At 38.7% G+C, this 472477-nt stretch overlaps 3 protein-coding genes across 6 annotated transcripts; 2 read left to right on the forward strand and 1 right to left on the reverse strand.

Annotated features, from left to right (window-relative positions):
- Nucleotides 1–14430: 14430 nt before the first annotated feature.
- CNST (consortin, connexin sorting protein) lies at nucleotides 14431–59007 on the reverse strand. Of its 4 annotated transcripts, none has more exons than XM_084201862.1 (13): nucleotides 58890–59007; nucleotides 57099–57195; nucleotides 54811–54832; nucleotides 44866–45303; nucleotides 38143–38336; nucleotides 35158–35188; nucleotides 32582–32668; nucleotides 32014–32128; nucleotides 29665–29686; nucleotides 29395–29491; nucleotides 23575–24419; nucleotides 16634–16769; nucleotides 14431–15025 (listed from the first exon to the last, which is right to left on the reverse strand). In XM_084201862.1, exons 2-13 carry the CDS (start codon nucleotides 57099–57101, stop codon nucleotides 14820–14822), a joined length of 2196 nt encoding a protein of 731 aa, XP_084057988.1. In that variant the 5' UTR covers nucleotides 57102–57195; nucleotides 58890–59007; the 3' UTR covers nucleotides 14431–14819. The 4 variants fall into 4 exon arrangements, with proteins under 4 accessions (XP_084057988.1, XP_084057987.1, XP_084057989.1 ...); XM_084201861.1 differs by having other exon boundaries at nucleotides 38143–38348; XM_084201863.1 differs by lacking the exon at nucleotides 54811–54832 and having other exon boundaries at nucleotides 38143–38348.
- Nucleotides 59008–59074: 67 nt separating this feature from the next.
- TFB2M (transcription factor B2, mitochondrial) lies at nucleotides 59075–69500 on the forward strand. Its single transcript, XM_084201725.1, has 8 exons — nucleotides 59075–59430; nucleotides 60248–60336; nucleotides 61254–61407; nucleotides 61833–61981; nucleotides 63580–63669; nucleotides 65926–65988; nucleotides 67209–67360; nucleotides 68679–69500. The coding sequence occupies exons 1-8, from the start codon at nucleotides 59136–59138 to the stop codon at nucleotides 68863–68865; spliced, it is 1179 nt and encodes a 392-aa protein (XP_084057851.1). The 5' UTR covers nucleotides 59075–59135; the 3' UTR covers nucleotides 68866–69500.
- Nucleotides 69501–75546: 6046 nt separating this feature from the next.
- SMYD3 (SET and MYND domain containing 3) lies at nucleotides 75547–454903 on the forward strand (the record flags this gene model as incomplete). The annotated part of the gene is made up of 12 exons (XM_084203616.1): nucleotides 75547–75710; nucleotides 119290–119353; nucleotides 124782–124889; nucleotides 125969–126026; nucleotides 130039–130175; nucleotides 377614–377681; nucleotides 380153–380255; nucleotides 386176–386286; nucleotides 407630–407717; nucleotides 410970–411144; nucleotides 448581–448689; nucleotides 454243–454903. The coding sequence occupies 12 exons, from the start codon at nucleotides 75547–75549 to the stop codon at nucleotides 454342–454344; spliced, it is 1287 nt and encodes a 428-aa protein (XP_084059742.1). The 3' UTR covers nucleotides 454345–454903.
- Nucleotides 454904–472477: the final 17574 nt, after the last annotated feature.

The raw sequence follows: 472477 nt of genomic DNA on the forward strand, positions 1-472477 counted from the left end.
CTCTCACAAGTGCTGAATGTGCAGGCAGAACACAGATGACGTGACCTCACCCTTACCTGCATTTCACTGCCAGACAAGAAGGGAGAGGACATCTCCTCAGTTTGATGAGATAACATGTCACCAAGAACTCGTTTTGATTCTGCACAGATGTCTTTCAAAAATCTGAAGAACAGTTTCTTGTGTGTAAACAACTAAGTCCTTCTTCATGCATGGCATGTGTCTTCCTCACATCCTCCAGGTGGAGGAGCTTTCAAGGACTGTGGGATTAGAGTTGGTTGCAAAACATCTTAATAACCTCTTAATTTTTTCAGTATCTCTTTTGCTGGATATGAAATTGATTTAACATTGGTCTATGGATATAAACAAGTAGTATCTGTGTGCACTGTGATGGACAATCAATATTGACCCTGAAATATTTTAATACAGTCTAATGAAATTAAAGCTTTTTATATTTAAGTTATAGTTTCTAAGGCTTCAATCTTCTTAAAATATTTGTCTCTCCATAGCCACAAGGGACAAGAGTTTTAAATTTAAAAATTCAGATCCAAGTAAGAATACACACTAATTAGCTGAGACTACAAAAACACTGTTGGACCTGGGATATAACAAAAAGTCTTGAAAACACAACATACAGAGGAAGTCTTTACCTCTGGTTATCAGTCTCCTAGGAACAACTGATCGCATAAAATATCTGAAATCTCAGTTAACATACTGTGTAATCACCTAGCAGGTAAGGATTCTAGACTGCATAGAAGATACCCCTAAACCAACCTCACAAATAAGGCCCGTGAGGAGTTTCTGTCTCATCCAAATCCAAAAACTGGGGCTGTAATGTTTTCCAGTTTATTCCCTCCCATTCCCCTGGGCTCTTTTGCTTTCTCCCAGGCCGAGCTAGCATCACTATTACGTGCAGCTGCATCTCTCCCTCAGCCACACAATTCCCTGTGGCAGCTGGGAAGAGAAGGGCAGAGGACTCTGGTGGGTACAGAGGGCACAAAGGTCTCCATGGACTGTTTCTACATCCAAGCTTAGAAGGGAGAACAGCAGGAACATTAATAGTGAACATGTTATTACAGACTTCGGCTTTAATCACGGAGCAGCGCCAGGAATGTTGCTCTGCAGATCCTGCCACCTTAAAAACCTGCCAGAGGCACTTTGGGAATTTGTCCTGGATCCACCAAACTCCTGGCCAAGCAGCAATACCTTGGAGCTGCATCCAAATCTAAAGAATAGCTAAAAAAAAAGAAGCTGAACTTACCTTAAGTCCACTGGAAGTTATAATTACTACCAACTGCATTTTCCTTACGGACACCAGAGATTTATGTTGACTTACATGTCCAGGAAATGAGTCATTCGTTGGTGGAACTGGGACAAATTCCCATTCTAGGTGGAACCAAAAGAAGTCATAGCCATGACACTCACAGCTGCAACCTCTTGTCCAAGGTCAGCTGGATCCAGCTCCTCCCCAAAACCTGTTAGAAGTGGGGCAAATTGCCAAAAAGCTTTGAGAGAACTGATTGCTCCTCCCAGGGCTATCAAAGAGAGAGCGAGCAAGGAAGAATCAATCACCTGGAGGGGATGGCAAGAATCACTCAGATCACCTGCTTTTTAACCTGCTTTCCTGTCTCCTTCCACTTTTCACCAGGGTCACTCACTCTGCTCAGTGTAGCAGAACCAATTACACAACGTGGGTTTCAAACCTCTAATTACTGTGGCTGCTCCTGCCTCGATATTGCTGGAGGGAGACATCCCTGCAAGGGAGCTGTGGTGTCCGTGACAGCTACAGCACGTGCCATGCTGCTCAAATACCAGTCCTGAATTTCAGTGTCACAGTAATTTCACCTCTCTATTAAAAAGGAATCATCGTCAAGGCTGCTACAAAGAAACTGTTTTCATATGAAGCAAGGGACTCAATAAGAAAAATATTGTAACATAAAATAATTGATAGCATATATTTTTTAAAAAGTCTCAAAGGATGAAGCTTTTGTGATAATGAATAGTCTAATTTTTTGTAACTGAAACTAGGTCAACAACAAATTAAATTACCCAGCCAGCATGAAAAAGATGAATTGCAGGAAAACAAAAACCTGCCATTAAAATAGATTTCCAGCCCCTCTTGTTAACCTGGAAGGAAAACACCCAGTAATTTCAAGATGTCAGTGTCATGGAAAGGAATTAGGCATTGTCGTGCTGCTTTCCTCCTGATGAAGTGCAGTGTTATGAGAACCAAAGAAATAAAATTTATACCAGGATAGTAACATAGAAACAACAGAAAAGTGATAGCAGCTGGTTGTGTGGTTCTTTCAGTATATCTTTTATTGAAAAAATATGAGATTAACAGCTTGAAATTAAATCGTGGTGTCAAATCATAACCATGAGATATTTTTCTCTTCTTTAACATTAAAACAAAAAAAAGTCAAAAGCATTTTACTAGTTTTGGGTATGTGTCAGATGTATTTGAAGCCAAATTCCTCTGTGGGGCTCACTGCAGTGGTGAGAGGGATATTGAGCACTCCTGCACCTCAGCCATGGTGCAGCAGAGTGTGGGGCAGACGTGCTGCTGGAGCCTGGGGAGCTGGGCTGCTCTGGCACTGCTCCTCTCTGTGGGGCAGTCCCACCTTCTGGGGAGATGGAGCAGGGCAGAGCAAGGTCTGACTGTTCCCTGTGGCTCTTGTCTGGGGAGATGCAGGACCAGCTTCACACCAGAAGTGAAGCTGTACCTGTGCACTGCCAGGCAGTGTGACACATAACGAGCTTTAAACACTAATTATAATAGCAATAAAATACCTGTCTCCAAGACTGAAAGGTCAGGGACAAATCTACACCAGAATATCTGTGTAAGAAGGGTTGTGAGCACATAAAAATCTGGCTTTGCTCTAGCTGGAGATGATGCTGCAGGGCTATCAGACAGCTTTTTCCATTTTGCTTGATTTTGTTTTGGAAGAAAATAGCCCGACACTCCGAAGTGTTCTGCCTTTGATTGAGCTGAATATTTTAAAGCAATGCAGCTCAGTTGCTGTTCTCTAAAGAGCACTGACTATTAGGACTGTAAAGCCAATGCCTCCATTCCCAGAAATAAGACTGCTTGAACTTTGTGATTTGGGCTTTTGGTACCTGTGTGTTATGGTGCTGTCTTTAATTCCATGGGCACATCCTGTTGTTTCAAGGATTCCTGTTCGCACAGTCACTGCTCAGTATCCTCTCTGCCTTCCTTCCTCAATGAGTGGTTTCAGGTCTTAGTTAACATGCCTCCTCCACATCAGCTTCTGCTTGTGGAACTATTCACTTGAAGTGATGGATTAGCACTCATTTAACTACAGTGTTTGCAGGCTTTCTTGTAAATATTGAAGTATTTAAATATTTAAATATTGAGGCCTTAAAAAGACAGAAGACTCGATCTCTGCCAACAATTTTGCGTAATTTGAGAGAAGGCTGCTCAACAATGCCCATTAAACTAGTGCAAGCTCAGCCAAGTACAGAGACCATGCATGGCTCATGTGCTGGTTTGAAGTGAATTTAAAATTCAAAGGTTGTTACACTTGAAATTTGCAGTACACCTAAATGAAATTGTTCTTCCAAAGGAGGAAAACTCAGAAGGAAGCAAATATCTTATGATAGTATGCATTTCTGGTGACATGTCCAGCATTGTCTATCAGCAATTTACTTTAAGAAAGCAGCACTCCTCACAGTAACAGAAGCAGCAGCAGCAGGAGTCTGAATTTTGTTTTGGAGAATGAGATATTTGGGGTCAAGAGACAATGAGAAACAAGAAATAGACTGAAGAAAGGATGATACAGTTATATCCCTTGCTCCTCTGTCTCTCTCCAGTTTGAGTAGATTGGCAATGAGCATTCCATCACAAGGAAAATCCCATTCCTATGAGCTATTTTCATCTAATTACATGACCTGCCCTTTCCCTCCCCCTCCTAAATTTTTTACCATTTACTCAAACGTGTCCTGGAAATCATGGGGTGCTGAAAAGCAGCACCTCAGTGAGATGTGCTAAGTACTTCAGCTCACAGAGAGCTAACATTGAATTTTAATAGGGGCTGATAGGATTATTTATCCAACATCCATTTCTGGTTTTCCTGTGTAACAAAGGGATAGACAGCATTAAATGGTGGCTTCTCTGTATTTAGGACTCCCAGCATCAACTGAAAAGAAAAGGATATGCATGGGTCTGAAAAATGGGTCCACAGAAATGTAACAGTAGCACCAAAAAATGGGTGCTACCCGCTGTGACCATAATCTTTTTCTGTTTCAGTAAGAGATTATGATATGATCACTCTTCTCTGCCACCTCCTGGGTACAGATTTGGAAGAAAATGGGCAAAATCCTCTACCTTCTGCACAAAACCCTACAACAAAGTGACTTACAAAAAGGGGGAAAAACCACAGAACCAACAAAATGCCCGAATTACTCTGCAGTCAAGGGCAGTTTCCACAGCTAATACCTGTGACAGAAGGTTGCTTCTGGAGGCAGCTGCACAAGAGAATTTCTAGATTGTGTTTGAACTGGAAGGTGTAACTTAATTTGGCTCATTTCTTCCTTTATATCAGCCTCCCACATTATTTTCAAGATTTCCAGTGAATAGCTTATGATGGGTAATTTCTCTGTGAACTTGAGAATCTAAATCACTAAATATATCTAAATCACTAAATCCCAACTAATCCTGTCACTACAGTGAGTCACAGGTAGCAAAAAGCTTAATTGGTATAAATGTGAAAAGGATGGGGGACAGACTTCCACATTCTCTTGCAAAGCTTTTAGCACTGACACTTTAAAAAACAACCTGGTTGTATTTTCCACAGTTTATTTCTGCCAACTCCCCCTCTCCTTTCCCCACCCTTTGCAGAGACCACCAGCAACATGCAGCCCATTAAAGGCTCTGCTCCTCTGCAGGTGGAATAAAGTGGGAAGGACCAACAAGTCTGTGCACTGCAGATAGCAGAGACTGAGATCCATCAGGTAACTGGCTTTACCCCTCACTCCCACAGGGAAATGCAGGGAGGCAAAAGCAGTTTTTATTTCTACAGCTTTTATTTTCTGCAGGTATTTTAAAATAGCTGTAAAATGTCACAGTATAGTCATTATGATGCTAAAACAACTCATAAAAAAACCCCCAAAACTGAATGCAATTTATTCACCTGATGGCACAGCACAATAGCTGGCAAAAATATTAAAGTGTATCTCCCTATTTTTCCACACTTCTTTCCTATAGTCCCTCTGAAACAGCTTTCATATTCAGAGAAAACTCAAAAAAGAAAGTGAATAACAAGAAGGGTTTTCTTCCCTTCTCAGATGCAGGGTTCATTGCAATTACTTGTGACAATGCAGGGCAGCCATCTCAGCTGAAGCGTGACTAGCAAGTTGCTGATGTTGCTTAAAATGTGTTACTTCTGAAATTACCATGACTCCACTCACTCTGAGGATCATTAGAATGAGTACTGCCACAGGGAGCTTCAGAGAATTGTCCCTGTTACACATGCACTGTACTGACACACAGGAGAATTAAGTGATGTGCTTAAGAACACACCGGAATTTCGTGGAAAAGCAGACAATTAAAGTAAACCCTCCCAAGTTCCAGGTTTGTGTTCTTATCACTTCATCAACTCTCCCTCCCAAATGGTGTCACAGCACAGCCTTTTCCAGCCACAGCCATTCCCTTCTCTAGCCATATAAAAAATAAAAATTATTGAGCCAATTAGTTAATAAGGATTTTGTCCAGAGGCAGGGATGAAGATTTGAGAAAAATAAAGTGGAAAAGAATATAAGGACTAGGGGAAAAAACTAACAACAACAACAACAACAAAACCACCTCAAAACCTGGAAAGAAAGTAGTTTTCTCCTTAACAGTGCAGTTTGGAACAATAGCCAGAAAATAAAATTAAGTTTGCCCTGTCTCTGATCTAGTGTGACCTGTTAAACCATATTTAAATTCATGACTGTGATGGTAAGTGCTAAGTGCCACAGAATGCAGCCTTTTTACCTTAAGAAACTTGTTCATATTTGAATGATTGATAGTGAGATCATGAGGCAGTCTCAGCAGCACTGCTTGCTCTCAAAACTTTCTACAAGTCTTTTTAGGCTTTCCATGATGCTTTTGTTCAGGGATCCCAAAGTCTTTGGTCCCTCATACTACACTTAATGAATATCAGCCAGTTTAGTACCACAGGACAGCTGTGCAGTCTCTTCTAAGCTGGACTGCAGGCAAAACAATGTCAGGCTCAGTCCTAAAGGACACTGCTTGATCTCCTGGGAGCAGAACATTTGAGTCACAGTTTTGGGTTTCACTGCTGAAGCTGCAGGTGTCTTTAAAGACAACTCTTGGCTGTTAAGCTTTGAGAGACCTGGCCATCCCTGTGCTGAAAGGAGCAAAGGGAAGAAAACTCGCTTCCTTGGCTGCTCTGGACTGAGAAATTTTAGCCCTGAAAGATCCCAGCACAAATTGCACCAAAGTGCCAGACTGAGCTGGCAGTGTGGGTGGGCTGTGCAAGGCTTGCTACGCGTTGCAAAATTCAGCTTATTCACTGAAAATATTGTTTCATCATCCTACTGCATGACTTGATAGGGATGGTTCCTTTTAATGGGGCTGTTTTATAATACATGAGTCACTTATTGCTAATGGCCATCTACTTTGCCTTTGTAGGTAAATCATGGGCTGTTACCCAGTGAATTGATGCAGAAAAGTAATTCCCTATTTATAGAAAAATACAAGAGACAGTACACATCAAAAAAGCCCTCAAAAAAAACCATTGCATAATTTTCTTTACCTTCAACCAAGGAAAGCTTTCAGTAACACAAAAACTGAAATGAAAATAGGGTTATTAAAGTCATTTTTAGGGACGCCAGGAGCATTTGAAATTATTTTCATCTTTTGCATTTGCAGACAGTGATGACAACATCCACTCTACGGGCAAAACATTTCTGTGCCTCACAAGAACTTCATTTCTGCCGGGAGGCAGAATCTGGTGACTGCAGCTTCTTCCCTCATCGCTTTGTTTCCTCCCTCTTGGCACAGCCATAGGTATTGTGTGAAGCCCAGCAGAGCTGTGAGATCGTGCCTTGATTAGGATTCTCAGCAGGGCCCCTTCTGCTGAGAATTGTTATTTTCCTGGTACTTAACAGAGCATGAGTTAGATGGTGAAACACAAAGTAACTGCAGACAGCCTGAGCCTCATTTTCTGATGGTTGAAATTGTCATTTTACTTTGTGTTCCCACAAGTTTGTGGTCTGTGGATACCATTTGTTTTAATACATGTAAATAGCAACCAGCTACCATGGCTATGATGATATCAAATACTAAAAATACGCCAGAAGGGCATTTGCAGTTTGTCCTGCATACTAGAAAGGAAATTCACCCCTTGAATAAAATTGATTCCTTAAGATCACCACAAAATTTATAAGAATATGAAAATATCTTTAAAGAAAGTCTTCAAAGCTTTGTGAAGTCTAAGAGACTATGAACAAAAGGCTACTCATTTATCTTCCCTAATCTGTGTTGTCCTAGTGGGAACTGGGAACAGACAAAAGATCATAAAATAGGATTTATAAACTCTGATCTTGCTCTTCTTCTTCCTGCTACATGACCTTGTACAAACCACTTGCTCCTAAGGAGTCTACAAAGAATTTAACAGTATTTTAATCCTTAATCCCTTTCCCTCCCTGATGTCATTGAACTATTGTGCGTCTTTTTTCTGTTTCTGTAAAATCTGATGAAAAAACCCCCTCACTGATAGATGTCTTTATCAGAAATATTTTTAATTCCTTCCAGTAAAAAATTATCATAGCTGATTCTAAGGTCTTTGCTACATTATTTCTGCAGCCCTTTTGCCCATAAGATACTTTGTTTTTACCTTTGTGTAACACTGAGAAGTTGTTCCCCCTTACTTATCAATTTCTACATAAATCTTTAGATCTTTGAAAAGTCACTAGAAACCTCAGAATTTTTTTTTAATTTTTTCTTTAGAACTCTTTTCAAACATACTCTTTTCTATTATTTACGGTGGATCTTTTGAAGCAACCTTGCTGGGTTCTGTGATGGTAGACACTGACATTTTGTCTTGCTGAAATTGACCGTATGGATCCTCAGTGATTCAAATGTTCCACTCCCTTTTTTTCTGCAAGTCCCTTCCATAGTGCACTGAATTCAGCTGGCTCAGGAAAAATAGTGTGAAAATGTTCTTGCTACTCTGATAGCCCCAGAGACAATCTATCCATTTAATGAGAAATTCTGGCAGAAAAGCTGTACAAGCACGAAGATTCTCAGCATTCAAGTGACAAGATGCATGTTTTCTCTGGCAAAAAGCATTAATTCCTATTTCTGGAAAAGAAACAGAGGAATTGGCTTAATGCTGTATTTCTCTAATAAAAAGAAAGAAAACTGATTAATGGTTCCTAGATGAAAGTTTAAAAAATAAAGACAAAACCTTCTAGTTTTAGGTGTAAGTTTTACGTGGAAGGAACATCTCACATCTCACATTGCTCAACTTCCATGCTTTCATCATTTCTGATGCAACCCCTCCCTCTCATGCAAGGCTGCTGGCTCAGGAGAACAGAATAAATCCTGGCCAGCTTAAGGGGTGCACTGATGGAAACACAGCACGGGCTCTGCTTCCCTGCACTGCAAACAGCAACTGGGGAGTCTGGACATGTTATGGCAAAACCAGTCAAGTTTTCTCACTGCAGCACTTGGCACAGGGTGCTTTCTGAAAAACATTTAGCTCTCACTCTGAAAGCTGTTTTTGGTAACAGCTTTAAGGTTGATCAGTCTATGAAAGCACAATAGTGGGGCTTAAACTCATTTTCAGTGCCAGGCAATGAAAGGGGACACGATCATTAACTGGCACTTGACAGAAGTGCTGCTGGAACCTTCCCAGCAGCCCAACAAATGAGTGCTACATCAGGGGCCCAACTTGGCTAAAAGATGACACTTTGCTAGACAGCTCCTTGGCAAAAAGCACAGGGAGAGAGCTGACGGATCTGATGTCACGTGAAGATGGATTCAAACTTGTTTTCAAGAAGAGCAGCTTAAAATTTTAGATTAATGGAGGACTTTGGTCTAGTACTGGACATATCTTAGAAATTTGGCTGTGCTTCAGCGCTGTCTCTATATTTTCTTTTTGCCTGTTTGCCACATTAAAAAAATAAAAAAATCCGGATGAACCCAGGTGGACGACTTTGGCTGAAATTCACTGGTATCAATTCAGTAACAGCTGTCACAGAGCAACTGTAAAACAGCATGCACCTACTCCCCACCAGCATTTTCTTCAAGAGATGACCACAATATCTGGACATTACTGAAATCAGTAAACCCTAGGCTCATGTTATGACAACATGAATTACCACGACTTTTAATTCAAAGTAATACAAACCACAAATGATATAAAGGAGCCTTAAATTCTAAAGGAGCCAAATTCTAAAAAAATCATTTTAAAGAAAGGACTTTATAGCTAAATATTTTAGGCTTTCTATTTCAGAGAAAAATATTTCAAATATTTCATTAAGACACGTGGACATCAGGATGAAGTCCTTTAAACACCAGCTGTTTATTAGTAATACAAGAAACCCAAGTTCTGCCATCTCTGCTATACACTGGTGAGCCAGTGAGAGTCAAGAGTTTTTACTGCCAGAGTAGCTGTAATTGCTATTTCAGTTTTGCCTGTGGCCTCACTGCTGATTTCTAGATCTTACTATTGAATTTCAAAGTGTAAGGTGGAAGAGGAAAGGGCTGCAGGATCCCTATTTTAATAGAAGAATTCTGGATCCCTGTCAGGAAAGAAGATACTGTGGACAAGAAAGGGAGAAGAATCAGAAGGACAGTGGTAGAAAACAATGTATAGCCTGGAGAAGAGATGATTTCTCTGAGGAGGTTACTAAGAAATGCCCTCACAGCAGTGAGCACCAGGAGCATGAGAGACAACAAATTGAGAGAGAGATTATACAGGGTATAAAGAGAAACCTTTTCATCCTGAGCACAGCCAGGCAGAGAAATGTGCCCAAGGAGGTTCTGCAGTCTTCATCCTTGGAGGGTTTCAAGGTTTGGTTTTTTACCCAACTGGATGAAGCCCTGAGCAATTTGGTCTGATCTCAGTTGACCCTGCCTTGAGCAGAAGGTTGGACTGGAGACTTCCTGAGGTCCCTTCCTAACTCAATTCCCTTACGGTCCTGTGAATGATGGAAAATGTGATATTTCATACTGGGAATGAAGTGGTAAAGTGGAAAGGAGCCAGCAGGAATAAAAATGGGTGGGGAAGTGTTGCAGAATGTAGAATTGCTATACCCCTATTCAGATCAGAGGCCACTAGGTCGGATTGCCTTGCAACTGTTTGTGTTTCTATTTATTTCATTGAGTTCAGAGAGCAGAATGCCTTGTGACCACTATCCAGGGCACCCACCCATTACCAGGAATTCTGAAGCCTGCCATCTGTCAATTTGCTTTCACAATGATACAGAAAAGCAACATTTTAGTACCTGAAACCCACCTGTCTGGCAGCACCAGGCTCTGTGAGGAAACTGGGTTTTTGTTTAATTATTGAAACAAATACACCCTGGAAAACTACACCAAAAACCAGACCAAACCTTATACATTTTATCCTCACTTTCCATTCTGGTTTGGGCTTAATAATGAAATTCTTATTGGAGAATTTACTTGAATTTCACAGAAAATCTCAGTCTTTCCAGACATTTAGAAATCACAGTATCCAAAAAGGTTAATGTATTTTCTTTGGGACAGTTTTTATTATTTTTTTTGCCACAGTATGTAAATTACAAGCTTGGGTGACTTTCAAAGACAGTTATTTACTCCTTTTGCTAAAGGAAGCTTAAGATAAATTTGTTACAAATAACTTTGATTCCCTTCAGATGTTCTTGGTTTTACATTACAGTATAAAGCAGCAAACATGTTTCCTCAGGAGGGCCATCCCTGTAGGTTATTGGGTGGAACACAAGGATCTGGACTTGCCAGGTACTCTGTTTACTTGATAGTTCAAACTTGCCCTTTACTACCAAGAACCCTAAACCAGAGTTTCCCTTTTTGCTACAATACTTCCTACTGCTTGTCACCAGGGCTGCTATGCATTTTCCAGGTATGAAACCAATGGAAAAAAAAAACTGAAACACAGCCTGTGCCTAGATCACAAACTTCTGCTGGCATACCTGGGTTGTGGAATGTTTGCTTCCTTATGCTGTCTTGAGAAGAAGCCTGCAGTCTAGTGTGGCTACACTACAGCACAGTGCCTTTCTTGGTCTAGTCTGGGCTGTTTGGGGTGAAGGTGTTAATTATGTGGTCAGATCTTTTGTCAGCATAATGCTGAACCTACATTTAAAGCCTTGCTGTTTTTTTCTTTATCACAAGAATCTCTTTGAAATAATTATGCTCAAAGAATAAACAGGAAGGTGGGTGTTTCTAGCAGAGTGCTGCAGATGATTAAGTGGCACAACTTCTCTGAAGGTACACTGGCAGCCTGAAATCCAGTCACATTTTATGAGAAGTTTTTTAAACTACTTTCAAGTATGGAACCATCTCCTGAATTTTTCTACCAACTACAAATGTTTTCAACTGAGCACAGTATGGTCCCTCTATTGCCAAGCAGAACAGCCATAAAGACAGTGGCAGGGAAGGAAACAATGAATAAAAAGTTTTACACAAAAGGCTTTAGAATGCACCAAGCGTGTGTGTGAAGGGAAAGCCTTTTCCCACTGCTTTCTTCCTCCTGAAACAATCTTAGCTGGTGCTTGGTATTATTTTACCTCAAACACTCAGATGAGTAGTAACTGTTCAAATCCACTATTTCTTTTTGCTTTGATTTACCTGTCTGTAAGACCCTAACCCCTCAGGTCCCCCAGCTGGAAGCAATGTCACCAGGATTCCAAAGAGAACAGGACACATAGGAAGGCCAACACCAGGCCTGCCTGCACTCTCCTTGGAGTCCCAATGCAAAGCAAATTTTGTTCTGTTTACAGCTGCAAGTTTGGTGATCCTACAGACTGTTTGCACAGACAGAACTGTCACACAAAGCAAGAGTCTGCACCATCAGCTTTTCATAGAGGAATGCCAACACAAACTGGATCCAGATTTGAAGCCCTGGTTGCACCAGAGGAGCGAGCAGCCCCGCTCAGGAGCCGGAGAGCTGCGCACATGTGCCTGTCCTGCTCCCTCAGATCCTGGGAGACTGCGGGGCTGCTAGCTTGGCAGAGCTGGGCAAGGCTGGAGAGATGCTCCCAGTCACAAGGGAAGGGTCACTGAGTCACACACAACACCTGGCTGCTCACTTTTCACTGGGCACCTGTTGGTGACGTGCTGCCCAACCTGCTCCTCATCTTGTAGGCAGTTCTGCTGATACTCCTGAGTCTTTGCACCAGAAACACAGCACAAAGGGAAAACACCAGGGTTTGGATCACTGATTCGAAACTGAAATAGTTATTAAAAATTGCTTTGACTTTAAATAGCTTTATAGTTTTAAATAAAATAATTGTTTTAAAATAGTTTTAATTAAATGAACCTAAAAGTTGTGGATCTTTGATATCCATGTCTGATATACTTTTGAATAAATAGATCTATAAATACATATTGATCTTTTTGGTGATGAAGTGCACAAAAAGTTAAAAATATTTTTTTTTTAAGCTGAAATGAACAGTTGTCTCTTTAGGAATATACTTAATATCCAGAAACACTCGATGCAAAGTTACAGAAACTCAAAATATATTCTAACTACATAGTCACTATAAATACATACATTAACTGAAAGCATGCTTTTTAGTTACTCTGTGAGTAAATTGCCAAAATAGAAAATTAAGCTTCTCTTTAAAAGAAAAATTATATAAATAAACAAACAAACCCAGAATTCAAATAATAAACTGAACCAGCCAGTAACACTTTAAAACACAGAAGTGTCTTTCCCTTTCTCCTTTAGAGTAGCCCATCATGATATTCTTGAGGACAACAAACAAACAAACAACCCCCACAGTACCATTCTCAAGTTTCATTCTAAAAGCAAAAGTTTTCATTAATTTGGGCATTTGAAATTTGCTAGTTTAGTACAAAGCTGCACGTGAGGCTCCCTAGGGTATAAATAAACTAAGCCTCCACAGAGAAAACCAAAAGAGAAATCATACATGCAGTTTATTCTAGAAAAACCATGATTTTAACTTTCACTTAAAAACCCGTTAAGTGTAACAGTGCATTAGGAACAATCAAGCTCACTAGAGGGACAATTTGCTTGCAAATGTCAGAAAGCATGATCTTTAATGTTATAATTCTGAGCAGTATCTCAAAGATTTCACTTCATAGCATTTTACAAAATAATGTCCTAAACCTGAACACGCTGCATCATACAAGGTTAGGAAGCAGGAGATCACAGAGTGGAGTGAAGTGGGCCCCTCAAAAATGCTGTTTCCTGAGGTGTGAAGGAATGCTTTCACACTCACCCTGTCAGCAGGGCTGCACCATCGTGCTCTGTGCAAGAAGAGCTGCCAGCCCTTGAGCAGAGCCCAAAGGCTTGTGTATCCAATTCTCACCTTGACTGTCCTGCCAGTGCTTCTCTCACCACCACACAGGGAGGGCTGAGCACCAAGTGATAGAAATACCCATTTAAAATGACTCTTTGTACTGGTCTAAATTTGTTCGTAAAGCTGATAGAGAAAGAACAGATTTTACAATGCAGGTCTCAGAACTGCAGGGCAAATAAATGCAAATGTGCTTTTTGGGCTGGAACCAGTGCCCTGGAATACTGACAGGCTGTGGATCTGCAGTGAACCTCTGAACCTCTTCTGTTGGGTCAGTCCCCCTTCACATAACCTTTACTCACTGACAGAGGCTGCAGCCACACAGTTCTGTGATCCTGTGCACTCATTTGGGATGAATCAGACATGAGCCCTAATTCCAATAAATATTCGTAGACAAAGGCAAGGATCATTATTCCCCATTCCTGGAGGAGAAACTGAGGCACAAAGTGATTACTCCAAGTCAGTGACGTAGCTGGAGGAAAACCCAGTTAGCCCCACACCTGCTAGCAGGTGCTTTAAAATGAGCCAAAGCCACTTGATTATTTAATATGAATAATTTAGTAAACATCTTTTGTTTCTGTGTTTAGTGAGACCAGTGATTTCTTTTTTAACCTTCCATTTCTAAAACAACCCACATGATACTGAGAGTAAAGGTCCAAGAAATTTAGTGAAATCTGCCAGCAGATTTATCCCATTCATGACATTCACTGCAAGCTGTAAGGTACAGGGTCAGCCTGGTAATTACCAAATGAGGGCTCTGTGAATGCCACTGCACTCTTCTCACTCCACCCAAATAATTACATGGCTCACCAGGAGAAATAAAGTGGATAAAAACATTAAGACTTAGAAAAAAAAAAAATAATGTTTCCATAAAACAGAGACTTATTGCATGATAGCTGGAGGCAACACCTTTGCACAAACAGCTGTAAATTAAAGCTGTAGTTTTACTAAGCTTCCAGAGATTGCTTACACAATGTGTGGCAATGGGAGAGAATACAAAGACAGTTAATTTTCTTCCTTCTTCTTCACTTGCTCAAGTGGATGAAAAGCTACTTGCCTACTTTCCAAAGGATGAAGATAATAACTTTTTATACTCCCATACCACGCTGCTACAGTTGTGAACAGATGTGAACATTTTGCCACCTGATTGCTAAACTAAAATTTTCTTGATTTCTAAGTAAATGTGAAAGTATATCATCAAATACACATCACCTGCAGGTGGCAAGTGTTAAAGAAGTTGAAATCACAATTTTGTTCTACTCTCCCCAGTAAGCACAGGTGAGCTCTGAGCGTGCTGTGTCCACTCCTTTCAGCTATGAGAAGGCTATCCAGTGTTTGAGCTCTTCCACACGCTGCAGTATCTGTGTATAATAGAAATCCATGTTGGCTGCAAAATCAGTACACACAGGGGATTCCATGTCACCAAAGGTGCAGTACAGTGCAGTTCCTCCAATGCTAAGGAAAACAGTTGCTATGCACAGCAGGATCAGCAAAATACAGGAGCCACCAGACACTTCATCTGCAAATAAGAGCAGAAAAGGTGAAAAAAGATGCTATATAAAGCACTACAAATACATGTGAGAAAACCTGAGATAGGTTTTTATCATGAATGGGTCAGGATGTAAACACACTTAATAATGCTCACCATGTCAAAGTGACCACAATACACATGGGGAGTTTTATGTTTCTCAGTCTCTTCAGAAACCTAAAAATGTCTATTGCTTCTTTTCTGCAGTCTGTGCACCTGTCCTTGCTGGGATCACTGGTGGAGTCACTCCACGCTGAAGCACAATAAGCTCACCTGGGAGAAGGCTCCACAGCCAAAGCAATCCTTCATGGAACAGCTCAAATGGAAACATTCTTGCTCCATTTGTAATGACACTGACTGCGCTACAATGAACTGCTTGTGATTACTCACATTTTCACTACAGACACAAAACCTTCAGTGTAGGCTAATGTGAGGGGTTATTTTACATCTCAGTTATCCTCTGCTAATTCTTTGCATGATTGTTGATTCCAGAGTAGGAGGAATGCTGAGGTTGCAGAGGTGCTGCTACATCCTCACCACCTCCCTTGTCCTTGCCAATCTGTACACATGAACAACATCCGTGCCTTCTGTCAGACTGACGCGGCTCTAAGGAGATTTCTGAACTCCCTTCACTCTACACCAGGGAGAAGAAATGGGGTAAACAGAAACATTCAAGTGATTCTTTTTGCTGAGTGTTTGAAATCAAATTTAAAGCACTAATAACAATATAAAACAACTTTCCTTTTGAATCACTAAATCCTGGGGAAAGATCATAGAAATAACTCTAACTGGAATTTTAAATTAAACATAAACACTTTAAAAATAATTTCAAGAAAAAGATGGGATAGGGTCTCTTTAGGCTGTGAATGTTTGAGACATGCTAACACCCTTTTAAGAATTAATTTATACCATTTAGTGGCAGGCATACACAGTAGATAGAACTTTCTATATCATTAGCAATCAAAAGTATTTTCTTAGTATCTCTTCAGTCTGAGTAACAGAGACCCTAAACTAAAAAAAAAAAAAAGCATAACATGAGAAACATACTGTGTTTCTCATGAGGCTATTTAGCCCATCAAAAGGTGTAAAGCCAGATTTAATGACAGCTAGCAAATATATCTGGATGTTAAATTATAAAGCAAGGTTAAAATCTGAGGCCCTCCCATCGCATGGAAGCCACTAGAGAGGGTTGGAAATGTACCCATGAACAAAGCACAACAGACTCGTTTCTCTGGCATCCCTCTACCTACAGAGTCAATGGATTTAGGGAGAAAGCCTACATCCCCACCCCTAAGCAATGAACATTAATGAAAGGACTTCAATTATTTGTCACTTGTAAATCATTCAGCCAAAGGAAAAAAGCAGTGACTTCATTCTCAACAAGCTTTAAATCAGAAGTGTGCTCACTGTATCCTTCTGTAGCCTTGTTACCCAAGCCTGGTACAGATTAACAATCTTTGATCCATCACCTTTACTCACTAGGTTTTAAAAAAACATGAGAGTATGTTCAATAAATGCCTGCTTTGCTGCTGTGAACAAAAAGATTGACAATATTTGCACCCCAAGAGCACAATCCATGAATTAACAGATTTCAACTACCTTGATCCAATGTGTCTTCCATTTCTTGGAATCTCACTCTTCTCTTTGTTTGCCTTTGCTGGACTTGAGCAATTGTTTTTCCATCTCTGTCATCTCTCTTCTTTAGTATAGACACCAATCCTTCCACTGGGGTAATCTATCAGGAAAGTCAGCAAGTAGCACAAGAGATGTTAAATAGAGCTCATGCTTCAATTTCTCACGACGACTCAGGGAGGAACCAAGCTAAACAGTTAATAAATAGTTTCCAGTCTACTTTTCTTAAACATTGCAACCCTTAACCTCCTTCTTGAAGACATCAAGTCCTGAACAGACAGGACAGCTGCAGTATCATTCTGCTGCTGACTGACACTGCTTGCCTTTAATTGTTATAGAAATGACATGCACACACATTTTCTGCTCGGACTGTACTTTGTGTTCCTTTGTAAGCTCACACGGGCAGGGGCAGCGCTGAGGCGGATTTGTGTCAAAATCGCTGTCATCAGAGGGCAGGAAGAAGTCAATGACACCCTGCTGCTGCCTCTCCAAAGATATAATCCTGCAGAGACCATCAGATACTTATTGTGAGATTAATTTTCCAGCACTGCAATTGGTTCCCCAGGGGGGACAAGCAGCTACAGTGGGGCTACAAAACCGAAGAGAGGGAACACCAGGGAAAAAGAAAGCTTCAGTGCTCTGGATACATTCCAGCTCCACACTGTAACATGCTCTCTGCATACAGCAGCAGCTCAAAAATCCTTCCCTACAGGCTGGTCACCCAAACAGCTTGCACAAACAGCAATATTGTCAACAAGTCAATAAACCACACCTTCTCTTTGCTATAGCATTTCCATTAGTTTCAAGAATATATGCTAAGCCATACTGGCTTGGTTGAGCAGTCTGTAACTTCCTAGTTATTAATGAAATGAAAGTAGGTGAAGTACCAGGAGAAAAATGCTTTCCTAAGCAACTAGTTCCTGGTGTGCTAGAAATAAATAGAAATTAAAGTAGAAAGTATGTTTAGATTTGCCCTTTTTTTTTACCTTGTGAGCATCCTTGCCTCACAAAAAGTCATAATTATTTCTTCCTAGACCTTAGTAGGACTTTAAAAAACTTAATTCTGTAGATCAGCAGTAACATTTGCTAAATTGAAAAGTAGTATGCATACATTTGTGCTACAGATAAAACATATCACATTTATAATTGAATTTGCAACTCTTCTATTAGATAACCCCAAAGGCCTCTAATTTCCACAAAAACTCAAACCACCCCAAACTTTCCAAGTAGTTGCAGACAACAGCTATCTATAAAATAAGTTAGAAGACCACCCATAAAAACTTGTCTGCGTTGCATTTCCAAGAGCTGTAGGGAAACAGAAAACAACTTCATGACTTCTGTCCTTAAGCTGCCTGATGCTGTGAGCTTACATAAAGCATCGATTATAGTCAGAGGGATGGAGCCCTGCACACAGGGAGACACAGGGCACAATCCAATAGGCACTGGGGCAGCTTTGGCCTCTGCAACACTGAACTCACAAATGTGGCAATTACACTTGCAGGTCTCTGGTCTGGCAGTGTTTTACAGCTCTCAAATGGGCAAATAACTTTACCCAGAACAACTCAGAGGATAAAACTGATCTGAACCACACTTGTGATAGTCACTCTCCCTTTTGTTTATCTGCTCAAGAGCTTGAATGGATTATTTAATGAAACAATGCAAGGAAGTACTCGGAAAGTAGTGGAAGTGTGGAGGGAGAGGAAATAAATTAAGTCAACGTGCAGAGGACCAGTAGTTGGCACAAATGACGCAGAAATAATAGTCTGCAAGTGTCTCATCACAACAAATGAGTGCACTGAGCTGCAGCTTCTACTGGTAGTGTTAAATTAGCCTTGCAAAACTGCCACAAAAATTTAACAGGCCAGCAGAAAAATCAACACTTATGTTTCTTTGTTGTGACAAGGAAGGGGGATTATGTAGGAGTGCTTTAATTTGACTTATTTATTTGGAAGGGTGGAGATGAAATGATATCCTTTAGTAGAGTAGATTATTTTAAGCTTCTGCTTACAGCATTGCTTTCATAAAGAGGATCAATTGCTCCTCCCACACCACCCACACAGCAGGCTGGCCGTTGCCTGGCATGATTATTCCCAAGGGGCTTGGACTGCACAGGGTGGGAATGTCACCCAGAGATAGAAGGGCACTCCTGCCAGTCTGCCCTAAGATTAGAAGGGGTGGTCAGTTCTGCAAGTCGTCACTGCAACCTGAGGCACTTCATTTTGTCTGTTGGCTCTTGGTAGTTTCTGCATGACTGTGTCACAAACTTGTGTCTTCTCCAAGCTTAAAACCAGAGGGCTATCCTTGACAGGATTAGGTGGAAATGTGTTGCAGTAATTACAGTTACATAAAAGGCTTTCTGGAGGAAAGACTTGCTACAATGAGGTTCATTTACTTTCCCTGTCAGCCTACATGGATATATTTCAGGATGTACTTTAAATGTATAAAGAACTAATGTGACACAGCACAGGTTTCCCTATTCTGAACATCTTCTTTTGCTTAAAAAGAGCGAGCAAATGCTTTTGATTTTGCAACAGAAATCAGTGTGGCTAGTGTTACTTCCCCATCTCAACAAAAGCCATAAACTGTATTTTGAAAAATGGCCCCTTCACATGATTAGTCCCTAGAACAGAATCATAGAATATGTTGGGCTGGAAGGGACTGACAAGGATCATCGAGCCCAACTCTTAGTCCTGCACAGGACACCCCAAGAGTCACACCATGTCCCTCAGAGCATTGTCCAAGCACTGCTTGAGCTCTGCCAGGCTGTGCTGTGACCACTTCCCTGGGCAGCTGTTCCAGTGCCCAACCACCCTGTGGGTGAAGAACCTTCTCCTGATACACAACCTAAACCTCTCCTGACTCACCTCCATGGCATGACTACAGTTCACCTGCCTTTGAATTTTGAGAGTTATACACTTAAGGTTTTTTATCTTTGTCTACAATCACAAAGTGATTATATTAGATCCATCTCCCACTAATTAACCATCCAAGGAGAAGGACTTAGCTGCCACACAAGATGAAGTTTTACACTGCACTCTTTAGGAGGCAGGGGGAATCAAAAAAGGCAGAATATACTATTTAAATTGGAAGTTAACGAGGGAACTGTGTTTAATACTGTGGTTAATACAGCTGACTCCAAGTCAAGCAGAGGCTTGACTTGAACCACAGGCAGAAAAATGCAGCTTGCACCAGACTGCCCTGCAAACAGCTCTTACATGAAAGAGCTGCATAAAGGACCCTGTTGAAACATAACATATTTTCTTAATTCCAAGCTGGATAATTAACAGAAGATGGTCTTGGAGCATCTATGTAGCTGAGTTTACTCAGCTCTGCTGGCCTGCACAAAATCTTTTGACAGGAGTTTTTACAGTCACTGTACAGGAACTGAAAGTGCCATGCAGGTGTGTGGGGGCATTTTCACCAAGAAGGCAAAAAGGAAAGCGGCAAGGACTGTTGGTTAATTGAAACTCTGTTAAATAAAGCTTTTCTCTTTTCCCCACCAATAACAGAAAGCAAATCTGCTTCAATCAAAAGTTTCACACTTTTCAGATAAATTTTAATAACCAGGTTGCAAAATTGGAAGACATAAACTAATTAAACTACCTGTCTCTTCTTTGTTTAAAAAAGCATTTGTAATAAAATAAAAAGCTTCTTACACTGTGCTTATTTCCAACAAATATGATGTGTGTATATTTATAAACATACTAGACAAAACTAAGAAAATAAGGCCATGTAATTCAAGTTCTGAGAGAAAACATACTGAACTTGACAATTAGAATTAGCTGTAGCATATAGACATAAATCAAAACCCCCAAAATGGAGGCACTACAAACTGGGAACTAGGAAGAAAAGCTCATTGCATGAAGTAGTTTGGTGTGAATGCAGAGATCTGCTCAAGAAGGTTTGTGTATTCTTCTGTGGGCATTCAGTTACATGGCAAAGGACTGTAGTTTTATTGCAAGCAATATCAGATATTTTTTAAAGCAGTAATCCCCAAAATGACAAAGCCCAAGACTGCCCTGTGTTACAGTAAAACCAGCAGACAAACCCCTTGGCTAGTAAAATACATTAGATAAGTATGCACAGCTCTTACAAACTCAAAGCTATAGGACCCAAGCCACACAAGAGAATAGAGGAGCCAAAACATTGTCTCCAAACCTAGTGGAGACTTCATTTCTTGGTATACAAACTGCCATCCAAAAGCTTTGTTTTGGTAGATAGTCTCATTATCTTTGCTTTGTAAAAAGAATTTCCCAATTATAATTTTCTAATAAGAAGAAACTTTAAGATTTTATTCACTTCCCTAACTGTCTCTCACATAGAAAGTTTATGGTACAACCTTTTATTTTATACAGCAAAATGCAACTTTATTGAGGTTACAATTTGTTTTGCCACTGGTGTGTCATTTCATTCTCAGAGGAATGAGAGCACAGATATTTAAGATATTTACAGATATTTACCCTTCCCCATCCTCAATAAATTATTATTACATGTCAATTGAAGAACATTAATGAAATTTTATCCCACCATATGGGTTTTGTCCCCAGGTTATTTCAAAGTTATCTTTACTTCCACCTTCCATTCTAATTTGTTCATGGCAGTCTTGTAAACACTTACTTCATGACAAGTTTTATCAAAGTCAAATTGATTATTTTTTCTTTTTTACTGCCACATTGGTGCATTTCATGTGATTCATTTAATTTCACTCATGTGGCTACCACTGCATTTCTAGATACTCATTAACAACCAGTGTATGAAAACACATTCTCTTCTTAGGTTGCCTGAACAACTTGATTTCAAAGCCTTCAAGAGGACAAGAAAGGAAGAAGTGTTGCAAAGATTCTGTCTGCTCGTCAAAACTTCAGTGCAATCTCATTTTGGCACTGAAACAGAATCAATGAACACAAGTTAACAATGCTGCTTTCTCAGGGGTGCCAAACTCTTTCAAATGTGTCTTTCAAGAAAGCTGTGGGTGCTCATCACTTCTGAAAAACACCCCCTAGGCTACTGATGGGTGGTAAGGTTAACTGGAAAAACATCCTATAAGTGTGTAATGAAACAATACAAGCTGGTGTGCTGTCCTTACCTCACCCTGTGGCACCTAGAAATCCCAAGTATTGCAAAACAACCCCAGATGCTGCCTATGACAAATTTTAATTGCTACTGACGTTAATCCTTCTGCCCTTCTCCCATTTAAGCCCCCTGCCTCACACAAAACTCGGGCCTCTTGCTAAGAATGACCCAAGTGGACTCTCACCAATGCAGCCAACTTGATGCCTTATATGGCCAGAAAAAGTACTATGGGAAAACTCAAGGTACTTTTTCCTCTGCAGAGGCTCAACTCTGCCATCAGAGTACTGGCAGTCCCAGCACCAGGAGAGCAAACTGGAATTGAAATGAGATGCCCTGTAAAGCATCATCATCAGTCACAGGGACAATCAATACAAGCATAACTCTTCTAACAGTATCAGTATGCTGCCTCCTACCCCATCCTCTGAAACACAAATGGCACAAACATAGCTATATAAAAATAGATGCTATTGGATTCATTTAGGCTATATCTATGTGAAATAGAACAGTACTCCTCTGCTAAAATGCAGCACTTTCAGTGGGCTCAAAAGCAAACTAATGCTGAGGGAGGATGCTTAAATTACTCTTTTGTCATACATGTATTCAGGCTTAGCACAGACTGTCAACAAAATGCTCTTTTTCAAAAGCACCCTCTAAGTGAACACATGGACTTATGAAAGTTTGGGATACATGTATTAACATGTATGTGGGTTTTCACATTTGCTTGTGTACAGCTTTGTGCACATGGCTGTCAGTCCTGGTATGTGGCATAATTCCTAAGAGCCCACAAAAAGACAAGAGGCATGATCTTGGAAAGGATGTAAGAATGTCTTTATGTGGGGAGAAAAACCAAAATACTCTCTTTTCAGCTCTGCAGACTTTACCAAACATGTAATAACATCAGCACTGATCTCCAGTATTTAGTTCCCTGCTTGGCCACTGTCCTTGAGCAATTGTGGGGGTTCTTGGTCTCTGTGCATTAGCTTGATCTGTAGAGAAGTACTGTAACTTTATTGCCAAGGGGATAGTCTATTGTAAAAGATCTTAAAAATAGAAATGAACTAAGAAGATACCTTCATACAAGCCTTCCCCCTCCAGCATCTGAAATAACATCATTTCACAATATACTCTTTTTAATTTAAAAAAAAAAAAAAGCTCTTAAGGATGCAAATGCAGCAAAACCAGAGGATAAATAAAGCAAACATGTTGCCATTACACTCTCCAAAAAAGCCCCAAAGCAATAAATCTCTATTTCAGAAGAGCAATTTAGCTTATGAAGCACTCACCCTTGTTACAGGCCTATCAGGTGGTTCAGGGTTAGAAGCTCTTTCTTAGCTTGGGATGAACAACAAATCTGCCTAACTTGACAAAATCAGAAGCCTGTTTATTCATACACAGAATTTATATGTATGTAGTTCTCACCTCTATGGAATAAGCACAAAAGAGCAAACTTTGTTGTACTCATAGAAATGAATGATGGTTCATCATAGGCATTGTGTAGATTTGTGACACAAAATTTGATTTACCAGGAATTGTGAGAACACCTCTTAACAGTCTCTGTCAGAATAAAAAAAAATTAAACTCCCCCAGGCATTGCACTCATATATAAGAAAAATCTTATTTTTGAAACAGTGCACTGCTGGTCAAGAAGGAGACAGAGAGGCAAAACAAAACTTTTAACTTTTTTCTGAGTAACTCAGAACAATTAAATATGTATAGATTTCAGATTTGAAAAAGTGATACATAAAGGAATATTTAATATCTTTTGAAGCTGGCAATATCTAAAAAGTTTTAACTGAGATAAACATGAAAGATTGTATAGGATCTACAGTATTTACCTCAGTAATCTCTATCCTTCTTGTAAGTTCATCAAGAGAAGAAAAGCTGTCATCTAGTGATAAAGCTTCCAGGGAGTTATAAGATGCTCTCTCAGGTGAAATATCTGGAACAGCGTCAAAGTCCTCTTGGTTTGCTAAGTCTGCAGATTCTTCAGTGTCTATTATGTTACCATTCAAAAATCTCAGAAATAAATCTTCTTGTTCATTATTGACCTTCTCCTCCTGTTCCTTGCACACCCGTGAATGGGCAGTACTCTCAGGCTCAGACACTTCATTACACCCAGAGGCAGTTCTTTCCCATGAAGACTGTTCATCATCATCATCATCATCAGGCTGTATCTGCTGCTGCTTTAAATCCCTATTTCCAAGCTGGCCACTAGGAATTTCTGAAGACCCAGCAGCATGTTTCGATCTGAGCAGACTTCTATCAGCTGGCACATCTTTATCAGGAGGAGCCAAATCAGTAGGCAAATAATCATCATCTGTTAAAGCCACAGCATCTACCATTGGCTCAAGAGGGAGTTTCACTCCAGGCTCCCCAGCCCCTGCTATTTTCACTGCATCCTTGGAGAGCTGTCTTTCCCTCAGCTGCAGACTGCTGTCTTTACCAGCATCCCCAGATGATGAGCAGCCCGAGGAAGGCCTGCCCCCTGTCCCCGTGGGCTGGGTGTGTGGCTCCAGCGTTGATTCAGCACTGCAGCGCTGCTCCTCCATGTGGTCCTTTCCTGCAGCTACCCCAAGACTTGCTGCCTCTGTCTGTCCCTCGGTTTCGTTTTCACCTGGGCAAACAGTGCTCAGCTGTTTATCTTCTTTCTTTGGTGCAATGCCAGGACAAGTTTCAGTACCTAAGTGCAATAGGAAAAACAGTTCCAGAGTTTTTAAATGATTCAAAGCATCAGCCCAGGGGGGAAAGAGTATACTGTGATTTGATAACATTGTAACCTAATGCTTCAAAATGCTCTCCCATAAAGGGCAGGTATTTTATGCTCCAGTCAGGATAACTTCTGTTAGTAGTCTCTGACTCCTGATTCAGGGAAAAAAAAAAAAAAAAAGTATTTGCACGCATTCTTGCAGGTGAAGTACATGATTCAGTGTCCTTCTGAAAAAAGCTACTCCCAATATGAAAGCGAGTATCCTTCTGAGCAGTCACTTTTCCTCTAATGGATATTTTACATGAGTCATCTCATGGAGGCCTGGAGTTCAGACAAATGCACTTAATTACAGAAAACTGTACCTCGATGCCAGTGTATCTATCACCTAGAGAGATATCTGCATTTCCTTTAAAGAAGTTGCAATTATACTAATTTAATCAATTTTAAATTTGCAGATCGATAGCTCCTTTGGTTAACGCTCAACTAAACAGAAATTACATTTCCCATAAAGGGACAGCATAAAAAGATGCTGCTTTTTGGATCACTAAGCTGACACATTAAAAATGCAATTTGATGCAACTTATTTATGTATTCCTATTTACAATACGTATGAAAATTATTGTTTCTTATCTGACATTTCAGAGACACACAAAGAGTTCTACATAGCTTGTGAATTCACCTACTTTGGCATGATCTGATGGAGTAGATGCCTAGCCCGAATTACCTAAGAAATTATTAGGTATTAATCATTACAAGAAAGCCAAAACTCAATTTTTAGGCTTAAAAAGAGAAAGAGGCTGTTAAGAATTAAAATATCAAAGTAAGCTAGCTAGGAAGAAACTGCCTTTTATTCCATACTTAAAGAAAAACTATGTTAAGACTATTTTATAGTAGGACTACTGTTGCTGTAACAGCAATACCCTCAATCAACAAATTAATAACTTTAGAAAACACTTATTTGCATTTTTTGGTCATAGTGAAGAGCAGAAAGGTCTTATGAACAGATGAATAAAGATCTCAAACAATATCCTTCTTAACTGAGTTCTTCGTGCCAATTTTATTCTTCCTCACCTGTTACAACCTCTCTTAAAATGTGAGCAATTTCCTGAACTTGTTACACAAAATAGTCACATTCATTAAAGCAAATGTTTGCATTAATTCATTGTACTGAACAATTTTATTAAATTCCAATTTTAATGGATAATGAAATGCAAGGCAGCACAGAAAAGACAGACTTGGAAATTGAAAAAGAGAATATCCAAGCTAATCAAAAGCTGGAAAAAACATCAGAATGACATTAACAGAAAGAAAGAGTACAGGGAACCTAACTTCTGTAGAACACTGGAAGAATAGGTGTGAGACAGGGACTTTTTAAAAATTAGACACAGATGAGTAGATAGCTCAAGGGATTTGTAATGGGATACCAAGCCCTTCACATACAGGTCATGAGTTCAAACACAGCCTGGATTATTGGTACAAGATTTTGTTACCATCTGTCAATTTTTCCTAGTGGATACATCCACATTACAGCAGGCATCTTTGTTGGCAGCCCCAACTGCAACAAAGATTAAATGGACTCGGAAATTAAATCAGATTCTTCACTGTGAAAGGCGTCCCTTGAGCTCAGGTCACTGCTCCTAAGAAAGTAATAAATGATCCTAGCACTGTTATAACCACTGATGTACACCAACTGGGATGCAATAATTATTCACATCAAGTTTTCAGCAGTGTTCAATACTTACAACTACTTCAGGCAACCCATGCCCACCACAGACTGAGGGCAAGCTAAGACAAACACTTGAAGACTTAATTAGAAAAGATGCCTTTGCCTACACTAAGTTAACTGTAGACATACCCACCAGGGGCAGCAATTTTTGCCTGACTGAGAGAGGTACAACAAAGTGTTTACAGAACACTTTTTTAGCAACAAAAACACCTATGGCAATTTAAAAAATGGTTTCTCTTCCCTCTGACAGAGTTGCATTAGAATCAACACTTGGTTTGCTCATCACAGGAACTTGTAGACACCATTTTGTCCTGTTAATCCAGGACAGCCTAGCAGACAGGTACTGATATACAGTAATCTACCAATGGAGAATTCACTTCTCCATCTTTGTCCTTTTCCCCAATTAAAAACAAATCCCACAGAACCTAAAAAACCCCAGGGTATAAAGACTTCCTCCCCATCCTGGAAACAAATCTAAACTATATGTACACACTGCAAACTTATGCTAAGTGTGAGTGTTTCATTAGTAAGGTTTTCATGAAACACATTAATTTACCTTTAGTTAACACTAAAGGCTATTAAATTTCTGCTTTCAGTCAGAAGCTGAAGAAATTAATGGGTAAAGGATGCCTCAAATCTCGTATTTTAATATACACACATAGTATTAAAGGCCACACATAGTATTAAAGCCATAGTATTAAATTCTGTCTGTTGGTAGATTCAGAGTGAAAATCTGCCAGAAACTAAAATATAATAGAACAGACCATTCACAACCCTTGCTCAGAAGGGCAGAAATCTAATTAGGTACTGCCCCAGGAATCCTGACTGGATGACTTCTTACCAAGCTGTTTGTCAGCCCCAGGAGAGAGGAATTGTGAATTCTTAGCATCAACTGCCTACAGAGGCTCAAACTATGTTCCCATATACCTTAGTAGATCAATGGAGTCATTTTTCCTTCACATTACCAAAAGCAAGTTTGATCTTACTTCAAAGATGCTACTAAAGAGCAGTACAATAATCTCTACAATGTAATATAGATATTGCTACAATGCATTTTATGTATTCTTATTGATAATTGCTACATAAATTCTTATTAAATATGAATCCAAATGAAGGCCAGTTCTCAAAACATGTGAGAATTTCCTTTTCCTGTTTTACTGTAAGCCAGACTTCTACTACAAGCAGTTAAATGAGTTAAGTAGGTCTTCCTGTGGTTTGGTGGAAAAATGTGTAAGACAAGTTAAACTTTACATGCTTAGTTCTCATTTTTCATTTCATTTTTCTTTTTTTTTTTTTTTGATAGAGAAAAAAAACACCTAAAAAGGAGAAGTCAAGCATTCTAAGTTTTCTGTGAGAAGGCCCATGCATTTAGGCTACTGCTGAAAAGGTTAAATATTAGGAACTGCATGTTTATTGCAATAAAGGACTCTGCTGGGGTTCAGGCACAATCAGGAACCAGTCGCAAATGGTCATACTGCTTCTAGTCCTGAGCTGGATCACTCAAGCACAGCTTGTACCTGAACAATATTTCAGCCTATGAATCACCTTTGTCAAATTTCTGTCCTGGTTCATACTGCTGCCTTCCCTGCCCAAATCCTTCTGAGTGCAAGCAAACCCCTTCATCCCCGTGCTGCTGATCACTGACACTGAAGGGCAGCAGCAGCCAATGACCACTGCTGCCCCAACAGCTGCTCACACGCGCCAGGGACAGAACGCACTGCTTCCTCACTAATCTTGTGAACAGCATCTTTTGCAAATCCCAACCATTTGAACTTGAGATAGGGTGGAAATATTCCTATCTTTGTGTTGGAAGTACTTAGTACTGCTGAAAATTTCTCAGCAGAACTGCTTTTTATTGGATGACATAGCTTTATCAATTTACCAACATTCCACAGGAACCCAAAGATTTTGATGGTATTTTGACAAGATTTACATTAAGAGAAAGGCATGAAAAGATCCATTTGCACCATTAATTCCTTCCACATTACATTAAGATTTTGTACTAGAGTGTTTCAACATTGAAACAAATGCTCCTGAATTCAGAACATTCAAATGTTCAGAAATTCTGCCCCCAGAAAGCTTTTGTTTCCACTTGGAATAAAATCAGAGGAAAAATTGTAATAATCTGGTTTTTTTTTTCCATGGGAATTCCCAACCATCCAAAAATAAAAAGCACCTGTGTTCTTTTGATCTGCTTGCTGAGCTGCAGAACATGTTTGTTTCATGTTTCTAATGCTTTATGTTTAGTTAGGTTACAAGAACAGAAGTGGAGAAAAGGCCGTACAGGGATCATGGTAAAAGAGCATGGAGATAAGGAGGATCCACACACGTAGGGAACTGTGACTCTGTATCTTCATTAATTTCTGATTCTCCTGGACATCCTGGCTGATACACACTTGTAGGACAGTTTAGGTTGGAAGAGACCTCCTAGGTTCATTTAGGCCAGCTCTCATCTTCTGAAGAATTCTAGCTGTTTTTGAGGGAAGGTAGCTAAGCCAATTTTGGCAACTGGAGTATGACAAAATAGCAGAAACGTTTTGCTCAGAGGGAGGAAGATAAAGCACAGCCTGGTTGTCTACCAATATTCTTTCCCACTCTATCTCCATTTTAACAATTCATTAATTTGTAAATGTTTCATAGGAACCCAAAGATTTTAACAAATTACTCAAACAAAAAGGCCCCTGCCCCAAGGCAGAAAAAGGAAAATGAGGCTGAAAATGACATAAAGTATGTACTGAAAACAATTAACTGAATGTTTTTCTCCTCAAGATCCCCCAAAGGCTTCATAATTTTCTGTGTTGCTTCAGAAAAATGCATCTCAAAATCAGTACACTGCATGTAACTTACAATAGTTACTAATATTGTTAACTATACTCCATTGCCACACCTCAGAGTGTCTGTCATCAGGTTGATTACCTGGTATGCATTTGCATACATACAATTATGCATTTAATCTCCAGTTTTATACAATTTTGTAGCTTACATAAGCTAATATAAATGCATGCACATTTAAGACTTTTTTTTGATGGAGGCTAGAATTACTTTACAATTATGAATATCGATGACTAGTTAAAATTGCATTATTTATCCTTTGTGCATCTGTAGAGATCCAACAAATGCTGTAGCTTCAAATGAAATAGCTTAATTTTATTTACAGGAATATGCCATTACAGTGTAATATTTAAAACAAATGTATACACATGTACATACATACACACATACCTGATTTAAAAGCAGTAGCTTCTCTTTCCTTTAAAGTTCTGGATTCCATTAACTGAGGTAAATAACTGCTTTCCCATCTATTTTCTGCAGCTACTAGCTGTAAAATATGATAGTATTACCTATAATTTTTGGAATTAAACAGGAATGCTGTGGCTTTTTGAGACATTCAAACTTCAAAAAGCTTCTAAACTTGAAGGATTTTATCAAATATTTAAAATACATTTATTACCAATTTTTGACAAAGCAGAATTCAATTAAACAGCTGCTTACCTTATTTTTGGATGCCTGCGGCCTGCAGCAATAAAGAGAAAAAGAATAAATTAAATAACCTAGTAGCAACATTCTTCATGATAAATATGAGTGAAGTCTTAGAAACCTTTGCTCTGCTCTAAAATTAGCACAGAACTTTTCTTCTATTCAAAGTGTCAGCCTGCTAGCATACTTTCAAGCACAGATCTGTACTTGCATGAATAGCATCAGAAGACCAATTAGCCCGAACATTGTTCCACCTAACTGAGAAAGCAGTCAGAAGAAAATTTACTGCAATATATCAGGCATTCCTGTAAAATGCTCAGAAGAAACTCTACCAACTTTAAAAATCATATAAGAACTTGATATCTACTACTATTTAAAATAGGGATCACTGTAAAAGAGATGGAGGAATGAAATGCCCTCCCCCAAAACCGTATTTCCCTCTCCACAGACTGGGACATTTGCTGGGTTCTGTAAGGCACAGCAGCTCCCACTGACTCCATTCAGATTCACAGGTGAATCAGTGCTGCTCACAGTCAGTGTGCACTTTGCCAGCTGGATACAGATTCATGCACAATGTGATTTATCACACACAATCTGTCTTGCAGTCTTTCATACAGCAATGAAGATAAAATGTGGAGCATTTTATTTAAAGCTATGAAGAAAATTGGAGACAAGGGAAGAGTACTGATGTTCATATTCTCTAACAAAAACTTTAAAAAGTTACATTGCCTTTAAAATTTTACCATCTAAAATTCAAATAAAGGACACTCAAAACTATCTTTAAAGGGCAAACATGTCCAGTATGTAGCTGTAAAACTTGAGTATGAGAAAAATTTACATTGCTTTCAATTAAAAAGCAGAATGCTCACATTTTCCAAAACCTGCATACTATTCATTAAAAATTTAAGTGTAATTTCAATTAAAAAGTAAAATGAGTTTAAAGCTTAGGAAAAACCCCCTATATGAAACAATAAAAGCAAATAGGCTTTTGCCTTGAGAGTTTGAAAGAGTAATAGTATCACATCCAGAGCACTGATCATGGCAAATGAACAAAAGACTTAATTTTTATCAAACTGCAGGGTTTCTCAGAACAGGAAATATTTCAAAACTGAAATGAAGGAGAAAGCAGAGTCATTCTCAAGAAGGTGACAACCCAGGTGACAGCAGGGAGGTGCTGCTAGCTGCAGCACAGACCTGGGTCTCAGCCCTTCTGTGTGCAGCTCCAGTGCCACCCTACCCCTCTTCCTGTGGGGATGCAGGAATGCCTTTCCAGGGGCTCCCTCCCAAAGGCATTCAGAGCACACGGGGAAAATCCCTGCATGGATTCTGGCAATCAGTCGGGGTGTTGTCAAACTTGGGTACCATCACCCAGAAGAAAAAAAAAAAAAAGATAACCAAATCAAGACTCTTTATGAGCAACAGGAACATTTTGGCTTTTGTTATATCCAGATTGACTAAGCCAATGCAGCAGTACTAGAGAAAGTTCTCTCTCCCCATCTGATTGAGAGCATCTTGCCTGTCACAGCCTTTGAATGGAGTTCGTTTCCTTACTGCTGTTGGCTGATCCCTTTTCAGTGGCAGCTTGTATGATTTCTTCCATCTGTGCATTAAAATCAATGTCTGGACAGTAGGACATTCCCCCATGGAGGAACAGATCTCCTCCTCCTACCTGATGGGTACAATCCCATATGTGTTACTACCCAGAAAAGCACCCTGGGCACAAGTTTGCTGTGATTCAGGAGGCTGACGGATCAGGCAAAGCAGCTATCAACTGAGATTTCACTGTTCAGAACACTGTCATGCTAGGAAAGTACAGAATCACTGCTTCATGTAAATGCAACTGATATGAAATTAATAGAAGGTAACAAGAACTACTTTAAGCATTAAGGAATTGTCCTAAAATGTGGAAACTTGGGAATGAAATCCTACAGGGTAGGTATGGGTGCTGAAGTGCGAGATGCTGGACACGTGCATTTTGAAACAATGATTAAACCAACAGGTACTAAACATGAATGCCATCATTAGTTCTACAGTCCCTCTCTCCCTAAATTAACAATATTCAGTTTTTCCTTTGGTTGAAATAATAAAATCAAAACTCCAGTTCTGGAAAACTGATGATTTGCTAAAACAAGTTCAGATTGAGTCTTCATGCATTCCTCAAACAATATTAAAAAAAATATGAATACTGATGGCAAAAATATTTTAGTTACATATCAGAAGGAACCACCACTTGATAACCAAGTTCAAGTCAGTGATGCAACTGCTATTTTGACACTGATTATTTTAAAACACCCATAATGGCAAGGAGACAACAGGTGCAGTAACACATTCGATTGAGGAATAATAATACTTTCTTATACTTACTGTTGATGTGAAGAGCAAACTCTAGTAAGCTTTTCCAGTTCTTGGCCACTCAGCTCTTTATCTGAATTCCTCAGAGTTTTAACTGGACTGGGAACTGCTGTCTTCCATTTTCTTTCTACATTAAATCAAAATAATTTTTACTCAAGATAATATAAAAGTAGCTTAACATAAAACAAATAGATGAAACTAATTAATGGAGAAATAGTGACAATTTTTCTGTGGATGTTCTGCAGTCTTGTTTCAGATTATGTAGAACAGCATCCTATTCTTTCAGAAGACACTTTATTTTCATCAGATCACACTCACCAATCCTAACCCAAAAATGAGCTTGAAACAACTGTGGATCAAAATCTCGATTAACAGAATAAAAAATTACAAACTATTTCCACACTTATAATTAACTGTGTGCAAAAAATTCCAAAGCATGAATACTCTTCTTGTAACAAGCTCAGAGAAATTCTGACATAAATGCCACTTTTGCTATGTAACTTTTTAATCCTGGAAATGTATTATTTAGAAATACAAACGAAAGTCTTTCTTCTACTCTATTAGTTTATCTGGTACTCACCCCACTGTTCCTGTATGGAAGAAAGATTTGCAAGCAGCTGCTCATGATAAAGTCGTTCAAGTTGAATGAACTTCATGGCCTTCTCATCTGAATGGAAGGTTAAAGGCAAATGCACACATATGTGGACATGGTATGACTTATAATTGGCATCATGTTTGAAAGGGAAGTAATTACACACTTGAAATTTGGGATTAAGTGAATCAAAATGAATAAAGGCTAGCATCCTGATTTCTGTGCAAGAAAGAAAAATTAGCAGACATGAAAATGGCAGGCAAGAAGTAAAATAAGTTGAGAAACATGAGAATCATTCAAAAATTAAAATCCTATTCTTTTCAGCAGCTGCCTCTTCCCATGCGCCTGAAGCACAACAGAAGATTTGTCTTGAAAAGAAACGACTGAAATGTTAAAATGCTGATAACTTTACCAAAAAAATGAAATCTCTGGGAAATGACAAGCAAACCTAAGTCACCACATATCTCACAAGAAATACAAATACATGCCAATAACCATGACTAACTGAAAATATGACTCCTTTCTACTGACCAGCTGGAGACAGTATTAAAACAGTGATCCAGCTTCAACTTTTGAAAAATACCTGCCCCCCTTTTCAACCCTATATACAGCACTGTTGGACTGCTGAGTTTACCTTTTGTTTTCCTGAAGATTCTGCTCACTTTTGTTCTATATGAAGAACTCTTTCCCCATGCTTAGGGTTAACAATATATTCACAAAGGTATACTGATGGTCACACATTTCACAACAGTCAGGATAATGCTAGCTCCACTAAGCCTGTGTTGTTAGTTGTGGTGCTTGAAGCTGTTTTACCAGCTATTTGAAATGTAATTCTACAATACAATGAGGATAGAAGTGAATGAGGTTCTTAGTAATACAGAAAACCCACATTCCATTATTCATGCTAATTAAAACACTGGAGTAATTATTACAAAAACACAACCAGTAGTTGTTATTCTGGTTAGCCTCATGCAATAGCATGGCTTATGAACAACAATATTAATGGAAAGAATATTCCCTGTCTTCAGGAAATCTGTTATTAGAAACAGAATTACAGATCAGAGACAGAGCCTTAGAGGATCACAGCAACAAACACTGAATTATTTTTATTATGAGATTCCACACTGGATGAATTAAAATGTCTGTCATGGATAATTAATACAGTGCAACATGATCAAGTAAGTTCTTTATTAACCTCAGGAAACTGATGGCTGGAGGTACAGTGGAGATATCCTTCATAAATATGTATTATATAGTGGTGTTGAATTCCACACATCAGGTGTACATTGCATTAAAAAATATTTCCTTTGATCAGCTTTAAATAGAATGCCTTTCAATTAAAGCAACTCCAATGAAAGACGAACTGTTTCTACCATGCCATTTATATTTTAAACTTACTGTATCGCCCCTGCATCATAATTTACTACAGAATTTTTCCATGCCTTTAATTTGTGCTGTGCAATTCACATTTTCTAATGGACACTTTTGAATTAGGAGGACAAAACAAAAATACAGTCCTCTAAAACCGTGATGGATATTTTATTTTATATGTTACTTTTACAACATTGCAACTGTTAGCTCTCTGGCTTTATCTACAGACTAACATAATTTGTCTAGGTTTTTTATGCCTTGTTACTTAGCCTGCTAACAATTGCCTATTGCTGTATTTTGTTTGTACAAATCACATAATAAAGAAATAATCTGTATGCACAAATTCTGTAATATATGATGCATCTTAGTGAATCACATACACCTTAAGGGCTTACCACTGCATCTTCTTTTTATAATCTGATCACTTTCCCTTTGAAGCAAAGAGGAAATCCCAGTCCACCTTTTCTAAAATTCTAACTTAACTTTGAGGCTTAATACTATTATTCTATCACACAATTACTGAAATATATCTAATAATTAGCAGCAGTTCAACTATTACAATTTTTTGACCAAACTTACTTGCATTAGCTAGGAACAAATCAAAATAAACTGGACTATTAAACTCTTCCCAGAAGCAGGTACCCCTATTTCCGTACAACAATTTTTCAAATTACCTTGATATGATTTTGACTGATTAGCATTTGTCAAACACCATTTTACTATTGTTTGCAGGTTGCTAATCTCAACTCCAAGTGTTTGGATTTTTATTCCAATCTAGACATTTTACTGCATATTCTAAACAACTGTTGTGACCATTTCATCATTACTGTAAATACCCTATTTGATATAATACATACCCTATCTCTAAAATAGACATTTTCCCAGTTACTAATAATTAGAATAGAAGTTATCTTATAAAAACAAAAGTCATTTGAAAATGTTTTCTTACTTCCTTGCTTATGTCCGGCTACTAATGATTGCATCAGTGCAGCTGCTGGAAGTGAATTTATCCCTTAACTCACATTCCAGTTGATAAAGGAGGATTTGCTACCATATTGTGTATTCACTCATGTTCACTTCTTTCTAACCCTGACCCACAAGACGTGAGTTAACAACAAAGCATTGGACTTTTGTGTTTTATCATACCACATTATTTTAATACTGTGCAACAATTTCTGCAAGTAAAAGGATACATTCTTCCTCTTGAAAATAGGTCTCAGCTATCTGCAAAAGTGGAAAAAAAAAGAATCTGTAATTCTTGTGACAGTGGCAAGGACGTAATACAAACTTTTTATCATAAATTTAAACATCTAGTTTGCAGGCTCCTATTTAGCTTGGGTAATACATGCATGTTCTGACAAAATACATGCATTCCTATTCTAGGACAAAAGGTTTTAAAAGAGTATCAAAGACCACAGAAATGTTAAGTCCTCTCACATAAAACAGATTTGATTTTGTGTAATTTACAGAATTCCACAAAACCAAAAAACCTTAGTAGGGTTTTATGTTCCTACAACTATAAAAATTATTTCAGAAACATTTTTAGTTATCTTAATAGAAAGCTTTAAAATTACCTACAATAGAAGTACTATTTTTACTAATACCATTTCAAAAGCTTGAATTCTGTGCCTGACCAATGTTTCCTCATGTTTGATCAAACTAAGATCATTGCTGCGCTCTCCTGAGCATTACATTGCAATGGTTTAAAACACAAATGGAGGTTTCCTGACTGGTGAGAAAAGAAGAGTCTTTTGTCTTCCTGTAAACAAAAAATATTTGAGAATTGCAACAATAACTTATTTGTGCTCGTTACAAAACTGTGCAGGCTTTCCTAAAAAGCCGAGGAATACTGACATCTTTGTTTGCAAATGTGATGAAATACAAAAAATATAAACCTCAGAAGTATTCCACAGAGCTCTACACTATCAGTGACCTTTACAAGCAGCAACTCATCAGTCCTTGGGGACAGCAAATTTTGGAAGCCTTCCTATGTGCCATGCATGGTGAGGCAAGGACAGAGCTTGCAAAATATGTCCAGGACTGCAGGTATGCTGATAGCAGAACATGCAGGTTGAGGCACTTCATAGATGATTCCCCAATGACTTCTGTGGGAACACTCAAAAATTGAGTCTCAAGACCTTTGGGATTGATTTAAGTAGTCATGATATGGAGGGCTTAAATAAGCATTTTTGTAGAAGTCTGAAGATGATTGCTCAAAAAAGACAGCAATTTGATAGAGTCTAGATTACAAATTGTATTTCCTGGCTCTCAGCCTTACTGCTAACCACTAGACCATTCTGAGTCCAGTACCTTCAAAAGAGAATGGGAAAGTGACTTCTAATGTTCTTTATCTGCACATTTTGTCTGCTGTCCACAATTGCTTCCTAAGAATTTTCGGAACTGTCAAAGCTCTACCCATGTTTTATATAAAAATACCTCTTAGATTCTGTAACAAGTCCTAAACAAACCAAAATAATCCCATTCAAGACAGGAAAATAATTACATCCTATTTTAATTAGAAGTTGACTTTTAAAACAACCCCTATTATCCAATAGTCATTAAATATTCAATACAGGCTTCCCACAAACAACATGGACTGTTAATACTCCAGAACATCTGACACAGCTCTTAATTTTACACTAAATTTTGTCATACAGAATAGAAAAATAATGTTGTAGAAGAGTATTTGATAGACTTGGTTTAATGTTACTGTCAGGCTGTATGAGCAATCTGGAAAAAAAAAGTTTGAAGATGACAGGTTAAATTACTAGAAAGGGAAAAAATTCTCACTAGACTCACTTTACAGGAATGCTAAACTTAAAATCCTCCCCCCTCCTGTCCTCTATTAAAAAAACAGGTTAGGAGCCTTGTAAGTTCCTTCAGCTCTCTTTCAAATGCTCCATTCAAAATACTTGAGAATTTTTAGGAAAAAAGAGGTAGTGTTTGAATACATATTTCAATCTGAATATGCAGATTTTGTTCTCAGTTCTGTCACAGATCCTGTGTGACTTTCAAAAGGTTCTTCCCTCAGGGTTTGGCTTCCTCATCCAAAAAACAACACATTTCACCTCCATCATGTGCAATTGATCCCCTTGATGTTTGCAAAGCATTTTAAGTTTTTGCCCTGTCCTGTTTTCCAAAAATGACCTTTGTACTGACTCATGAAAAAACATAAAATTTGATGAGACTAAGAGCAAATTGTTAACCCTAAAGCTAAGCTTCCCATAAGTTAAGTAACAGTATCAAATATCTTTGCTCAAGCATGGATGAAGAAAAATAATTTTAAATTCTCTGTCAAATGTAGATTATCTATAATGTGCAATCCTAAAGTGAAATCTCTTTCTCCCATATAATTGCTTTTTTATATCAAAAAAGATGAATGCAGGAATGTCATTGCAGTTTAGAAATTTAGAATATCTTCCAAAATAAAGACAATGCAGCTAAGTCAAATCAGACAGGTATAGTATCTACATATGGCCCATATTAGGCATCACAGCCAAGCAAAAGGTCTTCTAGTCTGCTATTAGTCTGACACAATTAAACAACACCTGTACATTATTACTGCATCAAGTTCTATCCACATATTTGTTCTGCATTATAACCTCCAGGACAAAAAAGCAACATACTGGCCAGTTTGTAAGAAAGATTGCTTTTCAAACCATAGTTTTCCCTTTGGTCTTGCAGGTCTGGCAACTGTGCTAACATAAAGGTATACACTAAGAAAACCTTGAATCTTAATATTCATGCATAAAATTTATGCTAGAAAGATGACTGCAGCAGTAAAAACAATTCCAGACTTAAATTATTATTCAGACTTAAATTATTATTATTATTATATCTGCTGTCCTATACCAGTGTTTCACAAACCTTATTCAAGGTAGATTAAAGAGTGATTTTGCTAAATCTTCCTGCCAAACTATTTTCACTATTTGGGGAGTTAGAAACCCATCCTTAAGAGTTTCCTTTAACTACAGAATATATTTACAAGGCAATTTATAATTTAAGTAATATTAGAAGATCTTAGAAGAGATATTTGCCTTGACCATCTGTTATGCATCCAAGTATCCTGTCTAGATATGAATATTTGTATAAATTGCATTTATGCATATTTTTACTAATGAACAAAGGTGTCAAATAAAAATAAAATTGGGTGCAGCACCCTAAAATCATAGAAATACCTGATGGAGACACAGGGGCAGTATCTTTGAATCCATCTGCTCAACCTCTTCGCGGAGCAAAGTGAAAAGAGACTGCAGTGTTTGATTTTGGTCTTTTGGATGAAAGTTTTCCTTTGCTTCAAAAGCACTTTCAGCCTGCACAAAATCTGTATCTGTATTAAGAGCATTCTCCTCCTGGATCGTTGTGGCTCCCACTGTAGAAATGCCTTAAAAAAGGATAAGTACTTAGGTTAGGATTCAAAAAAAAAATACATTGAGTTGCTTTTTGGGGAAATTTCACTACAAATGTTATGAATAAAAACCTAGTATGTTAAACAACATCACTGCTAATCTAAATGCTGGCCTTGTCAAAATCAATTGTGACAGGTCTGTCTCACTGTCAGCTCACCTACCCAGTAACATACATCAGATACACGTGTACACTTCTAAATGGGACCCTGCTTTCATTTATGGGGAAGAAAAAAAAATCAGAACACTCACAAAGTGTTATACACAGTAATTAATAAGAGACCAGGATGACCTGAAAGTGCTTAGAATGCAGTTTTGCTCAAAAAGGGCAAACTGCAGGTAGGTGAGGGCAGCATGACTGAGGCTTTCAGTTTGTGTCTTTGCTCCTGCCAAGGAGCTCAGACAAGGAGGTGTCCTGAGGATGGCCAGACACAGGGGAGGAAGGACAATTCAACGGGTTCCTGTTTTTTATTGGTAACACAGTGGCTCCTCCCAGTAACTGCAGGATTTTAAGGGACAGAAAGAGCAGATGATGCCAGTGGGGGATTCTACTGTAGGAGAGAGATGTCTAAGGGGACTTTCCTGCTGAGTGAAAAGGAAGACCCCTCTACACAGCTAGATAGTTTGTTTGAGCATCCAGGGAAAGAGGCAGTAGTGCTGATCTGTGTTGGTAACAATGACACAAGGATGTGTAAACTGAATTTAGATCCCAGAACCTCTTGCTAGACAGAAAGGTAGGTTCTCCACAGTACATTTCCTGGCAGTTCACTGTTGCCTGTCTCCAGTTTTATAGAAATCAAAAAAAGTCAGGCATTCAGGTGGAGGTATGAAAAATAACATAAAGCATAACAGTACAAGAATATTACAGGGGAAAAAAACTTTCTGGATGCAAATCCCACATTTTATTGTTAGAAATGCAAAACTTGTGTATTTTGGTCATGAATATGATAGTTATGAGAAAATGTTAAATGAGATTAACAAAGAAGTGTAGAGTAGTAGTAGTGACAGCAGCAGTGGGAGAAATCAACTACCCATGTACTGACTGGATCAGTCTTTCACAAAGATCAGAGAGCAATAAAATACAGCTGCCTATAAAACACTGTCTTAGGAGCAACCAGAAGACTACAGCTGATTCCAACAGTAAATAAACTCATTTTTATTTCTCCATAAAACATTGAATTTCACACACTTGCATAAGACTGAATTAAAAAAAAAATCCCACAATTGTTTAAAACAATTTAGAGAATTTGGCCACAGAAATGTGCACAATAAACTTTTAACAAACTCAAATTATAACAAGCAATGTTCCCCAGTCAACATTTTCTGACATCATGTTATCATTTGAAAGATGGACAGCTAAGGGCACTCTTTCAAGTATCTTTGTGTTCTCAGCTTGGGCACTCTGTTTGAGACCCGTTTGCTTTCATCACTTCTGAAACCCAATAATGATGATTCAGGTTTAAAATTTAGGACCTAAGAAAGGCATTAGTTTGTCCATGAAACACTCCACCATTTCACTTTCGATTATTTTAAACTCTTTATTTATTAAACTATCCAAGACAGGACTACTAATAATCTCTGTGGGTGGCTATTTTCACAGGGCTTACTGCCAGAAAAAATATGGGTGTAACTTAACATTGCTTGTTCAAAATTAAAGCACATCTCTGATCTTCCGGTATTTATTTGGGTTTCCTGTGGGCCAAAAGCAACAAGAGACACAACTGGATGCAAGATACAAACCAGGAAATACTTCTAGAGATGGAATTAAGGCTGTCTTTAAAAATACAGCTTCCTGTTTAGCACATTATCATGAAACCAGAAAAGAGGATCCTCGTGTTCTGGCAAACCTTTTCTCTCAGAAAAACAAACAAAGAAACCAAACTTCACTTCAAGCTGCACTTTACTAGCAGTTAATAATCACCTGTCATATCAAAACATGAACACTGACTGCAACATGCTCAACAGCAACTCTCATGAAAACCCTTAATTTTAATGTTTTCATGATACTGTTGCTAACGCAGTTCATAAACTGCATTATTATTTGTACATTATTATTTGTACATATGGTTGAGCTGTCACTCAGAATCAAATCCTGCCCTCCAATTTCTTCCCTGATTTTGAAAGTGAGGTTTTATAGTTATGTGGGTTAATTCTAACTTGTTTGATTTGCAACACAAGACAATATTTGTGCCTTAGTAGCACTACAGCACAGAACTTTTATTGTAACACTTAGTAATGCTATTTCCCCATAATGGTGTGATGGGCTAGGATCCCTATTTATTTTTTTCCCCCATTCTTGAAAACAGCACTCTACTTTTTCTAGGAATCAATCAGTCTTACTGTCCAAATCAGATAGACACAGGTATCTTACATATATTTCTGTTTTTTTAATAAGGAAGGATTATTTTTTTTCACTTTATAAAGCACTGATATTTACTCCACCCCAGAATGGAACCAAAGCCCTTATGAAAATGTGTGCAAAAAGACACACAGGACATCAGTGGCCAGAGCACTCAGCAGGTCGATGGCAAAGAGCCAGGCTCAAGTTTTTGCTCTGCCAGACTCACAACTGTTCCAAGTGACCCCTTCTACACCCAGTTGGGCGTGCCAATGTTTCATGAAACATGGGGAGAACCAAACTTTCTCTCCATTTCCCCAACAACTCACAGAAGCAGCCCCATGTTTGCCTAAAAGAGATCAAATTTTGACACACTTAATAAAACCTCACATTTTTCAGTATGTTTCAGGTTTTTCTCTTTTTCAGTACTGCAAGTATATGAAATTAAGATGCTCTTTGTTACCCACCTGAGGATGAATCCAAGGTGCAAGTATGAGTGATTTGCTATCAAAATAAAATTATGGATGTTGCCTTCTGTTTTTTTATATAAATTTGAATTTTCATATTCAGTAGCACTAGCATCAGTCAGCAGTAACAGAAGTTTCTAGTACAGAAAACATATGGCAATTTCTTTTTTTAAACATTCTTTGGTACCCAATACAGAAAGCTGTTTCAGACTGATTCATTCAAGAACTACTGAGGAAAAAAGAAAAAAGACCAGCAAGTATTTAAAACCTATTCATTTTTAAGAGGAGAGATTTTAAGATAAAAGTTTGGTGGCAAAGATACAACTTCAACTGAGCAAGCTCAAAATCTTGTTTAGTTTGGTATGGTACGCAACCCTAAATTAAATAACATTACTTGAATTATCATGGAATTTGACTATCTTATATTAATATATTTTATTTCCCTCAACACCAATTCCATTCCAAACACTTCCTTCCTTCCTCCACCTTCAAGCTGCTATAAGAAATAAGTGGAATAATTTACAGAAAAAGCATATGTTGCAGAATTTAACTTGGGGAAAAAAGATTGAGTGCAGGTTACCATGTTAATTAAGGAATCATATAATGATTTGACAATATCAAGTTATGCCAGGACTGACCTTTTGAAAAAAGATGAACTTATTTTCAGAGAATATGGATAATCTGAAGTCCATACTTACAAAAATGTATCAGAACTGATTAAACTTGAGGAATCACTATCTCTACCACACTGAAGTTAGTACAAATCTTTACAAGGAATAACATTAGGAATAATCACCAAAGTTTAAATTCTTCAGTTAAAATGTACATGTATTCTTTGGTCAGCAATCCTCCCTAACCAGATATGATCGTAGTACATGTAGAACTATGGTAAGTATACAAGAAGAATGTGAGAAAAAATTGGGATCTAGGAGCTATAGACTTGTCCATCCCCTCTCAATTCCCTGCAGCATCAAAAGGGCTAAAAGGAGGTGCTTCTTCAAACAATAAATAGCTTAAATCCTGGAACTGCTTACTCCAGGACACTGAAATGGATGCAGAAAGCACCTGTAAGTCAGGTGACAAATTGACTCTAAAGTATTATAGCCTATCAATTTTCACTTGGGGGAAGTCCTGAGACTGCTGCAGATGGGGAGCAGAACATGCAAACAAAGGCACGTTTGCCATGTCCTTGTACTCTCACCTACAAATGCTCTGTTGGCCCCTGTCAGGGGAAGAATACTGAACCAGAAGGATCTGCAACCAGGTACAGTGACTGTTAAACTTGCATTCCAGTCTACTGATAGGAGAAACTAGGATAATTTTAGCTTCAACAGATCCCAAGCATATGCAGACAGACAATAATCACACTTATGACTCTTTATTCTTCACAAACAACTATTTACAGGGTTTCAGACACATTGCAAGTGCGAGTATTTGCTCTTTCTTTTAAAGTAAAAACATGTTGAGAAAGACAGATCAGCTTCTCTAATGATCACCACTATTCTCCTGAGCAATTCACAAGTAAACAAAGATGACTAAAATGTAATTTTCTACATAGGTTGCTTTAGTCACTAGCAAGAAGAGGAATATGAACAATGTGCTTTTGAAGTCAAATGTCATCTTTTCTAGAATGGCAACATTTAACAGCAATCATAACAGGTGTGCTTATAGAGAAAAAGATTTATAAATCTCTCCTTAGTTATGAGTCAAAGTAACTCATCCATGATTTCTCAACAGTTGAAAATATTTTTTTTATAAAAATTGCAACAATACATGCCATGCAAGTATTTGGTCTGATATTTCAGCTTGCTTGTGTGGTGCTCCCACTGTCACCCACTCAGGAATCTTCCCATCTAGTTTGATTATTCTCTCCTTTAACTCTGAGTTGGTATAAAGAGAAGAAAGCTAGTTTGGACCTTTATGTAGAGGGTATAATGAGATATTCAGGAATCATTTTAAATAGCTGGTGCTGGAAATTAAATGGAAGACTGGCACTAAAATAATGACATTTGCAACATCAAGAAATTGTGACACAGTCAACTGCATTCTATGAAAACAGAAGAAACATCATGTGAGAGCATTGAAAAAATTACCAAATGTATATTAGCCCATAAACAGTGGGAGCTATAAGGTAATTTTATTTTTTGATCTTCCTCTCTAATAATCAATGTTCTTTACTAATAAAGTAACAAGAGTTTATTAATAAGAATTCAATAAAACTCTACAGAGTTTTGCAGACAGGATGTTCTCTTGTGTGGTTTTCTATATTGCCAGGTTTTTCCATGAAATTTTCTATATTTTCAGGATTGTAATTTTTGTCTTAAAACTTCAATCTACTGTGGACAGCTCATTTTGCAGTATTTCTGCATCAGTTCATTCAACAAGGATACAAACTAATGGAGAAAGAATACAAGTTTAACTTCCAGTGTTTAGTTGAGTTTTTTCCTTTTCTTCCTCTTATTGTGCTTCACATACCTATGTCAACCCATATGTATAACTTTTCATCAACTTGGTTTTTGCTATTCCCATCATATAGATGGCTGGTTCTCAATTACTTTTGCCAATCTCATTTTATTTATTTTATTGTCATTAAAACTTAAATCTACAGGTGAAATAAATCTACTTATTAAGTGCTGAAGAAAGTTATTGAGAAACCATTCTCCCTGTAGTGACAGGTTTCAGAATACTCTTATCTCTACTAGAAAGTACAATTTTCCTTTTCAGATTTTGCCTATTTGTACAAGATATGGAATGCAAGGTTTCCCTCCTTTCCTGTCTTTATCTATTCTATAATCCCTTAAAATAATAACCAATTTTCTGATTAGGTCACAAAATACTTGCCATTTAGGAGCAAAATTGTATTTTAAAATTATTAGTTTAAAATGCATGGAAAAAAGCACACATGAATCATTTGTTCTTTCAATGAAACCTGTGCATGAAACATACTGATTTTAATTAATATACACAGCACTATGACACCTAAGCTTTAAAATGTATGGCAAAAACCTAACATAACAAATTCTGTTACACTAAGTCCTATTCCTTCAAAAAGGGAAGAAAGATTTCAAATAAGAACATGCAATAAACATTACATTTTCCTTATCCAATTCACATCCAAAATACCTAAAGAAAAAGTAACATCAAAAATTGCTAGGAACACATATTTAAACAGTTTGTTACCTAAAACACACAACCTAGGCTTATCTGGTAAGCTTTGAAAAATATAAGTAAATTTTACAACAAGAGGGCCAGATCAAGCTATTTGGTACTCATAGTAAGATTTCAAATGTCGATATGGGATCAAGACACCAAAATGTTGCACTGGACCATGATGTTCAAATGAGCAAAACCCTAATGCCAGAATTTCTGTCCATTCTGATTTGGACACCAGCCCAGTTTCCATACTGACACTGTGTACCTCCCTCTACTCCTGTTTACTTGGTGTGTCACATTTGCTATATAGCCACTGTTTAAAATACAGAAGGTGGAAACATGTAGAGTTGAATCTGATTGAAGACTAGTAGCAGTTCTGGGGGAAAAAAAAAAAAAAAAACAAAGCAAAACCCACTAAACCTTTAGTGAAATGCTAAAAATAATTAGTGCAACTCCTAAAATATATTTCTTATCAGCTCACAGATTTAAACTACAGTGTTACGTCTGAAATAACCAGAACAAAAACAATTTAAGTACCTTTAGATTTTTTATTGGAGCTTCTTTTGCTTCTTGGACTTCTTTTTCCACCTGGCTGTTTTTCTGTAACAGGCTTTTCCTCCAACTGAGGCTCCATATGGACATTTACAGATCTTCTCTCAGTCTCACTTTCCTTGCAGCTTGGGATCCAGTCTCCACTGTCCATATTCTCATTATTATTGATGTTATCCTGTTCACCTTTATCCTGGCGTCCCATAGCAATGCTACTACTGGTCAGAACTTCATTCCCATCACTGTCAAGTTGATTTTCATTTTCATCAGCTGAAGGAATCAAATGAGATGCCAAACTTTCCACCCTGTAGTTAGTAGGAAGACTGTCCTTTGAGTCTATTTGCAGATCATTTGGTGGAAAGTCTCTGTCATCCATTAGAGCGTTACTTGTTGAACCACTTAATCTCCCTCCAGATATTTTTAGACCTAAAATTTAAAATGGAATGAAGCATTACCAATATGTATAGTGTAACAGATAAATAATGTCAGCCAGTGCCAGCCAATAAAGACTCACAAGTGATGCAGCTCAAAAGTATGGGGAATTTCTTTCATTCATTGACCCACTTAAAGTCTTAGTGTGGGAGATATTTACATACAAAAATCCCTATAAAGTTGTCTTTTTATCCAATTATAACTGTGCTAGTTACCTGAGCAAAAACACAGCTGATCTTTACAACAGTACTCCTGTTGTTACAGCTGAGGTAATGAGAAAAACAAAAAGATAAACAGAAGCCACCTCACATCCCCCTTCCCCCCCCCCCTTTAAATCCATGGCTAAAACAAAAGCATTCTTGTCACATAAGATCATAGTTTGCCTGAAATAAAAATAAACCAGGGAGGAATAAAAGTAGAACAACTTTTAATTCTGTCAGTGATGGTATCAGATCAAACTTGCAGATAGATTAACCGCGTTATCAGAATTAGATGGAAGTAGAACTTGTTTATTGCCTCAATTGCCACATTATTTTCAAGACAACATTCAACATGTGTTCAGTATACACAGAAACAGATGGTTTGTTGATAAAAACCCAAAACCCCCACCTACTCTCAGCAGGAGTCAATTTTCCCTTTTTGTGAAGGTGCAACTCCAATCAATGCTGCAATTAGACACAATCACGGGAACAAAAAAAAGAGTAACTTAGCAGAAGACCTACATGTCACAGGACCATTGTTGTATCAGTTCCTATCTTTAGCCTTTAGAAGCACGGCAATATTGCTGTTTAATTTAGCAACCATCTACCCGAAATACAGCTCCATTATGTTCATCTCCCTAGATTTAGCTCACGTGTTAAATAGTGAAGCCAAGAACCAGCAAGCGCTCTTGTATTATAGAAGTGCTTAGGTAAGCCTCCAACAGTAGCTTCCTATACTTTCCTTTAAATGAGAGCACATTTTAGGATACCTGTTTTCACCAGGTTTTCTTAAGTCTTAGTATACATAAGTTGAGTAAATGAAATACACACTTGGTAAATTTGCAAGATAATCTTTCATTTTACTGGCTAGAAGAAGTAAGTTGCAGAAAGAATAAATAGGCTTTCCTTCATACATAGAAACATATTTCTGACAAAGATTAATAAAGTGATTTTCCCCAACTTATTCCTTCATAAACTTCACTGTTGCTAAAAGAACTGAGGAAAAAAAAAAAAAGAAAAGAAAATAAAAAGAAAACATCACTGCTATCTCAGGCACAACAAGAAGGATTTAGGGAGCTGCAGGCTGCTCTGCCTCACCTCAATCCTTGGAAGGTTTTACAGCAAGTTAGCTCAGAAAGCATTTTCAAACATCTGAAGGATAAGCTGGTCATCAAGTGCAGTCAGCATGGATTTATGATGGGTAAGTTGCGCTTCTACAAAACACTGACTTGCTTGGCAGGAGAAGGGGGAATAATGGATGTGATTTGCTGCGACTGGCTTTTGACACTGTCCAACAACATGCTCACAGACAAGCACACAAAGTACAGGCCTGGTTAAATAGATGGTGAGGAGTTCCAGAGAAGCACACAGAGAGCAGCAGCAAGCCACCACCAGCTGGGCAATACAAAAGCAAAAGCCAGCACCACCCAGGACAACTCCATCTCTGCTTCCAACCTGAAGAACTGGCTAAGCACTTCCAGCCATACCAGTCCAACAAAAATTACTGCCTACCCTAAAACATGTAAGTAGCACCAGGGAAGGTTAGGCTGGACATTAGGGAGCATTCCTTTACTAAGGGTGTGCTCAAACACTGGAACAGGCTTCCTAGAGAGGATGTCAATGCCCCCAGCCTGTCTAAGAGGCATTTGAACAATACTCTTTGCAACACACTTTAACTTTTGGTCAGCCCTGAGTTGCTCAGGACAAGGTGATAATTGTAGGTCACTTCCAATTGAAATATTCTATCCTAGTCTAGAAGAATTATGAATTGTACATAGAGATGAAAGTTGCATTTTCCTTTGGCAGCCACATTAGGTGATAATTGGTTTTCCTTGAGCACCAGAAAGACAAAGAACTCCAGAGGAGATACTGAGGACTTATCTGGAAAAAGCATCTATTCACTGGAAGGATGCTCCATAATTAAGCAATTTTCTCTTAAAGAGAATTAAACACAAAATGACAGGTTAACAGGAGGACAGAACTTTAATCAGAGCAGAAAGAATCAGAACTAAATATTATTAGACACCCATACTACAGTTATGTTGATTTATGGATACCTGTTCTAAAACACTAAAAAAATAATCCCAAACACAATATTATATTTGAAAAGTTCACAATTTAGTCTTTCTGCCACATGAAATAATAACTACTGCTGCTTTCCCCAGCTCATAGATCAAATGATGCATCAAAAGAGGTTGAAGTAAATTGCCCAAACCCAATGAGGAATTACTTTTAACAGCAATAATTAAAAAATCAGAATGTCCTACCACCACTGCCTTTCTTCTATCCGTAGAAAACAGTTTATCCTTTCAACAGCCAGCAAAGGGAAAGAGAATACAAATGCATTTGAACCGAGTGTTTCCTATTTGATTGTGAAAAATGAGAAGAGATGCTTTTGACAAGTGATATTTGCTGTAGAGGAAGCTGACATTCTGATGGAAAATGTTAACTCACTTCCTTTGAACATTTGGCTGAAGCGATAGTCCCTCTGTAGCTGAGAAGCTGGAAAGCACAACATTTCTTGGTCTGTTTCTTGAAACTCAGTATTTCTCCAAATAAAAGTAGCCCTGAAAATCTATTCCTTTCTGCAACCCTTAGGATTCCTTAGAGAATGAAAACCCAAAAAGAGCTAGTTCGAGGAATTTAGAACACTCTTGCCCTTGATCTTTTAAAAGTATTTCACCTCCCCCCCAGATGAAATTTTTTACCCTCTTGATTTTCAATGCTGCTATTTGCAATTCCTTTTGAGTTTACCAAGGCACTAGGCAGGTATTTAAGTGAATTTAAATCCTCTGAGAATGAACTTTACCGCTGTCTAAAAACAAAAGTGGAAACAAAAATGAAATTAAAGTCCCTTGTGATTTAAACTGTATTTAAAAGACCATTAACATGCGGTTCCAGTATTTACTGCTTCACCACTGAAATGAATTGTAAACACAAACAACATGTTAAAAAAAAAAAGTTTGTTTCTTCATAGGCCCATTTTTCCTCCCTTCACCGGTTGCCCAAAATTGAAATAAAAGCTAACATGAGTAGAACCGTGCTCACCTTGGTTAAAATGAATAAGAGAGCTTCAGTTGCCACACAGATTCATACAATTGGCACATGTAATCATGGTGATTATAGCACAAATAAAAAATAAAACGGAAAATATTTGTCAAGTAGCTAAAAGACAAAGTCTGTATTGAAGAAATTACTTGTATGTTTGTTTGCTTCAGGACAAACAGTACGTACATTAGAGAAATTGCTTCAGTTTTACAAGCAATGCTCATCAGTGTTCCCTTTCATGTACTTCATACAACTTAACAAAATTTTGATAACTTTTTCAGTTGCTCACTTTTTTTCCATCTATCCTTACCATGGAAATATAACCTTAAATATAGCTGTTTGGGGGGAAAAAAAAAATAAAAAGGTAGTAAGAAGTGGGATCACTCCTGACCTGTCATGGTTAAAATTTGAAAAGGGCATTAAAACCAAAACAAAACCACAAACATCACCAGGCCCCTTAACCTTAACTAACTCAGCTCCTTTATCCTGAACAGCTGGTGGGCTCTGTGAATGTTTACTGAACATAGAGTGTAGTATTTCATTTACTGATCTTGGATGTATCTTACAGGACAATCCAGACCATAACATTGTTTCTCCTAACATTCAAAAAGTTTACAGCAAACTGTTTTTTATTCCATTTGATTGGCTTCATATAGCTTTTCTGCCAAAGACACTATTTTCCCTCCCTCGTTCTCATGCCATTTATTTTTCTGTGTTAATTAAAAGGATTTAATCCTTTAATTCTTGGAAAGTCAGCTTCCCGACTATATCACCAACACTGCTCTATTCAAAATGAATGGGCATTTCAGATTGGTTCCCAGTGTTGCTTCTATGCAATATTTTCATTAACTTCAATGATAAACCAAAATAGCAGTACAGCCTGTAGTTAGAAGCAGTTATAAGAATTTTTGAGTATTTAATTCAAAATTAATTGTAGCAATAAGTGCTCCAAAAGAAATAACATAAAATTCACTAACACAGACTATCTGCAAACTTTTGGAATAATAAGCACATCTATCTGAAACAGGGATTAACCAGTCATTTTGTTATGATGAAAAGCATCTCAAAGAGATAATAGACAAAAAACTGACCATGAGTCCAAGCTTTCTTTTTATCCTGAGATATAATACAGCAAGCGTTACATGCACAAGACAATTCATTCTGGTCTACCAGGCACTAATCAATTACAATCACGGGAGGATTTTTGTGCACCATAAACACAGAACAAGATGTACACAAGAGAACCTGGATCCCAGCAAGAGAAGAGTTTTAGGAAGGAAGGCTCAGCACAACATCTGGCAATAGCAATTCAGTCTCAAAAAGGTCGCTATGTAAGCAACCAAACAGGCTGTCTAGAGATGTTATGGAATCCCCTTCATTTTAAAGGAGAAATCCAGCAAGTCTCTGGTTTAAGGACAGGTAAAAAATAGGCACTTACTAGTATTAAAGGAATTTGGCTTTCTTTATTGTGGCAAGGGCTTTAATATCTTCCCCCCCCTACACTTTTTAATCATTATGTTTACAGAGTTAGTGCTTCTACCATTAGAACAAAAAGAGGAAAATGGCAGAAATACTAAAGTTCAAAGAATAACTAAACCTAATCTATATATTTCTTAAGAATTAATTTGTTGATCTTTCTGATAGCTGGTGTGAAGATAGTATAATTTAAAGATTCTCTTGCGATGTATCTCTTTTCATATTGATAAATAATCTACAAATTAATAAAAACCAATGTGAAAACTATCATGGCCATACACAATCAAAACTGGAAATTATTCTTACTGCCCATTAACATCCACATAGAAAGAAAAAGGTTGATCTCATTTTATGAACATTTATATTTAATATCAAAACGACAATTCAGTCATGGGGGGAACTCTAAATGACCCAGTATCTACATGGCACTATGTAAAAATATACAACATAGCACTATGAGTTCATTAGCTTGCAAGAAAAAGGACAATGTCTACTATGCTGTTACAGGAGCTAATAAACAAAGAGCACATATTTTCTTTAGAGAAGTGAAAATGCAACTTCTCTGCAACAGTTTGCTTCTTCATCTAATGTGGAAGTCAAGGTATACCTACAGAAGCCTGGAATATTATCACCAGTGTGCCCTTGCCTCACCACAACCAAGAAAAATACCAGTTGCTGAAGATGTGCTTGACCATCACAGAATTTGCTCCAGAAAGAAAGAGACAGCAGACAGAGGTGATAGGCAATTCATTAATTCATGTTGCTGTAATCATCTCACAAAGCCAGACCAATTCCAGCTAACAGAATTCTGCTCTGCATTGTGTTTTATGTGAAACATAATAGTTGGAACGCTGCTGTTTCTAAAGGAAGGGAAATAAAGATATTCATATGTATGCTTTCATTGTCCAACCTGACACCTCTGTAGAGAAACACACCTCAATGCTGTTGTGCTGTCTTATAGCATGGACTCACTAGAAGTTTATCACTTCAAAAGACAGACTGATGTACAACCCTTTTACTGGACAGCCTCACCATGAGAGAATCTCATTAATGTCCTTCTGACTGTTCAGTTTGCCCTGCTTGGCTTTGAAAAAAAAAGTAGTAGGGGTAAAAATATCTTTCTCCGTGCTTTCTTCTTCTGTGTCAGATACACACATTAAGAGGTCTATTTTTTCAAATGCATTAAGTCTGCTTTTCTTCAAGAAGTATTCGATACAGGGGGGGTTTATCTAATTTCATTGAATTTACAAAAATGTCTGAGCGTGAACACTTTGGTGGTTTTGTACTTTCTGACACTGAAATGACATTTCTCAAGTGGCAGTGGCATTTAAAGGCACAACGATCTTCACATCTATAAACAGCAGGAATAGTGAGGTTTAAAAAGGAAGTACAACGATCTTCACATCTATAAACAGCAGGAATAGTGAGGTTTGAAGAGGAAGTTTCACATGCTATTTTCAACTTCTAAGCTTCCTAGTCATACTGCTTTTTCACAGTTTTAATAAACAATGATAAACATACTGCCAGGCATAATCTACTATTCCACATTTAACATTACTTTAAAAATATGTTTCAGTCATGTAGCCAAATACAAGAGGTTTGTCTGGAAACAAATAGTAGCTTTTAGGAGAACATATGACAGTTCTCTCAAAAATTTCACACAAACAGCCTCTTTGTCAGCACTCAAAATACACAATGATGAGTCCCCCAAGTATCTGAAAAGTTTTGGGTTTCAAGCTTCACTAGAACATATTTGACTGAATGTTACAAGAACAAAAAGCAACCTCACCATTTGATGTGTTCAATTTTCTTTTTCTTGTCTGCAACAAAACACCAGAACATGTCTTGGATAGAGATGTGGTAGAAAAGGCAGTAGACCAGACTGCTTTAGGAGAATGGAGAACTCTCATCATTGCAGCTCTTTTATAAACAGTCTAGACAAATGCTGTTCAGGAATAACCTATGAGTAACTGGTCTTGCCTTGGGATGCATGAACCTCCTTTTAAGTCTTCAGAAAAGTAGTAATTTGCCTTTTTTGATTTTTAAATTTTCTTTCTAATTGAAGAACTCTCCGATTTTTATTACACTTCAGAGCATGCGCACAAGTTTGATTACAAAGCATAACAAAAATTAAAAGCTTCCTAGCAGACAAATGTATGCATCTTTTCTAGGATAGGTACCCTTTCCTTACAGGAAAAAAAAAGAAAAAAAAGTCCTGCAAATCCACAGACTATATTTATGAGAATCACCCAGCTCAACTCACTCTTATCCAAGTCCTTCCAAGGACCTGAGAAAGCTGTCAGATCCTCATAACCATCTCAATAAGAGGTTGCTAAAAAATGCGATATAAAATCTCTCATGATCTCAGGTAACAATTTTCAAAATATATGAAAAAGGAGAAATGAGAATGAAGAAGAAAGAAGAATGAAGGAATTATCTAAAAGTTGCCCAACTGAAGAAAGAAGAATGTTCGAGACTTTCTGAGAATTACATTTCATAGTACGACTGAAGTCCATAATTTTTTACATTGATGAGGGACAAAAAAGTTTTATACCCTCATTAACACACAAAGAGTTACTATTAAAAAATATTCAGTAAGGTCCTAAATCATATCAAGGCCAGAAGCAACCACAAGTAGAATGGAAAGCTGTCCATAAAAGTTATGAAACAATTCTTGTCCATAAGTATTACATACTTGTAGTCCCTCTGTTATCAAGCCTGCAGGTCCAACCAGAAGGTTAATTAAGAATAGAGCTAATTGTTAGAGCTTTAATAATTGTCATCATTAAAAAATCAGAACACTCAGCAGCTCTACTAAAATCTTGCCTCTATTTGCCTTATATTTCCAAAAGGAAGGATGGTCTAGTTCCTACACTATTCAGTGTCAGATACAAACAAATGAGATCAAATCCTGTCTTTGCTCTGGACCTCCTCCATGAAGTCACCACACTGTTACATCATCTGTATTGCACTTCTTAACCACAAAGTACTGATATACTTCACAGGGATGTAGCAAAGATTAATACAATGAGAAATTATGAAATAAATATTTCATACAAGGACTGTAAGGAGGTACAATACATTTAATCTGGTCTTTTTGGTTCTTTCTTTTTTTGGCCCTTAAATGCATGAGCAAGAACTTAATCATGTATGAACTGTAAGAGACCTATGTTAAACAAATCATAGCCCCCAAAAAATTAATCACTGGTGTAACCGGACTGAAGCTAATGAAGCTGCAACTACTTAACCCCAGTGGTGAATTTAGCCTTGAGTGCTGTTTCCACTCTCCCCCTTTCAACAGGAAGTTATTATGGTAAATTCATTTTAACTCTAATTGTGTAAACAGATATTGGCCATATGAGCTGTCTCTAACAATTTACACATACTTTTGACTAATAGATCTTAGAGAGGTTTCCTGAAACACACAGTTACCAGTTTCTCCTTACAGAATTTGAATGCTTGCAATACCTGAGCCTGTAAACAGAGATCTATTTTGTTTCAGATCAGCTTTTTAAAAAACTGTGATCAAGGTCACTTTAAATAGCTTCTATTTAAAAAAGATCTTTCCATTACAATATCCCCACTATCACAAAAATTAATAAAAACTCAGTACTGTAAAGTGGTAAAAACGAATTTCACTTCAAACCCGAAGTGAGATTGTTTCAATGATTCCATGACCGAAGAAGTTTAACAGCCCATAGAGAAACTGAATGACTATTATTTCTCCATGTGTTAATGATGTTATATTTCAGTATTAACATAGCAGACTTCAACAGTCTTCCAGGAGAAAAAGAGAAATCCAGGTAAGAAAAAACCAACATTGGATAAAGAGTAATTTTATATGCCAACTCTCACTAAGATCAAATCTTGCTAGGATCAAATGTGTAAGCTCTGCATGGTGTATGTCGCTTTATAAAATAAAGACATGAGTCAGTGAAAATGCCAAAATATTACTGAACAACTGACAAATGTGTAATTTCAGGACATGATGCGCCCCAATTTGTTTATTTTGCCAAACTGGGTCAACTGTAGAGCTGTAAAAACAGAATGAACAACACCTGAACTGTGATGCAGGCCCAGATGAAATGTTGGTCTGAAGTGATAAGATCATCAGAGGCTAAAAGCACACAAAATTCCAAGTTATAACCATTAAGAAATAACCTCCAAAATGTACATTATGAATTTCCATATTATTTCAGCAACACATTCATCAAGTGAACTTTATCTTCCCAACACGCTCATTTTACCAAGATAAAATAAATACCACAATTAGTTTTAGGTTCTTTCTTTTTTAAAAGTTATTCTGAATTAACCTGAACTTGCCCTCGAGTGTAACATTAATGTTCCAACAAAAAACCCAAGAAAATCTTTGGCATGGACAGAGAAAAGCAGTGCTAAAGCTCACATTGTAAGGCCACACATTAGCAATTCACTTGGGACAGGTGGAGCAGCGTAATGGAACAGCAGTGGAAAAAACTTCACACTCATGCTAAGCAGCTCTGTTCCTAAAAAGCAAGCACACAACACAGCAAAATTTGCCTACAGGAATCTCTGGCACTAACAGCATTTCACTTTCCTTATCAGTTAGCCAGACAGTTTCAAAGACATCACAGTTATATTGTAAGTAGATTAATAAGAAAAAAACAAGTAAAAAAATCTTTGGTGCAACAGGGTCTTGAGCAAGGCAACATTTCAAAAGCCTTCTGGATAAAGACTTATGATGAGATAGACACACAAACACATGCTGAGTGAATTTAAGTCAGCAGAAGATGCTCACCAGAATTCAACGAAGAGAAATTCTGAGAGAAATAAACAGAAAAAGCATCTATTGAGTGTTTTTGCTCCTCCCCACAAAGGTTTAATAGAGCTGGTTTTTTTTTTGCATACACACAAAAAGTATTTGCAGTAAATTTAGTGCTGATGAAAGATGCCAGATTGATAGCCCTAGGGACTGAGATTCTCTGTACACACAGACAAAGTACAGAGCGAGAAATTTGTAACCCTGCCAAAATGCCTTATAATACACAGCTTATGCAACCATCTTCACACTACAAAACCCTTCACCTCTCCACTGAAAATGTCAAAAATATTGGTTAGTATTCATTAGAAGGGAAATAAAACATGGACACTGTTGTTAGCATCAACAGGGACAGAATTCAAGGCACCAGATAATTTTAAAAACGTTTACTTTTGTTCTGAATGGTTCTTTTGTCAGCTGTGAACTTTGTTGCAGTGTTTGAAGGGCTGCAAAGTCAATCTGCACCTAGTATGAAAAAGCTTTCCTATTAAACAGCATGATATTACATAAGAAAAATAGCAAAGGAGTGGTTTAACTTTTTTATTCAAATAAGCTTATTCTAGCATACATGACTTCACACTTAGTGCTCAGAAACTATCTCAAAGGAGAACTGACTTGATAGTTTCACTTAATTGATACCTAGGCAGTCACTCTCCAGTGATCTGCACAATTGATCTAACAGACTTTTAATGGACAGTAACTCCCTATTAATCAGGTTTTCAGCGCTAGGCTGGAATCTACATTGTCACATGGAGCAGGCGAGCGTCCAAGGAACCTTGGATTCTAATTTCCCTTGCTACTAATAGCTTGGCCAAACAGCAAAACTCCCCCCACTCCCTAACCACTGTCCCCCATCCAAATGTCAAGTAATTTTTAATTGTCAACAGAAGACATGTAGGAAAGCAGTAAGTTAAGGTTTATAGACCGTAACAGCTCTAAATAATGCCTGACCTCCTTATAAAGGCAGACTTTCACTTCAAAGGAAGATGTGCAACACAACCCACAGGCTACAAACTCACTGGTCTCAAACCAGACTGTGGCATTGGATTAAATGCTACCTCAGTTCTTGGGAAATTTCCTTTGTGCATATATGGGCTTGGAGTGGGGGACAGTGAAGGCTAGAAAGTATGGCAAAAGAATGAGGCTACTCTCTGATAGATTTAAAAAAAATAATTCTTCCTAGAGACTCTTTTCCTGACTGTGCAGTGCTTAGAGCACTTTTGAAAAAAATCTCTTACCACTCTTTCTACTATTTTCCTTGGTCACCAACCAAAGCATTACAACAAAATTATTCAAGTATGCTTAACAAAATAAATGAAAACAAGAATTCTGCAGCATCCTGCATCTGAGCAAAGCAGAGGCATTTCTGTCAACTCAAGCATGTAGCAGATTATTTTATTTTCACATTACTGAAGCAAATAGGCTTAAGTGATTCTTTCAGCTCTATTGTAAGAGCTTCTTTCATTTCTGTTGAAAGCTTTTTCTAAAAGTCACATTAGAGGTGGTATTTGGTAACATGTAAACCTTTCAAACTTAATCTGTATTCTGAGTTCTTAGAGGAGACTAAGTATCCACAAGGAGGACAAGGAAAAAATACCATCATGCAAATTTCCATTGACATACTCCTCAGGTTCTTTTTGTGGAAGATAGAAATTCTGCCAAATTTGTACTTAAAATGAAGCATGGGCATAAGAGTTTGAAAAACTGAGATCAAGATCCAGGGACTTCTGCAATTTTTACCCTTACTAAGAAACTATTGCCAATACTTACTATGGCTAAGTCGTTACAACATAGCAAAATAATACTAAAAGACTAATGCTATAATATTAACTTGAAAAATAAGCTTTAAATTGAGCCAAATAAAGGTAAATGCAAAAGGTATTTAGAACTATTGAAAAAAATCAAATCTCTTTACTATCCTTTTGACCCATACAACTAATGAGCTCTTTTGGTTCAATCATAGACTGGAATCCAATCAAACAGGTAACCCTTTTGATTCCCTCTGATTTATTTCAGGAAACAATAATTAGGAGGAAACAATTCCAGAGCACTCAACAATGCACATAAATTAGAAAGGCTGTATGAGGTAAGACTGTAAATTCAAATATTTGCATGTGGTGATAGCTGCATTAAACTAGAAAACATATACCACAATCAACCATAACGTAAAAATAACTGTTCAAATGTCCCTGTGGTACACTTCAATGTATTCAACAATTTTCTACATTGTAATTTCTAAATAAAAATAAAAAAAGTTTAAAACTTACCATTTTCCTATGGTTTCATCAGTTTGTCAAAGATAATGACGAGGTCATAAAGAGGTAGTCCTTTATGCATGAAAGATTCAGCATATATCTAGCAGTTCTAGTGGGGGGAAAAAACCCAAACCATGAGTTTAGCCCATAGAGACCCGTGGTTCAACCCAGACAAGCACTAAGCTAAAATAAAGTCATGAAGAAAAGTGTATAATTTCTAGTGCATGAAGACTTGTCAGGGCATTTTGTCATTTGGCTTTTATTAGCAAACATTCCTTTGAATAATCTCAGTTGCTCTGAGCAGCCCATTCAAAGATGACCCTAGCACTCCTGAGTCCTCCAACTGACAACAAAAACTTCCAAAATTCATTAATTGAGCTTAAAACTACAGCTAACTTTTCTGTAGCCATAGCTGTCAATAAATTTTGATTAGGAATGTTGAATTAGGACATTACTAGACACTTGCTCTAAGAAAACCAAGTTCTGCTTGATGTTCTAAAAGTCCTACAGATTACTGAATTATCAGACTAATTAGTAAGAGAGGGAAAAAGCTATTAAAACATAAAGTCCAGTTTAAAAATGGATTGAGGTCTATCCCATCATCCAGCAGAACAATCTGTCCATTTCCCTTAAGGCACAGGGAAAACTATTACAGCACTCAGTGTAAAAAAGCTGAGTATTTAAAAATAAATTGCAGAGTTGAAGGACTGCTGCATTTGCTAAGGCATTTTTCTAAATTCAGCCCAGCCGCTTTTCATGCCACATGTAGGTCCCCCCAAAACACAACAAAGACACAATTTTCTATCCCAATTTCGGTTTTTGAGTAATATAGCAAACAAAACGACTTTGTTTAGTAAGGAAGTGTTAATTTCTCAATTCACAAGTAGAGAAACAAGATACAAGAAATAAGGCAATTTGCAGGAAATCATACAGAAAGTCTACTTCTGAACCATTAATTTGAAGACGAGGTGTAGGCTGTGATTGCCAGATCTCTCTTACCTTCTGCACAAACGAAACAGGGAGCAGGGAAACACGTTTGGAAGGATTCTCTCTCCCTGCCTCCATCACACTGCGGCCACTCACCTGCCACTGACAGGTTTTGGCACAGCATCCCTAAAGGATGAACTCCAGTTTGGCAAAACTTGAAAACGTCTTGAAGTTATTTCTCGTTTAGGCACTGGGGACGTTGCCGAAAGGACAACGTCACTGCTATCGAAAATTACAGGTTTCGCCTAAACCGTAATTGCAACAAGGTATGGAGCAGAGAGAAGCCGGCAAGGACCGATGCCGGAGATCGGCCGGAGCAGAATCCTGCACCTGCTGAGAGCGGCCGGGCGATACAAACAACCGAGTCCCGAAGTGACTATTTAGCTACAGACGCGGAGATCAAAGACTCCCGTGAAACACCCAGGCAAACCTCAAACTAAATACGTAGCTCCTGGGACTCCACCGACACACGGAGCACACACATCTCTCCACGGGCGCCCGGCAGAGCGCTGCCCGCCGGCCCGAGCCCCCTCCCGAGCCGCCTCTCGCCCCAGCCCTGCCCGCGCTCCGCTCCGGGGGCACCGCGCCGGGGCCGGGAGCCGCGGCACCGCCACCAGCCCAGCCCGGCCGAGGCGGGCAGCGCGCCCAGCCCGCCCGGCACCGGCTCCTTCCCGCCGCCCGCCCGGCGGCCCTAACCCGCCCTGGAGCGCCCGGTGGCGGCCGACACGAGCAGAAGGCGGCGGCGGTGCGCGGCACCGGGGAAGCATCGCATCTTCCCTTCCTCCTCCCCCTGCGGATAAGCCGCTGTCAGCTCACCTCAGCTCCGCGGCGGCTCGGGCGGCCGGGACCCGCCAGCCGGCATGGCGTGGAGGCGCGGGGGCTGGTGCTGCCGCAGGCTGCCGGCGGTGCGGGGCGGGCACCATAGAGAGGGCGGGCGGGCGGAGAGCCCTCCGCCGGCGGAGCGGAAGCGCGCTGGAGGGGCCGGGCAGAGGAGGAAGTGACGCCCCGTTGCCGCGGCGATCACGCACCCGAAGCTGGGAGCGCGGCGCGGGCGGCGCGGCGATGCTGGCGGGCCGGGCCCCGCTGGGCGCCGCGGGCTGCGGCCGCCTGCTGGCAGCGGGGCTGCGGCCGCTGCTCTGCGGGCTGCCGCCGTGCTGGGTGACGGCGGGGCGGCAGTACCCGTCGCTGCGGGTAGCGGAGCCGGCGAAGGAGAAGCGGCTGGTGCGTAAGGAGCAGCGGAGCAGCCTCGTGGTCCGCCGCTTCATCGCCTGCCCGCAGCTGGCGCGCACCGTGCGGCGCTGCCTGCAGGGCGGAGCCGGCCCCGGTCCCCAGCCCCTGCTGCTCGAGTTCGCGCCCGGTGAGCTGCCCGAGGCTCCGGCGCGCCCCAGTGACCTTGGGGGGTCAGTGCGAGCTGCCGCCCTCGCCTCCGGCCGTGCCGGCACCCCGGCCCCGCGCAGGGCTGGGGCCGTGCCTCTCCCGGGATCTCGGGCGGGGGTGGCAGCTGCGCTGTGGGCCGGGATGTCCGGCCGGAATCCCGGCCAGGGGATGTCCCGGACCCGCGCCCCAGCACCTGCCCGGGACATGTGGGTGCGGGCCCCGGGGTGTGCGGGGTGGGCGCATTTATGCAGAGCTGGGGGATGAGTGAGGGTGCGGTCTGGAGGCTGGAGTCACTCGTGTTAAAACTTCGCTGTAGAGTGACCAGAGATGGCATTTTCTGTCAGGTAATGCTGTGGTCTTGTGGGCGAACTTTTATTAGTAAAAGCGCGCCCAGGATTATGGGCTATGGCAGATCTTCTGCAGTTACCTAAGGGTTTGGGGTTTTTTTTTGGTTTATATTTCTGCAGAACGTGTTTTAAAGATAATGTGACTAAGGTTTCACAGTATATTTCAGTTGGCAGAAGAAAAAGTAATTGAAATATTCGAAGCGTTATCTTCAGTGCTGCTCAGTATGTAATTGTAACGCTGTGCTCAGTGTAATTCAGTGAGAAATCTCGGGCAGGCTGCCTGTAAATCATTTCTCCAACTCTTGTTTTGAAGTGTATTTAACAAACAAAAGCTATCTCCTGTTGAAGATGATATGTCCCAAGTGTTGTGTTGGGAAAATCACTAAAGGTAATCACTTAGAAACAAAAATGCAACCCTAATTTTTTTTTTTCTTTATTTTCTTACTTCAGGTCCTGGGATTTTGACTCAATCTCTGCTTGATGCAGGTTTTAGAGTGGTAGCTCTGGAAAGTAACTCAGAGTTTCTTACAGACTTACAGGTATACTTTTGCACGTTTCTAAAACAAAATTAAAGCGAAAATGAGAAATTAGCTTAAATTGTTGTGTAATTGTTGGATCAAAAAGGAATCAAACAATGGTTGTTACTTGCAACATCTGACATAATGCCTAATAACAGTATATAGTTTGGCATTGTACATCAGAAATGCAGAATGTTTTTAAATTAATTTGGCATTTTGTGTAAGTAGGAATTCAAGTTCATACATAGTCTTTCTATGCATAAATAAAATTTCATGCATAAATTTGAAACTGATCGGAGTCATTGTAGATGTTTATGTTTAAGCAAGACTTCTGTATGAAGCTGTAAAAAATCTGTAAAAATGCTCTTAGTTATTCTGATTATCTCACAGTTTTATTTAATCAGTTTTCCTACAATTGACACATGTGTTGTCCTTTGCTGCTCACCTGGACTTTGCATGGATTCAGGGGGGTCAGACACAGAGCTGCAGAAGTTGCTCTGGAAGGTTTGCATTACAGTGCTGGTTTGGAACCAATGACTCTCACCTGACTTAACATGTGTATAAAAGGTATCTTCTCCACAGAGATGAAGAATTCTAGTTTCAAATTGTTAAAAGGAGTGGTTTGCTTAGTTTAGTAGTTTGTGTGGTTTTTTAAAAACATTGCAAAACATCTTCCAAATTTAAGAAAGTGGTTTAAAGCTCAAGTTGAAGAGCACAACAAATGTCAAAATGCCCTTCACAGTGAAGGGGGCAATTATTTTTATCAGCTGAAAGAAGCTGTTCTTTTTATCATCTGTAAGAAGCAGCTCTGAGGTTTGACTCTTGTTGACTGGGTAACAATTTCAGGTAGTGCTTGAATGCATTTTTTGTTTGGTTGGGTGTTTTGCAAAACTAGTTACCATATCCAGATTTCTTCAGCTAAAGTTATTTTTATTCAGTCCCTAGAGAGTAGCCTGGATGGGCAGTTAAAGGTGATTCATGGTGACTTCTTCAGAATGGATCCTATGGCGAAGGGAGCTTTGAAACCACCTGCTGTGTCTTCTGACAAACTTTTTGAAGCCCTGGGTGTAGCAGCAGTTCCTTGGAGGGCAGGTATATGTTTATGATCCCACATGTTACAAACACACGTCTTTAAAGGGTGCATAGGCAGTTTGGCAAAACTTTGGGATTTGCTTGAGATATATGTTCTCTTTAATACACATTCTGGATTGATAGATGCCGTTTTCTACATTTCAGCTTTGCTTAAGACTCGTGATAGCTTCAGAACCACCCCTTCCCCGCCCCCCCCACCCCGTGGCAATATCAGATAATTAGGTATTTTCTTGTAATTTAAAGTTTTTGTCTAATGCAAACTGGGCTTAGCTTTGACTAAGGCTTGAATTGTATTCATTCTTGAACAACATGAACTCACAGACTTTCTTCTCTGAGTTTTTTAGTAGTTTAGACATTAGAATTAATGAGATTGTCTAATACATACTGCAAAATTTTAAAGATGCTTTTGCTATTGTGGGAAGCAGATGTTCCTCTGAAAGTTTTTGGAATCGTACCACAACAGTTGGAAAGAAACAGACTTTGGAGACTTCTTTTCGCCATGTATGAATGCAGTTCCATATACCGATATGGAAGAGTGGAACTCAACCTCTTTATAAGTGAAAAAGAGTATACGGTATGTGCAAGGCATTTTACAGGTAATGAAGGTGCGGTGCTTCACAGAACACAAACCCATTTATATTGTACACTTAATTTTTTTGCTTGTGAATTTTTTTTCTACCAAAATATATAAGTATTGTCAGTTTGCTATTTGTTGGCTTTATGCTGTGTTAGCGCTATTAAGAAACATTCTGTTGTCATTTAACCGCAGATCTTAAAACTGTGAAGACTGGTCCTTGAGAAGTATATGCAGCAGCAGACTAGCTGCTTTCCATTGCAAATTGTGAGATGATTAAATTCTGTGCCATGCTTTTGCAAAACGTTTGTTTACTAGTTGCAGGTAGTTGTTAACGAAGACTGAATTCAAAACACAAAAACACAAGTGAAGAGGATTCCGAGTCACTAAATACCAATGCAGTGAGATGCATTTGTCCTCTTGAGTTGTTATATATGCAATACTAGAAAGAATAGAGGCAATATATAATGATTTACACTCCTTTTTATTAATTCTCTGTACACTAAAGGGCAGAGCTTTTTCTGGATTACATATTCCTAATTTAGGCTGTCCCAAAGCTCTAGAACTGTACATATACTTCAAGGATGACTTTTTTTTTCTCCCCCCACAATGAAACTGGGAGGTTTGTACAGAGTCATAAACCTTTGATTACTTGAAGTACACAAGGAATTCCAGGTCTGCTTACACCACCAGTGTTGTCTAACACTTCACTGAAAAAAAAAATGTCTTAAGTATATTCTTTGAAATGGCAGTCTGGACACCACTGAAATCCCCACTTGTGTGGTATGTTTTAGTGGTCAGATTTTTTTTAGCAAATACAGGGCAGCTTATTCATTTAAGGTAGTCCCTGTTTCATGGGGGTTTTTTTATTAACTTTTCTGGTTATAGTGTGAACTCTGTTACATAAGAGGTAAAAGCTATTGGAACTTTCTTTAACTAGACATTGCTTACTCCTTTTTGTTGGTTGTTCTTGCTTTTTATATGTTCTTGCCTTTATATGACAAGGCTGTGTATATCTATTACACAAAGTTAAATCTCCCTGCTACAATTTACTTCTTTCCTTGCCCTTTTTTGAGAATAATCACAAGCTTTTATTTTTTTTCTTGCCCTAAGAGTTGTTTGATTTGTAGCATTGATCAGGATGATGACTGTGCAAGTTGCTTAATGTTCAGCCTGGTCACCTGATGTTTCACTTACTCTGCTTTGTGTGTCTTCTTGGGAATATTATCTTATCAGTGCAAACTGATAACTCTGCCAAAGTTACGGTTTTTGTATGAAATCTGATCCTTCTTTCTCTTCTGTGTGAAACTTCTCTGCCTTAAAAGGATCCAGAAAGTATATGCTGGAGACTCATACATAGTTCAGTTATCCAAATATGTGCTATGAAGAGATATTTCAAATATTATGGGTTCTTGCCATGTCTTTTGACAAGATATATTAAAATAGCACAAAGCACGTATTAGAGGACTAATGTAACTTTACCTTGGAATTTTAGACTTAACTGAATTTCTTACTGTTTTATATATATGGATTTTGCTTAGATAAGACACAGTCTTGGTTCTTGCAACAAAAATGCTTGCTCTTTGCCATTTTTTTAGGTATTAACAGCAAAGCCTGGGAAGTCGAAGATTTATCAAGCACTTACTGTACTTGCACAACTAGGGTATGAAATTGAACTACTGCATAAGGTAAGAGTTTTGTACCAGCTGATAGGGCCTAAAGCTATGAATGGGCATGCATTTAGAAAAGGGTTTTTAGTGGTTTGCCATTGCAGACTAATTGGAAGCTAATTTGATGTTTAAATCAGTTGGAGAACTGTTGAAAACTTTTCTAAAAAGCTAAAATGGTCATGTTTTGTGTAAAACTTTCAATTAAGCAACATTGTAATTCACTATCATGTCAGTGTTTTCACTGCAAACCATTGTATTCAAAAACATTTATTCTCAGATTCTAGTAGATAAAAAAAGATGTTTACACACCAGATAAACCTTTTCCATTTTGCTAATGGTTGTGTGAAATTAGAATTCTGTTTTTCCAATTTGTCATAGTCTGCTCTTTGTTATATCCTCTGAATTTTGCCATCATGTATGCTTTTGACTTCCTAAGCTGTGTCCAGTAGAAATTTGTTTGAGTCTTGGTGCTTTAATGTTCCAACCAAACCTGCTTCTCCTACTAGTCAGTACCTCCTTACCTTGTGAAACATGCTGTGGTTTAGTTTTAAACGTTTTTTTTTATGTTGTCTCCCCAGTTCCCCATGAGCACCTGGCCATCAACTTTCAGTTAGTTGAAGCTTTTCAGATTTATCTTTGGGATCCATTTTTCTAGGAACCTACTGTCCTAGTTGAAATGTTTTACTAATCTAAAATAAGGTTTCACTGTCCATTGTCTTCCAAATACCTTATCCTGCAAGGTGTACATTAAGGTAAATATTAAGAAGTTGAAGAATAGTACTTTTTGAAGGAGGTCACCTGACTAACAGGGATAAAGTAGAAGTGGATGTGTACTGGATGTCTAGTGGATTTGATGTCTCTTCTGCCTCAGTTTTTAATAATACTGATAAGCTATGGGCTACTTGGCCCCCTGAGCCAGAGGACCACAAGTGTGGGAATAGTGACTTTTGATGTGTGGACACTGAAACTGTCAGGGACCAGCTGTATCAGCTGAATGTTCTCAGGTCCATGGGGCCTGATGGAATTCACCCCAGAGAACTGAGGAGCTAGTGAAGCTATGGCAGCACCTCTCTTGATCAGGTACCAAAGGTCTTGTGATTCTGGGGAGGTCCCTGCTGACCGAAGCAGGCCAGTGTTACTCCACATCCTCCTACAAAGAACAATGTGAGGGAAGACCCAGTGAACTACAGACTTGTTTGTCAGCACCTGCAACCATTAGGGAGTAGCAGAGTCTGCTGGGTACTACTGAAAGGCATTTGAAGAATAATGCACTCATCAGGCACAGTTAACATGGGGTCACAAAGGAAAGTCTTGTTTAACCCATTTGATACCCTCCTATGATAAGGTCACCTGCCCAGCGGATGAAGGGAAAATGGTGGATGCAATTGTTCTGGATTCTAGGGAGGCTTTTGATAGTGCCCCTCACAGCATCTTTCTGGAGAAGCTGTCCAGCTGTGGGATGAGCAGGTTCAGGGTGTGCTGGGTGGAGAACTGGCTGAAGGGCAGAGCTCAGAGGGCTGTACTGATTTGGGCTACCCCTGGCTGGCCACTGGTCACCTGGGGCTGCTGGCTGGCAGCAGCTCAGTCTGAGTCAGCAGGCTGTGCCCTGGCAGCCAGGAGGGCAAACTGCACCCTGGGTGCCTCAATCAGCATCATCAGCTGGTCAAGGAAGGCGATTGTCCACTGAATTCAGCCTTGGTGCAGCCTCACCCCAAACACTTGGGCAGTTCTGGGCCCCACAATTTAAAAAGGATGTGAAAGTCCTTGAGTGTATCCAAAGGACAAAAGCAAAACAAAAAAGGACCAGAAGGAATGTCCCATGAGGAGCAGCTGAGGGCTCTGGGCTTGTCTTGTTTGGAGCAAAGGAGGCTGAGGGGTGACCTCATTGCTCTCCACAGCTTCCTGAGGAGGGGAAGGGGAGAGTGAGGTGCTGAGCTCTTCTCCCTGGTATCCACTGACAGGATACATGGAAATGGTTCAAAGCTGTGCCAGGGGAGGTTTAGACTGGATATTAGCAAGCACTTCTTTACTGAGAGGGTGGTCAAACACCGTAACAGGCTTCCCAGTGAGGTGGTCAATGCCCCAAGCCTGCCAGCATTTAAGAGAACGTTTGGACAATGCCCTTTATAACATGCTTTAGCTTGGCCAGCCTTGAATTGCTCAGGCAATTGGACTAAATGATCGCTGTAGGTACCTTCCGACTGAAATAGTCTATTCTATTCTAACAAAACACTTTAATTCCATAATACAAAATACATTTGCTTCTTCCCATAGGAACCTTGGTCTTCATTTGCAACCAGTTTGAAAAATGGGGGACTGGCGATACCAAAAGCTGGGGTAAGATTGTTGTATATGCTTTTCTTCTGAAGATGCAGCTAAACTACTTTTAATGAAAGGTTAAAGTAACTTTATAGCAGCATTTACAGATGTGTTTTTTAAGAACTGTTCTAATTAAAATTTAGGGCAGCATAGAGATTCATAAAAAGTGGAGTGAAGAATTACTATTTTCTTGGAAGCTGAAATAAACTAGTATCTTTATTGTCTGAGATGGAAAAAATATAGTGAGTAATCAGCATAAAGGAATTTGAATAGGTAAAGTATTTTTCAGAGAAAGTTACTGATGGTCACATCTACCTGCTTGAACAAAACAAATGTTACTACAGTTAATAACACAATCAATATGCTGCTGGTTTTGGTTAAAATAGTTATTCACATGTCTATTGTAGATTTCATGTGCAAGTTAATTGCAGAAAAGCATGAGTCTCCGAACTTAAATCTGAGAAGTACAAAAATACCTTGTGTAAAGTTATTTACTTCTCTCCTTTGGAAAAGTAATTATGTTCCTTTGTATAATAAAGAAATGTTCTTATTTAATTCTGATAATATAAAAGCACATTTACTTAATATTTTTGAGTTTCACACTGCCCAGAAAACTGCTGTGGTGCTGTATTGAGTGTAGTTTGCAATACTTCTGTAAGTGACTGGGGATGCCTTACATGCTTAGTTGTGTTGCTGGAAAGCCATGTGGAGAGGCCCATCAGGTGGGCTATCCAAGATGTACCAGGACAACTTCCTAAATACAGATGTCAGATCTAATATATCCATTGCTGTCAATACAGAAGTACATTTATTTCCTTTGAAGACTCCACTTTGTCCCAGTTTTATAAAATCCTCTTTTTGCAATAGTGTCTAAGTGTTACACTCACATAATTCTGTCTTTATATATAAAGGTGGGTCTGAGACCTTGCATAGTATAGGAATACAATAGGCCATATAATATCTTGAAAACTCACATCAAGCCTGTATTGTCTATTTCAACTAAGAAAGTCCAGTTAAAAAATATAGAAATAAACCCCACATCATAGTATGTTTCTTTTGTTTTCTATTTCCTTTTCTGTTTGAGGCACAGGGAGGTGAAGCCTCATCTTCCAGTGAAATAATCTTGTTAAGACTTTTAATAAGAAATGTTACTGGTGGCAAAGATGAAACTCTTGGCTTAAGATAGATACTGTCTTAAAAAGTGATTTTTTCAGTGACTTACTCTGTTTTTCTTGCAGCGGCTGCCAAATGACCATTTCTGTTTGGTACGACTGACTCCTCAACAAAATCTATTTACAGGAGGCTTGAAGCCCTCAAATGCATCTACCTTTATTTTCATGGTGAAACAGTCTTTTGCTAAACCTAAGTCTAAACTTACAGATAGATTAAAGTAAGTAAGAAACAATTAAAATTTTTGTACTTCAGAGAAATATATGAAAATATTAAAATATGTTCCCAAAGCAGTATTTATTTGCAGATGAAACACTACCTTTATAAAAAAACGTCATTAATTAATTTTTAATTAATCATTAACATGTAAAATACAAGATTTCATTATGCAACCTACTATACAGTATTTTGGGGGCTGTTCCTGTCAGGAAGTTTGGAAAGTATTTAGAATGTATATGTGCAGTAATTCCTGTACCTCCAATGGAGCTTAGGTCATGTATCTGTAAGAAGTTTTCACTTATTTTACAGATACAATAATAAAGCCACAAGAGTTTTGCAGTTACAGAAATTAAAAGCTGAAAGAGATTCAGCTTACAACAGACATCAAAGTCATGCTAATGAAAACAGCTGAAGGTTATAGAAGGTAGAATGGGGATGTCCTCAAATGGCTGTTACCTAATTAAAAAATTAAGCTTTAGACTTTACTAGTTATGCAAGCTATTCACACTTCTTTATGATCAGTTGATTTCTGTTTCCCAGAAATGGAAGGTGCTCACAGTCTGGAAATTTCATCTAGAATTTTCATCATGCTGAGGAAAATAATGAATATACTTCTCATTTGCTGATAGTAGGTTATGAAAGTGAATTTCCAGAAAGGGGGAAAAAATAAGTTACTAAATTCCAGTAACTCTCTTAGAAAAACTAGTGGAAAGAGCCTTAATGGATTTCTTTCTAAAGCCCAGTGGTATACCTCATCTCCACTTCATCCTTCAGCCAGGAAGTTGAAGGCTTCTAATATGCATCTTCTGTGTATTTATACACTTTTTTCCTGTCTGGAAAATAGTTAATGTATGTGCACATTTATAAAAGTAAGCTTTCATAACAAAGATGTAGATGGGGGGAGGGTGGATATGTCTGTTTACGTGTAGAAGAAAATACCTGGGAGGTGTAAGTCACTAGTTCATGCTATACTGAGTCATCCTTGGCTTTTATTTCTCCGGCACTGAAGCACCCTTTTTAGGCTGTCATGCCTGTTACTGACTTATGAATTTAGGGTGGATGAAGGAGAGCAAGTACCTATCCTGTAATGAGGAGGTTTGTGTGGTTTGGTGTTTGTGTGTGCTGGGGGCTTTATTTGCTATTGATGTGTTTTAATAGCAGAGGTTTCTTCCTGTGTGCAGTATGGATTGGAAGTGTGTTGAAGAAGAGGTTAGCTTCTTCTACAGGCTATGAAAGAGTGGACCTTCAGACAATGTTTCTTGCTTTTTAATTTTTCATGGAAAGAAATGCTCCATTATGATTTTGTTTGTTTGTTTCAGTTCCTGGAGCTTGGACAATAGCGACACATTACTGAAAGCACTAGAAATTCCCAAAAATGCTGCAATGTGTAACTTGTATCCAGAAGACTATAAGCGTCTTTTCGAGGCTTTGCAAAACTCCGATTTGTTTGCTGAGACCTTCTTCCATGATGAAGTCTTGGCAAGTACAAGGACCATGAACTTATAAATCTAAAGCTTTTGGAAGATCACCTTTGCTTCTGGAAGATTATTTTGATAAAAAGTGATTTAAATAAAATCGGAGATACTGTTAGCTATATGATTTCCTGTCCAAACAGGAAAGATGTAGCAAGTAATAAGAGCCCTTCTACTTAGGATGAAAGTAATGAATTCACAGTTGTCTTTCACAATCCTATCTGGAATGGACAAGCTTTGCACACGATCCTGTCTGAAATGGACAAGCTTTGCAACTTTCCAGGAGCTTATTAGCTCGTGCTACTTTTGGATGTACCACTTAAATGCAAAGTTTTGTTACACTGTTGCTGTGTATTACAACATTTGAAAAAAATTACCAGACCAAATTATTACTTGTTTGGTTTTTATTTTAGTGCTTAATGATTTGGATGCCCTTTTGACAGATTCACAGAATACAAAGGTCTTTACAACCACTGAGCCTGCAACATTGTCTGCTCTTCTGAATTTGCAGCCTAAAGTCAATAAATGCTAATAAATGAATAGTGGTATGTTAACAGAAGACAAGGTAATGACAGGGTGAGGAAATATTAACTGAGAGTTGCTTAAAATAAAGATTGTGATATCCCCAAGGAAAAGTTGTAACAGTTATTTCTTTTGAAAATAAGAGGGGCAACACGTACTAGTTTGTAATACAATACACAAACACCTACATGTGTATAGGGATTATTTGAGGTCTGAAAGTCATCAGAATATTCAGTGCTGTGTAAATGATTTTTAAAAAGATAAAATCATCTTATTTGAAACCTTTGCCAATATTTTTAATGCATAATAACATGTACCAAAAAAATACTCAAAACCATATGCTATTAAAATTCTGGTTTTAGCTATAGTACTCTGTAAGGCAACCTGTACCCAGTTTCTCTGTCTTACCATGTAAGTGTTCTTTATTGTTCAACAATGCTGAGAGGTTGTACTGGTTCTATGTTGTGTATTGTACCCTCTGGAAAGAGCTGTGGCAAAAAATACACTTCTTTAGCAAAGCACTAGTTTATAAAATGCCATCTTGGTGAAGGCTGAGCTATTTTCAGGCTGTGGATAACAGTAATGCCCCAAACAATGTAAACAGAATTGTATTTCTTAAGCTTAGTGTGAGGTAGAGACGTGATAAGCATTCATCTGGCTGCAGATGACAAAGTGACTTTGAGCAGCCTCAGTCCACTCTGCTAGCTAGGCTGCAGCTTCCTCTTGAAGCTGCTGCTGAGCTTTTGTAATAGTACAATGAAACTCCTGCAAAGGCTGAGGCTTAATTTGCAGCATGTCTCAGAGCCTTGCTGGTGTTCTGGTGCAGGTTGTCAAGATTTGAGGCTTCCTTTCTGCTTACATCTCTTGACTGTTTCAGAGGTAGTCATTGTTAATTGTCAGTGAATAGCAACCTTGCATTAACAGAAGCAATTCCACCTTTTCCAGTCTCATCAGATGGTAACTGTCTTGTCTACTGGTCTACAAGACTGCTATGTCTCTTGGGCTGATTCCCCCTCCCCACCTTGAATCAAAATACCTTACTCCTGTTGCACCAAGATGTCTTACACCTCCAACATACCAGGAGAAGTATTCTATACATGAACTGTAAGACCACCACTGTCTAAATAAATTTCTTCAACTGTGTGCTGATTACATGTCAAACACAAACTGAAAAAAAGAAAATAGTTTTATTTTGATGCTCTTGCAAAGCAGCACTTAATGATCCAATGCAGAGACTAGCAGCAGGAGTTGAAGTGGAAGGAATATTGCATAAATGGGGATTTGAAATGAGATTTAATGCTCAACAGAAATGCACCATTAAGGCTAAGTGTAAGCAATGTTTAGCCCTGATCACAAATGTGAAATGGAGAGAGAAATGCCTGCCATTATAAAAGTGATTTTAGTATTCATGGAAAAGATTGAAAATGTGAAAATGACTATTGTATATGAATCAATACACAGGGAGTGAAAATTAACTAGGTCTATATATTTGGTAATTGATGCTATCCATTCAGTAATTCCTACTGCTGCAGGATTTTAGCTTTTGTAGGAAAATGTTGAACTTTCACTTCACTTTCAAATTTTAAACTGTACATAAAGACTTGTCTTACATTTCCGTTACTATTTTTTGTGTGGGGCTATAATATAAGGAAATAAGGATAGTGTAGAAAGTAATCTAACCCCTAAGGAGTTGCAGCTGGGCCAATTATCAAAGATTAGGAACAGGCCTGACTTTAACAGGGCACATCTGTAACCAATGAGAAGAAGAGTGCTATAACAGAGTGGATTGGCTGGTTGAGAAGAAACTGGAGTCAGTTGGCTACTTGGTGAAGAAGAGAGAGTCAGTGCTTGGAGGAGCAGCAGCTCAGGAGGAAAAACACCAAGAAGGTATGAAACTTTTTGTGATAAGGAGACAATGGTATGGAACCCCTGCAATAAGATGAGAACAATTTTTAACGAATGCTGTACTATTTGTATTTCTTTCCTTTGCATAACTGTCTTTTTTTTTTTTTTTCTTCAAGACCAGTTTAATACATGAACCTCTGAAAGATGAACCACATGTGATGCACTATCTAGTAGAACATTTTTAAGTGTTGCTCTCACTCTTCCAATTTTTTTGAGGAGCTGCCCAAAAATGGTGTTTGGCATTCCCTGTTAAAGCACCAGTGTATCATAGCTGATATATTGATTGTAACTTTAGAGATGCCAAGTCTTTTCTAGTGGCCCTCATCACTTGTGCCATCTGTCTGGGAAAGAAAATTATGACTGTGCTAGCAATTGCCTAAGCTCTTCCTACTTACCTATATTTAAGTCATAACAAACACAGAGACAGAAACAAACTTGGTCCAGTTAATGAGAAATTTTGCCACTTGGAATTAGGTCAGTTAAGTTGAACTCCATAGTCAGTTCACTTTTGATCTAGAAGAAGGGTTTGTGACCTTGCAGTAATTAATCCAGTAGATGCTGTGATAAGGGGTTGTTAAGGTGGAATGTGTCAGTACTGGCTGTAAAACCTGTTCAGCATTGGACATTTTAATAATTAGAGCTCAGCCTTGCAGGCTAATGATAATGTTGATGGAAATATCAGCCTAAAACTTGAGAAACAGATTGTGTGGTATAGTTTAGGATGTGCAAATGTGATAGGAAGAAACTGAGGCTTCCTGAGAAGTATGTTGAATTAATTGTTTTGTCAGACTGAACACAATCTGTGGGGCTGCAGATTGAAAACTCTGACCTGAGCTTTGTAAGACAGTAATTAGCAAAGCCATACTTTTCTTCTGCAGACGTTGAGAAAAAGGAAATAAGTAACTTTTCTGGAAAAGACAAGTCAGTGGGAGATGTTTATTCGCTCACATTATATCCTTGTGTAACAGCTATTGCATCTTTCCTTGTGTGGGCTATTTAACTTATCATTGCTAAAAATAGGCACACAGACTGTCCCCAGCAGAGAGAACACAACATGCAGCAAGCACAGGAAGCCCAAGGGAAATGAGGAGTAGTTAAGATACACCAAATGAAACAGTCGATTACTTGTAATGTAAGTCTTTAGGCACCGATGTGGTTGATCCTATTGATAAGACCCCAAATAAACAAACAGCTTAGAACCTCCTGAGCTTACTTCTGCCATTTGAAGGAAATTGACATGTTTGGGGCAGGGAAGATACAAATAAAGTAGAATGGTTTGGTAAATTTCCCAGTAAAAATAAACAGATCAAATCTATGTGAACTTTATTATGAATTTGTGTTTAAAACGCTTCTGCAGTGATTTTTAATCTAACATTCTAGAATCAATTTTTCACTAGCACACCAGCACAGAAAGTGAAGAGACCTCTTCAAGAGACACGTGTTCGTAAAAGATTTATCTGTACTCAAAAGCTTTCAAGTAATTAATTGGTAGATATTCTGTGCTGTTAGTGACACAGGTTCGTACAATCCAAGTTTAACATTTTGTGTTTTGAGCCATATTTTGCTCCCAGAAAAAAAATATCCATTTTGTGCTGTGTTGTTTGGAATGGCTATTTCACATTTATGAGTAGGGAGCAGAATTTGAATTATTTCATTACAGCAGCTGTTTCTCTAAATTCATGTTGTAAAACATGCCGTCCTGAGATAGAAGAGCTAAAGCTTCATGATGGTGTCTCCTGGCAGTAAGGATGTATGACTAATTCAGCAGCACCAGCCACAATTAAGTGATATTTCCTTCAAAACTGCCCTCATTACACTCCTTGACAGCTTCTTCCGTCCAGAATGTGTCATGCACTTCAAACAGCCGCTGAGAAGTCTGACCTGTTTAGGTCTGTGTATGACTTGGTCATATAAAAATACCGTGCTGATAACAGGGATTAAATTCAGCTAAATATATTCTTGGGCTAAATAAGCACTTACTGGGATATACAGCCCTACTATCATTACGCTTTCGAGAAAATTCAGACCGATGAGTCCAAAAACATCCAAGATGGGCATTCCATTGATCACCATTGCTCAAAGACTGTTGAATGGCTCTCCTAGGCAGATTAGTCACTAACCTGTAGATGTAGATATCCAGATTCAGTTCTTCAGGCCCTTCACACAGAAGTCCAGATATCAAACACTGCATTAAAACATTCAGTGCTGTGTTTGAAAGCTTATCTTTACAGAAAATCTCTATTACTGCAATCATATTTTCATAGCACTTGAAATGCAATGTCAGCTAAAAGCTGTTTTCAAGTTTCTGTGGCTTATTTCCTGTACAGCTTATGCCAAGCTGATGGAAGTCCCTTTCTTCAGACAGACATACTTCAGATCTTCCTAGAGTAGCTGGGCTCTTAAAGGTTGTGATTTTCATTTGGTTTGTGTGTCAGTGAGACAGAAGACTGGCATTCCCTCAGATGTATTTTTGTACTTTGCAAGGTCTTTTTGTGTTACTGGACATACAGGTGGGAAAACCTGCCAAGCAAAAATAAGAGAAAATAATGAAAATTACATCTGGTATTATATATTTATATTAGCTCTTCCCCGACTGCACTTGTTGCAGTTCATGGGTAGGCCTTTAGGTTCATGCTTTTTGTTTGACCATTCACTTCCTAAATTTATCCACTAATAGAGGCAGATGTTAACTTCTCTTGTTACTGGGCTTATTTTTGGTACAGATTTTGGGTGATGCGTGCTTAGAAACTAAAACAGCATAGACAGGAAAATGCAGAACATTTAATAGGTGAAGAAGTAAAGCATACAGGCTAAATACAGTTATTAAATACAAATATTTAATAACTAATAAGGTTAATTCCTGAGAAACTCACAATATCACTGTAATTTAACACATTTTAAAAATTTGCTAGAAGAGCTAACGATAAGCATAGTAACATGCATAATGATTTCACTAACAGCTAGATTGCTGTCAGTTCTTTTGATAATGAATTACATCATTGCAGCATTAAGCAAATGTCAAAATATATTTTTTGTGAGAATCCTCTGGCTTTAGGTACCTTGGTTCTTCCTAATAGCAGTTTTAGATATGCGTATTGCCATTCCTTATTACCTTGTTGCAATTTGGGTGGAAACAATTGCAGACTGAAATAACAGAGAACAAAACGGAGTGGTTTTAGCACAGCTGCTGGGCAGAACTCTTTAAGATCTGTCTCAGTGTTCTTTGACAGCACGAATCAAGACTCCCTTCCAAAACACAAGCCCTACCTCCCTCTATAGGCGTGATAAGGAAAACCAGACAAAGTCGATCTGCAGTTTAGCACATTTAGCCTGCATGAGTGTAATCTCATAAATGAATAAGAGTTATGTGGACCCATACAGAAAGTACTTATTTCCTGAGCTTTGAGCACCAACATTTGAGATTAATACTTATTTAATTCTGCAAATCTTGCTTTTTCTGTTGTCATGTATCTGGTCTAACTCATGGTTCTGACAAAAAATAATCTGGTGTATGGGGTGCATTCTCAGTGAGAAACACCAGAGTGTAGGTGTAGCTACTGGCCCAGTCATAGTTCCCTGTATTCAGATCACAGTGGAATCCAGAAATACATATAGATGCCAGCTCACAAACATAATGTCCTTTTTGGGGATGTCTTTTGACTGAATCCTTATTACATCCCTTCCATTGTAAACTAAGCTGTTTAATATTTTGGGTGTAAATATCTCAAGTGAGGGTGCCAGGAGGATGGAGCTGGGTTGTGCTCAGTGGTGCCAGGCAATAGGACAGGAGGCAAGGGGTAGAAACTGATGCCCAGAAGTTCCACCTGAACATGAAGAAAAGCTTCATTACTGGGCAGGTGACTGAGCACTGGAGCAGGCAGTCCAGAGAGGCTGCGGAGTCCCCCTGACTGGAAACATTCAAGATCCCTCTGGACGGAGTCCTGTGCAACGCGCTCGGGACGGCCCTGCTGGCGCAGGGATGCTCCGCCAGGTGACGCGCTGTAGTCCCTTCCACCTGGGCCCACGCTGGGATTCTGTGGTATGTACTGTTAGCTGCCCCTTCAGGCAAAGGGCTGCCCTGCGCCTGTCGGTGCGGCTGTGCTGTGCTGCGCTGGCCCAGGACAGGGAGTGCCGCATTCCCGGCTCCATCCCCGCGGGCCCGGCTCCTGCCCGCCGCGGGGCCGCCCCCGCCCTTGCCCTCATTTAAGATGGCGGCGGCCGCGCCGGGTCACGTGCCGGCGGGCGGGGCGGCCGCGCTCTCCTCTCCGGTGGCGGCGAGCGCGGCAGGATGGAGCCGGCGGCGCTGGAGCGGTTCCAGAGCCCGGGCAAGGGCAGCGGCCTCCGCTCCCGCCGGAGCGTGCGGCCCGGAGAGCTGCTCTACCGCGACGTGCCCTTCGCCTACATCCTCAGCAAACAGCAGCTGGGCAGCGTGTGCGAGCGCTGCCTACGCAGGTACCGGCGGGAACGCGCCGCTCCGCAGCCAGCGCCGCCCCTTCCGCCGGGGCGGGGCCGCGCCGTGCCTGCGGGCCGGGAGTGCGTGCTCCGGGGAGCCGCCGGCTGTGCCTTCCGCCGGGGCGGGATGGGACGGGACGGGGATGCGTGCTCCGGGGAGCCGCCGGCTGTGCCTGTTCCCGCGGCTATGTGCTGCCCGCGCTGAGGTGCGGGGCTTGCCGCTTGCTGCCGCTGTTTTTAACTGGGGGCTTTTTCTTTAAAGCTGTTTTGAAGATGTCGCCTCGTCCCGGGCGCGGCTGTTCCTGGGGAGGTTTCCCGGGCTGGGGGAGGCGGCAGTGCCGGCGTGGCTCGGTGCGGTGCCGCCGCTCCGCGCAGCGTTCCCGGGGCTGGCAGGGTCCGGGCTCCGGCGGCGGCGGGGGGAGCTGTGCCCGGGGGCTCGCAGCGCCGGGAGGCACCGGCCCTCTGGAGCTCCGTGCCGCCTGGCCGGGTTTGTCCCGCTAAAGAGCACGTGGGTTGGAGACAAGCCGTAAATAAATGCCTGCCTTCCTGCTTCGTGTCCCTGCAGGTGGAAACTGACAAACACATAGTAACTTTCTGTGTTTGCTTAGAAGGAAACAAACGAACAACTGTATTTTAAACTACAGCGGTTTCCCAACAAGCTGGATTGTGGCAGAGCTATTAAAGGAGCATCTATGTATTAATACCTGAAACATACTGCTAGATGAGCCAAACCCCTCTGTAATTGCTTGCCAAGACATGAAGAAGAGAGACAGGAGAAAATTCGATACCGCTAACTTCTTTTTTAGGTTTTTGCTTTTGTCTGATTTTGTTGGGTTGTTTTTTGGGGTGGGGGGAAGGGGGTTATTTTGAAAATATTTGAAGTTTTGTTTGTAGAAACAGTCCAGGTAATTTGCTTCATGTCCTTTACAGGCATGAAGAATATGGGAGAATATGGGTCTCATTTAATCAAAGAAAAAATTGACAATCTATTCCAGGTGATGCTTGCATCTTATAAGATGCATCTTGCATCTTTAGCATATTGGAAAAAAACCCAACCAAATCAAAAACCCAGCAAAAACTCCTCCTCCAAAAAAAACCCCCAAATAAACACCAACCCCAAAAGATTTTTAGCTGTGATGTCTGACTCATGACATCAGAGCCCTTCAGGGTGGTGACTGAACATTTTCTGCCTGAAGTTGTGACAGGCTGCAGACTTCAGAGGACAGGCTGAATGCAGCAACAGGTGGAATAAAAGTGAATCTGAGGTGTTTGAATGTAGATGTGTAATCAGGGCATGTTTTGTTGGGAGGAATAATGGTATTACCAGCTTGTTATATCACAAGAGGTTATTAATTTGTGGGTTTGTTTTTTTTTTTTTTCTATATTGTGATAGCAGTTAAATTTAAAAAAGTAAATAAGGAAGTCAAAAATCTATTTCTACTAATCTGTCTTCCTTAGTGAAATGTGCTGTGGGTAGATGGAGTTTGTAGATCATGACTGTCCAAGCTGACATTTGTCTAATTAAAGGATATATATATACATCGATACAGAGTTTTTTGGTTTTTTGAATGTATAGAAATTAGGCAATTAGTAAAGTACTGCTGAACTGTGGCATGAAATAGAACTGTTTCATCAATCTGGTTTTGATCTGGTTGAATCTGGTGTGCTCTTTTTTCAAAGGGAGATGTGAGAAAAACCTTACTGTTCTTCCAGGAATAAAGATAAAAGTCATGTTGTCCACTACTGTTCCTATTTTTCGCTCTGATCTTTAGGTGGCAGTACAGGAACACAAATTAAAAAAAAAAAAAAGTAGTTCTTAACACTGATTTAGTGTTTTAGCAATCCTTTTATAGATGCAGTTAGAGGCTTTACACTGATGTGTAATTCTATACCTTTGTCTCTCTGCCTGTAGCAGTGAATGTTGTTTGATGCTGTGTTAGGCTGTAGGAGAAGTGCTGGGTGAGCCAGAAGATGGGTAGGGAAGTGCAGAGTCTCTTCCTTCTGGACTGCCTGCTGAGAGGCAGCATGGTGTTGCCAGGATTTGGGGTCACAGGCTTGTGGTGGTGCTGACTTACTCTGTGACCTTGGCCAAGTTCCTACAGCATGGATCTTGTACCAAAGCAGGGTAAGGGTGGCTGTTGGGGGCAGGTTGCTGCTCTGTTTTAGAAAGGAAAGCTCAGATAGTGCAGTAGTTCTGCTTAGTCTTACCTCAATTAAAGTGAATATTATTGTGGATTTAAAGTGCTGAAGTGTTTATATACAAGGACATATAAACACACACACACGTGTGTGTATATATATATATGTACACTTAGTGTATCTAATGGTAGCCCTTCCTTATTTTACTGGGCTGCTAGTACTGTTTTTATAGTGACAATAAATTTTTCAGTCGTTGTTGTTATGTCTACATTGTATGAGGAGCAGATGGCAGATTTTTGTCATTGTCTCCTTTTTTGTGATTTCTTCTTACTTCAAATAGAAACCTGTATTTTTTAATGAAGAGGTTAATGTTTTGGGGTTTTTTATACAAGGCTGGGCTAAAATGTTGTGCTGTAGATGGTTTAATACAATACATACAATAGCAGAGCTGTTTGAATGGTATTCTGATAGTAATTATAAAAAATACTGCCCTGAAATAGGATACATAATAAAGATTTGCTCTGAAATGCAATTTTCAATAGAGTGGTGGCAGTGTGGAAGCAGTGTCTTGGTAGAACATGATGTATTGCATGATGGTACGTTTCTTTGCAAGAGTATCTGTAGTGTGATAAAATTTGAATGGCCAGCATCTTTTCCCAACAATTTCCTAGGGAATGCAACAGAAGATTTTTTTTTTTCTTACTAATTAAGTTTTCTTTATGCCTTCTTCCATGCTTTAATGTTGGTCTGACTCTCAGATTTTGAATTGAAAATATACCCAGCCTGTTATAGATGGGGAATCAAAATGAAGCCAGTGATATCTTCGGTGTTTGTTTGCTTTTCACAAAACATTTCTGTGATGCCTTGTAGTTACAAGAATCCACTGCAAGAATATTTAAGTCTTAGTTGATACTTAGGAGCAAGCAAGGAAACTTTATAGAATCTGAGTCTCAGAAAAAGTGGGGAAAAAAGAGGTAATACCACCCTATTTCAAAATGCTATGCAATTTAGACCTTCAAGGGAATTGAATATATGAGAATAAGTAATGAATAATATTATGGATAGACTAGGAAATAAAAGGCATTAGTGTTTCTTGTTTGGGTAAGGTCAGAGGTGCAGACTCTGGAAGTGGGTTAAGGGGAAGTATGAGTGTATTTTTGAATGACTACGAGTTTTTGAAACGTATTTAAAAAGAGGAAAAACATTAAAGCTAGGAGTGGTGATAAGCTAGGTGAGACTGCAAACATTATTGCAGTATTTGGAAATCTAACCAAGCTGAATAGTTGGGTGATTACAGTATACTAAACACAGGCCAGCAATGGTCTGCTCCTTGCTTGATTTTATCTGATTTAAAAATAGACAAATGGAAACACCTTTACATTTGGTTCTGTGTCTTCAGCATTGACACACTCTTAAATTGGCTGCTTTGTTATTATTATTCCTACTAATACGATTACTGCTACTAAGACAGTGTTGAGTTGTTCCATCACCATGAAAGTTGGCATACCATTGTTGAAGTGTAGAGCATCAAAGTTATTGGCAGCCTGAAGGTACAAAAATATCGTTAAGTTTTAACCACGGTATGGAACTTTTTAAGTGGAGAGAAGCAGGATTTGACTCCGAGAGTGACAAGGGGGATGGTTGTGATTGTGTGATCCTTCCTACCACTGCATGGCTTAGAGTTGTGTGGCTCTGCCTGAGGAGAGCTGGTTGCTAACTGTTCAGGTGTGCCCCTTTCACACGGCAGCAGGGAGGTCAGGAGAGGAGAGGATCTTGTTATTTTGGCTTTCCGGCAATGGGAGCTTCTCCATGAAGGTTCTGTCATTCACCAATGGCAAAGATGCTTCCTTAAGCACCAAAGAGAGGGTCTCTTTTAGCACAGCAGCCAAGTTCTGCTGCTTCCAGCTTTGCTGGGTGATTAGGTGGATGCTCTTTTTTTATGTGATTTTTAGCATATGTGCGACTTCCAGTAATGCACAAGGCTCTAAAATCTACACTGCCTCCATATTTATATCTGAAAAATACTTCTGTTGCTGGTTAATACAGAACTAGATATAAATTTAGGCTAATTTCTTGAAAACATCCTGTCTTGTTGCTCTAGGTGTTCCTAGTATAAGTATATTTTGCTCTACAAGGATTCTAGAGTGTGGAAAGTGAATATTTGATTCTTTCATCTTTGACTTTTAATTTTTCATCTGTTGTCATCAAATGAAGATAAGTATTATAGTTCTTTCAATATAAAACAATATCCAAATATCGCTATTTTATAGTTTGCTTGTATAAAAAGATGTTTTGGTTTTTTTCCCTCCCATAGAATATTGTATTTCCATGGTTGTTTATAGAATGGAACAACAATGTTTTTAAAATTCCTTAAGATATGTAAGAACATAATTTTTAGACTTACCACATAAATGAATGAAGTTGGTCAGCATGACTTGGTGCCATGTCAATAAGGTTTTTAAAATGTGAGATATATATGTTTGGTGTCCCTTCAGTGCCAGTCAAAATTCTAGACAGAGTTCCAGTACTTTTCAAGATGCCTAACTTCTTATGGAGTAGAGGATATGTGTGTAATCACATTGTAAATATTAGGAGCAATTATGTTTTTGTGCTTACAGGATAGGATAATCCTGGGAATAATATGCTATAATTTGGTGGACCATCCTGACAGTTAGTGAAATTGCAGCACTAACTCTTGGAATACCTAAAGTATGAACTAAGAGCAAAGCATGTGAAACAAAATTATATGTGAAGCAGAAGCTATACAAAGTATCATAATTTCAGGTTCTGTGTACGTGTGTGAGAATGTTTCCCAAGACCTGAGAAATTGAACACCACCACCACCAGTAATGTTTCTCTCTGTAGCTGGATGACAGCCTTAAACACGGCAGCATTTTCCTTAGAAGAGACTCTCCCTTCCCCATTTGAACCTACTCCCATATTGTTGAAGCAACTTTATCAAAAGCAGTGTGGAAATAGTTTTTTGTTCTGCCCTCATGCCAGCTGGAGCCATAGAAGTGGCTTTCAGGCTGCTGTCCCATGCTGCCAGGAGAGTCTTCAGTGAGAGAGAGTGGGGACATAGACTGTGCTTTCCTGCAGTGTCCCGTCCAGAGGAGGTCTGGAGCTGAAATTATGCTCCATCTCCCATTCCTTCTGTTTGGAGTCAGGTTGAAGTAGAGGGAAGAAAGCAGCTCTGGCATTCAGGATAGCATTCCTAAGTTGTCCTGGCCTGCCTGTTTGGTTTACTTCCCTCACTGCACCCTTTTTAGTGTGTCAGGAGTTTTAGTGGACCAGGAGTCTGGTGTGTTACTCTTAGCAGTATCCCTTGGTAGGTGCTTTTGACTGACTGTTTATTTATCCTGGAGGCTTGTTTTGAGAATGTAATTCAGATTCTGTTAGCTGTAAACCCTTCTTTTCATTGTATAGCATTTTGGTCTTCAGTTGGTGCCTCTTCACTGCTTTGGATACTGTGGGCTTGCTTTAGGTAATATATGGGTCACTGCTAATCTCCTTCCCTTCCTCCCCTGCCTTGTGGTCTTGAGACTGTTGTTCGTGTCTGCTGCTGCCAACCTGGCTCTGCTCCTGTTAATAACAGGAGAAACAGAAAAGGGAGAGGCATTGTTAAAAATAAATTCTCTCAGGTCAAGAGGTTTTATTGCCATGCCTGTCATTTATGGAAAATGAAAATTTTAGACATGCTTTAAAGGGCCCTAAAGCTATTACTGTGTTGGGATTTTGTGTATACAATTTTCATGCTTATACTGCTCTGTAATTTGAAAGGTATGGTATCAAAATTGTTGTCCTGTCAAGCTGTGTCTGACCATTTAAGTTTTAGCATTCTTGTAGATTTTACTCAATTTAGGTTATGCTGTGTATCTGCAATGCACACCTGATACTGTATTTCTGTTCTGCATGGTGCAGTCCCTGATATTAAAGTTTTAAAATACTAATATGCTCTGCATAAATACTCTTTGCTTGTGGTTATTGATAAAATGATGAAAATAAGTTTGTGGATTGGATTGTCTTTAGTATGCATTTCCTTAGGTTGAACTGTAATTGTGCAAGTACAAAATTATAATCAGCACTAGAAGGGAAAACATGAGTAATTAAAATATGGTAACCTCTAGGTAATGTAACAACACAATTAGTTTCAGATATTTCCCAAAGAAAGTTTTTAATTATGTGTAAGTTGCTCAAAGTTTTGTACTGTGTTATGAATTTATTGTTTAAATTCTTTAAAAACTGTTACTGATATCTTGCACATAAGGATTGGAATTCATGAATTGTTAGTGCCTGCTTCCACTGAGTGTCCTCAAAAGCCACTCTGTGCTTTTGCCTGTATGGTGTATGGAGTGATGCTGTTTTCCCTTGAAGAATCTTGTCTTCAGAACCAGTTGCAACAGCTGTTTTGAATTATCCAAAATTAGATGGGTGAGGCTGAAAGAATTTTCCTCATGTCTCTCTGCCCCAGCCGTTCATGTTTGGAAGTGGGTTATGGGTCTGCTTGATATCTTACCTGATGTGTTGGCTAGGAGCTGCTGAAAGGCTCCCCTGAGTCCTTGCTCTCCTTCCTGCATGCCCCTTCTGCTTCTCATTTGGCACTTTGCTGTTTGTATGACCTATGATACACTGGTGCAGAGAAATAAACTGCAAAAACCATACTATTCCAAAATAGAAAAATCTTTGTGTCCTTGAATCAGCTTATTGCTGGGGGAACAGAGCTGAAGTGGCCACTGAACAGGGGTCAAGGTCTGATGGTCGAGGCTGTGCAGTCTGGTAGTAGCTGGCCTTTAGTCTGCTGAAGCTAAAGATGAAACTCTAAGAAGGGCAGTAAGAGGAATTTCTGAGCTCTTATGGACATCTTTAGGAGAATTAGGGTTTTCAGGTGTGCAGGATTGACTGGCTTGTTAGTGTTAAGGACAATTTTTTCTGCCTTGGAGTCCAGCCTAGTCCTGGACTGTGAGACTCCACCCTCATTTCTTTACCAAGGCATGTTTCAGTCATATTTTACTTCCTCAGTCATGTTTTACTACCTCAGAAGCATCTCCTAGCTTCACTTTAGCAGAAGAAACACTGCAGACATTTGCAGTTGAAGTCTTGGTTCTCTGGGGGTTTATCAGCTTTTCTGACTTCATCTTTGAAATGGATTTTACTCATTTCAGGATCTGTGCGTAATTCCAGCAGTCACAATTCTCACAGCGCCTCTATGGCTGACTGGAAGATTTCATTTGGAGGCTGAGCAAAAGTTTTCAATCATTCCCAAGGGTGTCCTGATGACTGTAGGGTTGGTGTCAAGTGACACAATTGGTTGAACACCAGTAATTCCTACACCAACTCAAACTGCAGTTCCCTATTTATGCAATATTTAGCTTTCCTGTTTATCATCATAACTGCTAGCTGCCTTCAGCTCAGCTTTGCTATTAATTTCATTGTTCAAACTTAAGTTGAAATTAAAGACTGAGTATTTTTTTGAACTATCTTCCTGGCCTCTGAGTTCCTCATCCTGCAGTCAATAGGTAAGAAACACAATTTTGGCCTCACTCAGGGCAGGCTTGCCCTGGCTGTTCACGTAGTGTTTGTGTGCTGCCTGTGTCATCAGGTTTAAGCATTCAAAGCAAAAAAGCCAGCAGGTGTGTTGAGCACTACTTATGAAGGTGCCATTAGGAGTGGTTATGGTCTCAGAATCACAGAAGAGGTAGAAGTGCAAAAAGGAGTAGAAGATCATTACTAAGTAAAAAGAGGAAATGAAAACGGTCTTATAAGCTGTAAACCCCTTCTTACAACTCACCCAAATATGGCTCATTGATACAATCTAATTTAAATGTCTCATTCAACTGCTCTGAGTGTGCACTGGTGACCTGAAAAGACAATTTCTTTGGTGATGGCATTCTTAGTAGTGAGAAGGAGCATGGTAGAATAGGGAGAAAAGAGATCTTTGGTGAAGCATGGTCCTCAGGGAGGAGGGATTTGTCTCAGGAAATACTGAGGGTGAAATAAACTGTCTGTGTTTCTTAGGGTAAAATACTTGTTCAGTGTATTTTGTTCTTCTCAGGCAAAAACTTGTTTTTATTTATTAGTCAAGAGCTTGAAAGCAGCTCACTTTAACATAAAGGTTAAAACTGGAGTGCTGTCTTAGTGGGGTTTTTTTGTTTGTTTGGTTTTGGTTTTGTTTTCCCTTTCTTTTCCTGTTGTGTTAAGTACTACTCCCTGGTAAGATAAACCTTTTCTTCATTTTGTGAGCTGATGGTTGCTTCCCATCACAGAAGTAGAGCCTGCTACTCCTTCTGAGATAAGTGGCGTACCAAGGAAGACTTGCTGTGTAAAAAAGTATGTCTCATAAATTTTATCTCTTCCATTTCTATGTACCTTGTGTGTGAGAAATAAATTCCACCTTGCAGATCATTGTGTTTGAAATCTTTATTGAATATTGGATGGGATGAGAAAGTTTATGCCAGGCTACTACACTGCAGTTTAATTTCATTTAGAAAAAAGTTAAGATTATTTTTGATCAAACTCTGGATACAAATATTTTAAGAATTGAGTGAAGGTTGGTGTGGGTTTGTACTTTGTGTAGCTGGCTTTGATTTCTGTGGTATATTGACTCCAAGTCCTCCAGCTGTTGAAAGTATCTCAGTCCAGATTTCTGAAAAAGCAAAAACAGATTGAAGGATTTAAAAGCAAAAATGAAGTGGGACAGAAAACCACTTCAGAGATTTATGGTCATAAGAATCTATGTTGGTTTAGCAAATGAGACTGGCTGTTCAGCTATTGATGAATTTTATCCACTTGTCATATTAAAACAGTCATAGTGGTTGCTACTCCTGCACAACAGATGGAATAGCCATGGAAACAATTTCTTGAAATACTGTATGAAACTCAGTATGTGATGATTGATTTATCTGAAGCCTTTGCCCCAGGAGAAAGAGGCTATGCAGTTATCCACACAAGATATGTATAATATCAGGTGTAGAATAGATACAGCAATGAAATGTATTTTATCATTAGTCCAATCCCTTACAGTATTATGTTGGATCTTCTGTTTGTTTGTTTTAATTTTGGTTTTTTCCCACAAAATAAGCACATCATACTGAGGTAAGCAAGTGTCTCTTACTATAGAATGTCCCTTTTTGTGGCTAAGAAAGTAGGTGAACTGTGCTGATGAGCACTAAGAAGAGTGACAGGTATAAAAACAGCAGAAAAGTTATAGAGGCTTGTAGTTGGCAACCCAGTGCTGAAAGAAGTTAATCTTGCCACTTCCAGTAGATACCTGGTATTTTATTAGATATGTAGTCAGTCTGTGTATTTCTTATATGTGGGTTTTGCTGCCAATTAATAGTCTTTGCTGCTTTGGCAGTAATTTTGATTGAATTGCCCTGTTTTATGTGATTACTGCTTTATTCTGTGTTTTGATATGTCAAAAGTACTTATATTCAATTTTTAATGAAATTCTACAAGGAGTGCAGACTTGCTGAGCATTGTATGCAAAAGAATTAGACCTATCTGAAGATTTTGTGAAAATTTGGCATGGGGTTGTTTTACTGGACTCATGTTTCTATTGAAAAGTGTAATGACAGGAGAATCCAGTTACATGTATATAAAATATGACACAGGTTGGATTCATTTGTGCTGAGTTAATGCCTCTTATGGAATCTAGGATTAAAAAATAAATGAATGTGTGGAATTTGGTATGTGTATGCCAAATTATATATTCAACTAATCTTTCATTGATTAGAATTTACTGGATTTTCCAAGATTATATTTTGATGGTGTTTGTTTTATTTGGTATTGCAGGGAGCATTCACCACTTTCTGGTGCTGTTCACTGCATTTTTAGAAATTCCCTTTGTAATAATACACATCACATTACTTGTGTTCACAACCCACTTGTAAGGACTGGTTGTCATTTTTCTCCTTTATCCTGCGTGGACTTTGAACACAGCTTGGGAGAGGAGGAGTCAATAAAATCAAGGAATGGCTGTGCTCACCTCTTTTTTTTAAATGTCTTGCTCATGTATAAAACTGAAGGTATTGGCAGCTGATGTGTGTATTTTAATCGATGTGTGAGGAGTGCAACAGATGAAGAATAACCTTGTAGTTCAGGTACATAATTGGAGGATTAGAGCCCTTCTTTTGTCTGTTAAACTTAAGTTCTTTCCTAGATTACCTGTTTGAGAGAGATTTGAGGTTTATTGCATTCACCCACATATTTAGAAATTGTTGATAGAGTGTAAAATAACATTACTTAAATTATATGTTTGTATATCACCTTATGGACAATAATTGGCCTTAACCTACTTGAAGACTCTTAGAAGTGATTATAGGCAGCAGAAAGCTGCCATAAATTTGTTAGTACTACTAGGAAACAGTCCAACACCAACAGGTTTATATGTATACTTGGAATTAACATGGCTTTTTAAAATTGGTAAAATACGTCCTAATTGTGCCAGAGCTGAAAGCTTTGCCATGCAAAACTTTATGGCTCATGCAATTTGCTGGTTGTTATGATTGTTCCTTTCAGTTTCAAAAGCTGTGAAACTTGCTTGTCCTTGGCAAAAAAAATTCATTTTGTGGAAAAAAAAAAAAGCAGCTTAACTGATACCATAGATGGAACAGTAGAGGCCAGTGGAATGTGAATTACAACAGACTAAAGAAAATGTCAGTGTGAAAAATTGTTTACTTGAAATGGACTCAGGAGACATAACCTGGAGAGCTGCTCATAGCAGAAGAGATATTAACTATTTCTGGGGAAAACTGATTATAAGGGAAGAACACAACAGTTTTTTAAAGTAGTTGTCTGCTACGGATGGTATTCTAGTATAAATCAATTACCAAAACAAAGGAAAAATTTAGCAGATGGAAGCTGAAATTAACAATGTATTTATGGCATGAAAAGCTATGAAAAATGCTTTCGGATTTTTGTGTAGAAATCTCAGACAGAATTGGAAAGGTGAGACCTGAGGTCCTAATTTTCTCTGGAACGTTACATGGTATGACCCTCTGTGTGACTCATGGGAACATTTAAAAAAAATGACAAGGAAAATACAGGACTGGGAAGAGATTGATAATTTCTGTACAAGATTTCAATTTCTAGAAGCTGAAAAGCATCTTACAGAGAGGGTAGAAAGGGTTTAAATAGATTTTTTTTTTTAATTAAAAAGATCTCTATGAACTTGTAGGCAAACTGGTGTGGAGGGAACTGGATTTTGAGCCAGGCAGTAGAAAGTTGTGTCTTTTATTTGGTCAGGAGGGCTGTGAGATGAAAGCCTCAATGGAAGGCATGTGGCTGGAGGGCCTGGGGCTGTTTTCATCATGCCATCGGGGTGGTTATGCTGCCTGGTGGCAGAAAAGCACATCAGGTGTATCACGGTCTGTACCAACGAACGTGGATGTTACCTGCAGTTCTGAATATCCTGTTTCAAAGTTGGTTTTAGCCTCTTATCTTGTTCTTGAGTCTCAGGGGGAGTTGAATTATTAAAGGACATATTTTGTCTTTGAACAAGTAGCTCTCAGCAATGTCAGTGTTTGGTGTGCACAGAATACAGTGATGTTTGGCTTTTTTGTGGGGAGCTGGCATAGGGCTCTGGTCACTGCTGCAGCTTTCCTTCCCCTCATCTGCTTTGAGGCAGATGAAATAATTTACAGAATGCCCAAGTGCATTAGAAATTAATATGGAGGCAAAGATCTTGTCCTCAGAGATTGCCTTGGAAGTTGTGACTTTGGGAGTACGTCTGTTCAGAACCACTGCGCTGTAGACTTATTAATTTTTAATTTTCATATCTTCTTTTTAACCTCCCCCTATGGAGTCTTACAGGCTGTGTCTGTCAGTAACCATACCATTTTATAACCTTTGTAGTTAGGGTTACTTGTGAAGCACATATTTGGTACTTGTTCATATAGGCCTTAATATTAAAATCAATTTTCACTAAAAACTACTTTTCTAATAGCTGTTTGTTATTAATTGAAAGACTATGCTTACTTTTCTGCTTATAGCACATAAGGATTCAGAATCAGTTTTAAAAACTGCATTTGTTGGAACATCTCCATGTCGATCCATTTTACAGCTTGAAGGTAATGGCATTTTTAAATATTCATTTTATTTTCCCAGTACAAAGTCACCTGCACTATGTGTTTGCCTCCCTTTTGTTGTAAGTTCTTTGAGGCATGAAATAGCTTGCCAGTTGTCTCTTATGTTCAGAAGTTAATGAATGGTTATCAGTTTATTGCAGATAATAACTTAGCTACAAACTGTAATGCATGCTTAAGCTCATTGTGTAGAATTTTTGCCTTAAGACAATGTTTAATCAGTGGCTATAGGTTTAAGAATGTCATTCCAGGCTGTGCATTCTCCCAGGACTACACAGCAGAAACCTTCTCCTCCCCTGCCATCCTGCCCCATTCTGCAAGCAAAACTTCTCTCAGCTTTGAAATGCCTCCAATTTTACCACAAGCTCATAGTAGCTTTTAGTAAAGCAGGTGTTTTGTCTTTACCTCGTGGTGAGTCCTTTGTATTTGTTCTGACTGGTGAAAATTAATGACCTCCAGTTTTTCCTGGGCTTGTGCCTATGAAATAGTCTGTCCTTGACATGTGTCTCCTGTTTACTGCTCTTGGGGATGTGAATTCACGGTAAGGAAGAATAAAATCTCTGTGGACTCACCCCTGCTGTTATCTCCTATTAGAATAAAGACAGAAAAAAGGTTTAAATTTTGTTCAGCTTTTATGACTCCTAGAATTGGTACTTTCCAAAAGTGAATTTTTTTTGTTTGGGTGTGTTTTCTTTTTATGCATATATAGGCTTCTTATGCAATTAAAAAATCTGGATTACTTTTAATTGGGAGAATTATGTTCTCTTAAACTTACCTCATAGTGGAAATAAATTAAAAATAATGTTTGAACAGTCTTTAAAAATTTTAGTTTTTAATTTGGTAAAGTTATTTCCCAATCAATTTTAGATTAAATTAATTTAAGAAATCCATTAACTCCTTCTTCTTGATTTTTATTTTAAAGTTACTGAGGTTATATTTAGCAAATAGATATGGTGTGTATTTGAGGAAGCAAGTTTCTACTAAAGCACTGCAGTTCCTGCTGGCCCTCTGTGCAAGGTAATATGGTGGTGGTAGCCATCAAATAGACCTGTTACTTTTTGAGATTTACCCCAAAGCTTTGTACAGTATTGCCTTCAATATCAGGCTTTTGGAGGAACCATTCAAATAAAAGTTACATCTTTTTCTGTTTTAAAGATATCATAGCAGTTACTGGAAAAACATTAAAAACATTTGGACTCTCTTCTTGCTTTGTACTAGTTTTCCATCTTGTGCATAATTGTGTCTTGACAAAGCCTCATTGACAGAAAATCAACTCTGAAGTGTGTGCAGCATAAGCCCTGTATGTTGGTGTGAATGTAATTCCTGTAGAGCTGTCCATGAGGAGTGATGCTTTCCAATGACTTGGTCTTGTTCCTTAGCCTGTTTCAGCTGGACTTGGAAGCTAAATGTCCATTCTTCTCACACTGAAAGACTAAACTGCTTAATTATACTGGGTGTTGTCAGTGCAGCTGCTGCCCTTGTGCTCTGCCTCAAATCCCCCAAAGTGGCATTTAGGTCGTGTGTGATGGTGCTGCTGGGGTGTGGAGGTCAGGTGCTCCACGTTGCTTTTGGATTTCCTGCTCCAAGCAGAGCCTGGCCCTCTCTTCAGGAGCTGTGGTTTCCTTTCACCACTTGAATTCAGCTGTTGGGGTTTCACCAATGACCAAAGCCCTCTGTGGCTTGTTTTTTTTTTTTTTGAGGCCTCCACAGCCAAAATGTTTCCAAAGGGAGGGCAGATGAGTCCTGGTTTGTTGTGTAAACAAAGTTGTTTCACAACAAGATGAAGAATTTTTCCAGGATGTTGTGCAGAGAAGCCGTTTCTGGTGAACATAGGTAGCAGCAGCCCAGGGAATGAACATCCAAGAGGATTAGTATAGTTTGAAGAAGTGAATAGATATGACTGGTACTTAAAAATATGCCTGGAGAAAGCTTAATTTGCAGTAGCCTTAATTGTAGAAGAAAAACCCCCTAGCCTAAACCAACAGATATCCAGAATGAGATTGCTTTTCTATGTCGTGCAAAAACACTATTCTATTTTGCTTTTTTTTAACCTAATCGACAATTTTAAGTTGCATTTGACTAACATTGTTCCTAAACTCACTTTAAATACATCCAAAAAGCTAATTTGTCTAAAAAGTCTTAGTAGTGTGATTAGGTTTTTTAATTGCATGCTCAGTTTCACTGAAAAGATGATCATTAAAAAAATCGGTGGCAGACACAGAAACAGTGTTAGTCTGTAAGGCTTAGGCAACTTCATCTTTCTTGACAGATGTTGAGTCTCTCTAAGATAAGTTTAAAATAAAGGAGAAATTACAAGTGAAGCTTGTCTTCCCACTTGCAAAATGGCCAGCAGCAAGAAAAGCAAGAGAAACCAGAGAAACCCACCAAAATATAACTGCAGCTTCATGACACTTTGGTTTTGTTTTCTAGGTGGCCAAAGTACACTTGTGTGCCTCCAACAGAATAGGAGCTGGTGTTCTTCAACACTAATTTTGGTTGATGCCTTCCACGTGATTCAGCTAATCTGAAATCTGAAATTATGCTATATTGTAAAGATATTTTTGTAGTTGCAGTCAGATTTCTCAGAAGAATTAGGTTTGTAGCTTTCTGTTCTCTCTGAACACAAGGTCTGACTCTAGGAGGTGTGTTGGTGTGGCCGCTCCTGCTGAAGGGATTAGACCTTGGACATAAGGTACAGGAGGTGGGTTATCTTGTAGGACTGAGCTGTTTCACTTCATTTCTGACCTTATCAATATTTGAACTCAAGTTTCAGGAAATGAATGCTTACTCTTGCCATTTCATTTCTATAAGATGCTGCAATGAATTGGAAAATCATGCTTCAAGAATACATGAGAATTCAGAACATCTGTTACAGTACTAGTGAAATGTGCCTTTCACATGCCTGGCACAAGAAAAATATATCCTTTAGATCTCTATATATTTTGGAGTTGTTTTTTTTTTTTTTCATTTAACCCCTTCAATGTTTTTCTTTTCCCTCTTAAGTTCTTCTCCTCTTATATGCAGAAGACCTAAAAGTAAGCCTGCACCATTTTTCAGAATGGTAGGATTTTTAAACAATTAATTTGCTAAAGTTACTTCTAATTAAAACTCGGACTGTAGATTTGGATTTTGCTTAGAAAACCAAGTTTGACTTTTAAAGCCTGATTTATGTACTGGAAGATCTTTGTTAGGTTTTTTTTGCCCCTCTTGCTTTTGTGAACTATTCTGTATAACATTTTTGATACAAAATGTGGATCCCTTTTGCTGTCAAAAAATATTAGACTGTTTCTCTGAATGTGGGCATATTAAATATCCTAATGCTGAGAAGAGATGATTTATGTATTTGGATGTGACCATTTCTTTTTCATTTCTAAGAGCAAGTGAAGATTTTTATTACTTGTCTTTGTTACTATTGATGTAGTTGTGTTTAAGTATCTTTGTTCCTTCCTCATGGTTGAGCCCATCCTATGCCACAGCACAGCTGACATTGTTCTGGAGGTTAGTTGTGCAGAATGACTCAAAAAACCCAACCCCACCGGGAAAGGAGAACTTCCAAAACAAGGATGAGGAGGGCTCCAATCACACTGATCAGATAAGATGGGGTCAGTTCCTTGTGCTCAGACACACTGGCTTTAATCTGCAGGTTCTCCCCTAGATGTAAATGTATCCTCAATGCTCATGGTCATCTTTCTGGTCAATGAGGAAGCATGGTCAACACTGAAATGAAAAATTATCTTCCAGTGATAGATCTGTTTTATGGGGAATTGTTAAGCAGAATGTGAACAATGACTGAGTCACTCTGTGGCTAGAAGATGCTCAGTTGTTGGGGTCTTAAACCAGAAACCTCTTATGCTGAAGTGTTTAAAACTGCTGTAGATACTATCATCTAATGTTCTGTACCTACCTGAGAAATAATTATTTCTTTGGTCTGGTTATTGTTGCTTGATGCATTTGTTGAATACTCTGCCAGCTAAGAAATGAATTTGCTAATAAGAAACAAAATGACTACGAAGAACTGGAACTATGAAGGATGGGTTATGCTCTGAAAAAAGCTGTGCAGATAAAACCCCTCCTGCTTTGCAATATATGATATAGGATATAAAATTTACATACTCTGTTGCTATATGGAATAAGTAACAATTGTGGATTTTATTAAGTAAAAATTTGGTGGTATTATAGTCTTGCATGTTCAGTTGTAACTGGCTGTGTTCAAAATCTCTATATATCAGCTGTAGTTGCTATGAATAACTGAATATGTTTCCCATCATTTCTCTTTATGTGATCACTTTGGTGATTATAGAATTGTCTGTGAAATGGTTTTGGTGGCTCAGAATTAATTTAAAGCATAGAGGGTAGAATGGAACAGTTATATGATCATGTGACTTGTGTGAGGAAAGATTGATTTGATACAAAAAGACTTCGCCAGCTGTTTTTCTTTCTGCTCACAGATCTCATATATGTATAGATTTTAGGGGCGTTGAATGTTGCAGGAGTTTTGTCTTACCTTCTGCCAGAGTCAATTCAGTGCCAGATCAACTTTAAAGATGTTCTTTCTTCATGGTTGTCATATATACTGGAAAAAAAAAGTTAGTATGCCATAGGGAAGGACAGAACTTTTATTTAGCTTTAACTTTGCAATTCAGAACTATTTTTCTTAGACTAGTTTGCATCATGACATTACATCATGTATTCTTCAGCTGTTCACATCTACTCTGTGAAAAAACCAAATTATTACAAAAAAGGTGACAATTCTGGTGAAGGACATCTGTTGCTAACTAGTAAATTATAATGGGCGGGGGGGAGTGTTTTTCAGCTGTAATTGGTTACATTTTGGAAGTGTAGGGGAACCTAGATTAAAATAATGAAAGAGCAATCACACTTGTGAGCAAAATGAGATATGTTTTTAAAAGAGAATGTGCCTGACATCTTAAGGAAATGTTTGTGGCGTGCAAGAGTCCACAGAAGAGTTAGGTCAAGAGCTGAAAGCTGAGGGAACCACATGATGGGTATTGCTACTGTTGCCTCTGCAGAGGATAGTTGAACTTGTGTTTTGATTATTGAGAGAATGGACCAGTTTTAGTAAGCAATGAGATGTTACCTCATCTGGAGCTGTCATAATGTACCCTCTTACATGATTCCTAGTGGCACCCCAGATTACATGCTATTTAGAAAAAAACCCAAAACTTAACACAAAATAGAGCCAAAAATGCGGAATACATTACTTACCTCCTGCTGTACTAAGCATCCTTCTATTTCATGTGTCCTTTAAAGGTGTGCCTTAAAGATGCACAAACCTCTCTCCCCACCCTACTAATATCTTTATTGGAAGTAGCAGGACTGCAGTGTACCCTTCAGCCATGTGCCATTCCACTATGCTGTATGATTTCAGGATTGGCAGGGGAAATCTTATTCTGTTGCTTGTCTTTCAGAACAGTGTGAACATTGCATCTGTCTTGGCTCACTGCACCGATTTCCAGTTGCCTGTAATTGCTTCCAGAAATGTTTGTGAATTAGAGCTGTTAATGATGTAAAGGTAGACTCTGCATACCAAACCTTCCCCTCTGCAGCCTGGCTGGAGTATCCAGAAACAATTGGAAATTTCAGCTGGCCTTCAAGAGTAACACTGGAAAAAAAAAATGCATTGCCATAGATTGTGCAGGGATGACGCGCAGGAAATGGTTGCAGGGAGGTCTAAGAAACCCTGTTTTGTTGAAACTCAGTGGAGCTAAAGAACTGGTTATATGCATCATGGCTAGGGCTTTGCAGCCTGGCAGTAACTGGTGGCACAAGGGTAGGGTAAGGTTGATGGCTTGCTCATTCTATTGCCCATTCCCATCAGGTGCAATGTGGTTAAAAGCTTCAAGCTTTCCCCTCTGATTCAGAAACACTGTCTTGGTAATACTAAAAAAGAAACAGAACAAACCATGCTTTGTTTCTTCTTAATTAGTATATGAACAGTGGAGTCTACTTCCTTTAGAGGTTGGATCTGGGCTTCATCATATGTAAATTGTCCTGGGTCTGTTTGTTAAATTGTGTTTATTTTACAACTTCCTTAGCTGTTTCTGATGCTGCATGGATCCCATTTTCCCAAGAGTCAGTTTTGAATTTTAATGGTAGCTTTTGACATGAATTTTTGTGGTGGTTCATGCATGTCTGATTCTAGATACTAGAATTATTATCTAAGCTGGTGCTGTCGTTGTCCTCTCCTACAGACCAATCCAAATCAATGACAATACATGCAAATTTATTCAAAGATTATGGGGAGTGCTCCAGGATGTAGCTGCAAGTCATCTGTATTCCTAGTCCATCACGTGCAGTGTGTCTACTGTCTGAACAATGGCAATGGTCCCATTAGAGAAGACAACTTTGATTTCTTCAAAACCCCGTGAGCAGTGAACTCCTTGTTTCTTGTGTACCTGTAATGAATGAATAAGGGCTTCCTCAGGAGAAACCAGCAGGGTATTGCTTTAATGAGAGGTCAGCAGTGAGGCTGTGCTGTTCACTAGGTGCCAGCAGTATGGCACTTTACCTGGCTTTTGGGTGCTCAGCAGGGCACAAAGTAGTGAGAAGTGTCTGGACTATGGTTTCCAGTTACTCTTTGGTATGGGGTCCATGTGAGAAACAACACAAAGTAAAGGTTGAATTTCAAACTCTTTTACCTTTGTTGAGTTAGGTGTTTGTTGGAAGTCTCCTTCTGAGCAAAACTAGTAACTTTCAAATGTGTACAAACATATTAGTGCATTTTCATATTTGTTCAAAATTCAGAATGTTTTGGAAACTAATGAAGACAACTGGTAGAAACAAACTTCAGCTGTATGCCTAAGGTTTGGATCTTGAGCCTGAAAACTCAAGAACTGGTTTGGTTCCAAAAGACAAAATTAATTTCAGTAGAATAAAACTCAGATTTTAACTGAAATTGTGTATTATGCTAAGAATAGCATTTCTTTTAAAGCCTTAATTAGTCTTTTGTTGCTGTTAGGAGGTTTGCTTCTAATTGTTAATTTGTAGAGTTTTCATCCCTCGGATCCCCAGTTATTTGTCAGGTGTTCACACAGTGATGCAGCCTCTGTGGTGCTAATCATCAGGTTGGGTATTAATGGTTCTTACAGCATTGTGTGGTGGCTGACAAGGTTTGGAGTCCCACAAGTATTTCCTGGTTTAGAAAGGGCAGTTTCAATTTGCCAGAGAAAACTTTGTATCCAAATATTAGAATTTCTTTTGTGCAACTGATATTTCAAATAATTAATAAATTATTTGAAATTAATAAAACCAGAATTAAGACTGTTTGCTTGTGAAAAGTCATCTGTGATTACGAAATGAAGACATTTTCAAAAATGTACTTTTAGTAGGAAAAAAAGAAGATAATTCTGTTATGAGTTAAGTACATCCTGGGTAATATATTTAGTCTTGGGCAATAAATTTATTCAGATTAAGTGTTCTTCTTAATTCCTTTCATTAAGAAAACAGTCTTTGTGAGAATGTAATGACTGACTTTGATGTAGTCATTCTTCCACTGAAGCATGATTTTTTTTCCTTAAAAAGCAGATTTAAGCTTGTAATCAGTCTTTAGAGTATGGAAAGTGCAATAGTGACTATAAATGAGAAATTTTGACAGACTTTCTAGACATCCCACAACTGCTGCTATGATTGTGTTAGCTTTTCCAAGTAAGTGGATAAAATTCCAAGATTCATAGTCAGGCTGAAGTATTTATATGTTCTTTTAAAGATTGTAATGTTTGTCATATGCAAAAAATGTGCAGTTTTTGCCATATGCCTTTAGTGTTGTTTTAGGAGGTATATTTTATTTTTTTCTTTGGAAGTAGTAAGTTTTGCACGGATATGAAATACTTTGTTTGACTGAGGCTTGTTAGCAGTATATTTTATAAGTGCAATTAATATTCTCCATGAGGCAAATTTAAAATGAGAATCAAAGTTTTTGTTGTTTTTAATTTATGGCAGTTATCTGTTGCAGGTGTTTTTTAAAGAATGGTCTATTCATAATACTTAAAAGAATTTGAAGATATGCAAATGTGCAATTTTTTTCCTACTGTTACTCTTTTGATCTTACTCCCGATCTGTACCTTACATGAATTGAAATTCATGCCTGTGTGGGGGCTTTAATAAATACTTCCTTACTTGGGGCCTTTATACTTTTATTTAGACTTTCAAAGATTTTTTCCCTTGGCATTTTTCTTGTTAGAATATGGCTTGTTTTGTGAATGGAGTTTATAGAAGGAAATACAATGACATCATGTTAAGGCGGATTCCGTCAGGCTCAGGGTGGGCTAAGCCCCTCTGCTCAGGGTTTTGCAGAGCTGTTAGATCCAAAGTTTGGAGTAGCTGAGATGGAGCATTAAGTGGAGAAGTTTGCCTGGAGGGATGTGTGTGCTTTATTTTGAGGAGGGGGGCACAGCGCTCTGGCCAACAGTGTAATGGACCATGTGTGCTGGGATGGAGGGGCGAGATGTGAGATCACCTTTCCTGAGAGAGAGCAAGGGTAGGGAGTTTGTTGTGCAAAAAAGTATCTCAAGAAGGGCACTTTCTATGTATGTAGCTGAAGAGTGGTTACCAGCTGATCTGGTCATAGCCAAGATATATTTTTTTGGCATTTAAACACCTGCAGGCTCCTGGAGAAAGATGAAATGTTGAATTCTTTGGAGGGGTAGGCTTATGGTCGCATAGGTACTGCACATTTGGGCTACAAAACTGTAAGATTTGTTCTTAAAAAAAGCTTGCTGTAAATATGTGGCTTTCTGACAACCAGCATGTATTTATCTGAATTTAACTTTTCCTGTCTTTTGTCCAAATTTTAGATCAATTTGATTTAAACAGACGTGTTCTGGATTCATGAAACTACGATGAAACAAGCCTGATTGAGGGATGCATCTTGACTTTTAGTGGTCAGGATCATGGTAGTAAAAGTAGTTACATGGTTCGTGAGCTGTGTGTATTTTCCTGTAATCTCAGTGAGATATTGGTTGCTCTCTGGTTAAAATTACAATGTAGCTAATATATTTAATGGAAGGATTTTTCAATTTAAAACAAACCAGCAGAGGGGTACTTCTGTCAGGGTAGTGAAGTCGGCCTCTGCAAGGCTCTGTTCTCAGTATCAGTTCTGCTGTATTTGCAGGTTTTCTAATCTTTGCATTGGGGGTAAATAATTCCTGTGGTTGGGACTGTTCAAATCCTTTCCTTCACTTTCTGCCCTGGCTGCTTAACTCTTCCAGAGCTTCTATATTGGTATCTAGTTCAAGTGTTTACAGCACTCTTTGAAATCTGACTATCTGTGCATGGCTTCAAATTGTTTCCAAAGTGCATTTAAACTAGTGGTGGTTAAATGTTTTTGGTGGTGTTGTAGTCTGCTTATCTCTTGCATTTTGTGTTATATTGCTCTTCTGTTTTCCATATGTGTAAACATTCCTGAGAATGGTCCCTTCCTAACTTCTATAACCTTCATCATAACCTCCTGAAATTTTACTATGGTTACGTTCATTCTGCATGTGTTTCTTGCTTTCATTGTCCTGTGTATTAGAGTATGGTATTTGGCTAATTAAATTTATCTGCTTTAATTCTGTAAGTATGCACTTCTCATAATTTCATAATTATTTTCAGAAGATTTTATTAGGACTTTCATAATGATGATAGCAACTTGTATACATAAAGTTACTTGGATCCTTCTTTGTAGGATAATTTAAACTGTAGAAAATCAGGAGTAAAATGAAAATAATGAAAAAGAAATACATAAAGTTCTGTTAGTGCCTTTGTTGTACCAGTGTTCCATGTTATACAAATTTTAGATTGTTGGTCAGTTTTAATGTATTAAAAATATAAGCTGAGATGAGGAATTGAACAGTGCTAAATAGTTATAGCAGAGGAAAGTCAATAACTTCAGGAGAATGAAGAATTGTGGGCTCCTTTTTTGAGGTTCCCAAGTCTATGAAAAAGGGTTAATGCAGATATTTAAACTTCCTAATAAATAGCATATGCTTTCTCAAGAAATTGTTCAGTTTTGCTCCTGCTAGGAACTTTTAAAATCTATAAGAATTTACAGCTTCTTGCTGTAAGTAAACTTTGGAGCAGTTACATTTGCATGCTATATTAGTGATGATTTTTTTTTTGGTGAATTATGGTACTTTTTGAAAGACCAATATTTAGACAAAATTATTTCTCATTTCCCCTCCCCTTTGTTCCTGAAACTTTTCCAGTTTTTAAACTAAAGACTAAAAGTAGATTTTCTTTTTTCTAAAAAATTGTCATACAAAATGGGATGCAGTTGACTTTTTTAAACAGCTATCTTGTAACCTCATCTAGTTTATATTGTACTGACTAAAACAAAATGCTTATACATAAATCAGCCTCTCTGCTCTTGATTATTGTGGGCAGTGATGCAGGGAGCAATTCTAATAGAATTTGCAGGGAAGAAGTCAATTGAGTTTCGACAGGGGTCGTGTAGGATCCATAAACTCCCAGGGGGCAGTTATCAAAGATGTAACTGTATGCAATGGAGCATAACAGAGCTAATGCCTTTTACTTACTGATTCTTGATTGAACAATTAGTTTGACAGTGGTCACCGTGCACTTTGCCCTTATTAGATAGGTTTGATAGTACAAACAATCTTACAAGACATTTATAAGCTTCAAGGTGATTTTAAGTTCACAGGTAATTCTCCCAAAGCGGTGCTTAGGTATCAATTATCAGAGATTTTACTTTTGCCTTCTTGGGTTTAACTCATACTCAATGTGTTTTTTCTTGATACTATCACTGCTTTATAAAACCCAAAAATTATGGGTTTGCCAAATCCCATTTTAAATCTTTGTTTTAATTGGTTAGTTGGGCTGGTGCCATATCACCCCTAGAAAAAGGAGAACGAATAATCTTACTGTACATATTGATGTCTGTGTGTGTGTGTTTGCTTTTGAACAAAAATTACCCTATGACTGACTCATTTTTGTTAAATAGAGAAAAAAAAAATCGGGTTATAATTAATAGGCATATTCCTTAAAATAATATCTCTTGTATTTTTTAAAATGGTTAAAAATAATTGGCAAATTTTTTTTGGGGGGGGGGCATTTGCCATAGCTATTTATGCCTGAAGTAATGTTTACTAATTGTATTGTGGTGAGTACATTACTGTAGTAATAATCCTTATGGCAAAAATAGAATATAACAGATAGCTTTTGTTCTGTACAGTATAAATCTTGTTGAACTTGTTCACTCTAAATTTATAAGTGGTATAATAATGTGTCATCTCATTCAGTGTTTGTGTTTTGAACCAATATTATATTGTCTGTCTCGTGTCCAGATAGGGAAACAGGCAGGAAAACTAGAAGTTGTGAACCATTTTAAATGGAAACTTTAACAGATTGCCTTTTAAATTGGTTTATAGCTTTTACATATATAAAGTATTTCTGGCCAAGTGTGGTTAGATGGTAAATATTTGAGAGGTTTCAGTATGCACATATGTTACAATATTGAATATTAAAAAGTATTCAGTGAAACAAAGTAACTTTAGCCAGATCCACATCTGGATATATGTTCAAATAATAATTTTCCTTCTTTTTGGAGTTGGAATGTAATTATTTTGATACAGTTCTTACACAGCAGCTGAGTTCTTAATTTAGATGCATTCAAAACTCAGTTTAATTGCAAATCATTCCTGTCTTCTACAAAATAAACAAGTTATCAACATTTTTTCTTCTGACAGAAGTATGGACTTTATCACCTGCAGCTGTTGACTGATCATCAGCTTCTGTGAAATTCAAATCTACATATAGATTTGAAGAAACAGTACTTAAAAAAAAAAAGGTAATCAAAGTGAAACCACCACAATATACCAGATATTTTGAAGACGTTATTTTTTTCCCCCCAGTTTTAAGGTAAGAGTGGCAGTGTATCTGAAAAATTAGAGAAGGGGTAGTGTAACAGTGTGTGAAATTAATTCTTCTCTGTTATTGCAGCTTTATCTGTTATAGGGGACATGTTTTGCTCCTGAGTCATTGTAAATCATTGGATGCAAATGGAATAATGTGGACATAGCAACAACATGTGAATAGTTCTCTGTCCTTGTGATCGTACATTCATTGCCTTTATTTATTTTTTTTCTTAGTAATCATCTTGCTGCTAGATTAAGGTTATCTTTGAGAACTCTTGCATTCAACTCTCCATGCATAAGCAGTAAATACCCAGCTTTCTCTTCTATTTGATGAGAGAGAGCAAAAAATTTTTACTGTGGAATAATTCTTGTTATCATTGATAGCAAATGGTTGAATGCAGACCCAGAATCTATGCTAATAAGGTAATCTGTTTCCATTTGCAATAAAATTTTATTATTCATTCTTTGTAAGCCATTTAGGAAGGAGTATGGGCTACCATTGATTAGTCTGTAATTAGTGCTCACAGGCAGTATGGTTGGAGCTGTTTTGGAGGGGAGAATTTATCACTTTTTAAAAGCTGCATGACTTGTGTAGAGGAACTAAAGTGCAGACTCCAAAGTGTATGAAATTGCCATGTTTATCATCTACCTAAATGCTACTGTGAGTTCTGCTTTATGTGCAACTGTTCCTCAAAGTGAGGCAGGAGTATCACGCAGTACATTCCTAACAGATTGAACATGAGGCAATTATCATTAAGCCATTTGATGGTGAAGCTTATTCCCCAAGTCAGGAGGCTAGAAACAGGTATTCCGTAACAGATTGGGAAAAGGCTTTTCAAAATGACCACATACTCTGTGCAGATGCACAGTGGAGCATCTGTGCAACCTTCAGGCAGTCATTTATATACATTACTGAGAGCATCAGTCCTTGTGTGACTCCTGTGGGGCATGCAAACACAGCTCAACTGTTATTTTGCTGAAAGATTTTCTTGCCAAATTTTATTCAAGTACATCGTGGGGTAACATACAAATGGAGCTGATATGAAATGACTACAAAGCCTATCTGGGAGTCTGCCTTGCTGTTCTGACTTGTGTTTGTTCTGGAGTTCGTCTTCCATTAAGTATTAAACCTTCACAGGTTAGCTATATTTGTCTTTCTTTAAAGCAGCTCCTGTGTAGCACTAAATTTAGTCAAGCTGCCTGATGTGTAATGCCAGTGCCACTGAAAGGGCTTGGTGATACTCTAAGTGTTTGAGCTCATTGAAGCCTCCAGCACATAACAGGATTTTGTGGAAGCAGGGACTGGTTGCAGGAGAAATTTGGAGTGCTCCAAATTGCCTTTGTGTGAGAGGGAGAGGCAGCATGTCCTTGGCAAGCAGGGTGATGTGTCCCCCTGTGCCAGTGTGTGCATTTCTTGTGGTGTTTGCTCACTGAACAGTGGTGGAAAGGCAGAGGGCTGAAGGTGGTGTTGCTCTGAGTCTGGCCAAGTTGCCTGTCTCTGCAAATGCTGGTCTGCTGCCCGGGTGGGTGATCAACATCTATGGCTCTTCCTCTAAATTGCTGCCCTGGGCTCTTTTGAACTTGGGTCTCTTAAAGTTGGATGGTTTTCTTGTCTGCCTCCTTATTCCTTGCATTTGCTGGATGCTTTTACCTTGTTTCCTATTTCATTCTCTGTTTTGTTGCTTTCCAAACAAAAGTTAAATTCCTGCTGTAATGTGAGTTCAGAATTGAAATTGATGCCACAGTACTTAAAAGTTTTGAAGCATTTATGACAGTGACCCATTGCCTCTTCCTGCATAGTGGAAAATAATCAGTTGCATAGAACTCAAAACAATGAAGTGAAATTCATTGATACCTGCAAGTGATCAGCCACAGGGGAAAAAATAAGGAATTCCCCCTCAGTCCCCACGAAGTGAGGGGCAGAGTAGGATTTGGAGAAAGCTGTCTTTCATAATTGCAAATATTGTATCACAAAAGATAATCTTCAATGTGAGAATGTAGGTTTTCAGGTTGCATCTTGTATTTAAGCCATCATTGACACTTGAGCATCTATAGTTGAGGATATGTTTGTCCCTTCCTTGTTACTGTAAGTAGATACTGTCTTAAAATTATGTATTGTAGTAAAGATTTGTATAATTGCAGTCTGTCTTCATAGTTTTGTATCTTGGTCATGGAGAAAACATTGATTCATACAAATTCTGCAACAGTTCAGTGGTCATTGGAAGGTGGTGAGTGTGTAGTGGAATATCAAAGTCAATTTGGATATTCCCAACCTGTTAACCTTTATAAGCATTCCTTTTTTGGTGTGATGAATGGAAGAATCTCTCACAAACTCACAATGTAATTGTATATGGATGTCCTATCCTCTTTTAGATGGGTTTGCTAAATTGTTTCACCAGAAAACTGCTTTATTTTCTTTAACAGTATTTGTGTAGCTATTGAATGAATAGGTAATTTCAAGCACTTTGAGTTTTTATCCTAAATATAGTAAGCTTCCTGGTTACAGAAATTACCAAAAAAATTATGTAATTTCTGCCATTTCTAGATACTGATTTATTTTATTAAATATATATATGGATTTTTATTTTTTAAAATGAGGTTTAGTTTTACTTTTAGTTGCTATATTTTCTACCCATTTGTCCCCAACAGTAATATTCTTAAATGTGTCAATATATAAAGGAATCTCTTTCTTCTGCTTCTTTTGATTTTTTTTTTGTGGTAGTTTGTGCATGGGGTTTTTTTTTCCCCTCCATTTTTTTGTGGTTTATTTTTTTGTTTGTGGGTTTTGTCTTTCTTCTGTGGTATGGAAAGAGACTGTTGAAAAGTGTCATGTGTACTTGATAGTGTTCCTTTAGAGTCTTCAGACAGTTTGAAAGAACTGGATTTTCAGGTGGTGTATGTATGACCTTTGCTTACTGATGCTAAATAATGATCTTTTCCAGTAGCTCTCACAAAGAGGGATCCGCTCTGTCCCTCTCTACTCTTTCTTGATTCTCTATACTTGCTCTTGGATCCCAGGGTGGCAATTTGAGTGTCAGTGTCTCCTGGATGTCACCAAGAGGAATTGGTGACTCGACTCACGCTGGTAGCTACTCTCCAGTACAAATAAATGGTTCGTACTCATTACAGAGAGATGAATATATAGATGGATAGCAAGACCAGTGGAGTTGATGATTGTGGAATTTTCATTGGCACTTATATTTAAGCAGAACAGATTGTGCTGCACCTGATTAGCCTCTGAAAGTCAGCCCTGCTTTGGGCAGGAGGTGGGACATGGTGACTTAAAAGTTTTCACAAAATTTAATTGTTTTATATGTTCTGTGATTTCTGTGCTGAGTTGTGGTGTAACCATCTCTCCACAGCTGCATGCTGCTTTCTCCTTGGAGTTACAATGGGTCCTGAGAATGGTCCTCACAAAACTTGATTTGAATTGAAAATCTTTAGAAATCTCCCCTTAGGTTGATCTAATCTATACCTGCTTTTTCCTCTTCCCTTTGTTTCCCTAATCCCTGAAGCAGACATGCCTGTAGCTTTGGTGTTGACAATATGTCCGTGAGTCTTACATTTGGAGAATGGACTAATTCCTGCCTGTCCTTTCTGCAGGTGGTTGACTTATGAATAGTGATCACTTAAACAGCTTTCTGTTAGTGCTGAAGTTTTTGTAAAAGACTTTTTTCCCAAGGTCAGGTTTGGGGTTGTTTCTGTTACAAAATGTGTGACTGAATGTGTCTCTGTGCTGCAGAGTGACTGATGGGAGAGTACTGCGGGTGCCTGAAGCTTTTCACATGCTGGCTTGACTGCTGGTTTCAGCTGGGTCACAGCACAAGGGCTGCAGCTTGCAGTTACCCCAATTTCCCCAGCTAACACCATCAGAAATTGGGGTTTTTTATGCATTCTATTAGTGCACAGTCAGTCTGCTCTGGTCTGACCTGAAACCTGGAGGTTGTGTTTCTGATGTCAATGCTAATTTACTTTTTCACTGGTCCGAGGAGAGCAATCTCTGCTGGAAGAAACTGACCCAGTTGAGTGACTTGTTTTTCTGCTGCTGCATTCATCCAGCAGTAGTGTAGTAGGTGAAAACTTTGTTAAAGACTTCAGTGGTACAATAGAAGTCCATTGGTGAGCAAGGTCATGGCATTCTACTGTAAAGGTCAGGGCTTTTGGACTTGGAAATCAGCACTGGAGAAAGTGCCAGTTCTCGTTCCCAGAGTAAGTGGATTTCCTCCTTTCATTTACCTAGTTGCCTTTATCCAGTATTTTTATCTGCAGCTCTCCACTCATCCAGCAAACACATTTTCCACTAGAAAGTGCTAATTTGTAAATTTTTTCGATGTTTACATGCTGAGTATGCTTTCATAAACAAAATTTTTCTTATCTTAGAAAGTGTGCTTGAATAGTTTAAAACCAATAAGTATTTGGGAAATTAATTGGTTTCTTCAAGTCATAACTAGGAGAGTTGTATTTTTTGGTAATTACACAGAATGAGAAAATTTTAGGAGTAGGAGAGATCCTAGAACAAGCAATTCCTTTTTTGAAATGCGTGACATGAATTCACTGCAAAAATGGTCATAAACTGATTTTTTAAAATGTTTTTATAAGCATTCTGGTTAAACATTATAGGGATTATAGGATGGTAGGATGTTTTATTCTGCCAGTTTCTATGTTTGCAATTAATTTAGAGTGTCCTGAATATGTTATTTTAATACTACAGAAACTAAATGTAATGATGGACTTAATTTAGCATTTCATTTTTCTTGCCAGCACTCTAAAATATCTGCACTTATAAAAAAACTAATTTTCATTTCAAAGTCAATGTTCCTGTGAAAATAAAAGCACCTTCTAAGGCCATGTACAAGTGTTAATGAATTGATAGTCTGTTTTTATCCTTAGCTAACAGAGTCCAGATCTCAATGACTTTTTTTCCCCCAAATGTTTTTTAGTCGTAGCACTACTAAGTATATAATAATTTCACTCTAAAAGAGAGTTGTACCATGTTCTTCTGGTGTCCTAAAACAACTGTTTTGGCACTGCCTAGTTTATATTAATCTGTCTGATATTTTCATAGGATTTATACTTTGGTTTGGGGTTATGTGCTTGTATATATTTAGTTTTAGCAGATGACCACATATTTATTTATTTTGGCAATATCTTTAATCATTCAGAAGACTTTTATCCCCAAATCCCTTAGTTTTCCAGGCAGACCTGGAACATCTGTTTGCAATTCTGTCTTGGACATTGCCAGCACAAATTAGTCTTGGAAACTCACTTCACATCTTAACTTAAAATGTTCACAGCCATTTTCAAAGTTCATGAGTTTTACAAGAACAATTAATACCAAATATGCTGTAATCCAGATTTCCACCTAAGTTTCTTGAAAGTCATTATGAATATGACCCCCTTCCCAGTCAGGTAGGTTAAGGCATTTCTGCTGTCTCTTATTGGTTGAGACATTGCTGCTGCACAGTTTAGGATGAGGAATATAGAAGAATAGTATAAGATGTTTGTGTGTGTGATTCATCCATCAGATTCACCAGTCCTTGCCTCATCATGTTTGTTTTTTGCCTTTTTTTTTTTTTTTGGCAAAAAACTGAATTTGTGGAATTTTTTTTTGTTTGTTCTTAAATGAAGGCAGTGGTCAAAGCCTTAGGGAGTCTTTTTATCTCTTGAAGAAGGGCTCATCTTCAACAGTGCAAAGACCTAGTATCATGATGAGATCTTTTTATCAAATTAGGTGAAAAAGTAGCATTGTATGAAGTATAAAAATGTGGTCCTTATTCAAAAAATGATTCTGTGCCAATGTCTTCCATAATATGCTCCAATTTAGAGTTGGGAGACACCTGGCATATATATATGCTTATATATAATAGTATAAAGGGAAGCTTTTCAGTTTTTTGAATGTTTTGAATGTAAAGAAATTCTACAGAATTCAGCGGTTATTGATGTGAATCTCACACATTTTATTAATTACATGGAACTGGCATGCACTTAGCCTGACTTCAGAAACACTGGTGCACAGCAGAGGGGATGCCACAACTCAGCCCTGCTGAGTAAGAGTGCTCCAAAACATCAGAAGTGCCTATATAACAACAGACTGAAAATTTAGTCTGCTTTATGGAAGAAAACAAGATTTATATTGAGGTAAGAACACAACTTAATTAAAAAATATGTAATTTCTCTAATTGACTGCCCTGAACAAACATATATTCTTTAAACATAACCTGCTCAATGTGAAAGCCATCATACCAGTAGAATATACACTACATGCCCTTTGCAAAATACAGTTTACTTTAAATAACCCAAATCAGTGTGGATCATATCTGGGTTAGGTTTTGGGCTTGAAATCTGAGTGGTTCCTTGACTGAATGGAATTTTGTTGCTGTGAAGAAATCTCATGGTCCTCAAAGGTGAATTTTGCCATGGTAACAGAAACTGCATTGTACTGGGTTAAAGGTATTCCTTACCTTTTTGTCATTAGTTTTATTGGACTGTTTTTTTCCTTTTTATTTTGTATTAGCAGAGTATTGCATATACATGCAGCACTTAGAAATGCCTAAGTGCTGGTATTCCTCACACAAATATTTTAGTTGTGGGACTTGTTTTTGTGCTTGACTGAACTGTGTTCCTTTTCCTACTTCTTCATGAACCCAACTGATCTTTTTTTCAGATGGTGTATTCAGGTTTTGAGAACTCCACCAGAAGGAGAAGTCAAGTAATTTCATGTGGAGTTCTTATATTCAGCTAAAACTGTAGGTGTAATTTGGGGTTCTTCTAGCTGTTTTAATAATCTGTATGAAATTAATCAGAGGCATTAATCCACTTGCTAGCTGAGAAATACTCCCAGTTATTAATAGCCAGTGTCTTGATTAAAATGAAACAAACCAAAAATCCCTAATCCTCAAACTACACCTGCATTTCCTACTGTTTATGCTGACAATTTGACTTTGCTTTTTTTTGGTCAGACATTAGGAAGTGACCTCCTTGGGCAAGTATTTCCTGCACAGCCTGAGGAACCAGAGCGACAGAGGTTGGATGTTTGCCTCTCAGTCTGCAAGTCACTTGGTCTTGCACCTGTCCTCTGGAGGAACATTTTCTCTGCCTCTCTCATTCACAACCTGGCTTTGTACAACTCATGCTTTCATAAGAAATACTCAAATCAGTTTTACCCTAAGTACCTGTTGCAGTCATGTAACAACAGTGGGGACTGAACACTTAAAGCTGTTGGCATGCTGCAGGGTGTTTGAGTGAAGCATGCACAGGAGAACATCTGGCTCTCCCTCCATTTATAATGACAAAGTGACCAATTTGGATGTAGAGTTTGACTGGAGACCAGAATTCAGGCAGTGAAGTGAGCTGAATGTGGGGTTGATGTAGATCCCTGTGATGCTGCACCGCCTTTCCAGTGTGCACAAGTCACTTGTGTGCGCTGGCAGAGCTGTTGAAGGGGGCAGGTGCCCAAGGTGGTGAGGAACCTCTTCTGAGTTTCACTGTGCTACTGCAGGAGTGGTGTGGATGTTCAGAAAAGGTGATGAGTTACAGTGCAACACTTTCAGGAGATAGATACAGCAGGAAATAGCAGATATGAGATGAAAAGTCACAATAAATAAAATGCCAATAGAGGTAGTATATGTATGGATAAGAATATATTCATGTGTATGCATGCACTTAAAAAACTTTGTATTTTGCAATCTTGATGAAAGTGAAATTTTTATAAAACAGTGTGGTTGTAGTGGATCATTTCTTCCCACAAGCTTTTTCAGCTCATTGATTTGAGGCATGGTTGACTTTAGAAATTACCAGGGGCTCATTTTTCTCCAACATATACTGCAGGCATTTATTTTATTCTGCAAAGCAGAGCATTGCTTTTGATTATTTAACTTTTACTGATACCTATAAGCCATATCAGCACTGACATACATTAACAAAATCTCCAGCTCTCTCCCAGCAATTGCCTAGCGCAATAAACCTTCACTTTCTTCCTTTGCAAATAAGGAATAACATATTTCTCATTTTCCTGTACTGTGCTCTGCAGAGTCTCATTCCATGGTTGTTGAACTGAAACAAATAATCTGATTTTGCTCTTGACCCATTGCTAAAGCTACAGTATAATGATTAAAGGCTCATATTTCTTGGCCATGGAGAAAATGAAATTTAACTGAAGACTTATAATGATGTAAAAGTAGTACCTTCTGGAACATAAACCCCAATTTTAACTAGGTAATTGTGCAAAATCCGTGGCAAATCCATATCAATTTGTGATTTTCCTTATTAGTTTAAACCTCCTTGCTGTGTCTGTGCCCATTTGAAGCTTCTTCAATACCAGTGGCATATTTTGAAATAGAAAAGCATGTACTGATGTATTGTCATTGGGACAAATCAGCAGGAAGGTAAACTGCAATCTCTTATCTTATGACGGATCTTATGGCTTGGCAGCTCCTCTTCTTTTAACATTTGCTATGGAATGTTGTAAGAGAAACATGAAAACTGGTAGCTAAGTGTGGGGAAGCATGCTGAATGCTGAAATGGCTGTGACTTAATTAAGAAATAGTTTTTTAAAATTAAAATATTAAAAAAATAGCTTCAGATTTTTAAAATCACTGGGTTGTTTCTCATGTTGATGCAACATCATTATTCTATTGCCTGATAAAATGAGCTAGAAATGGAGACTCTTTCACTGAAAAATACATGGGAGTTTTTATTAAAAATTCAAGATGAAACAAAAGTAGTTCAAGTTTTATCTTTATTTCTACAGTTCCACAAGAATTTATGAAAACTTATTTGCAAGTATTATCTGTGCTTTATCTGTGTAAAATAGTTTCTGGGAGACACTACGTTATTTTGACATTTCCTAGTTTGAATAGGTCTCTTTTTTGAAGGTATTGACTGTAGTTAGAAATGCAGCAGTACTAATTTCAGAACCAGTTTGTGAGAGAGAGCTGCCATTTACAGGCATGCCTCAGCATATGCATATCCCAGGCACATCAATTAGTGAAATGGAAATTTTCAGGATTACTCCTGGTGTTTGATGCCTTCCTGGTCAAACTGTCAATTTAAATTGCAAAAAAAATTGTACTAAAGCTAGTGATGACATGGGCCTCCAAAATACATTTTGGAATTGGGCTGGTTTCTTTAAAAAGACCTTTTTTGCTGGAAATGGGCAAATTTGAAAACTTTGAAGAATGTGTAGGTTTTCCTTACTGAAAGTTTCTCTAGAATAGGTGGGAAGTAGACTTAGGGAAATTAACACTAGGGCTCACAGCTGTTAAATTATAATTCCTTTTTTTTGTCTTCTCAAACTATATGGGTGTCACTATAGTTAGAGGCATTTCTTTTGACTATTTTTTTGCATCTCTACTGAAAAAAAAAAAAAGGAAAAGGAAAACTTGGATAACTGCTCTCTGTAACTGAAGAAACATCTATTATGCTTTTAGCCATTGGATGTCACCAGAGTACAGAGAGTAAGTATTAGCTAAAGTGGAACTGATTTATGACTTCCTTTAGCTGTTTATTTTGGACTGGGAAGGCTCCAGCCTTGGAGAGGCTTTCTGAGATCAGTAGTCTCAGCACCTTGGCCAGTTTCACCATGTCTCTGACTCTCTTAAATTCAGAATATTGAGCAAGAAATAGGTTCAGCACCTCGTCCTGCATCCGTAGGGGCATTGTCAAGAGTGAGGAAGGGGAGGAAGCAAACAAGAGGTGAACAAATATCACCACACACTTCAGCCTTGGTATTCCCCTGCCTGTTACAGTGGCAAAATTGGCAGAGGTGTTGAAAACCACTGGTGTCCCCAGTGCACACATAGTGCTGGGATTGCTAATGAGCTCCCGTACCTCATTGCTCCCTGCTGGTGGGTGGTGGTGCCCTGCCAGGCTGGCTGCTTGGCCTCTGCTCTGTCAGGTGCCTTTTGGGCAGCCCTGGGCACTGCCTGGGCTTTGCTGTAAGCACTGAACCTGCAGTGGCTCAGCTGAGTCTGGGGCCCTCTGCAGGAGTTTCAGCACAAACAGGTTAACTAAAGCACAGGAGAGCCTTACAAAGACCTTTGAGAGCCAGCTGAGGCTCCAGTGAGTGCAACACAGCTCTGTGAAAATAACAATTTGGTTTTAACTGCCTTATGGGAGTCAGTAGTAAATATGTGTGTTCTGCATGTTCATTTCTATGTAGCATTGCTGTTCCTATGCTAATATGAAATACCTTCGTTCTTACTGGTGAACATGTCCACAATTAAGCATTAGTTAGTGTGGGACCTATGGGATCCACCTTTCAGTGACATGTAAAGGAGGGACACAGAGGGGAGACATCCCTTCTGTATTGACATCCAGAATCTGTTGGAGAAATAAGTGAGAGATGTGACATAACAGATTTTATTTCAGCACTTGATAGGAAGAAGCTTTGTAAAATATTTTCAGATCAATGCTTGGAAGTGCCACTCTGATGCGATATGAGAATTGCTGGAAGGACTATAAAGTAAAAAATTTGAGCCTGGTGGGGAAAAAATAAGACTTCTAGGAGATAAAAAAGCAATGCCTTTGTAATCTATAAAAGGAGAAAGATTCTGAAATGAAATAGAGTAAATTAGAGAAAAAATATGAACAGTGACAAGCAAACCAAAATGCCTGCAAAGCTGGAGATAATGAAATGACAGGGATAAAATGCAGAAGATTTGGAGGAAAAATATGATGGAATGTGTCAGTTAATGGTAATTTAAAAGATTGTGCATCCAATTAAACTGAGAGAGAACTGGTTAGGCAGCTATTTGTAAATTTATTACAGGTGTTTATTGATTTGCTAAAAAGGATCTTTCTTCAGGTTTCCCCAGTGTCTCTCAGTTGTGTAGAATAGGTTTTGAGATAAACAATGGTGCTCTCAGGAATAGTCTGCATTTCTAGGAGCTGAGGATGGACTCATATGAGAAGTGCTTTCATCTGAGGGAAACTTATGTGTGTTTAAGGTGCGTCACAAGAGAAACAGGCACAGCAGGAAACCATCCTGCACTGGAGGGCTGGATCGAAATTGGAAGCAGAATTACAGATGTCAGGAACATTTTTGTGTTCTTCTAATACAAAAGTCTTCATTGGGATTTTATGAGTTCATGACAAGACCACTTCAGATGTCTTGTGAAACCTCACAATATCAGATTGCACCTGAGCTGGAAACAAGCTGTTTCTCTGCCCTCTCTGCTATTTGATAGGAGCACATTTTTTCCTGCATTTTACTCCTGTTTTCTACCTTTGCAGGTTCTTCAGCTTATAAGTAAGCAGAACTGACTACTCTGTTCCAGTCACCTGTATTTGAATTTTAACTTGAATGTGATCTGACCACAAGGGCTAAGCAGGTTGAAAATTAGGAGTTCACTTGATGTATATCCTTTCCCAATTCTAAATCTACAGGGCAAAAAGCACTGGAATTTACAGCCTATCTGTATTACTTTGTCTGTCAAAGATTTTTGCCTGAAATAATTTTTTTTTCGTTCATCACTTTCAAAATATGTTCCATAGGGAATGAAAGATCTTTTGGGCATAGATGTTCACATTTGGAAAAAGAAAAGCAAGTGAATAGGCATTGCAGGATCTCTAAAAATTGTTTATGCCAAAAATATAAATGTAGTCAAGAAGAGAAAGGAGCTAAAAAAAGAAAAAAGCTCATGAAGATATTCTTCTCTGAGAGGGTCAGAGGGGTTTGTATTTCATTGAAAATTTTACATCCATATGATCCCGGAGGTAATACTAGCAGGATGTAAATGTTTACATCAGTATGATATTTTAGAGTAACAGCTTTGTTTTGGTGGAACATTGACCTTGTTGAAGAAAAAACTACTTAGATATACAGCAGATTAATGAAAAAAATTAATCATTTTAATAGGGAGAAATGAAAGATGGGATGTTTTATTATACTTAGCTTCATTGGATTTGAACCTCATGTTCCAGAAATAAGCAATTAAAAATATTGCATGTAGCTTTTTTCCAGATTACTAAGTTATAGATATGACCTTTTCATATTTTGAAATATAATCTTAGTATTTGGCTTTCTTCTTTGATTGAAATCCCAAGGTGGAATGAATGTACTGCGTGACTGAAAATAATCTGTTTAAGCCTGAAATTGCTGGAGGTGTGTTGGCATGCCCACTGCAGGGGAGCCCTGGAGATGGCCTTGATTTGAAGGCAGCAGTGTCAAAGTAGCTCTGCAGGGCAAGGAGGTGCCACAGACAGTTTGCAGTAGTCACCTGGTGTTCTTGGAGCCCCCTTCTGCTGTGATGCTGTTTCAGTGCTCTCAGTGGGGGACAGCTGTGAGTTTTGCTGGGGGGATAATGACAGTGTTGTCACAGAGCCACTGATTTCAGTTGTGATGAGGCTTGTTTTAGTCATTGTGAATGGTGATAAAGCGTGTGTGTGTTTGTACATACACTGTGTGTGTACATGTATATATGTAAAAGGTCTTATGTTCCAAAGCTAGTCTTGTCTTTTAGGACATAAAACTCCTTGTTTTGGGATATGCTGAGCACTTCTGAATGAGTTTTAGGGCCTTGGACTACTGAAATTCCTTTTAAGGTAAATATTTTGGCTTTTAGTAGAGAGATTTTTTTGGTATTTTCATGTAGGATGAGAATGGAAAAGTAGGATTCAAAGTTAAGATTGAATTTCATGCCAATTTGAGGGCCATATTTTTTCGTATTCCTTCTTACAAGTTCCTTCGCTAATTTTATTGGAAAGCACGTCTGAAGCACTTCACCATTTATCAACTTAGTGGAGAAGAGTATAGTTCTGTTCTAGGTTGTATCAAGTAATATAATAAGTACTACACTTCTATTGTCTTGATTTTCAAAACAATAAATGTTTTTTTTTTTGTTTGGTTGGTTTTTTGTTTGTTTTTGTGTTTTTTTAGTTTAACCATGGGAGCGACATCTTTGTGGCTCTAGATAACTTTTCAATTTCAGCAAGGAATGTCTCACCATTCTTTTTCAAAATAGTGCAGAGAGGTTTTGAAAAATAAACACTTTCTTACCCAAATTTGGCAATACTTCAGTCAGTGGGTGAACACAAAGACCAGTTTCTATACAGAAGTAAATGAAATCTAGCACTTGGATGTCTTTTTATTGGGTGGGTTTTTTTTTTCCCAGCCTTGACTTTGGCTCCTGCAACTTCCAAAAGAAGAAAAAACTAAAATTCCAATGTTGATTGTCAGGAAAGGTTATACTGCAATGGAGAAATGACTGTGGACTGTTACAGAAGGGTTAGAGGATGTTAGAAGATGTTTTTCACAGTTTGTTGACCAGGTATTCTTCAGAAGAAAAGAAAGATGCATAAAAGAATGATGGGAGATATACCTAATACACAAAACCAGAGAAAAAATAAGATGCAGAAGCTCTTGTCAGCTAAAGTTGTATGATCCATGCATCAGTGGAGTGTGTATTTTAAAATCAAATACAGACAGTACATAAAAAAAAAATATTTGTTAGGTTTGAACAGAACTGACACCCATTCTAAGCAGAAGGATCATCTTTCTCCTCTCCATTTGAATTCTGATTTTTCCTCGTAGAATATATGCAGAAATGTTTCAGGGTGTTAAGTGGATGTCTGGGTATAACAAGAATTGCAGAAAATAACAGCAAGTGGGCATTCAAGTAAAGGCTACAAATAAGATTTCAGAAACTAAGATTTAAGTTATGGGGATTCATCCTGAGTGCCAATTTTTGTTTCTGCTAGTAAGTAGTGTCCTTTAGAGTGCAAATTGTCTTAACTAACCTTTCATCAAAAGGTTAGGTGCTTTGGTTGTTCATGCGTTCTCTTTTACCTGGACAATGCAATACCACTTCTGTAGAAGGTTCAGGTATGAAGTAGATGATAATTTTATTTGGAAATAAAGTAGGTGTGTTTTCCTTATATAATAGGTCTTAGTTCTCACTTGAATAATGACTCTAATCATTGATGGTTAGCGGTAGTTGCAATCTTTTAAGTCTAATTCTACCTCCCAGAATGCTATTTCCCAGTGCTGCTCTCAGGTTAAAAAATATTAATTTGTATACCTAACCCAATGAAGTGTGTATGTGGAGAATATGGGAGATTTTTTTCACTACTTTTAGGAGCAGGGAATTCTGACCTGGTGTACTCATGCTTGCCTAGATCCAGGGTGGGACCTGAGAGCAGTGTCCAGCATAACCTTAGGGCAGAAAAGCCTGGCAGCCTTATTTCAGAGGCTGTGGGCCATGGGGCTTGTGGAAGACATCTTCTGCTCTGCCAACTCATCTGAGGCTGCAGAGCAGGTCTGGGGTCCTGGCAGAGGGAGAGCCGTGAGCCTGCCAGGCTGAGCCAAAACCCCCAGGACACCAGAGGGGCTGGGCACCCCTGCTGTGGACACAACTCACTGGCTGCAGGGTTGCTGCTTGCCCAGGGCTTGGATTTGGGGTGTTACAGACACGTATGCCCCGGGCTGTGCTGCCTGGCCCTCAGCACTGCTCATCCTTGTCCCCAGAGCCATCTTCCCCAGAGTGCCTGGTGCCCGTGGGAGCCAGCTGTGCAGTAGCAGCTGAGGACCAACTGTGTTGCTACACCTCATTATTGGGAGGGAGGTGTTGAAAGAAAGCTGTAATTACATTTAACTTAACCCCTGTGCTCTCAATCTACCAATGTAAGATGGCTATTGGCTCTTCACAACTTTATTTTTATTATTAGAAGACAGAGGCATATTAGTTAAAATGATGAATGACTTCTTTGCTTACTGTAGGTATTGATTGTTTTCACTTTGTGGCAGGTCTGAAATGCACATACTTGAGAAAACCCAAGTAGACTTTATGCACTTGACAGGCTTGACTGAGCTGCAAAGGTCTAAAAATTTGTTTAGGAAATTAGGTCAGCTTGACACACGTTGGAAAGAGCTGCTCTTTTCATTCATGTATACAGGGCAGGATTATTAACTGAAAAGCAATATCAACAACAAAAATGCAGGAGGGGATTTGTGTGAGATAGTCCTGTTTTCCTGCAAGATGTGGCAGAAGTGTGAATAAGCTATGTGGAAAGGCATGTTGAATGCAGTCTTGTAATCAGTTCTGTTGTATCTGACACTTATCTTGTGAGTAGGGCTGAAAGTCAAGTGCCTGCAATCAGCAGAAAAGTGTAGATGCATTGCCATTATAAATTAAGTAGTCTAATTGTGTTTGGTTGACTTTGTTGTGGTATTTGAAATTCATTAGGCCATTTCCTGGCAAGCAGAAAATATTATGTGATGTTTTTAGAAGTGGACGTATTTTTTAAGTTATGTGAGTGCAGGTGTGGCTCTGATAGGACCTGTTAGTCCAGGCAAACTCTGGTTAACCTCTTCAGCTTCTTAAGATTTTAATCATGTGTTAAAAAGCAGAAAAAAAAAAATTTGAGGAGGATGTGCCCACTGGGGCAATTCCAGTTGAGCTGTCTTAGTTGGTTTTTCCCTTTCTCATAAGTTTTCTATTGTTTCCTGTCCATATCACCCTCCTGGAAATTCTTCTAGCCACCTCTGCATTTGGTGTTGCTCTTGTGCCTTCTCGGTGCACATTGGAAGAGCTAATTCTAAACAGTGTTTGTAGACTGTAATGATGACGAGATTTAGCAATAACCAAATTCCTTAGAGGAAAGATTCTTAATCTGACCATAATATTATATTAGAGGTCAACTGACAGCCCCTGTTTACTTTTTTTGCTGTTGTTTTTTGTTTTGGCTATTTGTTTTAGTACAGGCCAAGATGCTCACTTGTTTCATAAGGAGTTGTAGTAATTTGCAAATCTTGTTATACTCTGTTGGAAAATTAATAATTTATTTTTGATTCCTGCATCTTTCCTTTTTTGTTGCAGCAGAAACGTTTTTAGAGATTAAAGTATAACTGAATCCATTAGACCAAATTTTGTGCATTTTCTCTTCCATTAAATTAGTCACATTAGGTGAAATGCAGTAGATACCTTTTAAGGGATCTGATACTATCTCCAGGTGAAGTTTACAGGTAATAAGAAATGCATGGAAGTATCTGACAGTGCCCTTAAAATTACTTTAATAAAGCCTATGACATCAATAAAATATTGAGAAGGACAGAAATATGCCAGGGAAATTGCCTAGCTTAAAATGTTCTAAAATACATAAATCCTCTATATATGAATGTGTGAATCTGACTACGAAGGATTTAAGAGTTAGAGCTTTAGATCATGCTGTTTTACACTTAGTATGCCATGTAGCATCATCCAGAGATGTTATAAATACAAAGGAATTTTTTTTTTTTTGGTCCAGGAGGGGAAAGAAGGATTGGCAGGGAAAGCAATGATTTCATTAGCAGTTTTACCAATCCCTGACAGGCATTCTACATCTACTTGTCATTCAAAGAAATCTCAAAGATGAATGGGTAATTCATTCATTAAATGGCACCAGGAGGGAGTCACCTTATTCAAATAATCTGACTAAAGTGTCAGTTTGACAAAAACTCCAGTTTTGAGTGGTGCTTGGATTGTTGTGTATGTGTTTGTTACTGCAGCATCGTTAACCCTTGGGGACAAGGGAAATACAAAGGAAATATTAACGTAAGGTACTGAAGCTTCCCAGGGTGCTGAGGGAATTTGGTGCTTTGTGGCAACACATCTGCTAGTTGTGTTACAGAAGAAAGATGGAATATGTGTTGGTGACTTGACACTAATGATTCCTGTAAATCCTGGCATCTCTTGGAAAATTCCCAAGGGATATACCAAGGCCAGATATCCTTGCGGTATATTAAGGTTATTGCATCTAGCCTTCTCATGGAAGAATGTGAAAACTGTAGGAAGGACTTCTCTGATTGTTGTGGGTATTGATTTTTCAATTAAGCATCCAGAAAGTTTTATTGCTCTGCTTTGGAAATCTGCATCTTACCTGTTGCTGCTGGCACTGTGTGGTACTTCAGTGTGTTTGGGACTAAAATTGCACATGCTCCTTTTTCAACTCTGAACTCATTATTGTGTTTTGGTGAATAACAGGTAGAACAAACAAAGTCTGCCTTCAAAGTGTTTTTGCTTGAGATTCTAAGTTGAGAAATGTACCCTTTTCTCTACCAGAGAAATGTACCCTATTCTCTACCAGAATGTGGTCAAGGTTGTGTCATTGCTCAACCTTGAAGATGAAGCAGCTCTCCCCAGCTGGCAAAATGAAGATTTCACACTTGTTTCTAGCTCTAAATCATCCTCAGGCATTGCACCTTAAAAATCAAAACCCTATTGTACATGTACAAGATTTTAGATTGTTTATAGAAATCCAACAGTTGCTAGTTTTTTCTGTCTCAAGGGCTGGCTTTTTAGGTAGGAAGGCAAAGAATGCTGTAGGAAAACATCTACTTAAATCTGAAATGTTTATAAATTACTTTTCTCCTGGTAGTTAGTATAAATGCCTACAAAATATTGCGTGACAAAAAAGGGATTTTTATGCAGTACAAATGAAAATATTTTTGCTTGATTTTAATGAACTGTTCATAATGGTCTTCTTAATCTTTGACTAATGCAGCTGTCTAAACTCCCCAAATGCTTATGAGAGTCCTAAGATAAAGCACCAGCTCTTACTTTTAGTAATTGAAACATAGGTGTTTTGCTGATATATCAAAGTTTTACTTTCTCACTTGTGGGACCTGAGGGAAAGGGGAGGTTGGGTTTTGCTAGAGGATGGATGCTCCATGATATTTGTGGTGTGCCCCTCCTCTTCAGTTTTGGCATCATAGCTGAAATAAGTGGGCTACATTGTTTATCCAGAAGTTCTAGATTGAAGTTTGTGGGCTTGTTGGTTCTGTCTGGTTTGCATGTGGCCTTTGGATAGATAGTGTTCTACCTTTTTGAAGTCACCCAGAGAAATTAAGATTTGGGAACAACTGAGCAGTGTAAGTAAAAAAAGGCCACGTTGTAAAGCAGTTGGTCTGGGAACCTGACTCTGTGGTATTCAGTCTCTAGATGGCTGATGACAGCAGAGGAGTTTGCCTTTGGTGACAGCAGAAACAGCAAATTACATCTTTTCATTGCATCAGATGGAAGTGCAAGTGAAAAGAGCACATCTGGTACTGATGTGCAGACACCAGGGACCTTGCAAAATGAAGTCCTTCATCTGACCACTTAAACTTACCCTTTCAGTTTGAAATGGGCTGTTATAGACAGATATTTCCCAATTAAATTGGAAAGCTGAATTAATCTATATAATAAAATTTGAGGCAGCTAAATGTAAAACTCTATAGCAACCTAAAGATACCATTACTGAAATTACCTTTAGAAGGGGACAGTGGCATGACTGAGACCTCTTTCCTTGCCTTGTAGAAGGATGGAGAAGGGGGTGCTGAGGAATCACTCCTGGGGATAGCTTGTTGGGTGTAAGGGAGCCATGTTCAGCCCTGTGCCGCTCACAAGGGATTAGTGGCAGTGAGTGAGGTACCTGTGCTTCTTCACTAAGATCAGAGGGGTGGCCAGGAGGAAGTCTCAGGGGAAGTAGTAAGGGTTGTGCTACCCACAGAGCCTAGATAATTGCTGTGTCTGTAATGTAAATTGCCCACCTTTGGTTTTAACAGCAACAAAAACCCACAGAGTTTCCCCAGCCTAGTTAATGACCATCACTCATGTAAGCAACCTTGCATGTTAAGAAATGAGAATGAACACTTTGCAATGTTACTAGAATAATCATGTTCAGTATCTTCTACAGGAAAATGAGAAAATGAAAGGGAAGGGAAGCCTCAAAATCTGTCTCATTTTCACTCCCTCAAAGTAAATATCTTATACATTTGAGGTACAAGATCTGCTCTGTGTGTGCTTTCACATTAAATGCTTACTTACAGTCTAAAAGTGTACAGAACTTCAGTAATGTTTTCTTAAGTCATATAGCTAAATTAAGACAGTATCAGAAAACAGTGCTACAAGTCAGGAGGTGCTTTTAACCTTTAGATTGTAATGTATAGGTCTGGTAGTTCTCCTTCCAGATTTCATTGGATTTTTATACTTCCCCCATGAATTTTTGTTTTGTTTTCATCGTCCACTGATCAGAAGTATTTTCTTAGAATAGAAATTTCTGCTGACATATCAACTTTGGACTGTGTTATAAAGATAAAATTGGGTGTCACAGCCGCAGGTTCACAGCAAGGTCTTGTTTAAGACAGATAGTGATGCTTGCTTAAGACAGGGCTCAGGTAGTAAATAGATTAGCTAGCTGTATTGCACAGCTCTAATTATGATGTTATCTACAAAATCAAGCTCCTCAGAGTTACAGCTACATGATAAAAAGCACATTTGATAATTTTCCTGTTGGTCCAAAATGGCCCCAGAGATGCTGACTGAAACAAGTAAAGGGTTGTGACTATAGCTTTGAACATAACTCTATACAATTTCTTCTTGCATAACAGTGCATTTTAGACTATTCTTGTTTTAAGGATTATTTTTGTGACTTGGAGTATTTGGAAATTGCTAGTTAGGTAAGAAGGATAAATACAAAACTTGATCTGTATTTATAACCCTTTTTCTTTCTTTTTTCTTTTCTATACAGGAATGAAAATCTGCACAGGTGCTCTCAGTGCAAGGTTGCTAAATACTGTGGTAGATCTTGTCAGGTAAGATAAAAATAACAGCTGTAAAGGGTTTAAGAAAATAGGCCTTTCAAAAATTTTTTTTTATAGAGTCTCCATATGTTTTCCATGTTGTCATACCTCTGCACTGTAATTTATTTGTAGATTTGGACAGGGTGGGTAAAAATGCTGGCTTGTTTTATTTGAGTATTTTTAAAATTAAAAATGTGATAAGTACAAAAGACAAAAATAAGTTGAAATGTGTAGTGTTTGACTGTACTTGGTGAGAGGGGGAAGAATAATTCTTAAGCTTGTCTGTAGACTGGAAGCTCTAAGTCAATTCTGCAGCAAAACAATTTGTATTTCAGGATTACTTTTTATAATGGTAAATTGTATATTCCAGTTTTTTAAGAGGAAATAAGGGTCAAGAATCTGTTGAGAAGAGAAGGCTTTAAGGAAAACTGCATCTCTGAGGAGTTTTTCAAGGAGAAAAGTGGTGCATGGCAGAAGGACAAGGGACAACAGGCTTAAGTTGAAAGACCACAGGTTTGCATGGGAAACAAGGAAACTCTTGACAGCCAAGAGGTGGGACAGGCTGGCCAGGGTGTCTGTGTGATCTCCGTGTTGGAGGGTTTGGAGAGCCTACTGGATAAAGCTCTGAGCTGGGTCTGGCCCCAGAGCTGACCCTGCTTTGCAACTAGAGCTCTCCATAGATCCATTCAGCCTGAGGTAACCTGTGATCCTATCCTATGAAATATTTCTCAAAGGTGAAAACTCAAAGGCCTAAAATCTCAACTTTTATATTTGACTTGATTTAGAGGATTGCTTTATAGAACACTTGAAGTTTTAAATAATGGTTCCTCATAGTTTTGCACTGTGGTTTTCTTTTTTCTTTTTTTTTTTTTTTTTTGGTGGGAGGGTGAGGTTGGTAGTGGTTGGGTTTTTTTGGTCTTTCTCCCCAAGTGTTTTATCTCAGGGCTGATCTTGTCATGTATCATGTGCTTCTATAAACAATTCTGCTTTAATATAATCTGTAGTGTTCTCAAGATCCCACAAATCCCTCCTTTTGGGGATTAAAACATATGGAGAGGGAAAAGAGGAAGATCTGTCATTTTGATTCATCATATGGCAAAGGTGTGCAACACACATTAGGTGCTTACTGTAGCATCAATAATGATGCCACAGGTAGATTTATTATGAGAGATCATAAGGAAAATATGGCAATTAAGGCTATCAAAGACTGAAGTATTTGCAAGGTAAGTTTGAAACATCTTCTAGGAGAGTCATTGGTAAAGCTTCTGCTGGCAGGTCTCTGATATGAAATGAGACTGCTGGCACTGACCTGCAAAAGCAAATCTGCAAGGTGTCATGCAATGACCTGCTCTACTTCAGTGTAGAGGCAATGGAGGTAGGAATTGGAGCTTCCTCTTTGAGAAGCACAGCTGTCTGAACATTCTTCAAGGATTCATAAGGGATAGCCTGAAGCCATCTTGAGTGTCTTTGCTTGGTGCTTCCACCTCTGGGGTTTGCATGCTTGGAGCCATCCATGGTTGGGGATAGGGATTTCATCCATAGTAGGTAGGGATTTCAGTGAGACAGGCTACTGCTGCTAAAAGTAGTCTGCACTTATCACACTGTGTATTGGCAGTTACATAATTTCTTGAACTGTTAATATAAATAAATTAATATTGAATTAATGTATGTAATATCCTGTGATATTAGGTAGCGATAGAGAATAACAGGAAAAAAGAAGTTATTTTGTAGTCAAAGCAGTGAATTTATTGGGATTGATGACTTGAAGCAGGTGATACAGATAAAACTGAGACCAGCCAGATCTCTTTGCTCTTGAGACCTGTCTTCTGATTCATATTTGTTCTAATAAGCCAGATTATTGTGCTGCTCTGCATTGTGCTGTTCTGTTTTATAGCAGCTGTTAGGAAAGCTAAACCAAATGCTTTGTGCCCTACTTCGCCTCTGTAGCTTAAGTGCAAATCATTAATATGTGCACTTCTAATTGAACTAATTGGTCAACAAATAAACAGCAGGGTATTGATGAAACTGCATTTTGCACATTTAAAAAAGTGAATATTGGCAAAACAGGACTATTTTAGTTTTATAAATACAGATAACTTTGAAGTGCAAATTATGCAGTTGAATTTGCAGTTCACACTTAGTTGCAGAATGATTTAATTATTTTTGAATGTGTGATTTTGCAACTCAAAACACTTAGGCTTGTCATTTTTCTGGAGTTTTGTGATTAATACATTTTATGAAAACAGAATTAATACAGAAAAACTGAATTTAACAAGTTTAATTCAATAGGTGTACTGGGTCTAGAATAATGGTGGAATTTGTGAAAGAAACTTCAATGTAAATACAACAGTGAATTTATATTTCAGAGTGTACCAAAAGGAGCAATTTTTTAAAGCTGCAAATGTCTTATAAAAATCTTCATTTGTTTTAAAATGTCAAGTGGTACAAAAAACTATCTATCTTCAGACTAACCTTAAGGAGAAGAAACAGTCTTTGGAAATGTCTCTCTTTTTGTAACTTGCAGTGAGAATAGTTATCTTTTAAGGGAATATGTATGCAGAGCCAGTAGTCCTGAAAAAATCTATGAACAAATCAGAACACCCATTTTTTTACAAGTTTCCATGATGTTTGTTTTAAAGATTGAGTGAGTTTTTCCAAATTAAAAAAAAAAAAAATCCCATTTTTTTTCAGGCCAGTTGAAGCAAGCTGTTTTAATTTAATTTAAAATATATTAGAAATGTGAAACTGGAACTTATCACAAGAGATCCTTTGGGCTGACCTTTTGCAACTGAATTCTGATTTCAGGATCAAGTACATATAGATTTTTTGCTTTTAATCTTTTTTTTTCACTCAGACCTAATTGGTTTTTGGCCCTATTTGACATTTCCCTGTTGTAGTCCCTTTTCCACTGGTTGATGCCTTATTTCATGGGCTTCCTTCCTTCAAGCAATGTTATGTTGGCTGGGTGTCTCACCAAAGGAAGGGTTAACACATCTGCCGCTCCTCCTAATCACTGTTGTGATCACCCCGGCAATGTTTGTTAATGTGGTATATCCCATGGATTGGGGACCACTGATATAAGTGATAATCCATGAAAAATGGAAGTGTCATTTCAGGCAGAATTCAGAATGTGATATTGTCAAATATTATTGAAACAATGTAATAAAATTAAAACATCATAATTTTAAAAAATACATTTTGTGACATTTTTGGAAATTACAGATTATTTGCTTTTAACAGATCAAAACCTTCCAATGGAAAAATATTTTTTTGTTTGGTGGTTTTTTTTTGTTTGTTTGTTTATCAGCCCTAGTCTTTAACTGCTTTTTATTAGCACATTAATCTGCAGGAAGTGTTAATTTTCTGTGACCTTGCATAGAAGACAAGGGAAACCTTTGTTTCATCAACATTGCTTTAGGATCTTCTGTAGATTCAGGCTCCAAAGGGACACAGCAATAGCATATGTCTGTGAAAGAATTGGCTGTGCCTTGGCAAAATTGCTCAGCTGAAAATATGCAAGACATTGCAGGCATTTGTGAGGGGTCTTGGCCAGCAGGAGGTGATCCTGGCTTGTGCAGGAGGTGTTGGAGTTGGTCTGGAGCTGGTTCAGCAGGCAAACTCTCAGTCTGGCACCGGTAAAGAGCTCTGTGCTGCGCTCTCTCTGTAGCCATGTGGGTGCTCAACATTTTTCTTGGGTGAAGCCTGTGGATTTGCACTTGGGATGCATTGAGATTGAGAGACAATGCTTTGGGAGGAGATAAACAGAAAGATATCCTTTCCAAGTTCCTAAGTGTAGTGAAACCTTGAGGAGGAGGGTTTGTATTGTCCTGTACTGTTCACTTGCCTTTCTTTGCCTCCTTCTGTTGGTGCTCATTTCTAACAGGGGAAAAAGGAATCTTTGCAAAATTGGAAGACCTTCTCTGGCATGGAGGAGAAGGGTCATACAAGGTGGCCATGGCTCTGCACTAGTGTTTATACTTATGCTGGATATAGGATATAAAAGCCTCGACTGAAGGCCAGGATACACAGAATTAAGAAAACCCTTCCATCAGGAAATGTGATACTGACATAAGTCCAACCAATCAGTATTGTTAGAAACTGACTATAAAAGTAGGTCTCTCCAGGGTCACAAATCTTTGTTTTCATATTGTCCTGCAATTTGTATCCATGTTGTATGGATAGCAAGAAGAAATATTGTTGAATTTCATTATATTTAATGCATTTGGAGCTTTCGTCTTTCTCCCTGACCATTTGGGAATAAGTGACTGGCAAGCCCCATTCTATTCTAGCTCCTTCTGCAGAGGAATCAGAGTGATTCCTTTTTAGCATCAGTTTTGGGCAAAGTGCTTTTTCACAAAAGACGTGTGTTTGAACTATTCTTACCACGTGGGAATGCTCTCAGACAAACATGGTGTGTGGCGCTATGTGGTCCAGAATATTTCATCTCATTAGAGCTATACTGGTTGGGTAGGTTATTAATCATTTTGATGTCACCTCTAGCATGTTTAAAATTCTGTGCAACATTTATGTAGAGGAAAAAATTTGACAGTAAAGGCTTACTCCTAGGGACATTTTTAGTGTAAGTTGGATAAAAATGCCAATATAATTATATGACACAGAACGATGTCTGGACATTTACAAGCATGACTTCGTTTTTTCTAGACAAGGATAATTCTATTCAGCACTAAATACTTTTATTTGCCAGACAGCATGTGACACTAACTATATTTGGATTAATGCCTTCTTGGTGTCATTTTTTCTCCTTGTAAGGTTATGGGTAAAAGAAATAAAATCACAAATCTCTCATGTATCTGAAAGAAATAAAAAGTTCCATTTATTTATTACATGTAAGCCACAGGGGAAAAAATCCTGAATTAAATATAACAAATACTACTTGTGCTGATGCCTAGTTACCTGAAACAATTCCCTCACTTAAATGCAGCTTAGGAAAAAATTGTGTGATTGCCTTTGGAATCTTTGTAACTCTCATGTCAGCACCTCCAGGTCTGATGTGCCCTTACACATAGTTCTGCCACTTAATCTTTTTTTTTAAATTGCTGAACATGTACTTAGCATTAGACAATCATTTTCTCTGTGGCACTCACCTAACAGAAACTGGTTTTCTGGGTTCATGTTTTTTTCCCTTACTGCATATTTGTGAGAAAATGTCACCTTCAGAAGCCCTTGGTTCTGAGTACTTGTCATTGTCAAATTTTTGTTGTGCCCTGTTCTTTTAATTTGCTACCTCTTGTTGCTGCTTCATGCCTCAACGAATGAGAATTAGTGCATATTGTTTTGAGCGTGTTTGTGTGCATATATAACTATAGATAACTATATATATATATAAAATGTGTGTATGTATAAAAAAAGTGGGATACAGGTTATGTAAAATAAAATGCACCTGATTTTCTTTTTTTTCCTTTTTAAAACATCCTGATAGAAAGAAGCTTGGCTGGACCACAAGCAGGAATGCAAGTGTCTTAAGAGCATCGAGCCAAATTTTCCTCCAGACTCTGTCAGACTTGCTGGAAGGATTGTTTTTAAACTAGTAAGTGATGCTCTTTTAGATTGATTCAGTGCAGCAAATTCTGGTAAATACTTTCTCACTCTACATTTTTAATGCAATTATGAACTACAAGGCTGAAGTGACTGGGAGTGCTGAAAAAAATTAGACTGCAAATTGCATTACAAGTTTACTGATTAATTTGCAGAAATGCTGAAGGGATTGAGAGATTCCAAAACAGACATAACTAAGCTCAAGAGACATGTTTATTGACTTTCTTTTCCCATGGCTATGTGGTAGCATTCTAAGCTTATTCCTGCCTGGAAGCAAAACATAGGGAGAGACTGTTTTTCCTTCAATAGTGCTGAAGTTATTGGTGCTTTTCTGTTAACCTAATGGAAGCCTCAGGGGGTGTTGTTTGTATGAGGGTAAGGGCAGAAGCACTGGTAGCTTTAGAGGGCATAATGCCATGCTTTCATGCTGGATCCTCTTAATCTCAATTACCTTTTTTAATGCTTTTCTAAACTCTCTTGGAAGTTGTGGGTGTTTGACATTCCCACAGTTTGATTACTTTATATGACTAAATTTTCTGATAGTTTAAGCAGCTTATAAACGTCTGGGATTGTAAATCAAAAGGGACTTGCTCATTTTTTTGCTGAACCTGCTACGATGCTGTGTTGGATAAAAGTGCAGGCCTTTGTTGTGGTCTGAGGTAATAAAATATGATTTCACCCTTATTTTATACATTGTTGCAAAGAGTTTGTGCATGATAGTTTTTAAAGGGCAAATATGTACCTAGCCATACTGTGCATTCATTAGTGTCACATGAACTCTGAAACTACAAACCTCATAATCTGATTTCAATTATGCTCCAAAGGGCTAAAGTAAGTCACTAAAGGTAAGCTGCCAAAGTGTTAAAAAAAATGAAAATGACTAGAAAGTCTTATAACACCAAAGAAATTTGTTTTTTAGGATAGTTTATACAAAGTCCTGGATTTATGTTGATGCTGTTGGCCTTACCTGATTATCTTACATGTTTATCACACAGAATAATCAGTCTTGTAGAGTGTTTCCAGGATGAAAACATGCCATGTGAGTGTTAATTATCTGTTTTTCCTCTACAGCTCAGACAATCAGTATGCCCTTCTGAGAGACTCTACACTTTTTCTGATCTTCAGTCCAGTAAGTAATTGCCAGCCAGATTTCAGGAAATGCTTCCCAGGTCTGCTTTACAAAAGGGCCATCTGATTTTCTTGCAGCTTGCCTTCTGAAGGTTTGCTCTGTGGAGTAACAGAATCAAAGACAAAAACCTCCCTGGGAAAGAGCAGTTATTTCAAAGATAAAAAAAGGAAAAACATGCCTGTTGTCTTGAAGCAAAACCTTCCTGATTTTTTTTTTCTTTAGTATTTTTATTTTCACATTTTACAATGAACATCTTGCCTTCTCATTTTCTAATTTACCCCATGTCTGCCTTACTACATACAGTGTCAACATGCCTACATACATACACAATAGTGCATATACTTTTACACTAAGGTTTTACTTTTTTAATACTTATCTGGTATTGCATAAAGCTTCAAAATGACCTCCAGGAATAGGAAAGAAAGTTAAATTTAAAAGGGATATGTGTGTGTGTTTCTTCTATGTGACCTTTCAGTAGAGAAAAAAGATGAAATGATGCAGTTATTACTTTTGTGGCTTCACAAGTTTCAACTGCTTGGGTAGAAAAAGATGCTCATTGCACTCTCTCAGCAGAGCAAATGTTGAAATAGGAAACATTTTTTTCATATTTTGCGGCATCTTAAAGACTTAGGAAGAAATACATCCTTGGTTCATTTTTGCATCTTGTTTAGAGGGATTTTCTGGAGAGTAATGTGAATATTTTGATTACCTCAATGTTTTTTAGTGTTATTCAGAGTTTTGGCTACAAATTAGCTTGAGCAATTGGTATAGTTAGAAATAAAACCTATATAAACATAAAAAAATGCAACACATAGTATTAATTTTACTCCTGAACACCCTGACATTCTGCTGCCTTGTCCCAAACTGCAAGGGCAAAAGACCTTAACAAGTCAGCAAATTAAAATGGATAGATTTCAGTTATTTAAAACAGTGATTTTCTCCAATGGATATTCTCAATTTGTGTAACAAAGGTTTATGGAAAACAGATGCTTCAAATTAAGTTAAAATTATGTAGACTATGGATTTTTATGCTTCATTACACTGCTGGAATCCAAGGAAAGAGTCTTTATTATACCAATGGCTGATTCCAGAGTGGTGCAGGAGGAACTGGACAGGAAGAGTCTCCCTTTAAAAATTAAATATTGATCACTTATTCAGCAGTTGTCTCTAGTGTGGGCAAAGATTGTTTTGTAACTGATTATTCCATACAAACTGGTTTCTCAGTACCCTTCAGGAGATGCTCTCAGCTCTCCTTGACTTCATTGGAGACAGGGGGAATAGTGTGATAAGTTGTCTGGGGAGAAGCTTGTTGCTGTACAGGCCTGAGCTGCAATGGATAAATGGTACAAAAGTCTGGAGTGGCCAGAAGCTTCTGCTAAAATTCTCATTCTGAAGGAAATGGTGATGTGGCCTGTGATACAGATGGGGTGACTGTTAGAGTGAATAGATGGTCTCTGTGGTTTTAGAGTTAAAATATTCCACAAGTGTTTTGGGTTGGTGTGAGAGCTCGTAGTAGCTGTGATGTTTTTTACTGCCTCTGTGTGTTCCAAAAGCTCCTGTTATTTCATAACAATTTCCTTGTTTGCTGCACAATTTATGAATGATGTTGTTAAAGCTTTTATTTCTTTGTGAACTTAGTGGGAGCTATAGGAAAATCAGAAATGCATTTGCATTAGAGGCCAAAGTATATAGGAGGAAAGATTTCTTTGAACAGAATCACATGAACTAGGAACACAGGCTAAACAAAACAAAAACATTTTCAGGAAGCATCTTTGTACTAGAAGATAATGTTTCAATGCTAATCAGAAATGTGACAGAATTCTCATTGATATTCTTTCAATCTTTTTGGGGGGGTTTTACCCCCAGCTTGTTATTCCAAAATATTTTATTTTTGAAAATTGTTATTGACATTATGCTGTCTCATTTTGCTTTACATTACTTTTCAACATTACTTTATACTGTTGGTTGGTTTTTAGTGTGGTAGGCATATGAACTGAATAGAAGCGTATGAAGTTTTATACACTTTTTGAGTAATTATCTGCTAAAACATATAATACATGAAAAATCACAAAACATGTGGAGGCATCCAGCCCTTTATGAAGTTCTTTTCCAATCTCCGTAGTTCCTTGAAATTCCTTTATATGTCCTGAAACTCAGATTAAGTAGGAGGGGTCTCTCTGAGTGTTGTTACTTTTGCTAGTTCTCATTTATCTTAAGACAATTCCTTCCTTCCTTAGTTCTCTGGGCTTTCTGTATGTTACAGCAATTCAGAAATAATCTTTGTTTTTACTTACTAAGACTGAGTATTAAGAAGATAGTTTGTGTGCTGTATTATGGGGCAGATATTTTGCTACTTTACTTGTGTGAGAATCAGAGTTACATAACTAAATCCCCATGCCTTATTTAGAATTTTTTCATAGGCCTTTTGTTGCATTTTGTCTCCCACACCAGGTTTTTTAAGCAATTGAAAAAAGTTCCTTAAAAACAAAAATTGCAAACATACACAAATTTAATTTCATTTTGCTTTTGGCCTTTTTTAAAATGTGCTTGGAAAACCAGGTCTTGATCATTTTCCATTAAGGTTCCCATGGGATTTTTTTTCTGGATCATTAGCTCTGATGTCCTGGACAGATTCCAGTGTGGATAATTGCATTCTGCTTCCATCTCTATCAGTTCTCCCTGAAGTTCCAGTTGGTTTTGGTATTCATGTTCACATCTGTCCTAAGCTACAGCGTCCATTTGTAACATGCTTCTTATATGATTTCTCCTCTTTAGTCTGGGGTTGTTATATTTGCCAATAGTGAAACAAAGCATGCCTTCCTCTCTTTGTTATAATGCATTTTGTAATGTAGTATAGATAGTTTAAGGTAAATCACATGTTGTGTTGAAGAATTACATTTGAAGGAAAAAAACATTTTTGTTTCCAAAGGGATATTATATAAGAAATGCAAGTGTGTGTTGATATTTTTCTTTTCTATTTTTTAAACTTGGCTGTTTCAGTCATCTAAAAGTTTGCAGCTTCTCTTGAAGACACAGTCCTCATGGATACCATATTTTTCTATACCAGAGATTTTCTGTACATTATGAAATACATACATATCTGAATTTCTAACATTTACATTCGTTCATGCTTACAAAATCACCTGCAAACATCTACACTGTTCATTGCATTTGGGTAGTGCTGTGAACATCTATAGATGTGGATAATAAAATAACAATTCACCATTATGCAGAGATAGAATTGATTCATAGTGCATCATAAATCTCTGCCTTTTGTTATAGGCAGAGATGTTCTGCTTCACATTCTCCATTTTGTACTAACTGGTAGGAAGAAGTGTGAAGCAGGTAGGCAGTGAACTTGCTAGGACAGCAGCAGTTTTGCTTTCCCTGTTGAGACCTGATGCATGCATAATCACTTAATTAGAAAATGAGGCACTGGGATTCTTTCTGCTTCAGGATTTCTATCTGAAAAACATGAATAGTGGTGCTTTATAATTAAGTGATATTTACCTATTATTCTTTCATATTCATTGTTAACCATTGTTGCTCTGTATGAAACCCCTTTTGTTCATAAATACTTTTCTGTTTCATCTGCTAGCATAAGGTGTTTCTGACACATCTGTGGAGAATGCAGTATAAAAGTATGTACTGCTGCATAAAGTTCCAAGCATATTTCTAATGTGGTTAATGTTACAAACCCAGATGCCTAATTTTTGTATGTAATGTCTTACATCTGCTTACACATCTGCTTTATCTTTTGGCTTTTGATCTTTAACTTGCTGTCTCATTCATATGATTTGGCAGTAACAACCTGATAAACCCTACTGTGTGTTGGTAGGTAACTGTCACAAAAAATGAAAAATGTCTGCCCTCTGTCAAGATTGCCCTCTGTCAGGATTAACTCCTGGACTGGAAATGTCTGGACTGTAAGGCTGCCATGGGATATTTTCAAAATGTTGGTGAAATGTTCTGTTTATGACATGGTCTACTTTTTTTTCCCTTTCCCAATAAGACACTGAACGGTTAAGTGAAGAAATGAAAGACGGCCTCAGGCACCTTGCGCAGACTTTGCAACGGTATTTGAAAACTGAGATACAGGATGAGTCTCAATTGCCACCTGCAATTGACTTTTTTCAGATCTTCACAAAAGTAAGTGTTAAAATCTGGTTGCTTGACAACTCATAAATTATCTTTTCCTCGTGTTCACGATTTATTTCTGAGTGGGAGTTCAGTAGATACATTCACAGTGTGATATATGACAAAGTGAATTCAAACTATTTTTTAAATTCACTCAGTATTTAAGCAGAAGTATAACTTTAATATAATTGCAGCACTGCAAAATTAAATCAGTAGCCAGAGGATATTTTTTTCCTTTCCTTTTTAAAAATGATCATGTTAAAGTTATTGGTTGAGATAAAAACTAAGAAAGTTCAAATATAATTCAGTCAATCAACCTGAGTAATTTTTTCACAATAATGAAGAACATATAACATCACTCTTCAGCCTAAATTTTTTCTGAAATATGTTTGCAGATATCCTCCCATCCCACTTTGTCATTTAGAGGTATATGCTAGTGTTTGTGATAGTATTGTATCCTACAACCTGCTTTTTCTAGAGGCCTTGTGGATTATTTATTCTGAAAGGTGACATATAAAGTATTTAAAATGAGATTCCACAGTATGTAAAATGGTAATTGTGCTACTAACTAAATATTGTTGGCTTTTGGTGTAGATATTTTATTATTTTGAATTCAAGAAGCTAAATTCAAACAATGCTAGCAGAAACATGTTATATGAAGAGTACTCAGTTTTTTAAAAGAAGTCTGTTTGCAGAGTTAAAAAACCTTTTTTTTTTTTTTTTTTTTCCTGTGGACAGGAGTAGGAGCAATTTAATCAACTGTGTTGTTTTTCTGGATTTTTTTAATTGGTGATGAGACTGCTGTGATGCAAAGTTGCAATTTTACCTGAAAAATCACAGAGTCTGAAATAGACCCAGTCAAAAGGGTGCATAGATAAAACCCTTTAAGTACTACCTCATCTCCACTCAAGCTGTCTTGTGTTGGCATGCTGATTTGGCCTGAGCTATGTCAGATGTATTTCACATGAAACATGCACATTGTGTTATCTGGTGTAGAGAATTTGTGCAGCTGGAGATAAAACTGGTTATCAGAAGATGATCACTGCCTACTAAGTTTGAACTGAGCTGCAGCTTGTAAGAAGTGATTTCCAAATGTTTTTGCCTTCTACATAATAATAAGCTTAAGATGGGGAATGGCCACGTGGCATTACAGAAACAGTGTGATGACTACTAAACACATTGGAACAGTGGTGAAGAAAGTGCAGAAGGTTTTTAATTTTTTTATGTACACATATGCACAAGAATGTGCACATATGTGCACCTCCTCTCCCCTTCCATGTATTTTACAGAGGTGGTGTTAGTGGCCACCAAGGGCAGAGTGAAAACCAAGACTTCCCAGCTCCATATTTTGTTAACTGGAGAACTGGGAATGCTCCTGTTAATGACAACATTTGCTCTACTGTAGCATTGGTGTCACAAAGATATTTTTTATATATTGACTGTGAATTTTTCCCCACCATATTGCATGTAGTGCAAAGTGCTGAGTTTTTAAGGGTTTTTTTTTTTTGTTTGGTTGGTTGGTTGGTTTTTTGTTTTTGTTTTTTTTTTTTTTTTTTGTCCATTAAACTAGGGCTCATTTCCTTCTTTTGCTGGTTTTGCTTAGTCTGTGTGATAGTCTGCTCTGGGAAAATGGAGAGCAAATTACATGGAGCTGTCACGTGTACACATATTTGATATCATTAATACTAAAAAGAACTGGCAGAAGGGATAGGAGAATCTGGCTGGACAGGTGAGTGGTTGGGAGAAAAGAACAGTCAACAGCCACATACTTTGCATGAGTAAAATTAGTATCTTGTTCAGAGTTCAGTCAAGCACAGCTGTCAAGCTTTTTGTAAGACCTTGTTGTCACTCTCTAATTCTCCATGTGGCATTTTACAGCTTTCCTAATTTGGTTGTCAAACGAGTTTGTTATGAGTGTGATAGCGTATTAAAATATTAATTTGGTATTTCCCCATCCCTAGGGAGGTAGCAGCAGATGTTTTCTGCCATTCCCATGGAATGTTCTTTGGAAGATAAGCTGGATGTCCATGCAATTTTTTTTGTTTTTAAAGCTGAGTAGGGATGCTTATTCTCAGCAGGTAAAATTTAGGACTTGGGAACTGTAAAGTCTCTGATAAGACTTTTGCAGTCTCTTCTCTGTAGTATACCTTTAAAGAAGACCAGCTGTGATGACTTCCCTCTGTGGTCAATAGAATAAAGAAATACTACAGATACATAACTTCAAGATGTAATCTTGTTTTCCCTATCACTCCCAACATTCCTTTCAAGTTCAGTAGGTGCTTATTCGAACATTGAACTTTTTTGGATCAGTTCTTTCATTGCATGCCACAAAAAGATCCAGTCAAAGGTCATTTTTTATTCTGTTTGATGCTGGATTCTCAAGAAGGAAAATAAACAGACTGCCAGAAAAAAGAGAAAAATTATCCTGTGGTGAGGTGACTATATTCCAGATGGTTCTTGGAAAATCTCCAACCTGATTTAGGTCAAAAGAGCTTCTCGGAAGCTCTTTTAAGCAGTCCTGCTTCTCTGCTGTCCACTGCTCTTGTCCTTGTGAAAAGTAATTATAGTTTTATTCACTTGCCTGTGATGCTTAATAGGCAGAGAATCCCTCTGAGTGTGCAATTGTAGAAACTTCCCACTGAAAATCAAAGAAAATTTTGCCATTTCTTTTCATGGGGGCAGAATTTCACCCCAATGTGTTTTTAGTTTGTGTGAGATCTGTGGAAAATACCAGCTGTAGTGGATGGGGCGGTGTTTCAGAAGGGTTATGCACCTATCTTTCTGACAGTTGCCCTGTCCTTACTAGACAATTCGCTTTTGTACCAACTGTCCTTTGAGCTGGGGTTGAATTTTCTCATTTTTGTTATCTGATCACTTTTTGCAAGCTTCAGTTTATTTAACGTGCCATTTATCAAGGTTGTGACTGTTTAAAAATTCTGATCCTCAGTATTAAACAGAATTATCTGCAGCTAATTACGTGGTAAGGCTTTAACTCCACTGAGACATTTTCTAATGTCGAGATAAATTTTTGACAGCGTGGTTTTATGGTTTAATGATGTTTCCATAACCTTGAGATAAAATCAGTCCTTGCTTTTTATTTTTCAGCTTTTACTTACATGTGTGAGGAGGTGGCCTGGAGTCCTTTGAGACATTTAATGGATGCAGGATAAAAAATTAAATTTTTGTGTACATTTATGGTTCTTTTAATACTAGCAGACAGAACAATGTGAACCTCTTAAAGACACTGAATAAACTCTGTACCTATCATAAACCTGTGAATGACTCTACTGACAGGAATCAGGCCTAAGATGACTTCTTTTAGACCAAATATAGGCTTGGTGTTTTATATAGAAGTGCAACTACTCCAACTGTGTCATAATTCACTTTTTGTGCATTTTGAAACAGTTTGAAGACTTATTTTCCAATGATGAGAAATAAGAGATTCTGATATGTGCTAGTATGATAGCTGTTTTATAGATCTCCTAAATTCAGGTCCTCACATTTATAAGAATTATTAAGTATAGGCCATCTCTGCCCTAACTAGCAGTAAAATAAAATCCAATGAAAGTTAATGAACTACTACAAGCAGACTTATAGGGCAGTTTAGTAAATTTAAAACAGAATTTTATTGGAAAGAAGTTTTCTTTTGATTAAGCTGTACATAAACTTTTTGGGAAAGAATGCTGGATTGAATATTTTAGGGAACCCCATAGGATGCCATTTTGGGTTTTGCCTTTTTTTACCTTTTATATGTTCTCTGTGTTTTTCACTCATGTTTTTTGTAGCTCTGTAGCCTATTGTATTGGTGGCTAGTTTTCCCTGTAATTTTCCATGGCCTTTCCCTAAGCAGAAGGACAAATTCCAGAGCTCCAAGCCCTGGGAGGTACAAGGCCCCAGTGCTATCTTGGCTCTTCCTGGGAACCAAAGCCAAGAACAGCTCTATGAGATACATTTCATGGACAAAGCACACCTAGTGATGAAGGGGGGGCTCCAGAGGAGGGGCTTGACCTGGAGGAGAAATTGAATCATCACTTGTCCTCCTAATTGGTGCTTTTTATCAATTATGCTTCTTTCCTAAAACCTATAAATACATACTCATCCCTGTGGAGGTGGGCTTTTGTGGACATCTTTCCATGAGTGCCCCTGGATGCCTCCATTAAAGATCCTCTTTTATACTGCCTTCTTGCTAAAATTCTCTCTAGTTTCATTTCCAAGTTGGGAAAAAGGCACCACATAGGGCAGAGATGGTACCCTGAAACAGCAGTCTCCCTAACTCTTCTGTTGTGCAAAATTTCATTTCTGGACAATATTTTAACCACATGTGGGATGATAGGAACTAGACAAAGAATTTTTAGCTTTCTGAAGTTTTCAATCTTACCTGCATTCCAATCTTGACACCTTTTTGTTATGAACAGATTCTACCTTGAAAGTAGGTGTGCTGCGTTCTTTTAGCTCACTGGAGAGGCCACACACCTGTATATGTGGGAGGTGAGTACTCCTCTTAATGCAGGTGGTGGATGTGCTGCTCGCCACTATCTTCTCAGGTGCTGTTCTACTCTTTCCTTTTGAGGTCAGTTTAGAATTGATACAGATCAAAGAGTAAAACCAGGTCTGAATGACTGTAGAGCTGTAAGTCTAGGATAGGGCAAAAAGAAGTGTCTGTATGTATTAGAAATATGTCTGCAATTTTTATATGTCAGATTAATTTATTTTCGTCTCACTTGTTTGAGGTTTGTGAAATTGACATAAGAGTAAAGAAGAGATGCAAGTTTGATGCTGTAGGCCAATCTCTGTGCCCACAAAAAGTTTTAACTAGAAGGCCAATTCTTTGCTTAGGCTGTTGATGTAGTTGATTTTGTTTTAAACTTAAGTAGTAAGGAGGCTCTATAAAGTGCAGAGGTACATCCCTCAAGAGGCCAAGTGTCCTAGTCTCTTTAAAATCCTTTGTTTATTTATCCTATCAAAATTTAAATATTTTCACTTGTTCTTCTAACTTTTCTGTACTTACTTTTTATTCCACTCAATGCTTTGAAAGAATTTCTTTGCAACATAAGAGGTATTACTACCAATTAAAAAGAAATCTCACTGTTAAAAAGGTTTTGGAATGGATCATCATAGGCAGAAGAGAACTAGGAGTTGAGCAGTGTCCTTTGGCCTTTGTAAAGCCTGAATACTAAACTATGATAATTTATTTGTGTGTTGTTTTATGGGCAAGTTGAAGGAGATATTTAATGATGTGACTGGTAAAGTATGTTTCATCTTCACACTGCTCCTTCAGATCTTATAGGCTCAGTGTTGTCTGGGAAGACCTTGGAATACATAATACATCTGCCTGGTCAAGATATTCTTAAGTAATGCTTTCAGTAGGTTACTCTTATTTAGGATTCACTGGTTAACTTAATTCCTGGAATCAGGGAAATTAAAATCCATTTGTTTTAAGAAAGTCAAAAGAAATATTAGGATAAAGTTATGAGCAGGTTAAGAGTTGTTGAAGACATACAGGTGAAGGTTGCCTTCTGATGCTAGACTTACTAATCTAATTAACTCTGGATGCAGTTGTTCAGTTTCCCTGTGATTGGGAGGCTGTGACGTTTTTTTCCTGGAGGCAGGAAAAAAGCAAGTGCATGTTTAATTCCACCGTTGTTCTTTGTGTAAATCAAAGTTAATGTACATTGCTTCCCTGTCTCATGGTAAATTGAAGACCAGTACTGATTAATTTATTTTAGTCATGGCCTTGGAAACTATTTTGCAAAAACCTTTTAATTTTGATAGTTCTTTTTATTGTAAATGCCAGAGTCTTATGATTTACAGGAATACCTGAAACAACATTGGTTAGGCTTAGGTGCTTAATATACGTTTGTTAATCTTTTGACTCTTCTTTTTATTTTAGAGTGGTAAGAATATATTCCTGCTCGTCAAACTATCAGTTGTTTTTAAGAGCCTACATCTTAGGTTGTATCTTTTAAATTTTGCAGAAATAGTTCTATACTGCTGCTAGGATTTGCATTGTATTTCTCATGATGTTAGTTTAGCTCGATGTTGTTTCTTGAAGTCAAGATTGCAGAGGAAGTGGCAACCACTGTGCATCAGCTTTAGAAACAATAATGTGAATAGAGATTAGAGAAAAATTAGTAAATTTTTTAATCAAATAGGAAGAAATATTGCAGCAATAGTCTAGAATAAGAGTGATAAACAGTCTGATAAGACTCCTCTCTCTTTACTTTGCCAAATGAAAGTTGAGTCACTACAGGAAGTTATTTTTGTCTAAGGTGATTTTTCAGGTTTAGGGATTTTCTGTTATTTCCCTATTGAATTATAATTTTGGGAGATAATCTTCCATAGCAATTATCTTAATTTTCAGTCACAGTAATTACCTTGAAGTCCAAAAGGATATTATACCAGACCATGAAACAAGGCTTCAACATTCTATCAGGTTTTAAATTAAAGTACATGATCACAATTGAAATGTAAGCTTTTGCTAACAATGCTTGTTACAGTGAAAGTAAAACTGTAAGACTTCAGTATTTCAAATTGAACTTATGGTATAATTGGGGTCCCCTCATTTAGTTGTATGTACCATCTGTTTTATAAACTGTATAACAAGTACCAGGTGTGGAAAATGAGGTAGAAGAGTTTCAAAGCAAGAATATATTACAAGGAGTGGTTGAGTAGAATTTGTAATAATTTGGTTTTATGTCGTAGGAAAACATGCTTTTTTCTTGAACAGTGAAGGGAAGCAGAAAGACTAATTTTTAAGGAAGTTGATTCAGCACGGATTGAAAAGCATAAGCTGATAGAAAAGTTGCTGACTGGAGTGAGCCAGCATGGGGGGGTGTGTGAAGGGAAAGTTGTAAACTTCTTGTTCACTCGATGCTTCTTCTGTCGGGCTAAGTTGAAAGTAATGAGATGGCAGAAAACAGTTTAGAGAAATAAATGGCAGGGTAGTGTAGGCTATTTTGCAACAGTTTGGGTTTTTAAACATTTATTTATTTATTTCCTAATTTTATTAGATTTTATATTTTAGTGTAGAACTGAAAAGGATCCAGGTGGCCAGGACGTTAATTACCATTAATTTGCCTAATTATGCTCAGAGCATATCCAGAAAACACACTTTTAAAAAAGCCGGTGGTCTCTGACATGTGATATACATCAGTCTGTTGTCTGTTTTTTGACACTCTTATGGAAATGAACTGGAAGGACTAATGATAAAAAACTTTAGTGGTTGTAGCAATTGGAGTACATGCAAAAAAATGTGCGGGGTGAGGCACCATTATGTTTGGGAAAAGCCAGCATGAAACAAGGTCATGGAGATGTTTAATAAAGATCTGAGTAGTAAATGGAAACCATTTGCATCCTCTGCAATTTTAAAAGCCTCTAATTGAGGAGAATAAGCCTGATACCTGTTTATAATGCTTTTGACAGCAAAGTGGTCTATCCTTATCTTTAGGATGACTGGCAGTGAGGCTGCTTAAAGCATTTTTTGTTTGCTTGTTTTGGCTGTGGCGGAGCTAGGAATTTGTGTGGAAGGATTATTAATCAGCTGTGAGACTTGTTCAACATGTTTAATAGATGAAAAGGCACAAAACTGTTTTTCTTCCAGAATGACATGGCTATAGATTGATAGTCAGTTGAAAAATACCATGCTCTTGGAATATGGCGTGTTTTTGGAATACAGGATGGGGAATCATGTATTTGTGGTACTATTGTTGACTTCCTATACTCTGAGCTGCTTCAGAGTCTCTCTGAAAACGAGGATAGTATCTGTCTAAGGTATGCTGTAGAGACAAATAGCTGTTACAGTTGAAGTATCAATTGAGGGTGCAACAAGTTCTGTCTCCTGTAGGCATTTCAGTGGGTGCCAATTAAATGATACCAATGTACATGGAATTCAGTCCTGAAAAGTATGTTCTCTCCCAGTTCCCCAATATATACTTATATCTTTTTGTTTTAACAGTAATTGTGGTGTGTCATGTTCTATTTCATTGAAACTACTCCTAAGTTTGTTGTAGACGTAAGATGGAGAAAGAAACAATGGTACCATGGTACTGGCTCAATATCATGATTGAATTGATCCTGTATTTTAGTATGGGTGAGCAGCTGTCCCAGCGTGGTTGTAGCACTGCTGTTGGCTGGCCTGAGATCACTTAGCTTGTGCCACAGCAACCTGGAGCTGACAAAGGCTGTCTCAAGTAGTTTCATGACCGTACATGACAGGATGTTCTGCCATAGTGGCTGGCAGCAGATTGTGCAAGCAAGGTGCAAGAACTCTGCCAGGATGGTTTGCCATACCATTCTTGCTTGCCTCTCCTTACACAGCTACACTGGAAGCTCCCATGCTGTCCCCAAGTAAGTTCGATGGCAGAGTCAGATCGAGGAATATTCCCTTTAGGAAATCATCTAATTTGCCTAGATGATTTAATTTTTTTCCTCCTCCTTTCCTCCTGATTATATAAATGTTGACTAGACTTGTTTCATGTCTTGTAATCACCAATAAATTGTATTTCTTCCTATGGATCCTTTGAAAATATATGGGCTTTTTGAAATTTTAAATGTGTTCATTGAAATGTGTCCTTAATGTCATAGATACTGCAAATAATGGATTTGAGCTTATCTCCCTTCTGAATTTAAAGCAATTGTGAGCTGTTATTCAAGTTTTTATAATCACTTTTGGAAATCTGGCAGTATTTTTCCAGTTTAAAATAGAAATCTGCAATATTAAAGCTTTCTTCCTTCTCACATTCCACAAGAATATTCTTCAGTCTGTCACCAAACCTTGTGCTTTGCCTGTACTCACAAATATCAAATTTATCTTCTTTCTTCTTCTATTACCATCAAGGCCAAGTTTCCATTCAACTTCCAGAGGAAAGTGGATTGGATGCCCACTCTTTGAAGGGTATTTTTATGCATCACAAAGTCATTGAAGTCAGCGTTTCATCATGTAAATAGATAGGATGTGGTGAAGTGTTGCTCCTAGTCAAGACAGAAATGGTGAAGTGCTAACCCAATGCTTTGTCAACATCCATTCAGTGTTGTGGGTGAAAATTACTTTGCTTGTTTGGGTCTTTAGTCTGGGAGGACAGTAAAGAAGGGTACACATGTTGTCTGTGACATTAGTGTTTTCTGCTATGTAGAAATTATGTAGACTAAGTAATGCTGACATGTTTCTCATTTTGTAGTAATTTCAGCCTTTAAGCTCGTTCTCAAATTAAAAAATCAGCATTTTAAACAGCAGCTTGCATGGTGCGCATTTGTGCTGTCTAATCTTCTGAAAGAATCATGTTTGCTTTTGTACTTTGAGTATGAGTAAAATTCCATTACCTGACTGATAGTGAGAAGCTGTTGCAATAGCATAGAATTGCTAGTTTTACTTTTAAACTTCCAACTTTTTTTTGTATTTTTATATTTTTGGGGTTTCTTTTAACCTGAGGCAATATACATCATCCTGATAATTTAAATGGTGTAAATCTGAACCTAGGTTTTGTAATTAATATTGCATGTATTGACTATTTTTTTGCCTATTAAAAAGTGAAGTACAGTCTGAAGTTTTATAAAAAAATTATATATTAGCAAAGAAGCAGCTTGTGAGAATATGATGATAGTGTTGGAATTTTCCTAGTGGATGTGGATTGATGACAGATATGAGTCCAACATAATTTGCTGCCCTAATTATACAAGATCATTGTTTCTCATTCCATAGCTTTTTTTTTTTTCAATTAAACTATCCTTTTAGACATATCAGACAGTCAGATGGTAATTTCTAATATAAGTTCCAGTTCATTTGATTGGAAAACCATAGTTTTGAAAAGCTCCAGTGATAAAGTTTAGCGCAGTACTTCATCAGTTCCTGCCATTCTGTCGGCTTACTCAGGACCAAAATTTGTCCAATTTTCTGAATGATGTACCTAGGCTGACTCCAGAGCTGAGTGATGGCAGGAATGACCAAGAAGGGAATTCAGCTTGTTGTCTTACCATCCTTATACCTGATAGCTAAATCAGGAATAAGTGCATTTAATCATCTCCTATAAAAACAATATGCTTGAAATGAATTAACAGTAGTTGCTGAGAATCACAGCAAGATTTGTACCCTCATCTTCAGCCTGAGTGAACCACAAGGTATAAAAAATAGAAGCAATTTGGGTTAATTGTGTTAACTGTGGTTTTGAAAAATACCTTGTCCTGGTTAACTTTAACTTTACACAGCTACTAAAAAAGCTACTTGGCTTAATGATTAGAGAATATAAGACCATGTAAACAAAAAATACTCAGTAACAGCAGGATGTTGTACAACATTAATGGTTCTTATTTGCAAGTTTGCATCTTGGAAGCAGCAGAATTTACATAGAGTTCTGATGTCTCACGATGGCCCCGGATGTTGCTGGTGGTATCAGTAGATAATAAATCATAGTGCATTCTCCTGGATTAGGGCTAAAAGCGAATCTGTATCTGGGTACGAGTCCAGAGAGAAGATAAATCTCCATAACCTCCCTAATTGTGTAAATACAGAAATGCAGTGCAAAATAATAGAGATGTGTCTGGTAGCTTTGTGTTCTGGAAGAAACTGTGAACCATTGGTAGAGATCTGCTAGAAAAGCAAACTGAAAGAGCTGGAGTATCCCCAGCAGAGGATTATCCTCAGCAGAGATGGTTTTTGACCATGAAGTAGCCTATGCTTTGGAAGAGGAGTAAGTATATACGCATCTACTTTCCAAGCATGGTGTTGCCAGCTGTATTTCTTTGAAGTTTTTATCTTCAAATACAGGAATTGCACCACAGACAACAGAATAAATAAAATTTATGCTGGCAACCCTGTCCATGATATAAGCAAACTGAGTAGCCCAGTTTAGTAGATCCAAAATTGTACGACTTCTAGTAGCTCTTTTTACTGCTATCTAATTGTTGTAGATTCACAAGAAATTACATTTGCATATTTAATTTTCTGTTCATTCAATTTCTAGATGAGATGGATGAGAGGAATGTGAAGACTCATAAGAAAGGCACAGAAAGAGAAAAACAAGCCTGCTTATAAGGGAACGTGGTGTTTTCCAGTTAGGTCTGAGACAACATTTGAGCACCATTGTTTTTTGTCAGAGCATCTCTTGGTGGTTTTTGGGGACAAGCATACAGGTATTTCTAGAAATTTAAGTGCATGTGTGCCTAAGTGTGAGAAATGGAGGTGATGAGAGGTTGGTGAGTTCCTACTAATTTTTGTAGTTCATCATATTCTATATTAATTATTTTGCTAGCTTTAGCCTGTACACATCAGGGAAGCAGGAAGTTGTGAGTATATGTCACTATATGGTTTTAATCATGTTGATGCCCCTTTGACTGGAGTTCTGTTTTCAGTGTGCAATTTGAGGAGATTTCTCTGGACTCCATTTTTGCATTGCTGTGGTGGAGGGGAGGAATGGTGCATAGGCAGAAATAAGATGAAACTTGTTGCATCCAGCTTGTTGGATCAAACAAGCACATAATAACAGTAATTTGTATTTATCTGCTGCCTTCTCCTGAACTGTTTTACTCCAAAGTTCTCACAGTCAGCTTTCCAAGATGTGAAGGTAGGGGTGTGTTACATGCTGTCATTCAATGGCAATTGATATTTACTTGAGCTAGGATTAAGTAGGGAATGCTTGATTGTCTGATGATAATTCTGTAATCAATATTCTTAGTGATTGGAAGTCTCATTGGGTCTCATGAAATGATTTTTTACATGTAGCAATATGAATTAAGGGCTGTATTTGCAGCTTGGCAAGTTTTCTCCTGGTGTCTCGTCTTTCCAGTGGGTAGCTATTTTACATTTTCTGCCATTTCAGTGGGGAGCCGTTTGTTGTTTTAGTTCTTTATGGCAGAAAAAGACTCTTTTAGACCAACAGAATTTGCCTACTTGTTACAGTGCTACTACTAGCAAATGAGAAGCTCCGAGTCCCACTTTTTAGAATCAAAATTGCACAGAGAATTAGGACTACCTTCAAGAGGGGAAGGAGGTGACTCTTCTAACTCATGACAGCAAATGATGTTGATTAAATACAGGTAATGATCAATTGTGGAATTTAGAATAGTGAGGCAAAGTGACTGATTTATTGTTCCAAGTAAAGTTGAGTTCTAAGGAAAAAAAGATAATGGTAAAAGATCTGCCCATGGGTCCTCCGGTGTTCACTTTTTCTTTTTGAAAACTAACCAGCTTTTTTTAAATAGTCAATTTTGCTTTCCTTTCACTAACACTGATTTTATAACTGGGTCTATGTGAAAGAAAATCGAGAGACTTTATATCCAGAATTATATAGATTAGCCTGAAAGATTTTTAAGGCTGAAAGATAATTTTGCATCGTGATGGTGATCTACTTTTGTGGTCCAGATTGCAGATGTGTATGGGGATCATGTGTATGTATATGCTGTTTGACTTGGATGTCCATCCTGACCCTGTGACCTTGTGTTTAGCCTTGTGTGTTGAGATTTGAGTAGATTGAGAGTCCCATCATTAATTTAATGGAGTTTGGGACAGGATGTCAATGCACTCATTGCTTCTTAAAAGCAAACAGGGAAAAAACCTTGAATTTTTCCCACACTGATTTGTTGCCAGAAGCTGCCTGCATCCCCTCATGTGCCATTCTGTCTTGGTAAATCAATCTGCCTCCACATATCCATCTTAGCTCTTCTGTGTTCTGGGAGATGTTATGTTGGAATTATGATCAGCACAATGTATGTTCAGTGTGAAAAGTACACCATGGAATGATAACACTAACAGCATTGCACATGCTGTTTTGCTATAGGTTAGGAAGAATTAATTAGCACTGCTATTATTAAAGTGTTACTAATTAAAGTTGCACTGTAGTCATGTGCTGTAAAAAGTTTTCAATAATCTGTTCAATAAGCTGTTTCACATATGTAACAGACATATGTTGTTATGCAAAAGAAAGGTAACTGAAATTGGGATTGCCTGGGGTTTTATTAATGTAGATGCATTTTATAGGGAAAATGAAACTGAAGCCTTATAGATCACACAAGACTTCTGCACTTGTAGGTTCTACAGAAGGGGACATGAGAGTCTGTGATCTTTGAAACCCTGAGGGGAGACCTTTAATGAAGCTTGACTTTATGCCAGAATACTCTGAAATCAGTTTGAAAATATTATTGATGTGTTTATTATAAGTTAAGGCACTCAGCATCATAAAGGAATGTTGGAGTACTTTGGAAGTTAGGATGAAAACTTTTTGGGAAATACTTCTAAAGTAAACACTTTTCTTTGATGCTTCCATATGGCGGTGGCAAATGTTTCTGCTCCTTTATTTAAACTGGCAGGGAACCTGTAATTAAAGTATAGAAAGATGAACTGGAAAAAAAAATGTCTTTACTTTGAGAATTCAGCTGGATTTCCTAGCTATAGGGATATTTTTATTTGTAGAAAAGTAAGACATGCTTGGAAATGCAGAAGGCTTCTTTGATGCTCTCTTGAGACATCTGTCCTTGATTAGCTGCTTGAACCAGTGATGTTGTGTGTTTGTGCCTTGTTGCCAGGGAAGCCATCACTGATAGCTTCTTTTGAGAAAGGAAAAGCAGCAGATGAAAATGTGCTCATTTGCTGCTTCATTCTGAGGCTGAAACATTCCTCAAATTAACTATTGCACGCTTCAGTTTTTGAGGGCTTTGTGGTTCTATGACTGAATAACTGGGAAATAAGTTTGAAGGCTTATATGCCAAAGCAGAAGGGATAGAAAGTACACTGTAAATTAAAAATGTTGAGCTATGGTTCATCCATTCACAGCTATCATGTGATTAAAAAAAGATACCCTTTAAACAGCATTTGATTGTGCAGTTATTTGTATTAATGGACTTCACCCAGGAAAACTTGTTTCATGTGTATTCCTACTAGTTGGTGAGTTAAAAGAAGCAATTACCTTTTATATCTTCCAATGTGAGACAAATCCCTTGTCTGATGCCTAGCAGTTTAAGCTTCAACATCTGTTGCCAGCAGCCTACCTGTCTAACCTAAATAGCTCTTGGATTGCACCCAAATACTTTGAATAAAATTGTTCTAATAAATGAGTGCTTTTGGGAATTTCTGAAACTCCCTCAGTTATGAGGAACTGTCAGTGCCTGAACTGAAAAAGATTGTTAGATTTAAATACAAATAAGAATATTTTTTTTAAACTTATTTCCAAGCAAATAACAAATTTAAATTTTAATGTCAGTGACAGTGAAATAAATAATTAAGTCTTTTGAAGTAATTTTGATAGTTTTCCAGCAGTTGTGTCTTGCACAGATGTAGACCCAAGGCTAGGATAACAAACTGATATTCTTCAAGTGGTGCATTTATTACAGAGGAATTCCTGAGGACTTCAAATCAATGTTGGTTTTTTTCCCTAACTTAAATGCACCATCTTCTTCACAGAAAAGGAGGAGAGCCAGTGTGATACTTAAAACTTCATGAACAGCTGTTGTTTTAGCAAAGGTGTGTCTTTCTCTTTGGATCTGAATGACTTTCTCATTGGTCTGTTGGAATGAGCCTGGTAATGCCACACTTGCAGAACTGCATCCTGCGGAAATTTCTGGCTGCAAGAGAGGATTGTTGCTGGCAGAACGTGTGGGTAGGCAGGGGCATCTCCTACAGGCTAGGGAGATTTGAAGAGAGCAGAAGAGGCAATCCAAAGGTCATTTGAACGTAAGTTTTTTTAATATGATGCAAAATAAAATAAAGAAGACATTTCACTGCAGTGTTTATTTTCTCTTCTTGCATTGTTACTGGATCAACAGAAAATCCCTAATGTAAACAATATTAGTGTTAATTGTAACTGCTGTCTATGTTTTGGATAATGCCACTCTGTGTGTGTCAAGAAACCAGCGCATGGAGATAAAACAAGAATATAAGAAAGAATCAATTTATTTTAAGCATGGTTTGCTATCACCCTGCTGCGTTTATGAAGATAGCAGTTGTATTCACATATCACATGATACAGAAATTTTCAGCAAAATCCTTCATGAATTTTATGGTTGCAGTGGAGTTATTTCTGCCCTTTAAAAGTATGTTGCAGATGTGATATAAGATTTAATGGGACTCTTTTTTCTTATAATTGAAAAAGTGTAATTGCCTTTGGTGGGAGCTGAGCTAGAAAACAGGAAATGCTGATCATGTGTGACATGATCTGGGATGGAATTGCTTGAGTTTTTATTCCTTTTGGCATTTATCTGAAATTTCCTTTTTAAAGCATTAGAAAACACTGGGAAGAATAATCTCAATGCATCCTTATTATAACTGGTATTTCTGTGTAGGCTCAGCTTTGTTAGGAAAACTAGTTGTGACTGCTGGGTAATTATAGGGTTGGGATTGCCCTTGGAAAGCCAGATGCAGTAGGTTACTGTGCATGAATTAAAAGCTGCCAGACTTTTTGGCTTTCTTTAAAGGGATGTTGTTTTTGAGAGTGGTTTTTTTTGTTGTTTTTGACTAAACACAATCCATTTTGATAGATTAGTTTTCAAGCTCATTTTTCTCTATTACAAAGGGGCTATATCAAGCTTTTGCAGGCCAATTTGGACTGTTTAGAGTAACATGACTGGTGTTAAAATGTGGTCTTCAGAAACGGCTTTGTTAATGGAGGCTCTGTTGGTTCCTGTTCTCTTACTAAACAGCTTGAAAAGGGTAGAACTAGTTAATATCAAAGCTCTGGTCTGTCTACAGCCTGTTAACCATCAAATAAATTAAGCTGAACTAGGTCAGTATATTGTGATTTAATAATATTAATGCAATGATTGGCTTTTTTTTTTTTAATCCTATTATAATTTAAAAGATTGATATTTCCTGTTCCTTGAACCTGAAAAAATAAGCTCTTGTATGTTTGACTCAACCCATTTTTTTTCTTTCTATTTAAATGCAGAAAATAGTAACTGTTCTTAAGGTGAGAGTAGAAAACCAAGAAACTGCTTGACCTGCCTAGAGGAAAGAAGCAAGAAAGACAGAAGTAAAGGGTTGGGTGGTCTTTTCCTATTCTCCCAGTAAGCTTCAGGTTGGGAGAGATCAGGTCAATGAAGAAAGGGCCAGTGTTCCAGTTGCATTTTATGTAGCATTTCATAGTAAAACAAGCTTTGGATTGATGGCAAATGGTTTTAATGAAGCCCTTTCAAAAAGGATTCAAGCGCCTAGTGTTTTAAATTTTGAGATTTTCACTGGTTTTGTTGCTATACCAAGCAGACAAAGAGATTTATGAGAATCTGATCTATGTTGTAGGATGCTATAGAACATTTTTACTAAATTAAAAATATTTTGGATTGGCATGGTACAGAATAAATGGCAACTTATTCTTGTGGCTGAGCCCTAATCCTCACTTTCCCTGTTGTAGACAGGAAGATACAGGAAAAGCCGGCGGGGAGTGAGGGGAGAGAGAGGGAGGAGGAGGGAGAAGGAGTAGAAAAAGACAAATAGAGGTTTTCATTTAGTGATTTTTATTTAGTTTTGGTCTGTATGCATTGGATCCAAGATGCTGGGTGGCTACAGACAAGTTTTGAGTTGGCAGGTTTGCCTTGACAGCTGTTACCTTGGACTTTGGAATATTCTCCCTCATCAGTGGTACCATCTGGCTGCTCTGACATGATATTTCTACTTCATCAGTCTTGGGTAAGTTGGGTGGAGCTGTGGGAGCCGTTTCATCCTGTGTTTCTGGTGCTGTGTTGCTGTAGTGGTGTTATGTGTTAGAAGGCAGAGATGAAAAGGTAAGGCCTGAGGGGAGAAGGTAACATCAGATTTGTCATGTCTTAGACTGGTGTGACTGCTGGTCTGCCGATTTGAAAAACAAGTGGCTGTCAGTTTTAAAATGAATACAGCCTGTGGCTCAGGAAATTCCTAAAGCAGAGGTAGGTGGGTGCTGGGATGGATATACTGGTGGAAAGATCCCTCTCTCTCTGTGTATTTACTACCCATTTTCACAAAGAATCTGGTGTGGGCTGGTCAGAAACATGTCATTGTGCTTGCACATCCACATTTGTTTAGACTGGGAATAGCTGTCCTTAAATGATGATTTGTTAATCCCGTTTATCAAAAGTGACCTGATGATCTGTGAGCCTGCTGCTGGAATCCCCCATGTCAACTCACATTCATAAAAATAAGAATTAACACTCCCTAACAGACGAAAATTAAATCTTATGTGTTTCAAATGCATAGAAATCTTTTAAATAGATAATGGTATTAAAGAGGATGGATATAAAAAGGTGTATGGAATTGTAGCAATCACTGTGAATCTTAAACCTTCTAATGCACACTTGTCATTTTTCTGTGTTTCTTTGCTCTCTCCATACCATGTGAAAATCATTTAACTAGCAAATTCAGATAGCTTTGCTGATTGCAGTGGAGAGCATTGGGAACTGCAGCTGTGTACTTTCCAGAAACAAACACTATAATGGTTGCTAGCAAGGAGGCAATAACGATTAATAACGTGGATTTTATGGTCAATAGGTGGAAGTGATCTGCATTTGATTTTTATGAGGGAAAGTGAACAAATAAATTATTTTTGTCCTTTCACAGGAATCATGTACATACCTGCTACATAAAGCAGGTCTTTTGATGAGAATATAGAGCTGTTGGTTAAAATATTAGCAGTTATATTTATGAACAAGTGAAAAATACCTAGCACACATCTGTATTTTTGCTGTTCTTTTTTAGTGTATTTAGTACAAAATATGTGTTGTGGGAGTTTGTTTGTTTAGGGGTTTTTTAGTTATTTTTAATATTTGCTTTATTTTAATGCCACAGCATCTTTTTCTCACCATAAAGATGATCAATTAATAATTACAATAAAAGGTTCTGCATGCATCAGTTATTTTCCACTTTGTCCTGATGATAACGTCACTGTCAAATACAAAATATTCTCAATAAGCACAACATATGGGTGAAAATCAAATCTTACCAAATGAGTCTTAACTGATTTAGTCTGTAGAAAAGGTGGCACAGGGGGCATCTGAGTGGCATGTCAGTAACAAGTAACAAGTGGTAGGACAAGAGGAAAGAGCCTCATGTGAAGGAAAGGTTAGGTTGTATATTAAGAATTTTCTTTTCGTGGAAAGAATTGTCAAGCATTAGAACAGACTGCCTGGTGCTGGAGTCCCCATCCCAGGAGGTGTTTAAACAATGTGTAAATGTAGCACTTAAGGACTTGACAGTGCTAGGTTTATAGTTGGACTTGATTTTCCATGTCTCCAGCCTAAATGATTCTGTGATTCTATGACCTTATCAAAATTAGATCCTTGATAAACTATTTATAGGGTTTTATTGATGAGTTTATATGATGAGTGGAGAAGGATAATATTGCTATTAAACCAAATTTTATCTCTTTGGTCATGTAAATGAAAAAAAAAGTCTTTCACATGCTAACTAAAAGTCTTGTGGAATTTTACAGTTATCACATCATTCATTGACAACGAGAATATTCCCTGTACATGCTTTTTTCATGTCTGACTCACAGGGGTAGATTCTTGGCCTTGTGCTATTCAATACTTTAGTGAGAGTCTTTGTAGTCAATGATGACTTCAGTCATTTGCCCAAGCACTAACAGAAGACTAGGCTAAACTACAGCAGTTTGGTTAGACCCTGGGATGAACATGAACCTTTTATATCAATACAGACAATATTTATTCCATTGTATTGTTAGCCTGTGTATTGCATCTTCACTTGGCCAAAACCAGGTATTCTTGCTGTAAGAGAAGTTGTTTGTAGATGTAGAGTGACAAACTTCTGGGGATTTTTAAGAGTCAGGACTAAAGTCTTCGTTATTCTATTTCTGTGATGAAAGGGAGCTGAGCTCTTTTCATTTATTTAAAAGTTGAAGAAAACAAAAGGAATTATTTGAACTAATCAGCGTGTGGAAAACATTGTCCTCTGTTTTAAAATACTGTCTGCTAGTATGGCAGACAGTATTTTTCTCCCTCCATCCAACAGATTACCAGTAGTGTGTCTTACTAGAGTTAATTTCATTATGCTTGGATGAATTTTCATGTGACTTTGAGTTTGACAATGCTTTTGTTACTTTTCTCTATAAAAAAGACATAGAGGTCAGAAGCTGTATGCTACTCACTCTGAAGCTGAAGTTTTAACTTACTAGCTTCTTCAGAAAGATTTGGGAATTTTGTCCTCTCTTGATAATTCTTTACCAAAATGTCACAGCAGAAGTAGCTGGGACACACTCCTTATATTTTTCTCTAGGATTTAAAGATTTTAGTTTAGGTACTGGTGAAAGGAGTGGCTACTGATGAGAACAAAGGTGATGTGTGTGTGTGTACTTGTTTCCAGCTTTCACTCCATCATGGCATGTATTCCTGGAGGAAGAGTAGAAGGTGGTGGTTTCATACAGTGGGGAACTGCAAAAAAAAAATTTCTTCAGGGTTTATAGTCATAGAAATACTATGGATGGTCTTGATCTAAACATTTTTTGTTTTGCAGTGATGGAACATTTTAAAAATAAGATTTTTCCCCATGCACAATTTCATTTTACCCCTTCAGATAAGACTAGTTTGTTACTTACTTGCATGACGAGATAAGAATGTTGTCTCTACAATGTTTTATTTGGAATGGAGTCAAATGTTCTCTTCCTGTAAGTGAAAACAACTAAAATGCTTCAAAATCTTGAAGTAACTTATTTTCCAGTTATTGTGGTAGCAAGTCTTGGATCTGTGCAAATGTAAGCCTTTTGTATTAGGAAGGCACAAAATGGATTGATAAATGGATATTCAATAGTTATACAAAAGCTTATTTAAAACTTGAAAATCTTGGCCTCATAGAAAGAAGTAAATATGCAGAATTTCTTGGTAGACTCAAGACTGTCAGAGGGAGATACAGCAAGTTCAAAAAATGCAGTATCCTCATTTTTTTGTGGCTTACTGACAAAATTAATGCTGAGGTCATATTTGGAGATAAGTCATCTTTGGATGTTCTTCCTGATAATCAAATTGTCTGAGAAAATTCTTTGTGTTATCATAAATCTATGTCTTTGCTGTCATTTTATGCAGGTGATTTTAAAAAGTAGATTTTTGACCTGATAGAAATGGAAGTGTTTCTTAGAAATGAGAAAGAAACTTTAATGAGGAATATATGGGATTATTCTCTTTAAAATCTAACAGGCAAAAATTGTGGACACCTCTTGAAAAATAAGCTACATCTTCATGTCACATCCCAAGGCAAATTTTGACCTGCTCACTCAGTGAAGCTTAAATAATTTTCATAATTAAGTCCTGCAGCCAGTATTCTCCATGTGAGGAGAAAAACTGCAAGCTCGGTGTGTTAAAGTTGGCAGGTTTTGCCTTCTGCTGAGGAGTGAGCTCTGGAATCAAGGATTTTTCATAGAAAACACCTGATAATTTATGCATTTTCTTCCAAGATTATTAAGTAGAGTGTTAGCTGATGTTTGCTGTAAACAAATGGTGCCCTGTGTAGAGCTTTAAACAGTAACTGCCATCTGAGAAACAATATATAGCTAGAGGCCAATCTACAGGCAAGCTGTATTATTTTCTCAGCATAAAGAAAAGTTAAACAAGCAGCTGTTTTCTGCACTGCCTTCAGCTTTTAGCTAGCCTTGTGTGGTCTGGCTGGATTATGTTGCAGTAATCTGGTCCTGATGTGAAATTCTTTGGTAAACATAGCAATGAGCATAACCTAAAAAGTGTCTTTTCTTCATATTTCTTTACAGGAACAGAAGAGACAAAAAAGTAGTGCTTACTTATGACTCTCTATTTGAATAGGAGTTTCTCAAGAATTAATGAGACCCTGAGGTGTGATCTTGTATGAAAATAAATGCAGTTTATTTCTTCCCCAGAACACTTTTGCACACTTTCATCACTTGATTGAAACTTTGGCTTTTTCTGGAGATTTCTCTTTAAAATTTGCTTCCGAGTTTTTGTCAAGGAGCAACCATGTATTTACTCCAAGAAGGGGAAAAGTTTCCTTCTGTCCTGTTAGAAATCCATTTCAGCAGCTCAGTAACAGGGCCAATATTCTTTGTGTTGATTTCACCTGGCCACTGCACCTACTAAGTTTGCCTTCATAGAAGCCATGGCACTGTGTCTTGATTGCTCTACCTCAGAGCAAGGCTCCATGCTCTTATTACTGCAGTTTAGTTAGTACTGGCAAGCCAAAGCATTGAAGTAATCCCCCACTGTTCTGATTGATCTCCAAATTTTCTGGTGCTAGCTGAGTTTTGCCTCAGCAGCCATAGCCATCTGCATCTGGTCCAGCTTCTGGCTGCGTTCATGCAGGGCTCAGTAGCTCCAGTGGAAGATGGATGTCTGATTCATGTGGTTCAAGACTGAGGAAATGATTGTGACCCTCAGCTCTTCCACAAGTCAGTCTGATAGAACAGAGGATTATATGATGTCAGTGTAATTAAACTGTGCCTGACCAAAATTCCTTTCAAACATAGCAGTTATGTCTTTTTATTGAACTGAAGAGTGGCCAAAATATCTTTGTACTGTCCTCATGGGGTTAGGTCTGCAGTTTTCTGTAGCTAGATTGTGGGAATTTCCAAGAGCAAATACATTGACCCTCTGCTGGAAACTGTTTATATATCAACAGTTTTTTCTTTTATGGTTTCCACTATTTAATGTTTCTTTTAAAGTGTTGGTGTGCTGTATGGATGCGGGTCAATTCAGCTTCTTCTGAATCAGTGATTGCAAATGCTCCCACATTGGTACTCTTCCTTAAGTTTGTCAGATCTCTGTAAGAGTTGACTGGTTTGGTTTGTATTATGAATGTATGTTTTGTGCATTTTTTGGTGACATATTAGAGAATTTTGCCTTTTTTCCCCCTTTAAACTAGAGAGGGTAACCTCTCCCTGCCTCAGATTTTTTTTTTTTGGTGAAAGAGAGCTCTAATAAATTATGTTTTAGGAGGTAGGGTGTGAAGAATTGTGACTACTCTAAAATGTAGTCAGAAATCACAAAAAAAGAGCTGAAGGACAAAAATGCTTAATATGCCAGTTTATACTACAGCCAGTTGCTGTGAGATTTAGCCAAGTAGTTCAAGTTTTGAGTTATGACAGGGTTCTATGGGGTTATGACATGCTTACTAATGATTTTTTTTATCCACTGCTTGATTATAGAGATGAAATTTGATGCTGAAAATGGGAAATACTGAGCTAGCCTTACTACTGTGATATACCATTCCTTTAATCCAAGGCAGAGTAGAGTGCTGGCTGGACTTCATTGTAGACCCAGGTACCTCAGACATTTAATGAAAGAGCAATTCCAGCTATTTCCTATCCCTTAACTACTCGTTTCAACACTACTAAGTGAGGAACTAACAGTTTGCTATTTGTAGTCACTTAAAATTAACTTGTGAAATTCCTCAATGGAACATGAAGCTATTTCATTAAAAAATCAAATTATAATATTGTAGCTGTTGGAAGTATAATCCTTACAGTTAGGAATTTACAACTTGTCTAAACCATAACATTTTGCTTAGTAGATCTTGCTGCTTAATTTTTAAAATTATTTTTGAGGCAAGTCCTGTATAACAGCTTTATATGAAATGTATGATGTAGTAACTCCATGACCTTATCCTGACCCCTGTACATCTGTAAAGGTACTGCCTGTGAAGGAGGCATAGTTTGTGTACTAATACTCTGGGTATACTTAGTATATCCAACTTCCTCCTCAAATACTTACAAATGGGAAACAACAGACAAAGGGAAATAGTTGATGTGAACACAGTGATAAAATGACATTTCTTAACTTATTTAACTTGTCTAGAAGAGATTATTTTATTATTGGGAACTTTTACTATAGTATAAACAACTTCCCTCTCCACTAAGAAATCTGAACATGGTACAAATGTGACCACCAAAAAAAAAAAAAAAAAAGCATACCCAAAGATAGGTATTTTTGGTGGTTTCTTATCTTTCTCCCAACAATGTTTGTAATTCTCATGAGACATTTCCTGATTAAATACTTTCCATTTTATTCATTTATTCCTCAGTGTATATTTGTTTATGAAGAAAGGCAATATGTATTTAACCACAGGTCACATATTGTATCAAATACCTCATGTTTATAGTGATAAATAAAAATGCAGGACTTTCTTTTAGTACTTGTGTGTGCTATTAGTCAACATCACTTAGTAAATTGAAATTATTATTTTTTTAGCATATGAATCAATGTAAATGCATTTGATGAGAAGGCATATAAAAATATGTTATATTTTAGAAGCAGTGTATGATGGATATCAAGAAAAAAATTAGAATGATAATAGCATGAATTTTTGTTACCTCCACAAAATAAGTTGGTTCTGTAACTTTCTGCATTCCTTAGGTGATATATTTAAATTAAATAATTGAAGAAAGAAAAGGAAATTTTGAAAGTGAAGTAAATGCCACACTGGTGCTGTATTTGAATACTTTACAGGTTTTTTAAAGGAAATTATATTTGTGATCAGAATGAGTGAACTTTTTTGATTAAAAAGGAAAAACTTAAGGTTCTATACATTTTCCAAACCATTCAAAACTCACTTAAAATGCTGGAATAAATCCCTTGTCTTTACCACCTCCTCCTTTTGGAGGAGGAGGTAAATCTGCATTTGACTTCTTAAAGAGAAAAGTAAAGACCATTTCCCCCCAGGCTGTTACTTCAGTCTTCCTTACCTTTTGGCATTTTTATTCTGTTCTCCATAAGAAGCTCCAGACCCATGACAGCTTCTTTACAAATTTGATTTTATTTCTAATTATTTATTTTCCCGTATTCTCATTCCTTTTCTTGTTGGTGCTTCAGAAAAATGTGTTGTTGAAGTTTGGTGTTCTGAAGCATGAAAATACAGCCTGTTGTGTAAAAACAGCAGAAAAGTGACATTTCTATGGGAAAAATAGTCTGTTGAAGTCAGTCCTTGGTAAGAAATTGAAAGAATGTGTTCCCCCTGCCGTTAAAATTATTTCTATCACAAAAAAGTAATCCTTGAGCTATCTGAATTTGCTTATTTCCTCTCATGAATCAAATGTATACTTCTATATTTCTAGTCTCTTACAATCTATACTTGCTGTATTGATTTGTGTGTTTCTAGCAAACAAGATCAATGATTTTGATATAGCAGAGACAACATGTAGATTCCACACAATCTTATTTTTAAATCTCAAAGAATGACGTGAAACTCAGTTTAAAAGCACATTTTTCATGTAGATTTCTAATGCTTTCACATAAGAAAAGAATGTCAAGAGGTTTCGGGTGAAGGCAGGTATTATAAAAAGTGCCAGTCAGCTACCAAATGATTATAATTAAACATTAGATCACTATCAAAAAATAATATCAGAGCAGAATTGACAGTTTTCAATTATCTTGTTATAGGGCTATGCCAGCTTTTGCTCACAAGGGATTAATTATCCCTGTACATTTCCATATGAGCCTGTACTCAAATCACCGTTGTAGCTGTCACTTCGACTTTGGTTTTAAGTCTTTTTTTAATAGGTGACTGTGCAGTCATGAAGTGCTGAAAGTTTGTTAAACATACTGGGCTGTTGCCCTGTACTGTGTCTGTGCTGTGTAAACAAACAAACATCTGGCCTGGCTGTTGAGGTTGTGTGCCTGACCCTAAATTAGCAGAAAAGTGTATTTGGGTCTGAATTCTTATTGCACTGTGAATTTTTGAATCATAGATTTAGCAAGGCCAGGCTGATGAGAGGGAAGGTGTTAACTGGTGAATTTTATGTGCCTGGACCCCAGGTACTATTGCCAGAAATGGAAATGAATAGAAGAGTGTTGGTGCTACACTAAACTGAGCTAGCTGTGAAACTTTGCTGGTAGAGAAGGCTAATTCTCCAAAGGGTAGTGTGTGTGTGTGTGTGTTTTGGTAGTGTCAACCAGTGGAAATGTCTCATCCTCCACTTGCAGGGCTGCAAGAGCCTAGAGAGGGTAAAGGAGGAGATGGGACACAGCCAGGACTGGGCTAGAGGACTGAACTGGAGGCATTCACTTCTTCTGATCATAAAGCTGTATCTGAACAACAGCAAACTGCATCTGAATGCACCAGTCCATGACCTTGCAAGTTAACTGTTGATTTCCCTCTCTTGCCTCCGTTAATCTCGTAGTTGCTTCTTCCTTGCCACAGCATTAGCACTCACCTGACCAGAAATAGAAGGCATGAGTCAGGAGCTGAACCAGGTAAAGCCAATCCCAGAGAAAGTCAGTCTCATCTGTGTGAGATGGAAAAGCAGGTTATAGAATTTAGAAGTCTTCAGGTCTGTGAAAGTAATAAATAAAATAGTAGGCTTGAAGGTGGCATCATAATTATAAGTCCAGGCATAGCTGGACTTGGTGGTTCAGAATTCCTGTTGGGTTTGTTTTTAGCATCTTTGTTTTTCAGTGCTTTCTACTAAAGCTCATTTCTGAATGGCCTTTCAGTAAATTAACTGATCTCCCACATTTGCCTTTGATATAACAAAGCATTCTTTTTGGTTTTAAAAGAAATTCACCAGGAATCCTGTATTACAAAAAGTGAAGTATTTCAAGATCTAATTCTAAATGTCTCTTGGTTAAAGTCTTACTGACCATACTGATATTTCTGAATGAAGTATAGTGGCCCAGTTGTTGAGAATTCTTTCTTACTACTTCAGATTCCTTTAAATGAAGCATACTTATCAGCAATTCTGAAGTGGAGAAAAAGCTGATACTTCCTGTAGAGTAACTGGTATTTGAATTGCTTTTTGTCTGGAGAAAGCCAAAGGAATTATTTGAAAATGAGGGAAAAAATGTTAAGCTTTCTTGTACTTTATTGCATGGAATATTCATGGAGCAATTTCAGGTAAGACAGATGAAGTAGAAGGTTGTTTAAACAAGACTTTTTGGTCCTATCCAGAGTGTGCTTTAGGGAGTAATTGAACTGGAGATACTTCCACTTACAGCAAGAAATTACATTTAGATTTAGACATACTAAAATTAGTAGTAAATATTATTTAGGCCATTTTTTCTCATCGGTTGGCAAGAATTGTAGGTGAGTTTCTCTTTATCTTCCCCATCCTCCTTTTTGTCAGTAACCAAAAATTGTAGGGAAAAAGTCTTTTAAGCAAAGTAATGTGTGGTAGTGATTATAAACAATACATGTGGAGACCCTGTGGTGTGTGTGTGTTTGCCTAGGGCCTTTGTTGTTAGAGCACATCATATGCCAGCTTTAGTAATGAGTGCTAGCCAACATTTATGATGATAGTTTGTTCTGAGTTTTTTTTTCTTTTCTTCAGATTTTATTTCAGTATGATGTAGGTAAAAGAAAATGAAAATGCTGGCTACCTTCCTGCTTGAGTAGAGCAGTTTGTCAGCTGAACACATCTGGCCTTTGACAGGCATGCTTGTATTTGATTACCTACTGAAGATGTAGTGCAGGCACACACAAGTTGGGTAAACATGCTGAGGGGGCAGTTTCCTTACCTCCCATGAAGAATATTCATCTTAACTTGTTTTATGTAGAATTAAACTCATGCACCTTCTGAAAGAAGGAACTTTTACTAAGTCATTAATTATTTATGTGAATTTACATGCTATACTTTTGTCAAAAAATGATTTTATGATTTAATATGTTGTGTGAATGAATATACACAGCAAAGCAGTGTTTTTAAGATGCTGGATCTTAAATAAGAGGCTTATTCTTTTGTGTGTGTTTTACCTGCAGATGATGCAATTACTCAGTGTAAGTCTACTCAGGGAGGAGAGCTAGAGAGCACAAAATGTTCAGTGAAAGATTCATTGACCTTCACCCCCAGACTGCTTACGTGAGCAATGCCTACAGTGGGTCACAAGAAAGTTTTTGCTTAACCAATACACTTCAGCAAAATATGTCTGCAATATTTTTTTTTAACATTTGCCATTATGGCAGTCATGAGAGGCTTCTATTGCTGCATCAGCTGTTTCTCTAGTATTCTTTTAGTTGCCATGATTTGGGTTGTTTTTTCTTTTTAAAGGCAAGAAGATGCATAACTAAAACATAATGATTTATCTGCTGAATATTTTAAATGTAGCAAAGAAATTGAAATAAGATTTGACAATTTGACTTATGATGTATGGTAGAGAGAAGGGAAAAATGTTTTAAGGGAACTGAACTGCTCAGAGACATTCAGAGAGCTCCGCAAATCAATGCTGAGAGTGACGGACTCATATATCAACCATGACTCTGCACCAGCCAGAAAGTAATGAGAACTTCAGTAATTTGCCTCTGCTATGGTTGAATGCTGCTTCTGGGTGAAATTTCATGAGCATATCACAAGTGAGGCCAGGTCATTTCTGTCTTAGCAGACAGAAGTAATTTTAAAAATAGTGGTACTTGCCCTGGAAATAAAACTTGGGTTGAACAGCAAACTATAGCTGCAGAAGTATATGAGAGGAAGTGTATGCATTACACTTCAGCCATTTATTTCCCCCCTTTCTGTAGTGTTTTTGAGTTGTTGTTTCCTTATCAGGTAGATTTGAGGGAAGATCTGTAAAAAAGAGGTTAAGAAATGTATTCACGGGTAAGTTATGAGAAACCGTTGTGGTTTATAAAAAAGGATATTGGGATAACTCACCCTGTGGGAGATGTTAGAAAAGAAGAAAGAAAATAAAAAAGAAATCCATCCCCTTAGTATGTTTATGTTTTCTGGTGCTACTCTTTTTTACCTCCCTTACATGAAAAAAATGATGGGTTTACTTGCTCTTTTTTTAGCTGGAATGGGAAACTTTGCTGTAGCCTGAGATATTGTAAAGTAAAGAAGGGCTGTTCTTTTGATACCAAAAGGGAAAACACTTCAGATTTGGACTGGGAAGCAGTCTTTTCAAAGTAGTTTTAGATTTTCTTTGCTCTAAGAAATCTTCTAGTGTAGTATACATTACCACTGTATTCTGATAAGGTTAGAATGACTTTCAAGAAAGTATTTTAATTGTTTACCAAAATAAAATCAGAATCAAATGGAATTTGTATGGTGATGATGGTTCATCAGGGAACCTCTGGGAAGCCTTGTGGAGAAGGAGGATTGACTACTTTTAATACACAAACAGTGTTTAACTCATAATTACCTAGCTTTTTGTTGCTTTCCAAATCATGCTAATGTGTACAGAAGTCAGAGATTTATCCAAAGACAAGCTCTATTTTTGAAAACTGGCAGAATTTTCCATTGGAATGGAAAATCACTTGGGTGAATAGTAGGAGGTATGTTGTTTTTTTCCTCTGCCCCATGTTTAAAGCATCTTTCTCTGGTTGCCAGACTATCTTGTTCTTCTGGGTTGCAGTTACTGCTATCAGATATTCAGATGGTTGTAAGAAGTCACAGAGTGGGTTTTGTCCACTTTTTCCTGGACTAAAAAATTATTATGTCTTCTTTCCTTACTTCTCTGTTTGTATTTATTTGAAGTTCTGCTAGAGTAATCCATGTCTGTCCCTTCCATGGCTTGCTACTGCTGTCTGGGATTATCTCAAGCACAGTGGGAAGTTGAATTTTGTCCCTCAAGTTTAGAAGCAGTCACATTTCTGAATTAAAAAAATCCCAAACCAACAGCTTTTTTTCAATCCAATTTAAAAGTAGTTTACATTTTTCTATAAAACAGCACCTTACAATTATTTTTGAAAAATTATCTCAGCATTTAAAATTTGTGTTTTCAACTGTTATTCATGTATTTGTTTTTTTTCCCATGATAACATAAATTTTAAAATATGCGATGATTAAAAAAAAGTTTCAATACAGCAGGAACAGATGGCACTTCAGTATTGAAATGGCCTTTGGACTGAAAAATAAATTTTTATTCAAGAACTTTCTGACTTTCTCTTAGGTTTGAAAATAGTTCATGTAAGAGAGTCTGTTACAGCAGTTTGCACTGCTCCATGAAAAGATCTGATTTATGGCAGTATTCCTCAACTAAAAATGTGTAGCAGGGTGAAATCACATTTCTTGATGTGAATCACAGTTCTTATCCTCCTTGCTGCCTCTCTGTGTGATACACATGGTAAATATGGGCAGGATCTAGCCTGAACACCTCCCAGTACCAGGAGGGTAAGTGGGGGAATCCTTGAGCATTGAGCTCAAGAGTGACTGAAATTCCATTGTTTCCAGGAACATCACAGCCTCTTGTCTAACTGATAAGCTCTTCCAGTAAAAGAACTGCAGAACAGCAATTGCCATTCCTGGAAAATGACTGATTAGATGCTCTCTCCCATAGAGTAGAACAAATCAATGATTGGGAGGGAGGAGATGTTTTGCCTTTGTTGTTCAGTCATGTTGATTTTCAGTATGCAGGTGGCATCTTCATGCTAGAGTGATGGACATATTAGAAAAATACACCAGTGGGACTTTGCCCCATTTTAGTCAAAATGCAGAGGTAATTAATGGTGTAAGGAGAAAATGCTGCTCTGTTAGACAACTGTTCAGCACACTAGATTAAAACATGAGTCACTTCTTTGGACAGGAATAGCCATTGCAGAGGAAGCTGTTGGGCTTTGACAGCTTGGATGAAGAGGGTTGTTAAAATTCCTGAACAAGAATTTAAAATGAGGAATATTGAATATATTACCAAGATTCTTCTATCTAGGAAGTGGTACTTTACATTCCATCTTAAAATTAATTTTAAAGTTAAGAAATCTTAGGTGCAAGAAATGTATTTTATCTTTTGCTTTTCAGAATCAGTCCTCTTAAATTCATTTGTTTTCCATATGCTGTCTCTAAGGCATCATTTTGTGATAACTGTATGTTCTATTTGTAATATTTGTTAGTTGTTCTTGAGGGGCACATGGGCTTGTTAGTGCCCAAAACTATAAATGCAGTTACTTGAATGGTGGGGCTTGTCTGGAGAGGATTGTGTTTCATGTATCAGGGTTTTCTGCCTTGTGTGGTTTTTTTTCTTTCTAATTAGAGATGGCTCTAAAGATTTTTTCAGCTGAGGAGTATATTAAGAGATATTTGAACCAGGCCTTCTACAATAATCAGAATCATCAAGGTTGGAAGAGGCTTTTAAACATTAAGTCAAATTTTTCACAGAAGGAGATCATGTTGGTCCAACAGGACCTTCCATTTGTAAATCCGTATTGGCTGGGCTTGATCCCCTGGTTGTCCTGCATGTCTAATGGCACTCAGGATCATCTCTTCCATAACCTTCCCTGAGCTCAGGTTGATGGGCCTGTAGTGCCCTGGATCATCCTTCTGACCCTAACCAAACTTCATTAATAATTTCCTTCACCTTACTTTACTCTGATACTCCTATTACCAACAGAAATTGCCTGGATAAGCTAAAAACTGGTGAGGGCTTTCATCCATCTTGGTATCAAGCTTATTTTTTACCAGTAAGTTCCCAATCTTGAAAATGAATTTAAAGGGTCATATTGCATGCCTCTTCACTGGTGTCTGTGCAAGAAGCTGTCCCATCCAGCTCTTGCCCATTGCACATGGCAGCCTGTGTTGGTGGTGCTGGACTGCAGATTTTCGGTGCGTTTGGGTGCCCTCCAGAACGGGAGGTGATGGCCAGCCCAGAGGAGCGCTCCTCATCCTCCATACTGTTAGTACACTTCCCAGTGGTTAGTTTATCATGAGCCAGTGCCTTGCTGACCTCTGCAGAGAGCTGATATAATGTGCTTTTTAGTTTTTTGTGAGAGCTGGATGCCACTCACCACAATCCAGTTCAGTCACCTGTGATAAAACTTAAGGGTGTCAAACGAATGCTAAATGTGAATGAGGCTGTGCTAAGGTGCATGGGGGAAAGAGTCAACCTATTCCCATTTGTTTTCTTCTAACAAACTCTGGTAAGGTTTGAAAGATTGCTACTTGTCAGGAATCTATCTTCTGTTTCATCATTGTGCTGTTGCTTGATTTCCAGTCCCTCATGTTTTGTGACAGCCTTGTAAGAAACTAATGCTGCTGCTGTGGCTGTTCAGAAAGGAAAAGGGAAAGGGATTTTATCTAGAATTGTATTACAAACCTGCTTTCATGTAAGGACCCTATTACATTGTTTACAGCTTTTTTATTCCACCCTGTGCTTTGCTTTTTTTAATCAGACTGTGCCTAATTCAGTTTTAAGGGTTTGTTCATTTTATTCAGCCTCTGCTGCAGAAGATGACTAATGAACAATATTTTTTTCTTTTAACCTGCTGTGTATGCAGTGCTGCATGCCACTGCAGCTTGTCTATTCTTTTGTATCCACTGGATGCCTGCTTTTTTATTTTTGTTTTATTTTTGGTTTTGTTTTCCTCCTAGTATAAACCTATTTGCCTTGCTGATACCTCCCAGGAATATTTAGCCTTTCAAAAAGTTTGTGTGTAAAATACCTATGGAGATGTTTGTGTATGTTTTAAATTAGATGTCTAGAGTACTTAGTATTCAGATACAGTGGTTTCTTTTGGGCACATGAAATTTAATTATAAGGCAGATTGTGCTTGTCTTCAAAAATAGGGTACAAGACAAAAAATCTAATCCATTTCTTCTCCAAGAACTGTTGTAGTAAAAATTCAAATTCATGAAATATTTGTCATACAAACAACTGTTCTTGAAGTTATATTTCATAAATAAGGACAATAATTAAATTCCAAACAGCCTCCTGGCAAATGCAACAAAAGGCAAAATGATCTAGTTGTGTAATGGGGAGTCTGCTGCCCTCCGAGACAAGCCTGAGAAGAGATAACGTGCATATGGGACAGATACGGAGGTCACGTAAGGAGGAATCTTTTAATTTAATTAAAAGCATAATTAATCCTAGAGAGATTGTGTTACCCTCTATGGTTGGGTTTTATGTGTCTTCAGTGTTTGCAAGCCAAAAAGTAAATGTATTTTTGACATTTAAAGATGAGAAAGTATCACTTTTTTTCTGCCAAGAAACTTATCTGATGGAGAAAGAATTAGTGAAATATTAAATGTCACTTTGCTGGCAAACATAAAATAGGGAATGCAGACCTTTGCCTCTTGTAGAAAACATTATGATAAAACCAGCTTTTTTCCACACTGACTTGTTCTGATAAGTTCTGCCTGTAGGATTTTTCCTGTAGTAGACTATTACATGCCATTGTACTTGTATATGGTGCTGTTCAGTGGCCAGGAAAGCTTAAGGCATTAGGCATGCATTTTAGAACAAAATGATACATTAAGAATTTAACAAAATAATGTTTGCATTATGATGCTGCCTTCCATTTTCTGAGAACCAGCTGAACAGTATAATATATAATATAATACACTTAACTCCATTTTAACACAAAAAGTTGCCTATGATGAATCTTTTGCTTGATGAATCTTCATTTTATCAACAGCTAATGAGCCTGGGTTTCACTTCTCCAGCTGAGAAGAGTGAAGGAATTTATTTCACATGCCTGGAACACCTTAGCTCCTGTTGTGCTACTGGTTCAGCATTTCTTGTAATGGGTCTGATAGCAAAGGGTCATCTGTTATGAAGTTGCTGTTCATCACCTCTGTCTTGCTAGAATGACATCAATTTATCTATCTATCATAAAGTTACTGGACCAGCAGTTAGATACACTGATGGCTTATTTCAATATATAGTCATCCCAAAATGTAATGCATTTTGCTTCCTGAATTTTTCAGATGCAGGAATACTGAAATAATTATTAGCAAAAGTGGGATTTTGCACACGTGTTTTGTAGTCTGTAACTTTTGAGAGATTGCATCTACATACTTTACTTTGCTATAATGAATGCTACAAAGTAGGGTTTTTTTTTTTTTTTTCAAATTCTAGTTCTGCACTCTGATTCCTCAGAAAAGCATCAATTTTCTTGCAACTAACAGAAATGGAAGTTGATAGTTATCAAGACTCTTCAGAGTAATTTACCAGGACTATAAGAAAGTCTGGATTCCTGAGTCTTTCTAGCACAACATCTTTAACTTGTTAGTGTGACTCTGCAGTAACGTTAGCCTTTTGGCAAGTCATAAATGTTAAGCCTGATTTCCTGGGATGGGGTGAATGTACTAAAGGAAGGGAGAAGTTCCTCTTGGTTCCTGAACTGCTAGAACTGGGTGGCCTCTTGTCTTCCCCCACATTGTGTCATGTGCTCTTCCAACTCTAAGAATTTATTCTAAGGTTCTTAGGTCAACATAAACATGTGTTTCTCTTCTGCATTCCCCTTTTCAGAATTTCCTGACTTGGTTGTTCTGTTTTTGCATTTAAAACTTTTATTCTGTGTCAAAGTATAATCTAGTATTGAAAATTATGGACACTCTCCATGGATTATGGTAAGCAGAGCTATTGCAGACTCCTCAACTGCTATTTACACCATGTAACAATTCACAAGAAATGAAGCTGTAGTGAAGTTAAGTCAGTTCATTGTTCTTCTATTTTGAGCAACATTGAAAGTGTATGCAAGAGGTTTCAAAGCCTGAATAGCTGAGTCAGACCATTGGATTTATAAAAATTGACATGTACATTTGCATGATCCTGTGTATAAAACAAACATGTGGTAAAGAGAAAGATGGATAGAACATGGCTGAACAAGAAGCATAATGATTTCCTTCCAAGTATCAAGTAGTGTGTAGCTAAAGAAGGGCTGCTTGGTGGTGACAATGCTTCTTCTCTTTCCTCTGTAGGTTCAGCTGACATTTGCTCCTGCATGCTCCTGGTTATATTCCACTTCATTACTCCTTTCTTCACTAACTAGGCAGGAAGAGGAGGCACTCTCTGAGGTGTAGGGAAGAGAAAGCAATCAGGAGCTGTGCTTTGCTTTGCTCTTAAGAGAAGTAGGTGCACTGGCTCTTCTGATAGCTGCGGATTTCACTGCTATTTTCACACAGAAGAAATGCAGATCAGTGGCACCAACATAACTCTAATTTCTTCTCATTCAAAGGAGTCCACAGTAATGCAGAACTAGATGCTCCCCTGTATGTTTTTCCAAACCAAAGTTTAAAGTAATATGGCACAGGATTAAAAGTGAACTAATTACAACTTGGGAAGGAAGTGCAAAAATAAATAGTTTTAATTTTTAAATTGCTTTTTGCTCTCCTGATATGTTCTTTGGAACCTGCCTGTAGTGGACTTTAGCTGACCTTCCTCACTCCCTTTTCACACTTTTTCTTCATTCCCACCCCATATATTGGGAATTGAAAATGAGTCTGTGTATTCAATGTGCCACAAGGATAGTATACACATTTCAGTGTCTGCAAAGAGTTTGGAAGAAAATAAGGAATGATATGTTGTGTTGTAAAATGGAACCGGGAATTTTGCAGGGCAAAGCAATTTCAGTGCAAAGGTAGATTGCAGGTGTCACATTTACTGAGGTGCTGCAGCCCTGACTGATCTTTAAACAGACTGTATGAGCTACAATATTTCAAGTACATTTAGTGTTCTGCTGCAAGAATTATTTTTTAAAGGTCAAGCAGCAAAGCAGGAGGAGAGCACACTGAAGTGAAGACCAGTAACAGAGAGCCAGACAAAGAAGGATTTGAGTAAGTCTTTGAAAAAGTTGCTTCCCAGGTAGAAAGGAGACAATTTAAAATATAGGTGACTGTTGTAGGGGAAACACAAGCTAGCAAGTGGGCTAAGGAGAAAAAAGAAAAAGCAGAGCATAGGGTGCAAAAAATGGGTAGTAAGAGGAGCTACCCATGTTATGATTGAGGGTGTTAGAAAATAAAAGACAGGAAATAAGAAAAGATACTAAATGAAGTGAGAAAACTGGGAAGGTGTCAAGAGCTGAGGTGATATATGATGTAGCTCCAACAAGAGAGGTGGTAGAAATAGGAGAGATGTTTCTTGCTGGTTTCACATGGAAGTGGTAGGATTGCTTAGTACATTTCTGTTAGGCCATCCTTCTCCAAAACACTTACTCAATTTACTTGTTATGTAGTGTGTGTTCAGTCAGCATGGTTTGAGTTGTAAAACCTCAATGCCTTGATGCATTTAGAAATGCATTTCAAATCTTTAAAAAAATCTATTTGGAAGCTGAGAAAAGCTCAAAGCTAAAAAGTACATCTTTGAGTGCAAAATTTAACTTTGCTTGTAAAATACATTAGGAGGGCCATTTTTAAAATCTCTGTGCTTTTTTTGAGCTTCATCTTTGTTCTGCCTTTATGAATTCAGATCCCTCGTGTCCTTTCCTCCTTCCCCTGTTTGGCATGCCTCTTGATTCTTTCACAATTTATCTTTGCTGCCCAGGGAATCCAACTGTCTGGGGCTAGTGGCTTTATCCCCACCTTGGTGTCAAGGTCAAAATCTTATAATTTTACACGTGGAGTGAGTATCATGACCCCAGGGTCTGCTGCTGTATATTTAAATGCTGTCAGTGTTCTCAGAATGACAGTGTCTGAGGTTTATATATGTCAGCTGCTTTATTGGGCTCTTTGGTGATATTTTGTCTAATTTCTCTTTGCAAGCATAAAGGTATTTTCTTGTTAACACTAAAAGCCTGTGGCAGTAAAAAACTCTCAGATAAAAAAAGAGGCTTAACCACATTCTTATTACAATTAAATTGAAGAGTATATTTATAGAAGGTAAAAACAATTTTGGCAACATAATAGAGATAAGTTTGCCTTACTACAGTTTCTGCATCATATCTTTAATCAATAGTTATGCTAAGGATGTCTTTCATGTATTTCCATTCTTGGAAAAGCCATTGCAACAGGGAAGGATTTTAATTACATTTTACATGTACAGGGTCTTTGATTTTAACAAGAGATCGAGTTTCCTTTAGTCCATTTTCTTGCTGGTATAGGGTACTTAGAATTTCTGATTGGATCTACCTGTTTTTCAGCAGTGAGGTGTAGTAGTATTATTAATTGAAACATGGGATCTCTTGTGCATTTTCAGTGTTATCTTAACAATGGTCCTGATCAGTATGGATTCACTGAAACAATTCCAGTAACTTCTTTGCACAAATATATCAACATATTTCTATGTTTTCAGAGACTAAGTCAATTAAGGAAGGTGACATGAAAAGCCACTTACTCCCAAAGTGGCAAATACCATTTCAGTCGTATGTAGGAGTTGAGAGACTAATGTGTATTTGGAGCAAACCTAGAAGATGGTTCAGCCCTAACAAATCGGTACTGAAATATTTTATTCTGGTATTTCTTCCAAGTCTTATAAATTTGGTTTCTGGTGAATCATTTTTAGACACATATAACAAATTTTATTGCTGCTTTAAGGTGTAGAAATGTTACAGTAACCCAACAAGATAATTACAAGATTTCTCTTGTGGGCAAAATAAAATATTTCTGCCAGCCCCTAAATTTTTTGAGATATTATTGCCTAAATATTTTGCCTCTCTCCCCTTCTAATGTCCTGATCTTTAAAAAAGAAAAAAGGAAAGCCTAAATTTCACAATCTGCTTTGAAAATGTCAGCTAACACAGATGACTGATATGGAAGAATAATGAGCCTCTGAGAACAGCTAATAACTTCAAGGACCTCAGATCTAAAGTTGCTGAGAACTTTTTCCTTTATCTATTACTAAACTATTCATTTTTTATTAAGCAAAAGAAAAAGAAAAAACCTACAGTTTTCTTAAAATTTAGGCATCTTATTAATGTGCTGGTTTGAACTCCAAGAAAGCACCTATTTATCCATTAGGTGCAGTTTAAAATTCTATGTTAGTTATTTATATGTGCCAGTTGACTGAATATTTTGAAAGGCTGCTCTCAAATTTGTATTCTTTCTGCTGATACTCCTGTGACTAATAAACTGATTTGCTTGTGAAAGCTAAACAAACTTCTACAGGCAGAAATTATTAAACAAATTTTACAGGCAGAATTCGCATATCAACCTTTTCCATTAGAAAGAAAACAGGAGGAACCCCACCCAAAACATGATTCTCTTATTAGATCTGGTCTGCTGAAGACTTACTGACTTAATCTTTGGTATTGAAAGGAGATGTGGCAGTCATCATGCCAGATCAACACCGGAAACTGTAATTCTGAGAAAGGTGAAGACTTTTTGAAACAGAATCTGTCAATATCCATAACACCCCTAAATCTGGATACCTTATTCAGTTGAGTAGCTGTGTTGACTTTTTCAGAGTGTGGTGGATTGTTTCTTGTCAAAAATGTTTTTGCCTGCTCAGTTTGCAGTAAGATAGATTGCCCATGCTGTATGTGCAAATTGTGCTTGTACTCAGTGGTCCAGGCATATGGACATTTGTGCTGACTAAGCTATTTTAACAGCTCTTATCAACTCTGTCAGCAAAGCAGTTACATATTTTTAATGTGGGAGTATTCTCCCAATATTTTATCAGCATTCATCTGTCTTTCTTATAATATCTAAAGACTGCTGCATTTTTTGAAGAAACATTATTTATTCATCTTAATTTAGGAAATTTCCTTATCTGAAACTGAGCTAAAGTCCACATATAAATAAGCAGAATCCAGATCATAAGGAGAAGAGATGCAGTGGGCCTCCTTCACTTCTAGTGGCCTCCAAACATGTGGTCTAGTACTTCTGGCTGAATGCAAGTCACAAATTAGGCTTTTACCACTGCTGTGAACAAGTAAATATCATTTACAGAAGAAAACACTGAATTTCAGTTACTAATTCTGTATGATCACTGTATTTTGTATGTATTCAGAAGCAGAGACAGAGGCATTGTTTATTAAGAAGCTGTGTTTAAGATACATGGTTTGCAAGTCGTGCTCTTCTAAATGTACAGTGAAGAATGCTCTAGTTGCTTTGTCTTTGTTTAAAATAACCCTATTTGACTAAAGTTTCCTTGATACCCTAAGCAAAATTACCCTTTCTGAAGAAAAGACTGAGCATTTTGGTACAGTGTTCTGCAGGCAGCTTTGAATGTACTCCTGTGCAGCTGTCAGGAGTGACCTGGGAGGCTCTGGGACCAGCGCTCTTGGCATGGAGGTGAACCTGCGCTGTTCCCAGGCTGGGGTTGGTAAGCTCAGTGCTAAGGCAGCCCTGGCTTCTCAGTCAGAATATGGGCAACCTGGGCTTGTGTTTGCTTTCAAAACAGTTCATCCTTCTGAGGAATGAGGCTGATCTATTCCAGCAAGGTGCTTAAGCTCAGATGCAACCAAGTGAATAGGGGGAGAGCACTTGCCTTCTCAGCTAACCAGCAGAAATAGCATTTCCTTGTCATAAACTGAATTATTGTGCTTATTTAATTCAGCTCAGTACTGTTTTATTTGGGCCTATGTTCTTATGTATGTATTTAGTCTTTAATTTTTTAAAATTTGTGAATGATTAGTAGAAGATGCAAGATGACAAAGCAGAGATGAAATATATGACACTGTTTTTACTGTTGGATTATTTGAGATAATTTTTGTCTTTAAAATGTTCCTGTTTAATTTGTTGTTATTGACTCATTCAGTATTTTGCACATATTGCTCAGATGCAAAAACTGGGGACAAAATTTATTTGCTGAGTATATTGATTATATCAATAATACATGCTGGAATTCTTGCTGACTTGTCTCTTACTTGTTGGGTTAGTCTGCCTTTAATTTTTTGCTTGTTCAAGATTTTAACCTGGATTTGAGTATTGGTGCGGGAGACTTTTTTTTAACAGTGTATTTTGCCTTATGCATTTTCTCCACTTTTGTTTCTTTTTCCTTCAGCTGCAGTAGTTTACTTTAGAGTGTTCTTAACTCATTTTCTTGTAGCATACTACATGCAGTTCCGCTTGAATGCTTAGGAATATATTATATTTGCCCTGTTGAAATGAGGTTGACACATGGCCGGAAGAAATTTACAGCTGGTAAGTGACAGCAACAAGTTTGTACTGCGCAATTGAAAAAGGTCTTAGGTTTTGTCTCTCTTCTCCATTAGTTTGGATTATGATCTTGCAGAGAACAACCCCCTAGCATATGCATGAAAGGCATGGGGTTTTTTATAATCCCTAGAAGAATTTTTTCAGACAGCCTAGTCTAGTCGAGGGGCAGTTCTTGGGTTGTGTCCCTTCATCAAAACAGAATGTAAATCTCAACCTCTTTGATGTTCTCAGTACTTCTGCATGCTGAGCAAACAAATGGAAAATTTTGTCTGGAGCAACTTGCAAAGTGATGGATGGGAATAGATGTGTAGCCAGGAAAAATTATTGGGTTTTTTCCCCCCCCTTTTCTTTAAATAGTTGTATTTGAAGCTTTGTGTTTATTTCAGTTCAGCAGGAAGGAATGGAATGGGTGTACATAATCATTGCCAACTGTGGGGGGAGATATGCTCCATGGACATAGGGAGCACTTCAATTCCATACCTGAAGTAATATTTTTGTCACTTTGTAGAATGTTTCTCTTCTGACTCAAAAACACTGATTTTTTTTTTCCCCCTGTGTGTAGACTAATGCAAAACCTTGACAGCATTTCTATCCATATTAAAGATAAAATTTAAAAAATCCTCATTTAAGGTAAGATTTTTAGATCATCCTAGAAATTGAATCATATAATTTCCTTGTATAAGGAATAACTCACTGATGTCAGTCTTAATATTTTTAAATGCTAAATAAAAACAGGTAATATTCCAGAATGTCTAAACCCACATCATTACCTAAAGATAACAAAAAAAAGTATGAAAAAGTTTTTAAAAGATAATTTACAGTGTTGTGATCACATTTTGTAGGCCCTGTCTGGGAGTGTTATAAATGATTGGACTATTGTTGCTTATCAGGACTGTTGATCTTGCTGTATCTAAAATATGTGCATGCTTAAAAATGATACTTCATCAATCCAAACTCTCTAGGTATTTCAGATATATTCCTGAAGTTTTTTATAATTATATTTTGCACACATGTGTATGTGACACTCATGCACATGAAGAGCAGTTTGCCCATCAGTTCCTGGGGAGATGTGTGCATGTGTCTAGAATAATGTACTCTGAGCCTGGTGGGATAAAACTTCTCCTGTTTCTAGTTTTCCCAAAAATGTCTTTGGAGAATTTTAGTTTGCATTGTCTATTAAATTAAACTTCATCCTCCATCTTGCTGTTTTCAATATTTTCTTTCCAAGTTGTAGCTTTGCGTGCTACAACTGCAATTGAAAGGAACTACTGAGGGAAATTGAGTTTTTTTGAAAGGATTAAGAAAAAACAGGTACTCTAAAAAGTAGGGTGTACTTTGACCCTATTTTCCCAATGCAGTTAGTGCAATGTTTTCAGTTTCTTTTTTGGTGTCAGACCACTTTCTAATTATTCTGTGCTAAAAAAAACCCTCCAAAATAAACCAAATTACTTTCTAGCTCTTCTCTTCTGTAACTTCCTTTTTCCTTCTTTATGATCTTTATTTTCAAGCCACATTTGATTTTGGCTTGGTTTTCTCAGGTAATATGAAATGTAGGGGGGAAGGCAAGAGACTCCTTAGTGTATTCACCAAGGAAATGGGCACCACAATATAGCAATAGATACAAGATAATTGAAGCACAGAGAAATTTGAATGAAAGCCAAGGAGACCAGGCTTTGTGGGTTCTACTGTTTGTGGATTCAGTTTGTGGGAAGAATTTTCAGTGCCAAAATACACTGTATGAAGCACAAATATACTGCCAAGGTTGTTTCATCATGGTGGCGATGTTGATTATGGATATATGGAATGAATTAGATGCCATTTATTGTCATTTATTAAAAAAATGACCAACCTATATACACATGCATGTATGAGACTTTGCATTAGCTGGGGCTCCCTTTTCTGTCCATCCCAAAGGCTGCTCTTCAGCAGGCAGGGAATAGCATCAAAGGAAATGTGGCAGAATTAGAAATGTGGGAGAAGTGCAATCAGATCATATAACAGAAGCACTTTCAAGACCTTTAGGAAAATGTGACAGTGCTTTTTCAGCTTTTGCATGACCTTTCTCTTGATGAATAGTTTTATTTGCATGAGATGATGAAGCTTGGGCCGAGCCCAAAAAAATCAATTTCCCTTCAAATTTATATTTTAAGAAAATTCAGTCATGGGACCCATGGGGAGGGGGGATTTTATTACTCCAGAGCATCCTCATGTTTGCATTCTCTGGCAAAAAGAATCCTAATAGAGAGAAAAAGATCTCCAGAAAAAGAAAAACCATCAGTTTTAACACTTGCTGTTAACATTATACTAAACTCCCAAAAAAGTCAAGTATTTTAACCCTCAATTAATGCAACTTCAAAATTTTGTGACTATATTAATATTTTTAAGTATTTTTGTTGTGATATAGTTATCTTTCAAAGAGGGGGGGGGGAAATGTTATCTCATGAGCAGACTTGCTGAAACGCCACATAATCTTACATGTCTGCTTTCATCTTTCCTCCCCTACTCTCGTTGCTTCTTTCTGGGTCATTTCAGAAACTAATTTTTTGAGTTCCATGTGTTACAAAGATTTGTACAAGGAAATGTATTAGCATACTTTTGGGTACCATTAAAAAACTGTTTTCGTCTTTAGAAATCTTTTAAAATATCCAGCTGTTTTCAACAACTACAGGTTGTGCCAGCAGGGGTCAGTTTAGCACCAATGGAAATTGAAGTGGCAGTGCTGTACACTTGAGGAGCTAGAACAAATGTGAAGCTTGTATAATCAGACTACAAATAAACTGTGTCTATAACCTGGAAGAGAGTGACTAAAACAATTTTTGCTATTCCTAATGGATTTGGATTTGAGTCCTTTTTTGAAAGGAGTTTAAAAGGTTATTCATGGAATGAATAACCTTTTCTGGAGCTTTGCTGATTTTCCACAATTTCAGTATTTTGTCCTTTAAGAGTATGTGAATGGTGTATCTGACACTTTGCAAAAAAGTGTGTCTTCATTAAAAAAAAAAAAGCATAGAAGCAACAAGATATGAAAAAATGACTGATTTCTGTGATGTCGCACGTTTAAACGGAAAAATTTGAACCTTATTTAGGTACCTGAAAGTCTTCAGGTCAAGTTCTTCAAATACAGGAGTACTGGTATGTGCATAGAGCTTACCCATCATCACCTGGACGTTCACATCCCTCCTACCTTCCTCCCTCCCTCCCATAGAGAAACCTGCATTGACTTCTTTAGAACCACTGATTTTCTAGTGCTTGCCTGAGATCACCTGTGACCATAGTTATTCATTGAGGTAAACATGTCTAACCTACAAAATAGAGAGCAGGAAGAGGATAAAACAGGGAAAACCAATAAAAAAGTGCCTGATACAGAGAGTTACTGTGAGCTTTATATTTTTTGTGCAGTTGCTTTTGTCTGCATTTATCTGTCTTTGTCTTCTGTTTGCCACTTGGATGTGAGTTGCATTTGTAGAACTACCTGGGTACATCCTTTTTAGATTCTTGCATTCCAGAATAAGTAAATGACAGCATGTATCTTTTAGAAAGGTTTAACTTTCTTGTTAGTTCAATAGGAAAACCTGTAGAAATTCCTGTAGAATTTTGTGTTTGATCACTCTTTCACAAGTAGAGTTCAAATTAAGTCAAATACTAATTTAATGATGTAATTGATGCAACATAATGAGGTACCTGAAGCTAGGGTTACAAGGAACTGTTTTATTAGGTAAAATATAAATATAAACTGTATGAGGAAATATAATATTGAGAACATTCAAAAGTTGGGGTTTTTATTCAAATGTTGCTCAATCAAGACTGAAATAACACAATATATTTCAAGATTGAAAGACTGGAATAACATCATGTTATTGGAAAATTTCATGACTGTTTGTGGCAGGAGCAAATGTAACAACTTTTAATTTGTCTTAATTTATTTTTAATCTCCTTTTCTTTGAAAACTTTATCCTCCTGCTGTTTTCTCTTCTTCCAATTCCACTCTAGCACATTCTGCATATTATGTAACTGAAGTGGATATGACTTTATGGATTACTAAAATATATCTAATTAGTTTACATGGACATTCAGAATTCAGGGCAAGGACCTATCTTCTGTTTCTGTCTGTTATCATTTCTCGGAGGTTTTCTGTGGTAATTTTGACTTTGGTATCTAAAGCTGGTTCAGGATTCCCCAAACTTTGGGACTTCAGGTACAAACCTTAGATACTTCTGTCCATGTTTATGTTTTTCAAAGGTCTTAGTGGCTTGGCCATGTTTTCTGTTGAGAGGTCATGAGTTAGAATACAGTTTTATTCACTGTGCTTTTAAATACTTCATTTTCCCATTAGAATATAATATTCTTTTAAATGATCTTGTATGACGTTTGATACAGCGAGGAATAAATTAATTTTGAACATTTGGGAACAAACTGTATTCCTTTTTAAAACCTATACTGTCAATTATGCACCTGTTGGCTGGTTTTCCATTACCAAGTTAGCTATGGCTAATTTGTGAAAAATTAGCAATCTTGCTTGTTGCAAGATTGCTAATACTTACAGAATGTCACAAGTGTTGAGTGCCATTTTCCTTCCTCAATTAGAGAGCCTTGTGGTGATAAATCTTAGTCCAAAGGTAGCTGGGAGCTGTCTTTCTCTGTTGTCCCTTTTGAGCTGCCACAATTCAAAGTTCTTTGCCTCTTTTATGTGGTTCCATGTGTTTACTTGCTGTGTTGCCACCTGTGGTTTTTTTTCCCCCAGGCAGACATCAGCAAAATACTTTTCTTACTAATCTTGTTCCCCTGAGATGAATCTATGAGTCTTGGACACAGGTTTTAAGTCATTATTCTTTCTAGTCAGTTGAAGCCTTGAACACAAAAAATTGAGCTGACTTCTCCTCTTCCGCAGTATTTTATCATTTCTTTCCTCAGTTATGCTGTAGCACTCAAATATGCTGGGCACCAGCCTTTCAGGGTCTGTCCTCACATACTGTGTCTTCATCTTTCCTTAGGTCTTAGAAACAGAATTGCTTGCTCAGAACCATTTGTGGCTCTCTTTTTTGCCCTCCACAAAGCACAAACCCTTTCTTTTCTTGACTGCTAGTCTTCCTTTGAGTAAGTAAGGGCTTCTTTCCTTGAAGGGTATTTAGATTCTCTTTTCTTAGAGAACGTTGTGAGAGTTTTGAGCTAGTATGTCTTTGATTTGAAAAGTTCCAGCAGTAAGATTTCTGAACAAATGTCTCTTGTAGTTCTGTTCATGGACCCATAATGGGCCTGGGTCTCCCAGGATTGTGTGGTAGGGTATTAGAGGAGGGACTGCTGCATTTTCTGTTGAGAGGAAGTGGGAAGGAGCACCAAAATTGTGAAGATTCTTCAATTCCTGCTCCAAACCCTGCTATTACCTTCAATGTCTTGTCAATTAGTACAAAACCTGAGATGCCTCAATCAGTGCTCTATTGCTGAGCCTTTATCCTTGCAGAACGTGTATCAGGATTATAGTGTGGTGCCTGTAAGATGTGGAAAATGAGTCACGAGGACAATATTGGCAAAACTCTCCATGATGTGGAAGTAATTTGCTATGATCATTAGGTTTTGAGATGCAATTACTTGATAATTGCATACTTTGAGGCTAATGAAATACAGTAACAAGGAACAGGAAACTGCTATGTCTCTAAGTGGAAATATTGCTTTAAAATATATGTAAGCCTATATAGAAGTGCATAAATGCCCCATAGGATGAGAGGTGGTGTGTGGGAATTTCTCCTGTTTGTTTTGAAATCAGCTCCAATAAAGATGGTGGTCTGGGACACCAGACACCTGCAAAGGACTCTGATGGTCAGAGGATTCTCTGGAGTTGGGTGTTTCAGTGCAAACCTTGGCAAGGAAACATTTCTATGTGAAGATATCTAGGATAGTGCTAGTGTCCCCAGATTTATAGTGATGGGTAAAAGAAGTGTTTCACAAGAAAACAGAATACACTATTATGCAAGGTTAAAAACACAAAAGCCCCGTGTCCCCAACAACCATGACACACCCTGACACCTTTGCAACTGAAGGATGGCTTATTTCAGTATCTTCTGATGACTGGGGCAGAGGCTGATCTGTGCTTGTGTAAATCAGTGGACCTACAAGGCAGCAATAACCATGTGTGAGTTTTGTGGCTAATAAAGTTTCATTTATCAATCTTTATCAGTCATATTTTGGCCAGAAGCCAGGGAATTCATTTTAATAGGGAGCTGAAAAAGCACTGATCGAGTGTAGATTCTTAGCACCTAGAGAAGGTTTATCTTTCAATAATTTCTTGTTGAAATTCTGCACTGGGAGCTTCCCTCAAAAATGTGAGGGAGCACTATGCTGATGAAAGCATTGAGTGAAATGGACTGAAGGAAAACTAGTAGGCCAAAATGATGAAGGTATTTTCAGTCTCAATGCTCAATATTGTCAAATGGTCCTTTGTGTGAAAATAGGACAAAATATGTGAGAAATGACCCTGCACAAGTGGGTAGAGCAATGGTGTTGAATATTAACATTCAGTTATGTCCCTGCTTCTCCCATGAAATAAACTTCAGCAGTCCCTGCTCAAGGGGGGGACAAAAGAAAGATTAGAAGGCACATTGGGTGGGAGAGCATATGGAGACAATGAAGACAGATGCTTAAAAACAGTGGGCTTCAGATAGGATTTCCAGCAGTTCTGTACTGTGATCAGCTGGTTTTGTTAAGAAATCATCTTGACTTTTGAGTTCATCTTCTCTAAAACAAAGCAACTTTTTTGATCTTCAGCATTCAGAAGTAATTTTGATTAACTCCATTGACATAAATTCTAGTGAGCTGTTTATTCTTCCTTTCAGAGCAGGTCTGGTCTCAAGAGGAACCAGGAATTTAGTGAGGTCCTGAGGTTTTCAGCTGTGATTTGAGTCAAGAAAGAGAAGGGACAGAAATAGATTTCTTTGCTGTGATCAGTGACAGGACCTGAGGGAATGGCCTGAAGTTGTGTCAGGGGAGGCTTAGGTTGATGTTAGGAAAAAGTTCTTCACCCAAAGGGTGGTTGGGCTGGAACTGGCTCCCCAGGGAAGTGGGCACAGCACCAGCCTGGCAGAGCTCAAGAAGCATTAGGACAATGCTCTGAGGCACATGGTGTGACTCTTGGGGAGGTCCTGTGCAAGATCCTGTCCTTGGACTTGATGGTCTTTGTGGGTCCCTTCTGACTCAGCTTATTCTGTGAGTTAGAGAAGTTAGAGAAGCTCATATTTTCACTAAGATCAAGCCAAAGGCAGGCAAAAATATGTTCTCAGGAAGTTTGTCTAATGGCTGAAGACATTCAGCATGCATTTTTGACACTGTAGGATGTTTTTGGACCTAAAGGTTTAAGCAACTATGTTTTGTCCCTTGCTCTGTCTATCTGTCTTTAGCATATTTTATTATGACTTCTGATGCTCCTTAAGCAACCTCAGAAAAATATATAGAAGTCAAATGATTAGACTTGGCTTTCCTCTCCCGTTTAAGATGATATATAAACTAGTGATTTAAATTTGGCTCTTTTAAAATGAAATAAAGTTTACTATCTAGGCTTTCTGCATGCCGGCCATATTATCCAGAAGTGTATTAGAAGTGAGACAGAACCAATAATATCCAAAACTACCTGGTGCAGTAGCTACAAAAGAGATGCTGACAACTGTACGATCTTTGGGGTTTATTGTCCTTATTGAAAGAAAAAAAAAATTGTAGAAATCTGTGATTTGAATAGCTTTTTGCCCTCTGAAGAGTACATTTATTTCCCTCCCTCCTAAACTGGTAAAAAGAAAGACTTCATTAATAAGAAAAAGACTTCATTAATAAGAAGCTGTGTTCTTTTTTGCTTTAGTTTCTCATTTGGCCCTTAATGTTGTTGAACATTTAGTTTTATAGTAGTTTTATTTCTAAGGCAAGAACAAAGTGTTGTCAGTTTTTCTGTGTATGTAAAACGTGCAGTGGTGAAAAAGTATAGACATTGTGGGAAAGGATGGCATTTCTTTGTGCTGGAGGAATATTCTAAATTGCATTAGAGGAGGTCTTCAGAAGAAAATCAATAGGACACTGTTTTCTTGCTAGCAATAATTTGGATGACCTTATGTTTTTCAGCATTTGCCCATATTTCCTACAAAGAGAAACAAAGCAAAGTCAAATCTATCTTAGACCAGTGTCACTACACTGATTGTATAAATTCGTTCACTATGCTGATAATATAAGTTTGTTATTTCTAATTTTAGATTAAATGAATAGGAGAAATCCACTGGCTTGTTCCATTCTGTACCCAGCTATATGAATATGTGAGGGGAGAAGAGATACACACTCGTAAAAATGAACATAAATATAACCAATGTATAATAATAATAACAATAATGTAATCTGGTATTCTCTATGCAGCAGCATTTGCAGACCAGAGACAGATCAAAGGGATTGTTAGAAAGAATGACCTGTATGCTAGTTAATAAGAAAACAGACTAAAGCATTATTGATCCAGTAAACTGGAGGCTTTTTAGTTCATTCTTATCTCTCTCTGCTTTTTGCCTGTTCATAGGTTTCCCAAGTATAAGCACTAGAGAATATTGAATTTCTTTTCCTTTTGAATTCTTTCAGAACTATTTAACTAAAGATCATCATTGTCATTCTGAAAAATCTGAAGGTGCTAGCTTTTCCTTCTCTAGTCATTTTATTTAAAAAAAGGAAAAAACTCAAATTGTTCATTTTAGTGAAAAATTGGTTTAGGTAAATTAGTGAAAAATCTTACTTGAACACATCTGGACTTGTTTAAGGTTGGCATGGGCTAAATCATTGTCCTGCTTTTATTCAGATCAAGTTAGTTTTCCTTCAGCTTAACAAATAATTTTAATACTAATTTCAAACTGGTGCATTTGGATGCTGATGTGTACAGTAGCCTGGATTAAACGCTTCCATTGAAGTTTAATTCCCTAGAGAGGTACGTCAAGTAATGAAACTATCTTCATTTTCTCATGGTGTTTTTGAAGCTGGAATATCAAATTGAGTTTCATCTTACAAAGGAAGGAAAAGAAAAAAAACCTCAACCAACAATGAGCGTCAAACCTCAGTGAGTTGTTTCAAGCTGTGAGAGTGTAAGGATTAGACATGTGAACAAAGCATTGTTGTTAACTGCTCCATGGTAGCTGTCCATAAACACACTCCAGCACTTCAAGGTAAAACACTGTTAATGAGCTCCTATTCCTTAACTGTACAGTTGTGAGGGTGTGCAGTCTATTTCTTCCAAAATGAACTGGTGCCCTTTCAACTTCTTCTCTGATCATTTATCTTTGCACTGTCATCTCTAATAAACATTTTTGAAAGAATGAAACAGACAAAATATCTAGCTATTCTGAAATTTATGAAGGCAATTTGAAGAAACTGTTACTTCTGCTAAAGGTAGGGAATTGGATTTTTTTGGCATCTCTTCCTTTGCTTTCTACATCTAAGCTGTTGGAGGTCCTGCAGGAAGCATGGAAACAGGTGTCTGAATCATAGCAAGAACCAATTAATTTAGATATAGCAACCATCTACAGCAGTCACCAAATTTCAAAGGTAATGAACTCTAGGTAAAAAACACATTGTTAGAAGAATAGATAAGGGTTTAATAGGCAGATATTTGGACTTGTATTCACAAGCAATTGATTTGAGGAAGATTAACATGTCTCTTAGAAATTAATTTGAAATTGTAATGGTATTACTGACAAATGCCAGAGTATCCATTCCTGCCTTGAAATGCGCTAAGATTTTTTCCCTTACTTTTTGGTGGAAGTGGGTTTTGAACTAAACTTGAGAGGAGTGTTTGATTTATCCATTTTGAATGGACTGTCTTTTGAATTTCCCTTCAATTTTTTAATTCCTAAAATATGAGCAGTTCACGACTGCTATCTAGACTATTCACAATGTCATACGCTTTTAGGTTTTCTTTCCAAAGGTAAAAGTCACAGTTTGTTTTTCATACATACGATTTAATATAATTTTCTTCACTCTCCTCTTTAATCCAATAATTCAGTGATATCCTTCATATTTTAATCCACATGCATTGCCATACAATTCCTTATTAATCTTTGTTGCTCTTTAACTGCAACTGCTGATGAGCTGATTTTTAAAAATTTTTTTTTCTCTATCATTTCTCTTTGTGCTGCTGAATTTCTTGAGTTGATAATTTGGATGTTCATTTTTCTCACTTATTTTGCATTCATCAACACAGATTATATTTTGCTTTTGCTTTAGTAGTTCATTTAGCATGCTCTGAAGTGCTTTATTGTATTCTCTGGTCCTGCACATCGTGATAACTTTTGTCTTCCAGTATTACTTCCATTTTTTTAAATCCATTTCCACTTTTTTCCCCTGTTCTAGGTTACTAATAAATATAAAGCGTGTGTGGTGTGAGCTGAAAAGGTACTTCTGTGCCTCTGTCTACAGCCAACCAAATCAAAATTGAAAAACCAACAGAATTCACTGTGCACCAAATCTGTTGGCTAGTTTCAGTGGTGAAAGTTGTGTGAGGGCTAAAAACTATGAAAGATAATAAAGCTACCACCTTCCTCCTTCTCAACTATAAAGTTTGAAGTAGGTAAATAAAAAGGAAAAAAATTAGCCTCATGACTGTAATTCCCCTCATATAATTACTGTGGGGCATAATAATTTTTGAAACTTAGAAAACAGAAGAAAGAATTGCTTTAAACGATGTCAGTTAATGAATTTGGACTTGAGGAATTGCTGTTTCCCATACTTAATTTCCTTCATTAATTCAAAACCACCTACTTTTTGACATTTCATGGTCTCTGAAGCAATTAACAGTGATACCCCAATTTACAGTTGTGAATTTAGATGAAGAATAAGCTGCAGGGAGAGAAGAACTGTGAAAAAGCAGAAAAAGATTCTGCTTTGTTGTTGATATTTTTGGTAGTTGAAAAAAGACAGACTAAGAAAAGCATCTCTTAGAAAAACTGTCTGAAAGTGGAATATTTTTCTGAATTTTCTGAGTGGCATTAATAGCCATGTTGTAGTTTCATTTGCATGTTTTGCCTCCTTTTTCTACTATTTAGTGAACCCAGAAAACACTGCAAATCAGAGATCAGTCTACTTCCAATGAAAAAGCAGATAAGCCCAAATGCACAGGTATATTTGCAGTGATTCAAAGCACAGCTCAATGCTATAAATGTGCAGTGCCCCATTAACCTTTTAAATTGGAGGCATGTACCCACATCCAGTAAGTTTCCTTTAAAGTGACAGCTGCAAAAAATATTGCTGCTGTTTGTGTCATTAATTAGGTTCTTTTATAGATTTAATCTCTGCTGCAGTTTCCAGAGATGAAAACTGGTATATAACCTGTGAAGAGGAAAAGGGATCATTTACTTGTATTTCCAAAGGCCAACTCATAGGTTACTAACTCATATTTTGACTATTGTTTGTCCTCAGTATTATAAAGTTTTCCTGTTTGGTTTTTTTTAGTTTTCATAGCTTCTTAGGTTGATAACATTTATTAAAATGCAGATCCTCAATTTAGTGAATGTCTTTGTTTGAAGATTATATAGCTTTGATGGGAGAGAATAGAAACTCTTTCTGTAAGCAGATTTATTTGCTATATCAAGATGAAATGATGGATTACTAACAGAATGCGTTTTAAAACATTTATTGTATTTGAGGTACTGCTTTAGTCCATGCATTTTAGAATCAGTTATAAATTAGAACATTAATGCTAAGATACACAGAAGATGAAAATATTATCCATTTGCTCCAAAGAGAGAAATGATTTTCAATATTAAACAAAATTTAAGTGTCAAATTGATTTAGTATTTTTAAATTACATTGTTTATGAATTTTGCTTGTTTTTAATATGATATTGTTTACGGTGTGTTAGCTATTTCAGGGTAGCTATCACATAATTGCTCTTTCATGTGACTGATTGAAACTTCATAGGTACATCACTTCAGACCCTTTTTCTAAAGAACAACTATAGCACTTCTCCAACTCCAGTTATAATCATTGATGTAGTTTTTACTGATAATGTTAAAGGGAATGTCATCCTAAGCCTTTTGTTAGTCCTGCTGCTTTCCCTGTTTTTCTTGTTTTTTTGTTGCCATCCTAGTGACTGCAGCAAATTGTGCTGTGATATGGAAAGACAGCCACCTTCTAGAGGGTGATCCAAACACTTGGCTTCCTTTGATACTGCCATGCCCTGTAGAGTTTTTGGAAGGTATTATGTAAATCTTACGTAAGTACTATAAAAATACAAAATTACTTTTAAAAAAAGTTGGTTTCTGTTCTTTATGTGGGATTAAAATTTTTGAAAAGTTGTGTCAGTATAAGTGATAAGTTGTAAATAGAATCTGAAGGACACCTTAAAAGATGGTTATGCTTGGACTACGCATTTTTGTGCTCAGGAGAATGAGAGCATTGTGCAGAGTGGCAAGGAGGTAAACTTGGTTAGAAACAAGAGGCAAAGAGCTTGGGCATGCATCTAGACAGAGCCTGCCATAATATATTGCAAGGAGTTTTTCCACTCCCACATCTGCTCCTGTCACTTTGTCCCTTCCTTGTTCTTCAGTAGATGGTATTGTGAAGCACCTGCTTTCCTCATGCATGAATTAGAGAAAATGTAGGCAGATATGTGGAGTTTCTTCTTCTTTGTATTTTATAGCCTTTCCTTGGCATTTTTTTAGTTTGTTTTGTGTGTCAGCTCTGCAATGGAAATGCTGTCTATGTGTTCTCTTGATAATGGTGGGACTAATTCTCAAGTGTCCTGTCACTTTACAGCTTCTTTACCTGTTTCAAAGAGGAGTTAGTATCCAGTGATTTGACTGTTTGAAAATTTTTAAACCACACTGATACACAAAAATGACATGAGAGAGGTGCTGCTTTCATTGAATCAATCCTCCAACATCCAGCATACTTGTGACTCTGAGCTCTTGATGTTTGGAGGGAGATGGCCACAATTTTCTGAACTTGTTCATGGAGACTGCCATTTGTGGCCATGAATGGTGGGTCCTGTCTGCAAGTGTCAGCAAAGGTGGTAGTTAATGGCAGTTGTATTATAAAGTAAACTGAGTGCAGCAGCTTATAGATACATGAAACAGGTCAGAGGATGCTGTGGGGATTTATTCATCTTCCTTAGGGTTCATCTCTGTGATTTACAGAGGGATTTTCCTGTGTCCCTTTGGAAACCACAAGTGAGAGGAAAGAGCAGAGGTCAAGACAAGAAAGCTGATAAGCTCTCTCTTTCTCTGCCCTGGAGTAGGATGTCAGCAGGGTGGGATTCACTGGGACAAGGATGGGGCAATCAGAAAAAAACAGCAGCTGTGCTAGGTCAAGTCAAAATCCACCTAGCCCACTCATTTGTCTGATAGTGACTAGAGATAAATACTTAATTACAAATAGAAAATTGCCTTCCTTCTAAGGTAGCTTTCCAAGATGCGGTATGCTGTAGTTTAAGTCTTTCCAAGAAGAATTGAATCTGGATTTGAGGTCTAATTTTACTTTTTTCCACTTAAAAAAATTAGTTTCCATTTTTTGTTTTCTACAGCATCCTACAGAAATACAGTCTGTAATGTGATTATACTTTATCTGGAGTTTAATTTATTGTTAAATAAATTAAAGTATAGAGTCAAGTATAGAGTAGAATAGAATAAACTGAGTTGGACAGGGTTGGACAAGGATCATTGAGTCAAACTCCTTGCTGTGCATAGGACACCCCAAGGATCACACCATGTGCCTGAATGCATTGTCCAAATGCTTCTTGGGAGCCTGCTCTGGTGCCAAACCACCCTGTGGGTGAAAAGCCTTTTCCTATATCCAGCCGAAACCTCTCCTAACTCAGCTTTGTGCTGTTTCCTTGACTGCTGTCACTGGTCACAGGAACAAAGAGATCTGTACCTGTATCTCTGCTTCCCCTCACAAGAAAATTGTCAACTGTGGTGAAGTCTGCCCTCACTCTCCTCCAAGCTGAATAGATCACATCACCTCAGCCACTCCTCATATGGCTTCCCCTCAAGGTCCTTCACCATCTCTGTTGCCCTGCTTTGGAGGCTCCCTAATTGCTTAATGTCTTTCTTGTGTTGTGGTACCCAAAACTGCCCCCAGCACTCGAGGTGAGGCTGCCCCAGTGCAGAGCAGAGCAGGACAATCCCCTCTCTTGACCAGCTGGCAATGTTGTCCCTGATGTGCCTCAGGACACAGATGCCAGGGCACACTTGTCTCACAGTCAACATGCCATCAACCAGGACACTCAGGTCTCTTTCCCAAGTGCTGCTCTCCAGCCTCTCATTCCTTAGTCTGTCTATACATACAACCAGAACTGTCCCATCCCAGGCACAGAATCTGGCATTTCCCCCATTAAACTTCATATGGTTTGTGATTGCCCGTTCCTCTGATTTCTCAAGGTTTCTCTGCAGGACCTCTTTGCTCTTGGGGAAGTCTACAGCTCCTCCCAATTTAGTGTCATCATTAAACTTATATAGTATCCTCAGAGTCCTGAGTCCAAGTTGGTAATGAAGATGTTGAAGAGCACAGGACCAGGGATGGAGCCCTGTGGAACCCCTCTAGTGACAGGTTCCCAATCTGATGTCACCCCATTCCCTGTAGCTCTTTGCACCCGACCTGTGAGCCAGTTTCTCACCCATTGCATGATGTGTTTATCCAGCTGTGTGCTGGACATTTTGTCCAAAAGGATACTGTGGGAGACAGTATCCAAAGTTTTGCTGAAGTCCAAAAATAGTATGTCTGCTGACTTTCCTTGATCAGCTGGGTGGGTTGCCCTGTTGTAGAAGGAAGTCAGGTTCAACAAGCAGGACTTCACTCTCACAGAACCATGCCGGCTGTGACTGATGACTGTGGTGTTTTTAGGTGTTTTTAAATACCTCCTAGAATAATCTTTTCCATGATTTTACTTGGCACTGAAGTAAGACTGACAGGCCTATTTCTATTCTGCTTCATATTTCTCATATGTGAGAAAATGAGTATTTGTTCATGATGTGGAGATCATTGTGTTCCATATAAGATTTTCTCATATCTAAGATGGCTTTTCCAATGTGAGTCTGTTGAGCTTCTCTCAATAGAGACATAGCTGCATAACTTCCATGCATGGTGTTGCTCTTCTCTGTAATGTTCCCAGTTCTGTTACATTCCTTTTGAAATCAGGTGGCCACGGCTGCATGCTGTGCTAGAGAACTGGATGCTCTATGCAGTTACTTGTCACATTGACATTTTTCTGGTTTTCTCTGTTCTATTTCTTATAGCACCTATCATTTAACTTGCCATTTTCACTGCTGCTTGGCTTTCAACTGATGATATTTTAAGACAACTTTAAGCAAAGACACAAAAATCTCTGTTCTGAACAATGTCCACATTCGGACTCTAAAGCACTCTATGGTGTTTGTGTTGTTGAGGTTATTTTTTATAAATGTGTTGCTCTATGTTCATCTAAGTTGAATGTCATCTGCTAGTTTATTTTTCAGTTGCTCATTATAGAATTTTAGCAGATCTTTGTGATGAGTGTAGGACTTAATTATTCTGACTAGTTTTATATTGTCATTACACTTCCTGAGCTCACCTCCATTTGCACAGTGTAGTTTTAAGCACAGATGCTTGCGAGACTCTACAGGACCTTCCCCCATTCTGAAAAGGAACCACTTCTACCGTAATTTTCTATCTTTTAACTACTTAAGAATTTGAAATGGGGTTTTTCCTCTTACTTGATAAAGTCTCAGCTTCTTGAAGGGAGAGATTTTGTTGAAGCGTTTTGTAAAAGCCTTTCTTGGAAATTCAGGTAGACTGAAAGCAGAATTACAGTCATCCAGTCCATAGGTTAACTGATTTCCTTGAAGAAGTCTGGTAGATTTGTGAGGTGTCATTTCTTCTAAGAGAACTATATAGTCTCATCATGTTAATCCCTATCTATATTAATTCTGTTCTCTTTTTAAATTTTTCTTCTTATTGCTAACTTTTTGCATAGTATAGATGTTGAAACTGGAGGTTTTAGTTTCATAGGTACCCCCTGAAACTGGTTTGAAAAACTAGTTTCATATTTTTCACCATTAATTTAAGTTTTCAGTTTTCTGATGTTAAAAACGGGTTTGTTGCTTGGATGCATTTGACACATTTTCATTTGATGCCACAGATCACTTGTATTCCAAGATGCTGTGCTGATTGTAGCTCAGTGGTACAATGGTTTTGAGAACACAAAATTGTCTGCTCCTTTTTTCTACTGTCCATACCTGTGTTTGGTTGGAAAAGGAGTTAGTTTATGATGGAGCATAGTGATGAACCATGCTTTTTACACCTAACCAAACATACTATTAAAAGCCACAGTGACTCGTAAATGATTACCGATAAATTAGACATCTTGTAATTGATGATATATTTTTCTGTAACAATAGCCTGAATATGCAATACCAGGATTATCAAAGCTATGAGTATCTCAGAATGCCATAAAATACTCGGCTGAGCTTTAGTATCTGGCAAACCCCAGAAAATCATGTTGCTGTGAGATCTCTAGGGCAAATTGTAAGGTGATTTTGGGCATGGTGACTGTCAATAAGAGCTTCCTGATGGATGTTGCTCATTCAAGAGTTGAGCACTAAGTTGGTGCTCAACTTAGGATCAATGTTGCTTACTTCCATGTTCCCTGGGTGGTGATAGATTTCCCATAGCTACAGTGTGGCATTTGTGCAAAGCTAGATGCTCTAAAGCCAGTTGTTATTGTACTGGACAGGGCCTGGAGTTCAGGCTGCATACCAGCCCCAGGCACAACACACAGCCTGCTGTGAAACACGGAGCAGTTTCTAGGAGAGGTAACAGGTGTGATTGACAGCTAAAACATAAACACTCCTCACACTTATCAACTCCCTCTATGCTGGCATTTGATTAGACTTAAGAGAAGAGCTGTTCCAAGAAACCACATTAGCTGATTAAAAGGTCTGCAGGTTTGGTGTTGAGCAGCATGCTTCCGAAAGCATGTGGTCAGCTCTGCCTGCAGAGGCCAGCTTGGCTTTGGTACATCTGCAGTGGTTGTCTTAGTGCTTAATAAATCTCCTTGCAGCAGTTTCTAAGTGTATATTGAGGTTACAACTCCATTTTGTGTTCTTGTGTATGGTATTCTTTCTGGCTGCTGTTACTTATTCAGAGTAGGAAACAAGTTGAAGGACCATGGGTTTGGGGTTTTGCTTCTAGTGGGGTTACACCAGAAATGGTTGGCTTTGAAATGAAGGGAAATATTTGCTTTAAGGTATGAAAGGAAAGCTTGGATTAGATGTACAATGTGTAACATAACTCTATTTATTTATTTGTTAATAATGTCACTGTATGATGTAGCTCATTTGGGAAAGAGGTCCCCCAAGAGTGGCTTTAGGAGCACTGTGGGGCTGGCTGGCCTGGAGGGCTGTGGCTGTGGGCTCACAGCCACCTTGGAGATGGGAAATTGCACTTGTTATCATTAGGTAGGGGCTGTGAAGGACTCATTTAGAGAGAAGTAAAGACTCCATCCAAGTTTTGAAAGGAGACCCTTCTTATTATTATTTTCTGATGGAGCGTTGACTTCCGACTTGCTGTGTTCACTCAAGAGCTCTTGGACATGGTAATTTCTCTGCTTTCAGATGCATATTCAGAATAGAAGATATGTGGAGGAGACATGGGATTCACATTTAGCTTTAGAAGATGTTGAGAAGGCTTAGACCTGAAAAGATAATTTTCTTCAGGAGCAGACTCCCAGAACTGCAGCTCAATGGGGAGCAGCACTCTGCAACAGCAGCAAAAATCCATTGATCACCTGGTCAATGGTGTTGTGTCTCTGCATGAAATACAAGCAGTTAAGTCAGAAACAGTATTTAATTTTCTTCTTTCTATTCAATGTCCAACTTTTCATGCACTCATAGCACTCTGTTAAGATCTTGCATCCTTCACCAGGAAATTTGGGCTTAGCCTATAGGGTTTAGAGGAGGTGAGCAATTCTTATGAGACTGCTGTTGTTTAGAGCAAGCACAGGAGTGTGAGTGAGAGAGACAACCAAAATGAGACATTTCATGTTTTATGGCAGAGTATTTTTACTAATACCATGTGCTGTTAGAGTCCTGTTTATTCTTTGCTGTGTTGTAACAAGGTCTCTCCCCCTGTTTATTTGTTCTAGGCTGTTGACAAAGTAGCATTGCTAATATGTAAGAATGACATTTGAAATTTTAGTCATCTCTTTGACAGCATTGAGATTTGATTGTTACTGCAGTATTGTATGGATCCTCTTAAAATTGGCAAGGTCTGACACAGTATTTTATAACATCTCTTGGTGGTGCTCAATGAGAGGACAAGGAGCAATGGCCATGAACTAGAAAACAAGAAGTTTCACCTCAACAAGAGGACTAACTGTACAGTGAGGGTGGAAGAGCACTGGAACAGGCAGTGATGTTGTGGAACCTCCCAGTCTGGAGGCATTCAAAACTCACGTGGATACATGTAACCTGCTCTAGGTAACCCTGCCTTGGCAGGGAGGTTGGACTGGATCATCTCCAGAGGTTCCTTCCAGCTCTAACTAGTCTGTCATTCTGTGATCTGAAAAGCTTTGTCTTCTATGTAATAAAAAGTGTAGCGACATGCACATAAGCACCATGACAGAGGAGTGTCATCTTGTCTTGGTTGACAGGGACCCTCTTTGCTTGAAAAAGAAAATATAACCATACCAGTATATTCTAGTCATTCTGTGGAGATGATTTTTTTATTCACTTCTATTTATTTGTTTTAGGAAATATTTTTTTTCCTTATGGACTGCTGTACAGTTATGCAGATTCAGGGACAGTTGTTCACAAACAAATACAAGTTTTTATATAGAAACATTTTGGTGTTTTGTAGTTGAAGAACTTGCTTAGAGAGATGTAATAGAAAATCTTATTTATTCATTAACAAGAAATGTCATACCATCATCCTAGATAAATTGGAAAAGATAGAACAGCATGACAGGATAACTTGTGCTCACCACAGTGCTGGAGGCTGGGTCTGCTCCAGGGTCACACCAAGAAGCCCAGGCCTCTCAGAATGGTGAGACTGTGCAGTCCTGCTGAGCAGCCTGGTCTGTAATCTGTAATCCTGAGTGAGGCTGCCATTGCAAACATTTCAGCAGCTCTTTTATGTCCTCTCTTATTACTGGACTGCTGGTTCCATTCAGATAGTGTTGTGCTGCAACTGTTGCTGTGCATTTGTGGGTTCCTGTGTGTTTAATACAGCTTGGTTATCATCCTTGCTTATGGCTGGGCAGTACCAATCAGGAGGGAAGAAAGCTTAACATCGAGATGTTCATCAGCTGTTGTGGGTTGTGTTTCTAGCCCTCACTATATTTATGGCAAAGAGATACTATCTTGTGTAATTCTATTGCAAGCTTGAACTCTACTCCTTTACAAAGTCAAATTGAAATGAAGGATTGATCCTCTGTAGAGTACTCTACTCTGTAGAGTAGCTGAACAAGATTAATGTTAATTGATGGTTTCAGACAAACATCAGTGCTAAATAATGTAGCTATGTTTAATATGATTTAAACTTACAGGTATGGATGAGTCTAAAAGAGGAGCCTGAGTACTTCCTTGCCTGTTAAAAACTCCTAGTTTTATTTAACTTTTAAGTTTAAGAGAGGATACTTTATTTATGTGGATTGTTTATTTAAAGAAAAAAAATCTTTCAAGTCTCCTAGAAAAAAAAAAATCACTTTAGAATGTCATTGAAGTGAAGGGTAAATACCAAGAACAAAAAATGGTGCTAGTGCAGTTGCTCTGTGAGAATTATAATGGGAAATTACAAAATGAGGAATTTCAGAGTCAGTTGCAGAATATATTAAATTAGCAAAACACGGCAAATAGAAAGCATCTGAATATCTTCAATTTAATTTCCAATGGATCCTATGCAATAAAAAATTTTCAGTGAGAAAGTAAGTTTTTGTTGAATTTAGATTAGATTGCAATGACTTTTTTAACAATGATACAAATATTTTTTGTCTCCTTATAGCCTCACTTGCAGTCAGTCTGTGGTTCTTAAATACCATATATATATTTAGAATATAATAATTGTAACCATAAGTCTGACTTTCCAGCAGTTGCAATTCCCTGAGCTTTTAATAGTTATAGTTTCTTATATTAGTTAACACTAAGATTTGATTTATAAATTTGGTTTTTCCATGTAGCTTAACTTATTATTGAAATGTGCGCTGTAACCCTAAGCCAGAAACTAAAAACATGCTGCTTTATAGTCTGTTTAATGACTAGAAGGTATTCTAAAATTATTTATCTCAGTGTGGCAGAAATTGTGTTAAATGCTGCACTGTCCCAGTGCAGTATTAACCCCTGGCCCCATCCACAGCAGAGGCAGAGGTAGGATGGACCAGCCCAGCCACAAAAGGAAGTTCATTCTCTGCACATAAATGTGCTGTCTGCTAAGTGTGAAATGCCAGAGCAACACTGCAGCCCACCCTTGGTTCCTTTACCTGATTTATAGCTGGCCAGTCCTTCAGATTCTTTTCCTGTTGCAGACATTGGGTGCCTTCATTCCTACCCAACTGCCAGAGTCTTGGAATGAAAAGACTGATTTATATTTTCTGTATTAAGCAAATACTTCTGTCCATAAGAAAAAGCAGTGGAGGAAAGGAAAATTAAAAAAAAAAAGATAAAAAATATTTATTTTAAAGTAGTTACAGAGAACTACTTTTCTACAACTGTGAAAATGAATATACCCAGTATCAAGATTTTAGGATGAAATACATAAATTTTGGTTTTAATAGTTGACAACTTTCTTCTAATCAGAAGTGTAGTGTCCGAGGTGTTGGAGGACAAACATCAGCTGCTGCTGCTTGCTGGTGCCACAGAATGTTTGCCATCCCTGCCAGTTCCTCTGCTTGCAATGTCAGCTCCTGGGTTTCTTAGCTTTTCTAATTGAGTTGTTGTATGTGGGAGTGCTAGGTCCATGCTTACAGAAACTTGCATTTCCTGGCTTCCAGGTGCCACTTGGAGCTCTGCAGGACCAGGGAGCTGCTACAGGGTTTTAGAAATCTGGGATAAAAAGGTTTTCATTCTCTGATTTCAGGAAGGAAACTGCTGAATCTGCCTCTCATTTTTAATGCTACCAGGCATGCCACAAACATTTGTGAGATTTATCCAAGCCTGCTTCTGTTGACACATACACGTCTTTAAGAATCAAACTCAAGTCCAGGAAGGTTCTTGTGTGATGCCGTAGAATATTTTTATGAACTGGTAGGTTTAAACCATGTTACTGCCAAACTGCTTTCAGCACAAAAAACAAAGAGGTTTTGGTGCCTCAGTATTTTCTTCAAAGGAGGGAATTTCTAAGTCTTGCTGCCTGTGACCATTACAATCTGTTGCTTTTGGGCTTTTCTCACTGCTGCTCTGCTTTTCCCTCTACTCCATTCTTCTTTTGCTCTACATCATCTTGTCTCATATTTTGTGCTGTCCCATTTCACTTTTCACATGCAAATGCATCATTAAAATATTGAAGGCTGTGTGTTCTTTCCCTTCTCATTCTCTGTTTTTAGGCTTCTGATAATTTTTTGTTCCTCTAATTCTTTAGGGTTTTAATAATTTTTTTTCTGCTTGTACAATTCGGTTTCTCTCATGTTTTCTGTCATTCATGTCCTGTCAAAGCTCATCCCATAATGCTGGCTGTCCTTGTTAGCCTTGTTATCCCATCCCACACAACTGCACCATGCTTTTCTAGCAGTGTTCTGATATGCTGCCCCTCTGTGACCTGAGCTGTGTTGGTGCTGTGCTCCTGTAGCCCTTGTAGTTGTGCCTTCTGGCTGTGAGGGTAGAGAGAGAAAAGCCTTCAGCAGTGAATTCACTTCAGCTCTAGTGAATTTGGACAAGTCTAGCATTTAGTCATGGGCAAGAGAAAAGGATAGCCATCTGCCCCTTATCTTTAAAGAGAGGATGTTGTGGGAATTTGGGTGTAACAAACCTGAGTGGAGGATTCACTTTATAGTTTACTTATTGGAGTATCAAAACAATCTTGCTTTTTTTTTTTTTTTTTTGTGGGGGACTTTTTTTTTGTGTGTCTGCTTTGTTTTTTTTGTTTGAGGAGCAATAGCTGAGAGTTGGTTAGACAAAATAAATTCGTGAGTTTAGGATTAATCTCCCTGATTATGCAAATGCATGCCACGTGTTGATGGGAAGACTAAACCCTTCATTTATTCTTAAATACCAGCTCTTGTTTTTTATTCTTCAAGTTTTAGAGACACTAGAATCAAATTTTAAATGAGAGTGAAAGGGGTCTTTTTCTTCAGGAGTGCTCTCAGTCCATTTTTTGCCCATCTGAAAATAGAATGTCTGGGAACAATTTATATGGTTTTTTTCTAGTAGGAAAAAAAACATTGTGAATCTTTTTTACAGTGTCCTTTATAGTGTCTCAGACACAAAATGCTTCCAGGTTGCTGTATGTTCTGAGATAAGTGAGGACTGAATGTCAAACTGCCAGAAATTATGTTAATAAATAAAAGTATCAATGATGCTATAAGGATTATAGTTAATTGTGCACTTTTTAGGGAACCAGAAATAAGTACTTATAAGTGTATGCATAAACCCTATCTAAGATTATTAATGAAGAAAAGGGTTACAGGTAATGAAGGATTATGGCTGGAATATGAACATTCAGCACAATGGATATGGGATAAAAGGACACCAGTTTGGGGAACATTTTGCCTTGCAAGACCAAGGAGTGTGATGAATGCATAAAAAGGGATGCACTAGGATTTGTTCCTCCCTCTTTGGTGTCTTCCCTGGAAGAGGATTTCAAACTCAAATGGTCTGAAGCAAAGCAGACAGAAAGATGCTATTAATGGCAGATAATAAAAGCGATTTACAACAACTAATAGTTGTTTACAAGGGAAGAAGCTTAAAGGGATTAAATTTATTTAGCCTTTGTTGACAGCTACAGGTTGCTGTTCATGGGATAGAGGCAGACTGCAGAAGGGAGCACGGTGCTTTCACCCTTGGACCTGGCTGTGTCCCAGGGAGGCACAGGCTCTGGTGCAGCTGTGGGGAGCTCTTTGGAAGGCTCTCCTTCAAATCCCCTTGCTGCAGGCAGCTCGTGGTCAGCCTGTCTGCTGTTCCCTGGCACTTTCATGCATCCCCCAAGGGAAGCCTGCCCTAGCTGCTCTTCTGTCTGGTGCATGCCGTAAAATATGTAGTAAACAAAACTTTAAAATTCAATTGCTTCTTAGATCTTAAGTAGTTTTATTATTTTGCAAAATAAGAGAGCAAATCTGAATTATTTACAAATGCTATCATGGAATCCAGAGAACAAATGAGATTGTGAAGCATACAGGCTAAACCTAATTTTTTTTCCTCCCTCCTCTTGCTTGCTGTAAGTGCACCTTGAAATGCCATTACCTGCTGTAGCTGAAAACAAGATAATTTGTAATGTGGAACAGCTAATTTTTCTTTGTGGTTCCAGTGGGGCATAATGCAAAACAATCCTGTGTAGCTACATTGGTCATGCAATAACCTGCATTCAGAGCAGGGCTGCTGAATCCTGTCACCTTTGGCCAATAATGAAGCTCTTTGTAAAATTGCTGTAGGCTTTTAAATATATTTAACATAGCCTCCTTTTTTTTTCAAAATATAGAAACCTATGCAGGAGGAAATAATTGAGTTTGGGTAGTTATTAATGAGTAAATAAAAAATGCAAATTATATTTAGCTGAGGTCTTCCCAAAATATAGAAGTCTTATGTTAGGGAGTTAATTTAGTGAACTTTCTATTATCATAGAACAAGAAGCATTCTCAGAACCTGCTGAGGCAATTTTCTGAGAGCGGTTTTTTTTGTTTGTGGGGTTTTTTTGGTTGAAGTTTTTAAAGTTTTTATGTTTGGTTTTGTGGGGTCTTTTTTTGTGGTTTTTTTTGGTGGTTTTTTTTTGTTTTGTTGTTTGGGTTTTTTTTTTTTTTTTTTTTTTTTTTTTTGGGGGGGCTTGGATGTTTTTGTTTTTGGTGGGTTTTTTTCCCTGGATGTTACAGCATGTGAAGGATCTGGGAAATGGCAACTGTTTTAGGCTGGCATCACCCTGTGATATATTGGCTTGGAGAATAATGCAGTTTAGAACAACTTACAGTAGGACAGTGAGCTGCTGTATTTCAGAAGCATCAGTGCACGGCTGCAACATTAAGCTGTCCCATAAATTTTGCTACAATGTCTAGAAGCTCAGCTTTCATCTGCAAAAAAAAAAAAAAAAGCTTGAAAGTTTAAAAAAAAATAGTATTTTTTTTGAAGTTTAGGTCCTAAACTGCTTTTTGTTTCAATTACTGCATTCTGTGTGTCTTCCCCATCACCTAAGAGGTAATGTGTCCTGTGTCCAGCCAGAGCACTGGATCAGTGTGCTGATGTTCCCTCAGAGGAACAAATTTTATATTGCCCTTGTTTCACCCAGCCTCTGATTTTCCTGTAACTTGCTAAAATGTGATCTCTTCCAGACCACTCTTCTGTTGTCAAATAAAACTAGAATAGACTGGAAAATTTGATAGTAAGTTGGAGAAGATTTTGTTAGGATTGTGCAAGTCTACTTTTGCCTATCCTACTTTTGCCTATCCTGTGACTAAAAGCCCCCCTCAGCCCTCAAAAAAGAACACCTCTAACTTTGCTACAGAGGCAGTATCCAAATGTCCCTGTGTGTTTGATCTGCCTGTTTGGGTTCAGCAGTCGAAGCATTGCTGTACGTATATCATAATACCCTGCTATTCCACAGTGGATTTTTCCTCTCAGCAGAGCAAATTTTCCTGTGTTATATTGAGTTCCTGGAGAAACCCTGAAAGGTGACTGAAATTTTAAATCTTGAATTGCATCATAATTCCTTCCTTATGAGACAGTCAGAAAACCCATTCTCCAAAGCTAGATTCCATCTTCTTGCTGTAGATAACAGGAAAAATAATTCTTTACTGTGTAATCACAATCCTCTTATGAGTCTGCCTGAATTAGGAATTCTGATAATCTTAAGTAGTATGCTTCCTCAACCCTGTATTAACAAATAATTTACTTACTCAAGGCTTGTCTACTTGAGTCAAAACCAACTCATCTGTTGTCAAAGAGAAAAGGATTACAGACTCGGAAGTCTCCTTTTAATATAAATTCTGATTACTATTTTCCTGGCTTTAATCAAGGTTGAATTATTTCTGACATTATTTGAGATGAGAAAGAACCTGAAAGCTCTTAAAAAATAATAGTAATAAAGGTAAATTCTCACAATAAGTTGCACTCAAAAATTTAAATTAAAGTCATGTAAGTTAGTGTGCCTCCAGTGAGACTCTGTCTCATTAATATTAATCTCCAGACTCTAATGAGAACACTAGGCTAGTATGTAATGCTAAAAGGGCACAGGTGTGACAGTTTTAGAGAAGGTGGAAGCCCTAAATCCCACAGGCTGTTAAATATAAATCAAGCTACCTAATTATTAGGCAATTTCTTGCCTGGTTATTGAAAGGATAAGTTTTTTAATGTTTATCTGTGAAAACTAAATGCCCACAGAAAACAATTTATCATACCTGGCACAACATATCCTTGAATTTCCCTGTAACAGAAAAATATGATGGAGAGGAATCTCTGACCCAACTGCTTTATCAGTATGCTAATTTATACTCTATGCAGAAGAATTCCATGGAAAGTAATCTTTTCTTTTTTTCCTCCATGGATTCATGATCTCCTGGGCTGCTCTGTTTGTGTCACAGTGATGCTGGGCTGGCAGCATTGAAACTGTACTGTTGAACCTCAGACCATTAAAATGAAATGCATCAATTTACCAGTGCTTTGGTAGAGGGCACCCATACCAAGGAAATTACAGGGCAAAGATGATGTTTATTTTTGGGAAAAAAACCCAGATATATATTTGCAGTTTACAAACAGTAAACTGTTTTTTTGCTAAAATTTTCTTTTCCAAGCACCTTTTTGGGGGTGTTAGGTCTTTCCAGCACTGTGTATTAAGATGTTAAGAAAATTAAAGGTTTGAAGCTTTGCTGTGTTCTCCACAGCTTAGGCATCCATCAGCTGGTCTGTGATGGATGCTCAGTAAATAGTGTGGTTTAGTCTCAGGAAGGAAATCTCAGTTCACACTTTCCCTGCTGTGCCCAGGCTTGAGGGGATTAAAAAAAATACAATCTAGAGTTTCTTTCTTGGGCAATGTCAACGACAGCAGCCTTGGTGCACACAGGGAGTGTATTTAATCTGTTTGTGCTCCTAGACTTCTCAGTGATGGATTTCATATAAATAAATAAAGACTCAGGAGATTTCTAGAGGTGCCATTGGAAGGTGATCACAATTTGTCTTTATGAGAAACCTTGTGGTAGAAACATCCATAAACTGTATACAAATACGTTGTCCACACCTCCCTAAAAATGGCTAAAAATAGAGGGAAGAAAACAAACTTTCAAGGTGAAAATTCCCATTTCATTATTGTCCCTGCTAGTGTAGCTGTTGTGTTAATTGGTAATTCTTAATGAGTCCTCTGGTGGTGCAGCATAATAGAGGAGGGACTGTGCCGTGTATGTTAAACCCACCAGTAAAATATGATTTTGTTATCTGGAACAGAAAATTATTTACAGGGTGAACTGTACAGATGGCTTGTAAAGGAAAATTACTCTTCCTTCTTGAAAAACCACTTGATAAATCACAGGCTTCTCTTTCTGTTTTCTTCTCTTTTAACGTCTAGAAAATCCAAAAGTTATGCAAATATGTAGTACTCCAATCACAGTAAACACCTGGAAAAACATAAGTATTCTTAACAGATTACCTTAATATGCACTTTTTTTTTATTTCTAATATTTGTTGAAAAACACCTGAAGTCCTAGGCAATGTTTTTTAATTGGAAATGAGACGTTTTCTGTGTTAAATGCAGTAAATTAATGTTGCATCTTTTGTAATTGACAGAACCAACCTTTTTGAGTGGTTTCACTAAATGAAACATATTATTTTTGCTTATTACTTTTTTTCTGTAAAAGGCACTGATAACACAAAAAAGTCAATTCATAGGTTTATTGCTACTTAAGAGTGGACTTGAGTTTGATTTGCAAATGGTAATTTTATTGGACCTTCAGGTGGGACAAAGATAGAGATCCTGGCTCCTGATTATTCATGATCACAAATAACGAGGTGGACTGCCTTGGTGTGTGGTGTTGCTGTTGAGGACACAGTGCACAACTGGTACCTGTGCTGCTGTGATTTTGGGCTCGGCTGGACAGGGGGTGCCCACCAGAGCTGGTCTGTCACTCCCCTCCTCAGCTGTCAGGGGAGAGAAAATATAACAAAAGGCTCCTGGGTTCAGGTAAGGGCAGGGGGATCCCTCAGTGATTACTGTGACTGGCAAAAGAGACACCACATGGGGAAATTAGCTTTTTACCAATTAAATCAGAGAAGGGTAATTAAAAAGAAAACCAGTTCTTAAAAACATCTTACCCCCACCCCTGCCTTCTTCCCAGGCTCAACTTCACTCTTCATGTTCTCTACCTATCCCCACTCCCCTGCAGCAGCACAGGGTACAGGGAATGAGGATTGCAGTCAATTAATCACAGGTTGTCTCTGCTGCCCCTTCATCCTTCCACTTGTCCCCTGAAACGTGTAAACATGCATTTGAAACATGACGGGTGTGACACTGTGGTGTTTGTACTCTGCAGTCTTCAGGTGTTCCAAGGAAGAAGTGATGCTTTCTTAGCCTGTTTCCTGGAGTTCTGTGGTACTTAGACACTGTCTTACTTCCATGGAGAGAATTCTAGGGTAAGGTCTTAAAATTGTTGTTCTGAGGTGTGTAGAGCAGCTGAAGTTAAGATACAGTGGATTGCTAGTTCTTCAGGCTTGCTTTCTTTTGTTTGCTGGATATATCTGTATCCTCAAAGAAAATTTTTATTAGCATGTCTGCTGTGGCTATCTCCTTTGTCTTTATTTTGTTGTTGCTTGGCTGATTTTACCCGATGTGTTAGGAAAACAGAGGGTTTAAGTCTCTCCCTGTTGCTGTGTCCTTATTCAGGAGCGTTAAAAACCACCACTACTGACTTTGGTAAGAAGATGAAGGTCTCACAGTTATGGTATTTGCCTGAGCTTCTTCCACAGTGATTGTCTGGTTTGGAAGTGCCCAATGCAGGAAGAGGTTGGGCTGTGGGCTGCCTTTAGCACCAGAGATGCCAGTGAATGCATCCAAGGGTCCAGAAGCTAGGCTTTGTACTGTCAGCTCAGCAGGGCGTGCCTTGGGCTTTGGCAAACCTCACAGATGGGTCATGTCCAGCCCAGACAGCCTACACAGGAGCAATTGCTTCATTCATGTGAATCTTCCTCATGAAATCAAGATCTTTTGTAGTACACCCAGTGGTTGAGCTGCCTCAGATCTTTATGTTGTGATGTGGTGGATCTTTATTGGTGATGTGGTAATTTTTATGTCATGATGTGAAGCCACCATTGGTTTAACTTGTGATCTTCTCCTGGCTATCCTATAAGGGGAGTAAATGGTGTCAGGTGATAGATCATATGGTGCCCATTCCCTGCCCCACCCATCCTTGCTTGTCCCTTGCTCCAAGGGGCTGCGTGACTTTGGTTATCCCGCTGAAAATACAGCAATGCCCTACACATTGTATTCCCAACCTTTATTGCCATTGAAGTCCAACAGCGTTTTGGTATCTAAAGGTACATGCTCTAAAACAGAAAACATCCCCAAATGTGATTATTAGTCATATAATTTTATTTACTTTTCCTCAGTAAATATTTAAGCTTAATGACTTTGTAAACAGCTTGCTCTTTGTAAGATTTGGAGGATAAAAAGAAGAAAGAATCCTCAAGAGAACAATATCAGATTATTTGTTTAGGAAAAAAGCTTTAATACTTGTTAATTACATGATTTAGAGTCGTCTGTCATTAGCATAGTTGTTTAAAGACAAGTCTTTCCCTTTAAGTAGTGAAAAAAATACAGTTTTTTTAATCCACTCCTTAAAAAGCAAACAAAAAACCACCTCACTTTTCCTGAGGGAAAGGCAGTGCCACATCAAAAGAAGGTGGATAATGAGACAACATAGGACATAATGTTAAAATCTGAACATAACAATCCAAAAAATGTTGTGCTGACTGAGCTGATGATGTTGAGCCTAGAGATGGGGGCAATTTTATCCCTGTGTATAAATGCCCAATTGGAGAGAATGAGGATGGTGGAGGAGTGCCTAATGATGGTACAAGAGGCAGTGGGCAGAAATAAAAACCCCACAAAGATCCATCTGGACAAAAGAAAAAGCTTTTTCTCTCTTTGGGGGATCAGATACTGAAAAATATTGTGTAACATCTCCATCTGTGGAGATGCTCAAAACCTGATGGGGCATGGTCCTGGGCAGGCTGCTGTAGGCAACTCTGAACAGGGGCAGAGGTTCTCTCTAGCAGTCTTCAATGTTTCTGTGAATGACATTGAAATTCACTGTGTGTAAAAGATGTGAAATGTCCATATTGTGTAGGGTGGGTAATTGTTTAGGAGGTGAGCAGTTGCTTTTCAGCACTTTGCAGGCTTTCTGCCATGTAGGGACTTGAATGAAGCTAGGCTCTGAGGAAGGTTACTTGCTCCAAACTTCTTCATGTGGCTCATCACTGAATTCATACCAGAGTCCTCCCAGCAGAGAAGCATGTTGGGATATAGAGCATATTGCAGGCCCTGTACAATTTTATCTAGGCTGGTTGGGTTCTTCAGAATAAGAAGCTCTGTGTTTTCCATTGGTTGTGCAGGTTGATCTGAGCTTGGCCTTCTAGATAATATCATGCAGCTGAAAAGAGAGATCTGTGCTTAGGAAATGGTCAGAGCACACATCTTCTTTGGGGTTATTTTTGGGGTTTTTTTGACCCCTACTTACAGATTCCCCAAATAAGTATTTGGATGGTTCAAGCTGAGGCCTGAATCAGTTCAAATCTTCCCTTAAATACGGATCATATGCTTAATTCTTAAAGAGCTATGTAAGTAGTGGTTTCAGAGAAATTAGTTGTTCTGTACACATAAGCTTGTTTGCCTCTTTTCCAAGATAATTGGTGGTATTTTAATACTGTACTGGTTTGGACTGGGCCAGGATTAAACCACATAAAATACATGCTCTATTTGCCCAAATGAGTTGATTCCTAGGGCTTTTTTGGTTGTTTGTTTTGGTTGGATTTTCTTTTTTTTTCCTTCTTTTTTTCTTCTGATAAATAGCTAACTGCTAACAAAACAGCATTCTTCAGCTGAAGCTTATATTAACCTAATTTTTGTCCAGTTTTGGCTTTTGGTCATCCTCACGTAATCTTTTGCAGTTTTAATGAAAACACAGCACATCCTGTCCAGACTGAAAAAACATCCTCTCCATGAAAAAATTTGGTGCAGAATGATCTTTCTACAGATTTATATCACTGTTTATCCTTCTAAACAAATATTTACCTTACAATGAGATTCATTTTGAGAGCTTCTATACATGTATTGTTTTCAGGCTGTATGCAGAATCCCCTGCAATGGAGAGAAATATAATTTCTATGTGCTAAAATGCATACCAGCAAATACAAACCAATAACCAGCACAGTATGATCTGAAGAAATTACTTCCCCTTATACAGTGCATGTTCTTTGAAGAGAGCAACCACTGCTTTCTTGCTCATTGTAATTCACACTGCGTCCAGCACTACTGGAAAACTAATGAAAATGCTGGGAGTATAAGGCTTTATTTTACTGTTGAGAATTCTCAGTGGTTACAATATTATGTTGTGCCTAATTCTCCTGGTACCACATTTTTTTAACAGTGATTTCTATTTTCAACCCAGTGATCCATTTCATGCATTAACCCCTTAAGTGCTGGATGTACCGTGTAGCACAAAGGAGCTTTCAGAGCAAAATGCTTTTACTAGATTAATTGTAAATAGGAAAAAATCTGCTCAATCAGTTAGAAATCTTATAAGCACAGGCTCAGTGATGTGGAAATCTGGGAAGTAGCTCTTTTTAAGTCCATCTCCAAAATGATCAAAGTGCAGGAATAAAAGGAGGAGGTGCTGGTTTAATTTTTTCATCTGAGACTGCATGATATGAAGTGATGCAACTGTTGCCATAGTAAAGTTCTGTTGAATTGACTACAAGCCAGTCAACACCATTGTGTAACATCCCCCCTCACCCCCACAAGCAAAGCACAAGGATAAACATTTCTTGATTGATTTTTGTTTTCCCCCTTATAGTAAGGAATTATAGGAACTGATTTTAGTACTCTCTTAAAAACAAATAATTGCCAGCAGTGAAAAGTCAGCTGATATTTTTTGGATTTGGGGCATACTGTGTTTCAGATATAATTCATGTTTTTTCTCAAAATTGTCATTCATGAAGCACTTTCAATTGTCAACTGTGAGATAAAGGAGTCATCTGCTCAGTTAACTGGGGGAGTATTAAAATGTGGAATATCTTCACGTCTTAAAATGTGAAGATAATAGCACTAGAATATTTTAAATGTTATCTTTAAACATCTGTTTAAGTTTTGGCAGAATTTGCTTTCATCCTTGTTACTCAAGTCTAGTTTATAATGCATCTGAAGAATTCTCCTACTTTCCTCTACTTCACCCAACATACAGGGTGAAGGGATTGAGAGTCCAGATAATATCGTGTCATGGTCTCTGTTCCTCACTGTCTAATTTTATGAGACATCTATGGGGGTGTGGCAATAACATTTGGCTGTTATGACATAAAAAATAACTTCTGGTGGTGTTAGTGTTCATATTTCCATGGTTCACGAGTTCTGTTAAGATTACACAGTGGGGTCAGTATCTGAAGTTTTGCCACATTGTTAAAGCCATTAAAACATCAAACTAGTCTGAATTGCCATGACCGGAGCAGCCAGATGCAGAGTACAGAGGCTCACTGATATTAAGATCCATTTCTAACAGTGTAGAAACACACCCCTCCTGCTGTGTAGGAGGTGAGGGATGACAGCTTCTGATTCAGAGGCCTTCTTTTGCTTCAGAGCTTCTTAATTTCTTATTGCAGCGCTTGAAAACTGAGTAACACCTTGGGGGCCAGATGCTGCAGTGTGAGCCTAAAGCTCCATCTTCACCTGAGAGAGTGCTGAGTGCCCACCTGAGCTCCAGGTGCAGTTTCTGTCAGGTGCTGTGGCTGTGCCGTGTCTGCTGGTCCCCAGGGTTGTTTAAGATGCACAGTGCATCTCGCATGGCTCTCAGTTTTGCTAAGTAATCTTGCTTCAGGCAACTGATACCCTCACTAATGTGATTTGTTCTTTCTGCTTTTCCAGAGAGGCAGGTGCACTTTAAGGGACTTTATTTTATTTGAAAGGGCTTCATGTGCTTATTTTGTGCAGTTGCTTTAGGGGGGGAAAGGCAAATCGGATAAGTGTTTCTCGCCCACTGAAGGCAGAGGTGCTGGTGTGTCTCATAAATTTGTGGAAGAACTGTCTCCCTCATGGCTGTATTGCACAGACAGGCTTCTCTGTCAGTGCTGAAGGCTTGGCCATGGCAGGAGGGTTGACCATGGCCATTATTTTGGAGAATAGATGATGCCTTCTATGTCTACAACCTGTGTCCTTGTTTGTCCGAATATTCAGGTTGAAAATAGATGACCGATTCACTTTTTAAAAACTAACACCCCAGTCAATGCCTTCCTAACTTATGAGGTGTCTGAGAAACCATGAGTATTCTCTGTTTTTCCGGTGAAATTATGCAGGTGTTAAAACTTGCCTGGTTTTGTGACAAAAATAAGTATCTTAAATCAGAAACAACAAGCTGAAATCCCTGCCTGTAATTGGTCCCAAGACATTGAATTTAACAGGGGACTTTAAAGGGAGCAGTCTTTAAAAATGGCTTTTTTATGTTAGAAGCTTAGAATTCCCTTTAAAGGTGAGAAAAAAATAAATAAAGGAAATAAAAGTATTATTTGAAGTGAGCCTGGGAAAAGGAGAACAGCTGTAGATACTTGTGGCCCATCCCATTATTCAGAGAGTGCAGTGTCACACAACAAATAGCAAAGCCCTGGAAGGTGAAATGCTGCTCCTTGATGTGCACATGAAAGTGCAGATTTGAAAATTTAACAAAGAGGCAGTGGACCTTGCTATCCTTGGCAAACTGGGAAGCAAAATTCAAGGATATAGAGAGGGATGAGTAGGCCAGAGAGCACCTTGGTGGCCAAAGAGCACGTGTTTGAGTGGGACGAGAGCAGGAGAAACCAAGGTGAGCCCAAAGAGACAGGCGGCCTGGCCACAGTGATGGGGCTAGGACCCCCTACAGCACCATGTGGAAATGGATAGGAGTAAGGAACAACCACATTTGTCAAAGGTAAGACTTAGTCTTGCAGCCTGTTATATCTAAAAAGGTTTTTTTATTGCTTATTTCTTCCCACACACAGATAAGGTTTCCGCTGTGGAAGTATATGACCACCCCTGAAAAAATGGTGAACAGCAATGTGTGCCATTTCAGTTCAAGTCAATTGAAGCAGATGTCTAGGAGCTACGTTTTCTTATTTATTCTTTACCTCTTTATTAGAGACCTCAAAGCTGTGGTTACTCAGATGTTCCTTTTACCCAGTAGCTGATGTTTTTCTGCATTCTCTGAAAGCATGTTCCAGTGCTGCAGCGTTCAGTAGCTTTTGACAAGGAGCGTTGATGCTCCTGATGTCCTTCCCCCTCGTGTAAAAATAAGGCTTTGGTAGTCAGCAGTGTCCCTGGGGAGGCCTTGTTCTGCAAAATTTAGAGCAGATTGGGGTGATTGGTAAGGGGTGGTACGGTGCTGTCTTCATCCTGCTGCCCTGTGATCTACTGAAGGTCTGTCTTATTAAAGCATCGGCCTGATATGTTTATGCTAGTGAGTTATGAGAAAAACTGTTGTTGAAGAAATATCTGTCAGCTAAGTTACACTGACTTATCACTATTGATTAGCAAGTGCTTATCATTATGTCTATTGACTACTTTTGTGGACTGGCATTTTTAAGAGATTATTTTATTTTATGGCATCCTCTGGCTATTACTAGTAAGACAAAGCCTCCTGTATTTCAAATGAGCTCATTCATTATTTTTCATTGTCTTTTCTATTACAGCCATTATCTTAGATCATGTAGATGGAGTAGAAACAATATTTATAGGACACAATTCAATCTCTATAAAAAGGAATCCTTTATAGATTCTACCCTATGAGAAGGCATGTTTGCTATGCTTTTAAGGAGATAAAAAAGGAAGAAAAAAACATGCCACAAAGAAGCCATAGGTATTACAGAAACAGCATCATATCTAGTACTTTTTTAAGGCAAAATTTGCCCCCTTAATTTACATAATAAAAACATAATCAGAGTAGCACCATCAGCATCAATGTTATGTTGGGTTGACTCTGTATCAAAACTATGTATGAAACTTTAGCCTTCATGTGAGTAAGTGGTGAAGGTGGTGATGTGGAATATGTGTGTTATTCATGGGCTGTATTTGTCTTCATGGTTAAGATTATATTTTAAAGATTGTGGAAGGCCTCTGTGTAAAGAGCCTACTCTTCCACTGATGCCAAGAATTTTCTAAGCTCCTTTTTCTTATATTTCCCTAGCTTTTGTGAAGGCAGAATACATGGTGTTGCCATTTTCACCATTAAACCTTAATGGATTCAATCTTCATATCTAGCCTTGTGTTTGGGGGAAAAAACTCAAACACTAACAGTAAAGTTAGATGTCTCTTTCCTGTGATTATTGATGAGAGCTGTATTTTGGTAAATAAAAACCAGAGGAGATACAAAAAGTTGCTTCATCAGAAGAAAACAGCAGGGGCAAGTCTCTTGAGGATTGCCCCCATCTGTGGCTGTTGCAGAGGAAGAAGACCTTGATAAACTGTGTGCACAGGTCAGAGCTTTCTCCAAGACTGAGAATCACTAATGGGATTCCATTTTGCCCTCTAGAGATAGCTAAAGGTGGAGTGGGCTGACTGGCTACTAAATGAACATGGCTTTAAATGTAGACGGGCATTTAAAGCCTTGTGCCATATAAATCAGAATTTTAGCTTACAGGTTAACATTTTCATGGAATATTTTTCATATTAAAAAAAATACAAGTAGCCTAAACCCTACCCTTTTAGACAGTGTTAGAAAGAAGTGTTATGTTCCTAGAAATGAGAAGAAATGCTGTTCTTTTAACATAGGCACTTTAGCTTTCCAGTGTCTTTATGCATTCACTCTTTTATTCATTATTGCAGGTGAGTATGACTTTTTTTTTTTTGTGCTTACTGGCCTGGAGAAGGAATGTGCATTGGTGGGACTTCAGGCAGTAATGTAAATATCGAGATACCTGTGTCTCTGATCTGTCTGCACTTATGTGAAACTTAGCTGATGGCAATATAGTCTCTGATCAGTGAATGAAGAACTTTGAAATGAGAAATTAGAACTTTTGTCAGGAAAGATGGAAAATGAAATGGATTTTATCTCCTTTATGAAATTTTGTAGTGTCATAAATTCAAAACTTCTATGTGATGAGTGAGCCTGCATAGAGTTATATGGGAAAAACTTGCCAAAGCTTACTGTAAAGTCTCATGAACTCTCCAAATGAAGAAATGCTCCAATGGTAGCTTTCTCAGACCAAAGAGTTTAGAATTATATGCTATATCCCTTACAATCAGTACAGATATAGAACCCAATTCTGAAAATTTCTCTTTGATTTTACAGATGCTGGGATTTGGCAGAAATTTTTTTTCCAGTCAAATCTCAGTACAGTAGGCTAAAGGCTTCTTGCCACCAAGGGAGGTGGAATAGGGGCAGCAAAATGTTGGTCAGCAAGCAGTTCTTCACCTTGTCTTTCAGGTTTTGTTGTCCTGTGATTATTTTAGATGTTTCAGGCTGCACGGCAATAATAATATATCTGAATCAAATGAGACTTTTTTTTTTTCTTATTTGAGTTTTTTCCCTGTAGATTTTAATTTTCTTCTTTTTTTTTTTTTTTAAATTAATATTCATTTTTCTTCAGTGCTAGTAATATAACAACTCCTGGAATTAGAGATTGTGAAGCCTCAGAAGATTTCTGAGGTTTGAAAAACACCAAAATGTCCAGTAGACCAGAGGTGCTTATAGAAATTTCCAACAAAATATTATCATAGCTCATTCTTCCCTCTCCAACAGGCTGTCCAAGAGGGCTTTCAGGGCTTCATGATATCGGTCACTGAAACTATGTGGTAAAATAATTTTCCTGTTGTGTTGGAGAATCCCAAGAAAGGAGGACTGAAGTTACTTCCACACTTGCCTTGTGCATCTGTATAATAGAAGAAGATGATAATTCTCTAATGTAGGTCCTTGTCTTGAGAGAGAGAGAGAGGAAACAGTTGCTGTGGGACTGGTGTTTTGGGTTTTCTGCAGGGGTAGACAGACCCATGTGAGATGGGAAAAGCTTCTGGTAGAGACATGGAGGGTTTGGCTCTGGTGAATAACAGAAGCTGAAGCAGGAGAGGAGAGGGAGAAAGCACTTTACATTGAGCTTATGTTTACAAAACTGAAATACTTTTAAAACCTGCTGTAAAATGGAGATAAAATAATATGTAAGATTTGACTTAAGAAAATATTATTTTTTATTCTGCACAAAATTAATTTTGACTTCTACTCAGTTTTTGGATTATTAGTGGCATGACAGTATTAATAGTTAATGACATCCTTGGTTCAATTGTAATACTAAATCAAGTGACTGTGGTATCTTGCATTCTGGGCTATCAGTGGCAATCTGCTGTCAGTGGTGGTATGAATGAATATGGGGAACACACGTGAGTGAATGAAGTAAAACATGTTTTACAACAGATGTTGCTGTGAAATAAAATATTTTGATTTAAGAAAAAACATTCCAGGTGTTATTCTAAATTAGTTAATACTTGCAAAAACACAGTTCCTTCAAAGACATACTGTCATTGAAAATTGTTTTAATTATAGTTTTTTGGTCAGCTGTAGTAGCAGTTTTCTTTTAAAGGAATGCTGTAGTGTCAATTTATATATGTGTTTAAATATAGAGATTCTGACGGAAACGGGAAAGTCAACAAGATGGGATAGGTTGCCATAAGAAAAGCAGTGCTAATGAATGTGCTAATAATGTGCATTATGCCATTAATGATAACTTGTCCCTTACAGTGCAGGAAAACAAATGGGAGGTCATCAGAGTGAAAAGAATGAACAAAAATATATTTATAAATATGGAGCTCTCCTCTCTCCCTCCTCCTACAGACATCCTACATCTGAAATCCTTTCTCTTGTTAGGAAACTAATTATACAGAGGTTGCCAACCCAGTTCTCTTTCAAGTATTAAAACAGTGGAGCATCTTTCTCAGTCCAGGTAGTAATTAGCAGTCACCTAGCTGCAAGGCCAGCACAATCATGTAGGATTTCTGCTCAGAGAGCATTGATTTGAATGAGAGCAGTCAAAGAGTTCGTATTAATTCCTGATGAAGTTTTTTTGGTTCATCATGTGCCTGATTTCCACCACAGTACATTGCTTTTTCTCGTGCTCCCTGTCTCTATGCTAACTACTGCTTATTTTGTTATTTGCTGTGTAAAGTCATTCCCCGAGCCCGTGGTTCTGTGAGATGTGCAGTTTTCCCTCTGTTTGGCTGATGGATTAGCACCATTAATACCTCCACTCAGGTCTGGGGACTGTTTTGGGTGTATTAGCCATGAGCTAGAAGAACAGTCAGTCCTTCTTCTGTGAAGAGTTGAGCATGCTTATGGTAGTCCCTGTCATGGTAAATAGATAAGTTGCTTTAGTAAGCTGGTTCTGGCCAAATCACCACAGTCTAGAAGGCTGCTGCTTGTTTTAATGCTTGTGGAAAGGCAGAAGTTAATTAACTTCACTCCTCTTGAAAATAGAAAGTGTCTGCAGCAGCTACTGACTCTATCTTTAATTATTGCATGCTCTGGAATCAGAACTATCTGTGGTTTATGAAGTCAGCTCTGTTTCAACAGCATAATTAATTTATTGAAATGAAATTTTAAAACTCAGCACTGGAAGTGTATTGTTGGCATAAATGACTAAAATGTTCTGGTGTGTTCCCTTCATTTTCTCAATCCTTATTTACTCACGGACTGTAATTGGATAGTGGAACACTCATGTCAAGAGGGATTGCTCTCACATGACCTGGCCGTGTGTCCATGTGGCAAACACACAATTTCATGTACCTGAAATCAATGTCAGGATTTCCTCAAAATTCTGTAACAGACATTCTGCAAATGTGACAATTCTCTAAATTTGTAGAAAAGAAATGGAGAAAAGGAAAGAGAATCATGTATGAAAAAATCAGGGAAATATTCAAATAATAATAGGTTTTGTTCTTACAGTTCACCTGAACTCTCTCTCCCTTTTATTCTAGTGATAAATATTGCAAGGAGATGGCACTTGCTGATATTATCTACTAAAGTACTGAACAGAATCCTGGTAAAATGAGCACTCTCCTAGAAATTTGTGGTTCTGCACCCAGCCTTTTCTGAGTCTGCTTATGAAACATCACATTGTTCACTGTTGAGAGAAGTCTGTACCCTGCTTAAGAAAGTCGATGTTATTGAAGAAGTGCTTGCAACAATTTCTGAATTTTCTTTTCAGACAAGACTGGCTCATGTGTTTAGCTTTTAACTTCTTTAATTATTTATAGATTTGGAACCAAATATTTATGTCTCTCTGTAAATGGTATCTCTTCAGGATATCAAAGATTTCTCCCTGTACACTTTGAAGCATGGGCTGCTTCGTGGCAATGCTGTCTGTTGAAAGCCTGCTTTAGGTGGCTGTCTTGTTTAATCCTTATTATCACTGTTTTGTTTCATCCTGACGAAGAAGTCAGAAGTCATAATTCTCAATGTTTTTCAGACCCTCTGGTGGTTTGTTTCAGAGTTTTGGAAAATTGATAAAAACTCTGGAGGGCTTTTAGGAGGAGATAAGGGAAGGCAGAACGTGTTTTAGGTCAGTGCCAGACTTGGCTGGGTGCTGTATGACTTTGTGTACTTAGATAAACTCTTTTCTGTGTACTCCTATGTGTGTTATTGTTCATGGCGAATGTAGAAATACGTTTGGTGATGTGTTTTGATCTCAGTTGTGCCCTGGGCTATACTGTAAGTGGGACAACAGCAGCAGTAGCAGTGTCAGGATGCAGAATCAATGTATGCCAGCAACAGGAGACAGCCACAATATAGGGACACTTTTCCAGAAGCTTATCTGAGGGACTCTATGTATTTCTTGTCCCAGTTTCAGTGGATAAATAACAGATAGTTAAAAGAGGATTTATTGGTCACTGGCCATTCTGCTGCCAGGCTAGAGGAAATGGAAAGTGACCTGCTTCCCACTTCTCTAGGTAATGTTTCTTTTTCTAGAGTGGTGCTTATACTTATTCATTTTTATAGATAAATACATGAAGCTTAAAGGATGGTTACCTCACTTCTCCCCTGAGTAGTCGTGCTTTTGTAAAATACACAAATAAATGAAACATTGTTGTTCTATTAGTTGATTTTGTTCTCTCTAGTTATTCTTTGGGATTTAAAATGTGCAGTTTTGGATGTTTGTGTATACAGAAGAAGATGCTTGTAGTGATGGAAAGCTTTTTTAATGGTGTGGAAAATTTTTCTTTACACTTTGCCACCCATAAAAATTGGTATAGTTTACATTCAGAGTTGTCTTCAGTTTTTTGTTGCTCTCTGTGGTTGTGTAGGCTTTGGAGATCAGCTTCATGCCACTACAATTGTTGGCAGGTATTCAAGCCCTAAAATAATTGCCCATCTGTGTAACTCTCAGTAAAAAATTAACCATTCAGAAAGAGTAGCTGTGACATAATTTGAAGTCTGATTTGACAACATGTAAGATAACAGAGGAAAGTGAGAGGTAACATAATATACAGTCTATCAAGTAAGATTGTTCATGCACCTCTGAATTAATGATTCATAGAAATGGCAACTTCAAGAATAAAGAGGCAAAATAATCCAAGTAGAATTTGAAGAAAACTCTGAACATGAAAGAAGATGTAATCAAATATTTCCTATCAGAAAGAACTGTACAGAGAGGAATACAAAATTTGTGTGCATTGCGGTGGTGGGTGGGGGGTTGGGAAGAGCCGTAGAGGAAAATAAAAAGTATTTGAGAGAAATAGGGAGAGAAAAAGTGTTCTTGCTGTCTGTGGGGAGCCAAAGTTTGTGAGAATCAGCTTTCTGATAAACTGGTGTTTAATGTTCAGTGATTAAAGGAAGATAATACCAGGAAATATCTCTCTCTGAAACCTCAACTCTCGTAACTCATTAGTTTGATGAACATCCAAATGCTGATATGGATTTCTTCTGCACCTGTGTGTATGAATGCTACCTGTTTGCTCTAGTCCATCCAGGGTGAAATGCAAATAAAAGTCACCTCTGGTAGAGTGGTCAGTGCTGCATGTGGCATCCTCCTGGGCCTGAAGAGTATAGACTGGGTAGGAATTTCTCTTCAGATACCAAAGCTCCTTACCATTAACAATTCCACCCCTGCACCTATATAAAAACCTAATGTTTCTTCAGGATCTGAGGTTGTGCCTTCCACTGGAGAAAGTGGGATGGCTAAGGACAGAGAAGCCTGGCTAGATGTGATTGGTTATATGTCCCTGAATCAAGCACGGCAGGGGTGTATGGTTTGGTCTTTGAAGCCCCAGCTCTAAGTCCTGCCTCCAGGTTATGAAGTACTTTGAGGCATTTGAAAGATCTTTGGCTGCACAGGAAACTCCAGTTATGTCAAAATTGAATACTCTTGTTTCCTCTGTGTTTGAAAAATATATCCTCCCAACTGGCTCTGCTGTTTTCATGGTTTAGTCCCAGCCAGCAGCCAAGCCTGAGGCAGGCACTCACTCACTCCCCCACCACTGGGATCAAGGAGAGAACTGGAAAATAAAAAGTGAGAAAACTCATGGGTTGAGACTAAAAAAAGTTTAATAGGGAAATCAGAAACTGTGCACCAAAGCAAAGCAGAATAAGGAATACATTCACTGCTTCCATGGGCAGGCAGGTGTTCAGTGACTTGGGAGGACAAACGCCATCACTCTGAACATCCCCCCTTCTTCCCCCAGCTTTAGATAGGGAGTATGAGCTGTGGTGTGGAATATCCCTTGGGTCAGCTGTGTCATCCCCCACTTCCTGGGCACCTCCAGCCCCCTTACTGGTGGGGTGGGTTGAGGAGCAGAAAAGTCCTTAGCTCCGAGTAAACAGTGCTCAGTATTAACTAAAACATCCCTGTTCTTTCAACACTGTCTTCAGCTCAAATCCAAAACACAGCCCCTTACCAGTTACTCTGAAAAAATTAATTCTGTCCCATCCAAAACCAGCACAGTTACACATCTCCAGAGTGGCAGGTGGGGCTTGAGCTGCTGGGGAAAAGCCGTGTCTTTAGCCCTCTGAGATGACAAAGTAACCACAGCCTGTTTGTCCTTCTCACTGCTTGGTCTTGACAGGAAATTTGTTTGAAACATGAGCAATATTTTTCTGTCCACTTAGCAAATAACCCAAGATAATTTGGAATGGTATCTTGGGAAAGGCATCTTCTGCTCTGTTAAATTGTCTCTGCGATGAACTTTCCTGTAGTACTAAAGGCTTGGATTCAGTCATGTTCCAGAATTTCTTATATGTGAAATGTCTGTTATTTGTAAATGATATGTTATTTTATATGTGTGTGTGATGTAGTCTGACATGTGACTCACATCTAAGAGCATATGTTCACAGACTGCCAGAGAAAAAGCATTTCTTTGCCAGGCCAGTGGCTGATCTTCAGATCTACCAATTTGTGTATACCCTGTTTCTTCTTGTGCTTTGCTTAAATGCTCTAGTGCATTTGGGTCTATGAAAGATTATTTGTGTATATAGCAATGTGTGCATATATATGTGTGTGTAAATAGGCATATATGTATATATGGATCTTGTCTGTACAGGAGTATAAATGTAATTATGCATGCTAGTTCCAATATGCAGCCTTCATGGGTTGAACCGTTGCTAGTAAAATCTGTCATCCAAAAAACATGCATGAGGAAAATAAAAAATCCTAAAGAACTACACTTGTTAACTAATAAGTAAATATATACATTTACTGATTTATGCATTTGCATATTTTTGTTAAACACTAAATTTGTGAATTTTGAAACAGTTTTTAATTATTTTATTTATTACACTTTTTATGAGGCTTAACCTGTTGCATTAAGTAAAGAGAGGAAATTGTTGAAAAGAGTGAATGATGGAGAAATGCAGGAATAGTTTTACAGATTAGTCACCAGAGCTCCAGTAAGGTAGAAGGAAAATGCACAGCTCCACTTGAAAGCATGGTTGCTTTCCAGGTGCTTTGATTAGTGTGTCAGTTCCAATGACAGCCGAAATAGCTTCACTGTGTGCAGGATTTTGTAAGAGCAGCACATAGTGAATATGGGTATTAATTATATTTATGTATGTGTAATTAATGTATTATTAATGACACATCATAATTATATATATATATGTATATATAATATTATATAATTATATACCTTATTTTCTCATTTCCATATTCAGGAAGTGACGTTGTGGCCAGCAGAGATTACAGTGGAACAGAAATGATTGGTTACTGGTTCATGTTGGTTAAGATTGTAGATTCCTAAATTATTTTTTTCTCTTTAATACATTGTGCATGCTGAACTATTTGAGACTTTGCACAAGGTGGAGTGTAAAGGCCAAACAAACTTTTATGTTTAATGCATGAGATGTTCTGTCATTAACCAGAAATGATGTTTGAGCAACTTGCACATGCCCTGTGTGGCTGGAATATGCAGTGATTATAACCACATAAGAGGCTTAGCTTGATATCAGATTTGCTTGTGCTCACTTAGCAGAATTGTTTTGAGAGTTTATGGCTGGGTTTCATCACTTTCTTTGGGAACAAGAGTGATGCTTATCAGAAACTGTGTTTTGTTTCAGCATCTACACAAACCACAAAAATGGGCTCCTTCTGGAGGTCTGCAGCAGCAAAGGTGTCACTGCAATACTGTAACTGCTCTGTTAATCCTGTGAGCTTGGTCCACTGCTCTTTGAGGCACACTGAATGTATGTGCACAGCAAACAATGAATTTTTGAACTTCTAGAATATGCAAATATTTTAGCAAACTAAGCCACATTCCAGTTTAACAGGAGATGTTAAATTAATGAGAGCTGTAATGTCTCACCACCTAAAATTGCACATGAACTTCCTTCCCCTTGTACAAACAAAATCAGTGAGAAATCTTCATTTGAGTACAAAGGGAGAATGATGTCAGTCCATGGTTGTTTATTATATAAAGCCACTGACAAGCCCTAAGGCTGAATGAAACCGATTTTTAAGATTGGGTTGTGCTCTGAGCAATGTAACCTACTAATTTAGCTGTAAACCGGTTTCTTTTCTTGATATACTTAATACAGAATCATGGAATTACGGTTGGGTGAGCCCAGATTAGGTGAGGAAAATGTTCTGTTTCGTCTCTGAAGTAGTCCACATCAGCCTGTTCCTCTCTGCCTCATGACCTTCAGGTGGAGACTGTTGCAGGTGATGTCTCCAAGGAGAAATTTCTGTTTCAGGAAGGTTAAGTTGGTGCCTCCATTGCTCGTAGGTCATTACCCAGTTGGTGTCGGGTTCCTCATGTGACTGCAGGTAAACACAAACCATCTCTGGCCTCACTGTTGTTGCCTCCTCTTCAGCCCCAGCACACCAGATGGTTTGGGCAGTGTGTGCTGTGAAAGCAAAGTGGATCTGCAACATTTCCCATCTCTGCAGCGGGAGAGGCGGCTCCCAGGGCTGGCGCTCAGCGCCAATATCCAACAAGTCCAGGGGCACCTCCAGGCCCCAGGCCAACAAATGGCTCTTAGCACACAGCAGAAATGCTGTTGTCTTTCTAGAGTTTATGCAGCTCTCCTATCACCTAGAAGCCAACACAGATAAATTTTTGCTTTTCATTGTCCTTCATGGACATGTCATAGTTTATTTATTAAAGATATCAGGTACAGTCAACGTGAACTGTATGAAAGGTATTGGATAAAAAGCAAAATTAAAAAGCCAACTTGTAAGGAACTTAATATAAATATTATAATGAAAGAATAAAAAGAATGTCATAGGAGAATCTCAGTAGCATAATTCCTACATGTAATATTCCATGATAGCAAAATAAAATAACGCCATACAGAAAAGATTTGGGAGACTCCACAGGGAGTAGGAATAGAGACTGTGGAAGTATTTAGATGACTTTTCAGAGGAAATTGCAAGAGAAACTGTTGAGAGAGTAAACTAATTTTGTGAAATTATAATCCAATACACCATCTGGGAATGTGCACAGTTCCAGCTGAGCAAGGCGTCTCAGTGGTTTGGTGTGATAAATGCTAACTCATTGTAAAATCCCATTTTCCTGATGCTGTTAATTTATTTCTTCTGTTGAGGGGAAAAAATAGACATAAATATACATAGCTTTATGTCTGAAAAATAAAGTAGAAAGAGTAGAGAATAAATGAAAATATTTTCAGTACCTTGAATTGCTGAAAATTTACCATTTGTCAGAGAAGCTAATTAGGGTTTTAACTACATTGCACTACATGAACTACTTTGATTTAAATGTTGGACACAAAATGCATATTTTAATTTATGGATTTTAAAAGAGGCTGATGAAATTTGCTGTGATATGGGATGCCTATAAAAATGTTCTTTGCAAAATTGCAATTTTCAATATATTTCTAATCCAGCATGTATGAGCGGGCCTGAATCAAGTCTTTAAACACAAAAAGATGAGGTTTTAATTAACAGTGAGTGAGAAATAAGAGGTTTGCAGATCCTAGCTGTTGGATGAACTTCAACCCCAAGTAAGTTACCATTGCCAAGGCAATTCCTTTTTCTCATGGGTTAGCAAAATGGGAAAAGCTCTGACTTTTTGGCTAACAAAAGCTTTAGCAATCAAATGTGACTGTTAGTGTGCACTAATGGTTATGCAGCATGCAGTTTGTTTTTCATTCCTGCCTTGTGCACATAATTTCAAGTGATATTGTTTATAATAAAAGAAAATACTTACTGATGGTTACAGGTGCTTTGTGTGGGGAGCCTCTTCTGTCATTTTAAACTTGGTTTGTTATGTCAGCAAATAATTTTGGGGAAGAACAGCTGCTGTTTTGTCCCCTCCTGCACACCTGAAGCCATCTGAGAATTTAGCTTGAAGCTTGGTCTGTCCCTTGCCAAGAGCTTCTGGGGACTGGGAGTTCTCCCAGTCAGCCCCTGCTGCCCCAGGGCTGTGAGCACCATGCAGCACGTGGAGAGCCTTTGGAATCTTCTTCTCTGCAAAAAACATCCTGGTTGTACTGTTTCCTTTTGGCAGATGCTTGTACTCATCAGTGATATTGTAAGCAAAACTGAACAAAATGGATCCCATCTCTTTCTGTTCCAAGGTCTCTCACCCATTCCTTCCCTGTTTGTCCCACTCTTCCCAGGCTCTGAGCTCTGGTGCCCTTCCTGCCTGAGAAGGGCCAGAGGGGTGCCTGATCCTTGGCTCCAGAGCTCACAGAGGTGCAGGCAGTCCCTCTTGCCCCCAGTGCTCTTTGGGGGAAGAGGGAAGGGAGATGGGGTGTTAACTGTGGCCTGCAGGAGATCGTGGGAAATATGGAGCAAGATGCAAAATGGGAAGCTGACTGGCTAAAGGTTGGTAAGTGTAGCAAGCTAGGATTGTAATTGAAAGATTTTTAATTACCAGCTCTGAAGCGCATTGAGTTGAGTCCGTGAGTGAATTCCTTTATCTCTTGGTATAAATGAGAATATGAGGAATATGAGAATGCTAGAAATGAGAATATGGAGGAGTAAGGAAAAAAACCCAACCCTGGGTTTTGAGGAATCATATGGGCAGTTAGGTTTGAAAATGAAACCTAACTGCCCATGAAAAATGGCATTCCTCTTTTGTTTGATCTTGATTTTCCTTCTGGTGCAACAGGTCCTACCTATCTTTGAAGCTGGTCTTGGGAGGAAAGATGTGGTCTATTTTGATTTTTTTTTCAAGAGTAAAAAATTAATAAAAAAGTTAAAATAACAAAGTTATACCTATTCTCTTTTTTCTTTGCTTCACTCTTAGGTAGCTCTGTATGGTCAAATGAGATTAGTTATAAATTTCAGTCACTGATTTTTATATTTCCTCCTTGACTGCCTAAGATCTTTGTGAACAAAGACTGCAAGGTGGTAGATAATGCACAAATTAAAAAGTAAGCACCAACCAAAAAACCCTCACCCCTTATTCCTTGCAGTCAAGCAGTCCAGCCCCATGTCTCACATCAAACAAGCTCTTAGGATATTAATATTGTTAATAACAGTTTTTGAATTGCCTGCTAATATGTGATGTATAAACACCAGGAGAATTGAAGGTGACAAATAATAATGTGCCATCAGAAAATAGTTAATTACAGTACCAAATTGAGATAGCAAGCCTTGTGTGCAGGGAGGAGTGTGGATCAGTAGCACCAGCTATAATTCATGATAGGTCAAGCCATATATGAAGGAAAAGCTTTCATTTGTAAACATTGTCAAGCCCAGGGGGAAGCAATTACTGATGAGAAACAAGTTTCTTTTGTGTCAATCTCATAGTGAGGGTTTTTTGGTTTGTTTTTAAATAAGGGCTGCTGCTGCTTTTTTTCCCCAGAAACCAACAAAAGGAACATGCAATATAATGTAGATTGAAGAGGAACTTGACCTGACAGCTTCATGAACAAATTAATACTCATTAAACAGATGTAGGTCTGTGAATGTGTTTCTTGCAAAGGGAAGGCTGGGTTTGGTCTCTGATGCAGCTGAGTCAGTGCAAGCTGCAAGGTGCTGTCAAGTGCAAGCAGAGCAGTAAAAGCCTTCAGAAGCTGTGTTGCCACCAAGGCACCCTCCCAGGTACAACTTTGTCCCACTTTAGTTTGCTGTGCACGTGTAGCAGCTTGCCCCTGGCCTATCCCAGTCTCACTTTTGGGTCTCTCTGACCATCCCAGGGGCTGGCTCTATCAGTGGGATAAAACCCAGCACCTGCCTGTCCCTACCCACCTGCTCACAGAGGGAAACCCGGGCACCTGGTCACTCCTTCCTTTGCCCCCGAGGGACTTACTCCATGTCACAGTCCTGCCTCAGGGAAGGAGATAGAGTCTGGTAGGGCTGGCTACAGAGACAAGTTAATATTTGCTGGCTTTTTTGGGGGGGGAAAACTGTCACCACATTTCTCTTCACAGAGAAAAGCAAGGCACAACTTTCCCAAGAAATTTCTGGGATTCATATTCTCTGAACCTCAGAGAAAGGAAAAACAGTTGTTATCTCATTTGCTGTGCCTGTGTTTGTTCACAAGTGGAATGCAATGAGGAAGATGGTTTACCTGAAGAGGATTGGCATTTGGGTTGTGGTGTGAGTGTTTTGACTCCCTGACCAATTGAATCCAGGTGTGTGTGTGTGTCAGGATTGTTGGCTGGCAGTCACGAGATGATGTGCAGTTGGAGTTGAGTGCTTGGCAGGTTCAGTTTAGATGTAAAGTAATACAATGTAATATAGTATAAAAAAGTAATTAATTAGCCTTCTGATAAGATGGAGTCCTCCTCATCATTCCTCCTGGACATTGGGCAAAAATATCACTGATAGAAAATCACTTGTAGAGTTCTGTTTCGTTTGGCATCAGAAAGTGTTTCTGATGGTCTTTTATATGAGCCCAGAGAACAAGAAGCACCTTTTAAAGATAACCATGCTACCTTGTATCTTTGCATAATTAATTTATTCACTTTTATCTCAGTAAAAGACTCTCCACCAGTTCTGTGCTTTTATGGAACTCGTGTTTAAGTATGCATGTTTTTGTAAAAAGATCTACGTAAATAAGATAAATTTAGCTGTTCTGTGCAGAATTTTCTTTATCATTTTTAACAACACTCTAGAAGGCACTAGGTCCAACTAATTCTCCTTTACAGGAAGGATCAGTTTCAATTTGAACAGCTGATAGGTGAAGGTGTGGATCCAATAAGAAAAATTAACAGGGCATTATTGCTAGGAACATGAAGAAGTAGCCAAACAATTTAGTGTGCAACCAGCTGTTTAAAGCCACCTTGTTACCTTGTGATTTCAAGAGGCTAATGACATCCTCGTTAAAAAAAATAATAAAATGAAATTAAAAAATAGCTCCAAGGTAAATCACAAATCACAAGGTAAATCACAATAGGAGCTGTTGTAAAGATTGAAAATTATGGGCATGTGGCCCTTAGTTTATGTGAATTTAAAGGCCATATGGAGATTGCCAACACAGCAGTTGTAAAGAGAAGATATGCTTCAGAAATCAGTGTAATTCCCTGATGGTCTCGGCAAGTGTATGTAAGGGAAGTCTCTCATTAAAGGCTCTCAAAGATATTAAATTCCCATGAAGTAAGAGAATGATCCATTGATTGAAAGATAAAACGGTAAAGATGTATTGGTTAGCTCAGCTGGAGGAGAGAGGGCATCAGTGAAATCCAGTGTGGGTGCAAGCAGCACAACATACTCACTCACACAAGGTACAGAAAAGAGCTTGCACACTGTAGTGATCCAGTGCAGTGTAGAGAAGTCTTAAATGATGCACAAGAGAGGGCAACACATCAAAACCTCACAAGTAGAAATAGAAATTATTGCAAAAGGAATTGGAAAAGGGAGCAGGGAATATCAGCACCAGTTTGTGAGTCAGTGGTGCTCTCACATTTGGACCCTTCTTCCCTCTCCATTCATAAAGGTGTGGTAGATCTGAATTAGGTACCTAGAAGAAGGATTGATATTATGGAGCTGTTTACATTCTAGACAATCCCCACCTAAGGACTCTCCAGGCTGGATAAGTCAAGTGTGAAGAAATGTATTTTTAAGATGAGTTATGTCAGCTTTACCGGAGTTACTTTTCCTGGATGGAAAATACAATAGTTTAACATGTCTTGACACAAACAACCAAGCCTGTATCTATAGAGAGTTTAAGTATGATTTCAAAGTGAATTTTCAAGAGAGTTATGCGCTTATTAAGCAATCTTGCATCAGACTTCTGGATTTTTAGCGGCTATTCTGACTGGATATGCTGCAGTTCTTCTGCTGAGGGAACCACACAAATACAGTGCATCTTTTAAGATTATGAAAACTGATACAAACACAGATGGTGCTAAATTGTGGTCACTACGTGCATGGCTCAAGCCTCCAGTAGTTTCTGGTAGTATCCAAAGTCAACCTTGCATCCTACCATTTTGTGTGAATTCCTGGCCTTGGATGAAACGCTGTTTACATTAAAGTTCACCCTTTAATCAGAGATGAGCACAGCAGAAAAATTAAGGAGCTGTTTTTGCTAGAGTTGCTTTTGATGTTGGGTTGCATGGAGCATAAGGCACTGATATGAGGGAGAAGAAATGGGGAGAAAGAAAATCTTCTAAGCAAAGCACTTTCAAATTCCTCACCTTTGTTATAGTTATGGACAAAACAAATAAAATCTTGCTAATTTTGTTGTTTCCTGGCTTTGCCTGGACTCTGATAGGAGATTGCTGCTTGAGGACAAGTATGTTCTTTCTTGCTGCTTCATGCTTGGTTTTGTTCCATCAGGATGTTTGCATAACAACCTGCTCCACTGGCTGCTGTCCAGGTACATGCTTACATCCAGCAAATGGCAAAGCTATTTCCCCTTTAACAATTAATACATGGAACGGTGTGGGGAGACAGATGTAGGAATTTAAATAATTTTATACACATGGGCAAAGTGTGTGGTGTGGAAGAGGGAGAGCAAAGGGCAGCTGCATCAAAGGGAGGACATTTTGGGGGCTGGCTGTAGACCAGGACATTGGCAGGCTCACATGCAGACCTGGGGAAAGTATAGCCTGACCTAGTGGAAGAAAGGAGGTAAATGGGCACATCTGGGTCCTACCAGCCTCTTTGATCCTTCCTGCTAGCAAAGATAGCTACTTTGTGATGAGGAGAGTATAAGACCTTTAATGTTCACCAGTAAGTCCCATTTTTTTTTTGCTTCAATATCTTCAGTAAAAGCCCTTTAAATCAAAATTCTACTCCTATTTCAGCATGGTTGGAAATGAAACTTGCTAAAACCTGATGAATAGGCTCTACCAGCTTTCTTTGCTCTATGTTTGATTGATTTGGTTCCTTGCTTGCATAGACTGTTTAATATCTCAGATACTAATTCCTTTTCTCTGTGCTGACATGCACGCTGCAGCACATCTTCTGGTATTCAGCTATTACACATATGATGAATGAACACTGTAATGTCAGGTATACTGAAAATCAATGCTGTTAATATGCAAACAAATAGCAGACCTGTAACCTCTCCAAAGGCAAAGCAGCTCAGGAGTCAGGAATACAGGAATCAAAACCTTCATGATTTGGCGTTACCTTGTGAAATTTACATTCAGAATGATAATTCAGGCTAATGGCTTCATGCTCCCATGGGGCAGCTGAAATAGATTCTGAAATGGCAGAAGAAAAGGGTATAGTAAATAAATGCAATGAGCTGTCAAAGAATATTTCTACATCAAACAAGTCTCTGAACCTTTTTGTGCTTCATAATCTGACCTTTTCTAGCTGCTCTGTTTTTTGCCTGAATCAGATCATGAAAGGAAACACATTAAATACAAAATAAAAATAATAACAACAATAATAAACCATTTATATATAGCCACTAAAAGTGTTAGAATATTGTAGAGAAAATTCTATTAATTTACAGTAGATTGGTGAGGGTAAAGCACCCTTTGATTGCAGTTGCTAGGCAACCCTTCTGTGAGCAGATGTAGGTACCATTCCTGTTTGTTTAACACCAGCCATACTGGAGGCTGGCCACAAAATATGTTACAGCAGCAGCAGCAGGGAATAGCAAAGGAGAACAATTTTAGCACTGTGGAGCTGAAGCATCTTTCTTTTGCATCCTTCATGCATGAGTAATACAAATGAGATTGCATGGAGAAAGCTTGACAGATTGGACAGAACTGCATGTTTTCACCTGTTGATCACAAAATGATTTGTTAAAAAAAAAGTCCTTATTCCCATTCTGCATGTATGGAAATGGGACACAGAAATGTTAGACTTCCCTACGAAAAGCTGCTGTAACTGCACATTAGACAGCAACAGGGCTAAAAGAAGACCCCAGTTCTTCTCAGTCCCACACTCACTGGTCTGTGTAGAATTCTCATGATATATTTGTCCTCAGAGTAATACACTCCAGCCAGCTACATAGGATGATTTTGTGGTATTTCTTTTACAGGAAGCATCATTAGTATTCAGGACATTGTAGCAATGCTTAGAAAGACAATAACCAGTGTTTCAAGAAATGTGATCTCTGCTTCCATATAAACACTGGTGCAACATATGTTTTTGTCATTTACACTTAACTCCCAGAATGTGCTTACTTATGTTATTTACTTTTACAATTCAAAATTAAGTATATTTTATTCCAGACAAAGAGCGAGAGAGCAGTCTCTTTGGATGTCAATTGAAAATTCATGTTCAGGGTGTTAAAGTGTGGTAATTTCCTTCCAGAAGACTTCAGCCTTAGAAGGCCAAATGTGTGCAAAAACACTTGTTTCAGAAGGTCTTTGCTCTAGGGAGTGGTGAAAATCAGACTCCTTTGCTACTCTGTTGTGTGCCATATGTTCTGATGGCTTTTGGCGTGGCCGTGTGAATGAGGCAAAGAAAAGATGGAAAGGGTTCATCATCCCATCTGATTTTTAAGCTACAAATAATGAAACTGCAATTTAGAGAATGTGAAGTTAAAATACTGCAGTTGATACTGAGTAAATGGTAATATCTGTGGTAGTGTTGTTTGCCTTTTTAGTTTCCCAGGTTGTGAGCAGGCTTTTTGTTTTTAAACCCTGGTGATTGGAGGGAGGATCTGCCTCTTCTTTTGGAAAAGATGAGCTTGGAGACAGGAGGATTCCTTTAGCTTAAAAGAAATAATGATCTATTCAGCAGAAACTAATTTGGGTCAGATGGTTTGGGCTTATGGTCTGTACCACATCGTGCATGCAGCTGTGGCTGCTTGTAGGAAAGCTGGGGTGTCCCTGGAGTGACACAGGCAGGGCACCCTTGGTTATTCTGACAAGTGCCTGTTTCCTCAGCCTGGGAGGGAATGGGGCACTGAGTGCTGGGGGAGAACTGGAGGCAGGAAGGAGTCCCCAAAGAATTTTAGCCACAGGTTTTCCCATTTTATTTTCTAATTAATCAGTGCACGGCACACTTTGTTCCCACCTTTGCTGTCATTTCAGTAATTATAGGTAGTGTAGGTGAGGGTTCCTGAGGTGATAAATGTTTCCAGTCCTGTGCAGACAAGGTGTGTGGTGAGAGCTCTGGGGCTGTGCACAGCCCCATAAACAGGTCTGGGCTGCTGCATGGTGAAAGAACAGGGGACTTCTCAGGACTGAAGTCCAGTAGGCAGACAAAACCCACACTCCCAGAATTATTATTTGAGTTTCATGATGTTTATTATAGTGCTAGCAATTTTGTTTGGTTGATTATTTTTTGAAAAAGGTAAACTAAACAAAATGGCTTTTCCTTGGAATTCAGATGTTTTGAACTAGAAATTTTGTGTCGTGATAGGTATTTTTAACACTTATCCAGCTCCAGAGGGAAGGACCTTTTAAATAAGTTTGCACAATAATACCATTTATATGCTCAGAAGTTAAATGCATGTTCTAAGAAGGAATGAGGCTTCTGTACAGCTGCAGCTTTGACAAAAGAAAATGTGATTTTATAAGGACCCACATAAGGGTGAAAGAATGCTGATTATTAGCCTGCCCATCAAGTCATAATTATGCTTTCCTCAGAACTAACAGTGCAGATGTTTTATAAACATAAATACACAAATATTTATGAAACAGGACTTGCAATATATTTCTATTCGCAGCGATCTTGACCTCACTGTTTAACCCTTACAACTATTCTTGTTTGCATTGTGTAAAATAATACCTGGTTTTGTTTTTTACCAGTTAATCAGTTCATCAAGTGGTGTTTAAGTGTTGTACTAATCACAAACAGTGTTAGTAAAGATAAATTACATTCCTTTTGCATGTTGTAAATTTTCTCTTTCCTCCCCAGAAGAAAGATAAGAGAGAGCCTCTGAGGTTGGAGAAATTAATGTGTATTTTAAACAAATTAATAAAAATACACATTTATATTTATGAGCAATTTTTTCTTTAAATTGTCTTTGAATATATTTCAGTCAAGAAGTTTAAGGGAATAACTCCATTATTTCCAAGAGGTCCTTTTAAAGCTCAGTTGCTCTCATCCCAACTATTAAAACCTCATGAAATGAACAGGTGTAGTGCCATCAAGAAATCCACCAGCTGTGGAGCACACTTTGATATAATTTTGGTATGGTGTAAAATAAATGTTTGTACTTCAGTTGCTTGGTCTGAATGGGAGTAACTCTTCAGTTTCACGGAGCAGTGCAATACTTGGTCTCAGGCTGTATAGTCTCCCTTCCTCTATACATGTGCTTTACATTAATAATAATGAGTATTACACATGTAGATTGTGATCAGGTTATTTTGAAGCAACTTTCAGTAATTTCTTAGATGAATTCTTATGTAGTGCTTCAAGCGTGTTGAAAGGTACAGATGACTTCAACCATGAGAAAAGGAAAGGATTCTGCAGAAATAGGCCATTTTCAGTACTTTATTCCAATTGAGAATAGATATTATATTAAAAAGACAAAAGCTAATCTTTCCTAGTCTGTAAAAGTCATTACCACTTGTCAACTGTTGGAGGACTTGTATGAAATACATTGGAGGTCTCAATTCAGTTTGTAGAGCATAGATGTCTTAAAAGTACCACAAATATCCTAGAAACAATGGTATTTTAGCTCTTTTTCTTGTGTTTTAAGCAGATGATCTATTTCCTATGGATGTAGAGAGGGAAGCTGAATAATTTTACTAAACCAGGCCTGTCCAATAAGCAGCACACCTTATATTCTGGGATTCGGAAGAGAAGTGAAGAAGTGCTGAGGCAGCAGTTGCAATCGTCCAGTTTAACACAGAGCAGAGGGAGTGTGGCTGTGGTTTAGGAATAAAAGAAGGTGAAACATAAGTTTTGGACATTCTCTACTCTACTAATGTACTGTTTTCTGTGACAGGAGTGGGTACGTATATCTCTGTCCCTGAAATTGTTAATTTTTTGCTTCACTGAATGAAAGTTGTTGAAGTCATTACTTTTGTTACTGTCAGCTTACTTTCATTAGCCCTATTCATAATGCAAAATCTCAGTCTGTGATGTTTTATTTTTGAAAGATCTGTGGACATTTTCAAATTGCTTTCATTCATTTCTTGTTTTCCTGGCTCCTGAATTTGTGACTATAAAGTATCTCCTATATAGATAGCTTCCTTCTGGTTTTAATGTTTCACCGATTCTGATGCATGGCCCTCCTTTTTGTTGGTTCTCATCTGAGAACCAATCAGTGTATAAAAACACACCAGGCAGATGCTGCAGTCCATCTAGTCATGTGTTTCAGCTTGCTCTTTATTTCCAGTGCCAGGAAATTTGTGTGTTTGCCCTTACTCTTCAATGGGGGTTCCTTCTCCTGGAGCTGTGACTCATTTTCTTCTCACTGCCCTACAGTTTCAGGAGGTTCTGAAAAACAGACAGTAATACATGGATTTCATACACATCCTACTGAATACTGAAAACAAAGGAGAACAGAACACATCCATGCAGGACATGATGAAAAATCAGAGTCTTTGATATAGTCAAAAGGTGAATGTTGGTTATTTGGCTATAATGTGGACAATTGGTGCAGTTGACATTGTTCAAAAGATAGAAGGGAAACACAAATTAAAGTGAACAAAATTTTAAAAATCTTTGTTAGGAAAGAAACACTGTTAGTTGACCTAAATCCTGGTCAGATATTTTGAATATAATTTTATTTTTAAATTAGATGGTATACTCGACTGCAGACAAATTTCAGCACCCAGACTTTCTCATCCTGTGAGGTTACCAGAATTTTTTGATGTACTTTGTGGTTAAAACTAATTTTCATTTCTCTTCTGTAGACCAACATAAAACTCTGTTTCTTTCTTGTTTCTATAGCTTTAGTCTGAAAACCAGTCAATGTCACTGTGAGAGAATGATGCTTTTCATACAGTGTGGTCTTGAACGCACAGTGTTTATTCAGATGTGTGAAACAGTCAGCTAATCCTGACCCCAGCCTTTCTTCCTCTAGTGGCAACATTTTAGAAAGCCACTGGACTCCAGGAATACAAGTGTGTGGTCATAGTTAAAAACGGCTGATGCTTTTTCTCATTCTTGCCTCTCTTAGAGTCAGAAACGAAATATATGTTTTTATAACAGTTTTCTGTTTTGCTTACATTTTAAAAATGTACTAAATATAAAACTATCTTGATTTGCCCCCTGTTATCTACTGTTTGTCAGAAGGAATGACAAATATACTCATCTAATAAATGCTGAAGTAAGGATCCAGTGCAGCCAGGACCTAAATTGCTTTTGTGTACTACAGTGGATAAAAATCTAGGAAAGGAATTGACTATTGATTTTCCTAATCTGTTTTGGTTTTGTATCAACAGACAATGCATACACATGCAGTACCTGTACCAAAAAAAGCTTCTTTTTAGATATGAACTTTATTATGTACTTACAAATATATGCATGAAATATGCAAAGATCTAACTTCTCTCATTTGCAAATATTTTGCATTGTCTGCATTTATTTTGACATAGAAAACCCTAAAGCATTCCCTTACAGTCATTACCACTCTTCTTACCATCACCAGGCTATAAAATTGTATCTTAGATTTTGCTAAGTCATTTACTTATGTCTTTTGGTAATAGTAATAGTAATAGTCTTTTGGTTTAAAGCCTGAATATCAACTTCTGCTTTTATTTGTGTTTGATTTGCTTTCTTCATGCAGAGTCTGGAGGGGTATATGCGTCTGCAAATGGTCTGGGTTTGCTAATGCAGAGATTTTTAGCTGTCTTTTTTTTTTTTTTCCTTCAACAAAATACCAGAAATTAATGAAAATTTTCTATTTACCTGCACTTAAAAGTACTTTTATAACACCTGTGTAGAAAGTAACCAGAAAGCATGTGTTCTGGTCAGCAGTTAATATGTTTCTATATTCCCATAGTATATAGTCTTGCTATAACCCAAGCTGTAGTCACAAGTACCCCTGCCTTTTGGGGGAATTCATTTAGAAACCCCTTATTTTGATTTTTTTACTACAATGGGACCTGTCAGTTCCAGTCATGGTAGATGCTTTTCTGTGCTTAACTCCTGATGGTGGCAACTTAAGCTTTAAATGATTTCAAAACTGCTTCTGCTTGATCTGGAACTTAATGAAAGCTGACGGAAAGTCTGCAAGATGAAAATGGTGTATTGAGAACAGCAGGTCAGAGGGTCTTTGCAGAGATAGGCTGGCAGTGAGGGCGTGTGGGGAAAGTTAAATACAAAGAGACCCCAGGGACTGCTCTGCCTGAAATCTTCTAAAGATCCCAAGCTAAGAGCAAGCTTCAAGTTCGAGGAACTTTGGATTTGCCTTTAAGTTTTGCAACACAAGCTTATCTTTAATTTTTTATATCACTTCATTGTTCTAAGCGCATGAGATGCTTGCAGCTGGGTATGATTAGCATATATTTATGCTGCTAATTTAACATTATGCAAATTGTATTCTCTCCTGTGTAGCTCATTGAGCACTGGATGGGAGGTGTCTCTCAGCAGAGTGGGAGTCCTCCTTCTGTAATTGTTTCATACTTTTCACTTGCAGAAATTAAAATTGCTCTGTCTTGTCACACTTCTTACCGAGTTTCTTCGAATATTGTAATTACATTGAAAGAAAGTTTCTAAATGAGAAACAAAAGTCCAACTAGAAATTATTTGAGGAAAAAATAATTCTGTGAAGGTTTCAGATTTGTTGTCTCCCTGTAAAGGCTCAGGGACTTGGATTTTTGGGCCAGTCAGACTTGCAAGAACTTTTTTTGTTTACAGTGAGCTGAAGATGGTGAGGGGCTTATTTTGATCTCATATATGTGTAAATCAAGAAAACTTTGAAGTTTGTCTGGGGTTAAAACCAGTGTGACTGATGGGATCCAAACTCCTGATGTTTCTGTCAGAGCTGTGTGAGGAGCACATGCTTGTGCTGCTGGACTGTGACCTGAGTGTCCATGGCTGGTGCCAGCATCACCTCCTGCAGAGTGCTGCATCCCCCTTGCCTGTTCCTTTCCAGCATGGGATCATGTACTCGTCCACTTACCAAATGCCTAAAAGGAGCTGAGGCAGCTGCTGAAGGACTGCTGACATTCTCCTTTCCTTCCATCCTAAGTGGACAAACAGTGGCTTCAGTGGAGTGGCTTGTTATGAATTAATGGGTTGATGAGAGCTCCCATTACAGCCCTCCTCACAACTCGGCCGGCACAATGCACAAAATCACAGGTTTCCAAGATGGATTGTACAGCTCTGCACTCACAGAAGGTCTGAGGGTCTAAGGGATGGCAGTGCTTTGCAGGGGTGAAAAAAAGCACTTTGCAGTGTTAGAACAAAACAAAATCACAATCCCTTCCATTTAATAGAAAAAAGCCTGGGAGAAAATGGCCCCATGCTGAGCCCAGCTGTGATTATGGTGGGGGGATGTGTGGGAGGGCAGGCACTGTTTTTCTGCCAAGACCTTGACTGTGGGAGTTGCTCCATCTCCCCAGCTTTTGTTGGTCAGAAATGAAGAGCTGCAGGGGATTTTGTGAAGTCTGCACGGCTGTGTTGCGGGGGCTTTCTCAGCTAGAGATGATTTTGTTGGGAGTGGTTTTACTTCAGTTAATGTAGTTGAGCTGACATGTGGCTGCTGTCTTGTCAACAGGTGGTGCCCAGACATAGGCTATCCATGGTTTTTGGGTTGGGAGAGCTGGCTTTTGTCCTTCAGTGACAGCGTGGCAATAGTGGTTCCCTTTTTGTGATCAGCTGGTGGGGAGAGGAGAGCCACAACCGTAAGGAATACTGGCATGTGGCCTTTGGTTTTGACTCATGGTCAAAGACCCCACCATGCAGTGTGGGTGTCTTCACCTGTGGCAGGAATTTTAATGTGAAACTGTAAACACCAGGAACATCACTGCTCTCAGGAGGAGTTTAGGAGATGCATCTTAGTTGCTGCCATTGCTTTTAAGGTACTGTAGGTTTGCCCGGTTGCAACATTTTCCTTTTTCAGCTGGGTTTCATTGGATGAGGCCAGTTTCCTTGACCTGGATGTGTTATTCCTATGCTTTCTGTGCTAATGAAATTTATTGAGTATAGTGTCAACAGTGGCACCATGCTTTTGTCTCTGTGTGTGAGGCAAACACCTGTGAAGTCGGTCAGCCTTCGCACATCCTGCGAGCAGAAGTGACGTGATGGGGAGGCAAGGGTTGTGAGCAGAGCCCGCTGTTCAGGGAGTCACTCTGGAACCCTGGGAGGTAAAAGGCAGTGCATAAATATAAAATACTATAATTAGTGAGCAGGATCATTGCCAAAAGCCTCTTATTGTTCTCGTTTGCAGGAATGTGTGCTGCTCTCCAAATTTAAATAGCAATTCAGATTGCTTAATGAAGGCTTATTGGCTCACTGAGGGAGAACCTGAGCTAAGGGGGATGTTTGAAGTACCTTTTGTTCATTCTTTAAAAAAGGTCAGATATAGGGGAAACATTGTCTTGTGATGGCCAGGTGGCCTAACAAGGGTTTTTTCCTATATTTACTGAGCCCACTGTGCTAAATATCCCTTTGTGGCGTGGTGTGCCTTCATGCAAAGATCCCCCAACTAACTTGAAATGCTCAAATATTGTTAAGATCAGGGTTTCTATGAGACATTTATGTTTTTATCTTTGCAAACCACAGAACCAGGGTCTGTGAAGGTAGCCAGCAATCCAAAATGGAAGTAGTTCAACCCTTGCAGTGAAGCAGAAGTGAGCTGTGCTTGCTAAAGTCAGCCTGAAGTAGGAAAGTGTCCTGAGATGTGCATAAGAAATGTAGACTGAAATAACTTCTCCCAAATCTTGGATTAATTTAATGCTTAGTTTTGGCTTATTTTGTAATTTTGTAGTGGTTTTTGATCTGTCAATACTGATGAACCTTTGTTGTTTCTAACTTTTACTTTGTTTTACTTTCTAGAAGCTCAGATATTAGTAAAAATGTGTCTGCTTGGGGCAAGAACAAAATCAAGAGCATTGTGTTGGTGCAGGAGTGCTTCTAAATTTCCTATTTTTCTATATATCATCTGCAACATGGGTTTGGCTGGAAAAACTGGCCCAAGGGCTCCATCTGCTCCTTTTTGTCCAGCAAGAAATGCTTGTAGGTGACAAAGCACATGTCTTATCAATCCTTATTCAGGAGCTGCACTTCTTTGACTTTAAAGGTGACACGTAAGGGAGGGGAGGTGGTGTCCTCCCCTCCCACCATTCCAGCACCCACAGTTCATCTGAGGAGGAGCATTTTTGCTAATCATTTTGTACTTTCAGCTTATATAATCACCTGCAGCTAAACTCTGGTCATAATTAATGTGCTACACAGATATTTGGCCATAGACCTGGGAAGGATAATGAGGCTGAGGAGGCAGCACTTTTACAGGTTGCATTATTTTTCTATCTTTAGTACTAAGTGGGCACAGTAAAATGTGTAGAAATCTTCTTGCATTTAAAGCACTAAGTCTAATTTCCTAGTTTTGGCTTCTCTTTTGTAGAGGTGGAGGACTCAGGAAGGAAAAAAAAAAGAATAAAATGGCATGCATCTTTCTTTCAGTGTTGTCTAAACTCTACAGCAAGGTCAGCAGGCCAGAACAGCTGGTGTTGCTGTACCTTTCCTGGCATTATTAACTGTTTTGCATACTGTTCATGTACCATCTGTTTAGTTGTCCAGTGATGCAAGGACCAAAATGAAAAGTAAAGACGTTTGCACCGACATGGTGTAGAATAGACTGCTGGAAATTCAGAGCAGAGTTCCTAGTTGCCTGCTTTGAGTAAGATCCCATGTTTATTCTGGTAAATGACTTGCTTGGGTGGTTACTGCCAGCCTTTTGGAAGATTGCACGCCCAGGGTTTTTAGGTGCTGAATGTTCAGCACAGTATATACAACATGTTGTATATCTGGCACTGGCTGGCATGAGGGCCAGATTTTCAAAGGTCCTTGGATTTCACATGAGTGTTGCACTAGGGCTGCATTCCCAAAAAACTGAATATCAACAAGAACTCATATTTTGAAAACCTGACTGCTTGGAAGGAATTATTTTGTTGCCTAAAATAAAATGAAACAAGAATTTGTTTCCTGGCAGTGTTTGCAGCGGATGGGAAAATTCTGGCCAGGGAGTAGTGACAGATAACTGTGTTTCTCTTGGTTACCCCCTAAAGTGTGAGCCCTCAGAGAAAGCCTAGACCTTTTCAGGAGCAATCACCTCCCAAGGTGAACTCTTATGCATAGGCTGAAGGGAATCTGGCACATATGGAAAAATAAAGAAGGTAAACTCCATGTTTTTAAGGGTATGCATATCCTTTGTATTGTTTGGCCAAGTGTGTCAAAAGGGAGCTGTGGATGCTCTGGACACGTTCAGGGTCAGGTGGGATGAGGCTTACCCTAAATGTTGTGGGTGTGGAATGGCAGCACCTTTTCATTCACATTAGGGTGTGTTACCCTGCACACTGATTGTACAAGGACAAGCTGGCATAGGACACTCTGGATCACACAGCTTCTAATGAGCTGTTGGTCCACACACAAACTGGTGTTTGATTGGCCTTTGCACTGAGAAATTTCCACAGGACAAAAGGCAACAGAGCCTTTATTTCACACACAGGTTCTGCAGCGCCTCACCTGAACAGGTTGAGAGCAGCACTATTGAGAAGGAGCTGGGGGTGCTGGTGGGTGAGAGGCTGGACATGACCCAGCCCAGAAAGCCAAACGTGTCCTGGGCTGCATCCAAAGCAGGGTGGGCAGCAGGGGAGGGAGGGGATTCTGCCCCTCTGCTCTGCTCTGGTGAGAGCCCACCTGGAACCCTACATCCAGCTCTGGGGTGCATGCCAGCAACCCTGCATGCCATCACAGGGAGGACTTGGACCTGTTGGAACAAGACCAGATGAGGTCTGCAAAGATGATTAGAGGGATGGAGCATTTCTGTGCAGAAAGGCAAAGGGAACTGGGATTGTTCAGGCTGGGGAAGAGTGGCCTTGGGAAGATCTCATTGCAGCCTTCCAGTATCTAAAGGGAGACAGGAACTTTTTCTAAAAGCATGTAGTGACAGGGCAAGGGAGAGTGGCTTTACTCTGACATAGTAGATTTAGATCAGATACGAGGAAGAAATTCTCTGCTGTGAGGATGGTGAGGCACTGGACCAGGTTTCCGAGAGAAGCTGTAAATGTCCCATCCCTGGGAGAGTTCAAGGCCAGGCTGGATGGGGCTTTGAGCAACGTGGTCTAGTGGGAGGTGTCCCTGCCTGTGTCAGGGTGTTGGAATTAGATGGTCTTTAAAGTCTCTTCCAACGACAAACCGTTTTGGGTTTCTGTGATTTAAGATAATAAATGGTAATATTTCTGGAATTGATAAAAATAATTCCTTTTGGATAATGGCAATTTCATGAAATCTGGCCACAAAAATTATAATATATTTAAAATATTTTTGTATTTGTTTGGAGTCAAGGGTAACTTTTTAATGACTTGTAATAAAGGTAAGTGCATGCTGGAGGTACTATAAAAATCCCAATTTGCTAATGAAACTGATAAACTTTGATAATTTATGCCAATATTTTATTTTTCTATTTTAAACTGAGATTAGCACTTGCAGACAGAGTTAAAGTTCTTAATTGACAAGTGCCAGAGGCACTGTTGGGCTGTGTTTACAAGCCTTTTAATGACTCTGGTAGGTGATGCCACATGAATATTCATTTTAATGACATATATTGGTAGGCGAAAAATTGCTGCTTGCACTATATAGCTGTCTCTTAAAAATTAAATGAACATATGGTAAATGATAGGCATTTTAAAGAAGCTCCAAGTAAATTCATTACAGTTAGCTGGCAGTGATGGAATTGGAGAGTAATAAGGAGGAAAAGCTTTCCTTCTGTGTGCAGTCTGAAACCGTGAATACATTGGTATCACATGTATAGGGAAAGTGGGAAGGAATGGCTTGTACCATCTGAAATTGCTGACAAATGTTAAAATCAGTCCTGTATCATGTGCAAAGGCTTTAATCATGTTGCTGACTACATCTCTTTTTTGAAAGGGGACACGTCTTGCCTTTGAGGACATTTACCTGGCTAGAAGAGGCTCGTTTCCCATTGTTATGCAGAACTGTGTGCCATCCCATTGCCGCAGACTGGGAGCTCCTGATAAGAGCTAATTGACTGGCAATTCCTTATTTGCATCGCATTTTTGATTCCTGGAAATCAATGAGCAGCCTGAAAGTCATGACATTGTAGAGGTCAGTGTGTGCACACACACGCCAGCAACCACGGAATTTGATTAGCTGAAATGGTGACAGGGTTTTTGTACATTTTTTAGCTTTGATATGAAACAGAGTCAGACAAGGTAGGTCTGGCTGAGAAGTGTTCACTTATAATCTTTTTTTCTCTCTCATAAAACTGCCAGCTGTCTACTCAGGTGCCTTTAAAGCTTGTACTGCTAACATCAGTTGGAGTTTCTGGGGAAGCGATAGGATGCTGAGGAAGCAAGTTTAATTATTTTTCACATTGGTCCTATGCTGTTTAAAGAAGGTAGGGTTTTCAGGACAAGCCTGGGAAAAGAAGATGGGCCACTGAGGAAGATGCTTTCATACCAAAAACATGTGCTGAAAGCCTGAGGATTAACTTTTGTTCCTCCAGAACAGCAACTATTGTTTCATACGAAGCAGGATTTCTAATGACAATGAATCTAGGTTTTTGGGTTCTGCAAAGCAGTGTGAGGTATTCTGTATAAATAATGACCACTCTGAAAACACAGCCATTCTGCATTAAGCTTAAAATCTAGAAGTGTAAATTAAATAACAATAATGCACTGTACATATATCATCATAAATGGTCTTGATACCTCAGAAAAGGTTTCTCTACACAGATCATTTTCATTAACAAGTTCCAGGTGAGAAAGGTCAGTAATCCTTGCTCATACAGAGTCTCTAAATTGACCATGAAAATGCGTGTTAACAGTGACGTGTTTTTTGAGAGGGAAACGTCACTTGTTTATGTCTTTTGTTGCTAATATGCTGAATGAGGTATTGAATTGAATGGAATGAGGTGATGTCAAGAGGCAATGATGGGAGAAAGAAAAAGAATTGACAGAAAAGACGGAAACGATACAGAGAATATGGAAATAACTAGAAAGCAGAAATTTGTGTGGAAATGGAAGGTGATCTAGATGTCTATAATTAATTCAGGCTAGGTGACATTGGGAAAAGGTGGCTTCAGATATCTGCTACTGGCTTTTGTTTCTGATTTTTTTTAACATGTGCAGTAGAAGAAAAATATTACCAAATACAAGAAAGACTGAAGAGAAAGAAAATCAAGGAAAAGAAAGAAAGGAAGAAAGAGAACGCAAAAAGAAGTACCACTCTGGAAGTGGGTACATCTTTGTCTTAAACAGCAAAAATCCCACTGTTTCTGACTCCATTGCCACTTGCATGAAAATGAAATACGTATTGAAATGTCCAGTGACATGAAAATTGGTTCTGAAAGAGCAGCAAGAGTAAAATCTAAAAGGAAGGCAGGAAAATAACAGAAATCATAAGCTACAGATTATAAATAACAGGTAGTCATGACAGGGGCATAGTCTTTTCCAACCTAATGATTTTATTGTTTTATGGGATGTGGTATTGCTGTGTTAAAATAAGGGTCTCTGTAGAGTTGCCAAAAATCTTCAGCTAATAATTGTCTGAGACATCCTGTGTGGGATGGGTTGGTAAGTTCCAGGCCTTGCAGTAGTGCTGTGGGCTCAGGAGTGCTGGACTTCAGGTAGAATAAGTCCAGACAAAGCACACTGGCTGCCTTTGGGCAGTAGAAACAAATGCTTCTTAGAAGTTACAAAGCCTCAGCAAGAGTCAATAACTCTGCAGATACACATGTGCATGGTGAGTGTTTAGCATATACTTTGTAATAGAACACTGATAACTTCATACTGCAGGGCAGTAATGATGGGCAGCACTTTAGAATTTCATTTATTGTTGTTTTATTTTACAAGAAAGTTAAATATACATGTATACTTGAATTTCTTAGGACCTTGAATATTCTTCAGCCTGTGAACCCACATCATGAGTAGCTGTTTTCCCTGCCAGGCACGGCAGGTCTGGCTTCAGACACCTCAGCAGATCATCCTGGTTTTGTCTCTTTGCTACTTCTGTCTCCTTCTACACTGTCTTCTACCATGCATGTGCTACACTCTACCCTTTTGAGGAGTTAAACCATGTACATGAAACATCCAGTGGGCAGTGCCTGTTTGTCAAATATTTGAGTCTGTGAACCAAACACGTGGTCTTACATTTAGGTGCAAAATTAGGTGGTCATAGGGGTTTCTTTACACGGGCCTATTTTTAGCAGCTTAAAGTTTTAGCCTCATCCTGAGGTGCCAAAGATCCCTTCTGCTCTGTGGTGTCTGTAAGACACAGAATTGGTCAAACATTTTGAGTGACTGAAGCAATGTTCTTGTGCTGCAACAACACAGTGGGTCAAACTCCCTGTCTGGAAACTCTAATTCTCTCCCTTCCACTGGAGAGTGTTTTTGAGACTGCCTGCACAAAGACCAATGAGACAGGTTCAAATCTCATAAACCAGTGGTGGTCTTTTTCACAAGATAGCTGTCATTCTGTGGTAATTTTTTGTTACATATTTTTCTAATCAGGTTTAAGAAACAAAAGAATTTGAATCTGCAAGTCTTTACTCGCTTCTTCAATCCTTTTAATTTAAGTTGATTTTCCCCCTATTGCAACTCTATTAAAAATTGAAAAGATGTTTTTGGCTATTGTTCATAAATGTACAGCAATCTGCAGTGTTTCTTACTGAATAGAATTTGAATTCAAAATGCCTAGAAGATTAGTATTGGAGTCATGTAATCTTATCTCAAATATCCCTTTCTTTAATACAGGAGCTGGTTTCAACTTTTCTAATACTTAACTCTTTTGCCTTGTAAATAATGCATATGTGCTATGCCACTATTAAGTATTCAGTCTATTGTGTTCTATTTTTCTAATTTTTATGGTTTTCCTGATGTAAAATGAAGAAGATTCTGGACATATTCCCTCAGGACAGGAAAACTGTTAGTAGAATTCAATTCTCTCTCCTACAGAAATTTGAATATAATTTGAATGCATTAAAATTAATCTTAAAAGGCAGCATTCTTTGTGGCAAGGTATCAATAGGCATTTGCAATAAGTTAAGAAAGCATTTTTATGTCCTAGAAGTTTGCTGTTAGCTTTCAATGGTCATTAAAAAAACCTCAGAAAATGACTTTCAGAAGTCATTTTGCAGTGTATTAGAATATCAATTTAGCTTAAGTTTTACTTGTTGCCAGTATGATTCCAGAGATCCCTTTGCAAGCAATGCACTGCGTCCTGTGCTACAGCATATACTGGAAAATGCCTTCCTGGAGACTGCAAGGAGACAGCTTCAGTCTGGGCTGATTCCAGTGTGCTGCTGTGTCTGAAAATTCACCACATCACCTCTGCTGGCTCCTCTGTTTTCCAAAGGGATGAACTGAGGGCACCGTGCATCTCATGGCTGTGTATGGTGTTCCATAGGGAGTTTTCCCAAAACCATAACATTTTTGAAGTAAGGAAATTCTCTCTTGAGGCTCAGGCTGGCATACCATATATGTGCAAGTAAATCTTGTGCAGCCTTTTCAAAGGCAACAAAAATTGTGAGTAAAAATTGCCTATCTGTGTGAAGATTGATAGAGTAGGCATCAAATTTTGTGCTGTAAAAATGCCAATGAAAATGGAAGGTAAGTCAAGCTGCTTCATACACTTAAAAAAATTAAAATAATGAAGTGAAATAGACCTGAATGAATCCCTCAACTGTTCTAGATGTAGTTATACAAAATGGTAAAGCCATAGAAATGGAGCAACATATCTGAGACAAGGCTATGTATAATAGCAGTTTCCTGAATAAAACAGCAATAATGCCAGATTCTTATAGGCCATTATTTAAATGTAGAAGATAACTTTCTAAATATTTTTAGTTTACAGCACATAAATAAATCATAGAGTAAAATAATTATATATCAGACCATATGCTATCAAAGTATTTTACTGTGAAAGGGGCCTTAGAGATCCTGTATCACTTAATCATTTCATAAATATGGGTTTTCATAGAAAATGAAATGTACAGGCAGTAAAGGCAAGTAATATGAATAGTACCAAAGTGACACATCCTACAGTAGTAAATAATCCAGATAACAGAATTTATATACTCAGGGAGCTTTAACTGGCACATTTGGAGTTGTACCGAGCAGTTGTGTTTATAGCAGTGTAGCGTATCTCTTATTAGAGGTGGACTTCAACTCAGTTTCTACCAGTTACAATTTATGAAGTTGAAAAGTGCTTTTAGATTTTAAACTCAGCTAATTATTTGCTAGCTTTATATTTGGCAGTCTTGTTACTTTGCAACAGGGTCTAAATCCAAATTATTTATGATGGTAGTTCAGGCATTGCAAGGGATCAGTTTTCATGAGCTCTGAGTTACTGGGGTTTGTGGATCAGCACACAGTCATATACTTAGTAAGAAGAGGGGAAAGCAGAGCAGTGGCAAGGAAATAACTGTGGAGGAATGCAGCTCCCACCATGGTGCAGCAGCAGCAGGAATGGTATCAGACACAGAAAAAAAAATCAAACTCGCATCTTCATTTTTTAGAGGCAAAATCCTATTTTACAATCACAATTGCTTTCAGTAGGGTGTGAATGAAACCAGTGTTGGACCAGGAGTGCCACATGCCATGTAATCTCAGTCCCGGTTAGTTTAGGCTCTTTAATTGGGATTTCCACAGAGAAATCAGGGCATCTGTGTTAGATACCTGCCTCATTTTACTGACTTTATGGTGTCAGAAAACCCAAGTTTGGTGCCATAACTATATATATATATATATATATATATATATATATATATACACATATATATACATACATACATACATACATATATATACACACCCTTCCTATATATAGCCTAAGACCCAAACAGATAATCTACACATACTGTGCCATGTCTTGATTCTGCCTTAATTTATTGAAATGGGTATATTCAGAATTAAGGAATGAATTAAGAAAATGAAAACCAGAAAATGAATCTATCTCAAGCTCCAGTGTTTCTAACCTCTGAAACTCTCCTTTCTTTTTCATCACCTTCCTTCAGGAGTGAGCTATAGTTACACTAAAAATAGCAAAGCTACTTCCAGATTTTATCTTCTCTGGTGTCTCACTTCATCTGAGAGGTTAAAGCATTGCTTTTACAAAAGAAACTCACATGTGGAAAATTTCAGGGGTTTTTTGACATTATTACATCCATTATTCCTGGATGAATATATCTTGTGAGTATTACACATTGCAGTTCAGTTCCAACCATAATAATTGGTAAGTTTCCGGGAATTGCATAAATATATAATGAATTTTTATTAGAATTAATGAAAAAATAATGAGGGAAATGTTACAGATATGTATCCAGAATTTTATTTAAAATGTATATGCATTATCAAGTATTAAAAATAATAATATCTGCCTAAAATATATTACAATATTTTGTTTTGCTTAGTGTCAATTAGTGTCAATTAGTGTAATTAGTGTAATTAGTGTCAAAGCAACTGGTAATTCTGGCTTTTTCTTTTTTTAATTGAAGCTGATTGCGAGTAGGCTAAGTTACACATGGGACATGAGTACCTGTCCAGGAGAACTCTGGGGGACATATCTCTATAAAATGCCTCAGCTGCATTCTTAATTCAGGTGAAGATGCACCTGTCTTCTCTCTTATCTTTCCTTTTAGGCTTGTGCAAGTCTTGCTGCAAGTAAATGTGTTAAAGTACAGTGAAAGAGGAGGAATGAAGCTGATTTTTATCCACAGGCTGCAGTCACACGTCACAGATCAATGTTGTGAGAGATTGTGGGCTGCAGTATGGCAGGGAGCATATGCTGCTGACTGCTGTGCCTCCTGTAGGTGCTGCTCCTGTGGGGAAAACCATCAGGCTTGGTCCTTCAGTCTGTCTCCAAGAAGAATTGTGTATATCATTGTCCTCACACGCTGTGCTCCTTAGATCAGGGATGTCATTTTAACATTAACCCCTAAAACAGAAAACTTGGGAGTGATGTGATCGGTATTTACAGAATCTAGGTTTTATATTTCAAATAAAAGAGTGTGAGATGGATGTGATCAAAGAGCAGTTTTAGCCAGTCTGGCCGTCTGAGCACCCCTCAGCTCCACCTCTGTTTGGCTGCAAAACAGATGCCTCAGAGCATGGCTGTGTCCAATGAGCCCCGGGCTCCCCCTGGACTGGAGAACAGAAACAGATTTCTCTTTGGGCCAGGCCCCGTCATGGACATATTTTACGAAAAATCCTTTCATAGGATCTTTTCTCCCTCAGCTTCTCCGTGTTTTGCTGCTTTGGAATGAGATTTGGAGAATTGTTTACCCAGCATGTGAAATGGTTTTTAATTGATTACCAATGGCAGCCACCTGTGTTGAGGCTGTGAGCAGTCACAAGATTTTATTATCGTTCCATTCCTTTCCTTTGCTAGCCTTCTGATGTCTCCTTTCTCTTTTCTTTTAGTATAGTCTTAGTATATAATTTTCTTTTAATATAATATATATCATAAAATAGTAAATCAGCCTTCTGAAGCATGGAGTCAAGATTCTCTTCTCTTCCCTCGTCCTGGGACCCCTGCAAACACCACCACAAGGTCCAGTTTGGAATTTGCACCCAACCAAGTATGTAAAAGACACAGAACGTTCCTGATATTTGTCCTGTTTCTTCTATCCCCCTCCAGGTATCTTTTCCCAAGACCAAGGAGCAGAATAGAAAATCTATTGATTTCTTATTCTTGCTCTGTAAAAGAAGTAGAGCCCAGCAGCTTAACACATCTCATGTCTAGAGCTACTGCACACATCTTTAGTGTCAGCACATTTTATTATGGAAAACAAAAAGAAAGTCTAAAAATAAAAATCAGTGTTATTTTGAAGCATTAGAAAAGCTTTTTTTTTTATCTTTTTAAATAAAGCATAAAATAAAATAAAAATACTCCAAACTGAAATGCCCTGCTGATTTTAGAGAATTCATCTCAATCTCTTTGAGCATGACAAGTTAGTAGAGCATGGAGCTGTTTAAACTTAAGGTACGGATAGAGATGCTTTAAATCACAGAAACTAAAGACAGAGTAGACTTTAGAGTATTTAAACTTCCGCATGTAAAATTATGCCACTGTTGCTTGTAAATATGCTAAAAGCCTCCTGTTGTGTCTTGTAAATATGCTAAGAATCCCCTGTAGTTAATTCTCCCACTATTGTTATAAATGAGAGCAAAGAAAATGTATTTCTTATTTTATAGCCTCAGTTCCCAGGTGTAAATCTCCTGTTTTGTTTGGCATTAGCAGCTCTGGTCCTTGACTGACAGGTTTCAAAGTTTGCCATAATTGTGAGCTGTGCTCACATTCACTGTGCTTTAGAGTCAGCAGGGAATGGTACTATGTGCTAGTTTTTCAAAGAAAGGGCATTACAGTGGCAACATCTAATAAATCCCAAAAGCACCCCACCTTCTCTTGGTATCTCTCTAATTCCTGTAACAGCACAGTTTCCTTTCCATTACAACATCATATTAGGGTCAGTATTTAGGGTCAGTTTGGGAATCAGGGAAAAGAAAATATTGTATTTTCATTGTGCAAATCTGATTTTCCCATTGATTGCAGAGGCCAGCTGGAAGGTAACTCATTAAAATACTAATTCAGAAATCATTTATGTTGTACTAAAACTGGAATTCTCCTATTGAGTAATGTCCTGTGGTCAGTAGAATTTATCTGAAATGATGCCACTTTAATGAAGAAAGACATTGTTTGGTTCATTCTCTGTTTAGGCTTTAATCAGCCTGTTTTTCTTGAAAAAACTCCTGCAACTGTTGAGATTCAGTTTCTGCTATTTTCCTGACTGCCATCAGTTTGTTTCACTGTATGGTTGAAATTTTATTTTTTTGGCCAAAATGTCTTTTTTTATTGTATTGTTCAGTCAATGTAAGATCCTAAGTCTTTGGGCAGACCACAGTACTACCATTCTGTAGGTTCTGCTAAAACAGGGATCATATTTCCCTGCTTTAATGCAGCTAGCATACTTTGAGTGCCTATTTAAATATCCTCTTTCTGCTATTTATTATTTTCTGTGCTGTTCTCCTGCTTTCAGCAGGAACCAATATAATTGCCTCTATGTACTTTCAGGTGAAGAATGATTTACTTACCAGACTGAAAAAAAAAAGGTATTGGGCAGAAATTACTACAAATAACTACTGAGTGTGTCCCAACATTCTTGTATTTATTACATGTTCAAGAGAGAGTGCTACCTAGTTTGAGAGCAATTCTTTGTAGAAAATAGATTGCAAAAAGTGCAGCATGTGTCTAGAGAGTTTTCAAAAACACAGTTCTATTTGTGGTGCAAGGAACAAAGAACTGTGAAATAGGTGGTAAAACAAAATGTACAGTGATTTTTATGTACCAAAGGTGCTGACACATACTAAATGACATGTGTGCTAACAAAGACCTGAATGTTAAAGGTCTGTTTTAAAGCAGAATTAAATCCTGAATAGACTAGGAATACTCAGAAGTATATTTTAAGGGTTTAAGACATTATGTCTTTCTGCTTCCTTTTTTGCATGTCAGCTGGGGCTTTATTTGTTTTGTTTTTTTTTTTTACAGTGTATTGGGTCCTGTCAGCTTTCTAGAAAGTAATTCTATAATGAGGTGTGCGTGGAAAAGTGCTAGGTTTATTTCTCTCCTGTCACTGATCACCCATACCCTGGTGCAGTACATTATTTCATCGTGGGTTAAGCTGGTTATTGTCGAACAGTCTCCACTCATACTTCTTCCTGCTTCTATGTAACACTTCTGTCAAAGATTCTGTTTAATGTTTAGTGCAGTATGTTGTATGGCTTTGTAGTGTTTTCTCTCCAGAGCCTTAAACTTGCCACTAGAGAGGTGTTAGCGTTGCAAATATGAAATTTTGAGTAGTTCATCTTATTTGGTCTGGAGTTTTGTTACAGCTTTAATTCAGTCTGGTCTGCATGGGAAATCCCAACTAATTTCTTGGTATTGTTTAATTAGTTGATTAAAAAAAAAAAACAAACCTGAAGGTAAAATTTTCAGAAGTTATGAATTTTTAATTGGAGAATGGCTGGTTTTGAGGTTCTTTTTTTCTGGACTACTTATAGAAGGTCCTTGAACTCCACAAACATTATTCATATGTCACTGTACTGATTTCTGAACAGATTCTTCAGGTCTTCCTATTATAAAGTAGATGAAGTATATATAAAGATACTTTTTGGTATCCATAAGAAATTAACTTAATAATTTCTTGTGATTATGTGTTATGTTTCAATGAATCTCCATCTTTCTGCTGGGATATTTTTACTGATCGTTAATTTCAGTGCTGGTATATTTTGTTTGGGTACCATCTAACTTCCTAAACCGTGCAGTTGTGCACTAGAAAACTTCTTCCTCCTGAACTTTGTATTTCCACTCATTCTTCTGAGTCCATCCACCTATTTTTTCCTTCCTTTTTCTTGAATATCTCCATATTGATGTTAATCCCTATTGCAACACCTTCCAGTACCACTCTGAATTGCATAAACATGCTATTATACTAATAGCTTTTGTTGGTGTCTTGGCACAGACCTGTTGAGCTGATAGTGCTGGTGAAAAGCAATTTAAACAAGCCCAATGAGTGCTGGCAGTCACTCTTCTGTTCCTCTCCTCCACTTACCAAATGTAAATGTTGAACACCACCATTCATTTCCTAGCTTCAGAAAGCTTTATGGTTTCTGTACCCTGCAATGCTGCTACATGCACCTGGGGGAATACGTAGGACCCAGGAGTGACATTTTTTACAATGATTTTATCTTCTCTGCTTGCTTCCTCTTCTCTGTCATTCCTTGCAGGTATCATTCCAGGGTTCATACCCTTCTTGAGTCCATTGAGGAGTCAAAAATCACAGACCACCCTTAACTACCTTAGTTCAAAAACTAAGCTGTTTTTGAAAGTTCCCTGTCATACCTAGGGGAAAAATGCCTTTCTCAGTTTCCTTTGCCTGCTCAGGGTTACTCCTGTCCACATACAGAGACCAGGAATGGTGGCACTTTGTTGCTTTGGCTTTGGGAGGCACGTCTGTGCTTGCTGAGCCTGATCTTGCTGGCATTGCTTCCTTTGGGAGACACCCTTTTCCGGGGACTTTTTAGGAACAACCTCCTTATTTTCTCAGCCACTGGGTCCTGAGGTCATCCCTTGTGCTTCTGCACCTGTGGGGAACTGGGCTTTGAGGCCTGAGCTGGGGATGATTATAAAGTTCAAAGTCTCAGCCCATCCAGTATTTGAGGACACTGACTGCTCCTCAAAGGGAACTACTACTACTACTATTTACACTAAACAGCTCCCAAATTGTCTTAGATGTATTAGCATACAAAAACAGTTCACTGAAATCTTTTCATGTGATATTATACGATATATATTTTCTAATCCAGAAAAAGGACTGAGCAAGTTAAAGTTGAACAGTGCTTTTCCCATCCCTTATTTCTCCCCCGGTTTTCTGTTTGAAGGCTTTTAATAAATCTTTTATATAAACAGTATCTCTCTGTTAATTCAGAATAATTAAAACCATTTTTTTCAGTCTTAAATGTTGGATATCAATTCTGGCCTGCTGATATGATGATAGAAAATGTGATTTAAAGATTTTAATTGACAGTCTGTGCTGAATCACTATGCCTGCTAACTGTCAGGGACAACCTGTCCTGGTGACATTCCTGCTGGTTTGCCAGGTCCCTCAGAGATCCTGAGGAAACCATAGTAGCTCTGTCTGCCAAGTTTTTTCTATGTACATCAATGTAAAAGCTGTCAGGGTAATGAAGTCTGATTCTATTTTTGTTTTGTTTGGTTGTTTTTTCCCCTCCCTCTCACAAATTAATTAGCCTTATTTTTAATGTAGGTTTCTTTGCTTTGTGTCTCTGCATCCACAGAAGAAGAAAAAGTAGTAAATAATTTTTCTTTCATTGCATTATTTGATTTTGCATTTTTGCTGCTATGTCCAGGCCCTGATACTGTCAAAGGTGGCTTTGTGAACTGCCTCAGGTCTTGGTTGTGCTGGCACCTTGGGCTCTTGACTTAACATCTCTCCATGGTGTCCCCATGCTTTCTCCTTTCTCTGGGAATTCCACCAAAAGAGTATTTAGATGTGAAGTGGGTCATTCCTTACCCTCCATTCATTCATTCTGTTAGAATAACAGAATCATTAAGGTTGGAAAAGGCCTCCAAGAGTATCGAGTCTAACTTTTGATTGACCACCACCATATCAATTAACCGTAGCACAACAGAGTGGATCTGTGAGCGAAGTGGAGGTTGGTGGCTGTCTTGGCCACAGCAGCCATGAAGCAATTGAGTTTAAAGTCCCTGTTGAGAGGAGGAAATGTGACAGCAAAACCTGTACTCTGGACATGAGGAGAGCAGATTTCAGGATGCTCAAGGAATTAGTGAGTAATGTCACCTGGGAAAATTTTTTTGTGTGTGCTGGAGTCCATCAGTGCTGATCACTTTTCAAACATCACCTCTTTAAGGGGACGGGAACAGAAAATTCCCAAATGCCAGAAGTCAAGCAGGCAAGGAAGAACAGGAATCTTTTGGAAATAAGGCAAAAGAGGAAGGTGTATGGCCTGAAGCTGTGTCATGGGAGGTTTATGCTGGATATTAGAAAAAGCTTCTTGACCCAGAGGGTGGTTGGGCACTGGAACAGCTCCCCAGGAAAGTGATCACAACACCAGCCTGAAAGAGTTCAAGAAGTATTTGGACAATGCACATGGTGTGATCCTTGAGGTGTCCTGCACAGGGCTGAGTTGGGCTGGATGATTCTTGTGGGTTCCTTCCAACTCAGCATAGACTGTATTTCTGTGAAATTCCACATCAAGTTGTTTCTTGAACACTGCCAGGGATGGTGGCTCGACCACCTCCTCAGGAAGCCCATTGCAATGCTTATCTACCCTTTCAGTGAAAGGATTTCCAGCCTGGACCTCCCTGGCATGGCTTGAGGCATTGTCCTCTTGTCCTGTCACTTGTTCCCAAGAAGCCAAGACAAGAGACAAGAAGCCAATCCCCACTTTGCTACAGGTCCCTTTCAGGAAGTTGTAAGAGAGTGATAAGGTACCCCTTTTACTTTAGGCTAAACACCCCCAGCTCCCTCAGCTGCTCCTCATATGACTTATTTCCTTCACCAGCTCCATTGCCCTCCTCAGGACCCTCTCCAGCACATCAATGTCCTTCTTGAACTGAGAGCCCCAGAACTGATCACTGGATTCAAGGTGTACCTTTCATTTTGAAAGCAATGACAGTACATAGTCTCATTAGAATGAGAAATTGTGTCTTGGCCACCGTCATATTTTCTGAAAAATCTCTTTGCCCAGGATTTCTCTCCTGGGAAGCTGAGAAGCCTCAGAGAAAAAGGAAACAATAATTATCTGATTTGCTTCTCCTGTGTTTTGCTGATTTGGAATGTGTTTGGACATTGTTTACCAACAGGTGATTGTTTTATTGGTTTCTGCTGTGAATTGTTTTGACTTAATGGCCAATCACAGCCAAGCTGTGTCAGGGCTCTGGAAGGAGTCATGAGTTTTCATCATTATCCTTTAGCATTCTGTAAGTATCTTTTCTGTATTCTTTAGTATAGTTTAGTATAGTAATCTTTTATATAATATACTATCATAAAATAATAAATTTACCTTCTAAGAACATGAAGTCAGATTCATCATTTCTTCCTTCATCTGGGAACCCCACAAATACAGGAGCAGAAGTGTTCTTTTATTTCTTTAATTTTGTAAATACCGTGTCACTTGTTCAGGGCAAAACCAGCTTTAAATATCTATCCCATTTGACAGATGAAGGTGTTGCTGCCAGTCCCTGGACCTCTGAATATATATGATATCTCAGTAACTCATTCTGCTTCACAAAAAGGTATGCAGAGGCTGTAGTGTTTGGCTCTTAGGGCAAAATTTTGGAATCTGTTCCTGCTTGTGGATTTACAGTAGCATGTTACACTGCCATGTTACCATCAGTCACAGAGATGGCAACTATAAGAGTTCTGCTGAGTTAATGTCTTAAAAAAATCAGACCAAGGTTTCACCTGATGGATTCAATAATATCTTTATTAAAATAATTAGATTTTCCTATTACATAAGCAGCAATATATTCTTCAATATCACTGTCAGATAATTAATAATGTTGGATTATGATCTCTCTGTGGCAAAGTAGATAAAGAAAGGGACCAGAGGCAGAAAATGAAAGTTTGATGATAATACTAGAGATAAAAATAAACCCAAATGAGTGAAAGAACTAACTATCATATTTAAAGAGATATCATGCACATAGAAATGTGATAGAAGTGTATAAAGAACTGGTAATATAGAAAAAAGGAAAAGTGACATAAGTAATGCAAATATGTCTCATATTTCAAAGAAGTATTTAAAAGAAATATCCTAAAATAAAAAGGAAAATTTAACAAAACAGTTTTTAGAAGTCACAAGCACTGTTTTGCAGAACCAACAATTTCCTCATGGGTCTGTACTGCTGCTGGAGGACTGGAGTTTATTCTAGTTCCATTAACCTATTTATACACACACTTATAAATCTGCATTATAGGGCATATGCCCCTGTGGTCCTCGCACATCAAGCTCCATATAAACACACTGTGACATCAGCGAGATCCTGTGGGAGAACAGAACAAATTCTGTCAGTGCACAGAAAGATAGCAAAAGGGCGTGCCTTTGTAGCATATAACAAAGAAAATTTTGAGTTAAGGGATAAATTCCTCCCTTTTGACTTCAGAGTTGTTGGACCTTTGTGCTGTGGATCTGATTCTGGCCCACAGAGCAGAATTCAGTGTGAGGCAGGGTTGATGGGCTTTGATGGGCTGGACTCGTGCCAGGCCTTCATGCCTGATCATTTCCTGTGAAATGCGTTACTCCGTTTTTCAACTTAGCAGAAATATTTTGTTTGCGAAACACGTAGCTGCATATTCACTTAGGCTTCCCAAGCATGTGAATGCATGGGGTGAGATGGATGGCAGTAATTTTCGCAGCTTAAGTTGCCACTTTATCATGGGGAAGCAAATAGGATCCATACGAGGTACATGGCATTGCAGGGAATGTTCCTCGTGCACCGTTTGGCTGCAGTTAAAGCTCATCAAATCTCCTTTATGACTCCTTATATCTCAAGATTCTATTTGCGTCAGATTTCGTGTGTGTGTTTCACTAGAGGCTGCATTCAAAGCAACATATTCCAGACAGGAAAGCAGCTGCTGGCTGCTGCCATGCTAGGATGGAAATTCGGGAGAAAAACATCTGCGTAATCAGGGAAAATTAGAATTCCTCGTGCTAAAGGAGATGATGGGTTCAAGAAAGGGCTTTTCTTTAATAATTCTTACTTAGTGTACTGGAATCTGCTGTCCACTGATCTCATTAGGTCACACAAAATGCTTTGTCTTAGGATGATACATACTAGGACAAAACCACATTTAGATATAAAAGACAAAGCAAAATGCATACAGCTGACTAAAACCCGCACTTTATCACTTGAAGGAGCTATTGCATCCTGGTACTCTTTAAACCCTGTTTCTCATAATGAAACAGATAGGGGCACTCATGCAATGTTTTAAATACACCAAAAATTGTTAAAGATTGCCTGAAGCACTGACTTGAAATTTCAGTACTGAAAGCATTTGGTAGTGGCTGCCTGCATTAAGAAAGCAGGGATATTAATTCTTGGGAAAATATATTGTCATAGCTGTCTTTTGGAAGTCTCTTGTCCATGAGGGTTCTGCTGGAAAGATCTATCTTTTAAAAAAGTGCTAATTGTGATAGTGAGCCTTCTTGGGCCTTCTCAGGTCTGCTTGGCTTCTCATACTCCATTCATTAGTGCCATGGTTTGAATGATGAAGCTGTTGGATGTGCAGGTGGGTGTTCAATGTTTGGTGGGTCCTGCATCACCCCTGGGCATGAGGGCAGCTGCCCTCTCAGAACCTCTGCCAGGGCTCTGTAAGTAATTAGGTGGAATTATTGGATATTAAAATATGACAATACATTTGAAAAGGTGTTAGTGTAGCAATGAGATTTTTAGAAATAAAGGCTCTCTACTGTATTTTGAGTCTGCCCATGGCCAAAAGGTAGCCTAGTAGGAAACACAGCCAGCAATGGCAGGGTTTTTTTTTTAGGATTTAGTAACCTGAATTTCTGCTACAAAAAGATTTTACAGCTCTCATATATATTGATGAGGATAATCTAAAGAGAGTTTATCTCTGTAATCTAGTTTGGAAGATTAATTACTGAGCTGGTTTTGATGCATTTTATCTACACACAGTTTTGATGTATTTTATACATGCACAGTACTTACAGTCATCCCAATGTACAATTAATCTTAATTTTTTATCAATACAGAAATTGAACTTGTGCTTTTGAATGCCATGCTAACCCCTGGCTTGGGTAACAAAATGTCAGGGTCCCTTCAAATTGAGACACTGTCCAGTGCTTTTCTGCTGTAGTGCCTGAGAGCAGCAGCCCTAGTGTTGCAGTCATGACATTAGCACTATTCCAAAAATGCCATCAGGAGACATTGCCTGGGTGGCATGGCAATGTGTTCTGCTTGCTATATATAGGAATATATAACAATATCTATCATTTGCTAGAGATACCTCTTGCAGCTTACATTATTTTCTCCCTAGCAGAGTTTCTCTTCTGTTACAACTGGAGAACATTTCAAGTGGTTAATAGAAAATCCAGTCCCTTATCTGTGAGCTTGTTATATGTGCCTGTCATTTGTTCATGTTATCACAACAGCCTGTAGAATATTGTCATTTGTTTCCAAAGTGTCCAGAACCAGCAGCAACCTGCCTCAGCTGCTCTCCCTCTGCCTCCACAGACACAGGCTGCACACAGCCTTGCAGCTGCACAGCGTGGGAGTGCTGTGGTTTTGGACTGCCCATGCAGTGCTGACAGGTCAGGAACCTGAGATGGAGCACTGGCACTGACTTCTGAGAAGTCATGAAACAGTGATTTTGAGCTGAAAAGAGAGTCTAGGCGAGGTGTTGTGATAGTCTCCCTTTGAAAGATGGTTGCTCAGGAAGTGTAGGGGGAGGAAAGTGGTAGGGTAGGGGGACTTTTGGATATACTTAGGCTATCAGATTGTAGACAGCTTTGTGGAAAATGAGTTATGAACTACTTTAGGAAGCAGTAAGGTAGAGAGGAGAGATGTAATGAAATATTTCTGCATGTGAAGAAAGCATCTTTGCTGCCCACCTGATCTTACTTTTGTTTTGAATACTGAAGGAAATTATGCATCAACTGACAACAGAGCTTTTCAGATGCCTCTGGCAGTTTGCATGCTGCATCACACCTTAATCAGTGATAATTCATTCAGAAAATCTTGTAGACATGAGAATCGTGTAACTGGGATCACATACTCTTAGGGGGAACATAGTCCTCATCTAGAAAAAGATAACAGTAAGCTAATTTTGCCATTCTGATATGACATTTCAATGGAAGTCATGTGGTAGCTCTGAATTGCAGGTGAGTCAGAGTGGGAAAGCTTTCTGCAGAAGAGAAACTATAGCTTTTATCATTCAAATTCCAATTATAATGAAAAACAAGCAAAGCTGCAAGTGGGATCTTGCTCAAACATCCAAATGAAGAAAATACAGATTTGGAGTTCAGCCAGACTCCTCTCTAATTAGTGTTCTAACAGTGTGGCAGTGACCATGGTAGATGCTCTTGAAGATTGTCACCTTCTGAGACTAGAGATGAAGCATTAAATTCACTGAAGCAGTCAGTGTTTCCTTTTGTGTGTGCATATTCTTGGGAACTGAAGAAGAGTTGCTCTCTTAAATGAGTATGTTCCTATCAGTTAGTGTCTGATCATAAGATGAGCAATTGCAGTATGTTATATTTCACTGTCAGTTTCTTTACTTAATTGCCTTTTTCTTTCTTTCTTTTTTTTTAAAGTAAAAGCTATGATGAAAAGTTTTGTCTGAACTCAGTTTCTTTTTCTAACACATACTCTCTTCAATATATTGAGAATCTGTGGGTAATTAAGGAATTTTTAAATTTAGAGTACAAGTGTGGATCCATTAATTTTGTGGCAGGCATACCTAATACAGTCTTGTAATTTTGAAGAATTATTTAAACTAGCAGATTGCCTTCTGCTTTTTAAGGTTCTCTATTAAGCTAATATTTGAAATACCTTAGAAACAAAGGTTTCTGTAAGGAATTTTTGCAATGTAGAACTGCTTTAAAACGTGTATCAGTCACACATAGGAGCTCATGGCATTCTAAGCTGCTTGTTTCTTTGAGGACCAGCCAAAATTTCAACACAAAGTCTTGATATCCGTGCTTGCCAGAGTTGATTTATGACTTATCCAGAACAAAATTTGGTACACATGGCTGCTGAACTCCAGCCCAGCTTAAAGCACACGACTCCTGCAACATGCACAGCAAGTGGAGCCAGGTGTGTGTCCAACAGGGAAGGGGAGGTGGCTCTTGGATGTGGGAGTCCCTGTGCCATGTCTCTTCCACCCTGCCAGCTCATGACAAGCAGAATGGCTCTTCTGGTGTGACCTCAAGTCCAGCAAGTGGACTCAGCCAGCACTTGCTTTAAAAGTTGTTCTGAAAAGTGGCAGAAAACCTTCATCTGTGGGTTAAGAGAGCTCGTTTACCTTTGCTGGTGAAAGGAAAACATTTGGTTTGCTCTTCAAACAGCAGATCTGACTGGGTACAGGCAGCAAGCCAATTTGTTGCAAGATTTTATTATTTTATTCTATTTTATTTAAAATTTTTCACAATTTAGTCTTGCTCTAGCATTAAATAGAATTTAGGGCATTATTTTTAGTGAATATAACCCAGGGAATGTCATGGGGTCACTACTGTCACAGTGAATATTTTATTACAGCAGTTGAAATCTTGTGTTTTGATGAGGGAGAGGGTTCCATCAATTCTGTGAAATCTCTCTGAGGATCATTACCTTATTTGCTTATTTAGCTTTTGAGACAGGCAGAGCATTAATGAATGTCAGGAAGAAAAAACGATCTGATACCATTTTAAGCACTTTGCCAAAACAGTAAGCAAACTTTTCCAATCTGACTGATGATTTCTGTGATCATGCAATAAAGCTAGCTTAGCTTTTGGACTGGTTCAGGGCCAAGGGCTAACTTGTCAGCAAGTAGAGATCTTTTCATTTATCAGTTTAGTTTTTTGTCCTTCCACAGAGACTGGTCAAATAAAATGTTTTCTTTTGTGCCCTGTTCACCACTCTGGTGTTTTCATCAATTTCTCTCTGTCTCTGGGGCTGCAGGTGTCAGTCAGCTGCACTAAAGTGTCATTTTTGCCACTTTGGTGTTTATTGAGAGCTCTCAGATATTTAGTGCCCTGTTTCCTGGACCCATGCCTTGGGTAAGCCACATGGGACACGATTTCAAGGGCTGTGGTAGAAATGTGTGTGACTGATCTGGACACAGTAGTAATAAAATACAGAGCTAAGAGTCATCTCCTGCCCACTGACAGGCAAATTCAGCAAACTCTATTTCTGTTTCTTGCTTGATATAAATTTTTGACCTTTACGATTCAGAGGACAGCTTGAAAATGTCCATGTGAACTGATAAGAATTGGTAGCCAAAAGACCAGGAATCTTGGCTTTGTTACTGACAGAAAAATAGCTTTCTTCACTTCCTTCCTTTATCACAGAAAATGGCAAAAATTGGATTTTCTCTTTTTTCGAATTCCTTAAGCATGATGTTACTGCATCTGCTGCTTCCCCAGAACCTTTTATGAAGCAGGCAGATCAGAACCTGCTGCTGCATCACAAGTGCAGACAGAGACATGCAGCAAAGCTGAGAAGTCCTGCAGTGGGGCAGTCCTGCCACATGCTGGCTGTGAAGGTGAAGCTGAATTGCCCCAAGCCCCCTTTGGGTGCTGAAGCAGGCAGTGTGTTGCAGGCTGAGAAGTTAGGCAGCTAAAAAACAATAAGTAGTTTAAATAGAAATGGGGTGCAGAGGGTTTTAAGACTGTGTTCTTTACCTCAAGTATTTTGCCATGTTAGGAATTAATGAATTCATTACCGTTCTTCAGTGAGCCTCAGGCTAATAAGCCTGTGAGCTTAGATACTGTCAAGGTAATTTTTTCCTTCCTTTTAAATCAGGCTAATTTTGTAAATGTCAAGCAGTCTGGACTAAGAAATGACTAATTTTGTATAATTTTAAATATTTTGGTAGCTATGATTGTATCTTTCCTGAGCGTGATCAGGGAGAAAACTTGAAAAATTTGAATGTTCGCTTCGACCTGGGCAAGGTAGTAGTACAGCAGCATCTAGCAATCCTTTAATCCTTCTGGAGCCAGAATGTTCTTAGGATCCCATAAAGTGGGATAGTGAAAATAACATAATAGCACAAAATTCAACAGGATACTTCATTTGCAGGTTGGAAATTAGAGCTGCATCTGGCCTTTTTCCCTGGCTGTGAGGGAGTGTTGCAATGTAGTTCTGTTTTGGGCACCCTGCCTGCGATTGCCTTTGCAAGATGCATGTGCAAAGCTCATCTGAAACTGCAGAGTCACCTGTGAAGGCATTAAGTTCTGAAAAAGCAACACCAGGACACAACAGAGCAGCTAAAACATTGCCTGTAGTAAAGAGAACATGACAGGCTATTTAATCATCAGTATTATTTGTTGTACAATCAGATTTTGACTCATGTCTGTAGCTTGGATGAGGGAACAGAAGAAATGTTTGCAGAAAAAGTTTTATGGGGCACACTGGACAGTCTGGCTTTAGTTTTAAAAATGGCTTAAAAGTTCAGTTATAAAAATTAGTTCTCATAGAACAGTTTGGACTTTTTAGTGTGTGAAAGGGGAGAAGATGGGAAAGAAGGGAATGGTCAGGCGGGTGTGCAGCACTGTTTCAGACTGGTGGAAAAAGGGAGATTTATGGAATAGGTCTGCCTGGTTAGAAGACCTTTTCCTTGCCCCATGGACTCCAAAATGGCCATCAATATAGGGAGGATTTAAAGAATTACACTGAAGTTATGCTAGCTGAAAAGAAGGTCAGGGAAATTGAGACTTGCTATTTCTACCTGTAGCAAAAAAAAAATCTATTATCTGCAGATGAGTGCTGATGGGGTGGGGGTGAAATACCTACAAAGAGCAAACTGAAGTGGACTCCCACAGTAATTCTATCACTCTGAGTTATAGCTGATTCTTTCAGAATCCCAAAATATTCACTCTGCAGCATCCCCAAGGTAGGAGCAGTGTGTCATATAAATTATGTCCTCATCTCACCCTAGCCTTATGGCAAAAGAGAAAGGATCAGTAAAAAAGACAAGTGGAACTCAAAACCAGCTAAGAAACATTGCTAACTAGCATTTTAACATTAGAGCGGTTATTAGGCACCCAAATCATGATCTATCTTTGAGATCCTTGCAGTTCAAATAATTTTCTCAAGAGAGTGAAAAATCTTTGCCATACTTCTGATCTTGACTCTCATTCTCAGACTACACTCAAGTTTACACTCAAGACTGACTAAATAACTGATGAGCCATGCTCATGTTCAGAATTTGACACTGCTGATGTGCTCTGCAGGATAGAAGAGATTTTTCACCAGCTTCAGGGCATGGGACACCTGCTGCCATTCCTTAAGCAATAAATGAAGATTTGTAACAGATGTTTTATAAAGCATTTTCATAATGTGTTGTTCTGTGTTTCCTTTAACTCTTCTGATTAAATCAAGATTTTTATGCTGTTTTCTTTAAAGACATGTGACTAGCAAATCAGTAAGTAAAGGTACAGAGACAGACAGTTTGGCAGCCTATGAAAACAATCCAGGGTATGAATGGCAAAGCTGATTTGTAATTCTGGTTTACATGTTGCACAATAGTGAAAATTTCTAGGAACAGTTGCATAGTTTTGGAAGTTTCATCTTTAAAAGTAACTTCCCCTGTGTTGTGAGTGAGCATCAGCAGCCATGGCTCGAACTATGGCCAAGTATGAGGATGGGAATTTGAATTTTGTTTTTTGCTTTGTCCATCAGCACTATGATTCTTATGGCTTTCTGCCTTCCATTTCCTATGATTTCTAGGTGGCTCCTGGCCCTTCACTGGCTTTGTGCCCCTGTAATTCCTATCTCTGCTTTGATAATAGCATTTTGGTGAAGGCTTGCTTGAATTGTTTGTGGCTTTGCCACCATAAGTGGTTATTTCATCCCTGATGGCTAGTATGGGGCTTCTTTCCCCATTTTTTCTGAATGTTTGTGCACCCATGGACACAGCTGGTGCTGAACACTCACTAGAAATTTCTCTGCAGTCCCTGTGAGGAGTCTGAGTGATTTGGCTTGGTGGTGGCAGAGCAGGTGCTGCCAGCTGTGCCTGAGTCCCTCCCCTGGAGGCACATGGGGTGCTGGGGCTCCCTTTGAGCTCACTGCTGAGTGTGCTCTCTGGGGTGCAGACCTGACATCCTCATCACCCCAACTGTTATCAAACAGGCCGATTAATCAGTACGTCTGTGTTAATTTCTATATGTCCTTACTGCATGCTAGCACAGGAAAAGCTCTCTAGGAGTTCAGCAGAGTATAGGATGTGTTGTAGCTGTTCCCACAGAATTGCATTGCTTCAAGGCTTCCTTCACTTGTTCAGGGTTCTGTGAAGTTTTGAGTGTCCTAAAGAAGTTATTATTAAAATGTCATCTGTCTAGAATCAGTTAAAAGCTCAAAGACATACTATAAATTCTCTTCATGTGATCAGGAGGATTGGATTAGACAGCTTTCCCAGCTGCATGCTGGGAACACTTACACTCAAAGGACAGATGATCCCAAGCAGGCTGAAATCCAGAGGTAAAAAAAGATCTTCTTGCAGAGCTTTTCATTCTGAATACCTTAAACCTCTTGTCTTGCACTCACAGTCCAATTACTTTTCTTTTCTTTTTGGCTTTCTGTGAAAAGCTGTTCCTCTTTCAGTCTATTGCAGTTTGCCATACTGGCTGTGGCTTGATGCCAGCTGGGTACACAACCTGACTTGCTGTGAGACGAGACTGGGGACTCTTCCAAATAGCTGGCAACTACAAATACCTGCAAAACAGAGACAGGCAACTTCGCTGCCAGCTGCCTCTGTCTTACAAAAATGCTATTTTGGGTTGTATGCACAGAAGAGAAGTAATAATTTAAAAAAACTGTGTTTGTTTTTTTTTTCTTTGTTTGTTTTAGTGGGGTTTTTGTTAAGTCAGCTGAACTAAAGAATCAAAATTTTCACAGCTTATATGGGAATTAAGAGGAATACACATTATGGCTTCAGCTTCAGTTTTCAACAAATTCAAGATATTTGTAGCAATCTTTACAAAAACAAGGTTATTGGTCTTATTTATGTTTGGCAAAAAAAAATATTTATGAGTAGGTGCTCCATAATATAGGCATTCACATAAAGAAAATTTAGTCATTGGAAGGGAGGAGTTTAAGACAAATATGCATAAACATAAATCAACACTAATAAAGGGGAAATTTTGCTTATAACTGATGTATTAAGACAAAGAAATGTTTTCTAAGCACTGGAATGAATGAAATCCAGTTGCACTTAAAAGGTAATTAGAGTGTTTTAAAAACTAAAAAGCAAATCTATTTATAATTTAATTATGTTTAAAAAAATATTTGAAATGGTTCAAACAGTCTTTCCAGAGTGGGAGATGTTGTCTCATTATCTAATTGTCTGCTTCCTACTCCTCTGAAATCTAATCAGAGGGGAATCTCCCATCCCCTGGGAGGAATGAGTTTAGCCTATTGCCTAAGCTATTAGCAGAAAATATTCCACTTCTACTTTTGCTTCTTTTTTGTTATTGTTTTGTCTACAAGAATTATTTACAGGTAAGTCTAGGAAAGGTCCTACATCTACAATAGGAATCAAGGAGATACAGAAAGGCAAATATATCACCATATAGAGTAATGCAAAAATTATCAGGAGATTCAGAGTAATAATAAACAAACTCTATGGACAGGAGTATTCAGTGCTGGTTATTGTATGAGGCTGATGCAGTTCTGAAACAGCAGCCCCACTTTATATGCAGACAAAAAGATTTAAAAGAAATATTGACTGAAATGAAGATGAGAAAATCTTCAGTTGCTGTAGGACTGCATTGAATGAAGAGATTACATTTTCTGAGGTGTCATCAACAGTATCACAATTAGGAAGTTTTAGGAGGTCTGGAGCACTGAGCTCCAAGGACCTCAGAGGGTTTTTGCACCTTTATTTTGGGCTTGGACTTTGGATTCATGTCTGTTTCTTGAACTGGCCAGCCCAAAGTTTTCTGAAGTCTGAAATGCAGAACCAAAGTGGCATTAGGAGGGTTTAATTTCAGCTGTTGTCTGTTGGTTGCTGTAGGTCTCTCTCAAAGGACTGTAGGAGGTGATCTTCCCTGAAGATAAAAGTAGAGGAATAGACAAAAGGCTATCCCATCAATTTAGTCAGGTGAAGTAACTTTCTGTTTAAAAATCTTCTTCACCCTGAAGTATTACATTTCTGCTTACCCAGAAATTCACTGTTATTGCTTGAAAGAGCAGAAGGGTAATCCTCTGAGGTGCTGGTGTCTGAGGGGCCAGGAAGGCAATGAAAACTCCAATCAGTCAGTGCAGTACAAAAGCTCCCAGGCAGAGCTGTCTGGGGACTTTGCAGCAGCGTGAGCAGCACTTATTTTTATTGCACCATAGATTAAAGGATGGCACTGCACTGCTCCTGCTGCAGGAAGGGGGTGAGGAAGAAAACTGCTGCTGCAGGGGAGAGCCCTGCTGAGCTGAGTGAGGGGTGTGAGTGTTCCAGGGGAGGGGAGTCTTTGCCAGGCTGGCTCATACGTGCTGCTCTCTCTGTGGGGAGTGCAGCAGACCTCATCAGCAGCAGTGAAATGTCACAAGGCAGAAGAGAGAGGGAATTGTACAGTCAGAATAAAAATATTAACAAGTAGTGTTTCTTATCTCTGACTTCCATTCTCCTAGGAGGAAAAAGTAAAATAACCCCCCCAAATCCTTTGATGCTCTGCTGTGGGATTTCTGTTCCACTGCAGAGGTCAGAGAAGCCATGGTGGTGCAGCTGGGTGAGAAGTGGGAGCTGCAGGAAATCCTATTTGCACTCAGTCCCCAGAGGATTTACCTTTCCAGGTTGGTCTGAGGTCTGCAGTCTAAAAGTAATGCTGGAGGACAGCAGCACTGAAAGCAATGGTGCAGTAGGTGGAGGGGTGCTGAGCTGTGGTGAGCCACCCCTGTGCAGTGGCACCAAGACACACAGAGACCCAGGAAGCTGCTGTCCTCCTTGGCACTGGGATGTACAGCCCACTGAGTGCTGCACACCCCCCTTGGGGACATCAGTGTCCAAGCTGTGTCCTGGTGGCTTTTCCATGCCCTCAGTGTGTGCCCTTGCTTGACATCTGTTAATATCCTTCAAGTGATGCTGTAAGAGCGAGTCCCACTCCTCCCAGACCTCTGTGGTGTTGTCAGAGCAGGTGATGTGTGGCAGAGTGGCATGTCCTCTCAAGTGAAATGCAGCCTGCTGTTACTGAAAGGCCAGATATGGCTCTTCTCAGATATGGCTCTTCTCAGATATGGCTCTTCTCAGATATGGCTCTTCTCAGCCAAACCCTTCTTGTCACTCCTATAGAGAAGCAGGCTCCAGAAATGTGGAATCTATTGTATGATGTGTTTTTATTTGGTTACTTCCTTCTGAATGTGCTATAAAACTAGAGAAGGCCATTTTCTGACGTTTTCAGCTGGGTAAAGCTGAAGGTCCCTGTTAATTGTTCCTCTGGAAACATTCATACAAGCTTTGCTCCCCTTGGTGCTCGAAGCTATGAATATTTCTTTTTCAGGAGCAGAGCATCTCTCCTCACAGCACAGTTGGCTCAGCTCTGTAGAGAATCTATGAGCTACATGGTTTAATTTGGTTTGGTTTTTTTGTTTGGTGGCTTTTTTTTTGTTTGGTTTTTTTGTTTGGTTTTTTTTTCCCCAGAAAACCCCACTTTATTTTACACCAGGCATGAACAAGATGTAGAAGGATAATCTCTCTCTCTGCTCCCTTTTCACCTCTGAAAAGTAGCATCATTCAGGATGAGATTCTGCACTTGGGAATTCTTCTTAGAATTGCTTATGGATTCTGGCTTTTCTAATTCATCCAAGGATTATACACACTTTGTCAGTTTTTACTGAGCTCTTTTCGCTCTTGGTATAAATATACAATTCCTATTAATAAGTAAAAAACCAAGCAGCTTTAGTAGTGCCTATCCACAGCAAAGCCTAATTTGATTATGTGACATAATTTAACCTTTTAAGGGCACAACCTGACCTTTTACCAGAGGGACCTGCTTTAATTGAGCTAAGTAAGCCAGTGTCTTCTGTGCAGATTAAAAGACACAAGATTTTGGAAGGGCTTTACACTGCTTGCAAGACAGGAGACAGCCAAGAGCCTGTGCTGACAGATCGTGCTGGGAGAGGCATTTGTGGGGACAAGTGAGGCTTGGATACCTCCAGCCCCACCACAGCCTTAAATATGGCAGCAGTGGTGGCATGGAAGCACTTTTTAACATTGCTCTTGTAAGGGAGAAGATGATGCTTTTTAACCATTCTACACTTAAAATGCTTAATGTGGTGATGGGGTTTTGTTTCTAAGCCTCCTGCAGATCTCAAAGCACAGAGAGTAGTCCAGCCACATCATAGCTACTTATTTGTAGCTGAATCAGAAATCCTATGCAAAAACCTTATTCTTGGTAGTTATTCAGAAGATCTTGACATTTCCTGTGGGAGAAAAAGAGGTTTCTGTAAGCCTTCATAGATTTTTTCCTTTACTATTACTATTGGAGACAGATGAAATCTTTTATGTATATTTTTCACAAATCTGTATGAGAGAGATAAATCAAGATAGAATCAAGATTATATGGAATGTTTCAGTAACACTAGTTCAGTACACATATTTAATTGCCAAACTTTGTGTGTAAAAAGTGATTAGAAGTTTTAGAGTTAAGGTGAAATAATAAAAGATGTATTGCTTTGCATTAATGATTTACATCAAATAAGTGATCTGGTAGTTAAAACTGAAATGGTGCTTGAACTTAAATGCTGGCATATGTAACTTCTCTTTATATTTCATAGGGCCAAAATTTCACTTTTATAGTCTCAACCTTTAGTTTTATTTAAAGTAGTGGTTGAAGAATAGCTATTCATCCATCATTTCTTCTTCTAAACTTGGAAGAAGCTGTTTAGAAATTATTCATAGTATTTTGAAAATTCTGGCCACTTTAAAACACAATTTCTAGTAGAATTTTTTGAGTATGTGAAAAATGGCATAGAATTTGTAGCTTTGATCCATTAGAATGCTTTGCTGTTGTTGGATAGGCAACGTACTAATCACAAAATGGATATCAGAGCCAGCTGCCTGCTTCTGATGCATGTATGCTTCTTCTCAACTCTTTTCAGTGAAAAAGTAATGGTTTGGTGAGCTCCCTGCCTTTAAATGTCAAGGTGTCATTTCCATACGTTTAAACTTAAACTTGCAGAGGACCTAGCAGATTTTCAGCCTGAAACTCCAAATACAATTTCTTGGCTGATTTTTATTTCACAAGGAAGGTGACCGTGATATGTATGTCAGGATCAGATCCTCTTAGTTCAGCCTGTAGGTCCTTTGCCGAGTGATTCTACAGAATTATGTATTGCATTGTGGCACAGTCCTACCCCAGTGCAACAGCAAAATTCCTAGAAAATTCAGTGGACCCTGATTTTTGCACACTGCTTTTTGAGAGCTATGTGAGAAAGAGCCTGAAAACATTACAGCTGATGCAGAATTAGAGAAATAGCTTTGCATTTGTTTTCCTGAATAAGTTTTTACCAATTTAGCTGCCAGCTTTTAGTTTCCTAAATTGTCAGGAGGATGTTGGTAATTCATTTTAATAAGACATGAGCTGAGGAGAAGTTTGGGCTTGCTTCACTAAATATTTTCTCATTTCTGGTTTTGGACTTAAATAAGGAAAACGTGGTATCTTCCTCCTTGTCATCTTCAGTGCTGCAAATGCAAAAGAACTGAGATTAGGAAACTTATTATGTGATAAGAACTCTTCCATGCCAGAACTGTCGTGGGGTTTTCACTTCTTAATGCTCCCTTCTACTTCCCATGAGCATTAAATTGCTCAACAGTTTGTGCCCCATTGAAGGTCTAGTGTTTGATAGTTTAGACAGAGACTTTCTTTTTCTGCAATGTGCAGTTTCTTTTCCTATACTAGAATCTTTAGATACTCAGTTGGCAATTCCTATTATATTTGATTGTTTGGACCAGGCAATTTGCCAAATGAAAGATTTGTAAATTACCTGCTTTATATTTGTGTGTTCCTCAAAGGACCGAAATTTGCTTTGGGGAAAAGCAAAGGACCAAGTAATAACAATTTCTTTTTTTTTAAAGCAGTGCCAGAAACTTAATTTCAGAAAGCTTTTTATTATTAAATTTCCCAGCCTTCCTTTCAAGCACTTTATTAGGAACATGGCTCATTTATTTGGGAGGGGGAGGAAAGCATTGAAGAAGGGGGAGATGAAGGTGAAAAGCAAGCTCGTTAATTCATGTTGTGATCTAAGTGTAGTTTCCATGTTGGCAACAATTGCCGTTTTCTAATGTGCAGTCATCGTGAAAGACTGATTCTAACATGGAAAGTGAGAAAATTGTTTCTCTCGAGCTTTTTTTGGAGCTCATTTTAATTGAAATTTTTAAGGCCTTTGGAATTTTTAAGTGGCTCTCCAAGAGCAGGTGAAAAAGACCTTTGGAAGACCTTTGATTTCTCTGGCTCTTTAACAGAAGGAGTCAGAGAAATCAAACTTTCGCTTGTTTTACTTAAAAACTAGATGCAGCTTTGAGCACTGGGCTTGAGTCTGAGGCTGTTGGAAAAGCAAAGTCTAGCTAATGGATATAGTGGCAGGAGGAACTGATCATGCTTCTGGGGTGTGGCCTGTAAATGTCTTTTTGTTTATTTAAATTCATGGCTTAGCAGTTGGCACCTAACTTTTAAGAAGGGACCATTTATCTGCAGCCTTCGAAATAAAGCTGGCCTGAAAAGGTGCAACAGAAGAGGTCAGTGCTACCATTAGTTACATAATAAATGCATTTTTTTTTGCCACAGTGAAAGGCAAAAATACTGTGAGCCCACTTAAAGCCAGCTTAAAGCAAGGGGACAATCCAAAGCCTAATTTTGTCAGTGACACCTGAGAAAGCTGACTGGAAATTGGAATTTCCATTCCCCAGAAGAGCTGAACAGTTTTGAATTTTCTGTCATTCCACTTGGAAAAATTTCTATTTTGCAATATTCTGGTTTAGGGGCATAGAAATATTTCAAGTTCAGTGTAGTTCAAATTGACAAAATTTTTTTGGATGAAATTAATATTTTCAATAGCAAACAGCTCTCTCAAGAAATGTCTTTGCTGTTTATTTTCAGGGGATTGTGGACACATCCCTCTGAGGGAAGGCCTTCCTTTTCTGCCCATTCAATTTAACTGTTTCTCTGCTCTTTCTGCTACCTATCCAAGCTGGAGCTCGGAGCTGTTGGCTGTCCTTCTCCAGCAGCTGTTTCTGTAGTGTGTGGGTCTAGTCAAGGAAAGCACAGAATGCATTTCCACTTTTTTTAGCACCATTGGTGAGATGTTCCTGGCTTCCTGGAACACTCTTGGTCACAGGGAGAGCTCTGAGGAGCTGTGTGTGTCTTTGGTGCTTCTAGAATTTGAGATCAGGAAAACTCTTCTAACACTTTTTCTTTAATTCCTTTAAATCATTCCTCAGAATACTTGCTGCTGTCTTATTTATTCAACTTTTTCCAGGCCTCCTTGTTGCAGATTTTTCTTTCTCAGGGTTTAGTCTCTCAGGCAGCCTGATTTGTATTTTGTGTGCTTTTTCTCTCTGATGATAACCCATGGGCAGTTACTGTGGTGCCAGGCTAAGGAGCAGGCTGCTCTACAACAAGGGGTCTTGTTTGGTGGGAAGGGATGGATCTGCAGTGGCATGTGGGTGGAGGAAGCAGTGCAGATGATGCATTTCTTACAGGTGGCTCATTGTAGGCTAGGGAGGTGTGACAGCACAGGTTTGAAGGAATGCACCATACTCTTTTAGAAATCACAAAAATAGTAACAGTCAGCTGAGGGGAGGCAGCTGTAGCAAGGCAGAATGGGGACATTTTACTTCCCATTCCCATTTACTTCACATTTTACACATTTTACTTGTTGCTAAAAGGTTCTGTGGGGTACAGCAGGTAGAAGATGATGTCAGGTGTGCCTTCAGGTGTTTGAGAGATGCAGAGTTACAGCATTAGTGTGAAAAGTAAAAAAGCTATTGGCACTTTTGCAAGAAATGGAGGGGAGAAATATTGCCACCAGTATGCAGCAGTGCTAAAAAATAGTAAACAATTTTTGTGAAGGTGTGCTGCAGAGAAACACAGAGGATAGTTTTGGAAAGCAACCTGGTGCAAATATGTATCAGATAGGAAGTAATTTTTCTACTGTAAAGGAGGTCCTGTTTCGTCATTTATCCTCTGACCCTCACTTTTCTATGAACTTTTCAAACTCCATCTAAGACAAGGCACTTCCAAAACTCTCTGCTAGACTCATCTTTACTTATCTTCTTTTAAAATCTTTACCTGTGTGTCTTTTAGCTTAATGTTCAATTCAGACTGTTTAATTTGCCTGGCAAATGACCAGATTGGAATGCTATCCTGTCCTGGTCTTGCTATGGTTAGAAGTCAGGTTGTTCAGTCCTGCTGCATCAGAACATTATTTTCTGGTTTTGAAGCCCATTTCTGGGGCTGTTCTGGTCGGAAGGACTCTTTCCAACATGGTTGGCATTGTCCATAGTATTTCAAAGGACGAGCTCTCAACGGGGCATTTACAAGGAAAAATAATCTTCCTTTACTCTTCTGAATATACTCACCTGATGTGTTAGCTCTTTTCATGGCTGGTGATTTGCAGACATCCCATATTATACAAATATACTTGTCCCTACATAGTTCCCACATCTGACAGCCTCACAGTTTATAGCAGAAAGTCTTGTTATTAGTCCCAAAGCTTCTGACCTTGCACACACCTATTCAATTTCATCCCACTTCTATTACCCTTCCAGATAATCCAGTCCCTGCTACGTGAACCCCAATCCTCCCTCCAGACATTCAGGTCTCAGGGAATTTATTTGTTCATTTTTATATTTTTTTGCCAGTCATTAATACTAGTATTAAGTGAGATTGGCCTCAACCCCAGTCTTCAAGGGTTTTTTCATTATTAACTGCTTGACATGTAACAGTTCCCTTCCTGCCACAAGCCCATCTAACAGGCTGTAGCTAAGGGGAGGGGAAGCCTGCCCTGGCCCCTGTGACCCCAAAAGCAGATGCCTTTGGGGCACAGGGCAGGCTGCTCTTTCCCAAAGTGGAGGAGAGGCTGCTGGAGCAGAGCTGACAAGTTCACATGCTGAGTTCTGCCTTTGCAGTCAGGAGAGACACTGACAACCTTTGGGGATGGCAGAGATATATCTGGAAGGGCACCAAGAAAGGCCTTGGAGAATTTGCTTTGACCCAGCAAATGAGCAGGTATTGCTCAGCTGAAAGCCTGTCTGGAGGAAAGGGCCTGCCCTGCAAGGGCACAGAGGTTGGGGGAAGAGATTCATTTGCAGTCCCTCTTGCTTTCACTCTTTTACCCAGCAGAGAGAACAGATATTTCTTCTGTTAATAGTGTTTACTGCTCCAGCTGGCATCCTAACAAAACCGGCTTTCCGAGATGCTGAGGTGCTCAGCTCAGGCGATAGATCTCAGCACTTAATCCTAAAACCTCTTGTTGGTTTGAGGTCTGCTAGAGTTACAAAAGAATTAAAAGAGAAAGAAAAAATAGAAAGCTGAGAAGTAACCTTCCTTTCACCAGACAGTACAACATAAGGCATTGCACTAAATCTGACTAAAGGTGTTTTAACAACACAGAGTGTGAGTTAATGGGTTGAATTTGTTAATTTATTAACGATTGCACACATTTTGTCATTTGGAAGAATAAATTACTCAGCATAACATTACACACTAATGATACCATTTTCTGTGTGGTCAGAAATGATGTAGAGAGACAGTATGCTAAACACCACGTTTCATGGACAATAATTGTTATGAGTAAAGTGTATTTTCTTTTGTTACAACACTCATGAACTCGTCGAAGTTGAGATACCATGCTGATGCCTGTGCTGATACTTACCACTTTGCATGTTCACAGCCCTGTACAAACATTAATGAACCAATGTAAACAGTCATTTTCATAATGTGGCTTAATATAATAAGGCATTGTGAACCTTGCTTCGCCTCTGTATGCACAAGGGATTGTAATTTACACTCCTTTCCATGCGCAGTGAGGGCTGTACCCGTCATCTGCCCTCTCACAATCATCCTTTTCCTGTGCAGTTCCCACTGAAGGGGGAAAACAGGGCTCCAAAGAGCCTGGGCCATAATTTGTTTGGCTCTCTTCCAGCTTTCTAGATGGTGCCAGTTTGCTCCAGGCTTCCTTTGTGCTCTATCATTGCAAATCCCTTTTTGAGGGGCGTCGTTTTCCCCACATCTGGAATTACCTCTCTCATTGCACTGCCAGGAGTAAAAGCCCACCTGCATTTCTAAAGTGTGTGTCTGCTACATTGTCTTACACATTCATTTGACAGCAAGAAAGCACTGCCTGCCTTGTCCTTTTTTTTTTTTTTTTTTAAATTTTACCGTGTTAGATACCCTTTGCTTCAAGGTAAATGTATGTGCGTCTGTTTTGGCAGCCTGATCTCAAAGAGCTCTATTTGAGATATTAAGTGTGCTCTCAGGACTTGAAAGAGCCAGAGCACGTAAATTAGCAGAATAGAATGAAGTCAAGTGAAGTACTGAAGGGCTCCAGATAGTTTAGGATTACAGCAGAAAGCACAATATGAGAGGCAGCTCTCCCAGTGGTTGAAAATGTCCTTGGAGAGAGCTGAGAAGACGCCAGGCTGGTGCTGAGTCCCAGAGCACTGCCTACCAGCTGAAGTAATCTTTGTGGGTGGTATCCCTGTATGATACCCACCTGTGAGCAGGGAGTTACCTTCATAGCCAAACTGGCCACATCCTGTGAAACCAGAGGGTTTATTGACTCCACAGCAAGACCAGGCTCTTTTGCCACCAGGGAGGGTTAGCTTCTTGGCCTGCAGGGTTTGGGTGAAAGGTGTGTGTGGGTTTTAATGATGTGATGCTGTTAGTGGACTACAGCTTGCTAAAATGTGATTAATTGAGCAGAAATAATTCAAGACTCTCTCCTGCAGATTGTTGAGGGGAGACATGCACCTGACAGCTGATACAGTTAAGCATTTGCAGGTGCTTCTTAAAGGTGCATATCCTCTGTGCTTCTTGAGGAGCAAACAGGAGTTGAATTATTCCTGTTGCTCGGTGCAGATGTCTGGTTTTTAGTCTCATCATTCATCATTGCTCAGCAAACACTTGTGTTCATGCATTGCATCATAAGTACTACAAAATGAATTGTGATTTTTATGTTCTTTGAATATGACTCTGACTCACAGTCACACAATAAGATGCACAACAGCCATGCTGTATTAGCTGTTAATTTTATATTGGAGAATGATGCTTGAACCCAGTTATTTCAGGATATATGACATTTCTTTACTTAATAACCCCTGTACCAGCAGGGGATTGTGCTCTGTTGGGCTAGACTTAGGCATGCCAAAAAGATGTCTGTGAAAAGACTCCCTGTAATGCTACTTAAGTATACTGATTGAATGGACTAAAGTAGGTCTATAATTTGTTTTCTAACTTTGAAAGCATCAACTTTAATGAGTCTCATTCGTATTGATAACTGCAGTGGTGAGCTCAAAATCTGAATGTAAGGTCAGACTAGAGCTCCACTAGAGCTCAGAGGTACAAAACCTAGAGAAAAACCTAAATTATTCTTGTCTTTCTTGGGAAGAAGGGTAAAGAAAGACTCCAGATCTACTTGGATGAATAACCACTTTCAAAACAGATCTTAAGAAGTGGACAAAAAGCCTACAGCAAATGAAAACAATATCTTTATTGTTGCAGTTAGGAACAATTAAATTGTGACATTGGCTTAAATCTTGCAAAGTAGGTGAAATGAGTAGTACCTTATCTTTAACAACTGTTCCTCAGTCTTAAGAAACTGGCTGGTCAAGTCACTAGAATAAAAAGACTCTAGAATGACTTAAGTTGGAAGAGATCTCCAAGAGGTCATCTAGTACAGTTCAAAGCAGATCTGATTAGATCAGGTTTCTGTGCCAGGGCTGTGCCCACTCACATCTTGACCACCTCCAAGGAGGTGCAACTCCTCTGGGCAAGCTGTTTCAATATTTGACCACCTTGTCTTAAACAACTCGATCAACAGAACTGTTTTGCAGTGGCTGGGGACAGATAGCAAGAACTTTTCATGGAGTGTGAGCCACCATTCCCAGAGATTTCCACCAGTCTGGAAATGACTGACCAGTGTGTACAGCTGAGTTCTGCTAAGCCATGCCATCAACCACCACCACCAGCCACCAGTGACTTGGTGACTAAAAAAGGCAAATGCATTCTTGAAAGCTATTGGCTTGGGAATTTCCAGAGGTGGTTTTTAAATGTAGCTCAACTCCTGCTATCGATGAAATTGAAGTGGAGCAGGAAGTGTGGGATATGAAAATGATTGATAATGAAGAATAGGGAGGAGTAAGAGAGTTTGGTTGCTCAGATGAAGACTTTGAAAGGCATCGTACTGCTCTCTGTAACTTCATTACCACAAATAGCTATAATGGGAAAGAATACATGAAGACTGTTAATTAGAAAAATCATTTAAACAAGAATGTGGTGAGGCCTTGGAGCAGCCTTCAAAAGGAGCACTTGTAAAAATACATGAAACAGAAACAAAGCCAAACTGACTTTGACATGGGGGTCTGCAGGGGCAGCCTTTTGCTCAATGCACCATTTGTGTTTTTCAGGGTAGACACTGGGCTCAGGAGTAATTTCCCTGGTGTTTCAGGACATCTGGCAGCATTTTGGCTGCTCCTGTTATGCCCTGTAATTTCCTGAGCACATGGACAGGAGTAACAGCATGTCTGCAATTGGCTTGGCAAATCCCAGGTGCTCCCCTGTGCCTGCACCTTGCATGCCTGTGGAAAGGCTTGAACCATCATGGAAAGGTCACGGGGAGCCCACGTTAGACCAGAGACTTTGCTGATGTTTCAGTTGACTGGGCATCATCTTTGTATGTGCATTTCTGCTGAGGAAGTCCAAGATAAAAATATGTCAGCCCATAAGAGAGACATTTGTGAAAGAGAGAGAATCATGTGTACTCACTGTGTGTGCTGGATCCCTGTGCATTCCAGCACAGAGTATTTTTCCATGGCTAAACAAAAACAGTAATTTCCTTAGAATAGGAGCTGATTATTTTTCAATTGTATGATTTATTTGGCATTATTTTATGCCCTTAGAAGCAATTTAAGCCAAATTATGTAATTGAAAGCTTAGCTAGTGCTTTTTAATCCACTTAAGTGTTTTGTTTTGGACAGCCTGTTGGCAAAGCAAACTAAATTAAAGCAAATTCCATCTAAAAGCTGGTTCTAGTATTTGTGATTATGAAGTCATGAGCTGAAATTCTCCATAGTTGCTGCATTTCTATATTTTATATTTAACTTTAAGACTGTTATGTATTTAGTGACCGTAAGTGGAGTAGGGTAATCTAAGAGAATTGATGGAACAGATATTTCACTGGAAAATAACAGATTAGTGTTAAATGTATGTGTAACAGTGAGAGGCCTTAGGCAGAATGCAGAAATATCAATAAACAGTAAGAGGCAAGGAACGACATTTGAGTTCAAAATAAGAAAAAGATGGACATATTGAAAGATATTTAAGGAAGTTATCAAAAGAATAGTTTCTATTCCAGTATTTAAAATTCAAAAAGAGCAGAAAATAGCCATGCTGATGAGAGATGGAATGATCACTGGTTTGGAAAGGCATATGCAGCTCAAAAAGGGATGCCTGCCAAATAATCAGCTGATGTTTGCATCAGGGTCAGTCACTGGCAGTGACTGCAGCGTCTCTAAGTTTTTAGACCAAAAAAAGTCTTTGAACTGGACTGATCCATAGGAGTATTTATACTGAATTCATGGAACTGCAGACTAAGCTGTATGAACCCCCACTGTGTTGGTTTAGATGAGGCTTTGCCTAGCAAAGCTCAGCAATACTGTATTTTGTGTCACTGGAAGATTTTTAATGTCCAAAGCTAAAAATAATGGTACATTAACTGCATTTCACATGTCTCCTTTTAGAACAAGCCCAGACTTTCAACCCTGCTGACCACTGAGCTTCTGAGATTATTTGTTGGGATGAATGCCTTTATCCAAAGCACAGATTCAATAAATCCATGCAAATTTGCCAGCTTCTGGAACAAAACTTTAATCAATTTCTTGTAATGCATAATTGCATGTATGATCACAGCTATTATTGTGGCTGTTTCTAAGTAGTTTTTGTGCTGGTATCACGAATGAGTGTTTGATGTTTGAAGAAAGGAGTGTTTTTGAAAATAAAATCTGGAGCTTTTCCATTGCCATCCTGGGAAAAGCTGAAAGCAAGGTGATCAGCCGTGCTGCAGCTTTTATGTACCAGCCTTCTGACACCTTTTCAACATGAGGGAAATAACTTCTGTATAGGGAGAGATACAGATTACTTAAAGCTAATAAACTGAATTTGTACATTCAATAATAATTGTTGCAACCCACCTGCGAACTTACCCAGATTAAGTCAGATCTGTGAGAGAAATCAATGTATTACATAAAGATCTATTGGCAGGAGAAATTTTCCTGTCCAGGTTTTTGAATCTACAAAATCTACAGTCCTTGGTCCAGCAAAACTTAATGATTGTTCGAGTAAGAATTTTCCCCATAACTTCAAGAAATGTTAGGGTTTTTAGAAAATACATGAAGTGCATTGTTATGGTAAGTGTTGGAGTATAAAGAGACTACACCAGGTTCTACATTTAATCTAAAAACAATTTTTTTATTTTTAATACTGCTGATTCCAAAAGTAGTTAGGTTTTATATAAGCCTTTTTTAACCCATTACCAATAGTTGAATAACAGTTGCTGTTCACATTTTATGGATGAAGAAAATTATGTGAATAATGTTCTTTGATAAGAAATAATGTTCTGATTCTTACCAGAACACTGACTTTGTGAATGCAAGTTCATTAAAATTTCTTTTTTAGAGATTACTTAATTCATGGTTTTGTAAGTATTATTTCTGAAAATTTATTTTTTTTAAGATATAGCTCCAGAATGGAATTAAATATATTTGAGTTCAAAGAAATATGCTTAAAAATGCTTTCTTTGAGTACCAAAAGCTTGATCCAAATTTTGGGTTCAACATGCTTTTGATTAGGTCAATGTGTAATGTCTTTTAAGTTACACCTGAAATGCCTTTGAAAGCTGGAGCACTATTTTTAGGAAGTGAATAAATCCTTTTAGGCAATGGATTTTATTAATGTGTATTAAACTTCGATTTGGCCAAGTAGGTCAGTTATAGCACATATATTGTGGGAGGGGCAGGGTATGTTGGGGAACCAGAAATGCAGTCCTATCAGAGAAATAACATATGCATTGCAGAAATATATACTGAAACAGAATTTATTATTAAAGTATTTTTATTTGTTGTCTAAAAAAAACAAATCCTTTTATCTGAGCGTAGGTGTAAGGAACCAGTCCATGGGATCTCTCCTGGGCCCAAAGGAGAGTGTTAGTTTTAATAAGAAATTTTAGGTAAAGCCCAAATATTGCAGATTTCTATTGGGATTACAGTAGAAGACAGTAGGAATTTTCAAGGAGAGCTATAGGGATGCTCCGTACCCTTTTTAGGGGAAGTTTTCCTAGAGATATCAATTATCATGCAAACAGAAATGACTCTTCCTTTTCGCCCCAGTGGACATTGACATTGTTGGTGTGGATAACATGTATGTGTAAAAACCTGGAAGCTGGAGACCTTCCTTGGTGAGTTTAGAAATCTGTGCAGGTTTGCCATGGCTGTGCAAAATGTGAGTGATTTCCTATGAGTAACAACTGAGTCACAGCCTGTTCATTGGAAACACATCCTTTTATCTTGTAGCCTCTCTCATCAATGCCAGGTGTTTATATGTTGAGTTGGCCATTTGATCAATTAATGGCTTCCAAAAGCAAAGCAAGAAGAACACCTACAGTTTTTGTGTTGCTTTCCCCTTCCTTCCAAACCCAGTAAAACCAACTTTTCCTCAGGCTGGTAAGGGCTTTTTCAACAGCTCTTTATAAATCATTGAGAGTGTTATATTTCTCCTTCCTGGAGAAAAAAATGTGCATGGTAGGATTCAAGCCAGTAGTTTTAGTGATCCTCAGGGGCATGGCATCAGATTGCACTGTGGGTGCAATTTTACTGTCGTCATATGAAGGCAGCAACTGTTACATCCATGGCATTTTTGGAATGGGAAATTCTTGAGGTCAAATCCTGGCCTTGTTTCTGTGGCCAGCTTGAAGCAGGATTTGTCCAATGTGCAGGAGTGAAGAACAGGGCATGAAGTGCTATGAAAATGCAGGTCTGGGAAGGCTGCAGAGCCAGACCACATGGTTGTCCTGAGGAGGAGCAGATGCAGAAGTGCCAGTCAGCTTTTTGTTGGAGAAGATGTGTAAAATTTGAAGGGTCTTGGTTCTTCCTTAAAGCAGTGCACCCTGGGTGAGAATTATTATTGCAAGCAGCATGTGAGAACAGACCTGTGCAAACACTGGAGCTGGATCCCCTGGGAAATTACCTTTGCTCCCAGACCTGATTTCGTTGGAGAAGCTTTTCTTAGCTGCTTCTCCTTCCCTCCAACTGGTTTGCAAGTTCAGATTTTTCCAGACTCTTGAAGACTCAAGCAGTGCTTATCACTGCCTGTCACCAGGGTGGCAGACCTGTGTGTCTGTGGCACCCAGAGCCTTCACTGTCACTTGCTGTCACTTTTCTGGGGCTTTCCCAGGGTTGGCTCATGCAGGAGCAGGCACTGGTGTCACTCTGTGCCCCTGGAGCCGTGGCAGCACGGGGCCTTGGGAAGCTGTTTGCCCAAGTTTGGTGCTGGGGACAGACTTGTCTCAGGGCAGCCAGGCTGAGCTCCTCAGGGCACATTTCTGTTTCTCATGCTAAAATGTGTTTGTGAATGCTAATTACCATTTACAAATATTTTAATGTCTGCTTAGGAACTTAGCTCAAGGGGAGGAAAAAAATTATGGTAATAGTTTCAAAAGACCACAAAGGCCACATTTTTTAGCAAAGCATTTGGCTTGCTTTACATTAAACATGCCCTCAAGTTCCATATTTATTTTTAATATATTACTCCTACATCATCTCTTCCTCCACAGTGATTTTCCCTTGCTGAATAGCATCCACTCAGCTTTCCATAACCTAAACAGAGCTGTCAATCTTAAAGTTTAAATTGGCATCATCCTTTCTCAGCCCCAGCTGGCCCGTGCCTTTCTTCAAGTTTTTGTCAGTGTGATCAAAGTATAGTGCACTTGCACCCACATATTTTAAAATCTGTGCTGGGTTTGTTTCTTTTGGATAGTACCCAGTGTATCACAGTGGTCAAAATTGTTTCTGGCATCCATGGAGATAATTATAGCATGCCATAATGTTGTGAATAGTGTGTTGTATTAATATCCTTACATCACATGGGGAATTCAAGATATGAAAAGTAACTGTTCCTGATAGTCAGGAATCTAAAGATTGTTTTTCTATACTCTCTAGCATGATTGATTAACAAACTTGGCTTAAAAGAACAATATACCTATGAAACTTTTCTGAATTCATTTTGACTGTGCACAAGACCTGTTTCAAATTTTGAGCTGAGATTAAATACATTTAGCAAAGGTTATGGTATGATCAGTGGCAAAATTATTAGAGAGAATTTCTTGCCAGTTTTAAGGCTCCACTGTTTCTTCTGCCTTCATCCCTGATGTTATTTATTTATTTTTCCTCCCAAAATAAGTATTTTGGTTTTGACAAGTTTTATTGTTCAAATTTGTATTTTATTTTAAATCTTCAAAGCAAAAGGCATCATTGTCATGGTGGATTATAATAGATGATACTTTTAAATGAACTTGTCAGACTTCTCTGTAATGGAAGCTGCCAGGACCCCAATATGAATGCAGGATGGGTCTATGAATTTAGAATTTGGACACCATGTATATGTAGTAAAACATGAATTTGATGGTATGGATTATGTACTTTAAAATTGTCATATTCATATACATTTTATGATTTAAGGGATAAATAACATGTATTTGGTATAATAATGTCAAAGGTGCTGCATACCAAAGAGAATTCAAACAATTTCCTGCAAAATTGGGATTTGAATGAGCACACTGTTTACTCTATTAACTTCAGACCTTTGTATCTCCAAGAACCACAATAATAGTGTTTTGCTATAAAAATATGCTGTCTGACAGTAATCTGTGTCTGACAGTAATACATACTGAAAACATTTTATCAATTCAACATGGGTTGTTCCTTTATTGCACTTCTTTTTTTGAAATTTCTATTTCAGAGAACCCTAAAATCAAGAATTGATCTAATTTTATGCACTCCCAATAAAGGAAGTTGGAGTAGACGATGTCCAGAGACTCTTTCAAACCAATAGTTCTATCATTTTTTGATTAAAGATACTGCTCCTAATAACTTGCAACTTTGCCATTTTTTCACCTTTGATAGAGAGATAGTAACAGATGCTTATAGTTTAATAGATGTTTATAGTTTTTAGAAGAAGAAATGTTTTTTAAAAGAATAATGAGGCCAAGACACAGCAATGTCAAATGCAGTAACAGGCCTATTCTTACTCAACTCTTAGTGAGCCTGTACAGGCCTTAGTGCAGTTTGCTAATAAATTCATTTAAGTTGTGAAATTCTGCGTGAGATAAACAGTATTGGTTCATGGCTCCTGGGAAGTTGGTCTGGAAAACAAATGTGCTGGAGACAGTACCCCATAAAGAGCTTGTGTGCCATGCTAGGTGGGACAGAAGCAATTCTGAGAGTCAGACTAGCAAGTTTTAGTTTTGGCACTTTTCCCTTCACCTTGGGGACAGTGATGTTCAAGTCATAAAGGGCTTTTGTTGAGACTGAGCTTTCCTCTCACATAATCAATATTCCAGCTGGAGTTCAAATCTTTTTTCCTGGATCCTTGGGTTCCCCCCATTTTTTCATCTAACTCTGCTATTCAAAAAAGGGATGCTTGTGAAGCCACCTAAATTATATCCACTCTCCTATGTGTTTATTGTGCTGTGGAGTAACTCTCTGTTTGTTTGACTTGTTTTGCAGGTAAGTAGCACAAGCACCCAATAGTCAACAATTTATGGTAAGTATATTTTGTAATTAGCAACACTAAAATTGAATTCTTTTTTTTTTTCTTTAACAGGAATAAACAAAGTAGGGGGTTAGTCATACAATAACATTTGTTTCAGATGCTAGTCAGAATGTTTGCAGATGTCATTGGGTTTACATTTTTCTCCTCAAAGTGTTATTCATCTGTTGCAGGAAGAAATAATATAAATACTCAAGGCAATATTTCAAGGAAATTGAGCAAACAATATTTACTTTAAACACCATAAACAAATGAGGGTTTCTTTTTATTCTCAACTCCTTTCAGCTATAGCAATCTTAGAAGTTGTTTTAACTGAATGGAAATATCACCCAAATGCTGTGTGTAAACGTTGGTGTCCCTGTAACTTTTTTACTGCAGGATAACTAAGACTCTTCTGCTTATCCAGTCTTTGACTTAATGAAAATATTATTAACACTGAGTTATTATCTATCTAGTATAATTAATACTTCTCAGTGTGCTTTCTAAAATATGTCAGCTTTCTTCCCCTTCAGCTGGGGAAATAATCACAGAATGATTGCAAGGGACTTGTGGAGATCCTATAGTTGAAGCCAAGAGTGGTGAAGAGACCCTATTGGAAGCATATGGTGAAAAGAGAGATCCTGGGTCTCTATCAGGGCTCTGACAGGGCTTGCCATCCTCTGTGGTGCACAGTTGTTATAAAATAAATCTGTTTTTTCTAGTATACATCACTGCTCCCATTAATTTAAAGTCTTAATATGGTACTCAGTTGCTACCCAAGCAAACTTTAAAATTCAAATGTTAATTTTTAGCTTTTTTAACTTCCCAGCCTCTCTAGAGGCAGTTGTTATGCTGTTAATATACTGTGAAAGGTGTTACAGCTTTGCACTGCAGTGTTGGGAATTTAATAAGTGTACATGGCACATTTTTTCTTGTGGCAAGACTGATGACTCCCAGCACTTGACACTGATGCTGTTTGAGCATTTGATCCTCTTAGAAAGTGATTGTGTTTCCTCCCTGTAGTTTTAACTTCGGAGAACATTTTTCTCTCTACTGCTTAACTCCATAGAATTCTTATTTGGCGGGGTTTCTTTTTGTTTGTTTCTTTTTTATTTTTGTTTGGTTTTTGTTTAGTTTAGTTTGCTGGTTTTTTTTTTTCAATAACATTTGTTCCTTTTTCCCTTCATAGGTACCTTTTTTTGTCGTGGGGACAATTTCATTTTGAATTCAGATTGCTCTCTTTAACTGATCACACAACTCACTCATCCTTAGTCATGGAGGATTTTTCTTTCAACTTTACTGTACATTGGCAGCACCTGTAAGTTTATGATCTAGTCTTCATTTATTTTAAAATCTAGTAATTCAGTTATGTTTATTATATCTGTGCCCTAATTGTCTGATCTTCTTTGACTATGCTTTCTCATTTTCCCATGGCATCTTCTCCAGAAGTTTACCTGTGCTGTCTGCTTTCTGGCATCTTTTGTAAACTGTTCTGCCAGAGGATTATTGCTCTACATCAACTGTCACTCTTTTCCCTGAGATTTTTTTAATGCATGCTTGATACATGCACATACAAAAGTGTGGTAGATGTGAAGTCACATTTAAACAGAGAAATAAAATACGTGTCACTAAAATTGCCAAGACCCAATACTGAACATGGAGTTACATATTCTTTGTAGAGGTCAACTCTGAATTTCTTCTGCCCTTTGAAACACTATTATCACCTTGCATCGCCATTTTATCTCCTGCATGCTAAGCTGGTTACCTTGTTATGTTTCCATAAATACAATTTTTTGCAGGTGGGTTACAGGGCTGGTATATATAAATAGATATAAATAGGAAGGACAAATGGATGCTCTTCACTCGTGTTTTCATTTATTCTGTCTGCTCAGAAGTGAGGAGGTGGCTCTTATAGCTCTTCCTGGCAAACTCAGCTCATGATTCTACTTCAGGAAAGGATTTCAAGAGGTGATTTCCTAGCTCTAGTGCCTCATGTTAGGCCTGGAATTCTGAAAATCTGAAAGGATTTGCTAAGTAGGATTTGGATACCCCAATTCTAACTACTAGCAGTTTTGTTTTATTTTAATGAAAAAGTTACCTCTGAACAGCAGAAGTATAAAAAAACTCCCTAGCCCTAATTGGCTATTTATATTGGGGAGTTTTTTAACACAAATTTTACAAATTTATAATATGTTCTCCTAAGATTGTATGTATGTCCTAGCATATTTTTCACCTTCCGGCAGAAATGGAGTATATCACAAGTGCTGCTCATACTGCAACAACAATGAGTCTTTTGGGTAAAGTGAGGACTGAAATATGTCACAAGACTGTCCCAAAAAATATGATGCATCTCTTCAAAACAATATCCTGTATTTTTGAACTGTCAAATACATTTTGTGCAATTTTTCCACAGACTGGCTATTTAGACTGAGATAAAAGTAATATTTTAAAATTTTTTCTTATGTGAGAAATTTCTTTTATCTTCAGCTGTGTTTAATTTTATTGTGGCAAATGGTCTCAAAGGCAGTGCCTTACATGCACAAAACTTCCTAGGAAAGTGACTAGTGAGTACACCTATGTTTCTGGCAATATTTATAGAGGTAGTTTTTCTTTTTTGCTTTTACCTGGGGCCTGCTCTGCTGAAGCAGTTGAAAATAATTTATTTCTTCAAAGCAGTTGGTTAGGACTTGTGCTCTTAATTGTTGGGGTTTTTTTGCCTCCTATCCTGGATGAGCCTGTTTATGAAAAAGAGCCTTAACAGAAAGATCATCCAATATTAATCTGTTGGCTGTGATTTGGGCTGGGCACTGTTGGGCACCTTGCCCAGACAAGCTTTCTGACAGTATTGGAAAGGGAAGTCTGTCCTCATTTCCACTGGCAGCAAGCTGCAGCCATGATCATTTAACGTTTCCCTGTAACATTTCAGGCACTGTTTCCTTGCTGTTTTTTCCTTTGGTACCTCTTTTGCTCTTGTACTCTTAACTTTGATACAACACAAAAAAAAAATCTGGTCAGAAAATAGGCCTCACATTTTCCTAAGAATATTCTCAGCATTGTAAAACATTTTGCAATATCCCAAACATCACTGAAATAATGGTACTCTTCCCTTGGTCTCAGCAGTTGCACAGTACTTCCCTTTTACAGGCAGTAAAGATTAGCTCTTCTATTGGCTTTAGATGATGGGGATTTACTCTGACAGAGCATCAAAAACCATGGGCAATAGAAATAATTGCACTGGAACCAATGCATCTATCTAAGTAAAGCAGCTAGATTAGGTATTTATTAAAATAATAATAAAATATCAGTTCATCTCAGTTTGACTCCCTCTTAACCTGCACCTGTCGCATTCCCCATTTTGTAACTCTTTCCTGACTGTAATTCCATCAGTGAAGGAAAGAATAAGAACAGTGGCTGTCTGAGAGGTGCATCTGAGACTGTCACTTCTCAATGAGTTACCCTGATACCTTTGTGTCTTGTGGTGCTTCCAAATATTTTATGCTAAGTGCCTTATTGGAGCACGTAACATGAAAATGTAGGTGCTATCTTGAAAATGTGAAATGTGTGCTCCCACTTTCACTAGGCTTTCTAAAAACTTTGGAAAATGAATGATAGCAAAATAGATGTTTCTTATAGCAAGAAGAGAAGGCACCAATTTCTTCCACTCAAAAATGTAAAATCTTTATTTTGTGTCAGAGGATAACAACCTGAATGTTTAACTTACAAAAAAAAAGGAAGGAATTGACTGAAGGTTTTGTGTTTCACTAGCTGTTGAAAGGTATCAGTTAGTTAATGCTGTTTTGGTTGTTTCCTACTATTTCTTTAGCATCCTTTAAAACAAACACCTTTTAAACTTTTTTAAATGTTAAAACTTGCATCAAGCAGAAAAGAGGTTGATTGGTTTCTTGAGAGGGTCTAAATCTGATATTGTTTGAATTTCCCAGTTTCCAGGGTGAAGGAGTGTTTATAGAACAGCACAGGTGGCAATTTCACTGCTCTGTTTTGTCAGTGTGCCTCAGGAGGAAGATCAGAGAGACCACATCTGGGTTTAAGAGAGGATGTCCTCCTTTTTGTGATTTTCATCCTTTTTCCTGTCTGCAGGCCCCTTCCAGAGTGTTGCAAATTAATACTGACTTCTGTGGTGGCTTTGATGATGTTGGGTGCTTGCCTGCAGTCTGGGTTGACACTGCCAAGATCATGTCCCTGAGCAATCAGGTGCTGATAAATCTTAGTGATGATCAAAATGGGTTTTTCTGGGACAAATTCACAATAGTTGCTTGTGGAGGAATTTCTGTTCCCTGTTACAATTTTTTTAAGCTTTTATTTTCTTCTATGCTTTCAAGAGTAACAGCCATTTTGCTAACTTGACTTTGAAGATGAAAAGCTACAAAATAGAAGCAACTCAAGTGCTGTTTATGCCCCAGTTAGAATGAGGGGGTTGCCTGAGCCCTGGCTCTGCTACTGTGTGGGTCCTCTCCTCTACATCCAGATCATCCTGAATGTGGGAAGAGCAGGATCTCATCCTTCAGCTGAGCAGGGCAACCTGGTTGTGAGGAGGGATGCTGGTGTCCCTGGTATGCTGGCCATGCCCAGGGTCCCATGCCCTGTAATTCAGTGAGTGACTAATATGGAAATTTGGCATATTTCTTGACAATAAAAATCACAGGATTTTGTAAAGAGGGTAATAAGCCAGTTTCAGTGGAAGTGTGCCTGCTGAGATGGTAAGCTGTGATTAAGCTCAGTCTGAAAATAATTCAGCTGGTTTTGGATGGAAGCAATTCAGTGTATATATGCCTAAAGTCCTTGGGGGGTTCTGTCATTGTCTAATGTAACTAAAGCAAAAATTCAAATCCTGTTCCTGTGATGCGCTTCCATGTAGTTATTACTGAGATATGGTCATTTGTCAAGACTTAATGGACCACAAAAAATAAGTGTCTCAACAAGTGCATCTATATTCATGTTTTAATTCAGCTTGGGTTGTTCCTCTGAAGCAAATTTCCCAGTCAGTCCCCTTTGGTTGGTTTTGGTTGAACAGCAGAACACAAACAGGAAATTGATGCTTTTTGGTTTTGAGACTAAACTAGAGGATGTGCTCAGGGAGTCTTGAATGTACACCAGGCACAAGTGAGCTTCAGGACAAGGCATCAAAGCAGAGCTGGTCTGAGGTTTAAACAGAGAAACAGAAAAATCTGAAATACATACAGTGGGGATGACAGACCTTCAGCACTAAATTTTGGTCTGTAGACCAGTTTCTGTGTGTCTATAACAGCTGATAATATACACGTAGCCAGTGCTCCCATGAGCCTTTTGGATGCTTACTGCCTGGTGAAGTTAAACCATCTCCATTTTGGACAAAGATACTGTGTCCACTTTCGTAATTTATACTTACATTGTTCCTGCAAAACATTTTACCCTGTAGTGATTACTACTGGTAAAATACCACAGAAATGTGTGGCATTCTGCAGGTCAGAAAGTGGGTGTTAGTATGTGAGGAGTGTCAAAGCTGAGAATCATGGGAGGAGTTCTTCTGCCCAGTTTTTAAATGCATTTATGAATATTTAGCATTTCCTCATCTGCAAAACCAGTTCTTGATTCTACCCAAAAAGAAGAGACAGGATCCTTGCTTTAGTGTTAGAGATGGAAGAATGTCTTCCTTCAGTTGCAGGGTGACCTCGCTCTGGAGGGCTGTGTACTGATGTGCTGTGCCTTTTCCACACACCCTGAAGAATGAGTCCAAAGCAAAAATGACTCTTTGGGGTCAATGGCAAATAAACCTTCCCTCCTCTTCTTCCAGGTCAATCCTCAGAAAAATCAGAGCAGCTGGTTGTGTTGGGGCATTGTTGCTGTGTCAGCCTTACATTTGCTTTGGGGAATGAAAGCTTCTGTGAGTTTTAGCAATACTCTGTTCCAGGCACTGTGCAAAGCTTCAGCACCTCTCCATGTACCAGCTGAGCATGTCTGAGTAGCAAATCAAGGATGGAGCTCCTGAAGTTGCTGAATGAAGTTCAGTGCTACTGAAGGCTGAGGCGAGAGGTCATGAAGTGGCTGGTGCAACAAGTATAAACCAGTGTGGCACTCTTAGGGGGGCTGTGGTGGATGAGAGAGAAAAACTGACTGGAAAAGACAAGGGTAAAGAAGCAGAGATGACTGCCCTGGAAAAAACATTCATAGTCAATAACAGAGTCGGACAAAGTTTTTTTTTTAAATTAGTAACACTGAAGATGGATTGGAAAATTGCTCCTGGACCACTGTTATTCACATATATGGTGAAGTTTGTAAACACTTAATTTCAGCAGTAATAGTTTCCTCTTATAAATAACAATCTCAAGCTGCCACACAAAGGAGGTTGCTGTTATTACCCTATTTCTGTGGGGGATAGGGAGTGAGATGCTGGAGGGGTGGCAAGAAATTACTTGTTTGAAGACACTCAGCTGACCCAAACAGATTGAGCAGCAATTCCCAGTCTCCCTGAAGTATCAGAGCAGTGCTCAGTGTGTGCAATATATATAAACCAACAAACACCAGTTTGTGGCTCTGTGGCACAGGATGGGGGTGCTCACCCAGCCTCTGGGAGCTGCATCCTCAGCTTGAATAGTACCTGGATCTGGGATAGGGAGGGAGAAAACTGGGGGTGGACTTATCCTTCTCCCAGAAGTGCCCAAGGTTATATCCAGTTGCTACCAAAAGCTATGTGCAGTCATGCAAAACTCATCTATAATCTAAGTTTGTGGGTTGAATGCTTTATGTGAACTACTGTGGTGGCCAAATTTTGTTGAGTGTCAATAATGTCAGCAAGTTGTCCCTCATTATTCTGTGGGTATTAGTAAGTTCATTTTGTGTTCTTTGATAGTGCTTATTATCTAAATGATTTTAAGTGGTTTGTGTCAGTTCAGTAAATGCCAGTTATGATTTAAAAAGCATTTTCACAGGTGCTTTACTACATTTGTATTCAAGAGGCATATGCTCCTTTTGCATACATCACACGGGTACGCAGTCACTTTCGGAAGCAGCTGTTTCACCCACATACATAGGGTGGATTTCTGTAAGATGAAGTAGAGACATCTCTGTCAGAAAAAAACATCATCACTCCCAAATTCTTTGGTCTTGTCGTTTGGTTCTGAAGTGTGCAAATTACTTCCAGGCACAAAGCATCTTCAGGAAGCATCCAGGTAACTTTGCACGAGGAACCCGACCCAGGGGTTTTCCTGTGTCAAAGCCGCTGGGAGCAGGGCAGGGTGTGTGCCCCTTGCCAGGGCACCTCGGGCAGCAGCTCACGGACCTCGCGGTGCAGCTCGCACCCGGGCTGCGCTCATGGCAGGCGCTGGGTCACACGTTCGTGCCAGATCCACCTGCGGACTGCCCGTCTTCCACACTTGGAGGGAGGCCCAGCCCCGTCGGATGGGTGCGGGAAGGGTGCAAGGGAAGGCAGGACGCGGCGAGGGCGGCTTTGCGGGATGTGCGGGGCCCCCTCGGCCGTGCCGTGCCGGCGCTCGCTGCGCTCTCGGCCCGGGCGGCAGATGGCAATGATGCGCCGCGAACGCGCTGGGCGCCCGGGCCCCGGCCACCATGGCTCTGCCAGGTTCCCGAGGATGGATTGCATCCCAGTCATTGCCATGATTCATTTGCACTACTGCTTTTTTTTTCTTGGCTTTTTGTTTTGTTTTTTTTTATTTTCCAGATTAATTTCTTCTCGCTCCCTGTAAGCTGTCTTTGCTGCTCTGATAGCACGGTCTTGTCGCCGACTCTCGGTATTTTGGCTTAGATTTACTTAACCAGCTCCACAGATGTCACTGGTTCTGAGTGATCTGTAGACCTTTTATGAAATGCATGCCGTGATAAAGGAGGACAGGCTACACGATTTAATGGCCCCTTCCAGACCTTAAATATTACGATTCTCACCTCTATGGTAGAGTGAAAAGATGTGAGATGATAACGACTTCCTACACCACGAAGGAAGTAAAGGAGGTGAAATTTTAAGCTGAAACGTCCAAATGTGTTTCTCCTACTTCCACAACCTCATGGTCAACTGCTTTAGGTAACAGGAATTTTAATTGCCTTTTATAACTTGCCAGGGACAAACGATACTTGTGTGTGATATCCGCTACCTTAGTGATACCATTAACAAGCTGCTCTACGGTTTCTATGTAAATGCACAAAAATACCTGAATTTTGGAGATGCTAGGGTTTTCTGGCTACCACTTAAGTATGTGAAAACTGGACTACATTTGGTAAGAATTGTCTACAAACTAAAGTGTTCATTCTTTGGAGAGACTAACTAGTAAAAAACCCACCATAAAAGAATAATAATAATAGTAATAATAATAGTAATATCAACAAATAATAATAAATAGTTAACATTGCATACAGTGACAGCAACTTTTGTAAATGAAAGTATTGATTGCTCCCTTGCATTGCTGCCCATCTGTTATTTTAGGCTTTTCTATACATTCTATCAGCATAATGCCCAAGTGAATAATTTAATATAAAATCAGCATTAGAGATTTTCTGGATTCTGATACCAAATTTAAAAGTTATGTGCTTATCCTGTAAAAGATATTTATGAACACAATGTATGTAGGCACTGCTGCACAGAGAAATATTTTTTACTCTATCAGAGAAGAGACCCTTTATTTAGTGAGTTTAAAGCTCATTATACAATTTTGTAGGGGGAAAATTACCCTGCCTGTAAATTAGCTGCATTTCCTAATGAAATAACTTGGCAATTTTTTCAGCCTCCTTTGATAGGAATAAGAATTATAGTGGCATTGGAAAGTAAAATCATGCTATTCCTACTGGCAGATTTTTCAGTTGCATAAGAAATTATAACTGTGAACACATTTTGATTCAGATTGATCTCAACAAGTAACAAAAGCATCTTTTGTCATGGTGTTTTTTCATCTCTTTCCCACCTCTTTTATTAGAGCCTAAAGTCAGCTCCATCAGCCTTATTCCTGGTGTATGATGACACAAATTCTCTGGGGATGTGTGGCTTTCTCAGGCAATAAAGCATCATTATGCTGCTCATATCTGAGGACGCGCTATTTCACGTGTGAGTTGTGTTTCAAGGGACAAACCAGCAGAGCTCATCACGTTAATTTTCCCAAAAAATGAGGCTTTCATCCTCCCATCAGGCTCGCAAAGGCGAGCGCACTTACCAATTTACCATAGGTGTCTGTGCTTGTCTTGTTCTACCCTGACGCTTGTAGATGGCAGCAAATTGATGGCATTTGAAGTGCTTTGGCTGCAGCTACCAGCAACAGGAGTGGCAGAAGACAAAATAATTGTTCTTGAGCTGGCTGTCCTCTCGCAAGCAGCAGCAGCCTCAGTGCACATTAGCAAGGCAGGCTGGTGCCTGTGGCTCTGCAGTGCACACACAGCTGTCTGCTGAGCCAGGTGTCGTGACAGAGGTACACAGACCTGCTGTAAAACTGAAAATCATTGTAAGAATGCCTGAAAGAGCTGCTTTTCCCTGAAATTGGTTGTGCTTTGTAATATAGGTCTTAATCATACGTACTGATAGGGTGTGGTTGGTTCTCTTTCATGTGGAAAAGGTATAAATTTAGGGGAGCGTGGATTAGTATCCTCAGGGTTTCTTTTTTCTCTTCTGGCTTTGGCCAGTTTTCTGCTGTATAAAATAAAGGTTTAAGAATAGTTTGGCTTTGATAAATAGTATTCAGACTGTCCATAAAAAAGTATTCAGAAAGGTCATCTCAATGTGTGGGTGCTTTCTTCACTTCTTCACACAACAACTCTGTTTGTTTTATCATAACAGCAAGAAGCAAGTTCTTTGAAGTCTTTTTCAGTGTATTAAAATTAGTGAAAGATTAAATGGGGTTTTGTTACATTTGATCAGTATGAAACTTCCTATCAGTGTGAACAACATTCCTTCAGTAGTTAGGACCTGGTACTGAAATTCTGCAGCTGGACAGTGGTTTTGGGTCAATAACTGGTTTCAGTGTTGCTCTCAGTCCAGCACAGCAAAGCAAAGCCATTTCCCAAATACTGATTCCTCTGGTTTTTGTGTAGATTCCTCTTTAAAACATATGGCTGTGCATACTTGTCAAACAGGCCAGTGTGGTGAAAAATCATGTTTCTATTTTGGATGGAATGAGAATGCAGCTCCCTGAAGTTAGTGTACATAAGTCTGAATTGCCAATACTTTTGGGTTTGTACACTATTACTGATTTTCAGTGCTTATCAATAGATGCTCATCACTTCTTAAAGGTGACGATTTTCTGCTTAGCATTTTCTTCAGCATCTGAAGACAGACCCCCGAGAGAGTCACAATACTAAAATTCATTCTCTTTGCAAATGTGAAAACAATATAGTGTGAATTTCCTAGGGCAGACATTTCTGTGAAAAAAAACCTTATTTCTGATGAATTTTTTTTTGTTTGATTTAATCCTTGACATATTATATATCTATAAACTGGTTGTTTATATCCATAAGATTGATTGTTGCACAGAACCAATAAATAGCATAGAAAAACCTGAAGGATAAAGGAAATGAAAAATAAGCAAATTTGAGGTGAAAGGTGCATTACTCCACTGCTAGTCTGAAAATTAGAGAGAAAAAATTAATAGTTGCCATAAAGTATTTTAAACATGAGAATCTCTTATTAGTTTCTTCAAGACTGTAATTAATCACTTGCAGCCACATATGTTCTTTGCATGGTGGTGTGCAGCAGTAGCATTTCATTAAAATTCAATTCAATAATAACAGGTCACTGAGGTTGTCATTTCCTCTGGAGTAGGTTGGGAAGCTGAATGCTGGCTCATGTGCTGTGCCAGCACACTGAGTTGAGTAGAGGAGAGTGCAAGTTGAGCACAGCAGAAAGCCCCTTGCTCTGGGTGGAAATGCTCATGTGAGCACTGGGAGCAGAGGGATGGGCACAGGGCTGGCAAATACCTAACAGGGCAGCAGATGGACAGTGTGCCAGGGAGCACAGGCACAGAGCTCTGATAAAGACACTGCAAGTCCCAGTCAAATTCCTACCTAAAGGAAGTACCACAGTTAAAAAAAAATAATTCATAATAATATAAAATAAAGGCAAGTGCTATATTGTCCTAATGAGAGAGTTTTTTGACTTAAACAATTCTATTTTTTTTTAGCAACAGTCATGGATTAAATACTCACAGCTCCTGTGCTGCCTTCCTGCCTTAGCTAGTTTGCACTGGCAGTGAAGTTAAGAGAAAGATGGGCAGACAAGTGGTTGGAGGTGCTCTGATTGTCACTTAGTTTTATTAATCCCTTAGGGAACAAGATATCAGAGGGACACATTTTTGTCTAGTACATTCCATGTTCCTTTTGAGGGACAGGATGAAACATAAGCAAGAGTAAGAAGGTGCCTTTGGTGCCCAGTGGGATTTGGGAGCTGAGAAACTTTTTGCTAACAGATAGTTCTCTGGAGGTATCACTGTTTTCCTGAGTGAGTCCTTACTCGCTGGGCTCTTGGGAACCATGTTACCAATCAATCTCACAGCATGCAGGGTGCTCCCTCGTGAAGTATGCAGAAAGTATAAAACCTTTTCCCATGCAGCTGAAGGGACCTGAAGCCCCATCCTGCACCATCTTCTGCTTGTGACTCACATTCCTTTTGAAATGTATCTCACTGGCATTACAAGAAAACACATTAGGCTCCTGCAATTGTTCTTGGAGTCGATGAAGAGCAACATAAGTTGTGTAGTTGCACCCTATTGTTTTAGATTTTACTTCAAGAAGATTTTTTGCAATTGCTGTTGAAGTCACCAAAGTACAAACACAGGGAGCAGAGATGTTTTGAAAGGGAGGGCACCTGCCAGTAGCAGCCTGAGTATTCTTTCTAATCCTAAATATGATTTAATGCCCTGTGAAAAGAATTAAGAATCTCATTTTACACTGAAGCATGCTGTTAATGTGCATATAAAAACCTCAGCAATTTTATTGACAGTTATGAATTTACAGCTGCTGGTGGTGAATTTTTTTTAAAAGACTGCTTTCCTTTACCCAATTCTTTGCAGACCATTGTCATAGTTTGCTATTAGCTAAGGCAGAACCTCATTTAGCAGAAATGCATAGGTCTTCAATTTCACTGTATATATCAGGAAAAAAGAAAATCAATGTGAAGCCTGGAGTTACTCTGCTGATGCTAGAGATGACTATCTGTGGCATGCAGAAAGAAACCCTGGCTCAGATTAGGTTTTCTTTACCCTTTGGATGTTAAAAATGACAGAAAGAGGCTACGGCTGGTGAGAGTTCTTATGACTATTATCCTCTGGTCAAATTTGGTGCTAATCCTAGAGACTGTCAGTGTATGTACCAAATATTTCAAGTACTGAGTACTACTTTAGTATTAATTTATATTTATTATTATAATTTATATTAATTGATGGGAGGATGAGTATTAAGAAACAATTTGTGCGTTTGAAGTTTCGTGTTTGCATTGAATACCCATTGTGTGTTTGTGTTCAGATGATTGCCACACACCCACAACTATATGTGTATGTGTATATACACACACAAACACACATATATATATATATAAAAATACACATAGATGCTCCTTTTTGTCTGTGTACATGTACCTGACCTTCTAGTCTACTTATATATAAGAACGTGGGTCTGAATGACTCTTTAAATTGAATATGCACAAATATTTTTGTGATATTTATACAGTATCTAAACATCAAGAATATAAAGGGGTGAAGATAAGTTTTATTTTCAAACAAGAATTTGGGAAAAAACCAGCCAACTGCCAGATTGCAGAGTCCAGACTTCACAGGAGGGGTCTCTGTGTGTAGAGTTTCTGTTGAATTGACAGTCACTGAGAAGATTCCTTATAAATTGTGCTCTTTTGACTTGACTAAAAACCCCCCAAGGAATAGATTGTCATGAGTTTTTGGAAAATTTGAAAGTTATTGTTCTGTTGGATCTAAAATAGACCTATTTTCCCCTTTTTTATTACACTTGCCATGATATCTTTTACAGAAATGTCTTTGAAATAATGTCTCAGATGTGTGTGTTGGCCAAGAAAAAAAAATATGGTAAATGAGAATTTTTAGTAAAATGTTGAGAAAAGATAGGAAACTTTTAAGAAAATGGGAAGGTATAATTGTAGCAACTCTGTTTTTGAAACTGGAAAGATTTCCTTGAATAATTTTTTTCTATCCCTACTGAAGCTGCTATTCTGTGGAAAATGACCCTGACTGGTCTTGACGTGATAGGATGGAGACATTCTATGTGACTCTACACTGAGAAGAAGCTGGAGCTTTCCAATTATTTCTATCAACTGCTCTATTTGTAACATTATTTCCAGCAGTTATATTTCACGGTGTGTTTGTGGGATCAGGGTCTGCAAATCTCATCTACTAGTTGTTTCTGAATTATTTTATTTATAATTGTTACTTTTTAATTCTGAAACATTACCTTCATCTGCCAGTAGACTCTGCAAAGTAACTGAATTCAGTAATTAATTTCAAGGGAATGTTGAGCTATTCCTTGCCCAAACTCATTCTCTGGTTCTGGCTTTCCAGAGACATTAATTCAGTATATTTGAAAAGTGAACTTGCCTTAATTTCTAGATATGCATAAATGTGCATAACTCAGCTTGGAAATCCAGCTCTGGCTTGGATCTTGGGAGATCTTGGTTCTGGACTTTCTCCTGACAGCTGACCCTGATTCCTTCATCTGATCTCTTTGAAGTACCTTGGGATGCCTGGAAAATATGTGTATATTGTTGTTTGTTTCCTATGTAAAATCATCCCCTGAAGATGCTATAGTTTGACATGCTGCTTTAGATTTTAACATGTTTGAGATATATTCCTCATTTTAACTTGCTTCATTGCTCATATTTCTTTTTGAAAAGGAAAAATTTTATTTTGGAAGGCAACCTTCTTTTAGAAATTTTATTGTCTTCTCTTTTTTGATTTTTTTTTTCCTTAAAGGTAATTTTTCTAAGGATCTTCTTAGAGATTCTAAAACATTTTCTCATTCCTTCAAAAATACAGGATCTGTTTGAAATGAGCCCCATGATAAGCCAGAGTATTTCTTCATATTAAGCATACAATATGTTTGATGGACAAAAGAAATTGAAAGACCCGTGGCATATGCAGTGTACATATGGCATATGCATTTCTGTACTCAATGATCTATGGTCCTTTCCCAAAGATGGCTATTAAATCTTATATAGGTGAGCTAGTTCTAAATTCTAAATTTATTTTAATTCTAAAATAAATTCTAAAGATGAGCTACTCTTAATTTAAATATAGTGGTTTACATTTACATAGCAAATATTTTTGTAATTTTAATTAATTAATCAGCCTTAGAATTGGAGGAGTTACCTTTTTTTTTTTTTCTGTGAGCTAATTAGATGTAATCTCACTTTCTGTATCTCCATTGCCTTTAATCATCTTTCTCTGGCCAGATAGCACTCTTAATTCAGTTATTTCACTTCCAGACTGTAATTGTGTTTATATATTGTTGGCGTTTATAGTAATGCTTGGTCTTGCTTCTTTGCACGAGCCTCAGCGTTTCCCCATAAGCCTCCAAACGGATTTTGATTCCTGTGGTGATAATAAGAGTGGCAGAAACTGCTGCAGTAATGTGAACAGCAGTTTTATAATACTATACATGAGAACAAAATATATCACAGAACAGGCTGCTGCTGCTGGGGACTGGATCTGTTGGAAAGATTTGTTTCATGCACATGTTTTCATTCTCTATTTCTGAGCTGACAATTTGGGGTGACATTTATAGGATTCCTGTCTCACCTCTTTACCTGTTTGGTAGAAGTAGTTCCATACCTGCAGGATGAGTTATATCTGCATCAGCTAGGAAATGAATCAGGCTTTGGTCTGACCTGCTCCCTCTGCGCTCCTAACAAATCTTCCATCTCCACTTTAATGAACAAAAAAAATGTACATTTTGGGAAACCAATGCCTTCGTGTTTTTCTGTCCCCTGCCCAAGCCACAGGGGCTGTCTGGGGTGCTGTGGAGATGAACCTCTCCATTTCCCTCTGTTCTGGTTCTGCACTGACAGCATTTTGCCCCAGAATCAAGTTTCTCTTACTGAAGGGTCTCCATTGGCACAAGCACCAAGGAGCCAGCACGTGCTCGGCGATGCATCTGCACACAAGTGTTGGGGGCCTAGAAATTAGTGAGAGCTGTTCTGGGTATTTAAAGTGCTGTGAATCATGCTAACCCTGAGCAATATTTCAACTATTTAAATAGACAAATGTTAAATGATTTTTGAATATTTTCCCTTAATAATTTTAGGTAGGCAGTAGCAATTTAATTTAAATTAACCATTATGCTTATATAAAAATAATTATAGTCCGTGTTTCATGTGAAATCAGATGTATATTCTGATCTCAAATTTTTGGGTTGCATCATGCTAAGAGTTCAAAATGGAAAAGAAGTATTGAACGTGGTTTAAGGATATGTATTTTGTAAGACATAGTCATGATCTGCTAAAGAGGCATTCTCTTTGCTGCTGTAAGACACTTTTTACTGTCACTAACTAAAGATCAGAGCAAACTATTTGCATCAAAGCTTCTTATTTAAAACAGTTTATTGATGGTAACACACTTGCTGAATTTGCAAGCAAGCACCTTTATGTAGCTATGGCAGCATGAAGTGTGCCTGTCTGTTATTGGAAAGCATCCAAGGACATCCTCAGCCTTTCAGCTTTCCTCTGTGGGGTGGGGTTTTTGTTGCTGTTGCTGCTTTTCTTCATTTCCCGTACTGCAGCGATTTCTAAATAAGTGCTGGTTGATTTCTCCATTTGTTATTTTTCTCTTCAAAGTTAGGATGCTTAGTGAGCCACTGAACAGATACAGACTTTCTTTCCTGGAGAGCCTAAAGTAGGATCTGTTCCCTTTCCCTGGCAGTACTAGCTGCCGGCAGGCTTGGCCCTCTGGAAGAGCCCTGCTAGCCTGCATGGTCTGTGATGGCCAGGGTGCCAAGGGCTGCCTCTTTAAACAATACCTTGCACTAATTTGCAGCCAGGTTGTTAATCAGAAATGGGCTGACAAGGCAGCAGGGATTCCTGCCTCCAGAGGAATGCACGAGGAGTTTTGTGGCAAGGAAAGGGCGAGGCTGAGCCCCATCAGGGTTGGGGAGGGGCAGCAGCAGAGGAGAGCTGGTGGTCAGTGACCTGGCAGTGTGGGGTGGGCGTCCATTCCCCAGCCTCCTCCCAGCCCGAGTCCCTGAGGATTTCACAAAGTCATTAAGGTTACTCAGTGATGGGCTTTCTGCTGCTTGTCCCCAAGCTTCTCCCTTTCATCTTTACAAAGCCATTCAAAAATTGCCTGTAAGTGGCACATATGCTCTGTTTCAGAGATGAAGGATGCCATTTGTGTCTAGTTTGAATATTGACACACCATTACCTGGTTAGAAATTTAAAGAAGCTGCCTTCTAAGAAAGAAACTTTGACATTGATTAAAACATTTGAATTTAATTGAACAAACTGGTTTGTAGTGACCTCTGTTTCCCAGATGATATGCCCTCTTTTTGTATACGACACTTTGGTTCAAATTCATCAGTACATTCTAAGCAAGTACAGAAATTACGATGAGGATTATGACGTTATTTTAGGAGGTGATGCTGTCTGGCTGATGCATTTTCAGCACTCTTTCAAATCTCCTTCAGTTGTGCTTAATGTCCAGTTTGTGATGCCAGTGAATGTATAACAACATAGCTCTTTTATAAAATCAAAATCTTTTTGCAGTGATAGAAACACTACTTAATTAAACACTAAATAAAAGAATTAACATTGTGACATAAGTCTTGTAAATGATCTCCAGATTAGGCAGATGCACGTGTGGTCATGTTAAAAAACAGCTTTTTGTAGTAGTGTAAAGAAGCAGTGAGATGTTGTGTGAATACCCGTATCACGTTGAAATATCTAGTGGAAATAAAGGAAAAAACTCTGACATTTACAATACCTGATCAGTAAAAAAGTAGATTTGAGAATGAATGGAGGGATAGCTTTTCACTCTATTATTTTGGGCAATGATAAAAATGCCATCTTCAAGGCCCTTCAAGGGATAATTAGTTCTAGTCCTCCAATAATCCAAGGTTCTACTACTTGGAAGAGGGCTTTTGCAACAAAGAACCAGATCAGCCATTGCTTTGTCTGGATGAACCTCTCCAAGGACAGAATCTCTCAACCTGTTTGACAAGATATTCCAGTGCTGCTAGCAAAAATATTTTTCCAGCTGTCCAGCTTTAACCTCTGAAATTTTTTTTGTGTGATTGTTTTCCTTGTTATGCTGTCTGACCCTTCCTAGAGGTGTTTGATGGTGGTGTCCAAAGAACTGCCCTTCAAATAGTTGCAGGCAGATATTTAATACCTCTGTGGTTTCTCCTTCACCAAAATTATCAGGCCCAGCTCCTTCAGTTAGGCACTTTGGTTGGAGCTCTCCAATTTTCCCTGCATCCCTCTTGAGCTGAGGGTCTCCCCAGGCTGACTCAGCAGGAGCTTCCCTTGGCGTGCTGCCGCGCTCCTCCGGGTACAGTTCAGCATGCGATTTGTTCTGTGCACAGGGAGGGCTCCCTGCTGCAGCCTGGTGTCCACTGTAACATCACAGGCATCTTCCCAAGGGCTGCTGCTTGGTGAGGTTTCAGTCAATGCTGTTGAAGGTCGTGACATCTCTGTTGGTTAACCCCCAAATTTATTGAAGTCTCCTGGGCTGAGGCTCTGGCACTTATCCTGTCAGCCACTCTGCCTAGCTCAGAGCTGCCTGAAAGTTTGTTGAGTGTGTCGACTTCCTATCTGAGTGGAGGTCAGTCTACCAAAGCCTCCTGATAAAGTCCATTTTTATAGGTTCCTAAGATACTTAGCAATGCTTTTAGGAAAAAATCCTCCATGATATGTCGCATTATTTTCCTACTCTTCTAGAAAGAAGGAAAGACTCAATAGTGAAGCTGAAGTTGGTATTTTATCCCTATGCAGAGATGATGTAAATATATTTAGGTTGATGTATGAAATTTTGTAATACTTTTTTTTTCTTCTGAGAACACCTTTTTCTGTTCTCTTTATCTCACTGACTGACATGAACACTTTACCACTCCATTTATAGTTTTAGATACAATTTACTGTGCTTTTGAACAAGAAGCGTTTCATTTGTGACAAAGCAGTGTGATGTGTGTTAAGAAAGTATTTTCAGGTTAGAGTCTGTGTGGAGAAATCATCATAGTTGGTCTTCCAAAATCTTTATTAGGCACCTTAAATAGTTTCATATATTTGTGAAAGTTTCTATAACTTCAGCTCCTATTTGACAGCTGTAGTGCAAATAAAGGACACCAGCTGAATTTCTGTACCGTGATAAAAATGTGGTCTAGTAGGATTTCAGTACTGGGAAAAAGGAACACATCCTAATATTTTTTTTTTTTTTTTAAGATACTGTATATCTTGAATGCTAGCCTCAAGCCAGATTCTTTATAGTTGCAAATTTTAATTTAATTCAGGAAGAAAACTCTGGCAAAACATGAAAAGTTACTTTAATCTAATGTATTTGGTTGTGTTTTTTTTTTTGTGGTGTGTTTTTTTGTTGTTTAATTCTCATTATTTGAACCCATTAACTAAATGACCAAGTGGCTCCAGCTCTCAGTTTATGAGCTAGATGATGGATGCTGCAATTATTTTGAAATAAAGTGTTATTTTTTATAAGTTAAGAACTGGTGCTTTGTAAGTGAAAAAATGGTTGCTGAACATTAGGAGCATGTTAATGGAACAAGAAGGAAGATCTGCAGAAATTCAGAGGAAGACTTTTGAGTCTTTCTGAAAGATCTTATGGAATGGAACCCATTGACAGTCCCATGTTCACTCTCCCTGCTGGTCACTGGGTCCACCTGGACATGTAAAGCAGCTTTTAGTCTTGTGGGAAGGACATGATTTGACTCAGGTTATTGTCTCAGTCCAGTAAACTTAGCTGAAGAAAAGCTTCTATGCAGGGGTGGGTTTTGTGGTGTGAGTCTACGTCTATTTCATTTAAAGATCATGGTCTTCCTTTACCTCATCAGAAGAATGAAGAAATCTGGTTCACTTCCCCCTTAAATTTCTCTAGATTTCTTCATGTGTTCAATGTGCAAATTAACATGAAGGCAGACTAAGCAAGGAAAGCATTTTTTAAAGACTCTCCAAGAAATACAGCATACTGTGTAAGCACTCGTTTGCTGCCACTAGATCAAGGTACAATAATGGAGACCATGTATAAAGCCCTAGAATAATGTGAAAGACCATGAAGAAAATGATAACCCAGATTCCCTCACAAAAGTATGAATTCATGGCTAGCCCTACAGGACTGCGTTAGAAATTGAATTATAATTTATACCTACATAATTTGAATAGTCAGTGTGGTTGCCATCCAGGATTTTATTAATTTTCTTGGTGTGTTTTTTTAAAGAAAAGTCCAAAGTGACAATTTTGTTATGGTGGACAGCCACAAGCTGAATGAGGTGGCAGGAATTATCCTTCAGAGAATCTGATTTCATTCACATGACAAACTTGTGAAACCCAAAGGACTCACTGTGCCTTGCCTGGCTCCTGAAATCAACAGACCTGTGTTAGTTTAGGTTGTAGATTGTTGTGGGTTTTTTTTTAACAGAAGATGTAACCTCCAACCTGACTCCCAAGGAAATAGAATAGAGCATTATTTGTTCAAGAAAGCAGCATTCAGTTTAAGCAGTGATGCCTTTGCTTGCAGCTCCTTACAGCTACATAAATCCATTGAGGAAAACAATAACAAGAGGGAAGTGGGCTCTGATGATAACAGGTTCTTGACAGCAAAACTTCAAATGAAGAGAAGGGCAGCAAGCCGGAGGAGCGGTAATGCCGTGAAGATATTTGCTCTGTTAACTTTGGCATGGGCAAGAAGTGTCAGTGTCACAGCAGTTTCTTCTTATTTTGGGCTGCTGAAAGGGCTTACTTTGTGGATTTGCTAGTTACATTGATATCCTAAAATTGAAACCACGTACAGTTATGTCATGTTAATATTTGGTTTGGTAATTTCTGTTTTGCTTTATGCACTTCTAATTCAACACAGGAGTTCTGCATTCAGCTAAGAGTTTGTTGATTCCCTATGAGCAAAAAAATGCAAACCAAACAAACTTCTTTTGAGTATTGCTCTCTTGTGTTACAAATACCAGTATTTGAAATCACTAACTACTTGTGGTAAGCCTCTGAAAATAGATGCATATAATGGAAGTCATGTTTTTTAAGTAAAAAGCAGATCTGTGATCTCTATTATAGACTCTCCACAAAATTTTAGGGACTAATTTAGCTTTATGTTGGGGCAAGACCTTGGCCTTAAAAAGAGACCAGCTTGATACTTCATTGAAAATATTGAGATAACCTTAGAGAGAGCCATTTCTTTTTGATAAATCACACAGAATAATAGAATGTGCCAAGTTAGAAGGAACCCACAAAGATCATAGAAGTCCAACTCCTGGCCCTGTGCAGGACACCCCAAGAGTCACACCGTGTCCCTCAGAGCATCAAATGCTTCTTGAGCTCTGCCAGGCTGTGCTGTGACCACTTCCCTGGGGAGATGTTCCAGTGCCCAACCACTCTCTGGGTGAAGAGCCTTTTCCTTATATCCACCCTGAACCTCTCCTGACACAACTTCAGGCCATTCCCTCAGGTGCTGTCACTGGGCACCACAGAGAAGAGATCAGTCAGGACAATGTTTGCCAGCTTCCAGTCAGCTGGACCTCTCTGGATTCCCAAGACTACTCAAAAATCATCAAGAGAGGTTTTGTGATGATATCAACTAGCTCTTTGAGATGAATCCCATCTTTTGGATGAATCCTATTAGGCTGAATAGATTTGTTGGGATCCAGCTGGAGCAGCAGAAAATCTGCTGGTAAACTTGGTCAAGGGCAAAATAGCCCTAGAGCCATCTTGACATTATGGAAACAAATCCTCCAGAAATAAAAAATTAGTCTTATTGTCCTTCCACCAGAATAACTTGACTCATTAATATTTTTACTTTGGCAGTCTAAGCATGGTGGGGTTGTAACCCAGCTTAGAGGTGTTTGCTGCTGGACCTCAAAGGGAAATCCCTGATCCTCTGAGCCTTCTACGTTTGCTAGAAAAACTCCTTCTGGAAAAAGCATGTCAAAGGGATTACAGAACAAGTGTCACTGAGCTTCACTGTGGATTCTGCCAGCAGCAGGACACCATGGTGGTCTTTGTCACAGCTTCAGGGATTCTTGTCCCAGCCACAACAGTGATCCTTGTCACATCCAGTGCTTTTTGTCACAGTGCTGCGGAGTAATCGCGGCAGCTGCAGCATCGTCCAGCTCCATCGAGGCCAAGCCTGCATGTGCACAGGGAGCACAAGCTCTGCTTCCCCCTGGTAGCCCAGATGTAGTACGAGGTCTAAAGTCACCACCTGCTGCATCACTGTCTTGGTTTTTGGGTACTGAGAGCCAGATGAATCCCTTTGGCAGGAGAGATGAAACCAGGAGAGAGGCAGCTCTGCCTCCATGGGGACTGTGAGTCTGACCTGTGAGGAAGGGTTAATCACCTAGAGATTCAGAACTTGTTACCAGGGGACATGATAGCAGTGTAGTGGATTTGAAACATGGAAAAAAATTACCCTGCTGTTTTGTTCCCTCATGTGTATATACTACTTTTCAATCCAAAGCTTGCCTTACTTTACCTGTGGCAGTACTGAAGCACTTTTGGGCTTCTTCTTAATATTTCCACAACCTCTGTGCTTCATACTTCCCAACCTCCTTTTGGTTCTGACTAGGTAAAGAGATAATAAGGGACAGATGTTAGACTTCCTAATATAATACAGGTACACTGGTTTTGATTCTGAATCCAGCTCTTGGTTTATTTCAATCTTGAGAAACTGAAGGATGTGAGATTGGGTAGTACACATTTATGAATTCATGTCCCCAATTCTATGTGCCCTTTACAATCTGTATCTTTCCTGCTCCCACAGGACTGATTATAAAGACTGTTAAAATGGCACTTGATGGTATGTTAAAATCTTAGGGCTTTAGGTCATGACTTAAACTGTAAAAAGTATTACTAAGTGCAAAAGTCAGTCCACTTCTAATGTCATTGGTAGTAATTTCCTTTACTGACTATGGTGTACTGTAAAACAAGTTTTATTACCCTCAAAAGTAAATGTCCTTAATGCCTGCACTGGATAGTTTATAGGGGCTGTGCAGCTAGGTGTGTTTGCCTGGCAGTGTCCTTCTTTTACCTGTACTTCTCTCAGTGTTGATATGCAGTGCTGGAAACTAGAATATCAAAAAGCAACTCTAGAGTATTAGCATCTGTTGTGGGGCAGCCACATTAGCCACTGATTTCACTGCCTGGAAATGAACAATAAAAAGCAATCCTCTTGATAGCAGCTATTGAAGTGGCTTCTTTATATAACTGGAAAAGATATTTCTGTTTGATTCTTTATATAATAGTAGTATTACATTAAAAATTAGTATTAAATATACAGCAAATTCTGTATATAAATATAGTATTTTTATATTTCTTTATCAAAAAGATTCAAAGTACTTTTATTTCACTCTTGAAAGTGATTTTTCAGAAAATTATATAGAATACTAGCTAGGGATATGCATATATTACTGTAATTACTATGGGGAAGTGAATGGTCTTTTCCCCCCTCTATATGTTAAAATCTTATTTACTGGGGAATTCTTCTGATTCTTCTTGCAAAGGATATTTCCAGGTTGAACCTCCTCTTTTTCCTTATGTGAGAGGCAGCCAATACTGCTGTGCATGTTCAAGCTGCTCTGAATTAATCCCATGTTCCCTGGCAGCAACTTCCATTTCTTTCCTTATCTTTTTGAGGTGCTATGAGGATTTGATCTGAGGCACCATTAGTAGAGTAGACATAACGATTGTATCAGCTGATTAGAGGCATCTAATGCATTTTCTGGCTATCAGTTACTACTCAGTAATGGGATAGTTCAAGGGAATACTTCATGAGGCTTAGGGTTGACTGAGAAGCTGGAAATCTGTCATTTTGCTTACAGCACGTAGGCAATTTTTCTATGTCCTCATTGTGGTGTGCAGGGTCCCTGGTGGAAGGGTAGCTCATCTTTCAGTTCAGGTTTACTCACATCTTTGGTGCAGGTGGCCCAGCTTTCAGGCAGTTGGGCACTCTGTGGGCAGTCACATTGCCCCAGGCCCAGACTGGGACTCTCCCTGCTCCCATGGAATTCCTCTTCCTTCCCCGGAGCTTCGAGCTGGTGGCTGCTGCCATGACTTACGGATAATTCAGTATGTGGGTGTGGTTGTTGGAGCTGCGTATCAGCTTGGCAAGTTCAGCACGTGGTGGTTTCACATGTCTTCACAGCTATGCTAGGATTTCCCCCCACTTTTGTTTGCTTTTGATTTTTGTTTCTGTGGAGCCATATTAATTACCAAGTTATTTTTTTATTATTTTTAAATTTGATGATGCTACTTTATTTTATTGCATCTATTTGACTCTTGTCAAAACCACTTGTGAATAACAACAACATAATTTAGCAGAGGATATCAGCTCAGCTGCTCTATGAAAGCTTTATTTAAGGGGCCGCTCTTGGCATGCAGTGAATATTTAATCATTGCCTTTATTTTCTGCTCTCATTTTCAATTCAGTTTTCAATTTATAGGTTTTAATTATGTAAAAAAGACAAAGATATGATCTTTCCTTCTTTCTATTTAGTTTTTCTTAGACAGTCTAATTTGAATTTGTCACTGAAGCTTTCCTTTTGCTATATTTAAGTTGGTTTTAGAGTCCTTTCAAAGTCTCAGAATTTATATTATATTTCATCTTTTTGGATCTAGAAAAGTACTGAGTCAAACCTTGATGGTGTTAAATTCAACAGACCTTTTGCCATTAACATTTGTAATGCTAGGATTTGCCCATTTTGTTTTAGGTAGGTTCATAAGTTCACTATAATGCAGGATTTTTATTGCAAATGATGGCATGTTAGTACTTGTGATTACTTAAGGCAACCTTTGTGAAGCTACAGTTAATTTATTGATTACTAGCAAATAAAATTACTTGCTTTAACAACTTAGGAATTTCAAATTCTGTTGGAAACAATGTAGGTTTAAAATATATTTTCAATACTTGTCATCTCCTGCAAGTACTTGGTAAAATGTATATATAACATTAGTTGTAAAAGGATACTTCAGAGTTTTTCTATTAACTATTTTGAGAGCTGTCTTTTCTCTCTTTTGTTTCATTTAAGGATCAAATTTTAGTTCCAATTAAGATTTTCCTGAAAACTCTCTAAGTTGTTAAATGAATAACATACATGGGTTTGGGGTTTCTTTTTCAGAAGTTAGAAGATTAAACTAAGTTCCTCTAGAAGGAGATAAGTCTAAGTTCAACTAACATTTTGTTCTGCAGTGTGCTGGATCCTAACAGCATCAGGTTCATAGTCCTTTCATGACTTAATTGAATGTACAGGTAACAAATCAATAGCCTCAGATATTAACATTTTCTATCTAATTCCTACTACTTCAAGTGGGAAATTCTGCAGTTATGTCAAGTATGTTTTGGAAATATCGAATACCTTTGGTTTTTTTAACCTATTAATGTGCTGAGACAAAGTTGGGTTTCCTTCCGTTTCATTGTTGCAGAATGATTTGATGATTCCAACACCTTTTTCTTACAAAAAAAAAAGAGGAATGATTATTCAAAGAGTCCTATGAAACTAGTGCCATTATACAGCCTGTAACACACACACTCCCTGACTCCTGGGTTTTTATTATCCATTGTTGTGGTCTGATGGGAGCAGTAAGGAGTTAGTTTCCATCGCACAGCTGTCATTAAGCCCTTGCTCTTAGTTTTCTCCCAGACTTTTTTGTTATGCAAAATCCCAGGAGAGGGATTGGGGCATCCTTTCTAAGACTCTTCTAAGTAAACACAAGTGTGCAGCCTTGAGTGAATAAAGTCTTAAAGAATTGGGATGGTACCTCTGCAGTCCACTGAATTTAATTTTACCTGCTTTAGCGAGATTAAACATGGTGGATACTCCAGTTTATTATTGGGATGTGTGAAAAGTAAGTTCCCATCTGTTTGACTACAGCTTGAACTTTGGAAAGTGGACAGTTGTCCTGTCACATGTGGGCTTTGCCTTTTTTTGTGGACCCTAGTGTGATTTTGCCAGGCCCTTTATTCATAGTACATGACTCTTCCTGTTCCTGTATGTAGGTGTGAAGCCATGACTTTATGCTACCTTCACATCCAAGGGACTAATGAAGCAGAGCACTGCTTACATTTTTCTGGCATAAAAGGAGAGCTCAGAATGAGCAGAAATCATAATTTAACTTGTATTAGGTTTCTACATGCATTTTTCATCACCTGAAAAAATTGTCTTCGCAAACTAACTTTTTAATGAGAAAGCTTCTAGTGTTGCTGGTAGCAATGATTGTCTAACTACCTACAGCACTTCTTGTTAGTTCATTAAAAGACTAGCCCTCCTAATTACATCTGCATGTCTTTCCATAATTTGTACAGATCTCAGTAATTAAATGGGTGGTAATCTGTCAGCAGAATTGCAAAAGACCTTGATCCCTACATACACAAGCCCTCGGGCAGTATTTACAGTTATCTAATAGTATGTTGCCTTTCTTATTTGATTTTTAAGTGAGAAGAAGACACTGTTGATGATATTAACTTCTTAAACAGTCCATTGTGGAATGGGTGAAGACACTTTGGGGTGGAAATAGGCAGTCTGTTACCTTGCTCCCTAGTTATTGCAAGACAGATCCAATTTCTGGCTTAGTTATTTGAAACTGTCTCTATTTCACTGATATGTCATTTTAAAATCTGAAGTGAATGTTATTTTTTCACTCTTTGAAGGCCAGATCTCTTTGTGATACTTGGATGGCCTAAAGATGGTGACTAAACACATATTAGGTACATGCAGCATAATTTCTAATGGTGCAGAGGTGAAGCTGGGGAATTGGTATTCACCCTCTGAAGGTCAGAGCACAGATTGAGTTGCATGACTGGAAGTATTCAGCACTTACAGTGCAGCTTTAAGTATATTTATCTGTTTTCTCTTTTGTATGTTCTTCTCTTAAGACAGCTTAAAAATAACCCATCCTAATTTATTTTCTTTCTTTTAAACTTTTTTAACCTGGTCTTCAGGTTTAGTGTAATTTTACCTCTTTCATACTTACATGACTTAAATGCTTTAACTCTCTTTTCCATCTGGGAAATGCCTCCAAAGGTTTCCATTTAAATTAGCAATTTTGGTGCATTGCCCTCCAAATAATTTAGAGAGAAACTCTCCATCATTAGATGAAATTTTGCGCTCTTATCAGTGCAGTGCTCACTTTCTGATCATCTGAAAAGCTTTCAGACTCTCACCCATGAGTTATGCAGCCATCACTACTCATTTTCTAGCAGAATCCCTGTGTCTACACGTGCTCCTGGCTCACCAGCTCCTCTCTTAGTCTTCCCTCAGAGCAGCACATGATAATTATCTTTCTAGCTCATTTGGCTTATCACATTTAAGACTGTACTTGAAGAGTGAGGTCTCAGCTTTAGGACTGCATCATCTTCTGAAATATTTTTTAGATGTGCTGTTATAGCATTACATTATACATTTTATACATTCTGTCCTCAGAACAAGGGAGCAAAACTGGAACAGGGAGAAAGGAAAGTGCCTGCTATTTGGAGTTAGTGCTCCTACTGGGACACATCTCTGACGCAGGGTCAGCTGAAGGTAGTGCAAATGGTGCAGGAAGGCACTTTGCTGAGTTGGAATGAAATACCACTGGCTGAAAGAGTAGTTTCTGACCACCTGCCTGGACAAAGTGATTTCATCTGGCCTGCTGTTGGAATTGTCCTTGTGTGGTTTGGCAGCTGTTTGCAGCATCCTCATTATGTTATTTCAGTTTGTGCACATGTTGTGAATAGAAAGAAACAAGGAGAAAATAAAAAGCAGATCTTCTCTGCCAGAAAAGCTTGATACCCATGGCAGAATCCTTGAAATGGTCACTCTTTTGCAAAGGGGCAATCATATGTTGTCTGTAACAAGCAGTGATGACAAAAAACCTGAGAAAACTTTAAAAAAGAACATAAATTGAAAAAATACAATTATTATGGTCTGAGATTTTTCATAGTCGGCAAAACCATGTACCTTATAAGTTCTACTATTCAACTTTTAAATCACATTTCTTAAAAATAAATTTATTCTGATGAAGGGGAATATGTCTTGCTTATTTCGAAAATCTGTCTATTTTGTGAGCTTTAGTGTTGTTCTGAGTTTCATGTTAATTATATAGGATCATCACTATATTTTTTTAAAAATCTCCATTAAAAAAAACCCATACATGAATATATTAGCTGTTAACTGTACTTAACAGAGGTCTTTGTCTCTCACAGCCTTTATGAATTGCTAGGCTTGCAGTCCTTTCTGCTATTTATTTATGTGTATTGAAGTGACCAGATAATTTATCTGGTTTGGAGCTCCTTTCTTCCAGCATATTCAGAGCTTATCAGTGTCACTAATAGAAAAGCAGAAGGAGATTCATCCCTTAATTCCTGAACATCTTGATAAATGAGCAACAGAACCTGCTAACCAGCTAATGTAACATGGCATACAGACCATGATATTGGGTGTAAAGAGATTGGTTTGGCAGGATTTTTGAGTATAAGTCAAGTGACTGGTAAGGAGATGACACATAAAATATATAGCCTGCCTCAGTATTTTCCCCAGTACTCACATGGAAGTGACAACAGAGTTCCTGCTCTTCAGTTCAACTCTTAAATGAACTTGCCTGCCTTCTTGATATCGAAACATTGGTGTGAAGAATTAAGATTGGGTGCCTGGGTGAGGAGAGAATGGAAAAGATTGCTCTTCAAATGATGCTGAGATGATATGCAATGGAGCAGAACTCTTGTTAAATGATTGGTTCAAAGCAAAACACAAGCTCAAAAACATTAGCTTTTAAAAACCTGTTTTACTGCCTGTGACTCCTGACTGTGCTGCAGATATAATTCATATCAGGTTTTAGGATCTATCATTACTTAAACTACCCTGGCTTCCATCAGAGTTATGCCTACAATACTGAGAGTCTTGGTATAAAATGCCTTCATCCCCTCAAAGTTATACTTCTAGAAGTTGCAATAATATTGAATAAATATTAAAGGCAAAAACTTCTGGGATTACCAAACATTTTCCCCTATGACTGTCAACAGGAAGAAACGTGTATTTTGGCTTCCTTAATGAAGTATGTGTTGGCTAAGATGGATTCAGCTACTTGACTGTGTCATGATAGATAAAGATTAGAACTGTAAAAATTAAATACGAGGCACATTATTTATACTTTTCTAACTAGAAGGAGCAGCTAAAAAGTTGGGGTTTGTACATCAAGTTGACATAATACTGGATGTTGAAAATTCCCCTATTTTCAATTATTTTTTCTTGTTGTTTTCTCCTTTTTTGGTGAGGCTTGCTTTATTTTTCCAGGGTTCAGCTGAATAATATGGCGTAATATTTCTCCCTGGTACTGATGTCCCTTGTTCAGTGACACTGTGTGTCTCATGTATCAGTCCCACTAAGGGCATTATTGTAGCAATTACTCAAAGTGTATATTAGAATTTTTTTTTCCATCCTAAGATTAGTCTAAGGCATTTCAAATACTTGGTCTTAAAGGCACAGATGATTCATGTGGCAGCTTTTCAAGGTAAAAATGGCAGTAATGTGCCTAAATTCTGTTTTCCTGATGTGGGAAAAGGGCACTGAAAGGATGCCTTTGAAAACTTTTTCTTTTGGCCTCAATTTATTTTGGTTTTTATTTCTTAAATACTGACCATGAAATATTTGCTAGTTGTAGTGCTTGACTGAATTATGAGTAGGATGAGCTAAAAAATCATTGCTCTTTCATGTTTCTTTGTGTCATTCAATAGCTCTGATCTGACTTCTAAAATATATTCCCACATTTTTCTTGGAATTTCATCACATCCTCACATCTGTAGATTTAAGGGTTTGATGCAAATGATGATCTGATTCTGTTAAAATTATTAGTCTGCCAAAACAGGAGCAACATTTTGTATTCTCTCCATCTCTTACATGGCTGGATAGATTCCAGTATTTTATTTATGTTATGGACTTTCTTTTGAATCACAGTCTTTTGTTGAATGCAGGAAGGTTCTATGAAACTTTCTTCCAGTATATCAGTTTTGGGAACAGCTGGTCCTCCCTTCCTCAAGCACCCAATGCTTTTCACAAACTTTTGGCTACTTTAAAGAGTGGTACTTCTGGCTTTTGGCATCACTTTAGCATAGTGTTGTTTGTAGTTAATTCCCCACACAAATAGAAATGAAAGAATCTTGGGATGAGATAAAGTTGTTTGGATTAATTAATCCCCATCAAAACTTCATAGAGCTATTTACATATATAATTTAGGTCAATATAGACTTTCATTTTAATTCATACCTTGATGTAACAACTTATTTATAGCCTGGATATTTACTTCCACGTGCTTCACTTGTGAGGTCTAATAAGTGTGACTCAGAGATGTTGCTTGGACTTTCATTTTCATTTTAAGCGGAAAGACTATTTCAGTCCCTACATATTGCCTAAAAGTTGTTTTCAAAACACTAAACAGATAAAAATATAAGAAAACTCCTTTACCAAGCAGCCAAATATTTCATACAATATGTATAGTTTTTACTCCTACTTTGGAAGAGGATGTAAGAAATCATTTTAATTTGCTACCAGCATGCTGTGTCTCAAAAAAGTTGTGCTTTGTGGTCTAATCAAAAATCTTTGCTGAAATGATGGGGATGAGGGCTTTTATGGATTGCTATATGAACAAAAGAGATTTTTTCTTCTTTAGTATAAAAAAATCATCCAGTAATTCCATTGAAAATATTTAGTTTAATCACTGATACAGAAATATTGCACTGAAACATAAGCAGATGACGTCAGAATGACTGTAGTAAATGCAATTATGCTTCAACCCACAATAATCTTAAATGAGATATTTTATTAAATGTTAATAGCTTTGGGGACTAGACTGGTTTCTTCTTAGGTCATTCAAGTAAGAGTTACTCTGTGCAACAAGATGCCTTCAATATAAAGAAGGTGGAAAGTGTACCCAGGGATGTTTCTGAGGGCTTAAAACCATTTGAGATTTATTAATTTTCTGGAGTTGGGTTAGCATGGTTCCATGAATAGGCACAAGGCCTGGAGAGTGGGATTAGGAAGGTTTCCAGAGGCTCTGAACTCATGTCAAGCAAAACTGTCATGCCAAGCAGCTAAGTCAACTGAATAGGGAAAAGTCTTGGAAGTGCTTTATCAGCGCATAATGTTTGTAAATTTTATTCAATTAATTTACAGCTGCAGGGCTCAGGAGGCTGAAATTAAAGTTTTGTAAAGTTTTGATAAGGAAGCAGCCAAAAACCAACAAAAAGTTTGATTAGCTCTGGATGGCTTTAAACAAGTTGGCAGGGGAACAAAATTGCAAGCAAGCATTGCAGAGGAAGGTGCACCCAGTCTTGGGAGCTGTAGTGGCCAGCTGGGCTGGTAGCAGAATTCCTGCCAGCGCCCTGCATGAAGAGCCTGCAGGTATGCTTGGAATTTGCCTTCCCTTCTGCCAATAGGTGCCTCAAGGAAAAGCCATGGCCCTGAGAAAAGCTTCTGGAATTTAGTGCTATCAAACGTACTTACAAATAAACATTATGCTTTCAATTCCTGTTTTTTCTATTAAAAGATTAAATAGAATTTACTTCAGACAAAACATGAGTGAAAAAGATATGCCAGAAGATGCTCAAGGTGCTAACACGAGCTTTACACAATATCTGTGCCTCTGTTGCAGGTTTGAAAATTACTGTGTCTTGAGTTGATGCTACCCAGACCACTTCTTATTTGGGATTTTTGTGGGTGTTTTTTTTGGTTTGTTTTGTTATTGCTGATTTTATTATTTTATTCATTTTGTATTTTATTATCTTATTTTATTTTATATATTTTTAATTTTTTTTTTTTGCTTTGTTTTGTTTTATAGAGAATCAGGGAAAGTCTCAATGTGTCCACGAGGCCTTTGGATAAATCTTGGCAAGATCACAGTCAGGGCTGCCACCCCATTTCTGTTTCCTGTGGTTGAGTTAGGACAAATGGTGTTGCCTGTTGATATCTTACTTTTGTCCCTTCTTTGGTCATGAAAGACCAGAATTTTGGAACCAAGCTTAGCCTGAGCCCTCTCTCTCATATGCAACATGTGTTGCTGAGGTAGCAGTTTCTATTCCTTTTAGTTGTGTGTATTCATTATCTCATATTTGCATTATTGAATTTTTTTTTTGTTTTTTTCTTACATTGTTAATTTTTAGACTTGAGTTCCCATTTCTCAGTATTGTTTCTAAAATAAGAATAACCAAATGAATTATCCAGGCAGCTTTTACACTTCCAGTGATTGTGAATTTTATTTGCAACATTCTATGCCAGTATATCTACAATGAAAAAGGAAATTCCATTAAAATAAAGTTATCACATGAGAGCCATCTGCCTTTGCTGAAATATTTTGATTTATTTGGGGAAAATCTAAACAAAATGCTTCAATTTCAGTCAGGTCACTTCAAAAGCAAACATTTCAGTTTCTTAAGAGCATCTCTTAAGGCAGTGAGTGCTGTAGGTTTGATGCATCCCAGTCGTGCCAAAGTTGTGGCAGATGAGAATGCTGATCTCTCTGGAAATGGGAGCTGGACAAAATGTGAATTCCCTTTTCTGTGATTTTGGGAGAGACCGAAGGGCAGCAGGGAGTTACTGGAGGTGGTGTTTTTTGCTGTGGTGCCATTTCTGCCAAGGGCACGGCTCCCTGGGTGCCCTGGGGAAGCTCCTGTCCCACCACCAGGGGCCCACCAGGCTAAGTAGAAATTCACACGAAAGTAACTTGGATTGGACCCCAATGCCTGTGAAATACTTTGAATTAGTTTCTGAAATGACAGATTAGGATCTGTCCTGCAATGGTCTGGAAGGCCTTGAAGGCTTAGCAAATGTAAATCTTGCCACACACTATGGTTATTTAACTTTGAACTTGTTGTTCATGGTTGGATGCTAAATGTGTTTTGCAATGCTATTTCCATAAAAGTTTGGAAAGAAACAAGTCTTCCTTTATTAGTAATGTTTCCTTCATAAATTCTGCTGACATTTTAGGGTTGGAGGAAAAAGGGAGACAAGTAGCTTTCAGACTTCCTTCTATCTTAGAATGACCCTGTGACCAAGCTCCCAGACTTCCTGGTGGGGCTTGCATGAGTTTTTTACACCAGGACAGCAGGTGAAGGGCATCTGGGTTTGTACCGGGAGAGTTTATATTAAGTCTTAAAGGATGCTTTGTAAGGTTTTCCTGAAGCTTTCTTAGTTTTTAATATGTCCTCTACCCAAATTCATGACTGAGAAATGTAATACATGGATGAGCATTCACTCCAGCCTACCTCTGCAGTACAGAGGAGATACCAGAAGTGGATTATCCTAATGGTTTGGCATGACCATTTTTGGCTCTATGTGCTATTTGCCCACTTTCATTCCAGTTTTCCTCATTTCCTTCTTCAAATATCTCTGTGGATTGTTCTAGTGGAGTTTAGAAGTTGGCAGGGCACTGTTTTAAAACTGAAACCTGAAAGTTTTGGTGCAGTGTGACATCTTACCCATTGTTTTCCATTTTCACTAAGAACAAAGCTGAGCTATGAAGCTGCTCACTGAAAATTGAGTGCTGCATTTATGTGAAGTCAAGCACATTCAGTGTCAAACTTTGCACAAGATTCAGATTTTTCTACCCTAACTGTGCATGAAAAAGCCCATATTTTTCCATCTTAACTTTGCATGTAACAAATAGAGCAGAAGCTTTCTTTGAAGTCTCTGAAAATATTTGGTTTTGTAGTCATTAATGTAAGTGTCAATATATAGATATCTTCTGTGCTTTAAAAACAGGCTCATAACACTCATGTTTCTTTTGGGTGTTTAGAATGATCATGGCTTGTGTCTCACTCAAGAGACAATAGGTTTCCTAAAAGGCAGCCATGAATCCTTGATCACAGCACTAAATAGAGATGATATTTCAATGTATTGAGATCAGACTCTTTATTTCTGTGTCAGAAAAATAAATTATATTTTTATATAGGATTCTTAAACGATGGTTGAAGAAGACAGCAAAACACTGCTGGGAGTTGCATCTACTGTTGAGAATCTCAGAGCATATGAAAGCATTAGAATAATAACCTGCTACAATAAAAAGTGGTATACCTAAGCCCTCTCTTCTTAAGGGAACTTGGGACATCACTCAGGTGTCAATATATGTCACAGAAGTTAGTTATTTGGTATGATATACAGTGATTCTGTGAAATTAATAAAGCTTTAAAACAAAGATATTTAAAGTAGCAAATCAGGAACTGTTTGAAATGCTAGGAGTCAGGGGAAAGATGGACTTGGTCACATAAATAGCCGGCCTGGATTTAAATGAAGCCATTTTATAGCAGAAACAAAGGAATATTCTATGCTAAAGATATTATGAGATAAAAAATTTTTTATGCCTACACAGTATACCTGCTTCCTGATAGCAGCTGTAATTTGTTGGTGTGGGTTCTGTGCAGTCAGTTCACTTTTGAGTCTCTATCATTATTCCCTATATTACAAAATGCCCATATGCTGTTAGCTTCTATTTTGAGGGAATAAAGTGAAAGCTGGTTCTGTGAAGTCTAGTTTAGAGACTTGGGAGGCATTTCTGGGCATTTAAATTGATTGTATTTGTCCATAGCATTCAGCATGGTCTAGAAAATAAAAGTTGGGAGGAGCGGGGGATGGGTTTCTTCACAACTTGTGTTCACAAAATGTGTCCTGGAGAATTGTAATTCAGTTGGGAAAAAACTGATCACATGACTGAGGGCTCTGAATCTCTCTGATATGCAGGTCCTCTCAGTCTTAGGAGCAGCAAGTTTTTGTGAAATACTCTCCTTTTAAATGTTAAAGTCTAAGGGATGCAGATATGTTCAAACAGGTACTATCTTTGTGCAGTTGCATTTATCCTTTTGTTGTATTCCCAGTTCCCTGTAGCCTCTGCGCTGCTCACAGGCACTGCTTTTTGGCTCTATCTCTCCAACCATCCAAACACCTGGGAGTGTAGAATAAGCCACCACTAGTTCCAGTCCACTGTGTGTGTCCGTGGTGTGCTTCCTGTCAGTGCAGCCAGTGCCACATCCACTGACAGCCCTGCTTGGAAGAGTTACCGACTGCCAGAGGTGTGGTCTGACAGGGATTTCTTTATAGAAAGATCATGGGGGTAGGCACTGGACACAGACACTGTTCACATCTTACTTTGGGCATCAGAGGTGCAAGAACGTTATTTGATAGAGGGCTGATTTTGAAAACAACCTTGCTTGGTGAGGAGGGGCTCAGTGAGGCTTCCCATATGAGAAATGTGCCTCTAAGGGGTAAGCAAGAACATAAAATAAGCAGTTAGAGTGCTGCTTCAGGAAACTGGTTTATTGATTTATTATGACAATAATACTCTAAATGCAGTGAAGCTCTGGTGGGCCAAAAGCAATATTTGAGAAAGCTGATCTTCCCAGGATTGATTGACACATGGGGTTGAAGCCCAATGCTTGTTTCTGGTTAACTTACAGCTAAGACTTCACCCTGTTTGGAAGCTTGTTTAAAAGACATTGAGTTTTTAAATGAGATTTCAGGAAATTACTGTGTTTTTCAATAATCCTTTTTACTTTCTTTGGTTTTGTAACCTTACAAAAAATAGCTGTTCACAAATGGTAGATAATGTGAGAGAGATACAGTGGCCTGTAAACTTTCTTCTAGAGAAATTTAACTCTCAGTTCAAGGAAACCTGAATGACAAGAAGATAAGCTATGGCCAGGGGAGTACAGAAATCTTCCTGCTATGGGAGCACTTGACAAGAAACAGAGAAGGCGTGTGAAGAGCTAAACTTGCAGCAAGATTGTTTACATCTCCTGGACTACTTCTCTCCTCTGCCTATGCAGACTTTTCTGAACTTTCAGTCTTTATTCCTCTCCTTGATTTTATGTAGCTTAATAGAGGATTGCTTATGACAATTTGCTTTTCATAGTGCAAATTTTTTTAGTCGCTGTCTGTTATGAAACAAGTTTCCTTTGCTAAATTATTTTCTTGTGTCTGTGCAATATTTGCCCTGCCTCAAGTGGGGACTAAAGGAACAGATATACTTCATGTAATTTTCATGTCTGCTGCAATGTTTCTTTGTTGTTTTGCAAAAAAAGACAGTGTTGTGGAGTAGTAGTTTAAACTTTTAGTAGTTTATCTTGGAAAGAAGAAACCAAATATTAATAAATATTAATAAATTCTTGTAAATAACAAGAATATCTGGATTTGCTGACTTCTCTCTCAGCATTACTAGTTTCATCCTAACTACCATAAAATCTTTGGCTTCTTTTTAAAATACATCTTGTCTTCCCACTGTGGAATAGTTTGCACTATATCCTCAGAAATATTGGCCAAAATCCCCGAAAGGCAGCTTGGAATAAGAGTCACCTTGGAATAAGGGTCATCTTTTGTAGTGGCAAGAGGCTGCATAAATGATCAGCATTCAGTCAATCAGAAAGGACTTTCAGTTCATTGTTGGGAAGAGAAAAAAGTGCACAATCCTTGGTGAATCTTCCTGTTACTGATGTCTAAATACATTAATTAATATGACAAATCGTTGCTCTCTCCATTTAACAGTTCAGTCCCTGAAGCCTGCTCAGACCAGAGGGCGAGGCACAGAGTGGCTGGCGCGGCAGTGCGTGCGTGGGGTGGCTCAGCAGAGGGGAGGCTGGTGGTGGCTCAGCAGTGTGGGGGCTCAGCAGAGGGGAGGCTGGTGGTGGCTCAGCAGAGGGGAGGCTGGTGGTGGCTCAGCAGAGGGGAGGCTGGTGGTGGCTCAGCAGAGGGGAGGCTGGCACATACAGGTGCCACCCCACCTGCAGGGGCTCCTCGGGGGGACCGCGCCAGCGCGCAGGGCGGGTGCTGCACCTCCTGCCATCGCACCTCCTGGTCACGCTTAAAAGGCACAGTAATGGGCATGCCAGGAAGAAGGCTAGATTGGCATTCAAGAGGTTAATTAGAATGGGAAAGAGCAATTAAAGGGACGTGAGGAAGTCTTCATAAAACTGTAATTGAGCACTCTTCATTAAAGGATCTCATTAAATAAGGCAGAGGGTTTTTTGTTGTTGTTGAAACTCTGAACTTCCCATTAAGATTGTCCAATCAACTTTCTGAATGGGGAGTTATTACAATACCATAACTTCTGAAACCTTTTGTTGTTCTCAAGATACTGCGATGTACGTTTTATGTGGATGTATTGTCCTTGGCATCAAAATGGAGAGCTGGAAGCAATAATATTGCTTGTGTATCAATGTCACTAGTCCATGATTTTTATTTGCCCCACCTATGAGGCAAATTAAGGTTTAGCTCCTAGTTTCAGTAATTGCATCCTTGTATTATGTAAAGCGTGCAGTAATGTGGCTACACGTACAGAATACAAATCAATACCTTAACAGCAAGAAGCAGATGGATGGCTCCTGCAAGAGAACTTTGTTGTCCATTTATTGATCACAGTTATGTTAACAGAGGCTTACCATAACTACCAGTGCCAAAATAAACATCAGTTTAAATAGTGGTCCAGTGAGAACAGGATTCTTGCTGGTTTACTTTGTGAGTGCAGTCTTGTTAACTTCTAGACTGATTCTTAAATTCTCTGAATTTAAACAAAGAGCAGGGACTCAGAGAGACATTTGTGTTGTATAAAATATCTTAAATATTGTAAACAATTAAATCATTTAAATCACAACAAATTGAACCTATTATAAAAAAATATTAACTAAAAAGAGGCACAGTGAAATGCTGCTGATTTAAAAGCAACCAAAAAAGAAGTAACAGCTTTGCCTAATGTGATGCTGTTCATACTCCTGCTGTATATTGTTGTCTCAATGACTTCTGTTGGTTTTCTTTTCTACCTCTGTATTTAAGACTGGCAGAACTGCATGTGCACATGGACAGAGGACAGCAAAACTCAGTGTGCACCAAGTATTGCTGTTGTAGAAAGTAAGCAAAATGAAAGCAGATGGAAAACTTCATATCTTACTAATTCCCTTACCATGACCCTGGGTGCTGTGTGCTGTGGTGGTAAATGCCCACACAGTGATTAGGTTACAAATTATTTTTGATGTTATTGATGTCCTTCCAAAGTCTCCCAAAGTGATTTACACGAGCGAGTGTGTGACACGCATTTTGTGGATATGTTTGTGCTCTCATTTTGGCTCAGTCTCTGTTTTGCACCGTGGCCCCAGCTCTGTGATTGTCCAGTGTCAGTTGTCTTCTGGCCTCCTCTTGGCACAAAAACAACTTGTTCTCTTTTAGAGGAAACTCTGGCTGCTGAACACAGATATATTGACATATTTTCCACATATCCACTGGGGCCTGCTTTCTACAGAGCAGTGTAAATATAACCAACCTGGAACAGCATGGATGCAAGCCAATATGTGCCTTTTGCTGCCAACTTTTCTTCTATATTGCAAAAGCAGTTTTGAGGCATCCACAATATACCCTTGCTGTAAGCAGCACTGCTCTGATTAGTCATAGTAATAAAAGTCCATTTTTCTTAAATGGCCCTTCAGTGAAGTACTAATTAATTCCAAGGATTTAGGAATCCACATTGTGTAGCTTGCGTTTTCTATTACCAACATATGTAATTTACTGAAAAATAAAAAAAATACATGAGTGGAAGAAGAGGAAGACACATAACTTTCTAAAAGTGACAGGGAAGGTAGTAGCCTTTAGTCTCAGACAACCCCCTAGACATAAACAAGAAGGAGCCTGTAGGAAATGTGGCTTTTTGCCTCCTGTCAGTAGGAGATTTTGAGACTGTGTTGCCTGTGTTTGCTTTTGCCTTTTGCTCTTGAAGTTCAGCAGATACCATTACCCCTCAGCTGTGTCCTGGCAGCTGCACTGGCTGCATTTCTACCCTCAGAGTCTTGGGAATGTGGGATTACAGGGGGAAGGAAGTGGCTCAAAAATAGAGCAAGAGTTTTCTTTCCTCTTTTAGCATTTATACCAATTATCTCTTTTATTTAAGTAAATTACTGAAGTAACCATCCATATATTTTCCTAGTTCATCCGTGTGTACTGCAGAGCAGCTGTGGCAAATTCAGCCAAAAGGCATGGCACATCAGTTCATACCCCTTTCCCCAAACTTGGCTGCTTTTTTTAAATAGGGTTGAATCCTACAGTTCCTTTAAGGATTAGAAAGGTCTGAGAAATCTTCGAAGCAGTGTCTTGGTTTTGTTCCCTTCCTTGTAGGGAGAGCACAGAGCATCCCCCTGCCATGTTGGCTGCTGTCCCTTAGATCATGCCTAGAAATAATGAGAGCCACTGCTCCTGACAGCCTGCCTTTTTTTTTTGTAGGTGGGGCGGGGGGAAGAGGGAGGGAACACCTTTTTTTTTTGGCTGTAGATGTAAAAGTATGTCAGGAAGCTCAAAGAAAATGCAATGGTTTGCATAATTTAGCATGTGGAGAAGGTACCCAGAATTCAGCCTGATGTATAGGTCGTATCTGTGAGAGGAAGAAGAAACAAAACCCAGACTATGAATAAAGTAGTGCATCATCACTACTTCATATTGAGAATTATGCTCATAGCTGGCTGAATTTGACTTAGAAACGAGACTGACATTGCAAATACTCTTTGGCCCTTCTTTATCTTCTGCTGAGGAGGAGAGAAACATCCACTCTGTGCTTACGCAGAGATCTCGTCTAGGGGAGCACGAAACACGCAGTACATAAAAATGGAATGATTGCTCTTAAAAAACTTGGTACTTTTTTCCCCAAATGCCCTTGTCAGACAGTCTTTCCTTATACTTGCCAGCTAATTAGCATCTAGTGATAGTTACTTCATTTCAGAGTGATAGCAAAACTTAATTTGTGCTGTTAATTACTTTTTATCAATTTTCCCATCTTTGAATGGACAGCATATGTATCTATGCTATTAATGAACTGAAAAAAACTCTCCTAGATGAAGTGAAAAAAAAATAATAGCTTGTATTCTTCAATAATTTTAATGATTTTTAAGAGATTGAGATTGGATTATGATACATTACATTTTAAGTCTAAATGCTAATTTAGATTGGTTGTAAATTCTTGCAAAATCCTAAAGGAGGCATGGAACTCAGAGAATTGTTTTCAAATTAATTTCTGAAATCTTTCTAGATGCAATCAAAATATTTTAAAACATGAATATGTTGGGTTACATAAAGAACTTTTACTTAATCATTAGCCATAAAAAAACAAAGGGGACCTTTATAATATGACCTATTAATGCTATCTAAGGGAAATAATTGAGGAGACAGCATAATGTAACTATGCAATGAATTCTCTGAAATATATGTTCTGAAAGCTGATGAGGTGACAAGCTGGATAAAATTGCCATGTAAACACAAATTGGCTATGGACTGCAGACAACAGTTTCTTTAATTGTAGGTCTTGATTTAGTGGGACTCATACCTTATCTGTGCTTTTGCTTTTTGATTGAAGGAAATGTAGCACTTTGTGAACATTTCTCTTTTATTAAGGTCTGTCTCACTTCTTTGCTGACAGAAAAATGAGGAGTTGGGTTTAACTGGGGAATGGAGGAAGACTGCCAAAGTGACTTTAATTAGTGGAATCATTAAAAAAAACTTATGGAGTCTTTTGCTGAAGTGTTACAAGGACAGTTACTTAAGTCTATTTATTTTGGGCTGTGCAGCTATGGAAGTTTGTCAGTGTCACTCCGAAGCTGGGGAGCCACCTCCTGTGCTTTCTTTTCACTGTATTTGCAAAATCGTTCTCCAGCTCCACACCTGCAGGATGCTGATTTCTGTGAAGGGTGAGGAGTCCTGTCTGTGGTTTACACTTGGTCAACCATCAGCATGCTCTCTCCTGAGGAACACAACCCACTCAGACACCAGAGGTGTGGATGTGTCCCTGCTCTTCCTGCCTGCCATTAGTGCACAGGGCGCATCACCCAGGAGAGTGCCTTCTCTGTGTGCTAAGGGGAGCACCAGGTGTTCACCCATGGCTGGATGCTTTGGACACGGTCACCAAGAGCTCACAGCATGGTGTGGTGCCTCTCCAGACTCCTGGTGAAAGCCTCTCTCTCGATTTCAGATAGCTCTGAACCAGACGCTTAGAATAGAGGTTTTTTTACAGGTACACTAAGTATTGCTACCATCTGTTTCTAATTTTCCTTAACCCAGTAAAAGATAGGTGTAACCAGCATTGTCTATCCGTTTTCTTTTCTAGGACCAAAGTTAAATTAAAACAGCACAACATTCAAACTTGTCAAAAGCAGGGTCTGTCCGTGGGTACAGATTTTTGTCTTTCTGATTCATAAAGGAGGCCACCATTGTTTATTGTACTTATGGTGTGACTGCTTTATTAGAGCAAGGCAAACTATTACTAACATTCATTCACTGGATATGTCTCTGAGAAAGAGATTATGATTATCACAGGAAGGGTGCCACTTCCTTGGTAGGTGACAGAAGTGTCCCTGTCTGGGTCCTGTAGGCTGCCTGTGGCTGGTGGAGCTCATGACACCTGTTCTAGAGGAAGGTGGGAAACCCTAGACAAGGGGATGATTTCTCAGGGATCCTGCAAGGAAGCATTTTGGATGAGTGATTCGGATTGTTTTGCTATTACTTGTCTAATTCGGCCAAAACCAGCTGAGGACAGAGTAGAACATTAGACTTCAGTAGTGTTTATCCTTCCTAAGAGTGTTACAGCTATTGAATGTTGGTAAAGGATTCATGCTTAAATTTGTGGGTGATAAATGCAAAGCAAAATGGAACAGCCAGTTCTCTACGTCATGTGTTGCTAATCAGTGGAAATCCTTGCCGCAGGCCGTTGTGCGTACTGAAACATCACGCACGTTCCTGGCAGCGTTCCCTGCAGAATTAGTAAATGAGCGAAAGCATGCTTGGCTTAAGAAAAGCTCTGGCTGTAAATGTTTAGAGTACAGGAGAGTACTTGAAGGAAGAGTAGTTCCCTCTCTTCACATGTCCATTCCTGAGGCTTTCACTGAGCCACTGTCACGGCTTAACCCCAGCTGGCAGCCTAGCCCCAGGCAGCCGCTCACTCTCTCCCCCACCAGTGGGAGTGGAGAGAGAATAGGAAGGGTAAAAATGACAAAACTCATGGGCTGAGGTAAAATCAGTTTAATAGAGAAAGGAAAAATCACACGAGCAAAGCAAAAGAAGGAATTAATTCACTACTTCTGATGGGCGGGCAGGTGTTCAGCCACGTCCAGGGGAGCAGGACCCCATAACAGGTAACAGCGACTTGACAAGACAAATGGCATCATTGAAATGTTCCTCTTCTTCATCCCCCCCTCCCCTTTATATCCTGAGCAGGATGTCATATGGTCTGGGATATCCCTTTGGTCAGTTTGGGTCCGCTGTCCCAGCTGTGTCTCCTCTTGACTTCCCATGCACTCCCAGCCTCCTCACCAGTGGGACTGTAGGAAGAGCAGCAAAGGCCTTGGCTCTGTGTAAGCCCTGCTCAGCAATAGCAAAAACAGCTCTGTATTATCATCACCATGTTCAGCACAAATCCAAAACACAGCCCCATACGAGCCACTGTGAAGAAAACCAACTGTACTCCAGCCAAAACCAGCACAGTAACATTCCTCATGGCTCTAGTCTTGTGGTTTTGTTGAATGCTTTGCCTGATGGATTGCTTGCAATCTTTTTCCTGTGTATCTTTGCTTACAGTGTCATGTGTCTATGAATCCAGTGATTTCTAGTCCTGAGAAGATGGCTGGTTTTTATTTGTTTAAGTAGAATAATTTCAGAAAGTCATTTCCAGAAAAACTGTTAGAGAGAATAAAGAGTTTGGAAGACTGCTATCAGCAAATTCTCTAGACAAGAAAAGTACTATTAAGAGAACATGAAAGCACCAAAATTTTCTTCTTCAGGTTGGAAGAGGAAAGCTGGCACAGAGAGCACTCAAGGGCTCTCTCATGACACTCCTTTCCTTCTACAAATGCTCTTATGCTATTCTTGCTTTTGCTATTGCCACGATCTTACTCTCAGTATAAAACAGAACAAAGAGAATTTTCAAATGAATCCAGCTAGAAAGCCTGTTAGAAGTATTTTCCAAGATGTCTTTGCCATGCCCTATCACTTGAAAATAGGCCTTAATTTCACCCTGTATTATAACTGAACTATGTCAGAAATAGTTGCAGAAAGGAAACAGAAATTGTTTCCACCTGGAGCCAGGTAACTATTATTTCACATTCCTCAAGTCTATGGGGAATTTATTGTAATCATTTTTTTATCTCATTTATCTGTAGTTTCCATCAATTTAATTTGTGTTTATTAGTCTATATTAAATGGTTTTGAGGAGGAAGATCTCTGCATTTTACACACATCTTGTGAATGGAGCCATCCAAAAGGACACAGCCATTTTCCTCTTAAAAAAACCAACTGAACAAAACAAACCGCTCACATTGTAGATAGACTTAAAACTATCCTAGCAAAATCTCTTAAAATGAAGAGTTTCTAGCTTTTTAGCCCTCCTTATGTGTTTAGGCTGGTGACTTGAGTTCACGTCCAGACTGATTCATTTTACCTTTTCTTCTGACATGGTGAAAGTAAAATGAATAGCACCATAGATTTAAGTGCTCTGTGGCCAGAGGTGGAGCAAAGATCTTCTGTGACAACCTTTATAGTGCTGCAAACAAACCACAGCAATAGTTGCTATGTCAGGCCCATGAACACCTGTCTCAGTTATAGCACATCCTTAACAGTTAGCTAAGTTTTGATTTCAAGGTGTCAGGTAGTGGTAAAGCCTCTGCATTTCAGCGTGGTGTTGCAGTGATTAAATTTCTAGCCTGAATTTGGTTAGCTTCAGCTTCCACTGATGTGAAGTGTTGTGAGTTTGTCAGAGGAAACTGTCTCCCACAGTGAGACTGTGCACTAAGTGCCTCCTTATCACGCCTTAAATAAACTAAACAGATTGTTTAATGTAGATGCTTCCAACATGGCTATTCAGGGCAAGATAATTAAAGCTCTCTGTGGGGAGAAGATACTCACCTTACTTGTGCATAAGTCAGTGCTTTCCTGCTGCTGACTGGCTCGAGAAAGACTAGAAAATGATCTCCTGGAGCTGATGTGGGGGGTGAGATCTTGGGAGTGAAAGTTGTTCCCTCTCACTAACCAGTCAGCTTGAGGGAAGACCAGTGGCTGTCCCTGTTTCTTGCAGGTCCTTTGAATGACCCAGCTGCCTCTCTTTGTATGGGTGAGCCTGTGCTTTAGGGCTTTATCACTTCCCTGCTGCCAGTTTTCTGGAAGGGAGATGGTTCTCCAGCATTGTTTCACCCAGGTGAAGCTGTCACTGCTCACCACTTCAGCAAAAATCAGCATTGGCCTGTGCCTTCATCTAAGTTTTCATTCAGTTCACTGTACAACATGTACATAGTGTATGTGGCACGGGAACTGGGACACCTCTGGTGCAATCAGGTGTCTGCAGACACTGCTGCAGTGTCAGGAGGTTCTGTAACTTCATAAGATTTTACTCAGCTTGATCTGCACTTACTCAGATCAGCTCTAAGTTTGTGCAGCCTCTTTGTTTATTGTTTTTCCAAATGATATATTTAATTTATATATCCTCAGTGGAGTCTTGACTTGTAGGAATGTTTATCCCACAGGCAGTGTTATGCATCTCACAAGCAGATCTATCTGTGCTTTTCCTGGTGTTCATTTATCTACATAGCCCACTCAAGGCTGAGTTTCAGCACAGGAAATGCTGAAAATGCACAGTGCTTCAACACTGTGAGCTGTTTATCTTCAGATGTACTTTTCAGGGTCTGGTTTGTGTGGTGCACTGAAGAGAACCGATCAAAGTCACATATCCTGTAATTTCATTACCTTACAAATTCTGTTTGGGCCTGTTGTCAATAGAACAGCACTGGGACCAAACCAGATATTTGGAAAATCTTTAAAGTTTGGAACATATGGGAGGTAGAACAGAGTTGTGACAGTATACTCTGCTTGAAAGCTAAACTGGTAATTTAATATACTGGATGCATTATGGAAACTGTTCATGTTTAAAAGCATTGACAAAGCATCAATTGCTAAAGAAAACCAAACTCTGTCTTAGATTTGCAAAAACACTCAGTTCCTTTGTTGGCAGTGAAACATATTTATCCCAGAACCGCTTTTTGATGTTCCTTAGTGCTTTACATCCCATCTAGTTATTAGCAGCAAACTTCATATAAAGCAGCTGAAAATAAGTTACCAGGGCAGAAACTAAACCCTGTGTTATATCCTTTTGAAAATGTTTAAATAATATACAAATAAAATAGCTTCCAGCTAAGGTACATGGTGCCTTGTCTTTTTGAGCTGAAAATTATTAATTTTACCGAGTTCTCAAAAATCCCAGCAGAGTACACAATGTAATAAAGAATCCCATAAAGAAGTTTCCTGTGCTTTTAATTCTTCTTGAAATTGGGAATAGGCAGTAATGATGAAATTTTTATCTGAGTCTGGGTTTTCTTGGGAGATCAGATCCTTAAATTTTGGCGCAATTGTGATTCCCAAATTTTTGAATTTTTTATTTTGGTTTCTTTGGAAAACAAGTTAAATATAAATCATAAAATAGCTTATTATTTTATTCGAAAGTGTTGAAATGTAGTTTAAAAGTGCAGATTTATACTTTAAAATTCCTAAAGGCATGGTAATTTTTGTGTACTTCTCCTGAATATTTTTTGAAAATGTAGACCAAACCATAAAAATCCTAAATGAAACTTCAATTTGTATAGGAATAGATGAATGAGTTACAAAGAAAGAACACATGGAAGCTTTCCATTTCTAATCATCTTCAGAAATAACTCTTCATGGATCAATATTTGGTCTGATGCAAAATGTGTGATGCTGTTGATTTATCCAGCCAGTTTTCCTTAAACTGAATAGCCTACATTCATTCTTAAAGTTCAGAGAAAATGTGACTGAAGTTGAGAAATGAGTTAAAAGAAGAATTTGAAAGTAATCCTTCACTACCAACTATTAAGTCCTCTCTTTGGTTCAAGGTAAAAATTTATATTTAACTCTGCCTGAATCATTGCAGTGAAAGCTCTGTATGTCCAGGAAAAACCTGAATGTTTGATTGATGAGCAGTGTTGGCCAGAATATAATTTGCCATGCATGTTGCTTTTAAATTTAGAAAACGTAAGCATCTTAGTTTTGAGTGCTTTAAACTTGAAAATGCACGTAACATGTGAAATGTGCTCCTTATTCTTATCCTATTTTAGATTATGTTAAAATTAACTTTAATACAATGCTTTAGCTGGTGGTATGTTTTTAAAAGAACAGTTTATGACAGGTATGTTTTCCTGTTTTGGTGTTTCTGAACATAGTTGTATGACATTATGGCAATCAGGAAATTAGATGCTATATATATTCAAATAAGGAAAATAAATTTTATGTAGTCTTCCTAATTGTGGGGAATTCCCTTTCCACGTGCCATAGGAAAATCTAGTTCAGTTGACAATTATGTCTGTGGAAAGAAATATTCATGAAAAATGTGGAAAGGTGGTGCTTGGCTCAGGATTTAGTGATCAGCAGTCCTTTTCCTTGGTGCTTACAGCCCTTGCAAGTCTTGCTTGACTGAGTCCCTGGTTCTGTCTTCAGGAGCTGAATGAGCAGCCGTGCTCTGGCTCCTCATTCTCATCTCAGGTTGGTCAGGTGGCCAAACCTCTCAGTGCCATCCTCCAGGCTGCATGGGACTCCCTCCTCCCTGTTCTTGTCTTCTCTTGCCTCCTGTCCCCGCTGTCTAGGGAGGGGAGTGTTCTCACCCAGGTGGGGTTGCTGGGGAGGTCGATGTTTTGTGAGTCTGTGATACCCTTGAATACCACAGGATCCAAGGAAGTAACGAATCCTAGAGAGTAATCTTTTATTGCATAGATGTCAGTGTCCATTCTTTGTGATTTCTTTTTCCTTTACACATCTTGCCTGTATTTTTGATGTGTTCCCCGTGCCTGCTCCCTGCACAATCAGAAAGACTGTGTTCTGGAAAGAAGTGGCACTGCTGCTTGTTGTCAAGGCCCTGCCTCTTCCTGTACCACAGCAGAGATGCCCGGGATGATGCTGCTATGATCAACATCACAGCATAGCTTCCTTTCTCAACTCTTTACTTGCTTCAGAAATTGATAAAATGCAGGAATCAACCTTAAAGTCATAAATACATATGCAATGACACTGTTTTCATGTCACTGAATGTTTTTCTGAGTGCACTTGCATGAATGAACATGGTCAATGCCCACATGTGCATCTTAATTTTTAGTGGCATACGTACACATAATGTCCAACAGCATGGACCTCTGTTAATATCCCATAAAGTTCTGTGTTTGTCACCTGCACAACAAAAAATGTGCATAGAATTTTTTCCCAGATGCTCAGATTTTACTTTACTTTGTAAATTCTGTGTTTATATCTAAGCTTTTAGTTATAGTTTGATTTTGATCTCCCAGTCCTCTCCACTGCAGTGAGATTTTGATGTACGAAATGTGACGTTTCCATGCATTTGAATTTCAGAATGGCTAAATGTATACACTCTGGAGGTATGGAGACTGTTTAAGGATGTTTTAAACTCAGACTCTGGGGTCTGAGTTTTGGCAGCAGTTCTGTCCTCTGATGGTATAGCCTGAAAAAAGGAAAATAGAGGTGAGCAGATAGATCTGCTGGAGCTCTTTGTGAATGCTGACATTAGCTCAGTAAGGATATCTCCATCAGCTCCATCTATACTCAGTCAAGGAGAGGGTGTTTGTCCTCCACACAGGGACTCAGCAGTCAGATTAGGCTGGTGAATGTTTTTCTTTCCATTGACTGGATACTGCTTAGACACACCTGATTATATTAGCCTTGATGAGTATTCTTTCTGATGGACTAATCTAAGAACTGAGTTCCAGTCATTAGGAAAGCTGATATGTGAATGGTATCTCTGTATCTTGGGCAACTTACCCTAAAGATGGGCAAATTAAGCAGCATTATGAAATTCTTTATAGATCATTTTGCATTAGGGTCTTGTAATTCTGAGTGGACTTTGATTCATATTACCGTAGACAGGACAGCTTAATGAACACAGGGGAAAAGAGCAATAAGCATTAAGAGTAGGGAGATGGAAGGAAAACAGTCTTATTTGAACCACTGGATTTCTGACATGAGATCTTCAATTTGTATTTTTTTCCTCATTAAAATAGAGATGCGTGTAATTTTCATTTACTGAGTGAAAATGGAAATGTGGAGAAAGCAATCTGATAACTGAAGATGTTCATGATGGGAAAACTAGCTTCAGATGGCAGTGTTCAATAGCTGAAATTTCTGACCTTGTGTTGTCTTGTGGATTATGAGAGAATTTTTAGGAAATAACTTGAGCTGGGTACTAAGGGGACTTTAAATACAAAAAGTTGGCTCAGATAATGTTGCAATTGCAAGTAGAAAAACAAACTGGAAGATGCAGCAGAAACATATTCACAGTATGCCTATTACACTTTATTTACACAACTACTGCTGGTGATGTTTGTTTCTTTCTAATCATTTGAGTGGGTGGCTCCATGCAGAAGAAATATTTATATCTATCGATATTTTCTTCTTGTGCAAATTTTCAGTTACCCTGGAGCATTGTAGGAAAATGAAAGCGTGATTGACTCGCTATCTTTCATTTTTCTGTAAAGAAACTGAAGTTCTGATCTTTTACTTGATACGGTGTTGTAACATTCTTTCATGTGGAGAACAACTTCTGTTATGCAAGATGGAATACCTTTCTGAGGTATATTCCTAGGATATTCCCTAGAGGCACTCTGTTGTTAAAAATGCCCAGTCTTGTTGAGAAGCTTTTGGAAAAACAGGATTACCACATTCTCAGACTGTCACTTGTGGGAAGCTGGTGCATCACAATGGGAAAGAGCAGTTTGATACCTGTGCAGTAACAAAATTTGGGTTAGCTCCTGTAATATAATACATAAACTGGTGTATTTGGTTTGTGTGGCCAGGTTGTAGTAGCAGAGTAGCAGGTGGGCTACAAGGCTGGCTTCTATGAGAAGTTGCCAGAAGTTTCTGCCATGTCCAACAAAGGCAGTGCCAGCCAGATCCAAGATGAAGCCACCACTGGCCAAGGCTGTCAGTGACAGTGGTAGTGCCTCTGGGACGACAGAGTCAAGAAGCAGGGGATAAAAATCTGTGCAACTTCAACCAGAAAGAGGTATAAGAATAGCTCCATTTCCCATTGTCCCTAGTCTGAGGTGATGGGTCATAAATTAATTTCCCTATGTCTCACCTGTTTTGCCCATGACAGTAACTGGTCAGTGATCTCTCCCTGTCCTTATCTCGACTTTCAAGCCTTTCATTGTATTTTCTCTCCTCTGCCCAGTTAAGGAGGGAAATGGTGGAGTGGTGAGCACCAGGTGTACAGGCAATGTCAACCCACCACAAGTATCAACTTGAGATCTTGTGAAAGCAAGACCTGTTGAAAGAGCACTGCCAGTCTTCCCTGGGAATCCTTATGCAGGGTTGTCTCCTACAACAGGTAAAGCTGCCTCATGAGGATCATATGTCTTTCCTATCCTCAAAGAGGCTGGGTAACTGGAACACTAAAACTGACTTGAGATAAATTATGTAGATTGATTAAAGAAATAAATATTAACTGTTGTCAGTTTGGGGAGTTGCAATTACTCAGTATTAATTAGCAGTGTTCAAATTTGAAAGTGCTTTGGAGTTTGTATGATACAAATATCAGAAATACATTTAATCAAAAGAGGGAAATCTTCTTCTTGCTCTTTGAGTGTGGGTGTATCTATTTATAGGAGGATGTTTGCAATTTGTTGTCCTTCAGACGTAGTGAGGCACATTCAGAGCACTCTAATACTGTTTCAGCTGCACCCTGAACTCAGCTGCACCCTGAACTATGTGCTTATGTTTCTGCTGAAATTGTATGAGCATTCAACACTTTGGAGAATAGTTAGATATTTACATAACAGGATAGCCAATTTGTGCTGCTGGGGAGCATATAGGGGCCTATATGTGGTTCATAGTCTGTACGTGACATGTCTTGAATATCATCTGAATGTGATCCATTGGCTCTAATAAGGAATGATATCAGTGGGATTTAACCTCTGTCATGCTTCTCTTCTGCTGCTAAACATCTATATTCTAGCAGTTCCACAATATTCATGTGACTGAATACCCATTTTAAGCAATGACTGCATATATTTTGATTAAAAACCAGAAAGACAGGAAATGAGATGCGAGGCACAGATTTCAGCTCTTACTTTGAGGAGAATGTTTCTTGTTTGAAAAAGGACTACTCTGTGGTCTAAAATACTATGTGGAGACACCTGATTCAGAAGGAATAACCATATTAGCAGATTTAGGTAAGGAAATGCAGCTCTCTCCCTCCTTCCCTCAAAAAAGTCACTGAGATGCTGATGAAGTAATTTTTAGAAAAAAGCTTAAAGAAAACAGAAACGCTTTAAAACTTTATTTAATATCAGTTCAGCTCACACCATTAATTTTTCATAATGGTTCATAAGATCATGGTAAGTAAGTGAGTAAATATTTAGTAAGTATTTAAAATGGCTTCCTGTGTAAATTTCATGTTAATAAATTGGAAAAATATTTTAATTAGGGATTAACAACATTTAGTCTTTTTCAACAATGATTTATTGGATAGTTCTAGTCACAGTACAAGACTTTCAGGATGGAAAGTCTGATATTCAGAAAACAAGTTTTTATTTTCACATTCTGATTGATGCTACAGTAGCATCTAAAGGCTTGAATTTGGAGTAGTGTCACCCTGTAGAAGCACCCAAACACATTATGTGAAATGGTCTCTGCTTCGAATATATAATGGTAACAGCAAAAGCCACTGGGAAAAAACCACAGTGAGGTGCAGGAAGGTGAAGAAACTTGCTGCAGGTGATGCAAGAGTGCTGGGAAGTGAATCCATTGTTTTAAAACATAGGTTCAATGCTCAGTCCATTACCACATTCCAGCCCCTCTTATTCCTATTTCTTATGGGAGTTCAGTGTTTATGACAAGAAACTTGATGTAAGCTCAAAACAAAATTAAGAACTTGGGATCTTATTACAGAAGAGCTTTAAAATAACCTGATTGCTTCACTGTGTACAATTCAAAATTTAAGGCAGACACAGCACTTCAGCTGGTGCTAACATTTCAGTTTAGCCCATGGTAATTTTCTCAAATGCACATCACCTCAATATATATATTAGGTTCTGTCAGAGACAGCTGCATATAAAGAGCATTTTTGCAGTAATTTTTTCTGAAATTATGCAACTATATAAGAGTTTAAAGCCAAGACATACTGTTTGAATTACTTTGCTGACTATGTGCAAGTTCTTACTAATCAGACCACTGACATTTTTCAACCATGTCCAGTGCTCCATGAAAGGAATACATGCATTTATTCCTTTTATGATCTGTGTGATTATCTGCAAAGTTTCTAGTTTTCATTTATCTCACTTTGATTTATGTAAATGTAATTGGATGAATGATTTGAAAGCATTTTTATTGCCCATGCCCTACTTCCAACAGTTCCCATTCAAAATCAGGTCTGTGTTTCTTCCCATCAGCACACGTTACATTGAGATATGCAGATTCTTCAGAATCAGAATGTTAATAGGAATGTGTGTATTTCATTTTTTTCTTCTACTGAGAGCATTTATTTCTGAATTTTGTATTATCATTTACATAATGATGTAAAAACAAAATGATACTGTTTCCATAGCATAATAGACCAATTAAAAGTTGAAACTAAAATGTTGGTAGTGCTAAAAATGAATCTATGATAAACAGTGTTGATTTCTCCAACCTGTCTTAATTGCTTGAGGAAGAACAAAACTAAAAGATTGAAATAGAACTATTTCACAATATTCTGTATGTTTAGAACAGTTCAGTTTTCACATGCCAGCATTTGAAGTGATGAATTCAGAATAAGACCTTAAAGATTCAAATACATGTCACAGTTTCTAGAATATTTGCAGATATAGACATATGATATTTTCTCACAGGATATATGAGTAAAAATGTAACTGCATGTTTAGCACCGGTTTTATTTTTTATTTACTATTCTGAATTTTAGGAAAAAAATGTTGCAAACCTTTAATAAATTTTTTTTAATAAGGAGCACACAAAGGAAGCTAGATGGTGAATAATTATGCTATTTTCCCTAGAGTTTCATACTTCTAGTATTTGGCTTCTTCAATAATGGCTAAAATACTCCCTTAATTCTGTATTTCTTAGACTTTTAGACAGTTCTGCTTATTATATGAGGCTACTGAGTACCTACTGCTGTAGCCCCTGCTGTCATGGTTAGAAGTCAGGTTCTGTGAGGGCTACTGACAATCATGAGTCTTGCAAGCTGCTTATTAGTTCCATGCCACATGTGCAAGAAAAGGTTGAAAAATGAATCATGACCTGAATCTGTGCCCATTTTCCCAAACCAAGGCCAGTGGAAAGCCTCTTTGGGATTTAAAGTGACTTATACATCGCAGAGGTTTTCCAGGACATAGCAGGAAAGAATTGGGTTACAGTGATGGATTCACAGAGAGTGGGTCTGGCTCCTGACCCACTGAAAAAACAAGACCATACCAAGGCTCATTTTCTCTTCTGCTCTACTTCATCATCCAGTCAAAGCCTATTCCTGGTGCTCACAGTCTTCATCAGCTTTGGATGCTAATCAGAGCAAAAGTAGGGGTCCAGCACACATCTATAGGTCCAGCACTATACCTAAATTATCTTTGTTTAATAGCTTATTTTAAAATGATGTTGAATTTCTTCTTGCTGTTGCAAATATTTGAAATCTTTTTCTAAATGTAACTTTGCAGTCTATGGTTTACTATGAAAAATATTGAAATTGCTTGCAATCTTAATTATCTTTCAAAATAGCAACCAAAAACTAGACTGAATTTATTTTGCCAAACCTAAATAATAGAAAAACCCTTCTAAAGCCCTCCCAAAGTTTGTATGCCGTATATCAGAATCAGCTAATTGAATGACTCCTGTCTCTGTACTATTATAGTTGCTAACATGCTGCTCTTGAAGATGCAGCATAAAATTACATGTTAAGTACTGATTTAGGTTCTCTTGTTGTTATTCATGAATTTGTGAGCCTGTGGTTGAAAGACATTATGGTTAATCTCTGAATTTAATCCTTTGCAGGAATAAAAAGTAGAAGGGACTCAGCATTATTTGGCTTGCTTATGTGAGATGACAAGTACTTGAATGTTGCTGCCCAGAAACAGGCTGCCAGATATGCTTTTAGATCTTCCTTTTCTGAAAAATTGAGTGGACAATGAATAAATAATTGAAGCAGTTTCTCTTTTTGTGTTTCAAAACATTCAGCAGAATAAAAGCATAGTTCTGAAAAATCTTCAACCTCTTTAAATTCTGAATCAGATGCAACATTAGTAAAGAAAGCCAGCTGCTGTTATCTGCCAAGCAAGTTGCATAGGGCCTTCTCTTACAGTATTTTTTCCAGTGAACCATGGGTGTGGAATTCCCTTGCTGGTCCCTCCCTTGTTCCTCATGTCTCCTTCCTCCCCCCACAATAATGCAATAAGATGCACTACTAAAGTTAGATAAAGTCTCCCAAATCCTGATGTTTAGTACTGGAAAAGGAAGGCTTATAATACTTCAAGTGCTAGACCATCTTCAGGTACCAGGCACTGTATTTACCCAAGCTCACTTGAGATGTTATTAGTATTTCTTTTAAATACTTGTCTAATTTCTCTGCATTTTGGAATCTTGTGCTTTTCTCTGTCAACTTAACATTTGGCGGAAATCTTTTCGTTTCAGTATGTTGTGTTATTTTTAATACTGGTTGTTCTTTCAAAAAGGGTCTCAAACTCTCTCTCATACTATCCTAATGTTTTGACATATGCTATTGCTCTTCAAATTGAATCAGTTGGAATTGTTTCTCTTCTTCTCTTCTCTTCTCTTCTCTTCTCTTCTCTTCTCTTCTCTTCTCTTCTCTTCTCTTCTCTTCTCTTCTCTTCTCTTCTCTTCTCTTCTCTTCTCTTCTCTTCTCTTCTCTTCTCTTCTCTTCTCTCTCTTCAACTGTGAAGGGGAAGCAGTTTGTATAGATGAGGAATTAACAATTTCAGAACTGAGCTCCTTCTTGAGCTCCTCCAGAGTGTGAGGCAGAGTCTGGAACATCATCTGGTCAAAAGGTGTTCTCTTCTAGGGACAATAAATCTTTGTTACATGCAGCATGTAGTCAGTGCTGTTTGGGCAGTGTTTCATGGCATATCTTCCTCTAATCTTTGCTTTCCAAAACCTTATTTTGAATTCTATCATCTCAAATCATTGGGTAAGTATGTATGATTGATTTCTTAAGAGTTGTGGTGGATCTGCCTTTAAAAGGCTAAACTGTGCCACAATACCCAAACCCTAGTAGAGGAAAAAAAGGCTAAGAGAAGATCATCACATTTTTATAACTTTCATCAGTTATAAGGACTTTTCAGTCCTTATTTTTCAAGGACTAAAGTCAAATGCATTGTTGCATAACTGTTATAGAGCTTTTTTTATCCCAGAACTGAGCTTTTCTGGGTTAAAAGACATCTCATTAAAGTCTACCAAAGACTAGGATAGGCTGAGCTTCCATGAAACAGCTAAAGCTGTCAAACATGTTGATATTTAGAGTAAACTTCTGCTCACCCTAATGGGCCTTGCCTCACAGGCAGAATCTATCCTGTGAAATTTCATATTTTTTTAAGATAGATATCTATTTCAAAGCAGGTTAGTTGCGCTCTTTTTGCAGTCAGAGGTTAAAAAGTAAAATGTAATGAAAATAATCAAATCTAAACCAGACAGCATCTTCAAAAAAAGATGGCTCATGATCTAGAAAAGGCTGTTTATCTCTGGTGGTTCTAAAGCAAAACTGAACAGCTCTCTGGGATCTATGTCCAGAATTTGGTTGACTAATCTTAGCCTGGATTATTAATTACTCATGTTAATTCCATGTTAATTCCATGTGTGTGTGACTTTGATGAAAAAATCCCCAATGAGAGGTTTTCTTGTCTCTTTGAGCTGTAACTCTAGCGTTAATCTCTTGTGTTTCATACTCAGAGGGTGAATACTGCAAAACCACCTTCTCATCTATGAAACTTCTGATGTTTCAGTTTTTGTCATTCCCATGATCTGTAACTTGCAAACAAGCAATGAGAATTAGGAAATAAGACAATAACAGAAAGTTGTGCTCTCATCAGCTGGGCTCCAAAACCAGCCAAATGGGTCTTGAGGAGAACCCTGTCAGCACAAGAACTGCTGACAGTTTCTGGTTTTCTGTGTTGGTAGAACACAACCTTTTAAAGGCCTGCTCACCTTTGTGAGACTACTACAGAAGTGTTAAACAGGCTCCTATTCTCAAAAAAAACCCAACCCAAACAAAAAAAACCCCAAACCAACAACAACAACAAAACCGAATAGAAAAAAAAAAACACAAACAAATGAACAAAATAATAATTAAAAAAAAAATCACAGTGGAATTCTTACAAGGTAAAGGAACATTCTCAAATCTCAGACTGGGATTCCCACTTTGCTGAAGGCCAAACAGGCAGGAGCCTTTGTGTGGGTATGAACTCAGCAGCCTGCGTTGGCCGTTCCCCTGTAAAATCCCTTAACTGTAGGAGGGGTGAGGGGGAATTTGTTTAGAGAAGAAATTTGCTATATTTGCGTGACATTAATAACCCAAACATCTGTCCAAGATTCATTCTAAATTTCAGAAAACAAAATCTCCGTGCTGTGTGTCAACAAATATTTCACAGAAATGGATAAAGAATAACTTAACTAAGAAGCACTGTCAACCCAGCTGAAATCTGAACCTCTGAACTCGTGAGATGTGGAGGTTCATAACACTGTGGTCTTGCTCTCACAAATGTGTCCAGGCACACACACACATTATACAGAATAATGCACACACACATACATATGCACATGTTCACATGTACTTGCAATTCCCCAGAATAATATGGAATTACAGAAAATGCTTGCCTGCAGGACTGTTGTGGTAGGATTCACACCCCATACTTTATATGTGAGAGTTTACAATCTTTGCTAAACATAACAGCATTTTAAGGAAGGAATACACAGGAACATTTGACTTTCCATCCCACAATATAGTTTAACCATTTTTGGAGCATTTTTCATATATAGCACAATTGCTAAAATCCCAGTTGTTTCCTATTTACTTTGTTGTAGAAGTTTCTTATGTACATATGTTTTTTGATTCAGATGGCATGATAAGGGCTGGTTTAAATCATGTTATTTTTTTTTAATTTTCTCGTTAATGGAAATTATCTCCTTTAAGGAGTCTCATGGCCAACAGCACTGTCACCTTTGTTTAGTGTATTTGGGGTCTCATTCCTTGTTCAGATGCCTTGAAGACCTCAGCACTGAAAAATATTGCCTAATCTTTAACAGAACTCAGAAGTCTTGCTGAGAAGTTGAAATAGGATTAGAAAACTCAGTATCTGATCCTTTGTGGACAGCTGCTTCAAGGGAGCTATACAAAGCTGGAGGAAAATAAGGGTGAATGAACAAGCTTGAGCCCTTTGAAATATTTACTCTTCAATGAATTTGGAGTGGAGGGAACATGATGAGGCATTCCCACTCCTGAAAGGTGATATTATCCTCTTGTTTTATTAATAGGAAAAGTATGATATTACTACTTTGACATTTGTTTTGTGTGCTAGAAGCTGGAGACACCGATTTAAGTATTGTACCTTAGTTATATATGTATATCCATATACATATATACACACACATATGTGAAAGTGATAGAAAAAAAACTTTAGAAGTTCCACTTATTTTTCAATATTAGGGTTTTTTTTTCAGGAATACTTCAAGTCCCTGTAAAACTGGATGAATAGCCATCATATAGCAAATAATAATCATTAAGAAGCATTCTTTTACATAGTTTACACTATCACTGTATGTCCTGGTAGCAATTCCTCTCAATTTCAAAGCAGTTGTGGAGCTTGAGTTTTGTTTTGGCTCTCTAGGTTAGATGAAAATGTGTATGTCCTGGTAAAAATTCAGACTTGGCAGGGAACTGTTCCCTCATCACACAGTGTGTACCTATCCTGTGCCTGACTTTATTTACCCAGCCACTATTTGCAAAAACCTGTGCAGTTCTCCAGTTTCCTCCAGTTTCTTCTCTGAATTTTTTTTTTTTTTGAAACACAGGCTTCAAGTTTTTGTTGATAAATTTGAATGCTTCATTATACATTTCCTTATTCTCATCTTCTGAAGGCATCTTAAAGGATCACCTGATCCGTAGAGTAAACTATAATTTCATAGAAACTGGTGGGCTTGAATCTCTCCAGGTGACCATTTTTGTCATTGAGACAGTATGATGCAAAGGACAGAGAACAGCACACCTGAGAAGCCTAGAGACTCAGCCCGTGTTATCCATGCAGTGTTGTGTTTGTATGAGCTCCTAAACACAAGGGAAGCTTTTCAAACATAAACCAAATGTGGCTGTTAATATTTAATTTGGCAACTTCACTGAGTTGCTGTATGGAGCCAGTTAAATTCAATGTGGATGAACGGCTCTTGCCAGCCCAGCCTGAGAATGAGGATCCCAGTAACCAAGCATATCCCTTCCTGTGTGCATGGTACTGGGTTTTTAATTGCATTCAGTGCAAAGGTAATAAGAGCTTGCTAACAGATTTAGGAAAAATAGTTGTTGAAAACGAAACCCAGTATTGAGTCAAAAGTTCATTGATTTTGAGAGGATTGTAAAAATATTTCAGGGGAGGCCTTAAATTCTTCAGTGGGTTGCTATTTATCCATGGTCATGCACATGCTAAATAATTATATTAAATAAATTACTCTCCTGTTGTGTTTTATAATAGAGAAAAGCCTTCCAGCTATATAAACAACACTTTATTTTTCCAACATTATGGAATAAAATGGAGAGATGGCCTTTTGGGTTGACTGTTTGAGGTTCCTGACTGAACAGCAATTTCCAAAGTTGAGCCTAACTGTGATGATAAGTTATGCCTTTTGTAGTGCTCACTCATGCAAATTAAGCGTCTTTTGAACAACCTGTGCACGTTACATTTCATATTTGGCAAATCTTATGTATTTCCCATCATCTTGGACGGAACTGCCAGTGTTTTAAAAAAGCAATTTATTTTGTCGTCTTTGAAGTAGCTGGTGCATTAGTAACCCTGCCACCTTTGAAATTAAACAGGATTTTGTCTGCAGTTTGAAGACTCTGAAGTGTTCTTCTATTTTTAAATCCATATGCGTATTTGAAATGCCTTCAACTCTCCTGCAAATGGGTTTTGTTTAATGATTGCTGTTGTCTCTAAATGGGTCTTGGCATTTTTATTCAGTTTGTGATGAAGCAATTATTTTTGCTAATTGAATGTACAGGGAATGACTTGAGACAGGGAGCAAACAACATCACATAGTCATGGGCACTTTAGGAGTGAGAAGGTCATCCAAAATATGGCATAGCATATTTTGTATTTCGTCTTTTCAGTTCTCCCAGTATATGGGCAATTTCAATGTCTGTGACCCAAAGGCTTTATTGCTTCCTCAAAGGAGAAGTGAGATATCACTTTCTATGTGTGCAGCTTGCAAACGAAGTGTCCTAAGTGATGTTTGCCAAAGCATGCTGGTTTTGGTATGCTGCTTGTTATCTGTTACTAACTGCTCAAGTACTACATCGGTGAGTACAAATAATAGAAAAATAGATGTGCTGTCAGATTCTTCCGGTTACCCGAGATATTTCACCACAGAATCAGAGCAGTGGAAGGAAAGACGGGTTTGAGCCAGACCTGCAGGTCTCAGATGCTTGCCAAAACTGTATGTGTTTGGTGTTTGTGCATGCTGGAAAGACAGAAATGGCCCTGTCTTTTCTCACCCAGTCCTTTGCTGACTTAGCTTAGAGCACTGTAAAAAGTGCCTTACTGTTACTCCTTCTGTGTTGATCATCACCAAAATGACAATAAATAAGTTTCAGGCTAAATCAACCATTTAATTCATTCAAAGTGTCTTAAAGACGTACTGATTTCTACTGAAATGTTTTTTCTGATGAAAAAACTAAAGGAAGAAGGGAGGTTACTAATTGCATAGCAATTGAGCAGTGAAATAGGAAAACTTTGGGAGAGGATAAAGTTAACAAGAGAAAACTGAGCTACATTTTAGAGAGCTCTTGCTCACTGAGAGCCCCATTCAATGCACATCTGTTGCCAAGGAAAGAAACCAAACTAGGTGTACTGAGACTGGCAAAATAAGTAATATTTGAAAATACCATATGGATAACATTAGTCACTTAGTAGTGGACAAGATGAACTAAGAGGTTAATCTAGTATGGAAAATCCCATTGATAATGTTGGCATGTGCTCCGCAAAATTGGCTGCCCAGGGAACAAAGGAAACACTGTGGTTTTTTTACTCTGTGACACAAGAGACCCAAAATAGTAAAACATCCACTAACTGAAAGATAGTAGGTTTTTGTAGAAAAGTAGGAAAGACTGGAAGTTTCTGCTAAAATTGCGTGTGCTGGACACCGATGTCCTAATTTCCCTGTATAATTCCTGAATTTCTATTGTGGTGTATACATCACTAAATTTCCTAAACTGTTAAGAAATTTGATCAGCTTTGTTGAGGAGCTTTTTGTGTCAAACATTGTAAAGTACTGATTGTGAAAGAACCACAAAAGAAAAAGCCACAGAATCCCTTTGAAATGTGTCAAAAAATCAAGCAAGGACAAAAATCAGGTGACAGAAATAGCATTTATTTTTCTGAACACGCGGAAATGGAATTTTGCTTTAAGCTTAGCCATGCTTTGCCATCACTTAGCACCATTATTGCTGCACTGGTGTAGCATAACTCCTTTGTGTCAATGTCTTTCTGTTAATTTGATAGCCTTTGGTAACATTCAGATCTCTCTTGGGATGCTGATATATCCCAGGCTGAAAGGAATAGAGTGTGAAATCATGGTTTATAGCTCATTTAAAAATTATTTTCTTCAGAAGAAGATTAAATAAATCCATATGCATGGTTTGAATTCTCCCTTACCCACGTGATGGAGAATGGAATGAACGAAAGTAAAAATTAGTCAGCATCCTTGCAGTGTGCTGTTGCACTATGCCTGGCCCTGGGAGGGCTGTATTATTTTGGCTGCCCTGTCAGAGGAGTAATCAGTAATCCTCCACTCAGAATCAGGTGAAATGTCCCTAGAGCTGCAGCACCGTGTATCTGACAGCTACCTGTGGATATTGATGAACCTCCAAATTCTTGGAGATTGAGTGTGTGTGTCTAGCAGCCACTTGAAAACATCAGGGCTAAAGATTTGGTAAGTCATTGTGCTCTTACGACATTGTGGTCAGCGTTTTATTTCGTCTTCCATGTGATCATCATGGTCTTGTTACATTTCCACATTCCCACGGAAATGAAGTTAGGATGCACACAGAATTGCTGCCGTTCATTTTGTATTCTTTCCAGTGCACTTTTCATCTACACATCATGGAGCAGAAAATGAGAGGCTTGCACTCCCTTAATTCTCACAGGGGATCATTAGGATTCCCCACTGTTGTCTAATCATGTGCTGTCCCATTGATGTGTAGTCAATTGATGGGTAATTGTGTTCTGTGCAGTACATCTCGCTTGAGTAAAGCAGTGTGTTGGCTTTACTTACGAGAAACTGGTATGGATTTTAAGCTCTTAAATGAACAACAGATCATTCTGTGCTTCACAAAGTATAAGCACTAAGTATGGAGGCAATCAGTAATGGAGAAGGGAACATTAAAAATTTATGTTTCCACACGGACTTTTTTGTATGGAGGAAGTGTATCAGATGCATGGCAAATAAGCTTATTTTTTAATTTTTGAAATGCTGGAAGGAGTTTATAAATGAGACTGCCAGTGCCTTAGAGGAGCTGCCTTAGCTGCTGGAGTGTGCCTGTCATAACACAGTGGATTGAAGTTCCTGCTGTGAGCTGGGGAGCTGCAAGGCCTGAGCAACACCAGGGAGAGCAAATGAGTGATGTGGAGGGAAAAAGTTGTCTTCAGACTCCTTCTTTACTGTGCATGCCTCATGCTCTGAGCTGCAGTCATTAGCCCATTGTGGGTGAATGGAGCAGGGCTCCAGCTGAAGCTGTGCTGCGTACCCAGGCCCCTGGATATACTGCTGAGTGTTTTCTGCAATTTGAGGGAGTGCAGGACCCTGCAGTCTAATATTCAGATATATGTTAGGAAATCAATCCCTCAGCAAGGGCACTGATGGTGAGCCCCATGGTATCTCATGGGCACAGACCACTATTTATAAAACAAAACCTCACTTATAAAACAAAACCTCCTCCCTACAAAGCTACAGACAGGCTGGGTGGAGGGAGAGCTGACTTCTTTCATAGAAGTAGCAAATTCACTGAGCTCATCAGCTTCATTTCCTATGGTCTGGAAATGGTGGCCCTCAAAGTGCTTCTCTCTTGGAGGGTTTTTGCAGGAGGGGGTCCCAGTGGGGTCATCTGCCGGGGGAAGCCCCTCAGGCTGGTTTTTGCTTTGTTGCTACGTCTTTTGGGTTTGCTGGGCTATTTTGAAGCTAGTGGTATTAGGCTGAATGACATTCAACCAGGAGCCTTCAAGAGCGTGTGGAAATGCCTCTCTGGTGCTGCAGGGCGATATTGATTAGCCTCAGTGCGAATCTGAGAGTGGCAGCTCTGCAAAGGTTACTTAATATTGTTTTGTGGCAGCACACGTGTTTTGCAAAGGGCTGTTTTGAAGGTCAGCCACTTGCACGTACAGCTTTTCCCTGGCAGCCAGGCTGGTTATTACTTACAGGCATTTTTGAGGTTGTGTTTGAGATGAAGACAAGAGGTAGAGCAGATTATCAGTGGTAGCTGACGAGGTTGTTATGATGAGACATTAGCTAGGGATAGGAGAAAAGGGAGAAAACAGCACATCCACTTGCCTGTCTGATATGAATGGTGAGGTGCGTTCTGTTTGTGTGTGTACAACTCTGGTGATTCGGTGTTGAGAACCACTAACAGAAGGTTATAAAGCCTGCAGAGTTGTTCCAGCTGCTGTTTTATACAGATGCACCACAGTATAAAATTACGAAATTTGTTTGTTGCAAGTTTTTCTTCCTCTTACTTTAACACACCTTGTATGAATGTACAACTAATGCTTTCTATTATAAAACTCCATTTTCAGTGACCCATGGATTTTTTTAATATGTACCAGCTCTCTCAGACAAGGCAAGTATAATTATTTAATGTATTTTTCAGCAAAAGCAAGAAAAAGGGTATATTATGATGAATTTTGTATACAAAGGTACATAGAAAATAGTCAGAATTAAGAAGACTTAATCCTTTGCTTTATATTTTTTGTTTCTTTTCTTTCTTATATAACTTCTATATCCTTTTCTTCCTAGTCCTTGTCTAAAGATTGGAAAATTCATAGTAAAAGATCTGTGCGATCACAATCTGATCTTTACTGTGTAGGCAAAATCTCCAGATCTCCAAATGCAGAATTCCTTCTGTTTACTGAAGGATTATAAAACTCTTTGATTAGAAAAATCTTTGTAAAGATGGGATAGAATTGTAAATGTTCAGTAAGATTAAGACATTCCAAAAGGTTGAATTTAATTTGGTCAGTAAAGTTGAATTCATAATTCCTCAGGTTTTTATTGCTGTAAGGTAAAGTACTAAATATTACTGTAGCATCACTGATTATTAAAATGGAGGCAAAAGCTGAGTATGCATGCTTTATGAGAAAGCAGAGGAGCAGTTCAAGGGGTTGTAAATATGATGTCATATTTGTATTCCTTGACAGACAGCTGCTAACACCTGGTAATAGCAAATTTGGGCATATGTACACCAAATAAAAGTAGTTCCACATTGTTCATTGTGGCATTGTCAAGACATCCACTGAATCTCTGTTCCACTCACTACTCTCTTATTGCCTGCTGAGACCTTTGCCAATACTTGGTGGGTCATCATCTCAATTTACTTTCCTTAAATGCTCCTTTGATGTGAGCAGGGCTCTTGCCATGAAGAGAACTTTGGGGATTTGCAGGTTTGTCACAAGCTGCACGTGTGTTACCTTCACAATATGGCTTTAGATGTTAGAAGGACAAAGAATGCAGTTTATTATCACCTCTTAACAGATACAGAACCATCCTGTTCACAGGGATGGATGTGTATTTGAGCCAGCCTCTGTGCTAATTACTGCTTCCTCAACTTGGGAATTCCAGCTTGCTCATCAGCATGTAATACCAACGTCAACAACAGTCTGAATTTAGTATTTTCATATTACCACCCTCACTGTTACTGGTATGTTTTTTTAAGTCATATTTTACATGACCAGTTGAGAACAAGAATTGGTTTCCAGTGTAAGAAAAGCTGCTAACAGCAGATGGGGAATGCAGGAAAGCAGAGATGAATTGCCCAGGCCTACCAGTTGCACACCAGAGGGATGTAGGAATTGAAATGCCAGTGTTTTGGAGAGGGGATGATCAATGTGAGTTTGAAGGTTGTCCCTGCCTCACTTCAAGCGACAAAATATTTCTGGCATCAGCTTTAAGAAAGACACTTATATTACCTGTTAACTGGTTAGGGACTGCCTTGCGAGGAGCAGTTTTTGATGTATTATCAGCTGAAAATTTCATCCATTTCATAGGAGAGTTGCAGTATTTTTGAAACAAACACAACCAAGACTCAGCATTTCACAGCAAGGATAAGAAAATAGAAATTGCAGTGGTAGACTCACAATGAAGGAAAGTAACTAAAAGATACCAAGCCTACCTCACTCCAAAGATAAAGGTAATTAGAGCAGCTCTTATACACCTCAGTGCAAAAGCTTGGTGGCCATCTGCTGGGTAGAAAAAATAAATGAAAGTGTGAAGTGTTTTGTTTGGCATACTGTAATGTCAGATACCTGTATCTGCAATTTAAGATTATACTATGCTGGCAAACAAAGCAAAAGTAACCCCAAAATATCTCCAGCCTTTTCAAACTAACTGTTGCCTAGGCTAATTCTATTATACATGTAGAATTAAGTATTTAAAAATACTAATTAGTATTTTTTAATTACCCTAATTAAAAGCAGAAATTCTTTTATTTCCCTGCTAAATGTTATAGTCAAGATTCTGTCCTTCTGTAAATAAAATTAGAAATAGGTAAACCTGAGCCTAGATGTGTGTCCTGTTGGATCTAGTAGTCACTAGAAGCACAAGGGTCAGCCAGGGTAGAAATCACCAACCTGTTGCAATCATAGCATTAAATATTCCTTGTAGATGGTAGCTGTGGGTCTTTTTTGAGTTGCTGTGTTCATCAGTTCAAGTGGCTCCTCTAGGGGTTGTGCTCAGGCTGGAGAAATGTCCTGAAACACCTCATGCACAACCATGGATCAATGACAGAATGTAGATGTGCCCATATAATGTGAATCTGAAAATAAGATCAGGGCAGAAACACAAACCTGTATAAAAATTTGATTTTAGCAGTAACCTGGGTAAGTAGAAAAAGAAAGGCCTTTGTTCTGCATATTGCTAGCTTATCTGTTGTCTCTTAATTTATTTGTACCAGTAACATTTCTCAAGGCATTGGGAGGAATTTCTGCATGAGCAAGGCTGCAAGATATGGTTCTGTTAAAGTCAATACCTTTTGAGGTGTATGGCTGCTTCATTCTGTGGAAATTTGTACTGATGGATAGCTCTCCAGAAGCCAGATGAAATATATACCCATTTGAATTTATGCTGGTTGTAAAATAACATGACAGAAATGCAGTATTTTTTGGGAATTATTATTGTAAGCCTTCCTAAGTCTCTTGTCTTACATTACATTTCCTAAACTCATGGCAAAAATGCTGTACTTTTTAGGCATGTATTTCAAAGGTCAGCATGTAGTTATATCTCAATTCAAATATAAGAAAAATAATAATTGCAACAAAGTGTTGCTATTCATTGGCTTTCCAATAAATCATCTTCTTGTTTTTACTTCATTTGCAGCCTATGATTTCAGGCAATGAAGCCAAAGTGGACTTTTGTGCCAGCTAGTCTCAGTTGCATATAGCAACTCCTTAATTATCACTTAGCTTATCGTTTATTATGCTCTGTGCTCCTCAGTTTATAAGGACTGCTTTCAGTAAGACAGTTAAACTCAATGTAAATGTGCTTGGAGATTAATACCTTGCCTGTTAATTTGTTTCCAGCTTCTCATCTTTATTGTTCAAATGTACATTAGGTAGGAATCGGAATACACTGTTTTGGCTTTTAGCTGATGGTTCTTGCTGCCTACCAAGAGTGCAAAGCCATAAAAGACATCTGGCAATAAGAAATAAAAAATTGTAAATATGATTTGAATGCTAATTGTACTTCAGGTTTTTTAAGACATCTCGCTAGAAGCCTTATTAGTCTTTTATGTTCTTGCATTTCTGGGCCGGTATGACCTGAACAGAGAGAATGAGATTGTAATTTCCCTTCTGCTGGGGGCGAATATGACTTATTTTTCTTCTTATTATTGGACTCTCTTAGCAGGAATTAAGACTCATTGCTTTAAAGACACATGCATTTAATAACAGGGATTTGATGTGTGCTGATCTCAGTGCCCATATGTAGTCTCCTACAGATCAGAAGCAGTGCACAGCTGCAGATATTTGTGTACATGAAGTGCCTTACAGGACCACTGCCTAACTGCATGCATTTTACATGTTTTTCTTCTGATATGGATCTAAAACTGCCAACAACAGCGTGGGAGCAGGAAAAATTAAAAGAAAGGGAAGGAATGTTTCCAATAAAACTTTTCTCCCTTGCATAGTCTAAGTGACAGCGAGCATTCCAGCTTTGAGGGCTTTCAGTTGGCATTGTATGAAAATATATTTCAAAGTGGGGACAAAAAGATGACTGTAAAGAGGGGGAGGAAAGGACTGCGGCACCACTGGGCTTCATTCAAATTTGCAGCCCAGGCTGTGGAGAGGGAGGCGATGACAACCGTGGAGTTGTGTGTGCGTAAGAGCAAAGTTTCCCACACGTGTTCTCAGCAGTATCGCAGTTTGGGGTGCTTGGTAATGGAGGTTTGGGCTTCAGCCAGTAGGGAGGCAAGGCCAACCACAAAGTTCAGATCTGGATCCAAATGCCTGCGTGTTTGGGAGTAGTTATCCCTCTGCTTTGAGATTTTACTCAGCCATGCACAAAAATAAGCAAGCAACATGAACAAAGATGATTTTCAAGTTGCAGTTGTAATACTTTAAGTATTTAAGCCCTTTAGCAGTTTTGATTAACCAGGGGATTACATGAGATTTTCTGTGCCGTTTATTTTCCTTATTTTAGCAAATTTATATATGACAAATCTTCCGTCATTTGTACTGCAGATCAATCTTAAATGAGCCTGAAATCAAGTGTGGAGTAAATACCTCTTGTCCCTTCACATTAGACCTTGTGCTTTAGGGACCTGGCTATCTGCAGGAGAGAAAGTGACCTCGAATCCTACTCTAAAACCTGCTCTTCAGCCATACGAAGGGAGAAGAGATGGCAGCCACTGGCCAGTGTCACAAAACCATGGGCAGAAATGGCCACAGTGAGTTGCACTTGCTGTAGGACATCACTGCATTTTGCTAAACAGCCCCATTTTCTGCTTGGAAGATCTGATATCTGCCCCACTTCTGGAGACTGCTGCTACAAGCATAAAAATGGACATCCTGTGTTCATCTTCCTGACCAAATTGAATGGGTTATAATGCACAGAAAATGCTGGAGACTGCTTAATTTATTTGAACTTGAGAAAACGGTCTTGGCTGCTGGAGTTGGTGTGGCAGCAGCCTACAACCTTCTCCCTTTTCTCTTGCACTTCTGTTGTGGAGGTACTAGAGAATTTCTCTTGCACTTGTGGTAATGTTTGGAGGTGCTAGAGAATCCCTTCTTCTTGTAAGAAGTCTTTGCTATGGTTTCATCACCCCAAATCCTAAAAGGCACTTCCTCTGCAAACAGGAGTTCTGCCTGAGCTATGATACAAAACAAGTCCAGAAGCTTCATTGGAATAAGAGACTGGAATTGTTTCAATCACTTTTATTTTATTCCATTTCAACCATAGATAAAACCAACACTGATCTATTGTTGTATATATTGAATATATTGATCAGATTTTGAAATTTGCATTTAACACTATAGCTACAGTAGCTCATGACCTTATTTAGAATAGACAGATTTTGAAAACATTATTTGTTTTGCTGCTGGTGGTTTTGTAAAAACAGGAGCTAGTGGCCCTTTGTAAAACTCAGTAACTCAGGGTCTCCTAAATAATAAATGTCTGTCTTGAAAATAGGGCTGTCCCATGCTTCCTTATGTCCTGCTAGTTAGGTCACATGAAGTAGACAATTGAGCAAGCACACTGTGTAAGTCTGACAGTAGATAGGTCCTTGGAAGCAGTTGTACGTGCTTTAGCAGCTCTTTTAAAGGGGCATCATAATTCTAATGTAATCCAAAGATGTATTTTTATTTTTCCTTGGTCATACAAAAATAACACATCTAAGTAGTCCTCATGCTCCTTCTAATTATATGAGCTACTGACTCTGGGTTAATGTAGTTTATTCCAATTCAGATTGTTTCTGTTAAGGTGCAGTTGGCATCAAAATGATCGTATCTTATGACTACTACTGGATATGATATAATTAAGGAGTAATCCCTTTCAAAATTGGTCATTAGCATTAGATAGCAATTTGCTAAATTTGCTAGGAAAGGTTAATGCTACAACTACGGTAAACAATAACTAATTTCATGGGGATTTATTGCTGTTAAAATTATAATCAGTTTCTAATAGGAATACTTAATTTTTAAAAAAACTGTAGATTGGTCGAGTGCACTCAGATTGCTTTACAAGGGATGTTTTCCTGGCAGATGACTAATCCTCTGCTAGTAATTTCAGTTCTGAGTTCTCAGATTTAGCACTTCAATTATGCATTCTTCATTTGTTTTATTAATTGTTTGGTTATATTTGACGATGCTGAACTGTACATGCATGCATAATATATGGCATATTATTCATGAAACTTTGCAATGTGACAGGCTCTGGTTACTCATGAGTAATACAGCAACTGTCACATAATAAATAAAGTGACTTTATGTAAGCTTGTTCTAAGTTCTTAAACATAATTATCTGAATTGTTGAAAGGAAATAAGTGTTGAAATTACCTTGATGCATGATGTAGTAATTCAAGGAAATAAATTTTTTGTGCAATAGGTAGAATTCTTCTAAAGATGTTTATGACAGGAACAAATGAGATAAATGGAGATATTCTGTCCTTAATACCAAGGTTGAAGGTGGCTGAGATTGTCATGCTAACCATGCTAATGGTAAATTTCTGCCACTTTATTAACTGCAGAAGAAACTGGATATAATTATATAGGCATAGAATTTAGCTGGGAAGAAGTATTGCTGCTGTTTGGAGCTGAATTCTTGCAGTATTGGCCCTGCATGGTAGGAAACACACGACTGATGAATTCTGTGAGTTGCAGCATGCTGGAAAGCCTGGTTTCCTGTCTCTTCTGGTCATAAAGCACAATAACCTCAGCTCCCTCTCAGTGCTTTCAGATGCAAGTATTCTGCCATGGAATTTTAAGGAAACCTACTTTGGTCTTTGGTTTGAATCAACTGAAATGAAAACTGTTTGCTGAATGGCAGGGTCTCATTTCAGGTGACTTTGAGGTCTGTGTGGCAGGTGTGTGCTGCCCTGTGCCTCATGGGAGCTGTGCACAGGTGTGCTCTTCCCTCATCCTTCACTCCTCCTGTACTGCCTGCCCCCCAAATCTCTTTGTGCACAGAGATATTCCTGAACTTGGCAAAGGCTGGGAGTCTGACCACAGACTTTGTAGGTGATGGAGAAGGTGAAGTGACAGCCACTGGAGCTACAGCTCCCACAATTCTCCAGTGCTTGAGGATTGTAAGTTTTGTACTGAAGTCGACTTTCTTGAAAAGTAACATTACAGAAGGACTCAGGGTAATATATAGTGCTTGCATTAAGTGCTTTGAGGCTTTAGTTTCAAAGTATTTTTGTCTGTATTTAAAGTACCAGGAAAAATATTGAAACTTTCAAAGCAGGAAAAACCAACAAATTCAGAACATTTCATTCTGTAAAGCATTTTGTTTTATATAAAACTCACCATTTTTTCTGAGGCTGCATGATATTACACTGGTCTTGTTTTTAGACGGTAAAATATTTTCCACTGATTTCTTTCATGATATGGGTGTTCTGTATGCAAAGAAGGAGACATAATGGTTGCAGATAAATTTTGCCACTTACTGAATTCCATAAAATGCATACTGAACTTCTTTGAACTTGTAGAGTAAAATTATTTTTTACATTTCCAAATATTTTTTTAAAACTTCATTCTTGTTGCTTTGTTTTCCCCCTCTGAAGTCCGTATTAGCGTTGCTACTTTAGGACTTTTACCAGTTGTTTAAACTACAAAACCATTTTAGATAATTCAACCTCTAAGTAGCAGAAATTAGTAGAAAATTATGACTTAAAATGAAATCAAAGAGAGCATGCAGTAATCCATTACACTATGTCTATCAGTTTCTTGTTTATTGTTATTCACCCGCCCCTAATCAGTATCTTTACTGGAGAAGACCAGACCTGAGTAGAAAGAACATCAATCAACCTGTAAAGAGTAACACCTCCAAGTTTTTTCTTATATTTTATATTTATGCTTTTTTCATATTCTCTGGACAGTCCCTCCAGCTTCATTAAGACTGGGCTAATGCAATATAACTGTTATTTCCTGTGTTTCTAGAGAGAGCTAGAAAATAGTGTCTGCTTGTTTCCTTGAAAATCTCAACATTTTATCATGAGAGGAATGCACAACTGCAAAGAGGTCATTTTTGGGGTAGGTTATAGAAATGAGATTTAAAGATTTAAATAGGTATTCATTTTGGGATCATAATTTTGGTTCCTCTTGTAAATTATGTTTAAAGACAAACTGACAGCCTTGTCAATTAAATACGGCTGTTATGGCTGAAATTCATTAATATCAGAAGTTAGCTTTAAAAAAACTTTAGCCATATTATAACCTCTTGAAGTGCTGCTAATGAATTCTCATACTTTTCTTATGTTGTCTTCTGTTAGTAAGAATTAGATTCTGCTTTCGTTTGCTGCAGCTGCAAACCACTGACCTTGTAGTTCACTTCTTAGCATGTAAAACTGAAATTAAGATTGTGGCATCTAGTTTTTTCCTCCCTGGTACAATACAAAAAGAAAACTTACTTTCCCAAAAATTTCTTATATGCAAAAGGAATTTTGGGACACTCTAGGAGAATGAATTCAGTGACTTTTTAATAATCTTTATTTTTGCAATCCATTACAGAATTATGTGGAATAATAGTGCTATTTTTTAAGCAGAACTGGGTTAAACTTGAAAGCAGCGAACCACAATTCAGTAGGAAAAGTTCTATATGAAAATTGGAACTCAAGCATTCAAACATAAACAGGAATATCTCTGCTGGCTCCACTGGCCTTGTGCATTTCAGGAGACAGAGCAGTCTAAGGGGTCAGCACCTCACTCACCACAGATGGATGTATTTTACTCCCTTTAGTCTCATTCTATTAGCTATGTGATTCAGCTGGCATCTGTGCTTTGCTTTTCATGCTACAGATCTGGTTATATCAGTTCCAGTGACACATAAGTACTAATTCATCCATATGCTGATTTTCCTGGCACAGGTGTGTTTGAGATCATGGAGGTGTTATTTTAAAGAGCACATTGCTACGTGGGTCATGAAGTCACCCAGCAGTGTTTGTTTCACAGAGAAATATGGTGTGAATGAAATGCACTGTTAGTATTGAATAAGTAGGCTTCACTCTGGCAATTTTTATGTATGAAGAGTATGAGAGGAGATCTGTCAGTAACATCTGAATAATAAGCCTGAGATGTACCAAATGCCTAGTGGAAGTGTGGTTCCTAGAGTTGTTCTCTCATACTGAATGCTAAATATAGGCTTCTGAGATGAAAGAATAAAATCAGCATTCAAAGCATATTTGTGTTAAGGCTGTTAAAGGATTTACTTTCCATTGACTATCAGCATTTTTGCTCTCACATTTCTCATCTGTTTACCTACAGCCTTACCACAGGGCTTCATTGTGTGCCCTCTTCTGTCACACAAATATGCTGGCTAGCAGAAAACCAACAAGAACATTACTGTATTGATTTTCTCTCATGCCTGCAAGTCATGAAGGTTTCGTGATTAATATAAATCAATATTTGTGGTAGAGCAGGAGGTGATTTGTGTAACTGCTGATGAAAGAGACAACACTGAAACTTTCATTCAACACTGTTTGTTATTTGTAAATATTTTCCTTAAGAGGACTTCCACTGTACTAGGCTTCATACTGTGAAGCTTGAAAATTTTGGTGTGATATTGACATAATTTCCTCAGCTGTGACCCCCTAAAATTTTAGCATAAGTTAATTTTAAAAAGAGCTAGAATCTAATCTGGATCCCCTGCTTTCCTACTACTTGTTAGAGGGGATGTGTGACAGCATAAAATGGAATGGAGTAGACTATTTCAGTTGGAATGCAATGAACAGCTAGTCCACCTGCCTGACCAAAGACCAGCCAAGACAAAGCTTGTAGTTAAGGGCATTGTCCAAATGCTTCCTAGACCCTGATAGGCTTGGGGCATTCACCACTTCTCTAGGAAGCCTGTTACAGCATTTGACCACACTCTCAGATAGTTAAAAAATGCTTGCTACAGTCCAGTGTAAACCTCCAGATGAAGGGCATTAAATAGTTCCTTGAAAACTGAAAGACGTGTACACGGTGTATAGGTCCAAGGTGAAAGAGTGTACACTGTGATAATGCTGGGCTTTTGCAGTCTAGAAAATTGCAATCCTAGCTATACAGCTTATCTGCTCTCCTCTGTAATAACAGGAGGTCCAGTTCAGTGGTATTTCCTTTTTGCTTTCCTCATGTAGGATTATTTTCAGTGTCTTTTTTACCAACCCTCTATGAGAGATCAAAAAACAAAACCTGTAAACTTTGAAATTGTGATTAATAAATTAATCTGTTAAAGGAATGTGTTCCTATGTTAAATGCATACAAGTAAGTATAGTATTAGAGTGGAGAAATGAATTTCACGTGAAGTCTTTATAGGTATTATAGATATGATTCATAGTTCAAGTTTCAGCTAGAAATTGTATTCTTCCTGTGCTATTTTTTTAGGAAAAAATGAACTGTTGCTGTGAACTTGGTGTATAATCATTTTAAGGCATAAAAGGATGTGTATGGATTTTGAGAATTTAGTTACTGATTTTCAAAATTGAAGAACTCCAGAGCACAATGCTCTTTCACACTTTTTTCAACTGCCTGTGCAAATTCCACATAGAAAAACTGGCCTGCCACACATGTGGTATAATTTACATTCAGCTTTGCAATACTTCACTTTTCTCACTGTTATGACTGGATTTCTATCAACAAATCCAACTTTTAAAGGCTTTACATGGTAAGCATGTAAGTAGCTCAGTGAAAACCAGGTCTCTCTTATGGGCTAGTAACTGAGTGTACTCAAAATATCTGGTGGTTCTGATTTTCTTTAGAGTTTTACATTACTTGAAGAAAAGTGTATTGCAGCTTAAGTAGCTCCACTTTTGGGCATACATATTCTTTTTGTATATCTGAAGAATAGGGCATAGCAAACAGTCTAATCTGACTATCACAGTCTGTCTTTGGACCTGGGTATGTGAAATGTCAATGACCACAATGACAGTCTTTTGGCAGTTTGTTGTCTATGAAAAATGTCACTCCTAAACAGACATTAGCAATGTAGAGAATCTCCATCTCACATTTAGATATATAATTTTCAAAGTAAAGAAATCAAAAGGAGAAGTGCTTCCTCCAGCCTGTCTACAGCATGAGCTACAACAGGAAAAAAATAAGTAATTATATTCATCAACTTTATGGACACGTTTGTATAAAAGGACTTTTTTGGTTCTTTCTTAATTGGTGTAAGAAATGAATTATTGGCACGAATAGGAAAGTCAGACTGCTTGTATCAAAGATGAAAAATGCAGGTGAATCCCTGGAAACTGATACTGCATTCACTGATGAGAATTGTAGAATATGTAAATTATATGTTACACTAGATAGTGATTTCCTTTTAATGCTGAAGATTTTTCTCTGGTAGTTCTTGTATTAATGCCATTTGTGTGAGCGTTATAACAACTGGTGGGGCAACAACTTTGTTTGTGCAAGATTGCTGTAAAACTCAGTGTCTCAGAAACAAGGAATTTGCCTGATAGTGATATGAGTCCCTGGTTATCTGATGCAGAAACAAGGTTTGCATAAGTCCCAGCAGTTTAAATGAGTAGTTTGACCAGTAAATCATGTGCAGTTTCATTGCTCTTGTTCTGTACTTGACTTTTGATATACTGGTATTCTTCCCCGCCAAATACTTGTCAGTTCACTACTTTCTGAATGACTACCTTGTCTTTACTTTTGAATAACAGCAGGGGCAGGTGGCTGTGTAGTTTCCAATCAAGAAAGAATGCTAATGAATTATAAAGAACTCCTGACTTGCATTTAATAGCACTGTGACATGTTATAACAGCCTGCCAAACACAGCATTTCTTATAAATCACACTTCAAGGGGCAAAAATATCCACCTGTCATATCTGAGGCCTCTGCAAAAGTCAGTGTTTGAAGATTGTATGATTTACTCCATCTTGTAAAGTACCCTTTTATGAGAAATTTTTCTTTTTTTAATGGAAAAAAAATAGGAGAATTTAATATTTTCTCCCTTCTGCCCAACCATGACAGCACTGTGCACTTTATTTCATTTTTGGAAACACTCTATTGTTCTCTTGCAAGAAGAAAATCCATGTCAGGGATGATGTTTTAATAATAATTGGCAGCATGCCTGAAGTATTGTCTCATCAGGACTTTTTACACCTGCATGTCCATGCAATGCCTAATCTTTCTTAGCAAGTTATTGATTTTATACTAGTTTGTTAAATACTGACAGTTTTTCCATGCTCATTTTTGTGGTCATACAGATGACCTGGAGCCATGACATACCATTATCTGAAGCATTATAAAGCTCGATGATTTATGTCCTAACAAATGGTGGCACAAATCATAGATGTAACGTAGGGAAACACATGCTAGTTCTTCACTAGACAGTGATGTGTAAATCAAATGGGTGAGGTGATTTTTTGGGCTAAAATAGGGAGTGTTTGTTTCAGAATAGATCCTCAGGCCTTGGGCAAAGAATTATTAATCATTTTCAAATTTTGGAGGATAGTAAAATAAATTTACTTCTTCAATTTGACGTGATTAGCAGTTATCAGTACAGAATTCTTTTCTTTTTGAAGAGGTCAAGTCATCAGAGCGTTATTTCTGTCTTACAATGTAATGAACAGGAAGTCTCAGCACTCTGATGAAATGTTCAGGCATCTTAGAGCTTTCTACATTTTCTGTTACATACTTGTATGAGAGATTTGTACAGCTCTGTGAGATACTGTTTGGATTCATGGAAGCAAGAAAGGGGAAATTCTCAGCTGGTATAAATCAGCCTTGCTTTACTGAAACAGGAGAGCTGTGCACTTGCTCTATACCAGCAGACAAGCTGGGTGAAAGCAGACATTAGAAAAAGGAAGCTTAGGCCCATACGTGTATTGTTTGCTATATATATTATTGGTAAATACCAGTAATATAATCCCAGTGGCTCCAGGGGATACATATGTTAAAATGAAATTAATTAATTTTTTTAAAAGTAAAAGAAATTTTAAAATCGAAAATTGAAATAAAAAAGTAATGCCATAGCTCTGCATAGCCGTCACTAGAAGCACAAACCTAGTCTTCTATTTTGGTTTATATATTACTTAGTCCATAATTTAATTAAAACTTTGGTGCATATTTATTTTAGGATTGCCATATTTAAATGTAAATTTGTAGTACTTTTTTAAAAAATTTTTTTATTGAATCATACTCCTGATTTACGTGATCAAAAATCCTCTCTGGTCATATTGCCTTGTTACTGTCATATTACCTAGCATTATTTAAGCAATGCAGAAATTCTCCTGCATTTGCACAAAATACATGAACAAAAAATCTTAGAGAAAAAAACTAAAACCAAAAGGAAGGAGAAAAGGAACCATGGTCACTTTCACTTGTTTTTCAATGAGCTCTTCAGGATTAGTCTCAATTCAGCCTTTATTCTTCCTCGATCAGGTGGGGAATCTCGAGGGTTTATTCAGGGAATGTTGTGTGCAGGCAAAAGAAGGCCATGCCTGCCACTTTTCCAAGGTCTCATTACTCTGGCCACTCCCGAGAAACATCTCCTCTCAACAAAGGATGTTTTCCAGCACAAAAAGATCTCATTGACTGTGAAAGCCGGCTACACCTCGCAGACAGCATTTCCTGCTGCCCTCACCATTGCCCTGCCTTTTGGACTGATACACGTGTTGGCTAAGTAGGGGTTTGATGTGAAGGAAAGGGAGGTGGCTGACACAGATACAATAAGAAAGAACGGGACGCAAAAATAATAAAATGTGTGAGTGCACACATTGTGAGTTAATAGTAATAAATCTACGCAATGAACTCCATGTGTTCAAAGATGATGAAAAAATGCTTTAAATATTTTTTAGCTTCCCTATAGAGTTTTGCTTTTCTTATGTCAAACCTTGATCTATAGTTCTATGGAGGAAAGAAGCATTTGCAATGTTAAAACAACGCCTTTCACTTTAGATTTAAAACAGGATGACAGAAATATAAACATTGTATTAACCCATATTGATTTCTCTTTTCTTTTGGAACGAGAGGAACAAAAGTAATAAGAAATCTTGAATTTAATTTCAAAGCCAGTCCCTTCATGCTTATTCTGAAACTTTAGTCTTTTATGTGAAAAAGTGCCTGCTGACATTATTAAGTGCATAAGTCAATGACAAATTTTCCACTGAATTAAATGGAGCCACAATTTCATCTCAAGATATCAAACCAGATTTTTAAGTATGTGTGCATTTGTTTTTTGTTTAAAGATAAATTGAAATCTTAAGAACTGCATGGTAAACTATATATTTTCTAGATTATGCTGAGGAGCAGATTAGTGATTACAATTTGGCATTAGAATTAAACAGGAAGAAACCAAGCTGTTTATCCCCTCCCAGAAATCTTTTGGATCTTGCTCTGAAAGTTATTTCCTCTATGAGAGTTCAGTTACTCTGCTCCAGATTTAGACCTAGGTCTAAATGCTGCATCATTGCTCAGTAAATTTACAGGGAACAATTGTTTTTGTAAAAACACCACATAGGATACAGATGGGACTGAATTCAGTGCTGCTTTTTGCAGTGTTCTCAGCAGAGGGCTGCATTGGTGGAACATCAAAGCGCTGCAACCCGTTCACACCCAGTCTGGCAAAAAAAAAGAGCATAATTTGTCATTTGGGAACTAGTATTCAAGCAAAGGAATGCTTTTATGTGACAGGCAGATCTGCACAGGTGTTGGGATCCAATCAACAGCAACAATATAGGCTAGGCAGGTATTTCCTTTGGGGAAAGAGGGACAAAAACATTGTACCTGATCACATCTGAGTTCTTTTGGGGAGTCCTACCTGCCCCTTCCTGTCACCTGAGGGGTCTGAGTCAGCACCCTGCACCCACCCTGCACATGTATGACATAAAGCTGTCTCAGCACTTAGCTGAGATGTGCACTGCACCTATAGACTGTCCCAGGTGGCTCCAGCAGCGTGTCTGTCACAACACACACCCCATAAAGACTGTACCAGCTCACCTGCACACAGCCAGCTGGCCATCATCACAGTTCAGCTGCTTTGGCTGGTATTTGTATTGAATTGAGGACTAGTTGTTGGAATAACTGTGACTTGCTTAGAAGCACCTGTGTGAGTACAATCCAGTGGCTTTGCAGATGTGCTGTGAAATAATCTCTGTGTTAGGCAACTGTTGGAAACAATCTGCCTCCTTGCTTGCTTAGAGCATTCTTGGGAGATATTTCAATCAGAATCTTGGTCCAGAAATACCATGGTAGTCACATGTACAGATGAATACTACAGATTCACTAAAGCATCTTGTTAGTGTTGCCACAATGGCGCATTCTTTTATTGAAATTTAGATTTCGGCTCAGTTTTCTATCTTAACCACAAACACTACAACTCACTGTTAAATGGTAATAATACAATCATTATAATTGCTAAGCTGTCTGTGTGTGTTGGAGGATGATAAGTGCTATGATAAAATAACGAGAAAATTCTACAAATTTGGGATTATGCAGATTGAATTATTGCTGTAAATGCAGAGATAGCTATTGTGAAAGATAAGGATGAATCTCTGAGGGTGTATTCTATCTAATCAAAACATTTCCCACATGAAAAAGTAACAAAAGCAATAAAGTGATAAAAGCAGCATTAAGCTATACAAAGATGTGATATGCAGAGAAAGAACCTATTTGCAAGGAAGGTTTCCAGTTCTGAAAGACAATTATGACTATTTGGTCCCCTCAGAGTTCATTAACAAACACTTGGGAGCACTGATTAGGGCCTGTATCTTTGTTTTCCCACCGGCATAACAGAAATAATTAATGGCACAAAATGTGAAAAGATGGACTAAGAACTTGGTATTAGATTGTGGGACATATTCTTAGCTTTAAGCTAATTAAACTGAAACTGAAAAAACCCTTCTGATCCTGAACAGTTGAACGTTTTCTTTTTTATGTTATTTGGAGACTATTTAACAATATCGATACCAGAGGGAAATAGAAGAATGGGTGTTTAATTTGTTTACTCCCTTTGCTGAAGAACTGACTTTTCAGACCTTCAGAATTTAGATTTTTACAGAGCTCTAAGAAGTCAAAAGAATTATTTTTTTTTCCCTGTTATTCTGTTCATGCTTCAGAGTTTGGACAAAATCTGGAAAAAACTCTGATTTATATTTTTGAAATAAATCAAACCCAGCAACTCCTTAAGGTTCTGCAGTTTTAAAACACTCTGCTCTTGCCTGTTCCTTGCATTATCAGTAGTTTTTTCCCATGGTTCATAAATTTCCAGAAAGCCTTTAGAGAAATATTCCAAGACCATAGATAACACTTGCTAAACTAAACCCAGCCTATAATGATTATTAATTGTTTTAAGTTCTTCCTCCTTAGGTTTCTTTTTCACTGTTGGCAGACTGGGTTTGAGAAGAGCCAGCTAGCTGAATACCGAGGAACATTTGCAAGCTAAAACCATGGAAGGAGTTATTTCAGATATGAACTGCCCTGTCCATCCATTTTGCTTCATGGATTTGTCTCTGGCTTCCCACATGGCATCTGATTTCAGAACCTGATGCAAAGTCCCCTAAGTCAGCAGGTTCGCAATGGGACTTTGGACTCTGCCATGGAATTCTGCAGCTGTTCTGACATCTGTGGATATTACAATGGGTAGAGGCCATCTTCCCAGGCCTGGCAGCTCATGGAAAGCACATGAAGTTTTGTTAAAGCCTTCATTCCATAACCACAGGCATACCTCTGGTTTAAACCTGGGTCTTTTTCAGGACATCTCACCCAAGTCCCAGAGCTGTCCTGACTCTCACACTGCTCCTGAGTGTCACACCTCAGCAGCTCTCTTGAAGGAGCGCTTGTATAGCCAAAACTTGTCCTTTTCTTCCCCCTCCACACTGTGATCTGTTGCTCTGATGAAAGGCATTATCTTCACTTTCCCATTTTGCCTTGCCTAAATACTTAACCCATCAGGAATACCACAATGCCACTACTCAGCTTCTGAACTTGCCCTCTTCCTTAGTCCCTGTGTCTTAGTTTTGACGGGAATGACTTTGGCTGTCCTTGGCTTGTATCTGCAGAGAGAGCTGCTGGGATACCGCCCTTTCCTAGGAGCAGCTTCTGCTCTGAGCTCCACTCCAGCGCCTTCTCTTTTGTTCCTTTTGTCATCCGTCCTTCTTTTTAACTTCCTTCCTAGATCTTTTTCAATAGAAAAGCTGCCTGGGGAGCTGCACTAAATAGAGATGTGAAGGATCAGTGTTTCCCTCCCCTGCTAGCTGTGGCTGGGCCCTGGGACATGATATGCAAATCTAGCAAGTTCTCCTTCCTTCCTTCTTGTTTGGGGACAGGATTTTCCCTTCTCCTTATCTGGCTGCTTTTAACTTCCATTTCATTTGTATCCTTTAATTAGCACATTCCTTCTAGCTTGGCTGGCTTTTTCCTGTTTACAGCATCTCCACAATTGCTACCCAGCTCTACAAATCATACACTGCAAGAGAAGTACTCATTGTAAATGTGTGTGTTACCAGGCTCATCAATTCTAGTTCACTGGGAGCTTGGAGTATGAATTCTGTATTACAATGCAAAGAGTAACTTAGTACTGAAAGTGGCTTCCTAAATGGCCTTCCTTTTTTCTGTGTTTCATGGTACTGCCATACCTGAGGAGGTATTTCCAAGATAGAAAGTCCAAATATATCAGATGAAAAGACATAGAAATTAACTATATATAGAAAATGAAATTAATCATTTTGCAGAGAGCACTAAGTAGCAGAGTGTGAGATTACAGCTTGTTAAAGGCATAATTTGGCTCATATTGCTTCTCATGAGGAAGAGGAGGAGGGTTGTGATGTAGCCCACTAAAAGTCTGCAGGTAAGAGCATAACAGAGAGATGAAAGGATTAGGGTAATGCTTTCTTTCCCCTTGAGAGCAGTGTGTCCGTGTGTCCAGGCCAGATGTGCAGTGTGACAGCTCTTCATGATAAAGGAGCATCTGCAACATTAGTTGGTGTGGGGCTCAAAACGTTCTTATTCAACAAGTTTCAGTGTCAAGCAATGTGAAATACACTTTGTAGTGAATTTTAAAATACTTTTGGATGGAAGATTATGTACGACAGTTTTATAATTCTTAAATGATACATCAAGATTTTGGAGAGGTCCTAATAAAGTCTCTGTACTTGGTATGTATAAACTAGCAAATCAGAAAACTAAATTATGTCTCAGGAAGGCAGAATTCTTCTCAAAGTAAATTTGCTCTCTGGTTATGTAAGTTGATAAAAACTTTACTTACATAAAATTTTCAGAAATACATTGAAAATGTGAAGTGCCTTTCCACTATGTGATACTATTGCGCAGACCATAGTAAGGTGAATAAAAGATTGGTGTATGTACTAAGGAACAGACAGAATTTAGCTCATGTTACTTCTACAACTCAGTGTGAGTTGTATATATCAATATCAGTGGGAGAATACAAAATTTTCTCTGCAGTGTTCAGCTGTGGCTTCCTTACAGTTCTGTTGTAGTTTAGGAATGGCAGTCTCCAATTTAATGTTTCCACTAAAACCACCCCACCACTTAGTCCCTGTCCAAGTGAAAGCAAAAAAGGCAAAGATTGTGGGTTGAAATAAAAACAATTTAACAGCAATGAAATAAAAAAATGAACAGTAACTGTAAAGAACAAAAGGTATAAGACAAAGAAACCATTTACATGCAAAATAAAACAGTACTGGACTTTTGCCCATGCCTTTCTCCCTCTGGAAGGAATGCCCTTCTTCTTGGAAGCCAGAGTCCTTTTCCCCAGCCCTAGCAATGATGTGAGCTGGTATTCAATTACATTAAGGTCCTGGCCAAAACTAGGACAAGTGCTAGGAGAGATCCTGGATTTATGAACTGTGTTGTAGCCGTGAATTGAGGCTTATAGGCTGAGGTTGGCTTTTGTTAGACCCTCTGATATAATTGGAAAAAAGATCAAAAGTTTACCTGTTATTTCCTCTGACATCAATCACTCAGGATCTTAAAGTAAGATAATATATCAAGGTACTTTAAGATACTTTTATCATACAAACCTTTTCTGTTATATTTATCTTTCTAAGTGTAAAGCACATACCTTCTTATGTCAAATGTGCACTTCTTGATACTGGTTACTTCAGACATTGTATGTGACAAAGGTAAAGCAAATAAAGAAAGGAGCTTTGATGAATATTAAGCAGAGTTTAACTCAGGCAGACTTTCTAGGCAGATCTTATTAGAAAGAACAGATCTCTGGTGAGCAGAGATTGCAGTAGAGTGGCTAGAATTGTACTAGATGGTGACATGAGGAAGCACACTGAAAGGTTTAAGCTGAGGTATACAGATTTAATTTTGAGACAATAACTAAAGATGGAAAAGTGTTTAAGGTGGGTTTTTTCCTCATTCTGAAAATTTTAGGGTGATAATTCAGTCTCTTTTTTTTTGTGAAACACAGACTGCAACATTGGAATTTCTTTCTTTATGGCCAATGATTTAAGACTGAATTAAAACATTATCTTTTGGAACGGTACACGCTCTGGATTTAAGAATGCAAATACAGAAGAATTTATCCATGTTCCTCATAACTTTTCCAGAACTACTTCTGCTAACTTGATTATCTACTCAGTAGATCCTGCTGCATCATTTCCCCAGATTCTGAGATTTTTGGCAAAATAAATTGTGACCAATTACTTTAAACTTTCTGTTCTTTGTATGCTTGGAATGTATTAGCACAATTATTTTTAATTGCTTCAGCCTTCACTTGAAATTCCATCTCTAAGCTGTCATCTATAGCAGTGTAGGTGTGAGTTGCATCTTCTATGGGAAGGGAAAATAACAATGGTTGCGTCCTTGCTTTACTGAGCAGTTAGAAATGACATGGGAGAGCAACAGAAATGTCAGGTTTGTAAAGTTTAGCTATGATACATTTCAGCTGAGTAAATGTAACTGGGCAAGAGAGGAGCAGTGAGTACTAGGGAGCATAGAGGACACTGATTTTTTTAGTTCATCAACACGCAGAATTACAGATGTACTGGACTGTGCTTGTTTTGGCCGAGGTGGAGGTCACTTTCTTCATAGCAGCCTCTATGGCACTGTGTCTTGGAATTGTGACTAAAATAGTGCAGGAAACACACCCATGTTGTGGCTGTTGCTAAAGAGCGCTGGAACAGCCCCAAGGATATCTCTTTTCCACACTCTGCCCTCTCCTAGGGAGTAGACTGGGCAGTCGGGAACACAACTGGGACATCTGACCCAAATCGCCAACGGGATATTCCATGCTGTATAACATCTTTATCAACAAAAGAATCCCCTGGCGTGGGGTAGGGGTGAGGATTATTAAAGTGTCTGTCTAAACACACATTTTCTTGCCTTTTGTCTTCCTCTTCTCTTCCTCATCCTGCTGAGGCAGTGGTGGGGAGTGAGTACCGGGGGGTGCTTTGTTGCTGACCGGGGTGAACCTGCAGCACGGTGGTTACTGCATGGGTTAATGGAACATCAGGTTCTGTGGGCCCTGGTCCCTCTGATCTGATTCCTCAGGAAGGATATGGCCAATTGGCAATTCTGTGTCCTCAAAGTCTGAGTCGCTGAGGAACATTTTCAGGCAACCAGAACACCAGGAAAAGTACCGTGCAGTTAAATGTCAGTGCCTAATGCTTTAGGATATATATTTGCATGTGGCATCATGCAGTTATCATCCTTTATTCTTCTAACAGAGTTGAATGAGACATAATTTTTTTCCAGAACAGGTGCTTTTGTCAGCTAGACTGATTAAATAATCATTCAATAAATGAGTACATTCTTCATTTGAACTTCCTGCAGCACTTAGAATTTCCTGTCACGGTGATGCCACAACTGAATGCCTGTCTCTCACATTATATCTCTGACTGTATCCATGCCACCAAAAAATGCATCTTTGTGTATCTGTTCTTCACAAAAGGAAATGTCTGACCTCAGTGAGAACAGGAATAGCAAGGGCATTTTGTGTCACTGCCACCTAGCTGAGGTGACTGGTGAAAAGCAGTCCACTAGCTGGAAGAGTTATTCCAGGTGTGGGGATGAGGCTGAGAAGTCCTAGCACAGCAGTTGATCACTTAAAATTCAGATGGCAAATAAATAGTGAAAGACTAAGAAAACTTAGATAAGAAAGACTAGTGAAAGACTAAGAAAACTTTGCAGCGTCATGCAGAAGAGGAGCTTAATTTCATCTCCGGTTTGCCAATTTTAAACTTTTCTTTATTGATTGAGTTTTCTTGTCTTTCCTTGGTAACTATCTTGTCACATCCAGTCAATTAAAAGATGTTTAAAACCTGGAATTAATACTGTAATATAGATAAGTTTGAACTTCATCAGTTATGAATATTTCTAAAACTGTGATGCTGAACAGGTAGCACCATCTGACACTCAGCTTGAAACTTTAGTGGAGAGCAAAGGCTGTGTGGTTATGCTCTTTTCAGTAGCTGATGCTGTGGTGAGTAGGAAGTGATGGCAGAGGTGGGCCTGTTGCATTACAGCTACAGAGATTTGCATTCCAGCTGGTCCTTGGAGATCAGAGGGGTTGGCTGTGACTAGTCTTGATTTCTGATTATGAAAAATTAGGCACTATTTGTGCCTATATATCATTTATATCATTCCTATTAAAGCATAGACAGTTATCTTGGAAACACTTGTGATCATCCTACTATTGTTTTTTTGGGAAAATGCTTTTGAACGCCTTACTGGACTAGCAGAAAATGGTCTACAATAAGGATGGCAACAATGAGTATGCAGACAACAGAATTTTTTTTTTTAGCTTAGTTCTGCAGGAAATTTTAATACTGCCCTAGAGTACTTGTGAAGATGATTTTAACCTAGAATTCTTTGTTCCCAGTTTTGGTGTATATATTAATGTTCTATCAGCAGTAGTGGAAATGCTTTTTCGTACCAGAGCAAATATTGCACCAATTATAATATCTTTTTTTTTTTTTTTACAAAAGTGGTTGCTATTTAAATATAATGATTATAAATAAAAGTTGGAGTAAAATTTCTTTGGAATGGAAGAGAAAAAATTCCTTTTTTATGGGGCAGATGTTATTATGCCAAAGGACTGACAAAATAATATTGTGAAAATATATTCTATTTTTTTCATTTTCTGCAAATCATCTGCTCTCAGGTTTGTGTAGAAAAACACTGGATCAAAACACTTGGAAGTCAGTGAGGGTTTTTCCACTGAGTGTCATGAGCTCTGTGTCAGATGCTTGTGGCTTATGACTTGTGCTAACACGCTGGACATGGGGAATCTGTTTCTCTACTCTTCTAATGCTGAAATTGGGGAATTAGTATTGTTTTTCTGCCTCACAGTTTGCCAGACAGCCAAGAGGTTTTACCTTGTCCTGTGCTGATGAGCAAACTGACATCTTTTGGTGACTCCTTTCAGCCTGTGCAGAGACCAAGTATAATGTTTGCCCTTCTAATGCCAGCTGCTGATGGGTTTGAGTGGTATAGGACAGATGCTAAAGACAGAGTGACCTTAGTCATGGCAGTACTGGGCGTCTGCCTATGATAGCAGATGTTGCTGTCTTCTTCCTAACTTCTTCTGGTGGCCTTAAAGACCAAGGAAAAAATGGTCTTTAAAGAAAAAAATTTCTTCTCAATAAATGGGATGTTTGAGACACATGAATAAGCAATTTCTTGAAAGAATATTGATCGCTTCTTACCCACTCATTACCACCCACAGTAAAAAGAAAAATTTAGATCTGTTTGCTCAGCAATGACAAAGTTTCATGATTGCATTTTTATGATGTTATTAAGGGCAAGGTAATTCCTCAGTTCAGTTGGTTTTGAGAAAGTAAAATTACAACAAGTATTCAGGGCTTCTTTTGAGAAAACTTTCTCTTCCCATGAACCAAGAGTTTCATTAACCACTTGGTATTTTTTATACTTTTTCTTTTCTTCTTGGATGAAAGTATAATTGAATTAAAACAATCTTTCACTGAGAAGTACTTCATTTACAGTAAGCTTAACTATAGTAATTTTATCTGTCACACAAGATGCTGCTACCTTGTAAAGCTGCATTTAAAAAAACTTGCTGTTTTCTTTCCTGGAAAAATTGGAGATCACAGTTGGCAAAGCAATATTACAGGTCATGTTTTTTACAAACAAAAAAAGCAGAAGCTAGAATTATCCAATATAGTTGAAGCAAGACCTCTGGATATCTTTTTCATGTAGAAGCACATTTTTGCATAACAGTTTTTGAGAAATTGGCATCTGTCTGTCAACCATATGAGACAGATGATATTAGTCTAATCAAAGCCCGTGAATTCTGGTTAACAGTTCAGATATGTTTGAAACAGTAATGTTTAGCTTGGGCATATGTTTAGGTTTATGTCACATGAACAGATTTTTCATTCCAAGGGATTTGGCTGTAGCTTGACTGGGCTTATTCACTGAAAAAACAGGGTGTGACATTAGGGCAAGTTGTAGGAAACAAGGACAAAGGGCCTGAGCCTTTTGTTGTTGTTGCATCATATTCTTATGAAATGGTATTGTAAGCCTCACAGGACAGGGAGAAAACAAAGAAAACTGGGATAGAGAACTGTAGAGTTGGATAAAACAATTTCTATTAAATGCAGAGCTCTGGGTCACACAGAGGGTAAGTGATTTGACCAAAGCCACAGAGGAAGTATGTTGCAAGTCAAAGGCTGGAAAATTTGCGCTCATGTTCTCAGTTATTTTTCTACAGGAATTGATGGGCATTGCAGGCAAATAACACCTTTTTATCCTCATTCACTGTCTTTATCACTGTCTTCCTATACTTGGTACATTTTGTTTTACCTTTTTATGTGGCACTGAAAAAAAAATCCAGGAAGGCAGTAGCTGCTATATTTTTACTGATGTGCCAGAGTTTCTGAAAGCCCTATTAGTGTGTTATGTATTCTACATTTGGCACCACTAGAATAATGATTTTTGACTGAGTGTATAGCCAGGGGACTGTCCTAATTTGCATTGTTACAATTTTAACTAATACAATGATATCCCTGCAGGTCATTGCAACCTGCGTAATCTATTTGCTGAAGCAATGTCATGTAAATTAGAATCGTGAGAAGATGATTGTAAATTATTAAGTTGGCATGTCTAGAAGTTACAGTCCTTGAGCTGAGATGCAGTGAAAGATTTTTGCAAGACTCTCTTTCATGGCAAGTAAACTGTTAACTAATTTAATGCTAATTTAAGTCACTATGCAGTACCTGACTGTTTGACCATACCTTACAATCTATTCTTTTAAATACTTAGATATTTTTTTTTCACTAGGAAGTCTGAAATTGCTCACAAGCTATCTAAAGCTTATTTATCTGACAGAGTCAATACAAGGATAACTGGGATGTTTCAGAAAATAAATTTTGTTCCGGGATGTGTGTGTGGCACTGGAGGCTGCCGCTGGTTTTAGATTCTGTTCCAGTGCAGGTGCATGGCAGCCCACCAGGCAGAATGGTTGCTCTGGCATGAGAACTGAACACTCTGTCCTTGGGTACAGTGTGGCCTCTGTATCCTCTCTGCTGCCTCTGAGTTTGCTGTGTTTACTGAAGTAAATAGTGTTAGATGTTGACATCTTCGTATTCAGTAACTAATGCAGACTTTTCTTGGTAGTCTATTAAGTGTTGCCATTCCCTACTAAACACCTCTCTATAGATATAATTTTGGCACATTTTGGAAGGAAGGACAAGGCATGAGACAGAATGATCTCTTGGGATTCCTTTATTCAGTCTAGTCTTACAGAGTCTTACACAGTCTAGTCTAGTATTGGCACAAGCACAGTGTTTTTGTGGCTGTCAGTGAAATTCTTCATAGCCATAGAGTAATCTTCACAAGAAGGAGATTTTCAGAATGAAAATAAATAAGCAGATATGTGCTCTTGGGGGAGCTTTTGGGACAAGACAGGCTTCCAGAATACAGAGTGCAGACTGATAGTCAGAAAGTTGCTCAGATCCTGCAATGAGTGCTGCCAAAGCCGGGCTCGAGCTAGACAGTTTAAAAACCTAGACAGGGATTGTATCAGGCATATATTTAGAAAATAATTATGCACATTCTTTTGAATATATAGAATGATGGTGAAAATTGTATCATTCATCAGGCATGTTGGTTTAAAAAACCAAGAAATGCTGTTAGAGCCTGAGAACAGAGACATGGTATCTTTGTGAGAGATTCACAGACGCTTGATTTCATTCATCCACCCACACAGTCTGAGATAAGCATAAGAAAATTGTTCTACTTCAAGAAGGGAAGTTAACTGACTTGAAAAGCTGTCTTGGAGGTCAAGGACTTCTGTGATAAAACTTCTACATTTTTATTTGATCAATTTGCTGATTTTTTCACATAAGAGTTGATTGATTTTATATTTTCATGTTCTCAGAGCAGAGAATCCACATTTTGACAACATACTGCTGTACAGTAAAAGAGTGCTATCAATGAAACTGCTGTCAGTACAATTAATGTACTTATTGCTATTTTTTTTCTTGTGATAATGTTTAATTCATTCTAACCTTAACAGAGATGCGTGATAAAAAGAAATGAGAGTGAATCCCAGACAAAAAGAATTCAGCAAATTAGTTTGGCCTAGGTAGAATATTTAACATTACAAAGAAAGCAATCAACTTCCTCCTTAATTATGTTACATTTTTGTCACTATCTGATGGCTTACAGTCATTGCTGTAAATTATATCAGTACCATGTGAAATCTGCTTGAACCATGCTGATATGCACAGCTGAGGAACTGGTCCAGTATTAAAAGCACGTGCTGGGTCTCAGAAGTTGGATGGTCCTAATTGTTACAAGAATGGTCACATTAGCACAGGCATCTTCTAGTTGTTTCTTGATTTGAGAAATCAAATAGCTCAATAGTAGGATACACAAACTGTTTAGCAGGACTATTAGAAACATTTATTGTAGTTTTAGAATAACGTCTTTATTTTTGTTGTTGGGTGTGCTTTGGAGTGCTGTGGCTGGTTGAGCTCCAAGTGCCTGACTCATGCCAATGTAGAATGAGACTTCATTTCAAAAAAAGTCTTATAGATAGGAAATGCCAGGAAAATAATTCAGAAAACTCCCCAAATCTCAGGTTATTGCCAAAGGTTATTGCTTAAGTTAAATGCGCTTGAATTGTGAGACTGGCATTTTAATAAAACACTCAAGATTTTGCAAGACAACATTTACTGACAAACCATCACTTAAATCTAGTTTACAATTATCCTTATTGTTCCTGTGAGGGATCTTCTCCTCTCACTTGGCTAAGCCCCAGCTGCTTTTGATTATAATCTCCAGAAGAGATATTGTCTGGGTAAAACATAGCTCAGGTGCCCTGTCCTATCTAATACCTACACTTTGGTTAAAATCTTACTTGCTTGTCAACAAAGTGTCTGGTCTGCTATCTAAATGTTTTTGTACTTCTATATTCAGGGCATCTACAGAGTTGCTTTCAACAGTCTTGCAGGAAAACTGAAGAAATGTTCTTGAAAGCAGCATGAATCATTTAAGAATTTGCATTTTTCTGTTACTTGGTGTTGTTATTGACGTTTATGGACTGACTCTAGAAGGGAAAACTGGTATTTCCAGTGAGACTATGATTTGCATGACAAGATTTGTCTTTTCTTCCTGAAGAAGCCTTTTACTTTAGGCATTATTCACAGAAGGCTATGTGCAGCAACATGTATACCTGTAGAAGCATATATGAAGGCTCCAGAGAACCAGAAATTTGTTTAAATTATTTTCAAGATATGATGTAAACTTGGGTGTATGATCTTAAATTTTTTCACACAGTTTTTTAAAAGTTCCATGTGGCTTAGAATTAAGACTCTCTAGTTGGGGCCTTCTGTGAAAACAGAAGGAAATAAGTTGCCATTCATCCCAACCTGTTCCTCCTAAAGTGGAAAATAGCACAGATTTCACTGTGCACTTTCAATGACTCCAAGAAAAATAGTTCATAGTATTTGTCCACTGAAAATGAATAGCAGTGAATGTTTTTCTAGATACATACATTATTTTCCCACATGCATTATTTTCCTACACACATTTATATGTGCCATTTATATGTGCTTTGCTTCTCTCAGGAAAAAACCTCACTTTTTTTCTTTCCTAAAATTCATTATAGATAACTTGTATTGGAGCCAGAAACTGCACATGCTTTCAATATACAGACAAGAGTATAATTTTGGAAAATACCCTATTGATGACAAATTGTTTTTCTTGTGTATAGTAAATGTTTGACTACTGAGGGCTATTTCCTCATGAAAGAAGAGGAAGGGGCAAGAAAGCCTTTTAAATCTTTTCACATTTTCTTCTTTCATTGAAAGAAAATAATTTAAATTCTTCCAGAATCTGGTTTTCCTGTCACACCTGTTTTAAAGGCATCTGTTTACTTACTAGTTTTCCACTAAAGCTGCTTTCTGTAGTTTTTTTGTTTCTCTTCGTCTGTCATGGAGAGTGGGGAGGAGGAACAGACAGTATTTGCTGTCAGGCAAATAATTATGTTTCTGTTGTGCTTATATCTTAAGCACTGTAATCTTTTTCAAAGCAGTATTTTGCCATGACCTTGTTCACTGAAGAAAGCAACGGGTGTAAATTAGCCCCGTGCACAATCAGCGTGGGCACTCAGGGCTGGGACAGGGCAGGGACAGTTCAGAGCCCGCTGGTGGCTGCCAGGCAGTGACAAAAAGCTCTGTCACCTTGGTGCTCTGGCAGCCTCAGGGCTTCCTGGTGACCTGGTTCCTTCCTAGGGAGCCCCACTCTGGGGCACAAGTGACTTTCTTGGCTCACCAGGAGACAGGAGCCAACTCAGACCTTCTTAGAGCCCAAGTCAGAAGTGTTGGCGAGTGTGAACACTAACAGGGCACACGAGGGCACACAGCTGTGCTGGGTTTAGTGTTGAATTTGGACACCTTTAGTGCTGGGTGTATTTTCTGGGTGCCTTCCCAGCCTGGAGCAGTCACACTTGAGGCCATGGATGTTGCAGCTCCTGCTTGCTCCCTGCCAGGCCCAGGAAAGCTGTTCCTTCCCACGGCAGCCGCTGCCTCCCAGCTGTGCTCGGGTGTTGAGAGGCAGCATCGCCCCGCCAAGGCAGGCTGCAGCCTGTGGCTGGAGAGGGTCACACAGCACGGGGAGCAGTGTCCGCTCGGCTGTCTGTCTGTCTCTGCCCAGGTGGTTCTGTTGAAGGTTGGGCTTCAAAGGACGAGTCTGGACTCTTTGATTTTTGGTCTTCGAATTTGTTTATTATTTCTTATCTACAGAATTTTCTCTCTGCCCAGCTGGGATCTGACCAGCAAGGCAGCCAAAGGCACACCCACAGGTGGCCATGTCTTTTTATAGTAAAAACTACATATAACATATTTACCTTTTATTCCCAATACCTTTCACCCTTATTAACAAGTGCACCTTCACCATGAACCAATCCACAAGTGCCAACATCACACAGAAGATGGATGACAAGAAGAAGGAAGAAGAACCACGAGACAGGCCCAGATTCCTCCATCTTGTCTCCATAACCCCCCTGTACCAAAACCCTAAAATCCATATTTTTCCCTGTACATATATCGTTTCTGCAGCATTCAAACCCGAGTGACTCCCATGTCCACATACACAGGTGGCACATCCCTAGAAGAGTCAGTCAAACCACCAGGTGCTTTTGGCAACATTCCAAGACTTCCGAGCCCCCCCCCCCCCCCCCCCAAGAGTTCTCTGGGTAGCTCTGGACATCCAGAGTGATGTGCTGAGTTCCCACAGAGCAGGTGGGCTGTGCAGCCTCTCTGTGCCCTGGCATATCACAGATTCACAGCACAGTTAATGCTGGAAGGGACCTCTGGAGGTCATCCGCTCCAACCGAGGCAGTGTCACCTAGAGGAGGCTGTGCAGGAACACATCTGGGTGGGTTTTGAGTGTCTCCAGAGTGGGAGATTCCAGGGCCTCCCTGAACAGCTTGTTCCAGTGCTGTGCCACCCTCAGTGTAAAGAAATCCTTCCTTATGTTGAGGTGAAACCTCTTGTGTTTTAGTTAACATTGCTCTTCATCCTCTCCCTGGGCACCACTGAAGACGGAGCCTGGCACCATCCACTTGGCACCCACCTTGGAGATATTTATGTGCATTAATGAGAGCCCCTCTCAGACTCCTCTTCTCTAGACTAAACAGGCCCAGCTCCTCCAGCTGATCCAGACTGCTCATCATCTTTGTGGCCTCCTCTGGACCCTCTCCAGCAGCTCATTGTCTTGTGCTGTTTGGCTGCTCTTGTCCCAGGTCCTTCAGGGGTCTCCCTTTTCCTGGCTTGTGGTTGAGGCTTTAAAAGCACTCTGCAGCTTTAAGAGTTTTGGCTGCTGAGGACATTTTTTTCCTCTCCTCTTTGTGTTGCCCCCTTTTGTGTTTTCTGTTTGATGAGTTTGCTGTGCAATGGTCACGCAGTAATCTGCATAAGTGGAGAAAGGCAAGTGCAGGCTGAAAATGTACCAGAGAAGTGCACCGGAGCTGCTGTCCAATTTCACAGCATCGCGCAGCCAAGACAGAAGACATGAAATAATACACGGCTCCTTAACTGGCACAGCATGAACAACGCTGTGCCTGCAGCTGAACTACAGCACTGCACCATCATCATGTGCCACAGGGAAGTGTAAAGCCAGGAATCCTATTTCAGTTGTGGATTTTATGCTTCTGTTATTTTCGAAATAACATTAAGGGTTTTTTTCTTTCTAACCGTAAACCTTTTGGATACAGTCAACAACTTCAAGAAAACTCCTTTGTAGGCCAAACTGCTGCTGAGGTGCCTTGTGTCCTTGGTGTTACATTCAACATCTTTATTATTCCCTTCTGCATTTCCATCTTCACAGAGGTGTTGTAATGCTTCACTAATTAATGTCTACGTGTTGCTTGATGTCCTTGAGCAAATAGAAATATAAAGCTACATATATATAGACAAAAAATAGTATTTCAGGCCTTCTGAAATCTGGTTTCAACCTCTAGTCACAAAACTGAATTGCCAAAGTGAGAAGCAGGAATGAAGTTTTATGAGGAGCTGCAATGAGGAAAGGGTATCCAAAAGCATTACATTTTTCATTTCTCCCTACTGATGAAATGCTCTGTTATTTTACTTCCCAAATTTGATGCAAGAAAAATGACAAAAATGGTTATTCCAATAATGAGATGATACCAGGAGAAAAAAAGAAAATATTTTCTCAAAATAAAAAGTCTCATCGTGATCTGGGTGACAATTTCTGTGTGGGGTAAAAAATAAAGAATCAATATTTTCTGAGATTCATTGTTCCATTAATTGCTAATGTATTGGGGCAGGACATCTTCCATCTTGTCTTTGGGATTGTGATTTACATTTAGCATCTACATTTTAATGTAATAAACTACAATAAGCTAAAAGCATTAATTTTTAAGTCAGCATACATGTCTGAAGACTTAGGAACTGTCACAATTTTAGTATTTGTGTGTGAATTTTTACTATGTAGTTCATGGTTGGCTCATGGAGGTCAAAAATAGCACAGCAAGAATGAAAGGCTTGAGCTGATTTTAAATTAATTTTGACAGATTTTCAATCTGCTCTCAGGGATTCCAAAAGTAAAGAAAAAAATCTGCTTTTGGAGGGTAAATGACTTCTTGAAAATTATTTGTTTGTTGAAATCAAGGGAGTGAACAGGCTCAGATGTTTATTGATTTAAATATGTAGCATTTTTATTTGTGAATTATTTTGAAATTGATAATATCTAGGCTCAGTTATTGTGCAGTTAGTTACTATGGATACTTGGTTTGCAAAATGTGTGGCTTTATGGCTAACTTCTGCCAAAGACCATATTGTTAAATAACATCTCTTTTTTTTAGACAAACACATGAAGTGGCATGAGAGTATGTTCATAGTCATGCACACAGATCTCCAGAGAGAAGTGTGAATAAGTGTGAATCAGTGAGATTTATTTTGCAATTGCCATTTTATTTGTCTTGGGATAGATGTGTCTGATAAAGGTTTTTAAATAATGGCTTTTATTTAGAAGCTCAGTAATTATTTTTTGTTTTGACTAAAACATCCCTGCTTCTATCTTCTCACATACTGATAGTGATTTAGCTCTCCTAGAACCTGATCAGCTTTCTTGACCTTTGCTGTTGTTATCCAGTCTTAGAGAAGTATTGTGGAGCAGATAATTTTTTAGTTATCAAGACCAAGTGTTCTTCACTTGATTTCCCACTTTAACATGTTTCCACTGGTAAGAGAATTCTGCATTCATTTCCTTAAGTATTGTCAAGTAGTACTCAGTAACACATTTATTAATAAGCATGTAAAAATAATAATAATAATTTTATATTACATAAAATTATTCTAATAATAATTATTAAGCAGGTAAAAAGGGCACCCTGCACAATTGTATCTGTATCCTCCCATCTCATGCAGCAGATCCTGGGAATGGTGCTGGGTATTCTGCCTTGGGAATCTTCCCAATGGCCAGATTCTGCACGAAAATCATATGTGTATTCAATAAAAATAAATTTGAAGTTCACATTTTCTTCCTTACAGAAGTCCCCCTGAGGGACTAAGACAGAGTAAGCCGTATAACACAACCAGCTGTGACTGGAATAGCAATATTCAAGTGAATGGGTGAGCCTTTCACAGGGCTTGGGTTGCAGGGTGTCTTACTGAGGCAGGTAAAAAATGGCAGCAGTGAGCCATCCTTTAGAGGTTATTGAGAAAGCTCAGCTGAAAACAAAATTTCCCTGTAAGTACTTGCATGATCAGGGCTTCTTTCTAAAACAAGAGCAAAGCATGGAGCATTTATTTCTCCATCATCAAATGACTGAGTAGTTTGTACAAAGTTAGGAGACAATCTGAACCTTTTTACTTGTAACTCAGCAGAAGAGTATAACTGTGTGGTCAAGGTGTCAGTACTGGTTTGTTCAGTCATTCCCACAACAGGACACTTGGCAGTGCAATACCCACGTGGTAGGTGCTGACCAGGTGCAGAGGTGTCAGTGGATGGACTGCATCATTTCTCCAGCCCCTTTCCAAAGCAAGGTGTATGGTTTACATGGCCCCAGCTGTCCCACTGATATTATCTCCTTGGTTTTGTGAATTAGTGAGTGTGGCTTGGAGCCAGGGACCTCGAGACCCACAGGCAGGTGAAGCTCCAGCTGCAAAGGGCTGAGTTCAGCCCTGCATTTATGTGCAGAGGCAAAGGCTGCTGCTGGCCACTGATGGCCATACTGACACCTTCAAGATCACACCAGCAGCCCTTACAGGTAAGGACTGTGTCTGAGCTGCATGGCTGCTTAGAAATACTGGGAGAACTAAGTTGTGCAATAGTTTTAGAAACAAAACTCTACCTGTATTCTTTTGCAGTCTGTATATTGTAATATATTTGAGCTGCTGGTGGAGGAAATTAGGTACCATTAGCCTTGACTGGTATTTTGCCAGATTCTCTCCTTCACACTCTACCCACAAACTGTTAATAAGTGCTAATTACAAAGCAAGTTATCTGTTTGATCTTTGTTTTGAATACATCATCTCATGTAATTTTGGGTTCTATTTCATTTCTCTTTATCAATTCAGTCACTTTATAGTGTTTGTTTCTTTTTCTTTTCCTGCTTGTTATTTTTGTTAAAAGCCATGGACATGTAACTCCAGGTTTAGAGATGTAGTTTGGAGAAGCAGATTTAGAAATCTAAATTTCATCCTAAGGGAAAATTTTCACATATTTGGTTTCAGTATCTTACATGATCTGAACAGACTGAGATGACCCATCAAGTAGTAATCGCTCAAAAGATACTTTGATGTGGTGCCATCACAGTGAGCATAAAATGTCAAAGAGGTAACAACAATGAAGGTTAAGTACTTCATTCATGTCAGAGCTTTGCCAGTGGAAAGGGGCACCTGTTTCCACTTCACCAAGGAGGTGATGTTACTATCTCTCCATTGAAAACCAGCTGGACTCAGTATGGAAAGACTGACTACAAAGGCTGAATCACGATTTAAACCTTCAAAATATCTTGCATTTTTATTAGGATCAAAATCAAAAGAAAAAAACCCACAAAAGCTGTAAAAGACAAAACCAAACCAAAACCAGGGAAATATTTGGTATATGAAAGCTTGATATTTTAGATTCTTGTTATAAGACCTAAAGGTTACAATTTTACAATTTCACACAGCTGATTTATATTTTAGATGAATGGCCAAACATAACAAAGCATGTAAAATACTTTAAAAGTACATTTTAACTGTAACTTAAACAGGAATCCATGGAATGAATTACTCTTTTCTGTCATAACATGTAAACAAGAGAATTATTTCCACATTGGTGGAAAAAGGAATGACTGTACTTTGTTTGCTCTCATATGGCTCTCATAACAAAAGCTAACAATGAAAACTTACCTAATGTGATTTTGTAATTTTTTGTTTTAAAATCTTATTGTATAATAAAAGATTCCTTAGAGTGAAATCTCTTGGGTTTTGGATTTACTTTGTAGTTTTACCTTGTTCTAGTCATGAAAGTATAACAATTTAAAGGTAAAATTTTCATATGCAGCCAAATCAGATGAGAGACAAGTCATAAATGTAAGGGAACTGTATTCTTAAATAATCATAACCGAATACTCAGTTTTCAAGGTCTTAATTCATGACAGAAGAATGTATTTTGACATGTAGGTTTTTGGAATGATGTTTATGTAAAAACCAGTATGAACATAAGGAGGGGAGTCAGTATCATAAACTGCAGAAGAAATGCAACAGTAGATTTGAATAGCCTTCTGCCTTGTGGTTCATACTTCTGATCCAATTTTGCACTTTCTTTAGTTTGTGATGATTACAGGAGAGCTTTGTGGTGTAATTTTGGAGTTTTCATTCGGATGTGGGGCAAGGAATTTGCTAGGATCCACAGGTGTTGTTGTGATCAAAAATGATTATGTTCTTTGCTGTCTCCCTGCATTTTGTCAGGTGTAATAGAAATTCCATCTGGTCCTCATTGCTTGCTGAAATCATTGTTTCATTGTTTTGGGTACATGTAAAGATCAGGTGCGCACAAAAGGGAGAAAAAAGCTCAAAGTGAGGAGGATGAAAACTGTACATAAGGATTTTCTAAGAGTGAATCTGCATATCAGAAAAAAATAGCATGAAACACTAGGAGAGTGTTGTAATTCAAAGGGATATTTTGTAAAAATTTTGTTAGTTTTGTGAATCCATCCCAGCCCTCTCAGCCATCTTTCTCCCTTGGAATGTATAACACAAGGCCATTGTTATTCTCTCAGTGAACAGGGCATATGTTGGGAGTCTTTAATGCAGAGGTCATGTTCTTAAAGTTTCTGATATCCTGAATCTAGGTAATGAAGACTATTGACTTAAAAATTGTAGCATAAGGAAAATTGAATGAAAACATCAGCTTTCCAGGCTACACACTGGTAATTGCTTGCCTGGTCTTGCATGTATAAGTGAGATGATGCAACTCTTGGTGTAAAGAAACTTGGATACTTGTACATACCCAAAAGTGTCACTTTCCCATGGAAAAATGTATTGTTATGGCAGTAAATGGCACTTTGTAAATGGCAATATATCATTTTGATACATATATTTGAGTCCTGGGAAAACACAACCAATTTTGATAAATGTAAAGTTTCTGTTCCTTTCAAGGTATCTCAAGCTAGGGGGAAAAAAATTGAAATGTTATTTTTAAAAATGCTTGCTCGACTTTCCAGTTACCCTATTCAGGCTATCTAATGATAACACAGATACTGTCTTGGTTTCAAAAAAAGTGGATTTGTGTTTTATTATTTAATGTTAACATGGGACATTTGTAGTGAAGAGCTTATGTTAGGAATTAAGCAAATCAAAGTTTGCAGACTGTCAGTGATTTGTTTTGTCTGAATTTTACAGACTTTTGACCACGTGGAATTAGATCACCCTATTTCAGTGCTCAGAGAAATTTTGTTTCAAGTTCAATCTATGAACTTTCTTCCTACTTGATAGCTGCTTTGTGTAACTCATCTGGTGCCACTGAAGTCACTGCCAATTTACATTAAAATAAGTGTAAATTTTGTGCTCTTACTCTTGATGCAAGCTCCAAAAAAAAAAAAATAAAAAAAATAACCCAACCATGTAAAGTTTAGAAAAATATAAATGAACAGGGAGTAGATTATTTTGTTTCAAGCTTATTTGTATATAAGTATATCCTTTATCAATTAATAGTTGCTAAAAGCATGTTTCTGAGAAGTTGAAAGATTCTGTTCCTGACTATAATATTTAGTTCATCTTGTAGGGGTGGAGAAAGCCCTGTTCATCACAGAAATGCTCTTAGGAGGTTTCTTTGCTGCTGAGTTTGTGGAAGGGCAAAGGTGAAGGAGCAGGGAGAAAATTCTTTTTTTAACACAAGTATTTCCTGTAGACAGCAATTACATACAGGTCTGTGAACTTTAGTTAGCTACCCACAAGCATTTGAACTGTGAGCTCAGTGTACTGTTTGTATAACCTTCCTTTATTTCCAAGATATCTGGTAGAGACTTTTTAAAATTAAACACTTTTTTTTCCCATTACAAGTGAAAGATCAAATAATGCAATTATTTGACCATTTTCTCACCAATTTACAGTCTGTATGCCCTGAGAGAGTTCATTAAGTAGAAAGAATACATAGAAGTTCAGCTTTCTTGTGACTTTTTCTGCAAGCTATGATTCTAGCTGTGTTGCTTTGTATCTAGCTGGTTTACAGTGCTTTTGTCAACTTATGGCTGGATGTTCTTTGACTCAGAGTTCTCTGTGTGAGCTTAATTTAGTATAAATTGTTACATTTTCTCTGTGGCTCTTACTGAAATGGAGGTGGTACTTAATGCTCTCTCTAAGTATTGCATGTTTTTTTCCTAAATAGTAATAGTGTATATTAACAATGCAGGAAACCTGTATAATGGCTACATCTCGTCTGGTACAGTAAAGAAAAACACTGTTTCAAAGGAAAATGTATTCTATTCAGTTGTAGGTAGAACAGTGTGCTGGGAATTTCCTGTTTTGTTGAGGTAATGGCCTTCTGCTAAGGAGTCCTGATGGATGGAGTGATGTTTGTGGGTATTGGTTTGTGGAGCACAGGCATTGTGGGTTCTGAAAGCCCTGTTCCCATGTAACCACCCAATATATGTACATGGTTCCTTCTCTTGACATAAATAGCAGCTGTTTTCTACTAATACCTTCAAAAGTAAAAAGAATCCAGGCAAAAGGTGAAAGGGGTTTCCTGTATCTTGGTACCAACTATTCAGTAATTTCTGATTGGAGCAGGTTGTAGCATCCAGAGTTTTTCAAGCAAAATCCCTTGACCTGGCCTGAGAAATTCAGCTCTACAGGTCCTGGGTGCCACATGCACCCTGTGGTCCAAAGGAAACCAGGTCCACAGAGCAGGATTGGGGTGTTTTAGGTTTACTTCATGCCAAATATAGCATAAAACACTAGCAAATCATCTTTAGTATTGCTAGGCGTCATTCACTGACTATGGTTTGTCATCAAATAGGATAGTCCAAGAATGTTGGACTAGAACTGGGGGAATGAGAAAATGAGCAGCATCAGCACAAAAGCTGAACCTCACTGTAACTGGACATGTATGTGCTGTCTTGAGAGATGTCCAGTGTTATGAAATTTCCAAAACCTGAATTATATAAACTGTTTCCTGATCACTGCATTGTTTGAAAAAAAAAAATGGCCCCAAAATAGAGAGATATAAAAGAAATGCTGGCTGGAAATCCTTGGGGAGTTGATCAGAGATATTAAGAATGCACACATTCTGTAGAAATCCAAGAACTCATTGAATACTGAGTTAGACAGGCCTTAAATTTACTGCTTTAGCTTTAATTTGTTCTATGCATCACATCACATCTTTAAATTAAATACTATTCTACATACTTACATTGAGTTCATCTTATGTATTCTGGCTTCCATATCCTGCTATTTTTTGATGTGGGCATATTCACCCTTCTGTGGCAGTGCACATGCATAGAGCACAGTTTTCCTTTCAGTCAGGAAGAGCTCTTCTGCTGTGGTCTGGATTAAACAATCTCTCAGTGCCTTCAATAGGCCACTACTCTTTTCCCCCAGAAGACCTCTCAGTAAGGCAATCAGCTAGGTGTTTCTGTGTTTCAGAGCTGAATACAGAGTGAGATTTTGTTTCACAGTTTTATTTTTCCTGTTAAAGTTCTAATTCCCTCCTGGACTTGATATATTGGATGCATACCAGGGGGTGCTCCACTCCTTTTCACTGTTCCTGGGCAGGTCTAGCCTGCCTCAGACACATCACCTGCTATGGCACAGTAGCATTAGCCATTGTATCTGGCAGCATTCTTCATACACTGCCTGTGGAAGGAAGGTCTAAGAGTGGGAAAAAATGCATTCTGCAGGCATATGCTAACCAAATGCTCACAAAATTTCGAAGGAGAACCGTTTATTTGGGATATTCTTTGCTGGCACTTTACAAACAGCACATGTATTTGTCAAATCATGGTTTTACACATAATTTAAATTACCTGCTCTCAGAAGATTTTTGACTGCCAGCTATCTGGAAGAACAATGCATGATTCCTATTGTCTTACTGATTTCCTAATGTCTTTAATGGGAAGAAAGAGGGGTTATATCACTAAAGGCGATGAATTTACAAAAGGTCATGTCTGATGTACTGATTTGTAGAACTAATAATGTCACCCAGTTTGAATTATAGGAATAGGTTGGAAAATAAACAAATCTAAGTAACTTAAAACTTTTTTTTTTTTTGCTTCATTGATATGATAAAAAGGACAATAGTTATTCCTTTTGATAAAACTGTATGTCAAAAGAAAAACAGTAACTTATCTTTAGAGAAGAAGCGTAAGAAAAATGGAAGGAACTGGCAGTGGTATCAGTTTTCTTTTGGGTCTCAATGCACAAACATTATAAGAGCCTGCAATTTGGTTAATGCAAAACAGAGCAGGTTTGGGCTAGCCTGACTTGTCAGTGATCATGGACACAGCAGGTTGTTAGTCATATGCTCCATATGGAGTTGCCATGTATTTCTTTTTACCATACCAAGGGAAAAAAAAAAATCTTAGGTTCAGTTCTAAAACTCCCCAGTCATCTCTGGTTTAGATTGTAAGTCAAGTAGCAAAGTGAGACTAGTGCTGGTTCAAAAACCACATGCTGCATATAAAAAAAATTGAAAAAAAGTGGTTTTTTCATAAAAAATTGTTTCCGTGTTTCTAAATTAATCAAATCAAATGAGTTTTGTTGCCAGTTTCAGAAGAAGTTCCAAAATCAAGACATTTATTTACATTTGTTTAAGTTGTTAAGATTTAAAAGTACTCATTTCAGGCCATTACGTTTTGGAAGAGATGTTTCCTTTTATTCTACCCTTTTTGAAATTTCTTTCAAACATTTTCAGCTTTTGTGCTTTCAGAAATTTCCTAGTGGAAACAGTTTTAAAGCAATGGCATGAAAAAAGTTTTCTCCAGATTTTTATAGTCCCCCTCATTCCCTGTCCCCTCCCCTCAGTATAAAAGATATTGTTGCACTATAGTTCAAGAGTGAGGAAGAGGAGAGGCAAAAATTCTACTGAGCCAAATAGACCAAACCCAAAGACTCATGATTGATGAACTTCAAAAGTTAAATATACTTGAAGGTCCAGCTCAGCAAGCACTTCTAAAAGGAATAACAAGTCTATTGCCTTTATATCATCAAACACTGAAATATTTAGGTTAGAATTTCTCTGACCTATCTTGAACTGCCTAGCAGTTTGGTGTGAGGAGATCACCTGGGTAATGGAAAGAGGTGGCACATAGTACTTTGTTCCACCCACATTATTAGCTGAAGTTATGGAAGAATAATTCATTAAGGTTTGGATTTTGCCTATGTAATTTTCACACAAGCATCTGTAGCTGAATCTCACCCTAATAATTCATAGTAAGTCTAACTTTTTTTTTTTTAATATAGCATTACAAAGAATTTAAACATCTGTCTGTAACAAAATAGGCCAGACAAACCCAGTGTCAGTTAAAGACTCCTGGATGCCCATGAAGTTTGATCCCGTTCATAAACAAGCAGTGTGTTTGAATTAAGTGGGCATGCAGTGGTTGTTGAAATCAAGTTAGTAACTCTGCCCCATTTCACAGGAGTGGAGCTACCTGTAGGAAAATGAGGATGAAGAGAAGGATGTCATGCTCCTACTCCACTCCAATTAATAATGCCAAATGCTGCAAGCATACTGTAATTGTGATCCATTAGTGGCTTTGCTGTTCTGCTGCTGTTCTGCCACTCTCCTGTCCTGCTCCTGAAATAGATGCATTTCAGTTCTGTTCCAAAAAGCAGGAATAATAATAACATTTACAGAGCTGGGTAAAAGCTAAAATTTCACCGAGGGGACCGTGAGACTTGCTGACTGTTGTCAGAGGAAAATTTGTGAAAAGGCTAAGACAGGTTGCTCAAAGTTTTAATGGGAGTCCTGCAAAAATTCAAGATATTTGTTTTACACTAAGAGTGCAATAATTTGGCATGTTTCAAGCTTTACCTTTTCAAGTCCAGGTTTTTAACTACAATGTTCCACATGCATTTAAAAAGAAAAAGGTGCTCATAGCAAACATAACATTTGTCCTAGTAATGATGGCTTTGAAATTCTTAGTAATCAAATATATTTAGCTGCATAACTAAATATTTTTATTTGAAAGATTGGAGAAGTATGTGTGGGATTAAGGAGAGAGGAGGTAATTTACCATGACCTATTTTCATTCCATTTCAATCAAAATTGCACCACTTAGCTGAGTACTATAAAGGGATGCCTGAAGCACACTTGCACTAAATTATCTATTAATGTCAGGGCAAATTTCTGGTCTCCTGTCTTGTAGATGGTGACAGCCTATCTGCAAGGGATACCTGTCATCTGCACACTCATCAGGAAACTTCATGTGCTAGGATAGCAAAAAAGGCCTGAAATATTGTTAGTTGATGTGAAGAAAGATGTCCAAAGGCTTAAGATGAAGAACTAAGAAAGGAATTGGAAATGTGTATCTTTGGTGTAACTAGCTCTGAAGTAATGGTAGTCTTTAACTCAGCCAAAATGTTGATGCTTTGGCACAAGAGATTAATAGGAAGTCTTTGAAGTAAAATTAAACACTTGTGAATTCAGTCAAGGTATGAAACAAATTTTTCAGATTTCATGGTTTTGCAGCATACTTTGGCTTCTGAGCAAATGTCATAAACATATTAACTACTTGTGCCTTTTACTCAGTCTGAAAATCTAAATAAGAAAACTTTCCCTAAGTTCTGCTAATATGTTTTGATTTCTGTCTGGAAGCGTTTGGACAATACTCTTGGGCCCATGGTGTGATTCTTGGGCAGGAGTTGGAGTCAATGATCCTTGTGATCAGCTTCTTCTGTGATTCAGTCACAACACTGAAGAAGCTTCTTTTTTCCTCTTCACCTACTTTCTTCTTCCGGATATCTCTTTGATCTCATTTTGTTTCTGTGGCTCTCATGGAAGCCAGTGAGTGTGTCTGGAGTTGAATGCAATGTAGGATTGGATTTTAAGTACCTGATATGGCAAAAACCTGTAAGCATGTATGTATGAGGCACAAAGGTCTAGTTTTCAAATGTGCCTCATTACAGGGCTCAGGTAGCAGATGCCTTCCCACCACGGACAGAGCTGCCCTTTCAGAGCGAGAAGCTCTGTCTGAGTAGAAAGCCTGGATGTCCTGGACTGTAGGCACAAGCAGTTGGGTGTTGTACACTTAAAGCAGGGGCTTGACAGGCCTGTCACTGCTGTGGCATTACAGTTCAGCACTGTTGCTCTAGTGCTCTGTGTGCCAAATGAAGTCATTAGCAGATTTGAGATCTATCAGCCATCTGTGCCTGTTATCTGTTCATCTTCCAGTGGGAAAGAGCTATCAGTGCAGAACTGTACTGGGATGTGGTGGTTCTAGAAGGTCTCTGGGGTATGCTTGGTCATTCGAGGTAATGTGCCCCTCACATAGCATTTACTGCTCACCCCTTCCTCCTGGAAAAGTGCTCGAGTCTCTTGAGAAGTCTATTAACAGGAGAACTCAGTGCAGTATTTTTATTAAATAGGTGGCCATGACCAGTGATACCCAGGCAGCTTCGGTGGGAATGAGGGACTTTACAATCCATGAAAGAGGCTTTTTTTTTTAATATCTATTTTAAATTTACATTACATTGGGCTAATAAATTAGGGGAAAAGGGTTTGTTATGGCTTTCTTCCTGGTGGTGGATTAGAATACACCAGCTGTGACACACCATTTGCAGAGATGGCTGGAGTCATTGTATATCAGAGCTGAAAATTGTATTGACCCTATCAGTGCAATATACCCTTTGGAAGTCCTTGGCAGGGTTTCTTACATGTGTTATAAAAGCTGCCTTGCTGTGTTGCAGTAAGAGGAACACGTGGAGACAAAATGATTGATTATTAGCCCTGGTGTTTGTAATTTGATCAGTGCAGCGAGTGTTAGCCAATAATGATTTGTTTTCTTTCCCTTACACCCTTATTGATGTGTTTCATTGTCTGAGTGTCTGAAATTCCAAATCTGGAATGTCCTGCTGTCAAGTCTATCTCTGCTTTATTTAACCCAAAGGCAAATCCTCAGTATAAAGCTGTAGGAATGAGGTCTGAACTGAGAGCAAATTCAACTCGTTATGTTGCAAAACTGAAGCCTCTGTACTCTGTCAAATGCAAACACCAAAATAAATCATGACTGTCCTCTAGACTGTGAGTCTGGCACTGACAGAGTTTGCTCAGACAGTAGCTTTAGACATCTTGAGAACAGTGGCCTCTTTACAGGGTAAATTTACAGAGTTTTCAGTAATCACTCAGAAAGTCAAATATAACAAGTTGCAATAATTTTTGTTTGGTGATAAGGTATACCTGAGAGTATTGGCCAGTCAGTAAAGTTGGTTTACTCATTGTATGTTTTCCAGTCTAGGAGAGATGATGTCTTTACTTGTGTTACCTTTCTGGGTACAGGGTACTTCTCTAAAATATGTGCAGCCTCAAAAGAACAAATATTTTTATTTAATTCAGTTAGTTTATATTATATTGTTGGTTGCTTCAAATAGCACCTCCTTTTAAATAAACTTGCAGGATTTATTGCCATGGAGGCAACTCAAACACTCAGAAGTGGAATCACTTGTATAAAGCGTTAAGTTTTTCACTATAAACTGTTAAGTTTATAGACTAGAGCTCTTTGGCCAGACAAGCTATGATGATAAACCTTGATCGCTCTAGAATATTTTGAAGTTTTGCATTTTGGAGACTTGTAAAGTTTGTGACTCCCCCCTCAGAATTTTCCCTTTGTTCTCCTGCTGGGAGATGTAAAATTTTTTCAGAAATTTTAGAAATAGCAAGGAATTTTTCTTTGCACTTTGAAGTTCTGAAATACGCGGCAATTTTCTTTATTTGTGGGTATAACAAACTTTGTGAGTACTTGGTTCTATTTCTGTATGTGGATATGCTGTCTTAGTTCTTTGTAGCTGGATAGAGAGGAATTTTTAAAGGATTCAGAAGGCACAAACACAAATTAAATTACTGAGATAAATGATTCTGCAGGAGTTAAGACAACAAGGAGCATATGGAAGAACGCTGCTATTGAAGCACTCAGTTGCTGAGAATTGATTATTTTTCTTATTTTAAAATCTGTGATCACGTAGAACCTGATTGTAGTATAAGGAATAAGGTGGATCAGTTAAGACAGAAAAAAAAGATAGCACAAAATAACTATGAAACTTGAAAGAAATGCTGTGATGCATGAGAAAATGTTTGTTTTGCCTTGGGTTTATGTGTTGGGTTTTTTTCCCCTAGAAACAGAGCTAGTTAACTTCCAGTCCCAGTAGGCTTTGCTCTGTAAACAATTGCCTCAGGAACAAGCAGCTTACTCATGCTGTCTTGCAGAAATTTGGATACTCCAGATTTGGCCGTTATTTGAGCTACATCTGTGAATTTTGGGAAGCTCGAAAAACTGACTTTTCTTTGGGTGTTCTCTAAAAAAAAAAAAAAGCCATCTTCATTTTGTTCCTTGGAAGTTGTGATCTACAACACTAATTCTTGTTTTGAAATCTTGTAACTCCCCTTGATAGAACAGATCTTGAAGTCAGACTTAAAACATACCAAAAGTTTATATAAATAGAAATGCAGAAGTGATTCAGTAGATTTTTTTAGAAACTTTGTAACAAATCTAAAAGAGAACAGAAAGCCAACCATATAGTAACAGCCTATGAATATTTCATATATCATTGTAGGCTTCTATCTGTCTATGGAGGATTGTCGTTACATCAGAATTTCTCACGCTGTAAATGGTGAGAACTTCCTTCCCTCTCCACCCTAATCTCAGTTCTTCTCTTGCTGAGCACAGAAAGCAGCCACGACCAGGGTTGCTATCTGCAGTGCACATTATTTGTGTATTGCTGTTGTTGTTTTCCATTCCTGAGCTTAAAAGGGGGAAAGATTGTCTTCTCAGAGGTTGAGCAAACCTCAGAGCACCTGACAGATCCTATGCCTGTGGCAGGATTGTGCACTGAATCATACAGCTCAGAACTCACGGGAGCACTTAGGCTTCTGCCTGTGTTTGTGTATTAAATGCCTTTTCAGATTTGGCCCTGTATACTTTGGATTCCCAGTATTGTATTTGAAACTGTAAATAATTAGAAACTAGATGGCATTTCACTGCCTCAGTGGATATTGAGATGCACTTGTATATTGTGAAAATATCTGAGAGGTTAAAAAGTGCTGCACAGCGAACTACTATTAAAAACAGCCCTTCATGTCAGAATCCTAGCATATTCATTCATCTCAAATTTTTCTTTGAAGGTATCCTGGTATAAAAAACAGATGCATGTTTCAAAAAGGAAGAAGTAAAACTACTGTGACTTCTGTGTGTAAAACTTTTCACGTAATATAATATATAACTTTAGTAGAAAATGATGAAACAGTCTCTATAACTCTATGGTGATCAAAATTCAATATTATTAATATAAATTTGTTATGGTAATAATAAGAGATTTGCAAGAAAGAGGAGTTCATTTGTTTCCAGGAGACGCTTGACCTCTGCTACTTTATGATCTGTTAGAGAGAGCTAAGGCTCACAAAAGCTGGCTTTCTTTCTATTTAACCTGGAAGGCATTTTTTTTCAATAAATACCAAAATCAAGTCAATATTTTTAGAACTAGGATAATTGCCACCTGAAATGGACTAATCTTTGCTCAGAAGTTGTCTGATACTTTATACCCAATGTCAACAGGAAAGAAATAACTAAGATGTATGATTTTGGTAATTGATAGGGAATATTTGAAAGAGTTACATAAATAATAGACTAATCAAAGTATTGTTTAACAGTTTACAAAAAACACATGCCCTACTGCATGTACATTTATTTAAATTAATTTTGCTGTCATAATTTATGAGAAATTTTGAAAGAGGATTTCATTTTCACCTTATGGTTAATGGTCTCATAAATAATAATTTGTCAATTTATAGGATAATTTATACTATTAAATTGTTCAGCATACCTCTTTAAAACATAAGTGTGCATTTACTGTTCTGGACAATTACTCTGTGAATAAAACTGCAAATTTCAAATCTCATTTCCATGTCTGCCAAACCCTACTCTTAACTCATTTTCTGTTCTAATGAGAATTAATGACATTATTAATCCAATGCTATGCAGAAGAGACCTGGGTCTTTTCTTGTATATGCAGTATCATGCAGTATTTTTCTAAAGAAGATATCAATACATCAATGATAACTGATCAACATATCTAAAAAATGAATGTAAAAAACCACCAAAACCATCTCTTCCCCAAAAATCAATACTTAAAAAATACATTCACAATTTAATTCCTTTTTTTTTTTTTCATTCAAGCACATGAAAGTTGTACTTGTTAATCATTTGCTAAGTGTTGATATATCTTGAGCACCAAAAAGGCTCAGTCTGATAGTTTGGGGGTAAGACTAAATCTGCTTACAGGAATCTTCCATTTTTCCCCCTTATTTTCTAAAACCACTTTAATATTGTATGATTACATGAAGGAAGAATACATTTACAATCTGAATATTTGAAATTAAAGAAAAGGTTGTATTTCCCTTGGATGGCAATTTGAACCTGCTTTGTCGTCAGATCTCCTACATGCAAACCAAAATACACATGATGTGAAAGATTTTGCATTTATTTGTGCCCATATCAGGTTGCCACAGCTGAGGCTGCTATTTACTTCCAAACAGTCCCATATATATTCTTTGGGTTCCACTGCTACTCATTGAAAGGTGCTGTGAGAGCCTGGTATCAGCAGAGTCCCTGCATGGAAAACAGCCACTCTTTTCCCCAGCAATCACTATCCTCTGCCAGGTTGTTCCTGAGCTGAGCTTCTCAGGCTCTGCATAGGGTGGCTTTTTTCTTCTTTTTTTCCTCCTACTTCAGGAAAGGAGGGCCCCTGCATGTGTTTAACCCCACATTTTTTCAGGATACTAATATTTCTGCCTTTAATTGACAGCAGTTTTACGGGAGAGTGTGTCCCAGATGTGATTGCTCCAAAATGAAAGACCACTAGTGTTGGGCTTGAATGTTTCCCATCTAATTACCATTTGCCCCTTCATTTTATTTTGGAAGGGCTTTTTTTTTTGAGTATGGGGTTTCCAAAGGATTCTGGTAATCCTGGATTTTTTTTCCCTTGTTTTTACAGGTGACCTGTAACTGTTTCACCATCAGTAATGGAGAGATGCAGGATGTTGGTGTTGGCCTCTATCCCAGGTACTGTGGACACTGTTTCATTCACAGGCAAAATCTATGTCAGTTTTTTTCTCCTTTTTTCCAAGGTAGCTGTAAGGACCATCAAAGCAGCAGGTAACGTGTCTAAATGAGAAACTGGGAAATGGAAATAAATTAAAGAAGAGTAAAAAAATACAATCTAGTTGAAAGCATTCCTAATAGTCCTTATTACAGCATTAAAACAGTTTAAATGGTATACATCTTTATATTTTATTTTTATGGAGGTGGTGGTCTTTTCTAAGTAAGAATAAATGCTGACATCAAGAATGTGCAGCTGGGACTAGTAAGGGAATGCTGTTCAATGATGCTTTAGAATACAGATATTTTGCAGCTGAGAGCCTTCAGAATTAGTAGTTCAAAGAAAAAGATTGATATATTTATAAGTAAATTACCACAACAAAGAAACCAGTAAGGTGAAAAGATAAGTCACTTAAGAGATAGATGTTACTATTTCAATTTCTTATTATTGTTTCTTATTTGTATTAGGAAAGAAGTATGTACCAATGAAAGTTTTATCTTCATAGAATTAGTAACCTGCAATCATAAATATGGAAAATTAGTATGTAGTTTAAAAGTGTGTTTTTACCATCTAATTTTTTTGTTAATGCATGGTTGAATTATGTTTGTCAGTACCTCAGTTGGCCTGTCACTGCTGTTTCTTTTCCTTCTAATGTCATATGTAAGATTTAACTAAGGACACTTAATATCTTGAGGTCTGCCTTGTAGTAAAGATGAAGAAAAGGTAGTTAGGAGGACATGGGAATTAGTGTCATGAAGAGTGCAAAACAGTCATTTGATTTCATAATGGAATGAAAACAATAATTGAGAAAAATTAAATATTATTTTTGAGCATTATTATGCTCAAAATGCTTGCTTTTGGTTGAAAAAAGCCCTTAACTGTGAAGAAAATATCTGTCTATGTTCAATGATGATGCACTGCCAAGGGATGCCAGAGACTCTTTCCCGGGTCACTTCAGAGCAGTTGGAGATTTTGTTATAGCAAAGCAGCTGGAAAAATTGAGAACTTTAAATCTGTGGTTTACAAGTCCTGGCCAAATGTCGCCCCGATGAATTCATATGCTTCCAGAGGAAATTGTCATCAAACCCACTAGCGTCTCCATGAGACAAGATTTAATTAAAAGTTCTTTATTAAGCCTTATTAGGAGGTTGCATATTGTTGTATGGCTTGATAGCTTCGGCATCACAAAATATTTTGAAATAGGTAAAATCCTATGGTCCCGCTGTGCATCACGTTGTAAGCAGCTTTGAGAGTGTGCCCAGTGATCTCATAATAAGTGTAATGGATACTCTCTCAGTGGGGTCTTGAGGAGATTAACCACAGATACTTTATTAGGCCAGAAGGGATACCAAAAGATTCAGACCCCTGTTGATAGCTCCTGTAAGAGTCAAAAAAACCCCAACTAAATAAACATGGTTTGGTGCAGGGCTCTGACCCTTGGCAACATCCCCTATTTTACCACCATCAGTTGGGATTTTGAGTAGCTGAATCGGACAAGGACAAAGACAGACTATAAATGCAGCTAGGAGCTGGATAAGCCAAAAAATCTTCTTCCAGCCTGATAATGCCAGAATTTTTCTTTCAATGGGTCATTCCCATAGGGAAAACACCATCAACCCCGTTTCTGCTACGGCAGAAATATTTGCCTGGCAAAGTCGGTTGTTTCCCAGCTAAGGAAACTCGTGATTCAGAAGTGCATGGCAGATGTTGTTAGCAGCCTCCTTCAGAGAGAGGGAAGGGTGTGCTTGTGCAGTGCTTGTGTCTCTTGAGGGTGCCAGCAGCTCCCTAATGAGCTGCGCTGCCCCAGCTGCCACATGCCACAGGAACAGAGGCTGGGCCAAAATATGCATTAAAACAGAGACAATGGCCACGTTTCTTCTTTCAGCTCTATACACCAACGCCTTTGGCTTTGGGACATAGTATTCTCCATTTTCTCCTGATAGGAAATACATGTTGGTTTTGGCCCCTTTGAGCTGTGCTTGCAAGGACAGTCAGGTAATCGATAAGGTTAGTGCCCTGAAACTGAGCAGAAGCAGCAGAAATAGAACTCAGTCCTCTAGCCAAGGGAAGTACTGTCAAGGTAACAAGGTAAGTGTCAAGGTAACAGGGTTACCTTGTTCCCCGCTTGTCCAGTCCTCTGAATCAGGGCTCCCAGAGAGGCAGGGGGAGGCCATTGCCTTCCTCCTGCCCTGAATACACAAAAGGCAGAAACATTTGAAGAGATGGCTCCTATTACCAAGGAATATAAATCTTTTAAGCATTCATTTTCATCCCCTAACCAGGAGCAGCTGATTTAACTGGGAATTTATTTGTTTCATGACTTAATTGCTTGATACTTCAGATGTAATCATGTTAGCTACTTTCAAATGATTAAGGGGAAATGGCAGTGGAGACTCCTCTGTTAAGTTTTTTTTCTTTCTTTCACCCCTCACAGCATGTCTTTACTGAACCACAGCTGTGACCCAAACTGCGTGATCGTTTTTGAAGGATACCAGCTTTTACTTCACTCTGTCCGAGAGATCCAGATTGGTGAAGAGGTAATTAACTTGTCCTCCCTTCCATCACAGACACCTGCAACAATGACATCTCCCTAAATAAATTCCAGACTGCTGGGCCACCAGCTTAATATTTTGATGATATATTGATGCCACTTTCTAGCACATAGCTATCAGGAGGAAAATGATAAATAGAATCATCTCTTCACACTGCCTGGGCCCCGTAATCATTACTTCTCATAAATCACTAGCAGTCTTGATAAATTCCTGTTCCTCCTTTCCTCCTCTAGGCACTTCATTTTGTTTGTATTTGAGTGTCTTTACCCTGATGGGAACACTTACAGTATTTCTGAGTGGAATGCAGCGTTCCTTAAGTCATTGCAACAATAACATTTGTCAGGCGGCAGCCATGCGGTTGTAGTAAGCCTTTCATTGACAGTGAAAGCAACAAAACAAGGTTTGTTTGCTTGTCCATTTCACTAGGAAAGACTTCAAAATATCCTTTTCAAGTGATTTGTGATTTGATCTAACTTATTATCTACTTTTTTTTTACAATAGCACTTGTATGAATTTGAAAATAAGCTTTTGTGGCTAGAAATAAAAAAAAAAAGTGTTTTGTAGCAATGCAGTATGAATTTGCTTAATTCAGTAAGACCTGAAAAGGAAAGTGTGCATATATGTAATTTCAGATGCATCAATGACCTACACAGTCCTAGCTGTTGGTCATTTCAAAATCATAACCTAATGTAAATATGATTCACACCTGTTCTTAAAACTCTGTAAATATGAAGACCGCACTTATTTTGATTTAGACACAGAATTTATTTACCTCCCTATGAAGTTACTTCTTTTTTAATGTATTCTTTCTCAAAGATAGTAGGGAATGAAAGTAAGTAAATTGTAGAAAATTTTTTTAGTTCATCAAATAAGTAAGTGTTAGAATATGTTTTTCAGCAAAACATTGTTAAGAACCAACAGAAATGTTTTTGCATGCTTACCTTTTAACCCAGAGAAATCTTTCAGGATGCAATGTGTGCTTGTGGAGCTATTAATTATAGACATTTTTCAGTCCAGCATTCTTATCTAAGTATTCTTATAGACACCTTCCTTCTATTTTATCCATAAAGCATAACTTTCCTCTTGGCTTCCTACTTCACTAAGGTGGGTTGCTTATTTAGAAATACAGTAGATTTTAATGTCTTAACAGGAAGAAAATGGGCTTAAGGCTTAAGAGACAAAGTAAAGCTACAAAGTCTGTATTAGGTTTAGATCTGTAATGGGAAGAAGAAGGGAAATAAAATTTTTGTGAGGGTATGTGCTATTGTCAGTACCTACTTACTTTTCCTTATACACAACTTCTACCTCTTTTCATTTTGTGTTCTGCATGATGATTTTGATGCAACTTTCCACACTGCCTTTCTGCTTGCCTGCAGCAGCGTGAGCTCAGTTTTATTAATAGCCAGTATTGAATTTACAAACATATGTACGTGAAACTGTATCATCTGTTGTGAGCTGAGTTTTAACTGATATCATGATCTGAGCTAATGAAGATAGCTCAGGGAGGAAACTGATTGGGTTTTCTGAATAAATTGAGTGTTCTGAGATGGTGAGATGAACATTATTTCAAGTCATGAAGCAACAAGAAAATTATAATCACTAGAAATTTTCTCTTATCCTGTTCAAACTTACACTAGATGCAGACAGCATGAGATCCTCTATAAATAAGTAAGAGAAATTAAGCACTAAGATTTGGGCTCCTTTACTGGGAAAGTAACCGATCAGCTAGTTTTGTCAAAAAGACAAGCAGCCTACTCTTAAGAGGTCTTCATCATTTCCCTACCCTTAAGTAACCGCTTCAAACAGCATCAAGATGTGTGCTATAATTTCAATTGACTTTTTGTTAGTTGCTGAGTCTACCTGGTGTTTTGCAGGAAGGCATGAGATGATTTCACCTCCTCTCCAATCGGAAGCTGTATGGCTTCAGATCAATTAGTCTTGCTGGGAGACAGAATGGATTAGCTGTGGTGCAGTTCTGCTCCAAAATGGGCTGTGACCTCCCAAAACGGGGGCTTTGCTTCTCACCAGCCTCAGAGTTCAGTTAGAGCAAATTTGTATCTTTCTTCAGAATATCGCATAACTGACTGTAACTTACAGAGCAACATTTTTTTAAATACTGAAAACAAATATGATTTCAGATGATGAGCAAATAAATCTATTTTCATGATAGATTTCAACCAACTTATATAGTGGTTTTGTTACTGTAGTTCTGTGAGAAGTTTTGTATATGTGTATGCTTGACACATTACATTTTGTCCCATTTAAGGAAATTTTTTAGAAAAAAATCTTCCTTGAATTAGAAGTTGTGCTGGTTTTGTACCACTGCAGAAGCCTTTTGATCTTATATGCCAAAACAGAAAGAGTGCAGTCTGTTAAGCACTTCTGTAACTCTGTCTCAGGACCAGATTTCTGTACACAACCCTCCCTAAGATTCTGAGACCCATGATTGCAAAACCAAGCAGATTCCCTTTTTTTTCCCTTTCCACTAGCATTGAAATACTTGATTTTAAATTTTTACAGAATTTTCTGTCTAGAAATTTTGTGGCTTATATTCTGTTAAAAAAAAAACCCAAAAAACAAAACCAACAAAAAAACAAAAGCAAAAACCCAACAACAACAGCAACATAACCCCACACAAATGAAGTCCACTGCATTGTGGTAGTACTGGAAAATTGTGTCTACCTCAGTTGGCAGATGAGGAACATGAGAAACTAACCACCATATCCATGTTTAAAGAATTTCTGTGTCAGAGCAAGAAGCAGGGCTCAGACAGTGCAGTATTTCTAAGGAGAGAGTCTTAAAAGTCAATAAGTCACATGGCTGTTAAATAATTCCTTGCCTCCATAAATGTTTTTAATATATATTCTCCAGTTTGGGGGGAAAAGATTTATTGCATTCTTTATAAACGATGCAATAAAGAGACAAGCTTTGGTCAGTTGAAGTAATGTTTTAATTAGTAGCATACATCCCACATGCAAATACCATTAAGACAACCTTTGATAAATGGGCATATTTCCTAAATATGTACAAGTTAAATGAGCCTTGCATCTAATGAAGTGATCCAAAATTAAAGCAAGGACAGAAGAGAGACTTGAATACAGAAATTTTGTTTTTAAACAATTAAATTTTTAGTATAGGCTCAGTCACTGTTAGGTTGATCATGTTTCTAAATATTCTAGTTATGTTTTATAACTCTACAACAAACATTTTTTCCCTTATGGATTTCTGCTGGCAGAGCTGGGAATTTGAACTTGGGCAAGAGAGACCCTAAGTTGTTAAAATGCTAAAAGGAGAGATAAATGTGATGAAGCCTCTTCTCCTCTTTCTGCCCAGTCATATGTTTTAATCCAGAGCATGTTGGTACGTGACTGTTCATATCCACAACTGTTTGGCAAGAAGGTTTTTAAACTTCTTCCTACCCTCAAGGTTTCTGCAACATAAATGAAAAAGGGGGGAGGGGGTGGAAACCAAAAATATGAAGAGAGAAAGGGATGAAGCCTGTAGGCTGGATAGGTGAGGTATATTTGGTGTTGGCTCTGTGTTTATTTTGCAGTATTGTAACTAAACCCTGCCTAATGATGGTTTCAATAGTAATGACAGGGTTTAAACCATTGTCTTAAATATTTTGGCAAAGAGTAGACTAATCTCACATCATTTTTTTCCCCAGAAGATTCCTACTGTCTTGCACTGTGTCTGAACTTGGTTAGATCCTTTTTACTGTTGGATGCCACCTGAACCTAAAGCCCAGTAGGACATGAGTCAAAACCAGAGATGTTTGTGCAGAGGACAAGAGACAGGGAACAGCCAGTGTGTGACATGATTTTGACAGAAAATGCTTGTGAGTTGCAAGGAGACATGAAGATTGGGAGGCTTTTGATGGGAGAGGGAAGTTGGTTTTTGAATGTCTGAAGGATGAGGTGAGGACTGCAGCTTGGATGGAAAATACTTTGTGGGAAGGAAGGGAGACAGATCTTTCTTACCACACCAAGGGGGATGCAGATTAAGACCAGCTGTGGAAAGAAGTGAGGACAAAGTTGTTGGGGTCACTGAAGAGGTTTGAGAAATCAGAGTAGGGCAACAAGGATTGTTAACCTGGGGAAAGCAAGTGAACACGGTGGGGAAAGGTGAAGGACAAGGCTAAAGGACAGATCTGAGACTCATTGTACCAAAAGCCTCATCCCATTGTACCAAAAGTGTCTATGCAAGGATCTAGAATTTATGGCTAGAAAACAGGTTTAGATAATCAGGTGTTGAGAATAAGACAGGAAAATGATACTCATGTTGAGGGGTAGAGAAGAGAAAGAATAAGAGGGACGTTAGAGATAATGGGGCAGAAGAGACAAGGAGAGAAAAGGGAGAAAATAAATAAGCAGCACAATTTCCATCCATTCACTGCAGAAAGATCAGAGGGAAGCCTAAGGCTCCCATGTAAAATATTAGTACAGACGGTTCTGCTGTAAGCCAGCAGTGGTGAAACTAATCCTGTCTTGGCTCAGACATGCACAAGCTGGGACAGAACAGCATTATCTGGAATTCTAAACCTAACAAAGTTCTCACACTTGCTAACTTTTGATTAATTGTGGAATTTTAATTTGTCTCTTTCATTAATTATACTATTAATCTTCAATTATGAGGCCATATTTATTTTAAATGCTTGACTTTGCCATCTCAGTAGACTTCTTTTAACACAGTTCTCCTTCAATATGTAATCAAATTACATTATAATAATAAATGAAAAAAAATGCAGGCATTGTTTTAGTTGCTTGTTAATTGCTCATTCAATTAGAATGCCCACTAATTTGCAAAAATGCAGGTTCTGACAGTGGATTTCGTGATCATTACTGAAATTGGTCAGGTTTTCCTGTAATTTCTTTGAATGGGCTCTCATGATTTAACTGAAAACCATGTGAAAATTCTCCCAATTAGTTGAAGTGCCTAGGCTCAGGATGAAATAATGTGACCTGATTTTTTTTCAGCTCTGACCCCTCTGGAGTGTTTCAAAGTGTGTTGGGCGGGTGGTGTAATCACGGAATAACATGGTGACTGTACACTGGTCTAACTGAGCTGTTTTTTTGTTATATCCTTTTCCTTATCATTAGTTTGTGCCTGTGAAGCACTTTAAGCATTTCAAGAACTCTACAAATGGTTAGTCCTGTAAAATTCTTTCTGGCAGGCATCAAAGTGAACAAACTACAGACTTCTCTGTAGCTCATTGGAATTCACTCTGTTCAGTGTAAGAAGTTGAAAAATGGCACAAATTTAGGCACAAATTTTCTTTTATCATTTTAATAAATCTTCTTGTCAGTAGTTTCAACAACTTAGACTGCAATGCTTTTGTGCTTCCTTGGTCACAAGGGAAGCATCACAGACATACTGGAAATGGGTATGGCATAAGAGGAATTATCCACAGGCTCAAACATATATTTGCAAGAAAATAGGGGCTTCCCTGAGAAAAAAATTTTGGAGATAGTTGGATATTGTATAGCAGCAGTGGTAAAAACACACTTAAGCTCTGGAGCTCGACAGAAAATGAGATTTCGTGCACAAGGGATTCAGATACTTTATGCACAGCTTCTTTGCTATCTTTTCTTACTCTCCTTTCTTTTCTTTTTCTTACAAATGAGGATTGAAAGTTGAAATAGTGATAATTTGGGGTCAAATTAATAATTTCAAACAATATTGATCTTGAAATGTGAAAAAGTGCTCTTCCATGGAGATTATTTTTCTCTTTTTCTCACCTTCTGTAAAAGTAGTCAACTTCTTCAAGAAAATAATCTGTTAGCATTTCATTTTACGCTGGGAAAAATGTTGTATGCAAAAAAATGTTGCCTCTGCTTATACATACACAGAACATGGATTTTTTGTAAAACATACCAACTCTTGTTTTTTAATGTACTGCATACAGCTCACCATCAGCTACGTTGAATCGCTGATGCCTACCAGGGAACGCCAGAAGCAGCTGCTGCGCCAGTATTGCTTCGAATGTGATTGTCCACTCTGCCAGAATCAAGAGAAGGTAGGCTGGGAGAAGAAATTCCTTGCCAGTGAAACGAATCTTCAAGGCCTGTCAGCAGCTTTCCTTCCTTATCATAATACTTATCTTTTGCTACTAATTCAATGGCCAGAAGAGGGGAGAAAATTGCCTCTGCCCTCATTGTGGTTTTTTTTGCTGTGAAAGACAACTCTGAATGAAAGAAAAGCAGGAAGTGTTGGCATTTTTCTATTCAAAAGAGTAATCTTGGAACTTCAACTGAAGCCACTTGTCTGATACTACAGGAAGGTTGTGCTTATCCTCAAAATAATGTTGAATTAATTTTGCCTAACACCTGCATCAGTAATTTTCAAGAACTACCAAACTTGTTCAGCAGTTGTTAGAGAGAATGGTGAACATCCTTGGGCCACTTTGTAGTTTTTATGCTCACTTCCATCACAAGTTCTTGGAGTAGCAGGTCAGTGGTTGTAGTAGGTAAACTTTTGTTCAATATGATCTCTTACTAGGGTTCAGCCTAGCCTCATTTGATTATATTCTGGTTTGCTTCATATTTATACAACCTTGGCACACTATATTTGTCTCAAAGGCTGAAGAGAGATTAAATGGAATAGGCAAAATGAGGCTGGCTTTATAGCAGCTTTTATGCACTTAGCCTCTTTTGTTAAATGTACAGTTGTTCTTATTTTCACAAATGCCTGTTTGGAGTGAGTCACCTGTCGTAGCTAAATGTGTTCCTGTAAGATTAGAAATACCAAGAAAGGTATTGATGAAAATGTAATTCCAAGGAGCATAATATGGTTCATGAAATAATAGCTGCACAGAAAAATAAAAAAAAAAACGAAAAAGAAACCCCCAAAGTTTAAACTGCAACATATGCTTTGATTCATCAGGAGGCAGTTCAAAAAAGAGAACACAGAAAATTTCGGGCTTATGACATAATGCTAAATTACCTCCCGTCCGTGTTGGCATTCTGTGCCTGAAAAAAGCTACTGCAATTCTACTCAGGCAGTGAAGTGAAGACCTCTTTTTATCTTTCTTTTAAAGATGGTCACTCAAGTGCCATGAAATCTTTCATTAGTTTTAGGTAAATGGAGATGCAATGATGATTAAGAAAAATAAGCAGGCTATAGAGTCTTCAAGGATCACTTAACAGTTTGTCAGAGGGTAGGCAAGTGGAGTAAAGACCATTCAGCATGTGGGATGTTTTAGGAAATAATATCTCTATTGGTGTATATGTCATTGTAAGAATCGACATACAACATCAAAAAATACTGTAGTGAAATTGCATGTGTATATGTTAATGAAAGCAATACTCTCATACATAGGTTAAAATTAATTCATTGTCTTTTTCTTTTTGAAAATATTATTTCCATTTGTGTTCATAGTCTATAGATCTTTGTTTTGCCCTTTCACAAAATTTCCCTGGGAATGATACTGTGAAATGTTTGGAAAGCTCTTTGTGACCACATTCTGAAATTCTGTGGTTGTCTGGTTGCTACCATGTTAAGAGGTCTGTGAAGGTCTAGAAGCATCCTGGCAGCTTGGTCTGTTAATGTCTATGAAGAGCACATCTTTATCCTCAGTTTCAGTTTAGAGTGATTAAATGTTATCTGCAGCAGTCCTCATAGCACTGTGTTTCATTTCTCTGTGACGACTGAATTTGTAAAACCTCTACATGACTAGTTTGTTTGGGTTTTTTTCCCCATTTATCTTAGTCACTGCTAGTAAGCTGAGAGTCATGTAACACTGCAGGTACGGCAGGAAATAATATTTTTGGAAATTCTGGATTTAGATTTAGATGCTTAAAATTGATAAAATCATTCAAAACATCCCTGCTGAAATATCCCTAATACTGTGACAAATTTCCAAGTCATGTTAGAAGATTTTTATAAAGCAAAATCTTTGTCAATAGAATAGGCAACAGCTTTGGATCATCAAGAGTGGCAGAGTCAATATTGTGAACCAATATAGTCAGCTAAAAGTAAATTCCCATAGTGCAACATTGCTTTGCAGAAAAAAAGATAGTTTAGTCAACAGCAATTCATCTCATGTATCTTTCTTATAGGTAAAAATGCAAATTCCAGAAATGCTCTATCCATTCAAGTAAGTTCTTGTGTACTGGGGATTTTTTTCAGTTGCAGTCATCTCATCCAAAAAGCTAGAACCCGTTTTGAAGTCACATTTATAGACACTTACACAAACACTTCTGGAGCTTGTGTTACTCCAGTCTTGCTGAGTGTGCTTGTGAGCTGCTGAACACATACTAGGGATTAGTGAAAGCTCTCAAGATGCACACATCAATTTACAGTAAAGTTTTTAGTCAAGTGATTTGCACTGTAGCTTTTATTCTACATCTTTTGTGATATTTTAAAAGTGATCCAGCGAATCCCCTGGGAAATATATGTTACAAGTTTATATGAGGAGCCCATAAACCTTATGTTTATTTATAGTTTGTTACATGCATCCTTGTTTATTCATATTTATAAAAACACTTGGCAAGATAATTATCAATGAAATTTATGTTTCCTACTGTATTTTTTAAAGGCTTGTTCATTTAGTGTTAAATGCCTGAGTGAAAAAGGAAGATGGTATCTTTTCCGTTCTCAAGTCAGCTACTAGACTGCAAGTGACCTTGGGAAATTTGTTTTATTCAAGACCAACTTTTGTGTTTTCTAAGATCCAACCCTTATTTTTCATAATTGGTAGGAAGCCACCATTTCAATTTGAGCTCAACAGGTTTTTGACTAGAAAACAGATCAGACTGTATTTGGGATCATTTTTGTGAATGTTTGGTGAAGCTGTGGTTTGTTCAGTCTCTAAAAATGCAGCAAGAAGATAATTTATACTTCTGCTGAGTATTCTGGTACCCAAAGGATAATGAAGAAAGGTGCTGTATTTTCTAAGGTATTTTAGCTTTATGCGATGGATTTTTTAAAATGAGAATAATTCCTTAAAGCAGAATGGTTTGGGGTTTATTTGTGTCCTTTGTGCCTCCCTCATAGGAAGAGCAAAGACAAGCAGCTCATTCATACTGTCTTCAGTAGAAATCCATGAAAATTGGAATGGATAAAAGAGGTTAAAGGAATGCCTTGAAGTAAATTGCCCTCTCTTTGGACAGATAAAATTTGATGAGAAAAATTATGCTGCTCCATTGAATATACATAAGCACAAAATCAAGACTGACACGGTCACATTTCTGTGCTAGCTGGCATGGATAACCAGAGTGCAGTTACAACACTGCCTGGATGTACACAGCTCCCTTGCACAATTGTCAGGATCTGAGAGTGTAGTTATTAGATATTAGAGACAGGCAAATGCTACATTTTCAATATCATGAAAGGGGCTGCAGCCCAACCACAGGGACCCGTGCTGAAGCCAAAGTTACTGAAGTTTAGCATCGACTGATGCACACTGGCACCCACCAGAGCAAGGGAAGGGTTCCATGGCTGAGCAGTCACAGCAGCAGTGCATGCAAAATGAGAGGGAGTGTTCCTCACTGGTCACTGCTGGTGAAAGGACTCCAAAGTGAATCTTTTGCGATACAGCAGTAGTTCTTTATCTTCCTCTCCAGCTGTGAGCGCAGCCATGGAATAATCTTAGGTGCATAGCTGCTATCAAGGATGAGAAAACATAGAAGCAAACAGTGGCAATAGCTGAGCTGGGAATCTTAAATAATTTTTGTGCCTGAGCCTCAATGTGAGCTGCATTTTAATTCTAAGGACGTACTATAATGCTGGCCAGTGTCTTTTAGCAGCTGGACAAGCAGCCTGGCAAGTACAAATACACCACTGTAAGCTGGTTAAGAGAAGATTGAGGTGAATGTTTTGGTGGTTCAGTTCCTGAGAAATTAAATGGTACTGACTACAAATCTAAAAAAGACTTTTGTCCAAAGTTAGAAAAAACAAATCAGGAACTAAAAGAGGGGGAAAAAAACGTGTCTTCCTAAAAGTCACTCACAGAATACTTCCTGTCTGTCAATACTTTAAGTTATAGCTACTGTACTGTCTTCAGTTTATTGTGTCTTTGACAGCTTTACCCATTATTCTTTGCTCCATTTTAAGATCAATCTCCACTGTAATTCAGGAATGTGTGCCAAGCTGAACTCGAGGCAACATTTTACTATTCCAGCACATAAAAGCCCCTTCCATTAATTATAATTAAAGATGGGTTTACATCGATGACAAACATTTTAAATGAAGAACAGTTTTTTCCACAGTCACAAGCCAGAGAATTGTTCATGTTGTACATCTTCATCCAAGGATTTCAGGGACATTTGTGATTATAGAATGGTTTTGTTATGAGTCGGGTTTCTCTTTTGGAGCCAGGATTTAATATTTTAGTCTAGCTTGGTTTTTGGAAAGCTTTTATTTATTACAAGGTCAAAAGCAATGGACTTGACTCTGAATCATTTTTATATTTGGCCAGTGTTTGAGAATTGCCAAAGTTAATAACAACATAATGCCAGTAAGCATGTCATTCCTTTAATCATTTCTTTTGCTTTGCAAAAAGTACTTACTTATATTGCAGAGTGAATTTTGGTAGAGAACATCACAAGTCCAGTTTCCAATTCAAGGGCTCTCAAAATCAGGTCACCTGAACAGCAACCAAGCTATCAACTTCTACATAAAAACACCACCTGCAATTCTTTACCTGTTATTACATAAATCCACCAGCTCTGTTATAAACCCACACCCCCCAAATAAGTTCCTGAACCTGAAGTTTTGACATTATTATTCTAGCAGAGAGAGCAACACAACTGTAGTTTAGAACTTCATCAAATGTAAGTAAATTGATAAAATTAGTTGCTGCAGTATATGTCTGTGGTTGATTTGCCTCACCAGATTTCCTGAAAGAGACTTGAATATGACCAAAGATACATTATACAACATTTTCACCTTTGATCTTAATGTTTGTTCTCAGCAATACCTTTGAAGAATATGTTCTTAAATTACAGAGGCATTGTTAGATGAAGAGTATTATTATTGACTGTTGTTTCTAATTAGGATGTATAAGCTTCATGCAAGATCACTACACTGGTGTTAGTACAAAAATGTCACCCTCCCTCAGGGATCATATATTTAGGACACAGGAAAGACAAAATTATACGTTAAGAAGTGCCTTTAAAATTGCTGAATTGTGAAGTTTCCATAAGTTTGTGTCCCAGTTTTCCTAATATTTATTTATTTTTAGACATTTACATTCTCACTAAGTTTCCCAAGTACAATATGAAAGATAGACCTCCAAATTAATTCTAAAGATGAAGCCTGGGAAGCAAGGATTGTTGAAAACCGGTCTCTATGCAGCCAACTGAACATAAAACCCTTTGATCAAAACAAAGACAAAACTAGGAGCATCTGTTTCTCTAGTCATGATTCTAAAAAACTTGCTAAGTACCAAACAGTGTGTTAAAAAATTATCAGGATTTTGTTCCAATAGAATCCTGCTTTAATTAATTTCCTATCAAAATACAGAGTTTGCAATAGTTAATGGTAGAAATTTTTTCATTCCTCATCTTTTTTACTGTTTTGCCACTAGAATTGCCTTTGAAGCAAACTACAGGATGACATCAAGCCAGAGACAAGTGGGTGATGTTCATCCACCTCCTCTTCCAGCCCAATGTCAATATAACCAGTGCCCACAAAAGTCAGTGGCAGCAATTGGAGCCTGCTGGGTCACAATGCTGTTTCTCTCCATAGGTGGCTGGCTATTTCTTCCCTCTGGCAAGGCATTTGGTAGTGACGTAAACCCTGGATTCATTCCTGAAATCCAGCAGTCAGACTAACACTCTTCTCTTTCTTTCAGAGGATCTTACCCTCTTGGGATGGATTTCCAAACAGCCAAGGACAGAGGGCTTTTATTTTTCTAGTGCCAAAAATAGCAGTAAAAAACAAGGCAGCCGCTTCTAATTTCTGGGATCTCTTGTTCATTAACAAATGCATCATGTCTTCAGCTTCTTAGCATTTCTTACATGACTTCTGAGGCTCCTTCCATCTTTCAACATTGTATTTTTTTTTCCCTCTGAAGTGCAGTTCCAAAGACAGTGGTGAATGCACTGTGGTCATTTTTCCAGGACAGCTTGCCTATCGCAGTTGCTTTGGGACTGCCTCAGCGTGCTCTGGTCACCACTTGGCAGCATCCAGCTGGAGCTCACTTGGGTTGTCAAGGTCATGGAAAGGATCTGGCTGTTCTTATAAGTAGACATGAGTTGAAGGATGTATGTAAACTCTTGGCCTTTTCAGGAGATCCTTAATAGGGCCGCCTGTGTCGGTTTGGTCCATCGAGTTCATATTTAAAGCAAACATAGAAGCTGGGAGTGTGGCACCCTCCTGGGAGTCTGGCTTTCTGCTCATCCCAGTGGAGCAGAATCTCATTCCTTTCAGATCCAGCCATCTAACAGGAAACTTCAATCTTCTGGCAGATGTTGTAAGGAGAAACACTTTTTTTACCCAAGGAAGAGAGGGCATTCTCATCACTTTTTTAGACTGTTGCAGCTACATTTAAGTGCCTGGATGCTTCTGGATCTGTCCTTTCTGGATGTCCAGCTTCCTTGGGAATCTTAGAGCTAGCAATTAATGGTAGGATTTCTTTTTTCAGATGTTGTCCTTCCTACAGCAGTCACTATTTGGTCTCTGCTGAATGACAAGCAGAAATAAGAAAGGTCTCATTCTGGATTAGCAATCTAAAATAAACATAAAATATTCAGAGAGAAACAGCAGTAATTCAAATATAATACTAGGTCAGAAAAATCACTTTCCAAACACTTTTTCATGCAAGGATTTTGGAGGGACTTTTTTTCCCCTAAACATGTATGCAAGCCAGTCATTGCATTTTCTGAACTTGAATCTCTGAATTCTCTTTTGCTGGAGCTCCTATAAAATCTTGTGTGTTCCAGCCTGTCAAGGTGGTTTCTAATAACAGTAGTACCTTAGGGAATAATCTTGATTTTGGATGCTTTTTCTTGATCTGTTTATCAGTCACTTTTTTTGATTTTGCAGTGTGTTGGATCTTTTAAAATGCCATTAATTAGGTGATTTGATTGAAATATGATAGGTTTCAATTCAGATCCCATAAGTCATTAAAAAAACCAAAAAGGGTGTTGCAACTTTAAACTGCAGATTTCTGGACTGAATAAGTTTTGATTTTCTGGATACAAAAATCTATCTGGTTGAAGGTCATCCACTTTGGACAAAATAATATCTACATCAGAACCAGAATGACATTTTTCCTAGCTGTTAGAGCAGACCCTATGGGGTAAGGGAGCCCCACAACTCTCTTAGTGCTTCAGGTGATGGGTGAGACTCAGGTGAGTCCAGGATGTGCACTGTATCTTTCTTCTAGATTCATGTTCCAAATCAAGTGAAAATAGGAGCTTGGATCTTTTTCTTTCCAAGTGTATATGTTAATGAGCTATGAATTTTAAAGAAAAAATAGAAGAAAGTGATTGGAAATACCTTTTTTTATTGGTTCTCTGGATGTAAGCAAAATCCTTTCTGACAGTAAAGCAATTTATCATTTACCTTTGAAAACTCAAACTAGGACTGCAAAATTATATGGGCTGACCATAAAGTCAGCCTTTGTGGGCATGCTGTATATATTGATCCTTCCATTTTATTGTTTTGTCTATTCTTAGACTTTCAGCTTTTGGGTTAAATATTCTTTTTACTCTGTGCAGTCTAAAACCCTGAAAAACCATGTAGCTATGATTTTGATACTGCTAGTTTTATAAATAATAGCAACAGTAAAGTCAACAATCAATCTGAAATCACACCAACATGGAGGAAAAAAAAAGGTGGAAAAGTAGTCTACTGTTTATCAGCAAATTTGAGAGTTACTTAAATAGGACACATTTTATTATCTCACTGAATTTTTTTTTTTTTTTTTTTTTGCAATATGCCATCTTTAAGTAATTTCAGCTGAAGTTTTTGTTGTTTTTAACTCATTCCTTGTTGAAGACATTGCCTTGAAGACATCACCCAATACTACTCCATGGGAATAAATGTTTTTCATTTATTTTTCCATTCTGAATAAATGTTATCTACTATGGTTCTTAGGATTCTCCTTCATATCAGTGCATTATGTGTCTTTCTTTTCAGATTCTGAATATGCTTTCTGCGTACTCCAAATTTCTGGTTCTTAATGCCATCCTCATTGTATACTTAATGATGCTCAGCAATTTGTCTTTTGTTTCATTTTTCTTAGCCAAAAAAAATTGTCCTGATAAATCTTTCCTTTTCTACAGTGTATTTTTGTCTGAGATCACTTACTGTCCATACAATGCCCAGAAATCACTAGAAATAAATACTGCAAATACAGGAGGTGTAAATGCTTGGTAAAGATTAGCTTCATTGCAGTGCCTGTTGTCCTAGTTTGCTGAAAATTCCAATCAGAGGAGAGGAATAATGGCTGGTTGTGTTAAGCAGGTTTGTGCACATTGAGCCCACAAGTATGACCATGGTTTTACCTTATATGGGTCAATAATAGCTTTAAAAGGTCTGGGAGAAGTTTAATCCAGTGGTCCTGATTTTTATCTGGTAATCTACCCATCATTAAATCTGTGAACTAAACCATTCCCTCTCTTGGAAGAACAGAATATTCTGTGGACCATTTCACTGTGATTGCTTTTTGTGGTGAAGTGGACATGTACCTGCACTGGACAAACACAGCTCTGAGTGGGAAAAGCAGTATTGTGTGCATGTGTGTGTGCAAAAGTACAAGGACAATTTTTAAGATTTTCCTATTTCATGAACAATGTGTTCCACATCCAGTACATGGTGGGGGTTGTTCCCTTTTGCTGCTATTTGTTTTGTGACCTTTGTTAAGTAATGTGAAGCCCTATTTCATATCCCTCTTCATAAATTAGATGCTGAAATGCCCATTATATGCATAAAATTAAAAAAGATGAGTTATTCTTTAGTATATCTCAGTATGGGACTTACTAGAAAGACTCACATTGCTATTTCCCATGCCACGTTGCGAAAGTGTATCTTTCACTCTAGGCTTATTTAAATTAAGAGAGATGGCTTTCCTGCCAGCTGCCTCTAAGCTTTTAAACACTCTTTGCAAGCCAAATTTTATTTTTCAAATATTGATTGACTGATTTAGAGCTGTGTGGCAAGGCCATCAGGTATTATGACTTCATTCTAATTGCTTTTTGACAGTGTAGTAATTCAAAATTGAGGTTCTGGCTGAATTTGTAGGAAGCACCATAGTTTGAGAAAGACAGAATCATCCTCTTCAGTGCCTAAATCATTTCCAGTCCTTAACTAATATCCTCTGAGGTGTATTAAAGCAAGAATGAGCTCATTTGAATAACAAGGAAGCCTATAACTTTTGAGACTGTAAAACTGCAAACTAAATGCTTTGGCTTGAAAAATTGCTGTGATAAGCAATGTGCCATATCAGCTCCTTGCCATAATTTAATTCATGTCACAACAATGCAGTAACTAAGCTGTAGTTATAAATTTTCTATTTGTGAGCTCTATTCTGAGACATGAAGAGAAACTTCGGTGTGTGTAGAAGCCAGCAGGCTTTAGAAGGCTGTATGTACTCCAGCCACAAGAGTTACAGCAGAGGATTGTGGAATTTTTTTGACCCACTGCAGGATGCTGTTTTCCATGGGATTGCTCAGTGTATTGTATGGAAGATGTTGATTATACCATAAGCAGTGGTTTGAACTGGGGACTGTAGTAAAACAGTGTATCACAATTGTGCCCAAGATTTATCTGAACACCATCATTAGGAAAAATTTGTTGCTGCATCATATTGATTATGGTATGAATCTTTGTCTTAGTGTTGGATATAAAATAAAGCTCCTGCACTTCCTTTTACAATATCTAGACAACAAAATTTTTACTCTCAAAGTATTTCAAGTGTATGGTTTTATGTAAAGCTTGCATCATTCCCATGCACAAAAGAAATCCTTCTGAGCTTTGGGTGCTTTAGATGTGATTCCAGCTACTATCTAATAATGCAGTCGTTTCAATCTCTAGATATTTTGTATAGAGGAGAAAGATACTGTGAGGTTCTGTAGCTACTACGCTGTATTTGGTCAATGAAGGTGGGGGTCCATATGAAGTGAGCTGCTTCTCCCCTGCCACAAACCCTGACCTGCAAAAGAAATGTTACAAAGTGTTGAGGTAGCTTTTTGGAAGGGCAGCACTCATCCATCTGACTGGGAGAAATATTTTAGGACAGTTTGTCTGTTTTCAAGCAATGAGTGAAGTGCTCAGAGGAGAGTACTTATCAGAACACAGAGAATTAGATTACTGGTACTGTGGACTGATTGGAAAACTGGAAATCCAGTGTAGATTTTGTAACAGCAAATTATGTTGTTGCATCAGGTCTCATGAGCAGTTGTTTTGAGATAAGCCAAGATGTCTAATTTTCAGTACAGGTTTTGTGGTGTAGGCTACCCTTCCTTGCTGTGAGTCACCTTGGCCCATCACCATCAAATGCTGAAGCATGTAAACCTAACACTGGCAGTCAACAGGAGCTAGCCACATGCATGCATAGCTCCCACAGCTATCCAGACAGTAAATAAAGGCCCTGAGAAATATTCAAGGGTCTTACAATAGTTTCCATGGCATTATGATGTTTTGGAGCATGTCCCTTTTGCTTTCTTTCATATTTTTTGTGAAAATGACTAAAATGTTCCTATTATCGAATCGGAACAACAGAGCACTAGGAAGATATTGGAAACTGTTTCAAGCACTTGTTTGCCTTATGGAGTGTTTCTGACTGCTTCCCTTAAACACTGGAAGAACCTTTTGCTGATTAAATTGGTGTTAATTAGGGAACAGTCAATAATAGTTCTCCAAAGAATTTCTTGAAATGACTAAAACACTATACATAATCTTTTTAAAGTATTTGCAAACCTCTTCTTTGATAATATTAAACTAATATTAATCTAGTCAGAAGTCAAATATTTTGGCAAAATTCTAGAGGAGGAAACTCCAGGTATTGTACTCACTCAGGGAGCTACAGCTGTAAAAAATTAATTTAACCTCTTTATTCATGACCTTAAAAAACTTGGAGACTGGAGAGTGTGGATTTGAGTACTGATGCTAAATATTCAGGAAGCAAACTAGTGAGTTAGGCAACCAGTTTTTATAAGTGCTTTAGGAATTTTGAGATCCAGCAAATATTTTAATTTGTGATTGATCAACGATGTATGATCTTAATTATGTTGCACATTCCATCAGCCTCCTGTATCTCACACCATTCATTCAGAAAGCATATGCTGAAGTAAATACTACTTTTTTACATTGCAGTATACATTTAAAAAGCAGAATTACTATAGCTACAATTTTATCATGTGGTATCTCATGATATTAAATTGTTTTGATATTAGTGTTCAAAAATAGTATCTAAATTAATGTCAGTATATCTTCAGTGAGAACCAATAATTCAATGAGCACAAGTTCTTCAGGTCACTGAAGCATATATTGAACTTCACAAGTAACTACACTTCTACTTAGTGAAGTATTTAGTCATTTGCATAGATATCAACTTCAATGGGATTTATATATGCTTTTAAACTTAAGTGCATATTTCAGTGAACTGATGAATGTGGTTTGGATTATACCTTGTGAATAACAGAAAATTCTGAGGATTTTGGACCTACAAATCTCTTCTGAGCCACTAAATGCACTCAGTGGCACTCCATATCTCCACAGGTTGCAGAATTAAGGAATAAAGAAGATTTGCCTTATAACTGTCAGTTTGTGTGCTGTGAGAGACCTAGAGATTGCCTTAACAAATGTGTAATGTCTAAGACAGTCTGTGAAATAGCAGTCTCACTGTTGCTAGGGATTAGGTTGAACAGTATCTTTGCTCAGGTAGATGAACTAACACAGGGTTTGTTTTTGTACTGATGCTGGAAATTACAAACGTGACAAGAATTTTTGGGTGATCTGGCATAAGGCCCTCTTTCACTCCCGCTAAGCTGTAAGTAATTTCCTTTGCTTTTCCTCACTTCTGGTTTTTATGAGTTGATAAATAGTGAACTTCTTTTTATTGTTCTTCCCACTGTCCAATCAATTTTTATTTCTGCTTGTAGCCTATGCAGCTTGGATGGGAATTGTGCAGTCAGCCCTAAGCTCCTGACACAGGGAGATTTATAAAGGCAGTGCTGTTACAGACACAAAACTCAGTCCTGCTGCTCATCTCCTGACTGGGTAGGCACTGAGGTCTTGGGCCTGCCAAGTGTCAGTCATCCCCAGGGGCCTGAGCTGTGTGTGACACAAAGATGGGCAAGGATGACTCCAAAAAGAGTAGTAGTGTGTAAGGGACCTAGTTTAAAAATAAATATGGTAAATGTTTTGGTCAGCAACCAGAATAACTTACACTTAACTGAAATTACTTCAGAATGCATTAAATACATGTGCCTCTCATTTCAGGAGTCTCCACGTAGCAAGATGCTATGATGTAGTTTAGCTGCTTAGCCCTGTGTATTTATTATGTTTTGACAGACTTGTCTTTAGATACTATCATGCTTTTTTGCTAAGTAGCCTAGCATCCTTTTAGAGTGCTTTTTAAGAGAGAAAATGCTGTCTGTAATATTATTTGTTGAAATTATCACAAAGAGTGGATGTAAAACAGAAAAGCTCTAATAAGAGCATTTGATCTGGGAGCATTACTGGGTTTAAAGAAGTTCCATTGGGCTCTGATGTTCGAGACTAATGAAAACTGAGCTTTTTTTGGTGTATTTTTTCTTACTGCAGGAATTTTTATCTATGCACATTCTAAATATATATACACTCTAAAGGTTGTTCTGACAACACACTTAAATATTAAATCACCATAATAATCAGTTATACATAATGCTTATGAAATAAATCCCAAGTGTATTCATAATAACTCTGTTTGTAGAGTACAGAGCATTTTCATGAATGAAGTGAAAGTAATTGCAAAAACATTGCCAGTAAAATTAATGGAAGACAAAGACTGAGAGAACAATAAACATTTCTGAGAACAGGTAAATAATAGAGAGCAACTGGAATTGCTGGTAAACTGGACTTATTGAAATATAATGCACCACCACTGCAAGGGTGTTCTACATCTGAAAGGGGGATCTCCAGCTAGGATTTATTTCACCACACCTCAGACAGCTACAGGATAAACGTCATCATCTGAGCTAGTTGCTCTAGACTTTCTTTATGGATAAAATGGAGAAGAATGAACACAATTTGACTTTCATTCCTCTGACATATTTTAGAAGCCTGCTTTAGGATAATGCAAGTTGCACCCAGGGAGTGTTTCTTTGTCATAGAGAAGGGTGGCCCAAATATCTACATTTGAGCAAATGAATCTCAGCATGGGTGTCTGAACACTCACAAATGAAATGGAAAACATTGTGTTTTCCTCTGGCAAGGAAATCTATAATCTTCAATCTATATAGCAAGGGAGTCAGTAGGAAGAATTATGTAAATTTTCTTCACTATAAAATTTTCTTCACATTTATGAGATTGCCCGTGTATCATACAAAATACAGATGCAGTGATCTTTGAAAAGGCTATTTAAAAATGTGTGTCTAAAAAAAAATCACAGAAATAGAAATTAATAGCTGAAATGGGATTGCAGTGAAGGAGAATGGAGTATTACTCTGACAGAAATGGAATTAATATTTTCTGCTGCGCAAAATTTTGAACGTGGCAGATATTAGACTTGCAGCAGTAGAGGTTAAGAGTTGTTTGTCTGTTTGCTTTTCTTACCTTACAGTTTGGCTTAATTAAATCTTAGATGGACTCATCTTAGTCCCATTTAAACTGAGTTCTTAAAATAGACTTGCCGATCTTATCTTTCTCTTTATTGAAAGCATCTCATTTTAATAAATTTCCCACAGCTGTTTTTGATGTCACTTTTAAATTTCTATGTAAATATAGCAATGTTGTAACTAAGTGTGATGATGTTAAGGGAGGGTGTCATGGTTTGACCCGGAAGAGAGTTTTTTTTTTTTTGGAAAGTTATGGTCAAACCAATCAGTGGCCAGATGTGAAATTGGCATTTGGTGTGGCCACTGAGGATTTGGGTACGCCTCCGAGAACACACTCAGTGGGTTAAAAAGCAGAGGATTTAGAGAAGACCTTCCTCTTTGGAGTCCGGCCGGTGAGTTGCTCTGACCTCTCCCCTGCCCAGCTGCGTCTGGGCGGGGGAGGGGAGGCCATGCGGCCTGGGAAGGAAGGCCGGAGCCCCGGCAAGGTGCAGGGGTGGAGGAGTCCTGGGATGGTTTGGGCAGCCCCCCTGGGAGAGAGAATGATAGAGACTGTGCAGGCTGGAAATTTGTTATCTTGTGCTGGGAGCACAGCCAGGAGGAGAAAGTGGGGGGGGCGGCAGGTGCCCAGCTGCCAGCAGACCGGGCCGAGCTTTTAACCTTTTTGAACCTTTGGAAGCTTTAAAAACACTGATCCTCCCCAGCTGAGGAGTGAGAGGGGAAAGAGGATGGGAAAGAAGAAGAAGTTTGACTAGGTGAAGAAATGCTTGTAGATGAGAGTGCCCTAGGTGGAGGAGATGAGTGGAGTGGCTTTGGCTGGACTTTTCTCTTACACAGCCACGGGCGAAACCAAGTTCTTCTGATAATACAGAGACTGCTCCTTGGGGGAGGCGGTTGGCTAGAAGCCAGGAGTGACAAGGCCGCGAAGAGAAGCGGAGAGAACAGAGACTGAGGGGGAGGGTGTGGTGGAGCCCTCTGCCTCCAGGGAAGGATCTCTGTTCCTGAGAGCCCCAGGCCCCAGGGGAAATAATATGGGGGGGACAGGTGTCCCAAATGGTGAGAGGCGGCCACTTCTTGGAACTAGGCAAAGCATTCTTAAAAGGACCTAAGGAGCAGTTTGGATCCATGGACAGTGGTGAGAGCGCTGGACATGGAAGGAAGAATGGTCACCGCTACAGATTTTCTTCGGGCGGCTGCAGTGTGTGACATGGAAGCACTGAGGACTTTGCAGTGTTTTCCTGGGGAGGCCCATGGTGTGAGAGGAAGACTCCTCTCTCCTGATGAACTGGGGAGAGTGTGTGTGAAGGAGGGTATTGGAATTGAGAATTGATGTGTTAGAGGGGATTTGTTTGTTGGAGAGGTGGGGGGAGGAGAAGTGTTTTTGAAGATGTTCTATTGTGGATTGTTGTGTGTAGTTTTTTCCTTTTCCCTTTTGTGTCTATGTAGATTAATAAAATGTTGTTTTTTTTCTTTTCCCCTCCATTCCCAAGTTGGAGCCTGTTTTGTTCTGTTCCTGGGTCACATCTCACGGTAACCATTTTAGGAATCCACCTTTCATGGGGGCGCTGGCACTGTGCCAGGGTCAACCCATGACAGAGGGTTATTCATACTGCCCTGTGAAGGCATTTGTCTTTTTGCACTACTTGTATGCAAGGTGTGGGAAGACCTTCATCTTGATCTCAATGCCTAAGTAGAGCACTTAAACATGAATGGTGTGAAGAACTGCTAAATTTTCCAATATCTGTATGATTTAGAGTGTTACTAGCCTGTGCAGTTCTTATGCACTGCCAGACACCAGAGGCAGTAATCCATGAAGAGCTGGTATTGATTGTGTGAGGGAATGCAGCCTGCCTAATACTGAGCAATGCACTGCACAGATTCAGTATGGCATCCAGCTCTAATGTGTCTTATTCTGCTCTGAGAATTCAAAAATAAAAAGTACAAATTCAATTTGCTCAGAAGTTGAAGCCCATCCCCTCCCAGCAGCCTTGCAGGGAACGCAGCCATTTTTTGTCTGCAAAGAGAGTACCTTTGGAATTGCCATGTTTCCCAGCCATGTGACAGAAAACACAAGGCTTCTGGTGAGGATGACCTTATGTGGGTTGCAGAGGATACATAAATTGGTATTTGCGAACCTGGCATTATTTTTCATGGAGCAGAGCAAGGGAGCTTTTAAAACTTCAGAAATCCCTTGTAAATCTTGAATCACAACAGGGCTGTGTACATTGATAATTCCACGTACTGGTAGTTCTTAATGAAGTACATTCACAAGACTGAAGGTGAGTGAATCCTGCTGGCAGGATCCTGTGGTTTATAGAAGCTGCAGCCTTCTATAAACCACAGCCCTCAGAATAAGAGATGAGAAGTCTTTGATTCTGAGTTTAAACTTTATCCAGAAAGTGTTTCATAGCAGATGATCTCAGCTATTTTGAGGAAGCACTCAAGTGTGCTTTTTCTTCTGCTGTGTCTATAGCTGCCTGCACCTGTGATTGCCTGGCAGGCCCTCATGCCCTTTTTGCTCTGAAGAACTCATGTCAGAAATTTAGTATAGCTGCAATATCACAGCTTGTGTACCACATTTTCTCACTGACACTCCTCTTCATCCTTCTGAAAGGGAAACTTCAGATGTGCAGTGTCTTTACTCATTTAATGCTTTTCTTTGCTGTCTAGCATAAAACAATGAGTTACTGAGTTTACTGGAAATAAACAGGCAGTAGCTCCTCACTTTAAAATAGAATCAGAAATACAAAAATCATTATTTATGCTTTCAATGTATCAGATCTGTTCTAAAATGTTATTTCCTAATTTAAATGTGTATGAGCTCCCCTGTTCTGTTCAGATGCACATTTGTAGTTGCTTAAATTTTTAGAAATTTTTAAAAATTAAGCAAATCATATGGGGTGGACAGCAGTTTCTATGAAATGGTTATGTATTTGAGGTATCTACAGCTTTTAAGGTATTAAAGTATTACAGTTCAGAAAACTTAAAAATTAAGCTTCCACAAAAAAGAGAGAGCAGGGTTATCTGCTGCTGTCACACAGGATTATTATTATTATTAGTAGTAGTAGTATTTAGAAATATATTCTGTGTTCAGAAAAAAATTATTATTTACTGTGATTTTTCAGTTTAGAAAAAATATCATATCCAATTATATTTCTTGTTAGACTCCTAATTTCTGTTTGAACTATGGTTTATATGTTTTTATCCTTTGTAAAACTGACATTTGCTGGTTACATGGCACTCTTTTAATCCATTTGTGTATTTAGAAGAGCAGATACTGGTCAAGGAAAACTTTAGTCCTTCTTTTTCACTTGTCTCATGGCAGCCTGGGAGTCCAGTACCTCCTACAAAGCTTTGCTTATTTCTGCCTGGGTGGGACTGGATAGCTGAGTGCTGAAAATAGGCATATAATGAAGATGCCATTGGACATACTTCAAATGGGAGGGATGCTGGGAAGAAGAAAAAGAGGTATGGGGGTTATTTACCATTTGGATTTTCCAGTTCTTTTCCAGTTTACTTTTCCAGAAGTGGATTTGCCACTTCTCCCTTCTCTGAAGGGAGGTGAGGAGTGCTTCATGGTTTCCTCTCTGTGGACAATGTTTCTCTACCTCCACCTATGACAAGGAGAAAGATGAACTCGGTGTAGAGGACCAAAAATCCATGTCTAATAACTATACTGTAACCTGAATGTGAAAGGAGAACTAGTCCTTAATAAATCTTTCAGGAGAGTTTTGGAGGTGCAGTGCATGGCAGATGAGCAGTGGTGGGGCTGTGGGAGCACTTTTGGGGAGAGAGCAATGGTGCTTACTGGTTAGGATGTGCTTGTTTTGGTAAGAGAAATATCTCCTCTCAGAGGACATGCTGTCCATGTGGGAATCTTTTAGCAATCAGGATTTTCAAGGCTGGGATCACAAAGAACAGTGATTGCTAACGCTGTGTGTGATAGCAGTGGTGCCTGAAATTAATAGGCAGGGAGCACTTTCAGGAAGTATAAGAAACAGATGAGTAACTGGGGGAAAAGGAGTGGTGTGAAGGAACAGGAAGGAAAGAGAGGCATTTATCTGTACTTTGTAGATTACACTCCTTTCTAAGGACAGTTCCATTAAGGATGGAATGTGTTCAGGACACTCAAGTAGCAGAAAAGATAGAGAGAAAAGTAATTTTTAGATAGAAATCCTAGAGAATGGAAGAAGTGATTACTTTCAAATGCTTATTTCTGTGGTGTCTGATGTCTCTACTTGTTCCAGGAGATGATACTTTTATTATAAAACTTCCTATCACTTAAAGCTAGAACTGTAGATCATTTTATATTTGACCAGTCTTCAAACAGATTACAGTCCTCATCAGGTACCCTCCAGTTTTCTTGTTTCTCTCTCTTTTGTTAATGCTTTGTGACTAGATTATCTGGTCTAATTATTTTTTGGACCAAGAGAAAAATATTTTGTTGTTCTGAGAAGCAAACTTGTGTTTAGTGTCACACTTAGAAATAAGGAAAATATTTAGGCAGAAATTGCCAATTGCCAGCTCTTCCTTCTTTTTCAAAAGCCTCTTTTTTTCTTCTGCTGGTGTTCTTTTCTATAAATGAAAAAAAGTCCATCTTTAATGTTGGCAGCTCTGCACACCTGGAGGTTTGGCTGGGAACTGGTTCTCAAAAGAGATGTTTGAAAGGATGTTACTCCACAGAAGGCTGTATCTCTCATAGCTGTTTTAGCCATGCTCTTAGATTGAATTAAAAAATTCAGTATAACTTTTAATCATGTCAATTGTTTTCATAGTTCCAACTCCAAGGCAGCTTTGTGTTTTTAACTGGCTTAATCATACTACATGGCCATGACTTTGAAGGTGTTTTCCAAGGGGGAAAAGCAATTTACCTGGAGAAAGCTTATCTTTCTTCTATTTTTCTATCTTTCTTCTATCTTCTGTTATTTGAAGTATGTCCAATGGCATCTTCATTATATGCCTATTTTCAGCACTCAGCTATCCAGTCCCACATAGGCAGAAATAAGCAAAGCTTTGTAGGAGGTACTGGACTCCCAGGCTGCCATGAGACAAGTGAAAAAGAAAGACTAAAGTTTTCCCTGACCAGAATCTGCTCTTCTAAACACACAAATGGAATAAAAGGGTGCAATGTAACCAGCAAATGTCAGTTTTACAAAGGATAAAAACATATAAACCATAGTTCAAACAGAAATAAGACAAGCTTTCTTTGGCTGGAAGGTAGTGTTCCCAGTGACAACTTCTCCTGTTGTTTTGCAGCCCCTGCTTGGCTGCCTGCTTGGAAACAGCCTCCATACCTTGAACTAGAGCATTTAGGAAAGGACAGGGCTTCTTTCATATGTGAAATCTGATGAAGAACAGTAGAAATGTAAAGTGCCAAGCTAGCCGTATCTTTGCTTGTTCTTGTGTCAGCCAATCCCTAAAATGCCTCCTCTTAAGAACACAGAAAACATCTCATTGAATCCTGTGACTCAAATCTTTCCCAGAGCCTGCCCTCCATCCTAAACTCTCATACAAAAAGGATAAAGACCATCAATCCAGAAAGGGCTGAGGCTTTACTGGTCCAAGAGACAGTCTCTATTCTCTACCTGGATATGGAGCCAGTGTGACTTAACTCTGTGCACTAGAGTGAAGGTTGGAACCCCCAGCCTTGCCCTGCTTTATGCTGCTAATTAAATGCTAGAAGACCACAGTAACTCAAAAAGCTGCACTAGACAGAGAAAGATTAATCCCATCTGAGTGAACACTTTAGTCATTCATCCATCAGTCTTGCTATGTACAAATTGAGCCCCAAGTCTTTGGCCTTGCTGCATAGTAGTTTTTTTCACCCTGTTACCTTCTTTCACTTATAAATCTCTCTCAATTCCCATGCTTCTGAGGTTTTAGTTGCTAGGCTTACAGCAATTTAGAGAAACACTCTGAATGATACTTGGGCTAGTGAGAAAAGATAAAACAATTTTTCTGGTTTTGTAGCTCCTTAAATGGAAGATTTCACAGATGTCATTATTAGTATCTTATAGGCTGGATTTATTTTTTAGATCAGTCAATGAGCAGCACCTGATCCATGAAGGCATTTTAAAGAGATTGTTTCAGGTTAACCAGCTGTGTTCAGAAGCAGATGCAGTCCCACAAAAATCAGTAGAGATTACATTGGCAGCAGGAGATTCAGTGTCCACCTACTGAAAGCTGGAAGAGGGCTGGCCAGGTTCACTCACTGTGCTGATAAAATGTCTGTGGTATGAGCAGGTTTGTCCTAACATTCACCTTATGCCTTCTGGTGGCAAATTCAGCTCTGCACAAAATTATTTCCAGGTGATCATTGTGTTCAGAGAACTGATTGTAAGGGAAGTTTGTGTACAAAATGCAGTGGGGTCGGGCCGCCCTCCTTGTAAGGCCCTGCACAATGTAGGGCAGCTGAGAACAACCTTGATTTAATCTTGATTTAATCATCCTGGAATCCACAGAGGTCTGCTCTTTCATGAAGCAGGTGGAAAGACAAAACTGGAAATTAAATGCGAAACTGAGTGCTGATTCTCACTGTAATTTTTTTCTGAGTTTATGGCAAATGGGGAGCAGTGGAATAAGAAAATGATGTGATTCTAAGCAGTTACAGATGATGGGCTTTTGAGTGGAGGTGCTTCTGTGATTCCTGGTGAGCATCTCTTGGTTACAAAGTGCTTGGTAAGATTTTAACACACTTTCTCTGTTCCTCTGCAGACCTCTACTCCTGCTGAAGACTGATCTTTTTAGAACTGACTTAAAAATATTCCTGCGATACTTTGCACTTATAAAACCTCTTATTCAAAGTAGCAGGGCCTTTTATAAGGAGAGAGCAGTAATGAACTGCAATGTATTACAGGCCAGAGTTTTAAAGGTATTTTAGTTCTGTAGCAATGGAAATTGAAGCACTAGACACTTTTGGAAATCCCACAAGATGCTTAACTGTGTCTGTAGATGCTTTAATGCATTTGTTCCAAGTGGTTTGCCTAAGGTTCAATTAGCCACCACTAGAGAGTTGAAATGGGAAACTTCTCTTTACTGCTGTAGCCATTAAACATTTTTTTTTTCTTTATGAGAAAGCGATAGGAAAATGTAGCTTGTAGAATCCAATGGAGTAGGGAAGAAATAGGAGTGATTTAAATGATAGTTCAGCTTTTTTCTGAGTTGTACACTTCTCCTGGAACCTCATGTTTATAACTGTAATGGATGAAGCTAACTCCCACTGTTTGTCTCTATAATCACCCTGTGGTTAAGCAAAATTATTTGCTAAATCCTTTCTACGGTGTGCTTAAGGGAAGTCTTAGGTAGCAGGTCTTTGAAAGAATTTAATCTCCTCAATACATTTTGATAGTAAAAACAGGCTATTAATTCTTTTCTTCTGGTTGATCATAGTTCTTGTTGCAAACTTAATATCTGATTTGGGTGTTTAATGTTTCCAAGCTTGCATTCATTTCTCTCTATAGCATGTCATTTGCTTACAAAACAGGGTGAGTATGAATTCCAGATGAAATGGGGGTTTTGTGTTTATAAAAAACAGCAATGCAGTTTCTACAACTAGCTTTTAACAGTTAAATCCTTTAACCCTGTTTCTTCATCATTACTGCATATTGTCATTTTTATTGTTTTTTCTCATTGTATGCATTTGTTTCCATTATCCAGGATGCTGAGAAATTGGCTGGTGAAGAGCATGCCTGGAAAGAAGTCAAAGATGCTGTAAATGAAGTGAGATATCCAAAATCAAAAGAAGGTATCCTTTCAGTGACAGGCTGCATTCTGTCATTCACTTGTGAAAAGATCCCATTAGTATGCATTAGTTCATCCCTTGAGATTAGTTTCCTTACATTTACATTCTTTTTATTGTAATGTTTTTGAATTCATTTGATGTTTAAAATGTGTAAAATTCTTAATTGTATTAATAATCTAATCTCTCATTACTTGGAAGGGAACTGCTTCATGGCAGGTATAGTAACAATCAAGGACATGAAGGGATATTTTGGCTCTGATTTAGATTTCTGCTGTCACAGCCCACCATTTCATATAAATCCACTTCTAAATGGAAGAAAGCTTAATTTGGGCAAAGTTAAATTCTTTGTTCCATTACTCTTTATGTGAACATTTACAAGTTCTCATTCTTTGCACAGCAATGACAATAACAAGGAAATAATCACAGACAGGTTCACAGCAGACATTATAGCATCATTATAATAAGATATAATAATATATAATAATAATTGATAATTAAGCAAATTGAATGAAATGATCTTGCACTAATAAACAGAACTGAAGTCTAATGGCTGTCATGTAGATATTCAATTCAATTAAAGAAATTAGTGAACGGCAGCAACCAAAAAAAGATGAGCAGAAGAGAGGTGGAGATTTTACTAGAATACTATGGGTTTATTCATATCTTTCTTATATTGGTCTATTTAGGGGAATTTCCCTGACCAGGAATTTGGCCTATTGTGGCAAGATGCCTTACCACTTTCAGGAACATGGGCTTTCTCTCAAACTAGAAAGAATACAATCTTCCAGTACTCCTTTTTGGCATCATGAAAAACAAGTTTGCATAGTGATATTCCAGGCTGGAAACAAGTGATCACAATTTGTACAGTAACAAAAAGCCCAATCCATTACACTGAGTTTGTTTCTTTCTAATCCAGAGAGATTCCTTTTTTTAGCAAAGGGGAAACAATCATCTCAACTTGTTTTAATCTCACATCATTTCTAGTTTGTTTGAAGTTCCTCTGTAGTCACTGGATTGAAACAGACAGAACTAAAATAGATCTTCAGGGTCCTCGTTTCAACCTGCATGTTAAATTAGAGATATGCAACCCGAAGGTGCAATAGTTCTTATACTATGCAGTCAGAATACTGGTCCTATTTAATGTTCCTGTATTAAATTGCAGGAGAAATTGCACTAATATATTTTGCAAGTGTCTTTAATTAAGATTACTGATTTAACTGATACTTTGGAATTAATCAAATGCGTGGTAATAAAAGGCATCAGGACTGGCTGGAGAAATCTATTCCTGTCTGTTCAGCTTCTGTTCTCAGTCATGCACTGTTTGAAATGTGTCATCTTTCCTTCCACTGCACCACAATATTAGTGTTAGCTGACATGCAGTGGCCAGTGCACTATTGAAGCGGGAACTTGACTTCTGTCCACCTGCCAGTAATGAGTAGAAAACCTTCCTGGCAGACTGAGGCATATAGTTATTAGCTCCTGCAAATATCATTTTTTAAAACTAATTAAATCAACACTGTCTACAGTTGAGAAAGTTGGTGACTCCCACACTGACCTACTGATGGTAACTGATGCGGTGTTGAAATGTTAAATTTACAGTTAGAGCTGCCTGGGGCAGTCCTCCTCTGCTCCTGGGCTGATGCAGGACATGCAGCTCTTTGGTGCTGTTGCAGCTGGTGGCTTACCTGAAAATTTGGTCCCAACAGATTTCGTTGTATAGCACAACTGCTGTCAGATGCTGGTGAGGGCACAGAGCAGAATAATGAGAAGTAAAAGCAGACATACCGTGCATCAGCTAAAATGGTAATCTTTCAAGAATGTCAGTGGTTTGTACTTTCTATAAAAATTGTATCAAGTAGAAATAACATACCTCATTCTTCTGTTTTTTGTCCTTAATCAGTTGTAAAGAATACATGGAGGTTTGCCAAAGATATAAAGGTTAAGGTGCAATTTTATAATAACACATTCCTTCCCTTATATGGCCCTTTCAATCCAAGGGCATGAGAGCAATTCACAAATAATTAGTTTAGCCTTGTAACAACCATGCTGCAAATCCTGGTCCATGGTGGTCACATTGTTAAATTTAAGTATGTAAATATTCCCATGTTCAAGATGAACTAATTACTTCATCATAGGTTTATCACTGTACACTTTAAATTCATTGCTGGATTAGTGTGAATAGTACTTGCAATAATTCGTGAAGATAACTGCTGGACTTCCTCGAGCTGATTGTGTGGAAAGGGCAATAATACAATCAATGTTATCACTTCTCTTGCTGCAAGTCTAATTTTTTCTTTATTTCATTTCTTCTTACTTGTTTGAGTAATATCTTTTTGGTGTTTAGACTGCTCTCATTCTGGGACTCCCATGGGTACAATCACAGATGGTAATACTCATCTGAAAACTGCAAGTTTTGGGGGTCAGATTAGGTGTGGTCAGAGAGAGAAGAATCCAGTCCTCAGAGAAGTCAAATCAGTGTAGACTGTAATGAAAAAAGTGATTTGTGCTAAGGAATATCCAAATAAATTGAGTGCAAGGTTATCTTTCCTCACAAAAGAAGGAGGTTGGTATTCCAACCTCACAAAAAATCTTCTTGTAGCATTGGAGGTGAAACTCTCTTTTACTGCCAAGATCATTAGTCCTGAACTACAGTCAGACATCAAAACTGTGATTCTTTTCTTTCTCATGCATGAAACGTGCAACTGTACATGAAAAAGAAAAGTCACAATGCTCTTCATGAGTGTTTCAAGGAGAAAATTAATTTCAAGAAAAGGTTCTAATTTAATGAGAATTCTTTAAAAAATGTGCAGTATAAAAGAATGAGTCATTTTATATATATTTTTTTTTTTAATTCTTTTTTTAGCTGCTGGGACTTTTTAAAAGACAGTTCCATGGACTCTTGCCTTTGGCTTTAAGAACTAGAGTATCTTAAGTAAATAATGTTTCAGTACCTAAATAAAAGTTATTTGAATTTTTGTAATGTATTAAAATATCCTTGCAATTTTTCATCTTTCTTTTACCATTTATTGTTAAAATGCTACCTTCTTTAGAAATTGTTTGCTACATGTAAACAAAGCACAGTTACCTAACCTGCCACATCAGCATTTATGTATGTTTCAAGAATTGTAGCAGAGTCTGGAATGATGGCAGCTTTTCTATTTTAATGCTTTGAGGCTCTTACTCCTTGCTAAACAGCATTTAGAAGTTGTATTTTTGTCCCATTAAATAAATTTCTTTAACTAAGGCCAATAACAGAGTGGAAGCATGTTCTGGCAAGATGCCAGAATCTCTTGAGGAGCCACAAGGGTCATCTACCAGATACAAATATCTACCAGCTGAAAATGCTTGACTGTGCCATGGATGCCTGTATTAACCTTGAATCCTGGGAGGAAGCATTGTATTATGGCAGCAGGACTCTGGAACCATACAGGTAAGGGATGTAATTGGTTCAGCTGGTTCCAAAGATAGGGGAGGGCTGGCTGTCGCATTAACAGTGGAAAGACTGTGCTTCATCTTGGTACTTCTTACTGTTTTTATTTCTTGTGTGTATCTTGCATTGTTTTCTAGGTTAGTGAATGAGGCAGGATGCTTTCACAGTCAGGCTGAAAGCAAATACAAGGATAACAGGAACTAAAATGATAATAATAACTGATTATTATCTCTTTGTTTTTTCTCGTGTTCAGATGCTGCCCCATCCCTGATCAGAAACTGACTTTGTGTTTCAGGCTCCATTGACATGAGGGTATCAGTGTTTTATACTGATACAGGGCAAAAGTGAGGGACAGGTAGCTGGTTGAAATAATGTGTATTCTCTGTATGCTCAATACACAGATTTTACAGAAAGACTAAAAAAGTCTTGCAAAATGCAATTTCAACTGGAAATTAAAAAGTTCCTGGTCCTTATTTTGAGGAGAGATCAAGGTAGTGAAGTACTTGCTTTTCTTCTCTTGTGATCAGTACTTGTTTCTGTGCTATGTGCTAGAAGAGTTTCTGAGTCTGATGGTCTTTTGTTGATAAGGAAGGATAGTCTAGGTGCTCATACATAATGTGATAAGGCTTGAAGTTGATTGGAGCCAGGAGCTGTAATGCAGCTTTGACCATCTAGTAGACAAAGGGCAGGTGCTTTGGTCAGTGTGCTAAAAGCTTTAGAAGACTCACATCTTTGGGTTCTGAATAGTTGCATTGTTTGTAACTAAGTGTAAGCCTGTGCTGAGTGTCCAGGTGCAATGTCATTCACACATGAATGTTCATTCTCAGGAAGGTATTTTTTCCAGTATCCATTTCTTCTCTGTTGGTGGACCACGTGATGTTTCAATACACTGTGTGACGCTGAAAAGCATGAGGGGTATGCTAGAGCTGAACAATATGCTCTACTGTGAACATGAACATTTCAGATGTTACATATTTTCCTTAACCAAATGGAGATGCCATCAGCATTCAGCATTTTGCCTGAGGATATCCCATATGGCAGCCTGTTTCTGAATAAAACTCAGGGCTTCACATGAGGAACCTAGTGTTTCAGAGCTTTCACCCAAAAGGGATCATTGACAAAACCTGCATAGGCTGTGGTGCATCACAGCTGTGGAGTAGCTCTGTGTTCATAATGGCTATTCATTTTCACAGAGGAGGACATGAGTGCCTAAACATTTTCACATTTCTTCAGGGTGAATTCACGTTGTGCATGTCCCACTTCACCTTGTATACAGGCTTATGTAGTACTGCAGCAGTACATGCTTCCTGCCAGTGTTCTACCTGTGGCACACTTCAGGTGAACAGAGTAGTCTGCATGTTTAAATGTTCTCCTATTAAATAAAAAAACAAACCTCAGTTGTTTTGGGTTGGGTTTTTTAATAAGTTGTTGATTCAGTTCTTCACAACTGAAAACTGAGCATTTTTTTTCTGCAGACATTTCTGAGAGCAGAGATTACAGTGAGCCCAAGTGCAATCTTACCAGATAATTTAATAAAGCTTTCTCTGTTTTGCTTGCTGAGGTGTACTATAGTTTTCAAGCTGTTTCATGCAGCAGTTTGGAGATGAAGGATTCGCCTGTGCATCCAATTAGCATCTCTTAAGGTAGTAATTATTTACATGAGATATTTGACCTTTTTTCCACCTTGGAGACCTTGTCGCTATTCTCTCCTCACCCAAAAGCATTTTATTTAAGAGAGATTTTCAGTTGTTTTTTTTTCTTTATACCTTCAAGTCATCACTACAAGCTTTGACACACCTGAAACAAAATCCTCAGTTTCTCATTACAACAAATTGTGCCCTAAGCAGCAGGAGAGCAAATCCTAGGAAATCCTTTGGGATACATTGAATTTCTCCTGTTGAATCAATCTACTGCTTGGCTGCTCCTGCAGTTCCATTATAGCTACCTATTTTCGTTTCCTCTGCTCTGGAAAAAGTATTCATACAGATCTCCACAGGGAATCACCTGAGCATTCGCGCAGTCCATATAAATAGGAAATCATTGTTACAACTTTAAAGGCTCTGGAGACTTGGTCAGAACCAGTTTTAATTTCAGGTAATGTGTTTATTGTGCATTTTCCATTTCTTTAGCAGCAGGATTAATTTTCAGTGCTGTGTGACACATTGTATCATAATGTATGTTTTCATTATGACGGTTGCTGACTTTTTCAGAATCATCCGTTTCATGTAAGTGGCAGAGATAGATCTGTACCACATAAAACTGATTTGTCATGCTGGATACCAGGCCCAGTGTTTTAGGTAGCAATAATAGCCTATAAGGAGCATTGTTCAGCACCCCTGAAATGGTTTAGCAAAAAGGAAGGAAACGTCTGCCAAGACGAAAAGCTGCCTTCTCCTTTTGTGCTGAACCAAAGCCATCCATTTTTTGTTAAAACCTACAACATGTCCTTTCACTGAACAGCCTAAGCCAAGTGTATCTACATGGCTTTCCTAGAAAATGCCACATTAATAGCCTGTCTATCCAAGAGACTCGGCTAAGGCGCTTGCCTAAGTGAAAGCTGCCCCATGTCACAGTCAGCACTCAGCAGCTTGCAAAAATAAACTTCCTTTCGAAAATCCTCATGAGCCTTAACCACAGAATAACAGAATATCAGCAAGAGGTGTTACATGGGTTTGTCATGTCTCAGTTAGCACATTCACACTCTGCTCTGACTGCTGCTCGTGAAGGATCAGATTCAGAGATACTGAGAAAGACAGATTTCCCTTAGGTTACCTCAGAGGAAGGACCCAGCATTTAGCCCTTAAATTACTGACAAGGCACATATGTTCTGGGGATTAGGTTTGGGGTATATTTTCCCCTTGTCTCAAGTATTCAGTGCTTTACACTGCCGCCAGAGAGTGGAAAAATGCATCTGTTATAAAACTCAGCTAGATGTCCTCAGCTATTGTGACAAGGGTAAGAGGAGGAAAAGAAGTAACTATGTGACACTGCAGACCTGCTGGGCTTACCATGGATAACACCATGTCACCTCTTTGGGCTCATGGGACATCAGGTCTGCTGAGATTCTGATACAGAGGCAACAAAAACGTTCATCGATTCCTGCTCTGCACTCATTATAATCCCCTGCTGAATTTCAAGCTAATGTAGAAATCCCACTGATTTTCAGATGGGTTGTTTTAATTGAAACCCTTCATCTCCAGTGCTGCAGCATTAGAAGTAACTGGAGGGCTTCAATATAACAAGAGGAAATTCCTTCTTTTCATCCCCTACAGAAGGGCTGTGCAGAAGTGCTGCTCTGGCTCTTCACCCAGCAGCCTTGCACGTCCTTCCCCCTCCAGCCCCTCTCCTCTGAGTCAGCACAAATGCAGGGCTTGTGCAATGTCACTGCTCTGCTTCTGCAGTGGGAGGGAGCTGGGTAGGTGCAAGCACCCCATATTTGTGTTATCTGTGCATCATTTGTCTGCCCTTCGACCTCCTCCTATTTTCTCCATCCCTTCCAGTAATATTTTGTAGTACCCCATTACTTCACCTTTTGTCAGTGACTGGGTTCATTTAGGGAACAGGGAAAGCAATCCCAGTGAGTGCAGTTTTGGATTGTTCTGTTTAAGAGCAGTGGCTGGTGTGTTCTTGTCTTTTTCTGGGAACATGGTTGAATTTTCATTGGGTTAATGAAATACCAGCCAGGAATTTTTGATTCAGAATTCTAATTCAATATATATGATGGTCTATATTTTCTAAGTATGTGAACTTCAATGAAAAGGCAGATTAAAAATTGATGGTTGCTATAGTATCCTTCTCTTGAATTATGATCTTGTAAAAAGGCCAAAAAAAGCTATAGAACTTAATATTCTTGGAACAAACTCTAAACCTATTTTCTCTTCTTCAAGAAGGATTTCCAATAAAGAGTCTGACTTTCTTTTGGTCTGCAAATTTAGGAAAATGAATTAATTTAGGGAAAAAATCCTGGGTTTAGAGCTATATGTGTTTTGCAATACACATGTGATATATGCAATGACTGGAAATAATTTTTTTTTAATCAAATACCTTTGATTCTTTACTGAGCTCAACAGACTTCTGTGTACTGGCTAGTTCTGAGGCACTTGAACTGAATTTGCGTTTACATTGAAAGCCAGAGAGCCGAAAAGTGTCCCCAAAACTGCACTGCAGTGATAAGCAGGGCCACTGGGGGATGCTACTGCCCAAGGGTTACAGCCCGGATCCGTCGCCAGTCGGCACCCTGGTTATGGAAGGTCCCCCGGGGCTTCGAGCGTGGCTGCCGGGTTTCTGAACCTAGAGACAGTACTAATTCCGTGACCAAAGTTCAATGTCTTAATCATAAACCATCAGTTGTAAACATAAATCTTACCTCTGGGATCACCCGAGAGGGAGAGAAAAATGTCAAGGTGGAGGAAGCAATTTAAAGAAATAATGAAACAAAGAACAGAAAGAACTAAATCTTCCTTATTCACTTTGCTGGGGGTTTTAGAAAATGCCTGTGGCATTTAATATTTAGAGCAAAATGTGTCAAAAGAAGAGGAAAACCCAGTATAAATAAGAGAGTGTATTGTCTCTGGTTAATTATAGGTAATTCTTCCAAAAGACAGATGTTTGTAGCAATATTTACACTGTTTCTGGCTTCAGTGTACCTATTTTGTCCATACACGGGGATAATGCTTGCCAGTGGGCTGATATGTTTAGGAATCCATTAAAACACTTCAGCAGCCCACTTCTGTCTTCTATTCCTCCCTACTTCCTGCCCTCCAGTCCCAACAGCCTTTTCCAAAAAATGAAAAAGAGAGGTTTTACATCTGAAGTCTGGTGCCTAAATTTTCTGTGACCTGATCAATCCCTTTCCCATGTAGGAAATGGATTTTCTGCTTTGCTGGTTGCTTGCTGTGTATGTCTGCATAGCACCATCACCTGCAATTCTTTGGCTCTTTCCTAGTTTTGTTTTTCTTGTATGTTTCCATAACAACCATGAGTTGTCCCCCAAAGTGATACTGACCTGCATAATCCTCAATGACTTCCATAAACTCACACTCCCATAGGTGCTCCCCTTTCTACCTTTCCTCATTTTCACGTATTGTGCCTATGGGTAACAATTCTTACTATTCTCTCCAGTCATGCCAGCTGGTTTTTGGGTATAATTTTGGACAATGCCACTGGCTTGTCCAATAGACTCTATCACACATGAGTCGAAGTTCAGCAACATCAGTATTAATTTGCAGTACCTTTTTCAGTGTATACCACATTTCTTAGCCTAAGATTTTCTTAGATAGCTTCATTGCTGCAAGATTTTTGGGTCAGTGTATGTCCAGTAGCTCTATATTTGTACACTGGTGCTTACTATCTTCAGTTTTAGCTTCTAGTTTCAGGTTTAGTTTCTAGTTTCATCTTTCATTTATGTCAAGAGCTATTTGAATTTGAATTTTACAGATAGTGATCTCCTAGTGATATTAGTGAACTAAATCACTAAGTTTCCCAGAGTTACATATTTCTCTGAAACAACTGCAAGTGTTGGTTTCTTAATTTCTCACATAGCATTTCCAGGTGTTCTTAGATTTCACAGATCTTGAAAGCTCTGTGTTCTTTGCAATGATAGCTTCATCTGCAGGGATTTCTTTTAGGTTTTGTTTTTACTGTAGGATCACTTTCAGATTAACATGTTAGACCATCCAGAGAGGTTCATGCTTTATCTTGAACAAGGATTTTGGTCCCAGTCTGTCTGCCTACCAGGGCCAAAAGATTCAGTTTGCTTTTGGTATTTCTTGCTTTGTTTGCTTTTCTTTTTTACTTAAGCACTAATAGTTGGTATTTTTGTCTTGTAATCAGGGGATCCTTTCTTGGTTTTTTGTATGTGCATGCTTGCAATTTGCAAAGTAAGGGCTTATGCAGCCATTGCCTGAGCTCTTTTCATTAGTCTGCATGCTATTACAAACTAGTTAAAGGACACACTTAAAAAACAGAAGTTATTATATGCATGAGAAGATATTAGAAAGATTTATGTGCTGTGAAAAAAAAAAGGCAACATAGTTATTCTATTGAAACAATTTTGAGAAAAATTTTGGGGTATTCACAGTGTCTGTATGGATTTTGCTAAGAAGAAAGGGGTGGAATTGATAGCATAGAGATTCTAAACAAAAGTTTGGTTAGAACCTAAACTTAAATGAGCTTGGCAAGTGATTTCAAGGGAGCAATTAACAGTTAAAAAATAGAGACACATGAAACATCTATGGCATCTTGGATTCCTTTGACAGTAACTGAACATTGCTTTGCAAAAGCTACTTTAGAGGTAGAAATCATGGTGAAAGTGAGAAAAAAGGGAGGAGAATCACCTTAAAAGACAGATAAATTACAATTCTGTCTCTGATGAAAGAGAAAAAAACAGAGGACATGAAGGAAACAGGAGAAGAGAAGCTGTAAGGAACAATGCATTCTCTGAGGGGAGAATTAGGAAGAGTCTGATTTTAAATAATAAAATCCCTATTTCTTTGTTAGAATAAATTGTCAATTTGAGTTGAGGAAGCAGAGAGAGGAAACTTGGCAATATTTCCAAGGTGAAAATCAATTAAGAGTTTCTTGTGGTAGAGATGTGAACTGTAGTGAAAAAGTAAAATTGTGGTATTTAAGCAAGAAAAGAGATAGTAGAGATAAAGGCTGAAAAAGATGAAAAGGCAGTATTTTTCCCCATTGAAAAAGCAGAAAAGTTACTGAAAAGGAAAACCATAGTCATGAGGAAGAGAAGAGGAAAGGAGCAGTGGATAAGGAGAGCAAAGAAATTGAAGAACATGGCTTGTTCTTCAAGGGTGGATCAATGTGCATGGCCAGGGAGAGTGAGAGATGGAAAGATGGTGCTTTGAAGAGGGGTGTGGAGCCTGAAAATCGCAGGAGGTATTGCCAAACAAGAGCCGTGACAATGAATTACTAAGTTCCTACTGAGATGATCCATGCAGCAGGGAATGCAAAGAATGAAGATCACAGAGGTTCCGTAGTAAATAGGTGATGCTGAGTAAAGCTGAAATTTCACAGACTCCTATTGATAGGAAAAGGAAGAAAAAAGAGAAGAGCATGCAGATGGGAGGAAAATGTAAGTTACTGCAGTGAGCAAATCCTAGAGACCACACGGTTAGTGATATGATGGTAGACTACAGGCTCACCGGATCTTGAAGCTGCCTGTTATTGAGTAAAAGGGCTAAAATGTTGTGGGAGATGTAATTGGGAATGCTTTACTTGGATATACCTGAAAACCAGGAATATCCTCATTTTTGGGTGCATAAGGTTACCTTTGTTAACAGGGTCATGCATATTCCTGTCCACCGTACCAAATCCTCATGAGCTGTGTTTCACTTGACCTGGTCAAGGTCTGTTAATCAGTTTTCCTTAACCCCATAAAACCAGAAAATCAATTGTTTCTATACAAAGAACATTGAAGGTATCAAATCTAATTCTCAATTATCTAATAATTTCTCTGGTATGAGAATCAACACAGCCACATTAGGCTAGCACTCTGCCTTATATAATTAGCAGTAGAATTATGCCACAGGGTAATGACTACTATGGAAACACTACTTGTGCTACCTCATAAATACAGCAGTTTATGGCCTTCAGAAATTTAGTCAATGCCTAATCTTTTTTTCTTACTTACCTGGACAGCATCTAATATTTGATTATGCAACTTCAAGTGAAAGAGTTGATGTTGTATTGACCTTCTGGTCAACTGTGAAAACCCTTCTGCATGTATTCCCTTGGCTGCCACAAAAAGGGTGTCCTTTCCACTCTGGTTTTCTATTAGAAATTCTGTCTGCTTTAGGGCAGAATCCCTACTACTGTGTGCTGGTATCCAGCCCTGAGATGCTTTTCAGCCTTCAGATAAACCAGTTCCATGGTTAAGGACGTAATTCAGTGCTTCTTCTCTCTTCATTTCTTCCCCTGAGTATACTGGAACTTCTTTTCTCGGGTTCAGTTCATCATTTTATCATCAGGCAAGACACAGAAGCCTGAATCAGCTTTATTTAGGTGACTTTGAAGATGAAAGTAGGAAGGAAGAAATGAAAGCAAATGATTTTGGGTGGAGAACAGAATAAAGATGGTAACTGATTACAAATGCTGGAAGGCTAAAAAACAGGCAGGCTATAGTGCTGCTAAGGAAAAAGGTTCACAGAACAGAAAGTGGCTGCCCAAAGGGTCATGAAAACTGATGAATGTGAGAGCAAGAGAAATATATCAAAGAGGAAAGAATCACTCTCAGAGAATAGTGAAAGCCCACTGATTAATAATAAAAAATAGGTATTTTAAAACCAAAATAAAGTCATCTTTGAGGAATGCAATGCACACATGTCCAGTGAAGGAAGAGTATGGGAACGATGACGATCAAAATTAGGGTGAAAAGGCCTTTCTTTTAAGTCTTCCCCATCCCCACAAAATATCAAAAAAGAAGAGTGCAAAGCAAATGGCTACTTGCCACATTCTCCTAAGTTCCAAACACTTTCCTAGGAGGAAAATCAGCTTTCTTTAGCCATGCAGTGTGCTCTTGGAAGATGCGGCTGATGGGCTGCCAGAAGTGAAGATAAAGCTCTGGAATCAAAGTGTTTTCATTGTAGCAACATCATGAATTCATTTACATCTTAATTCAGGTATGTTGAATGTGCACACCAAGGATACATTGTTCTTTTAAGGCTGGCCAGCCTTTCAGAAACCTTCTGAAAACTGGCAAAAGCGACAGCCAACAAGTGGAAGCGTCCTGAACCAGGTCTTTCTACTTGCATCGCTGTTGATGAAATATAAAAGAGAAAGAGAAAAGAAAATATTTTCATGCAATAGTGTGCTTGGCAGACTTTGAAATATGGAATTAGATCCTACTTTGCTATGAAACAAAAGTCTCAGTATATACAGTAATAAAAAGGAAAGAATATTTAGGAGATTAATTTTCTCAGCATAGGGCTAATTTGCAAGATTTACCAAAGCATTCTATGAAGTACTTTGCTTTAGACAGAGGCAGAAATTATATGTTATAAAAATGTTTATGTAAATATGACTGGAGACCTTGCTTAAGAAGAAAGGAAAATTGCTACATGTTGTAGTTTGAGATGTTCTGAAACACAGACATTGTGTCTTCTGAAATGCAACACAACTTCTCAAATCTTACCAAAAAATCACAGAGTTACTTATGGCCAGGGGAATGCCCTTCTAAGTAGTTGCATAGTCTCATGACCATAGCTAAAGATAAGTTATCTTAGATATTTGTCTCAGTACTATGCCAGCATAAGGTCTCTTATTTTTCAAGGGATTTCAAAATGCCTAACCAGCTTGGGTAATATAACCTCTACCAATTCAACATCTCAGAATTTTGAGATGAAAAACAGGTTTGCATGCTTACGGTAAGATAAAATCCTGAATGCATACTCAGGCTTTATCTGTTGCTACCTGTCTGGATGCAGTTCATCTGTGTATTGTCTTGCTGGCAAGTATGCAGTTCAAGCCAGCTCCACCAATGCTGGATGTTTACCAAGAGATGCTATTAAATTGTGTTAGGTTGCTTGTGCCAATGGAGGAAAAAAAACAGAGGTGGGGGGGGGTGGGAAATGTGGGTGGCAAGGTCTTTTCCATGTGAGAGAGCATCAATGTTAATCTGTGACACAGAAGTATATTGACATAACTAAAATTGTTAATTTTATTAAACACCCTATGCTTTCAACCCCCTGCCTTGCTCTGAGAGCAACCCTGTCCCAGGGAAGTACTCCTGACTTCTGATACCTTGAGGAGAACAAGAAAGTCCCGTGGTTAACCTATGATGTGTAAAACTATGCCCCTCAAAGAACAATCAACTCCAGATATTACAGTGGAACAGGACTTTTCCCATCTTGTTTGCAGTGGTGAGGGCTGTCACTGTTCTTGATCTTTGCACCTGAAAAACACCATGGCAGAGCATTGACTGCATCCAGTGACACTAAGAAAACTCACAGCAAGTTGCACTCAGACCCTGCTAAGCTAAACAAGAGAAGAGTGACAAAAGTCTCTCATAAATTGAAGGGACACATCTTCATGGAAATCAGGACTGGCTTGTAGATCCCAATCTCACCACAGCACACAGCAACATACAATTCACTGGAGAAAACATTTCACTGGGAGCCAGTCTCTTCTCCCAGGCAGCATATGGCAGGATGAGAGGAACTGGGTACAAGGTGAAACAGGGGAGGCTTAGATTGGATATTGGGAAAAATTTCTTGACTGAAAGGGTGGTCAGGCATTGGAATAGGCTGTCCAGGGAAGTAGAGGAATCACCATCTCTGGTGAAGCATTCAAAAGCTGTGTGGATGTGACACTTGTGAATATGGTTTATTGGTGATTTCCGTAGTGCTGGGTTAACAGCTGGACTCAATGATTTCAGAGGTCTTTTCCAACCTTTGTGATTCTAAGTTTCACTGTTGATGATAACAGTGGGGTGTACATAGTGGGGGATCAGTCTGCCTAGGGAGTGAATTACTGAGCCTTCTTCCATGAAATCTATTTCAGTGGTCAGAACTGGATAAATATTTACCAGATAGAATGCAGAAAAAAATTGCTTACAATTTTCCTGCTATTCACCCCAAAAAGCTATCCCTTCCTTTTTGTGTCCTGTATTTAATCATCAAACAAGATGAAGTTCTTGACTGCTCTGAACTGATAAAACTTGGCTTACATCAAGATGCAAAGGCTTTTCCATGAAACTTCACCTTTCTCCCAAGCACAAATGCAGACATCCATTGCGTACGTTCACGTTTGCATATACTCAGATGAGTTCCTCTTGCTGTCACTGCTTCCTAACCAGGTAAATGCACAATTAACTAGGTATCTTGAGAAAGTTGTGTTGTATTTTACTTCAGTTTTTCAGTCAATACTGTTTTTTATACATTCGTTCCTGTCTTGGCAGTCCTTTTACCAAGGTTTCTTTGTCATGGATTCAAGCAAATATACCCATGCTCAAGCCAGACAAGTTGTGTTCCAGAAAACAGCACGTTGCTTTGGCCCTTTCTGCATGCTCCTCAGGTGGCTCATCCCTGGCTCTCAGGGCTACCCTTTGGCAAATTTCTGCTTACTTTTGTTTAACTGAGGTTGACAAAGGTAATTTGATTTCCAGGGCCTTTGGCAGTGGTAGTGACAGCGATGGCTTAAATCGAGATACCTTAGCCTGTTCCTGAAGCAGAGTCAGTGTGTTGTATTCAAGGCCATAACACTACCCCAGCTTGTGATTAAGTGCTTAGTGAGTTCCATTTCCTTATAAGAACATGTGTAAGAACCCAAGAATGTATGCCACAAGTGAACTAAGCATTAATCTGTCAGCAGCTTAAGTGTGTTTGGGATAGTGCAATGGAAATATGTGGTATAGTGACACAGTGTTTGTTCTCTGGGAAGCACTTAAGAGCAGATGGAACCTGTAAAATGGATTGATTTGTGAAAGTGTGCAGCTTCTATCAGATTTGCTTGATGCTTACTTGTTTTAACCCAAATAAACACAAGCCACATGTGTTTGAATTTTCAGCAAGGTGCTGGTAGCTACATGTGGGAAACCCAACATTAATAAGTGCACAGAAACTCGTAATGAAGGGACTTCTGTTTAGAAGGCATGCTTCTCTCCTAAAATAATGAGATAAGTAAAAATTAGCATATAATCGAGGATATATCCTAAGGAAGTAAAAAAAACAGATTAAGGATTCGACAACATAAAGAATACAATGCTGGAGTCTCATTACAGTTAAATGGGAAATTAAGTCCATGGCAAGAATGTCTTAAAATTCTAGTATAAACCAAAAACATCTATAAAAATGAGGTACTTTTGCATGGAAATTACATAAAAATCTGTAACATTTTTAAATTTAATGTTAAGTATCCTGCAGATCTGTTGAAGCACACTGTAAAACTCTGCGGACAATGGTTGCAAGTTGAATTCCATTAGGGTATGAATGTAAGGAAGACTTTACATTTGCATCCTTCAAGATGACTCTTCCACCTGTTTATCTGAAAAATAATAAATCCTATGTCAAGATCTGGATGACTCTTATATTTGTGCAGTGCTTCACCACTAATTTAAGGACATTGAGTTGTGTGCTACTGCGGCAGGAACAGTTTGGTTTTCCTGTTTCAGAATTTGAATGAAATTAAACCTTGGCATGGAATTTGCAGACAGCCTACATTGACATTAATCTAATTGTTTTTTACTGAACTAAATCTGTTTAATAAGTGAACCAAAAGAAAGGCTAGATTTTCATTTTTTTAAAGCAAGCATATCATTGCGTCTGCCAAAATTAAAGAGAGTCTGTGGATTTCTGCCATCTTGACTTCTGGGTAGTGCAGAATTTCTGTACCTGTAGCACAGATCTCGTTTCAGCTGATTCTGAGAAATTTGCCTGGGGTGAACAGAGTAAGAAATAATATTAAAAGTGTATCTCTGGAAATATAATTCTACTCTTGTGAATTGTGTGTGCTGCAGTCTTCAATTAACTTTAAAACTACATTTTTTATGTTCTTCAGGGTACAGTATGTAATATTTTCTATTAAGCTATTTTGCATGTGGTGTTGGTAGGACGCATCCTTAGCATGATTTTGAAAGGCTCAATAAATGTCATACCTCTTCCTAAGGGAATCTTGACTATGCAAAATATGGCAAAATGTGTATAGCTGCACAGAAAAATGCGGCCCCAAACCCTCAGTTCTTCCCACAGCAATATTGTGTCATGAATATTCTTTTTACCCAGAGCACTGGAGAGCAGAATGGCAAGGTCCAGGGACATGCCATAAAAGAAAGATTGTCATACATTGTCCCTGTAAGAGCTTGGTCTTACAGCAACCAGTTAGAAATTAAAGACATTTCAGTGTGAGTGAGGCTTCTCTGATTGTGTTATCTGTGTGTGTACCTTGCTTGTTAGTGCTACCTAGCAACTTGCATAAAGACAGAGATGTCAAGTGTATGAGGTTCCTACAAGTCAGAAGATAAGAGGCCACATATAGAGGCACACAGAGAGTGCCTATAAAGAGAGAAGCTGTTTAAGCTCATGTTTGAATGTATTAGTAGACACCAAAATATCCACATAGCAAAAAGCAGTTTTTAATGTCCTGGTGCAGGGGAAAACCTCCACACCTATCTTAGCATTAAACAACCACAAGTCACTAGGAGTTTGGTAAATTAGGTGCTCCCACAACTAGTTGAAAGCTGTGATTCTGCTGCTCTCCTCAGGGGCACAGCTATAGGCAGAAGCTAAACCAGTCACTCTTATTGAGGAAAGAGAGAAAGTACAAATTTCATGGAAGAGCCATAAATAGCAGCCAGTATATTTCTTTATTCTGAGGCCCATATTTCTCTTAGAAATTATGCTGTCAGAACTCAACATCTGCATTTAACACACATAGTGCTCTGTGATATTGCATCTCAATGAATGTTTTACATTAACAGAATTTACACAGTATCAGTGAAAACATTTGTTTTCCTGCCCGCTTTTTGTGCTATGGAATTGTGGATTTGGTATGTTTTAATTAGTTTTGGTTTGTTTTTAATGTATGGAGAAAAAAATACTATGGTAAAAATGGGTAAAAATTTTAAAACCAGGGAAAATCTTAAATTGTGTCTGCTGTTTCAGTGTTACTTGAAGATCATGTGGAAGAAAAAGTCATTGCATACACAGCAGTTCTTAGTACACTGCCTGGATGAGGTTGAGAAGTTTTTTTGTGCCTGCATTCTTTCATATATCAAAGTAAACACAATCTTTGGCAATGTTTTTGGAAAAAGTTCAAGGCCATCAAGTGGAATACTTGGCATTGTTTTAGTTATTGGCAAAGTATTTGTGTACTTACGTTTCTCAGGAACTTTTTTTTTCCATGGGGATTATATTGGGCCAGGAGCATTATAAGACTGTGTATCCATTGGTGTGAAGATGGATACTTGCATTACTGCCGCCTTCTTCTTTATTTAGAAATATTTGTTAAAAGCAGACAGAGGTTGGTGGATCAGGGGGACCTGAGGTAATGATACTATTGAACTTGGAGTATTAGAAAAATAGTATATCCTTAGTAAGCATAAATCCAGCCTCTGGCTGTGTAATATTGGTATTATGTTGTTTGTGGAAGTGTTGTGGATGTTTCAATACAGTCTGATTTCTGTACTACTTTGTTTTTAATAGCTGCCACTGTTGCTCCTTCTCTAGTGTGAAGATATGTCCAGTTTTGTACATTGTCTGCCTTGTGTCACTGTGTGTTGCCCTGTTTCATCCCCAGTGCCAGGCTCTGTTTGCCCTTTGTCCGAGCTATCACTGACCTTTAAGTTCCTGCTGATACAAATCATACCAGACACGAGTCAAGTGATACTTATGTAAGATATATCCAACCTTCAGTGTCTAATAAGAATGCTACTTTATTTCAGAAAAAAAAAATTAATAGGCATACTTTAAAGAATGTTGTCTGCTTTATTCTCCTCCTGAAGACAGCTTGCTAACAACAGTCACTCAGGAGATCTGTTTTTCTTCTTTACATGTAAATGTTTGCCTTTTGTAAGCCACAGATTTTCCTGAAGTGCCATCCATAAATGTAGAAGGATACAGAAGAGTTGGCTGAAGACATATGCAATGAGCATATTGGAAATTTGCATTTTGTGGGCTCCTCAGATCACAGGACTTCAGAGACCAGTTTAGTATGCTCTTTGTAGCCTTTCACTGCCTGTTAATGCACAGGTACTTCATGATAGTGTGATCAACACCAGGGTAGGTTCTGCCTGTAAAAAGCTCCTGGCATGTTAGCTCAAAAGGAAAAAAATATCACCATGCTAGTGCTCAGCCACTGAGTTGTTCACTGTCCTCCAGAGCTGGAGGAGCTATTTTTCCATTAGATTTTTGCCTCTGACTGACTGACTTTTATGCTGGCTCACTGAATGATAGCTTTAGTGCAGTGTTCATGCAGTACCTGTTACACATCAGAGAGTTTACTGGAACTCTCTAGAATTTTAGATGGGCATAATGAATTTATAGTGCAGAAACCAGAGTTTCAGGAGCAGAGAATTTATAGCATTTCTCCTGCATGCATTCCATCACATCTATCTCAGGGCAAAGCTCACACTGTGTTCTTTACCTTGGGGAATGTACTGCTGGTATCTTTATCTTCTGTTATCTTGGTGGTTTAGATTACCAGAACATCTTTGAGACTTCTACTTCAGTGCCAAATTTAACTAAAATTGACCAATGGATTCAGAAATTACTAGAGAAGAATAGGCAGACAGATGATGGCCCCATAAATCTTGCTATCAGGCTGAAAATGGGATTTTTTTTCCTTGGCTGCCACAGAAGATAAAGCCAGCAGGTCAGGGAAGGACAGGCTTCCAGTAAGCTAGAATGTGACCAGGACATCAGTTCTTTCCATCCTGAAACAGTCTGAGTCTGTGTGCATGGGTGACAGGTCACCAATTCCTACATGATCGAGGCATTATCCAGGAATTGTGACAAGGAGGAGTTCTAATGAGGGACTTGTTGAGATCTAACAAACCAGTTTTATGGATGTGTATAGGAAGGATGCCTTCCAGGGATGAAGGGCAGCTTGGCTGCAGAAGGGAAACCCTCTTAGTGTGACTGAGCAATGACAAGTGAACATCTCAGTTTGTTGGGTACCCTAGCACTGATTAGGTAGCTTTAGCTAGTCAGTCTGTTGACTGCAGTGGAGCATCAACTTCTTTATTCAAAGAGAAATTTGGCACCTGCCAAATCTCTGAGTTACTTTTCCATGTGGCCTTGGTCTCCCATAACAGCAAGCACTGTCTTCCTATTTTCCCACATTCCTGCCCATCTCAGGACACCTTCCCAGCTATAGGCATGTATTTTCTTTTCCCAATGCCATCCTTTTTCTCTTAGAAGACAACCTACAAAGGACAAACAGCAGCAGCCTGCCTGTGTTTGCCCAAAAGTGCTATCACAACTTCCACTACCCAAATGGTGTCTTGCTTTAGATAATTGTCACCTCACCTTTGGATGCTTTCCCAACATTTAAAATTGAGATATTTAAATCAATTTAAATCAAAGGGAGGCCCTTGCAATCCTCAAATCCCCCAAAGCAATCCTCAAGGGACCATATCCTGGGAATTGCTATATTAAGATAAAGGACCATGTTTCATTTTGTATTTTCCAGTAATGATTTTTCAGGAGCTGAATGTGCCACTCCCCACAACATGATTCAACTCAGCCAGGTCACTTGCCTCCATCAGTGTCATTAAAATTGGGCTTGAACAGAGCAAATTATTAACAGAGCTGAGAAAGGAATGAATAACAACAAATTTATTTCCCAAAATTACTTCCTCCTTTGCCTTCAGAACAGCCATGAGCATATGTGCAGCTTTCTCAGATTTCTTTTTAGTAGAGTTCTTGAAATGAGTATTTTAGAATATTTTAGAATATTTTACTATGTGACTGTATTATGAGCCTTTAAAACTCAAAGCTCAAATTTTATCCCTCAGGTAAAAATGCCTTCTACCATACTAGCTGAGCATTAAGACACTTCCAGCCAAATGCTGGAGTTTAAAAATGGAGATAATTCTTTCTCAAGTTTCTCCACAAGCACAAAGTTGTCTTGGAATCCTTACTAATGGCTTTAATTATGAAAACCAAGCTTTAACTTTAATTCACACATATGACTGGAGTATGCATGCTATGAATATTTATTATAGTAGAATTCAAGTTGTCATTGACTGTGAAACAAAATCAAGGACCTGATAAATTCAGTTAAAATGCAGACAAGTATGTTCTACTTCATTGCAAAGTACAGGATATTTTGTGCTGCTTCTAGCACTCTTCTGAAATGAGGAAAAAAAAAAAAGCAGCAACACATACATTTCCAGATGCTGTTTATATGATCAAATGCTTAAAATATTTGCAGAGGGTTCTTTTTTACTATATGTAGACTTTTTTTTTTTAACCATATGGTCTAACTTGCTGTATGGTCTAGTTTATGATCTAGTTTACCTCTCTTCTGCGTTCTCAACCATGTTACTTCACACTTTCTGAGTGGTTCCTGACTCCCCAGAGGTACCCAAAATACTCCACCTAAGCCACTCATTCTGAAACAGAGAAAAGAAAGGAAAAAGTGTCATGTGGCGTCTTTGTGCTGGATCCAGTGGTACCACCATCAACAGATTAAAACAGCAATCCAGATGTTCAAAATGCCTTAGCTACCTTCAGGGTGAGAACAGGACAGTAAATAAATCTTCTGTTGAGGGTGAAAAACCTGGTGTTAGAGGTGAGAAAGTTGATTCAGTGGTTGCACATGCAAGATTGCCGACTCAGGTATATTTTCTTAGTCTGTCTGCCCGAGAAGACAGAAGTGGATGTGTGCAGGTGAATTCATGACCCCATCGAGGAGAGCTGACAGTGGCCACTGTCTGCTCAGTAACCGAGACAGGGGGACATAGTGAATGTTTCAGGAAAGACCGTGTTGCATTTTTGTTCTGGGGTTTAAAGATCTGTGGATGTTTGGTGTTAGACACAGTGTGGGTCTTCTAGAATACCTAAGTTCATGTTCTCCTTTTTCTCTTTGTCTTGGTACCTAACTCAGACACAGACATGTTTTGGATCACATTCTTTTCTCTCCCAAATTCTTTTTATACTCCTCACTGCTTCTTTAACTCTGAACTATTTATCTTCATTTCTTTGCCTCCTCTCTCTGTCCCTTGGTGAAGAATGAGTTTAGGAGTGTGTGGTTGAGTGAATGGGGGGTGCATTTCTGTAATTTCTTCTCCTTTATCCCCCATTTCCTCAGCAGCTTCAGAGGACAAATATGTGTCATCCCTGATGGCCTCTCATTTTACCACAGGAGATAGAAAACCAGTCCTCCTTCCAGTTGCTCCTGTGGGAAAAGGATGAAGACCCTAGAACTTAACTTTTCCTTTGTCCAGTGAAAAGGTTGCCCCTGACACACAAAGTCCCCCCTCCATAAACTGTCATTCCTCCAACCAAGGTGTCAGAGGATCTTTTTCATCTTCCAAGCATGGAGTGGGGAACTATGTCCCCTGCTCAGGCAGTGCAGGCAAGAGAAAAATACTCAGCTCACTAGAGCTTGCTGCTCTATTCCAAACGGACAGATGAGCACCTTGGCACCTGGTTAGAGGGCAATTAAACTGTGAGGGCATCCTCCAAATGTCATTAATTTCCATGGGGTTTGAAAGTGGTTGTCAGAAGGCAGGCTTTCACTGTGGCCCGAGCATTCTCTGCACAAAGCATCTGCAGAATGTTGTGAACTAGAAGAGCTGTTTCAAGAAAGACCTATTTTTACTGAGAGTAATTTTACCTTTGTTACCCATCACAGCACTACCTTCCCAAGGTTTATCTGCTATCTTGAAAAAAAGAACAAGAAAAACAATTTTTAAAAAAAGCTGAGTGGAGAAAGGGATTTATGGACTATGGCTCCTTATTCTGTCGAGTCAATTTTTTACCTACACTAAAATTGCTGTGGATTCTATAAAACTTTTTATTTTACTTACATTTAAAAGGAGCAGCAGCTCCCATGGAGCTAACAGTCTCTGGCTACCTTTTACTTTACTGGGGAGACTCACCATGTGGATGGTGCAACAAATGCTGCCCCAGTGCTGCTGTGGAGTTGCTGCAGTTGTGTGGTCAGTGGAGGGTTAAATGCATTTCCTTGCAGTACGTGCTTTCTTATGAGTTTTCAGAGGTTTTTTATAGAGCTATTTTCTTTTCACCCCTTTCATCTGTTTGTTGTGGATGCCCACATGACCTCCTGAAAATACAAACACACTCTTTTATTTGCAGAGCCTATTATCAGCCTTGTCTTTAGCCTCATGATAAAGGTCAAGTAGATTAGTTAGGGAGGCTCTTGCCTCTCTAAATCCACATTGGTTATCTCCTGTTAGATAATTACTATCCATGTATTTCTCTAATGTGCCCCAGGGTATAGTTTCCATTCCTTGAATACTGCAAGGTTAAATTCATCTACTTTTGACACATTTTGCTGGGTTTCAGCTCTGCTAACTGGTTTAATACCAGTGCTTTTGTGATTAGTCATCCTGGACAGTGGAAATAGAGCAAATGCTCTAAAAGAATATTATTTTCCAATGCAAATTCTCTAAGAAACACCAGTAAATTATTCTGACTTTTCAGGTAACAGTTTTTCAGCTTTCCATGCTCTAGCCTCTTCTTTCAATGCTGTATTGACTATGCAAATTCACGCTGTCCATGGAAAACCTGGGGGAGTAAAGGAGCACAGCAGTAAGAAAGCAATGACTCAAATTAACCTCTGAAACTTCTAGTCAGATTTTAAGATGCTGCTGAAACATCAAGGCTTTCCAGGTGCTTGTTTTAAAAAATACTCTTCTGATATTAAAAAACTTACATTTCACAGTTGTCAGAAAAAAAATCATAACAGATTTCCTTTATTTTGTACTCTTTCATCATGATAATAGTTGCAAGACAAACTAGAAGGCTTTGAACATATTTATGCAAGATGTCACTCAGAATTACTTATTTCCAGTGAATATTCCTTATCTATGCATTATCAATTTGGATAAACCTATTTTAAAAGGTGCTTTCTCCATAGTTAGCATGTGCTATTTTCCTGGGTTTCCTACTGCTCCTCATCAAAACAGGATGTTTAAAGTGCTGCATAGTATAATATTGAATGAGGAATATAGAGAAAAAAAAATTCAACATCGCTTCCTCTGAAAGGATCCTTTCAAGATCTTTAATCTGAAATGTGCTGCTCAAAATACCTGGTTCTGCCTCATTTAGACTTTCAGCATAATATTAATGCCTGATGTGACAGCCAAGTGAGAGCATTTTGATATTTCAGTTTTGACAGTACTGTATCTTTAGAGGCCAAACCTTTTATTGTGAGATGTATCTTTCCAGCAAAGCAGCAGTAAGGATTTCTCATGTGAGAAGCATGGGTTCTTCTGATCATTTGTATCACTATTTAATTAATTATTTTTAAATGGAAATAGTAATAATAATAATAATAATAATAATAATAATAATAATAATAATAATAATAATAATCCACATTGCTATGCCTGATGCACATTTACCAAAGATAAAATGTCCTCATTCCCAGAGGTATATTTACATTTGTAATGTTCATCTGTAGCTAATCCATGTGTCCTGTCATCAAATGTGTTGCCACGGTAAAGAGCACAGAGCTTTGCACATACATTTTTGTTCCATCCTCTTTCTAGGAGCATTGGTAGACAAAAAAATTTCTCCCTATCACACACTTCTTATTCTTGCTATTTCCTCAGTGCTATGTACTAAATATAGCAATATATTCAATTAAATAATTCAACCACACTTTGATATTGAGGAAGCTCTGCTGTGCTGGAGGTCAGCATGAACAAAAGCCATTGAGACCCAAATGAAGACATTTGGTCTGGTTTGCCCATCTCCCCATAGCACTAAACAGAAATTCTTTTTGAATGTAAGTTGATTTTCAGTTATGAGAAGATTTAAGAATTACAGAGATTTTGCCAATATAATGTAAAATTTTCTGCTGTTCAGAGGACACTGTATGTATGTGGGATGTGGTATAAAACCCAGCCTAGACTGCACTGTTGGCAGCTTAATATTTTTATTAGCTCTATACCCGTTTAATGAAATTCTTCAAAATGCTGAAATGTTTTTATTCATAAGGGTTTTTCTTATGTATGCAATATGCTTTGCTATTCCTGAATGATTACAACATCTCTGGAGAAGGAAATGAGGTAAATATTGCAAAATACAAAATATTTTTCAAATGCTAGAGCACTGACCTTATAAAACGAAGATGCAACCTTGAGTCAGATAGCCAAGAGCTTTTTAGCACTTTAATGTAGCAGAATTCTACCAAAGGGGCAGATTTTTGCATTACTTTGCTATTGATGTGAATGCTGCAGCTGCGTTTGCGTATCCATATTCATTATTGCTAGTGTTCCTCCTGGATTATGACTGATCCAAAAGAATCTGAATCTTCATTTTGCGGGTTTTTCTATTTTTATTTTTTTTTTCTTTGATGGAAATAGACAGGAAGAATACTCAAGGCATCCATTATTTTTTTCCACAATTTGCTGGAAATGGCAGAAGGTATTAAAAAATGAAGGCAAGCATATCTCATGGTATTCAACTGATTGATAATTAAAGTACCATTACATTTTTCATGGTAGATTGTGTTTGTTTTTCAAAGAAATTAGAAACTGTGGCCCTTTGAGAATTCTGCTTTTAGTCTCTAGACATTTATTGCTACAGCATGTACTAAAAGTGATCACTGATGAAGTTTGCACATCCAGCTTATTTATATGAGGAGGTTTATAGTGTAAGTGGCTTTTCTCTTTGGAAGTGTGTTGCTCCTGTAGAAATGCACCGTGCTGAAGCTTTCCATATTTATCAAAGATTAGTAAATGAAAAGTAGAATCAATCGTTCTGTATCCTCATTTCAATTTGAAGAATCAAAGTGTGACACAATTTGTGCCACAGTTAGGAGTCTGAGGCAACATGACAGAAAACTGAGCTCATAAAGTGATCTTGAATTATTAATGCTGAGGAATATTCAGCAGGGGGAGTTGGATAGTCTGAATTTCCTTCTCAAGGAGTCCTTGACTGTGCACTGCATATGCTGGGAAACTGGGAAGATAAAGCTTCCTGTCCTGGCATCTAAAGTTAGATTTCTGTGAGCTGTCAGCATGAATACACTGTTGGGATAAATCCTACACTTGCTGTCATGTTAGAGTTTTCTGAAGTCATGTTCAACTATAGTTATTGGTCTGATTATTTGTTAACGCTTTAAAATCAACTGCAGGAAGCTCTGGAAAGGCTTTGGACACATGATTAAAGGGTGGGAAGAGGTAAAAATTCTGCGTTCTTCAGGTAATGCAGAATATGTTGTCTCTCAAGGGAGTTTTAAATGAGGCAATAGTGATATTTTGGCAATTTGACATGAAGAGAAAAATCAGGAGATCCAGAGATAAATGCCCAGAAATTAAGTTGGAAAAAAAAAAAAAAGTTTTCCCAATTCTGGTATTGTTGATAGATCAGATAGGATCTACAAGGAGAAATTCCGACAGAATGCAAAGCCTGAATTCCATATGCTTTCAGAGCAAATTTCACACAGGAAGTATCTGACTTTTCTCCAGAAATTATGAAGACGATAATTCCAGTAGTTTTTCCTCTATGTAATAATATAGCATGGATTTAAGTAGTTGAATACTTCTCAAAACGTTTCATGTCTCAAATAAAAATGCTAAAATTCTGAAGGTAAGTAGAGATTCCAGATTTCAGGATTCTACCTTCCTTAGAAATGATCAATATTGCAGAAATGTAAAGGAATGGAGAAACATGTCATTACTAAGAATCCATGAATCTTAAATAATTGCTCATCAGGGATTAATACCAAGTCCACATATAATGAAATTTAATCATGCATCTTAAGTCTTTTATTCAAGTGAACAAAACAAGCAATTGAAGGCTTGTGGATCTTGTGAGCTTAGTGCAGTATTTGTTGTTCCCTGCATTTCCTGACATAGAAATGAATTTTATGGACTACAGTTAAAAGCTCTTCCTTTAGAAGATCAAGACAGAGAAACAATCTTTTTCTTCAGAGAGTACCATCCATCTTCCTCTTAAGGGCAGCTTAAATGAGAAAATTTAGTACTGTGGCCACTGTTTCTTGCACTTGCTTTGTGCTCGTAACCACTTTGTTTTGCTGTGAGAAAGGGAAGAGACAAATACAATTGAGGTAACAATGTCTGCAAATTTAGATTTTGATTTGCTAACAACCTCCTTAATGTTCAGATTTCAGCTGTCTTGACAGGTATATTCATAGGGGATGAAATTCCCATGCAGACAGCCCCAGGCTTATGCACCATATAAATCCCCTCTAAGCCTTTAAAATGTGCTTTAAGTGGGCCTAATTGATGTACAGGACCTGTACTGGCCCTTGTACACATGGGAGAATTGCCTCCAGTTTTTAGGCTTGAAATAATTAACTGCTGTACTCTTCTTTTATTCTTTTTGATCAGATTTCATTTTCCTAGTAAACTGCTTTCATGTTGCCTTTTGTTTAAAAACAAGCACAGTGGCATATTTGAGATCGCGATATATATGTATATTAGATGTAACCACAAATTAAATGTATATTGGAAAGGTCAGTAAAGCTCAATAAAAATTCAAATCAGTTATTTGAATCTGATAAGGCACTGTGTGATCTGTGCAGTATGCACATGGGGATTCTGCAGAAAATCCACTAAACACGATTACGGGAAAGTACACATTTTGTAAAGGACAGAATTCGTCACGTCCCTTAACAATTCTTGAGGCATAGGTGGAGATTAGAATTACTATAGCAACTGATTATGTGTTTGCTGGTGGGTTAGTAGTTGCTAGTACATTAAGCACAATATGCCGTGTCTAACTAATACTTCATAATTTACAGTTATCGTACCATCAATTTTGGATCAAAATGTAGCACAACCAGTTTATTAACCTAATAATGCAAAATATAGTCTTGTGTCTAGTTTGACTCTTGCCCTATTTTGTCTAGCATTTTATAGAAATTTTTTTTTTCCTTTCCAGATTAGCCAGTTTCCTAGCTACCTCCTGTTTGTTTGGAACAAGTCATATAAAAACCATCAAATTTTTTTCTAAAGAGAGGACAATCACATGATATTCATCATAGGATTTTATCTTTACATATGTTTTGGGCCAGTGATCACAAGAGTGAAAGGCTTTTGGTTTTGAGGCATACCATTTTTGTTTGACCAAAGCTTGTGCTTCAAGGGTAAATAACCCAAATAGATTTTAGAGTGCTTTAATTAATCTTTTCAAATACATGTGTTTTTCTCAATTTACTGCAGTCTGGCCCAGTTTGCTTTGGAAATGAATCAACCTAAATATGAAATAACTCTGTGTTAGTTTTCAGTGACAGAATCTACAACACGGCTGAAGCGATTATTAAGTGATTAATTTTAAATTCACACTGTTAATGAATTCAAATTAACCTTGAAAGTCTATAGGTAGACAAGCTGTCTCTGGTATTATGCAGAAGAATTATGTCTACCAAGAATTGCAGTTACTTCCAGACTCCTCCTGAAAATCCCTCTGCTTGCCCTCATAATGTAAGTGCTGAAAATTTGAAGTTGTAATTTGAGAACGGTTTCATATTGCAGTTACAATTTCTAATCAAGTGTGATAGTCTCACGTACACTGGCAAGTATAAACCTGAGCTTTGGCCAAGCACTCTTTCTCCAAAGTCTGTAGAAATTGTCTTTAACCTATTTAAGTTGTTGAATCTCTGTCTGTAAGGTAGAGAGGAATAGAAGAGGTGAGTGTATGTGCTCTGGCATGGAGACAAAACAAGGCATTCCTGTACTCTCCAACCCAGTAATCTCTCAATTTATGGCTTCTCTGTGGAGGGGAAGATAGCCTTGCTCAGTGATTGTTTTCTCATGTAAGTATTTCTCCACATGAAATTGGCTTGAACTATTATGTCTTGAGTGTTGTATAATATTGTATGATATATTGTATGAAATTACTTGATCTGCATTCAATCATGTAGGAATCAAAAAAAAAATTGTGGCATGGGTATATTTAATCTGTCTGGGTTCATCTTTTAGGCAATCTGCATATCTGCACACATTCATTTTAAATCTACTTATGTCATGATGGAAATACTTTTGCTACACAGTAGTATTCATGCTGTCAGTGTACTTCCATGCAGAGCAAAATTTCCCTCTTGGCTCATCTCTGTTCATAAACAAATGTCACAAAGAAGTTAATACTCTGCAGTTTTATAGAAACTACTGTATCATGCCTCAAACCAGCACTGGCAAAAGATACATATTTTGCAAAACTCATTATTAGCATTATTTGTACTTTATAGTAACTTATAAAAACTTGGAAGAACTTTTTATATGAACGTACAACTCTCATCATCTGTCCCTCATAAGGGACAATGTAAATAACTAAATATGAAGGACTCTGATAAGATATATATTTTTTTCCTCAAAAAAGTCTGCTGAAAGTCAGTAAGAAATTAGTAGAGCCCTTTCAAAGATGTGTCTTTCATGAGAAAGGGGAAGAAGTGGACCAAGAACATTACTTGATGCACCAGCATGAGCAGAGAAAGAAAGAAAATAGAGATCAGAGGGGTAGCATGAAATCCTTGTTATTACCAAAGCTTGCAGTGCCGTGATGTGCATTTGCAGGGTAATTCCAGGAAAGATGTCCATTTTTCTGGGAGAGAAGCTGTCACCTAGCAGAGCCTTTTTCTGTACTCTATTAAGATACATCCGGTCCAGCACGAAATACAAACTCGAAGGGATACAAAAATCCTCAGAACAAATGCCACGAAAGCCAAGAGATATCTAAGCCATATTTCAGACAAATCACAAATTGACAATCAAATTGTGGTACTTTGCAAAATCAGAAGGAGCCATGACATTTTATTTTTGCTTGAGGCAAGTAAATGCCATTTTAGAATTTGATGCCTGCCTCATCCTATGGATTCGCATTTAATAGCAAAAACCCAGTATGTGGTTTTTCCTGTGCCTCACAAAAGGGTATTGACAGATTTCTTCTCATGCCTGGCTCCTGTACAAATTTAGAAAGATGCCCTTTAGGCTGCAGAGATTAATGGACATATCACAGATCAATGGGTGGTTTCCTGAGGCTTTATGCACAGTACACCATTGCATGTCTTAACATGTAATTTGCAGTGCATAAAGGGAGTTTACTTTGAAACAGCTGTTAGTGGTCCAGCAGTTCCTTCAAAGATGGATATTGTGCACCCAAATGAGCAGTTGGCCCACACAGGGCTTAGCACTTTGGTTATAGGTAGGTAGAGAGGACCCTGGAGTGAAAGAATATTAAAATTGTGAATAAAAATATAATAAGGGTTGGTTAGAGGGGAAAAAAGGCAGCTTGTTAGGATAGAGAATACTGAAAGAAGAAAATATAAGGGTTAGGATAGAGAAAACTATGAAAGATACAAAAACTAGAAGAGGAAAACAGAGAAGAAAAATATCTGGGAAGGAGAAGAAAAAGGAATTTCTTCTTACTGTTTGAAATAATGGGTTGTGAGACAGACTGGAATTCTGCCTCAAACCCAGCTGGTATATGTAATGGGAAACCAAAAGTAAATATTATGCCAGAGAGCTTTAGCCAACAAAGGGGTATTACCTGGGACATGGGATGAAATAGGGGTCCAACACCCCCAGATTGATTACCCTGACAGCTCTGCTGCACTTGCACAGCAGCTTGCTGGAGCTCTCCCCCATGTGCTGGCTGGTGTTTGAGCTAGAGCTGTGAACCTGGTCTCATTGCACAGAGGTCCACTACTGGGAGCTGCGAGCCAAGTGTTACAGAGTCTTTCTTTCGCTCAGTGGGAACCAAATAACATTTGAGAGAAAAAAAATAGTACTTGACAGAGTGCACATATGGGTTTTTTTGCTCAGTTCCCTTCCTCCATCCCCACTCAACCATAAATCACATGTGGTAATTGCCTCCATACAATCAGCTGAGAGAGAATGTGGTTGCTCACTGTTTTGTAATTTTAGACTCCTACAAGCCATTTACTCGTGTGCTTTAGGCATGACAGTGCAGTTGTAGCTCCTCTTTTGTGCCTGTACTGCCCTCAGTGAGTGGGATGCAGGGCAAACATTTGCCAGTTTATTTCAGATGATTCTTGCCCAAAGTGTGCTCCACCACGATCAAGTCTCTGTCAAGTAACTCCCAAGGATTTCCTCTGAGGCTTCCAGAGAGGGTTTTTTGGTTGGTTGGGGCTTTTTGTTTTGTTTGTTCGTTTCCTTGGGGTTTGGTTTGTTTTGGTTTTGTGCTTCTGGTGGGCTCAAGGCCACAAGCTTCAGTGACATGTTCAGCCACTGCACTTGTGGTCTGGCCCAGAGAGGTGGCCACCCTTCCATGGCTCTCCTTACAAAGGGCTGGAGTTTTCATGACTGGAGAAAACATCCTTGCAACAGATCCATTATGCATTTTTATGTAGCTGGCACTAAGTAGAAGAAAAAACAGCTAATTCTTTAGGAACAGGGTTCCTGTGTATTGTGCCCTTTATTTTCAGTCTGCAAAGACTTTGTTTCTGTTTTTATACAAGAGATGTATTCAGTAGGTCCCTGAATGCATTGCACTTCAGCTTAAATGAATTGTTCATCCCTTATCTTGCCTATAGAAATATACCCTCATCATGTCAAGATGTGGACTTTTAACGACCTAATCTAGAAATTCAATCCAAAACCTCATACTGAGGAAATTTGATGGAAACTGCTTGTTGCAGAGTTTCTTTCATACCCTCATATGTGTCTAAACAAGCCCTGAGTGGCTGGGCCACATAACTATAGCTAGGTACAATTCTGAAAATCCTTACAATCTTTTGGAACAATAACATATAATTACAAAATGGTGGTTTGAGATCTTCCCTTTAAAAGCTTTTACCTCGTGCCTGTACTGCCCAGGTACAAACATACCCATTAATCAAGGTGTACCACAACCCTGTCTTTCCTTGAAAAATGCTTGCTCAGTGAACATGCTACTTTCAATTACAGAGTTCGAGCATGCCTTGGTCATTTGAAGTATTGCACACTGTTTTCCATGCTGGGAAGAGGCACTGTGGTGTGTTACCTGAAAAAAATCTCTCCTTTATATTCTGCTAGCATTTCAGGCAGCACTTTGGAGCCTGGGAGAGATTATTGCTCATGATTGCTATTCATAAAGTTCATAGCTGGTCTCCTTTTTTTTTTTCTGTAAAGAATGCTATTTTCCCCCTCCCATTTCTTCCAGATTGTTTTATTTCCTAGGAAGCTCTGGAGCAATTTACATGCCTTTTGGGTCATGCAAGAAATTTTGTAGCCAGCTGAGCAACTGGATGGGAGTTACGTGTTCTCCAGCTCGGACAGATGGTCTTGTTTGGCTGTCACATTTTAACTCTGCAGCCTACCAAGGATTTGCCATTCTTTTCAGAGCTATTGCTAATATTTTGAACTCCTACAGAATCTTCCTACAGAACTCTCAAAGCTCTTCACAAACATGACAGTATTTAGCCTTCATATTAGCCTACTGAATAAAGAGATTAGTGTTGTCATTTTACAGATGGAAAAGCTGAGACATGAGGAGGACATGAGGAGACATTTAGTTGTCTAAATGAGATATCTGACATCAGGTAATAGAGTTCTTGTTCAGACATGCTGGTAGCAAGTTATGCATGAGAATGTCATTTTGCAAACGCTAATTCAGTTGCTGTTGTTGCTATTATTTTTTACAACAAGAGTTGTATCCAACACTATGGACAAACTGAAATGGGAGCTGGTAAAGCACGGGCCTGACAAATTTTGAAAGGTGACAACATGGTGGGAGAAAGGAAAAGAAAAAAAAAAAAGATAGGTGAGCCTGTAAAGCATGAGTGGTCAAAAATGAGCATGTAATCACTTCTGTACTACAGCAGACTTCTGGGGTGATCTGAGATACTGGTGAGTACAGAGAGGACATTTTGCACTGAATATGTCAGTGCAACTGGTTCTGTCCTTCCTTCTGCAGCTTGGGAACACCCATACACACTCCTCTGACTTCTCCAAGCTTTGCTGATACCAGCAGTATTTAGATGTGGGTGGCTCAGATACTGGGGGACTCATGTCATAGCAGAGGAAATCAATTAGGGGAAGGTCATACAGGACCTCATTTGCATAGAGATCCATCAGTGCTTTACATTTTCCTGTCACTCTCTGTGGATGAAGAGAGACCATGAAAACCTGTAGGTCTCTGATTAAGACCAAAGTCTAAACTTGCATTTCTTGTACCTGCAATCTTGTATTCTCAGCGGCATGAGATAGGGAAAGTGAGCCATTTTTCATACCATCAACAGCTGGTCAGAGGTTCATTGCTGGAGGAGAAGTTGATGCCAAGATCTTTCTCACAAATTACAGTGTCTCTAGTGTACATTTCCCTTCAGTTTCTTGTTTCTCTTCCCATGCATGTTCTCTTTAATTAGCTTTCCATTTGTTCCTTTGCTGCATTTCTTACCCTTCTTGTGTTTTCTGGCATTCTCCCAATGAAATCTGTATGGCTTTTAAAATCATTTTATAAATCCTTTGAACTAAAAGATCTGTTGATCTTAATCTCTTACTCTCCTGGTTATGCAAGGGTGGAGACAGTGTGTTCCTATCTGCAGTGACAGTCCACACTGCCATCTTTATCTGTAGAGGTGGTGAATTTAGGACAAAAAAAAAAAAAAATCCCTAACAGCTACAAGATGTTTTGAAGCTCAGCCAGGACAAAGAGACAATATATAAAAAATCTTTTCCTATTTCCATTCCAGATTGGGCACCCTTTCTTTCCTTAACATCTCATAATATCAGAAGAGGAAAGAACATTGAAGCGGACAGTTCAAACTGAGAGAGTTAGCTTTTTAAGTGGAGGAGTTAGATGAAGAGCCAAGATTAAAATTGCAGTTTATCCCATTTCTTCATTTTATTGGAGTTATCATTCAAATCTTGGCAGAGACAACATCTGGAACAATATTCATTTTAATGTGACATAAATTATCATCATAAGGAATATGGCAGAATGATCAGCAGCCAGAGAGAAATAATTTCTGAGATGGATAGCTAACATTTCTGGAGAATTCAGTCAATTAAGAAGTATGATTGCTTATTTGATCACACCAGTTAAATTACTGAAACAAATAGTAATGGAACAATATGAGATGCAAATGTGAGGAAAAATATTTTGAAGCATTATTTCACAGATCTAAATCCTGAATAGTTTCCAGAGGCAGTTGTTCTACAGAAATAACAGGACATTTCTTGAGTGACAACAGAATAGATAAAAGAAACAGAAAAATAAGTTGTCAGTCTGGCACAAAAGTTTCTTAACTATGAGTACTGTCTCTACATTTTGTTTACAAAATACAGCAAGCCTGTTAAGCCTCTAAAATTATGTTTACCCTCATTTGGATTGTTAGAGCCAGACAAGTAGGCAAGACAGCACAAACACAAGACCCAGACTCTGCATGAACCAAAAGCCATCCTAGAGCTGCAATGAAATCTAGGTTTGACTTTCCCAGAGGTTTTATCTTGTAACATTGGACAAACTTATTTCACTTGCCTGTACTCCATATCTTATCTGTGCAGAACAAAGATTGTCATGCCATGCACTTTGCTGCTCAGTAGGATGAGGCTCATTCATGAGTTGTGGGCATTGGTGAAGATCTCAGTACTTGGGGGATAACCAAGAGTTTTGCCAATACAAAACAATCCAAGGAGAGAGAGAGAGCACATTTAAATTAGGCTGCAAAAATATACAGCCAGGATATATTGATAAGAGTATGGAGTCTTCAAAATGTGCTCTGAACACAGGTGTTAGGTCTGCACATCTGTACTGATATGACCCCAGCTGGCTCAGAAAATGTGGCCATTTTCTGGTGTTATTTGGTTAGACCAGAAGAAGTCTCTTCGGGATAATTAGTAGTTTTGCACAGTAATCACAGAAAGCAATTTCTCCTGCTTTAGTTTGTAAGAGACCTCCCAGCATAAAATCTGTTCTAATAATGTTCTCCCGTTGCTGGCAAAGCATTTTTGTAATGCTTTAAGGGTGTGCACTAGTGGTTTCCTCCAGGAAAACCTCCCTGCTAGTGCCGGGGAGCTGATCCCAAAATCCAAGTGAGAGAGGTCAAATCCAGGAAAAAATAGCAAAGTCTGATGGCAGAATTAAACTGTTCACTGATGCTTTCATCGTCTCCATGAGACACCGTGACGGGGAGATAAAATGGACAATAAACATTCCCGGGCAGCTGGAGTATATCTGGTCTGCCACAGGTAAAGGATTTAGTCTTCTACTCAAAAAACAGCATGGCTGCAGAAGGGATAATGGGAGTTGTGAAGTACTGAACTGATTTAAACTTACCTGCTCATCCAGGATAGACAGGAAGTTGTTAAGAAAAAAAAGAGAGGGGGAAAGAGAAAGGAAAAACAGAAAGAATAACAGGTTAACATTATTATTATTCCAATTTAAAATTTTAATATTAGCATCAAAACCAGGCCAATATTTTTGAAGGCTTTCACAGGGACCCCTAAACATTTTACACCCATTCATACAGATATATTGGTCTTAAAAATTTCAAAGTTCCAACCAGACTGTTTTGAATACTCAGCATTCAAAACAGACACCTAGTCCAGTATCAGTGACACATTCCCATTTTCTCCAAAAATAACGCCACAGCCTTGTTTGTTCCAGGCAAAACCCTTGCACAGGGCTTGTGCTCATTCAAAAATAAAAAATTGGCCAAATTATATATAAAGCTGCTGAAGAGTACTTTCTATAAATAGAACATTTCTTCTTAAGCACTACTTTAGCCTCAAATTGCTGGGTCTGGAACAGGAATTGCTAAGTGAAATTCCGTGCAGATCAGACTGAACAGCACCTTTGACTTGAAGATATGTAAACTCCTAAATGAGTATAGTTAGTTTACCTGTCTTGTGCTCCTGATGCATGGGATTTCTTTGACTATTTCATACTTTTTAGTAGAAATAAAAATTTGTCCCTGCATTTTTCCTAAAAATATTTATTATAGTTCTAGTGTGTAGAACCCATTCAGCATCCCAGCCAAAGAGCAGAAATAATATGTGAATTAGTTGACCAGTTTCACATCGCTGACTAAAGAAAAAAACAAGTAACTGGACAACATAAAACCAATTCCTAGGCTTCAGTTCAGTGAACAGCTTTAATGAATGTACTCAAATAATGGGGAGTTCAGAAATCAAGAACAAGTCAGAGAAAGGAGAGAAGGTTGAACTTACTGGGTGCTGTATTTGTGGTGTACATTTCTGTTGTGAGGCTGATACTCTCCTCTTTATATTTTTCTTACCACCATTGCTGAAGCCCTGGAGCCTCTTTATCCCTTCTGTGTTGTTGGAGCTCCTGAAGCTGCTTTATGTCTTTTATGCTGTCATATTTACTTGCACTGAAAGGTTCTGAAAACCAGTTTACAGTTATGTATAGCCTCACCTCTTACATGTCATTTTAGTAAAGAGACTAATAGCATTTCCATTTCAAACCTTTATTTCAGGTTTTATAAATCCTCCTGCTTCTAATTACATCAGGCTGAAGACAGCAGTATAAATGTTAGCCCCACAGAGTGATCTGCAAGGAATGGTAGACATCTATTTTAAAATATGAGTCATCAGAAAAGGCAGTGATTTTGCATAGTCTCTTTTTTATAAGGTTAGGCTTTAATTCACAAGGGAGCACAAAAGCTCTGACTGCTTACCTTGTAATTGGAGATCAGTTGAGTGGAATTAATGGAACTACATTATTAAGAAATAGAAGGAATTGGCTAAATTTTGTCAGGGGTTGTGGTTTTTACACTGCTCCTTACATGAAACACAAGAGATTCAGAGCTAATACACAGAATGAAGAAAAAAAAAACTTTTCTTTATAAAGTATACGAGTAGTGACTTCTCTGGGGATTAATCAAGGCAAACCTTGAGGCTGAATTACCAAGAGGAGCAGTGGATTTCCTTAGAAACAGCTACTGTTTTGCATCATATAGGCCATTACTTTGCTGAGTGAAAATTGGTATCCTTGTATTTTGGGAATGAAATGCAGAAACTGCTGCTTGGAACAGTGAAGCACTGGTGCAAGCTACCTGAATGCTGGAAAATAGCTTTCATTTGTGGTTCTGAATAGTTAGTTAGGTGGTGCCTTCTTTATGAAGTCTCCCAGGCACACCCCAGGATAAGGCTTGAGCCAGGGATTATCTGAGAGCGTGTGAGCCCTGCAATTCCCCCAGAAGGATGGATGGCTGCCTGCAGAACAGGCACTGGGAGCTGCCCAGCGTGCTCACTGCTGCCTTTGCTGGGCTGAGGTGGGCAGGCAGCCTGCAGGTCAGGTGTTGTGGCCAGGTGAGCAGAGAGCTGGGCAGGTGCGATCCTGCCTGGGTGCGCGGGGTGCCGCGGTTGTTGGGCTGTCTGTCCCCTGGTGGATGCCAGTGACAGCAGGGGTACCACGGGGTCTGTGCTGGGAATTGTCCTGTTGAACACCACTTCCAATGACCTGGAGGAGGGAACAGAGGGCACTTCTGTGGGCTCTGCAGACAGCACCATACTGGGGGGAGCAGCTGACAGGCAGGAGGGCAGGCTGGAGGGACAGGCCAGCATGGATGCTGTTGGGCATGGATGGGGACAAAGCTGTGCTGCCTCACAAAAGCAGAGATGTGATAGAAAATGTACAGCTCTTCCTCAGCCTCCTCCAGCTGTCTTGTTTGCAGCGCAGCTTTACTTGTTGTATTTTGTTTAATCTCTCTTTGCAAGTGATCTACTGGGCATTGGCCAGTGTCAAGGGCAAGAAAGCATTACTCCACAGAACTATGCTTCCTTCAGCTTTCAGTGTGTTACTGTTTCCCTTCTTGTCCCTCAGGCCCTCATAAATCTCATAAAATCCTTTTCAGATTGAAATCCTACTCTTCCCAAGCTGGAACATGTTTTACAGCATGTATTTCTCTACAGTTATCTTGGTCTCTTGTTGACAGTCTTTAGGTATCGGTTCCTTGGCTGGTAAATATCTTCCTTATTGTTAAATGTATCCGCTTGCTTTTGTTCAGAGCAATGCATGGGGATAATAGATTGGCCCACAAGTGCCTGAAATGGCTTAGTTCTCTCTGTCACGCCAGTGTTTCATAATACTGAATCCTGGGAATGTCTTGAAGAGGCCAACAGCATCTTCCCCACTTGCATATCTCCCAAAAGAGCTGCAAGCTGCCCAAATTTCTCTAGTAAACTCACTCAATGGATGTCCTTCCATAAGCAGTGTTCCAGTAGTTCAACAGATTTATTCCAGAATATGAAAATAAACAGTTGTTTCAAATGTCAGTTTTAAGACTTCCAAAATGGAACGATATACATGTGTAAGATGAGAGCATAAATCAGCTCAGTAAAACAGCTTTGTAAATATTTATGAGCACAGGGCTCCTCATTTCACACATTTTACTTCTTCTCCATCCTCATCCTAAGTTTTCACTTGCTTTAGTTTATGGCTGGTAGTTTGGGCTGAGCCCCTGACATTGCTAAATTGCTGCCTGTTTTCCCTGGCATTGCACATACCACAGTCCCAGACCTTTACTGACTGCAGGAGAATGCATGACCATAGACAGAAACACCTTTCCCTGAATTCTGATGGACCCAGATTGTGCTGTGGGAAGTTCAGCAGGCACCACACCATGGGCTAAAGCACAGCCTGGAGTTTCCTGCTTGAGCTGGTTATTCAGAAGGGTGAGGAAAGGAAGATTAAAAAGATGGTTGATAGGAGGAAAGAGGAAGGTGTGGGACGACAGAGATGTGAAGCAGCTATGAGAGAACAGTGGCAAAGAACCAGAGCTGTCAGGACACAGCAGAAACAGTCTAATGGGGCCTACAGAGATGGGTTATCATCTCATGCAAAAATCTCTGTCTCCCTGGCACCTTCTCCTGTGGCCATGATCCTTCCCCAGACATCCTGGCCTTCTGGTGGCACAGAGGAGTGGAAATGACATTTTCACTCCTTCCTTTGCAGCAGTCACAGAGGAGAGCAGAAGGATGCAATCATACAGACGTTTTCTTTTCAATTTTTATGAAGGTGTGCATGTGCTCATTATTTCCATTTGTGTCCATGTTAGTGCTGGAATTTCTATTACTCTTCATTAATTCACACCGAAATCTCTGCATTTTCTCCCTATTTCACTAGTATCAGATAGCACCACGTCGCTATAATAACCAGAAACAAATTCTAAAAATAAACCTGCTGATAATTTCCTAGTGTTTGTTTAACCAGACCCTTGAAGTTCCTGAGCGGTCAGTGGACTGAGATAAGTGCTATCATTTTTCTTCTCTCTTGTCTGCTGGCTTTTCAGCCTTTTTGAACTGCAACCCACAAGGGGGCTGAGCAGGAGGTGCTTGTGGCAATTCAGGATGGATTATTCTCATTGAGGAATTGGCTTCTGCTGTTTCATGAGAGGCTTTGGCAGATCAAAAGCCGCTGCTGCTGAGATCCTGCCAGGCATGCTTTCCATGTATTTCTGTATGTCTTCACTGAAACTGCGTGGGATCAGTGGAATAGGGGAATTTGGGTATGAAAACATTTTTCATTATGTTTACACATCCTAATTAGAGATTTATAAGGACAGCAAGACATGCTGCCATTTAAACAATTACTTGTATTTAATTGTGTTTGCATTTTTATTAGAGAAATATAACAGAGAAAGATAACATTAATTTACATGCAGACTTATCAGAAGATTTCTGTACATTGTACAAATTTACATCATTTAATGTCTTAGCATGCATTTAATCATATTCATGCAAGTTTAAGTGTCTTCCTGACTGCGGTGGTATCATTCATTAATAGCTACCCAGAACTCTCATGATCATAGTTTTGGCATAAACCCAAAAAATATTTTCTTCAAAAAGTATATTTTGGAAAGCTTATTGGCAATTCTTCCTGAAGTTGTGACTCATTTTGTATTTTTAGACACTGCTCAAGCACAACTGCTGGTGTACTTGAGGAAAAAAAATGCTCTTTGATCAAGTAGGATGTTTGTCTCTGGTGAGCTGTGCTTAAGGCTTTTATTCTTTCATTTGCATAGTCTGTAGTCACTGGCATTCCCCAGGGATCAATACTGGGCCCATTCTTATCCAACTTGTTTATCAGTGGCATAGGATGCCCCTCAGCCAGTTTGCTGATGACACTGAACTGGGGGAGTGTCATGGATCACCTGAAGGCTCTGCTGCCATTCAGTGGGACCTTGCTGGGCTGGAGAATTGGGCAGAGAGCAGCATAACAGGGCACAGGGGCACGGCAGGGTCCTGCACGTGGGGAGGAATAACCCCAAGTGCCAGCACAGACTGGGGACTGACCTACGGGAGAGAGCTCTGTGCAGAAGGACCTGGCAGTCCTGGGGGATGACAAATTGCCCAGGAGCCAGCAATGCCCTTATGGCCAGGGGGGCCTGTGGTGTCCTGGGGAGCACAGGGAAGAGTGTGGCCAGCAGGCTGAGGGAGAGGATTCAGCCCTGGTGAGGGCACCTCTGGAACACTGCGTCCAGTCCTGGGCTCCTCAGCACAGGAAAGAGAAGGATACATTGGAGAGAGTCCAATGGATGCCACAAAGAGGATGAGGAGTCTGGAGCCTCTCTTATAAGGAGAGACTGCAGGAGCTGGGCTGCTCAGTCTGGAGAAGATTCAGAGGGGATCTCATTAATGCATTTAAACCTCTCAAAGGAGGGTGCCAAGAGGATGGTGCCAGACTCTTTTCTGTGGTGCCCAGTGACAGGATGAGGAGCTATAAACTAAAACATGAGGAAGAACTTCTTTCCATTGAAGCTGGCAGAGCCCTGGAACAGGCCACCCAGGGAAGTCATGGATTCTCCAACTGGAGTCATTCAAAACCCACCTGGATGAGTTCCTTTGTTACCTGCTCTAGGCGACCCCGCTTGATGGGGGGGTTGGACTGGATGATCTCCAGAGGTCCCTCCCAACCCTCACTATCCCATGATTCTGGTATAGTTAGTCAAAAAATATAAAAGGTCTTTTGTAAGTAACTTCCAAGGGTGTCCATTAACTTCATGTTTCCTGGAGGCCAGTTCCAGGCAAGTTGTATCCATGGCTTTCTGCAGCCCCCAAGTTGCTTTTCCAAAATATAATGATCTGCACATCCAGAACATGAGGCTGGGGTACAATCCACATGTGATGAGCCGAGGGTCAGTGGAATTACAAATGTGGAGCAGCCACCATGAACATTTCAAGAGCACCTTGAGAGCAATTATTGATGATACCACTCTTCATCTACTTCCTAGAAAAAAAAGAGCGCATCATTCTGATTTCTTTCAATAGAACCTCTGTTTCTTTGGAATTAATTAAGAACAGGAATGTATCCTCATACTAGCAGACACCTTGTGTAGATGAACAAGCCAAGTCTGAGGTGTTTCCTTGAATGTGCACAACCAGTTCTTTTCATGCAGCAGGGAGCAGCATACAAACCCTCAGAAGCAGTGGTCATGATGTTACATACCTGCTTTCACTGCAGTCACACTCCTTCATCTTGGACAATCTAGGACTGGGCTCCCTGATGAAGCTTCCTCTTCAAATTATGCCTCTCCAGAGACCTGAGATTGTCAAGGACCTCTGTTTGCAACACTAACTACAGTAAATGCTATTGTATTATCCAACAGTAGCAAATTAAATAATCCCACTCCCGTCACTTTCTAACAGGATAATGTTAAAGGCATTCCTCTGGGATGGAGAGTAATAATTTGCTAATTCCCCTCAGTATTTCATGCTTCTCAGTATTGCAGCTAATTTTCTCTGAGTACCTTATTAACATTCAGAATGACTTTGCAGTCCCACCCTAATAGCTCTCTGCAGAGGCAGTGACTGTGAAGGTGAGAGCTGACAGTGACACATTTTCCTCCTTTTTCCTCTACAGACTGTATTATCCTGGTTTCCATCCACTCAGGGCTGTCCAGCTGATGCGAGTGGGCAAACTGCAGTACAGTCAAGGCATGGTTCCTCAAGCACTGGAAACCTTGAAACAGGTCAGTATGGTGAAATATTTCTTCTCTATCCCCCTCCCTTGCTTCCCCAAAACTGCTGTGTGATTCCCTCTCTTGCCTTTGGATGCTCCTCACCACTTCTTCCCCCAGTGGTGTTTTCCCAGACTGCAGCTGGGTGTGGTGGTGGGTCACTGTTGCTCAGCACAGCATTTCAGGCACTGACATCCTCCAGCATCAGTCACAGCTAATTTCAGTCTGATAGCTCAGAGGTGCCTGGATGAAAAATTACTGTTAGTTCTGAAGAGATAAATTATCTCAGTGCTTCATATGTTCCTTATCCCCATAGCAAAGGGATTCTGAGAGCACTGGAAGTACAGGAACAGGAGGAGAGCTGCAGTTTCTACCCTCCTTATTCCCTATCATGTTCTGTGATTTTAGGCTGGAAAACTTTGTCTTTAACATGTGTATCTTCATGTGAGCCACACTGAAATCAACAGGCACGTCCCTTGATCTCTCGAATTTCTTATCGTTCATCATCTTTGATCTGGTTTTGCAGCTGTGCTTTGTTAGTTACATTTCAGCTTTAAGCCATCCCTCTTGCACCTGAGCTGACTTTTATGTTCATTTCCTTGTACCTCAGGCTCTTATTTGTCCTGCTGTTATATTGCTGTTAGTATCATCCTAAGTACATTAAATAATCCCTTTCCATGTGCAACATGTCCTCGGGATGTAGAATCTTGCCTCCCATCTCAAGCCCTCAGTCACTGCTGGGATGCTTTGCTCCCCCTGGAAGATGTGCTGCCTCTAGTTCCCTTCAAACAGGTCTCATTCTCCTGTGTTGTTGATTGTCCTGTGATCAGCTTGCCCTGCAGACACTTACCTGCTCCATGTGGTTCCCCATCCTGGCTCTCGGCTCCCTCCAGTCCCTGGCACAGCTCCTCCTTGCCTTTCCTGGGTGCTGCCAAAAGCCTCCTGGCCCAGCTGCTTCCCTGTGTCTGCTGGGCAGGAGCAGGCCCAGCTCTGGCACCAGTGTTGAAGAGAAGTGAAGAATTTGGCTCTACACTCCCTGCAGTTCATGTCCATGCTATATGAAGTGCTTTGTGGCAGCTGCTCAGGATACCAGGGGATGGGTGTGAGGGAGGGGTGCTTTTCCACACCTGCCCAGGTCCCCTGTAAAGATAACATCAGTCATGACTCTCTTAGTGTTACTATTTTGTACTTACTTTCTCTTCAACCCCCACATCTCTTTGGTTTTAACATCTGATTAATGATGCACGTTGAATAATTTTCATATGTTGAAGTAATAAATTAGTATTTAATATAATGCCGCTCTTGCTAAGTCTTGGTATACTTAAATCTTCACTTGATATATTTTGATATATTTCACTTGAATTATAGCCAATTCTGGTCATTATAAAGCAGGCAGAAGTATATTTTTATGTATTGTTCAGAAGTATGTCATGTATCTGTCATGTGCCAGGTAATCCCTCTGCTCTTTCCCCCAAAATATTTATAATTTCCAAACATTCAGACTTCCCTTTTAGCAGTGGAATGAGACTCCAGTCAGAGGAGCTTCTGTTTTCATTGACACTGCTACAATTATATCAACAGGCACTGCTCTAATTGCATTTCTAATGTGATACTGGATTAGGTTAAACTGGAGCAAGTTCCCCTAGAGACAAATGGATGCTGGACATTGCAATGGGGATTTATGTGTTTTTGGTGAAGAAGCTGCCCACTGCAAGCCAGACTGCTACGCTGTGATTCCTTGGAAACTGAGCAATGCCTGACACAGAAACCTTTTCTAGGCTGTGACCTCCTCTTTCTCTGCAAAGGGACATTGAGGTGCTGCTTGCCCTTCTGTGTCATTCTTCAGTGAGCCTCTAAGAGAGGCTCCAAGCCATCGCTGCTCCACAAGGACACAGGAAGTGCTTTGCAACTGAGGTGCAGAATCCTGTTGTGGCTTTGCCTATTCCCTATCCAGCCTCCCCTTTTTCACCCAAGTGTGAGAGGAGGAGAGACTGAACTCCTGGGAGCACAGCTGAGAGGAGGAAGAACTTCTTGTCATCCTGTTTCTCCATGTAACTTCTTCAGACGAGCTCTGCAACTGATTCACTTCCTTGCTTTCTACACTGGAACAAATTAGAGGAAGATATAATTCCCAGTTTGTTGTGACTAAAGGATGTGATTCCTAATATCAGTCAGATAATGTCCTAGAGTTATATGAGAACACAATTTGCCCCTTTGTGATTAGATGTGTCAGCAGAGCATGCCACATGCTCAGAGCAGAAACTCGATTACCCTCTCTGCTTCATTACTCTTCTTAATGCACTCTGACACTGAATAGCAGCACCCTGTTGGAACCCTCGTCAGGCTAATTTCACTCTGGCATTAGGAAGAAGGATATGGAAGGTGCAGAGGAATTGGGATCTGAGTGGAATTCACCTCACATATAAATCCTGTTTAATCAGGCACAGCCTCAGTGCTGCTGGGGATACAGCAGATACACGGTCTGGTAAAATCAGGGCTTGGCTCTGCAGCCCAGCCCTCACTGCTGCTCTCTGTGCCAGAAGAAAATGAATCACTACCCTAACCACCTTGCTCTTAGGGCCCTATGGGTTTAGCTCTCTGCCCTGCAACCCCAAAGAAGGCTTAAATAATGTGGAGGGCTTTAAGTTGCCCATTAGAAAGAAATCACCCCCTAAACTTATATTAGGCCCTGCAGAATCGTATTTGCTAGATTTTGAAATAGAAGTTTTACAGAGAGGCAATACTCCTCTGGAATGAAAACTGAAGGTAGTATTTTACAACTGACATATTCTTTTTAATGCATATACATATATATGAAAGATCTAATAGAGGACAGATTGAGTTATAGATTTGGAAGGCTTTTGTCAGCAAAACACAGGAACTGGAGCCCAATCTGAAAAGCAATTTGAAGTGCCTGACCTGGCATGGTCATGGAAGTACTTTTGTCCCCCATGAGCTGATGGGTACAGCTGTCTTGTCTCATGAACATCTGCAACAGGTACTGTACGACTTCCCTTCTTATAGAATTCCCTGTTGTGGAGGCAAAAAGTACAGGAACTGGAGTAAGATCCTTCCCAGGTCTCACAGGAACACTGGAGAAATCCCTTCTCTAGGTGTTTGCTTCACTGAGTTGTTTACCAGCTGTCATTGATAGTATTCCTGTGCCTGCTTTACCCACCTGTACCCTTCAGTCAAGAGAGATGGAAAAGCACAGATACTCCCTCTGAAATACCAGCCTACACTTCCTGCCACTCTGGCACATGGCCATTCGCTTCCTGCTTTCCCTGAGCCATCCTGCACCTGCCCACAGTTCCCCACAGCCATGGCCACGGGCATCCTCTTCCATCCCCCACAAATCAGGCACAAACACCTGCCCTGCTCCTCCTTTGCATTCCTGGAGCAGCAGCCCTGCCTCTGCCTCGATGGGGTTATATTCTCCAGGGTGTAGCTGTGACGCTGTGCCCTGTGTTGCCATTGTAGCTTTTCCTAATTAGATTGCTCCTTTAGCTGGGAGGGAGAGCACAGGGACCACACAGATCTGCTCAGCCTCAGCTCTGCTGGGGAGTGTGGGATTGAGAGCAGGGCAGTGGGCAGAGAGCCCACCCACATGTTCCTGCTTCTGTCCAGTGAAACAATTCCTGCCACTGGAGCTGAAATTATCCCCAGTTTTGCACTGACCTGAATTTAGGGATTACACAAGTCCTTGCTGTTCTAACTTTGATGCAGCTGGTCCTGACTCGTACAGCAGTGTGTGAGATGGTACATTGCATAAAAATTATTTCCTCCAAGGACACAAAAGGATAAAGACTGAGTGCTTTTGTCTGCCGTACTTATGAAAGAAAAGAAGTGGAAAGAAAAGGTTGGAGGTGGGAGAAAGGCAGCAATGGTAGCATTAACTCAATATTAGGTTTGATATTTAGGATTATTGGTTTTTAATGGAGGTACATCTATACACACATCTCTGGCTGGGCATCTCAGGGTGTCAGGGTCCAAGTCCATCACTATGTGCCTGACCTCTATCCTGTAGTGGGGCTGAAGATCCAGGTCAGCTGCCCCAGGACTGTCACTCAGACGTATCCAGATACACAGCTCTCAGCATACATCATTCACAATAAATCCATCAGCTTTCTGGGACAGGGCATGCAAGCACTGTGCACCATGTCAGGTCCAGGGCCAATTCACCCAGCCACTTTGCTCTAGGGTGATCCCATCCTCTTCTAGTTAGTCTGTGTGCAGCTGCATGTTACAAAAATTTAGTATTGCTGATTTTGTTTCACATTTCTTTGCTGTTTCTAAAAGCAATGAAAGTTTTTCCATCATTCTTTTTAACTGTGGAAATTTTATCATTTAGTAGTAGGGCACTGTGATGGCTTAAAACATATTTTAGAGCTCTGTGCTCACTATGATTTGTTTTGACTCATATTTCAACTTGTTTTTTCAATCTTGTGCTGCCTCCCTCTTTTAAGAATTAACAAATTTGATGCAAAAATAAACTGTGCTGGAATTTCCATATGCCTGCCAGTCCTCATAATTTGGAAGTAGGCTTTCATTCATTCACAAAAATATATATTTACTTTTGTCTATCCAATTTAAATGAGGCCTCTTCTTCAACATTTCTTCCCCAAGAAGAAATGCTGCACTTCAAAGCAAATTTAGCTGAATTTTGTCAGCTACTGGACAAGGAACCCTTTGAAACATAGGCTGCATTTCATTTTTTTTTTAATCCTTCAGTTTAGGATGATGAAAAATCCCTGATCTTTTCTCCTGCCAGCACACTACTACCTCCCTTGTTCTATCTGCAGAAGTGCTGAATCAGCTTCCATCTAGGACTTCCCTCCTTGCAGGAGGAATTAGATGGAAGGAAGAAGCAGAAATGCCATATGAAAAGTGATGATCCAAACAGGAGCTGGGCAAAGAGCATTGCAGACATATGTGTGGCAGGAAATCAGCAACACTACAGGCAACATCAGCAAGCATAAATTAGCCCAGCAGTAGAAGATGACAAACATACAGAGAAAATTGTCCCTGGCAAGAGCAGCAAAGACCCAATCCCCTGCATGCTTTTTGACAGTGAAACTATTCATGTGCTCATTTGTTTGGTGTATGTATAGTTGCTCCTGATAGAGGTAAGGGGCTTTATTCCATGGGTTAAGCATGAATCCATTTCTAGTTTTACAGTACTTTCAGGCTCCTAACATCATGAACATCGCAGTCATCTTTTAAATAATGTATCAAAACCTTGGGTGTTTTAGTTGACCAATCTTGAAACGGCCTTTATGTCTCAGTGGAAAATTATTTCTCTCTGCCATTCCATACACCCAGTTGTGCAAGACATTTGTGGGCTTTAACCCCTAGGAATAACGTGTCAATGCCTCCTACTTTGTCAGGGACAAATCCCCGTGCACTTTGGGATGCTTCATCCCTATTTCAGCCATGCCATGCACTCAAGCCCCCAGGTGCCAGCCCTTTGAGGACCAGTTCTTGCATCCCACCCTGCCCCAGGGTCCAGCCCCTTTGCATGGTCTGCACAATGCCTAACATGTCCCTTTCTGCTCTTTCCTAAAGGCCTATAATATTATGAAGGTGACCCACGGGACAGATCACAGCCTGATGAAAACCTTGATGGAGATAAAGGAAGAGTGTGAGGCCATGATGAGAATACAGTGAAGATAATCTCTAGTCTGGAAAACCAAGTATTCAAGGACAAAGAAGATGTTTTTATTTAATTGTGAAGCTTCTCAATGGTTTTAGTGTCTTTTCTTTAGGTCCTATTTGCTTTACAAAAATGTTTAGTATCAGTTTTGCTGTATGGTCTGAATTGAGTTGGTGTTTGGCAGAATTCCTGTAATTTTCAGAGGATTTTTTTTTGTCATCTATCATCAGTCTTATTGACAATAACTAACAATACCTAATTATTTGATTGTAAGTATTGGGAAATGCATACAGAGTCTTCATCCGTTACAAAGTGATCTAATTCCATTGATATCAGCAGTCAATTTTTTATATCAGTTTATGCTGGCAATTAGGAATCTCTTGTCAGACACATTATAAATTAAGAGAATATGCTTTTTTCACTTTACCTTGCCCTTTGGTATGGTTTTCAAAAGCCTATCCAGTGCTCTTTGACATCAAATAAGTTTCCCAATGTTTTATATGGCATTTTTTCCCTCCCAATAGATCTGCAGGGCTTTGTCTGTCTTCTTCTTCCATTTCCATACCTTATAATACTGAATACTAAAATCGATTAAATAAAAAAATTTATCATAGGAGGAAGTTGCTTACTCTGCTTTTTCCCCATTTTGCCATCTTCAAGAGTTTCTCACTTCATAACAGTTTTAGAAACAGATGTTTGGACCTGTGAGCTCAGTGCTATGGCTTCTAGACCTTCCTGAGTCTGTGGGGTTTGAACGTCCCATCCCCAATTAGAGAAGCCCAGAGACCTAGAGATGAACATTGTCATCCCTTGGGAAGACAAGGATGTCTTGGAAAGCACAGGCACGCTATTTCCCCGTGCTCATCAGCGAGAGACTTGTTCTTGCCAGAGCTGTTTACTTCCATTTTTAACACAGAAACAAATATTAACAAAAGCCAATATTTATGAGGGACATTGAAACTTAAATAATTCAAGGCCTTTGAAAGTATTGCTTCAGGTGTGTCACTCCTCTAACAATTTATTGCTGCTACTCCAGCCATGACTGTTACTTCATTAATCCATCGTTGTTGTAAAGTCAGGCTTTTTTCACACCAGTAACTTGACACCATTAATTATTACACGATGAGAACACATTTAAAAAGAAAATGAACACTCTGGGCGTAATTTACAGCCATGGCACACGAATGCCAGGGCTGAGGAAGATATCTCCTTTCAAGACGTTTGAATTTGTTCCAGCGTTTGGAGCGCTCACGTGCCCGGCAGTAATGTGCAGGCAATAAAGTGCTGTGCCTTCCTGGAGCGCATAGCATGGCTTGCTGCCAGAGGCCAGGTCGTATCAGCCACCCAAGAAGTGCAGTAATCCTCACAGAAATTCACTGCTTGGCTGGCCCTTCCTGCTATTATAAAAAGGAAATTGTCTGGGGGAAAGGTCAGACCTTTGCACTTGTTGGGAGTTCTGACAAAGTACTGATGGACAACCAATCTTCAAAGCCTATATCCAGGTTTTTAATGGGCATATGCATATTGGAATTTACCTGATTTTTGTGTAGAGATCATGCTTATGTTATCTCATGTTTACATATCTGGTACTAAGATTGGCCAATGGAGGGGACTTCAGAACCCAAGGTCAGGTGATGCATTAGTTTGTGCAGCATATCCTGGGAGACAGCCCAGAAGCCTTCAGGCATGGAGACACATCTGCAGGTATGAACTGCAGCACTGTTTGCTGGGGCTTCTGCTACAAGGACACCTCTAGAGTCCGAGGTAGGAGCTGGGGAAAAGGCAGAGTTGCCTGCTGTCATATGAGAACAGCTGCTTTACAGCAAGCTGAAACACTTACCTTCTCTCCAGCATCCAGCAGTGGTCTTCTCTGAGAAGACCCTTAGATAAAAGGTGCAAAGGAAGCAGTTCAGTGACAGCCTGATGGAAACAGGGAAGGAGCGTGCTGCTGGCTGTGGGGTGTCACAGCAGCAGCTGTGCTGCCCTGAGAGCAGAGCTGCTGGAAATCCATCTGCAGCCCAATGCTCTGTGCAAGAAATGGAATGGGCACCAGGATCCTCAGTGTGTGGGCACAACCCATGCCCACACATTAATTAAAACATGAATTACAGTTGATGCAAAACTTCTTTCAACTTGGTCAAGGCAAGAGTCACGTTTTCAGGTTGTTTTCAGTCACTTACTGAGCAATTTCCCTTGGAGATTCCCATGCACTAACACCACCAGCAGTGCTGCAGGGGAGCTTGTTGTGGGCAGATTTTTTTCTCCTGGTGGTCCTGCTCCAGTCTATTTTCTGCAGAGAATGCTGGTCTGTGACTGTGGAGGGATTTACCTGAATGCATCCTTTGAAAGTGCAGCAGCAGGCAAGGGTGCCAGGGAGGAGGCGACATCAGATAAGCACTCATTTCAAATCAAGGGATGTTATCTTTGCACAGACATCATGTTTCAGTTTTCATGAATAATATCTGTCAAATTTTTCAGGTGCTGGTATTAGTGGTGAGATAAAGATGCTAAAGTCAGAAAGAGGCAGACTGCAACATTATCTGTAATGCTGGCAGGTTTGCTGCTTGCTTCCCACAGTTGGAGGCTTTTCTGGTGCCTTTTGGAAAGCAGTGGTTACTTGAGTTCACCTCAAGTTTTAGGAATGCATTTTGAGTTACTTGTGTTTTGTCACTCTCCCTTAAATTAGTCCAGGAAAATCAATGTTGGATTGCACTAGAGGGAGCAGAATCATACTATGTGTTTGGAAGAAAAGCAGTAGCAGAACACAGGGAAAAAACCATGAGGAATGATACAGCTTTGCTAAGAATAACTGATTACAGTTGAACAGAACATTTGTCTTAAACAAAAATAAATGCTCCATAAACTCTGTTATTACTTTGAGCATGGCATAATTCTCTGTATCCATGCCCCTCAAGGGTGCTGACCTGAAGTTGGAAGTAAAAACTCTCACAGACCTTGGCAAACAGACTGTTTTCCAGTGCATAGTAGAGGTAGTAGAAAGTAAAAGAAAAGCAGAGAGGGAAAATGCAGTAAACCAGTTTTTTAGAGCTTTGACCTCTTTGAGCCTATCAACCTGTGTGTGAAGTCGATTGTGCGTGGGTCTATGCCAAGAAAACTGTCCCACTACTGAGCCTTTTTTCTCTTTCTCATTGTAACTCTCTTCTCTGATAGCTAGGTTTTTAAGTGAGCCTTTCTTAGACTTGTTATTTTTTTACAGAGCATGTTTATGAAATACAGAGGCTATTTCCCCCTACAGTATATTTCAAGTAGTCCCTGGCCACTGCAAAGCTCTTAATGAACAGAGTTCCATTTTTTCACAGAGGTTGTGCCAATTATGAGGATTTTTTTCCTGAAACAGAATTAAGCCTCCCATAAGACAAGAAAAAGGAGGAAGGTCTTACAATTATGGACATGGAGTTCTGGCGTGGCTTCTCTGCTGCACCAGAAATTGTGTCTGACCTTGGGCAAATCAGACAGGGTTTGATGTCCATACTTGAGTTTCCTTATTGTTAATCCTTGGAAAATAATGAAAATAGGGGAGGGGAGGGGAGGGGAGGGGAGGGGAGGGGAGGGGAGGGGAGGGGAGGGGAGGGGAGGGGAGGGAAGGGAAGGGAAGGGAAGGGAAGGGAAGGGAAGGGAAGGGAAGGGAAGGGAAGGGAAGGGAAGGGAAGGGAAGGGAAGGGAAGGGAAGGGAAGGGAAGGGAAGGGAAGGGAAGGGAAGGGAAGGGAAGGGAAGGGAAGGGAAGGGAAGGGAAGGGAAGGGAAGGGAAGGGAAGGGAAGGGAAGGGAAGGGAAGGGAAGGGAAAAAAGAAAAAAGGAACAGGCTATGACTCTTTCCATGACTCTGTCTCACATGAAGGTGTCCAGATTGGTGTCAGAGCTGTAGCAACATGGCAGTGTCTGTGTTACAGCCCTGCCATCGCTGGCTGTGGTGGCACAGGTGGGACTGGCATCACTGTAGTTGTCACAACTGCAGGTGTTACTCTGTGAGAGTTCCTCCACAGATGAGTGCCAAGCATGGGCAGAGAGAAGTGAGCTGCTCCTGTCTACACTGTACCTCCTCCAAATAGACAAAGCTTTGTTTCCACCCATGGAGCTTCAACAACACCTAAAGAATTGTCAAAAAATCCAAAGCAAGTGCTTTTATTTATTTCAGACCATGTTAGAGTTCCTCTTTTCCTTTTCTCTTTTATTCTTATTCATATTACTATTTTATCTTTCATTTCAATGTACATTTTTCCAAACAAAACTCCTTTCCTTTTTTACAAATTTAATTAGCCTGAAAATAGATTTGTTATGGCTCTTTCATAAAGGGCACCCTACAAGAACATCAAAGTGTGAATTTTCCCTGCCCTGAGCAAAAGGAGTGCACCTTACCTGAAAGTCTGTGGTCTGCAATCCTTGCCATTTAGCACAATGGTTTCTGTTTATCCCCACAACAGTGATGTGTAAGCCAGGCCTATGTCATCCCTGTTAATATTTCCTGGGGAAAGCTCAATGTTTTTATTTGCTCTGCACTTCTGATCAACATGGACAAATCAATTCTGACTCCATCGTTTTTTAGACTTCTTGTAGGTTTTAATAAGAACCTTAGAGATTCCCTCCCCCCATATGAAAGAATAACTCAGGCTTAGTAATTAGGCTTCATACAGTCGCTGCTCACACCAAGGAACCTAACTGGTTCTTTATAGTTCCCAGGAGACCAATTAACCTTCCTTTAAACATATCTCTATATAGCCACTGAGACAGGCACACACAGAAATGCATACACACACAAGCTTTTCAGCAGCCTCAGATGCTCCAGCTCCTTGTTAACCAAATTCTGATGGGGCTTATGGATGGAAGGCAGGGCTGAAGCATCCTGCCCGAGTTCATTTTAACTCTAAAGATAACTAAATCAGGACAGACCACAATCTCTTCTAATTTCCTTGCCACCAGGACAGGAGGAAGAGAAGATTCATGCAGCCTCTTCTGTGCCTTGAGGTCCCCTCCATCTCTTGGGGTGAGGCAGCACTTGCTGGTCCCATTGCCTGCTCCCTGAGGAACCAGCTAAGGAGCCTGCTCTCAGATCTCTGTCTCAGTTAAGGGCTGGTCCAGTGGGGCTGACAAGCTGAGGAAAGAGCAGTGATTTCTCCCTCTGCCCCTCCAATTCAGCAGCTCTGATTCCCAGTCCCAGAGGCTCTGGATAGGAAGGTGGCGAATTTACATACGTCTTGAAGGAAAACTGCACTTTAAATCACAGGTGATCCCTCTTGACAATTCCACTTGACTTTCAGAGCGAGAACCAGGAGACAGTAATAGAGAAGGGTGTCTGATGAGAAAATTAGAAGAGCACCACTCTTCCCCTCCCCCAGGCCCTGTGCACTGCTCTGAGCAGTTCTTGCCTATTTACTCTTAATGAAGCTCTTTTAATGAAGTATTTCTTGTGCTGTCTTCCTGTTCCTGCCTCTCTTTGTGGTGCTGAGAATCCCATGATAAAACAGGTAGGGAAGATGTCTGGCCTGAGCCTCCCCTGGGGACCCCTAGGTGATGTGTTCCGAAGCCCTGGTGCTGCCATCCCTCCTACCAGCAGCAGCACACTGCAGGAGCCCACAGGGAGGGATGGAAAGGCTGTTGTAGGCTTTGGATGGAATTTCAGGCATCACACTGCTGTGGGGAGGAATTGCTCTCCATACCTATAGTGGCAGCCATGCAGCTGAGGGACAGTCTGGGAACTGGAGCAGCCAAGATCACAGAAGCACAGAATAAACTGAGCTGGAAGGGCCCCTCAAGGATCATGGAGTGCAGCTCCTGGCCCTGCACAGCCCCATCCCCAGGAGTCACACCAGGTGCCTGAGAGTGTCACTGCTGGGGGTTTGCCTCTGCTTCTCCCATTCCCCTTGCTGTGCCTCAGTCTCCTTGTGAAAGGCATTCGAGTTCTGCCGAGGGAGGGGCTGGTAGTGTCTGCATTTCTGTTCTCACTAATGTCATTAACACCGTGTGCCCAGCTTGGGCCGTGGGTAGGACTGGGATCAGAATACAATTACTGCAGAGTGATCGTCCCCATCACGGTAACAGAAATGATGATTGAGGAAAATTCCTATCATGACTTGGGAATGTTAATTTCTGAACATCTGTGGCTGAATGCACCAGTAAATAACAGCATTTTTAAAGGTCAGAGCAATGAGGATATACAAGGACTACTTATCATTACCAAATGTTTTCTGTGGGGACTGTTACATAATTTGTGAACAATAAACAAAAATCTGATTTGGTGTTTTCTGCAAAGACCAGAGGAATTCTGATCCCAAGTCTGGGAAGGGGCAGCCTGCCAGCACCCAGGCAAGGATACTGCCTTATTTACAGCTGACAAATGGGAAAATCAATAAAAATCCTTCAGATGGGCATTGTCCAAATTCATTTCATTGTGGCCCCAAAGCAGTTTATGCAATCCGTGTAAAACAACTGATACACCCAGGCCACAAAACTGTTTTACCATTAAAATCCAAAGCCTTGGCAAAACATGTCCTTCCAAGATAGGGGAGAAGCTCCTCAACAGGCCAACATTTCTTCTGCTGTGAAAAAGCCCTTTGAAATCTGCTACTACATGACATAAAATGATGGTTATTGGATGGTAGGAGCAAAGGGTTTTTCTTGTCTGTGAACTGGGGAAAGACTGGTTTGCTTGGTTGTTCTGCAGGGCTGCAGAGTCGACACAGGTCTGCAGCCCTGCAGGCTTGCTCAGGTCGAGCTCATGGTCCAGACAGGCTTTAACCTCGGTGCTGTTCCTCTGTCTGAGGCTGTCGGGCCAGCCCTGAGCTGGGCAGGTATCCCAGCACTGAGCTGGGCAGGTATCCCAGCATGGAGCTGGGCAGGTATCCCAGCACTGAGCTGGGCAGGTATCCCAGCACGGAGCTGGGCAGGTATTCCAGCACGGAGCTGGGCAGGTATCCCAGCTCAGGCCAGGGCCAAATGAGGAGCTGAGGGAGGCAAAGGTAAGGATTTTATTCCTGCCTGATGTGATGCCTTAAGCAACACCTCTAGAGGTGGGGGAATGTGACAATGTGCCAAAGCCCACTTCAGAGTTTATTGCCTTTTCCTCTGCACAGGACAAGGGGGCTTGGGGTGCGTTTGGGGCCATCCACCTCACGCTGCAATGTCACCGACATGTTTTATGAAAAATCCTTTCCTTAGGATTTTTCCTCCTGAGAAGCTGAGAGGCCTCAGGAACAAAATGTAAACAATGATTATCTGCTGCTGTGGAATGCAACAGGTGGATCTGTGATTGGTCTCATTTGGTTGTTTCTAATTAATGGCCAGTCACAGTCCACCTGTCTCAGACTGTTTTGGTCAGTCTGAGCCTTTGTTATTCATTCCTTTTCTATTCTTAGCTAAGCCTTCTGGTGAAATCCTTCCTTCTATTCTTTTAGTATAGTTTTTAACGTAATATATATCATAAAATAATAAATCAGCCTTCTGAACTTTCTCATCTCTTCCCTCATCCTGGAACCCCTGTATACACGGTCCCACTGCCATGTGAGCACCTTGTGAGCCTCAGCCATCTTCCCTTTTCCCTGCTCCTCACTGCAGAGAAACCAGCACATTCCTGCCCACTTTGTGTCCTGCTCTGTAAGAGGTTCAGCCTCTCATCAGAGACCTTTGCTCTTGAAGCTGTGGAGGTTTTCCCCTTGTAAAAAGATATCAAGTGTACAACTCCTGTTGCAGGGGGAGGAGGGAGGCAACAGAGAGCAAAAAGGTCTCTAGGAAATACCAACCACAACATGATCGTTTCTGAAGGGGCATGGGAATGTTAGCTTTCTGCTTCACTTTTGGCAAATGTGAGAGAACCACAGTAAAGCAGGATCCCTTCAGCACCTACAGTGGCTTTGGGTCACGGCAGCTGTTTCGTGTCGCCTGCTGCTCTCCGGTTCCAGCTGAGCTGGGCTCTGGGTCTGCCCTGCCAGGGGAGTTTACAGGGGCTTGGGCTCAGCTGCCACCATCTCTTTGTGGAGCAGGGCTTTGCCACCTGGGGATACCCATGGAGGGGTTTGCAAAAGGCAGCCAAGGAGAGATGATCTCGTTATGATTAGGCTTGAATGCCCTCCGCAGCTGCCATCTGCAACTCCCATGAAAGAGCTTGAGCAGTTACCAGATCAAAACAGTGAAACCCTGCGGTGCCTCAGGCCAGCAGATGGTCCCAGGCAGAGGAAGCCAGGTGTGGTGGCACCAGTGTCTCTGTGTCAGTCTTCCCTCAGCCCTGCCATACACCTCAGGCACTGTATGAATTTTCTCACAGTGAGCAGCCCAGCTCCTGGCCAGCCAGCATGGTCCTGCAGCCAAGAAGAGCTTCCAGGATGTGGCCAGGTGTAGGATTCCTTAGTTTACAGGTTTCCCACCTGAAACACAGGTTTAACTACAAGTTACCTCACAGTGCATTTAAAAAAAAATAGAAAGTTCTATTCCATCCTGCCTAGGGAAGAATTTCTAGGGTTATAGAATTTAGAGCTCAAAGGTTTACAATCCCAACAAGATAAGGCAGTATAACAGCCTCCACACTTTATGGTGTAAGCTTATGAAGAGGTCAAAATGGCTTAGCATGAGGGTCAGTTTTACTCCAAGTCCCTGTTTGAGGAGGGGAAATAACATCCTAAATCTTCATAGCTGGTTTCAACATAACTATTACTTATAGGAGATATATATTACATGACATTGGATTGTTTGGTTTTCTCTCAGTGAGACAACAAAATTAATCCCAAAATGAAGCGGTGCCTCTGGCCAGCTGGTGCCATTGCACATCCTGTGCCTTTTCAGGAACAAATGAGGGGCTCTCATTGCTCTGGGACGCGTCAAGGGGCTGTGCACAGGCAGCATCACTGTCCTGGGGTCTGTGTGATGTATAGTGGTGAAAATGGCCAGTTCAGAACAGCCTTAAAAGCACCTTAATAAGAAACTACATATAGCCTTGCAGCAGCCTCCTAGAAGGCTCCCATGCCTTGACTGATGGATATAGAATTCTACCACAAAGAACTGGGAAACCTTCATCCTGAGCCATCATGTGTTGCAAATATGTGCAAAACTTGGGAAAGCAAGCTGTTAGCAGCAACATAAAAGCAAGCAAGGAATTGTTCAGAGGAGCAATAAATAAATATTTCATAAAATGATCACGGGAGTCTAGGTGATTTTACTGGGTGGATATATCAGTCCCAGAATAATTTTTTCACCGTGGAAGTATTTCAGTGCCCTGGTACTCTCACATGAACTGCAACCCCATCACAGATTTCAGGCACAAAGCCCTCTTGCTAGGCTACAGGTTATTTGATGTGCACACAGTGCTTGTGACTGACCTGCTCTGTGGACACTTCATGCCACCACAACGTTGATTGTCAAGCATGCTGGAAAGGGTACTCCCATTGCTTTGGCCTTGACAGCAGCAAGAAGGGCTCAATGGATGCAAAGCCTGAAATTCCCCAGCTTAGGGGCTGTCCAGAAGCTTTTCTGTGGATTTCACAGTATCTTAATGGCTTTACATATAACCTTCAGAAATGGTTTTTTGAGCCTCTAGAAACTCAGGGCAGGCATGAGCCTGAGTTACACCAGCCCCCAGGGCTGCAGGAGTCACCAGCAGCAATGCCAGGAGCCAGCTGTTATCCTGCTCATCATTCCAGTAATTGCCATGCCTTCCGTTGTCCTCAGAAATTAGGAGAAAATGCTGTTTACAGTGTCTTGCTGGCTCCCTCAGTGCCCCTTGCTAGGTACTGTGAGTCTTCCATCAAATACAGTTTAACAGCAGGCAGCTGCCATCTCTCCAGAGTAGCGTCCCTGGGAATCCAGCTAAAGCACAGACAGGGAGCGAGCTGAGCCCCTCTGCACAGATGGGCACTGAAAGGCAGGGTGAGTGGGAGCACTGCTGCTCCCTCAGTGCCACCAGGAGCCCATTTCAATTAAGCTCCAAGTCTGCCAGGGGCCGGGCTGGGTGGCACAGAGCATCCAAGAGTGCCCGTGTGGAGGAGCCTGCGGAGCACAGCCCAGCAAGCAGGGTGGCTTTGTGCTCCTCTTCCTTCTATATTGCAACTGCCATGAGCAATTCACTTTTTGACCCACTAAATAGATGGAAATGTCAGGGCTTTCTCCCATCTCCCTGGTGTTCTGTCATTCAGGGAATGAAGATGAGCAAGGATGAGAAAGGGACAAGGACAGTCCCGGCTCCTTTTAAAGTGAGTGACAAAAGTCCCTCATTGCTAGAGGTGGGACTTCCTCTCCACAGCAAGCCTCGAGTCCTGCACATAATCCTGACGTGTCTGGCAGCACTTGGGTTCCTAGGAAATAGAAATGGAAATATGGATATGTGCCAGACACACACAGCTGAAAAGGTTTGGCTGTCGTTTGGTTGGTATGAAACTCACAATCTGACAGAAAGCATAGGTGCCAAACCTGTGCTGTAAGGGTCCACAGAAGAGACACATTATAAACATATATGAAAATGAATGCAGGTCTTTTCCCCTGACTAGCACCCATTGAGATGGACTGGGGTTTGGCCATCTAGAAGCTTTTCCCAAGTCAGCACTTGCCAGGAGAGTTCCTGAGAGTGGACAGGACCTCCAAGCTACCTACTTATTCCTGGAGGTTATGAAAGTGGTCTTTGAGCAATGTAAAGCATTTGTGTGGTCACAGCCAGCAAAGCTTTGCTCAGTGGTTAAATAGCAGATGTCAGCCTCCAAAACTGCCAGATCGGCAACTGTCAAGACTACTAACTTTCAGAAACCGTAAAATCCACAGATGGCCTTTTCCAGAGCAACGAAACATTAACTTTGTGTTCATCTCAAAGACTAGGAACTGAATTTTCTGGCCTTCTTCCCTCTTCAGTGTCTTCCAGGCAGATACTGTCAGCCAAAATGAGGGTGTGCTCCTGGAATCCTGGTTTGCTGATGGATGTGGGAGAGGAACATGCTTTAGAACAACCTGATCTCCTGGTTTTCCAATAGCTAGAGAGCTTATTTGGGGCCACATTATGGGGTTGGTCAGGTTTCCACCCTAAACCTGATTTTTAGTCTGGCAAGTTAGTGGTTTTAAAGACGAAACTTGGTAATTGCTAGGGCATTACTTTACAAGAGGTATCAAGATTTTCAGGCAGGCCTCATAAGGACCCCAGCCTTTTGCCAGGCATGAGCCCCTGCTTCCACTCTGAATGAAACCTTTGCTTGCTGCCTTGCCCCAAATCAGAAGTACGTGGCATTGGGGTCTGTAAGGCTCCAGATTTGACCCTGAGTGAATTGATTCTGTTTGCAGCTCATCTAGAGCTCCTCACCATCAGTTCTGTCTCAGACAAAGTCTAGGACTGGCACTAACCCATTTTTCTGTTTTTGTCTCTGTAAGGCACTCCAGGCTCCTTAATACTGATGCGGCTGCATGATAACAGCAATGAAGATAAATCACCTCAAAAGTAGGCAATAAGCCTTTTAGCTCTTTAGAGCAAATCAGAGCTATTCTGAACAGCCCACAGACGAAATAAATGGCTGTTTATCTTCATTTACAGATACTGTGGAGAGGCACAGCATGCAAATTCACTGGCCTGGGGCAGCAGCTAAGGTAGCACAGGGCTTGCTGCTCTAAGAGGGGAAAGGAGGAGACTGTCTCCTCCCCACCATCTTTACCAGCCTTTGCCACTGTATCCATCACAATATTTTTCCTTTAAAAGAGATCACCATAAACAACTGCATTCCCTGCAACTGTGACTGCTAGATCTGCCACTCTGCTGTATAATAATAAGATAGAAGAAAGGACTTTATTAAATTCTCATCAAACTGCTTACCAAATATTTAATGCCTAACACCCTAACATGTCTCTCTTAAAGTAAGGAATATGAGAAAATCATCTGCCAGCAGATGATGTAAAAGATGTTTTGAATTATTTGGGGTTTTTTAAATCTTTCCCACAGGAAATAAGATCTGTGGTTTTCTTCTGATGGGAAGAGCTCAGCATCCTTATCAGGGCTTATCCAGGTGTTGGTGGGCATGTGAGATTTGCCCAGAGAGCTCATACACATTTTGTCCTGCAAGCAAGGTGCTGTCTTAATTATCAACAGGGAACGCCACAAACATGAGCTGAAGGCAAGCAGATATTGTGCACCCCTCTGCAGCAGCTCTGGGGCCTGCTTCACCTGCCACCACTGCCTCTCTGAGAGAGAAAAATGTCTTGAGTAATGGACACAAACTCTTTTTTCACTCCCACACATTACTTACCTTCATAGTGGCCAAGGGAAATGTGACACAATTGCTAAAGATGATAAAAATTTATACCTATGAATACATCTTTTACATTTGTTTGGTCTCAGGTTTTTCCCCTGCTCACAGGTGCAAAAGAGCAATCCCTGTGTATATGCATAACCAGCTTATGTAAAAGCCTGACCATTTCAGGTCTGTGATTGTTTTCTTTGTGTTTCTGGACAGCAGCAGGCAAATTAATGCTGCTCTGCTTGCTTGTAGTGTTTTTGTCATTGGTACCAATCCCTGCAATTCCTTACTGTTTTCTGGTGAATTTGCTTCTCAGTAATACTTGTTTGATAGAACCCTTTTGGTAATTTTATTTTCAGGTTTGTTCTTGCTCTCTTGTTCACTTTTGCTGTTATGATACCACATCCTCTTGTGGGTCAAAGGCATTCTCCAGTATGAAATGTCATGAAATGCTCTTATGTAAAGTGAGAGTCAGGAGGAGAAGGCAGATATATTGGTAAGATAAAAGTAAACATTTAATGCCACTATAGTTTGATTTTTTTTCCAGACATCATATTTTTGACAATGTTTCACACCTCAAATACCACAAAAGGGATATTTTTTAGCCAGCAAACAATAAACTTTACAATTTTAATGGCAAAAGGTTCAATGCATTTGTCGACAAACTTGGAAATGGCTGTGACTTTCCACATTTTTAACTTGTCCTCATGCTGTTCTTTCTCCTTTTTTCCCCATAAAATTTAGTTGATAAAATATATATATATATATACTACTGATACATCCTCTCCTGGAATTGCCCAATGATGGGACCAGGATAAGTTCTACATCTATCAGTTTCTCTCCTCCTTAGCCCTATTTTATACCACTGTTATAATGAGAAAGAACATAGCCATGGACAGAGTGAAATGGATTTAGCAAACATACACTTCAATGCATAGCACTTAGATAAGCATTTCCAACCATGATGTGTAAATAAATTATAAAATACAAGCAACTCTATAAAACAAGAACATCCTGAGTTTACAAATAAATTATATCCTTCATACATAGAATATGATGTGGATGTCGATGTTAGTAACCAGCAGTTTCAGCTATGAGTGGGAAAGAAGTAAAATGTAGAAAAGTTAGTATCTATGCATACATAAAACATATATGTATGTGTGCTACATGTAAATACTCACACACATACATATACAATAAAGAGGGTGAATACATCCATATCTATAGTATATAGAGAATATGTAATATAGCTGAAACTGCCTCAAGCACCAATTTATTACCATTATTATAAAATTTGCTCAATACTTAAGTAGGACCACTCAAAGTAAGATGGTTTGAGTTGTGTTTTATTTCCTGTTTGGGAGGGTTTGAAGGTAGTTTGTTTGAAATACTATAGCTGAATGCTACTGAATGCTACTATTTCAGCTACTTTCAGCACCTCCATTCTTTGCAGAATCATCATGCCCTTTGTGAGCTTCAAAAGTTTGCATAAGTGAGCACGAGACTGCTGTTCGTGAGTTTGGTGGCAAAAGGGTGCTACATTTCTAAGGGAATTTTATTTTGGGTGTTTGTTTTGAAAGGTTACTTGAGAAGGAGAAAGAAGAAAAGATAAAGACAATAATAAAATGGTTTATTATTTCCAGGAACAGGTATGGAAGCTCAGATAACCCTGGGATGAGCGCACAATAAATGCAAGAGAGAGAGAGAGATTATTAACTTTGCATTGACAAATCATTCACAGTTTTGTTTGCTATGGTTATTTGGAAACCTCTTACAAATCTTAGGATAGCTAGCAACAGCCAGCCTTGTGTCTTCAAAAACTGCTGTGTGCTGCCAATGCAAAAGCCTGTGGAGTTACAAAACACAGACCATGCGGATATCAGGATTAAGCAAGGTATGCCACCATCAATGGATTTGAGAAGAAATGGCTCTCTCTATGGTCATCATCCACTCCTGTTGGTATTTAATGATCTCTGCAGTGAGCTGGTGCATCCCTGATGCTCTGCAACCATCCTTCCCATCATATGAACCGGCATCAGAAGTTGCTCAGCCTCTGGCGTAGAAGAATTGAATTTGCTTCTGCAATGCAGAAGCTTCAATTTACAATTTTAACTCTGTTAGGACTAGACAGGAAGCTTCACAGACCACCAAGTGTCCAGGCTCTTAGTTGATGTAACTTTGCTGTGTGCCTCAAGCATATTCAGAAATTCTTGTGTTAAACAGCTGAGATTATGAAATATCTTGCTGTAATTTCATGACACTGAAATATAGAGTAGTTCATCTGGAATACTTTTAGAGGCTTTAACAGGTTCTACATGGGAACTGCAGCAATTTGGCAACAGAAGAACCTGGGTAAGAAAAAACCTTTTAAAGAAGCCCTTGAAAGAGTTTCAAGCATAAGCTTTCCCTACAGTGTGGCATTAAGTTAACTTCAGCCAGGTGAGTGCAAGGGGAAAGGTTTTGTAGGCAGGCACTCCTTGGAGGAGGGAAGGGGAGCGGTGGTGTTGCCACCTGTGAGCAGCTCTGCCACTTCCCCTCAGCAATGTGCAAGGGGGCCATCTCAGGCTGTGTGCGCGTGTATTTATTGGTGCCTGTACAACTTTTGTTTCTACAATGATGTTTAGCTCATTAATAACGATACAGCAAAATCACAAACATTTGTAAAAGGTGATTTTTGTAAAACAGTCTATATTTTTCAGCTGTCATCGCGTTTGAATTCTGTGCCATGGGTCCCTATTTTAAGACCAGCCATATTATTGAGATAAACTTAAAAAGTGGACAAATAAAACCCATACTTCAAGACAGATTTTTCTGTGAGCAAACATGGGATTTGGTATGTATTACTCCCAGCATCACTCCCAGCTTTTAGCCTCTATAATTGCCACATTTAGAGATAAAAGAAAAAAATGCCAGTGTGTATCTTTGATCCCTTTTTGTACATTCTATGCAGCTTTCACTAGGAATCATGTCAGAAGATCATGCCATTGCTTTGTGCCAGCTACTATTTTATGGACCTGCAAGTTTCAGAAGCTAGTATTTATGGCAGTGGGTCTTCTTAGACTGGATCGAAGACAGATGTTCAGCAAAAGCCCTGTGTGGCCTTACATAAAATGAGAGAGGGTTAAATACATGAGAGTAGCATGATCTTCTACTATATAACTAACAGCAAATACCCCCAAAAATGGCAGGTGGATGAATTTTCCTCACGACTGGGTTTACTTTGTAATAACTCTTCTGATTCCTAATGCAACTGTGCCTCAGTTTTATCAGAGTAGGTGAGATGAGAAGAAAACCTAAGAAGGGAGAGTATTAGTTTCCCTCTTTGTCCTTCTGTAAAGCAATGCTTTGGATTACTTAGATCTGAATGAATTGACAAGGAATTGTTTTGAGGCAAACGGAAGGCATGCATGGCAAAAGAAAAGACGTGTGACAAATGCACCAGGAATTAGGGCTCTCCCCCACCACTCAGAGCACAAATTGACCCAGCTCCCAGAGCCAGAGCAGCTTCTGCCTGCTGCGAGAGCTGACACAGACAAGAAGGATGTGTGAATCACCCTAAGCACGGCCAAAGTCTCCAGCCTACGGTTACACTTGAATTTATGGCTATAGAGCAACTCCTGTCCCTTGTATGGATAAGGTTCATGAATGGCAAGGGCAGCAGTTCCCAGGAAGCGCCCCCAGGTGCCGGAGGGGACGTGGAGCAGCGCTGGTGTTCCACAGTGCTCTCACAGCCCCGCAATGAAGAGCTGCGCTCTCCTGTGACACGTGCGAACAAAGCATTAACCTTCAAAGCTAATTACATTAACACTGCTGTTTCCTGCTAAAGCTGTCCCAGGGAAATAAGATTGATTTCTGAATGTGAAAATGATTAGGCATTACATTCGTGTTGCTCTTGTGTATTTTGGGCTACATGATGCCTTTTAAAAAATCAGCATAAAAACAGCATTATGCTGACAATGCCTTAAAGAATGGGGCTTCCTGGATGACTTGCATCTGTGTATGTATCTCCTCTAAAATGCTGGCTACTGCAAACTGAGATCAATTTCATAATAAAGTCCTAAATGCTTTATGTGTTTTGCAAATACTTGAGTTACAGTAATATAAGTTTTGAAGTAAAAAGCTGTTTTCAAGAAGATAATGTTTTATCATGTCAAATCTCCACAAATTTTTCCATTCCGTTTTTTTTTGTATTAAGCCATCACAATTCTTAAAAACATAGTGGCAAATTCTGAAATTAAATGACAGAAAGTCAAGAATGCAAATGGATTTTAGAATATGAATACTAGTATATTATGGGAGTTAATGGCTACTCTAATTAGGTCCACGGAAATAAAATATTCGTAAGTACTGCAATTCTGCTCAATTAGTACATATTTTTTAGTATGCTGAATTCACCCCTGGTGTAATCAGCTTGGTTTCAGGGATCAATTTTTGTCCATTGTGATAAACAGGGTGAACATATGCTCTTACTCTTAAAACCAATGGCTAGGTACACGTGCTCTTTGCTGTGCCTCCTAAGCTACAGAAGTACCAAACTGAGCATCAATGAATAATTGAGTTACTGTGGGTGAGGAATATAACATGCAATAGGTATTTTACAATAGCTCCAAAATACAATAGCTCCACTTGGTTTATGGAAATATCACCACTCCTGTGTAACTCATGGATTGTGTTGCAGGGATGATTTCCTTGGCTCTCTGCAGCTGTACTCAATCCATGGGGCCCTGCAGAGAAGAGACGGCCTCCAAAGAACCAATACATAGTAACTGCTGCTGAAATTGCTATGAAGAGAAGAAAGCCAAATAAATTGCATTGTTTGGGGGGATTTTCAGAGTTGGTTGGGATATTTTTCTTTGAGAGAGAAAGGGATATGCCTTTAATACTTAGAATATAAGTTTCATGATAGGAAATTGCTGTGGAACAGACTAGAAAGTGACTTTCACCCAGGACCTTTTTTCCTTTCCAAATAATCCTACAGATTGTGAGTAGAATTTTCTACAAAATCCAGTGACAAAGGCAACAGAGTGAGTAAGATTCACTTTTACAAGTTGTAGAGCACTAAAAGAAAATAAAACTATACAAATGTTACTTCTGCTTTTTAAAAAAGCTTTTCTGTTCACCTAACCACTAGAAAATCTACCAGTATTATTTTGCCATTGGGACTTGCTGCTTGGGGTGTTGTAAGACGGCATTGATACAATGGTGCTGGTAAAAGAAGAGTTGCAGTTAAGTACAGCAGTTAATTGATGTATTTTAAGTATGTTAAATAATAGTCTTATTTCCTCATAAGCAACAGGAGGGTAGCACAAATGTATGTGAGAGAGGAAATTTTCTGAATGTGCTTGTATCAGTATAGAGGAATAAGAAAATTCAAGAAAATAATTCTTCATGCTCATATGTAATTAAAATGCGGTTTTGCACGTTTGCTTATGAAGATGTTCCTTCCCACATACTGTTTTGTAGATTAAGAGACCAACTAGTAGAATAACAGGATGTGTAGGGAGGTGCAGACCCATCTCCTTTTGGTGTCAATGTGAATTTTGCCATGGCTTCAGGTACTGAGGATTAGTAAAGATGCCAGAGCCAACATGCTTGAAGTGCTGTATCTACTCATCTGCTTTCTTTCCAAATGTGCTGAGCTGAGCAGAGCCTGCACTCCTCAGGTACATCTGTGAGTATGGGCACACTGGGCCAGGGATCAGAGGCTGACAAAACATGTCTTGCAGTGGTATATGTTGTAAAGAATTGAAGCTAAATGTCATCAGTCATAGTCTCAAAAAAGAACAAATCACTCATTTTTGGACTGATAAACATGGGAACCCTTAGCCTAGAGAACAATTTTCCAACAAATTACTAGCACCAGGAAAAGGGGTTAGGACAAAAGTACCTCATCATTCATAACTCCAGCCAGTACAAAGCAAAACATATATGAACAAGA

The sequence above is a fragment of the Fringilla coelebs genome, assembly GCF_963513975.1.
Source record: "Fringilla coelebs genome assembly, chromosome: 3".
NCBI lineage: Eukaryota > Metazoa > Chordata > Aves > Passeriformes > Fringillidae > Fringilla > Fringilla coelebs.

Bases quoted from the DNA above. Each gene is read 5' to 3' on its own strand.
- CNST (XM_084201861.1), bottom strand. The intron at 45,304-54,810 runs GTGAGCATCTTC...TTTAAATTTTAG, and splicing joins TTTCTCTTCGTTGAATTCTG to GTCTAAAAATATCTGGAGGG. The intron at 32,669-35,157 runs GTATCCTTTTAC...CCTTCCATTCAG, and splicing joins CTATTTTCAAGAGGAAGAAT to ATGAGAAGGCCATGAAGTTC.
- TFB2M (XM_084201725.1), top strand. From the start codon at position 59,136: ATGCTGGCGGGCCGGGCCCCGCTGGGCGCCGCGGGCTGCGGCCGCCTG. The intron at 59,431-60,247 runs GTGAGCTGCCCG...TTCTTACTTCAG, and splicing joins GCTGCTCGAGTTCGCGCCCG to GTCCTGGGATTTTGACTCAA. The intron at 60,337-61,253 runs GTATACTTTTGC...ATTTTTATTCAG, and splicing joins AGTTTCTTACAGACTTACAG to TCCCTAGAGAGTAGCCTGGA.